Source organism: Platichthys flesus, chromosome 9 (genome assembly GCF_949316205.1).
Source record: "Platichthys flesus chromosome 9, fPlaFle2.1, whole genome shotgun sequence".
NCBI lineage: Eukaryota > Metazoa > Chordata > Actinopteri > Pleuronectiformes > Pleuronectidae > Platichthys > Platichthys flesus.
This window is the reverse complement of record NC_084953.1, coordinates 12217339-12723764: the sequence shown is the minus strand read 5'-3', so window position 1 is coordinate 12723764 and position 506426 is coordinate 12217339. Positions and strand designations below refer to the sequence as shown.

General features: G+C 42.7%; 32 protein-coding genes and 2 long non-coding RNA genes across 43 annotated transcripts; 16 read left to right on the top strand and 18 right to left on the bottom strand.

The window, feature by feature from the left end:
* Positions 1 to 2054: 2054 nt before the first annotated feature.
* On the bottom strand, positions 2055 to 14801 carry enc3 (ectodermal-neural cortex 3). The gene is made up of 4 exons (XM_062394940.1): positions 14548 to 14801; positions 11786 to 12814; positions 10921 to 11691; positions 2055 to 3452 (listed from the first exon to the last, which is right to left on the bottom strand). The coding sequence occupies exons 2-3, from the start codon at positions 12806 to 12808 to the stop codon at positions 10948 to 10950; spliced, it is 1767 nt and encodes a 588-aa protein (XP_062250924.1). The 5' UTR covers positions 12809 to 12814; positions 14548 to 14801; the 3' UTR covers positions 2055 to 3452; positions 10921 to 10947.
* Positions 14802 to 18804: 4003 nt separating this feature from the next.
* Positions 18805 to 20990, top strand: timm13 (translocase of inner mitochondrial membrane 13 homolog (yeast)). The gene is made up of 3 exons (XM_062394939.1): positions 18805 to 19029; positions 19312 to 19380; positions 20329 to 20990. Exons 1-3 carry the CDS (start codon positions 18910 to 18912, stop codon positions 20425 to 20427), a joined length of 288 nt encoding a protein of 95 aa, XP_062250923.1. The 5' UTR covers positions 18805 to 18909; the 3' UTR covers positions 20428 to 20990.
* Positions 20991 to 21399: 409 nt separating this feature from the next.
* Positions 21400 to 27919, bottom strand: tmprss9 (transmembrane serine protease 9). Its single transcript, XM_062394937.1, has 15 exons — positions 27805 to 27919; positions 27464 to 27591; positions 27314 to 27381; positions 27043 to 27218; positions 26876 to 26924; positions 26373 to 26482; positions 25958 to 26123; positions 25528 to 25802; positions 25193 to 25335; positions 24452 to 24706; positions 24185 to 24323; positions 23939 to 24107; positions 23515 to 23780; positions 22902 to 23038; positions 21400 to 22261 (listed from the first exon to the last, which is right to left on the bottom strand). Exons 1-15 carry the CDS (start codon positions 27917 to 27919, stop codon positions 22100 to 22102), a joined length of 2358 nt encoding a protein of 785 aa, XP_062250921.1. The 3' UTR covers positions 21400 to 22099.
* Positions 27920 to 30087: 2168 nt separating this feature from the next.
* lsm7 (LSM7 homolog, U6 small nuclear RNA and mRNA degradation associated) lies at positions 30088 to 32387 on the bottom strand. Its single transcript, XM_062396356.1, has 4 exons — positions 32304 to 32387; positions 31981 to 32071; positions 31771 to 31842; positions 30088 to 30522 (listed from the first exon to the last, which is right to left on the bottom strand). Exons 1-4 carry the CDS (start codon positions 32307 to 32309, stop codon positions 30380 to 30382), a joined length of 312 nt encoding a protein of 103 aa, XP_062252340.1. The 5' UTR covers positions 32310 to 32387; the 3' UTR covers positions 30088 to 30379.
* Positions 32388 to 32572: 185 nt separating this feature from the next.
* Positions 32573 to 34699, top strand: LOC133960955 (kelch-like protein 23). The gene is made up of 3 exons (XM_062395846.1): positions 32573 to 33604; positions 33776 to 34187; positions 34278 to 34699. Exons 1-3 carry the CDS (start codon positions 32638 to 32640, stop codon positions 34579 to 34581), a joined length of 1683 nt encoding a protein of 560 aa, XP_062251830.1. The 5' UTR covers positions 32573 to 32637; the 3' UTR covers positions 34582 to 34699.
* A 393-nt stretch (positions 34700 to 35092) lies between these two features.
* On the bottom strand, positions 35093 to 49276 carry LOC133961292 (ceramide synthase 2-like). The gene is made up of 11 exons (XM_062396381.1): positions 49165 to 49276; positions 47744 to 47920; positions 44499 to 44616; positions 42164 to 42282; positions 41721 to 41778; positions 41393 to 41443; positions 39873 to 39965; positions 39061 to 39189; positions 37922 to 38028; positions 37073 to 37229; positions 35093 to 36989 (listed from the first exon to the last, which is right to left on the bottom strand). The coding sequence occupies exons 2-11, from the start codon at positions 47917 to 47919 to the stop codon at positions 36789 to 36791; spliced, it is 1209 nt and encodes a 402-aa protein (XP_062252365.1). The 5' UTR covers position 47920; positions 49165 to 49276; the 3' UTR covers positions 35093 to 36788.
* A 21648-nt stretch (positions 49277 to 70924) lies between these two features.
* fbn2b (fibrillin 2b) lies at positions 70925 to 137082 on the top strand. The gene is made up of 65 exons (XM_062395904.1): positions 70925 to 70964; positions 74117 to 74436; positions 83040 to 83122; positions 83272 to 83373; positions 89256 to 89351; positions 89684 to 89779; positions 98405 to 98602; positions 102179 to 102304; positions 106208 to 106333; positions 110459 to 110611; positions 111426 to 111704; positions 111818 to 111961; positions 112160 to 112279; positions 112759 to 112884; positions 112975 to 113097; positions 113907 to 114182; positions 114304 to 114357; positions 114444 to 114569; positions 115490 to 115615; positions 115925 to 116044; positions 117014 to 117151; positions 117510 to 117560; positions 117722 to 117847; positions 117982 to 118209; positions 118991 to 119116; positions 119205 to 119333; positions 119506 to 119631; positions 119915 to 120040; positions 120202 to 120324; positions 120524 to 120649; positions 120894 to 121019; positions 121416 to 121538; positions 121653 to 121775; positions 121880 to 122005; positions 122133 to 122255; positions 122654 to 122776; positions 122974 to 123135; positions 123274 to 123342; positions 123434 to 123559; positions 123643 to 123768; positions 123846 to 123995; positions 124334 to 124405; positions 124492 to 124617; positions 125385 to 125510; positions 126151 to 126276; positions 126394 to 126510; positions 126826 to 126954; positions 127038 to 127157; positions 127544 to 127666; positions 127781 to 127933; positions 128049 to 128114; positions 128224 to 128349; positions 129031 to 129150; positions 129253 to 129375; positions 129464 to 129595; positions 129710 to 129835; positions 130531 to 130737; positions 130870 to 130995; positions 131099 to 131221; positions 131802 to 131918; positions 132024 to 132152; positions 132277 to 132396; positions 133214 to 133445; positions 133607 to 133760; positions 134175 to 137082. Exons 2-65 carry the CDS (start codon positions 74258 to 74260, stop codon positions 134550 to 134552), a joined length of 8700 nt encoding a protein of 2899 aa, XP_062251888.1. The 5' UTR covers positions 70925 to 70964; positions 74117 to 74257; the 3' UTR covers positions 134553 to 137082.
* Positions 137083 to 137088: 6 nt separating this feature from the next.
* On the bottom strand, positions 137089 to 153115 carry LOC133960992 (cortexin-1-like). Its single transcript, XM_062395902.1, has 2 exons — positions 153037 to 153115; positions 137089 to 139740 (listed from the first exon to the last, which is right to left on the bottom strand). Exon 2 carries the CDS (start codon positions 138621 to 138623, stop codon positions 138243 to 138245), a length of 381 nt encoding a protein of 126 aa, XP_062251886.1. The 5' UTR covers positions 138624 to 139740; positions 153037 to 153115; the 3' UTR covers positions 137089 to 138242.
* Positions 153116 to 172996: 19881 nt separating this feature from the next.
* Positions 172997 to 179316, bottom strand: timm44 (translocase of inner mitochondrial membrane 44 homolog (yeast)). The gene is made up of 13 exons (XM_062396230.1): positions 179242 to 179316; positions 178684 to 178788; positions 177748 to 177939; positions 177563 to 177643; positions 177275 to 177424; positions 176712 to 176848; positions 176179 to 176264; positions 175543 to 175635; positions 175115 to 175239; positions 174939 to 174989; positions 174663 to 174752; positions 174301 to 174411; positions 172997 to 173689 (listed from the first exon to the last, which is right to left on the bottom strand). The coding sequence occupies exons 1-13, from the start codon at positions 179314 to 179316 to the stop codon at positions 173570 to 173572; spliced, it is 1416 nt and encodes a 471-aa protein (XP_062252214.1). The 3' UTR covers positions 172997 to 173569.
* Positions 179317 to 179567: 251 nt separating this feature from the next.
* hnrnpm (heterogeneous nuclear ribonucleoprotein M) lies at positions 179568 to 187270 on the bottom strand. Its single transcript, XM_062395078.1, has 16 exons — positions 187013 to 187270; positions 186056 to 186237; positions 184379 to 184431; positions 183680 to 183687; positions 183438 to 183531; positions 183026 to 183331; positions 182320 to 182473; positions 182153 to 182202; positions 182020 to 182077; positions 181708 to 181830; positions 181571 to 181633; positions 181407 to 181475; positions 181214 to 181315; positions 180520 to 181109; positions 180371 to 180422; positions 179568 to 180022 (listed from the first exon to the last, which is right to left on the bottom strand). The coding sequence occupies exons 1-16, from the start codon at positions 187090 to 187092 to the stop codon at positions 179859 to 179861; spliced, it is 2148 nt and encodes a 715-aa protein (XP_062251062.1). The 5' UTR covers positions 187093 to 187270; the 3' UTR covers positions 179568 to 179858.
* A 990-nt stretch (positions 187271 to 188260) lies between these two features.
* dmap1 (DNA methyltransferase 1 associated protein 1) lies at positions 188261 to 193133 on the top strand. The gene is made up of 10 exons (XM_062396137.1): positions 188261 to 188679; positions 189036 to 189127; positions 189292 to 189487; positions 189599 to 189757; positions 189843 to 190010; positions 190242 to 190427; positions 190556 to 190627; positions 191279 to 191351; positions 191582 to 191931; positions 192430 to 193133. The coding sequence occupies exons 1-10, from the start codon at positions 188584 to 188586 to the stop codon at positions 192487 to 192489; spliced, it is 1452 nt and encodes a 483-aa protein (XP_062252121.1). The 5' UTR covers positions 188261 to 188583; the 3' UTR covers positions 192490 to 193133.
* Positions 193134 to 213254: 20121 nt separating this feature from the next.
* On the top strand, positions 213255 to 241518 carry rnf220b (ring finger protein 220b). The gene is made up of 15 exons (XM_062395921.1): positions 213255 to 213846; positions 232479 to 232605; positions 233440 to 233482; positions 233582 to 233674; positions 234144 to 234186; positions 234471 to 234560; positions 236693 to 236736; positions 237081 to 237168; positions 237490 to 237586; positions 237899 to 237958; positions 238096 to 238154; positions 238245 to 238329; positions 239544 to 239652; positions 240742 to 240816; positions 240912 to 241518. Exons 1-15 carry the CDS (start codon positions 213255 to 213257, stop codon positions 240981 to 240983), a joined length of 1677 nt encoding a protein of 558 aa, XP_062251905.1. The 3' UTR covers positions 240984 to 241518.
* A 1004-nt stretch (positions 241519 to 242522) lies between these two features.
* On the top strand, positions 242523 to 247679 carry guk1b (guanylate kinase 1b). 2 transcript variants are annotated; one of them, XM_062395780.1, is made up of 9 exons: positions 242523 to 242622; positions 243825 to 243940; positions 244059 to 244100; positions 244433 to 244558; positions 245839 to 245935; positions 246445 to 246583; positions 246705 to 246789; positions 247114 to 247199; positions 247338 to 247679. In XM_062395780.1, the coding sequence occupies exons 2-9, from the start codon at positions 243829 to 243831 to the stop codon at positions 247365 to 247367; spliced, it is 717 nt and encodes a 238-aa protein (XP_062251764.1). In that variant the 5' UTR covers positions 242523 to 242622; positions 243825 to 243828; the 3' UTR covers positions 247368 to 247679. The 2 variants fall into 2 exon arrangements, with proteins under 2 accessions (XP_062251764.1, XP_062251765.1); XM_062395781.1 differs by lacking the exon at positions 244433 to 244558.
* On the bottom strand, positions 247677 to 288064 carry obscna (obscurin, cytoskeletal calmodulin and titin-interacting RhoGEF a). Its single transcript, XM_062395653.1, has 85 exons — positions 287989 to 288064; positions 287792 to 287868; positions 286982 to 287039; positions 286552 to 286818; positions 285740 to 285901; positions 285460 to 285564; positions 285084 to 285350; positions 284562 to 284831; positions 284076 to 284342; positions 283697 to 283960; positions 283337 to 283603; positions 282904 to 283173; positions 282517 to 282783; positions 282099 to 282365; positions 281397 to 281669; positions 281043 to 281306; positions 280672 to 280938; positions 279890 to 280156; positions 279528 to 279797; positions 279166 to 279432; positions 278797 to 279072; positions 278030 to 278296; positions 276989 to 277255; positions 276160 to 276426; positions 275812 to 276078; positions 275412 to 275678; positions 275048 to 275314; positions 274494 to 274760; positions 274011 to 274280; positions 273558 to 273836; positions 273175 to 273432; positions 272769 to 273035; positions 272261 to 272527; positions 271815 to 272081; positions 271301 to 271567; positions 270780 to 271046; positions 270304 to 270570; positions 269760 to 270026; positions 269250 to 269516; positions 268726 to 268992; positions 268332 to 268598; positions 267809 to 268075; positions 267332 to 267598; positions 266846 to 267112; positions 264575 to 266749; positions 264395 to 264467; positions 264202 to 264308; positions 264004 to 264116; positions 263681 to 263881; positions 263446 to 263528; positions 263059 to 263232; positions 262771 to 262930; positions 262544 to 262645; positions 262188 to 262352; positions 261919 to 262077; positions 261601 to 261778; positions 260915 to 261028; positions 260667 to 260834; positions 260243 to 260345; positions 260022 to 260151; positions 259433 to 259538; positions 257632 to 257740; positions 257188 to 257318; positions 256984 to 257096; positions 256600 to 256768; positions 256306 to 256393; positions 255472 to 255672; positions 255305 to 255365; positions 255141 to 255218; positions 254881 to 255053; positions 254725 to 254751; positions 254446 to 254598; positions 254043 to 254088; positions 253866 to 253943; positions 252024 to 253737; positions 251692 to 251814; positions 251463 to 251585; positions 251155 to 251322; positions 250908 to 251001; positions 250205 to 250444; positions 249434 to 249654; positions 249312 to 249326; positions 249002 to 249098; positions 248667 to 248804; positions 247677 to 248406 (listed from the first exon to the last, which is right to left on the bottom strand). The coding sequence occupies exons 2-85, from the start codon at positions 287795 to 287797 to the stop codon at positions 248226 to 248228; spliced, it is 19620 nt and encodes a 6539-aa protein (XP_062251637.1). The 5' UTR covers positions 287798 to 287868; positions 287989 to 288064; the 3' UTR covers positions 247677 to 248225.
* Positions 288065 to 290071: 2007 nt separating this feature from the next.
* On the bottom strand, positions 290072 to 296411 carry LOC133960894 (dynein regulatory complex protein 11-like). Its single transcript, XM_062395753.1, has 19 exons — positions 296219 to 296411; positions 294771 to 295098; positions 294526 to 294645; positions 294175 to 294357; positions 294002 to 294073; positions 293637 to 293842; positions 293449 to 293533; positions 293240 to 293350; positions 293052 to 293127; positions 292750 to 292856; positions 292551 to 292637; positions 292409 to 292470; positions 292196 to 292278; positions 291734 to 291841; positions 291445 to 291644; positions 291066 to 291152; positions 290802 to 290979; positions 290479 to 290717; positions 290072 to 290379 (listed from the first exon to the last, which is right to left on the bottom strand). The coding sequence occupies exons 1-19, from the start codon at positions 296227 to 296229 to the stop codon at positions 290263 to 290265; spliced, it is 2460 nt and encodes an 819-aa protein (XP_062251737.1). The 5' UTR covers positions 296230 to 296411; the 3' UTR covers positions 290072 to 290262.
* Positions 296412 to 298590: 2179 nt separating this feature from the next.
* LOC133961004 (dynein regulatory complex protein 11-like) lies at positions 298591 to 305215 on the bottom strand. Its single transcript, XM_062395919.1, has 19 exons — positions 305205 to 305215; positions 304034 to 304361; positions 303777 to 303896; positions 303404 to 303586; positions 303231 to 303302; positions 302435 to 302640; positions 302224 to 302308; positions 302029 to 302136; positions 301801 to 301876; positions 301498 to 301604; positions 301255 to 301341; positions 301119 to 301174; positions 300906 to 300988; positions 300194 to 300301; positions 299906 to 300105; positions 299470 to 299556; positions 299211 to 299388; positions 298887 to 299125; positions 298591 to 298785 (listed from the first exon to the last, which is right to left on the bottom strand). The coding sequence occupies exons 1-19, from the start codon at positions 305213 to 305215 to the stop codon at positions 298675 to 298677; spliced, it is 2445 nt and encodes an 814-aa protein (XP_062251903.1). The 3' UTR covers positions 298591 to 298674.
* A 1726-nt stretch (positions 305216 to 306941) lies between these two features.
* On the top strand, positions 306942 to 316169 carry alkal1 (ALK and LTK ligand 1). 2 transcript variants are annotated; one of them, XM_062395998.1, is made up of 6 exons: positions 306942 to 307513; positions 307791 to 308072; positions 310747 to 310800; positions 311598 to 311678; positions 313596 to 313669; positions 315680 to 316169. In XM_062395998.1, the coding sequence occupies exons 2-5, from the start codon at positions 307802 to 307804 to the stop codon at positions 313658 to 313660; spliced, it is 471 nt and encodes a 156-aa protein (XP_062251982.1). In that variant the 5' UTR covers positions 306942 to 307513; positions 307791 to 307801; the 3' UTR covers positions 313661 to 313669; positions 315680 to 316169. The 2 variants fall into 2 exon arrangements, with proteins under 2 accessions (XP_062251982.1, XP_062251981.1); XM_062395997.1 differs by having other exon boundaries at positions 311595 to 311678.
* A 4608-nt stretch (positions 316170 to 320777) lies between these two features.
* mindy4 (MINDY lysine 48 deubiquitinase 4) lies at positions 320778 to 328022 on the bottom strand. 2 transcript variants are annotated; one of them, XM_062396308.1, is made up of 18 exons: positions 327668 to 328020; positions 327203 to 327322; positions 326784 to 326992; positions 326438 to 326705; positions 326095 to 326348; positions 325911 to 325963; positions 325705 to 325808; positions 325478 to 325594; positions 325281 to 325372; positions 324987 to 325088; positions 324244 to 324307; positions 324099 to 324164; positions 323939 to 324006; positions 323631 to 323694; positions 323030 to 323191; positions 322617 to 322797; positions 322305 to 322377; positions 320778 to 322158 (listed from the first exon to the last, which is right to left on the bottom strand). In XM_062396308.1, the coding sequence occupies exons 1-18, from the start codon at positions 327725 to 327727 to the stop codon at positions 322110 to 322112; spliced, it is 2106 nt and encodes a 701-aa protein (XP_062252292.1). In that variant the 5' UTR covers positions 327728 to 328020; the 3' UTR covers positions 320778 to 322109. The 2 variants fall into 2 exon arrangements, with proteins under 2 accessions (XP_062252292.1, XP_062252293.1); XM_062396309.1 differs by lacking the exons at positions 320778 to 322158; positions 322305 to 322377 and having other exon boundaries at positions 322652 to 322793; positions 327668 to 328022.
* A 3045-nt stretch (positions 328023 to 331067) lies between these two features.
* nexn (nexilin (F actin binding protein)) lies at positions 331068 to 342657 on the bottom strand. Of its 2 annotated transcripts, XM_062396243.1 has the most exons (14): positions 342503 to 342657; positions 339832 to 340282; positions 339507 to 339704; positions 338334 to 338418; positions 338087 to 338235; positions 335800 to 336000; positions 335546 to 335719; positions 335201 to 335389; positions 334180 to 334371; positions 333456 to 333650; positions 332984 to 333205; positions 332657 to 332845; positions 332179 to 332542; positions 331068 to 332025 (listed from the first exon to the last, which is right to left on the bottom strand). In XM_062396243.1, exons 2-14 carry the CDS (start codon positions 340231 to 340233, stop codon positions 332012 to 332014), a joined length of 2574 nt encoding a protein of 857 aa, XP_062252227.1. In that variant the 5' UTR covers positions 340234 to 340282; positions 342503 to 342657; the 3' UTR covers positions 331068 to 332011. The 2 variants fall into 2 exon arrangements, with proteins under 2 accessions (XP_062252227.1, XP_062252226.1); XM_062396242.1 differs by lacking the exon at positions 331068 to 332025 and having other exon boundaries at positions 332144 to 332542.
* A 6319-nt stretch (positions 342658 to 348976) lies between these two features.
* Positions 348977 to 356115, top strand: tab3 (TGF-beta activated kinase 1 (MAP3K7) binding protein 3). 2 transcript variants are annotated; one of them, XM_062396015.1, is made up of 7 exons: positions 348977 to 349175; positions 349833 to 350001; positions 350985 to 352173; positions 352649 to 352809; positions 353196 to 353289; positions 354655 to 354738; positions 355253 to 356115. In XM_062396015.1, exons 2-7 carry the CDS (start codon positions 349900 to 349902, stop codon positions 355396 to 355398), a joined length of 1776 nt encoding a protein of 591 aa, XP_062251999.1. In that variant the 5' UTR covers positions 348977 to 349175; positions 349833 to 349899; the 3' UTR covers positions 355399 to 356115. The 2 variants fall into 2 exon arrangements, with proteins under 2 accessions (XP_062251999.1, XP_062251998.1); XM_062396014.1 differs by having other exon boundaries at positions 348978 to 349175; positions 350985 to 352248.
* Positions 356116 to 356197: 82 nt separating this feature from the next.
* On the bottom strand, positions 356198 to 363639 carry tmem47 (transmembrane protein 47). The gene is made up of 3 exons (XM_062396016.1): positions 363211 to 363639; positions 358938 to 359078; positions 356198 to 358606 (listed from the first exon to the last, which is right to left on the bottom strand). The coding sequence occupies exons 1-3, from the start codon at positions 363434 to 363436 to the stop codon at positions 358428 to 358430; spliced, it is 546 nt and encodes a 181-aa protein (XP_062252000.1). The 5' UTR covers positions 363437 to 363639; the 3' UTR covers positions 356198 to 358427.
* A 2084-nt stretch (positions 363640 to 365723) lies between these two features.
* On the top strand, positions 365724 to 371786 carry prrg1 (proline rich Gla (G-carboxyglutamic acid) 1). 2 transcript variants are annotated; one of them, XM_062394835.1, is made up of 4 exons: positions 365724 to 366165; positions 367242 to 367309; positions 368070 to 368230; positions 369056 to 371786. In XM_062394835.1, the coding sequence occupies exons 2-4, from the start codon at positions 367300 to 367302 to the stop codon at positions 369515 to 369517; spliced, it is 633 nt and encodes a 210-aa protein (XP_062250819.1). In that variant the 5' UTR covers positions 365724 to 366165; positions 367242 to 367299; the 3' UTR covers positions 369518 to 371786. The 2 variants fall into 2 exon arrangements, with proteins under 2 accessions (XP_062250819.1, XP_062250820.1); XM_062394836.1 differs by lacking the exon at positions 365724 to 366165 and adding an exon at positions 366236 to 366721.
* Positions 371787 to 372003: 217 nt separating this feature from the next.
* On the bottom strand, positions 372004 to 376768 carry cpox (coproporphyrinogen oxidase). The gene is made up of 7 exons (XM_062394834.1): positions 376090 to 376768; positions 375808 to 375951; positions 375569 to 375679; positions 375279 to 375420; positions 373993 to 374211; positions 373287 to 373391; positions 372004 to 373193 (listed from the first exon to the last, which is right to left on the bottom strand). Exons 1-7 carry the CDS (start codon positions 376628 to 376630, stop codon positions 373109 to 373111), a joined length of 1347 nt encoding a protein of 448 aa, XP_062250818.1. The 5' UTR covers positions 376631 to 376768; the 3' UTR covers positions 372004 to 373108.
* Positions 376769 to 377612: 844 nt separating this feature from the next.
* ccdc181 (coiled-coil domain containing 181) lies at positions 377613 to 382968 on the top strand. Of its 2 annotated transcripts, none has more exons than XM_062394889.1 (6): positions 377613 to 377772; positions 378554 to 378697; positions 379045 to 380034; positions 380469 to 380615; positions 381349 to 381509; positions 382217 to 382968. In XM_062394889.1, exons 2-6 carry the CDS (start codon positions 378614 to 378616, stop codon positions 382386 to 382388), a joined length of 1554 nt encoding a protein of 517 aa, XP_062250873.1. In that variant the 5' UTR covers positions 377613 to 377772; positions 378554 to 378613; the 3' UTR covers positions 382389 to 382968. The 2 variants fall into 2 exon arrangements, with proteins under 2 accessions (XP_062250873.1, XP_062250872.1); XM_062394888.1 differs by having other exon boundaries at positions 381346 to 381509.
* On the bottom strand, positions 382956 to 438462 carry p3h2 (prolyl 3-hydroxylase 2). Of its 2 annotated transcripts, XR_009921919.1 has the most exons (16): positions 437569 to 438462; positions 397117 to 397269; positions 396147 to 396336; positions 392561 to 392692; positions 390367 to 390494; positions 388438 to 388527; positions 387942 to 387982; positions 387446 to 387537; positions 387201 to 387328; positions 386895 to 386990; positions 386270 to 386420; positions 385845 to 385962; positions 385634 to 385709; positions 385054 to 385194; positions 383901 to 384230; positions 382956 to 383828 (listed from the first exon to the last, which is right to left on the bottom strand). XR_009921919.1 is itself a non-coding variant. In XM_062394887.1 (15 exons), the coding sequence occupies exons 1-15, from the start codon at positions 437977 to 437979 to the stop codon at positions 384138 to 384140; spliced, it is 2040 nt and encodes a 679-aa protein (XP_062250871.1). In that variant the 5' UTR covers positions 437980 to 438462; the 3' UTR covers positions 382956 to 384137. The 2 variants fall into 2 exon arrangements, 1 of the variants encoding a protein (XP_062250871.1); XM_062394887.1 differs by having other exon boundaries at positions 382956 to 384230.
* LOC133960361 (homeodomain-interacting protein kinase 1-like) lies at positions 410040 to 412756 on the bottom strand. Its single transcript, XM_062394890.1, has 5 exons — positions 412124 to 412756; positions 411474 to 411655; positions 411158 to 411281; positions 410681 to 410952; positions 410040 to 410587 (listed from the first exon to the last, which is right to left on the bottom strand). The coding sequence occupies exons 1-5, from the start codon at positions 412508 to 412510 to the stop codon at positions 410521 to 410523; spliced, it is 1032 nt and encodes a 343-aa protein (XP_062250874.1). The 5' UTR covers positions 412511 to 412756; the 3' UTR covers positions 410040 to 410520.
* Positions 438463 to 440564: 2102 nt separating the features above from the next.
* LOC133960357 (claudin-1) lies at positions 440565 to 443189 on the bottom strand. Its single transcript, XM_062394886.1, has 4 exons — positions 442829 to 443189; positions 442278 to 442442; positions 441714 to 441792; positions 440565 to 441605 (listed from the first exon to the last, which is right to left on the bottom strand). Exons 1-4 carry the CDS (start codon positions 443028 to 443030, stop codon positions 441440 to 441442), a joined length of 612 nt encoding a protein of 203 aa, XP_062250870.1. The 5' UTR covers positions 443031 to 443189; the 3' UTR covers positions 440565 to 441439.
* Positions 443190 to 450109: 6920 nt separating this feature from the next.
* On the top strand, positions 450110 to 451350 carry LOC133960358 (uncharacterized). Its single transcript, XR_009921918.1, has 2 exons — positions 450110 to 450203; positions 450484 to 451350. It is a non-coding gene; the product is annotated as an uncharacterized LOC133960358 (long non-coding RNA).
* Positions 451351 to 451842: 492 nt separating this feature from the next.
* On the bottom strand, positions 451843 to 469662 carry ccdc50a (coiled-coil domain containing 50a). 2 transcript variants are annotated; one of them, XM_062394884.1, is made up of 12 exons: positions 469409 to 469662; positions 465619 to 465681; positions 463198 to 463327; positions 461195 to 461285; positions 460585 to 460687; positions 457371 to 458264; positions 456481 to 456653; positions 455259 to 455303; positions 454742 to 454885; positions 454532 to 454614; positions 454315 to 454424; positions 451843 to 454144 (listed from the first exon to the last, which is right to left on the bottom strand). In XM_062394884.1, the coding sequence occupies exons 1-12, from the start codon at positions 469461 to 469463 to the stop codon at positions 454125 to 454127; spliced, it is 1911 nt and encodes a 636-aa protein (XP_062250868.1). In that variant the 5' UTR covers positions 469464 to 469662; the 3' UTR covers positions 451843 to 454124. The 2 variants fall into 2 exon arrangements, with proteins under 2 accessions (XP_062250868.1, XP_062250869.1); XM_062394885.1 differs by lacking the exon at positions 457371 to 458264.
* Positions 469663 to 472374: 2712 nt separating this feature from the next.
* On the top strand, positions 472375 to 472875 carry uts2d (urotensin 2 domain containing). Its single transcript, XM_062395652.1, has 3 exons — positions 472375 to 472504; positions 472603 to 472707; positions 472793 to 472875. Exons 1-3 carry the CDS (start codon positions 472405 to 472407, stop codon positions 472873 to 472875), a joined length of 288 nt encoding a protein of 95 aa, XP_062251636.1. The 5' UTR covers positions 472375 to 472404.
* A 2818-nt stretch (positions 472876 to 475693) lies between these two features.
* On the top strand, positions 475694 to 486527 carry LOC133960809 (slit homolog 1 protein). Its single transcript, XM_062395651.1, has 2 exons — positions 475694 to 477601; positions 484279 to 486527. Exons 1-2 carry the CDS (start codon positions 475701 to 475703, stop codon positions 485993 to 485995), a joined length of 3618 nt encoding a protein of 1205 aa, XP_062251635.1. The 5' UTR covers positions 475694 to 475700; the 3' UTR covers positions 485996 to 486527.
* A 1214-nt stretch (positions 486528 to 487741) lies between these two features.
* LOC133961064 (leucine-rich repeat-containing protein 15-like) lies at positions 487742 to 490368 on the top strand. The gene is made up of 2 exons (XM_062396007.1): positions 487742 to 487824; positions 487932 to 490368. The coding sequence occupies exon 2, from the start codon at positions 487941 to 487943 to the stop codon at positions 489432 to 489434; it is 1494 nt and encodes a 497-aa protein (XP_062251991.1). The 5' UTR covers positions 487742 to 487824; positions 487932 to 487940; the 3' UTR covers positions 489435 to 490368.
* Positions 490369 to 491024: 656 nt separating this feature from the next.
* Positions 491025 to 494815, top strand: LOC133961063 (leucine-rich repeat-containing protein 15-like). The gene is made up of 2 exons (XM_062396006.1): positions 491025 to 491090; positions 491198 to 494815. Exon 2 carries the CDS (start codon positions 491207 to 491209, stop codon positions 493973 to 493975), a length of 2769 nt encoding a protein of 922 aa, XP_062251990.1. The 5' UTR covers positions 491025 to 491090; positions 491198 to 491206; the 3' UTR covers positions 493976 to 494815.
* Positions 494816 to 498455: 3640 nt separating this feature from the next.
* LOC133960264 (uncharacterized) lies at positions 498456 to 500216 on the top strand. The gene is made up of 3 exons (XR_009921905.1): positions 498456 to 498709; positions 498947 to 499072; positions 499601 to 500216. It is a non-coding gene; the product is annotated as an uncharacterized LOC133960264 (long non-coding RNA).
* The last annotated feature ends 6210 nt before the right edge of the window (positions 500217 to 506426 follow it).

Below are 506426 nucleotides of genomic sequence, written 5' to 3'. Positions count from 1 at the left end.
GTCGCTTAACGAATATAACATGATGATACCGGATTCAGTTGACTTTATGTCTCTTGGTTAAAATTCAGAGGTCATTGCAGCTTTTTGCAGATCTGTCATATCAGATCTGTTTTGGCCAGAGGGTGAATATTGATCCGCCATCCTGAGCGCAGCCCCCCCCCCCGGGGGAAGGTGAGAGGAGGTCGATTCTGGCATCAACAAGGCGTCTTTGTCTTTGTCGGGGGCAGGCGGAGGCCCCAGCTGGGGGTCTCAGTCCGGCAGACACACGCCGATATTTGGGTGGAGAGGCAGAGTGCAACGTCCCTGTCCGTTCCACCTCACTGCCTCCTTTCTTGTGGGTTAACAACAGGCTGTAACTGCTTGTCCCCTCACACACGCACACACACACACACACACACACACACACACACACACACATATTAAGCATAAATTCATATTCATGCAACGACCTCACACATCCACAGATAGCCCACACAGATTGTGATGGCAGTTTGTCCTCCTCCTCTCCTTTATTCCCCTCCTTCCCCTTTATTTTGTTTTCCTTTTGTCTCCGGCCGACTTTCAAATGTCTATTTATTCACCGTCGTTTAATTGTGTTGTCGGCGAGATCTGTTTGAAATTGCCCGGTTTGCACATTTACATGACAATGGCCGCCATTGTCCGGCCGGCTCATCCTGCTGTCCAGTGCCAGGTCATCCTTTTCAGAGAGCGGCGTTTCATCTTTCTAAGCATGTCTGGATTGTATTTATAAGAAGATGGAAAAAAATCCATAAATTAAGCTTTGATGAATCCCGGCACACATACTGGCCCAAACGTGTCAACATGCTCCACTGGACATACAGGCTGTTACAGGCATGATGTCATGGCTGCGGAGGGGCAGTTTTCGGAGCCCTCTCTTGTTGACGTCCAATTAACGTCGAGCTTTGATGTTTTTTTCGGTTGGCTTTGAAAAGACGGAACAATGTGCTGCATTATGTCACTCAAGTGGCAGGGCGTCCCCCAGAGCTTTTATGCAATTGGTTGCCCAAATCATGTAATTTGGAGGGAAATCGGCACAAAGAACTTTACATGAAAAATTATTGAATTGTTAGTGTTTATAATATTTCATGGGGGGGGGGGGTCTCTTCCCGGTTTAACTTAAGTTCCACTCAGGCTTTAATGAAGTCTTGCATATTCCTGCTCTACTCTGTGATCCAGATCTGCAAATATATTGTAAAGGTTCCTCCCTGAACCATCCTTCAAGCAGGATTCCTAACATTCTGTCAGGTACTTTAAGCAGAAGTCTGCAAACTAACAAACAACCCGCAGATGAAAACAACAACAGCTGGTGTTCAAATCATCTGTTGCCACGTCCACCGACCAAGAGAGCGGTTTGCGTGGAAATGAAAAGAGAAAGAATTTGAACGTTTAAAGTGAATCACTGAAATCTAAACAGTCATCAAGAGATGTCTGATTATAAGAGTGGATGTGAACTGTTTAGACAACACAGGCATGATGGTTCAGTAACCAAGACTTCCACCCTGCAGACAGCACACCTCCCTCAAATCTGAGTGTGGGTACATTCCTCTCCGGTCCTCCTCCCTGCCTCCATGCGTGAGAGTGCCAACCAGACATCTCCCCACCCAACGCCCAGTCTGGACTGCACCGGCTTCTTACGTAGACCCAGCCGCAAGCAGAATGCGAGCTGCGGAGGAGCATCACCTGACTGACGCCGTGCAGAATTAGCACATTCTTCTGGGTTTGAGGGTTATAATGCGTGTGCACATCTTACAGGACATGTGCCAGAGCGGCAGCGGCTTGCACCTCACTCACATACCACATTACCAGGACTTGAGGTATATCGCTGTGACAAGAGGGTATTATAAGGAGCCGGCGTGGGCAAACAGCAGGAAGGAGACGGGTGTTCCTGGTAAAATACCAAAACTACTCGTAACCTGCCCATGGAAACTATTCGAGGCACGTTAAGACTACCTGTGTGATTATATGGCTGCCCACGCTGTTTAGGGACAGAGCTGCAGAATTCCAAACATACCCTGGAAAAACAGCGGATGAACATTTTTCAACAAGATGACATTTTATTGACGGTAGAACATGAAGTAACAGATGGTGTATCAGTAAGAGCTTCATATATCAGTTATATGTGATATATCGGGGAAATGCACTCGAATGAGTTTTGCTAAGAGAGAAATAACAGCTGCTACAAAAAAGGCTTTGATTATTCACACTCATCCCAATCTGGATTAAGACAAAGATACAAAAATTAAGACCAATTATAGATTTCTTTGTACAAACTGTGCAAATCAAAGGCTTCTACAAATTAATTACAAGGCAAATATACAAACTATACACAGAAAAATACTTCCATTAATGATACTCAGATATTAGAACTACAAAGTTAACGAGTCTGGAAACACTAAGCTTTCCAATTTAATAATGCGCTATTTGAGTTTTGGCAAATATTTATGTTTTACACATGACCACTGCTATCAAGCGTCATCATACGTTTTCAGAATGTTTCTTTTAAATGAGAGCGTTCAGTAAAAATGTTTATAACAAAACTAGAACATACACAAAACAAACATTCAGAACAGTCATGAAACAAAATGGTTACCCTTCCTTGAACGAATACAGGCAAACTATACATAACCCTGAGACAAAACAAATAAGATTCACAAAAACCATAGCTTGACATCTCGAAACAGAAAAGTGTCTTCTACGGCCGTAATGTGCCACATTCTCTCTTGCGAGCTTGTATTTTGAGTCGAGGAGGAAGATTCAAATTTAGCTCGCCAAATTTGAGGGAAGCCCGAGTCCAACGTCTAAAAATACCGACAGGAAGATCGTCTCTGTGCACAAAATCATACACTTCCCCCGAAAGTCTTCTCTAGGTCCCCCAAACGCCCGGCAGAGCCCAGGGTCTAACTCAGTCCATCAGCAGTCCGAATAAATTACACCTGAGGAAATGCCCAGTGTCCAGGAGAAGAACCACAACTAAAGACAGCTGAGTGAGTGTTTTAGTTCACTGTTAAACAAAGCCACGTCAGAGTCGGCTACACTGCAAATCTACAGGCGAGATGATACAGGTTCCGATGATGGAGCGAGGGGGTTGTAGCAGTGTCGGGCGGATGCAGTCACAGTAGCTTATTAGAGCCAAGCGGTGGAAGGAGAAGGTCTATGCTTCTTATACATGGCAACGAGTCCTGCTCTAGCTCGTGGCTACATGGGAAAGTTACACAAGAGCGATGAGTAAACAGATCAGGTGGAAAAGAGGCCGCAGACTTCCAGTCGCTGGGCTGTTTCCAGGACTCGGGGCTTTCACTCCTCTGCAGATGAAGATAATGCGAATCAGCCTGGATGGAGCCAGGGCAGGAATACACACACCCTTCCTCCTCCTCCTCCTCCTTCTCCTCCTCCTCCTCTCGGCAGCCAGCATACCAGACACCACGGCCGATCTGAGGGAAAGAGACAGAGGGAGATTAATGTTTAGGTCCTGTGAACTTGAGAGGAGCTGCGGCTGTATGAGGGCCGACCACATGACCCAGAGGGGAGGCCTGGACATTCTCACGCAGAGGAATGCACAGACTCGGGTCCTCCTCGCCACACATCAGCTTATCAAAATGCCATTTTATCAGGCTTACCCACATAGCGTTGATAATGCCTCGGGACGGGGCGTTATTTAACCAAAGTCCTCCTGGCATGTGGGATTGAGCTGCTCAAGCCATTTATGTCGCGAGGTAATAAATATGTGAGGGTGGCAGAGGGGAGGACCCGGCTCTGTCGAGATAAGCTGATAAAATGCATGTTCCAAAACCATCTGCTCGTTTGCTTTATCCGGATATAATTTATTCTGTATGAGAGCTTCTTAAATTTTCAAATTGAAGCAACATTTTTACTACAAACACTGGGATGAGTTCTTTGGAATCTCTCATCTCTGCAACCTCAGATACTTCAGCGTCTAATTTTCCTCCCCTGCTGCTATGAAGGAATGTTCCACTGCATATTTTTGGGAGGGGGTTGGAGTGAAACCCCGAACATGCTGTTTACATGTAATGAGCTTTTTTTGGGGGGGGAGATGATATCTCCGCTCTGTCAGAGGAGATGAAGAATGTGTGCGCTCTCTATTCTGGGAGAGATGAGAGTTGACAGTTACAGGCAGGCCACGCTGGGGGTTTGCTTGGATAACCTAATGAGTTCTCATTTTCATGGCCAAAAAAAGCCGACAGACACTACGGAAGCCGGCACTGATCTGTACACATCTGTTACTGTTGTGAATACATTGCCGGGGGCAGAACAGTAGGACACATCTATTAGAATAACAATAGGGATGGAGAAAGGAGGCTACACACAAGGTTCAGCAGCAGAAGTGACCGTCTCTGTTTGTACATTAGACTCCAGAAGTGTCACGCTGTCAGGTTGATGCTATACAAACTACAGTGTGTAAATTGAACCTGATGTGTCATGAAAAAAAACAAAAAGACATTGTTGATTTTCCTCTACTGAATGACAAAAAACACCTGATCTCAGTTTTGACACCTTACTTTGAGAAACAAACGCTTTGTAATTAAGAAGGTTTTGCAGTGCAACAGTTAAAGGTTCGGGGAGGGGTGTGTTTATTTGCTTGTTTTGTTGGGTTCTTGGTGAAATACCAGTCCAGTCAGCAGCTGGTTAGTTCAGCTAAGCTTAGGTTATTTAAGCTTAGCACAAACGCTTGAAACAATGGGAAACAGTCTGGCTAAATTTACAACATCAACCCCCAAGCACCTTTAAAGCAAACATATTATATGTTATATCTTGTTTAGGTATTCTGTTGTAAAACTTAAAAAAAACTCTGTTGTATATTAACTTTGGTTAACGAAGATAAGTGTTCATTACTCTTGATCTTGATTTCTACAACGGTTTGTCTGCAGTGGGAATGGATACAATCTGCATTCACCTCCAGGTCAAATTCCTCTGCAGTAGACACAGGCTTTTATCAGCTCTTCTCCAATCAGCAGTGATGGAAACATAACACACAAGTGAACTGAACACGCACATTTCTTGCCATGAACCTATTCTTTGAACGGCGTGGGAACATCATGCAAGATGCAACACTGGCCTGGAATATTCCCAGTCCGTCTCAGCGGAATCAATCACCTATTTTAAGCATGTTTGAGAAACCTGCACCTACCCTCGGTGTAGAAGAGGCATCAGTGGACTCAGCCTTTACAACCAAGGCAATTGTTGCAGTGCTTTATTTTATGACATGCAACTGCCGGCCTGATGGAAGTTTCCATTGCCGCTCTCCCACAGTGTTAATGGGTAAGTGTCATGTGCTGCACTTCATGAGTTGTGCTGGTCTAATCTTTCAGTGCAGCTGATGAACAGCACGCCTCTGATTCTTAAACACTCTCTAGCTCTGGTCTGCTACACCTACCACAAGATCAGACTTTCACAAGAGCTGCAGCTTTATTTTTAGTCATGTATCTCTCTACTTCAGCGTCAGTGGCCTTTCACACCTTTCACTGGATTCATGTTGTCGAGCCACCGGCAGGATTCAGAACTCGGGTCAACAATACGAATAAAGTACAGGTTCCAAGATCTTTTGCGTTACTGACCTTTATTTGAAAATAAGTGACTGAATGAAAAAGACTAGATTTTAATGTCAAAGTGTATTCCACAAAGGTCATTGGTCTGTCATCACAAATAAATCCATCGAACAAAAGCACACGTCAGCTCCCACTGCTAATAATGAAGAGACTCCAGAGTCCCTTCATTATTACCTGTCACGTCAAGGTCAATCACACCAGCGAGAGAGCTGTACTGACCACAATGTTCACCTGTGACCCAATCTTCTATTTCAACAATTTCATCCAGACTACAACTCAAACTTTGTTTTCAGTGTCTCACTGTACTTAAAAAGTCAGAAGACTTTACAGATACGACCTTTACTTCCGCAGACACTCTGACCGGTCTTGAGTGAATCAGTGTGTGAGGCCAACAGGAGGCAAGGTTAATAAGTGTAACCCACAAAAGTCACCACACGCCCGTGTGTTCGTCTTCGGTCTGGTCCGCGGCAGTAACCGCAGTGTGCTGCAGTGAAGGACGCAGGGAGTCCGTGTGTCCTTCAGCTCACCCAACAGATGGGCTGGGACTATATGAAGTGATTGCATGAGGCGCTCTGAGGTTTAACCTGCCTCACTCTGTCGGCTTCCATCACTTCTCCTCCACATGGGACTAACGCCAGATTGAGTTTGTCAAAAGAAAATAATCACTCAATCTTAATTATTTGAATTATTACTAAATCTCCACCAAAAACATCCCACTGGATGGTTGAAGCACACACCACAGGGGTGGGGTCAGACGATACATGTATGCCCAGTTTTTTGTTTTCGTTTTCTTGCGTCTGTGTCTTCTGGAGACCGAATTACCCACAATACACCAGACCGAAGCCGAGTCCTCTCTTTTTGTCCGTCCCTTGTGTCCAACCAGGCCTGTGCCATGTTTACTAATGACCTGCTAGAATTCCACTGTATTGACCAACGAATGAATCACTGTGACTTCATTTACATGAGCCTGCATCGTTTGGAGGCACAAACAAAAGGACTCCAGGATGAGCTACAGGCGTCTCGGTCCAGCTGCAAAGTCTAATGAGCCACATCTTCATGAATCCTCGCAGGAAGTCCAGTTTGAGACGGGAACAAAGCGCGTCTCTGTGGCTGAATAAACGCCACTTCAGGGCTACTTCAGAGGTGCAAATATTACGTAATTCAGATTAATTACCAGGCAGACACCCTCGGTCCCGGCCCAGCTGGCTTCCTGAAGAGGCCCCTGTAACTGTATGACAGCTCATCTCTTTTTAAGAGCGTAATCAAATTAGTCTGGGTGATTATTCAGCCATTCTGAGCATCTTCTTCCCTTTTTGGCTTTTTGTTACTCGCCGAGTGGAGAAAAGACCAATAAAAACTCCATTAGGTTTATGCAAATTTAAGCAGCCGTGGTGAGGGCCATCATGTGGCAGATTGATTACTCAAGGGACCAGAGATGAAGTGTGTCTGTGTGTGTGTATTGGGGGGGGGGTTACGAGCACGTGCTAACTTTAACTGTCCGTGTGTGTGTCTGAGAGAGCGGAGGTGGGATCGTCGTTGTACACAGATGCCACAATAAAAGCCTCATTCAAGCTTGTGTTCCTGGTGGCCCTCACGGCCAGGCATTAATAAAACATTAGTATTGAGCGACTGGGGGCCTCTGTGCTCCTCCTCCCTGATCCCCATTGTGACCTTTCCATTTTACAGCAGCTGCCTGGGGACATAGAGGGCCCGACGCTGGCCCCCTCCCTGGCCCCCTGACCTATCCAGGTGTACCCTATCACACAGAGCCCTGCCCACCTCGTAAGTGCTGCAGTTGAAGCTGTTAAAAAGGAGGACGCTGTGTATGTCTGTGATTTTTGGCAGCGGAGAGGGTTGATGAGGAGAGAGGGCTGCAGAAAGACAAAGGCTCAAGTGTCGATCACAGTTATTTCTAGTGGGCATTATAATTCAGGGGTTCGAAGTAGAGAGAGCCTGCGCTGAACTTTGTGCTGGGCTCTCTGGTTACATCCCGTCTGCCGGCAGTCTGGTACCATCGACGGACAAGGTTACACCCTGATGCTGTTCAGCGCACAACAACTCCCAAACGCAAAAATGTTTTTAATCTGTTTAGTTCTTGATGCTTTTAGTCTACTTGAGAACATTAAAAAAAGCTACTTTCTCCTCCAGTCTAAACCATAACAAATAGGAGCCATAATGCTTTAACATTTACAAATAGTTTTCCATCAACAGTGGGTTCTGGTTTGGCCCTGGACTCTGGGGTTAGACACATCTGGTGGAAACTTGCAAGGCTACAAACTTTGGGAGGTGGTGACAAAAAAAAGAGAAGAAGAGCAGCGAGGCTGGTGTGATCCCTGCAGAGGCCAAGCAAAGTGTCAGGACGACTGAAACGACCTCAACCCCACCATTAACAAATCTTTACTAATGGGAATGCAGGCCACACCTTCATTCCTCCCAAATTAGAGTAAGGATGGCTGGCTTTTTAAAGGACAGGCAATGTCAGCAATGTGACTGTGTGTGGGTGAGACAGAGAGAGAGAGAGAAGCACAAGTACACAATCAGTGGTTTCACAACTGAGTAAAAACTTACAATATACTACTAGTGAATACTTGAACAGCTGACTGGTGGTTTCAGCTCCCCTCATAAACATGAAAGGAACACACACATGCGCACACACACGCGCACACACACTTCTTTTCCTCTCTGATCCCAGTTGAAAGTTGACAGCCTCTGGAGCAGAGTATTTTTAGGCAGGCGTTAGTCTCGGCTGCCAAACGGTGCAAAATATAGCTTTGCTTCCTCTGGTCTTACTCCTCTTCCCTTCATCTGCACCTCTTCTGCTTGTGTGTACACTCTATCTGTGTACGTGTGAACACGTCCGACTCTGTGTCACTCTGCTATTCACTTAATGTCTGCCAACTCCTCTCGGGGCCCCCTCCCCGTCTCGGGTGAGAGCGAGTCGACCAGCGTCAGGGCAGGACGCCTGCTTAACAAGCTCCAGCGCTGAGCTTTTTTTTTTTCAACGGCTGCTGTAATTAAACATAAAAGGCGTTTGGCAGCGGGATAGCAGCTTCTGTAACTGCCTAGCTGAGTTCATGAGGATGCGGTGCCTTGATGGTTCATAGCCAGCCTGTCTGTCTCCATCGGGCCAGAAAATCCTTGAGTACCATGGAGACAGTGGTCCATACCAGCAGCCTTATAATGCTGAGCCCCCAGCTCCATCACCACCAGCTGTTTACTGGTGAAACAAGTCACACATACGCCTCCTGCCTCTCACAGGCTTCCTCTTGGTTTTAATTTTCAAACTTCCTGGCAGCCCCCTCAGGTTTTCTCGCAGTAGAGTGGATGTTTTGAGGTTCTCAGCATTGATGTGTTTTCACCTGCACTGTTGATTTTAGGCGAAGTGTTGCGCCTGAGGAGAATGTGCAGGAGGCTGAATAGAACATGAACCCGCCCACTTGCTGGCAGCGAATTCTCCGGACAATGACCGCCATTCACAAATCTGCTCCATCGGACATTACATGGACATGGACAAGTGTAAAGTCCATTTGATGTCCGGGCCAACTGATTCAGACATTTTGCATCCTCATTCAAAGCTCCTCCGAGTAATGCCTGGATAAATGCTGGGCTGCCGTGTATGTGCGAAAACAGAATTAGACACAGAATCTGACCGATCGAGTCGCGCTTGAGGGGAGAATTGAAAAAGATGCAAACCACAGATGTTTTAATTGAAAGAGTCTGAACAGGAGAGGGGCTTGCACAAACCAAAACAAAGCGAGGAGCTTGTAGCTAAGAGCCGAGCTACCGCTGTTGTGGTTAGTCTCAAAACACCAGAGAGCCCTAGTTTGCCAATTACGCCACAGGCCAATCCCCACAACAGACTCAAAATATCACTAACCTGTTTTACTACCTAAAGAAGCATCTCTCCAAATAGTATTCACGTAATAGAACTACACAACACGCGGGTTGAGTATCAACATGCTGGGCGTAAAGGCTGGTAAGATCCTTCTGCAAAGATGGTCTCTAGTTTTTCACTACTCTAGAGAAGATGAAACCGCAGAAGCATTAATAAAAGATGCCGCCGAGCCTGAGCTTTTTAAAATGCAAATCCACCGACTGGTGCAGCGATAAACTGCCTTCCATCGCATCAGCTCTATAATAGGATCATGGAACTTAAAACTCGCTCCACCACCACCGCACAAGCATTTCAAATATCACTGCATATCCTCTTTTTGTTTCCCTGTGCGTGCCCCCCCCCCCCCCTTAAAACACTGAGAACACCTGAGGAAAATGTATCATCTCTTAGCTCAGGTGAAGCTGTGAAAACTGCCACCTGTCGTTCCTTCAGGCTGATAAAGTGGAGCAATTCTTCACTGACAGTGTATGATACATTTCAGTCGATCATATTTTCATGCCCTCAGGATGGATCCTTCCTTTTTTAAACGCGCTTGCTCCTTTGCTGAAGATTACGGATGTGAATCGTTTACTTTGAGCAGCAGAGACTCTTCTCTCACCGTTATAGTCCTAAAGTAGGTTTTCTGTTCTGTAAAACACTTTCTCAACATCATTTAAGTGAATGTCCTTATGTTGTGTTGTTTTAATTAAGGAGAATAAGGACTTGTATATATTTTTTAAGAATGGACTGCATTCACAGCACTTTTCTAGTCCTAACGACCACTCAAAAGCCCTCTACACATTGAGTCACAGTCACCCATTCATACCCTGCTATTATATACAGAGGTTCTCTAACACACTAACACTAATCAAGGTACATCAAGGGCAGTTTGAGGTTCAGAATCGGGCCTTAAAAGCGTTGGTTTGGACCACTGACCCCTCTGATTGCATTCCACAGGAAAACCTTTTTTCAGGGACTGACCGACTCATATACGTCATTTCACACGAAGAGCACTGGCCCTGTCCACTTCTCCTTCTTAGGGCTACAAGCACAGACCTGATTCCCACCTCTCCACCTCAGCCCTGTCACTGACACAGGTCTAGTGCTGTAGCTCTCTCTCTCTCTTATTACCGGCACCACTGACATTCCTGCTTCTTCCTGAACCGGGACCCCACCATGTTCATCCAACACCCAGCCAACACAGCAGCAACATAATGTGTAACTGTAACAACTGGCAACCTTGACAACAGCAAGGGGTTTCAAACCGGTGAGGTCCGGTTCAGACTGACATGCTCGTGTGACTGTATGAGAAGTCACAGTGTGATTCAAACTGAGTGTAGATATTCCTGTTACTATAAATTCAGTTCCCGCTTCTTATGTGACAATAGGGACACTATGAATAGCACATATAATTAACATCTTGTTTGTTTGTGTCAGTTCTAGGAAACTACAATTACTCACCATAGAAACCTCAGACAGTGTGTCCTGCTATGCTGAGAGGTACTTCCACGTGCTGACGAAGGCGGTGGGAATGAGCGAGTAGGGCACACTCGTCACACTGTCCCAAGAGTCTGATGATGGATCGTAACAGTCAAGTGTCTTACATCTTTGAGCCCCGTATCCCCCCACCACATATAGTCTGTTTCCTGACGCCACTGCGTGGCAGCTGATCCGTTTGGTTGTCACGTCGCCAAACTTTGACCACTGAAACGTCTCGCTATTGAATCTGTAAGCGGAGCTGGCTGAGAACTCCGTGTCACCACCGATCACAACAATGTGGTTACCAACTACAGCTGCAGCTGTATATCGCCACAGCTGTGGACAGGAGGCCGGTACAGACCAACGGTTCTGGACAGGGTCAAAGCATTGAACCTTAGGAAACTTGTCTCTGTTGACGCTGGTGCCCCCGAAGGCAAAGAGTTTGTTTTTAAGACCAACAACAGCAGCATTGCTTACACCTTCTCTGAGCGGAGCCACTAAAGTCCATTTGTTGGTCTGAGGGTCATACTGCTCCACCTGTTTGAGTGAGACAGACGGAGAGGCAGGAAAGGATCCCGCCAGAGACGTGTGTCCTCCCACAACATACAGTATGTGGTCGAGCTCCGCAGCACCATGTCCAAATCTGGCTACCAACATGGGGGCCGCTTTGGACCACTCGTCGTGTAATGTGTCGTAGACCCAGACATCTTTGGAAGCCCCGTTTTCAGAGCCACGCCCTCCCGTAACATAAACCTGTAAGACAGAAAGAGATATTACATTTTGAGGACTATATAACTATATAGCCATAAATGCAGGAGCAGATACTGAAATTTGTCAGCCAACATACCTTGCAACCAATAGCACAGGCACTGCATTCTTTCCTAGGGCTGGGGATGTCTGTTTTGGGCGTGATCTCCTTGGTCTTGTTGTCGATCATGTAGACTTTATCGCACATGAACGTCTGACCTCCCAGTAGCAGCAGGGCCTGACTGACCTTTCTTGGCCGAGCACAGAACCCTGTGACGATGCCATCGTTCTGGAGGATCCTCATCTTGCACCGCACGGCGTCTTCAACAATCTCCCGACCCACTTTGTGGCACATGACCAGCTCCTCTGAAGCAACATTCTTCAGCAGATACGTTTCCGGGAGCAGTGCCAAGCGGACACAGCGCAGCAGCTCGGGCAGCTCGCTGTGCCTCCGCTCCATGTCCGCCTTAACCCAGTCGATGACAGCCTCATACACCAGGCTCTCATCCTCCACCTCCAGCTCCTCACTGAGGATTAGCTCCTGGACTTTGTCTCTGGGCAGGCTGAGGAAGTCCTCTGTCTTGAAGAGGGTAGCAAAGTCTGCCAGGCACATCCTCCATGACAGCTCATACAGTCTCTGGCACTGATGTGCGTCTGACAGCAGCATCATCCCCAAACAGTTCGACTGGTCGAGGTTCTTTTCTAGAAAGTCTGACGCCGCGTCTCTGATGTCATGGAACTGAAGCATGTCTCCGGCTTCTAGTAGCGATTCTGCATTTTCCTCGTTGATAATGATTCGGGCCGAGTAGGCGTAGTCGAGCAAGAGCTCCAGCACCTCCGGATGGAGAGAGTCGTGGAAGTTGACATCAGCGTCACGACTCTCCCTGAGCCCGCCGCTGAACATGGCCTCAAAGTAACGGCTGCAGGAGGCCAGGACAGCCCGGTGACAGGGGAAGGATCGGTTTCCGGCCTTCAGGACAACATCTGTGAAGACCTTTCGTTTTCGCAGCAGGTTGAGTTGAGTCAACAGGCTGTCCGCATGGGTTGTCTTGTGGAAGAGTTGGATATTCATGGAGCCGGAACTGGAGCGAGACTTTCTGTTTTCGTGGTTACTGACAGACATCTTGACCTGGAGGAGTAAACAGAGAAGAAAAATATTGGCACAAGTGGAGGAGAGTTTGTCATGTGTTCATATCTACAGTTTATGGTCGTAGGAGGAAGGGGTTTTATGGACACACGCTTCTTTTGATGTGAACGCTACCATAAACACTCCTCCCACTTTATGATTAAACAACTGTGTCAATACCCGGTCAACGGGCTGTTGAAACGTTAAAGACTTGTATCCCTGTGTTGGATTACACCGGAAATGAACTTCAGACTTCAGAGATGAAAGCGAATCAGATAAGAAGCACTCCCACAGAAAAACCAGTGTGTGTACACCGTGTGCCGCAAAGATTTACACTGAGAGAAATACATCAACGTCAAGACTCGGCTCTCACAACCTGTGGCAAAAAAAGGAGCAACCTACTCTTCACACAGCTCTGTGTAATTAGTGTTAGGTAAAGAAGCAACACCTGGGTGTAGCCCTATATCACATCTATCCACCCCTATAAACCTTTCAGGGCTGTGAGTCACCTACAACCACAGCGGGAGCCAGTAAATTCCTGTGAGCCTGTTCTGTTTCTCTGCCGCTGGCTCTCATTCAGGATGGTACCAAAGGCAAAGCTTTCAAGCCCACATAAGCTCTGACACCTCTGACCGGCTCCTTAAAGATAAAAATTATGTAACCGCTGTGCACCAGATCAAAAACACAGTCTTTCTTGTGGTAATCTGCGGCGGGTTTAGACGGGTCTGCAGCTTTCGCACATGGGAGGATATTCTGGTCTAAAAATGATAAAGCTGGATCCTTAAAAGGGCCATAAACACATGCTTCAAAGCAATAATTATTACAATAAACGCTGCATTATTATTTCATTTAATTATAAGACAGATTTTTGCACCTGAGTGAAGGTTGTGGTATAAACTCTTCTGTATGATCAGAGAATAACACATTATACAAATCTCCTAACTGTTGCTTGAACAATGCAAAAGAAATCTATGGATATATTGGACTTTTATTTTATGCAATTGATGAAAATGACATCATTATTTATATTTTTTATCGCACAGCCCTAATTTACAATATTGACTATAGACCTTTCTGTAGTCAAACTCTAGTGAATATAATCATGTAATAACAGTCAAAATCAATAAAGATTACAACAAATGTTACATTATTATTTCTAATCAAGTATAAGACTGACTGTTACATTGGAATTGATGAAAATTACATTAGGATAATAGTTGATACTGTTTAAGCCCAGCCCTAATTTACAATATGAACCATATTGCTTTCTATGGTCAGACTCTGGAGAAAATAATCAAGAAATAAACAAATAGCTGTTACACAGTCCATGTTATCATGGCTACTGCTCTTTGGTGGGCACCGCACGGAGCTGCGCAAAACTTCAAAACGGCCAAATAAATATCTTCTGCCCAAAGGCTTCTATTGTTTCCCAGCAGATACATTTAAGTCTTCTATTCAGCCCCGATGAAAGGGGGACGGCGGACTTCCGTGGAGGGACTCAGCGTGAAATCCAATTCGTTGTGTGCAGTAAATGTGAAACTCCGGTCAGCACTTCAGCATGCGCTCAACTTCCCCCCCGAGTTCGCAGCCGCCTGCGATCAGCGCGTCCAGCCGACACACCACCCGGTCCGAACTCACACCGAGTCGTCACATTGTCGTGGAAGTTGTACAGATCTCGCACACGCACGTATCGCTGTGTGCGACACTTTGGGAGGATCGCGTCCTCGAGCGCTTACCTCGACGGGAGCAGGGCCGATCCGGGTTCCTTTCTCTCGGGCTCAACTTGTTCCGCCGTCCTCCGGTTTGTGTCTGAAGTTGTGGCTCAGTTTACACTAAATCCGACCTCCGTGTTTACATCCGCATGTTGTCCTGGAGCGGCGGGAGACGGTGGAGCCATGTGTTCCTTCTCTCTTTGCAGGCAGACGAAAGGAAAAGAGTGTGATAAAGTTGTTGTGTGTTTGTCGTCGTGAAGCCACGCAGCTGCAGACGAGCACCGAGCTGAGACACTGAGCTGCAGCTCCCCCAGGCTCCTCCTCCTTCCGCTGCCGTGGACCAATCAGCGCAACGCCCCGCAGAAACAAACCCACTGTTTCGTTTTACATCCAACAATGTTAGACATCAGTGTACCACAAAAACACCTCCCCCCTTTCACCGTTCACTTTACTATGCATCTGTATAATCTATCATATAGATTGGTTTATAAGTAGGTTATAGCACCTTTTAACGACAAGGCAAGAGGTTTGGTTTTGTTTGGTTCCTAAATTTCCCTCTGAATCCATAAAGTATCTATCTATCTATCTATCTATCTATCTATCTATCTATCTATCTATCTATCTATCTATCTATCTATCTATCTATCTATCTATCTATCTATATATCTAGAATACTTTATATGAAGTGTATACAGCATGTACTTGATATACTATATATATGGGTATTTATGTTTGTATATATGTTTATTTGATATTTTATTTTGTCCTTTGTACTCTCAGTTGTAAATGTTTATTGTTTTGACTCAAATTACTTTATTACCTAACGTCTGTCTATTATGAAACATTTTGTAGCTGCTTACTTTGATAAGTCTATGATAAGGGAACTTTATTATGATCACCATTATCCCCAGGTCATGTAAACATTTTAAATACAGTGATAACATTTGTTCCATTTAAATAAAAAAGATAATAAATTGCACTAGGCTACAGATGAATGAATGTTCCCAAATCGAATATAGTAATGACTGCAACACATTTTCTGATTGTTCATTCTAAAAGAAGAAAGAGTCAGAACAGAGTTCAGGTATTCTGGAAGGTTGTAACAAACAATTCTGGTATTATAGCAGTATATAATTATTTGTAGTGAGTGTACAGAATACCAGGTGTAAGTAAAATATAAGCTCCCCTGGTTTATAGAATCACAAAATTCCCAACTATGAGAATAAAACTTAAGATGAACTCCCTGACTCATGTTCCAGCTCCACAGAACCAATATTCTTAATGATCATACGATGGCAGGTTAAAGTCCTTCTGTGGACCATGAGACCGCTTGTCCGACAAAATTCCTGACATTTTCTGAAGGATTTCAGTGCTGGTGAGGTTTCTCAGGAATTTTTAAAGAATGTCCCTCAGTTTGAGGCAGCCTATCAGGACCAGAATCAGGTCAGTCAAGTGTCAGCCAAGTCAGCCTGAAAACAAGGGAAGTTTATTGGCCACAGAAAACATGATACAACACAGAAGCTATTTAAAAGCCTTGAAGAAGAATGTCGAGGAAATAGGTAGAAATTTATGTATTTACATATCATTTAAGTGGTATCCGAATACTTCTCAGATTCAAATATTAAAGCATATTTTAAAGGACATACAATGCAGATGTACAACGTTGAGGAAACACGTCTTTATTGGTACATGTTCCAACATGTTTGTTTGACGTAATTAATTACATTATTAATCACTTTAGGAATGTCAGTAGGAGGGTGAGGGTTGTGCATACTTGATCTGTGATCAACTGAGAGGCATCTAAAAAAAATGTTTCATGCCTTAACACACCCATGAAAGTCAGCACATGAGAAAGAGTGACTGACAGAGATTAAAAAAAAAAGGATTATAGAGCTAATTAAACGATTAAATGGACTGAGGATGTTTTGAATATTTGTGGTTTTAAAGTGACAGAGTGGGAGAAGCTCTTCAACACCTGGGTCCGTGCCGACACTGCTCAGGTTTCTCCTCCCTCTTACTGACACTCAACAGCTGCTTTAGAAGATTAAAAGCTGCTGCTGTTTCTCCACTGTCAGAGTTTATCAGAGTTTGTATATGTGTGTGTGCGTGAGGGAAAGAGAGAAGTGCCTTTCTCATGTACTCACTGATAAACTAAAGAGGGAGAGGCAGCTTTCCTCTTACCCACTATTTCCCATTGTTTCCTTGAGAGGGATTTAATGTGAGAGCTGCTCGCATCTCATGTTACCGACTGTCTTTTTTTACACTTGAAGGTCTTGAAGTCACCGCTAACCGTCTCTGTGTAACCTCTGAGTATGACACCAATAAACGCACACATTGGTACTTTACATTTTCATAACCATTGTTGCTGGTGCTAGTTGGAGCCTCCCTCGCAGCTGACTGGGCAAAATGCTTTTATAAACTCAAGTGTGCCTACAGGAGATTAAGAATTTAAGCGGATTAGATTAATGAACTCATGATTGTAATCTTAGGTTAATTCATTTTGCCGCTCTGCATGGCTTGAGGCCAAACTGGTCTAAGGACATATGTGAATGTGTGTGCACTGTGCACATTTGTGTGTTTGCATGTGCATTGTGTAGCTGGTCATTAATTACTCTCTGGCAGACAAGCCACTAATCAGACCCCCCACAATCACTCCTCAATGCCCCCAGCGTTGCCACAAAGCATTCACTGGGTGCAGGTTCAGAATGACAGTAACCGTCGCTGCATTGTTGCCCGCAGACTCACTGTATCACATTGTTTTTCACTCAAGGCAGGTGGTCCCCTCGATGAGGTCATCCCGTCTGAAATATAAGGAGAGGGGTCCTCGGAGCGGGTCAGCCTCACACTCAGGACTCAACAACAAACAATGCAGAGGTTCTTATCCCTTCCTATTTATGTAGTTGGCTCCTGTTTCCTAAGTAGTTCTGGTTGGAGGTGAATGTTTTATTGATTTACTCTGGCAAGTTGACAGCTTTGTTCGAGTTGGCAGAGCAGTTTATAGTAAAAGCCTTGGAGTGAGTAACCCTAGCCTGGCTGACGAAAACGTAGTAAGAATATGCAATAGATAGAAATAGTAAGGCCATTCAAACTTAACACAAGGTATTTTTTTTTCCAGACATCGAAGATTTTTCGAGTAAGAGTTCAAGATAAAATAAAAAACTGTTCAGATGTTTACACAGATTTTTAATGGTGCAGACCATTCAGCTGAAACACACACAAAACTAAATAAATGATGGTATTGTTGTCATCTAATAACAAACCCAACATGGCCCCTCATTAATGGACATTACTAGCCGATACTCATACTACCCTGCAGTGATTTGATATAATACAGCCTTACTTCTTACAAACAACGTGAGAGAAATGGATTCTTAGGAAATTTTACAGCTGTAAATTCGAATTCAGAGTCTAAATGTAAATATATTTTTAATTGAATATCACTGTTCTTCCAAACAATAGATAATCTTTATTGTGTTTTCAGACTCAGAGACAATTCACTCCAGACTAAAGATTCAGTGGAGTATATCACCACCATGTGGCAAACATGCATTTGTATGTGGGTGCACTTGTTTTTGTTAACTCTCCGGGACCTTTTCCAGACCTTGTCAGGACCAGTACACCTAATGGGGGCCAAATCCTGACCCTTATGAGCTAGATGTTAATTTCTGAGGTCCCAGTTAAGGTCACAGGTCAGATGTGACAATGGTAAGGGTTAAGATAAGTTTAGGCGTGCATTGTTCAAGGTCATGGTTTGGAACAGGATTAAGATCCGGCTGTCCACAATGAATGGAAATCAATAAAGTGCTTTGTGAGGATCATTGGCATAGCATCATGTTTAGGCTAGTGTAAAGGTTAAGATAAGGCTCTTAGTTGTGATGGTTAAAGCTAGGGTAAGGAGCTATGCCAATGTGTGTCCTCACTTAAGTGAATAAGCACAAAAAAGTGTGTGTGTGTTTCTGTTTTCTATATTTGTAAGCAAAGACCCTGTAGAGTGAGGACATTGTCAATGGATTGTTTGAGGGTTAAGACTTGGTTTTAGGGTTAGGGTTACAATTGGGTAAGGGAATTATTAATTGTATTATGTCAATGAGTGTCCTCGCTCAAATAGAAGTACAAAAACGTGTGCCTGCGTGTGCGCATGCGTGCGTTTTCGGGGTTGGCCACCATATATATCTATGTTGGCCACTTTTAAACGGAACTCAGCCGTGTCCACACACTATTAACTACATTTCCCATCTATCTGAATCCCCGCCCCCTTTCCTGCTAAGCGGAAATGTCGTTTACAGCCTTCCGCCGCCGTCAAGGGCACAGGAAACTCATGTTAGCGGTGGATTCACGCTGCAGCTTCTGTACACACGTGTTTATTAAAAGAACCGGTTAAAAGCAATGGACGGGTTCGGGTCAGACTTCGCCGCCGGAGGCTCGGGAGGTAAAGTGGACCCCGGCGCCATCATGGAGCAGGTCAAGGTCCAGATCGCTGTGGCTAACGCTCAGGAGCTGCTGCAGGTAAAGTAGCGATGCTAAGCTAACAGCAGTAAACTGCAGCTGGGAACATGGAAGAGGCTGCATTCAAGTTTTAATATGGGCTTAATGAGAAGCTTCATAATCCTGGTAGAAGATCATATTCATAAATGAAACCTCAGGAACTAAATGTCCTCAACTCAAACTTTGACTGTTTAACCACATCTACCTTTAACCCAGTTGTATTCCCATAGCCTCATGGGGTTTTCACAGCTGTCTGTACTAGATGGAGCACAAACCAAAGTAATCTCTCTCTTCGTGTTTCAGAGAATGACAGACAAATGCTTCAAGAAGTGTATAGGGAAACCTGGGAGCTCACTGGACAACTCTGAGCAGGTATGTGTGCTGGGCCTCCATCTGTTTGCTTGCAGATAATGAAACTGTACAAAGATTTCATTATCAATCAGGTATACTTGTCATTTTGTTCCTATCCTAAATCCAGGGGCTCAAGCCTGTCAAATGTGAAGATTAGCTTTTTTTCCTATGGTTTTCTGTAATAGTAAAAGAGTTCTTGGTATTTTTAGTGGGGGATTTCTGTATATTTTAAATGGCACATTTATCTAACATTATTTAATCATTAATCTAAATACTTCAACCGGGCCCAGAGATGTTAGGGACATGAACTCAGGTTAGATTAGCCTGTGGTGGGCCGGCCTTAGCAGAGGGTGTCTTGCGATTGACAGGCCGAATCACCCAATGACGCAAAGGTACACAACTGAAAATACAACTATAACAGTTGATATTTACTAACTTGTCCTACATTTAAAAAAAGTTTAAAATATACATACCTAACCCTTACCCTTACTTTAGCCTCTTTTATAATTCTATTGCATATAACTGAATCGAGTTCACATAGACATCACCACCTGTCTATGGTTAGTTGCACTTTACACACTGGATTATTTCTTGAGACCTACTTGAAAATGTCAACACCCATTCTAACTCCAAGAGTTAATTCGCCCCTTTAAACGAATCTGCTCAGCAAATTAACTACTTCCTTCTTAGCCCACAACCTGTCCTCCCACCAAGTTTCAAGAAAATCAATTAGTAGTTTTTGCATAATCTCGTTAACCTGACAGATTAAAGCAAAAAAAGAAAGTCTGTCTTTTATTTATTTTACACAACACCTGTATTTATACAATACCGTATTTGACCTGTTTCTCCTACACCTGATGTTTTATGACCTTTAGGTTTTTCGCTGCCTTTGTAACATACGTTTTGTAAAGATCCCTCACTGAACAGCAGTCTGATCCTCCCTTAACCTCACTGCTCTTGTCCTTACAGAAATGTATTGCCATGTGTATGGATCGGTATATGGATGCCTGGAACACTGTCTCCCGAACATACAACTCCAGATTACAGAAGGAAAGAGCTCGCATGTGAACATCCCTCTCTTCACCCTTCCCTTCCTCAGACTGCTGCGTTACAGTGTGGAGGAGCTCAGTGCACTTGTGTGTGTCATGGCAGCAGCACATCTACACTATCGGTCATCATACCTCACAGACAGGCAGGGACAGCCTGCGGACTCTAGCCATAACAACATCTCTCTGGACGTTTTCAGTTTGCCTTGAGGAACAGTTCAAGATCCACGTTTGTTTTTCGTTTTGTTTTTATGTTATAACTAATAAATCTTCTGATTCAAAAGTAAACGTGCACTGGTCAAAGCTGCAGTGTGGATGATTGAATCAGTATCTCTGACTTTCTAGTGAGCATGAGTGTGAATGGGTTTATCTTTACAGGTCTTCTCGATGTCCTGTGCAGGTTATACCCAACCTCTCGCACAGTGCATGCTGGGATATGCTCTGGCCACCATGCTCATGAATGGGATAAGCAATTTAAAAAGTATGCAGTTGAAATGTGGCAGTTAAATTACATAACTGCCCTTGTTGTTTGGCATATTTATAACAGTACAACACTGGGGATTCAATAAAAACACTTCACACATTCGGGCTGAGGTTGAATTTTTCTTGTTTTCAACAGCCTGCATCATTAGGACACATGATAATTGTAAACAGGACTCAGTCACAACAACAGTTTCTCCTTAAAACACTGTCAGCAGTTTGTCATTGTGGTTCTGATGAGGACAATGGTCTTTCCATAACATGCTCTTACTCTGAAAAACCAACTTCAAAAGCAGGAAGAATTGAGCCACTTGGTGTTCTCACAAGCAAGAACTTGACATTCACAAGCCTCACACTGTCAGATATCAGTGCTCGAGTACGCCTGGAGAACAAAACTGTTTTGTCTGACCTGTTCTTTAGTTGTCACTTTATATGCTGCCCTCCACAGTAGTGGGCTTGTTTGAGCAGGGTCTGCCTTGCTGTAGGTGGGGTACTGAACCTTTCCCATTGGGTGCACAGTTCGTGAAATGTCTGAGAACCAAAAATCCTTGTTTTCTTCTCCACCCTGCAAGGGTTTGTCTAGGAAAGTAAGAACCAGAAAACCATCTGAAGTTTGACTGAAGAAAATTCAATGAATTCCATAAGAATAAAGCTTAAACGGGTTATTCTCTTGTTTCTTATCAAGAAGATCAATGAAAAAGCACCATGTTGATTAAAAAACTAGAAAAAGTGAATTCCTTTAAATCTGACTCCAATGCCATACAGATCTATTTCCCCTAGATAAACCCACCTATCAATAGCTTCTAGCATTGGAACAGAGAACACACACAAAAAGACAAGAAAATATACCCATAGATGAACCACATATATTATAAACCCCACACAAAATGAAAATAAAACCCACATCATACAGTTAACGTTCAGGAAAATAAATAACTGAAATAAATACTTACAGTCATGCATATTTCTAGCATTTTTGTCTGTAAGCAACAGTTCAGGATTCTCATTTCTTCAGCACATGAGATGACAGATGACTGCAAAGCGTTACAACAGCAACTCTGACCTGTTGATCGAACGGGTCAATACTGTGGTAACTGAGTATATGTGTGTGGCTTTCAGGATGACTTGGGTCCTTGTACAGTACAATGTTCTGGAGAAGATGTGTCCACATGGTTTGTCATCTCTTTGCTGGTACAGCTGCTTTTTACACCTCTTCAGAAAGGCATGTACGTCGATATCCATTTCCTGACTGATGTCACTCTGGTGTAAACCCCTGGAAAACCTATTCGCCCGCATCCATGTCCCCAGCTGGTCACTCCAGCAATAAACCACTGGCCAGAGGGCTTACGGCAGGTCAGGGGCCCCCCAGAGTCTCCCTGAATGATGGCAAAGGGAAGTCAGTTATTATTTTGTAAGAAATTCAATTTACTTCAGTGCTCTTGTGTTTTCATTAGAATAAAACAATTGATTAAGGAGTAGGAGGGAAAGAGGGAGAATGCAAGACACAGCAGGTACTGAGAGAATGTCACTTGGATGGCTGCTGAGATGCCAGGTGCTCTGACCGAGACAGGAATGCATGTGGTTTTCCTTACATAAGAAGATTACAGAGAGGGAGCAGGTAAGTAGGGGGGGGGGGGGGTCTGTATTTTTAGGAAATAAAAGTCTACTCTCTCCCGTCAGACAAGCATCTCTGACTTGTGCTTCAATGTTCGGGAACAAGCAAGCCTAGTTTTTATCTATCACTCAGAACCATAATTATAACATATTTATTCATGTGGTTGTACTGTTTTGTGTAAAGTTCTAAAAAGTTCTACAGACTAAAAGGCAACCTGGTTAACCATCCACTGTGAAAAGATCTATCTGAGCCATGGCCCTGTTTCCCAGAGCACTCAGCACAATCTTGGTCCCCAATCTTACCACTCTGATAATACAGAGGCTGTACTGGCCAGGAGTCTGGCCCAAGTCCAGGTTGAGTCAAAGTTATTTTTGTCCCAAATCGAGTGTACAGCTTCTTACCAAACAGGTGTCCCTGCCTCCCTCCATGTAACCAGCGCACATCATGTTCGGAGTCAACACGTTTCCGTACGACTGCTGGCAGTCCGCCTGCTCGATGATTTTCACTGCAGCTTTCTGCAGCAGGTTGGTCAATGAACCTGGTGAGAGGGAATACAAAGATAATAATACAGGTGAGTTTAACATGTTCATAATGTTTCAAGTCTTAAGAGTCATAACAAAGTGGAAGCCTTTGGTCCTATCTGGCATACTGATTACTGGAGTTACAATCATATTCAGGTTCATTTTTTTCGGGTTATTACTTGACTTGCTCTGATGTTCAGAAAAAATCACTTACATCATGCTATGGGCTAATGTGTTTATATGCCAGACTAGTTGCAGCACCAGCATTATGCAAATGTAGGAAGTTGTGACATCACAATGATGCAGAAGAATCAGTCGGACTACTGTCGCAGTGTTTCAGGAGCTTCAGGAGCTTCAGGGGCAGTGTCTAAAATGAAGACCTTGTTTAAAATTCCACCTAAACAATGATTTCAAATAAGGTATGTTTAGGACACTAAGGAGTTGTTTGATGCTTTCTTGGGAACTGCATCTTGGGCTAGTCTTCATCTCTCACCTCCTTCCCTCATGGATCCCCAGCCTGTGATGTAGCACTCTGCATCGGCCAGGAAGAGGTGCACTGGTGAGGGGAGACAGACGGACTGGATGGTGTAGGACACAGGGGCCGGCACCGCCAGCTCCAACAGAGCCACGTCATAATCCATGTTGGTGCCATTGAAATCTGGGTGAACGATGACCCTCTGGATGGGGATGACCAGGGCTCCTATCCCAGAGCGCAGCACAGATCCCAGGCTCACAGCCCAGTTACTGGGACTAGGGTCACTGGTGATATAAATATAATAAATGATGGGTTTTTTAATTAACTTGAACAGTTTATTTTCTATCATCCAGTTCGTTTATATTAAGTGGGTTATGTTATTTTCAGTGTTGCAGTAAGATCATAAAGTCATAGTTTTGAGATCCAGCTAAAAGCGAAGTACCTTTTGATGCAGTGCGCTGCAGTCAGTATCCATTTACGATGAATGAGTGTGGCGCCACAGCGGTGAAGCCTCTGGTACTGAAGACTACCAATCCAAGGCCACTCCCCTCTGCGAGCTGTCACTCCACCCACAATCCTTTGGGAGCCCAACGCAGGACGCACACCACAGACTGAAACAGAAACACCTCTGAAGCATTTCCTCTTAATTACACATGTAGTCTTCTTCATGCATTTGATGTAAACATACCACAGTTTCTCTCGTCTGCCTGGTTGGGACAGTCAGGGACTCCGTCACACTCTGGGTTTACCTTGTTGATGCAGGAGGTGGCGCTACAACGGAAGTTTCCACTGCAGTTTGACGCTGGAAGACATGATGGAAAAGAAAGCTTGGCTATTAGGATTAAAACAGAATTTCAAATTTGGGACATGGTATTCATAACTAACTTAATTCTTTTTTTTCACAAGTAGTTTCTTTCCGTATGATATTACCAGATGATATCAGTGGAGACAACACGTCCGTGGCTGTTGTCACTGATGCTGATAGATTATTAAAGCTCAGTCCTTTCACAGTAGGTGGCACAGTGGGAACATTTGGGGAACGGACCAGGCTGGGGTCTGTGTGGCTTAAAATCCAGTTGCGGAGCCTGGTGACCCGGGAATAAACCCCAGGCCTGTTGATCTGGGCACAGCCCACACCCCAGCTCACCACCCCAGCCAGGAAGAACCTGCCCGGGGCCCCCTCACACACCAGAGGCCCCCCTGAGTCACCCTGCAGGGAAAAAACAAAACATTCTGATGCAAGAGGGGATAATTCAGCACCTTTGAGGTGTCATCTTCTGAAGAAAGTTGTTCATTCTATTCTTTGATGCTCAAATGAAAAAGAAGTGAATATGACATTGATACATGTGGTGAACCAAATCGATATCAGACATAAACAGTTCATTTTGAAAGAGAAGGTGATCTTTCTTCACTGAGATACATTACCATGCACAGATTAATTTAATCCAGTTTAATTTTGTTGATCAAGTTGTATTGAGAGGTTGGGACCGGGCCTTCACTTTGTCCTCCTTATAGTACCAATACTCATCATACTTTAGGGCACGATTAGAGGCAACGTACTTGTTTCTTCTGGTTTCAAGATAGTAAATGAAAGACAAAACTCTGCCCCAAGACAAGAAAGTATTGTAAGAACATGTAAGTTGATCGCTGATGCTATTGTAGCTAAACTTATCTGAACTGCAGAAGCAGCACTGACCTGACATGAGTCCACCTTGCCCTGCAGGAATCCGGCACACATCATGTTGTGAGTAACGGCTCCTCTGTACACGGACGACTTGTTGCACACCTTGGAGTCGATGACTTTCACCAGAGCCCTCTGCAGTGTAGAAGGCACCGCGGCTAAGGGAGAGCAATAAGCAGAACAACTGAATTTCTCTTTACTCACAATGATCATATTTCACGTATGGGATATATACGGTATAATGATGATGACTGTCTCTGTGTGACTTAAATATGTCCAATAATTCTATTTCACAACATTTTCTTGCCCTGATGTTGTGCTGAGGTGTACGCCTGCATGTAGAGCCTTACGGTTATACTGGTGCAAAGCCCCCCAACCCGACACCATGCAGGTCTGTCCTGGAGCGAAGACGTGTGAGGGCGAGGGCAGGCAGACTGGCTGGATGTAAGAGCTGAAGGTGAGGGGGGTCTCCAGCTCCAGCACCGTTACATCATTGTCAGTGGTCGAGGGGTTGTAGTCTGGAGACACAATCACTGATTTGATGTTGATCGTCCTGGTCTCCGACTCCTCACCGCTCACCAGTCTGGCCCCGACCAAGGCCGTCCACTCACTGGGGTCATTGTCCCTTGAAACAGAAAAGAAAGAGATGACAAACCCATTCATAACATACATAAAAGTCACCTGGGTCGTTCATCTGTTAATATTTCAATGCTGCGCTTACACCACCACTTAATAGATTGATAAATGTCTCCTGAGTGAGAGAGGATGATCGATGCGTACCTCTCAAAGCAGTGGGCTGCAGTGACCAGCCAGCGGTCACTGATGATGGAGGCTCCACACGTGTGGTGTCCATGGAAGCGTAGACTGACCTGCCAGGGCAACTCGCCTTGTCCAGCATCCTCACCGCCAACCACCCGATTCCCCATGGCAGGGCGTGTTCCGCAGGCTGAGGAGGGAAGTTCAACCATGTCCGTAAGAATGTCAGGACCGGAAGAAGATGTTTATTTTGGATATTTCAATAAGTATTTAGTACGTAATTAACATCAATTATGAGCAGGCAGTACCATTATACTCTGCTGGAGATGGTAGTAATATGCCTGTCCTTACAAATACCAAATACATTTGAAAAATTTGTAAATAATGAAGCCTAAAAGGACGGCAGAAGGCTCAAATGTATAGATTCAGTGTCACTCACCACAACGAGCTTCATCAGATCCATCTGCACAGTCAGAGATGAAGTCACACTCTGGATTTAATTTGGTGACACATTCTCCGTTGTCACAAGTGAAAGTGTTGTCAGGACACCTGGCTGGAGAACCCTCAAGAAAACGTGACAAAATCAACGGAAGAACAATCTTCTCCTAAAGAGGAAATCCCAGATCTGTTAGAAATAACTTCCCACTTCCCGACAAACCCTTTTTCTTAACAATGGAAGAATTAAATATCTTAATAGAAAATAATAACACTCCTTAGGGTCTGAATAAACTTGCCGTTAACTACGCATACTCAAAATGGCTAAGCTGAATATAAATGTGGCAAAACTTAGAAAACAAGGCTTTTTTTTCTTTGCTCATGAAAATTCGATGAGGTTTTTAGACAGAAAATGGATGACTTGCAATTCAATATATTCCTAATGATACACAGTTAATTTAAAATACATATTCTAGATATTAACAGGTCTATTTCCTGTGGTTTAACTCACCTAGCAGTTCATCTCCAATAGCATAAAATGACTTCCCACTGGCACCTAGAAGGAGAGAGTAACATATTAGATCGAATAAAGACTTTGACGGCCTGAAGTCAATATTAGTCACTTCCACTCCACAACGCCACACACAGTCAGCTGACCACTGTAGTTTTACTACCCAGTAAGATGATAGCGTTGATCGCTCCATATCCTGGCACCTCTAGCGGCTTCCCGTGCATGGCTGAGCTGAGTCCAGCTCTCAGCAAGTCCTGAATGAAATTATCCGAATACTGCTGCACCTTGGAGACCCTGAACACCAATCTCAGTGTCACCATCACGTTACCATCACTGTTACTGGGAGGGAAGAGCAAGAACACAGTGTTAGATTAATATCACAGCCTCTTTTTCACTTGGTGTAAATGATCTGCTTTAGTTTAGCTCTCACTTACCCATAGGCAACAATGTTACAACCAACATAGTGATGTGATGTTGATGAGGCAGTGTAGACATTGTCAATCTGAAAAAAAGTGAAATGAGCAGTTTAGCACAGTTTGAAGGAAATCTTTCCCCCCCACACTCATGTGACAGACAGAACTAACCTTGGACTTTAGAACTGAGGACAGCACTAAAGAGTAACCAGAGTCCCCATCCTGTAAAGCAGCATCATACTTCAGACCCTTCAGCTCCACCGTATCCATGAAAGAGTGCTCCTCCTGCACCAGGTACGCTGGTTACAACACACAGGAGAAGTGGTTAGCAGCTAAACGTGGCTCCTGTAATCTGAGCCTGCGTGTTTCATAAAGTTTAGTAGAAAACTGATCATGTTAAAAACTGTGGATTGAGGTTTTACAGAACTGGAGACGTCACATCCGGGTTCCTTTACTAAAGTATATAGTCTGTCATTACGCGGTGAATCAGACAGTTCAGTTGGGGAACTCACCGAACAGCAGGCCTACACAGACTCCGATAGCGAGGAAGAAGAGGAGCAGGGCTATGAGGCTGCTCCTGCAGGACCACGGTCCTCCTCCTCCTCCTGCATCCTTCTTGCCCTCCATGTTAACTTCACAGCACCAATCTCACAGCTCACATTCCACTGACTCAAGCATCATCACGGCTGACAAACAAAACGATCCAGGCCTGAGAGGAAGAACACGACAACTATGATAGACTGAGTTTGACACTATAATATTACATTTGTAAGAAATGTTCATATGCACAACTATATATTTTTTCACTACTGCACGTTACATCACAATTAAACTAGGGGGGAAAAAATGATCTTACATGATGAATTTTGTTCATCTTATTAGGAAACATTGACAGACTTGTGAGTCTATCATCCTCTGAACACTGATGAATATTAATAATACATAGTTTTTGCCCAGCCCTTGGTATATCTACCTGGTATATATATATATGTATGACTTTGCTCTAACAATATCCTACAATAGGCGAATGGTATGCGTTCCTACTGAAACAAATGGGTATTATGAGATTTGTGAAATCAAACAATGAAATTGTAGCAAACTGTGGAGAAACATTGTTTAAGAGTAAATCCATTCGTCTGTTCAATATGTAAAACAAAACATGCACCTGCTCAAAGTGTTTTAAACTTCAAAATGCGAGAATAGTGGAGAGAGCGCAGTGCTGTGGGCTGCGCGTAAAAGAGACCACGGTGGCCATGTTGCAAATCAGATGTGGAGAAAGATCACACGACACGACACAAAACAGACACACAAGAATCAGGTGACATTCGATCTAACGATAACGACATTGAAATGTGTTGACTCCTGTGTTGAGGATAACTCATTGCGCACGGTGCGTCTCACCGGGGCACATTCAACAATACAGGCTTTATGTTCTGCAGCAAACCCGCTCACCTCTTCCTTGTCTCCTTCCTCTGCACACTGTCGTTCACCATGTAACGCGGTCCTCAGCGCAGAGCATCCACCCAGGAACACATGCATGGATGGAGAGGACGACGAGGGATAGAGAAGAGAGACGTCCGCTATTTGTTCCACCTGCCCTGGAGGGGCGTGTCGTGCGCGTCCCGCAGGTAACTCGCCTTCTTCAATTTGCTTTAGGAAGTCGACTCGGCTTCAGATATCCCCAGACGACCCTCCACCCATCGGTGTTGATCCTCCTGGTTACACCTCGGTGTGTACAGGCATTTCCACTGTCACCTCAGAGCTTCCATCGTATCTCCTGGTAAACAGCCAACGCCAGATACACGTTTACCCAACAAATTTGTGTTGAAAACACTGGGTAAGGGTCTTAATCGCTGAGTGGAGCTCAGGGGTCTCTGTGTGTCTTTGCTCCATTGACACAGTGACTGAGCAGCAGAGGAGGAGCGAAGCCTCCTGGAATCCAACCTTTTTATTTCGAGCTCACAACACCGGTAAAAACACAAGATTTCACAACACACAACACACATTTCTGAAATCATGTCAAATCTGGAGCCCTGCACAGCATGATGGCAACTTTCCCTCAGACAAATAATCTAATAGTAGTTATCCTATGATCATTGTTTTAGTGGCAGCCTCTCATTTAATTTCAAATGATTCACATGCAACTTTAACCAAACTGCATTTACATATGTGTACATGCTGTATACAACAGCAAACACGAGGAAATCTCCTGACAACTCCCCTAAAGAAACAACACTAAATCAGTTTGCTCACAATATTTCTCCACCCTGCTTAAAACACCTCCCCCCAAAGCAGTTGTTACCACAAATGTCTCTTTGTCGGTGTGCACACAGGCTTGAATGGCTTATCTTCTCCCTCTATCCCTCCCTCTCACGCACACTTTATCCTTCTAAACACTCTTAAAGATAAAGAAATTCTGATTTTCCCCTTTAAACACTATTGGTCTGGTAGGATAAATTCCTTTAGTTTCCGGTGTACGATGAGGATTAAACAGATCAACATGACAAGAGGTCAAAAGTTGCAGCATTTTTGTTCCTGTTATCTACATCCTTGTATTATGTGTGAGATGTTGCCGCAAGGAGACCTTTAATATTATGGGCCTGTTCAGATGTTGTGGCAGGATGTTGAAAAAGGAAACAGCACAATTTTTTTTATTTAAATCTAGATATTTAAGCATCCTCTCTGGAAATCAAATTGTGAAAAACTAAATGTTTTATTAGAATGAGGTGAGATTTCAGCTTTTATTTCTCCAGCCATACAAAAGCAAGCAAGAACAAAATTTACAAGACCCAACGTATTTTTTCATTTTATTTTCTTATCAAAAACAAAGAATAGTAAAAAGTTAACTCATCCTGGATAAAAAGAAAACAGTCTTGTCAACACCTCCCAAACATGAAGGCTCTTCACAACTCAAATCTTTTGAACATTTGCACAACACCGACAGAAACAAAAGTGAAGTGTCCTCACCTGATCAACTTATGATTTTAACAACAGGAAATTACTTTGTTGTATGCATTATCACTGTTATGATTAAAACAACAAAAAAACGTGAGAGTCTGTCACTCAGCAGGTAACAGGCTGTGGGTGTTAGCCGTCCTGTTGCTGTATGAACGGGTTCGGTATGGCCTCCATGCCGTCTTGAGGACAGATAAGCACTACGGACGTTCCTCTGCAGACCACCAGCCCCAGCTGCCTGGTGTCCTCTGTCAGCTTCAGCTGGTCGTCTGGATCTGGAAACACAAGGGTGACGGACACAAATCACACACCATGTAAACTTGAACATTATTTTAAGTAATTTCACATAGATCATACAATTATTTGTTCATCATACTTTCAACTGCTGAGTCAAACACATTTACTATTATGTCACTTGTGCTGATGCAAAGCTGGGTTTAAAAGTAAACCATCTGATAATATTTTAATGGTCTCGTCAATAGTAAGTTAGGTGTCTATATGTTGTGATACTATGTTGTGGTTAAATAAAACTTTAATCGAATAAAACTGTATTGAATTTAATATTTCACTTTGTTTGAGCCAATACAATATACCTGTCTTGCCGTATTTCATCTTTATGAAAAATTATTATACTGTGACAGACATGAACAGAACATTTTGTCATTTGTTGGGGTCAGACACAAACAAGAACACAACCATTTACAAAACATTCAGGTGAGGTTTTTAATTGCAGCATGTTAAGATCATCAAGTAGCTACGCACTAAGCTGTAATGTTTTGGTGTTGTCAACAATACTACAAGGCATCTTCCATGCACATCCCACAATGTTGATACTGAGATAATTATACTCTTCCAGTTTCATGTTTTGTGGCGTGTTTGAAACATCTAACCACCCACTTGCTTGCTATGAATTTTACAGACATTACAGCTTACTGCTGTATTGTCATAAGGGCTGACATGTACATTATCCAGTCCTTTTATAGGGCGCTGGATTGAAAAGATCCGGAATATGTCAGGAGAAACTGACTCACACATTTTTCGTTATCACATACAGCCCCTCGACAAAATGTCAGATATTCAGTGCATGTCTGAAAGAAGTTTCAGACTTGTGTAAAAATCAGTTTACCTTCCATTTAAATAGTGTATCCTGTAGTGCTGACCTCAGTGGTGGGATTAGGCTACAAGCTGATGAAGCCATTATTCAGGAAAGCAGCAATGACTTGTTCAGGGTTAAAACTGGGTTCAAATTAAAGATACAAACTTTATCATCACACTAGGTTGCTCAATTTTTGTACTGTTGAAAATGTGAGTCTCCCAAATTGAAGTTGTGACATCTTTCTACACTGTTTCTTTAATTTTTTTATATTTCTTATTCATAAATCCATCTTTGTTATTTGACTTCATGCTTGTCACCATGTGGTTTGCTTACACACTCTTAAACCAACAAAAACATACGACAGTACATTGATATCGTGATATCAGAGATTCCAATATCTTGTTCCGCATGTTTTATATCCACTTACCTCGCATGTACTCGATTGTACCGTCCAGCACCAGGTTCAGCAGGGGATCGAACCCTTTCAGGACTCCGCTGGCTGAAACACACATCATGAAGAGAGCTTTGGTCAGGATCAAACAAACTAAAGTTCCAAACCTCAACCATGCAACGTTAGCTCCTGTTACCTACAACAAACATGTTAGCATTAGCCTGTTAGCAAGCTGGGTGCACCTACCCTCCCGTCCCCCTTGGAACTTGACACGAATCGGCTTGTCGATGTATTTGGACAAGTCGAAGATGCTCTCCTTCTTCTTCTTCTCTTTATCCTACACAGTGGGAGAAGGGGACATTGTTACAGGAGCCACACGCGAGTTAGCCGCACACAAACACTGAGCTAGCCCCGAGGTTAGCTTCTCTCGGCTAGCCACGCTGGAGCAGCGATACGTCTCAGCTCGTGCTCGCAACAAACCACTAATGGCGGAGAGAAGACCCTCTGTGCGTTTGTGTGTGAACTGGCGAAAACGTGTTTGAATGAAAGAGAAGAGAAAACGAACTCACCGCCATGTTAGCTGCGTGACACGGAAGTTAAACTTTGACCCCGGGAACGCTCCACCAATCAATTCGTTGAGCGCCTGCTGGTGACGTCACTGGTTTGTTGACTCTTTTAAAAAAAAGACACCAGGAAAGAAGATGATGAAATGGTTAAGTAAAAAAAAAAAATGAAACATCAGGTGTTGAATTACAAGCTGTTGTCCTGTTTATGGTTCAGTAAGTATTTGTTTTTAAACTGACCTGCTTTCTGTTATATCAGGGGGACACTCAGTCTATTTATACCAGCAGCTGGTGTGTTTTGGACCAGAAGGAGGACGAGGCAGAGACCGACTGGTGGGACATGGCCTGCAGAGCCGACATTGAGCTCACACCTCAGAGCTTTAGAAGGAAAGTTCTCTCTGGAGACGAGGAGGAATCTTTTGTAGAAGGGAAACACCCTGATCCTGATATCCCTGATGTTACTCTACTGGTAAAAGGTGAGAGTTTCTATGTCAACCGCTGGCGTCTGGCCCACCAGAGTCCCTACTTCCGGGCTCTGTTCTTTGGCTGCGGTGTAGAAAGCAGCAAGAGGAAAGTGGAAATTAAAGGTGTGTGTCTGCAGCCCTTCAGGGTTTTGATGGAGCACAGCAGGACGTCCAGGCTGGTGTTGGACAGAGAAAATGTTTTGGGGATCCTCGAGACCGCCGACTTCCTCCAGCTTGAGCGAGCCCAGCTGCTGTGCTGCAAGTTCCTGGAGCGTGAGCTGCACCTTACAAACTGTTTGCAAATGATGGCTTACGCCTGGTGGCTGGGCTGCACTCAGCTGTACGCCGCTGCACGACAGGTGGTGCTCACACACTTTTCTGCTGTCATCGCTGAAGAGGACTTCCTGTCCTTGTCCAAGGAGGCCATAGCAGATCTTCTCGCAAGCGATGACCTGGCCATCAATAAAGACGATCTGGCCGTGGAGGCCACTCTCCGCTGGGCATCATTTGACCCTGAACGAGAAGAACACTTTCTGGGGCTCATTGAGCTGGTGAGGCCAGAGTCTCTCTCTTTACCGTTCATCACTGAACTTCTGACCAGAATGAAGAGCTCTGACCCCAGAGCAAAGCTCGTCTGTATGCTGAATGAACATTTCCCAGCTGCTTGGTCAATGGGCAGGTCATTAAGGAGGATTGGGGCCAGGGAGACCCTCTTTGTCCTGGGTGGACCTCACGATCAGGAGCAGCAGGCTCTGTACCAGTTTCACCCTCATGGCGGGAGATGGCAAAGCTGTGCACCTCTGCAGAGGAAGAACCTCACACAGTACTCTGTAGCTGCAGTAGGTAACGCTTGGGTGACGAGAATGATCAATTATGAAGATGATGATGAAATTGATTAAGACGTGAGCAGCTGAAAGTGTCTTTATTGTCACAGTCTGAAAATACAAGGTTTAACCAAACATATCACACTGGACAATGAAATCCTCAAGTATTGATTTTGTTCTCATTACATAGGAGATAATGTGGTTGTGACAGGCGGCTACTTCCGGGATGTGCTGTGGTTCAGCGTGGACTGGGTCAGGATGTACGAATGTGGGAACCAGCGCTGGGTGGATGCGCCGGCCCTGCAGAAGTCCAGGCACAGCCACTGCTCCGTAGGGCTGGACTCAGTCCTGTACGTCCTGGGTGGCAGCATGGAGGAAGGGCTTGTGGCTGATGTGGAAAGGCTGGTCCTGGGGTCAGAGGAGGGTTGGGAGGGGGTCAGCCCATTGGTCAGGGCCGTGGAGAGGGCGGCCACTGCTGCTCTGGGGTCATGTATTTATGTGGCGTGCGGCCTAGATGAAAACGGGGAGGTGTACAGTGGAATTCAGAGGTATGTGGTGAAGGAGGATCAGTGGGATGTGGTCTCCTATTCTCCATTTCCACGGTGAGTTGATTTTCAATAAAGCAAGGACATATCACTTCTTCGCTGTGACATTTTGTTATTTAATGAACCTTATTTTGAACCTCTTTCTAGGTATGACCTGGTTGCCACTGAGCTCAACGGTGCCCTCTACCTGTTTGGAGGCCAAAGCTTACGTTTTGATGTGGAGACAGATGAGTGGACTGTGCTGGAGGAGAAATCTCTGGACAGGAAGTTCTTCTGTGGCTGCACCACAGTCGGCGGTCAGGTATACCTGGTCAGCGAGAGGAGGAGTAACAAAGCGTTTCCAAATGTGGTGCTGATGGACCCTTACATAGACACATGCATTGAGATAGACGATGCCATACCCTGCCCCGTGCCTATCAGAGGGTGTGTCACCATGAGAATGATTACATGAATGAAATACTCTTGTGCAGTTCTGTATAATACAAATGCAATTCTTGCCTTGAAGAGAACAAGTAGTAGTAGTAGATTGTAACAGGTTGGGATTTCTCGGTGAAATAAAGAAAACCATCTTGCCACCAACTCGTGCAGTTTCAGTATACATGTTTATTTGCCCAGACTCATATGAGATCATTGTGACCTTTGACCTTAGACCACTGAAATCAAATCAGTTTCATTATATGTTCAAGAGGACAAAAACATGGTTTGTGAGGCCGCTGAGACCTTATACTTTGACCTTTGACCACCCAAATCTACTCGGTTAATCCATGAGTCTAAGGGAACATTTGTGCCGAATTTGGAAAGATTCTCTCAAGGCGTTCTTATGATAACAATTTCATGAGGAAAGCTAGAAGAAAGTATATGGGCGTAATGGAGGTACAAGAGAGAACCCAAAAACATGACAAAATAAAAAAAAAAAAATGGACTGAAATAAGATATTCAAGATAACAGAAAGGGACCAGTGCTTATTTCTTCAATATAATTTATTAAAACCTTCCACAGATCAACAGAGCATCCTTGTACAATCACAAGAGAACAGTCAAATGTAACTCAAAAGATGGAAACATGATATATCTCCTCACATTTTCTGGTGATGCACTTAATATTTCTCTTTGTAATAAATATTAGTATCTTTGTGGCATCACAGGTGTGTCACTCAGTGGATCAGCCCTTTAAGTTCCTGTACCAGTTTGGTTTATGGTAGTGGACGTGCAGGGCAGTGAATTGATAACCTGGAGCCAAACAACATTATGTACATATTATATAACATGACTGATGTCAGCTCGTGGTTCCAGTGTGTTGGAAAAGTAAAACCAAACAATCCCTCTTTCCAAGTAAAGTGTTAGTGTTTGTCTAATCGTATAAAAACAAGCTTTTATAAAAACAACTACATCTTTTCATTTTAACAAGGTTTTCCTTCATCTGAGCCTTAAACTATGTGACCTTTAGAGACAACTTCACCACCCAAAGTATCTAACATTTCCCTTGTGTCTTTCCCATATAGTCTTTATCATGGCTTAACCAGGTGTCACCACCAGCTCAGTAACATTGAAACTAGTCACAGTAAGGCCTGGTCCATGTGTTTGTCCAGTAAACACAATCCTACCAGCAAACGGAGCGTCATATATCGAGTGCTCGTAACAGAACAGTATAAAAACAGCAGCCAAGGCATCTTTGAGAATTCATGGTGCCACACACACACGTGCGCGCACACACACACACACACACACACACAAACACACACACACACACACAGACACACGCACACAGACACACACATACACCTGATTTAGGTACTTTTTCCCCCAAAGGCATCATTTTGAGACATGGGGGAGTTCAGTCTCTAGTAAGATATGTTCTTCTTTTCACACAAGGGGGCGCCACATCTCTTCTAAAATCTATCTTGAACATAACACGCTAAATCCAGGGAGCAAGTCAAACCATGCCATTAAAAATATTTTTTTGTATTCCTAAGGAACTTTTATGGATTCCGCCACAGATTAAAACAAGATAAACATCTTTTGGGTAAATGGTTCATAAAAATATTCTATTAAGTGGTTTGTCGACTTTACTACAATCAATGTTTTAACAGCCTCAGTACAATCAAACATCATGTGCATGTGAAAGCGCTGGGTTGGGGAGAGTGCATTACTACCTCATTCTAGCTTTAATTTAAAACGAGTTATAACACATATTAGATAACAGCTTGAATTAGTATAAAATATTCAGTTTCTCTTGTTGACCAAAGAAAGGATAAAAGAATCATAGCGGAGTTTCTACACTTAGGTATTTACAAACAAGTTGATTTCCTTCAATGAAAACAAAAATTTATAAAATCTGGAAAACAACACTTATTAGTAGACATAAAACTTATTTTTACTCTCTCTTTGTCTTGCCAATTTACAAAATCAGGGTGACAGTCATGATGGTGTGTCTTCCTAAGATTTACAATCATCGGTGCTTATTTGCCCTCTTTATTTTTTAAAGATAAATAGGATGCAGACCTACCCGGAAATCTTCAATGGACCTTGTGATGTGTTCACAAGCCACATGTGTGTATCATACATCACAAACAAGTTCATTTCCAATCAGCGATGGGGGAAACAACTGGTTATCCAGTGAGGCTTGGTGGACAAGGAGAAGGGGGGGGGGGGTTCTCCACTATCTGGCTTTAGGCAGTCTGCTGTTTATATTCCTCTGGTGGGTCAGGTTGTTCAGGACACAGTTGTTCGCCAGTGATGCCAGTTTGGAGTTGATGGTACCCTTCCTTTGCTCCCAGCTGCATCCGTCCCCTTCCTCTTCAGGCTCCTCCTCTTCATCCTCCACTTCGCTCTCTTCATCGCTGCGTACATCACGCTCCACCTTTGCAGAAAAGTAAAGGATGATGAACAATTTTGTAATCCCACGCCCCATAAGGAGCTGTTTAAACAATGTGCTCCTCTTACCTTGCCCGAGAACACAAACTTATAGACCATGCGCAGGATGAGATACGCCCAGAAGACGTGCAGGGCTTGCAGCACTAACAGCAGAGCATTGAAGAAGTAATAACCGAAGAAGGGCTGGAAGAATTCTGAAGACACCACCAGGGTTGTGTGGACCACTCTGTACAACAGGAACAGTGATAAGACACAGTCAGCTTTGACCTGCTCCCAGTGAAGTTCAACACTTGAGAAGTTGAGAGCATTTGGACCTCCGACGTGCTGTTTCTCGAAGGACCAATTAAACTCTGTGTAAACTGGTGATGTGAAGTTTGTGGGAGAAAGAGAGAGAAGATGCATGTTGGAAATATGAGACACACTGTGGTGATGATCTAGAACAAAGGAGCAGATCCACAACAAGTTCAGACTGAAGAGACGAGAAAAAACATGTTTGAAAACGTGATGGTGGATGATGGAGCACAAAAACATTTTGCCTGGTCATTTTAAACTAGTTATTTAACCATATGACCACAACATAAACAATTTAGCAAGTTTGAGGTAATGTGTGATATGACTTGTTTGACGCAGCATTTCAACAATGGGTAACAGCAATCCAACTCCAAATCTAAAAGAATTTGCACCAATACAATTTCGTAAAAAAAATAAACATATATAATCAACATTTTAATCAATCAAACGTCTCTGACTTGGTGGACATTTGACAGAGGACAAATCAACTCGTCAGTGCCCTCTGGTGGACTTACCACGTAATTTCTCCTGTAAATTCACTAAAAATCTAGTTGAATATTTCTGCAAGGATAATTATACTCTGATTCAAACGCAACTGCAAAAAAGATGTACAGTAAAATGTCCTACCTGCTAGGAAACACCACCAGCCTCGTGTAAAGGAAAACGAGGGCGAAGACGACAAACAGTGAGTCACACGTCCTTGTCCAACCGGCATAGTGAAACATCTTAGCAGACTTGTGTATGAAAAGAAAGACAAAGTTCTTGTTAAGAATAAATAATCACAGAAAATTTGACTACTTACTGTATTAAGAGTTTAAATCTATTTCAAGCAGGAATGTTTCAAGGGACTCTGGGGTTCCTCCCCGTTGGGATGCCCTTGATTTTAAGCACATTCCACAATCATCTCACGATAATCTCGCTGTCTGTCTCCAGTACCTACCCTAAGATTTCAATCAGTCTGGATTTGTTATTATTTAGGAATTTTCTCCTCTATTTAAATGTTCAAATGTTTAATTTAATAATGAGAGCAATGGAACAGTTTATATCCTAAATATACAACTCAAACCTGGAGTCAAAGCTTTAGTAGCAACAAAAGTGACAAATGAAATGTTTAGCTTTTCCTCCGATTTCTGAAGCTTATCATCTGAACGTCTGAATTATGAAATCAGATAGGTTGAAAATAGACTTTCAAAGGCCACAGTGGGATTTATTAAAACTTTATTTAAGATATTATTATCAGAAACATATACCTGCCTATGCGGAGTCACTGACTGAGATTAGAAATCCACATTATTGTCCCTCTATGACTTATCAGACACCAGACGACACCGAGTCACGTCTGTGCTCACATAATGAGCTCCACATATTTCCCCAGCGCTGACATCATGCTGGCAATCTTGGTTTTTCAGATGTTATCAGTGAAATGTGACAACCAAGACAATCACTGTCATATAACCAAGAAACAATGGGCCAGTTGTATCAGCGGGCGAAGAGGAGGTAAGAATTATTTTACAGCTAAAGGGTATTTTTAGCACAGACCATAATGCTTTTCTGTGTGTTATACCAGACACAGGGGTGTAATGAGTAGAGTTGTAAAAGGAAGAAAACATCCCTTTCTGAAACGTTAAAGCTTTGCACAATTAAATTTATTCCAATGAAGTACAGTATTTCCTCCTTTCTTTTCCTCCAACTTATAAAGTACACCTGTCTACAATGGAAAAGCTGCATCATGGGTAAATTCTGAAAATTACAGCTTGGTGTTTTACCTCGAGCAGGAAGTCAGAGGAGTCGTGCACCAGCATCACCAGAGTGCCGACCCTCACATAGTTGGCACAGTAGGAGAAACCAATGAGGAATATGGTGGCGATGTGATGAATGACCTGCTCCCTGAAATCCTGGAACACACACATCACACAGCATGACAAAGCTTCCTCTGATTGGAGTAATCTTAGTCTTTTTTTCTGTATTTTCTCGAAATGCTTCATTTTCTTTAAATGTGTTGTGGTTGCTGTTGTTGTCGTACAGCAGCTGAGGTCTGTGGGAGAGGGTGAGCGAGTGGTCTGTATTTGTATATTTGCAACGTATGAAATCCTGTTGGCTGTGTGTTCACATGCGTCCTTTTCTTTGCCTTCATGTTGATAGGACCCCCTCAACAATGAGATGCCACATCTCAAGGGGGCTGTGCGCTCAGTAAATTCAAAAAATGCCCCAAAAGGCTGAAGGTGTCCTTTGAAAAACAAGGTTCAGCAATTACAGCAAATGTTTCCTGAATAGTTGCTGTGTTTTCATCTTCTGCTGTGTTTTATTTCAAATCCTGCAAACGCAAAGTACTCAAAGTTACCACGTAACAGCAGATAATCCAACACATAATCCGTATTAACTTTAATCAGGCCAGAGAAAAACAGGGTTTGGATTACACTGAGTGAGCAGGTGATGATATTTAGCTTTTTTTAGGGTTTGACTATTTTACTAAAATGAAGAGAAGATGCAGAGGAAACTGAAGTAGATGTTACTCAGCGGTGTGTGTGCGTGTGTGCGTGTGTGTGTGGTTGTGCATGATTTGGAAAATCACACTCACTTTTCGCTTGACGTCCACCGAGACGCACATCAGCAGCGACAAATAGAAACCCATTTCCAGGATGTAATACCAGTAATGAGCTTCGGCCACGGGCTGAAAAATGAGAGGAGGAGAGAATCAATGAGCCAGAGTCTACGTGCAGCGCTATGTGGCTGCAGCAAAAGCATTTCCAACATCTGCGTCGCCTCAGGAAAACCCATTGTGGAAGTTTCCTGGAGCTTTTGCGCAGCAGGACTGTCTCACTGCATTTTGTGAACGCTAAAAGAATGGAATGAACTGACATTGGAACTGATTTTGGCCCCTTCAACATGCACAGTTCAGTGTTTCCAAAGCTCTGGATGGTGAGATTAAAAAAAACACCTGAACATTCCTATAGAGACTTAAACAAAACAGTTTAACTGCTAAATCTGGAAGTGTTTTGATTCAGAGAAAGTAGTGGTGTGCTATCTCAAATCCAAACACCTCTTGCAGAGCACGGAGCACTCACTGTGACTCCTGTCACAGTAACACAATGACAGGAAGTTGACTGAGGCGTTTAACCCCCGAAAACACATCCTCAGAGACCACAGTGCTCAGAAAAGGACAAAAGGTCAGCAGCAGAATTGCCTGCAGGAGCTGTAATCAGTCCAACAGCAGATAGAGAGATATGTGGCTTTGCACTTTTCTTTTCTACTGTTTTTTTTTTTCTTTTTCCGTTTGTGGTCATGACCCCTCAGGAGAGGGCAGGTCTCCCCTGAGGAATGCTAACCCTCAGGCATACCTAACTGTCATCAGCACGGAGATATAAGTTGTGGGGAAAACATCTAGAAACACAGAAGCATTCGGGCCGACTGTAAAGAAAGTGAAAGGAATGGAGAATGGAGAGAGTGTTAGTGGGTGAATGGAGAGCTCTCACCAATCTGTGATAGAAATCTAGATCTGTGGCGGAGACTCAAGACTTTGTTATGTTGGTTCACGCCCAGCTATTGTCTGTTCTGCTGACTTTTTGTTAGCATTAGTGTTGAGATGGAATTTTCACAAAACTTGGTTGACACATGGTCCAAGAAGAACCCATTAAAGTTTAAAGGGAGGATCCAGGATTTTTTGCCCTTTTGCTTTAACATTGTGCAGGGGTCGACATTTTCGCTAATATCCAAGGGAATAATTCATCGATCTTGATGATTAAAATCTGTCTCTTTTAGGGAACTGATATCTATGAGTATGTGAAACATCCTGAGGCCTAATTGAGTTTAAGGGGACTGTTGGAACTTGGGAGAGGTATATGAGCTCTATTTACTTCAATTCTAGTTGACTGATGATCATTCATTTTCAATTGAACACATCTAACTAATCCCCAAAAACATTTCCAGCTAAAATGATGCAAGTCAATTCTGTTGTAAACAAATTCCAGAACAGAATATCCACGTCTAACTGACTCTTTGATGTAAATCACACAAATCCCCTTCAGTTGACATCATTTGGTTACCAAACTTGTTTTTAAAAGAAAACTTTCCCCTCATATCCCAGTGCTTCCTGCTCACCTGTTTGGGATATCCCCTCCAACACTCTCTGTGATCCCACAGCCACGCACTCTGCAGAATCAAGGAAACAATAATTCAGTTGTAACGTGGACATGATTTAAACCTCATGAGGAAACAGAAGGTCATTCACAATGGACATATAGGTTTAGGATTATGAAACACTTACATGTAGAGTATATATATAAAACACTACATCCATCATACTCACATCCAAAAACAACCTCCTCACATTTATATTCATAGACATTGAATACATTGTTCACAAGTGCAATTCAGGACATGAACATGTTAATGTGTGAGATGAGAAGCAGGCGACCAACAGACTTACATTAAGTAAAGAGGCGAGCCCTGCGGTGAATGCAAACAGGTAGAAGACGAAGCGCCAACTGCAGAGATAACGTTTTAGAGACTGAAAATAATCATTAAGGAATAGATATAATTCGTTAATGAATATAAGATGATCATACATATAAATGTTATATAATGTGAAAATTTGCCTCAGTTTTAAAAGGATAGATGACTCAAAACAATATAAACAAATTTAGCAGCAGCAACAGTTGAAGCTTAACATCTGAAACAGGAGGTGATTCAAATACAGAAAGTTTCCTTTTCAAAAAATGACTCAGTTCCTGCTGTTTGTTTGTGATCATATCTACACAATAAGAGTTTGAGTTGTGTGATGTTTCGTCTCAGCTACAAATCCACTCGTGAACCCTTCCAAAACATTTAACCCACTGCAGCTTCATTGATGTGTTTAGGTCAAGAACTCACGAGGCCTCGCAGAACTTTTTGGTGTTGCTGGGTCGATCCTGGTTCCGTCTGTGTCTGAACCACGTCTGTATTTTTCTCTGAGAGAGGCCACACTGCTTCCCCAGACTCAGCAGCTCGCTCTGAGCAGACATATACACACACACACAAACACGCACACACACACATGGTTAAACATCAGGTGTGGGTTCAGGGTGAATGCAGCCCTTTTTTCACATGTTCATCCTGATTCAAGACTCGGCAAAGCTGTGACCTGTCCCCTCACTGTCTGAGATGCAGTATTTCACATTTGATTTATCAGTGGGCCGGAGCAACATGCTGATCTCTCTGTCAGTTGAGTTTTAACATCATCGCAGGAAAACTCATTAGCAAGCACAAGCAGCACATTGTCCAACATCAACATGGACCATTCCTCCGATGTTACATGTGCTTGATAGAACAACAATTTGTTCTGACCTGATGAGCCTGTAACCAGATGACTGTTTATATAACGCTGTCTGCTTTCCCTTTCTGCAACCAGTGTTGTGTTACCTTGGAAAGAATCTTTGTACTGAATGAAGAGTGTGTTATTCAGAGCTCAGTCAGACAACTCATGTTCAAATGGCTATAGCGAGAGTCGAACAGGTTTAGTGTTTGGTGTCGAGGCTCCGACTTAATCACTCCCCCGATAAGATTACATAGATATGATGGGAGTAAATACTTGTAACTCCCCAGTGGGAGCCTACAGGTGGATGCTGAGGGGATGGAGCAACTGAGAGCAACGCTGACGCAACAGTGGGGCAAGACATTTTCTCTGCTTAATTAGACAGCCTAATAAGTAGGGTGTGTATTACAGATGGTTGTGGAGAGTGAGGTATGTCACATGATGTGTGTCACATGATTGGAGCAGCGCAGCCCGAGCTGCCTGAACTAACAACAAAAATATTTTCATTTTGCTGCATTTGCTATGTGTGGTAGAGGACGGCTCAGGCCACGATTTTCTGTCCCAGCTCGTCTGAGCCTGAGAGGAAACTAACCGAACCCGTCCTGAACCCGACCTGAATCCGACCTGAACCCGACCTGAACCCAAAAGGCATTCAGGTATTTTTGTGTGTGCCAACCCGTCCCTGAAATTTCCCCTGATCACTGGAACGTGCAGTTTCAAAAATAAAAGTAGATATCCAAGCCCACATAACCAAGCCAGACTAAAACCAGGATTTCATTCCAAAGTTTTTGTCCTAGCCCGACCTGACCGACGAGTCCCAATGGTCTCGGGTCGGGTATCCGATTTCCTGTATCTGTGACCTGACATTAACATGGAGCAACAGAAGAATCACACGTGAGCTGCTGCGAGTTGAGGAAGAGTTGGAAATAAGTCGACACACACAAAAAACAATGAATAAACACATATCCATGCATCCACACAGGGCCACTGCACAGATCTGCTCTCATGGAGCTGTTGATTTTCACTTAACAAATCAAGTGACATCTTGTCGGGACAGGAGCAAAAGCCGGCTTCTCCTCGCAGAGACACAACGCCACACGAAGGGCGGAGAATTCCCATGTGAACCTAACACCTCTGTTACTGGTGCACACCTGTTGACTGGTATGAGGAAAGGAGGCTCATTTACTTTTATCGTTAGCCGCTTCAAAGGAGGAAACGGTGACATTAGAAAGTGACACAGTAAACACACCTTACACAACTCATCCAAAATTCCTGTGTTGAATAATCATTTTACCTTCGTCACACATCTTCCACTTATCTACCTCAGCGTGACTCATGAATTTACTGAAGCTCAGTGGAGACTGCCTTCTCTTTTCAAAGGGATCCTTGTTCTGAGACAATGAAAACACATCCACATGCAAGAGAAGTCCTATAGTTACATCAGCATCCTCCTCTCTACTTATTGTTTCAACTAATGATTTCTATTTGTGATTTTCTACTGCTTTAAGAATTACCTCAGAATGAATCCATATTTGTCTAACTCTAATAATTTGGGTTTTGAAAATAATGACGACAAAAATGTAAATTCAATTTTCTTTTTAAGAGAATATTACACGTCCGAATTATGCAGAGGAGGTTGTTTGGACAAAAATGTGAAGTACTTAGTAATTAAACGTAAAGTACTAACAAGTAGCTCCCAGCAAGATCGGGCTGCCTGTATTTAGTCTAAGAGGCTAATTTGGGGGGGAAACATCTGAAAGGCATTTTGCTGCTACTTGTAAAGTTTATTCACGTGTTTGCAACGTCTTAATCACAGGTGCTGGTCGGAAAGCGGGTGTTGGAAATTACTGCTTTGAGACAAGAGGGATTTTCCGTCATCAGCTAAAGAAGGGAAGGAGGAATTAAAATACAAACTTGCGATGGCTGCCGACTGTTCTGTTTGTAGAAGGTCTCCAGCTTCGGGATGGAAGCAGCTCGGATCCGAATGGGATCCTTCACGTCCACAGCTCTGCTGAGCGGGACTGCGACGAGCCTGAGAGGACAGAGACCAGGAGAGAGAGGGGAAATTCATTTTCTACGTAAACAACCAGTCTTTCTCAGATAGATTATAGAATTAGTGTGAGGTCAACAGCTCTCCAGTGTGTTGTTATCACAGTAAAATGCACAGTAATGACACAAGATAGCTCATTATTCTGCTGCCGACAGCCCGTGGAGTCGCTCCTATGGGACACACTGAGACATTTGCCCAGCGGCCTTTGTCATTAAGTGATATGGCATCAAGAGACATTTGATCTGCATGTGTGTGAGTGTATAAGTATACCGGTGAGATGTTTTGATCTGCGTGTGCGTGTGTGTGTGCTTGTGCAGGTGCATGATCACGTGTGTACAGTAACTTTATCTCAGTGATAATCTCCCTGAAGTCAGCTGGGAGGGGGGAGACCAGAGAGAATGAGAAGGTCAGGACAGCTTTGACAGAGACAAACACAGTATCAGGTTACAACATCATATAACACGCACACAGACACACACAGACACACACAGACATACACACACACACACACACACACTTTAAATATGACCTCCTCCTCACTGATCATGCTGCCGGCAATTTACCTCCACCACCCCAGTCTCCGCCTTTCAGCACTTACCATCAAAAATGGTTGTAGTAAATGGTGTTCATCTTGAACCAATGTATCTGGCCTGCCATGCCCACTAGAGGGTTTTGCACCTGTTCTATCTAAGCATGCTGTTTAGCTCATCCAGGGAACATCCAAAGAATGGAGCATAACTGTTTTCCCATTTTTGCAATAAATGTTTAAATCCGGACTGAACGAATGTTACCACTCATACGAGCAACCGGGCGACATGACAATCAGCTTTAAATCAAACAGTAGCACTAATCTTTCAGCCAAACATGCTCACGTAGTTTGAACAGATAGCTGATAAGGGCACAGCTTGCAAAAACAAGTCTATCAGTCCATCCCTCATATTCTCATGCACATTGTCTCCATCATTCCAATTCCTGTCTACTTACCAGCAGAACGAGTAACTCTAAATCTGCAGGCACGCCGACTCTAAGGTTGGGTCTTACAGCTTTACAGGCATGAGCTTACACAACTACTTGTTTCTAATGTATAAGCATACGATTTGTATAAATAATGATGACTAATTTCGGACTTGTTTGTGGGTATTGCTTTCAATATAATGAGATTCGGAAATGTGTTATACCATGAGTAAATTATCATTATGTTGGGGGTTCAATATATATGATTCATTTTCCAGTTCAATAGCATCCCGCCATCTTTTTTTTTATACACACATGCAGGAAGGTGATAAAGGTGTAAAGAGAAAATGCACTGTCATCAAATGATCACATATCTGAAAATCTCCTCCATGTGCTCAGGTGAATCAAGTTGTTCCTGGAAACGTGCATCACCCAAGTGTCATGCGAGGGCTGCACTTAAAGATTATTGCCCATCAGAATATAATCCTCAAGGTGACTTTATAAAATGTCGTAAATCTTCTGACCAACAGTCAAAAATGCAGTTCATCATGTAAGACCAAGAATAGCAGCACATTATTACATTTGAGACCCTATAAGGTGCCATAACAATATATATATATATATATATATATATATATAGTTAAAACAAATCAACAATCGAATGCAAAAAATAAATAGAAAAACACTAGAAAATCTAAAATATATGAAGGTTGAATAAATGTATATTCTTTTTATCTTTGCAGCCTTAAATGCTATTAATTACTTTTACAAAGCTACTCCGCAAATATTCAGAAACCAATCCCATCATTTTGTCATGCCTCTCGTCCCCATCTCTTGCAGAGGATACGGTTAAATTCCCTCTTATCCTCACCACAGACTTGCTTTGACGTTTAACTATGAAATCTCTCGATGCTTCAGGAGCAGGATTCATATAAAAGCACAACTGGGGATTCACATTAGCCTTTTCCCATCTGTCTTTATATCTCTTGACTTCTGCTGGTTGTTTAGACTATAAAAGGCTTCATAGGCTGTTGTTTTATCAGTTTGTCGCAGACATTAAAAAGCTCTCCTTAACCTTCTCTCGACCCATCAGCCACATATCACAGTAGCTATCCTCCTTTTCCTCTAAAACCACACACACATTTGTTATCTGCTCAGTACAGTCCAATCCCTCTGGGAGGGGAAAGGGTTTTCACACTGTCAGCAGCTAAAACTGTCTACTCATGATGCCGGTCTCCTGCTGCAAGTCTGATCTGCAGCCTCCATGCACTCTGAGGACTAATGAAGAGGAGAGGAGTCATTATCCTGAGCCACACAAGCAGTTTTACACGCAGGAAATCAGCCAGTCAGTAAAACAACATGAGATTAAATCAGAGGAAATGAATGTTTGAAAATGTTTTCTTTCACGTGGCGACGGATCCAAACAGCAGCATCACACTTGACTCCAACGGACTCTTATAAAACTGTAACACTTCATTTCAAGCTTGCAGGCCTATCATCAATAAGACCTGCAGAGAACTCTGGATAATCTCAAAAAATATCTGAAGTGGCTGTATGTGAGAATGCAAATGTCTAAGTAAGTTGCAGAGGAAATTCTCTGGAGTTTCTCCTGCCAGCCCCCGCATAATAAATCTGGATAATGTCAGAATGAGCCCATGTGAGAATACAGCAGGAGATTATCCTGAGGTCTGACTGCAAACAAGTGGACACACTGATGATGTCTTTAACAGGCAAGGGACGAAAAAGTGCCAAATATGGAGGAGACGCCCACAAAGATGTAAATTTAGAGCAACTGCTTAATTCAAGCGCTTTTGGTGATAATAGCAGACCCCAGAGTTAGTGCTGTAAACACACACGAGTGACTTCCACAGTCCTTCCTCCTGTATGCTTCACCATCCCTCGCCTGAATGCTGCAGAGATGTCTGTATTGTTGTGAACTCATCTGAGTGGAGAATCTCCTTGAAGGCAAACTCCGGTGAAAGCCTTGACCCCCTTGAGGACATTATCCTTAGTTCATGTCTGAAAATGGCTATATTCACAAACTGATGCTCCAGTAAATGGGGCATAGCACGCGTCAAAGTTTATGAAAACAATTAGGAAGTGAGATTAAGCTGTGATTTCGTGGTCCAGCCGAGATCAGGCAGTAGTATCTCACCTCTCAAAGACATATCTGAGGGCTATGAAGGCCAAGGCCAGAGGCAAGGTGTAGATGAGATCCCTGGGTAGAGGAAAGCGTCCGTCTTCCTCCTTCATCTTAATGTCCCGCCAGCGGATACCAGGAGGAAGCCAGTACTTCTCCTGCCACAGCCACTCATTTAACAGGGCCTCCATCCTGAGGAGAAGAGAGGAGAGGAGAGGAGAGGAGAGGAGAGGAGAGGAGAGGAGAGGAGAGGAGAGGAGAGGAGAGGAGAGGAGGAGAAGAGGAGAGGAGGAGAACAGTGTTTTTGTTTGACTGTTTGCTGGACTCCCTCAACACCATAAGCTCTTGAAACATTGATGGCTTATTAATATTTGTGCAAAACAGAAGCTGAAACTCTTAAGATTTGAAATTAAAGATGAAATGTTAAAGGGAATGAAGCTGGCCTTTGTTCACACATTCGTCAGCAGTTTTATATCTTTATCTTGACTGTTGGTCTATAAAATATCAGAAAAGAAGTGAACTTAAATTATAATTTCCCACAGACCAAGGTTATAAATTAGTCCTGAACCCAAAGACTCTTATAATAGTTTGTGACTGAGGAAAACCGAGGCTCTGCATGCTACACGTTTTTTGCTTTGCTTGGAAAATGAGAGAAACAATAAATTGCTTATTTTCAGTCATTTAACTAATTAGTATCCAACAAATACACATAAACTCAGCAATGCATGCATGCAAGGAGTACTTCACACACACGCACACAGCTTTGTGCAGCTATCCTTATAAGGACTTTGCATTGAGCCAAACCAAAACCTTAACCTTAACCATGACAAATTCATACCTAACTCGAACCCTAACCCTAACCCAACCACAAATCACCGGTGAAGTTAAGTTTTTTTGGCTCAGCTGGACCGAGGTTTGGTCCCCATGAGGTCGCTGGTCCTGACAAGGTCTGTGTTTATCCACAAAAGAGGAAACAAAAATGAGAGCGCGCACAAACACGCGCGCGGGCACGCACACACCTGCATACACAGTCCTCTCTTGACAACTTCAGGGGACATTAAATTGATATAAATAATGAACCAGTTATTTGCTCCCGCTAACCCTTTCACTAGGTCCCCACAAGGACCACACAAGGACCTCACACACGCCCGGTTGTACACAATGATAACAGTGTGTCAGATCCTCCACGCAACCGCAAAATAAACAAACGAACAAACAAACATCATAGGGTTCACAGACGCCTCCACACACAACATACAACACACACACACACAAACTGCAACCAACAATCGAGGCTACCCAGAAAGCGCATTGAGGAATTCCTCCTTCACATCCTGATGAACAACCTCAACAACACCGTGAACCTCCACGGATCTATAGAGTGTGTCAGAGAGCAGAGAGGAGCCTCCGCTGAAGCAGTGCGACATTGCGGTTACCTGTCTGCGCTCCTCTGATGGTGATGAAGATGATGACGGTGAGGGGCATGTGCAGCGTTCAGGGGAGACACAGGAGAGAAGGAGGAGGAGGAGGAGGAGGAGGAGGAGCGTGTTTGACGCAACCAGCTCCTGCTGTTGCTGAGGGGCGGAGACAGACAGAGAGAGAGGGAGGGGGGGGGGGGGGAGAGATCATCATCATTATAATCACCACCACAACCCCACCATCATCATCCCCATCACCATCACCACCACCATCATCATCCCCATCACCATCACCACCACAATCATCGTCGTCATCATCATCATCATCATCATCATCATCATCATCATCATCATCATCATCATCATCATCAGCAGCAGCAGCATCATCATCAGCATCATTATCATCAACACCACCACCACCACAATCATCATCATCATCATCATCATCATCATCATCATCATCATCATCATCATCATCATCATCATCATCTTATATGACATATTCTCATATATATCACATATTCTCATATATATCACATCTACTATGATGATCATATTAATGTGACAACTTGCTTTTCATTTACATCCTGCTGCTAACTCAGGTATAATTTACCTATATACTCTGTTTAAATGACATTTTCCTTTTTTTGAAATGTATTGCTTCAGAAAGACATGCGTAATGGAAATATTTAACTGATACAATTCATCAGGGTGTCACAGAGAGGTGTATATGTGACACCCTGATAAGCCATCTTGACAGGCTTTAGTGTGTCGCCATGATGATACCATCTCTAAACTAATGGCAGGGAAATGTCCCTAAACTGGGTGTGTTCTGTTATCGCTGCACAAGCCTGTTGTGTTTTTTACATGCCACAGCTAGTGCTTGCCATGAACTCACTACTTCATAAAAGTGTAGGGACACTAAAGTGCAGACAATAATGACACACCCTGCCTGACCCCTTTTTACTTCCATGCAGTTTCATCTGCGAGACATGATTGTGATTTTTAAACTGCAGGAGGAATGTGGACCGTCTGGAGTAGTAGAAGTTACTATAATCTGTCTATCAGGCTGGTGGAAAGTCAAAAAACACACACACGTACTATGTAGAGAAAAAATAACACAGTGTGAATATAATGAACGTTCTACAATATTTTGTAAAATGCACAAAATTAAAATCAGGAATGGATTGAAATGAGACCATGTGTTTTTATAAAGAGGTTTTCACATGGAAGCTGGTGTTGTTTTGTGTATGTGCCCAGACATGCCTCAATGGGATTTGGTGTGTGTGTGTGTGTGTGTACATGAGTGCATGTGTGTCTGCGTCTGTATGTTGGATAACTGCTGCATAATTGGTATAACGAGGGGAAAATTGGTTTTCAAACGAGTATGACGGCCAGTGAGTTCATTTCCTCTTTTAAAGCCAATAACAACAACTGATCCACAGATGCAGCACAATGGATAAGGTACTAAATATTAATCATTGCTGCACATATAGAACAGCACTTTGAATTTGTTCGACTTAAAGTCATGTGTAAAAGTAACCTGGTCTGCATTAATAAACCTTTTATGGAAATTTTCAGAAACTTGGATTCCCCGCTGCCCGTTCATGTTCCCTGTGGAGTCTCAATGACCTACACAGCTGTATTCTGTTACCATGTACAGCTCTGCTCCCTTAAACCATCCTCTCCTCTCCGATAAAAGCTTGCTCTTACCTTCTACGACTGAATGCACTTTGTTCTCGGTGTGACCTGCAGTATGGTCTAGGTTAAGGTGTGAAATTAGGTTGGCGGAGCTGTATCCTTGCATAAGCCAGCTACTGATCTGGCCAATACCCTGTGCCATGCTGCAGCCACAAGGGGGCTTCAGCAGATGAAAACAATTTGCATTAAAAGTGAAAATGCGCTCCAAATGTCATGGAAACCCATCTGTAAGATATTTCAGTCAAAACTACACATGTCAACCTGCAGGTGGCGCTGTAGAGTTAAAGTCCTGTCATGATGACTTATCCTCTGGGAGCCTTGAATGTCTGTTTTAGCAGTCCATAGTGGCCCATTCCGTTCTTGGCCAACTTTGCTGCTGCACAGAGAAACTCTCCGTGCAGAGGATCCACCACTCACATCCAGCCATGTCTCATTGGGGCTCTGAAGGCCCTGAGTCGTAAGGGCCGAGAAGGGCCTCAAGAGGCCCCTGGTTCCTAACTGTGTACCCCTCTGTCTGGGCCAACAATAACACAGGCGGTGAGGTGGGGAATGTGCACAGGAAACCAGTGCTTCACAGCAGCAGCAGCCATGGCGGCTCTGAGCCTGGCTGAGCTGAGCTGCTTAAGACCTGGCTGGAGCACAGTCACGTTTTAGCCAGGTCTGGGGCGGGGCGTAGCTCTAACCCTAACCCTACACACACACACACACACACACATACACTCTGAATTTTCCCACAGGACCCTGACCGCAGTTACAGTGCAGGAAAAAGCACATGTGCATAAATACCCAGACTCATGTCCCACTTTAAGCATTACCTGTTTCACCAGATGTACAAGACTATATAGATAGGCTTATATATTTGCATTCATATGTTTTTCATCTGATTTTCTCCATGGACACACACACACACACACACACACACACACACACACACACACACACAGTCTCATCAGCATACACTCTCTTGATCCCCTTCTTGTCCCTTGACTCATTGAGCCTTGACACTCCCTGTCATCCCCTTCTTCCCTCTGCCAGGTGTTTTGTCGGCCCCCTGTGGCTGCCAACACAACACAGGCTCTGTTCTCGTCCCCCTGTGGACGAATGCTGGGAAGCTCTCACATGCGCGCTCCCTGTCTCCGTTGCTCTATTAATTTCTCTCCTGGAGCATTCCTCTCTCGGCTGTTGTTTCTCATTCTTTTTGTCTGTTATTTTTGGCGTCAGTTGTCCCTCAGACCCCCAGAGTGAAGCCAGTTAACTTTCCAGCTGTAAGCTCAAAGACAACAGTGCAAGGCATCCGAGCCTTAACACACTCTCTGCCTGAGACAGGGCTAAGACAACAACTGGAGGCATACAGTGAAAACGGTGCTCCTGGGTTAAATGGAATTCTCCCTCATGGACAAGGTTTGCCCTAATTCCAGCTAAAGGACCAAACTATGATGCCGCTTTCTTCCGACAGAGGGCGCCAGATATTACAGCCTCCTCAGATAGCTAACTATGTGCATATCGTAATATGCCAGCAGCTGCTAGGAGTCTCCACACTCCACTTCTTTCCTTCAGGCACATCATAGTCCCACACACTTCAAGTATTCAAGGAAATGTTTACTAGCTATCTTATAATATCTGCATATTATAGATTCTTACATTTTAACAATTCTATTTTATTGCTCTCAGCGTATCATACATCATAAGGGTGAGACACTGCACAATATAAGATAGAAAAACTGATCACAGTCTCACAGTACTCACTTTTCGTAGATCAACTTGTTCCCACAAGCACCAACTGTCTCACAAATGAAACCACTGACTTGAAGGATTTTCAGTTTTTGAACTCTAACCTTTTACTAATGGAGCGATCACAACCTGTACTGACACTGGAAATGAGGGCCAATCTTATATACGTTTTCTTTTCAATATTTTGCATTTCATGGATCTTAATAAAAAAATGAGTAAATCAAATACTTAAAGCGGCTGATGTGTGTGAAATTTGGTTGACTTGGGTTGGGCAGAGGGGAGGTTTATGCACTTTTGTGCAAATTATATTGTTTTCATTGGCATATGTTTGTATTTTACTGCACTGACATTTTGTGGAGGAGCGGGACACGATCAAAGGAAGAAGCCATTACATTTTGGACCAAATCCGGATAAATGGACAGATCCAGGAATATTTCTGGGGATTTTTACAACAGGGCCAGATAGGGCGTTAGCTTTATAGCAATTTTAGCAAAAAGCCGATGGATTCATGTTTTTTGTAACTGGCAGAAAATACCACATCTTCCAAGTAGTTTTACACTAAGCCAAAATATGATCAGACCAAGATGAAATCTTTGCAGATACAATTCTGCTGTGAAAGCAACTACAGATAGAAAGAACAGTTGGTGTAATAAAACAAGCAGCTGTATGTGTGTCTGCGTTTGTGTGCTCAGTCAAAGGAACATTTCCATCCTTAAAGGCGGGACATAGAGAGGTAAACATCCTTAAGAGGAAGTTTGATTGCCAAGCACAAAGCCAGCTACAAAGCCTCTGTCACCCACCTGTTTACAGGCTTAATTAACAGGCAAACTCCAAGTCAGATGGAGGCTATGTCATCTGTCGTGTCAGGCCGGGGGTCAGCGCCTCATAGCTTCACCCCACAAGTATTTAAGAGACCCTGAAGTCATGAAACCTCCCACTAAACCAAACAGTGCTGAGTCATGGCGTCATCGCTCGGAAAGAATGGGGCACAGTTTCAGAAACTATTGTTCTTATGAACAGAGAAATTGAGTTAACAAAACAAAGAAAAAGGACATGTAGGACTAATTGAAGTGGTTGAAGAAAACATGCTTCAGTTCAAAAAGCAAGTGAAGCATGAAACCTGACAAAAAAATGTTAATGTTTTAACCACAAAAAAGACCAAAGAATCTTCCTGTGATGGAAATGTCCTGAAAACCATGTACCATTATTCATAACTCTATGAAAAGTAAGGAGAGGGAGGCTGTCTGCCCTTTATCGCCTATACTTTCATCTTGCAACATTGTTTTATGTTCTAAATGTATTATTAGTTATTAGTCTTCAATGATTAATCGTTAATATCAATTCTTTAATTTAGCTATTTATAGTTCAGAAGATCTTATCTGCTATATATTTATAGTTGAAAAGATATATTAATGTTTGAATATGGTCAGAGGGTAAAGTGTAATTAAACAGTATTTTATACTAATAAATAACATCAAATTAACTGAGCTGATGTTATTTTGAATAGTGAATATTTGATGTTAAACCAAATATTGAATTTGAATTTGTCAGTTTATTGGAAGTTTTGTATGTGGTTATTAAGAAGCCTATTATCACATAATCCCAGTTGATTGATTGTTTTCGAAAAGATATAGTCACTAGATGCTTCCATGTTTTATATTCGAAGTTGAATAAATCTTTGATACCAAAAGGCACGTTTTTTAAAAAATGAAAAAGGTAGAGTTTTACTTTTATATTTAACAAATGAATAAATATAGGTTATTAAACATTCTCTAATCCACACTTGTATTAAATAGCATTACAATAAAATCCGTTCACATCAAAGTGAGGTTATTATTTTGTTCTCAACATGCAGTAAAGAGGCTGTGATGTCCTTCACGCCCCTCTGGTCCAAAACCCTCCATTTGCAGATACTTACAGTTTGAGTGTGTGTGTTATTTATTTCAAGAAACATGAGTCACAGGTGTGTGAGGTCTTATTACATCATGACGAGTATCAGACAGGATGAACAAAGCCAGACCGTTTAATCACAAACCATTTCAAATGGTACCATGTGACTCTATAAATATCCTCTGATATCATGTTATTTCTCTCGTGGTACAGGTCACACACTCAGGACCAGTTTGTGCTCAATTAAATATGACCTGAGTCAGGTTTATACGTTTGATATATGGATACTGGACAATGATTCTGAGGTGAGAACAGAGGAGCCACACCTTCATACCTAACCTGTGCCTGGCCTTCAACCCAGCCGCCCTTATATTACTGGAGAGAGAAACCAGGTGAAGCTGAGCAGTAAAATTACTGCGTTCAGCCATCGCCCCTTTTCCCAGCTAACGGTTCACCTCCCTAATGACCGGCTATTATGTACAGCTGGTGTTCAGGTCAAAGGTCACAGGTATACAGGTCTGCTTCGTGGCATTCCTCAGCAGGGGCTGCTGTCCTATTTCCTCAGCTATACCCGCTTCTGTCCCATGTTTTACGATTTGATTTATTTGTGCTTCTCTTCTTTTTGTGAGATCTCCAGTGAGACCTGGAGAGCCTTGACCGACAGATTTTCTTCAACAGAGTCGGTCAGTCCACTTTTTTTATTCATATTCCCACGGACATTATTAGACAGTAGAAAATAAATGGAGGCTCTTGCCTATCCAGTGACATATGGTACATGCTCTGTTTTTAAATGTTCTCACCACTCAATTTTGAATTTTATTCAACCTTCACCAAAGAGGTTATGTTGCCATTGCTGTTAGTCTGTGTTTGCAGGATTAATGCAAAAACTTGGGATGATAAAGAACCCATTAAAGTTTGTCTCAGAGCTGGACAAAGGATTCAGGATTTTTTTAAATAACTTTCTTTAACATTGTGACATTGCAGATTTCCCAGGGAGTAATGGATCTTGGTGAAAGAAATATTCAGGGGTGTAGCCATATATACTACGAGTGTGGGCAATGAAGTACCGGTTGATTGAATTTTAGAAGACTGTTGGGCCTTTGGCGAGGGATGATTCATACTTTCATTATGAACAAAGCTCACAAAAAGGGCCTTCATCAGACTCATATTTCTTTCTCACTTCTCTATTGTGTCAGCGCAAACTCATGTGTTTTTCAAAAAAATCGTTAAAAACTCGAAAATGAATGAATCCTTTCTGAAAACATCACTTTTCGACAGATGTTACTAATAAATTTGTCTGGGACTATTTTCTGCCATGACACTGTCTCATAATATACAACAGTGGTCATACTTATCGTAATTAAAGAACATGCCATCTTGTGCCAGGATGTAGCTCACGGGTGTGTTTTTAATAATGCGAGACATCAGTGGCACATTGGATCATCGGCTATGCTTTGGCTTCGAAGGATCGGCTCATTGTTGGTTCGGGTCTTTCCAAGGGATTTGCTGTCAGTAAGAAAATATACAGACTGCATTGGCAGAATAAGCCGGTCCTGTGTGTTCATGTGCTGCTCATATTGTTTAGGGCGATCACACTAGTATTTGGAAGAAGGAAAACCTCAAATCTGGACTCCAGAAAAAACCAAGACTCTAAAGCAAATGGAAACCATCACTGCTTGCCATGTTGCATTTGCACACATTGTTCCTTTTAGCGCTTATTCCCAGATGAGCTTTCGTTTTGCTGGGGATTTGTCTGTGTCTTAATGTGAATATGTGTTCTCATTCGCAGAACCTCTTCCCCCTGCCGCCCCAGATACCTTTACCTTCTTTACCCGGTCATTCTGTGACATGTCCTTCAACAGCTCGCACGGCTCCACACGTCATACTAACCACAGGGGACAAATATTTAAATAGATACCACTATTTTAATACACTCCATGAACTGTGCTCGCTCTGTCTTCTGAGTCCCCCTTCATCCCCAGCTGCCCCTCAGCCTTGCCCCCTTCGCTTTACAGGCTGGGACGTGCACATCTGTCTCTCCCCCACCCCCCCACCCCACCTCAGCTCCTCATTGTCCTCCAGTGACATCATTGTATTAGTCACAGGATCCCCTCTTTCATCATCATTTCTGTAATGATTATCATTATCATACCGCCGTTAAGGTCTCTCGGACTGCATCATATTTGGCTAACTTCCTTTCCCTGTCCTGTGGTGATAACATGAGGAAGACAGGAGAAAACGTCAGGTTTAGGTGATGTGAAAGCACTGGAGGTGGAGGGTGGAGGGTGGAGAGGCTCCAGGCCACAGGGTGAATTGTTTTGAGGCCAGGGGAAAAGTGTTGCAGCTGCTGAATGGTTGTATCTCTAAAGCCGCTTGTGGACATGTACTGAACTATAAACATTTCCCCGAAATTTCCCTAAGGGGCTGTATGTGAGAACGCAAATATCCAACTCACTTGTTCCAGACATTTTGTCAGAGTGAGCCCATGTGAGAATTCAGCAGGAACACATCCAGAAAATGTGGACACAAAACTGAGAAAAAAGGATGCTTCAGGGTGAACAAGAGGTGTAGAAGACGTCAACACTGTGGAATTCCTACACGATGTCCTGCTTCCTGCAGGCTCTACCCAGACAACACTCCTCACCTGAATGCTCTGGACTCTTTCCCTTTTGTTGTGAACACGTTCGAACTGGAGAATTTCCTGCTGGTTTCTTCATTTATAAAAATCTAATTTTGTCCAGAACCAATTTTCGGGACATTGTCCAGAGATCATGTCTGAACACGGCCTAAGAAGCAGCACATGTCACAAACCACCATGGCCGTCTGTTGGATTTTAATCATAATTACATGAATAATAAATCAACTTTATCATCATTATCCGACGTCAACCCTGTCGAGTCCCCGATGTCCAGCTGCTGATTTGAATCCACCTTCCACTGCCCCACTGATTTGCCCTTTCAGTTTCGAAGTGGTCTGAAAACGAAATCTTTGACATTATCTCACGTGTCGCGAGGCCGACGCTTTGTTTAAGTGGGTAACGACTGTGTTCTTTTTTTACAATGGCTCGAGCAGACCACTTTCAATGATAGGAATGGTCACTCCACAGCTGCGTTCTTATCTAGCATCAGCCACGACAGGCAGGAATGTGTTGTAGCTGCTACAGACCTGCTACATTGTTTTTCACAGCCATGCTACTTTGCAAGCAGGAGGGTGGGTCTGCCATGGCTTTCCGTTATTCATTGTTTTTGCACATGTTAAACCTACAATCAACCCTACTTGTCTGATCGATCTGCAGTTCTGTGGAACACCAGCAAGGGTTTATCCACTAGTGTTTTCTGTAAAGTTCTGTAAATCTGTTTGAGGAGTGACGTTTGGCTTTGACATTGCTTCTCGGATATAAGCCAAACTGTGTACATGAATGACATATGTTATATTTCAGTGTGATCACCACCAGGATATACAGCGGTGGTGTGCAGATAACTCTTTCCCTGAGTTGGCCTGCGAACTCTGCGGAGGTCTTATGTCAACAAGACTTGGGAGATTTTAAACACAGTAAAACCTCACACCTCTCAGAGAAAACCCTGGACTTGGAAATGACTCCGGCGCTTGCGTTTTTATCCCTGGTCTCATTCTCTTCCTCCGATTTAACTCTTTCTTTCCCAATTGATTGTTGTCTTTAAAACATGACACGTCTCATGTGTTACCTCTCCAATTAAGACATCGTCTTTGTAATTTCCGTTCCTTTTAGTTTGGTTTTGTTTCCTTTGCTTGCCCCAATTTCAGCTTCTTATCTCCCCTCCCCTCTGTCCTTGGTGTATTATCCCTCCTGACTTCTAAGCTCCTGACCCCTGCTGTGTGTATGAAACTTGACGGATCCTGGTCAGGAATTTGCCCTATATCAGCAGAGTTTGGGGCCCGTAGCTGTAAATCACATGACCAGTATGTGGGAATGAACATAATGAAGATGGACGGGCTGGAGAGAGAGCTGACAGTGGGAGTCGCATTCCTGAAGCCGGTCCTTCGATGGTGCAGAGTGCACACACACCCAAGCCCACTTGTATTACTATAACTACGTTTATCCTAACCTTCCACATAACCTATAAGAACTGTAGTCCCAAGTGAAAGCCTTGTAGTTTGCCCTCTAAACGGAAACCACACACCCCTCTAATCTTTCCCAAAACCGTCTCCCTTCCACACACACTATAAACATATAAACACATTAATATACAGGGTGTGTGCCCGTCATGGGCATGTGCAGACCTGGGAAATGGGGGAGAAAGGCTGAAAGTAGAGATACTCTATTTCCCTAAGGGGGCTTCACACCTTCCCAGTTTGGTCTGGACTTCCTGACTTTTCGGTTTAGTCCAAACTAGGGGGTGAAAGATGCCTCGGACAACGGTTCAGACCAAAATTTTGTACAACAATGGTTTGGTTAGTTTCTAGTGTGACATCTCCATATCTCGGATAGTTCAGACTTTCAGACCAATTGCAGGAAGTTAAGACAACATTAAACAATATAAGCAGAAGGAGAAGTGCGTCTTAGGATTTAGTGTAGCCCTCACCTCCATCAAAATAATGTTTGAAGAACGAAGACGTTCATTTTGCTGCAAGCAAAACCATAGAGATATTACAAAGTGAACGTGTTCCTTCATTTCCCTCAGTCAACCAGATGGTTTTTATTGATAAAAAGTTAGTGAATACAAAGCTGAATTTACAACACGCCAAAGTCAGACACACACCTGTCTACAAACCAATCACTGTCGAGTACAAGTAGCAGAGCCCACGAAGGTAATAACAGGCCGTACTGACCAACGTCTTCAGTGCACACCTTGAGACACAATGTAAAAACTAACGAGATCAGATGTAGACTATGTGACATTAACCTTGGTTCAGGCTTTCAGGTTTGAAAACACTCTCAATTGAAAAATCTTGTTGGAAGTGTTAGGTCCACTTAAAGAAAAAACTATTTTACATTTGAGAATAAAGATATATATTAGCTTGAGAATAAAGTCAGAATATTACAAGAATAAAGACAGAATTTTAGGCTCTGTGTCATTTTATAGGGGAACAGCTAGTCGCCTGGTTTAAAATGAGGGTTGTGCAGCATATTGTTAAATTATTGGTTTGTATAGGTTTCTCAAATGAAGAAATACTTACTGTTTTTTGGAAATCAGTACAACACATACTTAAGTATCAGGCATTTGAAAAGATTGGACAAGAAACTGTGTCTATTCTGAAGAAAGAACCACACAGACCACTCACAGGAAATTGCCTCTTTAATGGAGGAGAAAATGTTTGGTACAGGTCGACTGTGAGGATATCATTAGTGACTTCTGTGTGATATTACAATAGGTTTTGGACTGGTGCAAGAGGTGATCCAGGTTCTCCTTGCTGGTAAAAATGTCTTCCTCATTATATTATTGCTTTTTTTTCACATAAGATCATGACTTTATTTCCCTTATATGATGACCGCATTCTCATTACATTGCTGCTGGGACAGTCATTCTCAGCTGTATACTTCTACATTATCTATGATGCAGCTACATGTTACACACTTTTACTCAAAGAATAACATATGCCAGCTAAGTCAAGAAGATAGATAGACAGTGCGGTGACGCTGCAGCTTTCTAACGTTGCAGAACACGATCAAACCACAAGCCTTCAACTGGTACCAGACGCCAGCGACCACAAGGGAGGCGGGCAGGCACACACACACTTCCTCAGTGGGACCACACACCTCCGCTGTCACATCTCAGCTCTTATCCCTCCCTAGTAACAGGACAGAAAGACGCCAAGTTTACGCTGTATCGAGAAACATTTCTCAAGTGTTTTTCTCAGTTTTGGAGCTGCAGGAATTCAGAGAACCAATCAAAGAACCACAGAAAAATGATGAGCTGGCTGCTCTGTGACCTCACAGGCTCTTGTAGGAGTTCAGCGAGTCCATCTCTGACTCAGCCAGACATACAGAGGAGCAAATATCGGCTCTTTCAGATCCTGTGTCTCTGCTTGGTGTTTGGCTGGCAGAGCAGACAGCTGGACTGCTACAGCACTGCCCTTAATCTTGAGAGAACCCCCCCCAGCTCCTCTCCCACCCAGAGAGCCCTGTCTGCCTGTACACCTACAGTACTGCTTTCTCCATGTGGGGGGGTCTCAGCACTTCAAAGCCCATGGGAGCTGCAGTGAGGTGAGGAGAGGAGCTGAGCAGGGTCACACTCGTCAATGTCAAACAAACAAACAAATTGTGCCCGGGTGTGAGCGATTTGAGTGAGTGAGTGAGTGAGTGAGTGAGACATTATGTGCATTTTCACACACACAGTATCTTTATCTCTACTCCTTTATCCTCATGTGTGTGGTCAAATATTCATATCCAAAAAGGAGACACCATCATGCACATCTGCATTTCTGTAAGTTGCGTTCATGGTTACGTCCCTCACCACTTGCACGCTTGAAAACCCTTTAAAATGCTTAGCAAATTAATCTTACATTTAAATGTTATTTTCAACCTCACTAACTTTCAGTAGCAATCTGAGGCCTTGCTCATGAGACTGTGACATTGGAGGTTTCGTCCTGATATCTGAAGATAACACACTCACCTGTATTTTGGTCAATATTATCAACAGTTAGAAGAAGTTAAGCCTGGTGTAAGCCGGGTTTCCTCATAACCTCTAACTAGAAATGACTTTACTACTGTTGGTAAAGCAAGAACAAGGGGGACAGTTTCCTATAAGTTTAATGTCCACTTAGGCTGCAGCGTTGGACACCATAACTCCTCACAGCCAAAGTGGGACATCCCATCTTACATGATCACTTTGCCACTGCCAAGGAACACAATATGTATACTGTTAAGCATATAGAATTAGCATATCACCCAACCATGAAACTAGCTCAGCAAAAAAACTAGAAGCAAGCTTATCAAACTAGACATCTTCTGGAAACGCTACAGTTAGCAACAGTTAGCATAAAGAATGAAAAAGGAAATAATTCGGGGCTCTGCCCTTGGGGTGGAATCACACCTGAATGACCCCAGTTGATTGTATGGTTAGGGTGGGAGTTAGGGTGGGGTTCGTTGCAGTTGCACAGGAGCAATATTTACGTTAGCCAACTAGCCATTGTTAGCAAAACAGACGTGAGGGGGCGTTCGAGTTGCAATGTCAGACTTTGGTGTTGGTAATTCCGAACTTTGGGGTTTAATGGAACTCGGTTTAACTCCTAAGAGTAAAACAGATAAGATATTTGAACTTAGCTGGAGATAGATGTATTTGTATACTACGACCACGCAGCCTTGTACTGTGTGTGTGAGCGCATGCAAACATATTTGACGGCCCCATTTGTGTATATTAGCATTTCAGAGCGTGAAAATCCACTCATCATTTCTTCAGATCTTCCCACTTGTCACTACATATGCTCTATTCTGCGTTTCTAGACTCAACACCCCCCTCTTCCTTTTCCTTTTGTTGGTTTGTGTAAAAATCCTGGGTGGTCCATTGATACGAGCCTCTGTTGCGTGTCTCGGAGCAAGAGAGGTTTGACCCTAAACAAATGTCTCACAGATAGGCACAGGGAACAACAGCATCTGTTTGTGTTGACAGTGGAACATGACTTCAGTTTTCTCATAAAGAGGATAGAGATTCTTCTGACTTGTTTTGTTAGAGCTTAAACAGTTTATGTTTTGTTTTCCCAGAGCAATTGTGACTATGTCTTTCGAAGAATCTGTTTCATATGTTTGACCCTTCTCTTCCCTCATTCTCCCACTCTTTCATCCTCTTGTTTTGGTTGTCCGTCTCTGCACACACTTCACACACTTGCCCCTCCTCTGCTTTTGTCCTCACCTCTGTTATTCCCCTGCAAAAACAGCTGCAACCCAACAAGGAGGAAGACAACCACAGGAAGGACCAGCGGCATGGATGAAAGGTGGAAGGAATGCTGATAGACAGGTAGGTTAAGAGGATGTTTCAAGTATCTCAGCATCTGTTGTGCAAACCTCTAATGATCTCAGTGCAGCAGCAGCAGAGCAGCAGAGAGGGTAGCAGGCCGGCTGCATGCTAGATGTCCAGTTCTCCCATTTGTCCCGAGTACACCTGCTTTACTAGAGTTTCCGACTCATAAAACGCTTTTTGTGGCTTTTCCAATCCATGCACTGACAAATGCAATATGTGCACACACAGATGCACATGCACAGGTTTATAGTTACACATGCACACAGTCGAGTCGACGCACAGATGCCCAGTGGTCTGTTGCTGTGGTCAGGCAAAATGAGGTGAAGCATAACGTTCATGCTATTTGGCCTGATTATAAATTGGCTTAGTGGGCTGGAATGATTCAGAAAATGAGATATTTGTTCAAAGTGTTGGAAGGAAATCATATTATGTTCAATCCTTTGGCTTTGATGATCAGATTTCCCAAAGTTATCTTCATCTGTCCTGCGGACGGCAAGTAAACACTTATAGATAAACATCTATTCTTAGCTGACAGAGATCGAAACGTGTTTGTAATGGGAGACATCCAGTGTCCAGGTGGAGCAAATTTGTCAATTTTGCCTGCATTTATTGTTCTGGTAAAGGGTTTAGACAGAAATTTTACTTGGCCGAGCGTTTTCATTTCCAGGGCTGAGCTGCCAGTTTCACATTTAATACTGGGAATCCAATGTCACAGTCGGCATTTAGTTTATCGACCTATCTGTATCACAGCAATGAGTTATATAAAGCGATTTTCTCTCTCTTAATTATCTCATGATATTGCTTTTTCGGTGTATTCATATTAGTATTGTTACAATATGTTTAGCATGGTACATACAGAGATAAATAAATGTAAGACTACTTGTGGATACTCTCTTGGACATTAAGTAGCTCAGGTTTATCAAAAAAGTCGCCATATTTGTTGCTAGGTTCTATTTTGAATGAAAATTTTTAAATGTGTATGAAAAGTCAGTAGATTCAGGGGAAGAAGTGCGATGTTGCCAACATTGCCTGTAAATTACCTCTGATGACTTAACTTAAACATTTGCACCAAATCCTTTTGAAAGAGCAATGGCAAAAAGAGAAGGTAAAATACATGAACGGCCAACCAATGGTATAACCTCACTAATCAGTCATGTGGCATTCATCTGACCAATGGCAGAGCTTCATCACAGTCAGTCAGCGGCAGACGTCATATGGCTCTGCGTTTGCAGTCCAGCCGACAAAAGGAAACACATCGTCACCAGGAGAGGTTTGTTGCTTCCTCCTTATGAAACACTTCCATATGTTCTAAGTCAGGTTGTCAATGAAGGTGTCTTTGAAGCTGTTTTAGGTGAATAAAAAAAACTTGTCTTAACCTGTTGTGTCAACTGTGCAATGTTTGAAGCTAAATTGAGAAAGACTCATCCATCACCCTAGGCTTAGTCTATGAAGAACTAATACTCAAGGGTAGAGAAGTCTGTGATAAACTTGAACCAAAAGGTGCAGTGTGAAATCCAAGACCTTGTCACAGACAGGATGACATTAGGACGTGACAAATAACGTCTGGACTATTATTGTTTCCTCCAAATCTTGTACATACAGAATCCTCTTTGATTAAATCTTCTTTTAAATGTTAAAATGTTGAAATTTTTGTATTTTAACCTAAGACCACAATGAATCTTAGCTCATACATGTATACATGTATCTCAGCATTATGGTTCGACTGGAATAGAAATGGAAAGTTTATGAAAAGCGTGCTGAAGTGAAAGGATTAAAAGAGGAGGGGAGGAAAGACATATCAAGGTTGTTACACTTTGCGCTTGACAGATTGCTCTGTAATCCAGACACCATTTCCGATGCTGCCCATCCCCCCGTCCCCAAGAGCCAATGAAAGAAAGAGGATATGGCTCCATTTTTTACCCTTTTCCTTTTTGTGTAAGCCAGTTTGAAGGACCACACCTCAGTATGGGCAGCCTCAAACTCACCGCAAAGGCGAGGATTGGGGGAAATTCTTGGTGGGTTTTATTAGCTGAGCTTATTTATTGAATAGGATTACAGTAAAGTAGGTTGCACAAGCTTTTGATGCAATCCCACTGCACTCACATGACTTGTCTGCAGTATAGCTGTATTCTTGGGTAGGCTGTGAACAAGAAAAAAGATTAAAATTCATTCATTTTAGAACCACTTTGCGGCTTTCAGACATTTTCCTGAAATTATTATAAAGGATCTCCTGCAAGGCCCCTGGTAAAATCTCCAGAGAATGTCAGAGCCAGTGTCCTCACAGCATAAACGTAGGAGACGCAGATGAAGAATTTAAATTGGAGGGACTATGAGAAACGAAAGCTTTTGGTGATAAAAGTTGACGCTGGGGTCGAAGTGCTGTGAACAAAACTTTTTATGCAGCAGAGTTTGTATGTCATGTCCTGCCTCCTGAATCCTGCCTGCTCTACTCAGGGGCCACACCTCAACTGAGTCTTCCGGATATTTTCCTGTTGTTGTGAATCCATCTGACCCGGACAATCGCCTGCTGCCTTCTTCATATGTGATAGGCAGACCTCTGGACACTTTCCAGAGTTAATGATTAACCGTCATGGTTTTGAATCACTGAACATGCATGATGGGTATTCCGAGAAAAGTGGTTTTGTGGTCAGGACACAGGAAGGAGGTCTTAAAGGGCGGATCAAAAGAAAAAACCTGGGAACCGTTTTAGATGTCTTCCTTCTTGGATATGAGAATGGCAGATGGTTTATGAAAGCAATATAACGAACAGTGAGGATTTATTTCCATACCAATAATACCACAACCTTGATCTACATTACTCAGTAACTGTCCATCCATCTGTCCTACTGTAAGCTTTTGTCTGTTTAAAGTTAAAATCCTGAATTAAAGGAATGTGTTTATTTGCTTGGATACCAAACTTTTTTTTTATTTACATTACATGCTTCTCTCATTTCAACATGTTATAAATGTGGCATAAACCCTCTGATAATGGAAACAGGTCGGTCGCAGCTACCACACTGTGCATGTGGCTGGGGGAAACCACAGCACTCCAGCGTCGCCCCTCTCTTTGGAGTCTCAACTTTAGAGCTGGAGCGAGAATTGACCTCCCCTCGTCCAAGTCCCAGATCTCAAGGTCTGAACAGGAAATAGGGGGAACACCACCCCCCACCCCCGCCCACCCCCTCACACCCACTTACAGCTCTCCCAAAGAGAAAGAATCAACGCAACAGAAATGTATGGAGCCCAAAACCTGAAAGATTGTTTAAAAAAAAAAAAAGGCTCGTCTGTGGATGTAAGACACATATAATATTAGCAACACGAGCGATCCTGAGATAAAAATGTAGCTATAACTGATGTTGTGAATTTGAAGCCTGTGAATTCCAGCCGTTGTTTGGATTCCTCTGAGAGAGAATGTTTTATGCTTCTTTGAAAATACAAAAGTCGCTGCGCACATCTGAAAACCATTAGTCCCTCAAACTTTAAGCAAGCAGTCTGAGGATTCTTTCCGCTCTCTTGGAAGCTCGTTGCATTTCTCTCTTTGCCTCTTTTGACTTTTCATTTCTTTCTGTTACAGGGGCTCCAACCTCTGAATTTTGCAGTTACAAGGGTTATGGAATTTCACAACTCTCCTCCTGAAGCTTTTGCTCCGTGGCCCACTAAAACCAGAGTCTGCCATAAACCTTTCTCCATCCATCTCCCCTCTGTATGTTTTCACAGTCATTTAACCATGGCCAAACGAGCTGTGCAGAGTTACAATGTGCTCGATCACTGGAGAGCAACATCACGTGTACATGGGTCCGCCTCTTCCTCCTCTGGTTCCCACAAAGCAGGCAGAGAACATGTGAGGCAGGTCTTCCCTCCACCTCCTCCTCATCCTCAGCAGTTTAACCTTGCATGAAAGGACCAATGTGTTTGTGTGCCATTTTATGAGATCACATATTCTCATCCCCTCTGAACACTGCCATTCTTTGTCTCCACTCGTGTTAAACTTTGAAGTTCTACATTCCTCTCCCACTGCATCACTGGGGCAGCACAGCTGCACAGGTCTTTACAAAGAGCACTGCAGGTATGGTGAGGCAAGAAATGCCTACCATGTAAGCAAATGATGGAAAGAAAGATGGAAGAAGTCAGGTATGGTGGGAAGTGTGAGGGAAAGGGGGGAGGGTTGTACAGAGGGAAAACTATCTATCTATCTATCTATCTATCTATCTATCTATCTATCTATCTATCTGTCTGTCTGTCTGTCTGCCTGTCTGTCTGTCTGTCTGCCTGTCTGTCTGTCTGTCTGTCTGTCTGTCTGTCTGTCTGTCTGTCTGTCTGTCTGTCTGTCTGTCTGTCTGTCTGTCAGTCTGTCAGTTTGTATCTATCTCTGTTTTCCACTTACAGACGGCGTACATGTACATGTTCGTTTGTTTGTTTCTTTATGTGTGTGGTGCAGAGATCATATTTCCATCCATCCAGGAAAAAAACCACCGGCTGACCACAGGATTTCCAGCTGGGACCATCTCTAGGCCCAGCCACACTCCACCCTGACCCCACAGACCTCCAACCACAAACCCCAAGACCATGATGAAACTACAAAACCAACCGCCAAACCCCAGCCCCGCCTTACCATGTAAATATACACATACACACCGACATTATGTATGCACTCACACATCTCCAAGCTCTCGTGACCTTAAGATTACCCTCTGCCAAAACATACTACGAGCTCCAGACCCGGCGTGTGAATAAATCCAGTGTGGAATAGTGGGAACCGTTACAGTCTGCGATGTGCACAAACGACAAGATCTCTGATTTCATTATTTCATTGCTTCGATGCTTCAATGTCTCTCTTTCTTTAACCCTGCAAATTCAAGCATGTCTTGAACGTTTTCTCCTTTTCATATCGTAGTTTTAACACATCAATGCCACTAAAACTTCTCATCTTGTTGTAAATACATGGTAAAGATACGTAAGAGCCACTGAAAGCTGATTCACCACTTTCACATAGCGCAACTTGAATGGCACTACATAGAGTTCGTGCCCCACCAGTTGCCTTTAATTCAATCAAGCCACACCAAATATATATCCATTAAACTGCTGCCTGGGAAAAATGGGTTAAAACATGGAGACACTTCCCTGATCCTCCCGCATCTTTCAACCAAGGTTTGTGGTTATCCCTCCTGTCCTTTTTGTGCAATCCTGTTAAATAAAAGACAAACAAATAAACACAGATGAAAACATGACCCCATTGGGGGAAGCAATGAGATAACACTAGCTCTATTTTCGATTTGTTTGTTTAAATCATTTTTCAAACAAAAAATATACAATTTCTGTATGAAGTGGTATATTTCACATCTTGAAAAAGGACATACAGCATATATATATATATATATATATATATATGAGAATAATGTAAATAAAAAAACTAACAAATTATGGAGACAAATTTGAATGTTTCGACATAAACTCCTCCAGTCCTGCCTTCAGTGAACCACATGTGCGATGGTTCACCACTATATGGGCAGCAGTACAGTATGACTAATACTGGCCATGCATCTCTCCCTGCAGAGAGGCTGTCATGGAAGTGATTTGGCTCAGTGATGTCTCTCCTGGCTGGGGCTGAAGACAGTCTGAAAGCCCCAACCTGCCAGGCACTGGAGGTCTCGCCTGGTTCTCTCTTCCAGCCCTGGGGGAGATCAGGCATCGCTTTAGGAATTCAACTACATGTGTTGACTAAAGGACAGATCATTTTCATTTGCATACACTCACACGCAAAAAACAAGGAGACATCGCATTCCAGTGTATCCTTCTCCTTATCTGTTAATGATGTTCCTAATCAAATCTGACACATGAGCTACGAGCAACCAAACCACGGCACAACTGAGCCCCCATGTTCCTGCTCCTGCAGTGCCTGGCACATGTAATAATAATGTAGTCTGGTCCATGTAAAACAAATAGCCTTCTTTTATCCTTGTGAGCCCGAGTAGTCAAACGCAACTGTCGCCACAAGTCTCACGAGAGCTAAGTTTGACCAAGTATTAGGCCTGACAATACAACTGCTTATCTTGAAAACACATGTTTGTGTCGCATGTTTGCACTTTCGAACGTGTCGCGAGCCAAACCTCTGAACGTGAGTCCAGAACACGAAAGCAAAAGAACTTCTACTACTGTAATGACCCTGATCGGAAAAATCGGTGACATCACCAGCACACGCTGCCATTGGCTCCACACCCGGCTCCTCGACCCACTTGCATTCACCGGAGGTCAACATGTGGTGCGTCTGCGTGTGTGAGCGTTTACATATGTGTATACGAATGTATGTACTGGTAAGACAAGAGATGGGAGACCAGTAAGAGGAAGAGCGCAAGGAGAAAAGAGAGGAAGGGGAGGGCTAGTAAAAGTATTTCCCCGGGCTCTGAACACACAATACACACACAGACAGTGGTGTGTGTTTTCACTGTAGCCAGATCACTGCATGGCAAAATGTGGTTCTGTTTAGAGGGGAGAGGGAGGGGATGCTGGGAGAGAGAGGGAGGAAAGAGAGAAAGGACACACTCGCGCACATACACACACACAAATACATGGGCTTGAAACACCTAGAGGGTCCGATTGTTTGTTCACATTCATCCCCACTTTCAGGTTGTCATTGTGAGACTGTGAGACTCCCTCAGAGCTTCTGCGGCACACCAAAAATCATCCTGTGTGACTCTGCTGCATGTTGAAGGCTGGTCCTACAGTGGGCTGCGTGTTCCCCATTATAATGAATTCCCCTGCTCACTGGGATGGAGTGAGAGTGGGTACGAACGTGTGTGTGGTTGGGTTTTGACGTGTGTGTGTGTGCGTGTCCATGTATCAATACTAAAATCGGCTTTAATGGGAATCTTCTCAGTCAGTTTCAGTGCTGTTTAAATCATGTGGTGGACTCAAAGCTGAACTTTCATTTATCAGTGAGCACAATGTGGAAATGTTCAAGTTTTCAAGTGAAATTTGAATGAATCTCCTGATAATTAAATGTGGCTTTACGTCATCTCTGCTCCGGAAATCCTAATCCATGCATTTATTGGGTAAATCTAAATCATGCTTCTGCAAAAAGCTTGAAGCAGCTGGTTGCAATTACCCAACTTTTTAAAAATCTTTGTAATGAAAACTGAAAAAGGCAGTTATCCCAGCCCTTTGTCGACGCATCAGATGATGTCAGGGTGGAGGAATAAGACGATATCCAGGTAGCTCTCAAGTCTGTTTGTGTAAGAAAGTATTTATGGCCCGTGTGTGTGTGTGTGTGAGACAGTTCAAGAGTCCCCATCCTCAGCAAAACTACTGTTGTCCCCCAAAAACGAGTCAATTGCTGATGACAAACAAGTCTCCATTACGACTAACAGAGGTTCTTCTAACGTAGTAGATGTCTCTACACAGACCCCATCAGACTCGGAATATGCTGGAACAAGGTTAGAAATAAAGTTGCACTTAAAACAGTAAAAACAGCAACGATCCATTTGCTCTAAACCACTTTTGCTTTCTCATTTTGTTCAAATAGAAAATAAGGCTCCCCCCGTAGAACCACACTGTACTATTCTTGTTGAGACCGGTGAAACCAGCACAGTGGGTAGCAGCATCTGAGATGTGCTCAGCTGTCCTCACCCATATACCACCCAGATGGCCACTCGCAATGTGAACTTCCTATCAGCACTTGTGGCAACAAAGCACAAGGATGTGTCAATCACATGCAGCGGTGGGCCGAGGCAGTAAATAGCAGAGGACTATTTGAATAGCAAGCGTAAATTTGACACGGTGTGACGATGTAACGCACTCTTCCGGCTTTGCCACTTCATTTACCAAATCAACAAAGACTTGACTTGTGTAGCGGCTTTCGTGCAAAGTTGCCGAATAATGCATTTAAAATTCAGCAACAGAGTAAAACGCAGTAATACAAAATTAAAGATCAAATGACTAAACTAGAATAAGATGAAAAAAATGGATTTAAGAACACTACGCTAAAAAAGTAATTCATTTTCTATTATATATTTGGAGTCCTTAGGTTATGGAATAAGATGTTACTCCTAATTTCAATTAACCCGTTGAATACTTTTATTTTTTCTAAACTACCAGCATGACATGGATAATGTAAATTTCCCTGTTGATTTTCAACTGTTGGCTCTTTTCACCTCAGCCTCATGTTAATGCAAATGCCACTTAGCAGTCACCAGAGATCATTTACTTTAGTGTCATCACTCAGGAAGCCTGCAGGAGTGTTTTTATTCTTTTTTTTTTCAGGGATGATGGTGAAGCCATGTTAGCCTCAGTGTGAAGAGGTAGCTGCCTTGGCCCCTGTTATAACAACTCTAGGAGTCTTGAGGAATGTGGGTTTGTCCTGCAGTCCGTTCCTACCCCCTCTCTCCCCCCTTCTCTCTCTCTCTTTCCCTGTATCCCCTCCCCTCTCTCCCAAACAGGGCAATTCCCTAACTTTTCTCTTTTTCTCACAAGGCTATAGTTAAATATTCCATTCTGGGGAAACATATCCTGTCTCATATTCCGACTCTGGGCTCCTCGACGCCAAGGCACTCCAATTGTTGCAAGGTACCGTGCGCATTGCTGATCTCCTGACACTTAACGCTCGACTTATCAATGGGTTTGATGGTGACTATTGTTTCAGAAGTCCGTTGTTTCACGGGACATTATCTCTTCATGCATGTCTGTTGCTCGGCTGCACGTTTACCATGCAGCGAGGTGGATGAGGAGCTCCACATGTGTTCCCGTGCGCGTCCATGCGCGTAGTTTGCACTTTTTACCGGCTTCTTTGGGGGGAAACTGGGTGGAAAAAAAAGAAACCCACCGACAGGCTGGTCACGTTCTCCAGTCTGATTGCTCGTCTTGCTGACGTTCCCATAGTTTGGGGTAAGGTTATTTCCTGGCGAGTGAAGCGGAGTCTCCTCTTTCAAAGAAATAAAAAAGCGCACTGACCAATTTTTGCCATCTTCGATTAACTCGCGTTTCTGCGCACAGGAGCTGATGTTGCGCTTTCCCCCTCCATTCATAAAGTTGTGGTGACAAGCAGAGCTCGTGTCCTCACTGCAGCGTTATGGAAAAAGACAAATTTGTCTTTATGTCAACTTGAAAAAGTTGTGTAGGTAGAGGTGGTTGTTGAAGTGGCTGTGCTCGGATCCACAAACACTCTGTGTGTGTTTTTTGCGTCTGACATGACCCTTCATAGGAATCTACTGATTTAAAGTTGTGATTTGAGATTATTTAGTTTACATTTTGTAGTAAATATTCTGTTATTTAAATGCTCCATCGTGCAGAGGATTCTTTGATAATGCAGGATGGATGGATGCTTTACTTTGACAGAACCCTCAGAGGGAGAAGTCTCCTACTCCTTAATTGATCAGGCATTTCTTTTGTTCACCATGGATCCTGCTTCAATGTACTTCGCTTCCTTCAAGCAGCTTCAACCACAGCTTTTACTTGTCATGATTGAATGGGGAAATTGTGTGTTTTTATATAGAACTTGTACTTTAAGGAGAAAGTGTAGATATACAAATAAATAAGATTTATTAAGGGGTTAATTAAGCCATCAAAAAGTAGTTGTTCTAGTCATATATTTTTAATACAGTTATTTTGGTTTGAATTGAATAGGGGAAATGATTTGTGGAGTCACTAGAATGGCACTCAGTAGAGTGCATACCTCTGCAAAGGCCCAACAGTCCTCTTAAATTCAGTCAAGCTGCACTGCAGACTCGTAGACATCAATCCCCTAAATGTGCCAGATTTTTTTCAGCAAGATCCATGAATCATTGCTCGGGAAATTGGTGACAATGTTGTAAAAATAACTTTCTCGCAATGTTAAAGAAAGTAAAATAAGAAAAGCTGGATCCACCCCAAAAGTTTATGGCTTTTTCCCTGACCCATACCCCACCCTTCCACCAAGTTTCATGGAAATATATTCTGCAGTTTTTGTGTCATTTTGTTCACAAACCAACCAACAAACATACAGTGGTGAAATCGTAACCTCCATGGTTATTGACACTTATACTCACATTCATCTCTACCTCTATAGAGTCTTCTCAAGCTCCGTTTTCCTTTAAAATTCATCTCAGTCCGTGTGATTTGCATAGGGACATATATTTCTTTTCTTTTCCTTTATTTGTCCAGTCCAGCTTATATGGTGGGATCCATGACTGGAGGGCTGAGGGCTGGAGGGCTGATTCTGCTGAGGTCATATATCACCAGGGGCCCACAGTTCACTCTTTAACCTGAAGTCTATAATGAGGTTGAGAAGAGAAAATAAACCTCACGGCGGTCCAACCCAGCTGGACCCTGGTTGTTTCTCAATTTAATATACGTTAATGCAGCTTGGCCCGGCTTGTGAGACTTAGTGTATGCTCAGTATGGAGTTAGAAAATGTGAAATAATTAGATTTAGGAATCCATATTGTTCATGAAACTGCAGTGGGGGGTGATTCTTGTGTGTTTAAGATCAGTAACTGATCTGGGAAGTATGAGAGAGAGTCATTTGAGCTACTTGATTATCTTTACATCACCATTTAACTCTTACTTAACTCTCACTCTTGTCCTTTCGACCAGCCCCCATCTAGTCTGTCTCTCTGGCGCCCTCTAGGCAACAGCTATGATTTAAGGTAGTGAGTCACAGCTTTTTTTTTGCGTGTGACCTTTTCCATCAAAGCTATGACCTCTTGACACAATTTGTACATATGACATAATTAGAGTTTTTCACAGCAAAACACAACTAAAGAGATAATATGAAGTAAAACTAAAATAAATGTTGCTTCTCATTACCCCTGATATTTATCTTTTTATATTTCCAGGGGTTTGACCACCCGTGTGCATTTCCAAATATATATATTTTTATAATATATATGATGTTTTGATGGTATATATACGATCCTTACTATCATCCAATTTAAAGATGATAAACATTTAGCATTTAGCTAACAGCATTGCATCGTAGACACCGAGCATGTCTATCTAGTCAGTTTATGACTTTCTAGTCTGCCGTCAATACACGCAGTATTTGTAGTCTGCAGCGATAACCACTTATGAGACATGCTTTGAAGTGCAGTGCAGTGAAAACAGATTGCTTGAAATTGGGATTTAAGTGTCTCGTCTATTTTCTCGCTTGTTCGTCTTTATTCACAAGCGGCTCATATGTTTTCTCTTTTCTCGATATAACCACCGCTGGTATGGTGTGTGCTTCTCACAGGGTTTTTCCAATTGGAGAATGTGTGAGGGTGATTTGAGCTGCAAACAAGGGGTAAAATCAATTTGATCCATAACATCAGTGATTTCCAACCAGAGGTACTTGTGGTCCAGTGGGGAACTTCTGCCAGGAACTAAATTTGGCAACAAACCGAGTCAGTACACGTCAATGGTGCAACTGAGAATGCTTTGAAAAGTTTAGATTGTTAGCTCAAAGTAACACAGTTATATAACATAGTCAGGTAGTAGGATTCTTAGTTTTTGCTTCAAATTGGCGTAAAACTATCGATAAATGGTTAAAACTTTCAACTTCCGTCACTCCAATCAAAACTTTACTTTACCAAGTCGCACGACAAACTGTTAAAGTAGCCACTCTGCTATCATCAGTGATGCTAATAACCCACTTGACAAGAATATGGTGAAACCCATCACAGAAAAGTTTTCTCTTTCAGTCTATGTCCAATAAAGTTTTTGTGTGTTTCTTAACTTTTAACTCCTCTCTTCCTCCGTCTACAGCCCCTACTCTGGCGTGCAGAACAGGATTGGATCCAGGTCTAGATCCCTCTGCTCAGCCTGGGTCCGCACAGTGAACAGAGAGTCAGAGAGTAAGTGTTAACACGGAGGCGCTGCAGGTCGGAGGGATAGCCAGACGGACCAATGGGATCAGGGAATCTGGCTCAGATGCTGCTGCGTTGGGCGGCGGTGTGTCTTGCGGCGGCTCATGTGGCGTCTGAACAAACTGGGAATGGACAGTATCCAGCGACCCGCTTGACCAGCCCCGTGGACCAGAGAGAGGCGCAGCGGGTCCGACGCCGCGGCCAGGAGACTCTAAGAGGGTAGGGTTGTGTCTTTGTCAAATATTAAATAAACAGCAGTGCAGTTTGGTATTAATTAGGTTCATATTATACTGTAGAAGTATTCATGAGAGGAATGCTGAAATGAGGAGAAGTGCATTATGTCTGGTTTTGCATACACAACTCAGAACATTTGTTGCTTTACCCGGAGAAGAAGGATTCTAAATGTAAATGACTTTCCTCTCTCTGCTTGCCTGGCAGCTCTCTCTCAAACTGCTGGGCTCTCTGGGCTGTAGCCAAGCTCGCCTTATACCAAATTATCCTGCTGAATACTACCACATTGTTTTCACAAAAACAGCACATGCTCAACCTTAAACAGGCCGCTTCGCCACACAGAGATCTACCAGTCTGTTTACAGCAATTTGGCATTTTACATGGGAAAAGGGAGGAAAGAAGCAGTATATCTATACTTCTCACGAAGAGATGATGAGAGGAAAGCATTACCCAAAGTCTCCAATGGGGATTACTTAAGCTGGAGAAGGTAGTTCAGGATGGCTGAGGGCAGTTTTCTGGCCCCCTGCTGTTCGAAGTGGAACCAAGCGATGGGGAGAACGGTGCATGTGTGTGTGTGTGTGTGTGGGTACATATGAACATACATGTGTATGTTTTTAAAGGTGTTGTTTATTTGAGTGTCCATTTGTGGGGAGTATCCAGTGAAATGAGCACCAGGGATCACATCACCCCTCACCAGCTGCAACCTCCCCCATCCTTGCCTCCCTCTGCGTCCCCCCCCCTCCCCTCTCTCTCTCCTGCTGCCGTCCAGCTCTTTCACTAAACACCATGAATTTGGGTGTGGGATGTATGTCAGTGTGCAGCTAAGTCTTTTTCACTGTATATTTCGCTACAAAACAAAGAGTGTTTTGTTGGGGCCCCCGTTTTCAGTGTCGGCATCAGTTATTCCAATCATACTCCCATCTGTCCCAGCTTACGGCTCCCCCAGTGCCAAGCCACAGGAAATGAGGTATTCGTATCACCCTGGGGTGGAGGGGGGTATGAAAAGGGGCAGTTGTTTCATCGCTGTAGGTGACGAGGCAGCAGAACAAGAGTTAAAGAAAAGTCTAAAAGAAAGGTGAGGGAAATACGGAAACGAGGTGAAAGAGATGAAAAACGAGTTTGGCAGCGATAGTGACGGTGACAAATAACCAAACTCTGTGAATTGTGTTCAGTTTAGGCTTATTGCTAATGCACGCTAAAGCCAATGTAGAGTCTAGAACTGCTGTTTTCTCTCCAAACATGCTCAGGGAGGGTTCCTGCTGCGTAGTGGAACTAGATTTGACTGCCTCATTTGGCTTACTATGGAAAGCATTTGTCCATGTCGAATAAAGAAAATAGTCCTCATTGAGACATTATTCTAAAGAAGATGTTGTTTAGAAGAGACTGAGCGAGCATGGAAGCCCTTTATCGTTTACTGTTCACCGCCACCATTATCCTGTCTGCTGCATCAAGCGCTCACCGCACCACAATTGAGGCGATTGCCGTTCAACTGGATGCATTAAATGCGTGATCTGACTGAGCAATAATTCACATTCACAGTTTGTCAAACCGACAGTCATGTGAGCGGCCAAAGGAGGGAGAGCGAAGAGAAACCAGGGGAGACTTTGCACAATAGAGTATTATTCCCATCGAATAGTGTGTGGCTTCATGAGAACAAGAAACAAAGGCCTGCAGACTTTTTCCATTACATTGTTAAAAGTTCTGGAAACACTACTACTGTGTTCGGAATGAAATGCTCATGCAGTGATTTTGTTTGTGCGCCTAAGTAATGAGGTGATCAGGATCTTTGAAAATCCGGGTATATGTGAAACTGGACGGGCTCCGGGCCGAGATGAGTGCCCCCGAACTGAAACTGTTTGACAACTTTTTTGATTATTTTCACTGGATTTCTAGGTGTTGCCTCGTAACTGTCACTCGAATTATCCGGAGGCTTTTCAAGCGACCTCCCCTGTGCTGTGGCGAGCAGGCCAGAGCAAACAAATCGAATGTGTTGAATTTGTTTTCAGTAACCGTTTGAGCGTCACTTGCTGCAAAGGAACACAGTTCAATTGAATTTGGGTAAAATTAGTCATCTAACCACCGCAGTGCTGAAGCCTCAGGGTGACGAAATCTCATTTGCAATGACTAAGTTAAGTGTTGTGGTTTTTGATAAGCCTTTGTGTGGTGTGGGCCAACTGTGTCGTACACAGGGAGCAGGGAATTCGACTGTTCATGACAACTAACTAAACAACATGCAAACCCAATGCTTGTGTCTTGACGTAATGCTTTCAGCGAAGAACTGTCCTCTCTACTGCTGTTATTTCTGATCTTACCCCTCCGTTTTAAAAGAAATATCTTTATATGTATAAGATGTTTACAAAGTCCCAGAAAACGCGTAAAGTCCCAGTAGTTACCGATAAATTCGACATGCGTCAAATACCCGAGAAGAACTCTGTGTTCTGAGTAATAATTGGCATGGCAGAAGCCTGTGGATGCTGGTAATGTTGTGCCGTAATGAAAATGTAATTAACGTTATTAAACCAAGCAGTGCTAACCAAGCATAGCGAATAAGGTTATCTAGCCGCCATTGTTGTTGTTGTTTCTGGCACAGGCTCATTACACAAAGCAACAGTTGGCGTGCACAAAGTAGGATGTGATGTCATTGTTTTCCCTTTCTCATGTACTTAGGAAGCCAAAGGCTTAGGGACTTAAAACGCCGTTTGCATGTGGACCAGGTTTTGTTTTTGTGCTAAATATCCGCATTTGCGTGTACAAGGTGCAAGAGTTGCACCAGTCCCAGTGGACTGTCAGTAAGTCAGTATGGTTTCAACAGATTCCCTTTGTGGGAGATGGAGGGAGGTTATTTTAATGATGCCCATTACACTGGCCTTGGGCTGTGGTGTAGTGTTTATTTGCTGGCTGGAGCTCCGTATCCCCTGCTCTGTCTCTGGTCGTGCCTGGTCTTATGCTGACTGACTCTGATTTATTGGCTCCCACACTACCGGCTGGCACCAGTCCACTCAAGGGCAGCATCTGATCAGAGTTTAGCCTGGCGGGCTGCAGCGTCTGCTCCACTCGATGGATGATTGAGCGTCTGGTTGGTAGAGAAAGAGAAGGAAAGAGTGAGGCGGAGATGGCGAGTTTTGGATTTCTCTTATTTTCTCTCTAATGCAAGAGTTAAAAATTCATAGTTTTATCTCTCGTGTTGAAGAGTCCAGCCAAGTTTTTTTTCCCGCCACCCACCTTATTAACTTGGCTCCGCTTTGCTCTGTTGAGGAGAGGCTTTTTTTGGATGCTGTCTAACTTGGCTGGCAGTCAGACCCGAAGCAGAGAATCACATTCGGTTGCTCCAGTCCCCTCCAGTTTAAACGTCAATACCACCCCAATGGCCAGGATATGATCCTCTATTTTTAGTCTGGCCTTGGCATGTGCATCATTTTGAAAGGAAAAAGCTTTTCCCTGTTTCAAAGTCACAGGACAAACTTCCTTACCTCAGAGTGCTTTGAGGACAAGGAATAAAGAGCCCCAAAATAGCTGGGGTGGAATTTATATTTGGGACACGTGAAGAATCGCCAGCTTCTCGATTTCTCTTTTATGTGCATTGGGTTCCATTTTAGTTTTTTTATGTGTCTGAGCTTTATACTTACTGTACGTGCAGGATAAGGCTGAGCAGTAAAGGCAGGATTATCTGGGACCACTGATTGGCATGTGGTCTGTGAATAAAGTGGTTTCTGTTTAATGTCAGGCTGGATAAAAAAAAAAGGGGCTTCACCATTGGTTTACTTCCCACATTTGACGCTGCCACACACATCGACGCGCACACAAAACAAACACGTAAAGGCATCGCACCAGCTTATTTATGTGCAGAGCTGTGTTTGATTTACTATTATTTCTGTTCCCGATCACAAACAATATTATCTCCAACACAAATCATCCGAGTCAAGAAAGGTCTCTGCGTTTATCACATGTATTTTTCATTCATAAGAAAAACAATCAATCTCCTCTGGGGTGTGTATGGTCGACCGCAGTTTAAGTTAATACAATATAGAACTTAATCTCCCCGTTGTTTCTCAGCCAGAAGAGTCATCTCAACAAACACAGCCAATTCCTGCCTCCACTACACGGCCAACAATCTCTCACTCTTTCCCCCTTTATCTGTTTCTCAATTCAATTCACGTTCAATTCTCTAGCGGTGAGTTAAGCGGGAGAATGTTTCGCCAGGACGGGAAAGTACCCGCTGTTTCTCGTCTCTGAGGTGGGAAGGACATTTATCCGACGGGTCCGGTTATTATCCTCGATTAGGATTTTACAGTTAACATAAACCAAACTCACACAATGCAATGTAACCTTCTCCTCTGATGCTCTGCGATTTCTCCTTTGTTTTGTTCATTTTCCCTTCATTTCCCCTTATGCCTACCTCCTTTCTACCTCCTGTCCTTCCTTTCTTCCAGTGCTTCCTTCAGCTGCTCTGAAGCACGAGCAACTAACAACAGGAGATATGAAATATTGACCACGTCAGTGAAGACATTTCTTCACAATTAGAACTTATATATTTCTGTAATTTACCACTAATTACAAGGGGGTTATGTTGTCATCTGCAATTGTTTGTAGTTACGTAAACAATACTTAAATAATTTTCTTGAAATTGTGGACCCAGAGAAGAACCTATTCAATTTACATGTGGTTTTGTAAGGGGACTGGCAGAGGTCATACACTCTCTCAAACTTTTCCATAGAAGTACAATACCTAGCTTGGAATATGTCTATCCATCGCCCTAATCACCATGTTGTTGAGTCGCTGACTGTACCCTACACTTCTGTATGATCTCCTCTGTTTGAGCATCAGGCTGAGTTATCGCTAGAGGCAGCACTATGTAAGAGTTTCCCGAGGGAGGGTCAGATACCAGGCACATGACCTTTGACCTGTGACCAGTACACACACACACACATACATGAACACAGACACCTGACCTGGAGCCTTGTCACCTGTGAACTTCTGGTCGAAACTGTCTGCAGAGATTTTCCACGCCTGCCTGCATGCAGCGCTGCCCTTCCTTGTAGGTCAGAGGAGGCTGTTTCTCTGAACTGCCTCGCCCTTTGACCCTGTGGATTCCTGCGCCGGGAAGAGGACCCCCAGGCCACAGCCTCGAACAGGCTTGTTGATTTTGCAGTTTCAAATTTTACAACTCGTTTCTAAAATGGAAAGAAACCACCAAATAACAAAGTCAATCACAGACGTTTAATCAATGTGTTGTTTTGTCCGGCAGAAAACATTGATTATATTTGAGCAGTGGCCAAAATGACTGATTCATATTGATTTTTTTTATCTAACCAAGAATCAAAAAGTACTTAGGTCCACTCCCAAACATCTCTCTAATACTGTCCTTCGAGCCCTAACTTCAGTTTCCGCTTTCCTCCATTCTTCACATTTCCCCTTGGACACAGTGGCAGCCATTTTCCTTTTATTACTATTAATGGCGGTTAATTAGCGATCCACGGGCCAGGAGGCAGCTTCAAAGTGCGCGACATGGCCACAGAAGAGTTAATCTCCTTTAGATTGAGGCCTGAGAACAGTAGGACATTTCAATATTGAGGAAAACCCCCGGGGCTTAAACTCCATTTTTTTTATGGCTGTCTTTCAGTCTGTTTTAGTTTAGCTCACCCTCACCCTCTGTGTGATAGAAGAAGTCAGAGAGAGAGAGAGAGGAAGAATAACAAACCAGAGCACCTCGGGGTCTGACCCGTGTAATCCTTCATATATTGACATCCCCCAGGTCTGTAACAGTGGAAAATCTTTAACGCTTTGCAGACAAATAGATCAGGAAGAAATTAAGTTCTCTGCTCATTATGTGCTGGAATGCTGACGTCTACGGCTCTGTGCATTTCAAATTCTTTTTTTCTTTTTCAAAGCTCAGTTTAGTTTGTTTGTTTTCCCCAGAAATTCAGCCCCCACCGAGGGTCTGGCCTCTTCTTGCTTATACGGCTCTCTCCTTCGTTTCCATATCTTCTGTTCTCCGCTCCCGATCCTCCTCCTGCTTCTTCCTCTTCTCAACATAAACTTGTTTTGCTTTGCCTCCCACTGATCTCCAGATCCTTTCCCACCATCCGGTTTTCCCTTCCCCATCCTAACGGCCATTCCTCTCACTGCCTTTGACACTTTCTCTTTAAAACGTCAACCCTCACATTTCAGTTTCTGCTTTGGGTCTGTTTTATTTCTCTTCCCTCTCAGTCTGACCACGGCTTCTGCCTACGTAAATATCTCCTGTCTGCTTGCCCATCTGTTTGTCTGTCTCTCTGTCCCCCCACCATGCCATCTGGTAATGTGGTTGGAGGTGTGCCCTGTTATTCATCCCATCAGAGATTCGAACCCCAGCTGTCATCTCCCTGGTGACAGCCTGTGGTTAGTAGGGTCTACTGTCTGCTGAGGAAGGAAGTCGGTCATCTGTTTCACGCAGAAGGAACCTGAGAAGTTCATGAGATGCTCTTTTCTGTTCAAGAAAAAGCTAACTGTCATGTTAACTTTTATTTTTGGTTTCATGGCAAACAAATAATTAGTCAATCCGATTGCTAATTAATAGCTATTTATCGAAAACGCTTTTCTGATATAGTTGTTTCAATGAATACTTCTAACTTCAAGGAAATGTGCTGTTGGATCATCAACTTCCCCAAGTCTCATGCTGGTTGAGTATAAAGCAGCAGTTTCAGGAAGTAATCTGGAATATAGCTCCTTGAAGAATGTGGAATTGTTGCTCTCTTTTCTTTGGTCTTTACACAACTACCACAAATGAAATATAATGGGTTGATGAGTGAGCTTGAAAGATGCTGGAATGTGGATTTTGAACAAAGTCTGGCGATTGTTTCCCTCATTTCAAAACCTTTATCCAAAGATAAGTCATAATAATAAGACGGAGGCATTTCCTTTAGAAAAAACGAGAATACATCCTAGAATTTCTCATTCAAGTCACTCAACAAGTGAAAATCAACAGTCACTTCTCAGGTGCCTGTTGATTTGGCATTTGGCCTGGCTAGTTCGGCTAAATAAGCAGCTTTTCCATCGTTTCGATTGGATATGATTGACTAACTCATTAGAAATGATCACTAGAAGGGAAATCCGTGTTGAAAAAGTGCCCTACACACAAAGTTATTATTATTATTGCCTGTATAGTGCCAACCTACACCAAGAGTAACCCCCTCCCTATCTCGAAATGTTATGGGAAAAAATAACCTCCTGGACCTGCCTCCTTAATCAAATCAGCTCCAAAGGATAACCCATACCGCATTCTTACACCAAGCTTGAATGTTCCAGCAAGTCTCACACAAGTTTGAAGATGTCCTGTGTGAGAAAGCTCTGCAAAGTTAAATAAATAACTCATATAATATCATAAAGATTATTATCATTTGAGCTGCATCGTGGTAAATGTAGACCCAAGTGTTTTTGAAACTTAATACTCAAACCTTGCCTTTCCTTAACACGCCCCTCAGCTTTATGAAAGTGAAATACTAAGTTGTTTTGTAATTCTGCTAGACCTCGGCCAGTGTTACTTTAAACACTCATAAATTATGTCCCGGGGGCAGATATTTCCCAGACTATAGGAGATGTGATCTCTGTGGTAAATGGCTCCACCAGCAGCATCTGTATCACGCTTTCCCCCAATTTACTGAGCTGCGTTCCCTGGGTTCCCCGTCATTCCGCCCGTAAACGCAAACAACAACCCACCAGGGCTGATGACCTCAGATATACTGACTATTACCCACTAAGGTCAGTAAGGATATCATTAGTGCGACCACAGAGTTGGATCACTTCAGCTTGTTACACATCTTTATGAAGCGTTTTGGTGTATTTCACTCACAATGACTCACACTTCCTCGTAATATGTGGATTTGGGTTTTGGGATTGATGCACGTTGGTAGTTTGATTCCACTTCTAACTAAACAGAGCTAAAAGTGGGAGTGTAATTATTCCTGGATGATAAAAAGTGAAAGTGAGGTGTACTTTGCGCGTGATTGGAAGGCAGCTGCAATTTTTGAACCGCTATTGGTTTATGTGTGTGTGTGTGTGTGAGCATCGCTGGTCTTCTCTAGATGTGGTTTAAACACTTCCTGAGACTAAAACTTTGTGGCTAACCTGTCAGGCCAGTAAAGTACTGTTATGACTTTTACAACTGTCAGATGGGGTCAAAGTTCAGCAAAGGCTCTCTAGCAGTCAGGATCAGAGGCGGGGTCAGGCAGCGATGGGGAGAATCTCTGGATCTTTGCCAGAGGACAGGACAGCCAGGCAGGGAACCAGGGAGAGAGCAGGGCTTTATATGTCCTTCCCAGTTTAAATTCAGCCTTTAATGAAAACAAAATGCGTTTCCTCATTGTGTCGTTTCAGGCCCCTCGTACACCCCCCCCCCGCTCCCCTCTGTGAAAATACCTCCATCCATCACTGGAGGAGGCTTTGTATCAAAGTTTGTTATGTTTATCCTCAAAGCAGAGGCTGTGCAGATCCTGGGCAGCTCACAAACTCATAACTGTGTGTATTTGTTTAGGTTTTTTTTTCCTTGCTAAACTATGTTTGGGAGGTCTGGGCGAGTATTGAGTTTGTTTGTTCTCTCTTTTTGTCTCCGTCAGGCCCAATGTGTGTGGCTCTCGCTTCCATTCATACTGCTGTCCCGGCTGGAAGACGCTGCCAGGAGGGAACCAGTGTATCGTTCGTAAGTTCCTCGATCCTTAAATCCTCGATACCACAAATACCACAAAGCCCACTGGGAAAGATAACAAACAATCTTGGGATTATTCTGCGTATGTCATTATAACAAACAAATGAATGAGCCACTCAAATTCATTCTCTTCTCCTCTCCAGCAATCTGCAGGAACTCGTGCGGCGATGGCTTCTGCTCCAGACCCAACATGTGTACATGCTCGAATGGCCAGCTCTCTCCCAGCTGTGGAGGAGGAGCAGGAGGTCAGTAGTGCTGCTCACACATATATAATAACTTTATCTCCACCGAGCATCAAACCCCATCCTAGTGTTGCAATAGATAATAGCTTTTTATCTGCATACAATCCATTACATGCATTCATTTGACAGTTTTGTCCAAAAGGACTTACATTGCCCCCTATCTTCATTATGGCCCTATTACTCCTCCGTACCAGACTCACTGATAATGAAAATAAACATCACTCGAGGAAAAAATGATTTAAGTATTTTACGTTTTGGGACAATATGCTTATCTTGTTTCTGGTGGAGGGTTAGATATGAAGAGTCTTACATCATCAAAATGGATCTGCAATCAGCAGTTGATTTAATTAGCAGTCCTCAATCTGAAAATCGTTGTTTTAACAATCAGCTGGCTATAGCTTTTGGTCTAGTCCTCACCATAACTGATTTCCTTTTGTAAGAAAGGATTGCCAGAATAATCTCTTGGTGTTATTCTATGTATAGAAATTAAATAATCTTCAATCAATTATCCTCCGATCCTGCTGATTGGCCCAAACTACTGACCAAACAATGTGGCTGGTCACACTGAGCAGCTTCGGCTCCTATAGCTCTGATGCTCTGCTGATCTCCAGAGCTAATGGTTCCACCCTTCTCTCACGGGAGCCAGAATTGAACTGCAGCCAGTGAAATAGTAGAATATGGAGTCCCAGGCCTCGGCTGCAGCCTGCAGGTCACAGGGTTTGTCAGGATTATAGCAGAGAGCCTGGCTGCTCCAGCTCAGTCTGCTGGGCTGAGTTACAGACTGCTCAGGATGTGTGTGCGTGTGTGTGTGAGAGTGTCTGTATACACGCCGAGTGTGTGGAGTCACCTTCATCTGAGTGAGATTAGGGTGATGTCTGCAGGGTTTAAATATGAAGTTAATATGTGCATGACATGCTGAAAACATTGTTAGAAAGCACCACTTAGGGAGCATGCATGTGTGTTTGTGTGTGTGTGTGTTAAGTAGCATGCAGTGTGTTCAGCTCCATCGCCTCAATTGGCCAAAGTCAGCTTGTCAGTCACGCCTGGACCCTGCCAGACACATGCTCACATTCCAATAAGCTTGCAAACACACATTTTCACCCACAACCCAGACACTGTATGTAGACATTCACACTCATAGTAAAGAGACAGACTGAAAAACATACATGCAGCCACACAGACACACACAGTGAACATCAGTTGGCTGCGACCCAAAGGATGTAAAAGCCGTAAGAGAGGACGACCTTTAGAGGAAGGGCACGGTGGAGAAAAACAGCCTCTGACCCGTGTGGCAGGATACGCACAGTTCCCCTGCAGAGTCAGCGCTTTGGCAACAGTCATGCTCCTCGGAGGCCGGAGCAAGAAAGTGAAGCGATAGCGAGCGCTGTGGAGAGTCGGGACCGAGCTGATCGGGACCCTTTGGGATTCTCAGCTTTCCTCAGCTGGGGTTTATGCTGCTGCTTCGACGTGGCTGCAGGCAGCGGAGACGCAGGAAGGGAAGCTACTGAGAGGATGTATGACAGGTTCGATTATACAGCTTCTCATTAGAAGTTTCGAAGAATGCTGTTTTTGTCTCGGCTGAGGGGTGTTTATCCTTTGGCTTCTCTGCCAAGCTGTTTGCAGACATGAACTCCAGATAATGTCCAGACACAATTACCCCGAACGCAGCAGTAGATTGTCCGGGTCAGACGTGTTCACAACAGGAAAAATGTCGAAGCAATTAAGTGAGAGGTAGCGCTTGGGGTAGAACATACATATAGAAAGTACAAATTCTGTTGCATGGAAGTTAACGCTCTGCCATCTCCACAGTCAGTTACTGGTTTTAAACATGAAGTTATAACCCAGCCTATAAGTATTATCTGTTCCTTAGCACACAAAGTTTTCTGTTTAACTGATTCTAAACACCTCACGTTTACTCCATTTAATATTTGGTTATGAGGTCTCATTTTTAACAGTACGACCCTCTTAGACACACTCACCGTTTTTTTGGGGTGTTAAACAAATTACCAAGTCGAAAATTGTTTTCACAGCACTATCTGTCTCTGAGGCTTGAGGCCGTGCCAGGAGAAGGCAAAAACACACCTCATCGTAGATCTTGTCTTGCCTTTTAATAGAATAATTTAGTGCAGCTGGGAGCGGATTGCAGCTCGATGCAGATCCGCTTGGAAACGGCAATTTCCTCTGCCTTAATTACACAGCCTGATTCTCGCACCCTGGTTCACCGGGTTATAGATAGCATCTTTATGTCTGGCGTCTTGCCTCTGGAATGCCGGGGGTTTAGATAAATCAGCAACAGATTTTTGATTTTCTCCTGGAATCTTTGCTGTATGCCAGTGAACACTACAAGCATGTGTTTCTGTGGAAAGATGAGCAGACAGTTAGAAGCGTATTCATCTCCAGAGAGAGAAATCTTTGCAAAGGCAGTGTAGCTTTGTCATTTGCACCAATTGCGGTTACTTACGGCCTGCTGTCATATGTCACTTCCCAGACAACAAGGGTCAGCACTGTTAGTCACCCTTGTAAGAAACGCACAGTTGAGAGCCAAGCAGCTGGGCAGAGGATGTTATGGGGTCATCTTTATTACCCCGTCTTCCTTTAACCGTAATTACGAAATCCTTACCACGGATGTTCTTGCCCCAATGCTGAGGAACAGCTGTCTTCGGCCTCCATGGGCTATTGACTGGAAACACTGGTGAGGCCTAATTATAAGCCCAATCTTCACAGCAAAACAACACTCTGACCTGTTAGTTATGACATATTCAAGGAAATACCTAAATTAGAGTGATGACGTGTGTCCGGAACAGAAATAACTCCCGAAATGAAAAGGTGGACTCTGACTTTCCTAAAATGGAAAGAATTGTTTGCATGTGGACGCCGGCCTGTTTCGAAAACACCTCACGCAGCTTTCTGTTTCCTTACGTCGTCAAGTTATTGCTGAAACTGCAGCTGACGTGTCCCCGGGTCCCTGAGGTCTGTGTGTGTAAATCAGGACAAAACACGTCTGTAAAGCTCCTCAGCTCTCCAGTGCACACACACACACACACACAAACACACACACTCTCGACACACAAGCCTGGACTTCCTGTGTTCCGCAGCCTCTCGTAAAAAACACCCAGATGTAAGCAGCTCACCGACGACACTACCAGAATACAGAGGTGCATTGTGGTGCCGCAAAAAAACACACCCGACTCACACACACATGCTCGCACACACGCACATCCCCCCCCCCCCATCCTGTTACTATGCACATGCAACTTTCCAGGCACAGGTCGCTGGGGCAGACCATCGCTCTCCACCTGCGGGGGCGGAGTGGCATGAGGAGAGGGGGCGCCGGGCCGAAGCTCGCCAGTGAGATCATCCTCCTCTGCCTCCAAATGTTTGATCCTCCTCCTTCTCCGTATTCCATCTAGTCACTGTTACAGAGAAAACACACGTCATGGAGTTAATCTGTCGCTTGTGTACCTCTGCAGTATCTCCCATCTATTCAGCACTTATCCCATCATCCTCTATTCCTGAGGGCGCACATATCACTGACTACACATGGACCGAGAGCCTCTTACTGCAAAGTTTCTTCCCCACAGTCGACCTTAGCCTCTTTCCTCATACCTCCCCCCCTCCACTGACCTATTTAGGAAATATGTTTTTGTGGGGTGGGGGACTTGTTGAAAAATGGACGAGTTTACCCAGGATGCCCTCGGCTTTGGGAGAGTGTGGTTTACAGAGCGCTCCAAGGTTTATTCCACAGCGGGAGAGAAAACTGTAATTACTTATTGGAATAATTCGCCTGATAAGTTTCACATCATTGCGCCTTTCGTTGGCCCGAGAGAAGAAGAGCGAGTCAGAGGAGTGTACGCCGCTAACCTCATGTCCTAGAGCCGAGGGTGAAACCTGAGAGGAGGAGCTGAGTGATCTCTCATGGGAGTGAATGAGAAGAATGGGGAAAGAGCACAGTCGTACTCTATCCTATAAACATGGCGGGCCCCAGAGTCCCAAACTATTGCTTTAATTGATTACCACATGTTGCCGTGAGGTTTTTTCTGCCAAATCTGTACATAGAGTCGGCCAAGTGTTGCACATGAGAAAGCTGAGTGGAAAGACTTTGAGACTTAAGATGCATTTAGTATATGGAGAGAGGAACGCTTTGTTGACAAGCTTGGTGAATTACAGCGCTGCGTTGAATTCACTGACACTACCCAGGGGGCCGATCCAGGACTATTGTGCTTGGACTCATTTTGACCAAAGTCTGTGCATATGGAGACATATTGGTTATCACAATGAAAAACTACCTTAAAGTGTGTTTACCCACAGTTATAGTCTGACACACAAGTCATATTTAGTGTGTTTGGACACAGTCAGAGTAAGTGGGTTGAGTTGTAGTGGCTGAAAAATTGCCTCATGTTGGCAAGTTATAGAGTGTCATTGGGAAAAAAACACAACCTCAGCTATGGGGGAAGCCCAGTCATTTCCCCTCTGCTCCACAGCTCCGCATGCCAGACACGTTAAAGTGGGAAAGAGACATAAACAGACACATGGAGAGAGAGAGAGAGAGAGAGAGAGAGAGAGAGAGAGAGAGAGAGAGAGAGAGAGAGAGAGAGAGAGCAGCAGCAGATAGAGAGAGAGGAAATTAATGTTGAACTTGCGATTAAGATTTAGACAGAGGAGCTTGAAAGGCAGCAAGGAGGAAGGAAGAGGGATGAAAGCGGAGGGTGAAGGACAATAAAATATCCACTCGAGCCTTGAGGATATAAAAAAGAAAAAACAGGATGTAGGGAAGGAATACAGGCTACTCGCATCCAGCACTGTAGGTGTCTCATTAAGGACACGTTTCTCTTAAAGGAGCCGCACTGACGTCTCTGATGATGTCAGATTGGTTCTCTCACACTCTGGCAGCCAGAAGGTCCTGTTTCAAATTATAACAGCTAATACTACATCTCTCTGTGTTGTTTTTATGAGTGACGTGTGATACCACTAATACTCTCTTAGATCTGGTACCAAGTAAAACCAGGGGTTGCATCGCCGACACCGATATGCTACCTTGTGCTTAAGTTTTTGTTCAGAGAAGGGAAATAAAGAGGAGGCTTTTTCAAATTATAGCCATGTTTAACAAGTGTTGTGGTGTTGCACATTTAAATCAGTGAAGACTGTAAATAGCCAACTTTTGACGTGAGAATCGATCGCAGAACAGACCGGTCTGAAATCGTAAGGATCATTATTTGAGTATCGATCCGTGCGTCACTGCTGTTTATTCACTGCTCAAAATCAAATGCTTTCTCTTTGCATCCTGGCATGTTAGGATTACAGTTCCCCCCCCCCCCCCCCCCACACACACACACACCCTTTACCCCGTTTTCCCTCTCCTCTCAGCAAATTCCTGAACGACTGACTGACTGCAGCATACAGCTGGCTCGACTTATTGCCTTTACTCCCAGTCTGCTTGATTAGCTCTGGTTTTGTGGCCTGGGGGCCTTTGAGCCGTCGTCTGCTGAAACAAAGATACGCCAGCACTGTTCAAACCCCCATTTGAAGTGTAAAGAGGTTCTTTAAAGTTACCACAGTTATTTATTTTAGCTCAGATGTCTAAGCTCTTAATGTGCTTTTTGACTGGGTGAGACTTTAATGAATAGAAACTAAAGTCGATCAATTGAAAACACTGTACTCTCCTTTCTTAAAGATATAGGTTTGTTCGATAATGACGGGTGGTAAATAACAAAACCTTTTTGAGTTCTATTTATTCTGTGGCAATGCTGCAGCTTGTGCTCTCTGATAAAACAAGTGAGGTGGAGGTTTGATGCTCATTTTCAAAGTGCATCTGTTGTCGATCCTCCTTCTTTCTCATCTTGTGGCCCAACCTCATTTCCCTCATTTCCCTTTTCTGTCTCCAACAGTTCAGTCATGTAACATCAGGTGTATGAATGGAGGCAGCTGTGCGGAGGACTCATGCTCCTGTCCGAAGGGCTACACAGGAGGCCACTGTGGACAACGTGAGTGAAACATCATGCAGCACTGACACATTACAACTCTATTAAACGCTTTCAATATTTGGGGGGTTAACGCAAAGTTTAAAACTAGGGCGTGAGGTAAGAAAAGTTGACGTTATCGTCTAAAGGTCTGATGTCATCAAACAAAATCCTCACATATGTTAGCTGGACAAATATACAATGCAATGTGTGTTTATGTGTGCAAGTGATGCAAGTGTTTACAAGGTGAAGTCATTTGCAGCCTAATGAAAGACCTGTGTGTGTGAATCTGTGATAGAGGAGTGGAGAGTGTGAAGCTGCCCTGTGATTCACTCTCTTTCCCGTCTCTCCCGTAGCCGTGTGCGAGAACGGCTGCCAGAACGGTGGGCGCTGCATCGGGCCCAGCCGATGTGCCTGTGTCTACGGTTTCACCGGCCCGCAGTGCGAGAGAGGTGAGCGCTCATTCCCGTTTCTCTAGTGACACTCTATTGGATGATATGATAGAGGCTGGCTACTGGTATCTTAATGGTGAAACCAAGGGGCTTGAAACTGTGTAAAATACGAAACTTTTACAACTTTGTTCTTAGTTTTATATTTTTCATTTCCATAGTGACCACATGTATTGTTATGTGTGGTGAGTTGATGACACTCATGGGAGACTGAGGTCCGACAGAATATGGGACGCAAGACGATCAATCCCATTGTTTCACCTTTTCTGGTCAAAAAACTAGTCAAAACTCAATTTGCACACTGACTTCTGGGTTTAAATTTGACCTGTCATACTACCATAGTTAACACACAAAGTTAAAACACAAGCTGTGTCCTAATTCAGTGGCAGCCACCGACTAAGGCCGCCAACACTCTTGTCTCGTTTCGGCCCTTGCGGTCTACGTGGCACACGAAGGCAGAACCGACAGCCTGTTTGACTTGTCTGGTTTGAATCCCAGCAATCACTGTAACACAGTTAGTTAGTAATAATGGCAAAAACTATGAATAGACTAAAGCTGCCTTTCTGTAGCTTGAAAGTTAGGCAGGCCAGGATCTGATTGGCCAAAAGATGGACACCAAGGTGCTAGATTGGTGAGGTGAGATACGTGCACAAGTGTAAAGGAAAATATCAGTGCGGGAACACTTTGATGTGACCGAGGAGTCAGAGGTGCCTCTCCTATCAGTCCAGACGGTCTCTGTTATTTCCTTACTCCAGCGCTCGGTGAGCCGGCTCTTCTGGCGTGAATGACTTCATACAGCTCAGACAGACAGTGGGTGTTCGCCTCCTGGGCTTTGAACAGAGGGCTGAGGTATGTGTGCGGTGGGAAGTGATTGCAGGGTGCTGGAAGTAGGTGGTACAGTCTAAAAAATGTCTGAAGTGATGGCTGCTCTTAGTCCCGGCCTACCTCAGTTCACCTCTTCAGAGGAAGAGAGAGAGCTTTATACGCCTTCAGCTATGCTCCGGTACCATTCTCACCTTTTCTTGACCCTCACCTTCCACCTTCTACCTTCTCCTTCCTTCGCTTTCCTACTCCCCCGTGCTGGCCACCTAAACTGAGGTAGAGGAAAGTTCCGGTAATTGCACCCACCTCATTCCTCTTCTTCCGTATAATTTGTTTCCTACCTACATATGTATCTATGCTACAGCTACTAACCCTACTATCCTCCACACTCATCCCTCATCTTCTTCTGTCTCGTTCTTTTCTTCTCTATTCATGGAAATGATGCAACCACTTAATAAAAACCTTTACCTCACTCTCCATCCCTCGTTTCTTCATGGAACACTGGGGTCTTGTTTGCTTGAAAAAGTAAAATAAAAACTACATGAGGGGGGTTAAGTTTGTCTTAAAAACATCTGGCAACAAATACCGCCCCATCCACTCTCCCCAACTTCCCCACAGGACGGACAGAATAGGCTTTCTTTGTGGACATTTCCTGATGTTGAGCTGGGTTGGGAGGCAGAGAGAGAGAGAGAGAGAGATGGAGGGGAGGAGGGAGGAAAAATTGGAGGGATAGGGTGAGAATGAAAATTGACTCCCCAGCTGTGTACACAGGGGGAGAAAATACAAATTCTTTCTCTCCATGTTGGAGGAGCGGGTAGAAAGTTGGACCGGCTGGTATTCACAGGGAAAACTCTCATAAATCTTTGTGTTTTTGATGCTAAATTTCCTTCAAAGATGAAAGAGGATATGAGCTCAGATTGTCAAATAAGTTGCATCACTCATTACAAATCTTCAAAGTGACAACCGAGGTAACACAAATACTCCCCCCTGCACTCTGGTTGGTTGTTGTTGTCACAGACACATCTATACATTTTGCTCGCTAGTTATCTTGTTGTTGTTGATTCTGTGACATGTGGTTGAGCCCCTCGAGTGTTGAATTGAGTTCATGCACCGTGATTGGTGGTTGCTGATTGACTGCCGATTTGGATCCGATCTGGCAACTTCTCAATCTAGTCAGCAACTGGATAATTGGGCTAAAAAAAAATGTGCGTGAACTGGGCTTGAAGAAATAAAACATCTGACTGTAAATTATCCAGAAAATAGCGATGTCGAGTTTTAGCAGGGCAAAAATAGGCGACAAATGCATTTCATTATTTTGGATTTTGTCCAAAAGGCTACAGATTCCCTTGTGTAACCTTAGGCGTTTCTTACGCCTGTTGCATGTTGTGGATTTTAGAGTTTGTGTGACGGAGGCTGTGAGTCAGTAGATTTACTGTGTGATTCAGTGAGAGTACTGCTGATGAACTGCAATTATGAAGGCAGTGAAAGTCAGTTGGTACGGGGAAAACTCAGGAACAAGTGTGGGATGGAGTCATGGGAAACCCTTGTGTGTTTGCATGTCTCGGGTGTGTGTGTGTGTGTGTGTGTGCACATGCAGCTATGTGTGAATAGCTTATGTCTGTGCGTGCCTGAGGGTTTAGGGTTAGGATGAAATATAGTCAGGGTTAGGGGTTTCCTCACTGAATTAAAAGCATGAGTACACTGTCATTATTCAACAGCTACTATGTGTTTGTCACAGTTTTGTTTATGGATATGTTTTCATGCGTGGATACTTATGACTCAGATATGGATACTGATGGAGTTGTAATGTTTCTCTGTCTGTATTAGAGTGTGGATTCCGACATGCTAGGGTCGGGTTCTGACAAAACTTGTGGAACGATATTTGGTTTAGGTCGGGTCTCTGTGGCTGAGCTTTCTCCTTGATACTTCATCCGGCCAGTGTCGGTAATCGGGGGAAACATCAGGTTTTGGTCAGGTTTAAGCACAACCTGGGTGTGGGTCAGGCTCTGTTAGCTTTCTCTGGTGCTTAGTCAGATATGGACAGAAAATTGCGGCATAGGCTGCTCTCTAGTCTGTATGGGTTCTGTTGGGGAGTCGCATGGGTCCAGGCTGAAATTAAACAGATTGAGCATCATACTGTTTTTTGTACAGACGTTCATGTTCCTGGGACGATGAACCCCCATGACTGAGGTGATCTGAGTCTTCCTCTAGTCCTGCCATGAGATTGACATCTTTGGGTAGAGGTGACATTTTTTTACCACCTTCCATTATGATTCATCTTCAGGTCCAATTTTCCCTTTGTCCAGTAAGGTTGAATAACCATATTGTTGGAAAACGAATGACGCTTGCTTTGGCCCATTAAGCCAGCTCTGCTCCAGTAATAACCCAGTCCAGTGTGTCCCAGTGGAGTAACACAGCGTCTGACATCAGCCTCGGTCTCAGACCAGTCCAGGCTAAATATATCAATTATCACAGAGGACCAGTTCCCCCCCCCCAGCAGGCGGCATTTTAAGGTGCTTGAAGCGAAGGAAGTTGGTTTATTTCTGTTCTATTCTCTGATCCCGGGTAAGACCGAACCAAGCAGAGCTGGTGGATGGGTGGGACCTGAAGGCAGGCACGGGTCACGCTGTGGAAAATATCCCCTATGACAATTTAGTTTGAGTCAGCCACTTTGGAGCCGTGCTAAATTTGATCTGCAGCAGGTCTATAAATCATATACCAATGCAGCCCGGTGTTGCCATACAATGGAGACTCCGTATTTCTCTTTTCCATAAAGGGTATATAATGACCTCTATCAAAACCACGAAGCAGCAAATATCAGAGAGAGTCTTATTCAAACCAGACACAGTGTGTGATCTATGTCTGGAAATCAGCTTTGTGCCTCATCCAAATACTAGATGTTCTGAATTAAATGTTATATATTCAGTGTAATCAGTAAAGTCACATTTCACCAGCTGGTACTTGTGTCTGTTATAATGGGAGCCCAGAATTTTGATGATACATCTCATAAATGAAAAGCCGAGGAAATTAGCTCGGGTCACATTCAGAGTCTCTGGTTGGTTCAGATCAGCGTTGGACTTGGCTCGCAGGATGTTGATGAAGGCAGTGTTTGATCTGGCTGATTGACTCTCATTGCAGTACTGCAAAAAAACGTTCCCTTCACAGAATAAATAACAGGTCCCATGAGTGGTACTTGTTGATGGAGCCGGGAGCCTGCTTGCCCGGCTGTGTTTTTGCTTGGCGGCGACCGCGTTCAGTGGAGTCTGCGTTATTGTTCCGTTGCTGGACACTATTGTGTGAGGAAGTTTCCCAAAACAGATTAAAATAGCCATAGAAGTCGAGATACATTTTTACAGTACAATGGTGGAAACATAGAAACAATGACAGAGGAACTGCAAGATCCACGTACTGATGCCGTAACGTCACATTCAACAAAATGTCTAGATATTGAAAATTAGCATGCTCTAAATGCCTGATCATTTTTTAAGTATAAGACATTTTTTAGACATGAACTCTGGAAAATGTTCACAAAAATGGATATGGATATTTGCCTTTCACATTAGAAGAAAGCATTCTTCTCACATGGCCTGACTTGCACTCTGGACATTTTACAAGGAGGCTGGCATGAAAAGTCCTGGGAAATGTCTGGAGCAACTGATTTGGACATTTGCATTCTCACACAGAGCCACTCCCGAACATTTCAGGAAAATGTCCGAGCTTCAGTGTATAACTGAAAGCAGCCTGTACGTGTAGTTGCTTCCACGTTGTCATGTGAGCTCCATGCAGTTACTTTCACACACAGCGGTTAGATGGAGATCTCGGGTCTTGGTAGATTGCAGAGGGCTTATCTCTTCTCATTCTGGCCCCTGTAAGTGTGTGTGTGTATGTGTGTGTGTGTGTGTGTTTGTGTCCCCTGTTACACATTTGCTCACATTCGACTTATTGTTTTCGGCGGGGAAAAAAAGAAAGGAGCAAACCCCTTAAGGAACGATTATGTCTAAAGGAAAAGGGAGATTTCAAGCCTGTTGATAATGGCGCTGATAAGACTAACAGAGACTGCTATGGTTGGCCAAGATGGAGATAAACACACCAAACACACGGATGCACACAGCCACACAATGGCACATACACACACACCGAGACAAATACAAACAAAGAGCCCACACATTTGAACCATTCATTTATATCGACAACAGCAGAAGGACACACAGACACAAACACCACAACGCAGTCAGAAATTCCACAAGACCCTGCCAGACATGTGCTGCATCACACACACACATACACACACACACACACATGGTCCTGTGTATGCATATATTTCACTTCACTTAATTCATTTGACTTGATGACCCCCTGTCATAGGAAGGTATGCACACATGATAATGGCCTCATTTCCATGTAATCAACTCATATTTCAGGTTTCTTATCCACCCAGACTTGTCCTCCTGGGAGTTTTATAAATACTTCAGCAGTTATTAATGAGTCCTAAGTATGTGTGTGTGTGTGTGTGTGTGTGTGTGTGTGGGGGGGGGGGTTCTCTCCCCTGTCCCTCCTCCTAGTGGTCAGGTCACCGCTCTGCCCCATCCCTCTGATCCCACAGCTGGACAGGGCCGATGGGAAAAACTTCTCCTGGAGGCTTTGCGTTCCAGACGGGATTAAACATTTTCTCACCTCAGCCTTTACAGTATTTTTCCTTCGTTTGATCCAGTTCCCATCAGCGCAAACAGTAATAGGCTTTGATGAGCGGTCACGTTATTTGGCCGTATCAGATATCAGACATTGGTTGGCTCGACTACAAAAACTTGATCACATGTGAAGGGTCAGACCCTGTTAACGTTTGCCTGCTATGAATGGCGGGCTAATCTGAGTGGACTGATCTGGGTGAGAGGTTAGATGTGCATCGGCAGCTCCCTGCAAACTGTGGGCTGCAGTTCCCCGGGAAGTTTTATTAGAAGCGGTGATGTTTACAAAATAAAAGCATTAAAAAATCTTGTAAAACGGAGACCAGTCCATTAAGTCAGACACAAAATGTTCTCGTTATCAGAGGAGGGGGACTCCGTTCTGGGAGGCTAGCTGGATGTTATTCATCGTGTGGATGAATGAAACCAGAGATGTCAGGGTGAGACGGAGCGCAGAGATCGCTCACGGTGGAGTTCGGAGTAAGACACAGGGAATGTTCTTGATCTGCTGAGCTATTTGAACGATAATTAGACAAAATTGCTTCCCAATGTTGTCAGGCGGACCGAATCAGGATGCTGGATTTGGTCCTGTACCAATGTGCCCGCGCCCGTGATTGCACGTGTCCATTGAATTTACATGTACAGATGTGCATACCTTTCTGCTTTGTGTTGTGTTAGTGTTGACTGAAGCGTATGAAAATGTTTTTTTTCCACAACCAGATTCATGCACCACACAAACAACAAAAGGCAGAACACATGGAGCACTCACGATGATTGGGACACAGTGAGACAAGCAGCTTTTCTTCACTGTTTGTTATTTTGTGCCTTCAAAGGAACCAGCTCCAGTCTTTGGTTTGGCTCATTGCTGCAGCTCGGACAGAATGCGTGTTTGTCTTCAGATGTGTGTATCTGCACAGACAAGTATTTGCATTCTTACACATATGTGTCATATGTGTGAGCAGCAGAGTCAGTAGGGCAGCGTCTGAGAAAACACGTGTACATTTTCTCTATGTAAGCACACTTGCATACATTGCTGAACTTGGCAGTTGTATGGCTTTTCAATGTTATTGGGTTAACCAAGTGGGAGTGAGGGGACATGCAAGGAGAGAATAGAAGACAGACAGACAGGAAGACCCAATGTGAGCGGAGAGAAATAAAGAAAGATGGATGAACGGGTGGAGCCGCCGTGAGCTCCGACCTGCACTCTGTATGCTCAGGTTGACCTACTTTACTCTTCCTCTCCGTCTTCCTCTCTCTCTGGCTCTTTCTGCGTCTCCCGCCTCTATGATTCCCTTTCATGTAACACGAGGAACCAATAAGGGCAATAAGTCTGGAGAAGGCTTCCCACCAGACACCACCGCTGTTTCCTATCTTTCCATCGCACTCTGTCCTTCAGAGCTGAACAGGTTGCTCTACCTTCTCCTCAGCTCACTGTCACTGCCTTGGCCAGTCAACCGTGCACTTCATCTTTCATCTCCGCTGACACATCAATCCCCTTTTCTTTTTCTTTTTTAATGAAGGTTTCATTAAGTTTGGCGCCACTGCAGAGAACTTAATAAGGGTTTGTCCCACAAGGGAAGCCATCATTAGGCTCCATGTGATTGAACGGACGAACATCGTACTGCAGAAATGATTACAGCATGAGGTCATTGTGTCTGATTTGTGAAGTGCATTTAACGAGATTATGCCACAGTTTCACTGGGAGGGGGGGGGGGGGGGGGGCAGCGAGGAGGCCAGGTGATCGCTGAGGCCAGGAACATTCTGTTCTCGTTTTGCTCTAACATAAAGTTGTTTGCTTGCAACATCCGTTCGAATGAGTGAAAGTATTTACTAACCTTTATGTTCACTCATCCTTTCCCTGAAGGTACAGGAAATGTTTATAGGTAGGACTTGTGCAGTGCTCAGTCTGAATGTGCATTTTGGGATGGGCAGTTTGCTTTGCCTGTGGTTGAGGCATTCTTTCCGAAAACTGTTAAAGTGACCTACAGTCATTGAGCCGCCTCAGTCCGGAGAACCCTGAAGCTGCTGCACAAAGAGCTGTTCACCTGTTTCTTCAAAGATCAGTGACGCTCGACTCCCTAACTAAAGTATCAGTTGTTCTTGCTTTTGTCGTGATCGTTGTCATGAAGGTCATTACGCCACGTCAACAAGTCCCAGCCACTGCTGCTTTAAAGCACTGGTCACCTGTTCAAATTTGATCAGTATTGAACATTTGCATGTCCAAATCGACTAAATTCCTTTGGCCCTTAATGGTACACACGTACATTGTTGAGGCGAAAAGATGGTCTATTCTCAAGATATAGGTTTCCTAATGCAGACGGACAGACTGGAATAAGAAGCAAGATATATTGTGTTCAGGAGTTTGGTTGTTGTGTGTTTTTGCAAAGTTACGCAAAACTGTGTGACCCCGAAGAAGAACAACAGATGCGCTAAAACGTCACACTCATGTCTAGAGTGAATGATTGTCATGAGGTGCTTATACTGTCATATCGATGGAAACAGACACCTCCACTGTTCAGTCACCATCAACTCCTAGTTAAAGCCGTGGAATGTACTTCAGTGTGTAAGTCCAACGGGCTGACTTATTATCACAGAGATTTAATACATAGCAGTCATTCCAATCCTATTGCGAAATTCCTGCTGAATGCACCAGCGTGGATGTGCTGCTCAGTTTAATCTGAGCAGTTTAATAGGATAATGTCTGCCCTCTCGTGCTCCTACACGCTGCTACCAACTCTCATATTGTTCCTCTTAGGTCCTGGTAAAAACCTGCTACTTGTAAATGCTCCTCTTTGGAAGCATATTGCAGCGCTAAAGACTAAACGCTTGAAGCAATTAAACTGTGAGAATGTGTTTAAAGGTCCAGTGAGTCATCTCTCTAAAATCATCCTGTAATGTGGAGCCAATCTTTTTTTTTTTTATCGCTCGGTCATTTAGTTAAATATCACAGAAAATATGGCTTGTGCCCAAAGAGGCAATTTCTCATTTATGCACTTTCTCTGGTTTCATTTAGTGTGTGCGCCAGATGTGTTCTAGGAAATGAATCACCGTTTCATCATTTGATGCCTGGCATGGTAAAACAGTCATCAGCTAACAAAGGATACGTGCCTCTCTCCTACCACAGACTACCGGACCGGGCCATGTTTCACCCAGGTGAACAACCAGATGTGTCAGGGCCAGCTCAGTGGAATCGTCTGCACCAAAACCCTCTGCTGTGCCACCATTGGCCGAGCCTGGGGACACCCCTGCGAGCAGTGTCCCGCCCAGCCACACCCCTGCAGACGAGGCTTCATCCCCAACATCCGCACCGGAGCATGTCAAGGTCAAAACTCTCTCTCTCTCTCTTTCCTATGCACACACCTGAATAGTGATGAAAGGGGTCACCGATACTCACACACACACACACACACACACACACACACACACACACACACACACACACACACAGCACTGTAACCATTCATTTATCCATCATCATCTGAGCGGCAGATCCTACCCATAACATCCTTGAACTAGTGTTAACACCATGCAGGGTGTTTACTTCTAGCAGGAGGCCGGATACTAACTTGTAATTTCCTGTTAATGTCCTCTGCAGATGAAGCTGTGCACATGTGTCTCTCTCTGCTGACAAAACAGTAAATAGATTCATGTGTCAGTGTCAGTTACTGTGTCTGTTAGATCTGTAGAGAGGAGTTTAGCCTCGTACTGTGTAAAGCAGACATGTAGCCAACACGATCGATTCTGTTAGTGAGATATGGTTGGATATCGTCTTGATTCTTTCAAATACCGATGCACAATCAATACTTTTAAAACAGTATAGGTGACTAAACGGTGCCAGAACCGATACTTTTTGCTCAAAAACAATCGTCCGTGATTAGAATGTTTTTGTTTGTTTCTAAGGCAGATTTGAAATTTTAACATATTAACTGTTAAGATATTAAAAGCAAATAAAACCTAACCTTACAACAATCATTTAAGCACTAACAGTTTCAGTTTCAAAATACTACAAACTCGTTGTGAATTGTCCCCCCCCCCTCCTGGGCCAGTGACGCCTATACTACCGGCCAAGGGGCTCGACAAGGGGTCATGTCAAACAGAGCATTCATCTACATGTAGCACGTACGTCGCCATGTGCTTAATTCAAAGATTTGCTTCTGTGCCAGCGTCGGAATAATTAGGGCCCGAGCACCGAATTGTGAGAGGCCCTATTGAAATTGTGATTTTAGTTGAAATACAGCCAGACTTTCTTAAATCTGTGATGTGATCCGGTAGGTGTCGGATGTCAGTACCCAACCATATGCGACTAATAAACGGAATCAGGACTGATTCGAACAGATTTGATTTCCGTTCTTTCCCAGGATTTCATGGTTGTTTTAAGTGCACTCTGACACCTTTACACTAGACAAGCAGGACTGTAAAATCATGTGCGTCATGCTCTCTGCAGCTCTGCAGTAACATCAGCAAGCGCAAATTCACTTATTTCTCTGATCATTCTCTTTGGCTTGAAGACTGCAAACTTCAAACATAAAGCTGCCTTAAGATCTGGGGACGTGGAGGTTTTAAAATTGTTTACAAAGAGCAGATGGCCGAATTAAACATTGCGTTATCTAATTGAGTTACAGTATGGGAAGAGTACTATCCACTATGTTTATGGCCTCACTCAAATGAGGATATCTCTATCTCTGGTGAATTAAACTAAGCTAAGTCCTCCACCTCTCTGAAAGTGTTATTCTAAATAGCAGGAGCACCCCTAAGAAGCATCTGCAGTATATTAGACACACAATCCACCCACACCACTCATCATTCTTTACTGAACAGATTCACTAGACATAACATAAGCAGCTCAGGCTGAGGGAGCAAGTCAAATATGAACTGAGATTCACCTTTTTTCATTAACATTCCTGCTGCTGGTGTCTCTCTCCACATACCTTTCTAATAACCTCTGGCTCTGACCAGACTAAGCATAAGTCTACATCAATATACAGTGTGACACATGTGGCCCGTCCAGCCAGGCTCCATGTTGCCTCCATCCCAGCTCCTCTGAGTTGGACACACCCAGCAGCATCCGAGGCACAGTGTGATGGTATGAAGTATTTATATTGTAGCAGCTGGCGTCCCTTAGACAGCATCAGACCTGAGGAAGATAACTTTGTGTATTTATTCTGTGAACTCTGGGATTATAGCATCCTCAAGTGTTATTTACAAACACATAATCATAAATTTCAGTGTAAACTTTATTTCCAAACCTATTTTCATGAGTGTAAGGACAGTAAGCTTTTCATGTTTACAGTGAGTAGGTACAAAGTGCAGGATCCAAGTGTCACGTCCCATTTGTCCAACGTTTCAAGTATAAAACCGAATGAATTGAAACTAAACAGGCATTCTAAAACCTGGGTGTAACGTATATAATCCAATTACAATGTGCTTTCGTGGTTGAAACTGGGTAAAAACATCTCGCGACGAAGGCGAATAAGATTGAGGAGTAGTTATAAAACCATAAAAAGATTACTTAAACAATAACAATGACATAATGAAGAGACAAAGCATGTAAGTAATAAATTGTGAAATACAATTAATCATTCAAGCAGTGGTTTAAAACATTACAATGAGCTTTGTCTGCTATTTGAAGTTCCACCACTCACTCTATTCTTTATTTTTTGTTTGAAGGAAACATAAAGAGTTGTGTATTCTGAAGGCAAGTTAATAAATTACAATCGGATCTGGAAAATAAACTGTGTGTGCCAATGATTACTGATATACAAACATCTGGTCCAAACACGTGTTAGCACATTTTCCATAGTACAAAACGGAAATACATGTAGGATCTGCCGCTGGTTGTATTCAACTCCACTACCTCCTTTTCTCTTGGATGTAGCTACTGCCCGGCTGCTCATTTGTGAGAGGTATCCCAGTGTGAGACCAGACATCACTCATCCCTCTGTTACTCACATTCCTCCTCTCTGACTCTCTCACTGTTTTCCTGTGTTTTCTTCTCTCTATGAATCCCTGTCTTTTCTGCTTTTCCCATATCTCTCTCTCTCTCTGTCTCTCTCTCTCAATCACACACTAACAAACACAAACACACACACACACACACACACACACACACACACACACGCACACACCAAAGGCACCTAGTCGCCAGAGAGCCTAGAGCAGCATCTTACTGGCAGTAGTACAAAGCGCACATGACCATGAATCCAAATGTAAGGATTTCACTCCAGGCTCCACTCAGGATGTTGGCCAGTTGTTTTCTCTCTCACTCTCTCATTCTCGCATTCTCTCTCTCTCTCTCCCTTTGGCATAAAGAGTTCCTCAGCCCTTTCCTTAGTACAACGATTAAAGATTGAAAGATGATTATGAACAGGTTGTTTATACAGTGCATGTGTGTGCATGTGTGTGTGTATGTGCGCATGCAGGTGTGTAAAGGAGTTCTTGTGTTCTTAGAGCATAGCTCTCAGATTCACAATGTGTGGATCCTGCTCAGTGGCTGATGCAGCAGGGAATATAAATCTGCAGTGAGTTTGACAGGATCAGAGAGACAGTTTTTTCTAGGAGCCCGCCTCTCTGTCATATCCCCTGATTCTGGAAAAAGTGACTCACTCTTTGAATGCTGGGAAAAAAGCGTACATTTAAAAAGTCATTTCCTGTTCAAACAAGAATCAAAGTGGGTCTTTCTGGAAGTGTTCTTAGACATCACAGTGGGTTCCAAGTTTGTTCTTGTCAAACTTTGCACAAAAACATGTCTGGGAATGAAGATCAGTGTTTTAGCAAGAGGATAAGAGCCAGAAACACGCTCACAAATGTTCTTTGAACCATAATTAAATCGTAGTATCATTTTGTTCTTACCTGATTTTGTCGTTTCTCATCCATTTCTCTTCATTTCCATTTCTCTCAGATGTGGATGAGTGTCAGGCTGTGCCGGGTCTGTGCGCCGGAGGCACCTGCATCAACACCGTGGGATCATATGAATGTAAATGTCCTGCCGGTCACCGCCAGAGTGAAACCAGCCACAAGTGTGAAGGTGAGTCGGATCAAAACAACAGGAGTCGACCGAAAGGGCCTCAAGATATAACATTTATAGAAAAGACAAATACAGTAAAGAGCATAGAGGAGCATTTAAAAATAAATAGCTGAAGTAGAACGCATAGAAAATAAAAACAAAAATGACTTTGAAAACTACATGAACTCCATTTGCCTGCACTGAGCTTGAGGTTGTGAACTCGTTGCCCTTCAAATAAGATTTTGTTGGTTTGATAGCGACCGTCATGTAGCGTGCACTTGGTGACAACTGTGGGTTTCCTTTGATCAGTTGACAAATCTCTGAGGGCTGACGACATGTTCATAGTGGAAGAAGTCTGAACATGTGCACACACTCACACTCTCACACCCGCACACCCACCCACACACACACACACGCACAGTGAAGTGGATTCACGTTACAATGTGTTGATTGGATGGAATTCAAACAATGCCCAGGCTAAACAGTGTGAGGGTTCGCCAGGCAGGGTTTGTGTCTCTTGGACTGAAGCCGATGTGTTCTCAGTCTTCAGGGAGGATTACAGAAAGCTCTCGAAACTGTTGCGCCAGTGATCGTTGCGTATCAGCGCATTAATCTCCATCCGAGTTTCCCTTTTATTAATCTGTAATATGGCGAAAGAGCTGTACCAGCTACAGGAAAAAAAAATACAACTATTACTCGCTGGAAAACTGGCAATCCCCACCTTCAAGATTGACGAGAAGCAATCACCGTAAAACTCACCCAAAAGTGATTTATGTCTCTGTGAATGCAGGAGGAAACAGACAGGCTGACTTAACTAATTCACCAGTCCCCGTCTCAGTTGTGGTTTTGGGCGAACGCCACTTCAGTTAAGGTATTACTGTAAGGAGAGAGTGAGCGCTTCCAGAGATGCTGGGCAAAGCTAATAGAAACTTTGGGTGTGGAGGTTGCAGCCACATTCCAGCTGGTTTATATTCGCGCCACTCAAGGACACTGAGACAAAGAAACACAGGTTAGGATTAGCATGGGATGGAGAGGATTAGGACTTTCTCAGGATTCCAAAGTCCTGTAAACTCGCTACCCTCTCACTGATCGCCAATTTTTTTCAAGTTACATTATTCCTGCTTTCCATCAGTCTATATACAGTGTTACATTTATTTTATTCAGCAAATGTAATCTGGGTCATAACAGATCTAGTGCTGTAACTAATTATTGTTTCCATTTAAAAAAAAAAAAAACATCTTCCATCACATAGTTTGAATTTAGTTAATCTGTAAAAAGAAGAAGAATTTGCTCAGGTCGAAATTTACAATGTTTAAAACTGGAAAACAAACGGATGCTCTGGGAGAACAGTGACGAGTTTGAAAATGGAAAACTCAAATACAAAATAAGGTTTGCCCGGATTTGAATCTTTTTTATATCCAGCTTCCAAAGTCAGAGTTTCGGAACATGACATCATATTTATCCAATAAATTACGTGAATCTTTTGCATTGATGAGTTTATTTATTCAGCAAACAGGAAATCCTTTCCAGTTGTTTTGGTTGAAAAACGAACCCTCATTTCAGTTCCAGTACTGATTTGATTATTCTTATGGTTTATGGAGCTATTTTCCCATTTGACCCACGCGGAGCGAGAAGAGAAAGAGTTCAGTGTTTGTGAAGCTCATAAAACAAAACAACGGCTGTGACGTGTGTGTGAAGTCATGGACCTGCAAGAAAACACACGTTGAGTGAAATCTGTTAAACAATCAGCGCAGCTCCTCCGGGGGAAGGCTTTTATTGAAATGCCCTTTCAGCTAATGCGGCCTCACTGGGCGCTTTCACAGTGAAATGAGTGAGGGTTTGGAGCAGTTAAGATAAAGTGCAGTTAGGATGTCATGGGCGTCTGAATGTTCTCGGGGCAAAAACAAGGCACCTGGTTTAATGGGCGGCTTTTAGCTCAGACTGCGTTCAACAGTCTCCTCCGCCTCTTTCTGCCTTTCTGTGCTTCTCCTTCCATTTTCCTTCCATAAATACAGTCCTCTGGCTGAAAAACAGCTGTTTGTGCCGAACAAAGAATCACTTACAGCAACCGGGAGACTTTCTCATTACAGACCTCCCTGTCGCTCCGACACTCACAGATTCTCACGCACAGAAAGTTCCACACATCAGAGTTTAGATTAAACGGAAAAATTGCAACGTTTTTTATTTATATATATATATATATATATACATACTGGAGAGTGTTGCAGATGTTTGGACACATTGCAGATTTGATGGCTCCATCACAGACATTTATCCAGGTGACACACATTTCCCTTCGCACACACACGCTCAGTCCGGCAGCGGTGTGTGTGTGTGTGCACAGCGTAACGTCTGGCGTGCCGTTGTCGGTGCTGACTCAAGGTTTATTTGGCGGGGCTTTAACAGCTTTACCTAGGCCTTCTGCCACTGCTGTCAGACACAAGTCAGCAGGGGAAGCACAGCCACTCAGCTTCCAACACACACACACACACACACACACATATACACACACACACACACACACACACACACACACACATCAACAGTCAGATGCAGGCACGTATACACAGAACAACTCACAAGGGTTTAAGTTACTGCTAAAAGGACTCACACTAACACGCCCTTCGTTTTTCCAGCTGCGAAATGCAAAGGGCACACATGCACACACACACACACACACACACACACACCCACGTCTGCACTTATTCTGTTATTATGCCCCACAGTGGTGCAGTAATTACGTATACGTATAAATAAGTGTCACATCATAAAACCCCAATACCTTCTGGAACTTCACTTTGGGTTTCCCCCCGTCATGGAGCAACGAGGCGCCCGCTCCCTGAATAATAGAACTTAATACCGTCATAAAGTGCACCACACCATGTGGGCCCTGCCAAGTGCCCAGGTACTCTCACATAGAGTCCGACCGTGGCTCGTTTAAATCAGGTCAGCTTTATTCACAGTGTGTTGTTCCCATAGATTCTATGATTGGGGATTTTGATATTACAAACACAAGTTGCACATTTATTTAATCTCAGCTTTCATTCAGTAGATTTAAGAATTCTTTGCTCTCTTTTTTCTTTTATTTCAATAACACTGATTATTGTCACCTTATAACCTTTTCTCTAATTTTCCTAATGCCAGTTATTAGTTTGGGTTTCGTTTGAAATGTTCACTACAAAAAAGAAAGAGTTGGGAAAGTTCAATTTTTTTGATCATGAGGCCAACTCAAACGCAGCTCCAACTAAAAGCTGTGCCAGGTAATTATCCTTTGTTCAGATAATTTATCTTTCTAAAACTTATAATTTTGACTTGGCTATACTTAGAATTCCACACAACAAAAGTTGTATTGCTGTAAACATTTGTCCCGCTGCCATCCTGTTTCTGTAAAACCCCTGCAAATCTGCTGGTGGACCCTGTTCTAAACCTGGCCTGACTTTAACAGGGACACACTCTGGTCTGAACTTCAACTAGACCCTATTGAGGACAACTTTACACAAGAAACCTAAAGTTAGTTGAGGCAAATGCAATGTTAAGTTTCTAATGCAGATTCATATTTGTTGCCCTGTTTGTTCATACACCAAAGTTTTTACGGCATTTAGATAAATAATTGTTGACATGCTTCCCTCATTAGTTTACACGTTAAGAGGCTTTCTGTTGTTTACACGTCTCATCTCACAAGCTGAATCCACTCGCTGAACCCAATTCCAGTAATTCCATTATTGGAATGTTAGTCCATTTAGTTTGATTAATCTCCCCGAAAGGAGAAACCGTTGCTCCAGTGAAAAATACTTTTACCCCAGGACGCTACTGCTTTTTTCCAAACAAAGAAGATCTGAACATTGGAACACGTTTGAGTGGCTTCAGGTGTAAGAACTCGACAGATGTGATAAACGTTGCATCTGACCTGACCGTGTGTTTCAGATATTGATGAATGCGCCACCATCCCCGGTGTGTGCGATGGCGGAGAGTGCACCAACACCGCCGGTAGCTACGTCTGCACCTGTCCACGAGGCTACATCTCCAGCACAGACGGTTCCAGATGTGTGGGTGAGTCTCGCACACATTACCAGCATTCCACTCTCTCATTGGTGAATTTCCCTCACCCCCCTGGCTAGCTCAACGCCTCACATCTGGTCAGCAACGTCCCTCCCTCCCTCCCGCCATCACAGCTTCCTGTGACTGGAGTTCTGATGAGTCAAGCTGGCCCACAGACCCGTGGTCACCATGTGCAGACAAACACACTTGCACGCACTGTTTGGCCTTGACAGCATTAATTTACTCTAATGCTAGCGTTGCTGTGACTCATTCACACACACACATGCGCTGACACACATACCTAGCTGACATGTCCCATGAAACACTACCAGGTGTTAATGTATTCCTGAGATGCTGAGCCCTCGTGGCAGTCAAACACAACCAGGTGTTTATATATTATTTCAAGATTTGGCCCAAGAGTCGGACGGATCAGGGTCTTTCTGTTTCATCCCCTCAGCATCAGAGGCCCAGTCTGGTTTTCTCATGTTTTACTGCACATTATATTTAGGTTTCTTTCTCTATTTAACACAGCCCCCTCCCTGGTCCTCTGCAGAAAATAACAAGCTGCTCTTTTTTTCGTTTCGGAGAAAGGGCAAGAGGAAATGGGTTGAGGATGAGAAAATTCCCAGTTACCCAATCCCAGACTCACATGTGCACACTCATACATAAGGCTGATGTCGAGCTATAGCCTCAAGCATTTTAACATTGTAGGTAGAACGCATATGGTGATCGGAGGGGAAGACACAACACAAAAGATGGCAAAAATGGCGTCCTGGTCGCATGTACATGCCCACGGTTCCATTCATACTCAAATGAGGATTCGCTCCGGCCCGGCGTTCCGTGCGTGCTTACCTGACCCCACATTCCCTTCCAGTAGGTGGATTTATCACCTGGAGCATGTGTTCAGTCTGCTCAGTCTCAAATCTTGAACCATGTGTCCCCTATAGCAGACAGGGAGAGAAGATGACATTTACATTAAGAGGACCACAGTGGAAACCAAGTGGACTGGCAGATGTGGAAAAAGTGAATTTGAAGTACGGTTCTAGTTCTTCTAAATGAGGGGAATATATGTGTTTATAGATAGCTAAAAAGAAAACGGCATTCCACGAGCCACAAAATTGGAAGCACTGCATTATTGTATGCTGAAGCAATAAGAGTTTCTTTCATCAGAAACTCAAAACGTGAAAAATATATATGAACGTGCTCAAAGCCTGTTCCCATATACTTTGGCCATGTAAGTCCACATGCTGGTACTGGATGAGGAGAAGCAAAGGGTGTGAGAGCAGTGAAAGAAAGAATGAAAAGATCAAAAAGAAGGAAGTGGTGGTGACGGAAGAGGAAAACAATTCAAATTATTTGTATGTTTTTTTATCTCACACCAAAGCAGGGGAGCATTGGAGTAAAAGGATTATCAGAAATAAATGGTGTCATACAAACGCTGGCAGCCTGGTGTTAGTGTTTTAGTGTTTGTGTGTTTGTGTGTGTGTGTTTGTGTGTGTGTGTGTGTGTTGTAGAACGTGAACCCCACATTGAAGCTGTGTGGTTCACCAAAACCCAGGGGTTCTCCATCTGTCGGACTTTATGCGTGTCCATAGTTTTCTTCTTTCTCACTCAACGGCCATCCCCTTTCTTCTCCCCCCCCGAAGTCATATATCACTCTTTCTTTGTTTCTCTCTCTGTTTTCCTTCTGTAGTAAAGCATTGATCACACCAGAGCTCATTCCTCCAGCGACCTGCTCAGTGATTTACATTAGGAGAGTCTCCCTGTTTTCTCTGGAGTTCTCTAGCTGAGTTTGGATGATTTCCCTTGTTCCGTCTACCCTGGCTTTTGTTTTCTTTTCTTTTTTTCCAAACTTTTTATCTCTAAAAACGAAGCATTCTCACTCTCTCATCCTCCTTATCTATCTCCCTGTTTCCTCTTGGCCTCTTTTTTCCTCCTCCAAGTCTCTGACATCTGGATCCTGCACCTCGCTCCCTCTGGTTTGCTCCTCTTCAGCCTGCTGAAGGGAAAGAGGGAAAAAGAGAGAGAGCAAATAAAACAGGTGCCAGACACAACCCCCATATATCCTTCCCTCTGCCTCCGTCCCGCTTCCAAAATGGACGAGATTGGACAGAGACAGCGGCAGAGATAAGAAAAATCCAAACAAAACCAGACTAGATTGGACCCGGTCCAGGAAAACCTTTTCGATTAGTCCCGACCGGGGATTCAAAGTCACATCTAAGCACATAACTGGATCTGGAACATGAGACATGAGGAACTCTGCTTGTTTCCTGATTCACTGTGATGAAATTTCCCAAAGTCTTTGTGTGTTTGTGGTCAGAACATGAAGTGAGTGAAAGAGAGTGAAGTGTTTGTTCATATAGGCTGAGTTCTTCTTCTTCTTGGCCTGCCCACAGGTTTAAGATGTGGGATGTATTTTTCTGGTTCAGGAGCTGGACTCTGCGCCTCTAGGTGTTGCGCCCTGTGTTTTGTGGGATGTGCTGTACAGTGTTGTAGCGATCCAGTGGGAGCTGGTTGTTGTTGTGTGTGAGTGTGTTTGTGTGTGTGTGTGGGGGGGGGGGGGGGGGGGGGGGGGGGGGCTGACAGTAATCAGAGCCTAATGTCCTGTCACACGGTGGAGGCTCGGAAAATAATACAGAGGAGCCGTCCAGTCAGTCAGTCTGTGAAAACACCTCGCCAAATGAAAGCATATGCTTCTTGGGCAACGGAGGAGCACTAGCGAGTAAACCCGAGGTCTGGATCCAATTTAAGTCATCATCGTCCTCATCAGCAAAGCTCCACCCACCCCCTCAGCCCCGTTCTCCTGCACCACCACCACCACCACCGTGACTCCAGCTCGCTCATTCCTGTGGGATGTTTTTGGGTTGAGTCTCTTTGTATTCGTGTGTATTTATCCGAGTATGTATTTGTATAAGCGGGTGTTTATGTGTGTGTGTACAGGTAGACGTGTGTGTGTGTGTGTGTGTGTGTGTGTGTGTGTGTGTGTGTGTGTGTGTGTTTGTGTGTACTGTACCTTGTGCTCCCAGACACAGCGGCCTCATGTTCTGTCTAATTGGCAAGAATTGCTCCACATGGAGCTAATTAATTCCAGACTGCCGGCTCATTAGTGACTTAATCGACTTGTGCCCCTCCCTCCACACCCCCCCCCCCGCCTTGCACCTCGCTTCACTCTGCTTTGCCTCTTTTTTTTTTCCTGTAGGAGCATTTTCACATATGTTGTCCACTTCTCTGAAATAACACACGTGTGTTCTCTATCTCTTTCCCTCTCTCAGTCGTCTTTTTCTTCCTCTTTCTTGGTATGGTTCCGAAATACCCAGAACCCCCCCCATTTCCTCATCTCCCGTTCCATTTACCCCTTACACACGCTCTTTGAACCCCAGGCCCACTCTACTGACCCTGACCTGGCAAACCTTAACAAATAAGACCCCTTTTTAGAGGCCCTTTCAGATGCCTGCAGTTAGTCAAGACCCCAGTCAACCTCTCCCACTGCCGGCCCATAAAGAAGCTTCCTCCCTGGGCACCACGGAGAGGGCAGAAAAACAGCCATGCTGATCTGAGAGGGGCTTTTATTACCTGTCACCTTTTCTCCCGTGTAATAAAGTGTTGGACCTGGAAATATACTGATGGTGTTACCTGAAGTGCTACATTTAAAGATGAACGAAACATCATTTTGAGAAGCTGTGATTGGAGTTGTAATAATAGTGTTAAATTATTGTTATATTAAATTGTTATATTATGTTATACTAATTTTGTCATAAAGTTGTATTTTGTCAATATTCAAGGTCAGCTCATGAGCCCATCAGACTAATCAGGTTATTACAGCCGTCCCTCTCCATAGAAACACTTTCCAGCTCTAACACAGGGATCTAGTGACTCTATATAAACTATAATGTCTGAATGTTTATTTTCTAATAATATTTTTGCTCATACTTGCGCACACATTTAGTGATTGTGTTACACTGTTTCACCCTTAAATTGGACGCTAATGTAGTCGTTTCTAAATTGATCTTTGTCATGCAGCCAGGGGAAACAAGGAACTCACACATACTCAAACATAACACACATAAAACCTATTAAAATACAGTTTGCTGCTTGTCCAGTCTTCTCATTATGTCCATGTGTCTCCTCCTCTTTCAGACCAGCGCGTGGGGACCTGTTTCTCTGCTCTGGCTAACGGCCGCTGCGCTGCCGAGGTAAATGGTCAGTTCACCAAGATGCAGTGCTGCTGCGACACAGGACGCTGCTGGGCGTTGGGACTGATCCCTGAGATGTGCCCCGTCAGAGGTTCTGGTGAGAGCATGGAAACCACACACTCTGATTCAGATACATATAAATCCCATGTTTCAGTTGTTGACAACATCGCACAGGCTTATACCAACATCTGTGGGGTTGAAAGCAAAGTGATGTGAGCGAGCGATCCATCACTCTCCTCCTGTGGGGACAAACACTGGCACTCCCCAACAATGGATTGTCTATAATATGGCACGAACAGAGGCAATAAATAAAGCCCTGACTGTGTAAATGTTCCACAAGCAAAATTAATTCAACACTGTAAAGTTAACAAGACAAGACTGACTTTGTTGGAGAGAGGCTGCTTTGAGTTTGTGTGTGTGTGTGTGTGTGTGTGTGTGTGTGTGTGTGTGTGTGTGTGTGTGTGTGTGTGTGTGTGTGACAAGAGGGGCCAAAGCATTTGCTCAAACTGATGTGCATGATGTCATGAAGACAAAATAAAGAGAGAAAGATGGAAAAGATTTGTGTGATGATAATGACCCATCATCTTTTTCAGTCAGGCTGGAATTCAGAAAAGTCTTCCCCCCTGCGTGAGACAATGTGATCCATAACTGATCTGTAACAGAATGTTCTTTTTCTCTTACTGGCACCACAGTAAGAGACCTGTGTGTTTGATTTAGTGACAAACGAAGAGCAAAACATGCAAACACACATACTAAACATAGACACTATCCTTGCACAAGTACATGGATAGTGTACAGAGTACATCAACATTAACTGTAAAGTGCAGCAGCCTTTCTGGAGTTATTTAGCAAACGTAAACCATAGTCCATAGACCAGTGCACTAACCCTGTTAACTCTGTTTCTCTTGTAGACGAGTACAGGCGTCTGTGTATTGTGGGCGTGCCCGTGGGACATGGTCCCCCTATTGGTTACCCCAATGGACACTTCCCCAACAATGGCCATGGTTTCAACTATGGCAACAAGTTCCCCAGTGTACCTAACGGTAATGGTAACGGAGGCATAGGTGGTAACGGTGGAGGAGGTTTCGGAGGGAACGGTGGGAGCTTCGGAGGAAATGGAGGAAGCTTCGGAGGCAACGGGGGAGGCTTTGGGGGCAATGGAGGAGGACGTCTGGGCAATCAACACATAGGTGAGTCTATGAGTATCGATGTAGAGTTGAAAACTTGATTCAATTAACATAATATGTAGTGTTGTCCCATGTAGGCCATGTTTTGGTAAATCCTCCTGTGTTTGTTTTCTCAGGCTCTGTCTCTGTGAACGACTCCATTGATGTGTGCAAACATTTTACCAACCTCTGTCTTAATGGACGCTGCAATCCCACACCCACGAGCTACCGCTGTGAATGCAACATGGGCTACAGACAGGACGGCCGCGGGGAGTGTATCGGTAAAACACACTCACACACACTGTATAAGAGTACATGTAATTGTTCAGGTGTCACTAACCTCTCAGACATAAAGGAGTGACAGCTTATACTGTGCACTGCACTGCCATCTTCTGCTGATGTAGGGAACTTAATACTAGTGGAGGAGAAATCTGCCTTTTTTTGTTTGTTTTTTATGTGTATTATTTTTCTCTCTCCAGATGTGGACGAGTGTGTGAGTAATCCTTGTATCAATGGAGACTGTGTCAACACACCTGGATCGTACCACTGCAAGTGCCACGACGGCTACCAAGGAACACCAACCAAACAAGCCTGTATCGGTGGGTCACACTATCAACCTGTTTAACCATTATTAAGATTATTTTATACTAATCTAGCACACACATATAACTGAGGTGTTATAAATACATTTAACTGCACAGTAGAGAATGATCTATTTATTGGCTGGCTGATATGAGAATTTTACAGACATATCAGTCTATAAGTTTATTGATATGCACTGATATGAAAATGTGTACTTTTAAGCATGATCTGTGCTAAATAGATGTCCATTTGAGTCAATATTTTACATTTAAACTTTGGGTTGTAAATACAGTATTTGTTCTATTTGTGTTCTCTATTTTTATATAGTTATTCATAATAAAGTTATTTGAATTAAATGCATTACTTTTGAATATATTACTCCCTAATATGAGTGCATCGCCCCCCAGAAAATCCACATCGGTCAGGCTGTAGTGCACGATATTCTATGATTTATGTTTAAAGGACGGTTAATCAAACATTCCTCTTTTCTCTTTAGATATCGATGAGTGCATAATGAACGGAGTGATGTGTCGCAACGGCCGCTGTGTCAACACCGAGGGAAGTTTCCAGTGTATCTGCAACGCCGGATTTGAGCTGACTGCAGATGGAAAGAATTGCATTGGTAATAAACCAGATCCAAAACACAGGTTTACCCTCATATGATAATAACGATAACAAACTTGAAGTAATCCCTGTGGTCTTGACCCTCCAGATCACGATGAATGTGCCACCACCAACATGTGTCTCAACGGCATGTGCATCAACGAGGACGGCAGCTTCAAGTGCATCTGCAAGCCCGGCTTTGCGCTCGCACCCAACGGACGCTACTGCACCGGTGAGTGTGATTTATGAAGTACTACACGGGACTCGGACAGGCTGCTTCAAAAGAGTGTTGACAGATTTGGTGTTCTTTGAAATCCCCGCAGACCGCGGTATGAACCCATAGGAGCTAAGTTTTGTTTCAGAAGTCGAAGAGTTTTAGAAACAGGCCTAGGTGCTATTAGGTGGAGTCCAGAAAAAAACAAATACAGATAGATTAGATGGATAAAAGTGGATACATTTATGAGTGCCTGTTGAGAGATGTTGTCTGGAAGCTTCAAGAGTAGCTGTCATTCCATCGCGGTCACACCATAACACAGCGCAGGTGCAAACCCCAAATATAACACACACGCCAGTCTAGATAATGCTAACTCCCCATGACCTGATTTTCTCATTACATAGTCTGTTATTCAAATCTTTTGATCCCCGAGTGTTGTATGTTTATTATCTTTCAAAAGGAGTATTAAATATACCCAGGAGCCAATTCACAGATGGTCTTTTTTTAAGGGAGACATTTTATTTATGACTTTGGTTCTGAAAAAGTCTGAGCCTTTTTCCCCTTTTATTTTGTAATGTAGCCGATAGGAAAACACAAACCAATGAAGACAAAGATTTACAAAATCCAATATGGCTGTTTTACAGTCACTCTCTTGTATCTACTAAACGTTAAACACCTGGAATACGAAGAACCTCCTCATCTTATTTGCATATGAAGGAATTCTACTCTAACCTACTAATATACTGTATATATTAATATATGTAAACTCATGTTCCTCAGCTCATGAAGTCAAACGGTTTATTAACAATCTGCCCTCTCCTCATCAGACATCGATGAGTGTCAGACATCCGGCATTTGTATGAACGGCCGCTGCATCAACTCTGAGGGCTCCTTCCGCTGCGAGTGCCCACCAGGCCTGGCTATAGACGTGGACGGCCGAGTGTGCGTGGACACACACATGAGGACGACCTGCTACGGCGCCATAAAGATGGGCACGTGCTCGCGTCCGTTCCCCGGTGCGGTGACCAAGTCTGAGTGCTGCTGCGCCAACCCCGAACATGGCTTTGGAGAGCCGTGCCATCCCTGCCCCTCCAGAAACTCAGGTAACTTTGTTTATTTAGACTTATTGTAGACTTATACTTACATTAATTCATTTTATTAAAGTAAAATAAACAGAAACAGGTTTATCCAGCTAATTAACCCTGTTTTCTTCTCATCTCTCAGCTGAGTTCCAGGCTGTGTGCAGCAGTGGCATCGGGATCACAGCTGATGGCAGAGGTGAGTGTGAACTTCCCCACAGTGTTGTTAAGAGGCTCAGGTCAGTATTTGTCTGCACCTGCTGGATAACACCTCTCTTCTCCCAGACATCAACGAGTGCGCTCTTGACCCGGACATATGTCAGAACGGCATTTGTGAGAACCTGAGGGGAAGCTACCGCTGCATCTGCAACATCGGCTACGAGTCCGACACCAGCGGCAAGAACTGCGTCGGTGAGTAGATTGTGTTTATGGTGTCAAAGGGGAAATTCCAATATTTCTCAACCTGGGCCCTGTGTTTATTAATGTGGCTGTGTAAACAAACAAATAGTACACAATCAGACCAGTAGAACATCTCCACCGTTGGTTATGGCTACAATGCAATCTTATGGGTCAACTGCGGCGGTCCATGCAATGTGTTATTCTGGGTCTTCGTTGGGGTCCGGAAAAAAATCTTAACGAGAAGTCTCGATCCCTCCAGCTGCAGCTTGTTCCCGTCCCTCACCCCTTGTTCACTCTTTAATTTGAAGGAGCTCCTCGCCTGTGTGCTTCAGCTCAAAGAAGAAGGGACCGCCAGCAAAGCAAAATGCTTCTTTCACATTATCCACATCAGAAAACAATTCCTTAATAGAACTGCTTGACACTCTGGGCATGGCCACACAATCACAAGTGTAGCAGCGGTGAACCTTCTCTTCCAATCTGTGCGAGCGAGGAGGAGCATAAAAGGTTTCCTGTGGCGAAAGCAAATTACGTGGTGGCTTCACGTGGAGTTCAACTGTCGTGAACTTTGACCAGCAATATTCTCAGCAACTAGGCACTTACGCATGTGACCATACCCTCACTGTATTCAAACTGAGACCCCCCTTATAGAAAAATACTGGAATTGCCCTTTAATGGCAACCTGGTAAAAAAAAAGATAACACTGTAGCCCTTGTGCAGTTACCAATAATATATGTTGTAAAGTGAATTTCTACATTTAAATCTATATATTATATTATATTTTTTATATTATATTCTGTATATTATATTATATTATATCATATTAGATTATCCTTATAACTTTATCAACAATATCATATGTTATTTTCAGATTTCTCCCTCTAATTAGAAACTTCACGAAGGAACATGACTCTGATCGTCTTTTCTTTCCTCAGACATCAACGAGTGTCTGGTGAACCGTCTGCTCTGTGACAACGGCCTCTGCAGAAACACTCCCGGCTCCTACACCTGCTCCTGTCCGAAAGGATTCGTCTTCAAACCGGACTCAGAGACGTGCGAAGGTGAGCATGCACGCACAAACACACACACACACACACACACACATTTATTCCCTGAAAAACAAACTCACACATGTTTGCTCTGTTTCCCATCCACATGTTGTGCCTCCCTTGTTTTTTTCTTACCAACTGTCAAGGTCATTACAAGGTGACATTAATACCAGATGTGTTGCATTTAGTTGCAAGCAAACATGTGGCTTGTGGAAAGTAGACACCGGGTTGCACATTGTTTTTCTGATCGCTAAATAGTGATCCGTTTGAATTCGCCTGTGAGCCCTGACCTCAGGTGTCTGTTGTCACGTGTGTTTTCAGATATCAACGAATGCGAGTCCAGCCCGTGCATCAACGGAGCGTGTCGCAACGTGGCCGGATCCTTCAACTGCGAGTGCACCCATGGCAGCAAGCTGGACTCCACCAACACCATCTGCGTGGGTAAGACGTCCCAAGTGCTTGGGACAAATCACAGCGGCACCACATGGTCCGAGAATCGGCTTGTGTGAGACGATGATTGCACACAGAGTGTCGCGGGGAAATAATTGTTGCAAGAGCCTCTTTGCCTAATCACTTTAATCGCGGCTTACGCTCCACTAATTGTAAACAAGCAGCGAGTTGGGTCACGTTTCCAGGATCCGTCCAGAGATATTATCGACCTCAGATGTTGGGCAAAATGGCACAGACGCGTGATTTATTAGATAAATACTTGCATGCATGGCCTTGGGTCCCATGGAGATTGTTTTACTTCATCGAGGTCCACCGCAGATTCAGGATGACGTGTGGTATGTAAGACCCGGCTGAGGTTAAATATTCCACTTGTTGGGAGGCTTGTTATTTTTTGTGGGGGGGGGGGGAATTATTCTGAGAAAACCCGCACGCTAATAACGACCGCAGATGTTTTTGTAATTGAAAGAGAAAGTGAGTCATTAAGAAATAATCCCACTCGTATTATTGCGTGAGCTGGATCTGTTTTATGGTTTTAGAGTCCATCACTCAGCTGCGGAGGAAAAGGAAAGTGAATTGTGGTTTTGTGTGTGGGTGGCCCTACTGGTTTTGGAGGAAAGGTGCCACTTTTATAACGTTACACTATTTCAGCTCATTAGGAATCCTGCAGCATAGGATTCGATGTAATGACGCGTGGGGTTGACTCTGCCCAGCCGGCAGACTTGAACTTCTAGTGGTGCTACAAAGCACTACCATGAGGATTTCTCTTTTTTTTGTGCCTTGTACTCCACTGGGCACATGCAGAAGGAAAATGATTCCAAAAATTGACAACAAAAAATTCCAACAAAATTGCACTCAATGCATAAAAGAGACTCACACCATCTGTCATAGGGGGCGACAGGGAAAGGAAACTCTGCAGCACTTGAAATTAAAGTCTTCTCTGCTGTTTCTTTGGCTCCACAGACAGCATGAAGAGCACCTGCTGGCTGACCATACAGGACAACCGCTGTGAAGTCAACATCAACGGAGCCACGCTGAAGTCCGAGTGCTGCTCCACCCTGGGAGCCGCCTGGGGCAGCCCCTGTGAACCCTGCGAGATCGGTCAGTTCGGATACAAATACATTCATAAAATATGCGTCCTTTAGATTAAATGTTTTCAGGAGACAATCTGTATAATAGAAGTGGAAGGTATCTAATCATTGCTGCTTTTAAATCATGACCTATTTAGCAATTACTGACTTTAAGCACAATAAAACAATGATCCATGAGATCTGGAATGAAGATGCAAATTGAACATTGTGTTCACATTCTTTATTGTCAGTTTTAAAGTGCAACCATCCTGAGAACAAGACCAGAAATATTAACTAAAGGCCAATATTGTTGTTATTTAGTTGCAACACATACTCTACATGCATTTCTGATACAAAAATGTTAACGTCCCTTTCCTCTTGTTCCCCAGACACTGCTTGTTCTCGAGGATTTGCTCGTATGAAGGGCGTTGTATGTGAAGGTAAGAATTTCGGATAATTTAATAAACTCTGCTTCTCTCCAGCATCATTTAATCCCTTTGTCCTTCTAATGATCCGTAATGTTGTCCCTGCAGAATAAGAGCCAGTGAATGTGTGTTTCACCTTGTAGTGATGCTTCTTCTAATTGTCCCTCTCCCTGTAGACATTAATGAGTGTGAGGTTTTCCCTGGAGTTTGCACCAACGGCCGCTGTATGAACACCCAGGGCTCGTTCCGCTGCGAGTGCGCCGAGGGTCTCAGCTTGGACAGCACGGGGCGAACCTGTGTGGGTGAGTAAACAAAGAAAATATTCATCACATCACCGGATGATGGTGTTTTTTCCTCTGGCTATGAAATGTACTTCAGTAGAAAGCCCAAAACGTGGGCCAGGAATCCAGGGTGACTTTGTGTTTGAACTTTCCAGATACGCGCAGCGAGCAGTGCTTCTTGAAGTGGCACGAGGACGAGTGTGGCGAGCCGCTGCCGGGGAGATATCGTTTGGACATGTGCTGCTGCTCGGTGGGAGCGGCCTGGGGCATTGACTGCGAGGAATGTCCCAAACCAGACATGCCTGAGTACAAAGCCATCTGTCCCAGAGGGCCCGGCTTCGCCAACAGGGGAGACATTCTGACCGGCAGGCCTTTCTACAAAGGTACCAGAACTCTCAGCTTAATGAACACGGTCACACCAGTGTAGTTTAACCTTATAGAGCCAGAAGCAGTGTGGTCCAGATGCACAGAGGGTTGGAAGCTGCATCAGCGAAAAAAGTTCAGGTCGGAACGATGCATTATTCAGTGACTGTGTGCAAAGGGTTGAAAAAACGTCTAAAAGGAATAAAGTCCCTCAGCAGCCGAACACTCATGTCAGCATTATTACGACCACATCATGTTATGTGTGGATGAACCCAATCCATATAATCACATTGAAACTGCATTTAAATCATGAACTTTTTCTAATTCTAGTTAATCTTGGTGGATTTAGACAGTGCTATCAGAAGGATGTTTATAGATATATACTCTCTAAGGCTTTTGAGACAATAGCACCAAAGTTAAAGGTTTGCTGATTCTTTGGAGCCATTAAAAACAGTTAATAACCTGTTTAACCTTTCTCTCTAAATACTTTACTGGACTATATAGTTTTCTATTTAGTTTGTTTTCTGTTTTTAAATGTTTTACTTATTTGGCCTTTAAGCACTAAAGCACTCTGTGATTCTTGTCTATGAAAAGTGCTAAACAAAAACATTTTATTCACTTATTCTAATATTTCAGTATCTGTGCATGTGAGAGAATTACTTTCTTTTCTCTCCTCTTTCTTTTTGTCCCTACTGACACATGTGAAGCGTCCTTTGGGTTTCGTGAAAGGTGCTATATAAATTCAGGTTATTATTATTATTATTATTATGTGAGTATTAATTCCCATTGTCTTTCTCTCAGATGTGAACGAGTGTAAGGTGTTCAACGGCCTGTGCACTTACGGAAACTGCCGAAACACCATCGGCAGTTTCAAGTGTCGCTGCAACAACGGCTTCGCTCTGACGGCTGAAGAGAGGAACTGCACAGGTATGAGAGAGAGAGAGAGAAATGGATCTAATAGTCATTTGTCATAAAGTGAATAATTAGAGAGCTTTCGTTTCTTTTGTGTTTTCAGACATCGACGAGTGCCGCATCTCCCCCGACCTGTGTGGTCACGGCGCCTGCGTCAACACGCCAGGCAGCTTCGAGTGCGAGTGCTTTGAGGGCTACGAGAGCGGCTTCATGATGATGAAGAACTGCATGGGTAAGCTGGACTCCCAATTAAGTACACAATTTCAAATATTAAACTCAAATTTAAATTTGTGTCGTCAATGTGAAGTCATAGTTCAAATAGTTTTAAGTTCATATTTTCCTCCTCTTGCTCCTCTTGCTCCTCTTGCTCCTCTCTTCCTTGTCCTCCCTCTCTTGGATGGCAGACATCGACGAGTGTGAAACCAACCCCCTGCTCTGCCGTGGAGGAACCTGCCTGAACACCGAGGGGAGCTACGAGTGTGAATGTCCCCCCGGACACGCGCTCACCGCAGACGGCTCTGCCTGTGAAGGTTGGTCATATATCAAGTAGCATACACATACACATATAGATATATGAATTCACACATAGGCTGACTGGATGTTGTATATCATTCTCATCACAATGAAATGTATTTTAACAACTACTCGTAGCATCAATCACATCCTTAAAGTGGTCTCATACACTAAATTTAGATTTTCTTGTTTATTTCTTCTCTTTGGCTCAAGTAACGGCTCAGGAAACCCATTCGTTAGCAAAAGAGGGATCGTAAAGTATCTCTATTAAGCTCATGAACACCTTTCTTTTTGCTTCAGATGTGAATGAGTGCCAGCTGAGTGAAAACCTGTGCAAGAACGGACAGTGTGTGAACCTGCCAGGGACGTACCAGTGCACCTGTGACACTGGTTACCAGGCCACACCGGACCGTCAGGGCTGCGTCGGTGAGTGGAGACATTTTCTTTCTTTTGTACATTTTAAGATCATTGGGAAATGTGCTTATGATGAATCTTGCCGTATATTGAACTATTATGAGTCTGTCACTCATATTTAAACTTGAACTGACGCGGAGATCTAAGCTGTCCCTGTGACCTCCTCTTTGCAGATATTGATGAGTGCACCATTATGAACGGAGGCTGTGAGACCCACTGCACCAACTCAGAGGGCAGCTACGAGTGCAGCTGCAGTGAGGGCTACGCTCTCATGCCTGATCTCAGGACCTGCGCAGGTAAAACAAATCAAAATACAACACGTGACCGCTCATGTCATTTTCAGGCAGTTCTTTACGCATTAGAACGTTTTGTAAAATGTTAAAACCAACCACCTAAATCACATAATGATGGTCTCTGATATGAAAATTAGGTTTGAATTATTGATGATATTGTACTGCCGCCAAAATCACAGTGAGTTTCTGCTGTTTCACTCAGACATTGATGAGTGTGAGGAGACACCAGACATCTGCGACGGAGGCCAGTGCACCAACATCCCCGGGGAATACCGCTGTCTGTGCTACGATGGCTTCATGGCTTCCATGGACATGAGGACCTGTATCGGTGAGAGGAGAAAAAACAATCCGGCATCTTTGTCTCTTTCATTTTGTCCATCATTTGCATTTTCTTCCCTTTTCTTCTTTCTTTGTTATTAATTCAGCCGTCCCGTCTATGACCTGATGTTTCCCAGCTTGTCTGGCTCCCCTGTGGGACCTCCTCTGTCAGCCTCACTATCTGTCACCCCGGACCTCCTAAGGCCACACTGCTCACATAGTATCTGTGTCTGTTCCCTCCCCGTCTGACCCAGATGTGAACGAGTGTGATCTGAACCCAAACATCTGTCTCCACGGCGACTGCGAGAACACCAAGGGGTCGTTCATCTGCCACTGTCAGCTGGGATACTTTGTCAAGAAGGGATCCACGGGCTGCACAGGTGAGTGCACGCTCTCTCTCTCTCTCACACACACACACACACACACACACAAACACACACACACAAACAAACACACATGCACAAGCACACGCAAACACACACACACACAGATGCACGTATCCAAATATCAGGGAGAGATCTTGAATGTAGAAACAGTTCATCCATGCATACAGTTCCACGTCTAGGTTTTAGTAATTCATTATTTATTTGTACCAAACCATATAAAGACACCCAGAGCAGAAGTAAAACTGCTGTTGTTAGTAAAAAGTTAAACTCAGGCTGAAATATCCTTTAGTTATTTGTTTAATTTAGATGCAGACTTCTGCAAGAAAATATCCAGAGCTCAAATCATTTGACGTTGTGTTTATCGGTGAATTTATCTGCATGTCCTTCCAGATGTGGACGAATGTGAGATCGGGGCTCATAACTGTGACATGCACTCTGCCTGCATCAACGTCCCCGGAAGCTTCAAGTGTCGCTGTCGAGACGGCTGGACGGGAGACGGCATCAAGTGTGTGGGTGAGTGCCCAGAGAACGCTTTGACATGTTTGGTTTGACAGATACACAATAAAAGGAGCAACACCGTCCCCTGCAGAATATTTGACCTTGTGTCCGGGGTCCCTCCGTCTGTAGATCAGGACGAGTGCTCTGCCGAGGACCACAACTGCAACCCCAACGCAGACTGCAACAACACACCGGGGTCCTACAGGTGCACGTGCAAGGAGGGCTTTAATGGAGACGGCTTCTCGTGCTCGGGTGAGACACGACTTTCTTGTTTGCAAATGGTGTAGGGGGGCGTGAACAGCGAAGTTCAAGTCCCGACCGTTTATCTGATGCATCGATCTGATGTGTCGTTTCAGACATGGATGAGTGTGCGGACAACGTGAACCTGTGCGAGAACGGCCAGTGTCTGAACGCTCCGGGTGGCTACCGCTGCGAGTGTGAGATGGGCTTCATACCGACGGAGGACAGCAAGGCGTGTCAAGGTGCCGCTCTCATTCTGTCCCAGTTTGTTTTTTTGCTTTTTTTCGTTCAGGTTCCCTTGCTAAAAGAAATGTTTCCCTCCCCCTCTCTCTCTCTCTCGCTCTCTTTCTCCGTCGCCCTTTGCCACAGACATCGACGAGTGTAACTTCCAGAACATCTGTGTGTTTGGAACGTGCCAGAACCTCCCGGGGATGTTCCGCTGTGTGTGCGACGACGGTTACGAGCTGGACCGCAGCGGAGCGAACTGCACCGGTCAGTGGGACGCTTCAGTAACTGCGTCTGTAGAATCACGACAACACTCGAGTTTCTTTGTCAATCATAGTGTCATGACGAGAGTCACATTACCATTGAACAGTTTCAGACCAAAGATGTCAAAAACTCTGCAAAGGCAAAAAGATGGATCTGCTTTAGTCGTCTGTTCAATCCCTTCAAAAAACGATTTAGCATCAGTTTCTGCATCAGTAATAATCCATGTGCATACTAGCACACATGGAAAAACATATATCACATTCTCATGGGTGTACATAAAAATTGTTTATGGTTGCTACCCTTTCAACATCAGTATGCAAACGAATAGGTTCATACATTCAGGAAGCTGTCCGTTATCCGGTGTGTTTCCCTGAACTTGTGTGTGTCACTTTATACCACAGACATAAACGAGTGTGCGGACCCTGTCAACTGCATCAACGGACTGTGTGTGAACACTCCAGGAAGTTACATGTGTAACTGCCCGGCTGACTTTGAGCTCAACCCCACCGGAGTGGGCTGCGTGGGTGAGTCACACCGAGAGCAGACAAACAAACAAACAAACAAACAAACAAACAAACAGAAGAAGCTCTTAATACAGAAAAACCTATTGCCCTCCATGAGTGATACAGTGTGGGATAAGAGATGAAAGAATAGAATATAAACATATATCAATATTAATTTCAGTTTAGGACTCACACAACAACATATATGTCTTCCTCAGACACTCGCGTTGGGAACTGCTTCCTGGATATCCTGGCACGCGGCGATGGAGGAATCTCCTGCAGTGCCGAGATTGGAGTGGGAGTGACCCGAGCCTCGTGTTGCTGCTCCCTGGGCGGAGCCTGGGGAAACCCCTGTGAACTGTGCCCCGCCCCCAACTCCAGTATGTGCCACCTCGGGCCGACACTTACATTTACTGCACATCCACGTGTGATAGCTTAATAGTCAGATTTGCTGTTACACTTACATCTTCTGTGAAGAGTCGAGCTAACTTGCTGTAACCGCTCTGTCTCCTCTGTAGCGGAGTATAAGACTCTTTGTCCAGGGGGAGAGGGATTCAGGCCCAACCCCATCACGGTGATCCTGGAAGGTAAACCACCTCGTGAATCAATATACTATACAAGCCAGTGTAAAATCAATACGTGTGTGACATCCATCGCTCTAACAACTTGTTTCACTAGACATCGATGAGTGCCAGGAGCTGCCTGGGCTCTGCCAGGGTGGAAACTGTGTCAACACGTTTGGCAGTTTCCAGTGTGAGTGTCCGGCGGGCTACTATCTCAATGAGGAGACTCGGATCTGTGAGGGTGAGGACCGCGATCACACCGAATGATTTACTCTGTGCAAGTCAAACTGTATCAACTCACCACTTCTATTTTCCGATGTGCAGATATTGACGAGTGCACCGCTCACATCGGGATCTGTGGACCTGGTACCTGCTACAACACGTTGGGCAACTACACGTGCGTGTGTCCACCTGAATACATGCAAGTCAATGGAGGAAACAACTGCATGGGTGAGTGGGAGAGAGACAAAACACGATTTCAAAATATGTCCAAGTCAGTTAGTTCATTGGTCATTGTCGTCACACAGACATGAGGAAGAGCGTGTGCTACCGCAACTACAACGACACGTGTGAGAACGAGCTGTCGTTCAACATGACCAAGAAGATGTGCTGCTGTGCCTACAACGTGGGAAAGGCCTGGAACAAGCCGTGCGAGCCCTGTCCGACTCCTGCTACCAGTGAGTGTCGATGAAAAACACCAAGCAAACACAACATCAGACCAACGCACAATCACACAAATGTTTTTTACATGATTGCATAGCTTATTTCAGACATTCACTGACCCCGTATTGTTGACCTTCCTAATTTGCGAGAGATGCCAAAACAAAAACGGCATTAAAAAAAAAAAAGAATACAAACATCTCAGGATGAAAAAGAGGTGCCAAACATGTAGATGACTCTGATACAGATGTCAAATTGGAAAGACAACGAGATCCAACACGATTTATTGATGCTCTGTAAACAAAAAGACTGTTTTGCTCCGTTCACTGAGTCTCTTGTGTCCCGACTCTTCCAGACGAGTACCAGATACTGTGCGGTAACATGGCTCCTGGTTTCATCATCGACATCCACACTGGCAAACCGATTGGTAAGTGCAACACTGTTGAAACATCAGATCTGCACATTATTCAGCGAGCATCATTTGAATGCTCTTTGTTGTTGTTTTTGTCGCAGACATTGATGAATGCAGGGAGATCCCAGGTATCTGCGCCAGTGGAGTGTGTATTAACCAGATCGGGAGCTTCCGCTGCGAATGTCCTATGGGCTTCAGTTACAACAACATACTGCTCATATGTGAAGGTAAAACTCAGGCGCATGTTTTCTTCTGTCTCACTCTTCCAGTTTGTTCCCTGCATGTCCTGTAACAACTGGAAGATCATCAACTCTGAACAGAACAGTCATTTTGTCCATACACACAGTTAGTATGAGATGATACATGTATGGTGGTGTGGCACAAAGTTTACTTGTTACCATTTGAACATTGTTCCTTTACTTCACAACATTTCTACAAAACGTATATTTAAAGACTACTGACAGGACAGGGGTACTTCAGGAGCCAATCAGATTTCAGCTTGGGCCAGTGCCCCCCTGGCCCTGCCCCTGGATATGCCCCTGCTTTTAGATCATCACACTGGATCTCCTCTTCTGCATCATTGTGTCACTTATATTATATATTTGTATATTCTGTTTTGGAAAGAAGTCTTACCTGCCATTACTACATGGCACCAACACACACTCACACACATTGGTGCATGCACACACACATATATAAATACTGATATGCTCTCTCACTGGCTGTCCACTCAGCGAGCAGCCGGCTGCTTCTCCCGTCATGAGTAATGTCCTTGTTAGGACGAGTGTAGTGGCTCTGCATGGGAGCGCCTGCCAGGATCCTTAAATCACGAGGAACCTGCCAGCGACTGTCTAAACTCTACCGGAGCCAACATGGCGCCTCCGTGTGTTCTCTCCTGCTGTCCACAAGCTGACTGTCTGCTCTGACCAGACAGTTATAGAGCGGTTGATTGATGACCGCTGTCTCTCTCTCTCTCTCCCTTCCTCCTGCGTAGATATTGATGAGTGTAACAGTGGGGACAACCTGTGCCAGCGGAACGCCAACTGCATCAACATTCCAGGAAGTTACCGCTGCGAGTGCTCGCCAGGCTTCAAACTGTCCCCCAGCGGGGCGTGCACGGGTGAGTCCAGCCTTCCTTACAGGCCTGATGGGGGTTTAACGTCTTTACATACTAAAGAGGAGCAAAGGTTGTGTTGGAAAACGTGTTGCAGGGGCTTCCACTGGTGGGGTGGGGAAATCATCAGCATTTACAGTTACTCAACAGTGGGAATGATGCTGAGATAAGTTCATAATTTAGAGTTTTCAATGAAGTTTTGTGGAGGGGTGGTGCATGACCCATGGAAGAGCCCAATACATTTAGGTGTGGATCCAGATCAGGGACGGGGGGCTGGGCTACAGGAATTTTCTACCATTTTCAACATTTTGGTTGATTTCTCAGAGAATTATAAGTGGATCTTGATCAGTGTCGTAGGTTTTTGGGGACTGATATTTATAATTGTGCGCAATTGGGTGCAGACCCCCCCCCATGTGTTTAAGTACTTTTAATTGTGGTTTTATAAGGGGACTGTTGGATTTTGCTCTAATGTATGTTCTCTACTGAGTGCCAGTTCTAGTTTATGAATGCACTGTCTGTTAAGTGGGGTTAAAATAACGGGTATATTGATACTTATAGATGTTTTTTGACATCTTGAGAAATAATCGTTCATTGCAGCTCTTTTAATTATGTGAATCTCTTTTTCAATACTCTATCTGTCTTTCAGACCGTAATGAATGTCAGGAGATTCCTAACGTGTGCAGCCATGGAGAGTGTATCGACACACAGGGCAGTTATCGCTGTCTCTGCCACAACGGTTTCAAGGCTACAGCTGATCAGACCATGTGCATGGGTGAGGAGGACACTCCACACAGGAACACAACTTTTACTCTCGCTTTATAATACTGTATAATCCTTTAGCAAATGTAGAATCTATCTGTGAACCATTTTGAATGATCATTTTCTCCAGACATTGATGAGTGTGACCGACAGCCGTGCGGCAACGGCACCTGCAAGAACACAGTGGGATCCTACAACTGTCTCTGCTTCCCCGGCTTCGAGCTGACACACAACAACGACTGCATGGGTGTGTATTGTTTATCGGCCTCTGTCTTTAAAGGTCACCGGCATTTAGTGCTTCCTCCTAAAGGTCAACAAGTGCTGTCATGTTATTAAAGATTACACCTTTAACATCCAATAAAAACATGTCGCCCTTGGAGACAATGTGGAGACAGAAATTGTATCTGGGTTTGGACTTTTCTTTGGCTTTAAAAGGAAAACATTTTAAAGACGCATTTCACAGTGTATATTTTATATCCAGTTGTGTAACAAAGACAATAAGACACAGGAAATGCATGAATATCTCAGAGTCCTAATCTCTTCAATGTTCATGTTCCTACAGACATAGACGAGTGCAGCACCCTCCAGGGACAAGTATGCAGGAATGGACAGTGTATCAATGGACTGGGTTCCTTCCAGTGTCTCTGCCACGAGGGCTATGAGAATACTCAAGATGGGAAGAACTGTGTTGGTAAGCGGTTAAATAAAAAAGTAAAGTTTGGCCCGGTGAAACACAGACGTGCATTTTCTCACGTGAACTTTTTTTCCCCACAGACATCAACGAGTGTGTGAGTCTGCCAGGTACCTGCTCTCCAGGAACTTGTCAGAATCTCGATGGGTCCTTCAGATGTATCTGCCCTCCTGGATATGAAGTGCAGAACGACCAGTGTATAGGTAAATGAAATAAAGGCACAAAGACCTTCCTAACTCAACCTTCCTAGCCAAATTTGAACTCTAACTCTCAAACTTCAAAAAGTTAAACCTTATGAAAAGTCAGTTTACATGGCTACATCCAATTCTAATTTGTGTCAGAGCTCCACCTTCATTGGCAAGTTCCCTAAAGGTCAGAAAGTGAGGACCTAAACCTTCTCGCTTTCTAAAAAAAAGAGCTCACTCTGAAGGAACAGCCAGTCCCGATATCACCTCCAGTTAAACATCAGGGAGTCAGAGACATTTGTGATCTGACCATCTGCTCCAACACACACGTGCCCACGAAGAACACATTGAGAACACACATCTCTATGCTCACCTCCCTGCCCTCGTTTCCGCTCCCTCCCCAGATATCAACGAGTGCGAGGAGACCAACATCTGCCAGTTCGGCACCTGCGCCAACACCCCCGGCAGCTTCCAGTGCTCGTGCCAGCCGGGCTTCGTGCTCTCTGACAACAAGCGGCGCTGCTACGGTGAGTGAAGCTGTTAGTTAACATCACAGCAGAGAGCGTTGAAGATGGATCACAGACATGGAAAAACAAGAGATTCCTGGATTTCCTGTTAACTCTTAATTTGTATTTTTGCAGACACCAGAGAGAGCTTCTGTTTCACCAAATTCGACGCCGGCAAATGCTCCGTCCCCAAAGCTTTCAACACAACCAAGGCCAAGTGCTGCTGCAGCAATATGCCTGGAGAGGGCTGGGGCCTTCCGTGTGAGCTGTGCCCCCGAGAGAGGGATGGTGTGTAGCACAGACACACACATGTTGTCATTACAATATACACAATCATATTGTAAAATAACGAAGCTGACCTTTGTGTGTGTGTGTGTGTGTGTGTGTGTGTGTGTCTCTCTAGCTGCTTTCAACACTCTGTGTCCTTTCGGCCACGGAGCTCTGCCTGGACCGAATAATGCTCGTGAAGGTGAGCGGCTGCCACAGTAACAACCCTTGATTATAAAAAAGAGAGGCGATATCGGTGGTCTTACATATATATATATTTTGAAATATGCATATGTTTTTACGCTCCATAGATATGAACGAGTGTCTGGATAACCCAGGCATCTGCGAGAACGGTATCTGCATCAACACCGATGGTTCCTTCCGCTGCGAGTGTCCCTTCGGATACAACCTGGACTACACTGGAGTCAACTGTATAGGTGAGATGTTCTCTGCAACTGAAGAACACCGTCTGCAGACTTATCAATCCATACTTTGTCACCGACAGATCTAAGGCATCAGTTTTACCAACTGGTGATTCATACAAGAAGAATCATGTTTATGTGTTTATCATGAAACTGCAGAAGATGAGCAGGAAAAAAATCGATGGCTCAGTGGCTCCTTTTTAGAAACTATGATCTCACGGGGCTTTATGGCCACAGAATGTATCACTGAAATCAATATTAGCAGCCAGGTCTGATATTATTTTCCCAACACCAGAATTGCATTATAGCCCGATCAATGTTCATGGCTCCGACGGCCTGTAGCAGAAGGCATTAGGTTTTTTGAATTGTCTATTCTTGTGAAACCCGATAACTCAATAATCCATCGAGGGAGTTTCTTTTAAATTGCTCTAATGCTCAGTTGGAATCAAGGATAAACATATTAGATTTTATTTTAGTGGACAAACTGATTATGTTCGGGTGGTCACTGGTCCACATCACTGTGGCATCTTGGCCTCTTGAACATGATTTCACAAGTTTGCTTTCAGCTTTTTAACTCTTGTGTTTTGGACTAACATTTAAACTGCTAGCAACTGTCTGTAAAATCAAATGTACATCATAAATGTTTGCTTGCTTTTAATTGCCTCCTGTTCTAACCTTGCTCTCCATCTTTTCCAGACACTGATGAGTGCTCCATAGGAAACCCATGTGGAAACGGCACCTGCACCAATGTGGTGGGAGGTTTTGAGTGCTTGTGTCAGGACGGCTTCGAACCGGGACCCATGATGACTTGCGAAGGTCAGACATTTACAAAGCAAGACACTCAACACATTTGCACAAGGCCGTTCTGCATCATAAACTTAAATGACACAACCTTGTTGCTCTCTCCCTGTCATTCAGATATCAACGAGTGCTCCCAGAATCCTTTGCTCTGTGCCTTCCGCTGTGTCAACACCTTTGGGTCCTACGAGTGCATGTGTCCTGCTGGCTACGTGCTGAGAGATGACCTGCGCATGTGCAGAGGTGAGAGGACGCAGGCAGATTACCTGTTTGCAAAGTGTAACGTAGCTGGAGGTTTGCTCACCGGCCATCTCTCCCCGTCTCCTCCCAGACCAGGACGAGTGTTCTGAGGGTCTGGACGACTGTGACTCCAAGGGTATGACCTGCAAGAACCTGATCGGAAACTTCATGTGCATCTGCCCTCCTGGCATGCAGCGCAGACCCGACGGAGAGGGGTGCATGGGTGAGAGAAAATGTTCAACCTTATATGAGGTGTTCACCTCAGTCGACACACGACAGCTTCTGCTGTCATTGGATTTTTCTTCACTCGCTCATCCTTTGCTCTTCCCACTGGCAGACCTGAACGAGTGCCGTGCCAAGCCTGGCATCTGCAAGAACGGGCGCTGCGTCAACACGGTGGGAAGCTACCGCTGCGAGTGCAACGACGGCTTTGAGCCAAGCTCCACTGGAACTGATTGTATCGGTAAGATCATTACCGCTGGAGAGCATGTTGTCAGACTGCGGGGGGTAAAGATTTACTTACCACAAGCTACGAGATGGTGAAAAGATGTTATATGCAGAAGTCCGTATGATATCAAGTGTGCTTAAGGTAAACTGATGTCACAGAGAACTTCTACATTACCCACAATCCTCAGGTGTAATAGCTTTGTCTTTGATTCATGCACCTCGCTGTTTGGTAATGTTCAATGTGAAAATCATGTCAGCTCATTCGAGTGCTTCTGGGTTACGTTTACCACAGAGCAAACAGGATTTCCCTTACCTGTCTAACATGCTGCGTTGGTTTAAAGATGAGGAAACAAGTCCAAATTCAAGGAGAAACACTCAAAATCATTGGAAAGGGATCATTTGCAGTGGTTAATGGGATACGTAGGTTCCTTCACTCTTAGAATTATTATGAACACAGTCTGGTACCTTTGACTTTTTTCCATTTACTATTTTTTTGCGCCCCCCCAAAAAAGTTTTATGGTCACGATTCATCTGGTTGGTGGTCGCACTGGTTCCAGGCGTAAAACTCTTTTATGAGGATTTTCTGAAACATCAATGTGGAGAGCGAATGGGAAATTGAAAATGAAGGAGAGCCGTTCTGAAAGTGGGTGGCCATTGTTCCGCCCCAATGTCTAACTCCAATCACCCATTTGTCTTTTCTTTTCCCTTCAGACAACCGAAAGGGCTTCTGCTACAGCGAGGTCCTGCAGACCATGTGCCAGCAGTCGTCCACCAACAGGAACAGTGTGACCAAGTCTGAGTGCTGCTGCAACACGGGCCGAGGCTGGGGCTCTCAGTGTGAGCTCTGCCCGCTGCCCGGCACCGTGCAGTACAAGAGGATGTGTCCACTCGGACCCGGCTACACCACCGATGGAAGAGGTGAGGAGCGCTAAAACAGGCCCATACAGTTCTATCATATACAGATTTAAACACTTGACTGAATTATGTGTTTGTTAGTGTGAGCTCGTGTCTGACTTTGGATCGTTGTCTAAACCGTTTCTGTACTTCAAGATATCAACGAGTGCCACGTGATGCCGGATCTGTGTCACAACGGTCAGTGCATCAACACCATCGGCTCCTTCCGCTGTCACTGCAACGTGGGATATAAAGCGGACTTCACTGCGGTCTCCTGCGTCGGTAAGGCTCTCTCAGTTTGGTTTGACACTGCTTTCGATTTACAATCATTTTCCCACAGCACCTCTGCCCAAATTTTCCTAATTTTCTTGGGTGCAAATTTCAGATTTGGACGAGTGCGGCCTGTCTCCAAAGCCCTGCAACTTCCTGTGTAAAAACACAGAGGGCAGCTACCTGTGCTCCTGCCCCAGAGGATACAGCTTACAGCCCGATGGGAAGACCTGCAAAGGTACATGCAGTCTCAATTTACTTCTTTGTGTGTCTAACATGAATAAATAGCATCATAAGAATATTAAAGATAAAGATAGGGAAAGATACGACGTTTCCCACTCTCCCACAGTGAAACATATAAAGTGCACAGGCACAACAGATAACACAAGACATTTCCTCACACTAAGTAAACATACAGATTTTTTAGTACAGCAGCATAAGGTTCTCTAAAGTGTAAACGTAGTGATTAAAGTGCAAAAAGTACAAGAGACAGTTTGTTGCAGGGTCCTGAGTGTTTTTAGGTGTGTGTGTGTGGGAGGGGGGGCTTCCTGTCAGGCTGGAGGATATGGCTGGGGGGAGTGAGGGGAGAGAATTTAGCTTCCTGACAGCTTGGTGTATGAAACTATTTCTGACTCAGATATTATTTAAGATCTTTTTCATAAGAAGGCGGCTTATATACCATATTGATAAGTGTGATAAATACTTAATCACCAATGCCTTAGTGTGTTGCAAATTAAATATTGAAACAATGATTTTTTTAGCAGCTCTATGGTTTCATGTATTTATTTAATATGGTGTTTGTGCTTCCTTCTCTGCAGACCTGGATGAATGTTCGACCAAACAGCATAACTGTCAGTTCCTGTGCGTCAACACCATCGGAGGCTTCACCTGCAAGTGCCCCCCCGGCTTCACCCAGCACCAGACCGCCTGCATCGGTGAGCACGAGACGGGAGTCGATCTGTGCTCCTCTGCAACCAAATAAAAAGGTTTTTGTCTTAAGGAGGAAAGTTCATTAAAAGAAATGCCTTTTCTCTTTCCAGACAACAACGAGTGCTCGGCTCAGAGCAGTGCCTGTGGCTCCCGGGCCGCTTGCGTCAACACGCCCGGCAGCTTCAACTGTGAATGCTCCAAAGGTTTCTCCTTGGACACCGCAGGGACGGAGTGCGAGGGTGAGCAGGTTCATTAACTCTAATGTCGGGTGTGTGTTCCCCGAGAGTTCAGCTGAGTGGTTTGCACGTCTGTTTGCACTTAGTTGTGTAACTGAAACGTCTTTATTTCGCTTCCCCTCCTCAGATGTGGATGAATGTGGCAGCAACCACCGCTGTCAGCACGGCTGTCAGAACATGCTGGGAGGTTTCCGCTGCGGCTGTCCTCAGGGCTACGTGCAGCACTACCAGTGGAACCAGTGTGTCGGTGAGTAGCCCCGACTCTGAGCCTCTGAGATTGTTGTCATGTCAATAAGGAACAAATATGAATTAACCGTTATCATTTCCATGCAGTTGTAACTACATGACTTTCTCTAGTATTCAATCTATATTATACTACCTTGTATAGGATGCCCTGTTCATATAAATATGGTTGAAATTGGAATTCAATGACTGATTATATTTATTTTTAAACTATTAATTGATTACTTGAAAGTACCTGTTACCTTGAATCATCATCATTATGAATACCTTTTCCTAATAGATCTCATTTAGTTTGCAAGGAGAAAAAGTTATCTTATCCATATAAGTTTATTGTCCATATTTAATCACATTGTACACCTTGGTCATACTAAAATAAAATGGGAGGAAGGTCATTTCATAAAAACAGTCTGAATAAATGTTTGCTGGAAGGAGAAGAAGTACATTAGAGTTCTTCTTCATGCTAGAGTCTGCACCATTGACTGAATGTAAAAGATGGACAATGTGTCTCCACTTCCTCCAACTATCCCAAAATTAAGCAGATATATAAACGCACCAACACTGCTAAATGCCTGGTCCCATCTGTTTACATGGAAGAAGAAGTCATGCCATCCTTCTTTATTTACAGGCTGTGGTCTGCACAGTCTATTTCATTTACAGTAAAGGTTTGCTATAGACAATTTAGTGCAATTTAGTATGCAGTATGCAACTGTGCATGAAATAGACACATGGTATAAACTCTTATGGATTTTTTTTCAGATGTGGTTTGTCTTGATTTAGCATTTTATCGTCTGACTCTGTGCTTTCTTCTCTTTCCGCTGCAGATGAGAACGAGTGTCAGGGAGGAACCGTGTGCGGCTCGGCCTCCTGCTACAACACACTGGGCAGCTTCAAGTGTGTGTGTCCCTCTGGCTTTGACTTTGAGCAGGGCGGCAGCGGATGCCAAGATGTGAACGAATGTTCCACAGGCAGCAACCCCTGTGTCTACGGCTGCTCCAACACCGATGGAGGCTACCAGTGTGGCTGCCCCGGAGGTTTCTTCAGAGCTGGACAGGGGTGAGGGAACAAAGTTCAAGGAATAGTGGTGTCTGTCGGTGGACATTTTTGGACTAATCCCTGGTTTTGACAGTGTTTCACGAGCGGGGAGCGTTCAATTTGAGATCATATTCCCTCCTCATGCTGAGCACACTGACCTGTCTTCCTCTGTCGCCCTCCAGTCACTGTATCACAGGCTCAGGTTTCCAAGGCCAGTTCGGGGAGGGTGAGGAGGACGACAGTTTGTCTCACGAGGCCTGCTACGAGTGTAAGATCAACGGAGGAGGAAAGAACGGACGACACAAGAGAAACACTGATGGAAATGAGCTCAACCAGGTACATGTGTTAAAGATATAATAGTAATTCTTCAAGATGTCTAGAATGGACCAGACCTGTGTTATAATTTTGTTCACTTTTGCATTATCCAAAATGTTTCCAACAACAATGTTTCCGGAAAAATCCTTTTTTTATTTAGATTAATGGGACATTTCATTTTGTTCGCCTTTTAATTGCGTCATATCCACTTTATATTTATCCACTGGCTTTGCGCGTCTGGAGCATATGATATATGAGTTGAAAATGCTGTTAGTGTGTTTTTATTGGTCACCCTTATTTGATCATGATTATTTATTTCATTCCATAACGTGAATACAATTTTAATGCATCACTTTTTCCGTGAACATGATTTGCACTTGAGTCGGGGTCAGGAGAGGTCCACCTCTGATCCCTCTGTCTTTGTCCTCGCTTTAGGAGCCGGCTGTGAGCATGGCCAGCGTGGACACCCAGGAATCCATCCCCATGAACATCTCTCTGGCCTCGCTGGGCAACAAGGACCCTCTGCTCGAGCTCCTGCCCGCCCTGCAGCCGCTGGAGCACCACGTCCGCTACGTCATCACGCATGGCAACGCAAACGAACACTTCCGCCTGATGGAGCGCCGCGACGGAAAGAGCGTGCTCCGACTCGGAAAGAGGCCGCCCCCACGAGGATCCTACCGGCTGGAGATCGCCAGCCTGCCGCTGTTTGGGCCCCGAAGACTACATCAGCTGGAGGAGCAGCATGACAGTGACTACCTACAAGGAGAAATAGGAGACGCCCTGCGCATCAAGCTCCACATCCACCTGCACTGAGCTCAGAGAGTGCCTCGCCCTGGACTGATTCCTAAAGCCTGAGAGTTTTAACCTGCCCCCCCCTTTTTATCCAGTAACTCTTCCTCCCAGCTCCCCCCTGCAGGACCATCCCCACCATCAGGGGGTTCATCAAGGGCTATGAAAAACTGAGTCAATCAGCCCAACTCTACCACCACTTTGTTACTGTTCATGCTATTATATGTTCATGTTTTTTTTTTACCCTCTAGCGCCCCCTCCACCTCTTCCCGATCTAGCACTCATTCTCCACGGAGAGTTCCAGTGGAGGAGATGGCAGAGAGGTGTGTTTGTGCTCGGACCACGCGACACAGCAGACAGGTGGCCCACAAGTCCATGAAGCACTTTTAGTAGACGAGCAAAAAATAATTAAAGCGGTGCTGAGAGTGGCCAAAACTGTCTTTATGCAGCATCTAGGGCGGTGTTTGACTCACTGAGCAGGAGCTAAAGTGACGTCATTTTTGTAAAACTATTATAAAGAATAGAATATTAAGACTAAAGATCGGGGGTCAGGTGTCATCATGGTGGTCCGAGGACTCTCTCACCTCTCTGTCATCTTGCAAAGAAAATCAGAAAAAAATCACAACACTGGGGAACAAGGATTAACACGTCTACCCCGCTCAGTATTGTAGTGTGTCATTTAATGTATTGGTGCTGTTTGAAAAATGTTAACACGAAGGACTGCAACATTTACACAGCATTTCAGGTTCCTACATCCATAGCTGGATGCCACACCCATTTTCAGATGAGAGAGGACTGACTATTGTCCTGCCTGCAGGCAGGGGCAAGCAGGGATCAGCATGTTTGCGCGTCTTTGTGTGTGTGGGTGTGTGTGCGTGCCGTCATGTGTGGTTACCTCAGCACCTCTCGCAGAGTGTGTGGAATCCATGCTGTGATGCTGGAGTTAAAACAAAAGAGGGTGCTAGTGTCCCTCAGCATCCATCATGAGCAGGGATGACATCAGTTAGTAGCCTGTAGACTTAAAAGAAGATAGATCAGGTCACATTTGTGTTTCTCCTTTAAGGGATGTAAGACTTCAGGTGCACTGGTCTGGGACCTGATAGCAGCTTTTTCTCACGAAGTCTTCTTTCCCCCCCCGTCAGCTGTTAGTCGCTTGTAGCTTCTTCAGAACACAAACGCTGCAGGAGAACGGTGCTGTCGCTGACGGCCGGTGCCCGGTGGCTGAACTCGACAATAAGCTGGCTTTATCTGACTTCTTTGACTTTACCACGAGCTTGATGTCTGAGGTCTGAGCCTCGTTTACAACACGGTAACGGTCTCACAGGTACATGACATGTCAACATTGCCTAAGCTGTAACTAAAGGTAGTGCTTAACGGTGTAAGGGCACGCACAGTTGAACACAAAACCTCACAAATAAATAAAAAAAACACATTCGTCAGGTCATCTTTCATTTCTCACTATTTGTTTTTCTCTCACAGAGGAAAAAGGTGCTAGATAAGACCATCTCTTACGCTGTACAACGGAAGTGCAGTCTTGAATCTGGATTGCAAAAGTGACATTTCTTTTTGCTAGGTTTTGTTATTGTCGTTGTTGTCATTCGTCTGTCTTTTGTATTGTCTCATTGCTGAAAAAAACAATATTATCAAACTTGCTTTTAAAATTAAATTGTATATTTTTAAGTGAAATGTTGACTTCTTTTTTCTTTTTGGAAATGTCAAGGCTGCCAAACCAAATACTCACAGTGAAGCCAAGACTGAAGGCCTTTGGTGCTGGGGACTTTGTTTTGTTGAGGGGGAAAAAAAGATGTAAAACAGCCAATAAGCAAATGGGGCATCACTGTCTGAATCGATTGTAACCACAGGCATCAGTCAAGTCAAAAAAGAACGAAATAAGAAACACAGACTTTAAGATAATTACCATTCCCATTGTCTTACCGTACACTGTCTGTACAACCTCATCCAAACCATCTCCATGTTGGATGTCTCGTGCTTAAACGCAATTTTTTTCTCTTAACAGTCGAGGTCGCTGCACTGTCCCACAGTCGAGGCGATGTTTATAACTCATAACCATTTTCTAACCTGGGAACCTTTGTATACTTTGTATCTTTATTGTCAGTTTGTAATTTTTCTTTTATTTGCCACTATGTTTTTAAAAAAGAAAGAAAAAGGCAGTGTGCTGCGTGTGCTTACTGTATCTCAGCGTCAGTGTCAAACTTGAAACAATGCTGTCGTCATCTGCTTGCATCAAAGTATCGCGTGCTTTTGAAAACAAGGAGCCTGAAGTTTCTGTAGTTGGAATGTTCAGTACAAGCCTGAAACATGTTCATACCAAAGTCTGCTACGACAATCATCACGGTCGCACAACGACTACTCCAGGATTAATAAATCAGTCAGCCTTCGTGAGATATCTTTTAATATGATCAGGATTTGTGCAAAATAAAAACCAAAGAAACCAAACGGCAGTCTGTAAGATCAGAGTGATTCATATCATATTGTACACTTTTTGTCCACTGACATAAATGGCAATAAAGTATTGTGGGTTATATTTTTAAAACTTGTGTGCCTGAGTTTTTCTTTCCTTTCCTCACCGTGTTTGTTGCTGACAAATGTGACACATGAAGAAGAAGTAGTAATCGCTTTTTATTTCATTCTCAACTTCCACACGTTCGATCTATCAGTAGAAATTAAAGAAGAGGAATTAAAGGAGGAATTCGTATAATTTCACCGATTTCTTCACAGTTTATCAAAAACAAAGCAGATAGTCAGAAAAATCTGTAGTTACAAAACACAAAGGAGCAAAGCTACCTGCTTTGCGACTACCTCTGGAAACTCACAGTCTAAGGATCAATATGGTGAGAGGAGAAGGACAGAAAGATAGCAAAAAGGAGACTCTCAAACTTGAGTCAGGAATAGAAAAATAAAGCTTTTTCCCCCTAAAAGTCGCTGTTTGCTTCATCACCACACTTGGCAGGCCGACTAAGCAAAGGACACTACCAATGAACATAAATTCTACTTGCAGTGTAAGAGATTATATAGTTTCAATATGGCTTCTCAGTTATAGTGACCATAACACACAAAACATACACGGACAAAGTTTTATGGACACATAAACTACGTGCTCGGGCTCTAAAAAAGCATCTGGAGCTCGTCTGGTGCTGCTCCAGGATCAGTGTCCGAGATCAAAACACACGTGAGGTTTGTGCAGCAGGATTAGCACGTCGACATATGGAGGCTTTTTAATGGACCTTGGTTCCTTTATAGGGGCGTCTGCTCAAGTGTGAACCGTGTCCTTCCTGTGTGTTCTTGCCACAAATGCAGCTTCGAAGTTTGAAACTATGTTGTGATCTGACAAGTCGGATTTGGAATAACTAGCCCTACAGGTGATGTCATTATGTGGCGGCATGGTCGCATCTTACATTAGTTCAGGTTAAGGCAGCTGTGCAGCTTATTATTTCCGAGTATGGGTGAGTGTTTATCTTGCAGGGTGAGGCTCTCGTTGGACCAATCTTGTTGTGGTAGGATAAGGTACAGCAGCCTCATATTTACACCAGTGCGCAGACTTCAGTAACATTAGGTAAACCTACTGCTTATGGAGCATTTTTAATACCCTGCATTGCGCCGTCTATCACCATCTATGAATTAGACTAGGCCGTAAAAGATTGTGTCTGTGTACATTGAAATATTTCGTCTTCTAGACCCCGTTGACACACCACCCTAAACCAGTGCATAATCAAACTGACCCCTCTCCAGCCCCTCCTTGTGGTCAGTCCAGGATGATGCAGGCATGCGACTGTAGGGGTCAAGCAGGATCCTGAAGCACCTGACCAGCAGGAAGACCAGGAAAAGCATGAGTAGACCTACGAAGGCCAAGGCGGTGCGCTGCTCATTGTCTACCCCGACCATGGTCAGAGGGGGGCTGCTGCTGCCACCGCCAGGACTGCCAGGGAGGGAGGAGCTGGCCGGGGACAGCAGCAACTCGTAGTCAATGGTTGGCACATCGTTCATCCTCCACGGGACCCGAAAGCAGGGTTTACACACTGATTGGATGGTTGGTGTGTTGGGAGGAGTTGCGGAGAAGAAAGGGAACGTGCTCATGAGAAGCAGCGTGGTAAGAGAGGCCAAAATGGAGATCTTAATATGCGAGTTAACAAAAAAAAAAGCTATACAGGTTTTATACTGTAGACCCTGTTTGTTGGGGGATGGAGTTAGGTAGCCCAAATTAGCAGGTTGTCAACAAGTAAGACGACTCCAGTAATAGAAGTGTGTGTGTGTGTGTGTGTGTGTTCTGATCACAGGGGGATGCACATCTTCCTCTGGTGGCCAGTTTCTTTAATTAAATCCAGGTCAGTCAGAGTGACATGACCAGACAGGCCCAGCCTTAATCTGCTCCGACAATGTGACAGACACACATCAATATGCACACGAGCACTTTTCAATTAACATGGACTACTTTTTACTGTCGCACATTTCGAGGAAGCGATTCAATCAAGCTCTGTGGCGCACAGGCTTTAGTGGCCCACCCTCGGGCAGGTATAGTTTTTCTTGTTTTTTTATCAGCTCTCTCCCTCACTCGATGTAGACAGGATGTGACATTGTCTCCTGCTAATCCAAACACATGTCTGATCGCACTCTCTGAGGGAGTTAATGACGCACAGATGGACTTTTATCACCCAGTTGCATATAGCTGTCTGTGTGTGTGTGTTATGTCACTGAACTAAGAGCCAGAGACAAGTGTTCACGAGGCTATTTAAAGCGTCTGCAGGATCCGGTAACACCAGGTGTTCATCCGCTTGGGCATTTGTTTATGGCTAATTAGATCAGGAGGTCAGTGGATCGATAGCCCTGAATATAAAACATTGCACCACCTTCCCTGGTGGCAACTGCTAAATGCAAAGTTTTTTCCGTCAGCCCAGCTCGCTGAAGCATGATAAGTAGGTCAGAGAGCTGTCAGGTGTTGTAATAAGTTACTCTCACTGTTTCCCTTTGGGATGATCTCCTCAGAAAACTGCTTCTCCTGACAAGACAAGCAGCAAGAGGTACGTTTTTATCAGTCACACAGTAAAAGCTTCATTGGCTTCATCCAGTTCAGTCCTCAGTCCTCAGTCCGCGGAAGGCAGAATGTGTTCACCGAGCTCATCCAGTTGTGCTGACATCACAGACAGATGTTCCTGGTCAAGACGAAGAATCACCGGAGCCTCCTCTAAACCACCACCTGCAAACATAAGAGCCACCTGGTTAGAAAAGCGGTCAATAGAGGCAATGGCAGCTGTCAAATATCCATAATCTATAATTCCTCTTTTACACCAAAATTAGAAGGTATATGGGGGTGTTTTAATTGGTCAAATTTAGCATGACAGGTTGTTGACTCCTTCCCATCACCAGAAGTTTGCCTTCCTTCCTTTTTTTCCGCTAGTGCTTCATCTTCAGCACCATGAACAGAACCAAAACCGAAGTGCTCTCTCTCGCCAAAGAAACACAATCACCCGGGTGTCATTGTTTCAAAAACTGCCAAACGTGTGTCTACTGCTGAATCATTGGACCGGAAGCTTCTTCATTTCAATTGTGGACAAAAGCCAGATTTTAGTGAGTGCTAGTCCCTACAGGACCAAAACTTTGGGTTCTTCCCAATGTAATTTATGTTAAAACAGCGCGGGGAAGATATTAACTCTAAATGTATGTCCGTTACAAGCGTGAGGTATAATTTCTGTTTGTCAAAAGAGCTCATCTATGGGTCGCTGGTTTTAAGAGCTGTCTTTATGATTCTTCTTGTAAAAAATGTATGTTTAAAATACACAGTAGAGAAGAAATCAGCTCACATTCTCTTACATTTTAGAGAACTATGAACTTGAGAAAACTTTGGAAACTTTTACATTTCTTGTGAATCCGTTTGCAACTGTAAAGACAGTATCTGTATGTCTAGTAAACAAAGATATATAATATCTATGAAATGCAATGTTGTAACCTTAGGGAGGGAGAGGGGGATTTTACGTTATGTTTGCTTGAATGTATTTCCATGTGTTAATTAACACTTTATGAAATACATCTAAAAAAATACAAGCTTTGAGAGAACTGTCCAACAAAATCTTCATAATAAAGCTCAAATGCATTTAATTTGTGATTATACTTCAGTCAACTGTGTTTCAGAATCAAACTATAGTTTTTTCCATCAGGACTGATGGTTACTAATAAGGAGACCATAAGGAGAAGATGATGTCACCCCTTCCACGTTTCATCATTTGATCTGATTTTATGACCCTCTGCTCAATAAGTGACAGCGACATTAGCCATGTGCAAGTAGAACACTGCACCAGGATCCCCCTGTAATGACACTCAATTAGCTGATTATGGCGTCATTACAGCCACTTTAGCAATAACGAATGCATGATTAAAAACACTGATACCACATTACATCAGGCTCATTTGTCAGTGCAGTGTTACAGTGGACCATTTGTTTACTCGCTGACCCCCTCTGTTCGTTTGTTCACGTGATGGAGGGAGAGACATAGTGTTGTGGAGCCTCATCAATATCTAAAATCACATCTCCTGTGGCAGACCGGGTTTCAAATCATCCAGGTAACACGATATGCATAATTAGTAATCCTCTGTATGAAGAGAGAACATATATGATGATGCAGGTGAAAAGAAAGACGGACAAGTAAATCAAAATATTGAGAGGACAATAAGCAAGATACAAAAGAGGATAGAGGAGGTAAAGATGAATGGATGAAGCAGTGGTCCCTGTGGTAAACAGGCAGCAGTACAGAGGAGAGAGAGAAGAGGTTTGCTGGCACGAACTGGACCGACTATCCTCTGCATGACCGTGGCAAAATGTCTTTTCAATACTTCCCCTCTCTCGCTCTCTCTGTCGTGTTCAGTTCAGAGGTTTTCTATCTGCTACTTCATCAGCTAGTGTCTCCAGGGTGCAGCAGACTCATGCTGGCAGCAGGATGACACACCTGGGAGGGTCCTCTCACACTGTGGATGAATATGCTCTTCTGCATGTGTACATACAGACCTGCGGTGTGTGTGAGTCTGTGTGCGTGTATTAGTGTGTTTCTAGCTCGTCTTTGCCTCTGAGTGATGTGAGTTGAAAATCCCTAAAATAGGTCAGGAACCTTGAAACTGTTTTCAAGGACATTGGTACAAAGTGAGGACCGGCCAAAAGGTCCTCACTTTCCCAAAATGTCCTCTCTCCATTGGTTGTAGGTCCTCACAAAGACAGCTGCACAAGAACACACACACCCACGTGTTTTTACAGCTTCATAGTGAGGACACTGATTGGATAAATGCATTCCTTCGCCCCTTACCCTAACCTTATTCATCCAAACTAAAGACCTAACCCTTAACCTCACCTAAACTGTTTATATATATATTTAGATAAATATACTTTTTTTTCTATTTTAAATTTTGATATTCTATTTTATTCTATTTTATACTATTTCTATTTTATTTTATAGATTGTAATTACTTGGGCATTGCTAGAAGAGAACCTGAGACTCAAGCATTTCACTGCCTGCGACTGCTTAATGTTATTGTTGTGCATTTGACAATAAAAAATTTGGACTCTCGAACCTAATTCTAATATTCACCCCAAACCAGTCCATTAAAGGGCCGCACAAAGAGCGATCCGACCAAAAGGTCCTCACTTTCCCAAAATGTCCGCACTCTGTAGGTTGTAGGTCCTCACAAAGAGCTGTACAAGAACAAACACACCCACGTGTTTGTACAGCTTCTTAGTGAGGACACTCATTGGCAAAATGCCTGCCCTTACCATAACCTTAACCATTCAAATTCAATGACTAACCCTGACACTAACCTAATTATAACCTTAACGCCAAATCTGAACCTCAAACAGCCAATAGCAAAAGTGTCCTCACTCTGTAGGGTCTATGCTTAAAGTGGTCCTCACAGAGATATAAGTACAGGAACACACACACTTGTATATCCGGTCACAATGAGGACCGGTACCAAACTATTCACAACTGATGGTCACTGCAGAGGGAAAACTCTATAGACAGAAGTAAAAGCAATCGTACATATGCAGATAGACCAGTCTAATCCTGTTGAGACTGAACTGCCCACTCTCTCTGTCTCTCTCCGTCCCTCTCTGTCTTTCACACACACACACACACACACACACACACACACACACACACACACACACACACACACACACACAAACACACACACACACACACACACACACACACACTTGAAACAGAAGTGGGAGCGAGAGCAAAAGCAGAGCAAAAACAACATTGCTGCTGAAACCCACGCACTGGGATAATTTCCATTGTGAATGTGGGATGAGCAGCTAAAAGGCACCAACACAACCGCCTCTCGTCATCCTGTCTTACCTATAATCATTAACAGCAGCATTTCTCCATTGTCTTTCACTAACTCTTCATCACAGAGAGAGAGACAGACATGATAACTGAGACGGGGGACTGACTCAGTGGTCAGGTAGTTCAGTCGTGGGCTCCCAAGATGTTTGTGTGTGTGTGGGTGTGTATATGTGAATAAGTCATTGGGAGGTAGAGGGAGGACGGACAGAGATTGCTCAGCTTATTTTCCTCCTCGTTAAGTCTCACTCCCACCATCACCCTCCATCAGTCTCACACACTCATGCACACGCACAAACACACACACACACACACAGACACACACACACACACACACACACACACACACACACACACACACAGACATTCTGTCTTCCATCAGCCTTGTCTCGCTCGACTCGCATTGGTTCTCGCCCACTGCATTTCCCCGCCAGAACATTTCCTCAATGTACCGACGAGACCCCTGAGATGAAGGGAAGCGAAGCGAATGCTCGTCAGTCTTCATCAAAAAGCCCTTAAGTGGACACCTCTCTCACACATGCGCACACACACACAGAAGTGCAACAGTAGCAGCTCATTCACATGCAAATCATGGCATGGACACACACACACGTAGAAGTAGGCATTGCATCACATACAGGGCATAAAGGCTAGAAGAAATGTTCCGATACCATTTTCCCTTCCCGATTCTGACTTAGCCTTTGTGTATCAAGTATAGATCGGATACCAGTCCATTAAAAAAAATCTACTAATACAACTTTTTTTAACAACTATGTACTACTAACCCTGTATGGAGTAGATTGCTATCATTATTTAATGGTCTCGCTCTGGTTAAACCCTTTGAAAAACAAATACATACAGAGAATGAAAGACATGGAACTTTTATATCTAGTTTGAAAGTCTAAACTGAAAAAGAGGACAAACTAACAATTACTTCCTTCAAGTAGCTCATAACTGAGAGTCTTGCACACGGTACATATTACCATTTTACTTGAGGGACCTTCCAGCAAGAAATTATGCCAAATTGTTGACATTTTACCTTTTCTTCCGGCTAGCGCAACACAACAGGAAAACATTATTTTTCACTGCTCAAAAAACATTGCTTGCCCACTGGCAGGTTTGGAGCTGCGAAGATGTGATTTCCAGAAAGGTAAAGTTGCAGTTTTATCGAGGTGGAACTAATAATACGACGTGGTATCTGATCAGTACATAGATTCCCATACTCGTAGATGGCCGACCGAGCATTTTCGGCAGAATTTGACCAATGCTGGTATCGGTATTAGAACATCGCTACATATAGATGGAGAGATGCACTGAAACACACAGGCACACACTCTGCCCCACTGCCCTCTCCTCGTCACACAACCATCGGTCAAGCCATGTTGACAGAACTCATCAGGGTAAATGAAATTAAGCTGTAGGTAATTTAGTTACCTCTCCGGTGACCAGTCTCACTCTTCCCCCTCTTCTATCCACCTATCGTTATCTCTCACAGGAATCCACACACCCACACACAATGTACATTTACATCACGTGGTTTAGAGGCAAAATATAAGAGAAAGAAAATCCCAATGCCAATTTTATGATATTTCCAGATGTCTAAAATACCCACAGTCTCACAGATTTCTCACTAACGCAAGGCTGCACACAATCTTTTCAAAAAGGAAAACCACAGACCCCCACTGTCCTCAACCACACCCAGCCTCTGCAAGGTTCGGTGTAGAGACAGGCTTGATTTGTCATTATTTATGGCCTGAGTAAAGCCACTCTCTAAAAGTAATTAGACTTCAGAAACAAAGAGAAGGGGAGAAAAGAGCAAGAGAGGGCAAGTGGCAAAAGCAAAAGGGAGAGAGAGAGAGGGATACAGTTAATGTTCCCAGTCTCAGCCACGGCCTGCTGGGAATTGAATTAACCCTTTTCAATTTGCTCCTTATAAAGATAAAGTGGACCTGAAGCAAAATGCAAAGGGTAGCTGCTGCATGGGAGGCACAAGCTCAGGTGGGTGTCCCCCTTCACATCAGAAGTAATAGTGTTTATAAAACAAACATGCAGCTTTCATACAGCACACGTGAGCTGCACACAAACTACCACACATATTGGCGGATGGTGGGAGGCCACACATTGAAACCATCCATCTCTGAGCCTTATTGATACGTTTGATTTTCTATTAGTGGTGACTCCTGGGTGTTTATCTGGAATCATTCGTCACCTCAAGGAGTTGCCATCTTCAGAGTGTCTGTGGCAAATGAGAACAATGGACTGGGTCACCTTCAGCTGTGCACGACAATGAATGTTGTCCAAATAGCAAACCTTATCTAGCTTTAACATGTGCCCCTTAAACTGCGGTTCAAGTGCACAGCTAGCAGCTGAGGGAAGCACACACCCGCATGTGTTTGTACGTATGCACGTGAGCAAATATGCAGACCAATACATTACAGGTATTCTTAGCATTCGAGAGAGACAAAGTGTCTGTGTAGTCATTTCACGACCAGCCGGCTCCTTGGATAGCCCGGGTCATAATTATTCTGGCAGACAGTGAGTAGCTACAATAATGGTGATAAAGTTGGGTAATTAAATATTATGCTGTGCCGACAGAGCCTACCGTCTGGCCACATACACACTTGCTCGTGCACAAAATGGTGTGTATTTGTATGTGAGCGACAGATATAAAGACACATTGAGAGAGAGAGAGAGCGCGAGAGAGAGCACCCTGTTCTTTTACTGAGCGAACATGCAAATGAGGATGCAGTGAGAGTGGCAAACAAACAAGACTGCTGACCTTTTAAAACAAAACGATACAGTGACAAAACCGGGAGGACAATACGTCTTGTATCGATGCATGCTTCAAGCGCCTGTCCACCATCATGAACACACATACTTCCCCCACTGCTCACTCCTCATCAGCTTGAAGTATGGATCCCTCTGTCAGGCGTTCCTAAAGGGGAAAAAGTGGCCCGCTGCTGTTAGAAAGTGTGGAGAAACAGCAGGAATGAACAGGGGATGGAGATATTGAGGGAGAAGACAAATGGGAGTTGTGCACAGATGAAGGTTGAAAGAAGCAAAAGGGACTAAGACAAGTCCTTTGTGATTCTCAACAACAGCTGAACAAATTCCATCATCCAGTTTGCCTGCAATCTATCACTTTATCTCCGGCCCTGATGAACATGCAGTCTATTTTCTCTATCAGCATATTTAGAGTTCTTCAAGGTCACTCCTGCATCAATATTCAAAGTATTCAAGATTCCAGATCAGCATTCATTTTTGTACAAGACGAGCTTTCGGGTTTTAACAAGGCCTGATTTAGATACTGCTGAAACTCTCCCCCTGACAGGGTCACCCGTTCCGAGGCGGACCGAAATAAAACCCATGCAAGATCCGATCAAAAGACATCAGAGGGTGTGGGAGGGGGGGTGGGGGAAGACTCGCTCCAGCCCTGAAGCACAAAGATGTCTGACTGCTGCAGGGAGAACATTCAATGGGAGTCAATCCTGTGTCCCTGTACAGAAACTGGATCTTCTGCTAATCATCAAACATATTAAAAGTGTGAAAAGTAATTGTCTGAATTTTGTGAAAGCGACTTTGTTTTTGTACATAATAATGAATTATCTTCCACATATAGGACCCGGCTAGTCTCTCCCTTACTTCAGGCTCACCTCTCACCAAATTTTGTAATTCATTCATAATAATGATCAGCACATATACACAGCAGGTGGTGTATGGGGACACGTCACTTTAGAGACCTAAAACAAGGACGTTATGTGGAAATCTATAGACTCAGATATGAGATGTGAGGGTTGGTTTTTACAAGTATTTTTCTCTCTGTTCAATAAAGTGGCCATGCCACAGAAAATATTGTCAGCCATAAAAACACAATGAAAAAGACTGCTACCAAATGCATTTTCTCAGAGCGAACCTATTTTCGATTTTTATTATGTCATGAGTCATGATAAATATGATTTTTCTGGTCATGAGGCCCTTGGGGGCTGACTCAAAGGCGACGAGTCCTGGAACACATTTTTGCTTCCAGCCGTCTATACCTCACTGATGCTGGCAGCAAAAGAAACGACCTTTTTCTCCTTTTTACCAACTTAATCAATTCTGTCGTATCTGACCATTACTTCCAAAGATCTCTCACAATACTCCCCCTGCCTCCCTTTTTAAAACTGCCTTCCCCACTCCTCCTTACTTTATCTAACCACCAGTCAGGTTCCCTAAATATCAGCACAATAATATCCACCTACATCCTATCATTCCCAAACCCTGGGCATTAATAGGATAAGTGTGAAAAGACACGAGTCCACCCTTGGCAGCAGGTCACCAGAGAGTGGATATAAGTATGGATGAGTGGGTAATATCATAAATGGATTCATTTGATTTATTTGATATAAAAAGGGGCAACCATGCACAGAAAGAGGGCATCCAATCGATCCATATAATTCAACCTTGAAAGAAAACATGCTGCTGTCACATCAGCTAACGACGCAACACCATGGAAAAACCTGGTGGCAAGGTGCGAGGTGGTCAGATGAAAGATGAGGTAAGAGGAGCAGAAGGGCAGAGAGGAGGTGGAGGCAGAGCCACGATAGAAACATGGAGGAAAGGTGCAGAGCAGAAATATAATCCCTATGATTTACACCAGCATTCAGACAGGGCAGAGGTCTGCGACTACCCAGGAAATGTAGACGGTCAGGGGGGCATAAATTAGACCAGCTGGGGACAAGAGACAAAGACAAAGTCAGGAGGGCGAGAGAAAGAAAAAGAGAGACGAGATTTGGGGAGGATAGAAATAAGAGGTGTATGGTCGGTTAAGGCAATATGGAGATGTCAGCACTCTTAAGTCAGAAAACAGCACTTTCGTTCCGTCAGGAAGTTGTTCTGTCACGTCCACTGGGACAGAACAGAGCCTTTGCCAGCCAGTCAACTAGCCCATGATGAAGTCCACATATATATTACATGCCCTGCCCACACAACACCTGCTCGAAGACAAGGTGGCAGGGCTTTCAGTCAGCGTTAAGGGGAGAAAAGGCAGAAAATTTGCTGTAGAGGGTAAACGAAAATGACCTGAGATGTCGTGAGTCAGGATGTAAAACAATGCTTTTCACTCAGCAATACAAAAAAAAAGAATTATGCTAACAGCCATGAATGTGAAAACACAATATCAGGGTGCAGTGCTCAGTGAATCTGAAAGAAACAGAGGAGTGTTAAATACTCGACAAAGTGCTGATTCAAACAGTGAAGCATAAAGAGCCGCTCGGCAGGGAGCTGCTGACTGCTGTGATCCCCGCTGAAATAGAAGCCACCAGTTGAACCATTAAGCACGGATTACACACAAAGGAAAAGTCATCTCAGAGACACCGACGTACCACCGGTCCTCGCTGGAGTGAAGGAAGTCTGTCCGTCTGATCTGATTACTGAGCTTATAGTGGGGTGCAAAGAGAGGGAAGCTGCCGGGCCCCCGGAAGCCTCACAGACCCAAAAGAAAAAGGCAAGGCCAAACACATTTAGGACAAAAAGAAAAGGAGAGCTTATCTGTGCACTTTATTTCATGGTCCATCAGCAGATTTCATTCCAAAGAGTGAATGGGCCTCATCTCTTTCCCTCTTTAGTGTTTCCAGATGAGTTAATGGACTCCGGCTTGGAGCTGCTCTGGGGTCTAAGGGTCTATTTCTTTTGGTGGGATGGAGCAGAGAGTCGATTAATCCTGTGCCCTGTGTCAGTTATCAAAGGGCCAATGGATTACGGGGTTGATGAATATTTGTTGAGCGATCGTCAGTGGAAATCAAAACCGCACGTCTTGGAGTGTCACCTCTCTGTTTCTTGTCAAGGATAAATATCCAGGAGGACGTATCCACAGCTGCTGTTCCACCTCGAGTCGGACATCGTTTGGTTTTTTTTGGATAAGGGTGCCCGGGCTAAATAAATAGGATTAAAATAGTATCAGTGCATGAAGTTGAAATTCAACATATTTGCTATTAACAGTTTAGCTCAGGCATCAACATGAGCCACTGAAATCTGTGTTAAGATTTAGTCTGGTAGATAGCAGCCATGTAGGATTTCAGTAGCTTGCTGCTTTGGTGTTGACGCGAGCAGGAGGTGGCTCTTCAAGCGACAGAAAATGGGACTTTTACGACCCCATGTGCCGTGTTGCCACATCATTTAGAGCCAAATTGAATCATGCTCGATGTGACATTGTTAATATCTCAGGGGCAATACACTGAAGTACCAGAAAAATGAACAGGTGATTTCTTGCCCCCATGGTTCCACATGAAAAAGCCATTTCAGAGCAGAACCGTGCCACAGTATGAAATTTCAATTATAGGTATCAGAGCGACGCCGCAAAGACACTTCAGTGCCTGTAGCTCCTCACTCAGCTGCTTTTAAACGTCGGCCGAACAATGTGATAGAACGAGAACCTTGGTGAGCAGCGGAGAGTAAATGATGTAAGATATCGAACGTAACCACAGAGATTGTCAGTGACACGGTGAGACAGCTGTGTGCCGGACAACCTGATTCACTAATGTGCTTCATGTAATACTGTACATCCTGACGGGAGTGTGAGCACGGCTTTGTTGCACAACCCACCGGGGGTTTTCTCTTTCCTCCACAACTCTGCTCTCATTACAGGTCATTACATGATTACACCGACAGCTTCCTGCCGATCAGCGTCACCAGAGCGCGTTGTGTATTTATCAGAAGTGGTAAACTGAGAGTGGTCAATAAGGCAAAGTAGTCCCAGACGATTGTATGTTCTCAATTTCATGACTATGAGCCCCTTATATGTTCGTTAGCTCCTTAACAGACAATAAGTTAATAATCAAGTTTCCCTCACCGCGAGTATTTCTGGAATGAAATATTTTAGACTTTTATTGTAATTTATCCTGACATCTGAAATCTGAATCACAAACTCTGTTGTTTGTAATGGTTCAACCCAATATCAGGCCAAAATAAAGGCAAAAAAGGTCATAAACTTTACCAAGATCATAAAACTATATTTGCTGCTGTGTTGAATAAATAAAACAATTGTAATAATTCAACTGTTTGAAGGTGCTTAATCTAAGTTTTGATATTGATAGGAAGATATGTTTGCTTTGGTACCAAAAGGGATCTTAGTAAAGTTTAATATTTGAGCGCAAGATCGAGGCCTTTTGTATCCAATTCACTCACCTCTATTCTGATAAACTGTCTGACAAATTTGCAGGTAAATAACCTTAAGCCACTGGTTCATACAAACACAGGAAACCAGGGATTCTGCAGTGTTTTCTGACATTTTGTCTGACTTGTCGTTTGCAAGCTCAGCAACTGAACGACCACTTCGTGTTGTTAATAAAGTTAAACCAACAACATCAGACGACGTTGATTGACGGGTCTGGGTCAGGGCTGAGGGCGGTAACTGTGGAACTGTGACATACAGAAGCCCTGACGGTTCATTTTAAGGCAAAGCTTCTGGGTGCTTTTCTCCTTGAGTGTTTCGATACTTTCACAACATTGAAACAGTACATAGCGCTGCTGTGTAAACAAAAAACACATCTCTTTCTACAAAATGGGACCTTAAAGGTGAGAGTGTTCAGCTGCTCTTTCACTTTGGGTTTCCTTTACATTATTATCTGAAAGCTCAGGCTGCTTCTTTTGCCCTGTCCTCTGCTCATTGACCTCCATCGGATTCAAGATAAGAAGAAACTGTGACTTCTCATTACCATCAACACGACAGTTAATTATTCAGCCGTTGTCACCGTAACGTGAGACTAGCAGGGCAGTGGTGCTTCCAACGCCTGGCACAGATTTCAGAGCTCTGCGTTGGGTAAACGATACAGAGCAGCACAGACCTGGACCTGCACCTCTATTCAGAAACTGGATCAAATTACACACAACTGATGAGAATCAAAGATTCAGATTAATGAGCTGACGACACAGCGCTTACAGAGTTTGCGGATTTGAACGAGCAAATGAAATTCAAAGGACATTATGGGGGGAAATTAGATTTTTATTCTGAGTGACAGTTCTAAATTAAATTCAGTTGCGTACTGCTAGCTGTTCAGGATGTGTGCATCTGACCTACCCTGATGAGCTGTGAGGCGCTCGGGGGGGGAAAAACACCTCTCAGCATCTCAGCATGGTAATTCAGGGTACTTTTACTGAAGGGATTCCGTCTTGTTACACAGATACTGAAGAGCTCAAGACTAATGCCGTCCCAACACGTTGATACAAAATACGTTTGGGACCAACAGGGTTGTCTTTCTTAAGACCCTTATGGGATGGAAGAGATTTTCATGCAGTTTTTAGCCCGGCCAAGGAGGTTGTGTTTTCTTGCGTTTGTTTGTTTGTTTGTTTGTGTGTAAGCAAGATTACAAAAACCTCAACGTTATTCCATGAAACTTGGTGTTAAGATGCAGTATGGGTAAGAGAAGAAACCATCAGATTTTGGTGCAGATCCAGTTCAGGGGACGGACCCTTTTTTTACTTTCTTTAACATTGCGAGAAAGAACATTTTGCAACATTAAGCTGATTTACCAGAAAATATTTTATGTAACGATAATATAAATCAGGCACATTTACAGAAGCGATATCTATGAGTTTGTGAAAATTGGTTTAGCTTGATTGAATTTCAAGAGACTGTTGGGTTTGCCTGAGTTCTGACTAGTGACAACAATGCAGCACATCTTCACATGCTGTCAAGAAAGTTGCTATAAATCAAAACACGGAGAGAACAATATGGGCACATTCTTTCTTATTAGTCATTGACTTTAAACACCAACTTCCTGCTGGCTAGCTTTACAAGTGCTACACTGGGAGTAAGAGGCTCTATTAGCTAAAGCAAACATTTATACGATTTCAGTGTATCCATGTGCAGGCTTTTTTTTGTTATCATCTAAGCCTTAAACACTGAATGTACAAGGATAGTAGTGATTTCAGTTATATCTAACCCAAGCACCATGGCTAATCCCCGAAACATCAAATCTAACTATACAACAATTATCTATCTCTGTCCTTTGCATTTCTCAGAAAACATCCTATCAACTTGGCAGTTGAATCACTAAGGAATAAAATTGGTTTATGATTTGGAACAAATTGGACATGAGACACGTTCAAGATAAACTTTGAATAAAGTATAAATCTGCTCAGCTCTGCAGCAGCCAGGCGGCGTCTCCTGCATGTCATAGGCATAGCTGCGATCAGAGCAGTACAGCCGTCGCAGAAAAGTAACTGTACATGTCTTGGTCTAAAAACTACATAAACATAAAACTGTATTGCAAAGTTTATCCTGAAAGCATTTACAAGTAGAATAAGCAGCATTATTAATCTTTCAGATAAGTTTTCTGAATTTATTTAAACCTATTTCTTTCAAATAAGCAAAATACATAAAATGATCTCTTTCCTCCACATTGTAATTGTGTTATACTATTATTGACTTTAGATGGAGATCACAAAGTACAGACACAACATTTTGATTGGGGAAGGGTTCCATTCTCTTCTGGAAGGTTAAAATTGTTTTTAGGAGCAGTCCAAGGATGGTATAGTCTGGAGCTGCATTGTCATAATTTCTTCGTCAGTTGGGTAATAACCTGGTGCCATTGGGATTTTAAATACTGTATATCAAAATAAGGTTGGTTAAAAAGCTGCACCGTCATTTTATGCTCTGCTTTTGATCCAATATTATTTGATTAATAAATTTATTTGTCAAAAGAGATATAAATTACCGTGATATATATAATAAAATATTTCGGTGGAAATAGCACAAGAGGAATAATTGATAAGGCAACAACCTAATTGCTGTGGTAATTTGTCTTGTCTTTGGTGTTTGCTCTGACATCTTTATGTGTTCCATAGGAATCCAACATCTCTAGCATTAGTCTTGTTTATTTCCAACCCTACAGAAACATTTACTGCAGCTTGTTGGCAGTAAGACTCTTGTGATCAGCTAATAGAGGTCTGGCACATTAGACTGGGCAGTAAGAGAATAGAGCATCGGTACTGAGAGGACAACTTCCAAAGTTGGACATCACAAAAAGATCAGGAATTACGACGCAGTCCGAAACTTTTCAATACACTTAAATACAAATAAAGGACATGCAACACATAGTGTACAACATTTCATCCACATAAACACGTTTCCAGTACCGATGACTAACTTAAACTGGATAGATTTGTATAATGCATGCACTACAAACCTGACTCCTTGTAGCCTGGTCCTTGTGCGCGCTGAGCCCGGACAGCTGCAGACTCAAACTTTGGGATGCTCTCTGCTCTTCGTCCCTCTCTCCTCCAGCTCCAGTTCCTGCTGCTGCTGCTGCTGCTGATGATGCTCAGAGTGGCTTCAGCCGGAGACACAACGGGAAACAGGCAGAGGCTCTCAAAGCTCCCCACCCACTCCTGTCTCCTCCAGAGCACACAGCCAATCACAAAGGCAGCCTCATCCCAATGATAAATAATCGATGCATAGCACAACTACAGTCACACCTGCTCTGGACCACATGTGTCCTGATGGGTAACAATATGAAATTATGCAGGATTTTAAACAAATATTTGCACAATTAATTTGCACTTAGAAGACCAGCCTGTGAACACAGCCAGGTTCACCTCAGGGTGCCATTGACTAACCAATAATTTACCTTACATAATTTTGCACTTAAAGAGCCACTTGCATGTCTTTGTTTTATTTCTCTAGACCCACAGACTTTGATAAAATCCCCAAACTCCAAATGTAAAATACCTCTAGTTAAAATAAATGAATATTAATAATGAGCACCTATTTAATATGAGACTCTTTCACACACTGTAGAGCAGGATTAGCCAAACTCCCCACTTTATCTATTCTCCTCTTCAAACGATTTGTTCTTGAAAGCAGCTTGTGCCATCTCTTCTTATCAATTAAATAAAAACAACACAAAGCAGTGCACCTCAAAACTACTGATGTATGACTAATTAAGAAAAACAGTAGCAGAGAAAAAATAAGACTATAAATTGAGTGTAAAGGACTGCTGGTCACTGCATCCTCTGTTACGTCAAGGATGTATCCCGACTCTTCTTCTCCAACTCCCACCATGATCCTCAAGTGATGAACAGTATAGAAAATGGACAGACAGAGGGATAAACAGGCAACAGATTAAAAAGCATATTGATGTTTTCAGAAGCAAATGTTGCAAAAAGAATATGAAATCAGTTTAAAGCCACATGAATTAACATGTATTTGAAAGTTTCTACTTTCAGGTAAATGCAACAAGTGCAGGTCAATCCAAATTCAGTGTTCCACAAGAAGTGACCTCGTACCTCATTAAAAAAAAAAACCCTCAAAAGTCTCAATCTAAATTTTCAAAATTATGGTTCCCCTCCATCTATTCATATTGCCCTATAGTTTCATTCTGTCCCAAGTATGCAACTCCTCCAATTTTTTCCACCATTTCTAATCCTGTGCATAATCCACCCTTCTCTCCTCATCCTTCTCTTCCCTCTTATTCAGTCAGAGGTTTCCTCGAGGGAGGAAGTGATGACATCCGTGCCATCTGCTGCCATCCCTCCATCTCGCTGCCAGGTGCTGCTGTTGCCAGTCCCCTCACCTGGGCCCCAATGGTCAGGGCACAAGTGTTGTGGCACATGAGAGATGGGAGTAAGAAAGCAGCGGCCGATGGGTCCGGTGTAGTACGGGCCTTTAATGATATTTATTAGTGAGGTTCTTTTGGTCCTCAGAGACTCATCTTCACAGTACTTATATACTTGTTCGGCGAATTGGTCAGTCTGCTGCTGAGAACTTTTTTTTTGTCCAGGAGCTTATTTGAAATATTTGATTAAAACATTGGCTCTTGGGGTGGCTGTGTCAGAGGGGGTAGAGCTGTCATTACCTAACCAGACAGTCAGAGGTTCAATCCCAGTCTTCCCTATCTGCACGTTGAAGTATCCTTGGGCAAGATACTGAACCCCGAATTGCCCCGAAAAGAAAAAAAATTGATGAATGGGTCAGTGCCATGAAACCACTTAAAACCAAAATACAGATGCAAATACCAAATATTCACCAAATAAGCAAGTAGAATGTCAACGATTGAAATCACATTTAAATGCTATCAGGCGTTAAGGCCTGAAATTGAAAGCAAATTGAAAGAGTTCATAGTCTTTTTCATTGAATAAACAAGCCAAGTGATTTGAACCAACTTAAAACTAACATATTTACCCAAACATCAAATGACAAAATGACTACAAACACGGATAGCAAACTCAGATCGAACCAAAATTGAAATGTCGTCAGGCAGAACTCTTAAATGAATGTGAAAGTGTTAAATATACTTTTACATTTCATGACTGACACTGATTCTCTACACTGATTTACCAGTTATCTCAAAAAAACAATTCCTAGCATGGAAATTTGATTATGATGTTAAGCAATAACTACCATAAACCATTTAAAACTTCTATATTGATACAGACCCATTTGTATAACATAATATCAAAGGGAATGACATTTGGGTGTAACACAAAGGGTTACTCTTTATTCAGTTTCATAGTTTGTTTTGTAGTTTGGGTTCACACAATGGAATTAACATTCTGTCACATGGTCTTTTGAGCTGTTGCTGACACTAACTATTTTGCTTGCAGAACATAGAGCATATGCACTAGTTCTATCAAACTGAATTATACAGTTATGTACAATTTATGTGCCATTAAAGATAAAAGATAAAAAATGTCATCTTTCTCCACAGGCCGGTTTGAGTTGATGAGATCAGTTGGTAGATGGAAACAGATGCATATAGGATTTTTGTCGGGGAGACGTCGATTCCTTCTCCCAGTTGACAGATTGAAGAAGCTGTAGCCTGCGCTGATCGAGTTAGACCTTCATGCATTGTGGCCTGTATCAGGTTAAACGTTTGGACGCAATCGAATTAAGTCATTTCATTTTTCTTTCACATTAACTTAACTCCAATATGCGACAACTGGGAGCCACAAGCTGAGCTGCCAGGGCTGAGTCACATGGCAAGTGGGAAACATGCTGATTGGCTTACAGGCTCGGTTGTAAACACAGGGTGAAACTTTATGCTTGTCGCTGTTTGTGTGTCTGTCTACCAGACTTTGTGAAACCTCAACGTTGAATATATTCTGGCACAAATTTTACACATACACACGCTATTTTTTTCCGAGCTATAAAAAAAAAATGTTTTAATTTGTGCAAGTTATAGCTATATGAATTAAATGTTTTCACACAACCACAAAGATTTTGCAAAAGCTGCAATCTTTACATTACATTAGAAAACAATAATTTGGGCTTCGTGAATTTACACATTCAGGCATACAACTATAGGATGTTAAAAATATCTGTGAACATTATATCTTAACTTATTTGAATCTATATGCTGCTTCATCCCTTGTTCACATTTCCACCTCTTCATACTAGTGCAAATTCTCACATGCAGCTGCTTCTTCATACAAATTCCAAACAGCAGTTCAGTTCAGTTTAGACCATCCCACCACAATCTCTTTAGAAAATGTGTTTTCTCTTGATTAAAGCAATTTTCTCTCGGAACAAAATGGCAGCAACACAAAAGATTCTGTGCGTGTGTTCATACCCTGTTAAGTGGCTGTGTAGGTGTGTATAAGTACTCTACAGATGTGGAGAGTCACGCTCTCAGGTGTTTTTCTCAGTGTGTGTACGTGTGTGTGTGTGTGTGTGTGTTTGTGTGTGTATGTTTGTGTGTGAAGGAGGCTTTGAATGGAGCTTGAAAGCACATATCAGGCGTGTTGACCCTCTGCATGTTCACCTGAATATATTAGTATAAATCTGTCTGTGTGTGTAATCCTGTTGTATGCGGGTGAAAAATTAATCTTTTCTGCTTTTGTGTTTGTTTCTGGTTCGTTGTGTGTGGGTGGAGGAGCAGGTGGCCATGACCAATCAATAATCCTGATAATGAGATCTGAGGGGTGTCATTATGGCGGCCCCTCGGGCGTGCAGCGCCTCCTCTTCCGTAAAGAGCATCATTGTCTTCTGTTCTCCGAGTGAACACATTCCTCATTAACCTTTTTAGCCACCACAACACCAGGCTCCGCTTACTTTCCCCAACATGTTTTGTTATTTGCTTTCATTATTAATTTAACAAACCTTTATTCCCCCTAATATTAAAGTAAAAAGTAAATAAAGTAAATACTGTAATTTTTCCAATTGTTTAAAAAACATAATCTGTCTGGATCTATATATATATGGTCCTGAGGGTTAATTGAGCTTTTTCCTCAATTTTGTATCATTGTATAAAATGATAAAATAAACCATCAACCATAGTTAATGATACAATTGGACTGCAAATATATATTTGCCAGAGCAACATCATGTTTTCATCTGAGATTAGCAGGATTATGCAAAAACTTCCTTACCATGAAACTTGGTGGATGAATGCGATATGGTTTAGGTTAAACTTTGGCAAGGATCCAGATCAGGGGGTGGGTCTAGACGAGTGAATTTAAAAGTGTTTGGACTATAAAAACTTGGTCTAAAGTCAAATTTACTGTCACTCCCATAATATTAACTCAATATACATAGGAGTGAAACACCATTCTCCACAGATCAGTCACACATCTAAAAATTCTGAAAACAGTAACTGGGAGAGGCCACTCCAACCAGGTGCACCACCATGTTGTTCACAATCACGATATCCTACTCTACAAATTCAACAGATTTAAATTCTACAAATTACCTTCAATGATTCAAGAATTCTGCTGGTCCATCTCACATTAATATATCTTTATATCTAGAGCTAAAACTTAGAAAGACCTTCCATCATTTTAGTAGTTTTTGATTTTTCTTTACTGTGAGTAAACTCTGCAGCTGAGATGATAATCTGTGTTGGTGTTGTTGCTGGTGGTGGAGGGGGGGGGGGGGGTTGCCAAGAGTGACAATTTTCTCCCCCTCCCTGGAGCCTGATGCTGTCCCTCATGGCGATAATCCCTCGCAGGTCGGACACCAGCACAAGTATTATCACAATTATATGCAGAAAAACCCAGTGGGTGCTGCTGCTGTGTTCAGAGTGAAAGTAGGAAAGTGAGCAAGGTGTGTGAAAGTCATTCAAACCTCTGGGAATCAGCGATGGGTTTTAGCCGGTGACCTTCAGAGGCCAGAGCATGTCTGTTCCCTGTTGTGTGTGTGATTTAGTGTAATTTGGCTGATGAAGAGGTACAGAGGAGCCTTGCTTAACTGAGTTCAGTCTGTAGTTGCTGTTGGTCTGTACTTTGGCAGTAGTGTGCGGTACTAAAATGCTGTTGAGCAAGATGATCGAGCTGCTTCATACTCAACCATCACGAGCTGTTGAATAAGTCAAATATAAATGAAATTCAGCAAAGATGCTTCTCTGGCTGAAACACGGTGCTGCGTCAGCACATTCCTCTTTGCATGCATGGACACATCTTCTAAACAAGCGAAGGATTAGATATTTAATTACATGTGGCTGTCAACGCAGAATTTCAAACACTTCAACACAGTGAAGTCAGAGTGGTTTACAGAATTAAAAAATGTCCTTTGCTTATTTGGATCACAAATATTAGCAAATGTTTGATGTTTAAACTGAGAGCTATCAGCAGTTTGAAAAATGACTTTTGAGTTGTGTGTTTGTGTATACTGTACATGTGTGTGTCCTCTGCTGTCGGGGCGGCAGCGAGCAGAGGTTGTGTTTCCCCGATGGTTTCATTTGCTGCAGGGGAGGTGATCGGTGAAAAGGTTCAATTTCATCTCAGTTGTTGTTTTGGAGCAACATTCATCATAGAGTTTCACAACTTCGCCCTGGATTGGTCTAGTGCCACCGCTTCGCAAGCTGACACACACACACACACACACACACACACACACACACACACACACACACACACACAAACACACACACATACACATACACATACACACACAAACACACACATACACACCACCTTCACTGATCAATCTGTAGCTTTTCTTCCGCACTTCGTGGTTCATGGTTCATTTGATTTTATTTTTGTCGAAATATAAAGTGCTGTATAAATACAGACCATTTAGCATTTTTGTGTGTAGTTCAATGCATGGCAACAGTGTGGCTAAAACTAACAAGATACTGAAATGTAAACACAACAAATTTATTTAAAAAGAAATTTTTAATTAAAATGTTATTTATTTATTTATTTTAATTAGGCAATGTGAGCCTTTCATAGACATATCAAAATCTGCATTCATGTTTACATGTATTCACTAATATGAAAACTTTGAATATTCATCATAAACAATGTAAAGTAAATGTGCACTTTATGTCGATTTTCGCAACTGAATTTTTGCATATTTGATCACATTGTTTTCTTTTTAATTTAAAGCTATTTCAAATAATGTTTATGGTTTATAGTATTGAATGTATCCGTCATAAGGGCAGTGCAGGTATTGGGCCCCAAAAACCCATCATTGTGTCATGTAAGGCAGCGTTGGGTTATGGTTGCATGTGTGTCTGAGTGTGTGTCATTTTATTCACGTCCACCGACCTCCATCTTTTGTCTCTTTTCCATTTTTTTTGTAAACCCTGACAAACTACTGTTGATCAAAACCTTCAGGCAGTCTATCACTCTCCAATTACTCATAAAGGAATGATGGTAAAAATAGGTCTAATGAGGCATTAGCTCAACCTATGACCTTGGTAAGAGCATTCTGGAGATTTGTTTTCTGTCCTGAGGCAGAATGTGACACATTTAAATGCATGGTCATGGTTATTATTCATAAGACTTTTAATTATGCATAGCCACTGAACAGCAGTAAACAATCCCTGTGTAAACAAGCTCTCGGCAAAAGTCCTTTTATTATTGTATTGCCTCAAAACATTAAAAAAAAGGAAAAAAGACAGATTACCGTGTGATATCAGCTTTGGAAATGAAGTGTGAAGCACTAAAGGTGTGATCACACTGGAGAACTATGAGAGTGATTGGATGAGTTTTTGAGGAGATGCCAGCCAAAATAGTTCCCCTCCTCATGAAGTCATTTTCATTCCTGGAGAACAACAGCGAGAGAGAGGGAGAGCGAGAGAGAGAGAGAGAGGGACAGAGAGAGAGAGAGAGAGAGAGAGAGAGAGAGAGAGAGAGAGAGAGAGAGAGAGAGAGAGAGAGAGAGAGAGAGAGAGAGCTTGAATTAAATTAAAACCAGAGGACACTTGGTTCAGATAACAGACTCTGATGGAGCCAGTTGACTGATGATGCTCCGTTTCAAATTTTCCCCACACGATAAGCATCGCTGGAGGATTAATTCTGCCTGCATTTAAAGTGATTGATCATTTCTATAAATTAATGAAACAAATAATAAATATATTAATAATGAATGAAGGATAAGCCTTGCCAGGGGAGCAACCAGCCATGCTGCTGCCATGCATCACATTCAAATTTGGTATTTGCATTTCTTTACAAGGTATCATAGGACAAGGCTATCGCATAAACACACACACACACACACACACACACACACACACACACACACACACACTGCACACTCATGACTCTACGCTGGGGTCGATGTGGCTGCTTTAACCCTTCACTTCCAGGTCAGGGATCGATCTCCTCTGATCCACAGAGAGCTGTAAATATCCAGTTTTGATCAGTTGATTGACTGACACATTGAGCTGTTGAGATCTTCTGCCGATCACTCGATGGATCCCCCACATGCACCTGGGCGGAGGACCAGATTTTCCGGCCACAGAGAGAGCAGCTCAACACTAAATTACATTATCACTGTCTGCACCCCTCTGCATCTGGGCGACATGGAACCCGTCCTCTCATCCCACTGACATCCCATCTGCACCGTGAAAAGGCAATTACTGCAATAGATCTGTGTTGACAGCTAAATGAGGAAAATTGAAATTTCCATGTAATTATGTAATTATGACAATTTTTTACAAATTATGTAATGGTGGGTGGAGAGCATGAATAATGACAAAATTATGTTTTAATGGATTTGGGTGCTGTGGTAATTATGGAATTAATTAATGGACCCTTCTTGAATTAGTAATCGTATTTTACAAATCTTTTTTTCCATATGTTTTTCAACCTGTTTTGCAGCTTCTCAAGTGTTTGTGCAGTGTGACTTATCTGTAACCCTAATGATTCATGTCAGGAGGGAACTCACGACGAGGAAAGCAAATACTTAATCTCGCAAAGGTCTTTGAATTAATCCCAACTCATATCCACTAACTCAGAATGGAGTGGAGACCAAATGTCACAGAGCAAGTCTAATCTGAATTCAGGAAGACGATTTATCCGTTTATACATAATGTACTTTAAGATTCTCTCTGACCCAGAGAGGCATAGTGGCCCAGTGGTTGGCCACGTTATCTTTTATTAGTTGAGATGTGTAAGACTGTTGTTAAATGGTAATTGAATTATAGCCTGTTTCTAGTGTTATCGACCAGTCAGGGCTTCACAGTGCAAGTCACATTCACTTATTGATGCTCACATTCCCACTGTGTTTTTGTACAAAGTGATTTCTTTCCATATAAACACTATTTATACACCTACAGAGAAATGATGGGTGCAGCGTCTTGCCCAAGGAGAACTTAGGAATGCAGACTGGAGGTACAGGAGATCAAACCACCGATCAGTGTCACAGCCGCTCTCCCGTAGTTTAGGTCATTTGTACTTGTTACGTACATGTTTGTCTGTTTATTTTTATGTTTAATACAGTTCGTCTGCCCTCAAACAATTTATGACTCTTAGATTGTTTTGATTAGAAAACCAAAGAAGGTATTATTATTATTATTATTATTATTATTATTATTATTATTATTATTATTATTATTATTATTATTATTAGTAGTAGTAGTAGTAGTAATAGTAGCAGTAATAGTAGTAGTAGTAGTAGTAGTAGTTGTAGTAGTAGTAGTAGTATTAGTAGTAGTAGTAATAGCTTCTGGATAAAAGCTTCATATTGATTGTGAGATTTTCATTGAAACAATAAGCTAGAAAGGGAATTACGTCCCAGCATGTCAAAATATTAATCACAAGTGCATCAGATTTCAGATCAATGTTGATATCTTGACTTAGTATTTAATTAATCCCACAAATACTTATTTTGTGTATATGCTGTGACAACATGTAATACAGATTAGGTGTAGCTGAAGTATTTTACAAAATAAGCAAAGACTGTATAAAAATGTGAAGTTTTCCTGGAGTATACTTCACTCAATGCTTGGTCCATGGCTCCCTGCCAAATTCGGCTGCCCTGCAAATGAGGTGCAGTTATTCAGAGAACTGTGGGTCATGGGTAAAATCTGAATATTGCCTCTGGTAGCACACCTGATCCATGTGACGTGAAGCAAGAGCACGACAACCTTTGTGTTGAGGGTAAGAGGCGTATAAAGACAAGACATTTCACCGGGGCTCATTAAAAATTCAAAATTGCCTCTGCTCTCTTCATCAGTTTTGATATTTTAGCCCTGGATTTAATTTCCTCCTTCTGCATATTTGATTCAAAATCCCCCACTTCCTTAACCCTCCCCCTTTCTACCTTCCTCTCCTCCTCTCCTGGTGTCTCCTGCCTGCTATCCATCACACAATCGGACTTTAATATGCTTTGTGGAGGAATATAAGACATTCATCACAGTGTGGCAAGGCCCAGGACAGTGCTGCACATTTCATAGGCCAGTAAGCCTCAGCAGTACTGGACCAGCTGTAGAGATGCTAATGCCTCTATTTATCCCACCAGGCAGGCCTGCAACAATCCGTCACTCCAGGCTTGATGACTCTGACTCTGTGTCCCACCCCTCATGGAGCAATGAGCTGCTTCTTTGTTAACATCTCTGCAGTTACCTGATTGGCCTTTTGTAATGATGGATGGATAGATGGATGCAGAGACAGAAGAACATTATGTTCAGGAGGTGTGATGGAAAGTGGAGGGGAAAAAAACATATGCAGTCTCTAACCCCTCTCATGCAGGGCTGGGAACAAATTTAATATACAGCCGCCTCAGAAGGTTCTCTTCAATCAACATGTTCTATATATATTTGATTTCAAATTGTAATTTTTTGCCCATCTGTCAACACTCAATAAATGATAATGACAAAGTGGAAACTGAAGTTAAAATCAAAACTGAAATCTGTTGTTTATAAAGTGTTCTGCCTCATGTTTACCCCAATAATACTAAAGATATGTCCAAAACCAACCCTACACTTGTGGTCATTTGAATTGATTGGACATATAAGGCATGGACCTTTGTATTATAATGTCCCACCAATCACATGTGTGTAAGGACAGAAACCTCCAGCCATTGAGTGACATGCTACAACACGTACAGTCTGAGTCACTTTGCGGACCAGTGGCCTCTCTGATGAAGTACCACTCTCCTGGAGGTGAAGGCCTGTTGACCCCTGGTGAGGGTAAATAAAGGCAAGTTTATAGTCTAGGTCTACAAAAGAAATGTGGATTTATTGCAATAGTAAATGAGGCAGCCCAGTGGTGGAAATATTCACTCTTTGGGAGCTGTCATGTTGTCTGTCTCACTGTCTTTACCACACAGCAACTTACAGTTTTTCAGCATCTTACATAGGAAGTTCAACATTTTGGGAAATTATCATATACATTTTCTTTCTGCAAGTGAAATGAAAAGACAGACAGAGCCTGCACACAAAACATTACGTGTGGGGAGCTCAAGATTTATACCATTCTTATAGTGAGTAAGTGAAGCCGCAAGTCTTGGTACAAATATTCCCTCAGAATCCACTGTACTAACTTTGCAATATACATTTTAATGACAAAATACTTCAGTTGCGTTTCGTGTTTATTGATCTAAATTATTTTCTCCAGCTTGTGTCTCTGCTGTTACTTTGCAGTGTTCTGTCATTCACATACACACCTGCAAATAGCTGACCAGAAATCGGTTCCCATGGCAGATAAAACAGTATTGTCCAGCATAAATCTATCGTGTTTATAGTTTCTATTGTCCCCTATACACCCAGGTATTAATGTAGTGTTAGGTTCTCATCCATCTATAGCTACAAACAATCAGGAGCAAAAATAAGACCCCACAGAGTCTTTGCCACCGGCAGAAAGTCGTGTGTGGAGGATCACTGGGAAAGATGAGTGTGTGGGGAGAATGAACTTGAATTATCAAATATCATTCACGCACAGCTTTTAAATGGCTGCAATTATTCTTTGAAGCATGATTAGCCTGTGGAGGATTCTCGTGAGAACAGTGCGGTGGATTAACCCTGTCAGCCTGACGCTTGTGTAATTTGCCAGGGGACAGCGAGTCAAGAGCTGGACCCCAGGAAACATACAAGTTACGCCATAACAATGTGACCTGATTAAAAAGGCTCTTCACGCTAATAATAAATCCTCGATCCATGAATCCAGTGATTAAAGTTAATTACAAACAGTCATGCAACAAAGAAAGCCACATGAAAGTAACAGACCTTTGAGCCAATAAGCGACGCTGAACCGCGTCTTATCACAGGTCATCCGAGTCCCAAGTCCTCACACAATCTAACATCACTAATCCTTAATGAAGAGATTTGTACTGTTTAATAATTACTGATAACTTGAGCACATGTTGAACAGCTTTAATTATGAGACTCGCAATTATCTAAACAAGTGACCTCTATCTCTCCCTGTGTGAACATCTGACTTACAGCCAAATATGTAAGTATACACTACTTAAATGAAACCGTAAGTAAAGTACCAAATTGGATTTTCTATTGGAGCAAAATAAAGTAAGTTCTTGTTTTTAAATATCCAGATGTTTGTTTTGCACACACTAACCCTAAACATGCCCCCATGTTTATTTTCTCCTAATATCAATAAAACGTCAGTCGCAAAAAATTTCCCAGTGTAGGGTACTTGTCATTGTGTCTATTTTCAGAATTTTTATGTCCACAATTTCACTATGGGCTCTTCATTCCTTCCTGTTGCTTGTCCTCACCTTTCCCCACTTTCACGCTCTACCTTCTGCCTCCACAGATAAATCACCTCACCTGTCTGTCTCTCTGACCCTGACCTTGATAACTATTGATGAGAGGACGGAACTCTTTATTCACAGCCTCATCTACCTGTCATGCTGATGGAGGGAGAGGAGCAAACCAACCATAGAGTGCTGTGGGCTGGACACACAGACACTCAGACACACACAGACACACAGACACACACACACAGACACACACAGACACACACACACAGATAGATAGAGAGAGAGAGAGAGAGAGAGAGAGAGAGAGAGAGAGAGAGAGAGAAATACATGCTTTAGAAGCAGAGAAACAGACAGAGACACTACGTAGCACTCCCACCTTCAGTCCTGTAGATCAGGCCTGTGTGACGTCTGATCGCTCTGTGACAAGCCTGTCGTTTTTTTCAAAGCTAAAGAGCTTTAAAAAGCTGAAACTCCTTTTCCCAGTCCGCTGGCACCACATGACTGATAGGACATGGTAACAGCGAGGAGTGTTCATCTGACCAGACCAGACCTCAGTCTTCATTAGAGTTATTGATAGGTATTAACAGCGAGGGCAAGAAGACCAGCAGGGCAGCACCTGTAAGCCCCCCCCTTAAACAGAGCACTGTTCTGATTTACTCCCATAGATTAGCTGTCACTGGAGGTGAGGCGATGTGTCACTGCTTCTGCCAACAGGGCCTGTGAAAGAGAGGAACATATACTAGTCAAGATTCGCTCTGTAATTTCATTATGTTGAACTCTAACATTCTGCTCCTCCTCTCCTCTCCTTAGACATACTCTGCTATCTGACCTATAAGCACCTGTTCCTTCTCCATCTTTAAAAAACGAGTGGTGACCATCTTCTACCTGCCCTCTTGTCTGCACTGTATGGGCCGGAAGTTAATGTCCGTGTTCGATGCTTCTCCAGACAGCTTAGGAAGCCGCACACGTCCGGCTGGGAGAGCAGCCTGTATTCACCACCGCACTTCCCTTGACTCGTCCGAAGAAATGCTTCCTGCAGAGGTGAACACAGGCGTCTAGGACACTAACTCTTGTGACATATCAGACATCTGAACGGGAACGGTAAACACAGCTGGCTGCAGGGAGGACAGAGACACCGGCTGATCAATAGAAACAGCATTTGCTTCCATTGTTTTCCCTCCTCTCAGCAGAATCAACCATTCTCATAAAGAATCTGCTCCGAGCAATTAGAGCGGGCCTGCTGATGGTGTCTCGGGTGGACGGGGTATTAAATTTAGAAGAGAGAGGGGGCTGCGGGTGGGGGGAGGGGGGAGAGGTGATAATGGAATTGATATTGTTGGGAGCTGACTAATGCATGTGATTTAAAATCCCATGAAAAACACAAAAAAGGGTATTCGTGGTAAGGAAACATGCACTGTGAAGAAGCAGCAGTCAAACTGCGGTTGCCAAAGATATATGTATTTATGCATTGGTAATGTATATGGACCTCTTTATTTCCAAATCCTACACATGTTGCTACAGGGTCAACAGAATCGCTGATTAGGTTCGTTCATAGTAGCCATCATTGTCTGAGAGCTCCCTTAAATTCTATGATCAGCTATGGGGTTTGTTTTGGTTCATTGTAGGGGCCCCTGGGAGCCTTTTACCTGGGGCACCAGAAATCCCTTGAAACACCCCTGCAAAAAGGGATAACTATCTTTCATTATTATTATCCCGCTTCTGCTGACACGCAGCAAGCTGGAGCCAATCCCAGCAGACATTAGGCAAGGGGCAGGATACACTACAGGTCGCCAGTGTATCGTGGGGCCAACATATAGAGACAAACAACCATTCATTCTCACATTCATCCATCCTATGGCCATTCAACCTACAACAGTGACACGGGGAAGGCCCCAAGCTTCGATTTTTTTTAAACACAACAATTTTACAATTCAATTGCACATAACATTTACAGTAAGAAACATGGTGTCCAATATGTCATGGTAAAAGGAAGACTAGGTTTTTATCAGATGTTATTGCTTCATTATGACGATAATGTGGTCTGCATCGTGATGTAAGTGGTTGGTTTGACCCTGATGATCAGTGACATGAACATCAGAAACTGCCTTCTGTGCACTACACATGCAGGTAATTGGATTTATAAAGACAATGCTGATTTGTGATAAAGCTCCCTGATTGGACTTGAATTTTAAATATGTGTAAGAGCAGGAGCCAAGATGTGCTCTCCCCTAATAAACTTTAACTAAGCTTTACTTTAATACACTTTCATGCCAAAGGCAGATCTCAATGTAATTTATCTGAACAGAGAGAGACAGAGAAATAATCAGTTGAGTCAATATGGTATCATACTGCAGATATTTGCAGAGTCAGCAGGTTAGACGATTTTTTAGATCGATTTAATCTCATCAAATGGTTCAGCTAGATGTATTTTAATCTGCCACACCAATCAGGCAGCTTGAACACAGAAGGGATAGAGACAGACGGAGCGAGGGAAGATAGAAGGACAATATCCGAGAGAGACGTGTCCATCTTCATGACCTGAGGTGACCTGTGTGTGCCAACACGCTGAGTGACATCCAGCCTGAGTGAGTATTTATCAGCACCAACGCATGCAGGCACACAGAGCACAGTCTGACAGCCAGACCGCAGGAGCCCTCAGCCCACGTTTCTGCATTAATGTTGGTTCTGGGAGTTCCAGCACGTCCTGCTGCTCTCTGGACGTGCACGCTTGGATCAGATGTGGCTGGTTAGAGCACTCTCACTGCCTATTACTGCTGAACAGGCACACCTGACCTTCTGCAAATGTGCTGCTTGCTCTGCCGCTCATTTACAATGCTAAACAAGCCGGGCCTGTCACTCCCTCTACCTCGTCTTCCTGTCTGTCTCTCTCTCATTGACCATGATCCTCTATCTCCTTCCCTCTCCTTTTTATTAAAGGTAAATTGATTCCTTCATAACACGTGTCCAAACTTGGCTCCACGTCTACGCTTGATATTGCTGTCTGTTCTTATGGGACCAGAGAGCGATATATGAAAATGAGATAAGGATATATCAACTGCTGGCTTTCATGGCAAGACCCACGGCTGCTCTATATTAGATCCTGAATAGTGTTGGAGATGTAATAACAAGTTGGGCTTTATGAAAAGATGAAGGGGATAACCTTTCAAACAGAAATGTCATTTTAATGTGAGGTAATATCCCAAAACAGAAGCCTCAAAGATCTTTCAGTGTCGTCAGCCACAGCTACAAAAGCTGCTCAACCTCTTTGTTGTGTTTTTCTTGAGAAAAATTAAGGGATATGTCACTTCTTAGTCATGCAAAATACTGTAGATGCTTCAGCAGACACTAAAAATGGTCAGTTCATCCTTAATAGTCTTTCTTATTCAGAACATGTTCCCCATTCTAGGCACATTCAAGTGAGGTTTTGTAACAAATATTTAGAGAAATGGTTGAAAATCGTTGTGCTCCTTTGCACACCAAAAAGCTCTGAAATGTATACAGGGAGTTTAGGCAGTACATTTGTTCTTAGCCTTAGAGAAATCTTCTGGAACCTGTGCATCTCAGTAGTGTCTGTTATTGGCAGTAGTTGTGTACACACGCTTGATCAAGCGTGTGTATTCGACCTGGATACCTCAGCTTCATTGCAGACTATGGCTCTAAATGTGGAAGATGGCATCGATTGTATCTGGGATATGTCGACGTCATTACTGGGCAGTGGGAGGTAGTGAAGATGCATCGTCCATCTATGTTCTCAATCTACAAAAAAGGTTAATTTGAAATATCACTTAGTGATTAAAGAGGTGTGTCTCACACACACAACAGGAGTGTTGTTTTTTTAACAATAATTAAAACCCCTGGGCCCACAGTGTCTATACAAGAGGAGAAGGGCTCCCACCTGTCCTGTGCTCAAAACACCATGTCCCAGAAGCTCTCTGACACACACACACACACACACACACACACACACACACACACACACAAACACACACACACACACACACACACACACACACACGCACATGCACACACACACACACACACACAGCCCTCCTGCGTGATTCCTCTTTCCCTGGGACACCCTGCTTATACCTCACACGTCTGTCTGGCCAACTGTATAGGTGTGAGTGTGTGTGTATGTGTGTGTGTGCGTTTGCCCATGAATTGACATGCTGGTCCAGTGCTCCATTGCACCGGTGAATCTGTGTCAGAGTGAGCACCCATACTTCAACATATGACACAGCCAGTGGGTCCCGGGCACATCGGAGAACTGTTGTAGCATCGATGCCCAACTCCAGATGAAGCAAAGAATGATAAATGGTGAATTGTTTGTATTCATAAAGCGCTTTTCTAGTCTTGACGACCGCTTTACAGTTTATTGCCATTCACACACACACATTCATACAGCACAGGTTGTCTTTTCTTTGCCGCTCTGAGGAGTAAATTGGGTATTGTAGCCCCTATATTCCTCTGTATACATATATTTATTTGATATAATAAGAAACAGGAGAATAGTGCAATATGCTTAACCTGTTTATTTTTGCCTGAGCAGCAACTCTATTATAATAGATAATTAGATGCAAGCAGGACTGGGGGGGGGGGGGGAAATGACATGGCTGGTTAGATTGTCCTTAAGAACGCTCGGTGCCAGAGGAGCTCAAGGACAGCATAGTTAATGGAGCATTGGATGAGAGGGAAGAAAGGAAATGGACAGGCTGTTAAATAAAAGGATGTCTGACAGGCGAGAAACACTTGACATGTGTTGGAAGATTTCCATCTGTGATATAAGGATGAATATTAATGTTATGCTCATAGAATAATGCAGCATGTACCATTAGTGGCGGGGAGGTGAAGACGGAGTCAGTTCCTGCGGTGGCACCACGTGATATTTACTCTTTTGCTCTTTTGCTTGTGTGTTTGGTTAATATTTTACTTCATTTTTAAATGAAGTAAAATATTGTTTAATAGATCATTTGTAAACATGGCAAACATGTTAGCTTGATCTGAGAGACAAAAAGATGATTTCACAATAGCTGCTTCCATATTCATGTTCTATGACCTGTGATTTCTTATGTAAGTTAAGCTGTTGTCACCCTGCTTGTTAGTCCTGCTGCAGTTGCCAGCCGAGATCCCAGGCCTCAGTGGGATGTCAGCACTCACCCATCAAGTGGGTGAGTCTACGTGACACTTCTGCCCTACTTCCTTGGGACTTGACCTCGCACCACTATTCTGTGTGTCCATGTGTGTGTCTGGAGAAAGACACGCATGCGTGAGAATATCCCGCGGTCGGCCGGATCCACTGCCGATGCTGTCTTTTGCTCTTCGGGCGTTGACGTTTGTATTCTGTGTATATGTGAGTCGGAGCAAGATATCCCCGTTGAGTTCACGTCACAAAGTTGAGAGCTACTTGTGTGTACATCCCACTCAAGCACTGTGTGTACAAGTGTGTAAGTGTGTGTCTGTGCACTGGAGCTAGAGCCAAATGCCCTGAGTCAGTCAAATCAGGAAAACCCCTGAAAGGGAGAGCGGTTCTCTAAGAACTCCTTCTGAAAAATTAATTTGTGGTTATTTCCATGATTTTTTTGAGAGCTTTTCAAGGTAGGGTCAATATGTCAGAATCTATATATAGATTAGTTATTAAAAGGATTCTTTAAGTCCCCCTCTGGTGAAAATCACGTTTTTAAACATAACCAATTTTTTTCCTTGTGTCTTTTAAATTACTAAAGACATATGTTCTACCTAAATAAACAGTCACCACCATAGCTGAGTAGTTTCTCCTTTAAGGCACGGTCACACATATGCAAATGTAGCAGTGGTTCATCTTAACCTCCAGTTCACCTCAGATCTGTGAGAGTTAGGGGACAAAAAAAGCACTTGCTTCCTGCGGCGCAGCAAATCTGCAGTGTGGCTTTATATGGAGTTCAACCTTGAACTTCCTCTTGTATTCATGTATGTGTGACCGTGTCTGAACACTGCAGTAAACAAATGGAATCAAACAGCCAATCCTGTGTGGATAAAACACTCAGTAACTTGCAGGTGAGCTGTTAGGGTGCGGCAACATTAGCATATTCACGGATGAATTGAGCATCTGTATTAGGGGGTTTTAAAAGCATGATACATTACTGATAACTTTTATTTTAAGTTCGGTGCACCAACCAGGAATAACTTTCATTAATCTTGTCATATTTTCTACAATACAGTGACAATAAAGGCTTTTTATCTCTCTTGTATTTTATATGGTATTCCTGTCCGGTGCACAAAGTCGTTATCTCTTGCAGCACATCCACGTGATGATTTGTGAAAGCACCAGCGAGGAAGAGTTTTCAGAACAGCCAGGCAATAATAAAGTTGAACAATGATTTAAAAGACAGATGTCTAAATATTAAGTGTGATGTATTACCTCCAGACAACAAATTTAAAGCCTTTGCGAGCTCATTATCATACAGCTTTCGGGATGTATGTTAATCAATCTAAAATCAAATTAGTGTGAAAGGGTGTGGTGCAAACTCAGAAGCATGACAGATCTTCTCTTGGTCAGTAGGTGTCTGACAGGATCCGTCTGACCAGCACGCCCAGCTGTGAGACGGCTCCTCTGGATAACAGGGTGTAGAACGGTGTGTGTTGCATCATGAGCAATGAGCGCAACATCGGGGAGCTGCACACTCAGCACAGACCAGCAACAGAGAGGATCCATCACCCAGGACAGCGCTGGGACAGTGGAGCTGCTGGTGCATGTGTTCAGACAGTACAGACAGACAGACAGACAGCACAGTATGCAAGCATACACAACAAGCAGGCTTGTTTATAAACCACCCCTTACCTTCTCAACCAAGGCCACTGTAATCACTCCTGCTGGTACGAGAGCAGGCCAGAACAAACTCAGGTGACAATGAACGCTGCTCTGATCCCTCCATCTGTACTAAGCTGCCTGAAGGCTGCCTCGGATGATGAACAGTGTGATCGCAAGGTTTTATCTGCAGGCTCATCTGAGACGCCTTGTACACACAACCTTGGGATATTAAAGGTAGTGTCTGAGGGTATGGAGATGACATAAGAGTACAGTGAGTGCACAGAGCTATTGAGCTTATTGCATTTCAGACATTTTAATTGAGGCGATGACATCGTAAAGTGGAAATTTGCTAAATTTGCCAACTATATAATTTCTTGCTGGCTTAACCAGAGAGGACTGCTCAGTGTGATGCACCATAGTGTCCAATCTACAGTTTTCTACCTTGTGTAAACTATTGTCTGCAACACAAGGAGCCAACAAAAAATGAGTTAGTCTGTACAGATTAAAGTGTTGGGATGAGTTCTGGTTGTCTGTGTTAACAATCCCAAAAAGTTAATTCGCATTAAATGTGCTGCGGGGAGACGTGGAGACGTTGGTGGATATTTGCCCACACAGCCTTCATCAGAGGCTTTTCTTAAAGGATTTTGCTGACAGTGTCGAAACACCACTCGCCCTCATCCTGGACATGCGATGACAAATGTGTCACGTCTGAAAGATTAGTGGTGAGAAGTGTTTTCCATTTAGCCTTTGTGACCCCAATCATTTTACATGTTCAAGAGATGAGGCATGATTGTAGACCGTGTGACTATGGGGTGTATAGCAATGACATGGCACATTGAACACATGTAGTATAAGGGACATAGGACCATTCACAACAGTAAATGGAAACCAAAAACCAGGTACCAAAGCTTCTGAATTAATGGACACTTAAACGTCAGTGCAATAAGAACAACCTAAAATGACAGAAACCATCTTTGAGACAAATTAATTTGTTGTACTTTGTTTTCTCAGTTTGGTCCATGGGCCATTCACTAACATGGAGGATGTAGGAGTTATAATCTACTATATACTGAGGCTAGCCAACAGGTGGTGATCAAGACACTTTGACTTCCATTTTTGTGGAGCAGTCATGTCATCCACCTTTATACAGTCTAAGTTGCGTCCTGTAAAGCAAGACAGCCACCACAAGGATCAGATTCCAACTAGGTGATTGTAACTAACCTCAATCAGGTCAACTTCACACTGCAGGCAGCTTCATTTTACTCAAAGCAAATGAGTTCTACTCTCTACTGAGAAGTAGAATTTTTCCCAAAGGAAATATGTCAGACCCTGAAATCCCATTAGAGAATTTCATAAAAAAAAACATAATTAGCAAATAACCCAGAAAGAATCACATGACATCCCCCAGGTCTGAGGCAAGTTAAACCATATGTAGGGTAGAGACAAAAATACTTTGAAAAATTTATTATTAAAAAATGTCTTATCGTGGAAAAATGGGGGCATTTTTATTTTTCATAATAAATATAGACATTCTCACATGTTTAACAATTACATTGGACAATTGTCAGCACTGATTGGCCACATTACCACCAAGGAGAAACGACTCCTCAGTGAAGAACTGAGCGAGTGAAGAAAGTGGCACCGACATCTGAGATCTCCAAACACTTGAGTACAAGCTCAATAACTTAGTTCATCCAACAGAAGTGTTCCTGCACTAAACAGATTCAACACATGAACAGCAATGCAGGCTTTGCAGAAAGTACAGCTGATGACAGTTGTTGATAGTCTACCGCCCCCTAGTGTGAGCTCGAGGAATGGTGTCAAAGCATCCTGAGTGAACAAAGTAAAGGGGACTTAGACAGTGAAGCGCCAAGCAGAATGCAGCAGCTCTCCTTTCTGTTGTGAAGTGAGCTTGTGCCCCAACAGTCTGTCCCTCATGTCCACGCACCCTCCTCTCCTCTCCCGCCCTTTTCTTCCCAGCCAGCTACAGGCTCTGTTCAGGTACAGTGTGTTCTCTTCCTGCGTGACTGTGTCTTCCGTGCATCAAAGAGTCTTAGAGGATCTGTTCAGTGCTCGATGCGGAGATGTCAAGTAGTCTCCAGGCAGCGTGCGGGTTGAGCTCCTCCTGGTCCCGACACAGAGCCCACACATACATCATCCTGAGCACTTTGTCCTGGAAAAAGAAAAACTTTGAGTGATGCACTAATTTGTAACACTTCAATTCTTATATTGTATTTATAATTCTCATATCTTATTGTATATTTTAGATTTCTTTAAATTAAACCAGGAAAAGGGAAACATTTTAAGTCTCTGACAAAATAAAACAGTAAGAAAAGTGAAGCTGAGTCCTATGTCCCGTGAGGACAGTCTTTTAGTGTCCACACATAAGGATTCAGCTTACAAAATTCAGTGGAACAGTATATCCACCATTAATCCTCTGGCAGAAGTATTTTACTCTGAACGGTACTGAGTTGACGCTTTTTACCAGGTGTCCCTGAGGAGCTGATTTACAACCCATAAAGCTGTGGTCTGGCTCCGGGAGGCCAAGTTCAAATGGTCACATGTGGCTCCACTGTCTCATAACATTCTCCTGGTGCCTTGTTCAGTAACGCACCAGGGAAATAAAACAAACGGAATCCGCCTTACTTCTGTAACATAATACAACGAAATACTTTTATTGTGTTTTACGTTGAACTTTACTTTTATCACGTGTCAGCTCCACTGAATCAAAGACTGTTTTCTTAGTGTCATGATGTCATATTTTTCTGTTGTCATTTAACTTACAGGGTCTCCCTCTATAACATCTCCTTTAGTGTTTCGGATCACCATGACTAACTGAGCCTGGAAGGTTATAATCAATACTGGGCCCTGGTCCATCATCTTCCCCATGGCCAACTGCAGAAGAAGACACATGTATTATTTACTGAATCAACAAACATGTTGGTCAAACAAAGAATTGTGCAATTGGCTCATTTTTGGCTATCATATCTGCCTGTGTTGTTCATTTGTTTATGTGGGAAAACAATTCCATGGATATAAACAGTTGTTTATGAATTAAGCTCGAAAATAGTCTACTGGCATGAAGCAACGGTTCAATTTCAGGTATTTTGGAAAATTGTGGTGTACAGCTGTGTTGTTCAACTTACATCAATGTTGTCAATATCCAGGATCTTGGAGTGGAAATGAAGCCCCATGGCCTTGGCTTGTTGGATTGGGTGTGCCAGCTGACTGTATGTCTACACACCCAATAAATAAATGAGAACAAGAAGATAAGATAAAAGTATGACTACACATTAAATGACCAACCCAACTGAACCAACATGTGCACAACTGATAATCAAGTTACTACACAGAAGAGTATAGCATCTGGGAGCCAACGTGTCATGCTGTGAATCTCACAGACTGTGTGAGAGAGGTCGTACCGCTTCATAACACCAGTCCTTCAGTACCTCCAGCTCCCCTCTGATCATCGCCTGCAGGAAGACAGAACGCACACGAAAATAAATTCCTGAATACATTTGTTAACATACACCTGATCAAGCACAGAAGTGTGTAAGTCAACTTGTGTTTTAAGAAGCTGGTTTTCCGTCCAACTTACCTCCAGTATATTGGGGATGATATCTCGTTCACACTGCTTGAGGAAGGAATCTTTGTCAAATGAAGGATCCGCCTTCAAAATCTCTGTCAGAACCTCAGACATCTCTGTCTTAGAAAACAGCCCTCCTGTGCACACATGGACAGCAGACAAAACATGAGTAAATAAATGAAAGATATTGAGCGCAAACAGATACTGAAGAGAGAAGAGACTGTTGGAAATAAATAGCTGAGGAACATAACCTGGCTAAATAAAGTACATTTGTTTGCTTGTTTAAACACTCTATGACCAGCTGATTGAAATTACTTCAACTGTAACTATTTTACCAATAATTTAAACAAACTACATGCAACTCTTTATATGATGACGCACATATACCAGTAGTATCTGACAACTCAGTTCTATTAGTGAGGAAAGCAGAAGTCTCTCACCTATGAGGTCGGTCATTTTGTCGGTGACAGCACGAGAAGCTCTGATTAAGGCGTTGTCGCTCTCATCGTACTTCATCTTCATCTCAAAGTACCCTGCGGGGAGCATGTGAGTGTCAGTCACATTCTAGGTTTCACAACTTTACACTTACTAAAACCTTAAATCATCGCTTCACCTTTAGAATGTAAGGAGAACAAACCAACTCTCTGAAACATGAGTTATATCTACACCCATTAAAACTATAGTTCAATTGGAGCTACAGAGGATAATTACTACAAATAATTACAACATCAAACCTCCATCAATTGACCCTTTCAAATCTCATAAGCTTTAAGATCAGTGAAGTGGTCATTAACCTCCGCCCAGACATGCAACCTCCAATGAGAGACCACATGCAGAAGAAAGTTCAATGATATGCTTCTTTCAAATACTTGCAAACTTGTAAACTTTATCCCCACTCTAATATTACATAGACTGTTTCATCATTCAATTGGTGACTTCGCGGAAACTGCATATGTCAAGACTTTAATTTGACACTACTTCACTAATGACTCGATAACGCATTTAAGCTCTCGGCTTATTAATCAGTCAAGGATGCAGAGATGGACAGAAAGACCCAGTGTTGAGTTTTTCCTTACTGTTGAAGACCACGTTGTTGTCTTTGAATTCCTTCCACTGTTGGTACCATTTTGAGTCCTTGTGCAGCACCACTCCCATAGCTTCCCTGAAGAAAACACAGTATTAAGATTTGAACCGCAGGACGGGGGAAATGGGATTCATATTTAACCATCGTATTTAATCATATTACCGAAGAATGGTTATCATGGCTATGTACATCCGGCCATTATCTAAACGTAAGGTTCCTTTTTCAGAAATGTTTCCAAATCAAAGTACAAGCCCTCATCCGTTTCTCTTATAACAAATCTGGACACCATTATGCTCATCTCTGGAAACTTAACGCAGTTCTGATGAAATTGGGTGAAATGCTGGTGCCGCAATAATACAATATGTAAATCTCCAGTGGTTTAAAACTTTGTGGAACAGATGTCATGTCAGACTGTGATGTGATGACTCAGATTAACCAGTGTCCAGATAAAGTCAAAGCTACGGAGGGATTGTCTCAGTGTGTTTGCCTCTCACTATCGGGTCAAGGCAGAGGTCACTCACGTACTCGTTGGCGTCGAAGACCTTGCTGTCGTCCCCTCCCCCCTTGGAGGAGAACTCACTTCTCTTGCGGAGTCTGGCAGGAGGCCGATAAGGGCCAGTGTGACCGAGGTCATCGATCTCTTTCTTGACACTCTCCATGCCCTGAAAGTAAATTAACAATTAGCAGAGCATATAATAATAATATTAAGCTTTATCATTTACTTTTTACAAGAGTTTATTACAGCTTTATTTTCTTAGCGACAGTAGAGAGGCAGGAGAGGTATGGGAGAGAGAAAGGGCCGACATACAGCAGAGGTTCCCCAGGGATTCAGCCTTAATATGTGGTATGTAATCTACCAGATGAGCGAACAAGGTGCCCCAGGTTTATCATTACTCTGTGACTTTTAATTGTACATAACTTACTTAATATTTGCCTCGTGTTTAACAGTGAAACCCGTAGGATGAGGACTGAATTTTCATGTGTACATATACATCACAGTACTTTATTTAGACAAAAAAAACTATTTATCAAGTTCAAGATTCAGTTGATGGTGAAATATACTGTATCCGAGTAAATATACTGCATACCTGAGATATGGCTCTGAATGCACTCGTCTTTCCCAACTTTTCTCCACTCTTAGAGACGGACTCTGCAGACGTCTTGGCCTGTTTGGCTGCTCCTTCCACTCCCTCTATGAATTTTTTCCCAATTTCTGTTCGACTGACTTCTTCGAACCCCTGTCGAAAAAGCACAAATGCACACTCCATGTCAGGGTGGGGGTATCAACTCGAAACACATATGTAATATGTGTTTATAATATATGTATTTTGCATTAAAAAAAAGCTGCATCTGTTGGATATACACATCACATTTACCTCTTTAACTGTCTCAGAGATGTTTCCCAACTTCTTCCTGAAAACCTCAGATGTTTTAACCGTTTCCGACTCAATAGTTTGCTGGGAAAGAGAAAGAAGACCAGTAAAAAAAAAAAAAACCCACTTCACACGAGCACCGGTAGAAGTGCTACAGCTTTGTGTCTGAAGTGTGGATGTATACTAACATATTTCCTGCGAGCTTGTTTCAATGCGTCCGACTCCTCCAGTTTTTTGGCCTCATCCCGGAACTTCTGGATGTTGTCTTTCATTTCCTTGTTCTTATTTAGCTCCTGCTTCAAGTTGTCCAGAAACTCCCCAAAAAAACCTTTTCTGCCACCACCCTTCTCCCCCGACATACATCTTACTTGCAGAGGCACCTGGGTGACATGAAACAGAAACACCAAATTAAGACAGGCTTTTTTCAAACATGCCTGGACTAGTTTAACTCTGATTGCTAGTTTAGCGATCAGAGGACAGATACCTCTGCCAAGGCCCAACGGTCCCTTTAATTCAATCAACTGAATTGTGCAAACGCATAAATAGTAGTACATGAAAAAAGTAATGGGCCCTTCACAGAGCCATGCCACATCCTTCCATGAAGTTTCAGGGGCAATACATCCAGTAGTTTATTTATGCAAAGCTAAGTGTGAAAGTTTAAGTTGAAGGGGATCTATTGGCCAAAATTGAATATAAAATAATCCTAGTGATGTTTTCACTCAAGTTTCATCTAAATTGTACAAATTGTCATTTTCTTTACCCTTGAATGAGCCCTTTATATTTAAATATATTTGATCCGACTGGAACATTCAACGTCACCACTATTTTTCACTTAATTGTACACATTCAACATTTAACAGAGAAGCAAACAAATGCCCATGAAAACATAACATACATTGCAGAGGTACTAACATGGAAAGAAGGTGGGAGCGCCTTTAAATAGCAGATATGAAGGATAGTAGACTTTACTTCATTAGCTGATGTTTCACCGACCAGGTTGTTGTTTTCAAGCCCAAATATTTACTGAAAAATCTGCTGCATATATATTACTCTAGAGTGATCTTCCTCACACTGAGGTTTAGAGAATAATATTCATAATATAGAGCACAGAGCGTTTGAGATACCTGTGAGGAGTTTGTGAGGAACCCGTGTATCCTGAAGACACTTGGTCTGTTGTGAAGTCGCAGGAAGGAGGAGGGTAACGCCTGAAGTCCTCTTCTGGCACACATCTGGAGACAGGGACACAAACTCAGCCACCGAAACTCCAGTGCACTCCTCAGGTGGTTAAAGGACAAACTGAGTATAGCACCGCTGGATCAGTTCTACAACCCGCTGCGAATATTGTATGGCAATGTCACACATGGCTTCGAAGCTAGTGATAGTATTAAGAAAGTGTTTATTAAAAGACATGAGACACAAACTATGCAGCTATTAAGTGTAAACGTTTCCTATAATAGCGTTTCGGATGTTGTCCTGAGGGGTAGAGTCCAAACACCGGCTAGTGCTCTTAACGTGCAAGGAGCTAACTCGGCTAGCTGACGCCACACTAGCAGCCTGGTTGGCTAATATCGTGTAATTCGCCGTCAGTGGTTAGACTGACGGCTCAGAAACAGAGTTCTCTCCTCTGAATTTCCTCCATGTTTGGGAGTCTATGTTTAGCTCAAAACATTCCGAGCACTCACCTGGTAGCACCGACACAAGGGGGTCGCCATCTTGAATGTTGTGCATGTGACCTCTTTCCGGTGGTGACCTTCCATGTCCGCGAGGGGGAGGAGATTCAGAATCACGTGACCTCTCAATCGTGTAATTTCCCCCCCCTTTCACTTGACATTTTTTATTCATTTTTTTTAACCATTAATATATGGATTTAACTCATAACTCAACTTCGTGCTGAACTTAAGAAACATAATAGTCTGCACATTTTCAAGAATAAGACAGTATAAAACAAAAGGCTTCCAAGTCAAACTCACTGTAGTAACATGCAGTGCAAAAACACCAGGACACCAACGCATTTCAAATATTGAGGTTTATTTATCAAAACACCTTATAGCACAAAGGCAATGACAAGTTGAAACATTACAGAAAAAAAAATTAAAAGTTTGGTCACTATAAAAAATAAAGTAAAGTAAAATTTAAGAACTAAAACACATTCACCGCTACAAATTTCTAACTAAAACATTTGAAGTTAGATATATCTAAACAAACCGTGTGTTTATATAAAGTTCATGGGCGATTCAGATGATACGTTTTTAGACATGAATGACTACTTGAAATGTCAGAAGTGACCCAGAATATTAACTTATGCATTCCTATCAATCCTAACATCGATCTCCCTTCCGTTCAGCCTGTAGCCATTCATGGTTCGGCAGGCACGCTCAGCAGTTTCGGGGTTGTCAAAGCGGACCACACCACAGCCCTTGGACTTGCCATTCTCCATCTTGATATCAGCATACTGGACCATGCCTGCAGAGAGAAGAATACTAGTGTTACAAGTCATGTTGTCAAAGAGCTGTTCACCTGTTCAAAGTTTGGTGAAGCCTTATTCACTATGCAGGACAAAAACATATGTTGTTAGCGTGAATGCAGCCATTATTATGATTGACAATGACGAGTCCCAACCCCTGCTGCTATCATGCGCCTGTTTATTTAAAGTTTATAAATACTGAGCACATCACATGTCCAAATTGCACCAAGTAGGACACTTCTCTTCCTGGACCCTAATCCACATACCAAGTGCAAAGACGATTAGTTGCACAGTTCCAGATTCAGACATGAGAAGATTCCTGGAAATGGGTAGATGAACACACTTACCACATGTATTGAAGGTATCTTTCAGCATCTTCCAGGTGAAGTCAAATGGCAGCTAAAAACAAAATGAATTCAGAATTGATTAAAATCACTTGTGAGAAGATGGTTAAATAAATCCAGTAATGTAAACACATAACAGCTCGAACACTTACATTTCTGACAAAGATTTGGCATCCCTTCCTGATATTGCCTCCACCAGCTCCAGCTCCTCCAGCTCCAGCTCCTCCAAAGGAATTGCCACCGAATCCACGATCCAGGTCAGCAGGACGGTCAAACTGGCCGCCAGCACCTGCGGATCCCATCCGATCCATTCCAGAAGTCATGCGGTCCAGGCCACCCGAGGAGAAGCGGTCTATTCCTCCAGCAGAGCCCATGCGGTCAAAGCTAGTGGGCATCCTGTCAATGCCAGTGTTGCCCATGCGTTCCATATTCATTGGAGCGCCAAAGTCCAGGCCAGAACCCATGCGATCCATATTAGACGGGCCCAAGCGGTCAAACCCTGCTGAGCCGATGCGGTCCATGCTGGAGCTCATACGGTCAAGGCCAGGAGCAAGCCTGTCCATACTGGGCCCCAGCCGGTCCATCCCAGACCCCATTCGGTCAAATCCAGAACCCAGCCTTTCCAGGTCAGTTCCACGGTCCATCCTCTCCATGCCCATGCGGTCCATCCCTGCCATGCGGTCCATGCTGGTTCCCAGCCGATCCATTCCAGAGCTCATGCGGTCCATACCCATAGAGTTACCTGTAAGGTTTAACAAAAACAGTGGAAACATCAATTGTCTCAGCTGAAGTAGGCAATACTTCAGGCTTAGAGGAATTTCAAACAATATCCCAAAAAATACTAACCCATTCCTCTTTCAAAGGATTCTCCATAATTATTGCGAGACATTCCCATTTCATTCCGCCCAAACTCCCTGTCAAAAGCACCACCAATTCCACGGTCCATCTCTGACAATGCAAGAGACGAAACCATTAGAAGTGTCCAGCAAACGTGATCATTCACGCTTGCTGTGCTTAGCACATCTCAACTTCTCCTTACCGTTCATTCGGCCCATCCCTGAGGAGGCAAAACGATCCATGCTGTTCATGCCACCAAAATTTTCCATTCCTAGAGTGAAAAAATATTGTTTAATTACAAGAGGAGGCCGCAGTTGATGTAAATGCAGTGGGGGACCCAGCCGTTAGTGAGGTTCTGGTACATACCACCACCACCTCCTCCTCCTCCCATACGACCTCCCACATTGCCAAAGCCCATTCCGTCCATTCCTACAATATAGAAAAGAAGTGATTAGCCACGGATGTCAGTTAACTTCTACTCAAGAGTTAAACAAACAAGTTACCTCCAGGGCCCATGTTGCCCATTGCTCCATTGCCGCCACCTCCTCCTCCTCCTCTGTTGAGTTGAGTAGCATCAATGGGCTGGCCACCAGGCCCCAGACCCAAACCGATACCACTGAGACCACCTGAGAAAAAAAGAAAATGGTACAGTATAAAGATTTTGAGTTTTAAATCAGCACATTAGTGAGGCTTACGAGAAGCCATCACATACACAGCACATGGGGCAATATTTACATGGCTGACAAAGTATATTATTAACATTGATCCCTCTTTTACACTTTTCCCCCCATGAGAATAAAACCAAGATATCTTACGGGGAAGAGAAGAACCTCGTTCAGGTGGTCCGAAATCTTTCGGCAGGGACTTCTCATCCTGGAAAAAATATATATAGTCAGACTAAGCTCGGAAATCATGTGAGCCAATGTAGAGAAAAGTTGGGCTACATACCAGTTTGACATGCATGACCCTGTTGAACAGCAGCTGCCCATTGAACATAGCTATGGAATCATTAAGGAAAACATACCAGAGACACCTTAAAGCAATGCAGTTGTACCAAGTTAATATTCTCTGGTTAAACTGAGTTTTCCATTAGCAAACATTTTTAAAAAGGATACAGACAGCCTGGACTGCTTCAAGGGGCATCTCGAAGGTCACTGTGCCCATGCCTCTGCTTTTCCCATCCTTGTCCTCAAGAATGTCAGCCCTCACCACCAGGCCGGCCATGTTGAAAACCTCCTTCAGCTTCTTCCAGCCCACTTTGTAATCAAGCTGTACACACGAGAATCAATATGAGACATGGTGACTAATTTAAAAATTGCAGACACTAGGGATTTCACGAGAACTGATACTTTGCTGCCCCCACTGCTGAAAACATCCTAGAGGAAACACTGATAATGTTTGCATCTAAAAAAGTTTTAATGGTCTGTCACTACTACAGTAGTGACATACTGCTTGCAGCCTTGCACTCAAGTATATGCGCACAAGTATGTTGTATGCACAGCGTCTTTGGTCATGGAGCCATATCTGATCAAATTCACTACATGCCACTGTTCTGTTTTATAATGATAGTTTAATTTTACTTGGAAGGCTACATAACCACTATTCTTTTTCTAGTTTTTAAATATATGTGTAAGACTACAGGATTTTTTGTATTGTGACAACCCTACCTAGCAACTATTGTTAGTCTGACATCTTCTACTTGACATTTACATCCAGTGAATCTATATTTGTTGCTCATATACTTCTCCCCTTCTTTGATATCAATTAGTTCAATAGATGTCTTTTTCAGATAAAACGATTCGAAAAATGTTGAAGCCTTACATTAGCAACGAAGACAGTGCTGCCAATCTTGCCAGCTTGGAGTCCATGAATGACCTCATTGGGGATGTTGGGGTTGTTCATCATGCTGGTAGGAATGTTGACCATACCATTTGATCCAGGGCCCATTCGATCCATGTGCATGCGGTCCATTCCTCCCATGCGGTCCATTCCTCCCATGCGGTCCATTCCTCCCATGCGGTCCATTCCTCCCATGCCTCCCATTCCACCCATTCCTCCATGGCCTCCTGGAGGTCCTGCACCTTGAACTTTGCTCATTTCTCTCTGAGTAATCACACCATCGGGGTCCTAACAAAACACATGAAAATATGCCTCAGCAAAATCTACAACTTCCATATTGATCAGAAGGGAGAAGTTCACAAGCATTTTTTTTGCAATACTTGCTGTGGCTTACCTCCTTCACTTTTAGGGGTCGTCCATTGAAGTTGTGCTTGTTTACTTTCTCCACTGCTTTCTTCATCAGCTCCTCAGTCCTAAACTCAACAACACTGAAAAAACATTGAATAAGAATATTCAATTAACTGTTCTACACAGAGACTGGTAGATGTCTCTACATTGGTAACACAAAAAAAAAAAGATTCAAGGTACTGACAGACAAATTGTGAATGATGATAAATAATTTAACAGACTACTTACGCACAACCCTTTGTTGATTGAAGAATTAAGAACAGGCCGCACCAAAAGATGTAAAGAACAATTACAATTAGTAAAAATAAGAAGGAGGTGGTGAACAGATTGAGAGATTAAATTGTAAAACAAACTAAGCAAAAGTAGAGTTTCATGCACAACAGTTCATCACAAATACCTACAGCCTTGTCCAGAGCTCTGTGCTTCCAAATAAAATTACATTAAAGTCTCACATTTCCCCCAATTCTTTGCAAATATAAAAAGTGATTTTTCCAACATCCAAAGGGCAGAAAATCCACAGTGAAATAGGATTCCCAACTACTAAGATATTGGAGGAGTATTTTCCAGTATGTTCTACAGAATGAGTTACATTAACAACAATCTAACCACCTTGTAACAACCTCTTGACCCCTTTAGTTCATATGAAGCAAATCCAGCAAACAAAGGGACATTGTCAGCTACTGCAATCCAACGGGATTGCCTCCGAAGAAAGCTGAAGACCTGTTGTAATAACTTCAAACTCCGGGTGGCCTCAAGACAGTGCCACAGACGACACCACATAAAACACATCTCCGAGATTTCACCATCTCACACACTCCACCAGCTTTCTGAATCTGAACAATTCCCAACAATGAAAATAAAGAAACCAAAGCTGACAAACACAGGTTTGTCTTTCATTAGTCATATTTTGTATGTATTTGCACTTACCCTCGATTTGCCTTCTGCGTCCATTAAGTGTTCCACGTACGTTACCTCACCCACTACAAATCAGATTCCAGAGACGACACACACCAAGGGAGAGAAGCCGAGAGAACAATGGGGGTTTAGAGCAGAAACACAAGTAGGGCGGCCGGTGACAGTCAGCTCGGACTGCCAGTCCTGAGCATTCCCGCAGCACCACAGCAGCACAATATGGTACAGGTCTACAAAAAGCTAGCTTTGGTCTTTTTAGAAAAAAATAAAGACTTCTTAGCCTGTCCTTGTTGGAATTCTCCCGAAACACCACAAGCAATAGATGGAGGACAACAACTATTGAAATGGCCATCAGCCTTCCTATTAGAATATAATGCAGTGCACACAACCTACTGTATGGAAATAATTAACCGATGATTTTCATAGTGTCCAAACCAGTTCAATGCCTCAGCCCATGTCATTGCAAACCTGCGCCTATTTTGTCAAGTGTCGCTATTTTAAGCATCAGACTAATGCATCGATACATTTGCCCATCAGCGAAGTCTGAGAGGAAGCCTACAGGTAGAAAGCCAACCATAATGTTAATGGTGACAAGCTCTTAGGTGACAGAAACTTCTCACAAACATGTTGGAAAAGTAGACAGTTTCTGGATGCACAATATCAGAATTTTGATTCAGCGTCGACCACAGCCACGCTTTTCGATTCAGATCACGTTTCTGTTCCAAAGAATGGATCAGTGACAAACCCTCTACAGACAAGGACAGTGCATAAGAAGTTGCTTCATTTTGTAGACCTGTACCCCAAAATCCCCAACGCGTAGCTGTGTTTGGCACAACATGGAGATCTGCTGAGAAGACAAATGCTTGTAAAAGGTCACACCTAAAAAAGAAAATGCAATTTAACTCCAGTCAGTGATCATAAAACAAATACCCGGCACTCCCTCTGAAAGAGAGTTGTACCTGCTTTTACTTTACACATGCTTTTACTGTAAGTTAATGCCAATTTTTGTGCATTAACTGGGATTCATCTAAAGCTTTCCAATAACCCATAACAAAACAACTTTCACATGAGTAACAACACAATGAAATCCATATACCTTTAAGAGAACACTTGAAGCTAATACCTGTTGTAATTCAAGGTTGCTGCATTAAAATGATTTGTTTGACCCACTTCCAAAATTCTGAGCAGTTTATTGATCATCAGGCCCAGTTTACCATTTGTTGCATTTTGCAACAGAGAGCAACGTGTTGCAGGGAGGAATTCATAACACTACAGCAAAGTGCTGCATATTTTTTTTAATTGATTTAATGTGGAAAAAGCATGTAATTGTGTCCTTTATTCCAAACCACTGGAGTTTCTCATTAAAGCGCCAGATTGACAACCTTCACTTCCAAAAAACATGTAGTCTCGATGGAGAAGAAATATTCAGTCTAACATCCAGGTTCAGAGCACTTTTGCAAGTCTGCAGCAACTCCACAGTTCACAGACAAATAAGAGGGAACTCAATCAAAACCTGTTTATCTCCAGATCCCCCCCCCCCCCCAAGAAATCGTCAGCAACATTGTACAACTTTTAGCTTTCTGCAAAATTTCCCCAAAAGCCATTCAAAGGCTGCAATGGTCACACAAATTGACCCTTGCGTTTTAATAATGGTCGCGCTGAGTGAGTCAATCCATCTGCCGGACGCCTTACCTTTTTCTTTCATCAGGTCTTTGAGGGCTTGCCATTTGACATCATATGGGATGTTGCTGACAAAGACCCGGTATCTCTTGTTCACGTTCCCATAGGGTTCGTAACGCCCACCTCCACCTCTCTTCTGGGGCCTCTCCTTCCTGCTTGCATTGGCCTCATGCTTGGCTTTCCCATTCACTTCTCTGTGTGAAGAGATCAGAAACATATAGGGAAAATGATGAGGATAAAAAAAACATCTGTACAAACACTGTTTTTCTTTTATCTGGTACAAGCAAAAAAAGAGGGGGTCAGTAAACGAGGACTGGCTTAATACATGCAATATCATTAATTTAAAATAAGCTCCAGTAGGCGCTTATTTTTGGTTCTTAGATCCAAGGCCAAGATAAAACCATTGTTATGAAATAAAAAAAATTGCCGTTTCCTTTGTTATTTAATAACGTTAGACAGATGTATGAGAGACATTGAAAGTTAACGATATCAATTAAAAACACATTAAATAGCTTTATTTAGACAAAGGCCACTCTGTACGCTCGTGCAACTTGCATTAAGGCTTAAGTGGCATGGCAAGGCCGCTCTTGGCGCTTCGTAGGCCTATTTACATTTTAAGCTCATATTGCACTGCGCTACACGCTTATTATCAAGTTACTATTAACAAACACATTGGGGGGGAATAAGCAGGCTAACAACGTTAAACATGTTCACTGGGTTACTTTGTTAAGTTACGTAGAATGGGCCGATCCTCTTTGTAAGAAAACACGGGCCTCGCACACTCGCGGCGCTTAAATGTTTACAACGTCAAAATATCAACATGTGGGTCGACTTTGCATTAAAGCTTCTTTGGGACTAAACCTAAAGTACGATTTTCGATATATCGTGGTAAAACTGCGGTATTTCATGGAGCAGAAATGCGAAGGGGCTAAAAGGAGCTAACAAAGGAGCTTTGATGAATGGACTCACCCCTGCTGTTGCTGCTGCTGCGGTGCCTGCGGTGGAGCCGCTTTCTCGGTCGTGTTTTCGGCCTGTTGCTCGTTCGACATCTTCTTCCTCTGTTTAGCGACTCACACAGATTAAAAGTACACGATCTCAGACGGACTTCGTCAATAAGAACAGGTCTGGAGATTTCTAGAGTGAATTGGTAGCAGATAGAAGAGCGAGCTTACTGAATGACCGCACCGATCGCTCCTGCGACATCAGCTAACGAAAATGGCGGCTAACGGACCTATATCCCCGCAACGCACGATGGGAAATTTCAAAGCTGCGACCGGATTCTTCTTCTTCTACGGTTGAGTTGTCTTAGCTGAGCTTTACCGCCATCTATATCAGAGTCGCAGTAGTGATTTCTTATATTCTTCCAATCAGTCAATTATCTTGAATGGCAAACAATGATATCAGTATGAATAAAATAGATGGGTTAGGGGTACATTTCTTCTGTTACACCTCTGGTCAAGAATGAATAAAATAAAATGAAATCATATACTTCTTCTTCTCCTGATTTCAAATAAACAATTGTAATTCTAGTTTACATATTGGCATTGGCAGCTCTGCTTGATTTGCCTGTAGTCTATATGTGACCAGTGATCAGACTGTTTAATTTCCTGAATGTTGACGCTAACGCCTGAGCAATGATTCCGTCAAACCTTGCATCATTTTATGGATGTACAAGCAACTGATCCAAATACAATATTCAAAGCCATAATCTTCCACTGTATAATTGAATAAATATTCCTTTTTCAACTTGTCCTTTCCCCACATGTTACCTGCCAAACAACTCATAGTATGCAGGACTCTCCTACATGTATTTTTCATTTTGTCTATGTGAATTTGCACATGACCCTCTCTTTTACCCAAATCCTAATCTCAATCTCTGACTTTACCAATTTATACAAACATCTCTACTTTTTTCTTGCAAAATATGTTTTCAATAGACAACTAACTGTTTGTGGATTATTTCATTTAAACTAAGAAATAAATAAAGACACTGAGTTCAAAGTGAAGCATATTTTGAGAGATACATTTGACTGATTTCAACCATTCTTTTGAAGGATGCTAGTCGTCGCGATAAAGGTATTCGCTTGCCAAACAAAGAAACTAGTAGAAACTCCTTTAGTTATTAGAAATTAAAATAAATAATTTTAGCAGTGTACCGCCTAACCACACGGGGGCGACATTTTATCCATGTAGATCAGTAGCGTCACAAAGGCAACAGCGGAGCCGGAAATAGCTTTCCTCCAGCCGCTAGCTTCTCACTTAGCCTTAAAAACAGCTTTTGAATAATCTTTATTAGTGATCTCTTTAGCTTTTTTATAATATAGAAACTTTCAGTGTCAAATCAAGAACATAACATTACAAAGTCGCCACTCGCCGTGGTGCGGCTTTGTGTAACGTGAGCGTAGTTTAGAAATGATCATGTTAGCGTTAGCCTTTAGCCAGGAGCGTATTTGATGGACTGTCCCGTGTTACTGTGAATGAATGAGCACTATTAACACTTGACCGGCTGCGAGAAGCGGTAACTAACAACACATCCAGCCATGGGGACCGGTGCTGATGTGAGGGATATTCTGGAGCTGACCGGGGGAGATAATGACGGCCCCATCAGCAAGAAAGACCTCATCAACTCAGACAAGGTGAGAAATAATCAGAAAATACGCTTAATACTGCCTGACACGGTCTCCGCACGTTTACCCATTCATCTTACCCTCGAAATGTCATTAACTGTGTAGGTAAGTAAGTGTAAGGAATCCCATGATGTGTTGATACGACTGTAAAGACTAATAATCTTAACGTTATTCTTTGACCCAAAGCATATCATAACAACGGGACCGTCTTTTCTGAAACTAACATCCAGCCTTCACAGTTACACTTTGTATGAGGGATGAAGACAAAATCAGGCTGTTGGAAATCTTGATGTATTTTTTTCTTGTGCTTCAAAGTATTTCCCAAAATGTGTCTTTTATAATAAACAATATCTCCATCATTTCAGAAAAAATCCAAGAAGACGACAGAAACTCTGACCTTTAAGAGACCAGAGGGAATGCACAGAGAGGTCTACGCTCTGCTCTACTCAGATAAGAAGTATGGGCTCCTTGTTTAAAAATCACATGTTTTACTTGAATTGGTGTTTGCTTTTTCATGTTTTCCTATCATTGATCCTGGAAGAATTCAAACACAATAAGCAGATTTCTCTCATATTAATTACCCTTGCTTTAACAAATTCTGTTTTCCCTGTCATATCCCAGAGATGCACCCCCTTTGCTTCCTAGTGATACTACTCAGGGCTACAGGACAGTGAAAGCCAAGTTAGGATGTAAAAAGGTGCGTCCCTGGAAGTGGATGCCCTTCAGTAATCCTGCTCGCAGGGATGGCGCCATATTCCATCACTGGAGACGTGTGGCAGAGGAGGGAAAGGATTACCCTTTCGCCCGTTTCAACAAGGTATGGACGCCTACATGATATTTACAGCTACCTTTCCTCTCTTATCTCCTCTATTTCAAGCATCAAGCGTTACTCGTGCTGATTCAGTGCTTCTTCTGTCCGTTTTCATAGACCGTGCTGGTGCCAGTGTATTCAGAGCAGGAGTATCAGCTGCATCTCCATGACGATGGTTGGACTAAAGCGGAGACGGACCATCTGTTCGACCTATGCAAGCGCTTTGACCTGCGCTTCGTAGTTGTCCATGATCGTTACGACCACCAACAATACAGAGTAATTACATAGTTACTAACCCACAGATCCTAAATTCTCTTTAGTTGTGTCTATCTATTATAATAGTCTCTCTTGTGTTTTTCAGAAACGCTCTGTGGAGGACTTGAAAGAGCGTTATTACAATATTTGTGGTAAGCTGACAAAGGTCAGAGCAGCTACAGGGACTGAGCCCAAGATCTACATCTTTGATGCAGGTCATGAAAGACGTCGCAAGGAGCAACTGGAGAAGCTCTTCAATCGCACACCTGAACAGGTTCGTAACTTGAATTGCATTTGGAAACCAATGCATTTGTTAAGCTTTCATAACATAAATGTTACTCAAATGATAGCTTTACTGAAATTGGTAAAGCTGTAATCCCTTTAGTATACAAAATATTCAAACTATTATTAATAAATACTACATTATACATACGTTTTTCAAACTGGTGTGATGTTTCCCAGCCTCTAAAATATTTCAATTGTAATTTTCTTGTTTTTCCTGCAGGTGGCAGAAGAGGAATATCTTATTCAGGAGCTGAGGAAGATTGAGTCAAGGAAGAAAGAGCGAGAGAAGAAGGCTCAGGATCTACAGAAACTCATTAAAGCGGCTGACACAACCACAGAGTTGAGACGAGCTGAAAAGAGGGTTTCCAAGAAGAAGCTCCCTCAGAAAAGAGAAACAGAAAAACCGGTATGATATGCTTTACACAAAAGGAGTCATTTTTGTATTCAATGACATTTTAAATCATTTGAATGGAGCAGCTGTGTCTAAAAGAATGGTGGAAAGTTTTTACAGTTTATCCGTTATTTCTTCTCAAGGCTCTTCCAGAGACGGCAGGCATCAAGTTTCCTGACTTCAAATCAGCGGGAGTCACACTGCGCAGTCAAAGGGTGAGTGTGTCAAAATCAAATTGAGGCATTAAAACAAGACAAGTATTCCAAACACATTTAATATTAAAACTACAGATACAGATATATTCCCATAGGTCTGTGTCAGGAAATACTAGTTTCCTCCACTGTGATGTGGAATGGATGCAAAATAATTTTAAAAACTTTAATTTTAATTTTTTTTTTTTTTTTTGAAGACCAGCTGAGTGTGTTAACCACCATAAATATCAGAAGAATTTTAGCGAAGCCTGAACCTTCAGTTGATGTATGTGAGAAACCGCAGAGTCTGACTTCAGCTAGCTATCTCTCATTAGCACTGCGATGATTAATTCTGTTAGTGATGACCTAATATCTGTAAGATCCAGCCGGAGAACTCTTATTCATCTTCAAGACTGATGAGGACCTGCCGCTCTCTATGGAAAATGCATTAGCACGGCTAAAGAAGTGGAGTGCCCCTCTAGCTAATCTGTCAGACAGAGTTCAGTGGATAAAGACATTTTGATCTGGCCCGCTGAAGTGCATTTCATAGGAATTAAAAGCCCCGAGGTGGAGCTGTTTATCCTAATATCCCCAGCACCTTAAATCACGCCCTTGTGTTGGTGTGTGTGTGTGTGTCTATATGTCTCACTGTGTTCCTGTGTGTGTGTGATTTAGATGAAACTACCAAGCTCAGTTGGCCAGAAGAAGATCAAGGCCATTGAGCAGATCCTCGTAGAGCAAGGAGTGGGTGAGTGTGAATATTGGCATCATCTAACATTTTAAAGTTTTACATTTCAAACTCGTGTTGAAATCTGATGACACAAGAGTGTCAAAGAGATATTGTCTCTATTTTGCATTTACCATAACAAGGGTACTACCCATTGCACAATGGCTGGCATTAACTGACTGGCAATGCTTGGCAAAACAGATCTCATTTCTAATCAACTGTATCTATATTTCTTTCTTATGTGGATTCAGATCTTAACCCCATGCCCACTGAAGAAATTGTACAGATGTTCAATGAGCTGCGCAGTGACCTGGTGCTGCTGTACGAGCTGAAGCAGGCACACAGCAACTGTGAATACGAACAGCAGATGCTGCGTCACCGCTATGAAGCTCTACTGAAAGCTGGCGGTGGAGGTGGGTGTGGAACTCTAGGGTTAGGACTAATCACTGTGGCCCAGGGCGGGGACCTCAATGCCTCCAACAGCACTGCGGCGTCCACACCGGGAGGTGATATCCCGTCGTGGCCAAGTGTTGACGACATCAAGGTTGAAGCCAAGGAGCAGATCATCGATGTGGTTGGAGCACCACTTACCCCCAACTCGGTGAGTCTGCACAGCTCTGACGCACATGCGTTTCACAACTGATGTGGGATAAGTACAGACAGTCGCAACAGTTATTTACAGATGACAGCCTGATCCCCCAATTCAGTCTGACAATGACCAATCATGGTATTAAATGATAATGAGAAAAACGATGTTTCACATAAATACAACCCAGAGAATTCATTTTCTGCAGGTAAGTTGTTTTATGCACTTTATTGACAGTAATATTTTAACAGCTGATGGAGGATGCCATTTTTTAGAGGTTAACGATTACACCATATCTGAAGCTGTGCATGCTGATGAAGTTGAATAAAAATAGACTTTTGTGATTTAAACTGGAGAAGAACCCCCCCCCATCTTCATAATAGCGATATGTGCTCACAGAACAATACCAGCAGGTCACTTCAATGGCATTGGTAGGAAACTCCTGCAGAAAACAGAACAAGAGGGAAATTACGGCTCCAGTACACTTGTGTGATTTTGTGCATTACATTGCAGCGCAAACGGAGAGAATCGGCTTCCAGCTCGTCTTCGGTGAAAAAGGTGAAGAAGCCTTGATGAGGATGAGAGCGCCAGCTGGTGCACAGTGGAGATACTCTGGTCCAAGTGGAGACGCACAGGATTTATGGTTGTCCATCCATGTAAAAGCATCACTGACTACTCTCACACACACACACACACACACACATACACACAAACACAACTTCTCACCTTCTAACCAGACCTCTCCAGCCCCTCCCCATCTGACCTGCCCAGCATCTTTGCGACAAAGGCAACAACTGAGTGACATTTCATTCCATTACTGCTCGTCTCCCAGCCTCCACCATTGCTCGGCTTCAGATGAGGCAAGATCAACTGTAAATTGCCAGACTGAGCTAATCGGGACATTGGGAAGATGGTGGGAGTGACATGGTAATTGAAATGAATTGGAATGAAAGAAGAGACTATGTGAGTGGGAGGACCTCCAACCGCAGTTCTCATTTGACCCATCGGAGGTTTTTTTGTGGCCTAATCACACCATAGTGTTTACTGGAAATGTGTTTTTGTTGTAGCCTGTAGTACCGACTCCCCCTCCACCTACGAAAGAGATGCCGCTTCCATCTGCTGCTGAGATCTATGTTGGACTCGTGAGGCAGATTTGGGTTGTTTGTCCTCAGGTGACCTCGGAATGATTCAATAAAACCTCATTGTGTTTTTTCCTAGCTGTGTTTCATGCATGTTTGTGCCGTAGTGATTCCTTTTCTCTCTCTCAGATGGAGGTAATTAGTGCTGAATACACATTTACTGAGGAAACTGTAGGATCATGACATTCTTACTTTACCTGTCATTTAAGTCAAGTGACAACTAATGACTTCATTAATATGATAATTAAGCAGTGATCATTCTTCGGTTGGCACAGCCAAGGAAACTTCATTAGGTGGCCTTCCCATAATATTGCTAATTGCGTGTCAATTATGTAGTTTAGCCTACTTAGGCATTCATTTCTATGCAAATTTTGAATATGTTTGGCACAAAGAGAGGAGCGCAGTGATCTTGGCATAATGTGTGTATTTATATGTCGAGTTTGCAATAACGCATCGATTTCAAGTATTGTAATCTGTATGCAAACTCATTGCAGTCTGACCATTGTTGGATCTTTTTACATGTTTTATATATATTGCATCCTGAAAGTATTCAGGCACCCTACACTACGTTTAGGTTCAGCTGAATTCTAAGATTAAAATAAAGGAACATATTCCTCTCATAAATCTATACTCAATACTGAAGTAAAACTGAAAAATCCCTAAAGTATATTAAAAATATTCCAATAACTATTCAGACCTTTTTTACATGACAAAAGATGACAAAATGGTGCCTTCTTGATCATCCTGTTCACACCTTAACTGGAGTCCACCTATGGTAAATTCATTTGACTGGACATGATATGGAAATGCAGACACTTGTACAAACGTAGGTGACAATTTGTTTCCGAGCGACATAACAGCCCTGAGCTACCAAAGATCATACTGTATTGAAAGTTCCCAAGACCACCGTGAGCTCCATTATTCTAAAATGGGAAAAGTTTGTAAATTCCCAAACTCTTCCAAGGGCCAAGCCAAACTGAGCAATCGGGGGAGTAGAGCTTAGGTAATAAGAACCTAGTGTTGCTAAGCTCCAGAGATCCTGTAAGGAGACGAGAGAACAAGACCGTACCAAAATATCTCAAGCCTTGATCAACTCAACTTCCTTACTTCCTAGGGTAAAAACACTCAAATAGCCATTGGAAGCTGCATCATCACAATAAAAGCATTGTGTTAGCAGCTCTAATTAGCGCTGCTGATGTTGGGAGCGAGCCCGTCCACCCACTGCAGGCTGTTTGATTGAGAAAGAGAGAGCGAGAGAGAGAGGAGGCAAGTAAACATGGGTAAAATGGATTCTCTGTGTCTATATTTCATGTTGAAAATTGGCTCATAAATCCGGTGGTTTGATCTATGGAACCCGTCGTTGCTTGAAAAAACCTCCGTAAATGTGTAATTTCTCCCTTGACAGAACACAGCCGAGAGGCTATCTTTCTTTTGCTTCCTCCTCCCCTCTCTCTCCCCCCTTTTCTCTGTCTCTTATTCTCGTTCGCTCTCTAGCAGCCTGCTGTTGGATTAATGCTCTGCTCTCTTCCCCTCTCTCTCTCCTCTGATATCTCCTTTTCATCACTGCTCATCCATTTATCAAAACTGGGGCTTCTCTCTCCCTCTCTCAATACCCAAGCCAGTCTTAAGTTATATGGCAGGTATCTCGGTAAGATAGGTTTCAAGAAGGTGGACGTTATTAATAAATAGTAGTCTAAATTGAAAATAGGTTGGCAGGGATGCATCAGCAGCCAAGTGTGGATGATAAAGACCCTCCCCAGCAGCCACCACCGAGGTCCGCCTGCCATGAGCTCCACCCGGGCTACAGTGTACGTTCTGCAACACTGATGTGAAAAGCATGAAGCAGAACACCACAGCGGAGTGTCTTATAATGTGGTTGTGATGGCATCGAGATGGGATGTCTTTATCAAGGCCCTGGCCCAGGCTTTAATCACAGCCTAAGAGGTGCACTGGCTGTTTATCATAATTGAACTGTATCCAGGCTAATCGCTGGCATACGTCACTGTCGAGGGGCCGCTCGGCCACACCGGCAGGCGAAGCTGCTGTTGGTGATTGAACACACAGTTAAGAAAGAGATGTGTACTGAGGGACATAAGGGAGGAAGAGGCAGGTAATAGCAGATGTGATAAAGCCTCTTCAAATACATCACACCTTGAGGTAATTGCTGATGTGACAATGATTAGATTGTCGATGCCTCCGTTCTGTGGCACAGCGCTTCATACCCATCATGTCACATACAATCACTGATTACTACAAGGGGAAAAGGGAGCGATGGTGCCACAGCAGAGTAAAGACGGGGTTTGGATCATTTCCTTCCTGGGCTCAGGATGGAGGGCTTTCTATATGAACCACAACAAATGTCCAAAGCAGAGATTCACCTCCATGGCCCTCTCATCTCCGCGTCCCTCACTTTGACTTTCACCTCCTCCAGTATTTAGGTCACCTTGAGGGAGAAAACTTTTAATCATTGTTCCACATCAAATTCACCTGCGCCCTCTGGGACACCGAGCCGCAACAAAGGGGAGGGGAGTCGAAACCGAAGGTTGGAAAATCACAAATGCCCACAGGGCCGGACAGTGGAAGTCATTTCCACTGGATTTTTTTATGCTGGTGGGGGAAGGCCTGCTACCACACAAACCCAATCACTGGTGCTAAGCAGTGCTTACAGCTAGGCATTAACCCCACTGTCCACTCTCCACATTAAAGCCCCGGGGAGGCAGAGCGGAGTGGAGTGGAGTAGAGCCGCGGAGAGAGTGGGACTAAATCTGGACTTCCTATTCCCTGAGACTGTGTTGCTCTCAGGAACATCTGCGGTCAGGTGCTATCTTTCAAGGTGTCCTACCTTGAAGGGAAGGAAACAGGCTGGTGGCGGCAGAATAGAAAAGTCATTTGAGGAGTAGAACTTCCCTTTGAATTGTCATGTAGAAAAGATAATAAAGATTTTTACACAAACGGGGGATTGCATGTAGATGATTAGATCTACAGGTTTTTAATTTAATTGATTTAGATAAAGGCCATATTGTTGCAAACCAAATTTACATTTATTTATTTTTTATTTACCAAGGTTGTGGTTCCACTCCTGTCTGTTCGTTGTTTTTATTGTGGTGATCTGGAAAATATGTTTTCTCACATTCTTTAACATTGCAATAATAATAATGAATAATTCATATCCTGATGGGTCCTGATGGAAACATATTGAGGGAAGTGATATCTGTGACTATGTGACCCTAACCCCCCGCCCCCGTCCCTAACCATGTAAAATAAAACTATTTATTCCAGTTGTTAAATTTGGACTTCATTCAAGACTGAAATAATTTTGAAAACCTTATGCAAGACTTGCATAGTTGAAAACATATCTATCAAAACTCAATGAAAGCATAAAAAGACATCATGATGAGATGATGGGCAACGGACCAAGATGATATAACAACACTTATCTTTTAATTCTTCAGTGTGCACATGTACACACTTTTGATTCTTCATCTTAGACTTTTACCTTATCTCGGTTTATCGTGGTGTTCCTGATGCACAAAGGAACACATGGTTGGGGGTGCGGCCTGTTTAGGTCAGTGCAATGATTGCATGTCGACAAGAGCATTTCGGGCAGAGCAGCCTCGCTCCGTTCTGCCGTCAGCCCTCGGAAACGAACCAGTTTGATTTGATTGGCCAGTGAGAGATAGAGAAGCCTGTGAACAATATGTGACAGAGTTACCTCGCCAAAACCAGTTAAGCCAATGCCCCCCCCCCCCCTCCACTCTTTACCTGGCCAAGCACAATTCTAACAAAGAGGGAAGAAATCCAATTTACCATGCGGATCCACAGCTGTCACGGCAGCGGAATTAAACATTACCCATAACTCACTGGGGGTGCTGAGCAGGTCAGCGGATGGCAGGGATGGTAACATCACTCTGGGGTCCAATAACAAAGGATCTTAACCTCTGACTCCCTCACTTGTGCTGCCGGCGGATCGCCCTCGACAACAGCGGCTTTCACCGGCTAGTTAATAATCTCTGGATGAGTTGACGACTCAACTCACCAGCACACACCTCGCTGCTCATCACTCACATCCTTTCCCGTAACACAAACAGGAAGACATGAGGACATGTCAGCCTAAATGCAATCTTTTCCACCCCGCTGGGTGCTGGAGCAGTTCCTGTGATGCTCCATAGGGGGTTGCCGGGGATCCTGTAGCTGCAAGCGTCCCAGTGTCATCACCCACACGGGCTGACTGCTTGCCTGGCTGGCCTGCCACCGCCACAGCCTCAATTACCTGACTGACGTTTCATTAGCGCCTGCAGCTGATCCCGTGGCTGGGAGGCAGTGGGGCGCAGAGGAGCATAGAGCGAGTGAGAGAAGGGCGGGGGGGGGGAGAAGGAGGCTTCGACGCGTTACATTCTCATGCGCTGTCAGTGTTACAGTACAGCCGCACAGCCACTCATTACATTGCAGTCATTTAGTACATGCTCTTATTGAGCTGGACTGTGTGTACTGAAATAGAGCTGGCTGGGTTTTATCTGGTGTCAACAGTTCTGAGCTGACACCCGCATACCTGCCCTGGATTGTTGGAGCGACGCAGACACAAGAAATGCTGTAGGTGTGTGTGTGTGTGTGTGTGTGTGTGTGTGTCTGTGTGTGTGCTTTGATATGATGTAGCCATGGGGTTCCATGAGACAAATCAATCTCTGATCAGTTCGCTACCTCCTTGTGTGTTTCTTTGTGTGTAAGCTCACATCCGAGGAGCTACATGTGGGGTTGTGTCTTGTATACACACTGTCCCTGTGTGTGCTGTGTGTGGCCTCTCCATCCTTGGGGTTAGTGCAGGCCATGTCATAGCTGATCCAGGGCAGAGCTGAGGGGGCTTAGCAAGGCCCCCGACCTGAGCCTCTCCACAGAGCCCACGCTTGACTGGCCTCTCCTTCCCATTTGTCATCCTGGGCCAGTAAGACCCCCGGAGAGATTAGGGCAGAGCAGAGAGACTGGAGGAGTAGCAGGGAATAAGAGGATCAGTTAAGCTATAAACACAGACAAGTTTGTGTCTCTCACCCACTCTGGTGCAGTGACAGTTTGTAATGGCTGTCAAAAGTTTGATCGGTGCTGTACATCTTCCTTTAAAGGACACTGCGGACACTGAATGTGCTCATGTGACGACACACGCTCCAGGTAGAGGAATCAGTTTGATCAAATGCTGCGTCTGGTGTGAACAGCGGACTCACGTTGGACATTAAACAGAGGAGTTAACTCTATCGACCCTCACTGACCCAAGCTAATGCCGTGACTCGATGTAGAACGGAAAATGCAAAGGTTTGCCTATGATTATAATTATGTGGCACAAAGACCATTAGTCAAATTCGGAGAGCTCCTTCATTTACATATTTTTGAATATTCTACTTAATTATGCAGAGGGAAGAGTGAGGTAGCCGAGAAGTTTTAAGAAAGCCTCATAAAGTCCTTATTAAGAGCAGAGGGGATTAATGACAGTTAATATGAGGGCAATCAAACATTTAATGCAAAGGCTCTCCTGCAGGCAAACAGTATTTAAATGAGTCAATTAGACATTCATTATCTGCGAGCCTATAAGTGGAGTCAGATCTGCATAAAACGAATCACTCCATTCTAAAAGAGAGGTAATGAAATATTAAAAAAAGTTAGCAACTTCGACACGGAAAATGTACAAATATCTATGGCTGGAGGGCTGGTGCCACGTTGTCGTTGTTTCATGAGAACGTGCGATATCGGCCGGAGATTATCTCATAAATCAAAATTATTGAGTTAGCATGATCTCTCCTCCCAATTAGCCATGTAGCATTGTTGAAGAGGAGTGTGAGAGGGAAATGAGGGAAGCCCCCCGCAAGCTGCATGCCCATTATGAAATAACATCAAATCATGCCCCAGAATTCCCCCACTTTTACTATTACTGCCTCTAAATAATTGTTATGCTCACAAAACACCGTAAAATAAGTACACGTACACACAAAAACGTACGTATTCTGCAGAGGATAGCCGGAATAATGTACCAAACTATGCAGATATATCATTGTCAGGACCTCCTCCCGTCTCCCTCCTCCTCCTCCTATCCTTCTTTCTTTCCCTCTCTCCGTGTCTGAGCCTCCACCCTTGTCAGTTGCCCCAGCACACAATTACTGTGTGTGATTGCTATCAGGCGGGACGGTCGAGGAGGCTCCCAAATTAGGGCCTAAATAGGATTTCCTACATGGCGAAGGGCACAGGCCTGGACATGGTAATGAAAGCCTATACATCACAATCAGGCCGACAATCCTATTCATACTGCAACACATTACTCTCACTCCTCATAATTATAGAGGGGTGACAGACGGGCCTGTGAGGCATGGTGGAGGAGGCGCAAGAGTGAGGAGGAGGAGGTGAAGGTGGCGGCATATGTGTGTGGGGGGGGGGGGGGGGGGGGGTCTCTAGGTTGGTAGCTGACAGTTTCAAGTGGCTTCTTCTCTCCACTCCTGTGATCTTCCGGTACCTGGGGTGACCCGATTAGGTGCGAGTCCTGTGGGTTCAGTTCTACACGGCTTCACCATGCGACACCGCCACCTATAGATCTGTGTCATTACGGAAAAGAGCTCTAATTTGGGCATTTTGTCCCAATGGGAAGATTCTCTCAATGGGACACTGACCACATCTTCCATCAGACGGGCCGTCGCAGGCACAAGCACACATACACACATACACAAACACTCTCCCCCACACACAGAGCGATGTGATGAGATGTGAGGGGGACAGCTTTGCGATCAATACCATGAGCAGGAATCAGCGATGGGGAGAATAAGACAATGGCCTATCAGATTGAGGTTGACTTCTCCTTGTATGTGTGGCAGGCCTGTGACAATAGATTGGCCCAGAAATCCGATGGCACTATCCGACAGAGGGGTGAAAAAAAGAGGAGACAGATGAAAAGAAAGATTGCTAATGCTCTCCAAGCGGGCATTTTAATCTGTGACAGAGGAGGGATTTGGTGAAAGCCATTATCACAGAGCAACCCCCCTCCACCTCTCTCCCCTTTCTTTTCTGATAAGACAACCTTATCAGACTGCTTGGGGGGGGACAACGTGTATGTGTGCGTGTGTCCGCACCTTTGCATGTGTTTGTGTTGCAAAATGGGAAACACCAAATGCGATTCACGGAGCCCAGAAAGCCCGGCTCTAACAATGTAAACCACCTTAAGAACTCAGTCAGACGGTAAGCAACGCAAAGCGGATTCAGAGCACAATAGCCCACTCGGTCAGGCAAAGAAACAGCCCGACAAGGAAGCCACATGAGGCACATAGTTACATGTTTGCTGCCGAGGCTCATGGGAAGCCACCACCTTGATTATTATACATTTTTTTTATGTCCTGTGTTTCACACACAAGTTTTTGAACAATGTCTCATCTTGTGTTCACATCAAAAGTGAGGGGAGATGATGATAGTGTCTGGTCACTCAGGTCACATATTCACCTCTGGAAACGTCTGCGCTCTGTTGGCTGGACCAGGTGCAGGCTGTGTGTGCATTTGTGTGTGTCTGTTTGTGTGTGTGTGTGTGTGTGTGTGTGTGTGTGTGCGCACAGGAGGCGAATGATGGAGAGATGTGTTTGAGATGACTCCTCCTGATGTAATGGACTGATAGAGGTCAACTGTGTGTGAAGCAGAGTGAGTTGACAATGTGTTTGGATGCATGTGCCGTATATGTGCCTGCATGACTTTGAATTTCTGCTTGTGTGTGTTTACTCGTTTTTATTACCTCTTAAGGACCTTTTCCAGTTTACACACAGACCTTGTCAGGACCAGTAGACCTCATCGGGACCAAACCCTGGTTCTGATGAGGCTAGATTAATTTCTGATGTCCTGATAAAGGTGAGTGGTGAGATATGAATTGTAGGTAGGTAAAGGTTAGTGTTTAATATATATTGGTCATGGTTAAGATTTGGGATAGGGCTTTGGTTAGATTGTCCACACTGAATAGAAGTCAACATAAAGTCCTAATGAAAATAGCTGTGCAAACCTGTGTGTGTGTGTGTGTGTGTGTGTCGGACAGCAGCCTATATCCTCAAAATGTGTGTGTGTGTGTGTCTCTCAACGTGGTGGTGTCCCTTCTGTGATCAGGACAATCCATCAGGTCTTGCCGCTCATTAATCACCAGACAGACACACATGCACACACACACAAACACACACACACACACACACACGCACACACACAAACACACCTTTGGGATCGGGGCAGGCAGTGATAAACACTGAGGTTAGTTTAGTGGAGCACTTACAGCTGAACCACAGAGAGCACATCTGCAAACATGGCCTCAGAGCACCTCAGTGCACTGCACCTCAAACATCTTGATATTCTATAAGAAGATCACCAAGTATTATTAATGGCTGTTTTCACCATGGTTTTCATGAGCGATTTTTTATTGTTCCATTTCTACACAATTGCCTTGTTCAAATAAAACAACAATTCTCTCAATGTCTTCCATACTATACAATTGAATAGCATATTCAATACATTTTAAAATGAAAAGTTAAGTAATATATAAATAAATTAGAAGAATAGAAACAAGTTACATTAAATAATAATTTGAAGTAGCTGTAAACCATGTTTTTGAAGATGAATTAGGAAATGTTAAATATGTCTATACTACACCCAGTATAAGTTCTAATTTAATTCACATTAACCTGTTTTACTTTGAGGCAATGGGTTTACATGCGATTTTCAGGTAAAGTCAACTAATTTGCCTAAGACTGCATCCACCTTTGCTTTGGACAATAGTTACAATTTCTGCAGCTGTTGATTCTTTTGTGGGACTTGCTTGAACGACTGAGTGAGTTTAATTTTTCTTTGGACGACAGTCATGATGCTCCATATCCAAAGTTTCTTTAGGAGATACTTCAGTATGAGTAGGTCACTACTGGATAGTGGATACCACCGTTACGACCCGGTAAGTCCTCTTTGCCTCTGCACTTGTCTCAAGTGTCCACTCCTGGCCTTTTACTATGGATCATCAGATCAGAGCCGAGCAAGCCTCCATAGAACCAGCGCACTGGCTAATTCACTATTGATCCTATCCCATAGACCAATTTCCACTTGTGTTTGGTTTGGGACTACGGTTTCGGTCACGCTCCGTCTCTCCCTCAGGGGCGAAGGAGGCGCCCCTGCCACTCTCTTATCAGGCAGAGAGCACACACACCAAGAGTGTGTGGGATAGAGCGAGAGTTGGGGAGTGAAGCGCGGGAGAGAAGCAATACTGGATTGCAGAGAAAAGGGAGAGAGGTCATTAGTGGATGGTGATGAGTTCCAGAGTTTGAGAGAAAGCTGAGCGGTATCAGCTTTGTAGGAGTTCACAGTGTGTTGTGTAGCCGTGTGACTGCAGAAGATGGACCACCACGGAGTCCTTCAGTGCCAATCTGTTTCAAAAAGTCCAGAGCTGTCCATGGTGCTGAAAAGAGGATGCACATTAAAAGACAAGCGTTATTTCTTTCTTTCTTTCTTTCTTTCTTTCTTTCTTTCTTTCTTTCTTTCTTTCTTTCTTTCTTTCTTTCTTTCTTTCTTTCTTTCTTCCTTCCTTCCTTCCACCGATATGGCACTGCAAGCCAATCTACTACACACTTCAGAGTTCAAACCTGTCTGGATTTCTTTTTCACCCTCCTCTACTCACCTCTCACTCTCCATTGCTGCTTGTCTCCACGTCTCGTCCCACCCACACTTTCCCAAACCCACTTTTTCTCCACTTTTATCTCCCTCCTCCACTCACTCTCTACCTATTCACCCCATCCCTCTTTTTCTTCCTATACCTGTCCATTCTGCCTCCTCCCTCTCTGGTTCCCCTCTGACTCTCTTTTTCTTTCCCCCAGTAACAACATTCCCTTGACTAATTGCAATTCTGTCAGCAGGTAAATGCTTTGTGACCAGCCGCTGACAGTCACGCCAGCCAGCCGCTGACAGTCATTGTGGGGCAGACAGGACAGCCTCGGCAGCGTTGGCAGTCAGTTAGCAACCAGTGTATATGGATGTGGCCTCTCAGCTGAACAGTGAGACTCCAACTGTCTGCCAGTGTGTGACACTCCCATTACCCCGCCACAGAAAAAGGTAGACAGCCACAGAACAGCTGGATAATGCACTTGTCTGACTGACAATACACTCCACCTCTCACACACTGCGCTTCTCACCTCATCTCTGGGCCTATGACAACGCCATCTTGATACTGTCAGGATAGTAGGCAGCGAGTGTGACAGTAGCGCTCACACAGGTGATGTACAGTATTAAACCAAAAACAAAGCAGGCTGGGTCAATGGGAATGTGCAGTTATGATGAATGATGCATTAGAGCAGATCCAGCTGTAACAGTCATATTTTTACACACAGCTGGAAGTCCTGTCACGGTTGAATCATTTCAGTAACCACCAATTAAACAAAGTTATATTAGAGCGTCAAATTGTGCACAATATGTTCTTAATAAATATTTTGAATATGGAGTTGTCCCAAGCAGACAGTAGCTCCTTGATGACCAGGCGCAGCTAATTAAAGCCGGCTGTTGACAGTTGTCAACGTGACCCTTAGCAAGGCGCTCCCCCGGGGGTCCTGTTAGCATGCTAATGCTAATCCCCAGTGACGGGGGACAGGGCATGGCTGTCCCCTGCAGCCCCTGCTGTTGTGACCACAGGATGTGTCAGGACAGGCACAGTGATGTGCTAACATGGAGACGTCCCCATGTGCATGTCACACATCTGTAATTAGAGCGGAGGCAGGCAGCGGCAGAGCTGGAGGGGACAGTTGTTGTGGGACCACTTGATCTCTGTTCGCGACACAGCCTGGAAAAGAGCAATCTGTGCCTAAAACGGACCCATAAAAGAGCAACTGGTTTCACAGGCCTTAATGCGATGATTTGCCCCATGTGAGCTCGAGAGGCATGTTTGAGATTTGATGCAAGTGGAGTCACAGAGAAAAGAGCAACACAAGGCTGCACAAAAGCTCACCAGTTCACATTTCTACTGATAGGAAAAAAGAGAGAGTGCTCTCACACTTGTCTGTCAGTCTATCTGCTGCTGTCTTCTCTTCTCCAAGGGAAGGTCAAGGACACATGCATATTCATGGAGGAGCCTGGCACAGGATCGATGGCTTTTAATTGTTTTCTCTTGGTTGGTGGAGGGACGTGCCAGTGTCTATTGATCTGTTTGAGCAGAGGCCACTCACAGAGCACGACTGAGGGACCTTTACCTGACTGAACACCGATAGACTTTGTATACGCAAGTGTGTGTGTGTGTGTGTGTGTGTGTGTGTGTGTGTGTGTGTGTGTGTGTGTGTGTGTGCGTGCGTGCATGCATATGTGTGTGTGTGCGTGCATGCATGTGTGGAGGTGCTGAGGACTGTGTGGTGATTAGGATTTTGACACACAAAACCACAGGCAGCATGAAAGGGCCTCATGGGGCTTAGAGGTAGATGGACGTTCACAGAGGTGACACACCACAGCAGAGGTGGTGAAGACAAAGGAAACAGAGTTTGCCAGGTGGTGCGATGAATGAGTGAAAGTGTCACAGACCTACGGGTGCCTGTATCCCACATAGGTTTAGAAAGTGCCCCATTGCATAAAACGATATAAGCAAGTTCACATTTGGAGTAGGTCATTCTAAACCTAAAGCACATTCACTCAAGTGCTGTATTTCAGTTTATTTTTAGGGACCTTTTTCTTTCTTTTTTTTTGTATTTTATAAAAGTGAGAAATGAAAGAAGATAATTGGTTACTGTTTACTTTTTAAATCTTTCTTTCAAACATAACAACATAACATAAAAACCACATATAATAAAATCATTGTTATAGATTGATCTACTTAGCAGTATATATAGTGTTTAAAGTAGCCACATTGACCCATGTTAATCTGTGCACAACCTAATGATATCACAAATAGTAATATGTCAATCTCATTTTTCTAGAGAGCAAGATAATTCTTTTGATATTTCAGGTACATTTTTTACGTTTTGCCTTTACTTTGGATTTTCAATGGACTTTTACTTGCAATTGAGTCACAGTGTTGAACTGTAAATAACATGTATTCATAAATACTTATATACTGTACGGTGCAGTACGGTGCATGTATTCTAGCTTACATTCATTATGAACAAACTAAAGATTATTTTAGGAAAAGCTTAGATAATAATTTGATTAAAAGCAGAAATAAGAAAGTGTTAAAAGACATTATCCAAATTTTACAGAAGACAAAATCAACAAGTTAAATTTCCACAGTCAGTGCCAGGGACAAATACACCGGTGTTCCCTGGTCAGAGTGACAGACTGCGTTGGAAGGTAATTGTTTCTCTAATACAATGTGTTGTTCTGATTAAGAATATCCACTGAACAGATATAAGAAGAACATGTAAGTTCAATAATCGCTCTGTGATATAGGTTTTAACTTAAATTCAATTTTTCATGCTTCTAAAAAACCCTGAGCGTTTGGGGAATTGGCAGAAAACTGTGAAAAGCAGATGAATGTGTTCACCTGGCCCCCTCCCAGTCAACCACATCCTTCCCTCCGCAAAGATTATCCCCTTCAGAGGTCTCTTCCCTCGCTTTCATTTATTCTTTTGTCGCTGGCTGAATTTGTCAATTTGAACAGGCAAAGTTGGGAGATTGGCAGCGAGTGGAGTAAAAGGAGGGAGCGAGGAGCAGAATAGCGAGGGGGAGAGAGGCAGAGAGGGAAAGATAAAAAAAAGATTGTGACAGTCATCCATTTGACCCAGGCTGTTGAGTGAGAGCAGCCTGGCTTGTCAAATCTCTGTGCTAACAGTGAATAGCCATATCTGTACAGAGCATAGAAGGGTGTCATGCACTATGGTTTCATGGTTCAGGATAAGGCTGGATAAAGCCATTGGCTGGATGACACACAGACAGACACACTTTCCCTTTCCCTCTAACTCCCTGTCTCTCGCCCTCTGTTACTGTCTTGACTTGAGCATGAAAATCGTGGACACTTATTTCAATCAAGTCTGGATTTTATGTGCAAACTGACTTTCGATGAAATTCCTGCTGTGTGTTTAAACCAGGGAAAGAGTTTCTTGCTCACAGATTACACCTTGCACCCTCCGATTATTAAACAATGAAAAACCTCCACCCCCCCTCTCCACCCGTACCCTGCTTCTCTTCTGGCCATTACACAGTAATTTCCTCCTCATCCACACACACATACACACACACACACACACACACACACACACACACACACACACTCACCCAGACCTATTACCAGCTCATTAGCCTGAATCATAAGAATTAGACTTCAGCCTGCCGACAATAGCTCAGAGAACGGGCCTTTTTCTGCTCAGGAGTCAGGGGTTAAGTTACCAATCAAAATAGCCATGCAGATGTATTCAGACATTTTAATATTGGCCATTGTGGAAGCTCTAACATTTTTTAATCTCTCATCGCCACGGCTGCCCCCCAAGGCGACACAAATAACGGTCTTCAGGAGGGGGGTTGGTGTTCAAAGAATTGATGTACCCTGTGGCATTTGGATAATTGTGTTGGAATTGCAGCCACCTTGAACAGTTTTCAGGCCTAGCGCCCCTTCTCTTTCCTTTTTTTTAACTCCCTCGCTCTCACTTCTAATTCTTGGACTTCAGGTTCTCTTCAGCCTCACTCCAGCACCTGAGCATCTGGGAGAAATCAGGGGGACACACTCGGAACCAACATACTGACTTTGTTAGTGCTCTCAGTATATTGGTTCCTGGACAAAGTGGGCCAGGTGTTGCTTCCATCCCAATATAATCTAAACCACCAGAGGGGGCCAATGATGAGGTTTTGGCCGGAAAAAGCGTCCAACCCATCCAGATGCAAGCTCACAACACTATTTTACATGTTTTACAACTGCTAAGCGGATTATTTGTGTCTCACCTGTCAGGTCTCCCTCCCTCCACCTTTAATTTCCTGCTGCTACACATGGTATAGCCCTGCTCACCGCCCCCCACACACACACCACACTCTGTGGTCCTGTCCTCTCCCAGGGTTCAGACTAATGACTAGTGACAGTCCACTGAGGGGAGCGAGCTGTTTGCAGTCAGCAGTGCGTTTGTTGGTAATTATTTTCCAGAGTGTCACATTAGTGTCAGCCTCATGGCGGTGAGAGAGGAGAGAGGACGGGGCCCCGGCTGGCTGGCTGGCTGGATGGGTGAGGCAGGCAGGCAGCAAGGGGAGGGGAGGGGAGGGGAAAGGGTGTGATGTTTGGTGTTGGGCAGTGTTGTTCTTATGTGTGTACATGTGTGTAGATTGAAGAGGTTGTGGTGGGCTGAGGACACAGACTGTCACTACTCTTTACCGTTTGCCTCCTGGCAACATGAGACTTAAGATTGAGGATGGAAGTGAGCAGAAGGAAAAGAATTGGTGCACAGTTTTCTTGCCTGTTTTCACATCGTCTTTAAGGACAAGGCTGGAGATATTCTGCATGAAAAGACCAAGACCAACAATAGTATAACTCTTATGTTATGATAATAAGTACATGTCATAGACCACAGACGTCCACTGTTCAAATCAGTGATCCACAACAGTGAGCAGAGGTACAAGTCCATACGTTTGAATGAACGTGGGCCTACATATATTCCCCTTAGTGCATCAAGTGCAGAAAAACTATTTTTTACATCCGTTTGTGCAGCAATTGTTGTTGTCTCTGAATTTTGGCGTTTTATGCCTCTCCATCTCCAGCTCCCCCTTCAACCATCTGTGGATACGCTGTATGATGGATGGATGGGTGTGAAGCTGTGTAACTTTGTCACTTAACTTACACTTGCAAATTAGCAAGTAGTTTGCACTTTACCAAATATAGTTGTTTTTTTTGTATGAGACATCTGAGGCATTTAGGAAGAAACTTGTGTCCTGTAGTGATTTGCTTGCATCCCACAGAAAGTAAAGCAGGGGGCTTCATTAATAAATCTTCCTCACATCAGCATCATCAGCGACCTGCTGATAAGGCAATGTCTTAAAATCTCTTAAAATTTGAAACTACACAATTGTGATCACTTGTGATGATTGTTTTCATCTGCGGGATGACTTTTTTTTAATTTTTTTTATCTGTACTTTATCTAACCAGGAACGTCCTATTGAGTTTGGTGGCACAGACAGGAGTCAAAAAGTATTTAGACACAAACTAATATTTTATTGGTTTGGTTTGCTACTAAAATCCATTCTTGAACTTACAGTTACCTGAAGTCACGCATTCTTTATTTTCTTTCCCTATAAAATATCTTCTTCTTGTAAAACCTCATAGATCCACAGTGTTCTCTTAAAACTACATTCAGTTCAGGTGACTCCATTTCAGCTGTGTTGAAACAAAGTTGAGTTGAGTGAACTCTGTGTGATGAATTTGAAAACATACAGGACGGTGGCATGTGTGTGTTTGTGTGTGTGTGTGTGTGTGTGTGTGTGTGTGTGTGTGTGTGTGTGTTTGTGTGTGTGTTTGTTTGTGTGCTGTCTGTGTCTGTGTGTCTGTGGTGGGGGGCAGTCACCAGCCCCTTCGGGAGGAAGCGATCAATGATTGAGACCATAATGCACCTCTCTGTATTCCTCCTCACATTCACGCTCACTGGATGCTTTGGGGAGCTGTCACATACACACACACACACACACACACACACACACACACACACACACACACACACACACACACACATTGTCACATGTTCGACAGCTCATCTCTCACACGTTCCCTTCCACTCCATCTTGTAGCTGTCTGGTCGATGGCCTCTCTCTCTGTCTCACTTCCACTGCTCAGTCTTTGGCAGACAGCTCTGCTCTGGCGCTGTCTCTCGCTATGTTAATATAGTAGCTAACCTCTCTCTCCATTGCAGCTACCACACAGTCTCTACGTTGATATAGTGGGCCGAGTGCAGCACTCCACCGCACGACTACTACCCAACTGACTCCAGAGAACTGAGCACTCTTCATCTCCGCCACTGTTACTGTCGCTGTGCGGACCCAGGCGGGGGTGCCCCGCGGTCCTGCACACACCGAAACTTTTCGTTCTGGCTCATCTCTCTTTTCGAAACACAAATTTCCTCTTAGCCCCTTTTTCATTATCTTTTTGTTTTGATTAGGGAGAGCTGTTTGAATCCGCAGCAACTGGAGAGTGTGAGTCTCACTGCAAAAAGGCAATTATCGCTAATTGGTTTGTGGATATTAACATAGCGGTAACTAAGTTTACTCCGACTCCCCAAAATAAGACCAGCGAATAAGGATGAGCGGAGTAGAAAAAAAAGGCACAGAGTATTTACTGTTTAGAACTCTAATTACACATTGAGAAGGTTAAAAGACTCTGCTGATGACCTCTGGCATCGTAATAAAGGAAGTGCAGGACTCTCATCATGTTGATTTCATTTGCCACAACTTATCTCTTACATTACACGTGGCTGAAACTAAGCTGTCGATTTCAGATGTTATTAAAACAGCTTCAAAATGATTACAAACTCTATTTAATGTATAAAAAAAAGGAGCTAATATCTTAAAGACGAGAGATGTTAATGACACATAGACCAAGTCAAAGCATTAACCATATGCATTAAAGACGCTCGGCTCTTGTGTGTCAATGCTCGAGTATGGCCGTCAAGTAGACAGCCTATAGTGACTCACCTCCTGCCAGAAAATGAACACATACAATTAACATCACATCCCATCATCCTCAGCTGAGCGCGCACGCCTGTAATTGGCTGGCTGACCAGCATACGTGGCTCCGGGTGGCAATTTATTCTGGGAGCCACGCAGTTTACCCTGGGCGGCTAACGGCCCCTGTGCCATAACCTGGCCGAGGCAGCGGGGACATCATTAACACTTCACTGGGCTGCAGGACACACACACCCATCATCCACTATACACACCACCCACAGCCACTAGCACACGGGGCAAATTGGAGGAACTGGGTAGAAATAATCATCATAATGTCAATGGAGCCACTTGTGGTGCTGTGTTCACTGATCAGCTGGCAAATGAGGATATTTTTGGCAGGTCCCGGTGAAATAATGGACAAAAGCCGTTTCCTGCTGTCAACCTATAGATTACCTTTAATTATTGATGTGTAATGAAACAAAGGTTATTCTTCCCCTGAGCACATCTGGTTCTGGATTCTCAGTGCAGCCTTGTCTCTGACCCTGAAATGTGAGCTTGTCTGTTTGTGAGGTGGCATGCAGTTGTCTAACCCCAAAACAATGTGTAAGAGAGCGGGTGCTCCATAAGTGCAGTAATGACCTTGCCTTGTCACAAGGAAGACATGTGTTCCACGCGTCCATATTGGTCGATGGTGAGACTGTTAGAGATTCAGTCTGGAATCTGGTTTACGTGTCCATTAAAGGTCTTCATCTGCTGTCTGTCCCTCTGCCTCTTCAACAACCAGGTGTCTTTAGGAGTGAGAGGGAGAGGCCCCCGAGGAAGCTTCTGTCTCAGGGAACGCTCTAAGGATGTGAAGGACGGCATCTTGAATGGTTCTCTTCAGACTTTAGATAATGTACTCATGCGACCTGAGAATATTTATTTCTATATTCCAATTATCTGCTGTTTTCAGCCTGACTTAGCACCCACTGATCTCAGCTCTGTCTCCTCCTAGTGTCTTCTTCTTGGCTGTGATATTCCCAATCCACTCATTTTCTATCTCAGGACTCTCTCTCTTGCTCTCTGATTACACGCACACACACTCGCTCACACACATGCACGCACGCAGGCTCACAGCCAAATGGCTGTTCATTAAAGACAGGGACCTGAGGGGAAGCAATCGTCTGAGAGACGGAAATTGCGTGTCACATTAGATTAGCAATGTAAAGCCTCTGGATTGGCTCCGGGGAATAAGGAATTATTTCAATTACATTATTTCAAAAAGTCTTTAAGCAATACCAATACCGATAAAAACAAATTAAGAGTGATTTGGGCTGATTTGTGGCGCTCTGAGCTGTGCTTTCTGACAATGTGCCGGAGATCAGATATGAATAATGTAGATATTAGGTCGCTGCGTGTAATGTGTGGAAGTTGAAAGCAGATTATCTGTGACAAATAATACCATGGGTTTGCATTGTGTCTCATCAAAGGGGAATGTTTCCAGGTGCCAGTCACACTTGGCGCTCATTGAGGCATGCGGGAGAGGAGAACTCCATCAGCTGCCATTCACACGCTAACAGAGCAGTGACACCAACTCTCAGAAAGTGATGATCTGAGTGTGTTAACCTACACAACTAACGCACTGAATTCAGACTTTTTACACTGAAATCTCTTGATATAGAGTCCGAATGTTCCTTCACTTGTCTCATGTGGTCTCCTCCCTATTCGCAGGTGTTTACAGGTGTAATTATACAACACTCATGGCTGTGACAGAGGACAGAGTTTTACATTGTATTCTATATTCCCTGTTATCTCTATGATGTCTATGTTCTGACATATGCCAGAATGTTTTCTTGTGTTTTTCCTGTGGCCAAACCGAACGCGGTTCTTTTTCTTTTGACTCAATTTCACTCTTTACCGAGGGGCAAGCAATTGAATGTGTCCATCGCAGGCAGAGCGTCTCGGGGGGGTTTGCCGGCAAGAGAGGAGAGGAGGAGGGGGGGAAGAGGCTACTGAGAAAGAGGGGAGGGATAGAGGGGGAGGAGGAGGAGAGGGGGGTGTCGCACGGAGCGCATGAAGGAGAGGCAGACCGACCCGCAGCTACAGTCCACTCACATCCACAGCGGCTACACCTCCTTCAACTAAACGCACCTCGCCACTTAACACAACTCCGTGACAACATCTGCAGGAGGAGGACTGACGGAGGAACCTCTGGACACGGCTGCACCGCGCGTTGTTTCCTCCCCTGCTCCTGCGCGTCCCGGAGAAAGTGCCGCGTCCCCGCTGAGACCAGAAGTTGGAGGAGAGGGAGAGAGCGTGAGAGAGTTGAGGAGTAAACCTCTCTCTTCCTGTTCTTCATCACGGTGAGAGTCTGCACGACCACACGAGAGAACCACTGTTTCATTTGTTGTTGTTGGAGCACTTGGTTATTTTGGTGACCATGTGCTGCGCGCGGGGTTTGAGACTTGGAACTTGTGCGCGCCGTCGCTGCAAAACTGCTGGGACACCTCCTGACGCGCGCGTGAAGACTTTTGAGAAAAGGGTGTTTTTTTTTAACGCATGAAGATGTTAAATGTTGAAATTCCTGAACATGTGTGTGGAAAAATCACAGTGTCTCTGTGTCGTCACTGAATCTTTAAGAATGTGATATTGTTTTTATTTGTGAAGAACAGAAAGTCGATAAAACACGTGCGCAAACTTCCTTTTCATTCTGGATAATTTCGAAAACAGATGTTTTGGTTCATACACATAAGAAAAATAGATTGATACAGTTTTGGGTGATTTTAAGTTAGTCATAGGCCAATAATTTCACATTTAAGCCGTTTTTTCACAAATGTCCATGTTTTTCTTTTTGTTAAATTTATATTTGAAATAGGGAAAATTAGATGAAGACGTTTTTGGATTGAAATGTGTCATAGTCCAACTTGAAGCTTGTTGTTGTTAAAGAAGCCACATTTCTTTATTTTCGTTTTTATTCTGAGCTTTTTGTAAATAATTCTTTTCCCATATTAGAACAAACATGTTAATTATATATTCAATATGTAAAATGACGTGGGAACGATTTTTTTTAATTAGACACAATCAACGTGATTTACAATTCATTGATTTACTGAGATAATTATATACATTCTGATGATTAGTTCATTCTTCACAGAGAAAAAAAAGTCTTTCCTTTTCCAAATTTATTGGATTTTCCCAAATCTAATTGTTTACACCACACCATCAAATAAATCTGTTTCAGGTTTCCTCGATCTATGTTTTTTATTAGCAATTTATTTCATCTTAATTATTTGTTTACAATCACATTATACTAGGCCTCCTCCAACCCTTTTTAATAAAATAAAATTAGCCCAAAACTATAATATTTTTTTTTCCAGAGTTGCAAATGTGTTTCATAAAAAGCAGAGATTAAGATTTTGAATTTTCCTAAATAATAAGAAAATATACTTTTTTTGCTGATATTTAACATATTTACTTTTAAGAAAGCTCAATTGAATTATTTCAAATCAGTGATGTTGGAAGGAAATATTTACTTTTTGTCTAAACTGAATAATGCATCGTTTTAAGATGATTAGTATTTTCCTCTCACGTTTAGTTCACACTCTCTTCTCTCTCTCCTCAGGACCACTAACAGGGAGGTGAATGGACCTTCACCGCCCCTTCAAGATGGACAGCCCCTCTTACCTGCCAGCTCCACTGGCCTCCCCTGCCCTCATGGTCCTCGCCTCCACCGCCGAGGCCAGCCGGGACGCCTCGGTCCCCTGCCAGGCGCCCAGGCCCTTCGGCATCCCCGCTTCCATGGAGAAGGACCTCCACCTCCCCTTCCCTTCAGCCTCCTACACGTTCACCTCCATGTACCAGCGCCAGGTCCCCATGTCAGGCACCTTCTCCACCCGAGACTTCCCGGCCTCCTTAATCCACCTGCACCCTCAGTTCACCCCACCAAACCTGGACTGCTCCACGCTCGGCATGCTCAACCACAGTGGAGTGGGCGCCTTCCGACCTTTCTCCTCTCCGCAAGAGGAGAGGGAGTGCGGGGTTTACCAGTCCGCTTTCACCCCGGCCAAGAGGCTGAAGAGCTGCTTCCCAGACGTGGAGGGGAAGGAGTTTGACTTTGGCTCCTTGGGCGGCTGCCTCAAAGCCGGGGAGGACTCAGGGAGGAAGCTGTTCTCCATGTCGGGCCTGCTGTCTGATGGAGAGGCCTCATCGAGCCCGGAGGAGCGCAAAGAGCACAGTGAGTACTCGACTCACAGAAACCACACATGTGATCCATGTTCCTGTCTGTAAACATGCACCGCTTCCCCTGCTCACATGTGAAACTCACACAAAGTCACGTCTCACATCTTTTAAAGCGGTGAATTCTGCAGAGTTTAATTGAGCACATCAAGACCTTGCTCCCCACCGACACAGCAGCAGAGATTCACATATCCTCTGCAGCCGCGTCGACTAAAGGTGTCAAATTGAAAGGAGCCTTTATGAGCAAAGATGTATCCGACAGTATTTCCCCCTTTTGCACTCTGGTCTTCATCGTCTAGCAGGGCAGAGGGTTTACAGAGGCCGGCTGTGACTGACTCTGACACAAGTAAATTGAATAGTGTCACTTATTCAGCTTAGTGATCATTAGCCCCATATGACCATTAGGCCTTTTGGAAGTCAGACTTTTCTTGGCAGCTGAGCAACACAAATACATCGGAGCGTATGGAGGCTTGACATAGGAGGAGTAAGAGTTGGAACGAATGACACCCTGTCAGAGATAACGAGGTGGCAGAGATAGAGAGGAAGGGATGGAGGAGGATAGAGAAAAAGAGAGAGGGAGAGAGAGACGTGACGATGCGCCACAGACCGAGCATCCCAACGACAACCCTCAGCTCAACATGGCCGCCCACACCAGTCGTCTGATTTGTTGACAAATGAGTGGGAGAGGTGTCAGTCAGCGAGCTGTGGAGGAAGAGACGCTCCTCATTACTCCCGGGGATAATTGCCCGAAGACACGAGGGCACAACACTCGCCGTAGAGGGAGAAGGGAGGGGAGGGAGTGAGAGAGCGAGAGAGAGGGAGCCGGAGTCAGGAAGGCAATGCTAGGCATGATGGGAAATCAAACCCCCTCAGTGGCGGTCGCCAAGGGGAGCGCCTGACAGATGAAAGGGACCAGACAAAGACAGAGAGAGAGAGAGAGAGCACCCAAAGGCTCGGCAGATCAGAGGGGGACACCATCGAAAATAATGACAATGCTCGCGGAGGGGGGGGGGGGGGGGGGGGGGCACAGAGGGGAGAAGGCAGAAGGGGGGAGACGCTGATGCACGCTCTCGTACATATCACCTAAAGGAAACTTTCATCCCACACATAAAGGGCGGAAGCAGGGACGAGTTGTCTTAAGAAAAGTTTGGCTTGTGCGCCGTGTGTGTGTCTCTATGCATATATGTGCGTCTTTGTTGAAACTTGCTGATTTTGTCGCGGGCTGGGGGCTGAGTGACAGGGCCAGGGAGGCGGAGTGGCAGGAAGGAATCTCAATATGGAATTTTAATAAGGACGGGAAAGGAAGGGATGCCAGGCGGCGCTGGCGTGAGAGGTGTGTCTGTCTGACAATGTTTGCTCGGTGCACTCGTGCTTGTGTGCACCCCTCACCTCCTGATTTAGGGAATCTAATTTGGGGAATGTTGACAAGGACAAAAGACGGAGTGGAACCGAACACGGGGATCACCCCCCCACCTCCCCCCGTCCGGAAAAAAGTGGGGGGAAAAAATGGATTTGAGCACATTGGAAGCTGCTTTTCCAGCTTTATCCAATTAGATTGGAGCTCAGGCAAACTAAGAGCTTTAATGCAATTGAGCTCCCAGCACTTTTCTAAGTCTGACATACACTTGTTCCTCTTGACTGGGTAACAGACAGTCACTTCAGGACCAAAAGTCTCAAGTGTTACGCTTGAAATCTTCTTGGGGTGTGAGAGCGTCTGCTGCTCGCACACTGCTGCAGCGACGGCAATGCAAATTCTCACTGAATCACAAACTAGACCATAAAATCCCACTTTCATACTTTCTAAGTTATCTTCATTAGGGACTGTCTGTGCGGGTGTCCAGTGAGGGCCATGGTCTCCCCTCAAACATGTCCACGTTAGGAATTAGTCATACTTCTTGACATCACCCAGGACACTAGACTGTTACGGTCTGATGCTGCAGAATCTTACACTTTGTGGAGGTATTTTTGTATAAACAGTGATATGATGGGTCTTTCCCCTGATTTTATGGAGAAAACACATTGCGGTAAAGTTAATTCTCCTCAGTTCTGTGGGCGAACTAAGGACTTTTCTGTGTAGGAGTTTGCATACTTCTCTAGAGTTGACAAAATCCCCAAGGATCTATAATTTATTGATAGTGACATGCATTGCTACCTCAAGAGTGTGTTATCGTCATTATTTTCACAGGTTGCCCAAAACGAACAGTAATCTATATCATATTCATCACTTCTGAGCACCAATGACACAGGGCTCTAGATCCTCTTTCAGCTTCTTGTAAATCGACACAACGAGCAGGTAGGGCGCCTCTTCCCAACATTACCAGTGGACGTCTCCTTCTGTCCATCGAGCGTCTCTCCTCTGACAATATTTCCCTCCAAGACTCGCGTCTTGTTTTATCAGGGAAGGTCTGAGAAGCACGGCGTGCTCTGACAGCTGTTCAAACAGCCATGCTCGCTTTCAAAGGGCAGATGTCTTCACTGGAGCGAGTCATGCTTATTTTCCTCGGGGAGATGCTTTCCGCCGCAGGCCTGAGCTCGAACTAAAATGGCCCTTTACCAGAAACACAAGTTGGGAAAGCGGAGGCGTGGAGTGGCGAAAAAACACACCTCGGCCAGACGCTGACAGTGTGTGTCTGTGTGTGTGTGTGTGTGTATCTTACTGAGGTGGCAGGGCTGTGATAACTGGAGCCAGATGTTGGACAGCCCCTGTGTTGTGATACTTGTAACATGTCGAGCTTCTGGATGTGGCCGTCAGAAAACTGAGAATCCTACTCTGCACAGTGGACAAAGAGAAACACGGAGGCCAATAAAAGACACTCAACTGTTGTCCACCCGACAGAATAATGTGTTCACCGATTTATCTCGTCTTCCTTTCTTTTTTCCTCATTCCAACGACACGTATGTCCTGGAGCCTCTTTGACAATAACAATTTCAGAGTCTTTCATTTCATGAATGTTTGTTGCTCACTATTCACTCACACACCTCATGCGTGGCTCGTTCAATAATGGCTTTGATCGGTGAAACACTGAATTGTTATGAAAAGAAATTATCTCATGTTGTGAAATTTGATGCAAATTAAACAGGCTCGTTTTCTGAAGGACTTTTTTAAATCATATTAGTCAGATTTCAAAACTTTGCTTTTCCAGACATGATCAACTGCACCATACGCAGTACATGAACAATGAATGTGAATCAGGTGTTGAACGTTGAACAAACTCCTCACTACAATAAAACCCAAGCGTCAGGCCCTTGAGTCAGATACAGACTCCTCCCAACTGGGACGACGAGACACTGAGAGACTCACCACATCCTCACCTGAGTGAAATAAATCCTGCGAGTTAATAGAGGGCAAACATTTAAGCATAACACACGATTATGGTTCTCCAGCAGACAGGCTCAGTGTGCAAGTGTTCTCCACGGTCGGTTATTCATGGGTTGTTAGCGGACTAGTGCAGCGCCCGGACAGAATCAATATTACATAGATTCATCTTAGATTTGGCACATGGATTATCTGTGCTGTGACGTTTGATGGGTTTGAGCTTGTTCCAGACGCGGCTTACATGCTTTGTGCGTGTTTTATGTGTGTGTATGTGTGTGTGTTTGTGTGTGTGTGTGTCTGAAGGTGGGTGTGATTCTGCTTCTACATGTTTAGACGGATATGGCTTTAATTTTTTCTTTATTACTGATGTCAGGTGAAAAAGTCATACCTCCAAGTCTGTTAAACCGCTATCTATCACAAAGTGAGGCTAGATAATTTATACTATAGCCTGCTGATAAAAGTATTGCAATATTTATACATTTGCAGTTTTACGCAATCAGTGTCTGTGGTGACAATCCAAATATATCCCACTGTTGCCGTTTCAAAATTAAAAGCATTGAACTAGCAAAACACAATTTGACTTTTATAATGAAGTGGTCAGAGGAAATGCGATGTATCTGTCAGTGTGCTTAACACTCACTGCTATTTATCAAAAATGCTCTTTCAAATATAAAAAATGCAAAGGAAGAAGCTGTTAGGTGAAGAGTTGCAGGTCGGCTCAGCGAGGACACCAGCTCCTTTCTGCTGTGTGCAGACTCACATCGTGTGCAGTGTGAAACCGGATCACAGTTGGTCACATAAAGATGGAAAATAAATTCTATTTGCTCGTTGTTTAGGCCAAATTGTGCAGGATGAACTCAAAGAGAAGTTTGTGATCAATCAGTAATCACATCGTGGAAATGATCAAAATACTTCCTCCGATTTTTTTTAAACCAAAACATGTCTGTGCATATTTTCCATAATTTATTTTCATGCATAATATTATCTCACACACACACACACACACATGCAGAACCTCTACCTCACGCACACTCCCACCATGCGTGCTGATTAGATATAAGCGAGGGCGTCCGTGTTTTCTGTGAAGCAGTCGTTGACGGCTGCTCGTATCGAGTGGAGCCTCCCGCTGAAAGACACAGTGTTTACATCCCAGCGGCAGACCACGGGAGATCAATAAGCAGCCACTCGATGCTCATGCATACACATATAGTATCCGCTGTCCAGTATTATTCCCAGGGTGAAAGCTCCCTATTAGGTGGACTCACATGTGCCCTCTATACATCAAGCATCACACTCACATGGGCTTATGGCAAACCAGAAGTAAAACTGTGAAGAATAAAAAGAGCTAAACAATTCTACAAGGTTTTGGGTCATCTAAACACAGACTAGAAAGAAAAGTACACAAAAATCTGTTTCCAGTGGAGCACAGTGTTGTTTCAAAGCCGCATCATCCCAAAATAAAAGTGACATCTGCATCCCCGCGCTCTGGCTGACCACACTGGTTGTCTTGATTTCAAACATGCAGGGAGGAAGCATTACAATATTAATGGCGGCTGTGTTTGATGTCAGAGCACGCCGCGGTTGACAGTTCCCCCTCCTGTTGTGATGGTAGTTTGTTCTCCTAATGTTCTCCCAAGTAAAAGAAGCTTTCATCCTGGCAGGAGGGGAAACTTCTCTGCTCCGTGCCTCCCTCCCTGCATCCTACAAGGACTGAGGAGAGAGAGGGGGGGGGGGGGGGGGGGGATTTTCCTCATGCATTTCGATGTTGATTGTCTGTGTGGTCTGGTATAGTGCTCATGCATATGTGAATGCATCAGGAGTGCAGCGTGTGTATCTGTTTATGTGTTACAGCTTCTGTGCAGGCATAGTCAAAACTCTCAGGCTGTGGACCACACGGCGTGTCGGAGACAGACAGGATTTCTATAAGTCTGGCACAAGGCTTTTACAGTAGCAGGGGGAAATGTGTGTGTGTGTGTGTGTGTGTGTGTGTGTGTGTGTGTGAGTGTGTGTGTGTGTGTGTGTGTGTTTTGCAGTGCCCATCAGCACCTGTTAGACGGTCAACAGCATGTTCAGCCGAAACATGAGTCATGGCATATATCGTATCTGCCTCCGTCTTTTACTGTGTTCGGCCCCACACGAGCAGCGCTGCTTCGATGTCATGAGGCTCAAGTACACAGAAAGACACGAGGAAAGAAAGTGAAAGAGAGAGAGAGAGAGAGAGAGAGAGAACAGGGGAGAATAACGACAGGGCCCGGGGTCGTTAACACACCAGCCTTGTTTTAACAGAGGCCATCTCTCCTTCTTCCCCTCTCTCCATTTTCCCTCCTTCTCTCACATCTCTCCACTGCTCTGTGCACCTGATCGACCTGCATCACAGCTGCCTCTGATCTCACATCAAAGACCTGGTGTGTGTGTGCACGTGTTTGTGTGTGTGTGTGTGTGTTAGAAAGGCTTGAGGTAAAGGTAGAGGGGCTATTTCTGAAGATTGAATCGCATATGCGTAACAATTGGCACACACACACACATGCACTGACACACACCTCCGTCGTGTCCCCGGAGCCTAACAAATCAGTCAGGCAGATAGAGAGGGCGCAGGGGCCAAGCGCTGAGGTTAAACACATGCTGCTGAGGAGCAGAGGAGACAGACAGCAAGACCACACCAATCCTGCAAGTGTGGATGGCAGCCGAACACACGCACACACATACATGTATATATATATTATATACAGCGTATGCGTGTGTGTGTTGTATTTGCGTGTGTGCCGGGTGTCACACACAGACCTCATTACAGCATGTCACTTGTGCCTGTTGCAAGTCTCCCAGCTGTGGAGGAGCGTTACAAAAGCCAACACGTCAAAGGAATGCCAAGCGTGATCGCCTCCGCTCCCAAATACATGACGGCCCGACATCACTCAGCAGCTTTATACACACGATTGTTAGCCATTATAGAAGATGTGCAAATATGTTTGTGTACATATATATTTTACTTGTCTAATCTCGCTGAGGTTTCTACAGTTTTATTCCCTGTTGAAAGTTTTTTTTCAACAGGGAATAAACACTCACACTCAACAATTTATAGTGGGCGATCGAATATTATTTCTGATTCCGTAGAATTTAATTTTGCATTAGCACTGACTGATTTTGATCATTCTACCGTGGGAATATTCGAGGGCATTATATAGTGCATTAATTTCAAGCATAGTGCACTAAAGGCTGGGAGACATCTTTAGAAAGCAAGTTAATATTTGTCGGCTTACACAATCATGTGCACGTGACAGTTCAAACACAGAGTACTTACACATGCATCCTAAAGACCCCCTGATTGATTTTGCCACATTCAGTGCTGCTTAGCTGTTCGCCAAACTCCCATCAGCGCCAGTGCACCTTTTGCCTCAAAGGTCAAAGTTTGTCCGGACTGACCTCTCACCCCGCTGTGTAGGGGTGTAAACACTCCCCCAATTCTCCTCAGAGAATAGCATCGGGTTCGCGCCATAAATCACAGGCCTGTTAATTGGTAGGAAAACAGCAGTCCAGCAGTATATAACCTTTTTACGTGTCGTCTCAACTCTTTATTATGGTGCTAATGAGTGGCCGTGGATCAGGGTTCGAGCCGCACGCAAAGTGGAGAGAGGGTGAGGGGGTTAACCTTAGTCAAAAATCTAGGCTACTGCCTCCTTGCACACTCACAGTGGTGGACACACACACACATACATACATACATACATACATACATAAAGACAGGAAGTCAGTGTGCATACACACACACACAGAGGGCAGGCAGACTCTCACACAGGAAGTCACTCACACCCAAAAGATATGCGCGTATGCAAACATTCCCTCACATACATGCATATGCAAACACACAGGCAAACACACACACACACACACACACACACACACAGTGGCTGGCAGGCTCAGCAGTGTCCATTACAGGCTTCCATTAGTATGGAGATTGTGCTAATTGTCCCCATAGACCACACAGGCAGAGCTCGGCAGGCCCACTGTGAGTCTGTGAGGCTGAGTAAGAGCAGTGACTCTGCTTCACACATCCTATTGTCTCGGTCGTGACCCTATTAGTGCAATTACAAATCAATCACTGAATGATTATGGGATGCATGCTGTGGATTGTTTCAATGCAAATTACTCTATTATGGCACATAGAGCGGCGATGCTACTGTATCTGAGTTTCACATCGGAAAAGTTATACAGCAGCTTTATGTCATTTTACACTGTCTCACTGTACCAGCTCAAGGTAAAGGTTCGTCCAGTGAGATCCACCAATGAGTTTTCAGTACTAATCAGACCTGATACAACATCGACAGGAACATCTGCTTTGTATTGGGAACAGGTGTAATCACAGAATCCTTGGGCTCAGTTCTTTAGCCTGCAACAGACAAAATAGCTTAATACGAACCTAGTTTTTACATTGTGTCTGACAGTGTCACATACCTTTCCTATAAAATTCTGGACTAGGTATATCTGGGTTTTATATGATTTATTAGTATTTACATTCTGACAAAAAACATACTTTTGAGATAAAAAGTTTCAAATCTATCTAATGAGTATCCACATAAATATCATTAACTTAAACTCCCTCCTATTTGAATCAAACCTGCTTAAACCATGTGTTTCTATGGTGTCATTTTAACACTGATTATTCTACTTCTTTTCATTTCAATTATAATCTTGGTATTAAAGGAAACTTTGAAACCTTTGAATTTCTGCTCTGAAAAAAAAAGAAAAACGTACTTTGGAAATAAAAATGTAATAACTGAATATCCATGAAGATACATTTAACGTAACACCCCTCCAGGTTGTGTCAGACTGTTCAAAATGTGTTCAGCATCATTTTTATCTTACCATGTGCCAGCAGTGTCTGTATTCTGTATCTCACCAATCATATATAATAAAAGGTTATTGCCTTTATTAGTTTACACTTGAATCCCTGTTTGAAACCGTTGAATTCTGGATCCTCTGCTCTGGGTGGGCTGGTTTCGGGGTCCTGCAGACTGGAGCGGGTCCAGTCTCATTAGCAGCAGCTCAAAGCTCCCAATCAGTCAAGTGGAGGAGATTGAACTGTGAGCGGCTCCTGTGTGACCCCACTGAGCCAGAACACTGGGGAGAAGATCTATACCCGCTGGCGCTGCCACAGGCCTCTTTGTTCTCCTGTGTTTGCTGACGGGGGGGGGGTCGGAGGGGCGTATCGATGGGGATCACACTGTGCTGCGCTCACCAGGGCTACACGGAGGTGTCTGTGTGTGTGTAAATGATAGATACATGAGCACACACACATTTGTACACTCTCCCACCCTCTTTTTAACGAACAAACCATTACAATGCGTGCATAATCACATTCTTAGTCTCACACACCCACACACAAACACACACACAATGAATCTATCACCGAAAGTACATTTACAGTGTGATGTGGAAGGTCACCGTTCCACTCAGAGTGTTACATTAAAGCTCAATATGTCTTTTTCTCAACGAGGTGCCGGGCTGAAGAGAGGGAGTGTGGTGCTGGGATACCAGACACAACATGCAGTGATTTATCCTCAGAAGAAAACAACAACTATAACAGTCGTTATTTACTGCTGACATTTCTTTGCACTTTAATGCTTAAACCACAGCAGATTCCAACAGTCGGACAACACAATCACAAATCAGATTTATATTTCCCACTCACAGCACTTTCATACAGGGCTTCTCTACGCGGCACTATTTGTATCACACACCATTCATACACTGTTGGCACAGCAGTTATCAGGAGCATTTGGGGTTCAGTAATCCTGTATTGTAATGATGCTCTTGGATAATGGAAAAAAAGTAGAATGGCAGGAAATCACGCTCACTCATAAATACCAGTCCCCTAAAATGCAGGATTGTTTGAGGAATTCCACAAAAATCTGGAAAAATGCCCCATTTCGCAATGTTACATCTTTCAACCAAGTTTCCCAGTAATCCATACAGTAGTTTTTTGTAAACATAATCTTGTTTACAAAAGGGCGGGGGTGAAAACATGATCTCCTTTGGCCTAAGTAGTTATTTATATTCAAATAAACGATTTTTCTAGATTTTAAGTCTTCAACTTTAAAAGAATAAAGTAATCCTCCGAGATCCAGATGATCTCTTCCCTTTGTTGGTTAGTGGAGATAAGCTGCTCAACCGTCTCTATCTTTTTCCCCTATTTGAAGATCATCTGCCGTAATTGTTTCCTCATCCAGGCAGACACAATAACATCCTTTCGGAAGTGTGACTAACCCAAACACCGGTGCATCACACAGCGCCAGGTGCTGGTGCTCGCCTCGTACCAGCAGCAGTCGGTCGCTGGGTTTGTGACAGTATCAGATGTTATCTGCAGGAGAGGTGTGAAGAGATCTGGCTTATCTGTGATAAAGCCCGCTGATGAGGCTGAAAGGAGGGATGCTGTCTAAAAGTATCAACAAGTTCTGGCTGGAGGCCTCAAGGGGCTTCACACACCCACATTGAATCCCAGGGCTGCTCCCTAATGGCTGAGGTCCCCACTGCTCACCTGCACTGCACTAATTGTATGTGGGACAGGTGTGTGAGGGGAAAGCAAGGGGGGGGGGGGGTGTCCTTGGTAGAGCACGGCATTGTGTGTGTATGTAATTACTCTAAAACAGCAGATGAACATTTCTGGCATTTTCATTGTGGTGCTGTTTTTCTTATTCTTTTTTATTCCTAGCCAGACTTTGGCAAGCGCTGATATAAAAATCATAATAAAATGCAGATTATATTTTTAATCTATAGGAATCCACTCAGCAAAACGTTCTTTCTTAATTCCTCTTGTTTGTATGGAATGATTCGCTGGGTTGCTCCATCAGATAGATTTCAGCTATTTTAAAGTGATCTATCTGTAAGTTTTGTGCATCATAAATGATTATTTTATGACTTTCTCTCCGACAGATGTCAGGATATGTGCATCAAACGTGCAAAGCCCTTTTGATCTGCAGAATCGAATACCTGAAAATCTGTCTTTTAAAACTCTTCTTGTGGATTTTCCCCTGTTCTTCTTTCTTTCTTTCTCTCTCTCTGGGTGATTCCATATTCAGTAAGATTTATGTTAGTACATCGTAGGTGGCAGTAATGCACCTCGTTGGCAGAAAAGCGGCATTGCTCTGTAGTTTTTTTTGTAACCATGTTCATGTAAATACTTTCCATTGATTCCATACATCTCAGCGTCTTTGTGTTTCCAATTGTGGTTTCTTGTTTACGTCTGCCAAAATTTCAAGTAGCATTTATTTTATTAGACCTGAGACATACTATCGCAACATGGTGTGCAGTAACTTCTACACCCAGCCAGGCACCGTGGTGTTTACTTTCCATTATGTTAAATCCAACAGCAGTAAAGTAAATTCAATCATAAACTTTTCGTCTCTTCCACTTTGATGTACATAAACTTGATTTCATATGTTTTGCTTTAACAGGTCAAGCATTGTTTGACTTGCCTGATCTTATGACACGTCACTCCAGTTCCAGGCGGGAACAGAACAGTCGTATAGTTACGGCATCCCACTCTAACCAGTCCACTTCATGCAAACTGTACCTTGTGTGTTGTGCTCAAGGTGCCCTTACAGTCCACTGTAATCCAACAGACTGGACTTTGTGAACTTGGATCCAGTCCTGTGTTCCTGATTTATGGATAAAAAGCCCCCTCCTCATACATATTCAATCTCGATCACATGGAGTCATATAGTTTTTGTTAGATGCTGTAACTGTGCTAATAACTGTGCCCTAAACCTCTCACCGCCATCTGGGAACCTCATCTAGATTTTCACAATGCGGCTCATGCACCTGATAGCTGCAGCCAGAACAATAATTTTGTATTGTCTGCTGGTAGATGTGTTCACTCACTTTGCTCCAGTTGAGTTCAGCTTTTTTTAAATTGCCAAAACTGTGGTGTGATGTGTTATTTGGAAAAGTTAGACGCAGCTTGGGCGCATGTGTCACTGCAAAGTGTCAGAATTGGCACCTGCTGGATGCTACGAGTTTCAGGCTGTTCTCTGGTGCTTTTCATTTACAAAGTATGTTGCGAAGTAAGATGAAAAGAATATTTACCGACATACCAGCACAGAGTGATCCTGACACTTGAAGTCGACTGCTCAAGGATGAAGAAGGAACTTGCTTCCGTCGGCTCTGTGGTTGTTGTTGAGTCGTGGCGTAATTAAACTGTTTAGAAAAAGTTGACGCAAGCAACGGAGCGATCCTCTCATTTTCTCCTTATTAAGCACTAATTGAGAGCGAGAGCGGGGGGGGGAGGAGAAAACGAGAAGTGATGAGGAGACGATGGAATAATAAGAGAGAGAGAGAGACACAGAGAGAAAGAGAGCGAGAGAGACAGAGAGTTAGAGAGAGTATTAATGTCTATTAACCAGTGGTCCAGGTAATAGTGATCTGTATTTTTGGAGCCAATCTAATTACTCTCTAATGAGAGATTGTGATCTATTAGTCTCTTGATGTCTCTCTCACTCTCTCTCCCTTTTTTTGACCCCCACACACACACGTTTGTACTTCTATCTTCGTGAGGACACTCATTGGCATAATGCATTCCCTAGCCCCCCCTCACCCTATCCCTAACCATCCAAACTAAATGCATAACCCTAACCCTTAACCTAACCTAAACCTAACCTTAAAATCTAGTCTTAAACCCCCAAACTGTCCATCAAAGGGGGGGTCACAAAGTGAGGACCGGCTATAAGGGCCTCACTTTTCCCAAATGGCCTCGCTCCGTAGGTTGTAGGCTCAAACTTGTCCTCACAAATATGAATAACTAGGAGCAGTTCTATGTGTTTTCCTGACTTACTCACTAACATGACGTTTTATTGCTTCATTGCTGTTCCTTTATACTTTTTAGTTTAAAAAAAGCCGAAGCGTGGTAGATTAAATCCATCCGAGACTGAATCCTTAAAATCTCACGTTATTCATGTCCCCCTTGGTGACATGTACTTAAATTGACCTTACCCGATGAACAGGACTTGATTACCTGACGTTTGCTGAGGCAGGTTGAAGTCCTGACTGTGTGATACACCGTGACAGAGTTGATCTGTGAACATTTCATCCGTCTGTCTCGTGAGTACAGGATGAGTGACAGGCCACCGGTGAACAGCTCTGTATGACTGTCCCCTGTCAGCGGCTTCCTGTTCCAATGCGACTGCTCAGAGTTTGACAGACACCCGTCTGCTAACAGATGTCAGACGCTGGATTTGGCATTTTGCTGCTCCGAGCATGAGCCTGATGATATCTCAAGTTTGGATTGAGGATCATGAACGTTGCGTTTCACTGCTGCCTGGCATAAGATGGAGGACAAGAAATTAGTGGAAAGCGGGTAACAAAGGTCTGGGGAAGTTGTGCGAGGATTCACACCATCCTAGGTTAATCAAACTACAGCGTGAGCACTGAATCCTTTTTTGGAGCAGAACAGTCACATGACACAAGCAGCTGTAAAAGTACAAAATAGGTGATAAGTGCATTATTCGTAAAATATTGAAAATAAAAGCAACATTTTTCATGAACATGGTAAATGTCTTCATCAAGCCACAATGGACCTAATTCAAAGCAAGCATTTGGAAATTTACCAAATGGAAAGAAGGGTCAGTCAGGACCAGTCTGCTAAGAGCATTTGCTTAAACAAGGTTTGTCTTTTTTTTACATTTTACATGTCATCATCCCCCAACAGAAAGAATACAATGCAGCCATAGTCACAACAGCGCCACCTTCTGACAGGGCAGACTTTAGTAGGCATTGTCTCCGCCTTTAAGGCAGGACTGGGGTTTGATTTCCAGATGTTGAAGGATGTACTGTTCTCTGCTCAAACTAAACCACAAAGCAGAGTTAATAATAAAAATGATATTAACTTTATTTATAGAGGATAAAAGTTAAAGCTGCAGCATCCAGATTGATCTTGTTGTCAAAGGTCATCTTTGAGGACAACCTTCACCTGTGATAACAGAGTCCTCGGCTGTCAGTGTCATTTCGTAACACCCACATACAATCATCCTGCATTTTTGGAAAATACCCTAAATCCTCTTTGATTAGTGAGCCTCAACTGAGTTTGAGGATTTACTAAAACGTGACCAACTTGGACAGAAGGCCTGTGCTTCAACAGTGATTGAGCCACTGGGTTCCAGTGATCTTTGATGCTTTTCACTCTTCTACTCATCTTTGACTATATCCGGTTTTAAATCTTTGCTATTTCAAACGCTTTGAAGCAATTTCCCATTGTTTGGATTTGGCCCTTTGAATAACATCACAGCATCTTTTGACATCTTTGGAAACTCTTTGCATAAACAAGGCGTGGTTTTTATCGTTTGACATTTCTACTCATCTTTCTCATGTTGGCAAAGAACATCTTCTTTTCAACCCAAATAGACACAATCTCCTGTGATTGCACCATAAGATAAGAACTGATGGTGAGTTTGCTTGTATTCGCTCATGAAGTATATTTACAGTATATTGAACCAGACCCAAAACTCGCTGTATGTGAAAACCAACCCAACCCAATCACAGTAGGATGAATCAAAGATGTTTTCCTGTGAGGTTGGTTGTAAGTAGCCTCATATCAGCAGAAAAATAGCCAAGGACAGTCCTAACTCTCCCCATGACTTCCACTCCCTCTCTCTAATCTGTAAGTCACTATCAAAGATCATTGAGCCATGCATCTCAATGAGGGTCAGATTGATTGGTAGCAGCGGAGTGGAGGCAGGGTTCGATCTTTGCCCCCAGGTCCTGAGAAGGGAAATATGGTCACAGGGACACTGTCGCACAGCTATTCAGTCCACTCTCCATCAGCCAGATGATTGCACACATACATGCTGAGCCACGCCTGCACCTGATGGAACAATTGCAGGGACTAATGGAGAAGATGAGAGACAGAAAGAGCAAGTGGGAGAGGGAGAGGAATTGGGGGTTTGTGGACTGATTGACTTGTGGTCAGAGAGGTTATGTCCATTGATCTGCAGGGCAGAAGAAAGGGCATTTGGCCTGAGGTGCTTCAGAATGAGTCTATTTGGGGTTTAGGATTCCTGTCCATTCCCACCAGGAGCTTTTTCATCATCAGACTCCCCAGGACTCACAGCTGCCATCTCCCGCTGTCCACGTAATGCACAGAGCACTGCAGAGGCCAAAGGCCAATCAATGTTCTCCAAGAGGTTGATACAGATCTTATTAGTCAATGAATGATCATTAGGGGTCTAACGAGGCATTGATTTGTGCAAGGGCCAAAGGTTGCGGTGGTTGTGGTGAGTGTCTTTAATACATTAAACACAATTGATTGCAGAGTAGGGAAGGATAGTTTTGAAGGATGCTGGAATTAGATTGGACAGGGAGAGATTTGAGGTCAAGCCAGGAGAGGAGGTGTACCTCCCTCGGCTGGTGAATGTGGTTAGAATTGAACGCGGAACCTCGCGGCACATTGGTCTTGTACATATTACCGGTGTAGCAATTCTGCAATTAATACAAAGCAGATATCTCGAAGAAATGAGTTAAAGGCAACTGGACTTGCTGTTTCAAAGGCTGGAGCAGCAGCCTTTGAAAGCTGAGGAAATGACTCTGCTCCTAGCAGATGTGTTACTACAGGGCCTATTATGTTGCTCATTAAATACCCAACCTCTCAATAGGCCATTATTTCCCCAATAAAAAACAAACGGCGGCCTGCATACTTTCCCCTCTCCCCCCTCTGCTTCAGAGGTTAGCTTTACCTCACAGACGCAAAAAAGCCTGACTAATATCCTGCATGTGATGCTTTTAAATAGGAAGCAGGCCGCGGGATAGGGAGGGGTACAGGTGTGGCAGGAGCCAATGGCTTTTATAGCCCTCAATCTCCTCTGAAATTGTGCCAAGGACCTGCCTCCACAACCCACCACTTCAGCATTAGCTGCCAAGCGTTAACTACACTCCTCCCGCCAATCTCTACATGCCTACTGGTTATATAGAGTCTGTGCTTGTTATGGCTTTATAGAGGGATTTCTGATGTGCTTAGAGAATTGTTTGATGATTGGGATAATGATGCCAGTTGGAGTGAGTTGTCTCAGCACTTTATCGCCAACGAAAGCGGAAAAAAAAGGAGCAGCCGATGCAACACAAGCTCCACGTCCTCCCCTGGATGCTTGCTTGTTCGTCCCTTGCCATTCAAACCAGTCCAATCCTCCTCACGTCAATCAGAATTATAACCACGTCCACAGGTTTGTCACCGGGGGGACGTTCGTCACAATGTCTCCCCTGCAGAACAGCCTTTTCATGCCCCAGCATAATGTCAGCGGGTGACATCCAGGCCTGATGTGATGTGGCATTCACCAAAGGTCACGTTAGGCGTCTCCGCTGCATCTGCATCAGCAGAACTGGCAGCCGTCATATGGGCGCTGGCATCGGCCATTACCCAGGTCCTCGGGGGACTCGATGCTTTGAGGATTTGTCAGCGGGATTCTGATCTCTCTGTTTCTGTGGCGAGTACTGAAACCAGGACAGTTACTGTCCACGTCTTGATGCAGAGCAACAGAAACTGGATTTGACAATCAGTCGTACAAGGGGAGAAGGAGGATGGTGATCTTTTATTGTTTCAAGAGATAAAACTTTAGAATGTGCTTGATAGTGGGGATGGGACAGACAGATCAAAGTGTTTTGATGGGCTACTCGCCCCAGGGTTGTGTTGTCCTCAAATCCATGGGGAGATAAACTAAACACTAAACACAATATTCATATTATATTTTTGTGCTCGTCTGTTCTATTCTGCTCTGACAGCAGTTGTGTAAAAGTGGATTTAGTGTCCTTGCCGTTCAAAAGGTGTTAAGGTTTTCCACTTGCACATCAAAAGTCAATTGTAAACTAACTAAGATTCTATTCCATGCAGTGTGTCTTTACGGGAGCGAGATTTAAATATAGTCATACAAACATCGTCCCAAGTGAGAAGAGAGCAAATGGCAGCTGGCCAAAGGCTAGACAGGCTGGAAAGGAGGTCCTGAACTGGCGAGACACAAAGACAGAAAAAGGAAACAATCGGAGACAGAGACACAGTGAATCCATTAAGCGATGGGCCAGTCAGACTTAGCACAGCCTGGTGAGAGAGGGCCAATCCATCCAGGCCAGTTGCCGTAGTGAGAGAACAGTTAACAAGCCTACAGGCAGGTTTTACAGCCCCCTGTTGTGTGTTTGAGACCCCCCAGGGTGAGAAGGGGCTGAGGCTGACTGATACTGACAGGGTTTATGTGGGTGGGGGTGGGGGGCAGTAGGGGGATGGAGACGTGTAAAAAAAAAAAAAAGGTGGTCATGTACCAACAACTGTCACTTACGACAGCGCAGCACATAAGCCCAGTGAGATCAGGCCCCGGCAAAAACCCTCACACGCTCATCCTTGGATCCGAACATGCACAGCCAAACGGCCACGCCATTAAATCTGATGTGTGCGCGAGGCGGAGGTGTACGGTGGCGGCGTCGCTGTAGTCGGAGGAGCAGGGGGGAGGTGTGTGTTTGTGTGTGTGTGTTGGGGGGGGGGGGGGTGCTTATCCCAAAAAGTGGACCAATAAGACACCTGAAAATCAAATCCCATTGCTCTTATCGCGGCGCCATTCAGAGACGCTATCTGTGCAGGTAATGTGGTTATAAATTCAATTTCAGCCCAGAGATTTCATTGTTTACTGATGCCTGCATGTTCCGGGCGGCAGAGCGCAGAAAGCCCGGGAACGCTCGATGCGTGTCGGGAAAAGTCATTTAGGCCTCGGCGAGGGGATGCAAAAAAGGCGAGAGAAAGGGGAGGAGGGGCAGGGGGGGGTGAAACCAGTAGAGCTGTCACTCTCCCAAGGACACCTGACTCCACTTTCTATTTTCTACCGCATGTTTTATTTAGAGGCCATTTTGTCCTATTTGTTTCCTCATTACGGGGTCTCAGAGCTCAACTGATGTCAGGCCACGGCACCGGCCGCAAAGAGAGGCTCGTCATGTCCCTGGTCATCTGGAGCAGAGCTGGTCCAAAGTCTTCCACCAATGTCCTCATGGAAGTTCAGTCCACCGTGCTCCACAGTGAGGGGTCAACCCTGTCACACACACCAACCTGTTTATGTTCTATATTGAGAAGTGTTGAATTGTGATTTCCAGCCCTGTCATCTGTTTTCCCTTCTGATGGGAAATTAGGTGCATCTTGCCTACTAGCTCTGCCCATGTGATTGATGGCTTTCAGGAGTAAATCACCTCATCTACTAGGTAAAATCTTGATATAGTAGAGCTCCCAGCTGGCTGCTTATGGCAGTAATCCATCAGTGGGACCCAATGGGCCGAGGGGCCCTCCTGGGTAATGTTCCTATTGACAGCCTATGATGTCAACACACTGAAAACAGGGGCCCATCACAGTGTGTGTGTGTGTGTGTGTGTGTAAAACCTTATTTCACTCCCACCGTCTGTCAATAGTCAGTCTACAGAACACACTAATACTGTAGATACACAACTGCAGAGCATCATGTGATAACAGTGGAAGAAAGTAATTTTGATTAAGTACAACTTTCACTTGTATCTACTTTACTCAAATATTTCTATGTAGTGCTATTTTATACTTGCTAAACATCGAACAAACTGCCTCGGTGAATGTTGCTTGTTTGTACAGGAGGGTTTTTTGGTTTATGTTTCATGTGATGTCCTGTCTGTGGCTCTGTTGAAATGTGTCTGTCTGTGTTGATTGTACTGGAATGGCTGTGAGAACAAATTCCCCCAAGGGGACAATAAAGTCTGAAGTCTGGAGTCTGTATAATTATTCAAAACAGCCACATTACAGTGAAATGCAGTGTACACCTTCCAAACAATCCAAAAATATGATTGGAAACACAAGGCGGCTTTCACAACAGTCACCTTACTGCATAATTAGCTCCTTTGCTGTTTATATGTTCGTTAGATTTAGCTTTTGATACTTCATTACTTTTAATTTCGGATAATGAAAGCAAGAGTTTTACTTGTAATTCATTTGTTGTTCTGCAACTTTTTTCTGCAACAAGTTTTTGAAAAAATGTCCACCCTTGAGTAATAGGGTTATACTAGTTATTATATTATAATCATTATTGTTTAACAGATTTAACTTGTTTACGTGGAGTATGTGTACTAATTGTAAAAGACAGACATTCTATATTTTGGATTCACGCATGAAGTTAAATCTGTGTGTGTATGTGTAAGAAATCACATTCTATCTTCTCTCCTCGTGTTTTCTTTGGCACACTTTTCTTAAATGCATGTTCTCATATAACCTGCCAAGCACAGACAATATGAAAATCATGGCACAGGTTTTCTAACGGACACGTTGTCACTCCTCCTCTCTCCAGATAAGGTGAAGGGTCTGTACGACGCTCAGGCCCCCATGTGTCCCGTGTGCCAGGCTGTTCTCCGACCTTGCGAGCTGCAGGAACACATGGAGCAGGAGTTAACCAAACTGGCCCAGCAACAAATCAGGTATCACACTCACTCTGTCATTTCCTCCAGATCACTCTATAATCCTCTAAATCTTTATGTTCCCTTTTTATCCTCAAATAAAATTCACTTCATATGTTTTTCCCCACTTCTATTTACAGCGCAGACTTTTGATTCTCTTCAGCTTTCTGATAATTAATCTTGACAGTTTTTTTTTTAGCTAGAGGGACCCCACCCCCCTTTCAATTTCCTCCTGGTGGTATCTCCCGTCTTCCCTGTCACCTGTGTGCCGTGTTTACAAGCTGCCTCGTTGTTCCCTACATATTTCATATTACAGCCTCCGGCCTCAAGGCAGCAAATCATAGAGCGGGCGGATAATGTCCCACTAATGGCTGCTTTGAGCCCGACACACACACACACAGACACACGCACACACACACACACACACACACATACATGCACACACATTACCTGCTGCTTAGACCAGAAGAATGATTCCTCCAATAAAGACATTACACTCCAAATCTGCTTAACGACCGCTCCGTGGACAGTAATGGTTTCAAATTGAACTTGGCCCACGGGGACACTGTGTGTGTGCGTGTGTGTGTGTGTCTGTGTGTGTGTCTCTGTGTGTGTAAAGGGAGTGTATGTAACTATAGCTCTAACTGTGGAATTGTATAGTGAGCAAGACTGAAATGAGGTGACACACAATCTCTGATACAAATTTAGACAAGACAAAAGCAGAGGTTGTTTTTCGAGATAAGATAAAATTGTGTATGTGTTTTGCTTAAGAAGATTGTGTGTTGTGATTGTGTGTGCACTTTTCTATCACCAAGCTTGTTCAACATCTGTATAATTTGCCTCTCTTCTCTACAGTGCCGCTCCAGTGCAGCACAGCCACCTGGTACGAGCCCCAAAGGTAAAACCCACCTGTGATATCTTTCAGTAAAAAGTCACATCCAGCATCATTGTCTTTAACTCTTTTCCTTTCGCTTCTTTCTTGTTTTCTCCTGTCCAGTCTCTCTCTCTCTCTCTGCACATAAAGCGTGAAGGAGGTTCTCCCACGTCTCCCCCTCGACCGGCCGACGACCCTCACTCTGACCGATACCAGGTGAGGAAATCGGTGTCAGATTTAGATTTCAGATTTCAAACATGTACAATGGAGTCTAGATTTGGATAAAACAAATGAAAAAAAAAACATAAATACATCATTTTAATTATACTTACATACAACCACAATTTAGAAAAGCAAAAGAGCCGCCAAAGAAAATTAATGGAGCAACAGAGCAGGGACCCCTCCTCCACGACAGACATAGAAATGATGGATATACAGAGTAAACAAAGTAATACAAGTGGAGCTGATCATGATATTTAAATATGGAAATGCAATATTATGTAAAATATAAGACACTTTATATGCTCGATATGTTTTTCTTAACAGCAGAACTCCTTTTCTTTATTCCCTAGCTAAGATTATAATAGCTCCACACCTGTAGATACTATTTTAAGTACAAATGCCAATTAAAGAAATCGTGATAGAAATGTTGAATACTCTGATGTCGGTCTTCTGTTTGTTGCAGACGTTTCTCCGTGTGCGGGCCAACAGACACACGAGACTGAATGGTACGTTGACGCATGCAGAGTGAACTTGTTGTGTTGCGTTGCTGCTCACCGAGAGTTCAGCACAGCGGAGTCAGACAGGTCTTTAGTTTGAGAAATGAAACAACATTATAGTTGCCTTTGTTCACGCTGATGCGCCCAGTTGTGTTTGGTCCAACCCCTCCCCTCCCTCCCCAGTCGCTCAGATATCACCCCCTTTTTTTCCCACACCATCTCCACTGGCCTAGCGCCCACACGAGCAGAGGAGCTATTAACCTCTCAACTTTGACCTCTTGATATGTTAACAGTCGATGACCTCTGCTGGTGCAGGTGCTACGTCAAATCTGCCCCATTACGCCCTCACATCGCAGGAGCCCACCTAGACTGCACACAAGCTGGTAAGACTCACCGAGAAGCTCCTTCTGCATCGCCACACTCACTTGAATCAAACTAAAGACAACTTTACTTTTACTAAAATACAGCATAGGCTTTATCTTGTTTGAGTCGCGTATTAAGCAAAACTTTGACTTAGTTAATTCCTGCCTTAGATTAGTAAGATTAATACGTTTTAAGAGGGGAAAGTGATTCTTTTTCAAAGTCAATATGAAATGAACTTAAATCATTCAGGGTGAGATTTTTTTGGGTGTAAGATATTGTTTTGCATCAATATTGAATTGAACCTCATGCTTACACTAATATAAGTGTTGTCTGCATGACTGATTACTTTAAACCACCATATTTGGATTTTATACCATAACTCGACTGTAACCTGTATATTTACTGCGGTCACACTGTATAAAGACAGTGCATCTGTCTCTGCACTAATATACACGTATAGATCTACTTCCCTATAGCCGCAGCTGACACAGCGGACATCTTACTACTGTTATTATTAGCACTTCGATTCTCCAGGCTCTTAGCGGACTCCTCAAACTGCCAGCGCTGTCGAGGTCTGTTAGCCTTTATTGGGGCCTTATAACAGGACAGCATAATGAGCTTCTAAATACACGTCAGGGAGGAAGAAGAAGAAAGGGGGAAGAGGAGATGGAGGAGGTGGAGGAGGAGTGGGGGGGGGGGTCCTCTGTTGATTAATCAACCTCTCTCTCTCCCTCTCTCTCTCTCTGTTTGATGAGCTCTTCCTCATCTATGACCGTCTCTTTAACCCTCATTATGTTTGCTGCGATGGCGGCACTCGGGGTCACGGCCACCAGCTATCTGGGTGACCCCCCCCCCCCACCCTCCTCGGGGGGGAGTACTGTCATCCAGCGGGAATTAGAGGGCCCTAAAACTTAATGTCCCCCCGTGCAATCCGCAGTCAGTCAGGTCAGAGTGGGAGAGGAGGTGCGGTTGATGTTCTGCCATGTTAACTTTTATATCGGAGGAGGATGGAGGGAGGAGGAGGAGGAGGAGGGGGGTGAGATGACAGGGGCAGGGAACTGTGCCTCCAGTGTTGTCGTCTGTTGTGTGTGTGGAGCCCTGCACATTGAGTCTCCTCACTCTTCACTGTAAGTGTTGTTCTTCTGGCTCTGTGTGTGTTACTGTGACTTTGGGGCAGGTTTGTTCTCAAGTGAGCTGGAAACTTTGTGAAATGAGCTGAAGCAACGAAAAAAAGTTTTTACATGTGAATGTTGCACAGCAGTGTTTTTTCTGCCCGACAATCTCCACCGACACACACCCTGTTCCATGTGTGTGCCTTTGGCTTGAAAATCAAGTATTTAAATCTGAATGGACTGTGTTTGGAACCTGATTCATACTGTCTCATGTGTAAATGTGAATAGTAATAGAAACATGTACTTTATGTGAACTCAAACTGGAACAAAATAATGAGGACTATGTCATTCTATCATTTTCATGATCACCACATAAAACACATTTTTCGGTAGGATAGAAATAATTTTCTTATAAAGGTCTGGTGCAACGTGTTAAATGATGTAATATAATATGGTATTAAATGATCGGAATGCCACTGATGTAGACGTCAATAAGACCCTTTTACGGAGACAAACCAGTGGTCCTCTGCATATGGTTAAGTGTGTGAACCATGAAAGAGAATGCAACTGTATAAATTATTTACTTTTACTTCAATAATTTAATGAACCATTATGAAAACAGGCTAAACAGGAATAAAATTTAGATTCCAAAAAATATTTACAAAATCCTTCCCCCCCGCCCCCAAGTAATCAAATCACCTTTTAGCCAAATGAAAAGTTTTCTCCCCCCCCGTCTTCCCCCTAATTATTTGCATACATACCCTTATTTTCCTCTATGCGACTTCCCTTGAAACCTGCTTCCACTTTCTGACCTCATCAGTGTTTCCTATCAGGAAAGACAAGGACCCCAAAACTTAAATTGGACTTCTCAGTAATTACTGCTGAGTGTAAAGAAAGAGGAAGTCTCAAATGTGAGAATTAATAAATCAAGGACAAATACAAAAAAAGCTAAATGATTACATAAAACATTGGAGACCAAATTAAGTCCTTCCTCTAAAGTAACCGTTCCACCGTCTTGTTTTTCTTCTGTCTGTCCCCAGTCAGGATTGGAAAGCTGAAGAGGAGGAAACCAGAGGACGGACATGTATGTGATTTCATTTTTCTAGAACCAAAGACACATGAAAATCTATTTTTGTAAAATCCTAAAGTAAGATATGAATATGTATATAAAATGTAGAGGTTGGGGGGGGGGGGGGGGGGGGGTGTCATGTGATCTGGACCCTGTGACGCTGTTGACAGCCTTTTGTTCACGTAGCATCAGGCTCACTGTCAGCTCAGTGTGTATCCATGTGAAAACACTACAGGCGTTGGTTCACAGCTATGAAAACACAGAAGCAGATATGCAGCTCGCGGCTACAGGAGGCATACGGACATATTCATGCAGACAGAGACATGTGTTCTTCATGTGCACGTGTGTGTGTGTTCCAGGAGGGTTCACTTGACCTGGCGCCATTGGAGAATGAGTGGAACGAGAGGAGAAGGATACCGATGTCATCTATGGTTGGAGGGTTTAAAGGTAAGGATACATTTCTGTGTGTTTGTGTGTGTGTTTGTGTGTGTGTGTGTATGTGATGTCGTTCAGTGGAGGGTGAATAATGTGACTGAGTGGCAGTTGAAAAATCACTGAACTTTTCAGTCCACATTACAGTGGAGCAGAGCGCCTCGAGGGTTCACTTAAAAGTAGCACTTTGCTTTACCTGAGAAGATTCCCTGACCTGCAAACTTGTTGCACCCTGACTGACAGCTGGAGTCACATCGTGTGCTTCTAAAATAAAACCTTAGAAATAAAGTACAATCAAATAAAGACAATCCTGAAAATTGTATTGTGTCTCGTTAGGTGCGATGCTGGTGAGCACTACTTCCAAGGAGTGTCGAGACAGTGACGCAGACCTGGACGTGGATGGAGACGATACTCTGGAGTACGGCAGAGCACAGTATCCTTTACAGTGAACATGCGGGGCAGCATCCCAGAATGTAACTGTGTATAATGAGTTGAGAAAAAATCACTTAACAAGGAGAACAAACTTTAAAATAGATTTCAACTCCAATTATAGGTCCGATCTTTACATCCAGATCACTGGATTATTTCCTGAGAAAATAACAAACATGTCAAGAACTTTCCCCGTTTCACAGGATAGTGATTCAAATGATGAAAAGTGAGTCAATATTTCTCAGCATATTAAAAGTTAGATGCATCTCACTTGTTGTCAACTCCCCCTTGGTGTTTTTTCCTGAGTTGTTATAAGATACACAGAGGCAGACGTCATCCCCTGCTCGGGAGAAAGCTCCAAAGAGACGACAGTGAAGTATGTTCCCCACCTGACAGCCTCTCATTTACTCCAGATATTCAATTAGACATGAAATAATGACACATATAGGTTGTGTGGTGATTTTCTCAGTTTGTTGGCCCTTAAATGTCTGTTTTGTTTTGTTTCTGCAGCAGCAGCAGCATACTGCCTGATTCCAGAGTAAACCTCGGCTATCCCAAATGGTTAAATGATGGTGAGTTATTCGGATAGGTTTTGCAGATAAATGTTTTGTAAATTAAATTGATTCCATTATTTGTTGTAATTTGATTCTTTGTTCCCTCAGGGAGTCCTTCCACCAGCAGTGGAGAGAAAGGGGACAGCAGCCTCGCAGTTCTGCCCAAAACCTGCAAAAACACTGACGTAGAGCTGTAAGTTTGTATGGTGAAAATAAAATGATTTAAATTCACTAGATTCAGATTTTTATTTGGATCTTCACCAACGTACACAGACTCGTAAAATACAATGAATTTTTCTCTGAGAAATAAAACAAAAAGGTTGGAGAACACCCGATCTCTCAATGTTCAGCAAATTTAGAAAACATTACCGGATCTGAAACCTGATCTGACCCTGCACCAAAATTGAATGGGCTCTTCCCTGACCGAAAACACTTCCTCCCACCAAGTTGCATGATAACCCGTCTGGTAGTTTGTGATTAGTCTTGCTTTAAATCGCACAAACAAACAAGTAGTGAGGTCATAAACAGGTAATAATGATAAGTTTCCGCATCACAAAATGCAAAGTTTTTTTCTGAGCTCAGGATTGCTTGTCCTAAACACATGAAGTAAAATTCTTCTTAGTTTGAACATCTGCTACATCAACATCTGTCCTCACATCTGCACAAGATCTGAGTTTTACAAAAGGGAGTTTTGTTCAGTTGAACATTTATATCCAAACAAATCAGCCACTCGTGTCACCTTTCATACCGGCCTCTCCTGGCTCAGGGTCACCGGGGGAGTCGGGTGTGTTGGTCGTAGCGTATCGTCCATGCTGGGACACGCATGACTCCCAGTTGAGGACGTGTAACCATCCCATTTTGTGCTGTGTGTATTTTGGCGACAGCATCTCTCTCTTTCTCTTTCTCGCTCCCTCTCTCTCTCTGTTGTATCCTCACCACCTGCCCCTGCTCTGACCAACATGATACACAATACTATATCAATATGATGATATCATCAATCAAGGTCACAGCAGGCGACTCACGCATGTACACACATTTCATCACACTTAATGCACTACAGCCCCTCTGCCTCCACGTACAGTGGGTTTTTCGCGCGGAGCCTCTCCCGTAATTGTGCGAGTGTGTGTTTGTGTGTGCGCGTCTTATCTCCGTGTGGACCCTGACATCCACTCCCACCTCACCACCAGCCCCCTACACTCTCACACGCTTATGATAAATGAGACAGCGAATGCAGGCAATGTGATTGCTGCTAAATTTCATGCTCAGTGTCCATGTTGGCCAGCGAATAATTTAATCTGTCTTCGATTTATAAATGACTCTCCTGTGTCTGCCTGCCCTCCCCTCTCCACTCCTGTTACTGTCCATCCAACCGTGTGTGTGTGTGTGTGTGTGTGTGTGTGTGTGTAGGCTCTCGGAAGACTCCACACTGACAACCCTGGATGCACTTAAAGCTCGGATACGGGATTTGGAGAAACAGTTGTCTAAAGGAGACAGATTTAAATGCCTCATCTGCATGGTGAGTACGGAGGCAAATTAAAGCGACAGAGCAGACAAGCGAAATGGAGACAGCAGCTCAGTAAAGCAGAAACTGATGAAAATCCTGTGGGGACACAGTTGTTTTTTTTAACTGGCAATAAGTCAATATTAGTAGTCATGAGAATATTAAAATGATATTCGAAAAAATAGAAACAATTTCACCCTCTCAGTGTGAGAGGGTGACATTAAATCGCGATGTATTACATATTGTGTAGCATTCAAAGTAAATTGTCAAATCTGTATTATGTTAATAGGCAATGGATTTATATATCGCCTACATCATTTTGTAACTGAAACCTGGCTTAGACATTTTGTGGAAATTCATTATGTTTCCAGAATTTCTTTGACTCTAACAAAGAAGCAAGTTTTTAATTAAACCAACCAAATGAATTCTTACATTTTCTTCACTTTCTCCTTTGTTTCTTTTTCCTTGTTCTGCTGTTCAAACTAAGCACACTTATCAAAGACATTTCACCCAAAACAAAAAAAGAAATGTATGATGAACACAATCAATTTTTGTGTGTAAATAGAAAAGATAAATAATTAAAGTAACCATTAGTTGCAGCCTTACTTTGTACATGATCTTGTTAAATAATTAAAATATTTGTTAACAGCCCTGTACTTATCAAAATACTGCAAATGCTCTAGAAACTTCACCCAACTATATTGAATTCTTAATTCTTTGTGTCCAGGTGGAGCTTTGATGAGATTATTTTAAATAAATTAACAAACGATAAGATGAGATGAAAACAAAGTAACACGTAACATAACAACAAAGCAAACACATACACACTTATGAAATCTGAACACACTAATGTTGCTTACTCCACACGGAAGATTCAAAATGAAGAAAAACAGTTTGCATTTTATCTTCTATAGAAACTTACACAACACATTGATATGAATGAGTAAACACCTCGGCTGGAACTTTTCATATATCACAGATTTTTAAATAAACGTTTATTAATAAGGAGCCTCGCCTCCTGTAGCTCTTAGTGCAGTTTCACGTGGACATCTAGTGGCAGCTTTTTGTACTACACCCTCACCTGCATCATCTCTGTCTCCACAGGACACGTACACGACGCCGCTCACCTCCATCCAGTGCTGGCACGTTCACTGTGAGGAGTGTTGGCTTCGTACGCTGGTAAACAGTTTCATCTTGAATCATATAAATGTCAAAATGAAGACGTTTTCCACGACATGTTTGATGAACGTCTGGATTATTCTTTTTTTTTCCAGGGAGCAAAGAAGTTGTGTCCTCAGTGCAACACCATCACCTCACCTGGAGACCTGAGACGGGTCTTCCTGTGACCGGGGAGGGGCTTCCTCTGTTTTTAGCCAATCAGGGGTGGACTTGTGGGCAGCTGGCCTGTCAGACTGCCACCCTCCTCTTCCTCCTCGTCTTCCTGACCCTTTCTTTACGGCAGTGTTCGCCTAAATTCCACGCAGCCATGACCTTTGACCTTCCTTTACACCCCCTGTATAAAATCCATGTTCGTGCTGCGACATCAACCAGATCTGAAGAAACATTTAAAAACCAATTGAGAGCTCAGGCACTGGAAAAACAAAAAAACATAGATAAAATGCTTTGGGACGATATTTATCTTTTTCTAAGTCTGTTTTATGAGGGAAAACAAGAACCACATGCAAAGCACATGTACATATTTTTGTGTAAGTTTTGGATTGGTGTGTGTGTGTGTGTGTATATGATGTTGACGAGCAGAACCACCTGACTGTATTTACTGTACATAGTCTTCGATTAGATCATTTATTATTTGTTTAGCTCCTGTAGGTTCACTAACAGTAATCGCATAACACTCATTTTGTCTTCTGTCATTGACGTGTTTCTTTGTACAGGATCGTTAACTTCTAATTTGATCAATGTTGCTTCAATAAAAACGTGTGTCTTAAACGCTTCCGACGCATTAAGTCTTTGAGCTGTGGGGGGGTTTTCACCTGTTGAACGTGAGCTTTTCGAAGACGGACATCTTGTGTTGGTTTGTGTATGTGGCGTATTTGCCCTTTAAAAAAGTGGGTCAGTGCGGGATTAACCCGGCAGAGCCCATCACAACTCAACTGGAGAGGAGGGACACTAAACCCTGCTATTCTGAGCTTTTCCTCGACCACTGGAGATCCGCACGGTTCAGTCACGCCACGCCGACGCGGAAAACGCCCCAGGACCATGATACAAGAATTAAGGGTCCATCAGGAGAAAGTTGACAGCAATTTCAAACTGTGTGTGTTTTTAAAAATATCAAAATGAAATTCTGTCAGTCAGTAAAAGAGTTTAGAATAACCTAAACTCTTTTAAAAGAGTTTACCGAAGAGTAAGAGATCAAGGACACGTTTGTGCCCTTGATCAAGGTTTTAACCTCCAACTGTTGGCCAGCTCTCAGGTATGACAATATGTAAACTGATTATCCTGGATAAATAAAACATTGCTTCTTTCAAACTAAATTTAGGTACGAATAGGTTTTTGTAACATTTTTTCAAATAATTTTATTTACGTTTTATATTTCACGGCCTTGGCCTGACTTCTTTTCAAAGCCAACATTCCCCTTTGGGCTTTGGGCTCTACAGCGAATGACTTTTGGAGTCTTTTTAGTAACATATCCCCAATTTATACAATGAATCAGCTGCACTTCATGAAACTGTATTTATAAAATGACATACACACTTGTTTATAAACATCTCCTCGTCCTGTGTGTGTGTGTGTGTGTCTGTGAATGACAACAAGCCAGCATGCACGTGATTGGTCCCTGAAGGGAGGTGGAGGTAATTCAGAGTGACAGTGAGCCGCTTCAGTGTGACACACCCACACACACACCCACACACACACACACGCACAAACACACACAAACACACACACAGTCCATTAAGCCTTGCAGAAGAATCATCTGTGATTGAGCAGCTCTGGGACACAGACGGAAACAGGCTCTCTGAGGAAAAGGTAAGGTGGATTTTTTACTAATTAAAACCTTATCCTGCAAAAGTATTTTTTCATTCATATTTAACAAAACAACAATTTTTAACTCAGTGATTAAGACACATTCAAGTTAGTTTAAGCAGAAACGAGAAAGCTTAGTTGAAGTTGTAATACTAAATGTTGCACAAAAGAAAAATGTAAACTGCACATTTGACAGTTTTATCCACAATAAATAATTGTTTGACGCATTTCGGTTATAAGTAAGAGGGACATTCAAATATATTCTCTTCATGCAGAGATTATTTTGTTGGATGACAGGTCAGGGGTGGCTACTTTTCACCTCCTTCAAAAAGTTAAAAGTAAACATACATAGGATTATCAGCAGAATGCATTTTGATTATTAACAGTAAAATCATCAATTATAGTAAACATTTCACTCGTTTGTTATTTGTTTGAGATCAGTATTTAGTTATTTTAACTAGCATCTTTACTGATGCAGCTTTTTAACATTGAAGGATTCTATGTGAGACGTCGTGAAGTAGCAGTATAAATATGTGTTGGTACAAACTCCTGTTATTAGGTAACCGAGTCTATAGATTCTAAATAAAGTGGCTACACAACGCTCCTGACGCATGGTCCTCTCGGAGCGCAGTAGTAACTGGGACACCTGTCCTGTCCTGGACTCTTTGTGCTGCCTGGCCCATGATCCAATTAATCCAGCCGACTGACCTGCCTGCACTTCATTAACAAGACTCCTCAACATTAACCCCGGGGGCCTGTGGCTGTATGACCAGGCAGCAATTAGAGAGTGGACACGTTGTAATATTTTAATTAAGGAAATAGGACGTTGGGATTTTTCAAAGTGGAGATTCATTCAAGTGGAGATTAGATCCAGAACCATAACATAAAGCAAAGAACAAAAAGGTCTGGTGCTAAGGTTAAGTCTGAAAGCAACTTAGACCAATTAACAGGAAACATGTTGAGCTTCAGCAGCATTGGAAGTTAGACAGTTCATGAATGGAAAATACTTGATAATCTTAACTTCATATGGCGTGAAATCAACCATCTATCTGACTCTATATAGAAATGGCTTCCACACCTTTAATGCTGGATTTCCTCCAGTACAAAAGATCTGCTTTTAATCTGCTCCTGCCACGGACCTGAGATAACACTGCTCCTGTCTGTCTGTCTGTCGTTACATGTCCCTGTCTGTCCATCTGTCTCAGAACAATGTCCGGTCCAAGGCCCGTGGTGCTGAGCGGCCCCTCCGGCGCAGGGAAGAGCACTCTGATGAAGAGGCTGATGAAGGATCATGAAGGCGTGTTCGGATTCAGCGTGTCACGTACGTTCCTGTGCCAACCTCCTGTCTGAGGAGGAAGTAGGAAACGGCGTCTGACGTTTCTGCAGGATTCTATTACTCCTCTATGATATCTGTTCAATGTTGATTCTCTCCTTCACAGACACGACAAGAAACCCACGACCAGGAGAGGAAGATGGCAAAGGTACAGCAGATTAATCGGAGACACTTTAGTTTCAGCACAAGTAGGTGGTTGAGGGTTTTGAGCCACCACTATGCTCTGTGATCCACCATCTTGCGGTCCTGTGGGCTTTGATTTCAACTCAGTAAAGCTGTGATAAAACATATCTATACACCGTTTTCCTTTATCTCTCTATACCCCATTTGCCAGCCTCCCTTCACTTCCATCGTCCACAATATCGTCCACAACACTTCTTACTCCCAAGTGAACTGCACACATGGCTCTGCCCCCCCTGCCCAGCTCCCCTGACTTGAGGGGATAAACCTCTGTGTGTGCCTGTTTTGCTCTCTCCATAGGGCTGAACAAGCTCCCCATGCTTCTGGGGGCTATGTTACTGCCCGTAGCAGACATCTTTTCCTCGGAAGACTTAGAAGTGTCAACCTCAGTTTTGAGTCCAAACGAATCAGAAAGCACAGAGACAGGTGACGTCAGTGTGACTCCTGTTTTTTATTATTTTTAAATAGGGCAAAGGGAAGGGGGTTACTTTCATCATCCTGGCACGCTTCTCATTGGATTCATAACGAGAAAGTTGTGTGATAAACAAAGAGCTAAAACAACAAAAACGATCTCTGAGATCAGGATGTGACAGTTTACACTTTGGAGTAAAAAGCTCTTGAAAATAGCCCCCTGTGATGCCTCAGTAGTGATTCCCATTCCCCCGTCCAGTGAAGTGAACCGTCCCATTTCCCACTGTGGCTAGAAGAGCACTGGTGATTTCTAACCAAGCATTAGCACCACAAGACAATGACTCAACAACTTTTATCTCATATATACACATAAATATATATACACCTCAAATGGTGTGATTCTTTCAAAATGTTATTTCCCACAATTTCATCTTCACAGTGGATTTTCCTTACTTTGTACTGCAGTTTTCCTGAGTACTGTTTGAAATCTGTACTGCGTTTGCACAGTAATTCTCTGTTTTACATCAAGCAGTCCAAGCAGTTTTACTCTGAAGGAGTCCAAGCAGACTCCTTCAGAGTTGCTATGCTAATGATTGTGTTCGATCACAGTGGCTGTTGATAGCTGTAGTAACGTGTTCTTCTATTTTAGATCTCCAAAGGTTTTGATGTTGTCAAGATTTAGGAAATGGATCTGGTATGGACACAATATGTATCTGCATGTGATCTGCTCAAGTGCTAAACTAACGTTATCTGTGGAAAATCACATGTCTCATCTTTGCATGCTTTTCCTTTTGAGAATGTTTTTTTGCAGATGTAACACAATTTGAAATTTACCCTTGAGGAGAGCATCATGCACTTAACTTAACTAAAGCTGGGCAATATGTAACAATATTATTATAACCTCAGTATAACTTTCATAAATACCAAAATCACAAAATATATATGCATCTATATCAATAAATTGCTAATGCATGTTCAAACCAAGTGAGGTGGTATAAAACCAAAAAATTGATCCTCCTCACATTTCAGATGTTTTAACGTCTTCAAACTAAAAACATTTAATATTTATCGTTAATTATCGATATCGACTGATGTGAAACTTGATAGCTTGTTCATGTCACCAAGCCCTAACCTAAACCCATTATTATCATACACATCATCATATCCTCATTTCAGCTTATGTCCATAGTTGTGATACACATCAATCACTAAACTGCAATTTCTATCAAGTCTGCAAATCAAACTGGCAGATCTAGATTGACTATTATATGTTGTTCACATGCTGAATCTTTCAGATTACCACTTCACAACGAGAGAGGCCATGGAGGAGGGAATCAGCAATGGCGACTTCATTGAGAATGCACAGTTTTCCGGCAACATGTACGGAACAAGGTAAATATTTGCATTTAAAAAAAAAAAAAAACTCTGAAAGTATATAGATAGTATATTATAGAGTTAATGTAATATCAGTGTCACAGATATAGGGCAAATAAGATTCAACAGATGCTAACGTATATAAGAGAGAACGCCCTCTGACTGGGCCACAGGGTTCAAGAGGATATATAATAGTCTGGTGACAGATGGAGCTTTAACCGCCATCAGGTCAAAAAAGAGCTACGCTGCGGCTCAGCACCTTGTGTGTCACATTTAATCTCTTCCTCTTATTCTGACACACACACACACACACACACACACACACACACACGCTGGCTTCAGCCTTAGGAGCCTGGATCAATGCAGCGATCCTCTTACGTCAGTCACTACATGTGAAGAGCACAATGTTACATGATTACACTTCCGCTACATGTTCGTTAAACCCACAGCTGCTCATTTCTCTAGCCCTGGTTGTTTCAATGGGTTTGCTTTTGATGTCATTTCATGCTGTAACCTTGTTCCTGCAGCACAGCAGCTGTAGAAGACGTGCTGGCCAGGAACCTAATCTGCATCCTTGATGTGGACATCCAGGGGGTGAACAGGATTAAACAGACTGACCTGAACCCCATCTACATCTCCATCCAGCCTCCTTCCATGGAGATCCTAGTAAATATCAAACTTTTCATATTGTATTAATAAATAATTTAAATGATATTATTATGTAACTGCAGTTTTGTTATTCAGCTCTCGTGCTGAAAATAATGACATGTTCTCCTGTTTCTGTCAGGAAGCACGTCTGAGGGACCGGCAGACAGAAACAGAGGAGAGTTTACAGAAACGTCTGGATGCGGCGCGCATCGACATGGAGCTCAGTATGTTTGACAAAACTCGATTCTGAACTTACGACAACTTGAAGGGCACATACCTTATTTCAAATATTTTTTACTATACACATGTTTTAAATAAATATTTCTGTATTATTTGTTGAGAAGTCTTTGAAAATCTCACAATGTTAAAGATGAATCCGAACAAAAATTTGTAAGGTTTTCTTCTGACTTATAATGCATCTCTCCATTAAGTTTCTTGTAAAGTGTAAAGTATTTTTTTTGTAATGCTGCGAAAAAACACTAATGAAAACATAACCTCCTTATTGGACGTATCTATTGAGGCTAATTCACTTAACTTCTTTCTTCTAGGTAAGGAGCCAGGAGTGTTTGATGTTGTTATTATCAATGATGACTTAGAGAGGGCCTACAAGGAGCTGAAAGATATCCTCAATGAGGTAAGAGCAAGAACTGGTCTGTTATAGACTTAAACCGGTCTAGTCTGGCAGCTGCAGTACAGACTCTTCTATATTCATGGACAAGACCAAGTTTATTGTTCAAAATATTAAAACTACTCCTCATTTATCTTTCTCCAGGAAATCCAAAAAGTTCAGGAGGCCAAATAAGAAGGAAACCTTATCCATCACTTGTCAATCTGGCCTGAGTGACCCCATCTTCACTGAAACACCTGAAGAAAAGCTCAGATGGAAAAGAGGGACTCTGAATTGATTATTGTTTTTTCAGTTAGGAGAATAGGAAATAGTTGTGTTCTGTTGAATTCTAGTATAGTAGAAACTCACATTTAAATGTAAAATCTAAATGATGCTGATTTATATTGAGGGAAATATGAAATAAAACCCCTGTTCATACTACATTCAAAAATATGTGTGTATGTTTGTGTGTGAGGCTGAATAAAGTGTGAGGACAACGATTGATCACTTTTGTGTTGTTTAATGAATCTGACATTCACTACGTCATTCAGGTAGATTGCTGACTAAACATATTATCGACATGAAACTTAGTAGCCTCCAATAAAACCCATACAGCTTATCGAGTTCCCTTTTACACATTGTAAGCTTAAACTGCAAAGATTTAAATTGAACAGTCCGAAATATATTGGATCATATGGAGCAGAATAACACAGAAAACATGTTTTACTGTCAGACCGAACATGTGCAGCTGTTTGACACTGAAGAGCAAAACGACTGATTCTCATGTCACAAATCAAGATTCACACTTGTTGCATTGACTTAACTGTATCCCTGATCTGTTGCCACATGAACAAAAGCCAAACTAAATGCACTGCACTCTCATGTCAAACCTAACACATAAGAACATTTTGAAAACTCATTAAGACGCATCACATTTTCAAAATCAGATGATATTCAAATCGATTTTTAAAAATCTTACCACACGACTGTAATTAAATAGGCTGCATATTGTTTAGGAAAATCTGCTGGTGAAAGAAAATCCCACTAGTTGTCTTACTGGAAGAAGGGACCCTGCAGCTTGGTGCGGACCAGCTCTCGTTTCTCCTCCTTCTGCGTGAGGTACGCTTTGAGCTTGTCGGTGGAGAAACACACCTTGGAGGTTCGCACTTTGTGAGGAACACGATGAGCACGGAGCCACGGGTTCTGGAGACACTCGGCTGCAGTGGGTCTCCCCCTAAAAAAATCACAAATCATCAGTTCTTAATATACACATTGAACTAATCTATATAAACTGATTCTGCATGTGTAGAATTTGTGGACGATGGACAACATTTGGCTTGGAAGTCTTCAGGTTTCTGTTTCTAGTTCAATTACATTTGAGCAGACTTTGGTTTTCAACAGGTGAGTTTGCAGAACTTAAGACATAGAAAACATTGACTGAAATTCATATTTTAATTAATATGCAGATAGCTGTTAGATATCACCCGAACGTACCATGATTTGTTATTCAGGCTGCTCTTCATGAAGTTTAAGGCTCCCTCTGACAGACCAGGGTAACAGCATCCAAACTGGATCTTCCCCTTCTTGATATCTTTGTCTTGCTCTTCCTGGAACGGACTGTCGGCACTCAACCTAGTGAAGAAGAGAGGAAAAACACATGAAGCATGTTTTACTAAATAAATGTAATATTTCATAATCACAGACCTTAAGCAACTCATAAGTCTTGAATGAATAAGACTGTAACAATTCTAGCATATTATAGAATGTGAAATATTATCAACAGAAGGAAGACTCAGTTTCAACAGTTTCACATGCACGTGTCTACCTACATGATGAATGACAGAACCCCGATGGCCCAGATATCTGTTTCAGGCCCGACGCCCTGACCCTCCAGGATTTCCGGAGCTTTAGGAAGGACAATATAAACTGAAAAAACAGACACAACGGACATCGATCTTAAAGACTTGTGCTGTTACTGGCAATGCCACATTCACTCACATGCTGAATTTTCAATTATTCAAATGAGACAAAATTGGAAAAGAAAATGAAGGGGACTTGGGCTTGTTAGGTTATAGGAGCTAGGATCAGCTGATTTGTTATTTCCATCCATCAATCCATCCTTCCTTTAAGAATGTGTACCTTTGCCGCGGCGGTCTGTTGAAGGCCACGACAGTCAGAGGTTTAGTACATTAGAAGAGTCAACAGCAGTGCAAGCTTGAATATCTTTGCCTCTTGGAATGAAAGTAGAAGAGCAACAGTACCTTTGCTCTCCGACAGGCCTTCGATGTGCTCAACGTTGAGGGGCTGTCCAGGCGTGAAGGACTGAGCCGAGCCAAAGTCAACAATCTTCAAGCGGTTGTCATCCACCAGCATGTTGTCCGACTTCAGGTCTAGGTGGATGATTCGACGGCTGTGGAGGTAGTCGACGGCTCCGAGAATCTGAACCAGCAGCTCCGCGACGTGAGACTCTGCATACAGGTCTCTGAAAGGACAGGACACGTTGGTTAAGATTATGAGATGTGCTGCCACAAACGGCTGCAGGCAGCATCAACACTATCTTTGAGATTAAAGTCTGGAAAAGATTTGAAATTCTTTGTTTGTTCATCTCTGTCCTAGGTTGTCACTATTCAGTTAAGTTTGGGTTTGGATAAGGGAACTAAGCCTGTTTCCTCTGAAATGATACAGGAGGTGCATCATCCTTCCCTGAATAAACTTTCTACAAATGAATCTATCCATTTCTGATTCAGACATCGTACTGAAATTGTGCAGATAATTTCAAAATCCCCCATAGAAGGTGTTTAAATCACATCTTAATAGCCCAGTCAGCACATCAGGACATGAGTTTAAGAGACATCTTCAAGTTTTTCTTATTTCAATGTCATTTAATTTTGAAATCATGTACGGATCACATGTGCCAGGATTTTTTCTCCAACCGGATGAAACAAGGATTTTCACAAGACCAGAGAACTGAGGCTCACCACAGTCATAAGGATATCATGCTATCTGTATATAGAATAATCTCAGTCTGTTACCTCCCAGCCAGACTGTAGAGCAGCTCCTTGCCAGGACAAAGCTCCTCCACTAACACCAGGTAGCGGGAGGTGATGTAGGCGGCGTGCAGCTGCACCAGATGGGGGTGGTGAAGCCTCTTCAGCAGCTGGTACTCTCTCAGCACCAGCTGTCTCTTCTCTGCCTGGTAGGGGGTGATCTTTGCAGCAAACACTTGGCTGGTCTCAACATCCCTGCAAAGGTTCAGTACGCTGAACCGACCCCTGAGAGAGAAAACAGCAGAAGAGGGAAAGGTTAAATAAAATAAAATAATAATATCCATACATGTTTTAGCACTTTTCAAATTAAAGTTTAGTAGACCTTCAGAAATAGGAAACACACGCAAAAAAACCACGTAAAAATAACATAAGAAGAAAACCAAATCATAAAGGAATAAAAACAGTAAACATGTGAAGGGAGTTTCAGTTTGACATCCTGAAAATTTGTAAAATAATAAACTGGTGATTGGGAGATAATGACAAGAAAAGATATCTCTCCACCTAATGCACGATGCAGTTTGATGGAAAAGATAATTATATAAGTAACTGAACTTAAGTTTCAAATTGACATCTGAAGAAAGTAAAATGTTATCATCTTCCAAGAGTAAATCTTAGGTATTTAGTCACATTACATATTGGTCATTATGAAGAAAACGAGGCATAGGAATTGGAAATTCAAAAATCCCACCTGTTGATCTCAGCAAGGAAGCTGAAGTTCTTTTGGGCTGTTCCAGTGACCTTTGACCCCAGGGTCTCAGTTTGAATGAGAGAGATTTGAGTATCTATACAACAAAGTAAACAGAGGTGAGAATCATATAAAGATGAATATATAATGTCTCATAACTGGTTTAAATCGGATCAGAAACACTATAAACAACATGTGAAAAATGAATATTTTACATATGCAAGGTCAAGCTTGACTGTATTGCTCTTGCCTTCAGGGTGAGTGGCCATAACGACAGGGGCTGAGGCGTCACTGAAAGGTCCAGCTCCCGTCCTGGAGATGCAGCCGACCCTGAACACGTACGAAGCTCCTCTCGGTAAATCCTTCGCCACATAGCTGCTGTCCGTCACCTCCTCTGACAGGAGCGTCCAGTCCCCACCTGCACACACGCCACATCACATATATGTTAATATTGTTAACATTGTAGGATTGAAAACATATAATACAACTACACAATAGCCACTGAAAAATATCTAGCAATATAATTTCGGTGGTGCTGCATCAACTCGGTAAACACACCATCTGTGCAGTACTGCACACAGTAGGTGATGGGGTCATGCGACTTGACAGGTTTCCAAACCAGCAGGACTCCACCTCCATCTAACTGGAGCACGTCAGCTTTGTTGGGACGGACCAGCAGATCTGAGCAGAGCAAACATACACAAACAGGCTTTAAGCAAAGATGAAGTAAGTACAATTTCAGGTTATTTCAGACAGGAAATACATGATCCCCATGGTGAAGCTTGACCTTTTGTCTTTTTGAATCTGGGTATTTTGAAAGAAGGCAGGATTTTGGATGTCCTCTTCTTTGGACTCTCTAGACCCTGTTCCTTTTCGGCTGGGTTCGTAGCTGATCCTTTTACTATTGGCCCTGTTATAATGGAAAAACACAGAAAAGAAAAGAGACATTAGGATGATAAGAATATAGCACAAAAGCTAAGAATGGAGTTAACAGAAATAAATAAATAATCTTCTTATCAACCATTGTCAACATGTGTTTTTTTTCTCGACGTGGATGCTGCTTAAAACCATTTCCAGTATTAATATGTATTTAAGTGATTATGATTTTAAATGACTCACCTTTACTCACATCCTCTTTACTGGAGGATCTGGAGAACAGCTTGGTCAGGCTGGAGGCTGAAGCTCTCATTTTCTTCCTCAGAGACATGGTGGGTGTATCAGGCTTCATGATCTCCCCTAACGTGGGTCCTAACTCCGGGTCGTCCAGTTGAGAGTAAGAGTGACCAGTCCACGACTGCCTGCGGAAGATCTTCAGCAGTCCCAGCCTGGGTGACTTTCCTGTGGGCTGCTGGAGTTCCAGGGCTGGAGCTGACGCATGCCTCTGGAGGCCTTGAGCTTCCTTCTTGTCCCTGGCCCTGGGAGGCCTCTCCGGAGCCTGGAGGGAGGAGAGGCTTGGACTGGGGCTCTGTGATAAGCTGGGGTTGGAGCGGGTGCGGTTACGCGGCGGTGCCTGTGGAAATGGGCCTCTGGGTTTGACTTCTTGGAATGAGCAGGAGGATGATGAAAGCAGAGGCTCCTGGTGATCATCATACTCTTCACTGTCTCCTGATCTGTATCTTCCTCCGAGATGGCCATGACTCAGCTCCTCATAGGAGCCGAGTCTGCTCGAAGAATCTGAACCACCGGGCTCCAGAATAAATGATTCAGCCAAAGAACCCAGGGAGCCAGCAAGGGTGTTTCCTCCCTCTGTCTGCTCCCTGTCCTGCCTGTTGACCGTTCTGTTTCCAGCAAGGAAGTTTGAAGGAGCAGATGTTGCACCCAGTGTGTGGGCTCCATGTGCAGGAGCGACGGAGCCTCTTCTTCTTGTGGGTCGCCGTGGACTCGGAATAGCCAACACCTTCCTCCCTGCCACTTCATCATCTGTAAAATCTTCCTTCAGACTTTGAGAACCTTCTTCGTCACCCGGCTTTGTGCGCGGGGGGGAACTGGGGGAGCGACGAGAATACTCATCCAGGGACCTGCTCCTCCTGTGAGGGGGCACGTTGCCGTGGGCGAGACCAACTCCGCTGTCAAAAGAGCAGGATTTCTGTATCGAGGCTTGGATGGATCCCCGTCTCTGAACACGGTTAGCTTCTGTCTCATCCTCCACGTATTCAATCAGAGGCTCATTGAGGCGTCCTGAGAAGCTCCTCCTGAGTGGTTTGCGGCCTCTCTCCTGTTTTCTGGCCTTGAATTTGTCCCGTAATGACATGTGTCTAGCAGACATGGGTGAAAGCTGTTGAGAGCTGCTGTAGAAAGTACTTCGGATCACGCTGCCCCGAGGGATACGACCTCCATCACTTCCCGAACCCTCATCCCAGTCAGATAGGTGGAGAGATGGACTGCTGTCCTTGCTGAACCTACGCTCCCTCTGAGGTGTCTGTTGGCAAGATGCATCCGATGAGGCCACCGACCCCCTGCTCACACTCCTCTCTAATACACTCCGCCCTCCTAGTATCTCCCCATCTTCTTCCTCCCCTAATGTCATCTCTTCCTCTTCCTCCGCACCTAGGTGGAGTTTGGAGAAAGGCTCTGGGATCTGGGCTCTCTCCATTAAAGGATCATAATCCTCCTCGGTCTCCTCCTCTTCCTCCTCCTCGGTCGGGCTGTAGTGCTGGAAAAAGTCCCAGGAGTCAGCTTCATCGTATTCGGAGGACGAGCCGCTGCTCACCGAGGTGCTGCTGTGTTCCTGCAGCTCGCGAGGCACAGTCACCGCCGTCTCCCTGAGAGGAGCGTCCAGCAGCTCAGGGACGGGCCTCAACGTGAGAACTGACCCGATGCAAGTCAAAGACCGCTGGGAAGAGGAAGAGGAGAGGTGTCGCTTAGATACATTTCATGACGTGGTGTGAGTATACAACTCATGTAATTACACTAACTTCATTATCATTAGTTTTAATTAAAGACACCAGGGAGTCAGCTTACCTGCCATTTTGTTTTTGAGGTAAATACTCTCAAACTCTTTGTGTTAATTTCCTCTGTGTCCTCTCCAGCATTTTCATCCTGAGCGGAGATCCCAAAAATTGTTTGATTATATATATAATTATGTTTTGGAATATAATAAAGCTTTTGACACACACATTATGTGTTGATTCTTCTCACCTGAAACCATTCATGGCTCAAGCATTCAAAGGCAGACGGTCGACTCCTAAGTGAAGGGAAATTAGAAGTGCTCAGACATCTGTGAAGTTGTCCCTTGAACCATAACTAACAGTGGTAAACTGAGGAAACCACTACATGACTGCAGCTGAATCTGACGGCTTATTACTGGAGCTCAGCTAAAAAACTGTATTTCAATGATATCAGCATTAAATCTAATGTCTGTAATGTGTAAGAGGGTTATGCAGCTTTCAGACACTTTGAGTCAGTTTGATTTACCCATTACCTGTTTAAGCCCTACAACATCTCGCTTTAATCAGTGAGGTTTCCAAGTTGCCTATGCATGCCTTCTTTAGTAGGCATAACATTTAGTTTGGCATGGTCTCAGTAATAAAAGATCCCCTACTCTGGATCTGGTTGAAGAAGCAGGTGGAGAAAGCTTTGGGCCTCTGGGCTCCTGCTGGTGACATCAGGCGCGTCCCAGTTCAGGGTCCCCTCCCCCACTCTCAGCAGTGTCGCACGGTCTGTCTCACCCACAAACGGGCAGCGACACACCAGACTGTCAAAAATAAAGATCAAGTCTGATGTCAACACTCAACAGAAACTCATGGTTCGTGTCCCCGCCTTTTGGACATACTGCATATTTATGATTTTTGAGAATACTATCCAAAGCAGTGATACATACCAGAGATAAGCCATGACCCCCACAGCCCTGAAAGAGATAATTGTAATTGTCATTAAATGACTAGAGAGGAAGCAGTCTACAACAACTGGAAATTCATTGAAATTCAGAGAAATGTAGATAACAAAATAACACAGTATAAAAACTGATTTTAATCACCAAATATCAGTGGCCCCAGTGACTGGCTCTTGGTGAACGATCTCAGGTGCAACGAACTCAGGTGTTCCAAACATGCTGTACTGGTGTCTGGATGTGTCCATTTCTTGGCAAAAGCCAAAGTCACAGATCTTAATCTCGTCTCTGGGTGGATACACCATGAGGATATTATCAGGCTGAAGGAAGAGGAGATAAAAAATGAGGTAGGAACTGCATAATAATAATACAACAGTTAATAATGCAGTGTGGACAGGGAAGCTCACTTTAATGTCCAGATGCAAGATGTTCATGCTGTGAATGTGGCCAACACCTTCAAAGATTTGCTGGATGTACGACTGAACCTGAAATAAGATGCTGAATATTAGAGGCATAATCTTTTGGGGGGATTATATTGAAATATAGATATGGAATAAAGGTAAGCTCCTACCTCTTTCTCTGAGACTGATCCTCTCAGTAATAAATGGTCCAGAAGTCCATGAGAACAGCAGCTTGAAGCGGTGTTAAAGAACTCTTAACTACACATATTGAACATAACAAGTAGAAAGCTTGACTGAAAAACAGTGATCATATTGTAACGTTTAACAGGGAGGATACATTTCTGTGATCAGCACCAGAGTGCGTCTGGTGCAGAAGAAGTCCAGCAGACAGGCCACTCGGGGATGAGCCAGACGAGAGAGCAGGTCTCGCTCCTGGAAGGCCCTCGTCCGAGTGCTGCTTCGCAGAGGCAGGAACTTGGCAGCAAAGACCTCACCTGTTCTTCTGTGGACCACACGCTTCACCACTCCAAACGCTCCCCTGAATCAAAGAGAGATGATGGAGGTCATGTCAAAACTTAGCAGGATACACGTGACAGTTTGGAGAATGTCAGTGGTTCTTAAATTGAGATGATGACCAGGTCGGAAAGATGCCGTGAAATTAAGTTGAAGGAATGTGATGTATGTTGGGAAAATAAATAAATGGTGCTGATGGTATCATGCCAACTTTGATTAAACTTGAATAGTTTTTTTTCTAGCTGCTTTTACATCAGTGACCATGTTTATATGGACACCAACATTAACACAATTGATTTTCTATTCTGAATAAGACATTATTATTTTATGATCTCTACACGAGTTGCTAATATTATATTCCTTTCATATTCCTGCTACGTCCCACTAATTATTAACACAAAGACGCAGGGAATGCATAGTCAAAGCAGTTGTAACTATCATTTGTTGATCTTGAAAAATGCTTTGATTACTCAAATAGGACTTTACAATGCGATTATGACTTACATGTCTACATAATGAGACTGGAATACGTCTACTTGAAATAATTTTATAAGGAGTTAAGGTAATCGGAAAAATACAGTTTAGCAGCATCTTATACAGACTATTGTTTTAAATGGGTTAATGTGGTGTCTAAGTTAAGAATTGATAAAAAGGTCACCTTCCAATTTCCTCATGAACATCGTAGACAGAGAACAACTTCCTTCTCTTCCCCAGCTCCACCTCTCTCTCCTGACACTCCAGTGGACCTAGAGACAAACCACAGCCTGTGAATGAAGTTGATCAACCACACAGACTGGCAACATTATTTTTAAACTGGGATCACAGATTGTACCATTGCACAGTAGACGGGTCTACTATTGAGGTAATGACGACACTCCACTTATCCGACATGCTTAATGATAAAGATACATTGACCAGTTGTGATGTGTAACAGTGCATGCTGTTGTCTCACCTTCCTCCACTGTGAGCTGAGCCTGGCACGAGTCATGACCAGAGCTGTTGTAGGCGAAGCAGGTGTATGTGCCGCTGTCTTCGCCCTCGGAGCAGACTACGGTCAGTGAGCAGCGGGCACCATGCTGTGCCATCTCCACATTCTCATTGGCTGCAAGCTCGTCTTCATCCTCCAATCACAAAAGCAGGGTTTTATCACAGATCAACAAGGTGCGTTTCATTCAGGGCCACATTGTGACAGATAGAATTGCGCTAAACATTTTGTGGTTAAATATTGCTCGATAAAAATAGCCCAAAAAATAATGGGTTGTATTGAAGGAATGTGATTTTTACCATACGATGAAATCAATGGCATTTGGAAGCCACTGATCTAAAGTGCTCCTACCTTGTACCACTGGATCTGAGGGGCAGGCCTCCCTGTGATGATGGCAGTAAACGTAGCTGATTGACCAGGATCTACACACAGGTCTTCAGTGGGCACCTGGATGGAGGGAGGAGCTGAACAGGCAAACAGAACTTGATGAACATACTGAATTAAGTAGGCGTTATACTCTTATTGTATAAAGTTTTGCTAATATGTAAACAATACCGTCTGTAATTTCTTGCATGGGTTCAGAGATGTAAATCTCCTCCTCCACTTCCTCCAGGTAGAGATGCTGCTGAACCGGCTCATCCATGGGTGTGGTGGCGGCAACGGTCTCTTCAGTGCTACACTCTGCTCTGGAGAAAAAGAGAGGATGTCAATCACAGGGTTGATATTCAGAGACAAACAACTATCTACACTCAAATTCACACTACCGGCAATCTAGAGTCAAATTAAAAGTTTATTTAATACTACTCATTTTTCATAATACCATTTTCAAAACACCATTTAAATCGACCCCATATACATTTTAACTATTAAGTACTCATTTCACTGAAGAAAAAATTATTAAACTCAAACATTTACTAATCACAGACATCGTGCTGATAAATATCCGTCGAAGGAAAGGGAAGGTCAAAACATATATTTTAAAGGTTACCCTTAACTTACTGTTCAGGGTTTCCAGGAGTGAAAAGCATCTTGGCGATAGAAGTGGGGCTAAAATCAGTCTGTAACCACTTCTTCACAAAGGCAGTGGACCAGCCCTCTGAGTCTGCATCTATCAGGACCAAAATGACACTCAGCAAGAATATGTGGATCACAGATTTAAATAATCTTCAACTACGTTTTAAAGAATTGTCACTGGGCTTTGGTTGTAATAAATATATTGAAACATTGGAAAAAAGGAAAGGTGGAAGAGTACATTACCTGACGTACCATGAGCAGTTTTATTGCATTTCTTACCTCGAGACTTGAGGGTTTAACCCCATTTAACCACCACACCAACAGGACGTGGGAACATGCCCACCCCTGCATGGGCGTTATGGGAACACCTGGCCAGCACATGACCATCTGGAGTGAAGAGTTAGCTGAACATGCGTTGGGGGAAAAAGGGGAATGTTGAGTGGTTATTTGTTATCGTGACAATGATGACTTGCATGGAACAGTCCATGTGGGAAACCTCCTCCTTTAGGGCTAGTAGAGGGAAGATGGAAACACATTTAGGTTATGCACAATGAGAGGGAAAACATGGTGAACCAATGTCCAAAAGCCAGAATAAAAAATATGTGAGTGAGACTTCTTTACATTTCACATAAAGTATATCATTTGTCAAACTTAAGGCAGTTTTCTCATCAACATCAGCTTATAATTCCAATATCTGGGGAAACTCCTTCATTTATTTAATTATTCTAATGTATTTATGTATGTGATAGTAACAGTAAATGTTAGTAACATAGGTTGAAAATCACTGTATAATATAGGAAAGTAACAGTGGCATACTTGCCAACTTTATATTTAAATGGCCACAGTTCGTTATGGCACCTCAGGGGCTGACTTTTGGATGATAACATGAATCTAATGGAGGAATATGATCCAGTCTGTATCAGTCCATGTCTTGAGTGGAAGGTGGAAACATGATGAAAAAAACAAACAGAATCATTCCATATAAAAAATACATCCAATTTTATGGGTGAGAGAAATGCACTGAAATACTGTATGGTGTTTAAGTTGAATTGTTGCCACAAGATCCCAATGGTTTATGGCAAATACAAGCTTGTTTTGTTAGAAATCATTAGATAGGAAAGAAAATTAGTCGAAAAGATTTGGTGAATAATGACACGGTCTCACGACCAGAGAGCTAATGTTAGAATTCAGGTTAGAATTGGCTATGTGTCGGTATTAGAGATGGTTATGTTTAGGAATGGGTTTGGTGTAATGTGGTGTCATTGCAGCATTCTGGGAGAGAAGTAACACACTGAAGCTTATATTAAGCACTTAGCATTTGCATGATTCAAAAAATGAAAACAAATTAAATTAATTTTTGCTTTTAGTATTTTAGAAATTCTGTGATATAATGCAGTTAATAGTTCTAAATTCACATTTCAGTGCAGACACAAACTACTACAAACTCTGTGCCATAACCCGAGAGGATCTTGTGACAGCTGATATGGTAGTTGAAAGTACTTATGATGTGAGTGTTTGTGAAATGGTGAAAGAGTAAAAAACATAAAGTTAAATCTCAAAATGAAGTAAATTTGTTCGAATGGATGAGGGGTTGGGGTTGAAAGAGGATCTGATGCTAATGGGTGTAGTTTGTTGGAAAGTGAAGTCACATGATGTAATGCAGAAAGGGCAAAGTACAACTGGACAATGGCATGTGCTTCGTCCCGTGTGGCAGTGTGGAGCGACCACATGATGGTTTCCATCACATGTGGAGGGTATTTACCTTCAGCAGCTCTGCTAGTCCTACCTTTAGGGGGCAAGTCCTGAGGTTGGTCGTTCTCATTGTCAGTCGGTGGCACATAAGCCGGGCACAGGCCAGCTTTACACTTGACACAGCCAAACTCGTTCCAGAGCTGAACAACAAAACATTGACAAACTGAATCAGAAAATAGCTTCAGTGATCCCTGGGGCAAAATTGCGTCTTGAATACTTGATCACTCCTCACCAAGTATAGAACTATGTGCAGCGCAAGAAAAAGACAACAAATAGAAATTAAACACAATTTTGGTACGAGCATGTTAAAGTATTACAATATTTGCATCATAATAAAACCTAGATAAAAAGCTGAATAAGAACATGTGAAAATACAGGATATACAACAGATGACAAATTATCATAAATGTAGGTGTTATGTGATGAGAGGGCAAAATAAGTCCAGGGTTGGTCTATTGTCTGACTCGTCGAGGGAGGAATTGTAAAGTCTGATGACTGCTTCCTGTGGTGTATCATGGTGGAATAAGTCTGTTTCTGTTACTGAATTTTAAAAGAAGATCTCTAACAGAGATGATGAGGAGGATCTTAATTGGTTGTAGGTGTTAAGGATATCTGGTTTGTACCTCACACTCGTACTGTCCAATATCCGCCTCTGTTGCCCTGATGATTGTCAGACACAATATTCCACTCCGAACATCATTCAGGATCAAGTATTTCTGCCGGTCAGCCAACTCTCTGCCGTCCTTCAACCACCTGCGACAGATGGATGCGTTTTAAAGACACAGTGACTAAAATAAAAATCACATAACAACCACAGTATGTCTTCTGTTTATCTCCCACATGCCTGATTCTGGGTAGAGGAGTGCTGAGCGTGGAACACGTGAACTGGATATCCTCTCCTTCTATCAGACACGCACTCTCCAGCCGACTCACAAATCTGGGTGGAGCTGCAGAGGACAACATTATATAAATAAAAATCAAGAAGGATAAAAAGTACATTTAATTGTCACCTGTGTCCTTATAATTACAAACTGACCAACAATGGCAGTTAAAGAATATTAGAAGCATTCGCAGTTATACAAGTAATAGCAGTAGAATAAATAGTGGTAGTATTTAAGTTTGTAGTAGTAGAAGTAATTGTGACTTAAGTGCTCATATCTGTCCTGTGCTCAGAGACACCACACATATTGCATGTAAAGAATTTAACCACAAACACACAAACTGACGCTTTGGAGAGAAAAACATCTGAAGGGTCTCCACAGACTCACCCTGCACCACAACCTTAGCCAGAGTACCAGCAGTGCCCATGGAGCTGCTAGCGTAGCACGTGTACTGTCCGGAGTCGTCTGCGGTGAGGCTGTCCAGGATGAGACTGCAGGTGGCAGAGCGGTCCGCTGTGATAATATGACGGGGGTCGTCCTCCAGAGGATGGCCATCTGAGGAGGAGTAAGGTATTTAGATGAAGAGGAAAATCAACATGGGTAACAGTGGGTTCATGTACAAGTTCCAAACTGACCTTTGAGCCAGTTGATCACTGGTTTGGGCGATCCTGTGACCTTGCATGTCAGTTTAATAGTCTGTCCTATCCTTGTTAAGCAGTCAGACAACAGGGACTCGAACACTGGTGGACCTGTTGATGAACCAGAAACAGAGGAATTACACATGAAGCAGTTGATGAAAATGTTTTGGCATTACGAAAAATAATGCTGTGCCCCTCAACAACTCTGTGAAAAGGCAAAGATTTGCAACACTATGCAACTTTATTTTTACCTTTAAATAGCAGTGTCCAAAATTTTTTGGGATGGTCACTGACTCGGAATAAGGAGAATGGACTCTCTTTTATTCCTTCTCCTAACTTTGAAGGTCTGTTTCTGATCTATGTAATGTAATTGACTGATAATCAATCTCAAGATTAGTGCAAAACTATAGATCAGTTAAAAGGACTTAGGTCATAAAAACTAACTTTTATCTCAGATATTCAGCAAGGAAACTTCTAAAATACCAATAATTCTAACAGAGATGGTTGAATTTGTTAAAGCAGCAGCTCTTCTGGTTCAAGAAGCAGAGGATCCTGGCTAATATCCACTGTTCAGTTGTGTTTCAGTTCAGTCATTGGAACTACACCGGTGAAGATTGACTGGCTTTGTTTTCTCTACGCATTCAGCCACAAAGCCTGGCATGTTTTATCTGGTGTTTACTTACTGTTGGTGGGCAGACTGGAGCGCTGCTGGAGCTCCTTCAGGTCCTTGAGCCAGGGGAGTTTAGCCAGTGCGGAGCGGCCCTGCAGGGTGTACCGCCGCACTGAGCCCCTGTGCTCGTGCCATAAACCCCAGGACTTTTCATCCCCGACCACAGTCTCCTTTATTTCCACGTCATTCAGCTGAGTAGATCAGAGAAGAGAGTATGAGAAAGATGAGTGAGTAATAGTGTTAGGTCACAAGATGGAAAAAGAAACGAGAGGACACTGTAGTACAGAATATGTAATATCTTTTTTGGATTGACACACAAGTTTTACGTTACCTTCATTTTGTTCTTGAAGGTGTAGGTGACAATGTTCATGCGTGTGTCTCGTTTCAGTTTACACAGCACAATGCAGTCCTTGAAGAGAAAGACTTGTCTCTGATGCCCTCTAGAGGCCGTCTTCATTTCTGGAGTATCCTCCCACACTGTGAAGACTCCCTGGATGAAAGACAAGGCAAATGGATACAAAAGAGTTATATGCAACTGCAGACGTTCATATCAGACCATGAGCCAAACCTAGAGTGTATTACAAAAACATCTGTAGTTACCTGTCGCACAGGTTCACCCAGGGCAGTTAGAGGAGCAGGGTAGTTCTCGATGAGGGACACCTGGTGCAGGTTGTCAGACCTCCAGGGCAGACAGGACACCAGGGAGAAGGCATCCTCCAACAGACAGCAGCTCTGACCACTTTTGGCTTTGTTCTTTATCAACTCCTGCCAATAAACAGTTTTCATTTACATCTCATGCATTCAGCTGACACATTGCAAGAAGACACTGAAATGTGAGCAACAGCATAACAAGCACAAATATTGACATACATTTAGTTGAAATACATATCCAGTCTACAAATATTCTGGTTTTGACAGTGAAATGCAAAGTAAAGAAACAAAAGAGTGAAACTGACCTTCAGTAAAGCCTGGTAGGTTTGAATCCTCTCCACTGGTCTCTGGAGGAAGGTGAGCACATCCATGTAGGGAGCATCACGCTGACTAGACTCTGTTAACTCCTGCAGTGGAAAGAGTAAGATAAATGCTTTAAAAAAAACATTTGATAATTGTTGATGCTGATCATGCTGGTATTTGGCAGCTGTAGTTTCCACAGTAATATCTATGTTTAGGTTTTTTTGAATACCTTGAAATACTGCTGGGTAGCCTTGTCAGCGACGCAGGCTTCTGCTTGTGCTTGTCCCACTATGTAGTGAAGATACTTCTCAAAGTCTTCAGTGTGTTGGATCAGATGCATGGCCACGTCATCATCTGTGGCACAGCCTCTTAGACCAGGCAGGATGGACCTGGAATGAAAGCAATGAGAGGAGGCGTCAGTAGAAAAAACACACAGTGCATAAGGAGAATCGAAGTAACTGAGAAAAATTGGAACGCATTAAATCAAATATAGTTTGATATATTTCTTGTGCGTTACCTGTCATGCAGCAACACAATGTCCTTGATGTTTCTGAAAATGATCTCTTTCTGTGCGAGGATGTTAATGGGGATGTGGCGACTAGTGTCCAGATAATTCAGCTGGTGAAAGGTGAATGTCTTCATCTCCTTCACAAACTCCTCCTCTCCATCAACCAGGCCTTGGACCAATTGACTGAAGAAAGGCAACATTTCATTCAAATTGGAGATTCATCAGCAGTTTGCCTATGATTTTTTTTTTTAGAATAAACACATTCTCTATAATCATAAAAATGGTTCAATTTGTCCAAATACATGTTACCTATACATTTGTATCAATCTAATTCACATAAACTACAAGTGACACCAGTAATTTAAAATGTCAGCATGCAGTTGTAGGACAACGGACCTCAGGGCTCTCCTGTACTCTTCTCCTGAAGACCCTATTCCATCAAGATCCTCTTGAGGTGCTCTAACTTTTGGGAAAGTCTCCTGTTCAAAATGACCGTCATGGTTAATATTATTGAAAGCCTTTCCATTGGTAATTACATATCAAAGTTGATGTCTCTGTCTAAAAAGTCTGAACTTAAATGGTTAATGTTTCAGAATGCAACAGGCTGAAGTTCTGGATTTACACATCCTACCATTCTCTTCTTCTCTAGGTAGGCTGGACACACCCATCCTTGTCGAGCGGGGCTAGTTTTGGTGGGCTTGGTCCTCACCAGCCACCTGTCAGGGTGAACAGAGTCCAGCACCTCCACAAACTGACCCTCCTTCAGAATAAAACTGTCCTTATTCCCACTGTTAGGACTGCAGTCCGCTCGAGCCACATACATTTCAAATGTCTGAGGGGGGAAAAAGCCCATGTTTTATATCATATTTGTTACATTTATGTTTACAGAGCACACAGAATAGGTCAATAAATATAGTATTTAGATGCAACATATAGCAAAACATGCAAAAGTACCTCTCTGCTGTCCTCTTCACCTTCTGATTCTGATCCAGAGACGGTACTAGCTAAGGGTGTGTGGGCACGATGGTGCTTTGGAGATTGTGTCCTCATTTTGCCATCAGGAGCCCCTACAAATAAAACAGTAAAGTCAGCTCTAGTATATCTGAAACCATTGGTGTGGAAGTGGAAAGATGAACAATCAACATTTCTTACCTATGACCTTCAGTAGTTGCTTAGGAGGTTGTGGAGCAGCCATCTCTTTATCAACCTTTGGAGATACTTGGTCTTCTAAAATTGGTATTATCACAGGGTCTTCTTCCCTGTGATAATATTATATTTTTATGAACACAAAATACACGATTAGCAATAAAATATGTGGTGAAAACAATTTCTTCTACACTCTCACCTTGGAACAGCAGGACTAGTCTCAACAGGTTCCGTTATATCAGGAGCTGTATCATAATCAGACGGACTCGACACTGGTGAACGCAAAGAAAGACATATGTAATGTAGTGTAAACAGGTGGCCAAGCAAATTGACCATACACGTCTACAGGCGATAGATTGGGTATAGGCAAATTACTCACTGGAGCTGGCAGCAATAAGAGATGATCCTCTCCTTTCTTGCAGACCCGTTGGTATATCCTGCTCCGTCAGGTTGTAGGCCTCCCACAGAGAGACGCTCACACTTTCTACATAGTTTGCAGAATCTGTAGCTGCAGTTGGAATCGGTCCTGGACTCTGGGGAGTCGGTGCTGCAAGTTGCAGAGGAGTTATCGCTGCAAGCGGTGGGTGTACAGTCTTCTGGGCTGCAGGAGCAGGCTGCTGAGGCTGCACTACTGTGACGTTTCCATTGTAGGAGGTTACACCAAACTTATTCACCACCTCACACGTATAGATTCCACTGTCACTCGTGGTCAGGTTCTTGATCACCAGCGTGCACTCACCATTTGCTGTGGTTCTAGAACGGCAGCGGTGGTCATTAGTGATTTCTGTGCCTTTTCTCAGCCAGCGCACCGTGCTGGGTTTCCCTTCCACAACACACACTAGAGTGAGTGTGCCATGAACATCTGCACTCTGGTTCTTGAACACCTCTCTAAAGACAGGTCGCATGTCTTTGCGGGCTTTGTATCCTTTAAAAGCAGCCTGGATCTTGACCGCAGCCTCTTTCAATTGTGGCTCATCCTCCACGCTGATGTCGAACTCTGGTGAAGCCTCCTCGGATGGTGGCGTCTTCTGGGGGACATTAATCGTAGGAGGACTATAGGATTGGGTTGATCCCTTAGTAACAGAACCAACGGGCGTGATCTCGCTGTGGTTCACCGGTATCTCGGTCAAAGCCTCTAAGAAAGTTTCATCCTCAGAAATGTAGAGAAGGGGAACATCCTCTAGCTTCTCTGTCGTCTGTGGCCCTTCCTCCCTTCTCCTGGGCTCGACTGCCAATTTAATTTCCTTGTCAGCTTCAGTTTCCTTTCTCATGGGTTTCACCGGTTGTTTTATCGACTGTTTGGTGTTTTGGTCTCTCTCTAAAGCTTTCACAGGCTGCCTGATGTTCTCGTCCGTCTCAGTGTCTGTTGTTACAGATGGTTTCCTCTCAAATCGGGGCTTCTCTTTGACCTCTTTAACCACAGGTCTTTCTGACTGCTTTATTGGCTGATCATCCTTTATTTTAGCTACACCTCCTGTTAGCTCTTGTCCTTCGTGATCTGTCTCCGTGTCCCTTGACAGTTGTCTCTCCGTTCCTCCCTTTGCTTTACTTTTTATCCTCACAGGTGGTTTTGGAGCCTCAGCCTCTCTTTCTGAAGGCTTTTCCTGTTGTTCTACTGAAGCTTTGTCCAAGCGAATTACAGGAACCTGCACCACTGGCTTTTTTTCTCTTCCTGCCTCTTGTTGTTTTAAACTCTCTTTCTGTTCGTGGTCTTTTTGTGAATCGTTTACAGTTGTCTCTAATGCATGGGGAATTACCTCCTCAGTTTTATTCACAACAAACGCAGATGATTGTTTTCTCTCTGCTGTCTTTGCTTTAGATCTGACTGGTGGTTTTAAAGGTTCCTCTTCTGTCTCGTCACCTTCCTTCATTGTATACTTCACATGTTCCTTTGTTTCTTTCCCCATTAACCCTTCTGGCTGCTTCACAGGCCCTTCCTCGCCGTCCGTCCACTGGATTATTCCTGGAGGTTTCTTCTCCATCACACTTATCACCTCTGAAGGCTTTCCTGGTTGTTTTAAGCTCGGCCCAACACCACCTTCCCTTTCCTGATACATTAATACCGGCTTTGTCTGTTCAACCACAACGTCATCCAGAATCCTCTCTGACTGACGTAATTTAAGATCAGCTTGAACTGCGTCCTCTGAATTCCTTCTGGGTTGTTTCTGCTCAAGCAAAACTTCTTTGACCGGCCTGATATCCATCTCCGGTAAACTCACAGACTTATCAACCTTCTCCTCATTCTTTTCAAGTTGTGTTGTATTGTGCACAATATCAAAATCGTTCTCAATAGATTTCACAACGTGGTTTCCCTTTTGGTCTTCTTTATTCTCCCCCAGAGACTTTTTCAGATCCATCAATGGCTCAACATCTTTTTCTGAATTTGTAATAGATGCTTTTCTGTTAGCTCTCTTTTTGGGCTCTGGAGGAACAGGTTTGGTCTCTGGGAGACCAGAATTCTCATTATCTGGAGAAGGAGTTGTTTTGGAAACAGAGCCCTTTACTCGAGGTTGTAGCGTGGGAGGCTCTGTCTTTGGTGGAGTAGATTGTAGCACTTTGCAAAAGATAGAGATTTATTTTTTAACAACAGTATGTGTGTTCGAAGCTTGTAAAAAAATATGGCAACTTAATTTGTTCCTGATCCACTCACCTTTCACTGTCACAGTTGCAGTGGTCTCAACACTTCCTGCTTGACATGTGTAGCTGCCACTGTCCTCAGGTTTGAGATCCTTGATGTGCAGCTGGAGGAGGCAGCCATCTTGTTTCATCTCATACTTCCTGTTTGGTCTCAGTGGCAGATTGTTCTTCCTCCATTGCACCGACACTCCAGGCTTCGACACCTCACAGGATAAGGAAGCTGCACCTCCCTCCTCAGCCTCCACACTTACTAAGTCTTTCTTGAAGAATGGAGGCAGCTCTAGATGGGTTAGAAGAAAGCAAAATATGACTGGAGACAATGCCAGATAAGGTGGATTTCATCTTTGAATTTAGCCTACACTGTATGTGGCCAATTGTATGAGCTCCAGACATTTCACACAACCACATCTAAGTATACAACTCCTATCTGCTAGAGTTTGAGAGATAATGGAATAACATTTCTCATGCACATGAGAAATGCACCCTGACAAGCACACACCTTTCACTGTCACAGCTGCCGTCGTCTCTGCACTTCCTGCTTGACATGTGTAGCTGCCACTGTCCTCAGGTTTGAGCGCTTCAACATGGAGCTCGAGGAGGCAGCCGTCCTGCTTTATCTTGTACTTCCTGCAGGCTTTTAGCAGCAGTCTGTCTTTCTTCCATTGCACTGACAGCACAGGTTTAGATACCTCACAAGACAAGGAGACTTCACCTCCCTCCTCAGCCTCTACACTTTGTAAGTCCTTTTTGAAGAAAGGAGGGAATTCTGGGGGGAAAAGGCAAGTAAAAACTGCATCAAACATTTGTGAGGTGGATGAAGCTTCAAACCTCAGTGAAAACCGACATTTCTTTAAACTGAAGTTTTTTTCTCCAGGCTTCCTTCATTCTAAATTGGAGGGTTTATAATGCAGTTTAGGTAAGAAACCCTTAATAAAATGAATGTTCTGATACAGTCACAATCCTAATGCACACTCACCTTTTACTGTCACAGTTGCACTGGTCTCTACACTTCCTGCTTCACATGTGTACCAGCCACTGTCCTCAGGTTTGAGATCCTTTATGTATAGCTGGAGGAGGCTGCCATCTTGTTTCATGTCATACTTTCTGTTTGCTCTTAGTGGCAGTCTGTTCTTCTTCCATTGCACTGACAGCCCAGGTTTTGACACCTCACAGGATAGTGAGGCTGTACCTCCTTCCTCTGCCTCCACATTCTGCAATTCTGTATTGAAAAATGGTTGGATCTCTGGGAAATACAATAAAGTATTAGATAGTTTCAGAAAATTACATGAGAAATAGCATTTGAGACATTCTCAAGTTAAGGCTAAAAAAGATGCATAAAATATTTTTCGATAAATAAGTGGTTTTTGCTCCACTGAGAAATACTGAGCTTCACTAAATTCAGGTGAACAATGATTTCAAATTTACTAGCGTGATTAATCTTTCCCAATTTAGAGCTTTCTGACACCATAACACTTTTTGATTTCCAAATGCGGCCATACCTTTTACTCTCACAGTCGCAGTGGATGCTACACTTTCTGCTTCACATGTGTAGCTGCCACTGTCCTCAGGTTTGAGATCCTTTATGTGCAGCTGGAGGAAGCAACCGTCTTGTCTCATCTCATACTTCCTGTTTGCTCTCAGTGGAAGTTTGTTCTTCTTCCATTGCACTGACAGCCCAGGTTTGGACACCTCACAGGACAGTGAGGCTGTACCTCCCTCCTCTGCCTCCACATTATTTAATTCTTGATTGAAGAATGGAGGGAGTTCTGGGGACAAACATTGGGGGCTTATAAAACAGTCCAGGTAAGATAAAGACAACAGCTAAACATATTATATGCAGCTTTAGCTTTAAAAAATCCTGAAACAGTCAGTGTTATGGAAATGCGGTCACACCTTTGACAGTCACACTTGCGGTGGTCTCTACACTTCCTGCTTGACATGTGTAGCTGCCACTGTCCTCAGGTCTGAGATCCTTGATATGCAGGTGGAGGAGGCAGCCATCTTGTTTTACCTCATACTTCCTGTTTGCTCTGAGTGGCAGATTGTTCTTCTTCCACTGCACTGACATACCAGGTTTAGACACCTCACAGGACAGGGAGACTTTATCTCCCTCCTCAGCCTCCGTACTCTGCAAGTCCTTCTTGAAGAATGGGGTAAGCTCTGTGAAACATTGTCAGAAAGAGGGGGACAGTGGATTAACATCATTGAAACCGTGCCTAAGACATTTCCAGATGTGTCTCCCTACATGTGTCTACATGGCGGACAGGTACCAATTCCTTTGATTGAACTTTAATGATTGCCAGAAACTTGAATCCCTCACAAAATGGAATTTAAATGACAATAAAATGAGTTCTCTGTGACCTGAGAGTATTGTTGATATGGTAACATTTTGTTGCACATTGCCAAATTGCACACACCTTTGACAGTAACAGTTGCGGTGGTCTCCTCACTTCCTGTTTGACATGTGTAGCTGCCGCTGTCCTCAGGTTTGAGCTCCTTGATGTGCAGGTGAAGGAGGCAGCCATCTTTTTTAATCTCATACTTCCTGTTTGCTCTCAGTGGCAGATTGTTCTTCTTCCATTGCACTGACACCTCCGGTTTCGTCACCTCACAGCACAAGGAGGCTTCACCTCCCTCCTCAGCCTCCACATTTTTTAATTTCTTCTGGAAGAATGGTAACAGCTCTAGGTATGCACCACAGAGAAGAACAAGACATTATTCATGGTATGCAAATGAGACCTTGACATACATTTAGTTTTCGGGATGCGAATTCGCTTTCATTTAATGGGACTTTGCTACAGTGAAAAATGTATTGAGTTTAAGATAATTCAGACGATAATAGTTACGTTTTTGAAACTTTTATGCAGTACACCCTGATATCCGAGAGTTTGTAGATTAATTACACTACCGCACTCACAAGCACACACCTTTTACTGTCACAGTCGCAGTGCTCTCTACACTTCCTGTTTGACACGTGTAGCTGCCACTGTCCTCAGGTTTGAGTTCCTTGATGTGCAGGTGGAGCAGGCAGCCATCTTGTTTCATCTCATACTTCCTGTTGGCTCTCAGTGGCAGTCTGTTCTTCTTCCATTGCACTGAAACTTCAGGTTTAGACACCTCACAGAACAGGGAAGCTGCACCTCCCTCCTCAGCTTCAACACTTTGTAATTCTTTGTTGAAGAATAGAGGAAGCTCTGCAAAATGGGTAAGGAAGAAAAAATAAACATTATGCATCTTAGGTTTAATTTGATAATAGATTGCATGAGATATAACAAATGCATAGCAGACATTATCAGGAGTTGTTCAACCAGGCTGCAACACAAATTAAATTATAAATGGTGAAATTGATGTTATCTCATCATCACACCTTCTAGAAACTTGAGGCAAACTAAAAAACTACATTTTTGTTACGATGTTAAAAGTTCACAGAGCAAATACTCAAATATTTTCTCATTGGTCAAATTCACTCACCCTTCACTGTCACGGATGCAGAGGTCTCTGTAGCTCCTACTTGACATGTGTAGCTGCCACTATCCTCAAGTTTGACCTCCTCCATGTGGAGCTCAAGGAGGCAGCCTTCCTGCTTCATCTTGTACTTCCTGCTGGCTCTCAGTGGAAGTCTGTTCTTCTTCCATTGCACTAGCAGACCAGGTTTAGATACTTCACAGGACAGGGAGACTGCATCTCCCTCCTCAGCCTCCATACTCTGTAAGTCTGTCTTGAAAAATGGAGGGAGTTCTGGAAACAAAAAGCAAGAACAAACTGTATCGAACCGCTGTGAATTGGATGAAGCTTCAAACCTCAGCGGGACCGACATTTTTGAAAACCTTATTTTTTTTCTCCAGGCTACCTATATATTAAGTTGGAGGGTTTATAATAAAGTATATGTAGGAAACCATTGTTAAAAAGAATGTTCTGATACAGTCAGAATCCTAATGCACACTCACCTTTCACTGTCACAGTTGCACTGGTCTCCACACTTCCTGTTTGACATGTGTAGCTGCCACTGTCCTCAGGTTTGAGATCCTTTATGTATAGCTGGAGGAGGCTGCCATCTTGTTTCATGTCATACTTTCTGTTTGCTCTTAGTGGCAGTCTGTTCTTCTTCCATTGCACTGACAGTCCAGGTTTGGACACCTCACAGCACAGTGAGGCTGTACCTCCTTCCTCTGCCTCCACATTCTGCAATTCTGTATTGAAAACTGGTTGGATCTCTGGGAAATACAATAAAGTATTAGATAGTTTCAGAACATTATATAAGAAATAGCATTTGAGATATTTTCAAATTATGTCTAAATAATATGTAAAAATATTTGCGATAAATGAGTGATTTTTGGTCCACTGGGAAATACTGAGCTTCAGCAAATTCAGATTATCAATGATTTGAATATTACTAGTGTGTTTAATCGTTCAAGATTTAGAGCTTTCTGAAAGCTTAAAACTTTTCAATTTCCAAATGCCGACACACCTTTCACTGTCACAGTCGCAGTGGATGCTACACTTTCTGCTTCACATGTGTAGCTGCCACTGTCCTCGGGTTTGAGATCCTTTATGTGCAGCTGGAGGAAGCATTCGTCTTGTTTCATCTCATACTTCCTGTTTTCTCTTAGTGGAAGTCTGTTCTTCTTCCATTGTACTGACAGACCAGGTTTGGACACCTCACAGCACAGTGAGGCTGTACCACCCTCCTCTGCCTCCACATTATGTAATTCTTCATTGAAAAATGGTTGGATCTCTGGGAAATACAGAAAAGTATTTAGAGAATTTTTGCATGCGAACAGGCATTTGAGACATTCTCAATGTAAGGCTAAATAAGATTTAGAAAATATTTGTGATAAATTAGGGATTTTTTCTCCACTGGGAAATATTGGTGCAATGGATAGCACATTCAATTGTTTGAAATTTTCTGGTGTGTTTAATCTTTCCCAATTTAGAGCTTTCTGACACCACAAAAACGTTTAGATTTCCAAATGCACCCTCACCTTTCACTGTCACAGTCGCAGTGGTCTCTACACTTCCTGCTTGACATGTGTAGCTGCCACTGTCCTCGGGTTTGAGCCCCTTGATCTGCAGCTGGAGGAGGCAGCCATCTTGTTTCATCTCATACTTCCTGCTGGCTCTCAATGGCAGCTTGTTCTTCTTCCATTGCACTGACAGCCCAGGTTTAGACACCTCACAGCACAGGGAGGCAGAACATCCCTCCTCTGCCCTCACATTTTGCAGTTCCTCTTTGAAAAATGGTGGGAGCTCTGAGACGGATAAGAAGTAATGGATTATGTTGTGTTTTTTGTGGCTTATTTGTCTGAAGTGTTTTGCCCAATATCACTTCATATCTTAATTTAGATAAGGACAATAAATAAGTGAATAACTCAATTGATTTAGATATCGCTGACACTGTGATGTTTGCCTAATGAATCTTCAAACGCACCTTTCACTGTCACAGTTGCAGTGGTCTCTGCACTTCCTGCTTGACATGTGTATCTGCCACTGTCCTCAGGTGTGAGCTCCTTGATGTGAAGATAAAGGAGGCAGCCATCTTGTTCCATCTCGTACTTCCTGCTGGCCCTAAGTGGTAGGGTGCTCTTCTTCCACTGCACTGACACTCCAGGTTTAGACAGCTCACAGCACAAGGAGGCTGCTCGCCCCTCCTCAGCCTCCACTCTTCTCAGCTCCTTCTTGAAGAATGGCGGCAGCTCTGGGAAAAAGGGATGATGACAACTATTTGACATCTTTACAATCTGTGAGATGCGTGTAATATTTCCTTTTCAAAGCAGTTTCAGACTATATAAGGAATGTTAGTGTTGCCATACTTGATGCTAGTATGTGGGCTTGACTAAAATATATTCATAAAGTAGCATTTTGGAATATAAGGGCGGAAATGCCTTGACACAGAAATCTGTAAAGTACATGTGATGCACAGATCCAGCTTCTCTCACCTTTTACTGTCACCATCGCAGTGGTCTCTACACTTCCTGCCTCACATGAGTAGCTGCCACTGTCCTCGAGTCTGAGCTCCTTGATGTGCAGCTGGAGTAGGCAGCCGTCCTGCTTCATCTCGTACTTCCTGCTGGATCTCAGCGGCAGCCTGTTCTTCTTCCACTGAATCGGCACTCCCAGTTTAGACAGCTCACAGAACAGCGAGGCCGAACCTCCCTCCGTGGCTTCCACACTCTGCAGTTCCTCCTGGAAGAATGGAGGGAGCTCTGTGAAAATATGGGAAAAAGAACAGGGCTGCAGACATTTGGAGTAATATGATGTAGTAGTTCATAGTATAATTTGATGTAATGTAACTAAGCAGTTATAACAATAAGAATTCCAATGGCATTATTAGTTAGATTTTACCTGTAACGCTGAGTTTGGCACTGCTCTGCATGTCTCCCGTATCACAGGAGTATATGCCACTATCCAGAGGCTCCGTGTCACGGATAAGCAGTAGGTTGACTCTACCCTGTTTACGTAAGTCATATTTATCACTGTTGCTCAGGGGAATGTGGTTCCGTCTCCAGATAACAGTGGAGGTAAAGTCAGAGATCGTGCAGGACATGGTGGCTGTCTCTCCTTCCATGATCACAATGTCTTTGGGCTTCTCCTCGAATAAAACTGCAATGTGAAATCACATGAAATAAAAGAGATACACTGAGTTAGTAAAATTGTATTTCATATGTGCGAAATTGCAGATGAAAGTAATCAATGCAAACTTTATTTGTGCCCATGTGTCTTCTCACCTTTGGGCTTAGTGACCACTAGCAGAGAGGCAGAGGTCCGCTCTTCCCCGATCACAAACGCCACCGTGCCCGTTTCCTCCGGTGTTGTCATGGTGAGGACCAGTCGGTGCTGGCGCCCACGGCAGGTCATCTGGTTCATCTCATTGCTCTGCAGGGGGCTGGATCCGAGCCACCAGACACCTTCACTCACATCAGCATGGCTCAGCTCACACACAAACACTGCATCCTCCCCTGCTGTCACCGTCACGTCCTGCAGCCCGGTTACAATCCGCACGCGCTCTATGGAGGAAGAGGCAGCTATATACAGCTGGATTTTTAGAGACGGAATCTGATATGCTTTCCATGAGTTAGATGAGAACAGCCAGTTAGTTCTTTTCATGCGACACTTCTTGCAATGTGAATCAATAAGCCAAATGTATGAGAATGAGGGATGAATTTCCATCGATCACCTACCCCTCACGACCAGCTTGGCGGTGGTCCTCTTGCCTCTGGTGATGCAGCAGTACTCTCCAGCATCCTCCAGAAGCAATTTCCTGATCTCCAGAGAGTGCGTGGGGCCGTTCTTCTTCAGAATGCATCGCCCTCCTTCTTCCAGCACAGTGTTGTCCCTCTTCCAGGTGACGGGGACATTAGCGTTGGAAACTTCACAAGACATCAGCACAGGTTTCCCCTCCATTACCACTTTGTTCTCCAGCTCCTTCTCAAAGAACACTGATGCGGCCGCTGATAATAGACAAACAGGAGATAGTACATTGCAGACGTGGGATTTTAACTCCAAACAGTCACACACTGACTGAATTATCATAGAAATTATCATAGAAACACTGACCTCACCTAACCTGAACTAAATCAGTGGACTTGAATTTAATTTTGTGATATATCATGTGTTAACAGTGACATTGTGTAGGAAACACAAAATAGGAGCTTTTCAAATACCTCGCACATTCACTTCAGCCGTCGTCTTCTGCTCTCCAAAGACACAGCTGTACTGTCCCACATCCTCCGGCTGGACGTTTTTGATGTGCATCTCGGCTACATTTCCTTTCAGCATCATCCGATACCGCCCGCCTTGAGAGAGCTGATCCTCGGCCTTCCACCACTGCACAGGCACCCCGACCCTGGACAGCTCACAGTGCAGGGACACGTTGCCTCCTTCAGAGGCCTCCTGGTTCTTCAGACCCATTTTAAAAGTGAGGGGAATCGCTGTGGGTGCATGGTAAAAATGTTTTTATACAATTTCATCTATTTTAAATTATTTCAACGTTTTGTATGCCTAGAAGACACAAATTATTAAATTAAAAACACACAAATATAGCTGCTTGGTTAGTGGTGTTTTTTTGTTGCTGTTTTCCTTCAAAGATAATGTTTCCGGCTTTTGCACAGTTTTAATCTAAATGCATAGTTTTAAAACCTAAATATTATGAATTTCTTAATTTCTAAAAAGGATTCAACATCTTTTATAAACATATTTGCATGCAGCGCTCCCTTACGTGTAATGGTAACATTGGCTGTAGTCTTGGCATCGCCATAGACACAGCTGTAGAGTCCACTGTCTTCCAGCTGGGAGTTTTTGATGGTCAGCTCCATGATGCTGTTTCGACTTTTGATCTGATACTTGAAATTGTTCTTCAGACGCTCCTCTCCCTTCCTCCACTCCGCAGCGAGGCCAGGTTTAGATAACTCACAGCTCAATGTCACACTGCTCTCCTCCTCCACCTGCAAGCTCTTTAACTTCATCTTGAACGTGATGGGAGGAGCTAGGAGAGAGTAGGCCCATCATCAGTGGTTATTTTCTCTGAAAGTTACTTCAGAGCAGTTCTTTACTGAATCATATTTTCAGATTCTTGGTCTTACCTTTGACAGCGAGCTCAGCACCTGATTGGCTGTCTTTAGTCTTGCAGGTGTATTTCCCAGCATCGCTCTCCTCCACGTTGTTGATGATCAGTTCTGTGCGACGTCCCTGCTGCTTCATCTCATATTTGTATCCAGGTTTGAGGACAACTCGGCCTTTCCTCCAGTCCACTGGAGCTCCAGGTTTGGAGAGCTCACAGCAGAAAACTCCACTGTCCCCTTCCTTCACTTCCAAATTCTCAACCTCTTGTGTAAATGTTACAGGGAGCGCTGGGAAAGAAGAACAGCAATTTAAACAGAATCGAAAGTTAGAAATAATTCTTATTTCCTATGTCCAATGATCTACCAAGTCTCTCTTACTGTGGCTCAGATACAGAAGAGTCTTGGTTGGGGTGAAGCCTACCTCTTACTTTGATGTCAGCTGAAGTCACCACAGTGCCAACAGAGCAGCAGTACTCCCCTGAGTCTGCGAGGGTTACATTTCTAATCAGCATCTCAGCCATCCTGCCCTCTTGCTTCATCTGATATTTGTTTCCCTCCTTCAGAAGCTGAGCATCCCTCCACCACTCCACTGGGACTCCTGGTTTAGAAAGCTCACAGCGCAGCATCACGCTGCCCTCCTCCACGGCTTCCTGGTTCTTCAGCTTCTGCTTGAAAGTCACTGGAATCGCTGGGGAAATTGAGAGGCACATTAGAGGTTGTGCAAATTATCAAAGCATCATCCTGTGTTATAATTTGTCATGCCTCTAACCAGTGACGATGATGGTGGCAGTGGTTTTAATGTCTTCACAAACACAGCTGTATGTGCCACTGTCCTCAGGCAAGCTTTTCCTGATGAGCAGCTCCAGCGTGGAGCCGTTCTGCTTCATCTGGTATTTCTCTCCGCCCGTCAACACACTGTCTCCTTTCTTCCACTGCACAGGAGTGTCTGGTTTGGAGAGCTCACAGCACAGTGTCACCCCGTTACCCTCCTGCACCTGGATATTTTTCAGTTCTTGAAGGAATTTGATGGGCTGCTCTAGAGAGGGAAATAAAACATCTGAATGATTAAAACATGTTGATAAATATCTATCTTACTCACTGTTGCTGGTGGATAGGGCTTAGTTACAGTAAATAACATAGTTAATGTATGAAAAATATATGTATTTTATATTTCCTGCAGCGCACCCCTCTGTTTTCTTTGGAGTAAATGAAAACAAAACACAAACAATCAAACAGCATCAACAGAAATGTAAAAGATGCAAAGATAGACGCCAGAAGCCACGCTGGTTCAAAGCTCTGCCATGTGCGGGGGATAAAATATCATTTATATATATTGAGCATTTTTATCAAATTTGTATTAAATTCATTCAGAATTATTTAATAATTAGCTCCACTGTGGCACATTTGTTCTAAAGCGATAACAACTTGCTATATAACCGTGCGACACTGATATATTTGATCAAATTCAGTTAAACAGCTTATTATGTGTATAGTACGAATACATAAAATAGGTTTAATCCCAGTGATGTCTTAATTATCGTATGGTCAAGTACAGGCAAAGCACAAAAGAAACTAAATGTATGCTCCCCTGTACTCACCATTCACCAGGATCCTGGCTGTTGTGCTCTGGTCACCACACAAACAGGTATAATCTCCCATGTCGTCCAGACTGAGGTCCACAATCTTCATCTCCACCTGGAGCTCCTTCTTCCTCATCTGATACTTGTCTCCGTTCTTCAGCGGCTCACCTCCTCTCGTCCACTCCACTGACGGGGCAGGTTTGTTCAGCTCACAGTGCAGAACCACACTGTTGCCCTCCGTCACCTCCTGGTTGACGAGTGGCATCTTGAAACTTGGTGGTAAGTCTGCCAACAACCGAGAACCAGAAAAATAGCTTTAAATACATGTACGAGTAGATTTGATGATCGAATTAGTGTTATGTCAATAAACTACCCAAACTATATTTTGGTAGTTTTGTTTATGGTACAGTTTGCAAAGGGGCACAGGCTAGAGACAAAAAAATGAATGGATGAAGAACCAGTCAAAATAAATGACTCCCAAAAGAAAAACCTGTTAACAATAGTCTAATAATGTAGAACTAGAATTAACAGATTACATATTGTGTAATTATATTGCAGCAGTCAGGTATGCTTACAAAACAAGTAAAACTCATAAATAAACTGTGTACACTGATAACAGTTTATAAAACAATAAATGATGGATTGTAATATAAACCATAATGTATTGTGTTATAATACAATATATGATACTATAATATAATGATTATCAGTGATGAGTTACATAATGAAAATTCTACATGATACAATAGTTTTATGTAGTTACAGAACAGCTGAGATGGATGAATTACAAACTATTGTCTAAATGATATAGATATGATATGAGTCACTGAGTCATGTGATCCTGGAAGATGACTTTCCATTGTCAGACTTCAGGCTGAAGGACTATGAAACCAGTCTAAATGAAACTATGTTGTTTTTATTAAGCTGACCTCTTTGACGCCTGCGCTCATGGGATTCTGTTGGACACATTTGAAAAATGTACAAAAAAAGAAAAGGATATACTTAAAAGTCTGGATTTTAAAGTTGCAGGGAGCATTTTCTGACCAGAACCTGTCTCACCTTGCACGATAAGCTCAGCAGTTGACTGGGAGTCTTTAGTCTGGCATGTGTATTTCCCAGCATCACTCTCCTCTATACTGTTGATAACCAGTTTAGTGAGACGTCCCTCTTGCTTCATCTCATACTTCTGTCCGGGCTTCAGGACAACTCGGCCTTTCCTCCACTCCACTGGAGCTCCCGGTTTGTTGAGCTCACAGCAGAAAACACCGCTGTCCCCTTCCTTCACCACCAGATGCTGGATCTCTCGCTTGAAGGTCACAGGTTGTGCTGTAGTAGGAGTCATTCTTTTAGTCACTCTTACGTTTTCTTTACTCAATGAATAAGAAAGTAGTGAATTGTAACTTTAATCGAATGAGTCTAAGCAGAGGCCTCTTCCACACTTACTCAGAAGACACATGGGACAAATAACACAAGGCTGTTGTATTTAAAGCTATCTTATTATTATTATTAAGATGTTGAACTTAATACTAACTTTATGTATATTGACTTTAGCCAATGAGGTTGTGTTTTCACTCCTGTCTGTTTGTTTGTTTGCTGGTTGGTTTGTTTGTAAGCAGGATTACATGTAAAAAAGATTATGGTGTGGCTCCAGATGAGGATTGCAAGAGTGTTTTTCAAAATGTTTTCAAAGTGTTTTCCATGGAGTAATTCATGGGATCTTGATGAAAGAAATCTGGCAAATTTATGGAACTGATATCTCTGAGTACGTGAATGTGCAAAGACGGATGAGATGTGTTGTAATTTGTCTTTTCGTGCTTCAAACTTACGTTTCACTTTGACTTCAGCCGTGGTTTTCTCGTCCCCCATGATGCAGCTGTACTTCCCTGCGTCCCCTGGCTGAACACTGAGTATGGTCAACATAGCCGTCTTTCCTTCTACTTTCATCTGATACCTCCCTCGAGACATCTCCTCAGAAAGCACCTGACCGTCTCTCTGCCACTGCAGCAGGACGCCCTTCTTGGACAGCTCACAGCGTAACGTCACAGCGCTCCCCTCTTCGGCCTCCTGGCTCTTCAGGCTGACTTTAAATGTGGCAGCAACACCTGTGGAACCAAGCACGGACGCGGTTGAAACATACAAAGCAAATGAAGACGAGTCTGTGAACAACCATGCAGGAGATCACACAGTGAGCGTACCGATAACTTTAACAGTGGCCTTCGTCCTCTGATCTCTGCACACACAGGTGTATACACCACTGTCCTCTGGCACAGCTTCTCTGATGGTCAACTCCAGCGCTCTGTCCCTCTGCTTCATCTGGTACTTCTCTCCGTTCTCTAGCTCGTCTCCTCCGAGCCTCCACTCCGCAGGGACTCCAGGTTTAGAGATCTCACAACACAACGTGATGTTGTTTCCTTCCTCAACCTGGAGGTTCTTCAGCTTTTGCTTGAAGGTGATTGGAAGAGCTAAATGGAAAGGAGGTGAATAATTGAACCACAACCTATCTGTGTATATTTAATTATGCTATTTTCTTATTAAAATAGATTTAATAGACGCCTACCATTTACAGTCAGAGTTGCAGTCGTCTCTATGTTTCCACAGATGCATGTGTAGATGTCGCTGTCGTCAGGCGTCACATCCAGGATCCTCAATTCAATCAGCATGTCTCTCTGCCGTATATGATATTTCTCTCCGTTCCTGAGGAGGTCCTCCCCCCTCTTCCTCCACTCCACAGTATGACCAGGCTTTGACAGCTCACAGCGGAACGTCGCAGTGTTACCCTCCTCGATCACCACGTTCCTCAGCTTCTGCTTGAATGTGACTGGGAGAGCTGAGAAATCATAAATAACAACAGATTTAGATAAATCATTATTTATAAAGATACATTTTTATTTGTCGGCCTATTGTAAAATGACGTCATACCAGTGATTTTGACGGTGGCAGATGTCATCTGATCAGCACACACACAGCTGTAGACCCCACTGTCCTCATGCACAGGCTTCCAGATCAGAAGCTCCAGTGTGGTCTCCCTCCTCTTGATCTGGAACTTGATCCCGTTCTTCAACAGCTCATCTCCTTTCCTCCACTCAAATGTAATCACAGGTTTGGACAGCTCACAGCGCAATGTCACATTGTTGCCCTCCTCTGCCTGCGTGTTCCTCAGTTGTTGAATGAATGAAATAGGAATAGCTGGAAAGCAAAACGTGACGTTACACACAAGGTTCATTGGAAGGATTTGGAATGAATCAGGGATTTATATTGTGGTGTGAGTTTGGATAACATTGGAAGAGTTTTGGTGTGGCCATTTCCCAACATTGTCACCATTTTCCCATTAGTAATTAATGGATCTTGATGAAAACAATCAAGCAAAACTTGATTTTAAGGGGACTGTTGGGCCTTGGTGGAGGTATGTGCTCTACTGAGTGTCTATTTTCTGTTTGTGATCAATCAAAATGATTCTGGGTGACCTCTGCCTTATGTCAACAATCAGCACGGTCCCTTTAAACACAACTGGTATTGAGTCATCACTCATGAAAACAACTTGAGCTCAGATGTAGAGGAGTTATTTGTTGAATATCTGATTTACTTTACTAACCTTCTTACTGAAAATAGACAAAGCAATCTAACAAAAAAGTGAATGTAACAGACTATTCTCATGAATAACTTAAAATTAAGATTGTGATTTTGGGTTTCATGGTTCTTACCGAGCACTTTGACACTGGCCGTTGTGCGGTGATCTCGGCACTGACACGTATATTCTCCCGAGTCCTCCGGCTTCAAGGCTTTGATGATTATAGAGTTGATCGTCCTTCTCTGTTTCATCACGTACTTGTCTCCATGCCTGATGCTCTCAAAGCCTTTCCTCCAGATGACCTGAACCCCCGGCAGAGAGTACTCACAGGTCAGGGTCACAGTCTCTCCTTCGTTGGCCTCCACAGTTTTAAGGTTCTTGGTGAACTCCGCAGGAATGGCTACAACACACAACAGAAAGGTGATACCATTTCTCAATATTTTGGAAATGGCTCTTAATAGTGAAAGCCTTGTATCGACAGTCCTTTTACAATTCGGTTCATACCTTTGACGGTTACAACAGCTCTAGTAGTAACAGATCCTGCGCTGCACTCGTACACCCCAGCATCATTGTTGCACACCTCCCGAAACGTCAGCCGAGCCTCGCAGCCCGAGCGACTGGCAGAGTATCTGGAGGAGCTCCACATCAGGCAGCCATCTTTGTACCACAGGATGTGACACGGCTTCGAGGTCACGCAGGACAAAACCAAACCACCTCCTTCTATAGCCTCACAGTCCTCCAGTGCTTTAATGATGGTGGGACGCCTCTCTGGGAGCACAAAGAGATGAAACCGAGTCAAGACCAAATGGACTGTGACATGAAAGCACATATTAAAACTCCATTCAAACTGAGCCTCACCTCTTACAAGCAGCGAGGCGTACGATCTTTTGTCCCCTGCCGAGAAGGAAATAGTGCCGGTGTCTTTACGGGCAAGCTGTTTAAATGTGAGCGTGTTGTAGCCTCCGGGCACCATCTGGATCTCATTGAGCTCATTGGTGTACAGCAGAGTCTCATCCAGGTACCATTTAACCCCAATGTAGTCGCTGGGACAGATTCGACATCTGAATGTGACAGTGTCACCTTCCAGACACTCAACGTCCTCTAGTTCATCCAGAATCAAAACCTTTTGGCCTGAGTTATACAGAGGACAAAGAAGAATCAAAATCCTAATAGACATCATGAACAGTAGATACTAGAGACTTCAATCAACCTCCATACTAAATAATGATGGTGACGCTGGTGACATACAATATTGAATATATTTGGGTTATGTACATTTTACATATTAATAGAATAGCAGAGACCCTTGAATTCAATAATTAAATATACAGTAAGTAAGTAGCTAATTAATTTGTTTATTATTATGTTATTAATTAGATTTCTGATTCTTACATGTTCAGCTCTGTACTGCCTGTGGAATTCCAAATGTGTTTTCCTTAATTTTATTGTTTAGTATTTACTTTGTGAATTGATAAACAAACTGCCATACCGTCCAAGCTTACTGCACAAGATCATCTCTAAACCACAGTGATGCACTGCCGTGTGTTCCCATGTTCTCACCCTGCACGGTCAGCTGTGCCCGGCTCTGCATGGTGCCGACGTCACACGTGTAAATATCTGTGTCCGATTTATCCAGACAGGAGATGGTCAGAGACAGCAGCACGCCCTTCTGCCTGAGGACGTACTTCCTTCCAGACCTCAGCTCCACCATTCCCTTCAACCAGATCACACGCTTGGCTGGCTGCCTGGTCTCACACTCAAGGGTCACTTTGGCTTTTTCCTCTGCTCGCGCGTCCCTCAACTCCCTCGCAAACGTGTGCTGGAGTTCTGTGAGGCACAGTGAAGTTCATACAGTGAAGTACAGAGTAGTACTGTGGATCACCAAGCTACATTGCAAAATGGGACATTGTATAGTAGCACTGATTTGCAAAACACTAAAATAACAAACACTACTGTAAGCTTGAACACTCTCACTTACCTCTAACCTCCAGCTTAGCACGGGAGGCAATGCCCTCAGCCTCACAGCAGTATTCTCCAGAGTCTCTGATGGTGGTGTTTCTGATCACCAGCCGCGCCAAGTTCTTCTCCACACTCATCTCGTACCTTGGGCTCTGTCTGATCAGATGACCATTTTTCAGCCAACGGATGGGGACCTCTGGTTTGGTGATTTCACAGCTCAGCTCTGCGTCCTCGCCTGGCACCGCCTTCACATTCAGCAGGTCCCTAAAGATGTGCACTGGTTTCTCTGAAGGAGGATAAATACAAACACTTACAAGCATGATCCTCTTAAAAGAGACAGGTATACTCACATACCCAATCATATGAAAATGTTGATGATTTGATCTAAAACAGCCAGGTAATTCACCTTTAACAAAAAGCATGGTTCTACAGCTGAGGTCTTTAATAGTAAAGACCACATCTCCGGCATCAGTGAGCATGGCATCTCTTATGGTCATCTCATACTTGTGGTCTTTGTTGATAACCTGGATACGGCTGTTGGTGACCACCACCTGGCCATTGATTGTCCAGGAAGCCTCATCGTCGAGATTGTGAGAAAGCACACACTCAAAAGTGCAGCTTTCACCCTCCAGGACAGATGTTGTCTTCAGACGATGAACAATGGTGATGTGCAAGTCTGTAAATACATGTTTTCACACAGTTACAAAGAGAAACACTTGACACCATTGACAACCAACAACATCAACATCTTTGTATTATACAAGTTACTGATTAACAGAAGACTCAATGTGAGTACTGGATTTTCAAGGTAAAGGAAATCAAGCAACCCTGGTTCTCACCATGAACTGTGACTTTAGCCTTGGTCTGGCTGGTCCCCAGGTCACAGGTGTAGTGTCCAGCATCATCTTTGCTGAGTGAATGGATGACCAGTACCATGGACCTTCCGAACTGGAGCAGTTCATGTTTATCATCAGCCGTCAGGATCATACCATCCTTTCTCCAAACAGGGGTCACTGTCTCTTTGGAAATCTCACACTGCAGACAGACCTCCCCCAGCTCTTCTCCTACTGCATCCTCCAGAGACCTCAGGAACACTGCTGGACGTGCTGGAGCCAAAGGGTAACATTCAAATGTTAATGGGGCTCCTATATTTCTAAGAAATCAACAATAAAAAACATCCGATTATTTACTTAGCTGACCTTTGACCTTTAAGATTGTAGTCTCAGAAAGAAGGCCTGCTTTGAAGGTGACCCTGCTCTGCTGAGGCTGCAGCTTCTTCACTGTGAGGCTATGCATTGTGCCCATGTGCTGGATCCTGTTGATGGCACTGGAGTAGATCCGGACATTGTTGACGAGCCACTCCACGTTGGCGACCACGTAGTTGAGCTCACATGAGAAAGTGGCAAAACCCTCCTCCTCAATTTCCACTGGCTCAAGGTGTTTGACCAACTTGAGCGTTCGCACTGCATCACAAAGACGACAAATTATATGAAGAACAACATACAGCTGCAGTAGAATAACAATCTGAAAATATTCCATTCTCCCTATTCCATCCATCCGTCCATCAATCCATTATACCTTCTACTGTAACATGCGCTGTGCTCTGTGAACCTCCAGCCATGCAGCGATACTGCCCTCCGTCCATCCCAGTCAAGCCATGGATGGTCAGCTCTGCTCGTTTCCCGTCTCTCTTCATGCTGTACTTGTTTGTGGTCTTCAGAGCAGTGCGACCTTTAAACCACCGCACCACCCGGGGAGAAGGAGCAAACTGACAGCTCAGAGTCACAGAGCTGTTCTCCTTCACCTTTGCATCGTCCAAGTGGTGAACAACCTGAAGAGGTCGCTCTACAAGGGGGAAATGAAAAGAGACATTTGAACGTCCATTCACTCGATCCACGTTTCTCATCAGGCTCACACTGAAGAGATGGTAGTGATAAGATCCCTTGGAGGTCTAAAACACTGAGTGGATACTTAATAACTTATTTATTAAATGACTCAATATTCTATGACAACCTATAAACTGTTTCCCTCGAGCTTTATGCCCAGAGAGTCTGAGATACTCACCCGTCACAGTGAGCTGAGCATTGGAGCGACTCTTGCCTGCTACAAAGACCACGGGGCCAGACATGGAGCTGTCCGTGGAGGTGAGGCAGAGGCTGTGGAGGTTGCCATCCCTGTCGATGTTCACCGCTGCACACGACTCCAGCACCTCACCGTTCAGGGTCCATCGTGGAGGCCTCCCCGACTTCAGGCTGGTCTCCGCCTGGAACAGTGCTGGCATCGGCTCCATCACCTCCACTGAGCTCAGCCCCCGCACTATGCGGATAGCCTGCTCTGCATGCATAGCCATGATACACATTACACACTACTGATGCAATTTCTTACATTATAATAATAATACTGCCACATATTAGATCACCTAAGAAACACATTCACATGAAAACATGTTATTTTTAAGTGTTTTTCTTTTTTCTGATAGGTATAACTTGTGACACAGTAAGCATTGCTACAAGAATGCAAAACATAAACCCGGCCATAAAGTTAAAGCTGTGACTGCTATGGTTAAAATGACAAAAAGCATCTCACCCTCCACCAGAAGCTGACACGAGGTCGTATCATCTCCTGCATCACAGGTGTAAGTGTCCTCATCCGATGAGCAGATGTCGTCGATGGTCAGTTGCCTGTAGACATCTTGGCTGATCAGTTGGTACTTCTTACTGGACACAAGCTCCTTCCTGTTCTTGTACCACCTGACCTGAGCATTGGGTCGTGACACCTGACACTCCAGCAGACCCCGATGCCGGTACATAGCAATCTTCACCCTCAGGGGGCGCACTATTTGCACCGGGAGCTCTGAGGAAGCGAAGAAAAGGCTGTAAACCCCTAAGTGACTAAAACATGTTGGACGCTATTTCCTCTATAATTTCATGTTATGTGGTGGCGTTAAAGTCCAGTGGCTCACCTCTAACTGTGAGAGTTGCATAGGATGATACACGCTCAGCAGTGAATCTGATCTCTCCAGCGTGCTCTGGCCTGACTGACTCAAAGACCAGGGTGTGAGTTTTATCTGCCCACAGATCGAAGAAAATGTTATTTTTCTACACAAGTTTTTGTTTCTTTTTTATGTATATATTATCACCTAGGATCGGCCCTAGAAGTTACAAATCAAATGCAATATTCTGGCACAATGGAGTACTTAGGCATATTGAGTCACTATAGAGCTGAAATGCTTGGTCACTTGCCCTGGTGTCTGATCTTGATGTTGTGTCCAGATCGGATCCTGCTGTCATTTCGGTGCCAACGACCATCCACATCCACCTGATTGACCTCACACATGAAGTTCACGGGTTGACGCTCAATTGTGTCAACATCTTCCAGCTCCTTCACTATGTTGATGTCCCTAGCTGCCAAAAGAAATCCAAATCACGACTTTAAACTCTTTTAAAAGCAACTCAGACAGGAATTTGTGCATCGGCTTGTCAGATCTCCATTTGATACCCCAGAAATATTCACGGATTGAATTTGGATATACGGTATATATTTGTTTACACTTAGGGTTCTTTATATCCTGTTTTACTTTGAAACTTTTTTTGTGAGTCTCTTACTTCCTGTCTGCTTTTCCACCTTTTCTGATACTTACCCTGCCTTTATTAGTTTCACTTATGTCTTGTTATTACTTTAAAGACTGTTTTTTAGAACCCCCATGTGGCATCTCCATTTGGGTCCTTGCCTACTTTCTAGACATGTCAATAATGTCTATTGTTTGTTCATTTATAAATGTGATGAGACTCTAATGTCCAATACTATTCAGTGTTACAAAAAATCAACCTGCTGGTGGTGCTTGAGGAAGCTAGACGGTCTGGGGATCTCCAAAGTAATCAGATTACGTCATCTGTGTTTTCCCTTTAGGTGAATTAGACCATTGCCTGCTTTGTATGATCAGACATACAATAAGGCTTTCACATCATTTCAATTAGGTCATAGACATGTGCACGTCTTTGCGTTGACCTGGACATGACCCTCTCAGATGAGGCACAGACTTGAGTTATCTCACCTCTGACACTGAGTTGGCCTGAGGTCTGAACGCCATTAGCCTGGAAAGAGAACAGGCCTGCATCTCCCAGAGCCGCCCTGTTCAGTAGGAGGGAGTGTTTCTTCCCGTGCCTGCTGATGCGACAGTTGGGCTTGGACTTGAGTTGTGTCCCATCCCTGCTCCACACGCCCTCGATGTAGGCCAGGTTGAGGGTCACCTCAAAGGAGCAGCTCTCACACTCAGACACCTCCACATCCTCCAAACCCTTCACCACCTGCAGCCGGTTCTCTGACACACACACACACACACACACAAACACACACACACACGCACACACACACACACACACACACACACACACACACACACACACACACACACACACACAACATTAGAGATGAAAAGGCTCACATTGCAAGAACATAAACATGAGTATGAGAAGTGAACTTACTTGCAGCTGCAACTATTCCTCCAGGTATGTTGTCTCCCATGTCTCCTGCTGTGCTTCTCTGCGTGATAATTAAATCTTTACTTTTTGCCACAGCAATCACACAAGGCAACTCACAAACTATGTGATTTTAAAAATACTATCAGGTAATAATTAGGTAATGTCTCTCTGCCATGAAGCTACCATCTTCCTCACGTCTCATTAACACTTTAGGACACTCAGCTTCATTGGGTAAACTCTGCAGATACACAATCACATAACTAATGACATAACTTTCACATCTAAAGCGCCAACGCTAGCCAATCAAAATGGATACGCATGGCAACACTGTCGTGTGGTTGATCCCTGTGATGGCATACCAGTCCTTCACTGTCATAACGAGCAGAGTAATTTCTGTCACTTCACTTGACTGAGCTCAGCACCACCAATATAGACTCAGCTGTGATGCCACCTTCATCAGGCTGCAAGATCTGATAGATATGATATTTGAGATCATGAAACACGTTTCAACGTATGTGTAGGGTCCTTCTCGGACATTAATTATCAGCTAAAAATCACATTTAGTAGTGCGTCACAGAGTGACACTCGATTTGCAAACAATTATCTTAATTGCTTCTTTTGGGCGATTACGTTATGATGTCTAATGAAATCCAAATTCCAAACCAGGACTCAACTAAATAAAAACTTCCAATCATACCATAATCAATCAATAGTGAAAAGTTGGGTTCTATTAAATATGCAAACAAAGCAAAACAATAATATAAAAAACTAAAACATAAGAACAAAGCAGATGCCTTGAGGTAATATACCCACCTTCATCCAAACAAAACTTTTCTAGAGAGAAAGTATCCTTGCATGTCCTCTCGTTGCACCAGTGATGACACCTTCACCTGAAACAACAGCTGGATAAAACATCCATGGCAACAGATCTGTCCCGGTCTTCAGTTTTCCTCACAAAGCCTTTAAGATAATAAGATTAACAACAATCGTTTATCCAACGGAGAACATACCTATGTCTGTGAACTGCATCTCAGTCCCAAGTGCGGACTGCCTGTAGCTCTCTTTCTCTCTCTCTCTCTCTCTCTCTCTCTCTCTCTCTCTCTCTCTCTCTCTCCTTTTTTTTTTTTTTGCTGTGATGGAGTGTAATGCTGAACAGCTGACATATCTCTTCCCACATACTAACCTCCAAAATAGCCTTCTGTCAGTATGAGGGCAAAGATAGCTTTGGCTGTAATGGCGTGAAGCGACTCATGATCAGCATCAATGAAAGCACCGAAAACAATCAAATGTAGACAATGGGCTTGGTGTGTTTGATGGTTTTCTTATGTGTTGTTAGTTTTGTGAATGCAACATCTCAAGAACGCCTTGAGGGAATTTCCTCAGATTTGGAACAAATGTTCATCTGGATTGAACGATGAGCTGATTAGATTGTGGGGTCCAAGGTCAAAGGTCCAGGTCATGGTAGCCTCACTAAACATGTATTTGGCCTCTTGAGCATAATATCTCAAATTTGTCTTTCAGTCTTCAAATTGTACCCATGATACAACTGCAAGGCGATTTTACTCTTTTGCTCAAGATCTAAAATGTGTTTGTCAACAGACAGGAGTAGAGAAGTCTACACAGTATACAGCAGATGCAGTTTATTCACACAGTCTTCTTAGAAGCCTATTCAAGTGATCAAAGTCTGTGGATCTGCTAAGCACTGCTTATGTTGAGAGGTCATAGAAATTAAAGAGACGAATACCTATAAAATGGAACAAGTAACAAAGTGGATGAAGATTTTTATAACTAAGTGTTCAAATGATATCAGACTGAAAAAAACCATAGGGCAGCTCTCCACTGCAAATCCAAAAGACTGTTTTATCTACAGAGCTGGTTTATGCCAATCAACCCAGCTCTACCTCGTCCGGCTTCAGTTACAATTACGACATTGGTAATTTATAGGCTGTTTGAGTTTGTGGGGTTCCCTCACCCAGCCATCCAAACAGAACAAAGCCAGCACTGCCCAGCATTGTGCTACCCTCATTTTGACAGACAGCTGCATGTGCCACAGAGCCCTCCTTAAGACCAGTGAAACTCTACCGACAGGATTATCTCTGTGCAGCAGTCCTGCTGGGGCACACAAAACAACCTGTCGTCACCGAGAGGGCTTTGGTGACCCACAGAAGAAAAACAGTTTAGCTTTTTCTCCAGCAGCACGTTTATTACAATATAGATTTTCTTTGACATTTGAGTGGAATGGAAGAAACAGCAAGGACAGACTTTTTGGTTGTATATTCATTCAGTCTTTTTAAAAGGGGTGTTGTGTTGCTTGAAGACAAGGTTTTAAATCATGTCCTGGGAGATTGAAGATGACTCTCAGATCGCCCTGCCATCTTGAAATGTGGGCCTTCACGTGTGCAGCATCCTATTGATGGTGCACATGACCTAAAAATAGCGACATGTTAAAGGAACCAAGGCAATGTGAGGATGTGTTGAGAGAATTTAGAACTCGACAAAACAGCTGAACAGTCCACCTAAGCCTCTGGATCTGTGTTTGGAAAAACCCGCCCCCCCGTCCTGTGTGTCACATTTCCTCTGGTCCAGACTCTCAACATCTGACAGCAGGCATAATGAAATAATGTAGGAATGTTTTCAACACATACAGTCAAACATGCACCTACTGTTGTCATCTACTAATAAGCCCAGACTGTGTTGCTAAAAAAGCACTCCATACAGGTATTGTGTGTGAGACCATTGTGATAGTGTGTTATTTCTGTCAACAACATCCCAAATGTAGTACTCTTAACGAAGTGTCCGAGCCAGGCAGCTGTAGCCATACACTAAAACAGATGCCCTTGACTGAAATCAAACGGCCAATCATGGCACGTCTAATTACAGCATGGCCCAAGCTCTGATAACTATAGCAATACAAGTCTGTCCACTGGGCCACTGATTCTCTTTTGGATCATATTAATTAAGTGGATGTATTTAAGTTGGTTGTATATGAGCGCCTGTGACTTTAACATTGAGGCAGATTTTTACCTTTGCCAAAAAGGTTATGTTTTCACCCCTGAATTTGTTCTGTTACATATTACAAATTTTCACAGTTTTCAAGAAAAAAATCCAAATTATTTGAAAGCATTTTAATTAGTGATAAAGACTCAAATAAAAAAAAGGTGAGTATCTTTTCTTAGAAACTGAACAAAGGTTACAGTTGTGTACCTGTCGAGAGAGAGAGAGAGAGAGAGCTAGAGAGAGAGAGAGAAACAAAAAGCACATAAACATGATAACAAATTTACAACTTATTTCTTTCCTTTCTTCTTCTTTGCATCTTTGTTTTTGACCGGAGCTTCGTCTTCTTCCTTTCCAGTGGCAGCTTTAATCCTCTTCTTTCCCAGAGGGGTTTTTGCATACCAGTTCTGGGAGGATAAACACGCAAGTTGACATTAAAGTAAACTGAATTAAACACAGCAATAAAAGAGTAATGGAAGAAATTGAATATGGCATATCCTCTTTACTTTAAGGGCCTCTTCTTCTTCCTGAAACACAGGGTCAATCTTGGCCAAAGGGGGAACAAACTCTGAAGCGGTCAGGGGTCTTTTTGTCTGAAGTAGGACGCGTCGTTTAGTGACAACTCTCTGGACCACCCGTACCATGTGACCTGGAGTGTAGCCATCAGAAATCTTCGAAAGAGAGCTGAGGTCCAGAGCCTTGGTCACCTCACCTCCCTGCTTTGTGATCAGTTGTTTCCACAGGACTGAAGGCAGAACCAGAGTCAGAAAGATCATTTCACAGCAATGGAGTAAAGAGTACCATAATGAAGAGTTTCAAAACATCTTACTATATCTCGAGCCATAGTCGGGTCTTGGGATGAGGAGGATTTTGCTGTACATTTTACAAAGTGACTTAATGTCAGCACTTAGAGGGTCTCGAGTTGTTCCAACTATCAGAACACGATCTTCTGCTTTGATCAACTTAAGGGACTTGGACAAATCTTTCTTCAACCGCTTCGGCTCTAACTGTTCATTCACATAAAACAAATATAGTGTAAGTATGATGACACAACATAATGACGCCACCCAGTGTTCATCCTGAGTAGTAATACCTCTTTTTCTTCCTTGGGGACTTTCTTGTAGAACATTTTCTCTGCATCTCCGATCCATATTACAGAAGGTTGCAGCAGTCTTGCAACCTGAGGAAACACAAAACATTTTACCTTTCTATAAATATAAAGACACTTTGAGAAACGGTCATAGATTGTTTTTTATGTATACTGTGATCACTGTGATTTGGGGCACTTGACTTATTCAGTCATATTGTATGAAATTTGGCATTACACATATAGGTTGGCTCAAGTTTAGTTACTTTACTGAGTACATTTTAATTTGCTTTATTCAAAGAACTGAGATATAAGAGAGGAGCATTATCAACTTTCTAAAATAGAAATGAAACTGGGTTCTTTGGACTTCAAGGTGCCATCTTACCTTGAAGACCATGTGAAGCATCATGGCGAGGCCGCTCTTGCCTGGGTACTTCCCTGCCGTATTAAGCGTTGACAGATCGAAGAGGCTGGCACCTGTCTCCTGGCAGATGGCGTGGACCAGCATCTTCTTACCTACACCCGTTGGCCCTGTTAGTAGTATGGCCTTTATCAGAGGGGCTTTTTCATGAACCACCTGAGAGCCTGCAAACAACACATATCTCATGTCCAAACTACAAATAATTGTTTGATTATATTCATTTTAAATGTAAAGTGAAAGACGACTTTCATACCTAATGGTAAAATTCCATATAAAGTTAAGACTTGTCGTACATCCGACAGTGATGGCATGGGCTCAATGTCATATTGCCTCAGTGTTGTTCCAAGGTAGCTGTAGTCACCTGAGAAAATCAGGGAACATTAAAAAAAACAGATAAGGTAATTTTTTTCAAATAATAAAAATCCAGATCTAGTAAATTTTAATGTGGTTTCATTAGGGGACCGTTGGGCCTTGGTGGAGGAATTCTCTCTCTGCGTGCACTTCTAATTTGAAATATCTCACCGTGATCATGGAGTTTTAGCAATCACAAACCAGAAGAGGGCAGCACGCCACTACACAATTTCCAGATACTGACCAAGAAATTGCTGTCAGAGTTAACGCATCAGTTGTCAAAAGCTCACAAACAATTGGGATCATGAGAAGATAAAAATGAATCCAAGATACCACTCTACACAAATAATGTATAAAATCTTACCTATATAATCCTGCAGCGCCACATTATTTGGCTTTTTCAACAAGCCCTGTTCCACAAGCTCCTGACACAGAGACTCAAGAGTCCTAGAAGAAGTGGATAAGTAATGCAGTTGTTTTCTCCAGTATTTGCAATGACTTTTTTATCGACTTAGTAAAACTCTATTCTCCACTGAAAATCATAAACGCCATTCTGTCAGGCTCTGTGTAAACTAACCTATCAGCAGTCAGATCTTTCTCCTTTTTCTTCTTCTTCCCACTCTTGGATCCTTTCTTTTTCTGTCAAGTAAAAATATATTGTAAGGAAACAGCTTGAGTAAATCAATGTCATCTGTGAACACAGGGTTTCCCTTCAGTACCTTGGCATTTCCCTTGGTCTTACCACCCTTGTCTTTATCCACAGCTAGTTTCCATTCAGCCAGCTCCTGTCTCATCTGCACATCCACCTAATACAAGCAGAGCAAATTGGCGCTATTATGATGTTTACACATTAGTGACTGTGGTACTGAATTTAACAAACAGTTAAATCAGCCTGCAGTATTTCAGTTTCAGAATCACCTGTAGTAGAATATCTGCCTCAATGACTTTCCGCCTTTCTTCCTTGATCAGCTCCACCTCGTGCCGCTGAACAAAGTTTTGGGACTCGTTGCGGTTTTGCCAAAAATCTGAGGATGAAACATTTACTTCACACTTTACCACAAATAGGAATAGAAAGTAATTACAAGCTGTATAAATACTTTATAAGTGTGTTGCATTCTAATTCCTCTCTTGCATGTTGCCATCTGAACAACATAACCTCAAACTGCTATTAACCACAAGATACATTCAATAACTTCATACCTTCTTTAACTTAAACTCACCTTCAAAGGTTTGGTTTCCCACTTGCAAGTCTGACAGAAAAGCCGAAGGTAGCATCTTCAACCCTTCCTCCTCTTCCTGTGGTTAAACGTTATATTAGCAAAGGAGTGGAACAGCCAACAAATGTTGAGATAAATAAATCCCATGTATTTTATTCTATGTAATTGACATGTATTGAACAAAAATGTACTTCTATGTCGGTTTTCCCCTTGTCTTTCTTCCCATTTTTCTTCTTTTCTTCCTTTCCTTTTGGTCTGTTGGTAGAATCGTCCTCTTCCTTTGCAGCAATTTCTTCCATTAACTGAGAAAAAGAAATGTACATGGAACTTCATTTCTCCTTTTGCAGACTACTGAAAATCTGAGCAATGAAACATACTTTACACTAATGGTTTTATTTACCTGCTGAGGATTCTTCTCTGCAAAAAGGAGAGCTGATCCTCCATCCTCTGCATCGGGGTAGTCTGGAAATGAGCCGTTAGCATCGCTGGTTGAAAAACACACACACAAAGGGGGGAAAAGTGAGAACACATCTACTTTATGTCATTATATATTTAAATATTACACCATGAGTTTAAAAAATCACCCACCGGCATTCAATGAACCACTGTCGGATTTGGTCTTTCATGGTGTTGCTCATGTCATGACCCTCCACATCTAGTAGTTGTTTTGTGATGGCTACTATTGACTTTTGGTAGTCTTCTTCATGCTCTTGCTGTTTAATCCGATTGCAGTCATTGGTAGCTTTCGCAGCAATTTCTGCAGGGCGTGGCACCTTATATTTTGGATCCATGGCCTAAGATAGGAGTGATACAAAATATTGTATATTTTGAAAACCTTTGATTGCAGATTTTTCAAAGTGTAGCCTGATCTTGCTAGCTTTTCCAGGATTATCTACCCTAGCTTAAGGAGTTTTTGAAGGACAGTTCAGGGAAATGGATGGCACATTACTCACCATTCCCAGAAAAATCATTTCTTCCTCCCGAGCAATTTTTGTCCTCTTCCTCTGTACGTGACCTCTCCACACCTACAAATCAAATTCAACAAACTATTTTACTATGTACAATGACACAGGGCAAAGACGGGGTAAATAAAGAGTCATGTGGTACTACATTGGTTAGTGAGGACCTTTTGAATGCAGACTGCAGCCAACTCAATATCAGCTGCTCCCGGCTCCTTAGTCTTGTACATCCTGTTCATATTTCTGCTCTCTTCATTCAACTTTGCCCTCAGGCGTCCTTGGCGTGCCCTCTCCGCAACTTGAATGATCTTAATGGCCTTCTCTGGACTGATTTCCTTGACCTTAAGAGGCTACAGGGACAATAAGACAACAAGACCAATGTACTTTAACAAATATTTACTTAAATATCACAAACAGGGAATGAGAAATATTTTTTTTTATCAAATTTCTATCATTCACCTACAGTAGGTAGTAGGTGAATGAGGTATTATCTCAAATGTGTCTGCTTTTCAACTCACTTCTAGGCTTTCGGTAACTTCCACCATTTTAAGGATATCTTTCAGCATTGTCTTTCGTTCTTGGAATTCTTTGCTGCATTCAGTGATGAAATAGCGAGGAATTGGGATTTCAAGGTCTGCCTAAAGTGACAACAAAGAAAGTGGCAGTTGAGTTATGAACTTGATGAAATGGCTGATGTTTGGTGTGTTTATGTCAGGGTAACTGTTGAGATCTCAGAAGTCCAATTCAGAAAAATGAAACTCACAGGACTGAGCTTTAAGTCATGAAGGATGTCGTCCATGTAGTGGTACTCTGAATACTCTTTCTCCACCATTTCATTCTTCAGCTCCAACAGCCTCCCTATCACACCATCAAGAATTGTCCGAATTAATCGTCTCTTCTGAGGGTGGATGACCTGGTCATAGATCTCCTCCAGCTTCCTGAAGATTTGGAGGTAGCGCACATAAAACAGGGCCACACGCTGGAAGAACACCACCCGGTCCTTTTCTGGACGAAGGGGCTCAGCTGGCAGCTCCTCCGCCAGCAAACGATTCAACTCCAGCTGGACATCGGCCCACAATTGATTGTATGACCTAAAGAAATGGAAACAGTTATTTTGTAAAATAAATTGTTTTAAAAAGGGGTCATAAAGAATAGGTTGACACTGTTGGGTTTCGGAATAAACACTGTAAAAAGTTTTTCTTGTTATACCTATTCCTCCTGCTATTGCAGGACAACATCCAATTTTCATTAGCAAAATAGTGTTTTAAAAGTATTTGTATATAAAGTGTCAGCAGTCTGCTTTGGTCAAATCACGTGGATATCTTCTACAGTTATTCTCTTAAGTGTAAAATTATCTCTTTGTGTTTCCACATTATTGTCTTGCTGAGCTGAATGGAAGAGACTGTATTAAAAAGATAAAAAATAATTGAGAAAGGTAGAAGACTTTGAAAGAAAGAATTTGCAAGAAATCCATCTGTCTACCTCCAGCAGCTTAAGCCTCACAAAAACTTGTCCCAATGACTTCATTCAATAAAGTTTTTCACAAAATCACAATATGTATTATCTAAAGGCCCTTTACTGTAGATCTGTAGATAAAAAGAAAGACAGGGTTACTTTTTCATTATGACAATCATAACTTGCTTAAATAAAATATTAGTATAAATAAATCCTTGAGAGATGACACAGATATTTCACTTGACTGTTGTTCACGGAGACCCGGACTATCTGTACGTCAACATCAACATACCTGTACCGTAAGATCACGAATAGACACGCGCCAATTCTCAAAGTGCAGCTGGCGTGTCCGTGTTTTCACAAACTACGGACCACGTGACAACAGTACCATGAACAGCAGTCAGTGGTATATTCCAATAGAATATTGTTATGTGCTGCTTCCCTGGGTGAGGTATGGAACAATACACTTTCAAATATTTCATTCTCTGTTGTAGCTGAATGATGACTTACGTTAAACCCTAACAGTGCATTCAAGTGTCACGACAGTAGTGTTTAGAAAAGACTGAGTATTATAATTAACAAATTAGCCCATACATGTCCGCGTCACACTCAACATTATGGCTCGACAGTTTCACTGTTGTTGTTTACATGAACCCAGCTAGCTAGCTAACAAGCTAAAGTTTTATTAGACAAGCAAGCGTTAAACGTACAGTATCAGCGGTAACTATGGTAACCACGGCCGGTTGGCGGTTCTACCTTTGCGACATGTCTCCGTCTCCAGAGCGAGACACGATCCACGTTCCTCCTGTCAGATAAACTATCACAGATACAAACAGTAACACATTAACTGAAGTTAGCTGAAGTTAGCTAAAGTTAGCTGAACTTAGCTAAAGTTAGCTAGAGTTAGCTCAACAGGATGTCAGCTTCTCTGAGTTGACACGGCGCTGGGACCGTCTCCATGGTAACCGTGTTTCCGGAAGTTGATCATGTAGTTTTATAATTTATAGTTTAATTTGTTGAATTGAAATTTCACAGTGCAACATTTACATCTGTATTACTACACTAAACAACACAGATATGCTAATAATCATAACTAACGTTCAGGTTTTCCCAACCTACTGTTTTAAAAAGAAATCAGTGATACACGAGAATCATTTATTTATTATTATTTGACCTACATCTTCCGTAATCCGCACCAACTTTTGTTCTCTTTATCTTATTTAATTGGACATTAAACAAATTAGGTCAGGTGCAAACCAGTGCACGACACACCACAAGAGAGCTGATAAAAAAGGAGGAATTATAAATTCAAGAAAATATATATGTATGATTAATTGAGTAATACTGAAAAATGTTATATTCTAACCATGTAGAAAATATAAACAACTATATTATAAGACCGAATAGGATTCTTCACTAAATAACACATCAGACATGAGCAAAGAACCATGATTTATCTCCAGGGGAACCCCATCACTTTAACATCTAGTGAGACACCAGGTGATGATCCTGTCAGTGAATACACTGTTCTCTATCACACTGTGTAATGTAATGGATTTGTGTTTGTGCAAATGTGGCGTTCTGCTGCAAGAACCACACTGCAACTCAATTTTATGTAATGGAAGCTGCATGCAAGCTTTAGCGTGTTGGCATCAGATAATGGTGGTGGACCACGACTGAGGTGGCAGCTGATGATGGATCCTAATTGGCTGTGGACTATAGTGGCATCCAATCTTGATGGTGGATCATGATCTTGCTGGCTGCTGACCATAGACTATGATTGCAGCAGGACTGCGTGACATATAGTATTTCTATAGAAAGTATCTGACCTTCAGTTATCCTTCAATATGTTTACCCTCATCAATGCTGCTAAAACCTTTATCCTGACAGTTTGATTGATTGATGATTGATTGATTCCTGTGTCACAAAACTTATTGTGCATATGCTTTCAGACGGTGAAGTCATGCAGGTGGAGAGGAAATGGCACATACTGTTGACTCTCTTCTTCCTGCTCATCACCTCGGGCCAGTGCATGGACAGCAAGGAGGTCAAGCAGAAAGAGAGAAGGACCCTGTTGGATCTAATCTTGCAGGTTATCAGAGACAGCCAGCAGCGGGACAAACCCATCTCCCGGCGCTGCAGCAGTGGACTCCTCACCTCACCTCATCCCATGACATGAAGTTCTCCTCCCGTGAAAAGCCTTTCTATGTTCCAAGGCTGGATAACAGTAGACTCACAGGTAAACTGATAAGATTTAATTTTAGGTCCTGATGATGAAAGCATAATCCCCATTCTACTGTGGTAGACAGCTGTCATTGGTCTGGTCTGTGCAGTACATCTCATATAGAAGCCTTATTTAGTTTGGCTGAATGGAACATTTAAGAAATGGGGGAAAAGATAGTCAGTTTTTTTCTTATTCATAAATTGGATTATGACAAGAGTAAACTCAAAAGACAGGGTACAGCAGTCAAACAGTCCAGCTCAATTTAAAGTGCTGCACTTAAACACATGTGCCGCAGGTGTGACTCATCTATGTTGTGACGGTGTGTTGGTCTCCCATGCTCTACGTGCACCACCACGATTCGCTGCTGATAGGCCTTCGTACATATGTAGTTTATCTGATGTATATCAGCGCTTGTGACTATAACATTGAGGTCGATTTTTTCTTTCTCTCCTGCCTCCTTGTACTGGTTCTTCAGTGCTTTCATCTTCTGCCTGATGTTGTGGATCCTCGCAGCTCTACGGTTCCTTGTGTAAGGTGTTGCGTAGCCTTTCTTCTCCTCCCCTCCAAAATGCTTAGGAGAGACGCTAGTAATGAGGGTGGGCATCGGCCTCTCCCTCACCGTTGGCTCCAGAATTTCATTTTATTTCATTTCAATATTTTCATCAAACTGTTTCCATAGTGAAGGCCATTTGATCCACCTCCTGGGGACCTTGGTGTTGTTCACTCTTGAACAGATTACCAAAAAACTTGATGGAAGGATCATGGAAGAACTTATTAAATGTAGCTGTAGATTTGGCTCAGGCGACAGCTCCAGTATTCTTTTTAATTTTTCTTTAACATTGGGAGATAGCGTGTTATTAAACATTTTCACAGTTCTCCAGGGAATCTTAGATCTTCATGAAAAATTCCAACATATTTGAACACATTTTAAGTTGTGAGCGAGAGAGAGAGACAAAAAAACGAAAAGCACATGACCGTGATAACAAACTTATTTCTTTCCTTTCTTCTTTGCAACTTTCTTTTTGTCTGCAGCTTCTTCTTCCTTTCCAGTGGCAGCTTTAATCTTCTTCTTTCCAAGAGGGGTCTTTGTATACCAGTTCTGGGAGGATAAACAAGCATGTTGACATTAAAGTAAACTGAATTAAACACAGCAATAAAATAAGTAATGTAAGAACATTTTATATGGCATATCCACTTCACTTTAAGGGCCTCTTCCTCTCCCTTTAACACAGGGTTGATCTTGGCCAAAGGGGGAACAAACTCTGAAGCGGTCAGGGGTCTTGTTGCCTGCTGCAGGACGCGACGCTTGGTGACAACACTCTGGACCACCTGTACCATGTGACCTGGAGTGTAGCCATCAGAAATCTTCGAAAGAGAGCTGAGGTCCAGAGCCTTGGTCACCTCACCTCCCTGCTTTGTGATCAGTTGTTTCCACAGGACTGAAGAAAAACAGAGTCAGAAAGTTAATTTTCACAGCAACGGAGTAAAGAGTACCATAATGAAGAGTTTGGGGTCTTTTCTTACTGCATCTGGATCCGTAGTCAGGTTTTGGGATGTGGAGGATTTTGCTGTATGTTTTACAAAGTGACTTAATGTCAGCACTGAGAGGGTCTCGAGTTGTTCCAACTATCAGAACACGATCTTCCGCTTTGATCAACTTAAGGGACTTGGGTAAATCCTTCTTCAACCGCTTGGGCTCTAGCTGTTCACACACATAAGACAAATATAATTGAAATATGATGACACGCATAATGATGCCCAACGTCATCCTGGGTAATAGTACCTCTTTGTCCTGCTTGGGGACTTTCTTGTAGAACATTTTCTCTGCATCTCCGATCCATATCACAGAAGGTGGCAGCAGTCTTGCAACCTGAGGAAATATGAATTTAAAGAACAACATTTTACCTTTTTGTCTGAATGTAAATATAACATGAGAATATAAATACCTGTGAGACACGTACATAGTGTGATATATTCAACTTTTTAAATGAAAATATACTACCCTGTATATTACATATCATAGTATCAATGGTTTCAATTTAGGGGCACTTGGCTTATTTAGTCCTTATATATTCATTATGCATATAGGTTGGCTAAAGATTAGCTACTTTACTGAGTACATTTTAATTTGCTACATTTAAAGAACTTCAGAGTATCATTATCAACTTTCTAAAATAGCAATGAAACTGGGTTCTTTGGACTTCAAGGCGCCGTCTTACCTTGAAGACCATGTGAAGCATCATAGCGAGGCCGCTCTTGCCTGGGTACTTTCCTGCTGTGTTCAGAGGTGACAGATCGAAGAGGTTGGCACCTGTCTCCTGGCAAATGGCGTGGACCAGCATCTTCTTACCTACACCTGTTGGCCCTGTTAGTAGTATGGCCTTTATCAGAGGAGCCTTTTCATGAACCACCTGAGAGCCTGCAAACAACTCATATCTCATGTCCAAACTACAAATAATTGTTCAATTATATTCATTTTAAATGTAAAGTGAAAGACGTTTCCATACCTAATGGTAAAATTCCATATAAAGTTAAGACTTGTCGTACATCCGACAGTGACGGTGTGGGCTCAACGCCAAGTTCCCTCAATTCTGACCCAATGTAGCTGTAGTCACCTGAGAAAAGAAGGGAACAACTATTGCACGAGAAGTTGTGAATCTGCATTGCTTGGAAAAAATGCAAGAGAAGCATCAAAATCCCATTTCTGACTCCACACATTATTGTGGTCATTACCGCCACCAACGAAATTATGTTTTCGACTGTTTTTTTGGGGAAAGGATGTGATATTAGTCAAGAAAGAGCCCATTCAATTTTAGTCAGATCTGGATAAGGGATCGGAACAAGGATTTTTTTTGATTTCTTTAGAATTGCATTAACGAGTGTGTGCACCTTGTTTCAGTTACAAATAAAATCCAGATCTAGTGAATTCAAACTTGGTTTCATTAAAGGACCGTTGGGCTTTAGTGGAGGAATTCTCTCTCTGAGTGCACTTCTAGTTTGAAATAGCTCACTGTGATCATGGTGCTTTAGCAATCACAGACCAGAAGAGGGCAGCACGCCCCTACACAATTTCCAGATACTGACAGATACAAATTCCAGAACTGTGAGAGTTAACAAATTAGTTGTTAAAAGCTCACACGCAATTGTGATCATAAGAAGATAAAAATAAATCTAAGATAAAACATCACTCTACACAAATAATAATGTATAAAATCTTACCGATATAATCCCGCAGCGGCACATTATTTGGCTTTTTCAACAAGCCCTGTTCCACAAGCTCCTGACACAGAGACTCAAGAGTCCTAGAAGAAGTGGATAAGTAATGCAGTTGTTTTCTCCAGTATTTGAATTGACTAATTTAACGACTTAGTAAAACTCTATTCTTCACTGAAAATCATAAACACCATTCTGTTAGGCTTTGTGTAAAGTCACCTATCAGGGGTCAGATCTTTCTCCTTCTTCTTCTTCCCACCCTTAGCTCCTTTCTTCTATCAAGTAAAAATGTATTGTAAGGAAACAGCTTGAGGAAATCAATGTAAACTGTGAACACAGGGTTTCACTTCAGTACCTTGGCCTTTCCTTTGGCCTTACCACCCTTGTCTTTATCCACAGCCAGTTTCCATTCAGCCAGCTCCTCTCTCATCTGCACATCCACCTAACACAAGCACAGCAAACCACTGAGTGCAGCAAAAGGTGGCGCTATTATGACACTTAAACATTAGTGACTGTGCCACTGAATTTGACAAACAATGTATCAGCCTGTAACATAATAGTTTGGGCTCTGTACTTTCAGTTCTGTTTTCAGAATCACCTGTGGTCGAATCTCTGCCTCAACGGCTTTCCTCATCTCTTCCTTGATCAGCTCCAGATCGTGCCGCTGAACAAAGTTTTTGGACTCGTTGCGGTTTTTCCAAAAATCTGAGGATGAAACATTTACTTCAGACTTTACCACAAATAAGAATAGAGAGTTATTACAGACTGAAAGACGTCAAATGGCTAGAAAATTTAAAAATAACTTGTAAGTTTGTTGCATTCTAATTCCTCTCTTGCATGTTGCCATCTGAACAACATACCCTCAAACTTCTCAACCATACCTTCTTAAACTTAAACTCACCTTCAAAGGTTTTGTTTCCCACTTGCAAGTCTGACAGAAAAGCCGAAGGTAGCATCTTCAACCCTTCCTCCTCTTCCTGTGGTCAAGGATTGGAAAAGCCAACAAATGTTCAAATAAATCAAAAAAATCCTATTTATTCTATATCTTCGACCCTTTAAAAAGTTTGATAACATGAGAATTTACTCAATGTAATCTTTTGTAAAAGGCATTTATGTAATATAACTGTACTTCTGTGTTGTTTTTTCCCTTGTCCTTCCCATTTTTCTTCTTTTCTTCTTTCTTTTTGGGTTTGTTCTTGGAATCGTCCTCTTCCAGTGCAGCAATTTCTTCCTTTAACTGAGAAAAATAAATATACATGGAACTCCCCTTCTCCTTCTGCAAACTACAGAGAAACTGCAATAAAAGACTGATGGTATTTTTCACCTGCTGAGGATTCTTCTCTGCAAAAATGAGAGCTGAGCCTCCCTCCTCTTCATCGGGGTAGTCTGGAAATGAGCCGGTAGCGTCGCTGGTTGAAAAACACACACACAAAGGGGGAAAAAGTGAGAACACATCCACTCTATGTCGTTATATATTTTAATATTACACCATGACAGTAAAAAGTCACCCACCAACACCCTCTGTGTCACCTTACCGGCATTCAATGAACCACTGTCGGATTTGGTCTTTCATGGTGTTGCTCATGTCATGACCCTCCACATCTAGGAGTTGTTTTGTTATGGCTACTATTGCCTTTTGGTAGTCTTCTTCATGCTCCCGCTGTCTTTTGCAATTGAAAACCTCTGCAGCTCTGGCACCGATTTCTGCAGAGCTTGGCACCTTATATTTTGGATTCATGGCCTAAGATAGGAGTGACAAAAAATACTGTATGTGTTGAAAACCTTTGATTTATAGATAGATCTGTAGTTATACCTATGGAAGAGGATACAGAAAGAAGTAAGTTGAAAAGGGACCAGCATTTTAGTTAAAGTAGGGTTTGTAAGTTGTTTGTGAAAAATCTTAATCCTCTATAGGTTATGATAGACATCAATAAATATAATCATCAGAGAATCATTCAATTTGGACCTTAAGAAATAATTTACGATTATACTGTCACACCCGTCCCATGCTCCAACTCAGGGCCGGCCCTGGCAATGTTGGAGCCCTAGGCGAGTTTTCAGAATCGAAAACAGGGGCCATAACCATCGCCGTAGATCGTGAGCCGGCCATGTCTCTTCCCGGCACTACCCGGCACTACCTGGCCTCACATATATATATATAAGGCGATTGCAAATAATGCATATAAAAATGCATATATTTATATATATATATATATATCACTGCAGTTTTTTCAAGGTGTAGTTTGCTCTTGCTAGCTTTTCCAGGATTATCTACCCTAGCTTAAGGAGTTTTTGAAGGACAGTTCAGGGAATAGATGGCACATTACTCACCATTCCCAGAAAAATCATCTCCTCCTCCCGATCAATCTTTGTCCTCTTCCTCTGTACGTAACCTCTCCACACCTACAAATCAAATTCAACAAACTCTTTTACTATGTACAATGACACAGGGCAAAGACGGGGTAAATAAAGAGTCACGTGGTACTACATTGGTTAGTGAGGACCTTTTGAATGCAGACTGCAGCCAACTCAATGTCAGCTGCTCCCGGCTCCTTGGTCTTGTACATCCTGTTCATATTTCTGCTCTCTTCATTCAACTTTGCCCTCAGGCGTCCTTGGCGTGCCCTCTCCGCAACTTGAATGATCTTAATGGCCTCCTCTGGACTCATGTCCTTGGCCATTAGAGGCTACAGGGACAATAAAACAACGAGACCAATATACCAATATACCAATATACCAAATATTCACTTAAACATCACAAAAGCTAATGAGAAATATCTTTTTATCAAATTTTTATCAGAGATAATACCTCATTCACCTACTACCTAGTGTAGGTGATTGAGGTATTACCTCAAATGTGTCTGCTTTTCAACTCACTTCTAGGCTTTCGGTAACTTCCACCATTTTAAGGATATCTGTCACCATTGTCTTTCGTTCTTGGAATTCTTTGCTGCATTCAGTGATGAAATAGCGAGGAATTGGGATTTCAAGGTCTGCCTAAAGTGACAACAAAGAAAATGAGTTATGAAGAGACATTGATGAAAAAGCTGATGTTTGGTGTGTATATGTCAGTGTAAAGGTTGAGATCTTATAAATCCAATTCAGTTTAATGTTTTGTTAAAAATGGAACTCACCGGAATGAGGTTTAAGTCATGAAGGATGTCGTCCATGTAGTGGTACTCTGAATACTCTTTCTCCACCATTTCATTCTTCAGCTCCAACAGCCTCCCTATCACACCATCAAGAATTGTCCGAATTAATCGTCTCTTCTGAGGGTGGACGACCTGGTCATAGATCTCCTCCAGCTTTCTGAAGATTTGGAGGTAGCGCACATAAAACAGGGCCACACTCTGCAAGAACACCACCCGGTCCTTTTCTGGACGAAGGGGCTCAGCTGGCAGCTCCTCCGCCAGCAGATGACTCAACTCTAACTGGAGAACGGCCCACAATTCATTGTATGCCCTAAAAAAATGGGGAAAATGACAGTTGGGTGCCGAAATAAACACTGTGAAAAGTTTTGCTAGTTGTCGTTATTCCTCCTGCTGTTTGGGGACAAAATTGAATTTTTACGTCCAAAAAAAAAATGCTCAAAATGTTTATATAAAGCTTCAGCAGTCTGCTTTGGTGAAATTAAGTTGATGTCTTCAAAGTTATTCTCTAAATTATCTCTTTGGGTTTCCACATTCTTTACTCGCTCAGTCACATGGGAGAGACTGTATTAAAAGAAGAAAATAATTGAGAAATGTAAAAGACTTTTCATTTGCAAGATATCAATTTGTTTACCTCCGGCTGCTTAAGCCTCACAAAAATGTTGTAATAAATGTTTGCACATAATCACTGTCTGAAGGTTTTCTAATAACTTAACTCAATTCAATTATATATGTATTGCCCAAAATCACTACATACATTATATGTTGGCACTTAAGACAAAATGAGAAACATTAAAGTCAAAATTTCAATTTCAAAGTTGTTATGTGCTGCTTCCCTGGGTGAGGTATGGAAAAACACACTTTCAAATATTTTATTCACTGTTGTTGCTCTCTCTTGTGTTGTTGGATGATAACTTCCGTTAAACCCTAACAGTGCATTCAAGTGTCACGACAGTAGTGTTTAGAAAGAACGAGTATTATATTTAATAAATTAGCCCATAAATGGCCGCTTCCCACTTCACACACAACATTATGGCTCAACAGCTTCACTGTTGTTGTTTGCATGAACCCAGCTAGCTAGCTTACTAGCTAAAGTTATATTTTTACTCTCGCTAAACGTACTATATAACTATATACGGCTGTTTGGAAGTTTTACCTTTGCGACATGTCTCTCCTCCAGTGTGAGAAATATTACAGTCTATTATCAATTAAATTAACAGAGCTACAAACAGAACCCTTCTGATGAGCAACATGGGTCAAAAATGACCCGAAGAGGATCCTTTTTGTGATCAAAGACATCAAAATGTTATAAAGGAGCCTTCTTCTTTTAGTGGAGCTGTATTCCAAGACACACCCACAAACTCAAGCTTGATCCTGTAGAACAAAGTCTAGGCCCTCAGCATCACAGAGTACCGACTCAGAATAAAGACAAAGAATTGCCTCCTCATTTTCCTCATCCTGTGTTTGGTACAGCTTTACGAACATGTTGACCCTGTCTGGAAAGTCTGAAATGACTGCAACCATCCATACTTACACTCCCGATAAAGAAAAATCAAAAGCAAATTTTTAAATGCATTTCAATCAGTCTATTAAGCATATAGTGTTATATTTCGAGTTTTATTTTGTTGATGTAGTAGCTATGGTTAGCTAGCCAGAAAATAAGCTAGCTAACTAAAAGCTAGTTAGTATTGTGCATATTTGTCTTTCTCACTTGTAATGGTATGTTAACAAAACAAACACGCATCAGATGTTCAAGAGCAGCTGTGTGAATGTATGGCAGTTGTTCCATAGTGAACACATACTGTATGGGTCATTTTTGTGTTAAGGTGATATAGAAATTTAATATTTACTTGGGTAATATCTGAAATACTGAATGATGAAATTCATTCATTGCAAACATATAGAAAATAAAAACTAAGCAGGGTCACTTTTGACCCATGTTCTGTATCAAAGGATTAACTAAACTTGGCTAAACGTAGCTAAAGTTAGCTCAAGTTTGCTCAACACAATGTCAGCTTCTCCAAGATGACACGGCGCTCAGAGTAACCGGGTTTCCGGATGTTGCTCAAGTAGTTGTATAATTTACAGTTTAAACAATGTGAATTAGAACTCACACTGCAACAGGGACAGTTTTATTACTACACTAAACAACAAAGATATGTAATCATAATGAAAATAATAAACTTTCAGGTTTTCCCAACCTACTGGTTAGGGTTAGTCATTTATTTATTATTATTTGATTTTCATCTTCATTGACCCACACCAACTTTTTTTCTTATTAACTTTTTTTTTTTTATTCTAAATATGGAGAAAAATTATAAATCTAAATAACAATCTTCACTAAATAAGGCATCATATATGAGCAAAAGAACCATGGTTTATCTCCAGGAGAACCCCATCACTCTCACATCTACTGAGACACCAGGTGATGATCCTGTCAGTGAAGACACTGTTCTTTATCACACTGTGTAATGTAATGGGATTTGTGTTTGTGCAAATGTGGCGTTTTGCTGCAAGAACCACACTACAACTCAATTATATGTAATGGAAGCTGCATGCAAGCCTGTGTTCCCATTGTAAATTACACAATGAACATATCAACCAACCTGGAGAGTCCTTATAAAACCACTCACATACATCACAATGGTTTCACTATTGAATGGCCTCATGCAGAAAGCTGGGCCAATAATCCACTAACTTCCTGGACTCCGTTTAAAGTGCATTTTCGAATTTAACGCAGGGTGTGATAATTCTGAAAAGCTCTGCCACTGTGATCCTAAAGGTTTATGCTGAGGGCTGGAAATCAGCCGGGTGTCTGCTTCTGAGGCGCATTCCCTGCCACGCTTAGGCGGTCACAAGACATGGACCATCGCTGCACAAAAACACCGACAAGCTGTCAGGTCAGCTAGAAGCTCACAGGCCCACAGATTCCTCCCTTCTCCGCATCCAACATCCAACAAGTTGCTCCATTTGGAAAAAACACTGCCTTGCGCCCTCCCGCCCCCCGGTCTTTGTCGTTTTTATTTTTTTATTTTTCCAGTGTGGATTTCAGCTCGGCTCTTTCTTAAACGATAACCCACCACTTTGTCTGGAAAAGGATATTTTGACCTGGAGTTTAAAAGCTGCTCTAAAACTTCAACTAAGTGGTGTTTCGGTGCGTAAAGGAGGGGCGCACGCCGAACTGAGCAAACGCCACTGGAGGAAATTGCTCCTAAGATGTCAACATTGCTTTGCCACCCACTCGAAATCGATTGTATTACCTTCAAGAAGGTGGCTCCTCGTATAAATAGGGACGCATTATTTCGAGAAAGACGGTGGTGAGGCGCAATCTGTTGGGTGCTCTCTTTCTCTCTCTCTTTCTCTCCCTCTCTTCCTCTCGGAACTATACAGACAACGCCTGGAAGAATTTGCGGAGGACAATCGTGTCCACTCTCCAGGACATACGCATCTTTAAAGCCTGAACTAGTAAGTGTGCAGTTTGATTAACTACATTTGTTTTCCCCTTGTATTCTCAGGTGGAAGAAATGCATCTCGTGCGTAAAGTGAATTCTCCCGGACAATTTATATCCCCCTTTAAAGGAAATTTATTTTTGGTAATTTGGGGAAAGTGAAGGAAATCAAAATGCATGACGTAAAGTATACATCTTTTTTTGATAGAATAAAACAAACAAGGGTGGTTGTTTGACTGTTTTGAAACCATGCAACTCCTGTGTCACAAAACTTATTGTGCATATGCTTTCAGACGGTGAAGTCATGCAGGTGGAGAGGAAATGGCACATACTGTTGACTATCTTCTTCCTGCTCATCACCTCGGGCCAGTGCATGGACAGCAAGGAGGTCAAGCAGAAAGAGAGAAGGACCCTGTTGGATCTAATCTTGCAGGTTATCAGAGACAGCCAGCAGCGGGACAAACCCATCTCCCGGCGCTGCAGCAGTGGACTCCTCACCTCATCCCATGACATGAAGTTCTCCTCCCGTGAAAAGCCTTTCTATGTTCCAAGGCTGGATAACAGTAGACTCATAGGTAAGCTGATAAGATTTAATTTTAGGTCCTGATGATGAAAGCATAATCCCCATTTTACTGTGGGAGACAGCTGTCATTGGTCTGGTCTGTGCAGTACATCTCATATAGAAGCCTTAGTTAGTTTGGCTGAGTGGAACATGGGTTTAATTTTTTAGAAATGGGGGAAAAGAAAGTCAGGTTTTCTTGTTCATAAATTGGATTTAGGCAAGAGTAAACTCAAAGACAGGGTGCAGCAGTCAAGTCCTTTCGGCTTCTCTTAAACACATGTGACGCAGGTGGGCCTCATCTGTGTGTGTTGTGACGTTGTATCACATTTATCATACTTGGTGCATCTGTTATTTCACCACGGCGTTTGAACAAATCGCTCCCTCGCTCAGACTGTGATTGACTGATGGCCGGAGACAGGGATAGGTCCTGTGAATTCATGTGGGAGGAGCACCGTCACAACGAACCCCAGTGAATGATTCATTCAGTGTGATTCATTGTGGAATCTCAAATATGAACACACACACACACACACAAACACACTTTGACATCCCAAAGAGCATTTCTAATCGCAGGCACCTCTGCAAGGCATATGAGACAGAGCTTGTGCTGTGTCACATCCATGTCACCTATATCATTCACTGTTACTGCTTTTGAACACACATGGAGTGCTAAGACTATATGAGGAGACCATTAAACTGTGTTTCATTTATATGTCAAGGAGAGTCTAACATGCTGATGATTTGAGCTCCTTGCCTAAAACAAACTGACATTCGATATTATTTTCCATAAAAGTGAATCTCCAATTTATTTTCAATCTTCCGCTAATCATTGCTCCTAAATGAAGTGAGAACGTGCCAGTTGCTGCTCTGCCTTACTGGATTGAATAAAACATTACTTCCAGACAGGAATTAAGCCATTAAAGTACATCTCCCTTGAATTATCTGAGATCCAAGACAGACGGTTTGCCCGAGTCAAACTGTAATAAAGACAACGCAAACCCAGCGTGTCGTTCAGGATGTTTATGTGCAGTAGGAGGTTATTAAGTGCCAAGTGAAGGATAATGTGTTGTTTACTGCTGTTTTTAGAATTTTCTCCACCATCACCATCAATCAGATCATGTTGTAGGGTTGCTGCACAGGCATCGTGGAGCTCAAAGTCTCGGCTCCAGCTTACGCAATTGGAAAAGTACTTTTCTCAGACCACTGGCTGGATGGAATTTATCTTTTGAGGATATTAAAAGCAGCATATTAGCAACTGGTGCATGTGACACAACCCGAAAGATCCATGGTCACGCAAGGATAGATGCTTTGAACACAATGAGGAGGAAGGAGAAACATCTGTGAGCCCACAGTACGTTCACCCTATAGTCTTCCCTATTTCCCTCTTTGATGTGCGTCGACTCAATATGCCTACGACAAGGCACACGTAACAAGAGGGATCCTGAACTTTATAACTAGCTTCATCTGTTATGCTTTCTCTTTTCATATGTATAGCACAATAAGTAAGCTTCAGACTTTTATTTTGTAATATTGTTGATCTGCATTTATTATTACTCAGGAAATACAGTACAATGTCCTCATGTAGGTGATATTGTGTAATCCTGGCTGCCACTTTCTTTCTATCTAATTCTGATTTGGGCTAGATGGCAAACTTGGCTCTTACACATCATTAATAATGTTAAGAGTTGTCAAATCTACCGTATAAGTGTATTTATCTGTGTTTTCATTGTTTTGAATTTAAAGGGATTAAAAATGACTGCCTTTGTTGGCTCTCAAATTGACCACATTCTCATCTCTCATTGCAGCTACAGCATTGCATGCCCCTGGGGCTGGTGGCTAATAAAGTGTTAGCCCAGTAACTACTTGCATGGACTTACTCTGATGAGCATTAAATGTCCATACAATAATCTCTTCAGCCTGTTAGCATGGCCAGTGGGTTATCTTATAAGACAGCCGCATGTGCTTCCTGTGTGGACACAGAAGAGGGGGTTCGCCTGAAGAATAATGTCAGGATGTAGGTGCATTATAGAAATACCAAATATGCAGCATCACCAATGAAACAAATTCACGTGTAACTAGAGTGGCACTCATTAGAGTGCATACCTATGCCAAGGCCCCTACAAAACCACATTTACATTCACTAGATTCTGATTTTAATTGGATCTGCACCAGATGTTACCCACTCATAGACATCAGCTTCCTTTTCATCCAAATCCATGAATTATTCTCGGAGAAATCAATTAAACTGTTACCCGTGGTTTAAGAAAAGTGAGAGAAAAACATTAATTCAGCCTTGTGTCATGCAGCAACCCTCCGAAACATTTCATGGAAATCGAATTAGTTGTTTTTGCGTAATCCTGCAAACAAACCAACAAACCCTAATGAAAACATAACCTCTTTTACTGGGATAATAATGTTCATTTAAAGTGCTGTATTCAGACATTTTATTTGCAGTAAGTGCAGTGAAATTATTTTGATCAACAAAATGAGCCATGGAAAATAACCATGCAGCCTTTTGATGAGCTGAGCCATATATTTGACATTAAAGTGGTTGTAATGAAAGATGCAACACAGGTTGACTTAGATATTAACGGTCGTATTAATTGTCCCAATCGTGGGCACGTGCTCATCTGTTGTGAAATGACTTGTTTGTCGACCGACCAGCTTACAGTGTTTCTCTCTTTCAGAAATAGTTCCTCGAGATGTAAACATGAAGGGCAAATTCATTCAGCATTTCACAGGTAAGAACATTTACCATCCGCCATCATCTGTGCGCCGCTTCAGCTTTCAACATGTTCTGCTGCCGCCCTGCTGCAAACATTGCAAAACTGTTTTAACTGGCAAATGTCTATAAGAGCATACTTTTCTCATGCATCTTTTGGCTGTTTTTCATTCCTGTGAGCCATCCATCAGCATGCCTCATTCACACTGCTGTTTGTCAGACAAATTTTTTTTTCGAAACCTCCATTTATATAAAGTTCTTATATTGAAAAGAAAGAAGTCTTTTTCATTTCTATTGGGTAGAACATTCATCTTAGAACTAGTAACCAACGCTGCCAAATAAATGTCGCGGAGCATAATGTATAATTATTCTGCTCTGAGATGTAGTTGGGTGGAAGTATAAAATAGCAACTGTCCTCCACTGCAAGCCGACAGAATTAAGCTGCAGGCAGTGAAAGGTTAAGCAGATTATTTGTCTCGGGACCTATGAGTAGACTTCATTATTGGTGTGAAAATCTGGAAGCTTAAATGTTTGTTCAGAAACTCTTAGTGGTGATTATGACTTAATACTCAATTCTTCAGTTGAACCCTGACTCTTTAACCCTGCATTGTTCACCCCCCACTCTGTGATTTGATTTGATTCAGTTTTTTTATCGGGCATTTCTTATAAACTCACTGTGGGCTTGTGGTGTTATAATGGTATAATGTGTTTAAACCAGCAGACTGGATAAAGAGGAATGACAGAGTAATGATCACTCACTTGGTCATTAAAAGTCTTTTTTTCACTTTGGCTGATGAGACCTTTTCTATTAAGCAGGACCAGTCAAGTTCTCGTCGGAGTGCAGAACACACTTTCATAGACTTTATCACAACACAAGGGACTGCTCGCGGCCAGCATGTATGTATACCTTTTAACACTCTTCTTATAATGTGCTTAATATCTGAACTACAAGACACTGCCCTGCGTAAATATGATGTTTTAAAGGCCCTAAAAATCACAATTTAGTGATAATTGTATCAGTTTAAGTTGTTGTTAGTTGTTCACTTACATATGATCAGAACAGACTCAGTGCTAAACTTTTTGAATGCTAAACTCTTGATAAGTAAGAACCAAGGATGATTTTCTCAAACTTGAACTTTAATTGGTGCATATCTATTATATATTTAAATAGACAGTATGATCAGGGACAATATCATCATAACTGGCTCGCTCTAAAAGGATATGGATTCAGGAAAAGTTGATATAAAGAACAGTTATTCCCTAATGATTTGTCATATCAACGTTTAAGGAAAAGCTATTTGCATTTTGTCCCTTTCTGATCCTTTGGCCTTGTCGCAGGTTGTGTTTCTGTGATTTGCAAGGAAAACCATTTATTTCACAATTTTAAAAAGTTGATATGTCTATTTGCTCTTCTCAGTATTCAATCCTTTAGATTTTTCCTGTAACCCATTTGAGGGTCACGTACCCCCTGTTGGGAACCATTAACAAAGAAACAGCTGTAACCTCTGTTTGCAAGCTTAAGGATCAGTCCTTCTCCTTGGGATGTTTACATGTGGGAATTAGGAGAATGACATCCAGCAGAATTTGGAGAATGATTGCAGACCATGTGGGTTTGTCACAGACGGGTGTGTTTAGTTAGACTTGCCTGTACTGTGGAGGGGGAATCGGAGACAGGGGGCTCTCTGTCGGGCTCCCTCTGATGCCTCTGTCAAGTAAGCACAGACTTACAGCTTCTTTTTTTTTTTTTGCGTCTGGTTGTAATATTCAGTAGGTAGTTTAGTTTGAACCAGACAGGGAGACACGATGGAGAACCACAACTGGTTCACAGACAGGATTCATTTGACTGTTTAACTGGGATGACGTAGATGGTTGTTAAATGCAACGTTTATGGCTCATCTCTCAAGCTAATGTCACTGCTGATGATATTAGAAAACACGACGGATGGTTAACTTCACATGCTGAGTGTGTTAAAGGGACATTTCAACTGTAAATGCCCTGTCAGGAATTAGCATCACTTTGACTGACACTATAAATGACTTAGTACACACTGTAGTTTGCATAGGTCCAGCACATACTTTACACGCGTACTCTGAAAACACTATAGTGCATTTGCATTATTTTTACACATCCAAAGTACCAGGCCTGGCCGAATCTAAAACACTAAAATGGGAAGAACACGCATTTCCAGTAAACATCTTTTGAGGAATGTTGAATCGACAAATCACAACCGAATGCTTGAAAAGGAGAAAAACTTCACACTTAAAGCTACTGTTAAAGCATTTAAGAATCCCATCTTAAATACCCACAATGTATTTTCAATAAATCATGTAATATATCAGCACTGCAGAACATGCATACCATAGCAGACGTCGTCATAAATATAGATAGAAAATAAGAGCCCAAAAATACATATACTATAAACTCTGGTTTGACGTTCATGTCACATCAATAGTCGGTGTTCCAACAGGTTTAGGCTACACAGCCGTTATAAACATTCACTATTAACTATCTTTCTTGATGTATGTTAAAATAGAGAGAGTCAGAGTATAGCATCAATGATCTACATTCAAGCGGATGTTTAGAGAAATATCTAGAGAACATTTTTTATCACGAAATAATCGGTGGAAGTAAAATCACAGATATGGGCTCATATAATCAAGAATTTGAAACTCTGAAAGTTTGTTTTTCTACCAGCTTATTAAGAGTCACTCTCTGAAAACGAGACACACAGTACATCCGTGCTTTGATTTCCAAGGTGTTATGATATTAACATGTTAATGACCTTTTCTCCCCCACTGTCTTTTTGTTTTCCAGATTACAAAAGATGCGCAAGATTGCTAACTCGATTAGCAATGAGTCCGCTCTGCATGCAATCGTAAATGTTGCATGTAAGTAACAGTATTTTTATCATCTTGGGCAGAGTTTTGGCCTGCAGCACATGCACATTCAACTGACAGCCTCCTCTCACATGTCAAAGTAAAAAGGGTTATTGAGATCTTCATTTTGGATGTAGGCACTTGATAAATTTCATTCTCAGCGGGACATGGAGGAATTTCTTTTGTTGCGCTATATGGGAAGATTTATTTAAATGTTCGTCTGATGTGCATTGGAAGGAAACTTATACTCATTTAATCAGAAACGTTGTGTAGTGCATCTGCCTGGCATTTGTACGCAGTCACAATATAGTATTTCTAAGTGGTGGACATACTGAAAAACTAAACCGTCATAAAGAGCCTCCTAAGTGTTTAATCTTAATTTAACCTCTGTTTGTGGTTAGTGCTGTTTGGCTGAAGTTGTAAGCAATCAGTTTCGTAACTTGTAGGAGAGAGACAGAGAGAGAGAGAGAGAAAGAGAGAGAGAGCGAGAGAGAGAGAGAGAGAGAGAGACACAGAGAGATAGAGAGAGAGAAAGAGACAGAACCAAAACATTAATTTCTCTGGAGTAATAATGTTGAGCAAATGTGGGGAATGAACATGTGGTGTGGTCAATAATTCCTCGGAAGAAAAGAACATTTAAGTTACTAGTATGTCTCTCTCCACTGTTAATGTATTTGTTTATTGTTTATACAACATGTTCAGCTCAATACTATTTTATCTGTACCATCACTCCGTAGGATAATTTGCATAGTGTCCAGCGATGTTGACCTCTTCTCCTTCAATATTAGCTTACGCAACCATGGCATCTATTAATGATGCAACTAACAATTACATCGGTGAAGAGTGAATCTATTGATTCATGTTACAATTAATACATTTTACACATAAAAGATAAATACTTTGTATCAAGGCCCATGATGAAGTTTTCAAAAGCTTTTCTTCAAAATCTAAAATAAAATCAACACGATGTCCGGGATGAAAAGATTAATGATGGATAGAATAGTGCATTTATAAACAACAGTGTATTAGGTCCAGATAGAAGAAAATAAATTAGTAGATTTCGAGTTAGTTAATTAGGAAAAAAAACAAGATATATTCTGGAAATATCAGATTTCCCCCTGTGTACTGGAAATACATAACGTGAAGTTTCTAAACTGGAAACGAGTTTTCCATTGAAGGGCATAAGGAATATTATCTTGCCATTACATCATTTTGTCAACTGGCATGAGAGGTATTTTTATCATTTGTGCCTCATGACTGACAGCTTTTTACAAACATTACATAGAAATTGCATTTGATAATAAGTAATGCACCATTCGTGGCCGTAGTAAGTAAAGTCTTATCCATACGCTACCCTCAAACACCCCAAACCCAAACAAAGACATCCTGAAGACAAAGGAGAAACTCAGACTGTCGTCAGTGGAGTAATTTTGGACCTAGTCATAGTCCTCCCTTTGTTAAGGTGATCATCAGTGACAGCAGGTCTGATGCGTTCACTGCCGTCTAGCCCTTAATCCAAAATGGCTAAGAGCACGTACTCCCGGCGAGCGCAATTAGGTCTGGTTGGTAAGTGACTGCTGCAAAAGTGCTCGTTGATACAAGTGGCCGTTTTAGTTCGTTTGAGGTCTTTTTTTGGTATAGGTCCTCTGGTGATTAGAAAATTGAGGAGGCTGACACATCTCTAGGTATTCAGTTTCTCAAGTGAATCAGATAATAAGATCCTGTCCGCAGCGTTCTGAGAAATCTAACAAATGTATATCACAATTGACGGGCTTTTGACGAGATGTTAAGTGATTCATTATCCTCAGACATGACATGTCGTGGAATGCTGGTAATGGCAGGCACGTAATGGCCGCCTTTAGAAGCTGGCAACATGACATTAGGAGTGATGAAAGGTGAAGATGTTAAATTATGTGACCAATACTGCAGGGGAAGGAATTGTCTCACAAAATAAAACTTTAAATCACACAAAAAAGTGCACTTGTTTAACTCAAATTGAGTTTTTTATTTTTTTCATTTCAGGTTGGAACATAATGGAAGAAGGATCAACGTTTTGCCAAGGAAGTGCCTTCAAATCCACAGCAGTCAAATGAACATTGTTGTGTGTATAGTGTTTTTATTTTTGTTTTTTTCCTCGTTGTCATTACTAAAAATGCTGATCGACCTCGCTGGTTGTTTGTGAATGGGTTTGCTTTTTTTTATTTTCATGTATCTGTTTGTACCATATACATTAGTATTTGTAAGGAAACATTAATTTAATATTAAATACATATATTTATTGAAAGGTTATGTATATAATAATTTCACAACCATTCAAAATCAGATTATTTTGTTTATAAAATCTTCTTTTCCTCTGAGGCCGTTATTATGTTCTCAAACTGATCATGCTCCATCATTGTCTTCATTACATTTTATTTGGCACTTGAGTAATCGCTGACAATGAGAACATATGGAATGACATCAGTGGTGATAATGCACTGCGGTATTGAACAATAAAGAATATTGAAGCACAGCGTATTTTGGTATTATTGGAGACAGCGGGAGAAGAGGATAAAATGTCAAGAGGATTTAGAGCTGGATTGGCCCTGTGCAGACAGACGGTGTGATGGCTGCGGCTGCAAATCCCAGAGAGCCATTGAAATAAACGGTTTCCCAATCTCCACAGCAATGGGGGGGGGGGGGGGGGGGAGGGGACGCACAAACTCCTCCACTCAGTGTCACTGGCATTTGTGAAAAATACCAAACAAAACTGGGTTTCATCACAAACTTACCACAGAGGGATCCATTTTTTCCATCTGTTTTTAGTCGTCTGTTTTTTAAATTTCCAGCACCCTACTGACGCGCTCCCCAAGTGTTACCATGAACTGAGTTCCTCTCCTCAAACTGGAGTTCATTGCAGCATTTCTGGCAGGTTTATTTTTTGTCTCTGGCAATCTGCCACTCAGACGTATCCGTCAAATATCTTGGACTCTTGAACTTGAAGGGATCTTGAGCAATTGCAGCTCAGCAGAATCAACTATAGTCTTTGGATAAGAGCAGTAAACACTTAGTGGGCTCCTTAAGTAAGCACATGTGCAAAGCATTTCTAATGTTTGTAGTCTTCTCTGGAGATTGTCTAAATAGTCTAGTTGCAATGTATATGGATAATCCTCATTTTATTAACTGCTTGAAAGCAATATTTTTGTGTTGGCAGGAGTTTCTTGTACAGATGAGGAAGCAGAACTTTTAAACAAATGTCTTCCAGGTCATCCAAATAAAATAAACAGAGTGTGCCTGGTATCACAGATCCCGAGCCTGCGACCACATGTTATAATACCCAACCTGACTCGAGTTTGTGCTCGCCCAGAGGATTGTTTCTTGCTTGTTTACCTCTGCTAAGTCGGTTATGTTTTGGTTATGCTTTTATTTGTTTTTTCTGTTAGTTAGCGGGATTACAAAAACTACTGGGCAGTTCACCATGCAAGTTGGTGGATGGATGCGGTATGGGTCAGGGAAGACACCATCCCATTTTAGGACAGGTCAAGATCAATGAGTGGATCCAGTGTTGTTTTAGTTTTTGCACTTTCTTGAGATGTTATTCAGCCTACCCTCAGTGATATAGATGGGTTTGCCCGGTAATCTGAAAGTTAAATAAATTCTAGATGAATAAATTCTAATTTCAGGGGAAAAAATACATTTTAACTTCATTAGGAGGCTTTTACATTGCAGCTTTTTAAATTGAATAACCTTTTATTGATAAATAGTTTTTAAAAGCTGCTAATTTGTATATTATATGTATAGAAGGAACCAGTCATCAGTTGCTGTTTGTTATAGCCTCAATCAAGGAGCTTGTTCTGTTTGCAAACACAACTGATTGGATTACAGCTACACTTGGCTGAAGAATGTCATATGAGTCAGGATAGAACCCATTGAAATTTTGGTGCGGTAATTTTTATTGTGGGGCGAATCATGGATTTTTTTTGTAAACTTTTCTATTCAGTTAAATTTTTTTTCACATTGCAAGATGAAGCATATTTCAACATTTCCCTTTATTTCACATGCCGAGAATAAGTCATGGATCTCGATGAGGAAGAAAATCTGACATGTTTGGGGGACGGATGTTTATGATCCAAACTATAATTTAAGTGTGGTTTCATATGAGGACTGTTGGGCCTTAGTGGAGATGAGCCATTCTAGTTTACTAAGAAAATACACGTGTTTGGATTCTAAAATCCCTTCAATTAGGGTTTGTAAACATAAGATATTAAGAGTATTGAAATGAACGGGGGTATCGTGTCCTCACTGTGACTTTCAGCAGGGCGTCAGACGTGCCAGTTAATGAAACGACCTCATCAATGTCTATTTCTGCAAAGAGTTTAATTTACATATACCCTCACAGTGACAGTGCTGCAAAGTCCTGACAAAACAAACAGGATCCAACCGGACCTTGTCAAGTTTTATTATCTTGTCCTGAAATATGTGGCAGGGGAATAGTTACAGTGATTGTCTGCTGTCTTTATTTGCATAGTGAAATAAATACACACACACGTAGAGGGGTTCTAAGTTCTGAAGAAAACATACGCTAAGCCAAAGATTACAACAGCTCAGTTCTCACGCCAGCACGTCTCTACAGACTCAGCGGGAACAATTTGTTTCATTGGAATCCTTCATTAATCAGTCAAGTTGTGTTTGTTGTCCGATCATTAGAAAAAAAAACAATCAAGAGAAGACGTCAGTGAAATTAGATTGAGAGAATGTGTTTTCTTGACGTGCGGATCTTATCACTGTGGTGTCCATGTAGTCTTCTGGACTTGATATGAGACAGTGTCACTGTCGGGGGTCATAAACTGTGTAATTTCTTCTCTGCCATGAATCACAACCTCCAGCCCATCTTCGAAATTTAAGCTCCATCAAAATTTCTGACACGGTCAAACCTGCAGAAACCAAACCAAGATTTTCTAAATGCAAGTTTCTGCGACAGAGTTGAGGAGGAAAATATCGTGATGACTCTGACAATTAACGGAGGGGCTTGATATTTTCTGACCGCGCTGTAAAAAGATTAGGATGCTAAAAATATGGTCTGCTTCTCATGGGGATGCACCGGGGATCCCTTTCCCTCCGGCTGGGCAGGGCAGGGACACCAGATCCTAATCTGAGCTGGATATCACTTATCTGGAGACAAACAGCACAGATTAGGAGAGGAGACAGAAGATGCACCGGGGACAGCATGTGGGAGGGCTCTAACACAATTATACACAAGCACTAAATCCCACCTCTGGTACCTCTGAGAGATGCTGCTGCAATAAATAGTAAATACAGACCAAAGCCGGGCTGCGCCTCACTAAAGCTCCGCAGCAGAGAGAAGAAGCACCTTAATGCTTTAACTAAAAGACAGACACTGTTCTGTGGAACAGACGGAGTGAGAGACAGAACTACAGACCTTTCATTCTGTAAGAGGGAGTTATGATTTGGACTGAAAGTTGCAGGCTTTGGTAATAGAACTAATAATGAACTTCATTTAGGAGTAGCATGGTGCCTTTAGTCCCACAGGGTTCTCAGTTCCAATCCCCCTTAGCTCGGGGTCTTTCTTTGTCTGTGTGGACTTTCTAGCTCTCAATGTAAATGTGAATGGTTGTTTGTCTCTCGAAGTCGGCCCTGCAATGCGCTGGCGAGCTGTCCAGGGTGTCCCCCTCCTCTCCAGGTTGACTCCAGCTCCCCTTGCGACCCTCAAAAGATCAGTGGGATGGATGGATGGATGGAACTGTATTTATGTAACATTTTTCTTAACAATGTTACAAAGAAGAATTAAAACCCCAAAAATGTTAACCAAACAAAGCTGTTGCCTTAAAGGACAGGGACCACATTAGGGACAAAGCAGTTACAATGAATAGAACAATAAAACTAATAAATACAGTATAAATCAACGAAAGTAAGTGTGTCTGAAGACTTTGGACCTTAAGAGCAAATTGCACCAGCTCACCAAGTCAACGGACTGTTTCTTGTCTTTAACTAGCATTGAAATCATTCACACATTTTATATTTGGTTTTCCCCTCAGGATTAACTAAATTATCTCCTGCACCAACTGTCGGAGGCAGATTATAACGAGCATATAACCCAAAACCGTAGCACTGCTCCTCATGACGTGTATCAAACTCCCGCCATCCGAATTTTTGTGGCAAAAGTAAACACTTTAATCCAATTTCTTAGACCCAAAGGCCTCTCTCTCTCCAGCAAACCACCTTATTTATAGTGATCGCAGTAGACTTGATGGCTGTAAAATTGCTGTAGAGGGCTCATTGATTCATTCCGTGTCTCATGATTAATTCATGGTTCTTCCTATGCATTTCGTAGAGTGCATAAATCCCTCCATGAGTCACCAATAACATACGTTTCAGAGAAATATGAAAAAGATTAATGACATCCCATCAGTACAGTGAGATCAGATGTGAGTGACTTGGACAGATTCACTGAAGACAGAAGCTCCTGTCATCTCATTGTGTGCGGCTGGTTTGGATACGCGTCGGCCGCTCGTCACTTCCCTGCTGGAAGATGAACTCGGGGCCACGTTGCACGCGGCAGGTTGACGGGAATTGAGTCACTGCAGCTTTGTCTGAGCGCCAGCTGCGGTGTCTTTGATCCCATGTGCTGGAGGTATTGGCACAGGTCTGCCTGCCACCCACTCTGTGTGCCCCTCACTGTGTGCGCTCTGATGTTTTTCTTCATTTTGAAAAAGAGTATTATATAAATGTTAACTTAACAATTAATTTGTCAACTATACTGCATGTTGCAGTAGTTATTTTATCATCATATTTTGTAAATCTGTATCATGGGTCTATGTGTTCATTATTCAGTGTGAACATTAAACCCTTCTTGTGGGACTGTTGTATTAAACTGCTTTATTTTTAGTATCTAATGAACTGGCAAATATTCAAGCTGAAACAAATTTATCAGATTTTTCTCTATTTTCTTCATCTTTTTTTCCCATAACAAAAGATAATATGTGTACTTAATTTTCACAACTAAGCATTTGTAAAATCATTCTAATGAATATTTATCCTTGTAAATTGTACAAATACACCTGTTGTAGCAGTGTTTTTAAAGCCACCGTGATGGAGAGATGCAAGAGACATAACAACCAACCAAGAGGTACTGAGTTATTTTATTATATGTTCCAGATGAGATGTGAGACAAAGCGAACATTCATCAAGGCATAACATTCAGATTATTAATTGCAAATTAAGAAACAGTAATAGGTCTATAACATTAATTATGAAGCAAATTGAAGTGAACGAAACTGAATATGTATTGTATTGATCATTTACTTTACTTTTCACTGCTTTTTATATATAAATGTGCATTAATATTTCCAACTCCACTGGATAACAATGGAAACTCTGGTATTTATCTTACAGGTGTCATGGTGAATCACAGTTTTTGAGCTCCATGTATGTAAGACTTTTTTTATTCACCAGGCTCGTTCTTGACACGGAGTGAACACACTCCGAGTTTGTTGGTCCAAATATGTCTCAGAGTTTGTGTAACTGTTTTCTGAAGCAGGGCACGTACACCAGTCAGTCAGCAGGTAATCTTATTACACCACATCTAAAGGAAAAAATAACAGATCACCTAATCTCAAGAATGTAATACTTGATGATGTTCCAAAAGTCAAAACCAGACTAGGTTATAATCAGCAGGTGAAATTTGTTAAGACATGGTGTAAAAATATTTCATGTTGTACATTTATCTTAAAATTTTGGATTAAATATAATATATTACTGCATTCTAATCTTATTTTATCTTTTCTCCTAAACCTTTAATCTCTGTTGCATTGACTTTGATCACATCATTACATTTTCTATCAACACTTGTATTGCTATTTTATTAGTTATGATTGTAAAGCACTTTGGGTCAGCTGTTTTTAAATTTGCTATACAGATAAATATAAATGTGACTTGACATATCTATAGATACATTTCTAATAAGCGTATAGTTTAATGTGAAATATGAAAAACAATCAATACAGCTATAGAGCAAAAGGCCACTTTGGTCAATACTGTATGTTGCGTCATTTACCTTCTAAGACTTTTAATCCAAGTCTGTTCATCTTGACACATTATTGCTGAACCTTTCAAAACACAGGTTATTGCATCCTATCAAATATCATTTTAAAGAAACAGCATGAGACTTTGTGGCTGACGGGATGGGTCGTAGAGTAATTTGGACCCGAAGCTGCACATACATTATGTGATATGTAGCATCTAGATCATTGTGGCACGTGAACAAATGGCAGTTGACACGTTCCTCACTTGGAAGAGAAGACAATAGTGACATGAAAATATATAGATCAAGTTAACGAGAACAAAAAAAAATATGAACAACATTATGTACATAAAAATGGGTAAATATATTGATCCCTTTGACAAAAAATGATAATTGTTGGTCCTGGTAAATAAGAGAAAACCTGGTGATCAGTTAGAGAATCGGCTCTGTGTCATTCCAACTGACATATGCATCTGTCCACCTGGGGAAAAAAACAAACAGGAACATAATGTAATTAGTGCCTTGTGGTCGTTCGATTCCACCAAACAGTAAGCGGGAAAAATGGGCAATTTAATATTTTCAGGGTCTGCTGAAATCACTGTGCATGTGTGTGTTTCTATGTGTCACCTTGTTCGGATGCAGTGCTCCAGCGGAGGAATGAGATCAGGGTCCTGGCTGCTTATGGTCGATTTACCAACAGCTACAAATGCAAAAACATTTCAGTTTAGACAAACTAGAAGGTAGTGACACAGCAACTCAATCACCAATCTTACTAATGATAAGGACTCAAAGAATTAAGATTGTAACGAAAATATGAATTTATATATTAAATTCACTCGGAATGACAGGATCACTTCATACAAAAGTTATACCTGAATCTGAACATCTGTATATTTTTCTGTTGAAGTTTTAAACTTTACTACAAATAAAACTACCTACAGACAGTGAGCCGGATCTCCTCCTGTTGATTGGCCAGTCCGTCATAATAGTACAGGTCAAACTCCAGATCTCTGTCCGGATCGGTCAACAGCTCCCTCTGCAGGCCAAAGAGCACGCTGAAGTGGCTCTCACTGCACACCACCCAGATGGGGTAACGGGGAGTTTTCATGTAAGCTCCTACCTTAAATAAACAAAATAAAAACAAACCCAGCCGAGCAGATTCCTATATTAGCATGGTATCTATTACGTGAGGCCCATCACAGTCTTAAGAACATTCTTTGCCGGGATGATGGACACATCTGTGGTGCAGAGACCTGCCCACAATTACACCAAAGAATGCTCATTGACGTCTTGTGTCTTAACTGGAATCAGATCTGTCAGTGACCAGAGAGTCAGCCAGCGATGTCACTCACCTTACAGATGTTATAATGTTCAAATAGGGACAGCAGGCCCACATCACAGCGGCCTTTCATTCCCTTGAGTAGAGTCATGTTTCCATTTCCCGAGTCTAACTCCATGTCATCGTCGAACACGTTAGAAACTGCTCGGCCGCAGAGCAACAAGTTGACAAGCTCCTGGTAAACAAACACACAAGGACATGTTATTGCCGCAATACACTGTATTTTATATATAGGTTAGTAACAGTATTGTACCGATTAAAATACTTTTTGTACGTGTGAGATTCATCTGTTGTTGTGCCATCAATAAACTCAGCGTCCTCTCTGTGCACATCTGTTACACGATCAAAGCACATTTCTAACTGTTTGATTTAATTCATCCGCGACAATCATTTGCAGTTGCTGATTGAAGAGCTGTTTGTTCGGCGGTAAAGATGACACGTCTTTGACGCAACTCTTCCAACACTATGACATGAACTCTGAAAGCAGCAGACGTGAAGAATTAAAAGTAAATTAATACCTTTCACACTTAAAACCCGCAAATTATTTCAAAGTAATGAAGACCCAGTGTCACACAACACCCAGTGATCCTAAACTGTTTCTTTTTGTGTCAAACCTGAGTGCAGTAACCATGAGCTCCGATGAGGGTGGTGGTGGGCACGTCCATATCTTCTCTTATTCTTTAACAGAAATAAAGAACGCTCATTTAAGGATATTGTTTCAAAACATGGCAGTTTAAACTGTACATCAAAAAAACAGATGCATACACAAAGTTAGGAGCGCTTCTTTGGTGCATTCTAAAACAAACGTACATTTGAAAGAGGACCTAATAAGATAAACCAGATGATATAGAAAGTTTGAGTTCAGTGAAGTGACGACCTGGGAGAGGAAATATTGTTGTAGTGTAAAGAAAGATCTACATACTTTTCAATAGATCGAGACAGCACAGCAGATAGGGTCAGCAGAATGCAGCCCAACACTCCCGTCTCGAACTGGGGAGAAAAAGAACGATTGATTTCCATCAGAAAAGTTGCCAGAGGTTTTCATCATATCAGAAGTTCAATGAAACAGAAGGATCTCTCACCTGCTCAATATGTTCCTCTAATAGCAGCTGCAGATCCTTGATGCTCTCCGCCGAGAAAACTGTTACCTACAACAGAAACACAACTGTGTTGATGCTAACCTTGTGGCTGCCTCCAACAGTATAAACATTCCACAGGTGTCTGTACCTTTTCAAGCAGCCCTTCGGATTTGTAGTGTCCTGTTGGGGTGAAATGATTTCTTCCTGTACTTCTGTTTACAAAAGAAAATGTAAAAACAAGGATTGAATCAATGCTTCAACTGAGACAGCAGGTTTATCAGGAACTCTGAGATGAACGGCCCAAGCTCGGATAAACACAAGAATAGCACTCCGTAGGGCACAAGCCTCTGCCAAGGCCCGACAGTCCGCTCCAATCCAATCAAGCCGGATCAAATGACCCACACTAATAGATATCAATCCCTTAATAGCCCTGGGTTTTTTCATCAAGGGCCATTAATTATTCCTTGGGGAATCTCGCAACATCAAGGAAACTATGACAAATTCTTGGATATGCCCCGATTCAGATTTGCACCCAAACATGTAATGGGTTCCTCCCTGACTCATCCTTCCACTAGGTTTCCGCCTGTACTCCACCTGTAGTTTTTATGTAAGGCTGCAAACAAACAGACAAACAATTACAAAACCTCCCTGGCTGAGGTAATAAGGAGGGTGTTAGTACACTCGAGATAAACTTTTTATTAACTCTTGGTTTCTGAAGGCAAACTAAGTCCGGTTCAACAACGTGGACGTTGCTCATTTCACCGTTCACTGAACTTCCCTGACCCTTAACATCTGAGCCATGTATTTACATGGCAGCCATCGGTAATGAGGTTCTGCTTGATGGTGGCTGTTTGGATGTAGAGGATTAAAAAAAAAAGAGTAAGATCTCACATTGCAACTGTGGCTTGTTTCTCCTCGCCAGCCCTCCACAGGATCTCAGCCACGGCTAAAACTAGACACCTTCTTCTGGTATTGCTGGACGGTGTTAATCTCCTGAGAAACGGCATTTGAATGAAAAGCAGGTCGTCTTGCACAATAATACAGTTCATATCAAAATTCAAGGGTCAGTACTTGACAGGGGCTGAGCGCTCCTTGATGTGAATTACCGGCTGTAAAAAGCAATCCAGTGATTACACTGGTGCACACAGGGGTCAACAGCATTACACTGAAAGCGGGATAACGTACTGGAGGCCTGCGTTCTTGCTTTCGCTGTTCTCAAACAGCAGCTTCTTTAGAACAAAGGCTTGGATGGATGCTAGAACTCCACAAGGACCACCCTAGAAAAACACATTTGCAGAGGTCAAGAAGCAGCATATTACCACAATTCGATAAGTCGAATGAAAAAATGTGTGTTGCATTAGTGAATTTTAGCAAACCAAAACCTTTTTCTGCACAATTCCATATCTCAGGTCGTGCGTTTCGGAGAATGTGAAGCCCTGATTCCTCCACTCAGCGCTGAAGCAACTTACGTTGGAGCCGAGAAGAATCGCTTTCAATTCCTGGAGCGAAACAGTAAACAGAAAAGCAACCAGAATGAAAATCAAATGCCACTGCAGACACCGTCCCCAGCGTTTTACTAAAGACACCCGGCTGTAAATCACCAACCAACCACGGCAGTGTGTGGGTCCATCGGACGGCCCACACCGCTGCGCTCCCTGATGGTCCTCTGGAAGGACGCTCTAGAGAGATCTTGCAGCTCGTCATCAATGTCATCTAGAAATACAGAAACACCTCACATCAGCTCGGAGGAGGGTGAAACCGGGGAATAATGCCTGCTGTTTCTATTCTCTGCAGTGCTACACATAGATGACCTACCTAAAGCCATCTCGGACACATCCAGATCCGCCACATTGGGTCTGGTCTTCACTCTGAGAAAAGAGACATTATACATAAACTTCTACACAAAAGCCTTGAGCTTTTCACTAGGAAAACATGCCTAACTGTATAAAACCATTAAGTCTCTCGTCATGTTGAGTCTGACATCTTTTAAGTTATTTACTTGCTTGTCTTTAGCAAGGCTTGCCCCACTTTCTCAAAGCTGTTTTCAATCAGCTTTCTCTCTGGTGCACTCAGCAACTCCCGTCTCCCTCCTACGCAGTCAGCTGAGCATATTTCTGTTTCACCACTTTCCACGCCTTTAAGAAGTGAGCCAGTCACCAAGAGTCCACTGCTCGACTTCCTGTGTTCTTCTTGTTTTCTGGGCGGCAGCTGGGGAGCCTCTACCCTTCGACTTAGCCTTTTTTTACTTGATTCCTACCAAGATAAACAACAGTTAGGGATGAGGATGTGATGAAGATTGGGATCAACAGGATATCTTAACAACTGCAACACAGTCTCAGCACCTGAGGGGAACTTGCTATTGGTCCAGCCATCATGCCACGTCTAATTCGATTCGTTTTGCCCCTTTGGGTGCTCTCAGTGATGGTCGTCTTTTTCTCTGGTTCCCTTCTCGTGAAGCTCTCGTTGTCCAGGGCAGGGGCTGACAGGGGATGAGCTTTGTGATCCTCCGAGTCATAGGTTTGGAAGCATGTTTGATTATTGATGGACAGACTGTCAGGCATCGATGAGGTATTAGAAGGTTGAAAAGAGGAGATCTCTTCTGCGTCAGACCTGTGAGAAACACAATCCCATATAAGTTCAAACCCATACTAATGTCAAAATAGCACAGAGACGCTGCTTGTGAAATACCTCGGTCTGATGCGTTTGCTAATAACCAAGGCTGCTGTGTTGTCCTCCTTCATATCTCCTGGTGTGACTGCAGGAGGAGCAGCAGAGGCCACAGCTGCAGCAGACAGCAGACGCTCACTGACACTGCTGGGGACCTCGTCATCATGCAGACCTGCGATGTGATGCTTCACAATAATCTCCAGTAACGTTTTCAGGGGGCAGCTGAGAACCTGCAATGACAGAGAGGTCAGCCTCAGACTGGTTTGAGTCCTTCACTTGCACGGCAGCCATTATCCAGCTGCGAGGCCAGTCGAGATCTCCATGCCTCCTGTTAGAAAAAAAGACACTGGACGCCATGTTTTCTGTTTACATTTTGCGTCACGCACCAGAGACGCTTGGGAATCGCACCCAGAGGGAAAGTCCCCTGGTGGATCTCTCACCTTGTTCTCTCTGTAGAGACTCTCTATGTTGAGGATCTGCCTCAGGTGGGATCTGTTGTTGATGCTGGCCTCTGTGCGTGGATGCTCCTCGTCCATACAGCTGATGGTTCTCTTCAGTCCCTGCACGTGAGGAGCAGTGTTACATCCCTTTCGTACAGCCTATGTTATCATCCTGATCTGTGAGCCTCCAGACCCCCCCCCCTGCAGAAGTTTGATTTGAGTATGAACCATGGTCATAGAACCTGACGCTGATTGAACATAGAGCTATGTTAGCATCCTCCTAGCTAGAGCTAAATACTGCAAATACAGTCATATGTTTCACGCTGGTTTACCAGATGACTCTATCCCAGCATCAAACCAGAGACAGACTTCGACTCAACACCCACACGGACACTTTAGCAGAGCTGACCGGGGGCTAACGCTACCAGTGCTAGCTAGCTCTGCACCCAGCACTAGCTTACTTACCTTCCGACTCAGGTATTCCCTCACAAGAGAAGAAGAAACCTCCTCCACAGAAACAGCCATGGTGGGAACATAAAGTGTTCGATTCCGACACAACACATCCAACAACACGGAGCCCTGTGGAGCCGAGAGGTGGTGCACCGATCTACGGTCAGCGGATGCACAGATCTACGGTTAGTAGATGCACAGATCTACGGTCAGTAGAAGGACAGATCTACAGTCAGTAGATGCAACGGTCAGCGGATGCACAGATCTGCGGTCAGAAGATGACCAGATCTACGGTCAGTAGACGAGGCAGTAAGCGCACACATGTCTAGAGATCAGCGGAACTGTTCGGCTGTTTCCGATCCTCGGCAATGTGCGTTTCCATGGAGACGCTGGTCGCGGATCAGTTGAGGAGTTAAACAAACATGCCCTCCCTTTGCCTTAAAAAAAACGGGAACTTTTTTTTTCTTTACCTGTTCATAAAGATTCTCAAATATTCTCTACAGCTGTTGGACGGATTGTGGTCAAAATCGCACACATACATTAAAGTATGTTAAATCCTCCAGTATCTAAAAGCCAAAAATACAAAAGTAACCTTTGAATAAGGCTGTCAAATATATGTAGTATAGTAGAAAATATTTTCTCTAAAATGTAAAAAAAGCAGCATAAAATAACACGGACACACGATAATATGTCAGTGGTCTTAGCGTGCTTTGTTCCTCCGTGCAACTGCGCCACAAACAGGCGTTGTGGCCTAGTTGGTAGAGCGTCCGTTATCCAACAAGAATGACCCAGGTTCGAATCCCACTCCTTCTCATCTTTAGGCTGGCAAATTGCTTATCTGTTAAATTTGGCTGAAATTGTCCTATTAATTGCAAAAAATCTTACACTATGTTAATTTAAAAACTGTTAAATATAAAAACAGGAAAAAATGTAACAAAAAAAAAAAAACTGCGCGCAATTCCTGCGCAATGGGGTTCTGCGCAGGATCTGCGCAGTAGGCTTCTGCGCAGAATGTGCGCAATGAGCTTAATTTGCTTTTTTGTATTGAATTTTTCATCATCATCATTATTTCATTTACCCCTGTACCAGCGTACAGGGGTAAATGATGATGGTCTTCACGGGAGACCATCATCGCATGTGCTTGCGTGTGTGTGGACGCGGCGCTTCCGGGTTCTTCGCGGCACTATGCTGCCAGTGTGAACAAGTATTTAACATGGCTGAGGAAAGGAGGCTTTTCGCAGCGCTTCTAACCCCGGGGGAGGATGATGGTGAGACGTTAATGTATTGTTTTACATTGCATGTGTCTCGTCATGATGAATCAGTCTTCTATGTCGCCTGTACCAAGTGCCGCCTCTGTCACTGGTTATCTTGGCTCGCTGTCTGGCCGGTAACCAGCCGCCCGGACCGCTCCGTGAATAAGGAGGAGGAGATGTTTCTTTACTTGGAATGCAGCCACTTCTCTCGGATATACAGCAGGAGCAACACTCGCATCCCCTCTAGGTGATACGTCACTTCTCGTTATACATACACTTTTAGCGTATTTTCCCACAATCCCCAGGTGCACCCTGCACACACTACAAACTTTCCTTAAAGGGGCAGTCCCTACCTGCAACACAACAGCTCTGGTCTCATATACAGATGGCAAGAGAAAGCAGAGAGGGATTTAACACACTGTCTGATAAAGATTCCGACAGTAAAGGCCAGGGGTAGTGATGGATAAGGTTTTCTTTAACAAGTTGAGTCCTTCATTCTCACTTTCCATCTTAAAACTATGAGATGAACTGAAACAGTTCCTGACAGGTGTGAACTTGCACAACACTGTCTAGCACCATCATCAGGTCAAAATAGTAATGTGCCACAATAGAACTACGGCAATTCATCGTGCCATCGATTAATATACAATTTATTTGAAAATATGCTGGCCATTGATCAAGTGTTTGGATTATTTCTAAAGTAGTGCCACATATTCGCTTTTTCTACTATTAGTAATATTACTTCAAATACAATTGATAATATTTCCGTACTTTAAGGAGGGTTTAAGTACAAGTGGCCCCATTCTGTCCCCATATACATCCAAAATATACATCAATGTCCCCATGTATATCCTCAATATACAGCAATGTCCCCCCATGTATACAGTATATATTGTATGAGGATATAGTTCTGAAGGGCTGTACATGGTTGAGGCCAGTAGAGGGCAGGGTATGCCAAGTTTTGTAATAAGTGCAGAAAGAAAGTGAAAAGGTTCTAAAAACATGAACAACAGCAATGAAAATGATCGATGGTAGTGAAACATAAATTGACCCCAACTTCAAGTCAACTTTTAAACGTTTATGATTGTTTTAGTTTTGGAATTAACCTGCAACTTCCTGTGTGTTTGTGCAAGGATTACAGGACTCAACATGTATTCTGTAGATCAGGTTCATAGAAAGTCAAACAAAGAACGTATATAAAAAAAAGAAGGAGCCACACAGGAGGCATGAGGTTAGGCCAGATGAACTGGATAACTGTACACTAGGGTGAGTCACACTGACAGGAAGTAAAACAACCAGACCCAAGTCTAGAAAAACAAAAGAAAACATAAAACCAGGGTTTGAATTGGATCCTCAGCACAAAGGACGCACCCAACCCCCTACATTTACCTTAATTGTTTCAGATTCACACATAATTGTTTGAGAAATCAATGAAAAGTACAGGGAGAGCGTAGCCTAGGGGATAGAGCGGGTGCTCTGCAACAAGAAGGTTGCCGGTTCGAATCCCACTCTATCCCATCTGCATGCCTAAGTGTCCTTGGCAAGATACTGAATCCCTAAATGGCCTCTCATAAATGCTGAGTGTTCTAAAAATGTAAGTTGCTTTGGATAAAAGTGTCAGCTAAATGACATGTAATGTAAAAAAGTTTAGCAAATACCCTATTTCGCAAGGTGAAAAATAAAACCCTGTAATCACCTCCCACTGACCAAAATCGAATGGGTTCTCACCAGATCCCTACAGCATCCTTATAAATCAGTTTAGTAGTATTTGAGTAATCCTGCTAGGAATAATATTGAATTCAACCAGGAAAAGCTAACAAAATATTTCATTCTTCTGTTTGTATGAAATCAAACAGCACCTTGAAAAGCATGATATTGTACTTTAGTTGTTATTTAAATAAAGAAAATCAACTGCCCTACAGGTGGCTGCTTGCTTTACCTAAGACAGTAAACTAGTCTTGAAACATTTATTGTAAGCAAATGTTACAAAAACTGGGGTAACGTTTCTGTAATAAATTCAATTTGTAATAGCAATTGCCCAGAGCGTTATGAGCCACTATATAATATAATCCTGCTCCGCAGCCGGAACTGTCGCTTAAAACCCTAAAGCTACACAGTCAGAGTATCATGTACAATAGTTATAAAATAAAAAGACACAAAGATTTAATTCTTTATTCATTTTATTAAAACATTTTCATATGACAAATATTCACGCTAGCCTAAGTTTTCTTTTACTTATCAAACCATACGACGGTGACCTACTGTCCAGCACGACTGAATTATGACAACTTCATCAAGAGTATGACATTCAAAAGAAAAAAGGGGGATTGGTGCATTAAAAATCAACATATTCAAATTGTTTATATGCTGCGATTAAAAAACACTTTATCTGGACTTCAAGAGTTTCAGTGAAAATCAGGATGTACACAAGCTCAAATTGCTTTGATCCTCCAATACGTGGCTGTAATTACAATGTCCCATCATCCAAATACAACCCCACCGAGATGAATAACATGTTAGCCTTTGATATAATACCAGCCAAGTATCACAATACCATTTACTAATAAGAGGAGGGGTGCATTAAACTACATACGATGATACTGATGATATTGGTGAGCATTAGTAGAATATAAACTTGTAAGGTGTTTTCCCGTATATTGTTTTTTAAAATCAGCAGACAAGGACGTTGTACATTTGACATTTCTATGCCTCAACGTAACATTTTGCCAGGTATGGGAAGTCTGATATTTACATTACAGTACTATGATACTGAAAAATTGCTGGTATCCCAAATATCACTACGGCCTCTGAGTGAAGGTGGTTTGAGATCTTTGTGCGACCCCTTGCAATGGGAGCAAAGAATCCTGTCGGTTTTTTGGCACATGTATCATCCTACTCTAGCAGGGAGTGCAGCTTTAACATTGAGCAATATGTAAACAACATCTTGCTTTTGTGTATGTGTGTGTGTGTGTGTCCCTCCCTAAGGAATGCCAAGCGTACTGCTATTTTCTCCCCTCTGCTGTTTGACCATACCGTACCACGCGGGGGCAAAGTTTTACAAGGGAGCGAGGGACAACAGGAAAAGAGTCCAGAACCTGGAGGGGCGTCAGTAGTCGTACGCTGCAAAACAGAAACAGAAGAGCAGTTATCCACATTCTGCCGCCCGGCACAGGTTTGCAAGGAAGAGGAGCATGCGATCCACTTCATGCAGAGAGGCTGGAATCCACATCGGAGGTATCATGCAGGCATGCAATCACACCAAGGTGGTCTTACTTTCTATTGTGAGGATGCAGGTGCTCGCTGCCGTGCCTCTGCTGTTCACCGCCTTGCACATGTACTCGCCCTCGTCCTCCGGGTAGGTCTCGGGCAGGTAGAGGCAGTACGTCTCTCCTCGCTCTATATACTGATAGTCCTCACAGTCCTGGAGCGTCTCTCCCTCGAACCACCAGGTGACCTCAGGCTTTGGCTCCCCAGTGATCTTGACAGTGAACCGCACCGGCTCCGAGTCCACCACCGATTGATTCTTGAGGGGCTTTTTGAACCACGGCGCCCCAGACCTGGCGTGATCCTCCTCGTCTTCATAGGCTGCAGAGCCGTTGATGATGCTGCTCTCATCCTCCCCATCATCCTCCTTTTTCTGCAAACACATGACAACAAGAATAGTTAGAGTCAAAGCGACCTGAGAACGAACTCCTGCTTGGCTGTCATCCAGTCAGAATACATATATGGTCGTGAATATGGGAAGATTTACTTTCTGGAGTGCAGCGTCGATCTCCTGCTGCTCAAACTGCATCCTCTGCAGCTTCTGCTCCTCTATCCTCTTCTTCTCCTCGTCCTCTCTGGCTTTGGCCATTTGCTCAAATCGGGCTCGCATGTCCACCTTCTGTTTGAATGGTGACTCGTCGGCCCTCGCTGGAGTCGTCTCTCCTCCCTCATCCTCCTGAAAAAATACAGCAACGTCAGTATGTGACAATGAGATAATCCTTCAATGGTGCCACGTCTCGATAAAAAGAGTGAGACCGGACCCTCTCAAGAAACCTAATATCTGTCAAGAAACATTTCATGAATATATTCTCACGTCTTGGAACCTCCCGGTTTCTCTCTCTTTAATTTCATCATCGACCGCCTTCCTCCGAGCTCTCTCCATGTCGATCTTCCTCTGAATGTCCTCTTCACTCAGCTGCTTGATCTTCTCAAACTTGGACTTGAGGTCTTTGGCCTGGATGGAGCCTGTCCTCTTGAGCTTCGTGAGCTCTTCATACTCTTGGCTCACAACGTTTGAGCTTTCATTTACTACGTCCTGTGAAATACAAGCCAGTTAAATTTGTACGGGGTTAAGTATTTACATAAATCACTTGAAAAATGTACTAGGAAAAAAATTACTGTGTTAAAATTGTTGAGTTTTGCATGTTTGTGATACAAAAAAACTCACGAGGAACAAATACAATATTTTTCTGGCATAATTAGTGGACAAAGTGTTGATAGTTTTGATTGATTGATCAATACCGATCGATATGCTCCACATATATTTTCAACAGTTCCACACTGACCTCGCCCATCTCTTGTCGGAGCTGCTCGAACTCCTGCTTCTCCTGCTCCATCTTCCTCTTGCGCTCCTCCGCCTTAGATCTTCTCTCTGCTTCCTCCTTTTCTTTGAGCAGCTCCTCAAAGTTCATCTCCAGTTTTCTGGGGTACAGCGCCTCCTGAGAATCGCTCTTCACTATCCCTTCTTCCTCATCTAGCACCTATACACAAGAAACAAAGCACACACTGAGGTAACTAACTGAATCCAGGATTATGGCCATGTTGTATCATCGCCTAAATCTGGTTTCAGTTTAAAACAGAGCAAAAAACAAATACTTACCCACAATTGAATAATGTCATGAAACAAGGAAAACACCAAGCAGCTGCCATTGTTATTTTTGCACGTTGCACACATTCAACACACATCCCCAAAAACCTCATCATCATCTGGAGACCTTCATGTCCATGTATTAAGATTAAATGCATTATTAGAACCAGTCTTATACGATATAGGAATGACTATTGTTTCTTTTTCTTCTTTGGGAAATAATTTACGTTTGAAAATATATCTAACTGTTTCATCTACATATGTAGACATCTCCTGACCCAGGCAAGGGCTCTTATAATAACAAATAAAATACAAAACATTTTGCATTATTGTTTGAGCAACAATAATGCAGCTCTGAGGTGTTAGTGAACGGCCACATATAGCTGCACAGTACTGTTCTTCACTGAGTCAATTGCACGTACCATACTCTTGCGGGCCTCAGCAAAGAGCTTCTTCTCCTCCTCCAGCCTCCTCTTGGCCTCCTCCTCTGCTTTCTTCTGCTCCTCTTCTCTTCTCTGTCGCTCCAGATCCTCGAAACTGGCGCATATCTTCCCAGGTTCACTGCCCTCCAAGTTCAACAAGGCCATCAGCCCATCATCGTCTTCATCTACCAGCTGAGTCAAAACAAAACAAGGTGAGCTTTTACGACTGCGGATGAGAAGTTTTGTGTAATTTCTCAATATGTAGCTCCTGCAAAGAGTGCTTCTAGTTCAAGTAAAAGCTGAGGCATTGTTCAACATTTAAACAATACATTCATTCGTAATAGTGGAGGAAAGGTTGATTCAAAAAAAGGATTTAAACGTCACAATATGAAACTACAGTTGACTTGCGTAACTTGGTTCAAATGCTAGAAACAGCAAACCTTCAGTTTATTTTGTCTGTTGCCTGTCAGAAACACCATCAACACCCAACTCACTTGCTGTGATTTTTCTCAACTGAATCGGACACTTGCGTTCTCACATACAGCCCCTCCAGGGAATTCGAGAAAGAGTTCAGCGCATGACTGAAAGCATCTTAATTAACATGTTATGTCTTTTTTTTCTGAAATTCGTACAAAAAACAAAGCTTATCAACCACAATTGGTTGTTGACTGGTCCTTGGCCCTGAGCAGCTTTCAGACCACCAATGCAGACGACAGGAAGATACTGCTCCCAGACCAGAAATAACCTGGGTAATAATAGCTCATAAAGTGTAAACATTACATTTTCACATCTTTTTTTGTGTCAGTTTAACAAATATTGAGCTTTAAAGTTGCTGCTAGGTGGAGATTGTTTGACAGGCTAGCTGTGCCCCCCGCTTTCCGGTGATTGTTCTAAGCTAGGATAACCAGCCTGCCAGAAAGCATCATGTAACTCTCTAATCTGTCTAATCTTTGGGAGCTTGTCTTCCTTCACTTCAGATTTCAAGGTGTATTTTGCAGGGATCTCTGTGAGGCATACTGACCATGCTCTTTCTGGCTTCAGCAAAGGCTCTCCTCTCCTCCTCCATTCGTCTCTTGGCCTCCTCCTCTGCTTTCTTGCGCACTTCTTCGACTCTTTGCCTCTCCAGCTCCTCGAAGCTCAGCCTCAGTCTTCCAGGTCGGACCTCCTCCTTGTCTTCCTGAGAGGGCTGATCATCGCCCTCACCCTCTCCCTGATAACACACCAACATGCAAACAGCACTCAGACAACTCAACGACAGTTCAAACATTAAAAAATTGACTACACAATAAAGTAGGGCATAATCATGCAAGAGAGCATTATTTCAACGTTCCAAATTTCAACTGTACAACTAAAGGTTGTTTTTTACCATTCCAAGTCTGGCCTCCTCAAACGCCTTCTTCTCGTCTACCAGGCGGCGTTTGGCCTCCTCCTCTGCCTGCTTTCTCCTATGGTCCTGTCTCTCCTTCTCCAGCTCCTCAAATCCCATCTTCAGCTTCCCAGGAGTCACCTGCAGCTTCTCAGAGGGCTTCTCCTCTTCATCCTTACGTCAGCAGAGAGGAAGGATGATTTAAACCACAGCATCTGGATGTTAAAAAAATAACTTTTGTCTTTGTTCCTTACCTGTTCAACAACAGAGCGCCGCTTGGCTTCCCTGAAGGAGTGTCTGTTTTCGTCGTAGCGTCTCTTTTTCTCCTCCTCTGCCTTCTTCTTCAGGTCCTCCTCTCTGCCCTTCTCCATGTCCTCAAAGTTCACCTTGATCCTGCCCGGATGTCGTGAAGACTTCGCTGGGACCACCCGCACCAGGATTGTGTCATCTCCCTCCTGAAGAGCAAGATTATCCAAGGCACAGAGAGAAGAATTTGTTATATTGAAGGAATGATGATATTTAGACCACATTGTCAAGTCACGTTCAAAGTTTTCAGCTCTTATAAAGGCTGTAATACAGTAACTACTCAGTAGCAAGAAGGAAACCCAATTTAAATCACTCACAGCTTTATAAACTGTGAATAAGAGCATGTATGTGAGTTGGGAGCAACTTTATGGCCTAATGGCACCCAGCACCATCTGCAGTAGGTCAGAGGATGGGTGTCAGTCAGATAGCGGAGTCTAATTCAGTCACAGTGAGGAGGACTGGAGCTAATTTAGTCGCTGGGAGGTGTGGGAAACAGTTGCCAGTCATATGCTGTCTACACCTGGCAGCTCTGTTCCAGCTCTTTCGACCCGTTTCACCAAGTCTTGGCTGTGTTACATTTTAACATGACCGTTTTAGTTGTAAGACACTCACATGAGACAAGAGAAGAATAAGTTGTTATGTCAAAGTAAAAAATGGATCTGACTCACTGTAAATAACAACTATAAAGTATGTAAAGATTTATAAGAGAACAGTATTGTACATATAGTTGGATGGTCGTGTGTTTTCTTATGTTTTTTTATATCATTTATGAGTCAGGTTTTTTGCAGTTAGAAGAAACTACGGTTGTTAGTGACATTGTTCAATTGACGTACACGATTCCTGTCTGCATCATTACTGGAGCAGTTGCCAGGATTTTCAAATGTCTTAGTATTTTTCTAATTATTTATATTTCTCCATGGTTAGCTAATCCAATTATAAACTTTCGTCAAGCATTACAATAACCAAACTGTTCTTTCAAAGAAAATACTCACAAATACCTCAACTGCTTCTAATCTCAAGACAAACAACTAAACTAAAGTAATTGCCTCACAACTTTATCTCCACATGAAACGATGACAAAGTAATGTCATCAGAGTTACAGACCAAGTAATAAAGTTTTATTTCCCTACATGGACATCTAACTGTTGTTTCTAAACCATATTCAAGGAGGCGAAATAATCGGAATTAGGATCAGAAAAAACACATAATTGATCCCATCACGGAAACTGCTTTGTTACAGTTAATACAAAGTTAGTAGTTAAGTGATTTAGAAAAAAATACTGAAACCTGGTGGAATAACAAAGCATCTAAAAGCACTTAAATTAGCCCAGATAATGTCAACGTCTTTAATTGTAGAATGTAAGGCTCCAAAAGCTTTAAAAACACTGCATTCCAATAAAAAGCCAAACTCTGGTTAGTTCAGCTCTTGTCTGTAATGTTTACACTTAACTTAAACCTACAGTTTTATCTCTCGATATATGTTCACCAAGAAGGTTATGTTTTCACCCCTGTCAATTGGTTTGTTTGTTTGTTTGTCTGCAGGATTACTCAAAAAATACAATAACGGATTTTCACAAAACTTAGTGGAAGGATGGGACATGAGCCAAGAAAGAACCCATTCAATTTTTGCCGTGAATTCTGGGATCCACTTTCCATGTCATTGTGAGATGGGATGTTTTTTGAAATTGTCTGCAATTTCCCAGGATTTGATTTATTGGTCTTTCGGAAAAACATCAGGCATATTTAGATGACAGATATCAACAAGTATCTGTAAGTATCTAGTTATAGGACTAATTGTACTTTAGCAGAATTAGGGCAAGGGAGTCACAGGTAATAGTCTTTAATTGTCTATCTGGCATAGAAATGCTTATGTAACCATTCCCCAGACCTACACTGTCTGTCTGAAAGTATATTGCTTCCTTAAAAATCCATAATTCCTCACATTGTAATGTACCGCCACAGGTCTTACCCAGTGAGATGTTATAAAGGCGACCAATTCACCTTGAGTTCACATGCTGGTCAGGTCAACAGTCCTACTGGTGTTTTCAGACCTATATCCAGCCTCTGCCAACTGTTTGGATCTCAAATGCCACTTAAAATAACTAATCCGAGTGGCAGCTGAGGATTACCTGATCATTATGGACACGAGTGCCCCTGTTGTCATCGGAAAGGCAGGATTGAGCCACTCAGACGTTCCACTTCCCTGTGCAGGGACTTCAGCCCACGTTCACTCACCTCAGCTGCTTTCTTAGCCAAATCCCTCTTGATTTTGGCTTTTTCCATGTTGTCCTGGGTCTCCCTTTTCTTCCTCTCTCCTTCTGCCCTCTTCCTTTCCTCCTCTTGTCTTTGTTTCTCCATCACAGCAAATTTCCCCTTCACACTGCCTGAGGATTTCACAGAGCAGGGTCACAAGCCGTCAGCCTCCCTTTCCTGCCAGACCCCTCACTGAATGTCCATCTGTTCAACCCTCTGTCTGTCTTACCTGTGATTTTGGGGACGTATGATTTTTCCACCTTTGCTGGCTTCACCTCTTCCTCCTCATCGCTGGATGCGAGTAGTTCTTTTATCTGTGGTGGATCAGAGAGAGAGTGTGGTGAGGTTACGGTTTAGCTCGGATCATCTCCTTTGCCATCCAGGAGCCATGCTGCTCCCAGCAAGAGCAAGGGCCTAATCCCTGCTAATAGCTTGGTCATCTGACCGGCAGGTTGGCCTGTGATTGGGCCCCGGTGTTGTTGAACAGACTGAAGATGAGCGTAGGTTTCCGAGTTTGGCCAGCTATGGCAGGCATGTACACAGGAAGGCTGTACTGTCTAAGTATCACGGATAATCCATTGCATAGCACCTTATCACTGCATTTATTGTACCACAGTCAGTCCCGAGGAAAAGCTACTATACCCAGGAAATTCTTAATCTCTGATACTCACATATTTTGTAGGTTAATATATGTCTCTCACATCATATCATACATATGTATCACAGCAAGTGAGTTGGGTGTTACTTTCATTGATAAAATGAAAGTAAATTGTGCATCATTCGATGCTCTAGGGTTGAAGCTAAGAATTATTTGCATCATAAATATATATATATGTACAAATACATTACTAGTTATGATGTAATATGATAAACCATTTGTTATTCAATTGTTAATTTAATTATATTAGGATGGGTATATGCTTTGATCAGCTTTTCCACTAAATTGTTGATGATTATTTTATATTAGTTTCTGAACAATGTTAGATGCATCTCTCTGTTGTTTTGTTTGATATATTTGTTAAAATCTAAATTTTGAATTGAGATGATTATTTAAATAAAATAAACTTCTGTGACCTAAACAAATGTTCGGCAGCTCAACATGCAGTTTAGATTATAGATCAGCTCACGGGTCGGTGGGCTTCAGTTGTACAGTGTCCCTTGTGCACATTAATAGGGTTAAAAAATCACATCATCTTTTCAAGTCAAGCACAAAACAACGTTCAATATCACATGAAGTCAAAACCATTATCAGGTTAATTGTATGAAACACAGTGGGATTGATGTTGCAGTGCAGTGTGGTGTAAAGTGATATCTCACTCAGACGGGCAGCCTCGTCGGCCTGTCATGCCTCATCATGCACACAGGTCATGGTCACAGGTTAGTCGGGTTATCTGTCTTTGACCTGCTGCTTCCTGCGGCTCCACTCCCTCTCCTTGACGAATTGCTCTTTTCTCTTCTGCTGCTCATCCCTGCTCCTCAGCCTGCTGCGGTCCTCCCGGGCCTTCTGCATGGCCTCGTACTTGCTCGTCACGTCCCCTTTCTCTTTGCTCAGCTTGGGCATGTAGGTCCTGGCCACCGGCTTTCTAGATCGCAGAAGTTTCTGTGGTTTTTCAGAAAGGAATTAAGAGAGAGTTATTTTATGTGGCAGCGAGGAACAGTTTCTCTGCAATATTCATATGAGGGGGAATCGCTTCATCTAGGTTGTTGTAAAGACACTTAAATCTCACCTCTTTTTTAAGTGCCAGTTCAGACATATTCCGGTCTTCATTTGTATCAGAATGTGCATCCTCTTTCTCCTCGTCATCCGTTGCGTCACCATTTGTCTTATCATCTGTGTCTTTTTCTTTGTGCTCCACACCGTTCACATGTGGCTTGTCAGTCTCAGTACTGTCTTCATCATTTGTGTGGCAGGCTTTTTTGTCTTCCTCGTGTGACCTCTCCTCGCTTTTCTTCTCAGTGTCGTCGCCTTCATCAACTGCCACATCCTCCTCCTCCTCCTCCTCCTCCTCTTCCTCGTGCGTCACATCTTCTTCCTTGTTTTCGGCGTCGCTCATGCCGTGTTCATTTTCATTCGTGACATCATCCATGTCGTGGGCGACCGCCGCCACAACCTGCGCCACCTCCGTCATGTTTGTAGCACAATGACAAGTTGACCGACAGGCTCTGATAAAATGTTCCCTGAGGAATAGAGAAAGTATTACTGTATTGTTGCATGATTTGCACTTGATTGATTGATGACTTCAAACTGGTTTGAACATTAAAAACTTCTGATCATGTGACATGATTCATCACTTATTTTCACTATATTATCAGATGCTTGTAAAAGGCTATAAAAGGTCCAGTGTGTAGGATTTAGGTGAAAGGCATCTATTGGCAGAAATTGAATATAAAATAATCCTACTTATTTTTTCACTAGTGTGTTTCATCCACTGCATAAATTATTGTATTCTTCATCCTAAAATGTGCCCTTTATATTTAAAGACTTTATATTTACATCTGGAGTGCTTTCTCTCTATGGCGGCGGCCATTTTTTTTTCAGTGTCCAGACTGGACAAACTAAACACCCCTTCAGTTTATATGACAACTGAAGGCTACCACATGTTTGGAAGGGGAGTGTGAGGTGAGGGGTATTCAGCTGCAACATTCAACTTCACCACTAGATATCACTAGGTTCTACACATTGAACCTTTAAGCAATTTGACGGACTATGCCAAACATACAAATATCAATAATCAATATTCTATCAGATCATTATAATTTGCAATACTCTTAATATTGATACATTTATCAATAAGCTAACCGATACATGATTTGTTACTTTGTGCTCTCATGGCTGTAACATTTATTTACCATAAAGGAAATGTGTAGATGTTGAATTTCAGTCCTTTTGTGCTCATTTTAAATAATTAAAATTTGTACGAAGATTCACAATTACATTTTGACCAAATATTGATTAAAATGTAGAGTTCTTTTCATGATCTTTTTTTGTTGCTCAGTTAAACGTCAACAAGGTCACAGCCATTGGAAGGGTTAGATCCTCTATCTCACCATCCATTTCCTGATTCTGTATCAACACTGTTTAGGAGGTACATTTTCTTTTATGTGTAACAGGTAGTGGGACAACAAAGTTAAGGGGGCGAGGAGAGCTGCTCCACTTCCACTCGTTGAGGGAGAAGCTGGCTGACCTCTATTTATAGCCCACTTGTGGGTGCAGGACATGTGATCATGGCTATTTTTGATGAGTGATAGGCATTTACACAGAGCTCAAGTTGGCACCCATATGTCGCCCCACAGACCTTAACAAAATGGCCAGGCTGAGAGCGAGACAACTGGATGAATGAGGGACTGTTGGGGCAGTTTAGTCATCCAACACTTAAGCGGCGGCCGTTTATCAGTGTCCTCAAATACCTTTGCTATTCAGACATGACGATCATATAGGCACAATGGCACGATTCTGCAACCGTATATACAAACGGTGGAAACTATGATGCATAGTCTTTCTTCTATTTATTAGTCATCAGAGGTCGTCACACTGAATTTATCCGAAAATAAAATACACTTCTCAATATATTAGTAAAGGAGTCCACATGTGTATTTGTGTGTATGTCATTACAAGATTAACAGATGTGTCAAGGTTTTGAAAATCAGAATAACGAGGACATTATAAAAGTAGATTACTGCATTTGACAAAAAAATCACATATTTCTGCATCATGGAGTTTAGCAACAGGAGTCAATATGACATCAGATCCTCATCTTCTATTTTCAAACTGCAGCCGGTGTCAATGTTATGTTGTGTCGTCTATAGCACATTGATACATTTTCTGTATTAATGTACAATGTGTCCCAGCATTCCCAGGTAGGTTAACCTAATTTTTACATAGCCTATATTCAGATTATAAGAATTAAAGTCATACTAAGTTCTCAGGGACTAGTTGAGGATTTTAAGTTCCTAAAAGAAAATATACAGTTACAGGAAACGGTCCAGGTTTGACTGGTGATGTTATTTCTGTTCCCAGCTGGCACAAGATATCATGACTGTGTGACAGAAAAAAAACGTTTGGCTCGTATACAACTGCAATTACAAGTTAATGTTTCTATACTCTAGCTCATTAATGAAACCAGGGTGATTTATATATTACTTTAGGCCTGATCATAAGTTATGGACATGAAAAGTAACTAATATGTGTAATTGTAACTAATTAGTGTAACTGTAACTGGCCACATTTAAAAATGACTGGATTAACACATTATTATAGTTAAATAATTCACCTGATGTCTTTCTAAATTAAGAATGAACACCGATTAAACTCACTGACAATGAAGAACAACACTGTTTTTATGTTTTACCGATCTGCTCCTCTGTCTACACCATCTATAAAATTAAATCAGAGATTACCTTTGTAGCGAGCTGTGGTCCTCGTCTATGATTTGAAAAAAAAGAAGAAAAGAAATCCTTTCAGTGGATATGAAACAGAAGAAGTGAAACTCAGACGAACCGAGACGCGACCACCGGTGCAACAGCTCGACTGGCCGCTGCTGCTGTTGAGTGTGTATGTGTGCGCGCGTGTGTGTGTCCGTTTCCATAAAAGTACCGTTACTTTCTACCGGATACTGCATTCCCCCGCGCGCCTGCCGCAGGTTCAGCTGTTGCCTCACACAGAGGAGCGCACTCGCACACTCCCATCCTGACCACTTCCAGTCACAGCTACATTGATAATGTTCATAATCACTAAACATCAATAATAAGTGTGATGTCAACGAGTATGTTGCAGAGATGTAAACATAATCATAGCCACTGTAATTATAATGTTAGGTTATGGAATAATTATGAATTAAGTCCAATATCTCTACTTTTGTTTCGTCACCCCACTTCCTGTTTAGGTGTTTAGCAAAGAAATGTGCAAAGAAATAAACAGCTTTTACAGCAACAAAATGCAGTTATATGGACATTTGGTGATTATTTATGAGCTAACATCCAGGAAGACCTTTATTACAAACTACAGTGATATTTTGGTTCATCATTATACTGTCATGCATCATCAAGAGGGCTTTCACTTGGTTATCACATATATCATTATAGCATGTTATGGACATCTATATTTTGTTTATAGGGGGAATTTAACTTTTTTTTTGCCAGTTTACACTTCACCAGAGATATTTGACCAAACAAGTACCTGGCCTCTTAGTTGTTTCGCCGAGAGAGGACACAGAACTTAGTGGAGGCAGCATTTAGTGTCTATGGTCCTCGCCTCTGGAATTGTCTGGTAGAACAGAGACACTCCTGGTCAAGTCTGTTTTGAAGCACTACAGACATTACCATTATGGGCATAGGCCTGCCCTGTTAGAGCCTGGATTCCTGACTTATCACCTTTCCCATTGTTGAGATAACGTGATAATCTACAAATTGCCGTCAATCTGCTATGCATTGACGGTTGGAACTCATATCATCACCCACAGAGCCAATCGTGGCTGATTTTTAATTATGGAAACATGTCGTCAGAGACAACGCATTCCTACATGTCTGATATTTTGAAGTCAGATATAAATTCCCATTATGACGTATTTATCATCCTGATACACTGAGTGAGTCTTAATTTAACCTAAGTCTGTCTGTCTGTCCACTGTGGGTTGATTAGAAAGCCTGCTGATGCTGCAGACACATTTGTCTGGTCCAATGGCTCCATGCACAACTGCTGACTCACTGACCCAACAGGCCTGATGCAGAAAAAAAACAGCCCCATTCTAGTGGCTGTTTTGACAACATTACCACTAGATTTATAACATGAACTGAATACTTCACAGGTTAAAGGTGTCATGGTAAACAGTGAATGTTACAAAATTTCAGCAATCCCTCAGAGTGTCCAATCAGAGCTGCTGAGGCTTCGGGAAACCCCCAACAAGAGGCCAGAGCTCTCACTAATACTGTACTTAGAAGTGAAATCTGAGAGCCAGCGTACAATAGGAGGAGAGAAAAATGGAGAAGGTGAGGATCCTTTGAATGAAAGACACTGGAGGAAACACTTGTTTGCAGAAAAAACTGTGCACACAGAGAACATTATTATATATTTCACAGTGAGGAAACACACTTCATGTTCCTAAGCTCGGCATGGAGCTTCCCCTTGTTTTTATTTTGTTCTCTCTGGACCTCATTTCTTCACTTTATCTGACATATGCATTTACATAGATTTAGCATATTATATCTAAACATGCGAAAACACAAAATTGTTCTTTTGAAAATTACAATTGAACATGAATAAAATACATTTGCGATTTGGGGTCGCTCTTTTTTTTTCTTCATCTGTTGACTCCATTCTTAGAAGGCATGAGGTGGATGGGGGTCTTTTCTGTGAACTTTTGGGGTAACAAACTTCGTCCTCCTCTGTTCGGAGTCCTTCAGGACATCGGGGACTACAAGGGGACTGCTTTAAATAGCACCACAGCTGTGGCAACTTATCAACAGTGCAGGGACAGCTAGCCCCAGTCAGACTGGGCCTTTAGGTTCAGCTGCTGCTGCTCAGCCCAGACTCCCCCATAAATATTTTTGTGGTGGTACAGCCCAACACCCCCCTGCTGTAGCCAGAAGACTGGGTCAGCATGTCACATCCCCCATCCACATCTTTTCAGTTCATATCAGCAGATTCTTCATCTTCTATGAACAGTCATTCCCAATCCACTGTTATACACCAGTCCCAACAGTCAACAAATCAGCCAAGATTTAAAGTCACCTTCTTTCATTATCAAATCCATTGTGTCACAAATATATGATCAAAAGAGCAGGTCAAAGCATTTCTGACTCGTCTCAGTTACCTCACCAATTTTCCTATCAGCCACCTAGAACCCTCTATGCAAGTTTATACAGGGAACACTGCTGTTAATGGTTTCTATAAACCATCTCGTTCAAACCACAGGCACACAGCATTGTTTGTCCGGATAGTTTGGTCCAATTTTTTTTAGTCCCTTACTTCTGACAGTGCATTTTTACATCCATGTCTAACAGTCTATTCCTGTGGCACTTATTCTTATCGATGATGTATTAACGTTGTCCATAGGGGCCTAAAAAGATACCTGTTTTGGTAAAGAAAAGAAAATGGAAGAATGCCACTGAGCTGCAGAGTCGTGTGCTATTCCAGGACAACAAAACTGACCTGCAAGATAATCTGAAGAGATGTCAGGATGCTCTGCTGTGTTCTTACTTTGGGTTTGAACGTGCTTATCAGACTAAACTCTGAGAAGACCACATGGGTGATGAACTCTGGTGCTGCTGGCTGAAAGCCAAGTATTTTTAGTGGATAAAAAATCAGATGACAGTCATTTTTTTTACACATTACATAACAAATACAGCAGAATTTATTAAGGGGAGGCTTGCAATTGAACAGTTTCTGTGTTGAACTACATGAGAAGCAAGTAATGTCATTATATCCCAGCTGTGAGTCCTGAGTGCTCAGCTGTCATGAGGAGAAAAAGCAGCTTCACCACTGAACAGGTGTGGACTGCGATGGAGCTGGCCACACTGAGCTGCTCTAGAGGCCGAGTGAATCAGGATCTTTTGCACACATGACATTTATCAAAAAAAAGTAATTAAGCTCAGCATCATATGAAATGATGGGAAATGACAAGTATGAATTAAAATTTGTATACAATGCATTACAAGACGGCCTTTGAAAACAACAATTCTCTCCATCGGTGAGATGGGGTCTGAATTGACTCAAAGTTTATACATAATTTGACCTTGCCTAACCAGGAGGTGCAATGCATTAAGATAAACTAAATTGAAACATAACTCCAGACATAACACCATCAATTGCATCATTATAAACTTGTATATTACCATGCAATTCGTGCCAATATCTGATCTCCCAAAGGTTTTATATTTGTACTGTTTTCACTCTGTGAAAGATATGTCTTGCCTCCTCACCCTTATAGAGTATATACAGTGAGGAGACAAGACACATCTTTCATATAATACAATATAGACTAATAAAACCATAAGAGCCAAAGCTCCCTTTACAAAACCAATCAAAACACAGCAAGTTATTGTTGCTGCGTTATGGGAGCTTGTTCAGAACATAAGAATCGTTTACTGCCCCCTAGTGAAACAAAGTAGAACATGCCCCTAACAAACTTTGAGATAAAGTCTAAAAACAAACTCAATGTGAGATAAAAGGGGGAAAACACAGTTCTTTATTCTGTCATAGGGTCACAGGTTCTATACTTCATTCTACATTATTTACACAAATTTACATTAGGACTGTCAGTGTATCGATTGGTCAGTGAGCCAGAACCTATCATCAAGTCATGCAAAATGTATTTAGATCAGATGACTGATCTCTGCTGCTGTCTACATGTGCCGACTGTAGACTCACACAAGCATGTGGAATAGGACATATGATATTATTTATGCTGGTGAGATCTTTCCGCAGGGCTAGGATACCGAGACCTCATCCTTTGTTTGCACTTTTTATGCTTTGGCTTAGCAGAAAAGTTTAATTCATTCATTCATTTTTATTTATTTCAAACATGTAAATAAAGAAGAAAAAATAACTGTTTACAACAAATGGTGAGGAAAAAAATTATTTCATAATTGAATCTACAAATTTGAAAAGGAGTGAGAACAAGCACAAATCTATTCAATATCACCCCTTCTCCACAAGTAATTAATTAATAATTATCTTATACTTAATCAGATTCCTATATATTTATATATAAGTTGTTTACCTGTGCTCCAAATTGTATATAAAGTACAACAAATCTATGTAATAATAAAAACAATATAAGTAATAGAAATGAGGGTATATATATTCATACATATATACAAACACATACACCTACATACCCAAAATCAAATTAAAACAAATTTCCATTTTAATTTATAGGAAAAATATATGAAGATAAACTAAGGAACAATAAATATTAATGATAAACTATGGAAATATACGATGACAAATCATATAAAAGTGGCTAGGCTGAAAAATAATGTGCAGATGGTTCCTGACCGAACCAGACACATCAAAGCTCTCGCTCACCTCTCCTGGGATCAATGAAAATTTGTGAATTCCAGTTCTTGGCACAAAGCCTCAGCCGCCCTGTTTACACAGACCTCCTAGATTTGTCTGAAAGGCTCATGTTGCACCTAGACAGCCAGAGATGATGGCAGAGCAGAGGAGATGCTTTCTATTCCTCCTCTTATTCCCTCAGTACTACTGGCTGGACAAGAGGCATAGACAGAGATCCACACATAAACAATGTTGCAGGTCAACATTAAATCTGCTGCACATTGTCTTAAGTCGTATAGTTAAAGGTTTTTGTGTGACAGTGTTGCCTTTAACTGACAGTTGCCCCTAATGCACCGCTGCAATTACCCTACTCAAAACAACAGTAATAGACCTTCCTGCAGTTATTTGACATGTAATAGTAGGTAAACACAGGTGCTAGTGAACACATCCATGGAGTCTCCATACCCATACAAAGACGAAGCTTCATTAATGGCATTGCTAACATCAGGGTTTACCCACTATTTTCATATCAAACCGGGTGCTGGGACAAAATTCCCATTTCATACAGAAACAACTATCAGGAAACACGGAGTTCCAGGTGATACTCAGTCTTTCTGTAATGGCTTTAATATGGGGGCTTTAGGAACCTTCGACCTGAGCGGTTGTTGCTGTTGAGTGTTGTTAACTCACTTGCTCTCTGATCAAAGTCCTAGAAAGCAGTGCACGTCATGTCTTTGGTGACCTAATAAGAGCAAATGGAAACACAGCGAACGTAGCACAATGATGTAATGATTTGTTTCATATATATTACATATTACTGATGCTGATTGTGTTGATAGAAAGTATAAAATGTGCCTAGGATGATTTAGAAAAATGCAAAGTAGACGGTAGATTCAGGTGCTTACAATCCAATGATGTACTTTGTAGATTTGTTTAACATTACAAAAGTATCAGATTATTTTATTCCTATTTTGCATGTTAATGTTCAGATTTTAGTGTAAAAATATAAACACTTTTATATTAATTGATGGTTATGAGAAAAGATGGGGGCTAAGACGACTGCCCTGGGGTACTCCTGTGCAGTAACTCAAAATTCAGCCTGTTGCATGAACTCTTCAGATTTCCTGTGTGTCCTTACCTGAGAAAAGATGGCATCTCTATGTTTGGGTCCAGGTATTTGTTACCAATGGAGCTAATGAGCTGTTGCATTGTATAAAAACAAGTTAATTATTTAATCTCTCTGCTCCAATGTTTCCTTTTGTTCTCCTGCTCCCACATGTTTACAGACATCTTTAAACTGTATCATTATATCATATGATTACATATTTTTGTGGTCAAATAGAACAAATTGTAAAAATATATATATACAATTTATATATAAAAAAATTTAATAAAATGTTTAAAAAAATGTAATAAAATAAAATAAAAGAAATCCTGCGCAGTCCACTTCTGCGCAGGAGGTGCACGGTCCACTTCTGCAGGATGTGCGCAGTTCACTTCTGCGCACCTCCTATATATATATTAAAAATAAAATAAAACGAATTAAAAGAATTTAAGCATGTTAAAGTCCTCAAAATCTAATTAATTTGCCTGCATGAGAATAATAATAATTCCTCACAATTTCAATAGGGCCTCACAGTCTGTCAGTGCTCGGGCCCTAATGACAATGACAATATAATATAGCATGTACAGGTATATGAACTGCTGTGGGCTGAAGTGATTTAAGACTCAAAGGGAATTCATGGAGGATACTGTGAGTTCAAATCAGTAGGCGGGTGAATGGAGTTCTGCTGGGGGGACATCGGGGGCACGTTCGGGGACACGCACGCTGGCGTCAGTCAGGCAGGTTTGAACGACTTCCTGGTCCGGGAACGATGTGACACTATCGCGATAGACAGTCTCTCTCTCAGTGAGCAGTTCCGCGGCGGGGGCCTGGCGCTGGAATGCGAAACTACAAGTTTCTGAGCCAAAACAAACAAACAACCGACGAACCTCCGGCGCTCCGTCTCGCTAGCACCTTAGCTGCCCCCCGGAGTCAGCTGCGGTCCGAGCCATGAGGGAGACGCTTCACATGCGGTGAGTTTCATCCAGCTACCGCTTTAGCATGGCTAGCTAGCTGATCCATCAACACCCAGGCTTGTGACAGCTGACCACTGGGCTAAAGCTAGCACTAGCATGGCTAGCTGCCAGAGCAGTGGGCGAATTGAGTAGATCTCGTTAAAACCCGTTCAGATGACTGTGTGCTGCGGTAGCCATAAGTGTCGCGGAACAAACTCCCCCGGTGGTGGGGGTGTTATTTCCTGGAGTAGCCTCTCTGCACACCGGCGTGGTTGGTTGTTTGTGGTTGTTGCACGGTGGCTAACCGATGCTGCTGGTAGCTAGCCTGCTAGCTAGCGCTGGTATGTCGTCGTTGCTTGGTGCAACAGTAAGACTAAACAAACAACAACAGCCTGACAGTCACCTTGTTAGCACCCGTCTGCTTATGGGAATGAAAACCACTGACGCATTTCTCTGTGGGTGCGTTGGTGTTCGACTCTTGCACTGAATGAATTATGCTCTTAAACAAACTCACGTTGTCATGTCTCACAAAGGTTGTTAAATTGACATGTTGCTGCAGTTACTGCTGACACATCGGGGCACGTGAGGGACATTTTGCAGGCCAGCAGTGCTAATAGGATTGTTGCAGCAATCCCCTGACATTTGAATTTCGTCTGTCATCTTCTGCACCTCCAGGGGATGAGAGATTGGCTGTTTCCCCCACTGCTGCTCTGGGCCCGTTGACTCTCTGTGTTGGCTCAGGATGGCGTATAGAGACTCTCAGATCGACTACCACATCCTGCAGGACCTCAAGCAGCGTTTCCCGGAGATCCCAGAAGGGGTAGTGTCTCAGTTCCTTCTGCAGGTACACAAACACACACTCATGCACATGCACAAAATAGCTGTTGGCAGATTATAACAATTTGTGACATTGTGGGAAATTTACACACATAGAGGGTTGTTTAATTGAAGGATGTCGTGCTATATTTGTACAGGTCAGCCTTTAGTGTTGTCGCTTTTCATAACAGTCCTTTTATTTTAAGAATATAGGACTAGATGGTGAAAATCATTTGTATGTGTTGAAGGTATGTGTTGAAGGTATAGAAGCAATGTAAGGTATAAACTACCGTTAGATGTTAGCAGGTGCTAGCAGCCACCAGCGGATGTTAGGGACCTAACCTCAGTAGTGCACCTCAGTCCTGCAAGAGCCTTGACCTTTTGATCAACAATACAGGCCGAGCTTGATGGTACTCTGAAGATAAAGGTAGATCTGACTGGCTAATGGCTTGTAGGGCAGCACTATGGAAGCAATGCGGACCAAGCAGTAGATCTGACATCATTACCTGTATGTTTTTTAATATTAAACGCTGTCTCATCTTAAAACATGGGACAAGATGGAGAATATCCCTTGCAAGCTCGACTGCACAAATTAATGCCTACCGCCAATTGACGTGAGCGGATGTTAGGGACAAGAATTCCAAAGATGAGAACTCAAACGCACTGTAGCCGTTTTCAGATATGCCCCCCGGGGGATGTTCGGAGAAGTGGTTTCAGTCTTTCTCCAGAGTTTACCTTTCACACACACACACATGCTTTCACTGCTCAGATGCATTCACAACAAAGAGGAAATCTCTGGGCGGTTCAGGTGAGGGGTGTAGCAGGCAGATGAAGGGCGTAACGACTAAAAAGTCAGACGGGAGTCCGTAGATTGGACAGTTAAACATGTTGGTTCATAATTACGGCCTCCTGGAGAATGTTTGGAGAATCTCAAGAGATCAGTGCATGTCTGAAAGCAGCTCCTGCTCCAAACTGACTGTTTAAGTTGAGACTGCTCTGCTTTTATTTCAGAACAACAACAACCTGGAACTTTGCTGCCACCTGCTGGCTAAGATAAGTAACAGATACCTGTACGGAGAGTTTCATCACAGTCCAGAGGAGGGACGACTCAGCCGAAACCACATGCTTCACATTAGTCTGGGCTACCCAGGCTCGGAGGCGGCTAATGCCAATGGAGGAGTGTCAGGAGTAGGGCGCTCTTTAGTGCATAGCACAAGTGACAGTCACATCGAACCCCAGCGGCCGAGCTACCCTGAGCCACTGTCAGCACCTGCAACCATGGCCCCCTCCCCTGGTTACAATCCTTTCCTAATAAATGATCAGAGCCGCTCAGCGAGCACTCCTACCCCTCCACCCTCAATGCAGGGCATGTCTCCCACATACTCCCCTGTCCCACGCTACACTATGAACCCCATAACAGTCACACTTTCACAAAATATCCCCAACGTCCCACAGGCTCTGCAGATCCCTCCTGGCCACTACGCCAACAGCAACAACACAACCATGTATATGCGACCTTCACCCTCCCAGAGTCCTCAACCAGCGCCCTGGTCCTCTTCAGGGGCACCTGTGTATCAGCATCAGCAGTCCCCCTACAGTACTCCCACATATGGCTCCCCTTACAGCTCCCCTCAGCATCAGGTCCAGCCACAGCCTCAACCGCAGCCCCAGCCACAACCCCAGCACCAGCAGTATGTCTTCCTCCCTATTAGCTCCCCGACCGTTCCCAGCATGCCCTACCATCACCAGCAACAACCCCAGCAACAGCCAGCTGTTTACAGGCCCCTACACACAAAAGGCCCCCTAAAGAACCAGATAGAGATTACCCTGGAGGGTCCACGACCTCGCAGCAACTCACCTGTGCACACCCCTCATCCCCAAGGAGCGCTTTACATGGCCACCAGCCCCTCCCCGAGCTCCCCTTCAAGGGGCATCACTATGACTGGACCTCCAGGCCCGGCAGCCTTTCACCCTGGGATGTACCTGCAGCACCAGGGCCCCGCCAGGCCTCGGCCTGCCTCCTCTCCGCAACCAGGCCAATCAGCCTACACTTTCAAAATCAAAGTGTCCCCCGGTGGCCAGGCCCAGAGGCCACCCAGCTCACCTCCTGTGGCTGAAGCAGAGTCGCTACTCAACATAGTTGACCAAGGGGCACACAATGCTGCTCCTGCACCCATCCTGCCCATCTCCGCTCTACCAGGTAACATTACCAATCAGTTTCAGCCAATGCCCCGACGTACCAGCTCAGGCTCTGATGACTATGCCTACACACAAGGTGATTGAATGAATTTTCTATTACTCTGTATTTTTCTGGTATTCTTCACATTCTAAATCTTTGTCTGAAACTGGCAATAAGTGCCCAGCATTCTATAGTGTTAAACTCATATGTTAGGTATCATTTGTTAGATTTACTATATTTTATGCTGTCCCCTCAACCATATGATTTATGAAGGATGTAAGACAGATTTGTCATTTTTCCTGTTTGATTATGATTGTTGTCTGGTGCAACATATTGTTAAAGTCGTGATAGTGAGAGTTTTCAGTGTTTATCATCAGTTTTCTGTACCTCAATGTCAGCATAAAGACTATTAATTGATGCAGTGTATAAACAGGGTACTGAAGTGAGAGAAGCTGGCATTGAACAAGAATCCTGTGATTTGTTTGTTCTCCTCCAGCTCTCCTGCTGCACCAGCGGGCCAGGATGGAGCGTCTTATGAAGGAGCTGCTGATGGAGAGGCAGAAACTAGAGCAGCTCAAGGCTGATGTCAACAACATGGAGTATGACGCGCTTCAAAGACGCTTTCGACGAGTAAATTACAATAGTCTTATACCCAGAGTAAGGACTCGTTAATAACACTCGTTACGCATTTGTCAATTTTATGTCACTACATATCTTTTTTTTTATGCATTTCCATATGCTCTTAAAACATGATGCACCACCGCAGACTGGTTGTTGCCTCACAAAAATACTTTCCTATGGAGTGCTTAGTTGGATCTATTAGCTACATTGCAACTGACATTCTGGGTGCACATCAGCCATTGGACTTGTGCTATTTCAAAAAGCAGGAAAGAATTAAAAGCAAAATTTCCTAGTGTAGTTGTCCAAGTGCAGGGACAATGCAGTAATAAATCATTGTTATAATGAGACCGGTTAGAAAGTGGCACTGGAGAATATCTGTTTTTATTTAATCTAACTGGGTTGCGTGTTTGCTCTGACTGCAGCCTGAAGAAATGACCCGATTGCGGAGTTCGAACAGACAGCTTCAGATTGATATCGACTGTAGCCTGAAGGAGAAAGATCTACTGCAGTCCAGAGGTATACACCCACACACACACACACACACACACACAACCCACATGCTCGCATATAAATGCACTTTCCTGCACAAACCTTTGAAGTGTATCTCTGTTTCATTTGAAAGCATTGATCTTGAAAGAGTGGAGCCCAGAGGCAGACAGAGTTGGGTCCTAAGTGATGGATGGTACTCCATCGCTTTGCATACATATTCATTTCTCAAAAATGACCGGTTGGTCCTCGACAGGACGGCGGATTCCAGATAGTTAGTTGTCCTGTTTCAATCTTTAATTACACAAATTACTGTGTTGATTTGATCGATACTGTTCAAAAACAAATAAAGCTAGCGAGTCTCAAAGACACAGAAGCAGCAACTTACATTTGTAGTTGTGTTCTAAAAAACTTGGCCTAGCATAATTTATTTTAAGCACCCCTTACATTTAGTTATAAAATGGAAGCAGTGGTTAGTAATGAATGAGCTTTCACTTCTCTATGACGCTTAAAGCTTCAACTGGTGAATCACCCTGGCTCCAGTCTTTGAGCTTTTGTCACAAAATAAATCTGAACTTGAAGAAAATAATAGGATTTTCAAGTCAGTCAATCATTTTTAAACATAGTGTCTCTTTCAGTGTTAAAATGCTAACCCCTGCAAGTTTGTAGGCAGACAATACAGTTGATACTCGGATATTTGTTCTATGGGTGTTTGCAACTATTTATCACTGTTCTTCTCATTTAATATAAGTATTTATTATACAGAAACGTTATTTGTCTGCTTATTTTATTTTTGGTATTTTAATACCAAAAATAAAATAATATTTAATATTTGATACTTAAGGCTGTAATCAGTTTTAGTGTTCAAACTCAGAAAAACTATTGTAATCTTTGTTGAAACACCCAATATAATTGCATAACTAGCTTAAATGCTGTAGTCAACTATAAGCAAGTGAACCTAATTTCCTGTGGACCCAGCTTATGCCCAGTTTACCAAAGTTGATATGGTTCCTTGGGGTCTTAATGAAATGTCTTTAACATATTTTGGTCAAAATACCACAACAATCATTTAAAACAGCACCCTTTTAACCCTGTCTAAAACAGCCCTCCTCAGATTGAACTGTTTTGAGTGTTTACACACTTTCATGAATTTGATTGGTCAATATATTTAGTAGCTAGATGAGGTCTTATTATGTTCAACAACTTTGGTTACCGTCATCCCTGCATTTCTTCATCCTGTGTGCTTTGCGATGAATCTGAGGCTGCCATCCTCTCTCTGAACACCGCAGCCAGTCAAGAGGCCCAACGAGAGCAGCTGGAAGCCACTTGGACTTCTCGCTGGGATGGACACTTCTAAACAATTGTCAGGATCAAATTTGTGCTTTTCCTCCACAGGGAAGTTTGACCCGAAAGCAATGAACAACTTTTATGACAACATCCAGCCTGGTCCAGTTGTGCCGCCTAAACCTGGAAAGAAGGGTGAGAATTGTTCAAGCAGCTTTTGGGCCGTGAATAGGGTTCATGAGATATTTTCATAAGGGTGTGTAAATGGGGGTGGGGGATTTCTACATGGTAGAATCCTATGGTTATACTGTAGCTAAGATACAGATTTGAGTTTCATTGCAAGACCATTCAGGTCCTTATTACTCTTACATTTGTTGTATTTGGCTTCCAGCACATTGAGTATTTGGGAAATTCTTTTAGAAAATGGAGAATAAAAGCTAAACGGACCTTGGTCTGTGTTGGCCTCCACAAATCTGTTGGCATGGAAACACGGTGAGAAACCTTGCCGTTAAGTGAATGCCCTTGTCTATCAACATTTATATTTAAATAGCTGATGCTTGAATGCGTGCCTTGCTCATTTGCTGAGTGACAGCCATGGTTAATTCCAGCCTTGAGCTAATGACATCTAAATTGTTGCTGCATTTTACGCTTTTATCACAGATCTAAATAGTCTTTTTTTTTATGTTCCGGCTCCTTCTGTCCCTGTCAGAGGGGGAGCAGGGCTCCAAGCCAGCGCCAAGGCCTCAGAGGGACGAAGACTTTGAAGGCGCCCAGTGGAACTGTGAAAGCTGCACCTTCCTCAACCACCCTGCACTCAACCGCTGTGAACAGTGCGAGATGCCCCGCTACACCTGAGCTTAGGTCCGTGCTGTATTTCCCATCCCCTGCCAATCCTTGGATACTATAAGCCCCTCCAGAATCTGCAGAATCTGTCTGGAGGTCTTCCCCGGTCAATCAATATATACGTCCCTCTTACCTGCTGAGGAGGAGCCTTCTAGACTTCTTGTCCTGCTCCCATCCACAACTCCTGTGCACTTTGACCCTTGTTTCTGTTGGCGGATGATGAATCTTATTTCCGGACGGTTAGAGACTCTAATCATGGCAAATGTGTAAAGAGGGAGTGACATGCTGCGACTCTGGCAGTGGTTGGGACGGGGGGCTCCGGAAAGGTCAAAACAATTGGGGTTTTGAAAGAAGAGGAGCTGCGGCTTACCTAGTGAACATTCCACGCAGAATGAGTGACTGCCCTGTTTACACAACTGTGCCCATTCCTGAACTCAACATGGAGGAATCTCTCTTAGATCCAGAACCTATAACTCCCTCTGTGACGGTGGATTAATGAAAGCAATGGTATATAAGTTCTGACTAATGCGAAATGTAGACTGTACACTGTATTTAGCTCTGTATTAGAGCTCATTTCACTGAAAGAACACTAAAGACACGTGCATTCAAGTATATTCCTGGTACTTTAATGCATATAATGCCACCCCGTATTATGTGTTCAAAAGATGTTGATTTCCTGTGCAAAGGCCTCAACTTGCTGTACTTAATAAAAGAGCTGATTCTATGTGACTTGACCGTGCAGCTTTCATGTCTGTATAGCTGATGTCATAATTTCACAGATGCTCTCTCCCCCAAAGGAACCAAATACACATTTTTTTCACAGTACATATTTATTATGTTAGTAATCAAACCAGTGGGAATCAAATACAGCAGCACATGGCTGTGGCATGCACAAACACACACTCTTTCTCTAATGTAGGAAGGGGGAGCTGAATCTTCTGACCATTTTAAATAAGGTTTGAGTGGACACTCATTACGAGAGCGGATCATTGTAGGTCCACTCACCACTCATGTTCACCCTGTCCTCCTTTTAGGTATGACGGTACTTAAGTACTTTCAAGTTGCCATTAAAAGTCCCATTCCAGTATCTTATTACCCTAAAACAAAAACAAATACATATTCAACATGTAATGAATTTATAGATGACATGAATATAACTCTACACCTTCCTTCCTCATGCTGTGTCTGGGATCTGAATGTGTGTCTCCACCCTCACTGCTCACTTTGAGGAGATTTTTCCAGCTGCTGTGCTCCTCTCATAGGTGTTCCTAGGTTTGTGACATCACAAACTCTGGTTGTCTGAGGACCCTTCACCCATACAGGAATGCATCAGTGGTGAACCTTCAGCTTCCAATCTGCTAGCAGATAGCAGCTGGGCTTTCTCATGCAGTTCAACTTGTGTGACCTGTGGTATTTGCTGTGAGCGGTCCCTGAATCCTTCTTTTTCGGGACTTGCATTTGTTTACTGTCCTGCTTATTTCAAACAAAATATGTTTATGTATAAAAACTACAAGGGAAACATGTTAACATGTTCAAAAACTTGATTTTTAAACATGGATAATCGTGTGATCCCCCTCAGCACATTGGACCCTTGCTAAAGTAAAGTGTCAGGGACCTTAACTTAGAAGCAAAACAAATATATACTGACCTTTTCAGTAATCACGGTTATTTACCTCTATAGCTTCTCCCTCCCATTCGACAACTGTTGCATTTTAATGGGGCCTCCTCTACTGAGAGCATTCCCACAGCGATTCCTACGAGTGGGATGATAAGGAGGCATCACATGGGCTGGTGTGTGTTCCATGACGTGGTAGGATCATGCAGACATGTGCGCACACTCAGCAGACATGGTCATTTGCCATCTTCCTTCCCACTGGTCTGCTTGTAATTGCTTAATTATGCTTACGGCACATACTTACATATAATACAACAGTTTGATCAAAGGTAAACTCAGGTTATGGTGCAGGCCTAATTTAGTAGCCATAGGTTTTAACCCAGTGTACATGTAAGAGACACACCTGCTCATTAACCAGTAAATGTTCTCATCCTATTGTTTGAATGTTCCTGTGGGATGTTTCCTCTGTGTTTAGGTAGTTCCTGTTCATCGGTTCTCTCAAACTCAAAGAGGGTAGCAGAAAATCAAACCAGTCCACTGGAGCGTCATGACATGTTTTCATCAAAGTGTTTTTCTAGAGAAAGACGACAAAGCCAAGTTCCAGATGCAGTGTGTCTGTGGGGAAATAGGACATTTTGCATTTCCTTGGGTGGACCCAGTCTTCCTCACTTTGTCATCCTCGGGATGTGACTTCAATAAGACGTTTCCTTTTAATTCCCTGATCGGCTGGAGTTTCTGCTTTGCAACCCTCTGCTCTGATTGGTTGATTTAGTCTAACGATTTGTGCTGGTATGGGGTCAGTGAATCCATCTGCTCCCTCCAGATTCTCTGCCCAAATCTGAGACCTACTGGAGTTCCACTTAAAGGGGACGCACTCTTCACTGAATGGTGACATTGTCTTAAAAAATGAAACTGGCTGGTTTTGGATTTCCCCCCCGAGAGAGCCCAGGGCTTCAGTCCAATAAGTGTTGAAAGTCTTTGAGACAACAAGTCAAGAGGCTCAATTCCAGCATTAAATTAAAACTAACAATAAGCATTTGTGTTTAACATTTTTAAGCCTTTACATCGGGAGTCTGTGGCCAAAGGCATTATGTTTTCAGGTTGTCCATCCTTTTGAGAGCATGAGGGAGTTTCTTCAAATGTGGATCAAACATTCACATGAACTCAGGGATGAACTGATTTTGAGATGAGAATTCGGGGGTCAAAGGTCAATGTCATTTTGACAGTACAAAAAAAATTGTTTGCCCATACCTCAATCATTCATATGCTAATTATCAGAAGAAACACTTAATTCCCTCTATAAGACTGGATAGACACACGGTGGTAATTCTACTTGTAGTCTGTGGTTGTGAAAGGTTGTAACAGACAGAATGTTCCAATCACTGAGATGAATGAGTCCTGATCTCTCCTCTTGTCTGGCATATGCTTAGTAGTAGTCTTCGTAGTTTTTCGGGTTGAGGCAGTAGAGGATGGCGCCTCCAAAGGAGAAGATGGTGGACCCCCAGGCCAGGCCGTAGCCCCAGTTGAACTCGTGATACACCCTCAGACTGACCGTCTCTATGAACTTGATGGGGAAAAGGACCAAGCTGCACACCTGGAGCACCACTGGAAGGGAATACAACGGGGAAGAGAGAAGGTATTTATATTAAAAACACATATAACATGATACGTGTTTAAAGCAACCACTGAACAACTTCCAAAGCTGGAAGGGGGAGATCTGAGGTGCACTAAAGTCCCTGAAATCTTACACTCACATTTGAAACAAAGCAGGATTTATTTGCCTTGGAGTCTTACCCTGACAGTCCACCTACCATGCAACCTACATTTCTTTTGGAAGCTGGACAGTCATTGTTTTGTAACGTTGGATTATCCCTCAGCTCTTCCCTTTTGCGTTGCTATTTCGCTTCCGAATGTGACTGACTCTCTTTATACGTACCTGCAGAGAACAGCATGACAGCCACAGGCTTGTAGCAGCGACTCCTGCAGCCGAAGCACAGCGACACCAACGCCACGAGGAGGGAGAGCAGGGTGAGTGCCGCCCCCCCCAACAGCAGGGCCAGCGTGGCAATCTGCCAGTCTGAGGCAAACACACACAGGGACAGAGAGAAGGGGGGGGGGGGGAGTGAGGAAGCATGAAATCACACTGAGATAGAGCGTGACATAGGTAGCTAAAACGAGGTTACACTGGAGAGCTGTGTCCGTGCTGTTGACAGCAGAGAGGAAGGTGCACAGATAAATGAGGGTGGGGGGTTGGGGAGGGAGGCTGCAGAGTAGGTCACAGGCCGCTGCCATGCTCAAACTGTCACAAGAGAAAAAATGAATAACCACAGTGTAAACACAAACTATTTGTGGTTCGAGGGATGAGACAACTCCCCCGTGCATATTCTCAGAAACTCGACGATTGCTCATAACGTTGTGATGTGAGCCGCCGGGGAGCCGCGGCCGGTGGCAGCACAGGAATGCGAACCACGCGGTCAATGACCCTCGAACCGAGCACAGCAGTTTTCTGGCTGACAAGAAGCAAACAAACGCATGCACGTACGCTCGGTTACGCTCAGATTTCAGCGGGCTCAGTAACGGATCCCCAATGCAGCAGAAACACAAAGTGATTACTGTGGGGTGACTCGGATAATGAGTATCCCTCCCTGCTGGCGAAAGTGCAAAGCTCAGCTGCGATCTCAGCGTCCCATTCAGATTTACTAGAAAAACACTGAAACTGGAAAAAAGAGTCTTAAGTCTTAATCTTCTTTCCTTTCCTTGTTTGGAGTGGAAACAGAGAGAAAACACGAAGGGGAAGAAGATGTTCGTCAAAAAAAAGGTGCTATATTTTAGAAGAGCAAAGAAAACACTTTAACAGACTAAAACAAATCTTAATCATGGAGACTTCATTATCACAGGAGAGACATTGGGGATTGTTTCATAACTTTGCTGTGTCCTCAGGGAAACAGGAGGTGCACATGTAAACAGGCAGGGGATATTATGATGAAGCATTTGATTACACATGAGGAAGTAATTTAAAGTACACTGGATGGAAGAAAATGAATAACATCAAAGTGTAAAGGGGAGTTGGCTCTAAATAAGAGATTCAGTGTCACAGTAGAGAGACCGACAACATTTTCATCGTGTTTCCTTTATAGCTATAAACGCTATTGTTTATAATGAAGCCCAGGAAATAAAGGAAGTTTAAGCTCTGCCAAGAATGTTTCCTCTCTGTTGAGGCAGAAAATCATTAAAAGATCCACCAGTGAGGAGAAAGTGACAAAACGTAAGCAGCTTAAAGTGCAGTTCCCACTCGTGTTGGACGGAGACTTTATTCTAGGGGGCCAAGCGGCTCAAATATAAACAAACATCAACTGCTTTTGACCAAATATGGCTCAGGATTTAGAGTTTAAAAATGGGCCCTGTCACCACAGGATGTTGGAGAGAGCCCACAAAAAGCAGAGCACCCGTTCCCCTCCGGCCTCCGGCTTGCATAACACCAGGCCCCCTCAAAGACCGACCCCTCGAATCTCCCTGCCACCGCCTCCCTGGCTGCCTCGCAGTCAAAAAAAAGAAAGAAAAAGTCCACGGTGGCTTGACCCGCAGCTGTCAATGCAAATTGCTGGAGAGATACAGTATCATCTCTAGGTCAGTTTGGTGCCTTCAGCCAAGCCGGTCTGCAACCCAAAAACTCTTATCAGTGCAGCCGCGAAACAGCAGGATGCAGAGAGTCCTCTCATCCCAGATTTGGAACACGCCCTGTGTGCGTACGTGCAAGAACCACAGCCAGAGTTATAGTGCTTAAAGGCTTTGACGAGCGGGAAGTGCCAAACTATTAATCGGGGCCCTGCATGATGACAGATGGAAAAGTAGATATACAGTACACAAGATCTAATCTGAGAATTAATTATGGGCCCTTGTGTGCATGTCCGGGGCTGCAGAAGTGTTGCTCCGGAAAAAAAACGATGCTTCAGGGCCCCATTTTGGTTTCTTTGTCTGAGACAATGGCGGAAGATTTGTGTCACAGAGGAGCCTTGAGTGTCTCTCTCTGTCTCCCTGTCTCTCGCTCTGTCTTTCTCGCTGAAGTGAAGGTAGCAGAAAGATCTTTAAACAGAGGTTCCTGCTTCATGACTCCATGGGTCGAGAGTCTCGAGACATTGACTCCCTCACAGCTCGGTGAAGAACACACTGTTCCAAGAGAAGACATTCACAATTTACAGGCTCTGTAACATAGAACATGATTAATATGCTTTGGCATCACCGCGTCTGATTGAGCTGGACTCACTCACACGCTGGCTCCACATTTATCCCCTCGTCTCACACGGACATGGCATCCACACACACAAACACACAAAGATTTTGCATGACCATAACACATTCCTAGCCATGTGTCTTTTTTATGATTTACCTCTGACACCATGCCTGAGTGTGTGTGACTGAGAAAGAGAGGGAGAGCTGCCATATGTTTCTGTATATTTTTAACACTTTGTGAGCCTTTAACAAGACAACATTTCATGTCTCCTTTCTAACTCACACTGCAACGCACTGTGCTCTGCTGGACACACACACACACACACACACACACACACACACACTTGCAGGCCTTCCAATACAAGCTCAGAACATCTAAGCGGCCAGCTGATGTTTCAAACTAACAGGATTTATTTAATGCCAAGAGCATGACACTGAGGAAATATTGGGGGGCAGACAGACAGTGATTGTGGTGGTGGGGGGGGGGGGGATTCAAATCAATAAGCGGAGCCAAGAACACGCCTGAGGAAATGGGCAGTTTGCTGTGTGCATTAACTGTGGTATGCTGCTGCCGCCGCTGGGAGCTGACACGGAGACTGCATGTCTTTATATGGCACCAAAGTGCACTTTGTCTGTGCTGACAGGGGAGGACCGGGGCCAGCCTGACCCACAGTTACTCATCCCTCAGACAGAATGAAAACATTTTGTCAGACTAACAAAAACACAATTCACCACTCGCGCCGCACACATGCCAGGAGAAGCCCCGAGGCAGAGAATGTGGATATGATATTTAGAGTTGGTCAACTTTTGGGCCACAATGACGCTTTAGCAAGTTACATGTATGGATTCTTGCAACCTTAGAAGGCCAGCGGTGATCAATAGGGATTCTTCAGCCCCTCTTTAAAGACAGGTCAATTTGACATGTTCAAGGATGCTTTTGTTTTGAACCTCAAAATCCATTTCCACCTGACACATAACAAACTGTGGCCTGAAAATGTACCAGAGCTGAATTTGTTGCAAGAAAAATTAACATGATCCACCAAACAAAGTACATGACTGTTGTTTTGAATCTCATTAGCTTTTATAGGCTGGTCGCCATGGCTGAAGAGATGGCATTTCCTGACATCACAATTGATTTTTTTTGTTAATGCTCACACACAACAGTTAAAGTCCAACGACCCTTGTTCACCGCTGTTTGTGCAGCTGTGGGTGGAAATATGGAATGCTCCCAAATTAAAACGTGGGGATTCCATATACAGAAGTTTCCCCCTCTGGCAGAGAGAATCAGCATTGCTGGAGTGCTTCACTTGTTCCCCCGGTAACTAATCTCCAGGCATCTGGACCTCTGGGGAGCTCTCTGCTCGGAGTGGCCCTCGCTCCTTGGCCGGTGGAGAAACCCGCACAAAGGCTCATTTTGTGCGCAACAAAAGGCCAAATGAAACCCTAGCTGGCCCGCTCCTGGCGGGGCGAGATTCCCACATCATTAAGTGTCGTCCTGGATGTAAAAACTTAACTCTCCCTGCATAGACAGTCTGTTTTGGACCTGTGTTATTATTCTCACTTTTTTTAGAATCAAAAGTTGTTTCCTCGGTTATTTCGCACAGTTTTACGCACGCCATTGTTCACCATCTTACTTGGTGTTGAAAAAAGTTCCGCGGTCGAAATTAACCAGGCAATAGCTGATTATAAAGTAATTAAAATTTACCATTCTCTAGGGAGATGTTTTTATAATTCTCATGCACAGAACAGATTGCTTCTGCCTGCAGGGACTCCCTTTGTTATCCCTCTGCTCTGCGAGTCTCTTTCATTTCAAGATGTGGGTGTCTGCTGCGAGCACCCCCCCAAAACTCTACCCCATCCCGGCTGCAGCATTTGAAAACAAACGGGTGTTTTTGAGGATGCTGCAGCCTGTTTCAAAACTTCACACTAACACGGAGGCGGATCAGCAGCCTCCCGTCACCATGGAGCGTGTCTCTCACCCGTGGCCAGCGTGCTGTTGCAGGACCACTCCACGGAGCTGACTGGCTTCCAGCAGGACTCCCACAGGGACAGATGGTACTGGTCGTCCGCCGTCACCCACGCCGGGCTCAGAATGGCCCCGACGTCCAGGCACAGCGCGAGGAACACGCACACCAGTCCCACCAACTTCAGGGGCGTCATCACCGACACCCGCACCTCCTCTGTGCCGCTCAGGGATGAGGCCATGTCCGATCTAAAGTAGCTCACTCATTCAAAAAAGACAAGTTGGAGAAGACGCATGTGTGATTTCGAATCGGTGGTCCGTGTATGAGTTGCGGCAGCCCCCCCTGCCTGTGCCCGGGATGAGGGAAGCAGGATGGGGAGCTCCGCGCACAGTGCGTCCTGAGGAGCCGGAGCTGAGATCTGCTGAGAGACCCGAGCTGAACATCACTGAAATATCACGGTGCTGCTGCTGCTGGGTCCTAGTGCACACACAAACATACATACACACACACGCACGCACACACACACGCACACACACACACACACACACACACACACACACACACACACACTAAGCATCTCTCTCTCTCTCTATGTCTCTGATGCCACTTTTAAAATTATAATTTAGATTTATAAGTGATTCAATTAACGAGTATTTTTATACAATTTGGAGGCAGAACTGAAAACTGGTAAAAAAAAATATCAGTGAGAATTAAATACATGTGATGAAATGTTAGTTTCAGGGGTTTTCACTTTTAAATCAGCTTTTCTTGCGACACACTTTACCCTTCTCTTTCTCTGCTCCATCTCTTCAGTTTGCACTTCAACACACCAATTACTGTCACACACACACACACACACACACACACTGAGCTGAAGAAAGCTCACACTAGTAGTTTTTTTCCTAATTGAACTTAGCTAATTCTTTATCCCTATAGGGAAGAATCTGGGAGTTAATACATATTGTTTAACAGACACACCCACACCCACACACACACCCACACACACAGTCTTTTTGAAGCAATTAACTTTGGAGTTACATTTACAATCTCTGTGGTGGACGCCTTGTGAATTCACCATGAGTTCCTGTGTAATGTTATTAGCTGGTTGGTGGAAACACTCAATTAAAAAACATTGGTACTCTACTTCATAAAATGTTTCAGCAAGATTTCAATTTTATTCTTTCATATTATTTATTTTATATGCAGGTTTATATATGCATATAAATATGCACATATATATATATGTATATGTCGCTCTTTCAAAGCAATTTTGATTTGACAGTGTGTGTGTGTGTGTGTGTATGTGTATGTATGTGTATGTGTGTGTGAGGGAGGAAAGGAGGGAGGGAGGGAGGGAGACAGACTGTGAGATTGTGTAGGTCACCTGTTCCTGGCGGCAAAGACTTTCAACATCACTACTGATGATTGCAGATTGTAATCAGTGGAGACTCACATGGTTGCAAACAGAAGAGACACACACACACACACACACAGAACCACATCGTCAGTGTTGCAGAGTTGCACTACGTTTGTTCACATGTGGAAGGTGTGTGACTGCTGAGAATGAACATTAAAATGCACTTACACAGAACATTAAGCAGACAAATTGAAAGTCTTGTCTCTTCCTCTCCCATTAAGAACCAGCTGCTAATGAACCAATGCTGATCAGATGATGAGAGCAACAACCAAATGACTGTGGGTGAGGAAACAGGATGGTTTTCTTCATTAATCCAGAGGGAGACTTGCTTCACAGTCTTTTTTTTTCAGATTTGCAGCTGTAAACGTTAGTATGACATTTATATTTCTAGTGAGCTATGAGCAAATATTACTGTCACCTGCAGATACAAATGTTGATGAATCATATGTTCAAACATAGGTGTCACTAATGAGCCCAGCAGTTGTTCTTAACAATGGCTTTTTACAAACGATCCATGAAGCCTCTTTAAATGATATACTAAGCATTCATAAATCATTTAGTATGAAAACCTTTTATAAATGATGATTCATCAGAAGCATTTTTATCCTTTTGGCTTTGAGCATGTGATATTAAAGTAGTATCTGAGGGAGAGGTAGCCCAGGCCGTTCCTCCCTACAGTAGTGAGACTTCACAACCAGCTCTGCTCCCAGTAAAACTACATGCACACCACTATGGACTGCACTTTAACCCTTCTCAACTGTGCAATATTCTGTAACATATTCATTTGTCTGTGCAGTAAATGGTTCATGTGCAATCCACTCACGTACATATTCTGGCACATCAAATATGTCTTTACACTGTATATACCGGTTTTATAACATTAACATTTTCCAGAGGAGGTGGTCCAGTGGCAGAAACTTGGACTATGGGCAGAAAAGGTCTCTGGTTCATCTCTGGTTCGACTCCACGGAGAAAAAACAAAAAAACGAACCTGGATTGATCTGTCCAAAAATCCAAGAGGATTCTCCCTGCCCTGTCTAGTGCCCCTGAGCAAGGCACCTTACTCCCCCAACATCTGCTCCCCGGGCGCTGTACATGGCTGCTCACTGCTCTGTGTGTCCTGCACCAGATGGGTTAAAAGCAGAGGCTAAATTTCCCTACCTGCATGAGTGTGCCTGTGCATGTCTGTGCATGTGTTTGGGACTAATAAATGCATCTTAATAACCAGATGCACAAAAAAGTATCTCAGTGCATTATGGAAAAGGCAACGGGAAGTCGACCAGTTTGGATTTAGTGGTCAATTTGGGAATTTCCCACATTTTACTTTGACGAACTTCCTGTAGTTTCCTTGTGTTGCTCTGTTTATAGTCACTCTCTCTCGTGCTGCCATCATGTGTTGATCCAGGCCAGGATGCTGTGAACTGTCCCTTTAACTGAGGGGCAGGGCCGCATCACTGACCGCGGCAGCCAAACAGATCAGTGCGCCTGCGCTGCACAGTGGAGCGGCGGAGGAGCGGAGCGGCCGTCGATGCGCATCTAGGACACAGAGAGAGGTGAGATAAACTTCACCTCCTTAACAACACATGGCTTCGAATGGAGTAAAGAACATGTCGGGTCTAACGGCAGGGTCTCCATCCGCCTCTTTGTCCTTTAAACCGTGCGTCCCTCGTTTAAATGGCTCCGGGACAAGCTGATCCCACTAATCACTCCCCGCCGCTTGTCAATCCGCGGGGCGCTAACCAGCAGCGGCTCCAGTCCGCTCACACACTCACATATGAGGCCGGCTAGCAGCAACATGGAGGCTGCAGCTAACGGTGGCTCCACTTGTTGGTCCGTGTCTGTGGTGATGGTGTGTAACGGGGCGGCGGCGGCGGCGGCGCATTGTTAGCTGTGTATCCGACCGCTGTGGATCTATTTCGGGTGGGGGGAGTGTGGCTTCCTGGAGCGAACCCGTCCAGCGTGTGGAGCAGTGGCCTGCGGACGCCATTGGTCACCAGCGACTCTGTGGTCAAGCAGGTTTCACGTTCACAGCAGGAAAACACAGATCATATCGATTAATCGATTAATCTGTACTCGTCTGATCCTCTTATTCAGACCCTCAGCTGACAGGTGATGGTTTCAAACCATACAGCTGCTGATCTGAACTGGTTTCACTTAGCTTCCTTTTACAATCCAGCTCTAAAGGGAGTCTCCTGAATTTATATTAATTATAAGGGATTTGTCTATTAAATAACTGTTTTTAAAATGTATTGTCTTAATATGGTCCTTCCTTGTAAAGCCCATTGAGCTGCATTCAAGGATATGTGAATTGTCATATAAATGTTTGTTGTTGTTATTATTATTTTAAGCATAAACATTTTCACTGTTGCAGAAGCTCAAATAGTTCTTAAAAATGTGACATTAACCTTCTGTCCTGTGGTCTTCAAGTTGCTTGTTGTTTGTTTGCTTTTTTAACTGTTTCCTATTGTTTGCTTTCAGTTTTTAAACTTGTAGAGCTCCTTGTTACTGGGCTATATGAATACAGTTTATTATTGTTACTTTGCGATCACTTGTGTTCATTAGTCAATTTTTTTTAATCTTAAGAACCAAACAAGCACTCAGGTGACTATTGTATGATTCATATCCGCAGGTTGTACATTAAGGTGTGTTCCTGCAGAAAAATCGTCCCAAACAGACTTGCAGGAATCATGGGGAGCGGTAAGTTTGTGAACATTATTATTATTCTACCTGTGCCCACAAGCAAAGACACTTGCATGGACTTCATCGCTCAGATTCCTCAGAAATGGACCCTTCCACTTCCTTTCTTCCATTTTTCTTGTTTTGAATATGTGTGTTCTCAACACCTTCAAACATAAGTTAGTCGCTGATATGTGAAAATCGCCTTTAGCACAAAAACATTGCTCTTTTTCAGGAGTATATCTATTTGTTTACTTGTTTATTTTTACCTTGCATGTCTTGTGCTGATCACATCCCTGATCACACAGACTCCTTTGCTTGTTAATTCCCTCGCTCGCCAGACGTTCCCAGGGCAGTTTGTGCTAGAGTCTTATGTTCTTATTCTGGGAGTGTGGAACAGAGGAGCGGTCTGTCTCACTAACTTCATGGAGGATTTATATGCTGACATCAAAGAAACGTTTGTTTTTATGCTGAAATGTGGGCACTGGGCAGCGCTCAACTCTGCTCTACTGCCTTTGTTCTCCCAGTTTTGGCCTTTTTTCTGCATGTCTGTCCTCTTCTCCTCCCATTGCCTCACTGTTCTCTTTTTCAGTTCTCTATCTTTGCTTAATCCCTCTTTTGTTTCCTCCTCCTTACTTATACACACTTGCCTCTAGTGTTGCAACGTTATCTGAATTCACGCATTTTTGTTGGACATTTAAAAAACTTGCATCCTTTCCCTCCTTCTTTGCCCTTGTCTTCTGTCTCCCCTGCCACCCCTCCGCTCTCGCCCTCCTCTCAGTGTTCCTGCCGGCGACCGCAGCCCACTCTGTGCTGCGGCGGCTGCGCAGGGCCAACTTCATGCTGGAGGAGATGAAGCAGGGGGACATCCAGAGGGAGTGCCGCGAGGAGATCTGCACCTATGAGGAGGCCCGCGAAGCTTTCGAGAATGACGAGAAGACGGTGAGGGGGCGAGAGAAAGCATCACATCAGAGCCTGCAACTTTTCCTCACCAGAAAATTACATAAAAACCGGAAAATACACTTTATTACACACCTGCTACATAAAACCCACCAAAGTGACCGTTGTTAGTTAATCATTTGGTTGTTTGAGTGACTCATCAGTTGTGATGTCTATACAGGGATATGAGATTTCCAGGCCAGCCTGTGACTGGGCACACAAATATTTGCCAGTGTGTGTGGTCATTAGACAATAACAAGTGCCAACACACAACTGTCCACCGGAAAGTACAGATGGCCGATTCTAAGGATGTTTCTTACTTTAATTCTTAATCCGAACAGTTGCTGGAAATCTTGAAAAACGAGACTCCCAGCTAGGGCTGAATTCCACAAATCAATATTACTACTGCTGCCGTGTAACTGACACCAATGCACTATGAAAGAAAACCCAAACTATCCCTTTAATGTGTCAGGTATTAAATTCTCTGCCAAGACTGGTAGCTTGTGGAATGTGGGTGTTTTTCAGGATGTGATTATTATCAGCAGGAAGAACAGCCGAGTACATGCTGGAGAGGGGGGGCGTGTTTGTGAAACCATTGTGAGAGGCCAGCGAGCAGAGTCACGCAGATGGACGTGCACAATCATGTGGTCTCTGTTTGGATGGCTGTTGTTGTCTGCAGCCTCTCAGTTGCAGTTATCCATACAAAATGTGTTGTGTACCGGGACCTTGGGTTTTGGAAACAGTTGTGTGCATCCTGCATGAAAGTAGTTGAGTTTTGCCTTGAGAGAAATACATCTAAACTTGTGTCTTTGTTCTGATTGGCTGCAGAGACGGTTTTGGGAGGAGTACGTGCGTGAGAGCAGTCCGTCCGGGGGGCTGGAGACGGTGGTGGGTGGGGTCCACTCCATCTACTTGATTGTGCCGCTGATGCTCGTCGTGTTTGTCATCGCTGCCGTCGCCATCACCGTGTGGCGCTGCCACTCCCGCAAGCGCTCGCAGCGCAGCCCCAGCCTGGGACACTCGCATCACGACCACGTCCTGTCAGTGGTCTCGATGGACCATTGGGGGAGGGATTACCACCAGGGTGACCAGTCAGAACTCAGTGTCCACAGCAGCCCAGCTTATCCAGGCTCAGAGATCACGTCAGGCAGAGGAAGCGCCGGAGATCCGCCGCCATCGTATGAGGAGGCTGTCGGCCACACAGACGTCCAGATAGAGACGGAGCCACCTCCACAGTACGAGGACATCGTCACCAACAGCGCCTCTAGTGTCAGCGGCCGTGGGAAGTAGACCTGCCTTTCACTACAACCCCAACAAAAGCCCTAACCTACACTAAGACTTCTCTTATCCTCTAGCAATGACACTGTTGTGGCATCACCAGCCTTCCCCAGTCTACACAAACACTAATGGTCAATGGATTAATTCAATCTCTGCCAGAGCCGCTGCAGTTTGCACTAACCTTTATTCAGTGAGGTGAAGTGATGGCAGGACGGATCGTGTGATACTGCAATACCAAAACCTGGACTGAAGATCCTGAAGTTGTATCTATGCTGTCCCACTGTTGTAAATTAATTTAACTCTACAAACATAACAAATGTTGCATGTAGCGTGAAGGGGAAAAGAGTGATAATTACCATAATGAAGGAGCTGTTCTCAGTGTACTAAGGGATTGGGCCGATGGTTTATTGAAGATTAGTGCCAATTAACTGATGTTATTAATGTTTAATTTTGACCAATTTGTTGTGAAAACAAGTACTTACTGTGGCCTCTTGCAGTTGTTTTTTATTGCAAAATTGTACTTTGCAAGATCCAGAACCAGCTTTTAATCTACACATCAATTTCAGTGAAACCCACACTAATTTAGATTTTTGTCCACTAGGGGCAGAAAAAAACACAAATTCAATTCTGTCATATAATATGTCTAACCTGTTTGAGATTCAATAATTATTTAGCCATCCACATGAACAAAATGTCTTTACACCTCCTTATTTCTCCCACATGCAGCCATCTAAAGAAAAGGACTGTTAACTTACCGTCTAATACAGAACAGCCTAGACCGTAAAAAACATGTTTTCACAAGATAATCACTGTAAATTGTTTCATTTCGTGGTTATCCATAATATTATTTTGGGGATTTAGACTAGATTCTAAATTGAATAATAATTTTGTGAATTACACGTTCTGTTAATAATCGTGAAATGAGAAATTAGTGTTGTCCCATTAGGCTACACCTGCTGCTCTGGCAGACAGTTTGGATATCGTGATTCCATTGTCCTGTATCGTGATATCAGGTTGTTTGTTTTTGGGGTGTTTGCTTCGGTTTCAGGGTCAATCCGACCCTAACTCAGTCCCAACTATTCAGCAAATTTGCTCAAGAACCGGAACTGCCCAACTGAAGTTGCACGACTCGTGATCGCTCCCCATTACTGTCTTTAATTTGATCCATTGAAATCATGAATATCACATAACGCAGGTTTAAACAATCAGGTTGACAAACTAATGAATTGGCCCAACCTCCTTTTACAATTGGGAATGTTTTTGAGTTCAAGACAAGGCCATCGGTCATCATGGGGGTGCTGAAATACATTTTGTGAATGTGTCATGTGTGCGTTGTACTCCTGAGGTTGGATCAGGCTCTGCACAGCTTGTTGTGCTCTGTTGTTCATGTTTGTGCTGCTGACAGTTGCTCAGAGGCTGCTTTAACTGTGAAATATGTCCCCCACCCGTTCCCCTCAAGCAGTTGTAACTGTGTTGGATATGGCTATGTTGTCTTTTGCTAAACGTAAAGTGAGGATTCTACAAGTAGATTTGCGGGTAAATGGTTAATGGAAGTTTTGAAGTGACTTGCACAGGAATTTGGGACAGGCTGAATAGAGACGGGCTCTAGGGTTTTCAGTTATCAGAGGAGTGAGGCTATTTAATGTCACTATGGACAGAGTCCATGTTTAGCATGTGTACTGTATCTGTATATGTATATTCTGTGTGTGCAAGTAAGTTACAGTGAGATTGTTGTACTTGACAGGAAAGCAGTGAGAGCGAAACCAATGGAAGGATTGAACACTCGGCTGTGAGTGAAGGAGACACTTTGTGTTCAAGCTCAAAATGAGCTGCTGACTGAAACTGGGACAGCCAGACGAGCTCAGCGTGACTCTCAGCAATAACCATGTCCCTGTAATCCTCTGGAAAACAAGTGCTCCTGATCTATATGCAATGCTGCTGCATAAAACCAAATATATCTGGACTTCCACCTGATACTGACGACTGTCACATTTCCTGTCTGCACCTCACACTTTGAGCACTGGTGGTTGTTATTTTACTTATTTTGTGAGTTGACCTTTGAACCTCAGCACTTGCTATGACGTTGCTATTTTAAGGTTTTGCTGGTAGAGGGTAGCCATTTTGGTAAGGTCAGTTGTACTATTACTTACAGAGCACTGTTTTTTTTACAATGCCTTATCAAACAAACAAAATGTTATATAACATGAAGTGCGAGGGAACTTGTTATAAATCCTTTATCTGCAAAAGCTTGAATTTATTTGTAATTAAACATTTAAAAATATGACTTGTTTGAAATGTTTGTCTCAGGAGTGTGATCACATGTGTGAAAATGTATTTGTGAGTTTTAAACAGCTCTAGTCCTCTGGAGTGGACTCTCACAATGATCATCATTTGTCGAACTATTCCTTTGATCATGCCGAGCACAGCCTGAACCATTTTACGGTAGACCAAGGAAAATTGGCAAATTTTCAAAGAATCAAGGTCTGTTTGCGGACAAATGCAGATATGAAAACTTTTATTTTACAAATATTGTATTTTGTTTTACAATAATAAATGTAAATAATTTGATAAAAAAATTGTATTAGAAAAGTATTACTCCTCTGTATCAGCCTCTAAAAATCCATATTGGTCAGGATCTAGTGACTCGATGTTGTGACACTGAACACAGCTACAGACATGAGTGAAAATAATTTGGTAACATGAGTGACAGAAATTAAGACTGTGTCCATAATAAGCTTTTGCTTTAAGGAAGTTAACTCAGTAAAAGTTGAATATACTTTCCACCAGTAGCTTATAAAAAGATAAATGTAACTCAGTGGGAAAAGCATCTCAAACTTGGTGTACTATTGCAGTATAAAACTTATAATTTTTGCCATAAATTATTTGAAAGGATATGTCTCCTGATCATTTGTGCTTTAGAGACATTATTCTGTCTTCAGGGAACCACCTAACCTGTTTTTTCACATTCATCCTCTCTGTGGAACTCGATCCAGAAATCTAAGAACTGTTGCTGCTGTTTAAACAAAGCTGGAAGTAACTTAACCACGAAGGACCAGCCAGCCGCAGTGTGGGTGGGACTCAACGGGGAGCAGTTTAATTCCTCATATTCAGCTTGATGGTCACAACTAACCCACCATGGTTAGCAGAGGCCCTTGCACATCAAAAGTAGACTCATTCATATTTGATAGGAGTTTGTGGCACACATACAAAACACTGTGGCTCAGTTTGTCCTCGTTTTCCCTTCCAGTGCCTCTGTAAAGGAAAACAGAGTGTGGAGATAATGCTGCTTCAGGTAGAACAAGGCACAGAAAACACACAATCGGCTTGTGTTTGACACAAACACGTCTTAAAAGCAGCTCAGTCGCTGAGTTTCCCAACACAAGGTCACATTAACACAAAATCCCCTGTGAACAATTGTTAACGAGGCTGACACGACAAAAAGCAAAGAGAAACGTACCTTCAAGCTATTACAAATAAACCTATTTTTTTGGTAAACAGCGTTAACTGCTGCTGATAAAGTCAAACAGGTGACACCTTTTTTTAAATACAGCAAATACGTATTTCTGCGTGTTTTGTCAATATTGAAAAGTGTGAGCGCCGTGATCAGACCCAGTCCTTAGGGTTTCGTAACACCTCCAGCATCTCAGCCTCCCGGGTCCCTTTGGCAGGCTCGTGCATGTACTCCCACCTGAGGAGGAGAGGTGAGCTTGTTACCAGGCGATTCAGACGGATCAGCACATCACAGAGGCGCCAGGTGACGGCTGCCCTGGAGAAGTCTTACCTGGCGGTGAGGGGGAGCGACATGAGGATGCTCTCGATTCTGGAGCCGGGTGTGGCCAAGCCAAACTTCACCCCCCTGTCGTACACCAGGTTAAACTCCACATATCTACAACAGCAACACACACACACACACAAAACCTGCTGTAGACACGTTGCTTCATGTGTTTCATGGAACATCAAATCTTAGGAGTCTTGGTTATGTTGGACAGTTTTTAATTCTTTTGAATTTGCCTTTACACAGGTATCGAAAACACATTTCACGGACTAGTATTACCCACAATCCTTTTGGTTCACCTCAGATTTGTGGATCAAATTATGTTCCACAGAAAATACACTGAATGTTCTAAGATAAAAACAAATAGATATAAGGCCTGTTGCTGTGCTACTCTAGATATGTCACTGTGAATTTTGTATTTGTTTTTTTATTATATTAGAAAACTTGTTTGTCTTGCAGTTTATGCCTCTCACCAGTAGGAGGTGCAGCAGGCTCTTAGCACCCTCTCTTCCACCACCCTTGAAGGTATTAACTCAGCTTTACTTTCCTGTTGGGCTAGGTTTAGTAGCTGATTGGTGCGTTTATGTTTTGCTACATAGCTCTGATATATAAGTATAGCATCAACCTCTGTGTGGCTCTATTTATAACAAATTATGAACTTACAAAATCTCCTTTTGACAATTTCTCTAGCCTAGGATGTTTTCTTACTCACCTTCCTCGCCGTACCTGCTGCCAGTTTTTCTCCTCGTCAGTGAAGGCATCACTGAGGTGCTTGTGTACGATAGGCAGGTAGCAGGGCACCACAGTGCGAGCGCAGCTCTTCACAAATTTGAACGCTTCCTCCTGACTCGGCGAGTCCAGGTCATCGAAGAAGATCCCTCCTATCCCCCGAGTCTCTCCTCTGTGGCGAATATAGAAGTATCTGTCACACCTAGAGGACAGAGGGGTTGGAATTTTAACCACTTTCACAGCTCAGAAGGAAACGTTTTCTTAAATATGCTGATTCAACCAATCTCACATCTGTACATTCATTAGAGAGCTATAGTTAGCTTAGCGTAGCATTAACTTTGCAATCGCATGACGCTCGGAAAGTCCCAAGTTATCAAGCTGTTGTTCAAAGTTCGGTCCAGTGTTCATGTGTTTTGAGGTTCGAATAGTGGAAAAAACATGGAAGCTGTTAAAGCTTTTAAACCACCCACCTCTTTACATTATTTGCATAATGACAGAGAAGAAAGAAAAATAACAAGTTTGTGGGGACAAAGGCATAAATCATTTAAAACATGTACACTGGCAAAAACGCATTGTGGTAGGTGCACTTTGCAAATGAAAAAAGTGTAAACGCTTATTAGACATAAGAAGTTCATATCTACAGCTGATTGTAAAATTGTGTTGGTTTATAAGTATTGACGCCAGGACCTCGTTTGTCACAACTTTCACAGACTTTCGCGAGTTGTCCAAACTTGAGATGGCATACACGAGACTTTTCCAAGTTGTGAACTAATATTTAAAATTATTCCTAAACAACATGAACACACAATCCCAGTGCAAAGCATAGGAATCACCTGCCAGCTCCTCTAAAGCTCTAAAGCTGAACCTGAACTAACTGGCTACTGGTGCAGCTTTACATTTACCAGACGCATGTGAAAGTGGTGTTCCATCTTCAGAAAGAAATCAAAGCTGTGTATTTCTCACAATGTCACACTTTTCCGTTAAAATATATTTCAAATGAAGAGGACAACAGTGACGTATTATGAGCCACATCAGATAAACCACACCCATTCCCTTCATATCCTCAAAGCTCATTAAGTGGCTAACCTCACGGCTCAACGGTTTTTCTGCAACTGCAAGCTTCAGGCTTCTCTTATCATCATCTGACAGTGAGGCTACACCCGTTGTATCCACACAGACAAATTCACAGAAACAGGAGTGCAGATGTGTACGTGCTTAAACACACACACACAAACACAGGTGGAACTGATCTTGTGTTTCGAACCGTACCATTTCTTAAAGTCGGGGTAGTACTGCGAGTGGTGCTTGTTGCAGGCCTCCTTCAGGGTGTTGTGGAAGTGAAAGGCATCGTCTTTATTCACATAGACTGGAGTCAGGTCTGTGCCTCCACCGAACCACCACTGCTTGTTGCCTGAAGCACACACACAGACATACACACGCGCACACACACATAGAGGAAGAAGATGAAAACAAGGATAATCATTCATTCTTGTCATCAATAGTGTCACTGACACCAGGACACAGCTGCTGGCGTCGAGGAGCGGCGGCCACTCATTCACCGTCTCCCTCCTCGATCTCGAAGTATCTGTAGTTGAAGTGCACGGTGGGGATGTGGGGGTTCTTGGGGTGGATGACGGAGCTCACACCCATGGCACAGAACGGCAGCTTCCCTGAGAGAACACAAGGTTCAGACATGTTTGAGTCAGAACTCTGTTTGTGTGTGCAACGATCAATGAATACATGAGTGTGCTGCACCAAAACAACGAGGTAGATGATTAACCGGGATGAAAGGACTCACCATCTTTCCCCTTCAGGACTTTGCCTCTGCTCCTCATCTGCTTGGCGGCCTCCTCGGTCAGGTTCCCGAACACCACTGACACGTTGACCCCCGCTTTCTCAAACAGCTTGCCATCCTGCATCACACAGCTGATTCCTCCACCACCTGAGACAAACACACACACACACACACACACAGGGCCAAGATGGATACAAAAGAGATTGTGTGGACTGTCAGTTTCTATCAGTCCTTGTTATGATCAGGAAAATAAATGATCAGCTGTGATCAATTCCCCCTGCTCACCTTCCTTCCGCTCCCACCGGTCCACCTTGAACGTCCCACCGTCCACCTCCTGCAGGGCTTTGCAGAACTCGGCCTGAGTCTCCATGATCAACATCTCCATCCTCGTCCGCATCTCCTCCTTCCTCCCCTGCAGCACGTTGATGTCGCTCACCGGCGCGGACATGAAGCCCCGGCATCTCTCCAGGATGTCCCCCTCCTGCTCCTCCTCGGCGGCCGGAGCCACTCTGGTCGCCATCTGGGCGCGCTGGAAGTGGCTGGCGTTGGCCACGAGTCCCGCTACAGCCGCTGCTGCTGTCACCGCCGCGGCTGCACCGAGCGCCAGGGCTCCCCTCCCGGTTCGCCCGGCTGCGGCTCTGCCTGCGCTCCCATGGGACATGTACCTTACCCCGGTACCTCTGGACAGCCATCTCGATCCCGGAAGCAGGGGACACGACCGCAGAGCCTCTCTAGCAGCGGGTAGTGCTTTTGCATGTGAACTCAAACACCTTCTGGCTGTTGTCTGCGCCGCTTTGTGTCCCGTGTACAAGACGATGGAGGCCATTTGTAGGAGAAACTCACGCGGCTTCCCAGTGAATCGGCTCCGGGGCGGCGCGGCTCACTTCTCCAGAGACTCGGACATGAACTCCGGCTCGTACGTGCTCCCTGTCAGGCTTCAAGTCCGGGGGCGTGTCGTACCTTGGAAGTGACAGAGGCAACACGGGAGTTGTAGTGTTCCGCCATTCACTCGCTCTTCGAACTTTAAGACCCAGAATGCAGCGCGGCTGAAATCAAATGTTGCGTTCAAGTGCTTCCTCTATGCTCCGTCAATCGCACTCACCACTGTGAATGTGAAAGTCCGAGCGTGACGTAGTTTTTTTATCTCAGTTAAATATACTCAATTCATTTCATTACAGTATTCTGATACAACCGTAACTATAACTGTAACTATAAATATATCAGTAACTGTAACTATAGTCATAGCAATAATGTTAACTATAACTATGACTGTAACTATAACTATCTCAGAACATTTGATATACCTAATCTTTGCATCATGGTAAATCACATCATCACTCAATGTTTATTTTTAAGTAGAGAGAAAATTATTCTTAATCCATTTTGAATTATTCAATAATGTCTCCTCATCTATACATACAGAAGAAAATTATACGTAAATAAGAAAGACATATTTGAATAAATAAATAGTTAAAAATCCAATTGACACTCATTCATCTATTTTTAATCCAAACCTATTGATTAAGTTGGTGTGACCCTTGTGATAAATAATACATCTTTAATTTCCCATGATACTGTAACGGGCCATTCCTATTAACAGTAATAGCTACAGAGTTAGAGCTATGATAGTCCCACATATTGTTGTTTGCTTGAGTTCCTTTAGGTAACATCTTGGGTTTGAAAGTGTTTACATGGATTTTGTTATCTAGTCTGTGAAACGAGGTATTCGTGACCGCGCATGCGCAGCTCGTCAAGCGTGTTGTCGGTCTCCATGACGACGGCTCCATTAAAAGCTGTGAGGGCCGCGGAGGAGCAGCAGCGGATTATGAGCTCAGGTGTTGTCCCGCTCCGTCACGCTCCGTGTGGACCACACAGATGGAGCACTAGTCCCCACACCAACCCGGCTGGAGGTCCTCTCTCTCCGGCTTCAGGTAGACAGGAGCGCCGCTACGCAGGGACCAGCTGCTGGTGAGTTCAAGAGCCCCTGTGGGCGACCCCAGTTTATTACTGATACTTATTTCCAGCAGCCAAAACTGTGATTATGATGAGTTTTACTTGAGGAAATTGTGTCTGCAGCTCAGCCTGTTTGTCTGTCTCTGTCCGGGTTATTTTTATGAACCTGAGAGCTGTAAAAATAAACCGGATTACAGAGTCTGTGTGTCACAAGTTGTCTGGTAGCTTGTGAGTGTGGGTCTGAGTTACGACACTAACACAATTACTAGAGCTAAAGTAAATACAAGCCACATGACAACAGATGGGAGATCATGTCGGTGTAGCCAAGGCAATAAGAGTACTGTACTACTAATTCTGCATTACTGCTTTCTGTCCTGTAGGTGGAGACGAATCCCACATCTATATAACTATATATTTACAAGTAACCTAAGATAAAATAAGATAATATATATTCATATATATATATTGTGATGTGGTGGGATTGGTATGAGTATCATTTACATAGATTAACCACAACTATAGCTGGATTGAATTTGTGTGCTATGGATGAAACTAAACATATTTAAATTCGGGATTCTTGTTTGGATATTAAAAAAATACAATACTGCCCACCCTTATAAATAACAGTCCCCCTAATATGTCAGATTTCTTTCCATCAAGATCAATAAATATTTATATGAGAAATCGAAGCAAAATATAAAACAAAATCCTTGATCCGCCTCATGAATATTCAGATCGTGATCCTTTATTTTCTGGCTGGTCGAGCTAGCTCTTGACTGGTAATTTTTACTTGCAGCTCCAGCAGATGGTGTGGCAACAACCAGTCCTTCAGATATGTCTCTGATCTAGTCCCAGTATGAGTGAGGTGGTTTGTAAGTCCCAGGAGGAGTATGAGGACGACTTTGAGAAGGATCTGGACTGGCTGATCAGTGAGGGGCAGGTAAGAAAGACCTTTTTTATTTATTACCCTGTGTCTTGGTTTCATCGCTTCTATTTCCTGCAGTCTGAGATCTGAGCAGGTCCCTGACCCTGCTCTGTGAAAGTATGACAGGAGGCAGCATTGAGTTACCCGAGCAGGCACATCTCACTCTTTACATGTGAAACCTGCTCCGTAGACATGCAGTGACATACTTTCTCTGTGCCGCTGCTGGATGCAATATTGATGAACACACTTACACGTGTCTGTTATCGCACCAGCGCACCTATTTACCTGCTGAGTATTGTTGCCGCTCATTCATTTACAGTCAAACCTAGTGAATGAATGCCTTTGTCCCTTCCACCACACAGGGTCCTGACATTGATGCTCCTGACATTGAGGACAAAATTGACAAAGAGCTGGAGGAGGATGAGAAACGGCAACGAAGGAAACGGAAGGAGAAGAAAGGCAACAAAACCGAGGCGCTGGAAGAGGATGAAGATAGGTGGCCCTCACCTATGGAGCCATTGGAGTATGACTCCGACAGAGACAGCCCCAATAAGTCATCACCTGTAGTCCCACCCCCTCCAGGGACGGATGAGCAGACGGACGAGGAGAAGAAGTACATCCTAGAAAAGATCCAGCAGGCAAACCGAGAGCTGCAGGACCAAGAAGCTCCAGATATTACGAGGCGCAGGCGATTACATTTCAAAGAGACGCTGGTGGACATGGTGGTGCCTCCGCTGCAGTTTGAGAAAAATGACAAATGTGGTGAGTTGGAAGGAGGGAAGGAGAACAAGGATAAGAAGGATTCAGAGGCAGCGACTGTGTCAGGGAAGTTGTCTGAGCTCAAACTTTCCCCTCGGGAGGATAATGTAAGATCTGGAGGACCTGGCAGGGCTGTGGAGAGCAGTGAGGGAGGGCAGGGGATGAGGGAGGGCCGAGTCCTTGTAGAAAAAGATGGCAAGTTTGACCTGGTCAGCTTGAAAGAGATGGAGAGTCAAGGACTTCTTCCTCCCATCACAAGCAACTACAGCGACTATTCACATACTTGCCCTCGCCTCCAGGAGCAGACTGTGAGCTCCAGGAAAACCCACAGCTCTGCCTCCTCCTCTCCTCGGTCTCGTTCTGGCTCTTCCCCCTTCAAGAATGGCTTCGATCCCCTCCGGGCCCCGAGACCTCCAGTGCAGCCCAGGAGCAGGCCCAGCTCAGCCAACCACAGAGGCAGCCAGAGGAGAGGCATCAAGCGGCGGGTGCAGTCGGCCACTGGGATCCCCTGCCAGGCCACATACACCCTGTCCCCCCAGCAGAAAGAGCTGCTGCACAGGATCCAGGAGAGGAAGGAGATGCTGGCCAGAGAGGTAAGAGAGCAGTCCCACAGCTGAGCAAGTAGAGGTTCACACAAAGTTTTTAATTATTTACTTAAAGGTTCAGTGTGTACGATTTAGGTAAGAGGGATCTATTGGCAGTAATATAATATCAAATAACCCTAGTGATGTTTTCACTAGTGTGTTTCATCTAAATGTACGAACTGTTGTTTTCTTAACCCTAGAAAGGGCCCTTTAAATTTAAAAACCTCTACTGAGGCCTCCACATTTTTTATTTTTACAGTAGTACAAACTGGACAAACTAGTTTTTAGGACAACTGAAGGCTGCCACAGGTTCTCTATCATGTTTTGAAGGGGAGGGTGAGGTCATGGATATTCAGCTGCAAATGCAACTTCACCACAAGATGTCACTAAATTCTACACATTGAACCTTTAAATCAGGGTTTTATTCTAATTTCCCACGTCAGGCAGAGCAGAGGAAACATGAGGAAGAGGAGCTGAAGAGGCAGGAGAACGAGCTGGCGTTCAAAGCCTGGTTATTGAGGAAAAGAGAGCAGCTCCAGGAGGAGAGAAGGATCCTCAGAGCTCAGGAGATGGAGAAGACCAATTCTAAGGTATGACCACAAGGGGGCACAGTAACCCACTGCACCACAATTCCATGTAGATACTGGGAAGAGCTTTATGTGGGCTGAGGAAAAGGCTCTGTTTGTCTGGTCACTTGAACGTTTTTGTTTTGATAAGGTATTAGTAATCGTTTAAATTAATTCATTAGCCACTATCCTTTCAGTTTACCGACCCTAGTATATTTCTATCTGTTAACTATTTAAAATATGCTAGTTTTTTATTTCTTTAACCGATAGGAGCAAAGCATTTCTTTTACATATCAACATGAATAGAGATATTGATACTGAATTTATTAAGGAGGCTAGATACTCTATATTAGACAAATGACTTTCAAGTTCACTATCACATTTGTCACCAGTCTGATGCTTAGTAATGTAACACAGAATACATACGATTTCATGAAGATTGCATTTAAATTGATTTTATTAATTTAACTGGGTTTCTTATTGGACAGCTTTGTAATACATTTGGCAGCAGATCAGTTATGTTCTGTAAATAAAACTCTGCAGAGAAAGGAGAAGGAGTCAATATATGAAGCGCTCGTAATAGTTTATTAATTATAGCCAGAGGAAGAGCGGTGGATTTTTGTGCTGAGTAATCATAAAGAGAAACCTACAAAAACCCAAACCTCATTCACAGAAAATAACGAGATCCATTCAAAAACATTGCACAAAGATATCCCACGTCGTCACTGCCTTTGTTTTGGACTACTTCACCCAGAAGGACTCCTCACAGGGCGACTCGGAGGAGGCGTTCAGGCTGTGGCTGATGAGGAAGCAGGAGCAGCAGCAGAAGGAGAAGCAGCTGGTGGAGCTGAAGAAGCTTGAGGAGGACGATGGTTACCTCCTACACAGCCGAGAGGAGTGTGAGCGTGCCTTTAAACTGTGAGTTCACCTTCATCCTTTTCTCCATTTTTAAACGATAATAAACTGTTTTTCAAAGTAAGCCAATCTTGAAGTATTACTGTCATCTATTCAAGTTGCTATCCACCTGGTCCAGACTCACTTGTTGCCGACTTGCTGGTAAAACTGCCTTCTATCCTTGAGCAAGCAAGTGGCTAGTGGGTGGAAATAACAGGCCACAGGGCACTGATGGAAAATCACAACTGTCATCTGACTCAGTACCACAAAGAGGGATTTTCTGAATTATCGGTAGGGGTCAACAACATTTATTCATAGACATTTATTACTGAGCGGAGATGCTGGGGCACGGCAGGGCCTCAGTTTTAATCTGCAGCAATTTGCACACACTCATAAATATCAGTCCCCTACACATGTCAGATTTCTTTTTCCCATCAAGATCTGTAAATTTTAATGTTGAACGCCCTATTTCATAAAGTAATGGATCCACACCAAATTTGTATGGGTTCTTCCCTGACTCATACCACACCCTTTCACCAAGTTATGTGGCCATCCGTCCAAACAAACCACCCAACAAACTGACAGGGATGGACAATAACCTCCCTGGCAGAACCAGAGCTCCGGGAATGCTGTATATATATATATATTCCTTTAATGGTTTATTGACAATACTCAATAGTTAATTTAATTCTCAAACATTAAAGTGTATGATCTGTCCTCTTTGCCATCAGGTGGGTGAGACGAAAGCGGGCGGAGAAGCGGGTGGAGCAGCAGGCAGCTCGGGAGCACTCTCGCAGGTTGGTGCTGGAGGGGCGGCGAGCACGGCGCATGCGGGACCTGCAGTGCACCGTCAGTGAATCCAAGTCCTTCAGATTCACAGAGCAGCTGGTTCACCACTACTGACCCAAACAAGTTGGATCCAAACATCCTCACATACAAGTGGACTCAACTCTGTTCATACAGTAATTCACCACAGACACCAGACACCAGACCTGGAGTGGATCACGAGACATTATTGTGGGTTCAGCTGTTGCTTGGGTTTTGTTTGAGTTTTTTTTCTGTTTTGCGTTAAAGCACATTTCTTCACATAAGTTTACGGCAGTGACCTCGACTCAGTGTGTGTATAAATCCTCAAGGTGAGATCAGATGAGGGTTACTTCCTCTATTTACAGACAGATGCACTTTACTTTATCTACACTGTAGTTCTGTTTATTAAATACAAGGACAGAACCAGTTGTTAGGCTCCTCTAGGCCTCTTATTAGTATTTGGTTTACACACAGTGACTATTACAGGAGGTTATCTTGACGAACGGTAACAGAATTAAATCTTCATCTGTGTGAAGAAAGAAGAAAATTTGCCTGAAGTTCAAGGTCATGAAACAGACATTTTTAGTTTAAACAAGACGAAATGTTACATTTTACGCGGAAAACATAACATATGAATGAATAAAAAAAATATACACAATTAAATAAAGATGGGGATATTATTTTTTAATTTATTGGATGGACACGTACATTTTTTTGTGTACCACAGCATTTCTAAATAAAATATCAGTGAAACAAAAGTCAGCGACAACATAAAACAACAGGATAAGTTTCAGGTAAACAGTTTAAATGTATTTAAAAAAAAAAAGCTACTCTTCATAAGTTTCTCTCCACTGGATTTACAGTGCACGACTCGGCCTCTCATCTGTATCATCAGAACAGATATAAGGACATATAGGACCGTACAGGTATGTATTCCTTGAAACAGGAACGATTGACGTCTTTTATGAAAAAAGTTCCTCATATTTAAAGTAGACAGAAGCTGTCTCTTATTCAAAACACATAAATTAAAGTTCAACATAAACACGGACACACAGATCATGTCCTCAGTGAGTGAACATGTAAACCTGTATCCTCTCTGTGTGCCCAGGAAGGAAAAGCGACAAAGTAGAACAGACAACATACAACTCGACACACAGAAGACAGAGTGCATGACCATTAAATATTCAGCATATTAAAAAATATCTCTTTGTTTCTTTCTTTTGAATGAGTGCTATCTGAGACTTATAAAAAAACAGTGCGCTGCCTACTTTTGAAAATAATAATTATTACTGGCAAAGAAAAAAATAAAATAAAAGAGTTTAATAGTACCATTAGTACAAAAATCGAATATTATTTTTGGACAACTGACGACTCAAATTAATTACTTGAATAACTGTACATAGTGTTTTTGAATAAAAACCCAACTGAATTCATTGTCCAGAAAAAGAATAAGAATAACCCAGAAAAAAAAAAAAACAGTCAAGGGACACTTTTCCCTGTGGCTTCTTCACAGTGAGACTTCCAGGTGCGAGCAGTCTTCAAAAGAAACAGTCAACATCACAAACAGGTACAAAAACAATGAACCAAGTGAATCAGACTTTCTCTTACCTCGAGGCTGTGAAGAAAAAGCAAAATCCCAAATGTAATCTCAAGTACTGGTGTGCGTAGAGAACATGAACAAAAAAAACACGTCTGACAACACAAATAAGACAAAACGACAACATTATTGATCTTGCACTTCAAACAGTACAAAAATAGAAATGATCTGATCCAAAAGCCATTCAATAAATAGTTAAAATATATAGAATGATTTGATTGTGGGAGGTGGGGGCAGCTCCTCTGGTTCTACAGTTCATCTTTAGGGTTGATGTTGAGGCCCTGACCATCCACAATCTGTGTGTCCAGTGCCTGGATCACCTCATCTGCCTGGAGTCTTTCCTGGAGGAGAAGAAGAAGAAATGAGATGGAGGATCATCAGAACAACAGAGGAATATGATCAAGATAAAAATACTGAAATTAAGACCTTACTTATCTAAGGAAACTAAGCTTAAATTAGAGCATGTGTTAATTCAATTTAGACAATTCCATTTGGATAAAGTGTTGACACTTGACATCAGAATCTCATTTGGGCACACAGAGAATCTATGGCCTCTTATTTAAATTGGAAGGAAATATAGTAGGTTTATAATTTAAAAAGAAAAGGCTAAGATTATTTAAATACTTGTATCTATTATTTATTTTTCTTCTTTTTTTAATTTAGTCTTTATTTAACCAGGAAGCTCCCATTGAGATACAGCATCTCTTCTGTAGGGCAGCAAATTAAATACAAGCAGGGACAAAAAACACATACACACAGAAAACAGTTTAAAACAGTGCAGACACAGAAATATTTGGGAATCAATGGCAAAGATGAATTATGGACAATAAAAAGCACAAGATAAAAGAAATGACATTAGTCCATGAAAATTGATTTAAAAGATTCTTAAATTATTCTTACACATGGCAAGAAAGGTAAAACTGCCTGGTCTAGATGATTGAGATACTGAATAACTGTTGCCCTGGATGTTTGAGGAAATTAAGTAAGAAAAAACTGATTGGTTTAGAGAAATTCCCTAAAGAAATCAAGAAAGTAATTGAGATAATAACAAAAGTTTAATGCAAAATAACTTCTATATGTTTTATTTGACCCGTGATGGGAATTGAAATGTGGTTGATTGTTACTCGGAGACAACATGGCTGCCAAAGAACAACAAGTCCTTACCAGTTCTCTGAAGAGTGGATCCAGAGTGAACCACAGGGCCACAGCACACCTCTGCCCACTGGTGATGGCTTTCACACCGTGAGGGTTCTCCCCCCCTGACGAGAAACCCACCATCCTGCCGCACATGGGCTTCACTGAGGCCTGGGGAGGATGGAAGAGAGGGAGCAGGGTTCAAACTGTTGTAATCTGTCGTTAGCACACAGGAACTCAATTATTAGCTCTGCCCAGGAGGTCATGTTTCCACCATGTTTGCTGGGAGATAACACAAAAACAAAGTTGTGGATTACAATGAAGCTTGGTGGAAGGATGTAATATGGGTCAGTGAAGATACCAGAAAACTTCGGTGCAGATTCGAATCAGGGGGCGGAGCAAGGATTTCTTTGACATTGCGACATAGTTTAATTTAACTTTTTCATGGTTTTTCCATGTGCATTTGGTTTCACTGATAATGGTCAATTGGTTTGTCCTGTATCTGTGGCGAGTCGAATTGTAAGTGATTAAATTAAAACATTGTATTTGTTGTAAATTATATCATAATCTCTGTATAAAAGAAAAAGTGACATAAAAGATCATTACTCACTGTGACAGTTTTGGCATCCATCTCTGTGAATATGAACTCCCCTCCTTCAAAATTTCCATTTAGATATAACAGTGCACTGAAAACAAAAGAAATGTAAAGGTCAGATCAGTGGGGGGGGGAGTAAACAGCCGTATATAACTGAGTGACACAGCAGCACGGAAGCAGACTCATTTCTGTCCTGTGCATTGACCTCAGTAGCCCGACAGTGTACCTGTAGTCTCTGTAGGTGTAGGCTGGTGGTTCCTTCCAGCATTCATTGGCCTCAGGGTCCAGCAGACAGTTGTCAGCATGGATGGGATGGCTCAGGTCGTTTCTGTGGTCTTGTTGGCCTGAGAGCAAAAACACACAAAGGACACAAAAAAAGCATAAACACAAAAAGCATCTTCACAGGAAATAACACAATGAATGAACACAGGATATATTCTTTTACATTAAATGTTTTCCTTCCTGGATATTAAATCTACCAGTACCCCCTCGTACATGATAGAAAGAGAGTTTATTCAATCTACTCTGATGGTGTCTAGAGTCTCTCTCTAATTATTCAATTTAATATATTTGAGATCAGTCTACAGTTTATTATCTGTTTAGGTCATGATATCAAGTGACAGTACATGTGTGTATGTGTGTGTGTGAGACCTGTGATGGCTGTGCGGCACACTAGGTGTGTGTAGGAGAAGTGCAGCGTGGAGTTGAGCAGGAAGTAGGACTCGGTGATGCGTCTCGCTCGCTCGCTGATGTTGTAGAAGAGGCGAGCGCTTTTCATGGGCACTCTGCCCTCGTAGCCGTACTGCAGGGACGAGGAAACAACACCAGACTGTAAGATGCACTCAAACTATGAACCAGGGAGATAACACGTGCACAGTGGAGACATTTGACTGAATACTGTCTAAGATAAAGCTCCAGAGGTGGTAAACACCATCAGCTCAGTGGAATTTCAACTTGTAAGATTTAGATCCAACCCTTTTCCTCAACTTATGATCAACTAGAGGCCCAAAATGTGCTTAGGTAATATATAATTTATACTTTAAAATGTATTAACATGGATCGTGTTGACAGCTGATCGGGGATAATGGTTGCAACTAGAATTCTTAGATACACAATATATGTCCTCATATAAACTGCCATTACTGGCAATTGATATTTTCACAGTTTTTCTAGGTTAATTTGCTGCAATTTGACTGAATTTAGGATTATTGAATTTAGTTATGTTCTCTACTGGGTGGCACGAGTCAAACAAAGTTTCCTTTCAGTAGTTATGTACCTGCAGGGTTTTGAGAACAGTAGCTCCTTCGAATTTCTCGTTGGGAGTGTGTGGAGACATCTTCCCTCTGTAGCCGTCTCCTGCCATGGTGACAGCCTGAGAGAGGACAAAACAGAGACACGGACAGATTCAAACACTGATCGTCTCTGTACGGACAGGCTCAAACAATTATTTTTATCAGGAACCAAGTGTAATTTTCCTAAATGAATGGGTAATAAAAAAACTGCAGAGTGAGATTGATTGTTGCTCCTGACAGTTGCAGTGATTTAAAGCTCTCATTTCATTAATATTGTGTAATGGCCTCACATGTGCCAGGTGTGTGAGCTCCGCACACTCCTCCTCAGATATAACATGATCCAGCAGCACCCGCTGGGTCCCATTCAAGGCCGCAGAGTTCTGCACCAGCTGCACGCTGTCGTACACCAAGGGGCCACCTACACAGATCACAGAGCAGCAACGTGTTACCTCAATCACACTGGCCACAGTGGATTCACATAAAAGCACACAAGCACTTAAATTCCCATTGGTCTCTGGATGCAGTGGAGATCTACCTTCTTTGAGTGGCTGCTGAACAACAAAAGAGAGGTTCCTCTTGTCCGAGAGGGGAACGTACTCCATCCAGCCGTCTGTACCAGAGGGAATCCTGAAAGAACACCCAACAGAAAATACATGTGACTAACTCTAAAGGAAACATCTGGCCAGCAGCCCAGTACTTCACTATGTGTTCCTCCGCCTCTACAACTTTGTCTACAGTTTGGGTGCTTTGGGCGTTTTTTTTTTTTAACTGACAACAGCTGCCAGATGTGGCTGAAAGCGACTCTGTGGGAGCGGTGAGGTTGAACCCAGACCAATGAAAACCAGAAAACCAAAACAAAGAGCTAAAGGATGCCGTAAATCTCGTGGACGGAAGACATCAGAGTTTGGATATAGTTCTCTATAAATTTATTGATGATAGCTTCTTTACAGTTCAAACAGTTTCAAACGCAGCTGTTGCTACAGAGGAAACTTCTTTTACAGTTTTACAGCTGCAGTGAGTTTTTTCTTTACCTGTTTGAGTCGTCTCTTCCACCCGGGCTGCTCCAGTAATTCTACAAAAAGACAATGGTAAAACATAAATTTTCAGTTTTCATTACAACAAGAATAGCTCCACGGTAACGATTCGCCTAGTGTGTCAGATTATTTGGGAAAGAATACATTTTCTGCAAGTAATGTGTCATGAGAGAATATGGTGTGTCGCCAGTAGGTGTCGCTGTTTAATGAGAAGCCAGTGGTGGAGGGCGGCGGTGCCAGACACCTGTTACCCTGGACTCAGCTGGCAGTGGCCACACATTGAGACTGTTTACACACAGATCTGCTCTGCATTAGACACATGTGGGCTGGATCACCAGTAACTGACTGTTAAATTACTAAATCACTGAGAATCAAAAAGGAAAATTAAAGGACGGTGGTCTGACTATAAGTGCTCCCAGGCTAAGTTAGGGTTTTAGTTAATAGTCGATAATAAACAGTAACATGGGGATTAAGTTGTATTCTGCCAACTCACCCCTTCAGTGAATTCCACACCCATGGTATTGCTGCCAATCAGCAGCAGCTCCAGTTCCTGTTTGTGCCTCCGCAGGTACCAGGCAGCTTTCTGTCAACACACACACACACGCGCCACGGACATGAGTTATTATTGGGATACATGTAAGCTCAGCTTTAATCTTTGACAGATGTTGGCAGCAGGAAAACCTCTGACGATAGAAATAAACATCTCACATATTTTGCAGTACCATAAGGAGAAGGTTGAGAAAATGTTTAGCTAAGAAAACGTCATCTTCATCTGTCAACATCACCAGTTCCTCTGCTTAATAAGAATAACAAACGTTCTCATTTGTCTTATTTTCTTTGAACACCTATGAAAAGTTACATTTTCTGCAATCCCTCTCAAATAGAACTAAAGGGCCATTTTCATGTTAATTAAGACAATCGCTGCATTGTTTCTGAGCTCAAAGTCACAATCTATTTACTGTTAATGTGTCGTGAGACTACACACGTCCTGTCCTTTGTATTTCAGTCTGTTTGTGAGAAGGAGGCTGGATTTGAGGAGGGAGGCCAAGATAAACTTGGAGCCAATAACGTTTCAGAAAGGAAAAGTCTTCTCTTGCATTACTCTTAATACCGGCAGCTCCCATATTGTTCCGAGGACTTCAGTGGGCCCCGGGACTTTTTCCTCCTGAAAGGCAGGATTCTTTGGCAGCGAGGCAGCTCGGGCCTGGCACCGAGGTCTAGGGCTCTTTAAATGAGCTCCCCCAGGCTGCAGGGAGTGAGTGCGCTGAGAGGAGAGGCAGACTGTGGGCCAACAACTGTACTGTAAACTGACGAGAATGGAAAGACTTGAGGGCGACAAAAATCTGAGCAATGAGTACACAAAAAACAAAAAAAAACACTTTTTTATATTAGAAGCACTTGGCTTCTAATCTCACATTCAGTGTCAACCCCACTCCCACATTCCTGGTGGGAGCCCTGGTCGCTCGCTCTAATGACTACCAGGCTTTCTAGGCAAAGGAGGTTGTGTAATTGGGACTTAGACAAGACACTGTTCAAAGCAGCTGATCAGAGTTTAGGAAAAGGACCAATGCTCAGTTCTGAAGTGTCTGACAACTTCGCTAATTAGATTTTCTCAAACAGTAAATTACTCAGAGATAGGAAACACAAGGAGACAAAGAAATAGTAATGAGCGAGCCCTGAGGAGAACACAAACATGTTGTTTGTGTAAACACATCAAGTAGCAGAGCTTGCCTCCCGACACCAGCTGGATGGAGAGCATCCATCCACAAGTGAAAAGCAAACTTTATGAGGCCACTCCTGCCAAACAGCGAGTAACAAGTTCATCCAAGAAACACAGCGAACAGCTCGGCTGCCTCCCGTTTCCACACTTCTCCTCTCCAGCCTCTCCTCACGTCCCAGCTTCTTTTTTTTTTTCTGGAGCCTCTCCACACATTCCTTGTTATACGGCTATAATTATTTTTCCTCCTGTTTTTAATTTTTCAATTAATCATCCACAGCTTGGTCGAGATTCCGCTGCCAGACGCCAGAAATGTGGTCACACTGTTCCAGTTTTATTAACATGGGGTGGAAATAGTATTTCAATTGCTGACCTGCTAAAACTAGTCCAAACTGGTTAGGTCCTCTGAACAAGTGAAGTTGTTGTTGATGTTGTGGCCCCGGATATATATGAAGCAGCTTTCTATAAAAGGCAGAATTTAATAATAATTTCTTGAGATCCATGCTCTAAATATGTTTCAAATGATCTATTTTCTATCCTCATATAAGCCCTTTACATATTCTATTGCTGTATTGCAGTTTTAGCTTTTTGAACATTTTGTAAAACTAACATTCAAAACAGAATAATCTATTTATCACAGGTGCTTCGGAGAAAAGTAAGTGGACAAGAACCCCCCCTGCCCACACACACACAGCAGATCCTGACCTCTCGTGGTTTGCCGTCGTGTCCCAGCCCCTCCCCGTAGTACTCCACGTTTTCTGTCATGAACTCCTCTCCCTCGTGGAATAGCAGGTAGGTCAGAGCGCACTGTAACGCCTCCTCCATTCTGTCCACTGTGGATAGAGAGAAGGACAGAAAGTATTTTAAGGGGTTTGCCAAACAAAATGAAATAGCTGTTATCACACACACACACACACAAAGATCTCGCCAGGTGTAGCTGAGCACCCTTGTTATTTTTATGTAATCACCAGACTTCTTATTTACTGGCTTATAAAGGTGCAGGGTTAACTGGTGGTGAAATTGATTCGTTACCAGGTCATTGAGAGTCTGCACAGATTTGAGATCAGTCGAACAGAGAAACATCACGAGCATGTATTTATGAAACTGAAGCAGCTAAAGAACAATAGGAGGCTGCTGAGTGAAAGCAAGTGTTCACTGGAGCAGTGGGGAAGAGGTGAAGAGCAGGGTCACTGTGTAGCCGGGTGTATAACTTGAATTACTAACTATTCCTGTCCTAGAATGTCTTGAAAGTTCACAGCAACGTTGACCTTTAACCTTTTGGATATTATTGTAAATGACCTTGTCATTTGATCCTCTTGAACATTTGTGTGTTTGTGAGATCACAGGGACCTTGACCTTTGACCAACAAAATCTAACCATCCATCCGTAATGGTGAAAGTGGATGTTTGTGCCACATTTGAAAGAACTCCCTCAACACATTCCTGAGATAGCACAGTCACAAGACCAGAAACATGACCTTCACCTTTGACCTTTGACCACCAATTCCAAACATTGTATCTCAAGCGTCCAAGCAAATGGAAGTTTGAGGAAATTCGCTCAAGAAGTTACTGAGATACAGTGTTCAGGCGGACGGACCACCCAAAAACAAGCTGCCTCTGCTGCAGCTGTGTCCAGCACAGAGACAAACTAAATATTCAGTTTAGATGACTGGATATAAACAAACATGCTCAGTATCAAAATGAGAAGCAGTCTAGTATGAGCAATTTAAAACATGACTGTCAACATACACATATCACATAGACAATCATATATTCCAACATGAGGATTTTAAAGTGTTACATAAACAGGTGCTAAGTTAACATACACAGTTTAATAAGATGGAGGAAGGAAAAGAAAATTAAATATTGAATTTGATGGAACATCCTTGTAAGAAGTCGAAGTTGAATCCCTTGTGTGAAGGATTGTATTTTGAATTTAATGCGAAAAAGGGACGACTGCCAGTGACAATATTAACTACATTACCACAAAGAGAGGCAGGCAGGCAGCACGCGAATATAGAGGACAGCTGATGCTGAAACATGCCAGTGTTGAATCATAGGCCAATGACTGATATTGAAAAGGTATTTAAGGGGTTAGAGAATCATTAAAGAGTCATTTCCACTTTCACAACATTTCAGCGGAATCACAGAGACACTCTTTCGTCAATTCTGGTAAAGAGCAGACAGACAGACAAACACACACACACACACACAAAAAGACAGACAGACACAAATACAGACACACACACCCATCAGCTGTTAAGAATCAAAGCCTGATCTCAGTGTGTTTGCAGAGATCAACTTTATTTTATGAGAGCCACATGCTAATGGATCATTAAGTGTAATCTGGTGATCTCACAACCACTCAGCGCATCGTCCTTCCCAACAACACTGTGTTATCGAGCCAAAACTCTTGTCTTTTCATGAATCCATCAACAATAGGGAACTTGAGGCAATCTTTTCAATCACGTATACACACACACAGACACACACACACACACACACACACACACACACAGACTTGATACACTCCTATAAAAGGCATCCAGAAAAACACACACGAGATAATATCAGTAATGCTTGAAGTGAAACCAAGGTCTACTTCTAAAGTTCTAACAGCAGGGTGTGACCGACTCGACCTGCCTTTACTTCTTTGTGGTCACCATGAGTTCATGTACGAGCATGTGTGTGTTCAGGTGTATGACCTGTGGGTGTATCCATCTGCTTTGTTCATAATTACACAATGTGCAGCCAGATATTCATCATGTTCGGAACAATAATAACTACACTCATAATCATCTACCTTTTGTTTCCTCTGCTGCTACAGAAAGAGTGATGATGATGATGATGATGATGATGCTGATGAAAGACAAAAAGACCTTTGAAGAGTTGACACTTACACTGGAAGTAGGCGAACTGGAGGTAGTCGTAGTGCAGGGGCAGGTAGTTCTCCATGGGCGAAAGGCGGCCCGGCCGAGTGGCCAGATCTCTGACGCACTCGTGTTCACAGTGCAGCACCTGAGTGAAGTGATCTGAAACAAAATACATTACAAATATTTAAATAATCTAGTGTTTGGCTTCTACTATAAGATGATATACAGTTTTCACAGCTTAAAAAGTCCCCCACATGTATTGATTACTATCTATTTCATTTTTTTTCGAGATGATTGCATGATGTCAAATATATATTCCAAAAATATTAGGCATATTCATCTGTTGCCAGTAATAACTCAATGTATAGTGTATAAACAATATACATGCTTTAGAGATCATGTCTGAAAATGATTATACTGTAGTGATCCTCGCTGAACATGAGAGCTTATAATAATGTGTGCAGGAAATAAAAAGAGTTGTGTTGAAAAGTGATCATTGGTACATGTGTCTTGTGTCCTGTCGACCAGTTCTGGCTCAAGGGGTTTGTAGTTTTCAAAAAAAAGAAAAGAAGAAGCAGCCCAGCATCATATCATTCCTTGTTGCTGTGATTTTTCAAATAAACACTGTTCTCTCCTCAAAACAGGAACGATGCTTTCATGTCTCTGTTGTTGCTCATGTGGTGATAAATGTGTGTGTTGATGCTTCAGGGAGGACAGATTTCCCTGGGTGCCACATATCACTTCCTTATGTCAGGCCCTGTGAGGACCGGCAGCAGAGTGGAGGATGTGTTTGTGTGTTGTGAGCGTGTGTGTACAGTGAGGTCACTTTTGAGCAGCTGCAGCTCTACTTCTCCTCACTCTCAAGACAATAGAGCTCTGGTCAATTTCAACGTCTTCACCAGCCTCAGCAGAGCAGGGATCTGGGTCATGTCAGGATAGCATCACGGTTAAATGTAAAGCTGTTTCTGGGTCGGTGGAGCCCGAACATGAAAATGTCACTCTGCGAAATCCTTATACACAAATAAACATCATAATCACAGTCGCCACTTTAGTGTTGCTGTGGAAAACAATCCTCTGATAGTGAGTAAAACAAAGCTGTGCCAAAAGTAATTCCCTGTCCCTTCAGTGTTTTTGCAACTGTGCCGTACTGAGACAAAGCACACTTGTCAGCAATTAAGCTGCGGCTACTGCACACAACTGGTTTCCAGAGCGAGGCCTGACTTATGTCAACACGAGCACCCCGGACCAGAGTTGCTGTGTAAGTGTGACCTCGTAATTATCATCTGGTGCTAAAGTGTTTCCCTGTGGATACGAGCATCTCTCCACATCAAACGTGCAGGACGACAGTTTAAAACCACAGACACCTACAGCGCTGACTCCATACCAGGCTCCTAACATAATAAAATAACATAATGTGAGATTAGTGCTAGATTTCTATGAAGACAGCGAAAGAGAGAGAAATAGAGTTATGAAAAAAGACCTATGTGTTTTTGTTTGTTTGTTATATTGCAACATACTCTACACATTTTTTTGTATTATTCTACTCATATATAAAAGGTAACTTCACGATTGCTTAATTCATATTCATCTATAGCGTACGTGAGAGGATAGAAATTAAACACACCTCTGGATAGGATGCAATCCAATGGAACAAAGCACTCAATATAACCTCAATTCTAAAACATCTGTATAAATAGAATTAACACGTCTATGTTAGAGCTAAAAGAAAAGCAACTGAACATTAAAGGCATCGTAAAAGTAAAGGATGTGATTTGTTTCCTATTGCCTGCAGTGCTGTACCTATTAAACTGTACACTGAGTTTAAATTTACATGACTTGAATGTAGATGCAAGAAAGACAACTTTGAAAAACCACACAGACACAGTGACATCAAACATACTGTAGAGCTAATTCCAGACTGGTGCTTTTTTTATTTGTAACTGGAACAACTTAATTTGTGTCATTTGTAGTAAATGAAGTGAAAAAGCCCTTCAGTTGCTCTATGGCAGTGACGGAACAAGGCTAAGTGAGGTTAAAAAGAGCCAAGGAGGAGAAGAGACCCAAGTGGCAGTGGCTCCTCTGGTGACTCACAGGATTTCGGCTGCTCTCAGGCTGCTTCCCTGGCTCGGACTCAGGATGTTTTCCTGGACTGTCGAGTAAGGTAATGGAGCATGTCTACCGAATCCCACAGCTAACTCAGCTAAGAGTTTTACACAACAGAGGATACAACTCAACACATCGGCGCCAACTGGGGCTCGGCCAAACTTTCTTGGTGTAATTCCCTATTTTTTTATGATATGATTTATTTCTAAGAGACTGTGTAAAACAAATTAATTTTCCGTGCTGCATCCGCACTTAATGTATTCTGGAGAGTCTGTTAGAACATGCAGTGAAAGTTCAGTACTCCCAGAGTAAATGGGTTTGGGCAGCGAGATCGATCAGCTGGCAGTGGTACGTACCAGAAGTCACGGAAACTATCCATAGTGTTTGTATTGTCTGTCTTTGTCTCTTTACCAACCATTTCTTTGTGCTGGGTATCGGGGGTGCCCATGAGAGCGTGCTGGGACTGAACTTGCTGGCCAATCATAACACATTACATTACATTACATTACATTACATGTCATTTAGCTGACGCTTTTATCCAAAGCGACTTACATTTTTACAACACTCAGCATTTATGAGGGGCCATTTAGGGGTTCAGTATCTTACCAAGGACACTTAGGCATTCACATGAGATAGAGTGGGATTCGAACCGGCAACCTTCTTGTTGCAGAGCACCCGCTCTATCCCCTAGGCCACGCTCTCCCCAACACGTAACCAACCCTCACACAAGTTCCTAGCCGAGATCTGTACCAACGAATCTGCACTGAAGCTTTTAGTGCGGGTCGTTTATTTGCACCATTTTATCACCAGGAATTTCAAAGTCAGTGTTGACACATAAATCTCTGTATTTCAACATATGGCGAGCCGGGGGAAGCTTGGCGACTGACACAAACAAATATTGAGCAAATCATTTGAAGCTTGACTGTGATGAACTGTTTATGTTTCTTTTTTGGCGGACTCTCTGGGCTGCAACAAGCAGGAGGTGAGCAAAGTCCTTCCTGCTCATTTTGTCACCACATCTCCATGAGGTGGTAAATTAGTACCGGCTATTATCAGATCGTCAATTCAACGTTGACATGTTGATGAAGCTACATACATATACGGTGTAATTGACCTATTGATGAAACAGGTGATAACCCCAACATATATCATATCCAAATAAAAATAAAAAGTAGTTACTGGATGTGACTCTAATTCTATCAGTATGTGTGTAGCTCTGTGAAAGGCCTTCGTTTAGCATTTCATGAGCTTCCATGGCAGGTATGTGTTGTCAGGCACCTGAGGCAATGGGAGTCTATGCTGTGGGACTATAGGGTTGTGGGCTGGGGTCCAACTGGAATAGCTCTGTCCCTAATAGCTTTCATCTATGATGGAAAACCAATTGCAAATCCTTAAGTCACCCAGGGATGAATGCGACCTATCGCTAACCAATTCCATACTTCAGATTCTATAGAAAAGACATGTCCTGTGCTGACTGACTTCTATTTAATTCAAACTCTGGAGCTCTTACCTGATACGAGTTCATGGAGGCTGTAACGGTAGCGGAGGTGATCGTGGCCCTCAAACCTCTGTGGCCCTTGGCACAGGGCCCGACACTCCACGTCAGCTTTATAATACTCCACCAGGGCCTCCTCAAACAAAGCGATGGCGCCCTCATAGTCACCAGTGCCATACAACCTCACTGCTGCTGTGAATGATTGCTGCAGGGGGAGGAGAGGAGAAGGAGATGAGGAAACTGGAATCATAATTTATGATATTATTTATGACCTAGTTATCTTTGACTCTTGAGTAAATAATAGTTTATTGTTCTCCAACACATTTAAAATACTGTGCACAAACCTATTACCATCTAATAAAAGCTTTTATAAATCCTCCAAGTCTTTTGTTTAGAATCAACAGGAGGACAGGAAACAGTTGCCAGAGAGGAAATGTATTGACTGTATTGTTTCCTGAGGATATTAGCAGCTTACTGCAGTAACAAAATATAAAGAAGCTGAGTAAAAGCTGAAAGGTGCAGAGTTGTGAATTTATATTATCAGTAATATTATGATTATTAATTTAAGTACGGGAGGTACTCAAAAGAATGAAAAGAATGAGAGAAAGAGAAACAAAAGAATGAGAGAAAGAGAAACAGGAGCAGACAAGGGATTCAAAACTCTTCAGCATTTAGGGCTCAACCACAACCAGCACTAAAAGGCCTAAATGAGTTTCCAGTTACTAAACTGCAAGGGCCATTAATATAGAGGGTGGGGACGTCTGCACTTTTACCCTCTAGGAAAGAATTGAAGTAGAAAAACACAGAAGCACTGGCAGAGACATTTCAGCAAAGGCTGACAAGAGATGGCTAAAATGGCAACAGGTTATTTAACAAGAGGCCTGACGAAGAGAAAGAAAAGAAAAGAGGAGAAAGAGAGAAGTAAGGAAATAGGGCACTTGCTGTATCTATATAGAAACTCACTAACTCATATTTTCTGGCTTACCTGGTGAGGCCGGGCCTCTCGGTCCACAAAGTGATCCTCCTGGACGCCCTGCAGGTCCTTGTACTGCTCCAGGTTCTGACCCATCTCCACGTGTTCTGGATTGGCCTGGAAGTAGGTGTGAGCGGCCGCTGCTGCTTTTTCAGGCTGCTTCAGCTACAGAGAGAGAGAGAGAGAAGGAAAGAGAGATGTGAATACTTTTGCTTGGCCCAATGCAACATGAAAAACTGTATTTCTCTTTTACGCAAATCTTTCATTACCTCAACCAAGGAGGTTATTTTTTTTTTATCTGTGTTGGTTTGTTTGTTTGCTTGCTGGATTAAGTAAAAACAGATGACAATAGAAACGTGGTGGAAGGATGTGGTATGGTTCAGGGAAGAATATGTGAAAGTGGCATATCTACATTATTAAAGAATGGCAAAAGTTTTTGGACAAGTTTTAATCTGAATCTTTAGAAGTTTATCTTTTTGAAGTTAAAGTAAAAACACAATCTGAATTATTTCTCTAAAGCAGCTCCTAAAGGAAGGTCAAATAATTTTGACTCCACTTGAAATGACTGATATTGCTGGATTGGGTTCATCAGACCGGAGGAAAGAATGAGCAGATTTACAGCGACAGACTGTTCACATGCATATTGTGTCATTGGGGAGAGCTCTCCTCATTACAGCTAATATGATAGATGAGGTCTCTGAGCCTAATGAGTGGTGGGAGTATTAGAATGAAGAAATCATAAGAATGCGTTCCACTTCCTGAGAAACACATCCATCACAGACACGAGAGAAAAGAGACATGTCGACTAGAACAGAACAAGTTTGAAACTGATTCACTGCAGACCACGTCCTGGGTGAACGGCTTCAAGGTTAGAAAGATAAAAACAAGCAGCTGTTGTTTTTCAGCAGCTGAAAAACGAACCTAAACAGATAATAAGTACATCCTCATAAAGTATACATGTATAATACACAATAGTACAATATATAGAATATGTTTGCAAGGATTTTTTATATCAGAAAAAGGCTAGCGCCTCAATAATTTGTTTGAAAATAGAAGACAATGTGCTCTGAACGATTTCATTCCTTGAAATGCACTGGGCCCATTGTACCGAAGAGCACATAAAACTCGACTTTTTTAACCATCTTCATGATTTACGAAAACATATTCACACTATAAAATCATATGACAACTTCTGCTTTTCCTTCATGGCTGTGATACTGACACAGCACAGACCTCCTACACTACAAAACCACCACAACACATCGCACTTTACATCAAACATCCTCAGACATCAGTTCAAATATTGTCCCTTGACATCAAAACGCAGGTGAACCACAACTCTCTGGTATCACACAACACATAGCACACGTAGGTTCCTCGTCAGAGATGAAGATTCCAGATGTCTGTTGTGAGACTCATGTCTCATAGCTTTTTGTTTTACAATGATCATTAGTCCTCAAAAAATGTAAATATTGTTCTGTTAGAGAGTGAAAGTCAAAACATGCCTGGCTCCATTCAGATCCCATCGTTGTCTACCCAGGACAGGGAGAGTAACACAATCACCTGAACTGACTCCACCTCACGTACACCACACAACAGATGCTCTTTTCTCATTTGTTCTCAATCCAAAATCCTGACTGTTTTATCAGCTGCCCGATAAAAACGGTTGATAAAGCTTTTTTACAGACATACCAGTGTCAGTGTTAATGTCTATGGATATAAAAACATATTTTACAGAATAAAGAATACAGACAACAATGTGTATTTTGTTTATATTTCATAAATATCCTAATATATTTATGTATTGCTGTTTGTACTAATAGCTAGTTCATTATAATTTAGTTTATGGCTAAACTGTCAAATATCAGGCTTCAATTACATTCGTTCAAAGTAGGAAAGAGAGAGATTAAGCAAGCAGGGCACAATGGAGGGTAATGGAGGATTGAGAAAGAGAATAAAAGACAGATAAAAAGAGGTAAAAGCAGCAAAACAGTCCCCTCCCTCGTATGAAAGGTTGAATACTTCAACCTAAACTCAGTTTAGATCTGCAAGTGCAAACTTTCATCTGAGTGTCACAGCCTCTCTCCTGAGTCTGTCTGGCCCGGCCCCTCTGCTAAACCACTCAGCAATGAGTCACATGTGATGGGAATAACACTTGTTACGACAGAAACCTTTGTTCTCTTTGTGTTATTTTCAGGAGGATGAATTAGCTAAAACAAAATGTGGGAATACCCACATTCATATAAGTTTCCCATCCAGATACAGAGACCTTGTGTTCTCTATGGGGGAGGCTCATTATTTCCACAAAGTCTGCACAATGCATCATAAATCGGAAATTGGACTGCTGGGAAAAAAAAGGTTCTTCCTCCCAACTCCTTTCTGGAGGATGACTCTCTGTGAGTCTTTTTCATGTGGTGACAGGGGAGGCAGGAGAGAAGAGCCCATGCAGCACATGGACACGCTTGGTTTCACTAGAAAAGGCCCCAGAGTGAGAGGAGGCGACGGGCACATTCCTGGTCCCATCACCTGGCTGAAGTCACTGGGACACACCCAGCATCAACCACTCACCAACCACCAGGGGAGGAAGAGAGCTACGGTCTAGTTTCTGATGATTTCACGTGAGCTTCATGGCATGTTTTATGAAATACTGTATTTATGACGTCACAAATGCCTCTGGGAGCTAGAGAACGGATTAAAATAGATGAGTGGAGAATGATGCACCACGTCTAAACATGAGGGTAAATATGTGTAATATACTCTTGGTCTTAAAGGCTAAATCCATTTTGTTTCCCCATTTGATTTGTGTTTTGGTGTTAATATTCCTTAATCAATCTTGTTGTTTTGTGGCTTTCATATTAACATGGATCCCAGTCAAACCTCAAGGCCTTAGTCTCATATTTCAGATGCACCGATGATTAACGGCTTTAGATTCAACGTGCTTTAGATAAAAAGCTAAGATGAAATGTGACATGACTAAACATGTCAGATGAAAATGTATAAAAACAAGGAAAATACAAAACATAGAAAATAAGTGAAAGAACTTTGACCACATGCTAACAAAAAGCTCAACCTGAATTAGTCAGCCATGTTCAAATGTCTTGAATCAGACAAACGTGCAACATGACATTCGTCTCCTGATTAATCAATCAGCAGAATCACCAGGAAAACAAACTGCCTACACAGAATGTACATGCACCAAGTAAAAAGCCATTAGCAACAGGTCTTAGGAAAGATGTGCACATAAATCACTCACTAATGCAGACACAGTAAAACCTGGAATGCATTAGACTGATGAAATCAGTGAGTGTGTATCTGAGGGTGGATTTTTTTCCCCCTCTAACTGATGTTGCAACATCCAGCACACAACTCGGCTCTGTCAAGTCTCCTCTGCTGCATTCCTCACAGAGTCTCCCCCTCATCATTCAGGGAGAAAAATCCTCTTAACACAGCTAATGTCCACATGGCTTTACTGGATCTGATCGTCATCTGTTGATACTATATGTTTCGACCCGACTAAACAGCAAAGATGGCACAGGCTGAGGAGGAAGGAGGTGAAGGGGAAGTTATTCTGCAGTTTGCTCTCACCTGCCCCCCCCTCCACCTCCTCCTCCAGCCCCGGCTGCCTTCAGTCCCACGGGGACGGCCGGGCTCAGTTCAGAGGATCAGCTGGAGGAAGGGGGAGGGAAATAACTACAGTTCACCACACCAGCACAAGCAGCTGTGGTCAGCCTCTGCCAGATCTATTGTCCTGAGACGAGAAACCCACAACGCGGGGAAGCCTTGAACACAGGAGACTCATGCAATGATGTGTGAGACTAATTATCATACGTTCAGGAACAGTTGAGTCAGAAGAAAAAGACAAATCTAGTGTCTGGTTCAGGGCAATGACCACACCAGATGAGCACTTTAACTCTGCATCAGTAATTACCATTGTACATCGTCTGGACATTGTGAACAGGAAGCAGATTGTCTGCAGTTGGTTGTTAAGTTGCTGAAAAATACCAAAAATGAGGAAAAGCGATTTCTAAAAAGTAAAACCAGGGATTTACCTGCTTGGTTGCTGTGGTGGAAGTGTTGAAGGAGAATTCAGGTATTTTCTAACCTGGGCCCTATACCAGCAAATGTGGGTGTGTAAATGAACGGTACTTATGGAACAGTCCAGCCTCCATCAGCAGCGGTGGCTACAATTTATTTTTTCCCCAATAAAAGGCTAAAAGGTTACTTACAAATCTTTGCTTATTCTCCGGCAACGTTACACATTAATATCTTAAAGCAATGCTCTCAATTACCCAGAGACAGCATTGTCGTAGTGTCCAAGGCATCGTCTGTGGACATATCAAACCACCAGCATCGTGCATCTGCAGGTCCCAAAGTGTTAGCAATGGTTGTAATGGGTTATCCATGTTGGATTTACTGTGCTGCTAGTAGTCATCCTTAAAAGACCCAATCAAGAAGGCAAAGGGGGGGGGGGGGGGGGGGGTTACGGTTAGGGTAATTGTTTCCAAACAGGACTTTGCACCAGCAGTTCCAAAATCCTACGTTTTCGGGTTTGAAACCTTTGAGGACACCAGGAGAAAACAAAAAGTACGTGTTGGAAACTAGAAATAATGGATTTACAGCAGCCGAGCTCACACACACAAGAACATAACTGTTACTTTATGGAGACAGATAGTTCAACCTGGAGGAGTTCTGAGTGTCTGACTACTCCATCAACTTGTCAAAAACAACAACTTGGAGACACTGAATTAAAAACACATGCTCATAAATCAAGGTGCAAGGTTAAAACACCACCTCAGCAGAAATCCATCATGGCCTTGAAGGGAGTTTGCCATTACAGTGAATGTTGTAATGGAAAACAACTCAGCCCAGAAACCACCATGCATGGGTAAATCAAAATGACTTCCCGCCTGTATGTAAGGAGAATAACAGGATGATAAGAAAGTAAGTCATTTTCAAAGAAACGCCTGAAGTGCTGCAGCTGTTCAATCATTAGCTACGGTGTCCCTCTATAGGAGCAGGTGGTTTGAATAGATAGTTTATAAAACTGAATGTTGCAGCATCGATATATTGGGATGTAGCAGAAATTCAGAATAATTCATGATGACGTCATTACATTTTGTTATGTGAGCTGCAAAATCTGCTGATAACGCACGGTGTTGTAGAGATAGGAGGGAGAGGGACAGAGAAAAATCTCAAATAAAGCATGTATAGAGTGTTTGTTTTATGTACTGTGGTTGATGTTAAAGATTTTAGAGATTTGAAACACTTGAAGATGCCAACGTGGCACTGGTGCAGTTTGAAGTGTTAAAGTAACTGTTGGAAAGCTCAGTTTTTAAATAACGCTTTGTGTTTGTAAGTCACTCCGCGCACAAACAGAGAAGAAGTTCTACACAACAGAAATACTTCATCAAACTCTGACACGACGGGATTCAAAATCACAGCAACGCTAAAACGCTGCCATGAAAAGCAAATCTTCATCCAGAGGGGCACGCCTTGCACCAGATGAGGACATTTTTCCTCCCACATGAATTTCCCAGCCGCACCTGCGGAGATGAAAAACACTAGCACTCAGTCTGAGCCCTTGGTTTGCCCTCCTCGCTAAAGAGCAACCTGTGTCCGAGCCGCTGGACCGCCGTGCCACGCTCTTGATGTGGGAACAGAGTGGTGCCAAGCCAAATGTACATTTGCATGCCTTTCTCCTCTGGGCCTCCTGCCTGATTCACAGGTATGTTAATGGGGCTGGTCTGGCGCCACAGATGCAGCGATGATGTTTGTGACAAAAAGCATTGAAAGTACCTCAGTGCTAGTAACAGGCCCGCTGAGTCGTATACAGACAACTGACCACCCAAAATATGACTGCAAAGCTGGCAACAAGTGGTCAAACCTGGCAACCGCAAGGCTGAATGCTGAAGAGACAAGCTGTTTGAAGGCGTTTCTACAATTCTCAAGAGGTTAGAAAAGTCGAGCGAAGTACACAGAGGGTAGTGTTCAGGTGTTGGTCCAAGACGTGCTGCAGTTCAACACGCCCACATGTGGAGGACTACAAGAGACAGACGAGACAGACAAGAGAGAAGCACATAGAGATCTCTCCTCTGTGTCCTCAAACTCAAACTTAAAATCCTGTCCATAAAATGTCAATAAAAAAAGGTCACGCTGCAGTAAAGGGAGTCCTTCTTTCCCACACAAAACTGTGCCCCTGAAGAGGCTGAAATGTTTGCATTACTGGATATTTTTCAATTCTTCACCACGTAACATAACTTTGGCTCAAACCAGCACAGCAGAACCCAACGCCATGGTTTCCAAGGCTACAGCACAGCTGATCAGAAAGACTCCAAGCAAGGGGCGTGACATTCCAGGCAAGCTCTTAGTGGCTGACCATTCACAAAAGAGTGGGCCAGCTGACCAATGAGTGGAGACTGAGCTTTGTGGGAGACTGGACAGAGGCAGAGGGTAAATAGAGGAGCTGCAGCAAAATATGGTACGAGACAAATCATGAATATTTTCAGTCAAACTACTGCAGCACCTGTGTCTCTTTGGAATGGGCTGTTTGCTCTGCCTGTGGTGATGCTGGCTGCAGCTTTCTTTATGAAACTGTGAAAGAGACCTGCAGCAATTGAGCCGTGGTGAGTAAAGTCCAGCTGCAGGACTCAGTCCACAGAACCCCCGCTGTGGCACAAAGAGCTGCTCGCCTGATTATTCAAAGTTCAGTGAAGCTGGACTGGAAAATCAGTTGTCATTGCCATGAAAGTGTCACTTAAATTGGCCAACGCTGCGATAAACTACTAGTCGCCTGTTTATTAAAACTGTTTTATTATTTTAAGTTTAACACTGCATTTTCTTAGGCCCTTGATAAAACACGTCAAGTGCAAAGACGATAAAATGAATGATTCTCGTGAAAGGGCGTTCCACACACAGACACACAGAGAGAAATTTCTGGAATTAGAGAAATAGACAAAACGGCCCAAATGTGGACAATGTAAATCATTACAGGCCTCCTACAGTGCTGTTGGGCGCACTGCCAGTTTACATTGAATTTATTCCAGCAGGAACATCTGCAAGCGTGATATCAGTCTCGACACACAGCCAATAATGGTGTGTTAAGGAGAGAAGTGTCTGTGTCTAAAGGTCAGCGTGAAACGGTTGTTTAGGAGTGTGACGTCACACTCCTGCGCGAAGCTGCCCATTACAGCAGGAGATGCTGAGGCGTTGTGTTTACATGTCACCAGACATCAACAACCAGATGATTCAGATGCCGTCTATTCAACAAAAATGTTTCCCACTGCACTTGAGCCCTTGGGAAGTAAACCTCATCCATAAAGTGCATGGAAATCTGCTCTGTTTTAAAAAAAGTAAAAGTAACAGTTCAACTGCCAAGAGCTGTGAACAGGTTACTCCTAAAACTGTGGACCTATAAACACAAACACACTTTCCTACACGGCTGAGACCAAACCACTCCAGGCCACTGTCTGAGGAGCACTAGTCTGTACTTACCGACCCAGGCTGTGTTTTAATGGGAGGAATATTTACTCCTCTGTAAACAAAGGAGTCATTTTTCTGACCAAACCCATACAAAGCTTACTGTCACTAAACCAATATTTGTGCCACTAGGTGGAGGGTTTGAAGCATATTGTTCTCGACATATTTATCCAGCAGGCAAACGACATGATATCCGTCTTCGGTTCGGCAGCAAATCTCGAGTGAAGATGTGTTTGAGGAAATCCAGGCAAAGACAAACATTTAAACAGTTCCAACCCAACGTGAGGTGAAAAGAATGGAAAGAGAGGAAAGGAAGGGATACAAAAGATATGTATTCAGCCAACTTTAGTTTCAGTCATTTTTTAAGAAAGACTCCTCAAACATTTGGTTCTCAAATGTGAATATTGTCTGCTCTTCATGTTATAACATCATAATAAAGTCAAGGGGTTTTGGAATGTTGGTTGCATCAAAGAACGATTTCAACTGTTCAGTGTGTCCTGAAAGATTTAAAGATCAAACAATGAATCAGGTCATTGACACGTTAATCACGTGAAAAGATTTGTATGAAAACAGTATTTGGTTTTCCTGGCATTGATGTATCAAATATATTCAGAAAAAGTTTTTGAATACAGGCAGGAAATGCACAGCAGACTTCAGTAGGATCCATTAAATTAAAAAATGTTGGGGTTGAGAAAACATCTGGCACTTTAAGAGGCTGAGTCTTGTTAATCAGGCATCGGGTTGGAAAGAGGATCGAGAAAATTTCACTGCACTCGGGAATCATAAATGAAGTGGGATTCATTGGGATCCAACACGCTTTGTGAGGAGGGCTGCATACACCCTGACTGTTTATCAGAGCTCCTTGTTGCCAGTGCTGCAGCAGCTGCAGAGTGTAGGTCCTGGCTCCGATGCCTGGCATGAGGAACTCACTGTAGGATATTTTGACTAAATGGCTGATTAGCTCCCTGTGAAGCGAGCGACCCACTTCCCTCCACCCAGTATTGTTTCTAAGTCTCACAGGGAGCACTCGGACTGATGATTCAAGAAGCTGCCGAAATTCCAAGAAGTCTGGAAAACCACTTTCAATGCTTACACTGAAAGGCCCCCCCAAGATGTAGACCCGTATCCAATCGGAGCGAAGTAGGATTTGACAGGATGGAGATAAAACATTTGACTGGACAGACCTACTTGCACATGTGTCAACACGCACACATTCGAACTATGAACTAGGAAAATATGCAGAGGTGAAGGCGCTTATGATGTATGTGTGGCGCTTAATTGGACAGGAAAAAAAATCACGACCTCGACAAATTTACCTCTCCTTCGTGCAGCCTTAAATCTTTCATCTTGTTAAGTCGACAACTTCGATGGACAAAAAACTGCTTCAGCACATGCTTACTGTACACACCGGCCACATAATGTCTTTACTGTGCACCGAGGGTATGAATAAGTTGCTTGATATTCTCGGCTAAATGAACCCGACAGGGGTTTGTTTTTGCTCCGCTGCAAAATCAAATAACACTTTCACACTAGATCTGGACAGAAACCTGTGCCATGCTTGTCAGGAAACCAGCCGGCCGGTCAAAGTGTACATTACATGCAGTACTGCTAATGTGTCAAGCACATGTGGGGGGTGGGGGGGACAGCGTTTCCTCTTGGTGATGTCATGGGTAAACGCTGTCTACCTTGATGTCCGTCCCTTCCTCTCTCCATTCCACCCCCTGTCTTCCTCTCATCTGTGCAGCCCCGCTGACAGCTGAGCACAGGGGCTTCTTTCTGCCTGTCCTCGCCCCACCCCGGGCCAGAGTATGCACCTCCTATAAGGTCATGTCAAAGGAATGTCTGAAAAAGCCTCAAAACAGTCGCTGCTAAAAAGCCTCTTTCATTACCGCCGTGAAGTCATGGGAGGCATGACGAGCCGGGAAAAAGCTGACCCTCCGCTCCCTCCTTCATCTGGCCTCCATCCCTCAGCTTTCCTAAAAATCCCTACATCAAAAACATAACAGACGTGGAATAATAATAATGCCACCGTGCAAAGGAGCGAGCCATGACTCCGGCTTTGTGCTGCATGGCCGACCCGTGTGTTTGAAAACTGCTGGCTTTGATTAGGGGGAGAAAGGAGTGAACATACTTGACCGCGGCGGCATGAACTCGCTGCGAGTCCAGAATGTGGAACAGACGCTCACGATCCAGAACCTATTACTTATCCAAACACAGTTCATGTCCATTAGGCGCTAATCCGGGTGGCTGTTCCTCTGAAGCAGCGTCTGCCCTGTTGCTGACATCATTTGGCCGTCGAGGGAAATGACTGCTTCCATTATCCTCTCCAGTCACAGTCCAGGTACATTTTGTGACGGTTAACACTGAGAGACTACTCAACCTTTTCCTCTCAGCTATCTTGCGGCCACCCGGCACTCCCATTGGCTACTGTATCCTAAGTCAACCATCACACCCTTTCCCGTGTCTGATCTCGCTTCCTGGGCAGTTTTAGGACACACAAGGGCCTGCTTTGTGTGGAGACCTCGAAAACATAAGGTGTGTATGGTTTAAGTAGTGCAGACGGGGTGGAAAATCACCTATAATGTCTTCCTCCTCCTCCTTCCAACACTTTCTCTTACATTCCCTCCTGCCTCAAATACACACACACATTTACTTTTCGCTGAGGAACTTCTAAAAACAGGCCTGGTTAGCCCACATCTTATTTTTATACTACTATCCTCTGCTCCCACACTCCCACCCTTTCCACTCACATAAAGGCACCTTTTTCGAAGATGGAAAAAACACACTGGTCACAAACACACCTGAAATGTGGCTCAAAATTGTGTTTTGTCTCTGTTGCCTTTTGGTAGTGGGGGTGGTTTGTGTATTGAATTATAAGTATATAATAAAATAAGCGTCTATAGGGATGATGTTAAACGTGGACAAACATGCTAAAAAAGGCGATAGACTCCTTTCCAATTGCCAGTAGAATTGATGTTAGTTATTTATTTGACCAGTGCAAAAGGGGCTATACCAGCATTCAGGCTTTCCTCAGCGACCTCTGCTTTTCTTTCAACTGTGGTTTGCTACATGTGAAGCATCACTTCAGCTCAAACCTCGTCATGAAAGCATTTTCCCATAATGTTGAACTTTTCCATGAACACCATGAAGAAAAAAAGCTCAAATGTCCCAACAATCTCAGAGGAGATGACACGAAACCAACCACTTTGAAATGTTGTAGACCTTTCCCCCCATAAAGCTCCAGAGACTGGGGGATTTTCCCTTTTCTGAGAGTTACGTTACGAGGAAAAGCACATTCAAAGGAAACGTTTACGGGTACGCCACTCAAAGACAGGGGTCAGGGGTCGCCCTTTCACACGAGCATGGCCACTTCTCCACTGCGGCTGCAAAGACAGACCAGGCAGGAACTAAAATAAGACAAGGCGTGATGTGGTGTTTAAGTGTTAAATCTAAAGTATACAAATGTTTCGCTCACACACAACAAGGTCTTCAGGAGAAGCATAAACCATGTGTGTTTGTGTGTGTGCGTGTGCGTGTGCGTGTAGCAGTGAGCCTGGGCAGACAATGCAAGCATTCATCCAGCCACTTGGGTCTCAACCTTTATAGGCCCTCTCTGTACCCCAGAGAAATATTAAATATATTTGTTCAGTGTGAAATTAATCTGGTGTTGCATTGAGCGGACAAAGGGTGTCGCTACATGACGCCTGAAACAGTCAATTTCAACTGGTGAGAGACGGAAACGCATCTGAGGACCAGTGATGGGTGTTAAGTTCATTACATTTTAATAGGGGAGTTGATGGACGCCATTAAATGTCGAAAAATTGGAAACAATGACAAGGAAGCAGGACTTAGGGAGCAACTTCCCATGTCAGTGAAAAATGTAAAATCAGTCAGCTGTCAAGACAGAAACATCATCCTTCCCCCCCCCCAAGATTAGTGTTTGTAAGGTTCAAGTGGCCTGAAGGAGTATTTCCTGCTTCAAGCTTCAGCCTCTCTCTCTCTCTGATGAGGTAATGGATCCACATTTTTTTGAGTGGGGAGTTTCATCACACACTCAGTTCATCAATCAAGCCGCCGCCGCCCCCTGAGCAGCACAACCTCCCCAGGCGTACTTCAGACAGTTGCATGGAAAAGGACGACAAGGAAACTAGGCAAAAACAGTGGAGTCCGTGTGATTTAAGGATTACCTCAAGGAGAGAGGAATGCAATCCCTTCAGCCCCTTCCCTAAAGCTGCTGGTGGTATGGGAGCTGAAAGTAAGCTATCCACAGCCAAGCATTATGGAGAAAAAGACAACCACAAGAGATCAGGAGACCATTATATATAGACTGTTATGCGTCCATTGGCTGTAAAATAAACCTCATCTCCTTTTGCACGGAACAGGTCGGCTGGAGTAGAACTAAGGCTAATTTATTCTCAACATTAAATATAGAGAGAGACGGAGCCTGTTGTTCACACTCTGTCTTTCGTCCTCTGAAATCTTAAAGAAACAGATGAAACTGGCGAAAAGCAGAAGCAGTACCACTGGCAGTGTTACCAGCATCCCTTATCATATGTTATTTGCGCCAAAGTTATAGCAGAGACGGACAAAGCCACAGGTAAAGCAGATATGATGCAATTAAAAGGAAACGCTCATTTGTGTTACCTTGAATGAAATTGGGGATTTCTCTGGGTTTAAACATGGCTGGAAACATTATGGATAATGTAAGTACGCAAGTTAACAAAATATATGACATAGGTCTAGTTGTTAACCTATCATATCTTTTCTTCATGATTTTCAGTGCGTCCCATAGAAATACAAATGATACATGAAGGATGCAACTGGAGTCAGGATATCCTCCCTCTAGGGTCAAACAGTTATATTTTATGGGTGGAGAAGGCAGTGTGTGTTTGTGAGTGTGTGAGTGTGTGTGATTTGTCCAGTTTGGCCTGGATTCCAGTCAGCATGCTGTGTGTCAAGAATGCTAGAGTTGTGTAATGTGACAGCAGCACAGGACCACGTTGTGTTTATGAAGGGAGCACAAGGCTCTGTATACGCCAGCAGAGAGATGTACCTTTAGGGTTTGATGCTTTCCACACTTCCACTAGATATTCATTTGCTCTCTTTTTCGTCTCTTTACATATTTTGAGTGTTATAAGGCTCTTACAAAAAATGTGAGTTATTCTTGCCAGTTGCATGTGCCACAGCCTGAGCCAAGATCTCCTAGAGGGTGAACATATAAGTTTGTGTCTCGTGTGTGTATGTGTGTGCGAACATATTCAGTTCTAACCTCAATCAATCCTCATGAGCTTGAGGATATTTCTGATGCAAATGGCAGTTTTCAGTTGTTTCATGGACAAAATCTTTAATTCAATAGACTTGCAGGATGCAGCTTATAAGTATCTCCTTTACAGGCGATATGAAAAAGACACAGAACAATAAATTCCCACACAGCCCCCACCCCCCCCTGCATGTTTTGAGGTCACGAGGTAACCAACACAGAGACTTAAATATGAGCAAAGACACTTCACATTTCATCTCACTTGCTACCTTCACCTTGCCGGGTTTAAAAGTTAATTGAAAAATTAAAAAAAATGATTAACTAATAAAGAGCATATACAAGTTGAGTTCTTGACACGGCAGTTCAGTTTGGTCTAAATTAATGGTTTCTAACAGGCAAGTTCCACCTTTCTATATGTTTTGTTTAACACAACTCCCCCCCTCCCCATCCCCTTCCCTCTTCTAGAAGTAGTGAACTCGGGTCGAGCTGGACTGGGCAGCTTCAGAGTTGTTGATGGCTTTGACCATGTCATTTTTGAGTCTCATCTTCCTCTCATTCCTTGAGGGCTTTTCATCTTGGACCGTCCTTCTTTCTCTCCCTCTGTGATTTTGGAGGGTTGGCAGTTCTGTCGGATGACTCCTTCTTTAGGGACTTTGAAAATATTTCATGATCTTCTGGTCTCAATCTACTCCATCATTAGACCTTGTATCCTGGCAACTGCTCATCGCATCCATACTATATATCACACTGGACAAAAATAACAATGATGAGCCAAAGAACTTAATCTACATAGATCTCATATTATTACCTATATATCTCTGCACAGACATACACACTTACTAGAGGCAGTTTTTCAATGGACCCTCAAGGTGGCTCATAGTGATGAATGGATGCTCAAGGATTCCTCTGGGGGTAATTCTTTCAACAGGATTAAACGTCAGCATCTTCTCCAAAAGGTCTATAAACCACTCCAGGTCAACCCATTCAGCATAGTCATCTACTCCATTGAGTCTATGAAACGATGTCAAGAATCTCCATTCCATCCAGTATTTTGGCCAGAAATAATGTTGTGCAAACAGTTGCTTCCCAACCGTGTATACAATTTGATTCCACTGGGGAAGAAACACAATGTTGTGAGAATATGTTAACTTCAAGATTGCAAAGTCATTGGTGATCAGGTAACTTAAACTACTCAGACGTATGGATGAAGTCTCTCTAGTTTGTCTCATTAGTCAAATTGTAGAAACTCACTATAATAATCAAGCGTGCGGATTTAAAACTAAACAGATTGGTTGTGTTTTCAGTGCAGATACTGACCAAATCAGTCTCATTGTAGGCGGGGAACAGTGGTGTGCCCATAAACAATTGAGCAGCAATGCAGCCTAGAGACCATATGTCGATGGCCCCGTTGAAAGGATATCCAGCCAGGATCTCAGGGGATCTTAGGAGAAGACGAGAAACCCAAACGTATTACTGAGGTTATAAAAACTTAGGACTAAACTCTGTGTTACCGTCAATTTGTTATTGTCAGTTTCTGAGACATAAACCTGACATGCCAGCGTACAGGAGTTGTTTAATTCGTTACAGCAAACACAGCTGTCCCAGGTATAGAGATGTGCTGTCAGTTACTTACCTGTACCACAAGGTCTGGAGGGTGAGACCTCCCTGTTGCTCAGGATAATCGAAGGCTAAGCCAAAGTCGATGACTTTAACTTTCAGTGGCTGCCTGACATGATCCACTATCATGATATTATCTGGCTTCAAATCTGTATGAATGATCCCCGCGCTTTTCAGAAAGACCAGGGATGCAGCCAGCTGAAATTATGAAAAACACAACAATAAACATGAGCTACAGAGTTCATTTCATCAACAGCAACAGTTCATCGATGGCAGCAAAAACAGAAACAGCTGAGTATCAGTCAGATATTCCAAACTCGTACAGTCGACTATAGGAACAGGTTAACAAGATGGTTAAGACCAACATACACAGCACTAGCGATTGTAAACACTAAATATGATGATTGGAAGAACTGAAGGTGTCCATGTATCCACCTCAAGTCACCACCACTAGTCTTCAAGTACATTATTTAACTTAACATTTCATTTGTCGTTTCTGAAACAATGAAATATATATTTTTATCGCAGCTTGCAGTTTGAGAAGAAAGATGCACACTGATGGAAATTACAACTGGAAATTTGGACAAACAGAGACATTTTAGAGAACAGGTATACTCTTCACCCTACAAAGCAGTTAGTGTAAAATCTTGTGTTTAAAAAACAAACCTGCTGCAGAATGGGGCGGATCTGCATCAGTTGAAGTTGTTGACCCGGGTTGATCTGCATGAATGTATTCAGATCCATATCCAGGTGCTCAAACACAAGACAGCAATGTGCCTTGTAGGTGAATGACTCGTTCAATCGGACGATGTTGAATCTGTCCGAGTGGAGCTCCTGCATGGTTTGATGGATGCCCAACTCTGCCCTCGCACACTCAAAGTTTCCCCTGCCTTTGATAATTTTTAATGCCACTGTTTCATTGGTGGTCACATTCCTACATTGGATGACCACTCCATAGGTGCCACTGCCCAGGTATTTCTCTACCTGGTAAAGTGTAGTGGGGGAGGGGATCAGGTCTCCCACGAGGATTATAAATTGTCCATATTCTGACATGATGAAAGTATTGTTTTCCTGTTGATTTCTCACACCTGTCAGGAGTATATTAAGGAAGAAGTTAGGCACAAAGCCACGTATGCTCTCACACAAACAAGAAGTCTTCCCAAGTATGTAGCAGAAAGGTTTACAGACAGTCCATCAAGCCAAGTCGTTTTAATCTTGAAAATCCACCAATAGTAAAATTACCACTTAAATCAAAGATACATTACAGAACGATAAATATGTCCTTTTTCTATTACTACTACTCCTGTCACTACATGTACATATTTATTGTTCATGACAAAAATGAGCCCACATTGTACACTAAGTAAAATATATATATGAAGATAACTACTAATGAAACATGAAATTATCTTTTCTGAATCTTTTACTTCCACCAAGCTCAAATTTCCCTGCTTTTGATTTGTACTTTTACAGTAATAACACACTTGCTCTGCATAAAGTATCAGGTGTAAAATATTCAACTTACCAAGAGTGTTTATCAAGGGAAGGTGACGTCCATTTCGTTAAAATCTTAACAGATAAAATGTTAATCCCTTGACTGCAAAGCTCAAGTTAATATGACTGAAGCGAAGACACTTTATGCTTGTTTAAAGACATCTCACTGTAACATCAAACAAATTATAGAATTGCAAATATTCTATTACCTTTGATGCTCAATGAGATCTAAGGAACATTTGTTAAAAATGTTTTACCTTACGTGTCTTTATTGTGTTAGTCTGTTTTCTTTCATGTTTTTAATATGAATCTTAATCGACTTATCCTTTGTTACAAAAACACTGTAACACAAGTGGAGACCCACATAAACTCAAATTTTGCTTGGGTCTAATTAAACAGGGTTTCTGTCAGTCTGGAAAGTCTGTTCAACAATGTGTTATTTATCTCTTCATACAGTGAAAGTTGCACTTCTGACATATACAGTTTACTCACCTACTTAACATTATCAATATGTTACTGTTCACCCTTTTTATACCAGTGAGGGCGGGCGAAGTGAAAGACTGCTCAGTTTAATGAGAGTTCATAAAGGACATAGGTTGACAAAAGTTTGACAGAGGTCCCACTACAGAGGGATAGACCAGGACCTACTATGCTTAGAATGGTCATTACTAAGATATAAGTTAAGGGTACATAAACACAAGTGCACAATATTAATTATCATTCAAAAATAAGTAAGTTACTATGCGAACACAAAGTTTATTCTATCCAAAATATAAATGAATAATATAAAATCAATTGAATCTTAATATAATATACAGCAAACTAACAATACATCAAACATGCTGCTGCTATAGGATCCAAAGAACTTGGACAAAATCTAAAATATGAAAAGAGGTGTCACACAGGTAGGAAACCATGATGAATATGTAAAGCTGCAAAGATATCGATATCAAGAGCTTTTGGCGATAAGGGCCGACGCATACCCTTCGGTAACTCTTAGGTCCTCCATATCCTGGTTCTGATAAAAGGCAAACTGAAAAAAATTTCCCAGGGTTCATGTCTAAAAAACAGCTATACATACAGGTGTTTACGAATGCTAACAAGGAAGCATAGCTGTAATATATACAGGTTTTTACACTGAAGACAAGCGTCTGACTTTTAGACTTTTTAATGGTAATAGATGTAACGTTCTCACAGCCTCAGACTCCACTGCAGAGCAGACTGTGGACAACTTCTCTCATTCACTTCTACTTAGGTGGGATTTACTACTACACCTTAGGAATGGATGTAAAGGAGATGTGATTTAACAGGGATGACGCAGCCTGGCTTCATAAGAGACTGTGTGTTGTAGGGAAAGTGTTTATAATAGGGCAGGGTAGGAGAACTTGACTGCACCATGTAATCAAGGCTGTGGTTATGTACGACATGAATGCAACAGCGAGGAGCTGAGACCTGCCTATAATGTCCGTTTGTGTGAAGGTAACTAGGCTGAAATCTCAGAGAAACACACATCTTCAAAAGTTAACCTAGAAATAAAAACAACTAACACTACAGCCATGCTAATCTCTTACAATCATAGATCGAGACATGGCAATAACATGCTCCATGTGGTTTTTCCTTGAGGCTTTACACACAGTCCCAGCTAGGATTTCCATCCTCCTATATGAGAAGCTGTTTCCACTTGTGCTCTCAATTGTTCTTTGTTAAAAGGGAAAGCCCTACATGCCTCTACGGCTGGAGGTTTGGGATATGCTAACATTGCGGGTGCCTGCTAATGGAAACCAACTGACTCTGAGTGTGTCCATTTGGTTTTTATTCTAAGCCAAATTAAAGAAAGAGTAAAGGTCTGTGTCCCTGTGATTGGACCTTGTTAGAGAAGCTGAGCTCATAAGTCTCGGTCTGGATCCTCCACGGCGTGACAGGTAGGAAAAATGAGCATGAGGGACTCTAGTGTGAGAGACGGCTTGTTTATTATCTCACACTATTTGTTTGTCCATTTATAACATTGTTAACATTTTAGTTCCTGTTGTAGCGAACCCAGCGTGGCCACACACAGACTCCCACAGTATCATCACCTGACTCTGTGTGTCTGTAAATATACTCAACGGTGTAGACTCAACACCATGCACTTAAATCAGTGAAACTTAGAGAGAATATTGTTTAGCATCAAAGCATGAAAAACAAATATAATTTAAGTTACTCAGAAAATAAATAACCGTCTAGCGTTGAAAATAGCCACATTTGTAGATGTTTATCTTAGTGGCTATAAAACTCAGAGGCTGTGGAAAACACTTAAAATGCCAGGAACTGTTTCTGAAAAAAAAAAACACCATCCCAAAATAACACGAGCCCCTGAGGCTACTATCAGAGTGAAGCCCTGTGAGACGGAAATAATCACCTCCATCTCTCTGCTGAAGATCTCATATCCTGTGAGAGCCTTGAACGTCTCTTGGGAATATTTTTTACATAAAGGAGGCACATGATTGAGCCCAGATATGATCAACAGATCCAATTCGTCCGCACAGGTCACACAGGTCTGATATGTATAATCATCCCACATAGACTTTCTTCTCACATGTTGTGTTTAAGTTATTAACATCTCCATGACGCACAGCCATAGAACGCTTTAAAGATGGACAACTAGCCCGAACAGGGGATGAAGCTATGGTAGCAAGGTCCCGCCAACTTTTGGATTTGCTCCATGTCCTGTCTACTAAAATGGAGGAGGCGTTGACCTGTACTGCAAAGTCAGACACAAGGGGGCGATGGAGGTGATTTGGCTTCACTTTTATATCATTGCTCTTTATTGGATTGCTGTGAATCCTTACAGATCATCTCATGCTGTATTCTCACATGGGCTCAAGTTTTTACTGGCAGGAGAGACTCCAGAAAATCACATACAGCCCCTCTTGATAATATCAGGAGATCATCAGTGCATGTGTTACAGCAGTGTTTGATGTTTGTGAATGTCCGCAGAAAAATGTCATGGCAAAAGTTGATGATCAGAGAAGTCACCTTGAGAAAGAAAATGTAAACAGTTCAAAAAGAGGTGAAGGACCTTGACTGCCGTAGCTTGAATATAGCCGCCTGGTTATATTTTGTGCTCATGAGAACTTTTTCGTGAGTTACTGACTGACAGTATGAGCATCCTGAAACACTTGCCAGACAGAGATGTCCATCAGCACTCCTCAGTGTGCCTGGCAGAGCAGCTGGTAATGGTTTCTGCTGCAGTGCAGCCGGGTAATCAGGCAATGAAATCAATACACAATCAAAGCTGAGATTAAACCTGTCCAGGTGAAACAAGAGTCACTGCCATATCAGTTGGGAGAAAGAAACTTATCTCACTATGAGATCAGTTTGGAGAAAGGTGAAGGAGAGGCGTTTCGGCATGAGGAGGATACATGTGTCGAGTTATCCCTTTGCTTGTGTGTCCCACCTGCATCGACTCCCCCGCCTGTGTGTGCGGTCTCATGTGTGTATACTTTAGGCCCAGAGTTGTTTGATCATCTGTGTGCTCATGCATGAGTGTGTGTATCCGCACGTCCACCCGTGTGTGCTGCAATCTCCCTGCTGGGGTTGAGGGCTTACACACTCTCCGCTCTAATTGAGCACGGAGAACAAACAATGACAAGTGTTGACCTTTGAAAAAAAGAAGGGGCACACAGATGCTTTCTCCAAATTTCATTTGCACAACCTCCCCAGCAGTGAGACACAGAGAGGCCTGGTTGTCTTCTGCCAAACACCATGACACAAGCTAATGGAATCTCCTCTTCCAAGAATCCTGAACATTCAGACTCTGGCAGCTCGGACTCCGCTGCACTTACAAGCTTATTTTCAGGGCTGTGACTTTGGCAAGAAACAATGCCAGCTGCCACTTCAAATAGTGAACAGAGAGGCTTCTGGACCTTGGTTACTATTAAACCCTGGTGAGTATTTTGAGACGTTAGCTGGATGGATGTCTGGTCTATAGAGGTGAGAGACTGAAAGGGCTCAGCCTCAGCTGGGCTGTGTGCTGGTACACTGCTGTGAGGAAGTGGTTTGGCATATGAGGGCCCACAGGAGGTCTGGAATTAGACACGTGTTCGTTAAACGAAGCCTGCTTCTCCTTAGGCAGAGAAACCCTGGTGGTAGCTGGCAGACTGCGGTCCACAGACCCCCACTAACATCTGACTCTGTTTCACTAACACCTTGATCCCGAAGATAGAATTATGAAAATTCTGTCAGTATAACATCTGGAAATCCCGCTGATCCGATTGGGCAGAAAAGAAAACACAAGTTAGAGAAATATCTCAAAATGTCTATAAAGGCAAGTTTTGACAGCACGGGGCTCAGTGATCACATACTGTACATATCCAGTCGAATCAAATGTAAAACAGAATCCATTTAGGAGTATAGTCGCTGGTATATACAACAGTGTGGACCTGGTAAAACATTCAGAATCAGATCAGAGTTCATGTTCTCTGGATTGTGCCTCAATGTATTTCTTCAGCAATTCATCGCCTGTATCAAGTCAGTAAGTAATACTTTCAAACCAACAACAGCAGAGAAGTCTCCATTTAGTTTGTTTTATCATTAATTAATCAGTCTCAAGCATTGACCGAAAATGTAATGACGCATCTTCATATCTGCTCTGTAGCCTCAGTACAGAAGTCCTGCACAATCCTACAGTGAATTGGAAATGTTTATTTGACAAAAAAAAAAAACTATCTTTAAATGTAGAAATAAACTTGTTTCACCCAGTTTGTGCTGCGGTGCTGCTCACATATCCACGACAGGTCGGGCTGTTCCTGCTGCCATCTCTCGTCTCTCTACCGCAAGCGCAGTGCATGATGGTATTCATTGCTTGGTTAGTGACCATGGGTTCTACACTACTTTTCACGGTGCTCTGTATAGGATATCAAACATTTTCCCAACTAATTAAAACTCCACCACAAGATGGCAAACTCGCTATATAATGCACTATTCTGTAATCAGTGAGTGATGTCGGACACAGCCTTCATCTTCACTTTTACAGAGCTGTCCTGTCATTCATCTTTATATACAGTCTATTATCTGCATACACTCTACGGTCTCAAGTCTGAATAATTGAGCTGTCAATCAATCAATCGCTACTTTGTTTTAAATGGCTACTTTGTTTTAAATGGCTACTTTGTAATTGAATAAACTCTTCAGTCAGCCACAATATAGCTGAATATGGAAAAAACATCTGCATTAGATAATAAGGAGAGAAATCATCAAAACAATATGTAAGCATCCAGGATCACTGCTGATATTCAGTTCCTTAAGATAAGAGCTAACGCAGGCTTACAGTGAGGGACGTTGGAGCTCAGCTAACCCCTTCTGTGAAGAATGTGTTTGCCTGAGTTCAGCAAATTCTCTGCTGACTGAATGTATGCCTCTCTTCATGCTGGATGCAGATATGTCTCTAAATTCCAGACTCTCAGTCTTCCCACACACTATGGTCTCAACATCCAAGACGCTGATGCCATGTAATACTTCCTTTACTACAGACATAAAGTGAGATCACCGTGCAGAGGCTAAATGAAAGAGGAAATGAAGAGGGGAAAATGTCTGATACTAAAACTGGACCGGACTCAAGCTCTGAGTCAGGAGGCCCTAGAGCGTACGTTTACTCATAAACCAAGGCTCTTTTGCAGAGATCATCCGATACCACTTTTTTCCGATAACTTTACAGATAGTTTTTTATTGTCTACTTTGACAGTCATATCTGAAGAAAAAAAAACTAAAATACTAAATAAATCGAGGAAAACAGCTGCTAAAGTGAATTTTATGCCATCCCATTGAACATCTCTAGTTTTTTGGGGAAAAGAAGAACAAAGGAAACAAGGTACAGGAGTAACAGTGAGTTTAACTTTGAGATGTTTTGGTCTCATCATGATCTGAGAAACAGCTCCACCCATTAGATTTGGATGTAACTCCAGGGGAATAGCATTATTAGGAGTCCTTCTAGGGAGAAGAAAATGACTAACTGACATGTTCACTAAAGTACGGGCCATTGAGGCCAGAGTTCACCCCACCCAGCTGTTTAACAGGAGGCCCCTTGGGCACAACTGGCCGATATCCCTATCCGTCTCCCTCCCTCTGAGATGCTAATTACTGTTTGGAGGAACCCTGTGTGACACACAGCAGGCTCGGCCAAACTCGACGTTTAATTAATCAGCTCAAAGGTGGAAACAGAGATTTACATTGAAGTAATGGCGGACTGCCTCACTTCGCTTCGCTTTAAGGTGAAACAAGAGAAATCCCAGAAGATGGGTTTTTAACTGCATGAGATCATTCAGGAGAGGTTGTGTAAAAGTCATCGGAGTTAGTGTCTGAGCAGAGCTTGCATATTCAATCTAAATGAGTCGGTGCATTACCAATGACAAGCGAGTCTGAAAAAATCGAGATGTATTGCTCCTTTGTTTTCCCACAGCTGCTTGGTAATTGGTGCTCAGCTATGCTCTTGTCAGTGTCTGTGCTTTCACTTGGGTCCATTTCATTTGAATGCATCTTGAACAAAGTGAGTTTGTCTTCAGGTTTCTTTCCCAGTCGTCCCTGACAAGGCAGTGAATTAAGAAGTGACTGCATTTCCTAAAGGACAAAACCTGTTGTTCCAAACTCAGAGCTCATCCAAACAGTTACAAGTACGCGCTGAATGGAATCTGACATCTACATTACTGTCAAAGTATAGCAAGAATTCATTTGACAAGAGTTCCTTATGGAGGCCTGCAAGAGAAACTTAAAAAATCCACATTGTAATTTTTAGCCTGTTGATTGGACTGTGTATTTTTGTTTCCCAAATCCATCCACAAGTTATCCAGATGTTTCGCAGGTCTGTTTGACAGTGGGTCAGCCCGGTAACTGTCTGTTGCTGACTGACCCAACACATCATTGGTCGGTTGAGTGACACTTGATCGTGGTGCGAACAGTTTGTATTCCGTGATCAGGGGCCTATGTGGGCATGGGGCCAGGTTATAGCATTAATTTGCTGGATTTAGCCTCTTTTGAGACTCCTTAGAACATTTCTTCAAACACCCACCAACACACCAATACCTTTTAGTTTTAAACGGATCACTGCTGCTACATTTACACCTGTCGTCCACATGATATAGGTTTCCAGGTGTGTTAGTCTGTGCAGTGATTATTACTAATGCAGAGATAAAACTCATCTGGACTGAGAGGGCTTAGTTTTTAACTGTGTAGTACAGATGAAGACTATTTCTACACTGTTCAGTGAGTGACAGTTTGTTACCAGGCGGTGGCTGTGCAGGATGTGACAAACAAAATAATAAAGATATTCTGTCTATCTGTAGATATTCTGACTAACTGAAATCCCAACAGCGCTGTCATCTCAGACAACATTTGCACTGTAACTTAAAGATGGCTTGGAGGTGACTGCTGAGAATTTGGCTGTTTGTCAGTATTGCACATGTGAGCACAGAGAGTAAAAGATCAGCAAACAGATAAAGACCTCACACCAGCCAGCTACAGGAAAAATGCTAATATGTTATACTGAAGTTCCACAATTTCACTGCTCAATCATACATATTGACTATTGTCATCCAGTGTCCATCACTTCTCATTGATAAAAATGAGAAGAAGCAGATTTTGTAAATGTTAAGACTGAAATTGAAATTCACTTAATTAATTTACCCTCTTCCCCAGACCCAAGTCATCCCACACACAGCTGATAGTTACAGAAGAGAATGACTGATTTTCAGGATGTTTCCCTTTTCTTTTCCTTTTGCAAAGTGGCAGTGAGCCAATGTTAATAGTCCTCTGTGTAACCTAATGAAACGCTACATCAGTGCTGCATAATGGATCCAGGGTTTTCAAATCTGAAGCTCTTGATTAGAAAAACACACTGCTTGCATCCATCAAATGGATGCTACCAAATCTACAAGGAAGAAAAAGTTCCAGTCACTGGAATGAGATCTTTCCGCTGAGTCACAGCTCTGATAACAGGATGTCCCCAGGGGAGCAGAGGAAATCCCCGGCAATGTGGAGGAAAAAAAAACACACCAGCAGACCTCCCAAAACAAAACTGTATGGAGAGCGCGACCACCGACTGCATTAAGAGGGAACCAGTTGGCGTCTCATCAGGACAAATGCCCCATTAAAACATACTTCAATATTGGGAAGTGGGGAGATGATGACAAAGGAAAGAAATGCATCGTTATTATTGGTGGGTGTGTGTTTGTGTCTGTGTGTGTGTGTGACCTCATTTCTTCTCTGTTCACAGCTACCTCATACTGAGTCACTGAGATGAAACCAGCCATATCTTAGCTTGTCTCATCTCCCTGCCTCCGTCCGTCCGGCCTGGAGATGACATGGCGTCCGACCACGCAGCCTCCAGCCGCAACTGCTGTTCCCATTAACTTCATCAGCCGCCAGCCACAATCCGCAGACAACATACTCAAATGACAGCTCTTTTGTTTTGGGTTTCAATGGCCTGCAAGGACCAGGAATGTGCTGGGATCCATTACGTGTGGCGCGGGGAGGAAGACTAATAGCTGGAAACTGGAATCAAATTAATTTATCACATGAAACCTCATAAAACCTGCACGTTACACACCTCGCTTTCACGTCACTGTGGATAGAACGCTCTCACCTGATGGCTGCAATCGCCTCAGGACGTGTGGAGGCTACTGTTAGAATCAGAAATCCTCATAATGACATGCTTACAAAAAGGGTAATTTCCAGAACACGATCCCTAAATTACAAAGTAGGGAGTGACGAGTATGCGTCAACTTTCTCCGAGCATTCCACGAAGGTAAACAAACATCTGCATGGGCTGGAAGAAGCCACTTGTGAGAAGTTAATAACATGTACTGTTGTCTTTCTGAGGCCTGAAGGATCTAAAGGATTCTTTTGAGTGGAAATATATACATTAAGCCATGACAGCTGTAATCCTGTGTGTGTTGTGTTTGTGTGCATTCGTATTTTCCTATGTAGCCTACATGTTACTTGAATACCTAAGTACAAGTGTTTCTCTTTCTACATTACAGAATGAGGGGTATAAAGAATGTTGTGTGTGTGTGTGTGTGTGTGTCTGCCTTAGGCCCATAAACAATCAGTTTAAACAAAGGTGAGGAAAGGGGGGTTTGAGACAGAGTTGTCATGATTGAAAACACACAAGGCCGAGGTTTCTTTCTAAACGCTACAATTTGAACTACTGATCCACCAAACAGACTATTTTAACCAGGAGACATGATTATGGATCTGGAGCAAAATCCACAGTAGCTCTAATCCACCTAGAAAATCCAGAGCCGAACACGGGACGCTATGACACAGTTAACGGACCGGATGTATATATATTGGCCATTAGATTACTACAGATGATATAATTCAGTGTATAGGTCTGCTCCGAGACTGTTGATGTAAAAACATTATTTTCAGCTGATATATAATGATCAGATATTTGTATTTCTAAAATCCACTACTGATAAGGATACAACAGTCTTTATACCTATGAAAACATGTTGAATGATTCTTGGTGAGAGTCTCATACATGTTGATATAGTTTGATGCCTCAACAGCTCCACCAAGGAGGTTGTGTTTTCAACGTGGATGTTTGTGTGTTTCTCCGCTGGTTTATTAGGGAGCTATATTTCCACTAAACCCATTATTTCCAGAACCCTTTATATTTTGGTGTTGATTCAGCTTAAGGGAAAAATCTGGGATTTTTTCTTCCCACTTTCTTCTGTTAAAATATCAATTAGGTTATAAGAATTCAGACCTTTCTCCTATAAGAATTGACAATCATGTATTATATAAATATTTCTGTTTTCTCATCAAGATTATGTTCTCGAAGAAATCATCAGACCTGTTGTAACCCCCCCCATCTGCATCAAAATTGAACGTGTTTTTCCCTGACTCATATTGCATCCTTTGACCAAGTTTTGTGGAAATCTTCAATAATTTTGGTATAATCCTGCAAACGGACAATCTAACCCAGACAAGAATATCACCTCCTTGGCGAAGGTAACAGCGGAACCAGCGTTATATCTAACCCTAACCCTGGTATATATGTGAAGAGCACTGATCGCAGACAGAACCCATGTTGGAAAATTTCACACACAATGCATCATCCATTCCACATTTAAATTAAGTCACATGAGCTCATCTCGGCCTGGCAGGGATACAATGTCTGAGGCCAAGTTAGTTCCTGTGCATCCCATTATGTAGCCTCTCAGCTATTCACACTCACACCACACATACAGCCCAGCAGCCTCCTACGGGTTGACGGTGCATTAAAACCACCACCGCCTCCGCTATAAACCACAGCCAGACTGTACAGTAGAGGCATGGAAAACATGAAACACGGAGGCTTGACTGTACATGTATGAGACACTTACACTTCACTCACAAACACACTGCGGCCAGTGAGCGAGAGGACAAGACAATCTCTGTTATTTTTGGCTGAGACAGAGCAGCTGTGTGAGAGTGGACCCACGGAGCAGTTTAAGAGGAAGGACGAGGAGGGGATGAGGAGTCCACATCACACTGAGAGCATCCTCATGAGAAACTTAATTAAACAGCACTGCAGAGTCATTCGAAAAGATCCCTTTAATAAAAATGTCTGTTTTCATGACAAACTCGTTCCAGCAGTGTCCTGGTGCTCCGCATATTAAAAGCTGTCAGGACAGGGTGACACACTGCCCCCGTGAAACCAATGAAACCTCCCACCAGAGAAACTACACTATGAAATAGTAATAACCTCGATTTTTCCCACTCAAAACTCTGTGTATAACAAAGGAGGGTTGTCTACTGTCCAACATGGACATGATGTCATAAAGTAATGTCTTCACAGCACGACAATGACTGGACTGTACAGAGAGTCATATTCCATTCTCTCTCACGTCCCAATCTCACTCGATTACAGACTATCCTTGGGAATTAACCGCTCACTTCCCTCAGAGTGACACACTCCAACATCCAGCTTTCAGCCTCAAAACCATGGTAAAATTCCTCATTGATGAAGGGATGCAGTAAGTCCCCACATCACAGAGCAGCAGCCCTCTCATTCAGTCTGTTTGTATCTGCGTCGCTGCTTGGAAACCAACCCTCAAGGTGAGTTACTGCCCTGGATGTCATTTATTAAGGCTCAGCACTTAATCCAGAGTTTCTCCAGCTGGGCCCCTGGTTCAAATAATGTCCGAATGAGGCCATATGAGAACACGGCAGGAGATCCTCAGCCAGCATGTGAGCGTGTTGATGAGGTTTCAAACACGAGATGGACTCAAAACTGGGAAAAACAATAACAATATCCCAGGATGAGACGGCAGTGTCATTCACGTAAAAACACACGGACAAAGATATCAGGAGAGCTTTTGGTGAGAAGAGCGGAGCCAGTGTCGAACTTGTAAACAAATGAGATCCCCGCGGCAGCATTAATACGTCACATCCTGTCTCTGCCTGCTGCCCCGCCCCCTCACCTGAACACTCCAGAGATTCCTGTGTTGTTGTGAACGTGTCTGAGCGAAGAATCTCCTGCTGCGATGTTCACGTGGGAAAGTCGAACCCCGGAGAAAGTCCGGATCCAATTCTGCGGACAGTCTCCGGCGTTTATGTCTTAAAACCGTTAATAAGACCTGGTTCCGTTGCGTGCACAGTTAAGAAGGAAGGAATTCATTTAATTACACTGAACAGCTTATGATTCATTTCAGCTCCCCCCAAAGGGCACAAAACGCCACACTCTCGCAAACATATGCCGTAAACACGTGAGATATTTTTAGGGCTTTAACGTCTATAATCATCTAAAACCACTTCAACTACCATGCACGACTTTATTTAGAGCATTAAATGCAAACATGCTGTGCCTTTACAAGGACGATGGGTTTGCCAGTAAAGCAACATGAAAAGGAAATGTCTTGAGTCCTGTGGATTTCTAATACGTCAGCACTTCAGGGCTCCACAGAAAAATGTACAGTCCTCTTAGGAGGCCGTCTAAAGCTGTAAGCATTTCATTTCACTGAGAAGAAGAAGCTGCTCGGATATTTATGTTTTTGCAAACTCCGAGGACTCAGACGCATGTCAACACATAGCAGGACACAGAGGGAACTGAGATGGTTGTTTCGATGATGTTCTCAAAGCCACAACGTTTGTATGTCAGAGATTACAAACTGCTCCAGCTGCACGGCCTCTTCATCCACACTGTTACCTGCTGCACCAAGTAACTCGCTTCTTTTAAGTGAAAGAAAACAATGGTAAAAATTGGCAGCAGCACATTGTGTGGAGCCTGTAAATGTAAATACGATTAAAAGTTCATTGTCTCTTTGGAATGCGCGGGTGTAATTGTTATTACAAGATGAAATAGATAGAGTGAGGCTTATAATTGAATTTGAGTATAAACTTGGCATTTGTTAATATGATTAATTTGGTATCAGCCGTTTATACACAGCTGTGCTTACAAAGTGACAAACTTAATCACAGCTTTAAAACGCCAATGTATAAGCACCTCACATGCAAAATAAATACAACTAGAGTGACACTCAGTAGAGCGCATACCTCTGCCAAGGCCCAACAGTCCCCATGACACTGCATATAAATTCACTAAATTCATATTTTAGATCTGCAACATCTGTATGTGTAGTAATTTTATTTTCAGTTTTAAACCTAACCCTCCATTTTGCAGAGTCAAAGTTAATAAAGTTGTTTTTGTGTAATCTTGCATACAAACAAACAAGCAAACAAATGGGTTAGAGTAAAGATTGTTTTCTAAAGTCCTGTTGTCCGTAAGACGCGAATACATTGTGTCCGAGGACGCAGCGAGAGCGGCTATACTCCAGTAGAGGTTTTGTGATGGGCTGGTGTGGACGATGAGTAGGACCATCTCACATTCTGTAAATACCTCCGAGCTGGGCCTAAAGCAGCCCAAGTATTTAAGTGTACTAAATGGAGAAGCCTATACAAGATTTTACTGGCCACATCTGCATACCACAGGATAATCCTGTTTCTATTAAATTCCTACAAAAAGAACCTAAGCAATCATGGCAGAAACAAAGACGTTCATTTTTTCTTCCATAAAAGACAGATTCCACTTTGTTTCAGTGTCACAGATATTAAAATTGAAAGAGTTTATTTTACTGAACCACAAGCAAATATTCCCCCAGATAAGGTTTCTTCCCCCTCTGTCATTAGAAGAATCACTGAAGACATTCTGTCATCAATAAACAAGTGATCCTTCACTTTTTAAACCTTCACCAGATAAATCACTCATCTACATTATTCAAAATCCACGACAACGTATTAGCCATAAAGGTTTTGAGAATTAATATCTATTATTAATATTAATAGTATTAAGGCCACAAACAACATACAACTGTTAACTAAACACAAGGATCAACTACAAAAAGGAATCATGTTCTATATTTTGTACACTTAACACCATGTGATATATTTTCCATTACCTTCTTTCTGAGGAACCCTTCAGTGAATGCTTATAATCACTTTAGAACAACAGAGGTCTTTAATAAACAGAAACCAGAGATGGAACAACAGAACCGCTTCAAGGATAAAACAATAAATGATTGTAAACATACCACCACATTTAACAAAGCACATATGTTCAGGCCGACACTGGATACCCTGAGCATGGACAACAAACAGTCTGTGACCCCCCCACAAATCTCTTTTCTCCAGAGCTGAACGTGTCTATGGCCTGATCTGTGTCATTGTGGTTGTGATCACAGCCAGAGGAAGCCTTTATCTTCAAGTTATATGATCACTGTTGCCCTGGAGACATTTAAAAAGGCTGATGCGTTCTCATGTGCATGTGATCAGAGGGTGAGACACTGTGTTGAAGTGGCAACTTGTTTGTTTTATCTCAAAATCACAACTGGAGCCCAAGAAGTTGAAATTGACAATGTCTGGAGACCTAAACACTGTGATCTGATGAGACTCAATGATAAATGATTCTACTTTTAAAACCTTAATATAAATGTCTGTGGTTCTCTCATCTTCTTCTAAATGCTAAACACTGTCTGATTATAAAAACATTTGACTAGTGCCAAACATGCAACACCTGTTATCTGATGTGAGACAGTTAAAGTTTACAACCTGCAGTGTGCTGACTTTCCATGCCTGGAAGGGGATGTATACAAACTAACATATTCAACAATCATTTTGATGATTTAAAAGCCGGGAATTTTTTTCAGCACTTATTGAGCTGCCACAGTCTTGTTTTTCTACAACTAGGCACCAGTAATAAAACTCATGACAACACCGGTGTTACCGAGTACACATATTACAAGAGTGCGTTCAATTTCCCAGCTTCACTGTTCTAAACCACTTAATTACAGACTATGTTTCACCATTCAACTTATAAAGTTATAAACTGTATGAATGAATACTGTCTTCAAAACTGTTTTTACTGTTTTTTCCTGCCCTAAAAGTGGCCAGAAACTCGACTTTATTTTAAACTCTGTAATAACACTAATTGTCCATCCTGAGTAACTCCTTCTGTTTAACTTTACACCCCATTCATCAGTGAAGCTCATCTTTATAACAGGACAGGAGATACCAGGAGCTGACATGGAACTCTTCACAGGTGATATGTACGCCTGCTGCTGCTCAGGGCAAAATCCTGTATTTACTTTTTTAAAGGCTCTGTATGGACATCTGGCTCAGGTTGCTTCTGAGTAAAGATTTACACACGCACACCTTTCAGTTATATCCTGTTTACCACCTCCTGGAAGCTGTAAGACACATGTCTGGAGTGTAAAACTACTTTCTAGAGGACACAGTTTAGAAACAGATGATTTCGTTTTTTCTAAATAATTGCCTCAGTTCAGTTTAAGCAGCATGGATAATTGTAGAAACAACAATCACAAGGCAGTTTGAGGCTATGAAGCAGCTCTGTGAAACAAAAAACACTGTTAATGTGTCATTCATACAACTGGTAGACGGCTTTCACTTCCAAAATTGAGACCAGTTGTATGTTGACGGGCAATGTCACAGCCTCATCACCTGACCTGCAGGAGAGAGCTCTAATTGGCTGAAGATGACATAAGTGCTACCAAATAAGCACGCACTTCAGCGCACATTCCAGCCTCCCCCTCACTTTCTCCCTCTGCTGTCACACCACTTTGATTAAGTCGACAGGCCTGAGGCTCCCCGTGCCCCCGTGCTGTTTAGCACTGTTATTAGCTGCGATTCACAGAGAACTAAACCAGATGTGGAGATGCTGCAGGGTCAGTGTCGGCTAGGTGTCAGGTCAACATGAGATCATGAAAAACCGCTCTCCCCCTGTTCTCTGTTGGTGTAACACTACCTGCCCCCCCCCCCTGCAGGGTATCTTCCGTCACCTCGTGTCAGGGAGGCGAGATGCTGAGATCCGATGCCAAAGCAGCTCACAAGCAGGGGTGATAGTTGGAAATCCTGGGATGATGAATTATTCTTTGGCAGCCATAAGTTGGACGGGGGGGGGGGGGGGTGTTGCTTAATGGAGATTGTCCCCTTCTCTGTGCCAGCTGTCAAACTTAGCTAGTTTATGTTTAGAGAAGGCCGGATTACTGCAGAACTTTAATGTTGATTTTCATGGTGTGAAATAAATACATGTGTGCCAGAGCATTTTAAAAAGAAAGAGGCTGAAGTCAATCTCAGGCGGACTTTTGGACATTTAAGAAATATTAAAATACTGTCTTCCCATCTCTCTGCCTCTATCTCAGCTTCACATAAGCACACGTTGACCACTGAGTCACCGTCGCACCGCGGCCCTGCAGGCTGACGACAGCGGTGCAGCTCTGGATAAACAATCAGCTTTTCTAATAGAATTTTACAGGAAACAGCTGTGGGGTCAAAAACTAAATGTGAAGGAGGATCTGACACAGGACCCATAATTAAAAAGTTGAATATAAGTGACGAGACACACATTTTTTTCATTTTGCTCTGTGCATATATCTGTCGGAGAAAACATGATGTAAATGTGATGATTTATCCAAAAATCTAATTTTCATCCACAGTCTCAACATTGGTTGATAATTCATAGAGAGGAAAAAACAAAATAATGTGTGACGTTTACCCAGTTTAACAAGATAACTAGTTATCAGTCTGTAAATGCTTTTCTTCTTTAGTCTTAGTTCTTAGTTAGTTGTATGGCCGATCAAATATCAAGTAGTAGAAAACATCATAGTTTCCCATAGAATGAGGCTGCAACTCTAAATACACTTTGTTCAAATACCAGTCCAAAGCCCAAACATATTCGACTGAAAATTCGCTGTAATTCACATTTGAGAAGCTGGAATCAGAGAATGTTTTGCTTTGGTTAACTAATAATTTCAGCTGTAGTGTATTCTAAGTGTCATAAGTGAAAATACACTACAAGGACACCTAGTAGAGCACAAACCTCTGCCAAGGCCCAAATGCTTCCCTGAAAGCCCCATGTTATCTGTGCAAATGACCGAAAAAGCACGATCTCGCTGCATTGAATAGAGTGTTAAACATTCCCGGATCCGTACCAAAACGAAATGTGTCCTTTCTTGGCCCCCCTCCCATCATTCTTCCCATTATAATGGAAATTTGTTCTGTTTTTGTGTAATCCTCCTGACAAACAACCAAATGACAGGGGGGCATACCACAAAACCTTCCTGGTCGAGGTAATTACATTCTTGCAGCAACAAATCAAACATGTACAAGCACATAAGAGAAGTGATACTCAACATGTAAACTATATCCTAGTTAATTCCATTCCAGTATGTTGACATTAACACCGGAGAAAGGCGCAAACAGCGGTACAGCTGCATCCCATCATGCATCCTTTTACTGAATTGTGGCGAGACCCAGACTCACTGATCCGGTCAGTGTCAACAGAGCGTGGTCGAGGGGGGGACTCTCACTGTTTGGCTCCTCTACCGAGCACAAATATCAGAACAATATCATATACCATCTGCTGTCAGGGGGCAGTGGAAATGCATGCGATCACATTGCGACGGGCCGTGACTAAAGCATGCTTCAACAAGCCAGTGGAAAAAAAGGCATAAGGGAGAACGTGACCTTGTCGGATCTGTGCTCCGATCATCAGTGGCCATGCAGTGGTCTCTGTTTCTGGGACCACATACCAAAATTACACAAAACTCCTGCCGGGGAGGATTTAAATGAGCTCATAGAGAAGCTCTCAGCTCAGTATATGATTTAGGCAGGGGCATGTGATTAACTCTCCATTTAAATTCATAAACACTGTTGTTAGGGCCCCTGTCAGAGGTAATGAAAGGCAGTACGGGAAGAATCATGTGTACCTGAAGTGAAAAGAAGAAAGCTGAAGAACACACTCATACACACTCATTTTCCAGTGTTTTCCAGAACAGATTTCACTTCCTGTAGCCCTCCGCCCTCTGTGTGGTTTCCACCCCCGAGTTTCCAACCCCCTCTCCGATTCGTAGAAACGATCAGCCCAGCACAGACGCAACTTGAGCACAATTTATTCAGTAGCTCAAGGTTGTGCAGAACAAGCTGTGATGTGGATATAGGATACTTCAGAAAAACTGAGGAACATTTGACTCTTTGTGTGGAATAAGAGGTTGGATTAAATCTGGGCCAACAGTCCTGTCTTAGCCAAGTACTGTATGTGTTTAGTCTGTGGACTCTAGGTCCTATACTATGAAAGACCAAATTAGTCAGTGTATTCAGGCACTTTTCCACTTTGTTTTAACAGCTATGTTTACAGCTTAAAACACGCCCATGGGTGAATAAATAACTCATAGACTGTATATAAACATGGACGACGCAACTCCAACGTATTCCATACACATACAACACTTCCCTCTCACGCGATTGAAGCCAAAGTAGCGATCGGGAGATGGAGAAGGAGTAACGCGGTCCGACCAACCGTCAGACCGTAAAAATAATTAAAGACAAATTTAATGGAAACATAAACACTGGAACATAAGTCAGTGTGATAAGTACTACCTACAATGACAAACCATCTTTGAGAAAAACAGATTTGATGTGTACTCAGAGTTTTCAGTTTGCTCCGTGTCCCATCCACCAACATGGAGGAGGCAGGACTTATGAACTATACTGAAGCCAGTCACCAGGGGTCAATTAAGGTACTTTGGCTTTGCTTTTGGGCTATGGTTCAACCTCATCCTGTGTCTGATGCATCTGGAACAGTTGACCTCAGTCATCCCTTTCATGAGACACAGGAAAAGTGAATGCAAACGCATCTCTGTGTCTGGCTCAGCTGAGGTGCTAGAGCTTAAAGAAAAAGTTCTCTGACCAGACATTTTCCCAGAATTTGCTGTGCAGATGCCTTTCTTTTCTCATTCAAGAAATACAAAACTTTGTCTATGTGCAAATAAAATACAAAAGGAGGACATGAGATGAAGAGGTAGTTTGTCTGTTTGTACCCTGTAGCAGCCAACACATAGTTCAAGTCACTAGTGAGACTGAGCAGATGCCTGGCAAACCCTGGAATTTCCATCCCAGCCTCGATTTCTACACACAGACACCCAGGAGTCTTTGGCCAGACTGATAAACACACACGCACACACGCACACACAGAGAGAGACATAAGGAATCTGTAGTAGCCAACTAAGTATACTGAAACACTCAAAAATGCATGCTGCTCTCCAACTGGTTGGATCGCAAAACTGAATCTTGGTCCAAATCCCCCTTTGTGTGACCTGGCATGTTGTGATCTACCATAAATTAAAAGGAAACTGTGGTCAGAATACGGTCACTGTGATAAATATCTCAATTAATTTCAAAAGTGAAGGTTTGGAGCTTGAATCAGAAATGTCTCTACTGTCATCAGCTCCCGCCTCTGGCTGATCTTCTGTTCTGCTCACACTTTGCAAAGATGCCAGCGCTTCACAAAGTCACCTTCAAGCCAAGTCCCACAACCAGCAGCCGTCCCATCCCAGCAAACGACCCACTGCAGCGGTTTCAGGATTGATCCTGAATTAGGCTTCACCTCCCCGTCACCATTTAATTGTTAATCAGGGCGAGGACAATATCGGTGTGTTACTCCACAGCATGCCCCCACATTCCTGTGGTGCGTTATCCCATCAAATCCAGTCATGCAGAAGACCTTTGGCAAAACCAAGAGCCACAATGTCTGGCCGTCTAGGCAAAGCTCAGTTGTCAGGGCCAGAGGAGCAGCCGCAGGGCACGACAGGTGTGGAGAGGAGAAAGTGATGCAGAGAAATAGCCATATTTGTCACCTCCAGTAATGCAAAGCTCTGAATCTCCATTTTCCATCATTAATATGATTTATACTACGAAGTTTTTAATGACTGAGGACTTGGAGGCATTTTAATATTGCAGCCCTTTTTCTGTATTTTAGCCACAGGCAGTAAAATAAACAGATGTGTCTTTTATAGTCATCTCACTGATAGGATTGAACCTGTCACCAGTGATTGGTGTCAATCAACACATGAGTTGAAAGGTCACATATATTACTGTCCTGAAAGCTTTGTTAGCTTTATCATGCAGATAATCTATGTCCATGATGCTGAGCTGCTTTACGCATCACCAATGCTTTGTAGAACTTTTCATTGAATCACTCTTGCGTAACCAATCTAAGTTAACCGTTACTACTCGTCTCCTTCAGACACTTTGTCAAAAACAACATCAACAAATCTGACCTGGTGGCCTCTGAGCGACTGGGAGCGTTTTCTGCTTTGATTTAACCAATCACTCTCCCTGCGTCTGTACCCGTTCATCGGCTGCAGATGACGACAACATGTGATTCTCATCTACAGCACAAACACTCACTCACTCACTCTCAACAATGTCAATACAAAATCTGCTCATTGTTTACACTCAAATGTGCACAATGTTTAAAATCCCTTCCTGGGGCTCAAGTCGACCTAAACTGGAAGCAGAGGGAATAAACGGGAAAATGCCAGCGATGGATCACAACACCAGTCGTCCTCAAAGACTGTCCTGACTCACCCTCACCTTCCACATTGTGCTGGGAGGCCCGGGACTGAAGTTCTCATAACAAAGCGATGATGGCATGGTTATTGAATCATGCGTCCTGATTCCCCCGACAAATCAAGTCACGAGAAAGCTGCTCTTCATTGTATGACTCAATTAGAAGAAAAAAATGACGCTTGTGTTAAATAACAACAGTCGGCTCACATTCTGAAGTTGTTGCAAACTCTCCACAAACTCTCAACACACAGGATGAGCATGTCAACAGGAGCGTCATCACTCCCACTTAGTCACTGGGAATTGCCGTCCCGAGCCCTCAAACCTGAAAGGAACCGGATCAAGATCAGAAATTATATTTTTGCTGGCAGCCTTGTGAAGCAAAGTGTGTGGTTATAACAGTCTGGTTATAATGAGACGCACTTCACTGTGACATCAGCACATTCACACACACGAGACGACAACAGTGTGTATCTCACTCTTAAACAATTTGATTGCAGAGGACAAGTTTAACGCTGTGTATAATATTTCAAAGGACAGATTTTTGACAAAGTTTAGCAATAAGATGGATGACATGCTGCTTTCTATCCTCGCCTTGTGAGGTAAGATTGTATAGATTGTGCACAACACAACTTGCTTTTGTCTGCAATAAGAATGGATACGACTTGCATTCACTCCCAGGTCAAATGTCACAGGTCTTTAAATCAGTTCCAGCTGCAATCGACACTGAGGAAAATACCCCTGAGTGACAGCTAGTTTCTTCTTCTGCTTCTTAATCTTTGCAGACTAGAAACTGACGCTGCACGTAGGACACGTACTGCACTTCCTGCCGCTGATGTAGAAGTAGCCATTTGTTATTGGGAACAACATGCAACAACGCTTTTTTCTTCCTCTCCTGCAAGATGTAACACTGGCGTGTTTGTGATGTCAAACATGACTCAGCAGGGGGACAAAAACAGAAAGACAAACTCCCTCAAAGGCATTGGCAATGTGCTCACCTGCTAATATTTGGTCTCAAAGAGGAATAAGATTGTTAAACCCAAACGGGTTTTGTCAATACGTTGAAATACCCATTTTTGCTTTTCCACCGAGAATCTTTAAGATGTTTAAGATCTTTTTTCTCTCTCCCACAGTATCATACATTTGGTTAATTCTGCACCGTGTGGTTCCAGCTCTTCACTGAAGCTACAAGCTTACACTGAGTTAAACTTTCAAGCCCAAAACTCCCTTAATATATACACATTCAAAATTCACTGTGACATATTTGGCATCGTGGGAAACTTTGGGACCCTGCGACAAATTATAATAAAGTTATGTGGTTTTGACGAACACTTGGCTGCACAGCTTGAGTTTGTAATGACTGACAAGAAGAGTGTTGGTAGATTCAAGTCGCTGCTTTGCCTCATATAAGTAAAGTTGATCAGTTCAAAACAGACTTTCAGGAATAAAATATGTAATTTCTTAACAGGATTTGACTGTTCAACAGATTTTCAGCAACATGATATGTCTCCGTGCAGCCAAAAGAAAATAGGAAATAGAGAATGTCTGCTGCAATAAAAGGTGAAGCAATGAAAACAGTTTTGTTAGTTTTGTATATTGGCTTAAATGGTTTTGATCTGATTTTCATTTATTTCCAATAATAAAAAACTGATATATTCATAGGTTGTTAAGCCCTTACACAATCTTGAAATAGCAGCTCTGTCGGATCACAGGTCCAGCAGCTGGAGACACACTTTCTCCCCTCCCCTGAGGCCAGTTCATGGCCTCTGATCGCTCAGCACTTGGGCGACTGCAGTGAGAGCCGTGCGGACAGCGGCAGAGATCAGCGGAGGTCATCGAGGTCCCGCCCATGTGCAGGCAGCTACAAAAGCCTCCCTTTAATACCTGCAAAAAGTGGCGTGTCTCCCCTTTTTTTTTAGAAAAGCAAACAGACCACAACAGGAAAATAAAATATTTGCCAGGCTAAACGATGGGCGAGCTGGGGACATACGCAGCCGCCTGAGCGAAGGAGAACAGTTGGCGACTGTGGAGCCGAACTCTGACAGACCCAATGGCAGCATTGTGCCAGAGGCTGTCAGCGAGAGGGCGTGTGACGCAGGAATGTTAAATACTGCAGGAATGTTATTTATTTTCACAAACACCACCAAACACTCCCATATCAACACACATGTGAGGGTCCTTGCACACACACACACACACACACAGGAGAGCCACACACTAATACACATGTGTACAGACCGATTGGTGTGACGCAGTCTAAGGGGCTTGGCCAATAGGAACGCTCCATCTCGGCCTCTCCTTGCCCATGTTAAGATCAACATGATCGTCCTTGATGTGCTGCCATGTCCTCACTTCGTAAAGACGTCAACACGCCAGGAAGCACAGAGCAACACAGGGAGAGGCCGAAACACACGGACCAGCACTCAACATTTATTCAAGAAAAACACAAATGTGCCACTGTTCCTGCACACAGATGTTGAGGAGGAATCATAAATTGTCTGCAAAATAAATGAGCAACATCTTTGACAGCTGCGTGAGCTTCTCTGTGTGAGGGCCGTGTCTGCGCTCGTGTCTAGACAGGAGCGTTCGCTTTGATGTGAGGATAACATCAGCTCTTAGTCCTTCTCTGCTGATTCAGGGAAAAAAAGAATTGAGGAACCATTTGCCCGCAGACAGGGCCGATTAACTCCCCAGCCACTTTCTGAGCAGTGGAAGCTGTGTGTCATCGCCCGCACATTGGAAGCTGGTCTGCAGTCACCGGCAGGACTGAGTCTCAGGTTCATGTGAGGAGATGCTGCCAGCGCACCAGCTCCAACTGGGTTAAATCATCACCTGCTAACTTTTGCCGAGGTGAGAAAAGAAATGAATAAACTACATCCACGGCTTGAGTGAATTATTTTTAAACTAACAGGTCACTGTTGTATCTAAGCCTCACTTCAAGACACTGAACGTACCACCTCCAACCCTCACCCCCAACAAAGTGACCTGAGGTTGACCCTGACTCTGCTGTTCAGGGACGGATACAGACAGACAAACCCCGGCAGGAATCAGTGTATCGTTGTGGCACACATCTCACTGTACACCTGCATGACAAATGTAAAGTTGTTTGAAGAGATCAAGTTACACTTTTCATCAGTTGGCAGTCTGATACAACATTCTGCAGGCAAAGACATTGGGAAATCTGTCCCCCCTCACAAAGCATGGAAACAAATCCCTGCAAATAGATGCAGGATCAAGCCAAAACAACAGAGTTTTTCCGACTTGGAAAAAAACCCATCCATCAAATGGATGATGTTCGTACTTTATGCACAAACCTGAAGGGAAATATTCTTAGAATGGAAACATCAGAATTTCTTGCTCCTGAGGGACTGGTGCAGTATAAAGACACAGAGGGTCTGAATAAGTGATTACATTTGAATCTGTTCAGTGTGTTCCCACGCACAGTCCTCAGCCACGTCCTGGCCAAGAAAAAGGGCTTGATGGGAAAACACTGTTTTTGTGTAAATGTAAAGCCAACAACAAATACTTTGAGTGAGTAGAGATTGAGAAACTTGTGGCAGATTAGAACAAACTGGGTCTACTACCTAACTGCGGTTAGCAGATGATCTGTGGATTAGAGACGAGGCTGGACAGGGAAAGACAAAGCTGGAGCTGCCGAAGCAGACAAAAGCCCAACCAAGGTATGTTCAAACAGAGCATCGCACACAGAGGAGCCGTAAATCACAAAGGACTGAAACAAGTGTATGGACATCTGTAGACAGAGGCCGCTCCGACCGGATGACTGAGCCTGTAAATAAGTCGAATCAACACAATGCAACCTGGGACATGTTTTTTGCTGCTTGGACAAAGACATGTGTTGTCTACATCACACTGTTGCATGATGCGAAACTTTTAAAGAACTAAGATATACAGTTTTAGCTTGACTGGGTATTATTTATGTTTCTACACTGATTCAAATGATCAAAAGACTTCTATTACTGTATTTGTGTACTTTAATGCTTATGATACACTTGCTTAAATACATATGTTCTATTTATTATTTACAATGTCCTTCCAACGAGGTTTGCCATGTTAAACAAACACCCTCAACCTAGAAAACATTTGTTGTACGAATGTGAAACATCCCGTTACTTAACTGTGAGATTACAGCGACTAATCCTCATCAATCTGGTTTCACACTTGGTAGATATTGGGAAAGATTAAGGATACAAGTTTCTGTTTATTCTTTACAGAAAATGTAGCAGTCACCTTTGGAATATATGACTGAGCTTGAAGACTATACATTTGTTGTTTAACCCTAAAACATCCTGTAAAGTATCAGCAATCTGACTTTACATTTATGTTGAGTAAAGTACATGTATTTCAATTAATATCAGAATCAACAGAATACATTTACTAAGCTTCAATCTTGTGAATGGAATGAGTAGCTGTGTGCCAACTGCAGGCTGACGCAGCAGTTTCTCAACTTGCACATCTGTGTATCAACGTGTTTTCTGACACACACACACACACTCTACAGGTGTCTGTTATTCCGCACACGAGTGAGGTCCTCTCTCTGTGCGCAGTAACCCAAATGAAGGAGCAGGAGCAGGTTACCTCTCATCCCGCTCAGCATCTGGTGATGAAGCAGATGATGAAGACTGGAGCAGTGAGGAACCGCCGCCCCCCCCTGAGACCCCCCGCTGAGAGGACAACAATGGAGCTCATTCACACGCGCACCTTCCACCACCAGCACCTACCTTCTGATAAGCCAGCTGGAGGTAGTTGTATGGGATCCTCCTGCGGAAGTCCTGCACCACATCGTCGCTGACTTTGTGCACGGACTGCGCGCCCAGCTTCTCCTCGATGCACGCGTCCATGCACGCCGCCCTGTGGAGCACCACGTCGAAGAAGCGCAGGTCCGAGAAGCTCCCGTCCAGCGGCTGCTTGTCCTGGCACTGCAGCCGGCAGCGGACCCTGGTGCTCCGGGCGTCCGTGTAACTGCTGAGCGCCGCCTCCATGGACCGCACCACGCCGCTGTAGTCCCCGGAGTAGAACGCCTGCACCGCGGTCTCATACAGGAGGTCGCAGGGCTCCAGGAAGGTGGCGGAGGATGCCAGGGAGAGCAGGAGCACGGAGCACAGAGCAGCCGGGGAGAAGTTCACATCCATCCTCTGCGGAGGTTCAGGCCGTGAGGAGCGAGCTTCAGGCGGACAGCGGGATGTCAGTCACCGGGGCTCCACGGTCAGTCCATTTAAAAGTCCCTCTCTCTCTCGCTCTCTCGCTCTCGCTCTCTTTCTCGCTCTCTCAGGCAGACTTGGGGCAGGGCGGAAATAACGCTGCTTCAGTCGGGGACACACATTTTCTTATGACCCTTCTCCGCTTTCCCCTAACTCCTCCCCTCAAGTGTCCGGAACTGCAGCTTCTCCTGCGGGGCTGACATCACAGAGAGGGGGGGGGGGGGTCCTTCAGGGAACCCCGCAGGAAGCCTCCTCCACACGGTCTGCTGATCAGGATCCTGCCCCACCACATGTATTCAAAATGAAGGTCTCAAACTGTGTTACAGGTGATGTTAAAAGATGCAGATGGGAGGAAAGTGGAAAGAAAAAAGTTTGGGTCCCTTCTCCAGATAAAGTTTCCCGTGATGTGCCTGAAAAAACAAACTAAAAAACACTAAACTAAAAACAATCACAAAATAGACATTTATAATCCACATTTATTGTTAATGTGTCTGTGATGAGTTGTTTTATATTCTTTGTAACTTTGTTTTCAAACTGAGGAACTTTATGAATAACTGTATGTTTTGATTCACTGACTCCATTAACTAATTAACTAACTAACGAATTAACATCTGTCCAGGGACTAAAGATGACAAATTGTTAACTAATCAGCGTGTATTATTGGACACCATCCATGTTAAATACACTGGAAGGCTAAATAGGAGTTTAAAAAAACAAGTTTCAAATATTTGAGTTGCTTGGTAGATACTTTTATTTTCGTAAGATGTTAAAAGCTGCAGATGTGAGGAAATTGGGAAAATAAAGTTTGGTTTCCTCCCTCAAATAAAGTGACCTAAGATGTGCCTAAGAAACAAATGAGCCTAAGAAACAAAAAACAACCACTTCCATATTAAATCCAAATTTATAGTTAATGTGTCTGTGGAAAGTTATTTTATATTATTTATAACTTTGTTTTCATACTCTGCTGAGGAATCTTAGGCATCATTTTATGTTTATATTAACTAACTAACTAACTAACTAACGAGCTAACTAACTAACTAGCTAACTGACTAACTAACTAACTAGCAGCTGTCCTGGGAATTAAGATGAAAAAAATAATTGTTAACTTGCTGCACTTGATTAAGTATATTTAATAATGAGCATTTATACTGAGACTAAGTAAAAATGAATAGGATTCAAATATGCAAGTTGCTTTGTAGATATTTCTGAAAGATGCTTGTATTTTAATTTATGATGAGATATGCAGTTGTGTATTAATACTGGCAGTCTTGTCTTCTGGGCGTTTTATTTTTTTCAGGAGGTTCAGTCTTATTCTGTCCACTGTAATACACCGTCTCCCTCTTGAGGAAATGTTTGGTAACAGCATGAAAACATCCAGGACAACGTTGACTGTTTGAAGTTGAATAAATAAACCCCATCAACCTGTTAAACAGCCGCTTTGACAGAATAGAAAGAATAGAAGCTACAGGTATGTGGTCCAGCAGGTGTAGCGCACGTCTGTGAACCAATAAGGAGTGTTTGTGTTGTTTCATTCTTCATGAGTGTGTGTGTGTGTGTGTGTGTGACAGGGTTTATGTGGAGGAAATTTCCTATCAGTCTCAGGGAAAAACCCACTAACTTTTCTCTTTACTGTCATCGTTCACCTGAAAGACTCTTAACCCTCTCCTATGCACTGCTCTTAATGTGCAGTGCATCGTTTGAAATTGTACCATTTTTATATAAGACATTTTTGTGAATTTGTAGAATAATGTGGCCGATTCACAAATAGGCCTCCTGGAACAGATTCACATCTACTGAGGTGTTTCTCTGATACAGATGAGTTCAGTTTGTAAAGACTTTATTTGTATCTGTGCACTGTAAACAAAATGTACAGTTTGGACATGTGAGCTGTTTACGAGAATGACACCAAGATTGTAGAACTTTAACAGAAATACATATTTTATTAGTTAAATGTGTTTGACCATAACTATCATTAATTGCACATAGACACTTAAATCATAAGAGACAAAGAAGTTAATTTGAACAAAACTGCTTGTTTGTACAAAGTTTGTAAAATACATTTTAAAATCTGTTTATTAGAAATGTAATAACAAAATCAATACAACTCAACAAACAGAAGAGACTACAGTCCCTCCAGGAGATTTCATCAGGTCCCAGATGTATTGAATTCCATATACGTGATGAATGACTGATCACATTTGTGGTTGTTGAAATTGGTTGAACTTGTGAATGATCTTTGATTTGTTCCTCTGCCCTGTATTAAGTAAGTAACTCCATGCAAGTCCAACTATTCAGGCTAAACTACTTTCGTCAAGGAGGAGGAGGAACGGTTTAATTCAAATGTACAATAAAGTTGAAAACAGAGTGGAATCAATCCAAATGCTCTGTGTATGAAAGACTGTTGAAAGTTGAATTGACCAGGATGTTGACTGGTTACTTTACATAGCACCACTGCCAAAAATACCTCCATCGCACAGTTTACCATTTTCTCCAGTTTTATTTTCACTTCTTGTCAGGATTCAGGAAGTGAGTCACTGAGTCACTCCCATGAGAGATCATAACATGATGCTTATCTCCATACTTTCCTCTCTATTATACATCTGTTTTTGTTGTTTAATTTTCAAAGCGATGTGAGAAGTACTACAAAGCTTTATCGTTCACTATTTAAGCAGGAGATGTGATACACTTGTTTTTCTAAGCTGGAATTATTCAGAAATCCTCTCCCTTTCTCCAATAAATTCTCTATTTGAGTGCACAGTGGTAACCATTGTAACAGATACCATTAAATACCTTGTGTTGTGTACAAAGATACATATAAAAGTGTACTTAATTGTATTTAAAATCATTTATAATAGTAAATCTTTATCTAGAATCAAAATGTGTTTGTCAGTAATTTGCTGAGTTACACAAAGATGTCTAAGCAATCTTAAAACAAGGTCAACAACATTATTGAAAACAAATTCATTTTCTTTTTTCTTTTCAAAATGTACAAACTGTGATCTTTGTAATTTCCATAGAATGTAGAAAACCAACTTGATGAGTTACGGGACTAAAGATGTGAAACCTTAGTCATGAAATGAACAACATAAACAAACATTCAATCTGTGAAAAACTGAAGAGGCAAAGGGAAATGACCTGTTTAGAAAAGTACATTGTAAAAAAAGTACAGAAATCCTGCTACACAGTGAAAAACTTTACAGCTCCACTGTAAACTATTCAAACAAGTGTTCTTCACTGTAGCTGAGAGGAGAAACTTTAGGATTTCATAAATGGACACGACTAAAAAAAAACATGGAATTGACTGGCTGGATGTAGCTTGTATATTTACAACAATCAAGTTGTTCCCTGGATGGACTGTGTGTCGTCGTCATTCCCCCCCCCCCGCCCCTGACTACACGTAGTTGGACTTGGCGTTAGTGGTGGGCAGGTGGAGGTTGGAGTTTCTGGACTCAGGTGATTCAGACCGTGAGCATCGACGACAGCTCAGGAAGGTGCCACCGGCCATAGTGAGGAGGCCCCCGACCCAGCTGACAAACACCGCCTTACCAAACTCAAAGCTGGAAAAAAAAATACACAGATACAAGCTCATTTAAATGCATGTGCATGTTCACAAGATCAGTATGTATGTGTCTGTGTGTACTTAAGGCTTCTTTTCACTGCTGTACCTTTGCAGTTGATTGGACGAATGGAACTTCTGGACAATCATTTTAACGTACCAGGAAGTGATGATCAGAGTCAATAATCCTGAAAGAGAAGAGATCGTTCATCAAAGCCCAAATCTTCATCAGTTCAGACTGCAAATAACAGAATAATGGTAATTATTCCATCCCAGTTTCTTAAAGTCCATGTGGGATAATGCTGTCAGATTATGTTGATCCCCACATTTATTTGTAAAATTATTGCCAATTATTTTTCTGCAATCATTGAATTGGTTTAATTGTTCCAGGTCTAAAAGTCAAGCTCTGCTTTATTATCATAGTAGTTAACTTTAACTGGGAAAACTATAAAGAGGCCAAACAAAAACAAGAATAGAAAGGTTAAAAGACAACAAGCTTAATATATTTAAAAGAAAGCAAATTATGTAGTATAAAATCTCAAATGAAGGACCGCAAATAAATTAATACAACCTCATTTAAAATACATGGCAAAGGAAATGGACAGTGAAATTCCCAGTTCGAATTCCACAGGTCAACTAACCCACCCTGAACTGTAAAGCACCAAACACACACCTGAGATCACGAGCATGATTCCTCCGATCATTGCTGTAGTGGATTTGCTCTCGTTCTTTCCATCCATGAAGCGCGTGCACTTCATCCCCACAGTGGAGACCAGCAGGGCCACAGCAGAGAGGAAGATGCTGAGCAGCATCACGGCCCTGGTCGCCTGCACCTCGGCTGCAGAGGAAGGACAGATGTGAACAGATGTGTGAGCTTCAAACTGACCCAGTCTCAGATTGTTGGACATGATCTCTGTTTGGGTCTCTTTCTACAACAGCATGCTACTCATAGTTAAGCCATGGAATGAATCAACCTTTGTCAAGAGCAAACGAGATAAAGGTGAAATCAAAATGTAATTGTACAAAATAGACAAAGAGGAGATTGGCAGCAGTGGATTAATAAACACATGATCCTGTATAAATTCCTCATGCGATGTCACCAAGTCAGAAAAGTTCGACTCAAAGACTTGAGGCTAATTATAGCCACTTGTTGTCGGTGGAAGGCATCTCAACGAGCAGCGCCTGGTTTCTGGAGGAGATGTTGTACAAAAAATAAAAACTCACTGGGCAGCTTCAGGAGAGACTCGTGGGATTCACAGGTCGTTCTCTCGTTGCCGCTGCAGCTCATCCACAAACCCTCGTACACCCTGTGCGTCTTCCCCTGCGCCTGCTTCTTCCACTGCACCATGAGGGTGGCGGCGACCGTGGTGGCGACACCGACCAGAGAGAGGAGGAACCCCAGGAGCTGAATGCCCGAGCTGGCCATCGTGTACCCCGGCTACAGCAAGGGACGCGAGTCCGAGAACTTTGGTTGGAAATTGCCAAAAAAAAAATCTAAATAAAGGAGAAAGAGAGGACAGGGGAGTGAAGTTAAAGTATCTTCCAAGTGGCTCCTCTCACCTCCTCAGACCGTTATACACGCGCTCCGCCGCAGAGTCTATTTAAGGTCCAGGGGCTGTGACGCACAGGGGGTCTGTCCTCCACCTGCAGAGGATGATGGGAAGTTCATGTAAAGTCTTATCAGACCGTGTTGGTAAATACAGACTACGTTTAAAAGTGCAGACTCCCCCTCTAAGTCATGCAAACTTCTCAGCAGCCCTTACTTTGGGTCAGGTTTTTTCATTTCAAACATATTAAAAATAAAAATAAAGTTTCAGTATATGTAAGTGCACCGTAGACAAATTAACTTTAACAACACATGCTCAAAATAAATAAATACTTGCTTGTATATTTCATGAAAACATTTTGTGTGAAATGCTCTAATATTCCAGCTCACATCACAATTACATAACAGCTCAGTCGCAATCAGACAATCAAATAGCAAATAAACATTCAGCGACGGCCGATAAAGACAATTAAAGCAAACAAAGCATTTAAACGTTCCTACTCCCTGTCTCACATCCCCTCCACATCATTCAGATCATGTCTATTCATAATACTGGTTTCAAATCATCTGATAGAATTCATGCAATGTGTTGTTCAAAGAGTTTGATTTGTTTACTATGACTTTTGGCATCCAGCCTTTAGTGATTGGGATATGGACCGACTGAAAGGTAGGTAGGTCTTATCACACTGATGTACGTCCATCCATCCATCAATCCATCAATCCATCTATCCATCCATCCATCCATCCATCCATCCACTATCTGCAGCATTTGAGGATTGTGGTTCCAGAGAGACTGGTCACACAAAGACGAACAACCATCCCCACCTACAGTCATTTAATGATTTAGAAGCTTCAATTGGCTCATAATTGGTCGAGTTCATGTATCGAATGGACCTCAGCTACCTCAGCTCCATCGCCCCTAATCCGTCTGCTGGGACTGTGGCTCCAGATGTGCAAGATGATGGCGTTCGAATCCTGGATATTTGAGCTTCATTTATGGATGGTTAGAGGAAGTGGAGACAGATTATACATCTTTATTTACAGTCTTTTTTCTCCACATGGTGAGTGATGGCCTAAAATCTTTCTGCACGATACCATGTTTTAACCCACCTTAACCCCACTTGTGCACCATGAGCCACAAAGGAAAGTACCGTGGTCCTATGTTGAGCAGTCAGTCAGTGACGTGGTACCCACACAGACAAGTTGACAGGAATAATAAACATGATCAAGTTTCTTCTCATCATATAAATCAGAGATTCAAATTCCTTTGTTTGTTATTTCCGTGAGCAGCACGGAGCCTTGTTTAAATGGTTCCTGGAAGATCCCAGGCGAACCAACAACAACAACAAGAAGCAAAGGAGCAATAACAGGAGTGAAAGATGCGGCCTTTCAATCCAACTAAGTGATGGTCAACACGCTCAATTGTCGTTCCCTTTCCTCAGCAATTTACTGCAGCAACCTCTTGTTTATGTGAACAAATAGTCTTGTCTTTACTCAGACAATTAGCAAACGATTTGACCATATTTGGTGAAGGGGGATGTCAGTTTGTAAACACCCCAAGTTGGTCTGTCCGATCGGATCAGTGTCACACCCATTCCTGAGCTGAGCCTCAACCAAAACATTCTGCTGCTCGCCCAAAGCAAGTTGTTTTGTGTCCCTCCCTGACACGAACTCCCTTCATTTATTTAGTTCCCTCACACCCACTGTAAAAAACGTTCGTCCAGGACAAACTTTATTTTGAAGGAATTGTTGTCGTATGTTTGCAGCCCGCAGGCAACACCACATGGTAAATGACAAAAAAATAAATCCCCACACATAAAGTGACAAATTCACAATAAGAAATAATCTCACCGCGGGTCTAAATATAAACAGTCTTCCTCTTCACTGACGGTACAATGTGAAGATGAATTGGAGAAGGGAAAAATGTGTCATCGCTCATCCCGACAATCCTCCCATGGATACAATGACAGCTGAGCCCTGCCCAGTACATTTCATTACTGACTCACATCATGGGACGATTTGATGAGAATGGTAAAGATGTAACAAAGAGATCAACATGTAGACTAAGTGTAACTGGTGCAAGTGAGGGCAAGAGAATAAAAGAACTCAAATGAAACTGAAACTCAGTAGAGCATATACCTCCACCAAGACCCAACAATCCTCTAAAATACAACCAAGCCGCACAAAATGTCATAAATATCAGTTCTCTAAATATGCCAGATTTTATTCATCAAGCTCCCTGAATTGATTGTCTCTTTGGTTGAACCTAAGGAGGAGACAAATAGTGTCAGGTGTTTTGGACCTTTATCAACAAAAGCAAGCACAAGAGGACGTTTGTGTAATTAAAAAAAAAACACAATATAAATATATTGATATAAATTATAGAGCCTAAAACTTCCTAGTTAACTTTCCAAAAGGTTGATTCCTGTTGATCCACAGAACAGACATCATGTACTTTAACGAGGGGAAGAGGTCAGTTTGTGTGCGTGTGTGTGTGTGTGTGTGTGTGTGTGTGTGTGTGTGTGTGTGTGTGTGTGTGAGGGTGTGTGTGTGTATGTGTGTGTGTGTGTGTGTGTGTGTGTGTGTGTATGTGTGAGTGTGTGAGTGTGTGTGTGTGTGTGTGTTTGTACAAATAAGTCTGCAGTATTAAGAAAGACACAAAAACAGAGGAGGAGTCGGTGTCTGTGACAGATGAGACTATTTGCTGATCAGCAGATACAAACACCTACTACAGACAGTCACATACAGAGTGGGGGTCAGAGATGAAGACACATGGGAGTAAAAAGTACCTGAGATACTTCTTATATATAAGGGTCAAAATACACTTGCGATGACAGCAAGACGTTCCTGACACACAGATATAAATGTTAAAATATACTTTCAGAAAAGATTACCTCAGAAAATGTGGATGATTTTATTTATTTTTCATAAAAATATTGATGGAACCTTACAAACTACCTGACCCTGCACCCAATAAATGATTGATTTGAATATGTATTAGTCGTCAATCCATACTAACCCTAACCCTTTCGATGGTTCGTTTCCATACGGTTGTTTTTAATCCTCATTTTCAAGTTTTCCCATCAAAAAACAATTATAAAACTAAATATTTAGATGAGGGCTTTATGAATATAAAATGTATTTTTTACAAGGGAAAACCGGCTCTTCGTGTCATTGAGGCCACATGACGAAACCTCCTCACACACACAGAGACGTGACCCTCCACATAGAGAAAGAGGCAGTGACTTCAGTCTTTATCAAAGATCAGCAGGCTGAGATTGTTTCCTCCAAAAGTCTGCGGATATAAAAACGTGAAGTGAAGAGAAACTGCAAATGCAAAATGAAAAGGGTGTTTTAGTCAGGAAACCAAGGTCCTTTGAGATCAGTTGTAAACTCTTCATTGTTTTCTATAAAATATTTATTATTGGGGCCATGTTGGTGTCAGTAGGTTTATTCTGCTGCACAGGATCCACTTCATATTCCAGGAGTATGTGTATGCACTGAGCTTCTCCAACTCTGTATGAGGTGCTGTTCAGGCACATGTGATCAGACTAGTTTCTCCTCTTCATGTATCTGCTCCACCAGCTACACGGCCCCGCTTCTCAAAACATGCTCAGCACAGACACACTCCGGCTCTTACATCCTATTTGCAATGTGAACGTCCTGTGAATTGGAGCATGACTTTGATTCCTGTGAAGCAATCGAGCTGTTTACAGAGAACTGATTCGATTAAATGCAGCAGATTTGAACAAGCATAATAAGATGGTGACTGCCTCGGGGGATAAGAACGTAGATCTGTCTCACTCCCAGGATTCCAGTGGAGGCCGCATGGCTTCCAGCAACACGCTGCCTAACGCTGCCCAGCATCACACAAAAGGAGGAAGCACACATCAGGGAGGAACTGCAGCGTCATGTCACTTCAGGGGATAATAGCGAAACACTGGAGTGAAATATACCCAAATATGTATTATGCTGAGCTGTTGAGTAGAGAGGAGGGAATAGAGAGTAAGTTAAAGTCGGTGTCGTTCTATAAGATCCAGAATGTGATAAAAAACTGTTTCACATTGTTTCAGGATCTCTCACAGGGGAGTGAAGCCGACACAGTGCCTCACAACACTGAATACAACTTTCTAAATTAACAAAAAAAAGTGGCTCAGTGAGTCAGAAAGATGAAGCGGCATCGCCCACTGTGACCCACACTGTGTGAGGAAGACGCCTTCTAGTGGCCACCCTGAGCAAGACAAGCCCCAAGAGCAGCTGAGGACAAACTGGGACACTTTCGTTACAGCGACAGGATCCTGAAGCTGACACAGAATCCACTGCTCACAAGTAACATGACAACCTGAAGATACTGAGATCATCAATCTCACTGTGATCACAAGGTCATTTATATAATTTAGACGTATATAATATATTTGATAATACTCTCTCTACTCTTTTACATCCTAATGCAACAGAACCCAGGCACATTTTCTGAGCTACACCTTTTTCTGCTCCACTTACACAAGAACAGATCAAAATGTCCTTTATTCCACAAACTGTCAAGTATTTAAACACAATCAAGACATCCAGCTATATGTCTGTCAAGCCAGAGCTGCTCAAGGTGCAGCGATAGTGTTTGTTTTGTCTGTTGATGTTTGTGTTGGTGTGGGCGTGTGGAAAAGAACCTGTGATTGTTACTGCAAACCAGTTTCCATACTGGTGCGAATTAAGAATCTGTCTGTCTGTCTGCCTGCCTGCCTGTCTGCCTGCCTGCCTGTCTGTCTGTCTGTCTGTCTGTCTGTCTGTCTGTCTGTCTGTCTGTCTGTCTGTCTGTCTGTCTGTCTGTCTGTCTGTCTCTCTGTCTGTCTGTCTGTCTGACTCTCGACTTTGCCTCTTTTCTCCATTGATGTTTTATAAATATATACTTTGACTGTCTCTCTTTTCCATCACTCAGGTAAAAGATTCACTAAATGAGCAACAGGATAAATTCACCAGATATTGGACGACCCTTCTTGTCACAGTAGGTCTGACAGAGGAAGCAGTAAAACTCTCTTGAACCCTTTTGAGTGCTGCTCACTGTTGATTGTATTGAAGAAAAGAAACCAGGTCATTCAGGAGCAGAGACTGTGTCTCACACTTAACACATGTCACAGAACGAAATGTTCAGGTGCTGAGAAGGACATTAACAATCGCTTGGTAGTGAGTAACAAGTAGGAATCAGCTGATTGTACATTAAACATACTGAAATTTATATTTATAAATAGACAAATGTAGATCTCTCAAGAAGTATTTTAGCCTTATATTATACTACATATGGTCGCTATCTTGTTTCTGTTTGTGTAAGTTGGTAAAAAAAGCATTCATATATTGGGCTCCTTGTAATAATACACTTCCTTTAAGTATATGCTCTTCCCTCATTCAGCTTATTCAAACATCGTGTAGCATATTCAAAAATGGTTTTAATTTGGATGTCACTGTTTAATGATGTCCATTGGATTTCTCTCATTCCATATTAATTTATAGATTTTAGATTGTTTTTTTAATTTCTCACTTTTAGTTTTTCTTATTGTTTGTTATTGGCCCTTGTACCCTTCTGTTTCCAATATGTAAGTGTTAGAGAACCCCCCCACGGAAATGAGATGATACACCACCCCGACAATTCATTTCTACACTCACTTTCTGCTGCATCATTACTACATTTAGTTGTATCATATGTTTATCTGTCCTATATCCAGTCTCCTCAGGTCTTTCTGTGATTTGAACTCCAACCTGACGAGTGGATTAACAACCTGAACTAAATGAAGTGTTAAACGCTGGGACCCTTCTACAACCTCTGCTCTGTGCAAGCTCAAACTGAAGTGCCTGAGGATTGTCTTGGCACACACACACACACACACTCGGGTGACTCCCTGCACACGTGGGCTGAGGAGCTGCTGCAAACCTGTCCGATGTCATTCCTGCATCAGGCACAGCACCGAGCGCCTCGGGCCAAACGGCCAGCTTAATCTCTTTTACACCCCACAATGAGAATGTTTGCTGTTTGCTGTCCACATGCCAAGATTCAGGAGCGCCACTCTCGGCCTGAGAGAGAATCAGTCTACGTTTGATGAGATTTGAGGCATGATATAAGAGAGTAGAGAAGATAACGACACTGACATCACGTGATCTGAAGTCACTAGATCTAGTCTGCTCAGACTCGTGTTGGACGAGGAGCTTTCTCTGCAGAAGGAGGTTTGACAGTTTGAAGTTGAGGGAGTTAAACTGTCAGATAAAATCCCTGCTCGGAAGTGGTTGGGGCAGATTTTGGAGAGGTCTGCGGTTGAAGGTGTGGCACCAGTGGCAGCAGGCGATGCCGCCCTGTCAGAGCAGGGGCAATACTTGACGTAGAACAAGGGACGTTAATCTATATTTAGTGCTCAGACTACAAAGCAAAACAGAAATATGGTCTTGATTATTATCTCTACACCTCAAACCAAAGGATGTAAAGTATCGGATGGTCTATTCTTTGATTTTGTTTTCCAGGTACCAATGTTATTTTTGTTGTAATGATTCTTTACTATAAAGGGTATTTTTTTCTGCTGAGTGTTGGATCAGTTCAGTGTCTGACTAAATAGTTCTCTGACTACCTCTACCGGTTTTACCTGAAAATTCGCCCCAGGCTTCGCCAGGCCCAGAGAGAGAGAGAGAGAGAGAGAGAGAGAGAGAGAGAGAGAGAGAGAGAGAGAGGAAAGAAAAGAAAGAAAGCATGCACTGTTTCAGATGTTTGTCGTTTTTTCCTTTCTTTAGTTTTTTACGTATCAAAGAGTTATTTATCTGACATTTTAATTAGGAGACAGTTGACAGGGGGACAAATGGAGGGGTTGATTGACAGGTTCTCTCTCTCTCTCTCTCTCTCTCTCTTTAACAAGTGGGTGTGTCTTCATGTCTCAACACGGCGCTGGAGTTGATAGACAGCCACACTCACCTCTGTACCTGCCATGCAGGTGAGACACACGGGGGGAGAGCACTCACAGTGAATGTGACCTACACTGTGGACACGGCGGCCTCTGGGTGACAGCAGCTCGGGGACAGGTGAGTACCATCACCTGCAAGAATCCATGTAGGGCTGTTTAGTCTGTGCAGCTCCAGGATGCGACAGACTGAACAAATAGTTTTGTTTAGTCACCAGTTTTCAGAGCAAACACCTGTTGGAGACAGTGGGGATCACAGCGAAGAGTCCAAACACCTGAATGTGTGAGCTGCTGTTGCCTCTGTTGGCTTATTCTGTGATAAAGCAGGAATTGGAAGAGCAGGATCAAACATGTACCTAATGCTGACATACAAAATGTTAACCCATGTCTTCTCTTCACAGGTTTTTTTTTTGGTGTACGTTCATAACTTCTGTTACCCGCACAGCTAGAAACTTTGCCTGGGAATTTCTGTGGGCAAGAATTTCAGTCATTGTTTCTGGTCGTGTGTGTAATGTGCATCCCAGTACAAGCGGTGGAGCTGTGGATGGAGGAGTCGTATTCTTCTGGAGACTCGTGAGGAGGTCGAGGGGCGTTTTCAGACTTAAATGAGTCTGAAGTGGATGAGAGGCCAAACACTCTCTGCAGAACCTGACATCTGGTAAACAAGCAGTGGGAATTACAAGCTCCCAGTCCGCTGTTGGCAGGATTTATGTCTTATCACTCTTTAATAGCCTGCATCAAGTATCTACACTCGTACCGGGAAGCCAGTCTGGGTGATTGAAAGTAGAACATAGGTCCTGTCTGATTTTGAAGGCGTTGCTCTCCCAGCAAGCAGCAGGAGCAGGAGCCACTATTCTGGTTATGGAGGTGCAGCTTCCAGTAATTTGGTTGTGACATATACCAGCGAGGGCATGGCAGTGATGTTACCACATGCAGCCGGAGCATCAGTATGTCAGGTATGTTGGTGAACCAGCTCCACGCAGCCTAAGATGGGTGTAACTCTGTACTTATCTGGAGAGTGGAATGATTTATTAAAAAGTGCGGACAATAAAAAGGCTCCCTGCCTCTGACAGTAAACTGGTGGTACACGGAAACTGCTAAACTAAAATGAGCACGTGATTCATTCTGAGAAGGAGGCCAAGGTAAAGACAATCAATCGACACAAGGGGAAAGTATATGATGTGTATTGTTGTATATGTGTATTGTATGGTTTTTTGGCTGAGTATGATTGTGTATCTGCTCCTACAGAAATAAACCTGTCACTCTACTGTATGTGTGGAACTACTTTCTTGTCTTTCAGCTTGAATTGGTGGAGTTAGTATTTACATATGCAAACAGCTGGCGGTTAAGAGGTTTTCTATTAAACTAGTCTCACTTTCATGAGGTGTTGTTGATCACCAATGTGCAAATACTGACCAGGATTACCTGCGTCGACAAGCTACCAAACATTCAGATTAACTGTGGCATGAACCCTGACAAGCCGGCAACACCACAACTTAGAATGTAAAAGGCCTTCAGTTTCTTTATAGGCAGATTTTCTCTGGGCCAAAAGGTCACTGGCTTGAGGGAGGCGTATAGAGATGCTTGTTTTTACAGCCTCAAGCTTAAAACGTGCAAAACAGGTAGTGAGCGTGGCAATAATAAAAGTGTGATAATGAAATCATTTAAAACCAAACAAGGAAAGATCTTTTTCAAGGTTGTCTGAGGCCTTCACCCTTTAGTTTGACTGATCAGTGTTTCAGTGACACGACATATTCATGAACTGTAGAAATGCGGATACAGTTTATTACATTTCAAAACATAAAAGCCACTGGTCAATTCACTTTACTTAAAAAGAAAAAACAGGTCTGTTACATTAAGTGCCAACACACGTGTGTCGATTCATGATTGGAGGATTGCATACAAGCCCAGGATTCAAGAGGAAATTAAAACACTCACTGATGTAGACAGCACTCACAGCCACAGTCTCATGCACATCCTTCAATACACCACAGACTTCATCACATCCTTTTCTATATATTTATCTTTCAATGTCCACAAGGTGGTGCTGTCATCAAAGAATAAATTAGGAGTTCCACCTTAGTGGGTGTGGCGACTTTGCTACAGCCACAACTTTCTAATCTCTCCCCTCCCCCCTTTTTCAGGTCCCTGAAACAAAATAATAAACGTATGTAACAAATCCCATTCTGTCAACACAGATATACCATCATCGATTGAATGAGCACCAGCGGGTACTGCTGCATGTCACCAGCAACACACACGACATGTCACAGGGAAAGAAATTAACACATCGTCTCCAAACAGGGAGGGAATCATAATTTCAGGTACATTTATTAGGAGAGAACATGGACGCAGCGCTGAGGCCCCGCTGAATCCCCCTGAATGTTCAAAGACTAAATGTTTGTTGACTTCATACAAACATTTCAGTCAACGCAGTTTAAATGTGCTATTCCTTTTATATAAGATCCTTCTTCAATAAAAGAAAATAAGGGATTATTGAGCAGAATAAAAAAAAAAAAGTAAATGGGTCCCTTTAAGCAGTAGTAGTTATTTAATGTCAATAAATTCCTCTCAATCCAGACACACATCCCTTGTTGGAACGGTCACTGCAGGCAGGAAATGATCTCTGCCTTTGAGTTTCAGACAAAGACAAGAGGACTGGAAGTGACGTGGGAACCTTTTGGGAACATTCTGAGGAGAAAGTAAAAAAGTACTATATAAAAATAAATTATAAGGCTCCCTTCCTGGACAAAAATTCTTAGTGGGACACAAGATTTGAGGACTAAAGAGAAAATCATGTATGGTCCACAATAAGGGGGGGGGGGGCATGATTGGAACACAATTTGAATTAAAAAAAAAAGAAGTTATATTTACATTTAAATAAAATAAAAGCAGATATTCGCACAATTTCTGTGCCATAAGCACAGGCATGAATTCAGGTTTGACACAGACAAGCCGATGTACATGCATTTCATTTCTGGTTCTTTAACGAGCCAGTTTTGGTTTGGAGTTGGCAAGCCGATATGCAACATTGGCAGGAAGGCGATATATTGTACAGCAGTATATGAGCGAGCACACGTTTTGTTCATTCACTGGGAGAAGATTACTGGCATTTTGTGGCTTCAGCCCTTTTCTAACAAAAGCAAAGAGCCAGCCAGATCATTGGGTATAGAGCTGAAATGCATGTACACAGTTGTACACTTTCAGTAAGCATGCACATAGAAACAGTGAGTCATACACAGAGTATCACTTTCAGTGGGAGGGAGTGACGGGGACAATAAATGTCCCTGTCAGAAGCTGAAAAAGACGCATTTAAATGTCCATGGATCATCACAAAGCTCCGCCTCCTCTGCACTGGAACAACGCGGTAAATGTCAGAACGACCAGCATCTTGATAAAAGGCTTTTTTGTTGTTAAGTTGTAATACAGCAATGGAAAGGTGTCCCTCCGGAGCCATACGCTGTGTGGCACATGGATAAGGCCTGCGGAGCCTCGTTGAACAGGATGACGAGAGCAGATCTGCAGCACGGGTGATACAAAGCAGCTGCCGTGTTGGAATCTAAGACACTGTAGCATCCATGTTGGACCAGACAGGCACGTCCCATGAAGAGTCATGAGGAAATCTGAGATTGCATGGTTGTATCCAGCAGAGGCCCCGAGCCCTTGTGATGGCATGGTCCACAGATGGGACGAACATCAGCACAGGACGAGCACAGCAGACGAGGAGCCGGTTCCTCTATTTCAACAGCTAAGAATAATGGGAGTTATGTCGCAAGGCTGCTATTTTGGCTTGCCTTGGTGTCGAGTCGATTAAAAGAAATAACATTAATCAGAATTTAAGAATAAAAAAGAAAAAGAAAAGATGAGCGTGGTTCCAGCACTCACTGACCCACTTCCTTAACTCTGGGCAAACTTTGGAGGGGGAAAGAAAAAAACCATTGCAAACTCATTAGATTGTCCCAAAGCTTTTGGTCAAAAGGGATTGGATGGTTGGAAACAAAAAGATCAATTGACTGACAGCATTGCCTGGACGTGGCCTGAGTCACCGCTTGTAATAGGCACCTGGAAAAGAGAAGAGAGAACTGTGATGAGAAACTGTGCTGGTCAGTTTTCACCTTTTTCAGGTGAAATTTATTCACTGAGAAAATAATCAGTGGACTCTTAAGGTAACAAATTCAAGAACTTTGTTTGGATGAAGTAAATACAGCCTCCCTCTCACATGGACGTCTTACCTTTGAAAGCAGCCTCAGGTCTTGTGGGAGCGCGCGGGGGGGCAGGATGGTCCGAGTAGCCAAAACCAGGATTGACATTCTCATAGTCGTGTGGCCGAGGCTGAGGAGGCCTGAGAGACACGGAGAGAGAAACACAGGAAACATTTTCTTTGTAATGATCGAGTTTCTACTTGTTTGCCTGGAAATGTTTGGTTTTCTGAAGTGATGAGGCTTGTACCTGGCAGGCTTGTTGTGGTTCTTCTGCCTCTGGTGTTCATAATCCTCTCGTGTTCTGGGCCGCACGACTTCCTCTGAATTTGGCTGGAAAATAACAAATTACAGCTTCTAAAATTATGGGTTTTCGACCACAGTGGAAAGACATATATAATTCGGGCAGCAAAAGGTTTCCATCCTACATTTAAAAAAGAGTATAGTTATGGAAAATCACCCTGTAGTCTCCCTCTGGCCGCCTCCTTTCTCCTGCCATTCTCTCCATGGCCAACCTCTCCCTCTCTCGCTCCTTCTCTTTCTCCCGGTCTCGATTCTTCCTGTACTCCTTTTTCTCTTGTTCCATCAGCAGACGGGCAATTTCCTGTCAGAGCGAGATGCACACACGTCAACATCAACTAAAAAAAGCAGCCACAGAAAAACTTCAAAACCCTTAAATTTGACGTGTGGCTGAACACGCCGATTGTGTTTCACTTCTACTTGTATAACGTGTATTATTACTGTCACGTGACATATGCATTCCTACTCTGGCATATAAACATAAGACACCCATTTTGCAGTTATAACCCTATTTAAAAAGCATTACATATCAACACTTACTAACTTCTTCTTACATGATGTTTGGTTTAGATATTCAGGATTATATGACAAATCTGACTCAGCTGGCTGAGCTCTGGATATGTAATATTAAAAGAGCACAGGTAGAATGAGAAACGTTTCCAGACGTTGATTCTCACCTCATCCTGCGCCACTTGGGCTGCACGTACGTTCCCCTTGCTCGCCTGGAACGAGATCATAGTCAAGAAGTCACATTTTGTCCCAAGTGGAACACATTGTTCGGACATTATATAACAGGAAGTGACAGATTGAGATTTTCAGGAAGATGTTTTTCCCCACAATCAGCCTTCAAGTCAGCTATTGCAGTGGTTTTAAAATGGGGGTCCGTGAAAAGAGCATTAGATTCATCCATTAAAAGGATCTTGTAGGGGTCGTTTGGCTGAGGAAAACAAATTAAGATTAGTAACAGAGGCTTTATGAGTGTTTCACTTTATCATATCATGCTTTTACAGTGCTTCTGTCTCAGCTGATCCGATCACAAGTGGACAGTTCAGCTTGTACAGGTGTGAACACACCAGTGACATATTGATGACCATGGATTGCGATCCACCTCTGAATGCGGTCTGAGTGATCGTGGCCACATTCTATTAACAGAGTGCACGCAATGGCGTCCTTGTCCATATTGAAGAAGCACTTACTCAGCTGACGCCTCCTGACCCACAACAGTTTCATGAAAGGTTGATTTTTAGACCTCTCAGAGTTTCCCATTCATTGATATATTTGTAGCAGCCCAACAGAACATCAACATTGATCATCATTTATTTTCATTTGCTTTACTATTTCAAATGCTTTGAACAAAAGATTTGCTCCCTTCCTTTCTCTCACAAACACACAGACAACCCGTGTGTCATAGTCAGACTTCCTTAAACCAACATCACATTTGGTCTTTGCAAACAGAAATGATGTGAGTGTTCACTTGCATATCGAGCGGGGAACACAGATCACATTTTAATGCCAGGTGTGAACTGGTGTGACATACTGACAGAGCTGTCCACTTGTGATCACATCAGACAAGACGCATGTTAATGCTGGGTATGAAAAGGGGCTCAGTATTCATATCATATTGCAGTGTGCGGTTGCAATATGTATTTAAGCATGCAATCCTCGTACAAAACCAAACCTTAAACATATACTTTATAAAGACAAAAACATAGTCCACTGGGGAGAAGATATCATTGAACTTGTTACTATTAGCTGAATATTAAATGTAGCTACTGCTCTTTGTAATGCTTGAGGTTGCTCTTGGTTTAGGGTCTTTATCCCTGCAAATATTAATATACATGTTTAACATGCACATGAACCTGGTCAACTTTTTTTGGTAAGAATAAATAAACAACATACCTGTCTGGCTTCCTTCCCAACCTTGATTTCCTCCTCTTGCAGTTTCCTGGCCACTTCCATGTCCTTCAGCTCCTGCTCTCTGATATCCAGCTTCGTCAGGCCCTTGGTGGCTTCGATCATCTTGAGCTCAGTTTCCGCTATGACTGCTCCACTCTCCCGGTGCACAATACGACCTGCGGATACCAACACATAACATTAACAACCAATTGAGGCTGCAACCAACTATCATCATTACTAAATTATTTGTCACTTTTTATTTATCGATTGTTTTTGTGATTACATAATTCGTAATTTTCCAGAACACATTGTAATCACCATTCGAAAACCATTTTGATTCGTTACAGATGATTGGTAAGTGTGCATATTTGAGATGAGCTAGAATGTTTTTGCATGTTGATAAATTACAAAATTAAATGATTAAAAAATTATTTTCTGTCAATGAACCAGTTTCAGCGCAACAACAAATTCAATTTGAATTGAATTAAAGCCAAAAGGCACAGAAAAGGGCTGCAGTGCAACTTCACTGGCGTTTAGTTCGATGCCTTTGTCTTTGGGATAAACCATTACAACCAGCTCAGTGGCCATGAAGCCCTTTGTTAATGCCACAGTTCAGCACATACAAAATCTGTGGAGCTATTCTACTAGACAATCACAGCAAACAGTACAGTCACCGTACAGAGAAATTGCAAGAATGAGCAAAACCCACAGCAGAATATCAACAAATCAAATTAAACCAAAACAAATCAATCAAAATTCGAATCAAAAGATAATTAGTGACTTCATTAGTAGTGACAATGTCACAGTAGATCAACCCACCACCTGAGATCGCCAAGCTTCAGCACACCACACAAACACCCACACAGAGCCCAGAAAGAGGCTCACAGTGGTACCTGGTACTGCGCTGGGATGAGAATGACTGTGTTCCTTGCTGGGACCCTCCCCCAGCCGAGGGTCCCATAATTCCCTGGCGTCCCCTCTGCCTTCGCTGCCCCTGGACTCGTCAAACACCTCTTCCGGGTTGGATTGGACACGCTGTCGGCCCCTGGCTCTCCTCTCAGCCTCGTCCTCAAACTCAAAACAGGAAGTCCTGCCCTCCCGCGACCCTTCCCTGCCATGACCATGCTCAAAATAATCCACATCCAGTCCTCTCTCCATGCTCCTGGTTCTTGCTCGAGCACGCTCTTTTTCTTTTTGTCTTTGTCCTTCTCTCTCTCTATGTCTGTCCCCACTCTGTCCTCTATCTCTGGATCTTTCCCCATTTCTTCCTCCTGCTCTCATCTCCCTGAGGTCCTGCTCTCTGCCTCTCCTCTGGTCTTTCCCTACATGTTTCTCCAAGTCGAGGTCTCTGCTCTTGTCTCGATGCCGGTCCCTCTCCTTGTCTCTCTCTATGTGGGAATGTGGCGGAGGTCTGGCTGGTCTTTCCTTGCTCCTGACCACTCTTTCTGGGTCCTCCCCCCTGTGGCCTCTGGCTCTCCCGGTCTGTGTGGGTTCATACTCCGGGTACCTGTCCCCATGCTTTCTTCTAGAGGGCAGCAGGTGCTCTGGGTATGGATCTGCATGCCTGCTTTGCCCTCCTTCTGCCACCAGGTGGTGCTCAGGGTATCTGGAATGGATGTGGGATGCTGCTGGGTCCGGTCTTGGGTACCTGCTACTTTTGGGCTCAGTTGAGCTATAATCTGGAGAGTAGTCACGATGTGGGCCCACTGGGGCATGTTCATCATGTCGGCCTGGTGAGGTGGATTTGAGGCGGGTGTGTTTGTCCAAATCAAGAGGTCTTCTTGCAGCTGAGCACGGCAGAGGTGAAGGAGCGAGGGTGGAAAGAGGGCGGCGTGGAGAGAATGACGAAAATGGTGAAAAATAACACAGAAATGGTTTAGGCTGAGATGGTTAGTAAGCACTAAGCTAGACAAAGGACTGATGAGGCGAGAGATGGTCAAAAGACATTATGTGATACAAATGTTAGAGTTAAGATTTCAGCTGCACCCAAATATAAGAGCTTTGGTTGTTACTCTCAGGAAAATGAAAAAGATGGAAGAGAGTGGCAACAAGTGCTTTTAACTTAAATCAAACACAGTTAGTGTCAAGCTTTAAATGTGACAGCAGCCAGTATGTGCTAGTAACACATTTTAATAGATTGTGGTTAGGGTTACTGTTTGACAAATACAGATGAAAATCTATTTCTGACAACAACACGAACATACAACGTAATATAATTGAGCATGACTGACTCAAAGGGGAAGAAATTAACTTGAACAAAATGTTCATCTCTGAGATCTCAAGCCTGCTGGGAGTTGGCCTGTGACTGACAAAAGTTTGAATGAAAACAAAGAGTTGAAAAGCAAATAAAGGAAGTACACAGCTGAGGCGAGTCCGCTCGGCACGGAGAGTCAGCTCAAAGGAATTTCAGCCATCTAACCTGCTGCTTAATGTCTAATCGACCGTGTTGATGTTCAAAAACTTGAAAAAGGAGGCGGGTAGAGCCAGACACCTGCCTCAAAGTGACTGGCTAAAGAATGTACTTCTTCTTTCTCAATTACACCTATAAATGCACTCCTATCTTTCAACTGCCTCCCCATCTGCCAGCTGTATGCCTGTCAAGTAGACAGGTTCTGCCCCCATGCTGGTTTAAGTGCGACCCTAATCCACTGGATTAAGAAACACTCAGGCAGCAGTGTCTCATTTCCTGTGGGGAGCAGCTAATTACATGATCTAATGAAAAGCTTCATGATACCAAAGAAGTGTGAACATATGTGCATAAATGGTTATAAAAACTAGTGGGGTGGAGATTTTGATTGAAACATTCACAAACAAATGCACGATTATGAAAAAGCTCAGTGATTGAGTCTCAAAACTGACCACTGTCGTGTACAGTTACAATCTGGTAACCTGCATATCTTGTTACCAAGGGTTACGTCATTCCCTCAAGGTATCAGGAAGAGAGTAAACAAAAAAAATCTCAATCTGTAATAAGGTGATCACATTCACACTTCTGCAGTTTTGTGTGTACACACATTCGGCAGGGACGTTTGAGGTGGGTGGTTATGCACCTACACAAGGCTGTACATAAAATATAGAGCATCTGGTGGTGTCACACATAGTTGTGTATAAAAAGAGGAGGGCAAATACAAAGCATCATCCTGACCACCTGGTGTGTGTGTGTGTGTGTGTGTGTGTGTGATTTAAAGATGAATGGCTGGTGATCCATAGGACAGGTAGACTAATAGCTGGAGACCCATGCCCAGTCCTGTTTATGTCGACACAGAGGCCAATGACTGCTAACGCGAGGCTGTGTACATTTCAAAGTCGCCCAGGAACCTACTCTCATGGCCTCTTCACAGCTGCTGCCTGTCACGTGGTTTACTTATATGAATAACCACAAAGCCTGAGAAGTAGCACAAGGTTAAAAAAAAACATTTGTGTCACAAACGGTGTAGGCAAACAAAAAAAGAAGCTTAAGGACCAACTCAACAGCAAGCTTCCAAGGAAACAAGAATTATGACGTCTATAGTGATCATTTGTGGATCACATAACAGAAAAGAAAAAGAAGAGACCGATTTCTATTATGAAGTTAATTTTCATTCTCAACATGGTGATGGCACAGGATGCCGACCTAAAAATAAGGGGTAAGAAATGACATTCATCCCACAGTAGCCCTGCTAATTTTCTCTTTAGAGAAACAGTAGCTTATTGTTATCTCAGGTGTGATTATGTTGGAAAACGCTTGGTAAATCTAGGATGCATTTGGAGATTTATTTAATATCCAAATCCAAATCTGATGTCAAAAAGTATTTAAGCGGCATCTACAAGCAATAGTTTTCTCTTCAATGGGAGGGAAATGGCAAATTGTTTCTCTGTAGGAGCCCACAAGCCTCTCTTCAAGGTTAATCACATGCTTATGAATGCAGTCCAGAATCATTGCCTCGAGTCAAAAATAATCTCCAGCGCTGGGCAGCCTCAAAAGCTCAGCTTCATAAATTCAGAGCTGCAAATGAAAGCTCAGTCTACAGAAAGAGAGGCATCTGTTCACCCATGTCCCTAAACACAGACAGACTCGTATGTGCAACAAATTAACACATTAACATGAGCCAAGTGTCTTCTCCCTACCTCCATGATCCTCGAAGTACTCCTCCTCAAATGTTGCTTCCAGCTGTTTCTGTCTCCTCCGCTCCTCTTTCATCTCCTTTTCCTGCAGCTTACGAGCAATAGCCTATAAACAAATAACGCAACAGTAAACATGTAGTCCCACATGAATAAAAAAAAAAAAATACCGTTTGGACAGATCTGGAACAAATATTTCCCTTTGTTATGAGATGTAGTTTCTGCCTTCGGTGAGAAGGCCTAGTTGTAGACTTATCAGATTATGGTCGTGAGAAGCACCACTGATGTTTTGAGATGAAACCCACAAGTAGCTAAATGCTGGAGTCTCCTACTACTGACAGTAAGAAAAATTTGTATAGTATTATGGAGCGATGACACCAAAACAACATAACAAAACATTTACAGAAACATCTAGATCTCGACTCTTTACATAGAGTAAATATTGTGATAATAAACACATTAAAGGCTAATATACATCAGTGTACCTCATTTACATCAACTCAAATACAGTGACCCATCCATTACAATACATCAATAGTAGAAGTCATGTCATTGACATGTGGGTGTAACCAAACGGGCTTGAATGGGCAGAAAAATCTGATGGCGTGTTTCTTACCGCATCCTTTTCTTCCTGCAGTCGTTGTCGTTCTGCCTGTCGGACAAGTTCTTCCTGAATCTCCTGGGCGATCTCGTTATCTTGGCGCTCGCTGAGGTTCCAATGGGTTCCCATGGGTTGTAGTATGTAAATAGGGAGGGATTTGAACAACATTACATTATTAACAGATACAACATTTTTTATCAATAATGAGACTTTTGATGACGTAGATGTTAACATCTGTCTGAAATTCTTCTAATGTTAATACAAGCAAAGTTGATACACAAGAAACTTTCATTTATATTTTTTAAACCATGTATATATTTTTTTTCAATAGCTCAATGTCACATTTTCTGAGCACTTTCAGTCGATACTTGTGTGGCCATATTTACTTCCGCCAAAAAACAATCCCTTAAATTTAGGTGTGGATCCGAATTAAGGAGCAAATCCAGGATTTCCCACCCCCCCACTTTGTATAACTAAGGGTGCTGTTGAGATTGGATCTCTTTTTTTTGTATTCACTCATTCCTTTATTTATCTGGATAATATGAATGTACTTTCATAAGGGAACTGTTGGGCCTTTGAGGAGGACTGAGTCCCGTTCATAGATTCTGTCCATATTTACAAATGCAAACAGTCCCACAAATAAATTATCTATCAGGGACCAATCAAAATATCCCATTAGTGATACAACGGTCATATTACATAAGAACAGTGTACAAAAGACCTCAGCTTTCAACCTGTCTAGCATGTCGTGGACAATGGCGTGTGTGTGCTTCAGACGGGAGCAGGAATGTCTCTGCCTGTTGCACAGTTGACCTCAGCAGCTCACTTTAGTTCACCTGCATCTTTCAAGCACTTAATTTAGAAGACGCCAGCTACCTGGAGGGCTGGTATGCAAAGTGTTTCTCTGTCCGTGTGTGAGACATGCATCAGTGTAATATTTTACTAATGGGGAACAGCTTCATTACCCTGAGCTTCACGTGTGTTTGAACCCAACAGCTCAGAAAGACTTAAGCTGAGAGTAGCACAATGTACGCTTCATCAGTACATTCTGCATTCTCCTGTCTCTGTGTTTAGTTAAATGTGAGAGTGGCTGTATGTGAAGCAGCTCTGGCAGAGATCAGGGTGGATGGCAGTGTGAGCTCCCAGCATGAAAAGCAGATTTGGCCTGCCTGTATCATTTGTGGAGCATCTGGCTTCTCCCCGGGGCTGCAGTCCTATGGCTGGAGCCCACTGTGTCTGTGTGAGCTTGAAACAATGACCTCACCGAGCTTTGAGTCAACACTTTTATTTTTGAACTAAAAAAAAATTGCAGAGCAGCTAGATCCAGTGCATTTTGCATGCTCTGTTGCAGCTCTGGACAGGCGCAACAGAAGACATATCTTTGTTTAGGAGCGGTCACTGAAGCTTGATTTATGTTTCTGCCTCAAGCCGTGGATAGTGCATTTGGGTGTTGCATAGTTTTAGACAAGCTGCTTGAGCTGAACCAAACTGCTGCAGGAGTACAGTATATTTATGTAGTAGGGCTTTAGATGATACCACATAGACCAAAATAATTGTAAATGATCTGCTTGTGAATTTTCAGGATTTCATAGCAGATGGCCAAATGTTTTTATAGACCGTACAGTTTTTTTGAACATCTGTAAGTAGACTGTGGTGTTCCACAGGGTTTATTTCTGGGTCCAAAATACATTATTTTCTATCTAAATGATCTTAAGGATTTTATTTGCACATGACACAACTTTTTATTTGCTTTAATTTGTTTTTATGCATGCATGTTGCTGTTATATGCAGAAACATATTTGACCAAATTAATACAAAATGACTCATAAAAGATAAAATCATAACTAGTTAACAGCTTTCATGTAAACTCTTGATCTCATGCAATGTACTTTACTTATCAGGTGATTATGTGCCATTTCTTGGTGCAACAACTTTTTCATGTAGGGTTTATCATAATGTTTTTCAGGAGCTATTTTGCTTGGACATGGACATGCACTGTGTGTGAGAGAGACACCCACATGTCAACGTGCTGTTTCTGGTTTTGGATCTTTGCCCTCTTATCCTCCTCTTCCTGCAGCCTCTTGGCCACCTGGAGGTCCGTCTGCACCAGGCGGCTCTTGTGGACATTGGACGCCAAGTGGCTCTCAACTGTAGAAACAAACACATAAACATTGCTCTTAGCACTTCTGGAGTATGTCAGCTGGCTGGGCTGCACTACTGGGTGAGGTATTAGCTAGATGATGAACAGCAAAGCACAGCAGAGTTTATTTACAGATATCACACTTTCTTGTTGTTGTCCTCTCTTGAACAGCAGCTGTTCAGATGGTTGGCAGAAAACAAGATCGAGGACACAGAGGCTTCGGCCTGTGGTAATAAACAGAGCGCTCTTAGTCACTGAGAAATGAATGTTCGCAGCTGAGACATCATTCCAAGGTTGTGTGATGGCACTTTGTGGCCCATAACAGATGATAAATCCTGCCTGCTGACGCACTCCAAGTCCTTTGTAAGCATGGAAAGCATCACTCACTCGCTCAGCTCTGTTTCACCTGCCGATCGATTTGGTCCCAGCTTTCATGTGAAAAACACCAAATTACATTTGGCAATTTACCCACTAGAGGCTCCATAAAGTTTCTGCCCTCTCACCGGTGAGATTGAAGGGGTAATGGCGAGTCACACCTGTGGCAACTTGGTAAAAAGTCAAAGGGCCGACATTGATTTTTGTTGTATGACGTAGATAAATTGTTTAAGTTTATGACACCTCATAATAAAATATCTGAGGACCAAACTGATGAAACAGACCCAGATAAGGCTATCATTTATCCACACCATTCAACAATAAAAATTGATTCAACTTTCAAAGGAGAAAAAAACCCATGACTGGACATTGTGACAATGGTTCATTCAACAAAGTCAACCTTGAAGACGGCTCACGTCATTCAGAGAGGGGAGTTGAGGTTAGATAGCTGGACTAACAGAACCTCTGACGTGTGAAGCTGTACACTGAAATAGAAAGCATAGGCTCTAAAAACAACAATTAAAATTTATCTTCAAATTAATTAACTGTTTTCGTTTCAACAATTGTATTTTTCTGTGTTCTGAAGTTTCAACATTTATAATATGAATAAAATAGTATAAGATAAAAGCCATGTGATCTGGGAACAACCTGAGCAGACCTTGTTACCAAATGTATACTATATATGTTGTATAGTGCCACATATTTATGACACAGAAAGAAAGTAATGTTATGTTTCCATTGTCAACACTATGATGTTTCCACTCCTTCAAAATGAATAGCTCGAGAGACATATCTGACCACAAAACCTCTCCGTTGGTTCCTGTCAGATGGTTGCTGAAGGGGAAGGCCATCAATGAATTGTGCATGGACATTTGTGTCTGATGGAAGGGAGGCTTTATTATGTCTGGGTGTGTTTGTCAGTGCATTTTGGCAGAAAAGATCCTCATTAGAAAGTGGCCTCACATACAGCTAAGATACGTATAGCTACTATAAGACTAACGTAAAATAAAGAGTTTTGGGAAGAGGAAAAGGTACTTGAATAAAAAACAATAAAAAGCATGGGATGGGACAATTTATCCTGCTGCAGATAATGAAAAATAAATTGGAGCAGGGGAAGAAAACCTCTATGGGGAGTCTCCAAACTGCCTTTTTACATAATGTGAAAAAGATGTCAGCTAATTACACACATATGAGCTCTCATAAAACCAACAGAATGTAATGAGTTATGCAGGGGTAAGCACATAACTGACTAAATACAACGCATTAAAAGAAGAACAGCAAGGGAGTGTGTGCATTTGCACAACATGTGCACAAAAATCAGTTTTTGATGCAATAGTGAGATATCATATCTGCACAAACACAATGAATGTGATCCAGTCAAACCCCATGCACCACTCCACGGTGTTCTGCCACAGCCCTACTCTGATACAGTATAGTTGTGGCATTGTGCACATTTCACATGGTGAACTGTGAAGCTGAAGCAGGGTTTATAGGCTTACTGACACTGCAGTTTAACCTTCAGTGTCAGTAGGTTAAACTGAGTGCCTTCTTTGTTTTATTATTATGATCTAAAAACTATTTTCATAATTTGTTTGTCTGGAAAAAGTGAACCAGGAATGCAGCTGGGAGGTTTGACAAAAACAGTTACGAATCAGGCCTGATGCAGAAAACATACATCAATAAATGATTTAAGGGGTTTAACAGACTCAAGAAATAAGGGAATGGAACAATCTGGAAGAGCTCTCTGAATTTTTTCCATCGTAATAAAAAAACAGGATCCAACAAAGACAGCTGAGTTTTTCTCTGGAGGTCTGTTCTGTGATCGGAGGAGGCTTTGAAAGCCGGGAAGCAGATGTTTGAAATAAGTTGGTTTATGTTCTTTCAGATAGAAGTATTGGAACTAAATATTATAGTCTCTTCTTACTTTCTTGTTCCTGTAGGTTGTAGGCTAGGCAGTGGTCCTCCAGCACAGCAAAGTCCCGGCACACTGAAAATAACAAATGGAAAAAGCATCGTCAGAAAGTCTATAAAAACAAGTTCAAGATGACCTTCAACAACTGGATCTCTAATCTGTGTATCGGAAACAAGTCAAACTAGAGGCGGTTGAGACAATGCCAGTTTCAGGCAGGTGATAACATCTGCCTACACACAACTGAAAAGAACAATGATTTATAAAATGAAAAATTAGCTGAGATTCAGGCTGTTTAGTAAATTGAATGAAAAACAGCATTAAACTTAGGGTAATAAACATGGAGACTCGTGACTAAAGCTAAATTAACTGTTAAACACTTGATTCCCACATTATAAATACTTTATTATGATATGACATATGAAAATAGTATATCTATATATTCAAGGGATTAGAAACTGGGTCAGACAGTTCAAACCAGCCTGATAAGGTGTTTGGACATCTTGAGAATGTGTGAGGGTTTGGATCTTTTTCTGTCAGTATGAACATGAAGTGAAACTGAGAATGAGGAACCCTCGTTCACACTCGGGCAAACAAACAAAACCTTGAATAAAGAGCAGAATGGAAACTTCTACGATTTTTCCTAAACATTATTTAAGTAGAGAAGACCCTTTATTGGGAAGTGCTGCCGGTTTGTTACTGACAAGCTGCCAGTTTAATCCCTGAACTGGTGACAAAATGTGACAAGTGAAAAGTAGCAACATTATTTTGTGTACACATGCGCAAAGCACCGAAAGACATACAGTTAATGTATTTATGTCTATTGTAATTCAAAGCATGTATCCTAAATTACCACAGATAAACCGCCACTGAGACGTAGTTAAATGATCTTAAACCACAGATTAGGAAACTAGGATGTAAACCACCAGACACCAGGAGATCTGAAAAGCCTGATAATCGTTTATTTGTGATTAACATTATGTGACAGAAACATAAATGTTTGGCCTAAGCTCAAGGACTTGTGCACAACCAGTCCAGCTAAAATCAATATCTCAATTAGATACAACTCAAATACACTAACACATCTAACTCACTTCTCCAGCACTCCTTTAACCTGACCTCCTTCGTCCCATTAAACAGATTTAGTACTTAGTGCTTACGTCAAGGTTGCCTACTGTACTGAAACTTGCATATTGTCCCTCCCCCCTAGATAAAAGCATCTGCTTCAAGAGTAAATGTATAAAAACACACATATACTTTGAAGAGGATGAGTAGGATTATTGGCCAAAAAACATGTCAAAAAAATTCCAACACATGTTACTGCTTGTTTTCTACCCTTACAACAAATGGAAATCAAAACGTTTCCAATCATGGTTTCAATATTACTAAATGCTTGCAGAATGCGCTGAACATTCATTCTGGAAACAATTGTAGGAGGGGAGTTTAAAACCTCATAAAACCCCAAGACAATCAACACATCATCTCAAGTGTTCTGAAATGAGACTGTTCAACTTTTCTTTTTCGCCCCTTGAATAATCAGGTTCTTCAAAGGCTGACAGTTTCCTGTGTAGGAAAGGGATGAATTGCCGGGACATGTATACAACCTTTTTTCAAAACTCATTTAATTATGGACCTGTGAGCATCTGTATGTATAGTATAACTTATGCATTAACTACCTCTTGTTTAAGGATGATATTCTGGAAATACTGCAGTGAGAAACTTCTCTTCAGCTGCAAACCTTGCATAAAGAAGAATAAATTTAGGCCATGATTTCATCTCACAGGAAGCCACCACAGTGCTGTGTTGGAAAGTCTTTCTATTCAGGGAGGACCTAACCAAAACCTTTAACTTTTTTATTCTTTTGACCTAGTCGTGCTTCATGGTGAGAATTATACATCTCATACATCGTTTATATGTATATATTCAGTGTTCAATCCTTCCTCTGACACTAATCTTGCATATAAAGCTCTCCTCCTCCTCCTCCTCCCAGCTTCCAGACACACTCAACCTCACACAGCCGGGCTCAGAGCCCATCATCTGCTCCAACAAAGCTTACTTCATGCACATAAAAAATAATAACCAAAAGTACACTATGACTGTATTGGACATTAGAAATAGTTTTGAGAAAAAAAGATTTTTGGAAATAAAGGACAGCACCAACAGGCCTGGGACAAAACGCAGACGAGTGGTACAGACCACGTTGTTGCAGTAGATGGGTGGATGACAGGGGGAATGATTGAAATAAACAGATACTGGCGCGAAGGGCAAGACCTTCACTAAGCCCCCACCCACTGCCTCAGATCAGTAAGGGATTTAATTATCACAGACCATTTTCCACCATATGCTTAATCTTCTTATCCAAGAAAAAAACGATTTATTGTGGCTAGTATGGCAACACATACCAGTCGATTAAAACGAGTCCAGGGTTTTCGCTGGTTTGTGGGACTGTTCTTTTTAACACTTCCTAAAAGGCAATATTTGGATATAATGGCCCTCAGTAGAGTTCGCACCACCACCGAAGCATCCCAAATATGCCAGCACCCCCCCCCCCCCCCCCCATCAAGATCGATGAATTATTAAAAACAACCAACAAAACATCTTGCCCTGTTTCAGAAAATCCTGGATCAACACCAAAATGTCATGGGTTCATTCTTGGCCTGAGTTTTTGTGGAAATCCTTTAAGTTCATTTAGCATAATCCTGGTGTAAATCAAACAAACCAACGAACAAAGGGGTGAAAACAGCCTCGTTGGCGAAGGCAACTCGGTGTAGAGTTCCTTACAACACCGTGCAACAAGTGACTAAAGTGAATGATATCTGCGAGCTACAGATTAATTTCTCACTTAAGGGTAGAAACAGAAAATAAGCTTAACCTGACACGGAGAGACCCGAGTATTTGTGCCTCGGGTGCAGCTGGGAATATCAAAACCTCAAGTTCAGTTCATGTGTGAGTAACAGCACAGTGAAAACCATACAAGCTCCCCATATTTAATATGATCCAAATACTCCAGGGATGAAACTGACACTTTTCCAGCAGCTGCCTTCCCTCTGCAGACTGGCCCAGCAGTGGGAATGCACCTTCCTTCTCCCTCTGACCAGAATAACAAGCATCCTGCCGAGCAGCTGCTTCACACTGGGCTCCTCCGCTCCAGCACAGCATCATCTCCAGAGTGAAGAGCCCCCCTCTTGACTTGTGTTCACACCTTCTACTACAGTTGATGAAAGTTCTGTGTTTGTGTGTAGAAGCCATGTGGGTGGGGGGGTGCTGCAGCTCAGTCTCTTAAGAGGATCTATGAAAGCAGCACATGGACCTTACAACCAAAAGCACCAGTGGGATCACACATGAGATTCCATCACAAACAAAAACAAAAAAGGCATGTAGACCTCAGAGCTGCGGCCGAACCCCACGCTGTACTTCACAGCGGGCTCCAGTGTTGACGCTGACATGTCGGCTGACTGCAGTGTGGCTGTGGCATGTGTGGAACCCACACATGTGTCGTGACAGACTATGGGTGGCTCTAAAACCAGTCTTCCCAGTCCCCCCCCCCCCCCACACACACACACAGGAGAGAAACGGCATGCTGTCAGTGACAGGAAACAGATCAACCTGAGATACAAAATCTGGCGCGACACCGAATCAGCGGGCACTACCTGCCTCTTGACTAGCATCCATTAGCAAGGTGTGCTAACATGTCACAGCTACACAGTGTGAGGACAATAACAAACACTCGGGTTAGCATGAAGCTAGCCGGACACAACACCAGCTAGCTACACTGCGCCGGGAAACATTAGAACGTGGACGTTACCCTCTTTCACTCCGGGCAGCTCGTTCTGGTCGATGCTAACGTTACATTCAGCCATGTTGTCAGCGACAATAAGTCAGGAAACAAGCCGGTGACGTATACGTCCACGCTTCCTCCGAAGGTTAACAGCAGCTTGATTGATCGTCCGGACTCATAAAGCCGATTGATGGTTCAGGTGCTGGACGGCCCTGTTGATTGGTTTCGGTGGCGTCTCTCTCTCGCTCTCTCTCGCTCTCTCTCGCTCTCTCTTTTGCTCTCTCTCTTTCTCTCCCTGTGTGTGTATGTGTGTATGTCACTCCTTCCTTTACACAAGCAGCAGTGATAATAAACACCAGCTTCCCTCACGGGCGCTTCACAATAAAAGTATGCCACGTCGCTCCCACTGCTGCTGCTGTTTCCAGCTCTGAGTCTCTGAATAGTTTGAACATTCTTGTCTGCGTGTCAGGAACAGTCCGTTCTCATGCGTGTGTTCCCTCAGCGACAGAATGATCCACCCTGAAGGTAGAGTACAGCAGGTGGTTCCCTCCTGCAGCTGTGAGACTGCACATCCATTAACTACATGCAGCCATCATGGACTGAACTCTGGTTCAACTCTCTGACCTGTGCAATATTTATTCTGTTTGTGCAATACAATTTTCATGTGCAATCCATACACTGCACACATTCTATTATTCTATAGTGTTCTTATTCTTATTTCAGTTGTTTGATTTTATTGTAAAGCACCTTGAATAGCATTTTATGTATGAAAGGTGCTGAATACATTTGATTATTATTCTCACAATGCACAGATTTTGTTGTTGTTTTTAAGCTGTATATATTAGTTTTATTCCATTCACATTTTTCTATATTTTTTATGTTCCTTACACTTAAGTATTACTACTCTTACATTACGACAGAGGAGGCAAGTCAAGGGCAAGTCAAGGCCTCAGTTGGATGCGTTTGTTAAGATTAAAAAAAAAGAAAAAAAGAAGAAGAAATCATAATGAAATGACAAAAGAGACAAAATCACTAGGCTACACAAATACATTTACACATAGATATAAAAACACATAAACAACTACCAAAAGACAGAATTACAACAGAAATATGCAAAACAACTGCATACAAATGTAAAAAGACGAAGCCAAATAACCACATGGTGATTTAAAATGAATACAAAGAGAAACAATATAATCACATTAAGATCCAAGGTAACAACAACAGATGTAAAGATACGAAACAAGCACAAAATGACGCAAGTCCACTTCTAAGACCCAGGAGACCTGTTGCTTCATAATTAATCCAGGAGCAAGGGATAAATTATTTAATCACAGTACTTAATACAGAAATTTGTGAAATGGCAAAACATGTTATAACTGTGGCAAAAACAATTAATAATCAATGGATGATCCTACAATTCGTTTTTTGGGTCTTTGGCCATAAAATCATCTAGAAATGTATAATTAAGAAGCTTTTATTTTGCAGCCTTACTCACCAGGCACCTAAACATTAATGGGAGCCATGATATATGGACAACTGGCAACGGAGTCTTGATTTAGAAGTTGGGAGTTTTGCGGCTTGAATTATTATTTGATTTCTTTTAATTGGACGTTGATGCATTTCCAATATGTTTTTAAAAGATCTACAGAGTAACTACATCCGATTAAATAACATATGTTATTATTGCATTTATCATTGTGATAATATGTTTGATTCATCTTGAAATTCAACGTTTCTGTCAGCTTTCATTTTGAAGGCCAGATTCTGACACGTCCGGTTTCAGCCTCACAACTTGACCCAGCTTCCTTCGCTGGATCCAGTGTCTTTGGAGCGTCTGCAGCCACGAGAAGTCCCATCCTGAGGTGACAGCGAACGCACCACAGAGCCCGACTGGGTTCCACATGAACAGTGACGCGTTCAGGGACTGCATGTGAATTCAACATGGACAGAGCAGACAGCTGTTAATGAATAAAGAGAAACACACATCCACGAGTATCAGTGTGTCTCAGCCTTCCTCTTTGCTTCTCTTGCTCCCACAAACAGATACACACGTGTCATGTGACCTGACAGCAGCTGGTATCTGGTTATGTTAATAGAACTGCTCCATCTAGTGTCCACTATTGCAACATGCAGGTAGGTATCGATCAAACCTGCACCACAACTTTTAGAAATTACCTTAAAAAACCCCAACTTAAAACAGTTTATTAAGTTAAAAGGATTTAATATCACTCACACATAGCAGACGCTCGTGTCTCTCTGTCGTGTCTTTGAGTGGATGCACTTCAAACATTCAAAGTGATGGCTTCAGGAAAGGTTCTTAGATATGACACCAGACGTCAAGACCATCCCCAGTCAAATTCAGCGGATGCCAATCAGCTCAATTCTCTAACAATGCAGGGGCACGATTTCTGCTCCCCTGGCAGGACGCATGAGATGGGATTTCCTTGATGCATATTTAGGCCAGGTGACTTAGGAGGTGCTGGTTGGATGTCATCACTGCCACAGTGATGGATGTTCCTTCAGCACCAGATCAGTCCCCAAGCCAAGATTGAGGTGCTCATCCCCAGTGCACGATGATGCGCTTTGGGACTGAATCAATTCAACCCCCCCCCCCCCTTCCTAGACCAACACGCTCCGATGTGCCTATATATAGAAGCAATTAATGTAAAAGAGACAGATTTGCAAGTGCCAAGAACATCTGACCAGCATGCTGATTGATAACTTCCTCTCCGTTTGAATTGCCCACGTCAGAGTGATTCAGGGTCGCTGGCCTCACCTACGACGTCAGATCACTGTATTTCACCCAGACGCTCCATGAACCCCGTGAAAATGTGGCCTATTGACGAAAAGTCACAATGACCAGCTATTGATTTAGTACGCAAGGACCGACTGGCCCCTCCTCTCGGTCTCGGAAAGGATAAATATATTGAATGGATGGACCCCAGGCAGTGGATTGCACGCCTTGCTCCAGGGAGGACTCACAGTGCAGCGTTAGCCTGGGATCATACAGAGCGAGTGCCATGGACAGAACATCCGTCGTGAACTACTGCTTAGGACTCCTGAGTTTGTTAATGCTCCAGGGAGTGCTGAGTGTGGATGGAAGGAGCACGTTCAACCCTGGTGAGCTTTCAAAATGATCTTTGAGATCATTGTCTGTTCATATTGTGCGATATTGATGGTGCTTAAACTTGTATATTTATTTGTTTTTGTGTGTTCAGGAAACCGTGTGTTCAATCCCAAAGAGGATACAGAGGCCCAGAGCAAGATTCTTGCACTCCTACTGCACAAGAGCCTAGTTCCAGTTGAAAAGGAAGATCCTCTAGGTGAGAGCCAAAGAAGATTTGAAATTGACATAATTAACACAGAGATATTCTCAAGGGACGATAACGGATTTTTTTCTCTCCACAGGTCTTGAACTGGCCAACAAATTAGCTGAACTAAAGGAGGTAAAGATACTTACAGATTTGCCACGAAGTAACCAGGAAACATGATTCAGTGTGAGATTGTGTTTCAACCACTACATTCTATATTTATTATTAGTACATGAATGAAAACCTGTCACAATTCCTGATTAAAAAAAGCCATTGATAATTGATGGTGTATTGATCCTGAGATGACAGCTTGGTCTTGGTGTGTTCAATCACTGTGATCTCTGCCTGTAGCTCCGGGCGCTGAGGGAGGACCTGGAGCTGGAGAGGCAGATCACCGCCAATTTGGCCGAGGGCAAAGCTGTAGCTCAGAAGAGGGGCGAACGTAAGTTCAGAATCTAGATTTATCTCTTATCATTCACACTGATTAACACTTGTATTTGTGAGTGCATGACATATGTCATTTTTGTAAAAGTTGTCATCTCTCTGCTTCTGCAGCTTGCTTCTGGAAATACTGTGTGTGAGACGGATGCGAGAGGAGGAGGACCCTGGTGATTTCATGCTGCAAAGCCCAACATAGCCTTAAGACTCCCAGCACCAGTAATATTATCACAATGCATTTATTCCAGCAATATAGAGTTGTATTATTATCAATGTCATCAATAAAATGTTTCTCATGAAAGGTGTGAAGACTGTGGCTGTAAAAACCTTTGATCTGTAAATATTCAGCTACTCCCTGGAAATACTTGAGGGTCAGATATGAAAAAATAAATGTGTGTGTAAAGACATACTTTTTTTTTTTTTTAGCAGGGATTTTAATTTGCCATTTACTTTTGTTTATGTCGCTCTCTTGTGGCTGTTTTGGGCATAACATGGTTGTTAACGCCAACATACGCCTTGTTTGTCCTTGCTTTTAGAAACGCACTCTCCTTCATTTTACAGAATAAATACTATTATGGTGTTATCTAATATTTCGTGTTGACAGACAGACTCTTTTAAGGGGCTTGAAAAGAACACCTTTCTTTGTGGTTCCCATCAAAATGGCTATATTCTTAACACTCATAACAATTATAGTTCTTTATTCACTTTGAATATAATATGTTTGAACCATTGAAATAAGTGTCTAGGTCATTTATTTTTGCATGAATTTCATTTGATTGGATCTTGATTGGAAAAAATCTTCCTATATTAAAAGAAACAGTTATATATAGTATATACCTATAATCTTACTTAAATATGACAGTATTTATATTCAATTTATTATATCACAGTATTTATACTTAACTTTTTTACCATTTTTCATTCGATACATTAAACGTAAGTTACTCTGCTTCCATGGTACATTTAATATATCAACCAACAATAAGTGTCGCTGCAAATAAACTCAAGTAAATGAATGTGTTATTTCTCTTGAAATACAGGACTTTATTAATATTTATTCTACCTTGTATTTACAACATAATTTCAGCACTTTACAGCAACTCACACACACAAACACTTGCACACACACACACACAAACACACACACAACTTAAAAATGAACTAATGTCCAAGGTTTGATGAAGGTGCCATGGGAGCCTGTTGTAAAACTGCTGGGAACTGGGACTTACTGCTGCTAAACGGTACTCATCACTGCCTGGTACAGCAGGACCAACACTATTTTGTCTTGTTTTACACACAAACGACAAACGCTTGGTTTCCATCAAACGCATCAGACACAAAACCTCTCAGACTGATATGGACCAGAAATAAACGTTATCCGCTTCAGTTCATTCCTCAAGCTGGAGCACAGGCAGCTTGTGGTCACACCATTCTGTCAAGATAAGTCCACAGGAAATGACCAAGCAGCCTCCGTGTCACTTTGAGTTTTACACTTTGCAGTTCCTGACAAACACTCCCAGACCAGGGGAAACTCTCCAAACACTTTACACCAAGGAAAAATAAAAAGCAACAGGTCTTTTTAACAGATAACACTTTGACAAGTCACTGAAAAAAGCATAAAATGGTTGAATTCCATTTAGCTGCGTCAGTGTCAGGGTCCTTCTTATACTGACCTATTGTCACACTGTCATGTCTTATTGAGACTCTTGAAATGAACAGAGCCATTGTGAATGCTTTCAGTAAAACTTGTAGGATGAAATAATTGCGTGTTCAAATTGTGTATGTAGGAAAAAAGTTGTTAAATAAAACCCTAAACTACAAAATAATGGGGTTATGAGAGTGGTGTTGTAATATATATATAATAAATTGAACATAAAGTGGCAGTAAAATACGTGTGGTGATGATGTCTGGCTGGGTATTCTGGATAAGAAGGGGGAGGGGTGATTTGATAGACAGTGGGAGTCAGCTACCGCTCCAGCCCAGAGAGAAGAACAGAGCATCGTCATCATCGTGGAATCGAACAGACAGAGATGGATTGCTGCTTCAGAGGTTGGTAGAGAATTCTTACATTTTCTTAGGCCATAATGAAATGGAATTGGTCTAAAAATGATAGAAAAAGAAAATGTTATCTTATTTCTGTGATGATAACTATTGAAGAAGGGTTTTGGTTAGTTTAGTTTAAAAAACATAAATACAAAATACATCAATTAAATGTCAAGGTGCATGTGGGGTGTGGTTGAGACCAGTAGCGTCATTTATGAAAACCATACTTACAAAAGATAAAATACAACACATACAATATCCACAATACAGGATGCGTATTAATATGAAAAATAAAATTGGACATAAATTAGATTGACAGAAAAAGTAATAGGAGGGAAGGATATATGTTTTAAATACAGATTGAAGAACAGAATCGAAAAGAGATAATATAGAGCAAATTTTCATTGCAAATCAAATTAAACTTACTTAATGTAATAATAATAAAATACAAAATGTGATCATGTGTCTTAATGTGTCTTCATTTCAACCATGCAGGCCCCTTGTGGATCACACTCATCCTCTTCATGCTGCCTCACTGCTCCTACAGCTCTGAGGGCAGACCGGTCTGCCCTCAGAGCTGCGACTGTTCGTTTAATAATGTCGTCCTGTGCACAGGCGACATGGTCACGGACATACCAAAGGAGATGCCCCCTCAGACATACGAGCTGTACCTCAACAACACAAACATGAATGTTATAAACGATCGGAGCCTGGTAAACCTGGATTTCATGCAGCGCTTCGGTCTGACTCACAGCCACCTACACACAATCCGACCGCTGGCGTTCCACGTCGCTCCAAAGCTCCGGTTCATCAAGCTGTCGTCCAACGACCTCACCACGCTTCCCGCTCTAGTGTTCGGTCCGCTGACCATTCTAGAGCAGCTGTTTTTAGATGGCAACCAGCTTGAGACCATTTCTCCAGAAATATTTAAGAGGCTTGTGAAGTTGCAGGTTCTGGACCTGGGCCGCAACAAACTGATGGATCTCCCTCCGTATGTTTTCGATGGACTGACCGAACTCACCTATCTCAACCTTGCCAGGAACCACTTAAAGAGGCTTTCTCCCACCAGCTTTCACTCCTTGGTCAACCTTCTCAAACTATACATGTACAACAATAGACTTGAGGCGCTGGAGTCTAAGATGTTTGATGCACTCATCAACCTCCAGGAGCTACTGATCGACCACAACCAGATCGCCAGGCTCCCGCCGCTTCTGTTCCATCCACTGACGAACCTGACGAGTCTCACTTTGTCCTCCAACCAACTTCAGGCTGTCCCCCCAGAAACCTTTTATAACATGCCCAAGCTGGGCAAGCTGACCCTCTACAACAACCCCTTGCTTTCCCTACCACACCAGCTGATGGGTCACATGCCTAAGATAACAGAATTGTATCTGTACTCCACAAAACTCACTACTGTTCCTGGGAATTTATTCAGCAACATGTCCGGGCTGTTGATGCTTCACCTCCATTTAAATCACCATCTCAGAGAGTTGCCCGCAGACCTTTTCTGTTGTCTCCCCCACCTCAAGAAGCTCTCGCTGAAATACAACGACCTCCACTATCTACATCCTCAGCTGTTCTCCAAACTCACCTCACTGAACGTGTTGGTTCTGAGCGGCAACAGTTTGCAGAACCTAACCGAAAACCTTTTTCAGGGCCTCGAAGAGCTTCAGACCATTGATTTGAAGGATAACGACCTTAAGACTCTGCCGGGAGATATCTTCTTGTCAAATGAAGCGTTGGGCACTCTGACTCTGATTGGCAACCCCTGGGATTGCACGTGCAGCATCAGAGGTATTGCAAGATGGATAAGAAGCAATGCTCGCGTTGTCATTGACAAAGGAAATGTGACATGTCGCAGTCCATCTGACAAACGGCTCCGTAAATTAGAATCTTTGCAGGATCAGGAGTTCAGTTATTGCGATGTTACCACTGAGTTTCCTGTAAAGAAAAACTTGCCTGCCTCAGCACAACCCTTCCACGCCATCTCAACCAGTCGATTGGCCTCAACAACCACATCACCAGCAACACAATCCAGCACCAGTGAAGTCATCATACCATCATTCACCAAACCTGTAAATTCAATCACCTCTGATGCCGCGACATCCTCCCTCCACACTGTACCCACCACTCTACCAAAAGAAGAGCTCCCTCTCAGTACCGAGACTCACATGAGCTATCAGCCGTCACAGGTTTTCCATGACAGGCTGGTGATCGAGCAGGGGCCGGAGTATGTTCACCACAACCACCACAGGGGCTGGGTGTTGGTGTGGTTTCTGCCCTCAGACACAGCCTGGGCTGGGTTCCTGATGTTCTGTCACATACTTCTCGCGACCACAGGCCTGTTCCTCATTCTTGCTGCCATGTATACTTTGTGTCGCCTCGACAACACCATGGATAAGCTGAAGGCCGAGTGTACACGAAAGTAAGGGTAGCACACCACGTTATCAGGCTGAGTGCACGAGAGCCAAAGATAAACTGTCCTTCTCCACAAGCTGCAGCACATTAAATATCACTATTGTTTGTTGCTTTCCCCTATGCTATTTTAGTTGTGAACAGTTTGGCTTGAGAATGGGATTCAATGTCGCCTATTTTAAAACGTTTTGAAGGTCAAATTATTTTAAGATTGCTTTCTTAGAATCATGGTTAGATGATACAATAATTAATATATATTAGGAAATGCAAACCTTACGCTTTAACAAAGCTGTGAAAATGCAAATCAATTAATTTGACAAATTATTTGTTCGTCATTTTATATAATCCAAGCATTTTTATGATACTTTGCATTTTTTAATAAATCACATCTCTTTGGATTTTTGACTGTTGGTTGGACACATTTACAATCTGAAGACATCACTTTGGGCTCTGGGGGGGGGGGGGTTACACCATTTTAACACATCATCAACTAAACAATGAGTGTATTTTGTTTTAAAATATATTTAATAATAATAAAAATAACGGTAAGTTGCAGTTTTTGTCTCCTTGTCATCAGATTTCATGTATGACGATTTTGACTGTGACTGACACCGTGTGTAAGTTTTTGTTCTTACTTGAGTGACGATGTCAATCAAATTATACAAACCGATGTGATTTTGTCTCCCTCTAGTTGTAAAAATGCCAAACTGCATGAAGGGTTTCTTTCATTCCTTCTTTCCTTCTTTCCTTCTTTCCTTCTTTCCTTCTTTCCTTCTTTCCTTCTTTCCTTCTTTCTTTCCATCCTCCCTTCCTCCCTTCCTCCCTTCCTCCCTTCCTCCTTTCCTTCCTTCCTTCCTGTCAGCTGTCAGGCAAATACAAATACCATCAAGCATGCATCATGATGATATTCCTGCCTCTCCCATCAGTAATTACAAGCACACTTGCTCCAACATCTGTTATCAGTTTAAATCAGACAAATACCTTTTGTTACATTGAGATAATTCAAATCAATAACTGCATAGATATCACAAAACAGAGGTTGGTATGGGTCCCAAATCCGGGAATTAACCACCTCATGCTTTTATTCTTTACCATACACATTCACACACTGTTATTTTGAAGCTCAGCTTGTCACAGTTTGGTCGTATTTCGTATTTTTAAAAGTTATAGAATAGTTATGAATACTCATAAACCATTTTCAAAATCTATTCATATCTGGCGTTTGTTTTAAAGACTAGTGTCGGGCCTCCAATGTATTTTAGAGAAGTTCTTGAGTATAAACATTCTTTTCTCTTATCTGGGGTTATAATCCAGATTTCTGCTTTGTAAGGAAATGACAGATAAATGTACTTTCCCAAAAGAAAGCACAAGCTTTCCGTAAATGAATCACATCCCCTCGTCATTTTCGAAAAAAAGCCTTCAAAACAAGAGACTCCAAGTCAGTCCGTCATCGCCATGATTTCACAAGGTCAGGGAGCAAAATAACATTGGAACTGATGCTTTGGAAGAACAGTGCCCTTGTCATTTCACGAGCCTCCATTATAAAACAAACCCACAACAATGTCACAATTGTTTGTCTTTCTGTGTTATCCAAGATCACTTATGACATAACTTGTTATTTTATCCCACGAGTTATCCTCAAACTTTCCTACAAATGTCTTTAGAGAAGTACATAGTCATAGAACTAACGTTACATTTCTATCCAGTTTTTTTGATGATTGCACATACAACTTTAGTTTTATCTATTTTTTTCTGGAGGCAAAAAAACAGAGATCATTTGACTGCTCGTTTAAAAAAAAGCTTCCAAAGCTTTTAAACCTTCGCAAAATGACAGCAGATGCCGGGAATTCCTCGAGAGGAGATTGGACTTTCAACAGCAAACAGCAAACAATGGAGGATGAATTGGTGAGCAGCACCCAAGTTCATCGCTATGACAACCAGTGATTAGGCCCTTCCAGTACGCTGAGCCCACACAACAGTGGTGACACACTCTCACCCGGTCTCTCTCTCTCACACACACATCCACACACATATGTGTATTGTCATGGGTCACTTTTGGGAACTTTACATAAATTTACAGTAATTTCAGACTTACCCACTACTTCCCCAAAGTTAACCTAACTCAAATCTACCCCTGACCCAATAATCAACTGAAGACACAAGTTTAACAACAAAGATCAGGACGTTGTCCCTGTTTAACAATTGTTTCTTTTTATATTCTAAATGGTGACAGATACATTTAATCTTAACCTGATATTTTCCACAACTCATTTGCAGGAGACTCTTGGTTGTTGTTGGGTGCGATACAATTCTTATGTCAAAATAATAGACATTGGGGTTTTGGGATGTATGTGTTTTTTGTGTGAAATGAAAAACCGCAATCAATATGATCAAAATCTATATTTCTGACAAAAAATGTATAGGTTCAGCTTTAGCTATAGCTTTGCAGTTGTTAAACAGCAATAGGAAGTTTACCATTGAGTTTCTTTTTGATCAGCAACTGACTACCATTTAAATGGGAGTTGTTTTCTCAGAAAAGTTCTGAGTATAGACCTATGCCTAATGTCGCTATACAAATATTCATTTATAAATATGAACCCTTATTTAATATAATGTGAAGCCCTAAGAATGTCTGTTACTGTAACTCAGTCTTTTACCTTAAGTACACCAGTCGAGTGCCATCACTGCCTTTGCACCTGTAACTCAGAAAAACCAACGATAGCTTTAATACCTCAAAATCAACACAGATATTGAGGGATGTATACCGAGAGTTCATGTGACGTATAGAAGCCGAGACAGTAAAGTGTATTTTCAAGAGGATTGTTTACAAGATATATATAATCAAAAAGAAGAAGAAAAGTCAAGATTGTACCCAAGGACTCACAAATGTAAGATTTTAAAAAATTTGTTTTTAAATGTTGATTGATGGATTGTTGTTTAGATATAGGTTTTTATTAATTTATCAATTCCCATATATATATTTTTTTTCTTTTCTGTGTGTGTATCTGCTAACTCCTGCTCTCATGAATATTTTGAAATAGATCATATCTCACATGAATCTTCCGCTGGCAGCATGTTTTCTTAACCTGGAAGAAACTACAAATGAAACCCCCTTTTTAATCTGGATTTCCCTGACTAAATAAAGTGGCAGTTAAAAGGACTTCCAATCTGTTACAGCATGAACAGTTTATTGCTGATGTTACGGATCCATGTGGACACAAAAGAAGAACATACAGGTTACAGGTACATGTTTTTAAGCCTGATGATGATAGACTCCATTGTGATTATGTAAGTTAAATTAATCAATTATAAAACACTGGTACAAACTTTCTCTTCCTGTGTCTTCACAGCAATATCAGAAAGACTGCAGCAACGGCCGGGCTATACGTTAACTCCACCCTCGCTATCTGTAGCCTGTGGTAAAGAGGGAGTTAGTCGGCTTAAAAAACTGATGGATTTACTTGAAGCAACAAAGGAATGTTCGAAGCAGCACAACACTCGCTGCTTAACCTTTTTTTTCCTCTCTCACTGGTTTATTGAGGAACAGAACATTCCACATTTTAGTACCAGGGCCAAATCACCACGTACTTACATGAACAGGTTCATGAAAAAAAGCTAAACGCTCGACATTTTCAGGGGTTGTGTCTTGTGTCCTTGCAACTGAATAAAGCATGATTTCGTGATACACTCTGTATATGTATGATGAAAGTGTCATTCAACAGCATAATGTATGTGCACACTTACACTAGCCTTGTACAGCAGCAGGTAATTCTCACACTATTTCATCCAGAATCATATAATCGGCAACAAAAGACTGGACACAAGTGCGCTGGTTGTTTTGTTGTTTTTTTGAGTATAATTCCCTAACAGTGGATTTATGAGGTGCCAAGTGCCAAACCCATCGGCTTACAAGCACACCAGGGTTGCCACGTATAAAAATATGAGCAGCTTATGCTTCAATTTGCAAAACCAGAACAACAACAGTGCACACACACTCAAAACTAAACACAAAATCCTTTCTCTTGACTTGAACCAAATTCTCCCCCTGCCTGCAACATTAACCAACTGAAGTGTACCATACATGTGATCCTGGAGGAAAACCAGAAACACATGTAGTTACATAGGTGAAAAACATATGGATCCACTCAGATGAATTACAGATCACAAACCTCCTCCTACATGTGTTCAAGCAGCCATACAAACACAAATCCAGTCCCGGAGGGGTGGGGCTTCCCCTGTTGCCTGATCCCCCAGAAAATGTGAGTGTGGGTGTGATCGTGTGAGGAGGGGACAGCAGGGGGGCGGGGGGGTGCTGAACAGTGACACTGAGGCTTCAGAGACAGAACCTGCAGGTTTCATGACCTCAGGACAAAAAGCAGAACAAATAAAAAAGTGACTGAGGAAGGGAAACGGGTGATGACGAGGAGCAGGAAAATGTGATGCCGTGAGAGTTCAGAGAGTGCTGGAAAATTTCATCACAGGATTTGTGAAGCTGAGGACGAGAAGGGAGGACGCACATAAAAGATAACCAGACCGACCCACTGTGTGTGTTCACTCAATCGTCAGATCCTACTGGAGGTAAGTTCTGCCAAATAGTGTGCCATGTTAACCAGGGTGCTGATCAACATGCCGTAGAATGAAAATGTGGCTAAAAGATTTCAGGGAGGAAACATGAAGGAGACAGCTGTGATGAAGTCAGCCGACATATGTTATTGTTATCCTAACGTTCTGACAGTTTATGTAAACGCTTAAACGAATACCTTTTATATGTAAAATGGATCCCGTCTCAATGACTTGACCACTTTCTTTTCTCTTCTGTTAGTTCAGTCTTTTCCAAAGTGCTGATGCATCAACTCCGGCAAGGGGGGAAAAAAAATCTAAGCAATTACTGGTGAACTGGAAATGCTTAAGCCATTACACTGCAATGTAGACCATTCCAGGTCATCCCAGTGAAGACTAGACTGTGGTTTTAGTTGGACTGGGACATTATAATATAAACCAGAGTGGAAACATGGTTTGATTTGGAACATTATTAAACTGCAGTTGTAATTTTTTAATCGAGGAGGATGAAAGGGGGAAGAAACAATTGTCAAAATAAGGCGTGTAAGTCTATCGTACAGCTAAAGGGGAACTGAAATGTGTGGCAACTTAAAAAAAATGATTTACATTATTGAAACCCCACCCTGACCCTAATTGTGAAATCTGACCATCACATTCACAACATTTAAGAGAAAAAGGGAAGTGCAGATTGTGATGAAACCAGTGGATATCTCCCCATAAACCTCAATAGAAGAAAAAAGGGAAAGTCAGAACTAAGATTACTATCATTAAGGTTTTTGTATATTTTCACAGATTTTGTAAAAGTAGGAGGTATACCGTTAGAAATGAAGTGTAACAAACAGATTTTTAATAATGTTCTACAAAAAATGAAAATGTCCCTCTCACAGCAGGGACCTCGCACCCCTCAGCTTAAATAAAATGAGCTCACAATTGGTGAAAAACAGGAAGATCTGCGATTTACCAGGGTGGATTTTATGACCCTCGATCTCTGATGTGAAAAACAAAGGAGAAAGAAAGAGAAGAACCAACACCACTTCCTCTCAGAGACTCTTTCTGCACCCTAATACACTTCAGCCGCTGAGAAACAATTCACGCTTGCCAACATGAAGTCACAGAACTTTAAATGGATTTGTATAAAGAGCTACTTCTGTTCTCCTGTCCCGTTACAAACAGTGAGCACAGCCTCAGCCTCCAACATGTGCAGGCTGTGATATAAACACAGCCAATAAATGAGCAAATAGAAAGTACTTTGCTATAGTGGGGGATACCAAACACCATGTGCATGTCAGACCAGCGTTTATTCAGCATAGGGGGTCTTTAATTCCAAAACATCCCGTAGCACACTGAAATGTCTGATGAATACAAATCAAGAATTCAGCGTTTTAATGCCAAACGCTGGCTAAAAACAGTGTTTCACCAGTCAGCCCTTTTGGTAATACTAATGAGCAATGCTCCAAGCCACAGGCAGCAAAATAAAGCACTAGATGGATCCATACTAGTGTCTCCTATTTGGTTAAAACAAGAATGCTGAGGCAGCAATGTGGAGGCACTGTTCCTAATTAGAGTTATCCTCAGAAGAAATGTCTTATTATGTTGATGATTTAAAATGTAGAGATCCTCTCTTCGTGTCTGTTCTCAGGGAAGGAGAAAAGACAGACCATGGAAACTAAAAAAAGTCTGCACAGCAAATATCTGAGAGTAGCATACGCACAAACAAAGATTTGTGTTAAGAACAGAGCAATTCAGTTTCCTTCATGAGCATAAATGAATCTATGCTCTGGGTAAAATATCAATGATGTTATGACACCCACAGGGAATTGTAATACATTTAGCACAAACATTCAATTAGAATCAAGGATGAGCTTATTAGACTTTGGGGGTCATAGGTCAAGGTCAATGTCACCTCAAAAAACCTGTTATTGCTCTTTGAACGTGTTTTCTTAAAAACACCTTGAGATAATCTTTAAAAATTTGGCGCAAATGTTAATTTAGACTCATGGATTCAATTTGATTTGAGTGGTCAAAGGTCCAAATTCAAGGTCAGCGTGCCCTTTGAGGACCAAAAAATGTACGCTAAAGACTCAACCAGTTTTAATGCGAAATGTTTTTTTTTCTTCTGTTTTCTAGGAGAAACATGGACCTGCCACTGACCCTTCAGGTGTTCCTTCTCCTCTGTTCTCTAAATGCTGTTGTTTGGGCTTGTCCAGTTGGATGCAAATGTCAAACAAGCAAAATACTCTGCAGTGGCCTCTCAGACTTCCCCACACCTCTGAACTCATCTACCACTGCCCTCTACATCTCCAACTCCAGTATCTACTCTCTGAAACCAGAGGACCTGGGTGTTTTCTCTAACGCCCTCAACATCTTTGTGATTAAAGACACTGTTCTGAAGGAGGTGCACCCTGGCACACTTGATGCTACTCCAAATATAGGTGCCTTGGGGTTTACTGGCACGGAACTGCAAGATCTCCCAGAGGCCTTATTCCAAAATCTTCAGAGTCTTGAGTCTCTGACTCTAAAGAGCAACAAACTCCTGGTACTCCGCCCTCATTGGCTTTCCTCTCTGAAGAATCTGAAAGTTCTTGACCTAAGCAAGAATCTTTTCACTTCTGTACCTTTTGAAACTTTTAACACTCTCACTCAGCTAAGTTATCTTTTACTTTCCGGAAACAATATCATTCAACTGCCTGTGGAAACATTCATGGGTCTTTTTAAGCTTAAAATCCTTCGGCTTAGTAAAAACTCCCTACAGGAACTCCCTGCTGGCAGTCTGGATGACCTTGGCAATCTGGAGGAACTATCCCTAAATGACAATCTAATCACTCACCTCCACCGTGATCTGTTCTCTAACACTCGGAAGCTCCAAAAGCTGTTCCTCTCTAACAACAGGCTTACATCTCTTCCACTCGGGATCTTTTTAAACCTTCCCCTCCTCTCCCAGATGTCACTGTATGAAAATCAGCTGGAGAGTCTGGGTCCAGGGGTCTTTGGGCCCATGCCCTTGCAGGAGCTGTGGCTATATGACAACAAGCTCAGACGTTTGGAGGATGACACCTTCAGAAATCTGACACATTTGCGTCTGCTGGTGCTGAGCCGCAACCAGATCAACTACGTTTCTTCCGGGACCTTCAGGGGGTTGGAGAAGGTGGGGGAGATATCACTCCACACCAATCTGCTCACAACCTTGCAATCTGGGACTTTCCAAGGTCTTCCCAGCCTGGTCAACATTTCCCTGGAGCATAACTTCATCAGCTCCCTCCCTGTGGGTTTTCTGCAGGGCGTGACCCATCTTGGAGAGATAGACCTGCGAAACAATTCCTTCAACAGCATGCCACAGGAAAGTCTGGATGCACTCACCGTGACAAATGAAGTGCTCCTACAGCAGAATCCCTGGAGGTGTGATAAAGATATTCTGCCTCTAAGGGATTGGCTGAGACAGCACCCAACCAAGGCCAACCAAACCCTTGTGGTGTGTGAAGTGCCTTTCGACCTGAACGGTGAGGTGATCGCTCTGCTGACAAACGAGAACCTGATGCCTCTCGGCTCTACCGAGGATCCTGTGTTGACTTCGACGGAGAAGAGGAGGAAACCAAATACCCCTCCAACGAGAAGAAGCACTGTCCCACCTGCTGTCAACACCAGGCCCACCTCGGAGCCTGAGGAAGTCACCAGAAGCGGACAGGGGGAACAGGGACCGGTTACTAATTATACTGCGATAACCCTTATCATCATCGCAGTAGTGTCCACTGTCATCATTAGCGTGATCGTCAGCTGCATGTGCTGGAGGAAGAACAAGAGAGGCAGAGGAAATATAGGCCGCAGAAATAAGAACTCTGTGCTGTAGACCACCCAGCATCAATAACACAGGAACTTTTAAAGCCAAGGGAAACTGCTGGCTGATTACTGAGGTCTGCTCACAAAATCTGGAGCATAGTGTTGATTTTAGAGCTTCCAAGTCATAGAAAGAACCGCAACAGCTCCTTCTTCTTCAGCTAGAACAAACAAGGAAACTGATTTTCTTTTGAATTAGTTAGCATACCGCTTTGTTTACGTCCTGTGTGCTCTGAAAAGTGATCTATCATCTTGCACACTATCTGTAAAAACTATTTTATAGGAAATTGGGATTATTTGGTGAATGTAAATTGAAATGCAAAGAAACAGTGAGCTTCTTTTGACTGAACTGAGTACTCTGTTCAATGCTCTTTCATTATTTTATTAATTATTGCAGTTTGAATTTTTGTGCTAACAATACATTTCAGCAACAGTTGTAATCGTTGAATGAGTATCCATGCTAAATCAAAGATGTAATTGTTCATCCATTGTAAGAAAATTCAGAGCAACATGTTACTTTGCAATGAATAAATGCACTGCTTTTAGAGGAATCAGTCTCACTTTGAAGTGATCATTTACTGAATTAAGCTATTCATGGTTTATCATGACAACTCACACACTTTCCCTCAAGGAATATGACATCAATAACTTTTTCCAGAACATGGTGAAAGACAAAACACGACTGAAATCCCTGTGAAAATTATTTAACCACAAAGGAAAGGTTAACTTCTGAAGGTCAGCAGCATCGCACTTACATACTGAATCATTTCATTCTGTCAACATGATTGACAGAAAAAATTACTAAATGTGTTGCCGATCTTGTTGAAACAACTGCACAGGAAATCTCTTGTCCAGACTGAGTGGATTTTAAAGTAGTCACAATGAATAGAAAAAGGTACAGCGTCACACTGTACCACATGTTTGCATTCAAAGTAGTCTTTCACGAAGCTATGTTGATTGTCTGAAACAGAGTGATGTAGTAATTAGGCACATTTAGCGATGGTACTAACTTACACCACTCATCCAACTTTGTCTGCTGTCCCCTTGATTATATCCATACAATATAATAGACTGCCATCTACTGGAATGAAGTCCCAATAATGGTTGAAATTATTTTGGCCTGAATCCCAAACTACCTTCCATCGCTCCACTGCAATTACACAGAGCAAGACAAAACAAACGAATCACAAATGCTGCCTAATTATTAACTGACAATAACAATGTTCTGGTGGGGTAGCTAAAACAAAACTAGATCAACAAAGAGCTAAAGAAAAGTTGATCTGAACAGGAGGGTTGTTGACTTGTAAAGTTTTACTTTCTTTCTGCTTTCACCGATGTGGAAACAGCTGCATGAAAGTGTTTACATTCCACAGTGTGTGGGAATTTAAAGAGAATGATGAATATTTAACCCTTAAAATAAAGATGAATTTACACAACTGCTCCAGGTGAATAACATATATAAGATTGTAAGAGCTGCAAACTTGTCTATAGAGTCAGACTCTGAAGTATAATAAAAAATTAACATCCAAATCACTGGGGGAATAATTTGTTTTGAAAACGTATTTAGTATTGAGTTTATAGATACTGAATGTTAGTGAATAAGAACAAATAACTGTAACATTTTGTAATCTAAGAGCCATTCTGCTGAGCCATGAAGTTAATACCTCAAACATTAAAAACATTCTCCAGTCTCCGCTCTTATCTCAAGCTGCAGACGTGTCTTACACCACGCCTCAAGTGGGATGCACCCTTTCAGAAAGATAACTGATGAGACCGTGTTTGTTTGTGTCTCATCTCTAATGTAACTACCTTCTGCTTCATCTTGCGACTGCAAATAATCTGGTACGTGAATGTCCCTTTATATATTTGACTGTAACAGAACATCGATCAACATCTTATCTGTTAAATTTTGTAAGTTATATATGATCTCGTCTTTTTTCTTTTGATAGTGAATAACAATGTCAAGAGGAGAAATCGTCGTTCTTTTTCTCTCTGTACTGTTTGAGACGTCGTTGCAGGAATGCAACAATCCGACGGACTGCCCCACAGAGTACAAGCAAGTCTTCAGTGCATCTACGACAGAAATTCCTCAATTGCTGAGAGCAGGTGTGACAGAGGTTTTTTTTGTGGATAGCCAGGTGGAAACAATACCTAAAGGAGCCTTTGCTAAAAACCCGGAGCTTGAAAAGGTGGAGTTCATGAACACTCCAACATCAACTATTGAGCCAGGAGCTTTTGAAGGTTTGGGGTCCCTCAAGCACGTTGAGATCTCCAGCACTCCATTAATGTTAATACCAGTTGGAGTCTTCAAAGACCTCAGCAACCTGGAGGATATCATACTGAAGTTGAACAGGATACGTCTATTGGAGAGAGGCTTGTTTGACGGCCTTAAAAAAGTAAGGGAGATCCAGCTACATGGGAACGAGATCGCATTGATTGAAGATGGGACGTTTGAAGGTCTTGAGAACCTTGTGTCTCTCCATTTAGCTAAAAACAATATTTCCACTGTATCTACCAGTTTGTTCTCACACCTTAACAAACTGCAGGTACTACGTCTTTATGAGAATCAGCTAACCACCATTCCTGAGGACATTTTTCAGAGTTTACCAGACTTGACGGAAATTGCCTTGCAGGGAAACCAAATAGCCGAATTATCACCAAATCTCTTTCCACATAAAGACAAACTAAAGAAGATCACTTTGGATAATAACCTCCTCACCAGTTTACCTGATGAATATTTTGTTGGCTTCCCTCAGCTTAAAACTCTGACCCTGCAGAAGAATAAACTCACAAGTCTCCCACCAGTTCTTTTTGGGAAAATGCCTAAACTGACTGCGTTAAGCCTCAGTCAAAATGATCTCAGCACCCTTCCTCCAGGAATATTTAGCCCCCTGAGCAATGTCAAGAAGCTGGACTTGTCTAATAATCATTTTGCCTCCTTGTCTCCCGAGTACTTTGAAGGCCCAGAGAAGCTCACGGAGCTGAACCTACAGAATAATCAGATAAGGTCGTTGGATGCAGATGTGTTTGGAAAGCTCCAGTCACTGGTCTCACTAAAGCTCGATCATAACGACCTGCAGACGCTCCCTGAGGATATTTTTGAGCCTTTAATAAAGCTAAGGAGGCTTTACCTCAGTGAAAACCCTTGGCACTGTGACTGTAATCTGATTTCTTTTCACCGCTGGATAAAAGCAAACTCTGACAAGCTGGCATCACCTGTTGTCTGTGAGTATCCAGATCATTTTAAGGGGCAGGAAATCCAATCCTTGACAGAAGATCTATTCATTTGCCCCACCCTTCCCCCCACAACTACCCGCCGCACCACGACAACAATTCCCACAACACCAACAAGACCAACTACACCTCCGACCACAGAATCAACAACAATAATACCAACCACACCCAAAGCTGTGTGTGCTGGAGGAATAACGAGAGAGGCAGAGGAAATATAGGCCGCAAAAATAAGAACTCTGTGCTCTAGACCACCTAGCATCAACAGAACAAGAACTTTTACAGCCAATGGAAACTGCTGGCTAATTACTGAGTTCTGCCCACAAAATCTGGAGCATAGTGTTTATTTTAGAGCTTCCAAGTCATAGAAAGAACTTCAACAGCTCTTTCTTCTTCAGCTAGAACAAACAAGGAAATGGATTTTCTTTTGAATTAGTTAGCATACTGCTTTGTACCAGTACTGTGTGCTCTAAAGCGTGATCTGTTATCTTACACACTATATGTAAAATATATTTTATGGGAAAGTGGGATTATTTGGTGAGTGTGAAGTGAAATGCAGAGAAATAGTGACATACTTAAAAAAATTTTTTTAGACTGAACTGGGTTCTTTGTTCAATTGTCTTTCATTATTTCATTAATCATTGCAGTTTGAATTTGTGTGCTAACAATACATTCCAGCAACAGTTGTAATCGTTGAATGAGTATCCATGCTGAATCAAGGATGTATTTGTTCATCCATTGTAAGACAATTCAAAGCAACATGTTACTTTGCAATGAATAAATGCACTGCTTTTATAGGAATCAAGTCTGACTTTGAAGTGATCATTTACTGAAGTAGTGCAGGTGCCGATCTTGTTGAAACAACTGCATAGGAAATCTCCTGTCCAGACTAAGTGGGTTTTAAAGTAGTCCCAATGAATTGAAAAAGGTACAGCGTGATACTGTACCACAAGTTTGCATTCAAATAAATCATTCACAAAGCTATGTTGATTGTCAGAAACAGAGTGATGTAGTAATTGTGCACATTTAGCAATGGTACTAACTTCCACCACTGATCCAACGTTTGTCTGCTGTCCCCTTGATTATATCCATTCAATATAATAGACTGGCATCTACTGGAAGGAAGTCCCAATAATAAAGCTATTTTTTATTTTGGCCTGAATCCCAAACTACCTTCCATCGCTCCCCTGCAATTATACAGAGACAAGACAAAACAAACGAATCACAAATGCTGCCAAATAATTAACTGACAATAACAATGTTCTAGTGGGGTAGCTAAAACAACACTAGATCAACAAATTTAAGATAAGCTGATCTGAACAGGAGGGTTGTTGACTTGTAAAGTTTTACTTTCTTTCTGCTTTCACCGATGTGGAAACAGCTGCATGAAAGTGTTTACATTCCACAGTGTGTGGGAATTTAAAGAGAATGATGAATATTTAACCCTTAAAATAAAGATGAATTTACACAACTGCTCCAGGTGAATAACATATATAAGCTTGTAAGAGCTGCAAACTTGTCTATAGAGTCAGACTCTGAAGTATAATAAAAAATTAACATCCAAATCACTGGTGGAATAATTTGTTTTGAAAACGTATTTAGTATTGAGTTTATAGATACTGAATGTTAGTGAATAAGAACAAATAACTGTAACATTTTGTAATCTAAGAGCCATTCTGCTGAGCCATGAAGTTAATACCTCAAACATTAAAAACATTCTCCAGTCACCGCTCTTATCTCAAGCTGCAGACGTGTCTTACACCACGCCTCAAGTGGGATGCACCCTTTCAGAAAGATAACTGATGAGACAGTGTTTGTTTGTGTCTCATCTCTAATGTAACTACCTTCTGCTTCATCTTGCGACTGCAAATAATCTGGTACGTGAATGTCCCTTTATATATTTGACTGTAACAGAACATCGATCAACATCTTATCTGTTAAATTTTGTAAGTTATATATGATCTCGTCTTTTTTCTTTTGATAGTGAATAACAATGTCAAGAGGAGAAATCGTCGTTCTTTTTCTCTCTGTACTGTTTGAGACGTCGTTGCAGGAATGCAACAATCCGACGGACTGCCCCACAGAGTACCAGCAAGTCTTCAGTGCATCTACGACAGAAATTCCTCAATTGCTGAGAGCAGGTGTGACAGAGGTTTTTTTTGTGGATAGCCAGGTGGAAACAATACCTAAAGGAGCCTTTGCTAAAAACCCGGAGCTCGAAAAGGTGGAGTTCATGAACACTCCAACATCAACTATTGAGCCAGGAGCTTTTGAAGGTTTGGGGTCCCTCAAGCACGTTGAGATCTCCAGCACTCCATTAATGTTAATACCAGTTGGAGTCTTCAAAGACCTCAGCAACCTGGAGAATATCATACTGAAGTTGAACAGGATACGTCTATTGGAGAGAGGCTTGTTTGACGGCCTTAAAAAAGTAAGGGAGATCCAGCTACATGGGAACGAGATCGCATCGATTGAAGATGGGACGTTTGAAGGTCTTGAGAACCTTGTGTCTCTCCATTTAGCTAAAAACAATATTTCCACTGTATCAACCAGTTTGTTCTCACACCTTAACAAACTGCAGGTACTACGTCTTTATGAGAATCAGCTAACCACCATTCCTGAGGACATTTTTCAGAGTTTACCAGACTTGACGGAAATCGCCTTGCAGGGAAACCAAATAGCCGAATTATCACCAAATCTCTTTCCACATAAAGACAAACTAAAGAAGATCACTTTGGATAATAACCTCCTCACCAGTTTACCTGATGAATATTTTGTTGGCTTCCCTCAGCTTAAAACTCTGACCCTGCAGAAGAATAAACTCACAAGTCTCCCACCAGTTCTTTTTGGGAAAATGCCTAAACTGACTGCGTTAAGCCTCAGTCAAAATGATCTCAGCACCCTTCCTCCAGGAATATTTAGTCCCCTGAGCAATGTCAAGAAGCTGGACTTGTCTAATAATCATTTTGCCTCCTTGTCTCCCGAGTACTTTGAAGGCCCAGAGAAGCTCACGGAGCTGAACTTACAGAATAATCAGATAAGGTCGTTGGATGCAGATGTGTTTGGAAAGCTCCAGTCACTGGTCTCACTAAAGCTCGATCATAACGACCTGCAGACGCTCCCTGAGGATATTTTTGAGCCTTTAATAAAGCTAAGGAGGCTTTACCTCAGTGAAAACCCTTGGCACTGTGACTGTAATCTGATTTCTTTTCACCGCTGGATAAAAGCAAACTCTGACAAACTGGCATCACCTGTTGTCTGTGAGTATCCAGAACATTTAAAGGGGCAGAAAATCCAATCCTTGACAGAAGATCTATTCATTTGCCCCACCCTTCCCCCCACAACTACCCGCCCAACCACGACAACAATTCCCACAACACCAACAAGACCAACTACACCTCCGACCACAGAAGCAACAACAATAATACCAACCACAACTTTAGCTACAACCACCTCAACATCCACCACACCTACAACCACACTTACAACGACCAAACCCACAACCACACCTACGACTACAACAACAACAACCACACCCACAACTACTCCAACTACTACTCCAACAACCACAACCACAACCACTACTCCAGCCACTACTCCAACAACCACACCCACAACTACACCAACTACTACTCCAACAACCACACCCACAACAACAATCACAACCACTCCTCAAACAACCACACCCACAATAACAACCACTATTACAGCGACCAAACCCACAACCACACCTACGACTACAACAACAACAACCACGCCCACAACTACTCCAACTACTACTCCAACAACCACAACCACAACCACTACTCAAGCCACTACTCCAACAACCACACCCACAATTACACCAACCACTACTCCAACAACCCCACCATCAACAACAACCACACCCACAATAACAACCACTACTCCAAGAGCCACATCCACAATAAGAACCTCTACCACTACTCCAACCACTACTCCAACAACCACACCCACAACAACAACCACACCCACAATCACTACTCCAGCCACTACTCCTACAACCACAACAACAACCACCACCACTCCTTCAACAACCACACCCACAACAACAACCACAACCACTACTCCATCAACCACACCTACAACCACACTTACACCGACCAAACCCACAACCACAATAACAACCACACCTACGACTACAACCACAACCACTCTTCCAACAACCACATCGACAACAACAGCCACTACAACAACCACAACCAATACTCCATCAACCGTACCTACAACCACACTTACAACGACCAAACCCACAACCACAATCACAACCACACCTACGACTATAACAACAACAGCCACACCCCCAGCAACAACCACAACCACTACTCCAACAACCACACCTACAACTACACTTACAATGACCAAACCAACAACCACAACCACACCTATGACTACAACAACAACAACAACAACCACACCCACAACTACTCCAACCACTACTACAACAATCACAACCACTACACATATCTTCACACATCCAGTGGAACCAGTGTCTCCTGTCTCTTTAATCTCATATCGGCACAGAAGCAAAGAACAGCAGTGCAAGTCCCTGCTGATGATCTACACTGCACTGCTGGTGGTGGAGATCACCTGCACAGTGGTGCTGGCTAAGTTCACCCTGGCTGTTTACTTCCTGCTGCAATACAAAGAGAAGATAAATAACAGGGTCAAACTCACACGCTTCTCCCACAGGAAAGAGGTCATCCTTAGGCCTCTTCGAGAGGCAGAGACTCAAGGACTTTAAACAACAACAATACTAAACAGAGAGTTCAATGCTCTAGTTACTATGATGGTAAATGGCGAGCAGTCAAAACACCTGCAGAAGAACTCTTAAACCTGAAATTATAGATATCTTTTTGGTGATCACCTTCAAAAGGTGAAATATCTGCAATATGCTGCGAGCTGCTGAAACATCTATAGAGCGGGAGGGCAACTGGAGAGATGGGATATAATTCTCCTGGCTTTGTCAATATGAGTCTTAGCTTTCACACATCATTAGTCCTGTTGTCCATTGTCAATATGAAAGTGGCCTATGGCAGGTTTAAATAATAAGCTTCCCTGCATCCGTTTCAAAACACTAGTACGTGTGTAACGTGCTGCGAATGGATCGAGTCCAGTCTACATTCAGGACATAGTCAAAGCTCACGGCCCAGCCCGTTCACTTTGTTCTGCATCTGCCAATTGGCTTGTTGCTCCCTTTCAGCCAACCATTCACCAAAATCATGACTGTTTGCTGTCCTGGCTCCTAAATTGTGGAACGAGCTCCCTAATGACATCAGTCCAGCAGAAAGTCTATGCATCTTTTGCCGCCAACTAAAAACACGTCTCTTCTGACTTTACCTTGAATAGAAAATATAATTTATATGGTACTTTCTTATAGCACTTTGGAGTTTGGCTTTCTTAAGGAAAATTGTACTTTCTTGATTCTTTGTTGTTCTGTGTTTGTACCCTCATGGTTGAATGCACTTAATTTAAGTTGCCTTGGCTGAAAGCATCAGCTAAATATAATATAATGAAATGTAAAAGTTGATTTAATGGTTAGAATATGTACAATACACATTCCTAATAAAAAACATGTAACCGATCAGGCTGCATAGACTTTTATTTTTCTGTAAAACATTTTGAAAGTCAGGTTCACTTGTACACCAGGGGGAGCCACAGATCTACAAAACGTCTTATTCTGTCTCATTCACAGAAAACAAGTCCACTCAAGTAAGTTTATTGAGCACACCGTTAAATGGGTGTGCAACCAGGCTGATGTTTTAGAAGTCTGAATAAAAAATCATGGCATGTTTCATCAGCATAAGTAATATAACAAATTTTCCTCATCAGTGAATTTCTTTTATGTTTCTATTAAGAAGAAAATAATCTCACATGTAGTAAACTGAAGAAGTTGCAGAGTGAAAAACACTGAGCAGGAGTCTGGTGTTTGGCACGTCTGTCTGTCTGATGGCTAAAGGTTAAATACATTAATTAGGCCTTTTACAAGATAGTAACACAGAAACAGAGCGGGTGACTGGATTCATTAACCCAGTGCACATGTGCAGGAGTTTGTATATACATGAGAGAGAGAGAGAGAGAGAGAGAGAGAGAGAGAGAGAGAGAGAGAGAGAGAGAGAGAGAGAGAGAAACTGTATTTTCTTAGGGCCTGAGTAATTGAGTTGTGTTTTTTTCTGATGGTATAACAGAATGATGAATATGACAATGAACTATAAGTAATTACGAGGTTTGGTGCTGACTGTAATTTGAGGGTGTTTCTATATACAACAAATAAACCATATACCATATACCCTAAAGATAAAAGGGCCTTTGGAGCCCTACAACATCCAAGCCATCAACAGACCTCAGAGTTACTGAACAGCATCCAAACTACGTATACATACACAACCGCCTCAAAATAACTTATATGATATGTGATATTTTGAGTTTGAACCTGCTTTATATGAATCATTTCATTAAAGACAATCATGCTTATACAATGACATGTTTCATCACTCTAAGCTGGCCGTTTAAAGCTAATTCAGACAATTATCAAGACACTGCAATGCTTGTGAGCTATTCATAAAATGTCAAACTTCTTTTTCCTTGCTGCCTTTTAATAATTTATCTTTTCATTGTAAAGCAACTTTTTATCCACCAGAGGGCACTTCTGTGTGGGACGTAACAGAAAACACAAGGGAAAAAATATGTATTTAAATCTTGTGCTCCCTAAATTACTCCCTGAGGTGCTTCTCAACTTCAGCAAAACTGTTGTGTTGAATTACAGATAAGGATCCCCAGTAACATCAAGTGACACTAATGAGAGAATAGATTTCAGTAAAATGAAATGCAAAAGTTTAGATTACTCCAGACATGGCAACTTACATAACGCCTGAAGGATGACTCTTCTGTAAAGGCCAAAAGTTATGAAGTTGTGCCAGACAGTGAGAATAATGAATGAAGTCACTGAACGAGGGTAACATAACTTTGCTCTATCCAATTTAGCTCAGGGGCTGTATGGTGAAATACACACATAAGCATGCAGAGAGAGAGAGAGAGAGAGAGAGACAGAGAGAGAGAGAGACAGAGAGAGAGAGAGAGACAGCTGACTAAGTTACATCAGTAGATGGTGTTGTGATGCTGTAAGAGGAAAATGACAAGTGAGGGGCTAAAACATAATAAGAAATGTATCTGTCAGTATCTTCAGTACAAAATCAAACACACAACCAATCATCTGATGTCTGCAGCTGAAGACCAACACAGACAACTCGACTGCAAGACGATGAGAAGCCCTAAGAGTTGTGTTGCTAAATATTTAATTCCTCTCTGAATTGCAGCTAAGCGTAATGCACAGTTACTTTTGTCAAGTCCTCTCCTATGATGCAGCATCACAAAGCTATTCTCGTCTCTACATGGAGTAAAAAGTCAGATGTCTTTATTATTCATCCACGTTTGAGTGACTGGAGTATTTTAGTCCACGTTATGCTTCTCCGTGATTACAGTCAAGTTCTTAGAACTATGTGATACATCTGGAGGGGAAACAGTCAAATCAGCATCTCCTCTACAACACTACTAGGAATATATCATATATATCATACCTACCATGTGACTTTTAGTGCAGGCTGATGAAACTCCAAAATTTACGATTCTCAGAGTGATCTCAGTGTCTTAAATGAAAGTCAAGGCATTTTAATGTGGAGTGCAACATATTCAAATGGAATGTTTAGTGTATATAGCTTTGGAGAAATAATTTATATTCGGTAAAAAAATATACACAGACATGACATAGTGACTTTAATGTCTCAGGTTCAGAAGATGTTTTGAGATTCAGTTCTCAGCACAATCCATTTGACAACGTTGTTAATTTAAGAAGAGCTATATTTTTTTTTATCACTTTCATGGCGAGATATGCATTAAACTGCTCATTGCTCCTTATTGCATATTTAAGTGTTACCTTGACAGAAACTCATGGACTGCAAAGCACTACTTTCCCAACTAGTGTAGGAGTTAGAAGCATCATGTGTTCCAAATACATATTTGTAGGTTGTCAGAAGAGATGTGACGACCCTCATTCTACCTGCCTGTGTGCCTTGCTCAGTGCTGGTGGGTGGAGCTTCAGCCACTTACCTGCCCACCTGGGTGGGCCGTCCCAGAGAGTATAAAGGACTGCTCTTCTGGGAGTGTCTCTCTCTCTCAGCAGGGCCTACTGCACCAGCTTGATCCTTTATCCTTTTGTCTCAGTAAAAAAAATTCGATTTGATTTAAAGCTCTGTGTGTGGATCTCCCTTTTTGTTGCCATCCTTGAGCCAGGTGGTAACAGAGGATTATGCAGTAAATGAGAGTCAGGTATTTGTACAATATATTCGTTAATATGATGTTTTTCTCTCCCTACTCTCTCGTTATACTACATGTGTTTTCTTCTTTTCCTGGATATTTTCACCTCTTTGGCTACTAAAATAAAATTATCTAAGGATGAAACCAGCTCTCTGCTCACTCAGGTCCAATAAAACCTTAGTTGAGCAGATATTTCTCCATTTTAAAGGGTCACAATCCAAATGATTTGGAATCATCAATATCATCAATATCTGGAATAAATCTTCAGAAGTTTAAGTGAGTCATGGTAGCGTGTAAGGACCCTCACATCTCATGAAAATTTGGCAAAAGTTCACCAAAGATCTTCTCTCTTGTGTCCTCCTCAGGTGAATTTCTTCTATTTCCATTCGTTCTAATCAGTCACGTTTTTTCTTTGCCACCTTGTCAAACTCCCGATAAAACATTAACGCTTCTGATGTCACCAAATCTGAACTTCCTGATTGCATTTCTAGAGCCAATCAGTCCCTGGATGAGTTTCTTTAAAAATCCTTTCTACCACTTTTGTCTTTTTGTCTTCTACCACTTTTGTCTTTGGAGTCGAGACCCACCACAAGGGTCTCGACTCCAGACACCTGATACCTTCTCATGGCCCCATGCCAAGTGAAATATTCAGCAATGATAGAGTCTAATCGCTAAAGTCTTGCTCTGTTGTTAATCCCAGTAAATATAGCTATACACTTACGATTAATCTCTCTCCTTTTTGAAGTGGCTAAAGTGGACTCTGACTTTCCATTGCATCCACAGAAATGTTCAACTTTACTTCCAGCAAATTAAAAAACATCCATTCATATCCCGAAGCAACATCTTTATAAGTGAACTGCCTCATGGCCATTTTACCATGTTTTTCTCTTTTTTCGCAGAAAAATGACAACTCGATTTGATGGAACTCCTTCACCTATTGCTTCACCAACACAGGGTATGGAGGGGTTAGCACTCCCCCAACATCTTTCCTCAGGGATGAAAATGAAAGATGGTGGAACAGCCAAATTGACAAAAACAACTCAACCTCGCAAGAGAAAAAGAGATAAAACAAGAGCGAACCTGTGACAGGCACCCTGTGGAGCGAGCGCCGGGACTTGAGAGGCTTCAAAAAGAACATCCAGTTTGCCTTATTTCTACGTGATCAGTAAGTAACACAACCAGCCTACTTATTATTGGGTCAAATTGGGATTTTCAAGTTGTTTTCTACTTTGGACAGAAGCAGACTCACACTCTTTCTTCTGAGGATTCTTTCTAAAGTATGAATCTGGACGAATCTGAAGCACAAATCGTTGAAATGTGCCTGGCAAAATGCTGATGGAACTGATGATAAGTGGAACTTCAAACTTATCTTTCCTCAGTGATCCTTTCCATTTCCACACAGGTCTAACAGGAGGAGGCCTTGATTCCCCTGCTTTGAGGGGGAGGATGAGCCTGAAAGTCTCGCTAATGAGCCTGAAATGGATCTGAGGAGGTAATTGCGTGTGAAAAGGGCAATGTGCTGGAGAAGGTAAGAGGCCATAAAATGAGGAGGAGCCCATTATAGCCACACTAAGACTTTTCAGCTGGAAAATAGTTTGCATTATGGCAGGCAGATCTTCAGCTGGGATAGTGCAGCAGATAACCCGGGTTAATGACCAGGGAAGGCCTATTATAAAGAATGTGTGGAACATATGACATAGATGTGGATGAAAGGTTTTGAGGCACCCTAACGGCCATTAGCTACACTAAGTTCTGGCTTCATGAATTCAGATTAAAGTTAAGAGAAAGCTCTGAGGGGAGAGTCAGGTTGTGTTATGGAGTCTTACAGAAAGCGCACCTGATTGTTGATGGTGATAATGTGTCTTCCGTCCTTCATTCGTCTGGTCATCACATTGTTCTTAATTCAAAAATTCAGAAATAATACAAAACATTACAGGTTTCTTTTTTATTATCTGCTTGTTTTCTAGTCGGTTACTTCATGTTTGCCAGTTGTATTATGCTGATTAACTTGTGCCTCAGGCCTCCAATGACTGTTGCTCCTTCATGTCTGACACAGACTGACAGACGGTCAGTGCAGGCGTCTCCTCTTGGCTCGGTGGACTCGGTCCTGCAGCTGCCCTCCAGCCTCCTCAAACCTGCTTATGGGGCATCTGCCACCTGCTTGAACACACACAAATGTCACCATGTCTGGAAAAGCAATATATTATGTCTATTTGTTGTCCTCAGATTAATTTGCTCTATTAAAGACATGGATTGAGGATAAAATAAAATAAAAAGTCAGTTCGGGAGTAATATTTGAGCCACAAATTATAAACGTCCTCTACACATCTCCCTTAACCATTAGGTACAAGCCCCCTTGGATGTGTTGTGTTGCTGTGCACAGTGGGAACAAACAGAGCCTGGAACAAACTGTCCAGTCGTGAGCGCCATCGGATTACTACCTAGAATACTACCTTCATTAAATTGGACTCAGGAGATGGTAGCATTAAAAGTTCTCTTGCAAGACTAACATTTGCATGAAAACACGTCTCCTCCATAAATAACAAACTAAGTATGAATCATTAGAATGTTTTACGTTTTGTTTTACATCTTATTTATGTTGATTTGTAGCCTGACGTTGTCAGACTCACAATTCGAGTCAGAACTGCCCGACCAAAAACGTTGTGGGTGGGGCTAAGTTCGTCTGGCATCCAGGCTAGTTGATTTGTGCAAAAACCAAGAAATTCTTTCCATTTTCATTCCATGCAAAACAAATAATAAAGTGTGAATTCAAGGTCCATATTTGACACAACACCCTTAATTTACACTGTATTTTGTTACTACCCAAACTTCAACCCACATGTTCACTGTCGGTTTCTCCAAATCAGATCCTAATCCTACATTTAATACAAATTTTAGGACAGATCTGCCCTTAAAATCAGTGAGGAACAGCAATTTGTTTCCATCATTACCTCGAAGGCAATGGTTTTCATTTACAGAAGCATCAGCACATATGCACAAGCAGACCCGTGTAGGCAGACCTCACATTGCTGCGGGGCAGCCCTGGCCTCTGGCGGTGGTAAACCACCTTGGCTCTGGTCTCTCACACATGTGACCCTCACCCGCCCCAGCCAGCCTCCCACACCCGAGGAGTCTCCAGCAGTGCCAGCTGAATCCAATCTCAGCCTGCCAGCTGCACCCCCCGAGGCAGGCCCCAGCGACATGGAGACGAGGTCACCATGACACCTTCTCACTCGCTGCTAAAAATGGAAGCCGTCAGGTGCCGAAACATGTCCTGCTGCATGGGGCCACAGTAGGCCCAGAGAAAACAATCTGATCTAACATTGATGATTTACCATTTAAATATTTTGATGAAGACATTTTCTGCAAATGTCAAGAATCCACACGGAATTAATTGATTGTAAAATTGCCTCCACAGATGTAGATAAATGGGCAGTGACATTTCTTAATAATAAGTTCATGAAAGCTTTTGGATCTACAGACTTGAACACAAGGTTTTCACAGGACACATCGTGCATGCATTCATTTCTTCAGATGAAAATGTAAAATTATTATGCCTACAGAAAAGTTTAAAGAGAAGACACATGCACAAAAACTAAAACTGTGACAACTGCAAATGAACCATGTAAAACCTTAACATTTTTGTCTATGGTGCAGTTGTGCAACATTTCATCAAGCTCCACACTGAGAAAGTCAACTTAGCTTACAAAGAAAAACATCGTCAGCTATTTTGATATATTTTAAGATAAAGACATGCTTGTTGAGAAACTTCATTATTGACAGCTGACACTCACTCTTGATTGGTCGACCATGTGTGTTTGGATTTCACTGCTCCATCCACCCATCATTCGTAACCAGGATATTTTGTCTTCATCCCGCTCGATATACCTTTTTTTTAATTACCTGAGGAGGGTTAAAAACACAACAGAGTGATTGAGATCTTTAATTACACATTTATCATTTATTTGACTAGATTGGTGAGCCACTCGACGAAGTGAAAGAAATCAGGCCCTCGGAGCGCTTCTGAAATCCAAACAGTTGCAAATACGCAGGTAATATAAGCTTCTTGACAAAAGCTAAATGATCAAGTTATCAAAACAGCTATTGTCTCATGTGTGGCCAGCGTTATAGTAACTATAGCAACAGTAGCTGGAGAAAAAAGGAAGTGAAAAATGTTAGAAAGCGCCTGAGCTGATTGGAAGATGAGTCTCGGATGAAACTTTGAAGAACGACGCCGATGACCCAGCTGCCACAGCATGAAGAAATAATGGCTTCAAATAATGACTTGTCAGGACTTGTGTGAGGAAATGAGGCAGATATAGCTCTTAAAACAAAAAAAGAGAGATGTGCCTATTTTTACCCTGTCCTCTTCTCCTTTGTCTAATTATAGGTAAGAATCACTCTTGCAGGGTGTCAGGGCGGGGGGCTCATCCTTCTGCACAAGGGTGTCTAGAATATTACAGCGAAAATCGTCAAAATTTGTCTTTTATCAACATCTGAACACCTGCATGCCCTCACAAAAAAAACACATATAGTACTTCAAGCTCAAAGTCACATCATCTGGTTCATTTCGAGGTCAATCTAAGTGTGTGGATTAGGGGGAATTTTGAGATGTTTTTGGGGATAGCTTGGGCGAGGATGTCCGAGTAAAACACAGCAGAAATAATGGTGTCATGGACTTAATGAGTTGTTTCACCTTTGCTATACCCCCGGTAGATGGTGGAGGCATTCGCTCAGAGGACAGGACACAGGAGAACACTTTGCCATTCAGCTTCCACGTTTGTGGGCAAAGCTTTGGGCTCTTAATGGGCCATTTGCAATTAAGAGATCCTTTCTCTGCTGTTCACCTCCCCCACAGGACTGCTGTGGATCGGGTCAAACACAGAATAAAGGTTTAGGTTTTAATTAGAGGAAAACTGAGTATATTGCAGTTTTCATGACCTATTGATGGGCAGCCAACCAGCAGTTCTATAAGACGACTGACTGACAGCTTCGCTCTGTATTGTGTCTTGCACTTGTGGTCAAAGTTGTTCACAGTTGGGAACAAGCTGGTCAGGGTATGGTTTAGGTAAATTAAAGGGGACATATAATGTAGGATATATTCAGGTTCATAATTTAAGTTTGGGTTATTACTTAATAAAAAAGGTATACATGCTCTAAAGTTTAGAAAACACATCCTCTTTTCAGCCAGGGAAGCGATTATGTCAGCTTTAAGCTCGTCCAGAAGACAAACTTAACAACTTCACAGGCGAATAAAGGGCAACGTCTCAAAGCTTAAAACACACATTTCTTATAAAGGTCAGTGAAAAGCAAACCAGAGACTTACACAATGATCACACCACACACAAAAGCATACACACAACTGTAATCTGCAAACATACACCACATGTGACATTACATTTACACACGTGTGAATAATTCTACCTTGTTATCCGACAGGACACACACAAGATGACACAGACTCACACACAATGGGTATGTATTGTACTTTGAAACAAAATAAGAGAATAAAACTTGCCAGGAGGCTTTAATTTGATTTGCACGCACTCTGGGTTTGAACCGCTTCATGTTCAAATGGAAATTGGGTATTTTTAGATAAGAGTATCACCATTCTGTCAAATGAGACTCAAACAATACGAGACAGCCGGTGAAATCTTCCTCAGAACACACGGCTAAAACAAAGTCTCATCAGCTGAACCACCTTGGAACGGAGAGTCAATGCAGCTGAGCACATCACGCAACACTGATAACACACACAGCGCTGTGGTCACAACCTCAGATCGTGTGCGGCAGCTTCAAACTCACCAACGGGTTTACTGCAGGATAATGGTTCAACTGACTATTGCTGGAGAGTTGCTGAAAAATACATCTTTACTACTTTAATAGAAGATTTGAAATCATGTTTTTAAAACAGCAAAGAAAGCATTGATTGTGGGTGCTAGATAAACGCTGCTATAATCGATGACGGCAGCAGAATAAACTTAATTCTAAACCCCAGGATGAATCAATCTCCACACCAACATCTCACAGCGGAAAGACTGAGAGCTCCCCACTCCTCACATGTTCTGAACATTGTATATTCGTTTCCGGTCAGAACCTTTACCTGGCGTAGATGAGATTATGATTGAACTTTCCGCTGGCTGAAGAATAGAAAAACTCATTTCTCCGAGGCTAAAAGAAAAAGTCACTCGTCTTCAATCATCAATCAGTTTTAAAGCCGATTTTCCTAGCAATGTCATTAACTCAACATATGGAGCAAATGTGAATATATTATATTGTTTGTTCCAGTGTTCTGGTGTAACCTCACAAACCAGATTTCTCAGTAGCCTCGATCTCATACTACATTTTTAATCAAGCCCCATTAATCAACATTCAACTTCAGTTGCTGTGTGGCTAGAGAAAAGAGACAGAAGCAGTGGGACTGGAATGTGTCTTTTACAAAAGGTTCACACACTAGAGTTGCAACCCCCAATTTCTTTTTCTCAATTAATCTGATTTCGTCAATCAATAATTTGCTCAATACAATGTAACCAAAAGCCAAAAATGATCAAATCTGATTACGTGTGTTGTCTGACGACCTTTCTGAAATGATTAGGTATTTTACCATTACATCTCTGAAGCTACAGCCAGTGCATTTTATATAAGGAAATTACAGAAAGAATGATTAGGTTTCTCAATGAAATTATCAAATTAAAGAGACCTTGTAAGGGATGGCCACAAATGCAAGTGTCTTTTTTTTTTTTTTGTGTCTGTTTTAATTTAAACACACACGCATACACTCTGTCTCACACACACACACACACACAATTTTCTAGTTAAATCAATCATCCACCTGGTGTTGGATAAACAAAGGTGAGCAGAGCCAGAGCCTTAAAGGTAGTACAACAGATCCTCAATGATGCAGCAGCCTCAACACTCGCTCTGTAAATGCGCCTGTGAAGTGTCACCTCAGCCAGAAACTAATTGCAGCCTCTCTCCTGTCTCCTCTCCCAGGACCTGGTGGTTCCTCCACTCAGTCGACCCACTCACGTGCAGTGATACTGTCGGGGGGGGGGGGACGTCTCAGCAGGTGATTTGATGCCCAGCGTGCAGCCGTCATCAGACAGATTTACACTTCGGACAGTAACGGCGAGCACATGATTTGTCTCCGCACACAAAATCCCCTGCTCGAGCTCCCGGCAAATTGAGTGAGAGGTCCAGAAAAAAAATAGCTTTGGTTTCAGATCAGACATCTTAGAAAGTCTGATTCAGAAGATTTTACATTACATTTTATTTAGCTGACGCTTTTATCAAAAAGGACTTACAATAAGTGCATTCAACCCCGAGGGTACAGACCCAGGACGACAAGAATCAAGAAAGTACAATTTCCTCAAAATAAAGCAAAACTACAAAGTGCTATTAGTAAGTGCTACTATAGCGTTAGTTTCAAAAAGTTGTTTTTTTTTCTACTAAAAGATCATCCAAATAATACTAATAATAAGTAAACTCAATAAACACAACAGCCAGAAGTAGATTAAACTGTGGTTTGAATGTTATCTGAGTATATTTGTGCGAATTTGCCAATTTAGTAGTTGAAACAAAACACACAAGAAGCAAAACTACTAAAAAATAAAGCCTGTGCCAGGTTTTACCATCTAAATATAAAACTCAATTTCCTTGTACTCTTGAATGCATTTTAATGTCATTATTAAAAAGCTTTGATGGTGCAAAATTTTTGAACAGCAGTTTTATCAGGAATAACCCTGATAAAACAACTCATATTGTTATCATATTAAACATGTTTATTCAGCGCTGCAGGAGTATGAACCATTCTACCATCGTGGTTTGGTCTGGACCTTCAAGCTTTTCAGTTTAGTCCGAACCAAATGAACAGGTTTGAATGGTCCGAACAAACAGACCAAAATTTCGTCCCCCAAAAGAGGCGGTCTCGAACAAAACCCTATTCGGTCCAATGACACCATCAACGACGTCAGGTTAAAATGACGAGTACTGTGCCTGGTGATGCTGGTAGTATTTACAGCTGCATAGAAAAATGTATGAAATGAACTGGTTCATAAATTGTCTCCATTCAGATGGAAAAATGATTACCCACTAAACAACACATCAACCCTCAGTCTGTTGATATGTTTCGGCTTCAATGGATTGTTTGGATTTCACAAGTTCACTTTGGTCTCACACGAACGAAGACTGCATCACGATTAAAGATCAGCAGCTTCTCTGCCGGAGTGTGGCGACCCCTACGTCATCCCGACATTCAGCTGACCTATGAGGAGTCGTCTCAGTGCGTGTCAGCAGTGTTTCCCAGCACGGGGCCTGTCTGCTGTGTCAGGGTGCATCCTGGGTTAACCTCACCGTGGCCCACTGTGAACATTAAGTGGCAATATAAATGGAAATTAGGCCGTCCGATGTAGAGAAGATGGAATGCGAGGAAACAATATGTGTTTCTGGAAAGAGCAGAAATGATGAAGACGCCACGCAAGTGACTGTCTAGATTACTCACGTGTTGCGAGGGCGTAACACAACAGTCAATGCCTCTTAGGTGAATTGCGCGCAGTTATTTTGTGATTTATATGTGTGTATTGTTAAAATGCTCTATTCTTTAACACTGTGCTGATTGATATTTTCTCCCTGAGAATACTGCTAAATCATTCTGAATTTTTTTTTAGTAGGCACCTGGTTGGATATAATTGTTTGATTTCCCTGCACAATGTCAATAAACGTTTATTCAATGTGCTTCTTGTGGAAATGCAAAATATTTTTTTCAGACAGCCAGGGAAATAATAATTTATTGGCTAAGAAGCTTAATGGTCGACAACAGGAGACCATTCAATATTCTTACCACAACACTAATTATCAAATACGAGATAAACCCTGACTATTGA

Bases quoted from the DNA above. Each gene is read 5' to 3' on its own strand.
- rnf220b (XM_062395921.1), top strand. From the start codon at position 213,255: ATGGACCTTCACCGCCCCTTCAAGATGGACAGCCCCTCTTACCTGCCA. The intron at 237,169-237,489 runs GTAAGGATACAT...GTGTCTCGTTAG, and splicing joins TATGGTTGGAGGGTTTAAAG to GTGCGATGCTGGTGAGCACT. The intron at 237,587-237,898 runs GTATCCTTTACA...AGTTGTTATAAG, and splicing joins CTGGAGTACGGCAGAGCACA to ATACACAGAGGCAGACGTCA.
- p3h2 (XM_062394887.1), bottom strand. From the start codon at position 437,979: ATGGATGTGAACTTCTCCCCGGCTGCTCTGTGCTCCGTGCTCCTGCTC. The intron at 392,693-396,146 runs GTAAGAGCTCCA...ATTTTGTTTCAG, and splicing joins CCTCCATGAACTCGTATCAG to ATCACTTCACTCAGGTGCTG. The intron at 387,329-387,445 runs GTAGATCTCCAC...TGATCTGTGTAG, and splicing joins TCAGCAGCCACTCAAAGAAG to GTGGCCCCTTGGTGTACGAC.
- LOC133961004 (XM_062395919.1), bottom strand. The intron at 301,877-302,028 runs GTACAGTTATAT...CCTTGACCACAG, and splicing joins AGGGAAAAAACAACACAGAA to GAAGAGGAGGAAGGGTTGAA. The intron at 300,106-300,193 runs GTATGGAAACGT...AGTTGTTTGCAG, and splicing joins ATATGGAATTTTACCATTAG to GCTCTCAGGTGGTTCATGAA.
- LOC133960894 (XM_062395753.1), bottom strand. The intron at 291,645-291,733 runs GTATGAAAGTCG...TGTTGTTTGCAG, and splicing joins ATATGGAATTTTACCATTAG to GCTCTCAGGTGGTTCATGAA. The intron at 290,380-290,478 runs GTAAAGAGGATA...TTATCCTCCCAG, and splicing joins AAGAAGAAGAGGCCCTTAAA to AACTGGTATGCAAAAACCCC.
- LOC133960955 (XM_062395846.1), top strand. From the start codon at position 32,638: ATGGCCTGCAGAGCCGACATTGAGCTCACACCTCAGAGCTTTAGAAGG. The intron at 33,605-33,775 runs GTAACGCTTGGG...CTCATTACATAG, and splicing joins GTACTCTGTAGCTGCAGTAG to GAGATAATGTGGTTGTGACA. The intron at 34,188-34,277 runs GTGAGTTGATTT...ACCTCTTTCTAG, and splicing joins TCCTATTCTCCATTTCCACG to GTATGACCTGGTTGCCACTG.
- lsm7 (XM_062396356.1), bottom strand. The intron at 31,843-31,980 runs GTAGGTGCACCC...TGTGTGTTTCAG, and splicing joins GTTCCAAGGGGGACGGGAGG to CCAGCGGAGTCCTGAAAGGG. The intron at 30,523-31,770 runs GTAAGTGGATAT...TTGTGTTTCCAG, and splicing joins TACAATCGAGTACATGCGAG to ATCCAGACGACCAGCTGAAG.
- LOC133960992 (XM_062395902.1), bottom strand. From the start codon at position 138,623: ATGAGCACGTTCCCTTTCTTCTCCGCAACTCCTCCCAACACACCAACC.
- dmap1 (XM_062396137.1), top strand. From the start codon at position 188,584: ATGGGGACCGGTGCTGATGTGAGGGATATTCTGGAGCTGACCGGGGGA. The intron at 189,128-189,291 runs GTATGGGCTCCT...GTCATATCCCAG, and splicing joins CTGCTCTACTCAGATAAGAA to AGATGCACCCCCTTTGCTTC. The intron at 190,628-191,278 runs GTGAGTGTGTCA...TGTGTGATTTAG, and splicing joins TCACACTGCGCAGTCAAAGG to ATGAAACTACCAAGCTCAGT.
- timm44 (XM_062396230.1), bottom strand. From the start codon at position 179,316: ATGGAAGGTCACCACCGGAAAGAGGTCACATGCACAACATTCAAGATG. The intron at 175,636-176,178 runs GTAAGGAAAAAC...TGCTCCCCGCAG, and splicing joins CAACAACGTGGTCTTCAACA to GGTACTTTGAGATGAAGATG. The intron at 174,990-175,114 runs GTAAGTTGGACG...GTCTTCCTGCAG, and splicing joins TCATCCCCAATATACTGGAG to GCGATGATCAGAGGGGAGCT.
- enc3 (XM_062394940.1), bottom strand. From the start codon at position 12,808: ATGTCTGTCAGTAACCACGAAAACAGAAAGTCTCGCTCCAGTTCCGGC. The intron at 11,692-11,785 runs GTATGTTGGCTG...TCTGTCTTACAG, and splicing joins CCTGTGCTATTGGTTGCAAG to GTTTATGTTACGGGAGGGCG.
- cpox (XM_062394834.1), bottom strand. From the start codon at position 376,630: ATGGCCTCCATCGTCTTGTACACGGGACACAAAGCGGCGCAGACAACA. The intron at 375,421-375,568 runs GTGAATGAGTGG...TGTGTGCTTCAG, and splicing joins CGAGATCGAGGAGGGAGACG to GCAACAAGCAGTGGTGGTTC. The intron at 373,194-373,286 runs GTAAGACTTCTC...TCTCCTCCTCAG, and splicing joins TCGCTCCCCCTCACCGCCAG to GTGGGAGTACATGCACGAGC.
- tmem47 (XM_062396016.1), bottom strand. From the start codon at position 363,436: ATGGCCTCATCCCTGAGCGGCACAGAGGAGGTGCGGGTGTCGGTGATG. The intron at 359,079-363,210 runs GTGAGAGACACG...TGTTTGCCTCAG, and splicing joins CAACAGCACGCTGGCCACGG to ACTGGCAGATTGCCACGCTG. The intron at 358,607-358,937 runs GTACGTATAAAG...ATTCCCTTCCAG, and splicing joins TGTCATGCTGTTCTCTGCAG to TGGTGCTCCAGGTGTGCAGC.
- tab3 (XM_062396014.1), top strand. From the start codon at position 349,900: ATGGCGTATAGAGACTCTCAGATCGACTACCACATCCTGCAGGACCTC. The intron at 352,249-352,648 runs GTGATTGAATGA...GTTCTCCTCCAG, and splicing joins TGACTATGCCTACACACAAG to CTCTCCTGCTGCACCAGCGG. The intron at 353,290-354,654 runs GTATACACCCAC...TTTCCTCCACAG, and splicing joins AGATCTACTGCAGTCCAGAG to GGAAGTTTGACCCGAAAGCA.
- LOC133961064 (XM_062396007.1), top strand. From the start codon at position 487,941: ATGTCAAGAGGAGAAATCGTCGTTCTTTTTCTCTCTGTACTGTTTGAG.
- alkal1 (XM_062395997.1), top strand. From the start codon at position 307,802: ATGCAGGTGGAGAGGAAATGGCACATACTGTTGACTATCTTCTTCCTG. The intron at 310,801-311,594 runs GTAAGAACATTT...TTTTCTATTAAG, and splicing joins ATTCATTCAGCATTTCACAG to CAGGACCAGTCAAGTTCTCG. The intron at 311,679-313,595 runs GTATGTATACCT...TTTGTTTTCCAG, and splicing joins GGACTGCTCGCGGCCAGCAT to ATTACAAAAGATGCGCAAGA.
- fbn2b (XM_062395904.1), top strand. From the start codon at position 74,258: ATGGGATCAGGGAATCTGGCTCAGATGCTGCTGCGTTGGGCGGCGGTG. The intron at 116,045-117,013 runs GTAAGACGTCCC...TTGGCTCCACAG, and splicing joins CACCAACACCATCTGCGTGG to ACAGCATGAAGAGCACCTGC. The intron at 120,650-120,893 runs GTGAGAGGAGAA...CGTCTGACCCAG, and splicing joins GGACATGAGGACCTGTATCG to ATGTGAACGAGTGTGATCTG.
- ccdc181 (XM_062394888.1), top strand. From the start codon at position 378,614: ATGAGTGAGGTGGTTTGTAAGTCCCAGGAGGAGTATGAGGACGACTTT. The intron at 380,035-380,468 runs GTAAGAGAGCAG...TTCCCACGTCAG, and splicing joins AGGAGATGCTGGCCAGAGAG to GCAGAGCAGAGGAAACATGA. The intron at 381,510-382,216 runs GTGAGTTCACCT...CTTTGCCATCAG, and splicing joins TGTGAGCGTGCCTTTAAACT to GTGGGTGAGACGAAAGCGGG.
- guk1b (XM_062395780.1), top strand. From the start codon at position 243,829: ATGTCCGGTCCAAGGCCCGTGGTGCTGAGCGGCCCCTCCGGCGCAGGG. The intron at 243,941-244,058 runs GTACGTTCCTGT...TCTCCTTCACAG, and splicing joins GTTCGGATTCAGCGTGTCAC to ACACGACAAGAAACCCACGA. The intron at 246,790-247,113 runs GTATGTTTGACA...TCTTTCTTCTAG, and splicing joins GCGCATCGACATGGAGCTCA to GTAAGGAGCCAGGAGTGTTT.
- uts2d (XM_062395652.1), top strand. From the start codon at position 472,405: ATGGACAGAACATCCGTCGTGAACTACTGCTTAGGACTCCTGAGTTTG. The intron at 472,505-472,602 runs GTGAGCTTTCAA...TTGTGTGTTCAG, and splicing joins AAGGAGCACGTTCAACCCTG to GAAACCGTGTGTTCAATCCC. The intron at 472,708-472,792 runs GTGAGAGCCAAA...TTCTCTCCACAG, and splicing joins TGAAAAGGAAGATCCTCTAG to GTCTTGAACTGGCCAACAAA.
- nexn (XM_062396242.1), bottom strand. From the start codon at position 340,233: ATGACGGAGGTGGCGCAGGTTGTGGCGGCGGTCGCCCACGACATGGAT. The intron at 339,705-339,831 runs GTGAGATTTAAG...GAAAAACCACAG, and splicing joins AACTGGCACTTAAAAAAGAG to AAACTTCTGCGATCTAGAAA. The intron at 332,543-332,656 runs GTAAATCTTCCC...ATGTGTTTGCAG, and splicing joins TCGACGCTGCACTCCAGAAA to AAAAAGGAGGATGATGGGGA.
- mindy4 (XM_062396308.1), bottom strand. From the start codon at position 327,727: ATGGCTGTTTCTGTGGAGGAGGTTTCTTCTTCTCTTGTGAGGGAATAC. The intron at 325,595-325,704 runs GTTGGTTGGTGA...GTTTCGCTCCAG, and splicing joins TGGACCCACACACTGCCGTG to GAATTGAAAGCGATTCTTCT. The intron at 324,007-324,098 runs GTGAGAGATCCT...TTTTCTCCCCAG, and splicing joins TAGAGGAACATATTGAGCAG to TTCGAGACGGGAGTGTTGGG.
- LOC133960361 (XM_062394890.1), bottom strand. From the start codon at position 412,510: ATGTCAGAATATGGACAATTTATAATCCTCGTGGGAGACCTGATCCCC. The intron at 410,953-411,157 runs GTCAGTATCTGC...TTTCTTCCCCAG, and splicing joins CCTACAATGAGACTGATTTG to TGGAATCAAATTGTATACAC. The intron at 410,588-410,680 runs GTAAGTGTGTAT...ATTTTTGTCCAG, and splicing joins CCATTGAAAAACTGCCTCTA to TGTGATATATAGTATGGATG.
- obscna (XM_062395653.1), bottom strand. The intron at 268,076-268,331 runs GTATGGCCGCAT...TGTATTTCCCAG, and splicing joins TGCGACTGTGAGAGTAAAAG to AGATCCAACCATTTTTCAAT. The intron at 261,029-261,600 runs GTAAGTAAACAC...GTTCATCAACAG, and splicing joins CTCCAGTCTGCCCACCAACA to GTCCACCAGTGTTCGAGTCC.
- LOC133961292 (XM_062396381.1), bottom strand. From the start codon at position 47,919: ATGGAGGCCCTGTTAAATGAGTGGCTGTGGCAGGAGAAGTACTGGCTT. The intron at 44,617-47,743 runs GTGAGATACTAC...CTGTCCTCTCAG, and splicing joins CTCAGATATGTCTTTGAGAG to GCTCGTCGCAGTCCCGCTCA. The intron at 38,029-39,060 runs GTAAAACACCAA...TTCATACACAAG, and splicing joins CCTCTGACTTCCTGCTCGAG to TCTGCTAAGATGTTTCACTA.
- ccdc50a (XM_062394884.1), bottom strand. From the start codon at position 469,463: ATGGCTGAATGTAACGTTAGCATCGACCAGAACGAGCTGCCCGGAGTG. The intron at 455,304-456,480 runs GTATGTTGTTTA...ATCTCGTTCCAG, and splicing joins TTGGGAAGGAAGCCAGACAG to GCGAGCAAGGGGAACGTACG. The intron at 454,425-454,531 runs GTACAAGCCTCA...CGTGTCTCTCAG, and splicing joins AACCACAACAAGCCTGCCAG to GCCTCCTCAGCCTCGGCCAC.
- LOC133961063 (XM_062396006.1), top strand. From the start codon at position 491,207: ATGTCAAGAGGAGAAATCGTCGTTCTTTTTCTCTCTGTACTGTTTGAG.
- tmprss9 (XM_062394937.1), bottom strand. From the start codon at position 27,919: ATGGAGGGCAAGAAGGATGCAGGAGGAGGAGGAGGACCGTGGTCCTGC. The intron at 26,124-26,372 runs GTGAGTGACACT...TTCCCTCCTCAG, and splicing joins ATCTGATGAAGCTCGTTGTG to CCTGCGGAACACGCCCTGCC. The intron at 22,262-22,901 runs GTAAGAAGCTGT...GCCATCATTCAG, and splicing joins GAGGCAGGGACACCTGTTTG to GGAGACTCTGGGGGGCCCCT.
- LOC133960809 (XM_062395651.1), top strand. From the start codon at position 475,701: ATGCTGCCTCACTGCTCCTACAGCTCTGAGGGCAGACCGGTCTGCCCT. The intron at 477,602-484,278 runs GTAAGGGTAGCA...TCTGTTTTCTAG, and splicing joins AAGGCCGAGTGTACACGAAA to GAGAAACATGGACCTGCCAC.
- timm13 (XM_062394939.1), top strand. From the start codon at position 18,910: ATGGACGGGTTCGGGTCAGACTTCGCCGCCGGAGGCTCGGGAGGTAAA. The intron at 19,030-19,311 runs GTAAAGTAGCGA...TTCGTGTTTCAG, and splicing joins ACGCTCAGGAGCTGCTGCAG to AGAATGACAGACAAATGCTT. The intron at 19,381-20,328 runs GTATGTGTGCTG...TTGTCCTTACAG, and splicing joins CACTGGACAACTCTGAGCAG to AAATGTATTGCCATGTGTAT.
- hnrnpm (XM_062395078.1), bottom strand. From the start codon at position 187,092: ATGTCGAACGAGCAACAGGCCGAAAACACGACCGAGAAAGCGGCTCCA. The intron at 183,332-183,437 runs GTAAGCCACAGC...GTGTTTTGTTAG, and splicing joins GACCCCTAAAAGTGAAGGAG to GACCCCGATGGTGTGATTAC. The intron at 181,634-181,707 runs GTAACTTGTTTG...TCTATATTGTAG, and splicing joins GGGCAACATGGGCCCTGGAG to GAATGGACGGAATGGGCTTT.
- LOC133960357 (XM_062394886.1), bottom strand. From the start codon at position 443,030: ATGGCCAGCTCGGGCATTCAGCTCCTGGGGTTCCTCCTCTCTCTGGTC. The intron at 441,793-442,277 runs GTGTGTGTTTGG...CTTCTCTTTCAG, and splicing joins AATCATGCTCGTGATCTCAG to GATTATTGACTCTGATCATC. The intron at 441,606-441,713 runs GTACAGCAGTGA...TTTTTTTTCCAG, and splicing joins TCGTCCAATCAACTGCAAAG to CTTTGAGTTTGGTAAGGCGG.
- prrg1 (XM_062394835.1), top strand. The intron at 368,231-369,055 runs GTGAGGGGGCGA...GATTGGCTGCAG, and splicing joins TCGAGAATGACGAGAAGACG to AGACGGTTTTGGGAGGAGTA.